We start from the raw sequence: 576716 nt of genomic DNA, 5'->3' as shown, positions 1-576716 counted from the left end.
GGAGTACATTTTCGGCTTAGGCAGGGTCGCCCCTGGCTCTAACTCGAGGGCGCAATCACTGGGCCGGTGTGGTGGGAGCTGGTCGGACTCCTTCTCCCCGAACGCTGCCGCCAGGTCTCGATACTGCCTCGGGATTCCGCCGCCCATCGTGGGTTCCCCGGGCCCAGCCTCTCTCTTTGCGGTTGTCTCGCCAGTCGCCGCTGCCTCCCCACGCCTCGGGATCATTGCGGGTCTCCGGGGTCCCGGCGCTGCTGCTGCTGCTGTTGCCGGCCGGGTCTCAGGCTCCGTCTGCTCTCGCCCCGTCTCTCGGTGTCCTGGACCCTCCACTTGCCCATCTGTGGTTGCGGCCGCACCCGTCTCCATGGCTCGGTCCCCTCTGCTCTCGCACTTTGCCGGTCCGTTGACCCCGAACCGCACTGCCTCCGCCGTCCAGTCGACCCGTGGGCTCCGTCGCCGCAGCCACGCCAAGCCGAGTACCACCGCATAGTCGGCCACCAGGACCACCACAAATCTCAGTTCTTCCCGGTGACTCCTGATCGTCATCTGGACCGGCTCGGTGTAATACTGAGCTGCCCCCCCCCCCGCCAGCGTGCCGTCTAGCTGGCTGAATGCAATGGGCTCCCGGAGGCGCCTCAGCTGTAGTCCGAGCCCCGAGACCACAGCTGGGTGCATCAAGCAGTGGGTGCAGCCTGAATCCAGTAGCGCCCGCAGCTGTGCCTCCCCTCCGGATCTCACCCCCCGGATGTGTATTCTCGCCCGGAACGGAGGGCAGTCCTCATCTCCTATTGGGTCCGCGCGCCTCGACTCCCCTGTTCGCACTGGGACGCCGTTCAGTGCGAGCGCGCCTCGTTTCCCGCCGGCTCCGAGTCCTCTCTGGAGGACGCCGTCTCCGGGGTCAACCACCCCCCGCGTCCTTTCTCGGTCACCGCCGCCACTGCCCCCTTCCGCGGTCGGTTGCCGGCCCTTTTCCCGGTCGCACGCGGGGGCTTGACTTCAGGCCGTGGTGAGGCTCCTTCCCGCTCCGTCGGGCACTGCGCCGCTCGGTGGCCTCTGCCTCCGCACCGGAAGCACAGGTTCGGGGCTCTGGTCGCCTCTCGCACCCCGGTGGACTGCCGCCGACTGCTCCGCCTTTCCTCGGGGGTTCTGTCCCTCGGCTGGTCCCTCGTCTGGTCCCGTCGCCTCACGCTCTGTTGGATCTGCCACCATGCCGATTCCACCGTTCCGGCCAGCCAGATCCAATCTTTCACTGTGGACGGGTCGTCCCGCCCCAGTGCCCGCTCCAGGATCTCTGGATTGAGCCCCCTCTTAAAATACTTCACCGTCAGGGACTCCGGCCAGTCCGTGAGCTTCTCTGCCAACCTCTGGAACTCCAGGGCGTACTCTGATACCAACTTGCCCCGCTGTCTGAACTGCAGGATGTCGTCCTCCGCCCGCTTGGCGCTCAATGTGTCCTCGAATCTGTCCCGGAGCGCCTGCATGAAGTCCGGGAAACTCCGTAGTTCCGCCGCGTTGGCATCGTATAGTCCGATCACCCAGCTAGCTGCTTGACCATCTAGCAGCTCGGCCACGTAGGATACTCTATCCTCGTCCCTAGCGAATAGGTGACCACCCCTCTGCATGAACCCCCTAACGTGCGTCAAAAAGTGCGGCAGCTGTTCAGGGTCCCCTGAGAACTTCCCAGTGATACCTCGAAGTCTTAGGGCGTCTGCCGCCCGTCGGTCCACCGACCGGGGCATCGTGGGCGGTGCCGGCTGAGGTGCCGGACCGCCACCCCTGTTGCTCGCCCCCTCGCTCACCGCCGGTGGTCCCACTCTCTGTAGCAGGGTCTGGAGCATCGCCTCCATGGCGTCTAGGCGCCGCTCGACTCTCTCCTCTAGTTGGGCGAACTTCTCGTCCCACTCGCGGTTCCGGGACCCTGAACCTCGGGTCATCGTGATGCCTGAACCGTCTGGCCCTTGGTTCACGCCCATCGACCACCGCTCGGCTGGAGGGCGCCCGGTCCTGGCCGCTGTCCCGTCGCTCCCGGGTGGCTCTGACCGTCCCTCCTCGAGCCTGGGTTCCTCATGCTCCAGCTGACCCACGGATTCCTCGTCGCTGGTCATGCCTGTATTGGAAAAGGAAACGCTCCTCAGTGGTACCGGGTAGCGTTAACGGTGAGTCTGGCTTTATGTGAGGTTTGCCCCGTTCAACAGAGAAACTCTCGTGACACGTGTGGTTCACAAAGAAGGTTTACTCATGCGTAACGTAGTAGTCACAAGCAAAGCCAGGACTGGCTTGGTACAATTGCATCACTTGTTATATTCCCCCCTTCCTGCGCTTTTTTCCCGCCCCGCGATCACGTTGCAGCTGCGGATTATTGGCCCCCAATAATCCCCCTTGATTGTTCATGATGGCAGGATCGGTCAGGGTCCATTGTCCTTGATTGCCAGTCCCCCTCCGGCTGGGTTGGTTCCTCCCCGTTACATGCAAGCCCGCGGGTTCTGTGCTGCGTTGCGATCTTGTTTCGCTGCCTGTGGCCCCGTTCATTGCTGGCTCGCGCCGTTATCAGTTTATAGTTAAAAGCTTCCGCTGCGGTTTTCCTGTTTGGCTGGGCGCAGGTGGCCCGTTAATTAGCGGCGCTTTCAGTTCCTCTTTTCCCCGCTAGCTACCGCCGGTGGATTCCGCGTGGTCTGGCTGCGAGCTTCCCTGAAGCCCCGTGCTTCCCTGAAGCCCCGTGCTGACCGAACCTGACACTTTTCATCATGGGGGATTGGAATGCTAAAGTAGGAAGTCAAGGAATAATTGGAAGAACACGCAAGTTTGGCCTTGGAGTACAAAATGAAGCAGGACAAAAACTAATAGAGTTCTGTCAAGAGAACAAGCTGGTCATAGCAAACACTCTTTTCCAACAACACAAGAGACGACTCTACACATGGACATCACCAGATGGTCAATACCAAAACCAGATTGATTACATACTTTGCAGCCAAAGATGGAGAAGCTCTATACAGACAGCAAAAACAAGACCAGGAGCTGACTGTGGCTCAGATCATGAGCTGCTTACTGCAAAATTTAGGCTTAAATTGAAGAATGTAGGGAAAACCACTAGACCACTCAGGTATGACTTAGATCATATTCCTTGTGAGTACACAGTGAAGGTGATGAATAGATTTAGGGGATTAGATTTGGTAGACAGAGTGCCTGAAGAACTATGGATGGAGGTCCATAACAGTGTACAGGAGGCAGCAATTAAAGCCATCCCAAAGAAAAAGAAATGCAAGAAAGCAAAATGGCTGTCTGATGAGGCTTTACAAATAGCTGTGGAAAGAAGGAATGCAAAAAGCAAGGGTTTTTTGATATAACCAACTGAATGCAGATTTCCAGAGAATAGCAAGGAGAGATGAAAGGGTTTCTTAAATGAACAATGCAAAGAATTCGAGGAAAACAATAGAATGGGGAAGACTAGAGATCTCTTCAAGAAAGTTGGAGATATCAAAGGAACATTTAGTGCAAAGATGGGCATGATAAAGGACAAAAAAGGCAGGGACCTAACAGAAGCAGAAGAGATTAAGAAGAGGTGGCAAGAATACACAGAAGAACTATACAAGAAAGATCTTAATGTCCCTGATGTCCATGCTAGTGTGATCACTGACCTTGAGCTGGACATCCTAGAGAGCGAAGTCAAGTGGGCCTTAGGAAGCATTACTAACAACAAAGCTAGTGGAGATGACAGTATTCTAGCTGAGTTATTTAAAATACTAAAAGATGATGGTGTTAAAGTGCTGCACTCAATATGCCAGCAAGTTTGGAAAACGCAACAGTGGCCATGGGATTGGAAAAGGTCAGTTTACGTTCCAATTCCAAAGAAGGGCAATGCCAAAGAATGCTAACTATTGCAAAGTTGCACTCATTTCACATGCTAGCAAGGTTATGCTCAAAATCCTACAAGCTAGTCTTCAGCAGTACGTGAACCGAGAACTACCGGATGTACAAGCAGGGTTTCAAAGAGGCAGAGGAACTAGAGATCAAATTGCCAACATTTGCTGGATTGTGGAGAAAGCACGAGAGTTCCAGAAAAACATCTACTTCTGCTTCATTGACTATGCAAAAGCCTTCGATTGTGTGGATCACAACAAACTGTGGCAAATTCTTAAAGAGATGGGGGTACCAGACCACCTTACCTGTCTCCTGAGAAATCTGTATGCGGGCCAAGAAGCAACAGTTAGAACCGGTCACGGAACAAACAATTGGTTCAAAATAGGGAAAGGAGTAGAGCCAGGCTGTATACTGTCACCCTGCTTACTTAACTTATATGCAGAGTACATCATGAGAAATGCCAGGCTGGAAGAATCACAAGCTGGAATTAAGATTGCAGGGAGAAACATCAACAACGTCAGATATGCAGACGATACCACCCTAATGGCAGAAAGTGAAGAACTAAAGAGCCTCTTGATGAGGGTGAAAGAGGAGAGTGAAAAAGCTGGCTTGAAACTCAACATTAAAAAAACTAAGATCATGGCATCTGGACCCATCCATTCCTGGCAAATAGAAAGGGTAGAAATTGAAGCAGTAAGAGACTTCATTTATTTGGGCTCCAAGATCACCGCAGATGGAGACTGCAGCCATGAAATTAAAAGACGCTTGCTCCTTGGGAGGAAAGCTATGGCAAACCTAGATAGCATATTAAAAGGCAGAGACATCACCTTGCCAACAAAAATGCGGATAATCAAAGCTACCGTTTTCCCAGTAGTAATGTATGGCTGTGAGAGCTGGACCATAAAGAAGGCCGAGCGCCAAAGAATTGATGCCTTTGAACTGTGGTGCTGGAGAAGACTCTTAAGAGTCCCCTGGACTGCTAGGAGGTCAAACCAGTCAATCTTAAAGGAAATCAACACTGACTGCTCATTGGAAGGATTGATACTGAAGCTCAAGCTCAGATACTTTGGCCACCTAATGCGAAGAGAGGACTCTTTGGGAAAGACCCTGATGCTGAGAAAGATTGAAGGCAAAAGGAGAAGGGGACAGCAGAGGATGAGATGGTTAGATAGCATCACTGAAGCAATGAGCATGAAACTGAGCAAACTCAGGGAGGCAGTGAAGGACAGGAAGGCCTGGCGCGATATGGTTCATGGGGTCACAAAGAGTCGGACACGACTTAACGACTGAACAACAACCTAAATTATAGTGATGTTCATTCACAACACCACAATGAACAAGTATCTTGACTGGCAAAGAACATCTTTACATTTTCAGAAGATGATATCCTTTCTTTATTTAGAAGAGCTAAGAACTGTCCAGAGTCACTCTGCAGTGAGATGGGCAGTGACAAATTTGAAATATAAATAAATATAAATAAGAACCATTATTTTCTTGTGTCTTCAGTTCTGTTAGATATAAATTTCTTCTAAGTCCCTAGATTCTCCACCTATATAAGAAAGAACTGGGGAGTACTGAGGCAACTAGAAATAGATGTTAGTCTATTTACACCAGTTGTGTTAGTGATAGATGTGTGAAATGTTACAGATTTTTGACTCGTTTCTTTGCTGCCCATCAAACATGTGATTTCTTTTTGTTTGAACCCCCAATACAGCATTTCAGCAATAATTTAACTATTTAGCTCACTCTCTGAAGCCACAATCACTTAAAAAAATGCTTAGTTTCTATGTAATGATTGGTATGACGTAACTATTTTGAAGACAGGGAGTGGAACCACGCTCATTTATTCCTGCTAATGATGTGAGTTTTCTCAACAGGGTGCCATCCAGTTCCTTCGAAATGGAAATGCTCAGATGTCTGGCAGTTGAAGCACAAGGGCATAATTTAAAGGATTACTCATATGCTATTTGATGTCTTGTCATATATCCTCTTGTGAGCAGATGAAGTGCTTTGGATCACTGCTAAAGAAAGAATATTCCAACCACTGGAGATTTTTTTTAAGTAGTAGTTAAGAGTCTGCCCAAGTAAATATGCAGCCAGCCAGCTGATGTCAAGTGTAAAATGCAACAGTAATAACAATGATCAGGAAAAACATTGCTTTTAAGTGATGCAGGAATTTAAAAAACAAACAAACAAAACCTACCAGCATGTCATATCCTGACAAGATCCTGTGCCTGGAAGAAAATACTAAGGTTATTGTGAAGATTGGTGTGGAGATGCTTTAATTAAGCCAGAAGGGGTGGGAAAGTAAACATGTTTCAAAGACAGCCTTCCTCAACTTGGTGCATTTCAGATGTTTTGGAACAATGCCACCAGAATTCCTAGCCAGCTTGGCTATAGTTGCTGTAGTCCCAATACATCTACAGAAGTAAGTTACTCAAAAAATGTCTTGCAAAATGCTAACTCGTTGGCAGTCAATATTAAGGATTTGGTTCCTCAAACAATGCTTTATTTATTTATTTGTTTTAAATTAAAATAAATTAAATTTTTGATTACAAAAAGAAGAAAAATACATAAAAGTGGTTTAACAAAAAAGTGAAAAAATACAACAGAGAAAAAATGTTAATATATCATTATAACAATAAACAATTTCAATTCTATATATACTTATCTAATGCAAATATTATTCAAGTACATATATTTCTAATACATTTATATGATTATCATTTTTTTTAACTTACTGTATTTTGTATAAATGAGTCCTATATTTCATTATATTTGTCCATACAAAGTCTACATCTATAGGCAATCCACTCTTAAGTGGCAAGCATAATCAGGTCTTCGATCCATTGAGTGAATGGGGTCATACATTTATCTTTCCAATGCTGCAATATTAGTCTTTTGGACATAGTAAGGTCACGGAGAATCCATTAGATGTCAAATTCCATGTACTAGGTATATAGTTCAAAAGAATATTATCCTCTGAAAATTTTAGCTTTTGTCACACAATCATATTTATATAGTCCATTACTTTCTCCCAAAACTTGAAGTATAGGACATTGTGGAAACATATGTTTTAAAGAGGCATTATCTTTATTACATCTCCAACAAAATGCTGTTTTTGACAATCTTTTTCTATACAGATGTAATGAAGTCCAATAAATTCTAAATATTATTTTTTGTTGTGTAAGTCATAGTTTAAGGTCCATCTTGCTGTAGAAGTTAAGATACTCTCCCATTGTCTAGGCAATATAGAAACCTCTAATTCTTTATTCCACTCATCTCTTAACATCTGCATACAAATTGATTTATTGATAACAAATATCTATAAAAACTAATATTTTTTTTTTTTAGTTTTAAAGGATTTAACAAGTTGTTCTAATATCTCAGGTGTCTCAGAAGCTGAAAATGCTGCTGGTCCCAACAGTGTTGTTAACAAATGTAACTGTAAATATTGCCATTGAATTACATCCAATAGATGATATTTATCTCTTAACACAGCATACATTAAAAATTCATCTTCATCATCTATCAGTTGGTCCAAAGTCAATATCCCTGCTTCCATCCATCTTTTTCCCAATTTTAAAGTTGGGCTTCCCCATAAAGTCAATTTGGCATTGGAAAAGAGTCAAATCTTTTTTTATCAGACATTATATTCCTGTGATGGAATGGAATTATGGAGGCCAGGCTCAGGGAGATAAACATTTTCTTAGCTCGCCAGAAGAGCGTGGGAGGAACAAGAGGATGAGACTGGCACCTCCCTGAGGAATTCACACTGTTATGGCTGGCTGACTTTGGGAGCTGGGGTTTCAGTCTGGGAAGATTCTTGCTAGAGGTTGTAGCTAATAAACATAGCTGGACTGAATTTGCATTGTCTCTTGGAGTTCCTTGGGCTAGGCCTGACATCACAATTCCACAGCTTTCTAACTGACGAATTGTTTTCAGAGATATTAGAGTTTTAATACATTTAGATTCTGTCCATCTGACCAAAGGTGTTATATATGTATATTCCAAAGTTGCCCAAGTTGGAAAATTAACACCACCTGTTGGCTTCCAGTATTTAATACTTGACAAAAGGTAAGCATGATGATATAGCTCCAGATTCTCTCATTAATTGATAATTGTATTTTCTGTAAGGATATTCTCAGAATTAAAGAACCCCATAGAAATTTTCTAAACGAAGAATTTATTTTCTGAAAATATTTTCCAGATATAAAAACAGGAATTCCTCTCAGAATATAAATTAATCTGGGAATAATGTTCATTTTGAGTACATTCACCTTTCCCCAAAGGGTGAGGTTTAATGACTTCCATCTATCCATATCTGAAGAAACCTGTCTATACATTTTTTTTATGTTCATCAAGCAATACTTTATCTATAGAAGGTTTTCATAAGATGGGAATCTTCATTGATTGTAAGCCTTTGAGACCCCAATTGTAATGTCCAGTTACAGGTACTTTTATTATAACAATAACATTCAACAGCCAAGTGCCATTCTGTCAGTTTCCTTGCTGGCCCCATGAACGGCAAGGCTCTGCTGTGAACTCTGCAGGGAGGGAGGAACCCCAAATGAGCCCCAGAGATTTGCTGCTGGGATGCAATGAGTGGCAGGCCATTGAATCAATCAGATGCTGCCTTTGAGACAGGTAAGTGATTCTACATTTTCTTAATAATTTGGGGATTTAAATTCATTTTGAGTAAAACACACCTTTTGAACTCTGATGGAAGAATTCAGTGTACCACTGAAGCCTTGATGGTCAAGTAACTCATGTAATGATAACATTTAAAAGTCGTATTCTTCCAGAAACATTTATTGATACATCAACAAACAAATCTTCTTCTGTGCATTTATCAAGCCTATCAGTGGAATATATTCTTCTATTAAGAAGAAAATTCTAGTTTGCCTGCCCAGGCAAAAGGTTAACAGCCTTTGTGACCATAAACTAATACTAGGAATGATCACATTGCTAGGGAGAACAGAATACTATTACAGCTGTTCCTTGGAGTATTTGAGCCATTATTTTCACCATCTGGGGTAATGCAAATGGATGTCAATGTATAATATGAATACTCCATAGCTAATAGATGTCTTTAATTAGATTTCATAAGAAATAAGAAATGCTGTTCTTGTATGCAATCATAATACTATGTTTCTTACAGTCACTCAACCATTTATTTTATTTAGTTTGCTGCAACTAAGCCAAAATATCTGGATATGCAAGTGTGAGAAAATTAATCCATAGATCTTCTGTGAGAAATTTTTCTTTTGGGGACAGAGGACTGCAGTAGCTCTTGACCTGCCCTCGAGCAGGTAATTTGTGCAAACAATTAGCTTGCATTCTGAGTCCGAATATTTAGAGCTGACATGGAATCATATTTACTAAGACATCATCCCTGTCAGCTCTACAGGACTTGTTCCCAAATGTGCACAATATTGCAGCTCTTATTCATTACAATGGCATTTCTTTGGTGTTATGCTCATAGTATTTGCACTCATGGAGCAACTCTAAAGATTCTTCATCTTATGTGATGGGAAATGCAAGCTGCAGTGCAAGAAAAATCATGCTCTTAGATGATAATCTTGTGTGTGTGTGTGTGTGTGAATTTGACATTAAATTGTCAAAAGTTATGCTAATTTTCAGACATCTCAAATGAAACTTGAGAGGATATTTTCAAGCCTCTAGCCAATTTGTGATTAAAACAGTTCATTACTGATCACCATTTTCCAATCATCTTTAACAGAATAATCAAGTTAAAAATAACCTCAGGATAAGGATCTGAAATGATAGCTTATGTAATTAAGAATTAATCAAACCAATCTAATACATTTTTAGTTGCCATGTCCATCATATTCCTGTCTCAGTCCAAGAGAAAACAAGATGAAGTCATTGAAAGTTAAAATAGTTAAACAGAATGTGCACAACAGATACACTGCAGTAGAATCAATAACATGATTGCTAACAACAGCACCACTGAAACATAAGCCCTTCTTTAAGGAATATTAAAAAAAATCATAAAGGAAGTCCAATCTTATGTAACATTATAATTAACACTATGCCAATGTTTTCTTTCAATCCTGTGAAATTAATAAGGTCCTTGGACAAGAGACCACCAGGAATTCCCAAGGAGCTAGGCTAGACCTGAAAGTAAAAAAAAAAAAAAAATCTAGAAAAAGGCAGTGCCAAACCTCTTCCATATTATAACCAAGAAAATTACATGAATGTGAAGTCATGAAGAGCTGAACTCAATGGGAATGAGACCACTGTAGGACATTTTGCTTGTATCTCTCCACACTCTTATATATCTATCAACAGTCTAGTGGAAGTTTTGATATGCTTATGCCTACTGCTCTACATGTGGCTGCTTCTGTTTTCATCCTGGGGTGTGGGGGAGATTATTTTTGCAAACCTGTGCATATTCCAGCAAGGGACATCATAAGCCTGTTACTTAATTTTAATAGTCATAAATAGGATTGGACAGTAAGCTCTAGATGTAATAAACCATGTTTTAGCAAAGTTTTCCTGCAACAGACAATATATATATACTGAATGCAACTGCACCTGTGTAAAATGGCTAAAATATGCATGCATAAAATCCCACATACCATTTCATGCATATGTAAAACTCCCATTTGGATTTACAGATATTTTGCTTTAACAGGCAACCCTTCCTCCTGTTAGTCCACGTAAATCAAGGGTTTGGGGTATATTTAAGCACACATACCACTTGAAAATTCGGTACTCATCAGGGATTAAGTTTATACTTAGATTAAACATTGGCTTCCGGCTAGCCCAGTGTCTTTCAACCTTGGCAACTTTAAGATATGTGGACTTCAACTCCCAGAATTCCCTAGCCAGCTGGCTGGGGAATTCTGGGAGTTGAAGTCCACACATCTTAAAGTTGCCAAGGTTGGGAAACACTGGGCTAGACTGAGAGAGGGACTGAATCTAATACAGGCAGAGTGAAATGCATTTAGGGTGGTAAACACCAAATAGGATAGCAAAGTAACATTTGCCACTGTAAAGGACTAGTTATTTTACTTCATTGGAGGAGAGACTTGCACACAGGCAATCAGTCCAGCTCCCAGAGTGCCCCCTGACTTGGTGCAGGGTCTGCTAAAGCATTTCAAAGAGATGGCTATCCAGACTCAGCCTGAAGGCCTTCAGGGAGGGCCAACATGTCACTTCAGGAGGCAGCCTATTCCTGCTGTTACAAGCAGCAAATTCTTCCTAATATCTAACCTGAACCTATTTCCTTGTGGTTTCAACCCACTAGCTATGACTAGTGACCAAGAATAAGTTCGCTTCCTCCTCTGGTGGAGTGTTTTGCAGACAACCATCTTTTCCATTTCCCACCCCTTTTAATCTATGGCATTTTTAATGCAGTTTGAAATGCGTCTGAAATCGACCTGTGTTGTTTCAACTGCTTTCAGATCTATTCCAACATCAGGATGCTTAAGCATTTCCATGTTCATAGGCCCATCACCAATCTGTGTGGGAAGGCCTCAGAGACGGGCACTTGGATTCAAACTCCTTTTATGCATTCTGACTATGTTCCCATTCTGCTTTGCCTGCACAAGAGTTTCCTTTGTTCAAAAGTCTCTGCAGGCTCTGCAAGAAAAGAGAATTAATTAGGATCATATGTATGAAATTTCAGGATAGTAGCTTTATTGGTAAAATAACCTGATGGTTTATGACTTTTTTTTTTTTCAAAAAGAGGCACGGGACAAAATGGAAACTGCAACTCTAATACAGTGTGGAGCTGAGAGTGTAGAAAGGAAACTCAATACTGTCCCCAGACTAATGAAAATATCTTTGCATGACATGGAGAAATTTAGGCAACAAAGAATTGTGGGAGAAGAGAGTTCAACTGCTGAAATTAAGCAAATTTAGATGCTGTTTGATGCACTTTGGATGATGGAAACTAGGAGAGAGAATTTCAAAGTGCCCTGAGTTGGAATCAGAATGGCTGATGACATGGAGATGCCCCAAGGGAACTCTTACCATTGACAGCACTTAATGGGGTTTGGGGAAGGCTCGTCTCATATTCTCTGACTTCAGAGCAAATGATCTATAACAAAATGGACAAAACAGAAATCACATTAGTACTTTTTAAACAGAAATCTGTGCTTCTGAAATTTATTATAATTATAGGCAACTGGGCGGAGGGAGGGAACGTCCTTGGAAATAAGATACCACGGAATACAGGATTGTAGCACTACAGATACTGTACAGTCATTAATTTTAATTCTTTTTTAATGGATTGGGCCCCCTCTTTCCTGCCACTGCTTTTTCTCAAAGACCAATGTTATTTGTTTGGTTAAAAAAGCCTCTCTGCGCTTTAGTATTTATTGCTGCGTTTGCTAAATGCTTTGGTGCTTGATTATATAAACCTTTGTGACAGGATCCTTGATAACGTATCAGTGGCATTATGGCTACTGGCAAGGAAGCAAGGAGGTTATTTATATTGGGTCTTGCTTAAGTATGTGCTGTGACAGAAATCACAAATGATTTTGGTCCTCTTTTTGATAATTGAACCATTCTTCCAATTTTTATAATTAACCTATGTGGACATTTAATATTGTGAGCTTTTAAATGTTCTGTTTACTTCATTTACTTGCTGGTTTGCATTGCTACTATTGTATTCAAATTCCTCAGCATCCTTTTAGTTCAATTATCAGAAGTGCTTATAAAAAATAATTTAACATCCAGTAATGTAAAACAACTCATTTATTCAAAATCAGGCTCAAAGCAACAAAGCAATAAAACAAACCAATTAAAACAGTTTCAGGAAATGTTAAATTGAAAAAGAAAAGAAAAAAAGATCTTTAATGCCGAAGGGAAAAATGCTTCCCAAGAGAGAGATTGTAAAACTGCGATGCCAGCACTGAAAGGGTTCTTTCTCAAATAAACAGCCTTTTATTGTTATTTGTATTTCATTCTACAAAACTGGGGATGATTGGGCCAAACTGCTTTATGCAAATCTAAACAACAAACAAACCAAACTAATGTGCCATTAATATAGTTAGTCACATTGACTTTATCTATGTTTTATTTTTAATTTGAAAACCTTACATTCACTGTTTGGGAATGTTACAGTAGGATTAGAAGAGGGAGAAAAAATGAACCCCTTTCAGAGCGTAATACACAGTGTTTGTGTACCAATAAGAAAAGGTGCCCGACAACAGATGCTGCAAGAGCTGTGCACTGTTTGGACCACTATTTCCCAAATGGGGCAACCCAGATGGAATTCTTGGCAATGGCCATACTGGCTTGGAATTCCACCAAGTTCAAGCCCACCAATATGGAAGTTGCCCAGGTTAGGAAACACTGATTTAAATGAAAAAAGATGTACAAGGTCAAAGGTCAAGATGCCTTCAAGTTGCACTTCTCTTGACAATAATACAGATGCAATTTGCCACTGCCTTCTCCTAGGATGCTTTTTCAACTCAGCCTGGGCTTTTCCAAAGGCCACCCATCCAAGTATTAACCAAAGCCATCCCTGCTTAGCTTTTTGAGATCAGCCAGTGTACTATGCAAACAAGGAGGGCAGTGGAATAGGGAGAGGGAAGGCTGGTCACTGTTTCAGAGCCTTCATTGATTGGATCAACACAGGCAGGGCTTGAGCGATTCCACTCCTTGTCATATAGATTCAGATAAGTCCTTTAAAAGGAGAAAAGGAAGAATGGTGTGGCAATTGCCCTGAGTCTCTTATTCCCCTCCCCATTAAATACCTGTTATGGAGAAGGTAATTGTTTCTCAAAATAGCTTTCTGAAACCTGCTCTCCAATATATTGCATTTCTGATTCTTGTATTTAAGCCAAAATGGAGAACAGCAGTTTTTACAGATAGTCCTTACTTAGCAGCCACAATTGGGACTGGTAACTTGATTGCTAAGCGCTGTGATCACTAAGTGGAAAATCACATGACCATGACAGGCTTATAACCTTACTTCCCCTTTGGTCATTAAATGAAATGATACAGTTGTAAAGTGAAAAATTACATGACTGCGAATTTTACTTCCGTGTTCTCTGTTAATTCTGCTTGTCCCAAGCCTGTTGCGAAGCACACGAATGGCAATCACATGACTGCAGGATGCTGTGACAGTCATAAATGCAAGGATTGGTTGCAAAGTTTTTCTTTTTGCACTGTTGTAGCTTTGAACAGTCACTGGATAGGGCAGTAAGCAAGGACTACATGTAATTCTTATAAGACATTTTTCCCTATTTCATTTAAGAGAACAAAAGGGGACCCCTAGCTTCATAAAATAAATTTATGAACTTGTTAGACCAGTGTTTCTCAACCTTGACAACTTTTAAGATATGTGGACTTCAACTCCCAGAATTCCCCAACCAGCATGCATGCACATATCTTAAAAGTTGCTAAGATTGAGAAACACTGTGTTAGACAAATACTTCAAGGTTTTATGATTTCACAGTGTCCAATTCCTAGCCCTTTGGGAAAACATATTTTGTCTTATTAGTTTGACCCAGAGAATTTGCTATAACTTGTCTTCTATCCTGCTATTGTATTTAGATTTCAGAGTTCATGGGCCTCTTAAATTGTCCTGGAAAGCAAATTTATCCCAGACCATTTGATATCAGGACGAAAATCAAAATGAGTTAGCTAAATGATAACAATTGTTAGAGCAAAATAGCTTTTCAGAGTAATAAAAGGGGAAAAAAGAATGTATTGGTTTAAGAGTGACATACTGTACTTGATTCAGCACTGACAGCTAGGTGAGAAAGGTTTTATCGCAAGTACATACTTTTCATGGTTTGAAACTCTAATATAGGAGATGACGACACTTCCTAATATTCTTTTGTAATTACAGTGCCAGAAAGCCTAGTGATTAGATTTCCCAAACGGTCTCTGCAACTATGAGGTCAATACGTTTTTTGTTCTCACTTGCAAGTCAGCTTGCATTTAGATGCCAATTAAAATTTAATAGAAATGCACGAAGGCTTAGATTTTACTGCCACAGAGAAAGATTGCTTGTTTATCTTCGGCTGAAGCCACCTCTCAGGGGATCAACTTCTGTACCCCATGTTTCATCTGTGTTCATACAGTGAACTGTACTATCCCTCAGAGTGCAAACAGTACAGGGCTACTGAGGTAGTGCTTTTAACTGCTTCCATATGCAATCCCTGGCCTTGTAATGCATTTGAGGTCACAAGATCACATATTATTACACAAATTGGAACCTTGGTGTGTATGCAGCCTGTAAGTCTTTGAAGTTTAGCAGAATGTTTGGAACTTCTGGATCCAAATAATTTCAATAGGTGATTATCAGAGAGGGTTTTTTTGTTTGTTTGTTTGTTTGTTTTTGGGTGGGGAGGAGTGAATAAAAGGAAAAAAACTAGAAGAAAAGCCGGGGAGGAGTGAATAAAAGGAAAAAAACTAGAAGAAAAGCCAAACACTGTCATGCATCTTTCATCCAACAAAAATTTCAAGGCCAAAGAGTCACAAGCTGAAATCAACAGTTGCATTCCAGCCCACAGTGATGTAAAAGGAGGCATGACTAAAAGGCTTGAGGTGACAGATTCCTAACCATTCCTGATGCTGGATCATGAAGTTAAGCTCAGCTCCTGATCACTCCATGTAGTTTTCTTGGCAGAAATACAGATATCATTTGCTATCACATTGCTTTCTTGGGGGATTTTTTTTTTCCAGCTTCCCAAGCCTGGTACAGCCCTGGCTGTTCATGGAGTAATCCCATCCAAATACTAACCAGGACTTCTTAGCTTCCAAGCCCAGAGGAGGTCAGCCAGATGCTACCAACAGCTATGATGATCATAATTCCATAATCCTATTGGGGATGTGCAAAACATACTGTTCCATAGGCAGAACATTATTGGGAGTACTGGTCTGTGTTTCTCCTAGACCAGACTTATCTGTCCATTCCAGTAGTTTTCCTCTATTCCAGTTGCACAAAATGCTTGGCCCAAGGCTAAACCACTTGAGAATTAACATGAATATTCCCCCTCCCCCCCTTTTTTTGTTGCAAAAGATGAGAAATATCCATATGAAGCATGGATCTCTCATGTTGGCAGTTCATCTCTCCCAGTGTCTATGATCAGTCTTATGTATATTTAAATTTCAGCTCAGAAAAACATCCAGGAAGTATCTTGACTAAGTATTACAGGAATGCAGAAATAGAAAAGGCTTCCTTATTCTGTCTTTCTAGCCCAGTTTTGCCAGGATTTCTAGCAAGACTTTCTGGGAATGCTAGAATGGAAATAACCGACCTAACTTTTCAAGTAGTTAGTTGCAGACTATAAATCAGTATGTGAACAAAAATAAGTCAACGGAGTTTGAACACCACTAGAATTAAAGTAACTGAGGCAACATTGTCTTAGCTTTGTGGAAAGCAGGTGTCTATTGCAGGAAGCGTGATAGCTTTACCAAAAGATCCTAGAATTAACCATCTTCTGAGAAGTGGACAGTAAGGAAAGGGGCAATTAGAAGACTATAAATCGAACAGCTGCTTCTTGAAGGGATCTGAAGCATATTTGATGAGAGCCTCAGCAGAGAAAAGGGGTAAATGGAATTCAGTTATTTTCCCCCTTAGGTTTGTCTGCACGTGCATCCACCCACCTAATGGAAGCCTGGCAAATCCCTCCATCTTCGAATATATCCCTCCGGCCTGAATGAACGCTGCCCTCTGTCGCACGCTTGCATTTCAGCTGGGAAAGCCCAATTAATTTTTTTTTTAAGAAAGAACACTTAATCAGCATGAGAGCACTCTATTCGGTCACTTCCTGACAGCTATTTTTTCTCATATTCTTACAAGACCCCTCACGCTTCATTTCCTATCAAGAAACTAAATGAAGAGAGGGGATATGCGGAAAGAAAACTTAATCAGTTTTCTGTCATTTATATTTGAATTTTACAGGACAAAGTAAAGCAAGACCTTTCCCACAGGCACTAAAGCTACTGTGGATAGTAATCAGTTAGTAGTTAGTTACAAGTAGCTGAAGTTAGTGAGAGTTTTAGCTCTCACCCCCATAGAGTTCATGTAATGACTACAGTTCTATGACTTAAAAGTAATATACCGTGTTTTGGAAAAACCAAGAATAGTGAAAAATGTTGACCTAAAATGATTCACATGATGCAGCATCATCTAGCTGGTTAGATGTTTTATCTATTTTTCTTATAATTCCCTGTCTACATCTAGGGGACATAACCTGAATTTTAGAACAGAATGAATGCATGGGTGGAGAGAACTGGCAAAAATTCCAATTTTGCTTCAGTTAGAGGCCACCTCTGGACACCACTGCTGGATTAAATTAAAGTGAAGATAACTTCTATTGTTTGGGCTAAATAGTCTTTGAAACTAGTTGTTGATCTTCATGTTTTGGAAATGTAAAACACAAATACATCTGTAAGCCAATCTCTTTAAAATCAAAAGAGGCTCAACTATCAGGCTAGTCTAATATTATATTCCTCCTCCCCATAATGGCAACTGGGGATCCCAGCTTAATTTCAAAAATGAGGAATTTTAATGGGTGGGTTTTAAGGCATTCTAGTGTGTAAGACCTGAAATGAAAAGATGGAGGTGAATATCACATAAAATGACATCAGAAAACGGCACTCACAATTTAGAAATAAAACATTATTATTTGACCAATTTAAAAGAAGATAATTATCTAACTGATCTATCCATCTAGGCTTGTTGTGAGAATAAAGAAAGAATTTTAATGAGAGCCGCTTGAGTTTCTGGGTGAAAAAAGATAAGTTAACTCAGCCCAACCCACCTTACAGGGATGTTGTGGTGGAAAAAATAGGAGGTGAGAGCATTATGTACACCATCTGGAGTTGTACAAAAATAAAGGCAGGGTATAAACCTAACAAATAATTAAAATAAATGACTTTCCTCCAGACTTGATGGTCACAGCCATGCTGTTGCATGTCAACAACAGGCAATTTTCATTGCCATTTCTGTCTTGAATTGTACTTAAAGTTTGCAGCCTCATCTACAGCCTGGGACCTCTAAGCGGATTGATTTGATTGATTACATGCCATCAAGCCCTTGTCCACTCTTGGCGACCACATAGATATATTTTCTCCATGACCGTCTGTCCCTACCTGGTCTCCCATCATCACCACCACCGTAACTGAGTCTCTCCACCTTTGCTGCTGGTCCCCCTCTTCTTCTTTTTCCTTCCATCTCCTAGTGGCCTCCCGTTCAAAGTTCGACCCTGTTTTTTTCTTTTTTTAAGATCAAAAGTCAGGTATACAGTACACGCAATTAAGTAAACCTCTCAATCCATGTAAAAAGCGCGCGCACATTGAAGTTGCATTCACACAAGCCACTTAACCGGGTCCCTAAATTCGCCCAAGCTACCGGAGCATAAACTAACCCCCCGGCCTGGGTTCACCCAACACCTGAAAGTGCACCATGGCCGTCAAGGTGAGGCCAGGCAAGTTACGCGGCTTCCTCGGGGTCTTTCCCGTCCCACGAACCCAGCCTGACCGCCGCCTTTCTGCCCGGATTAGCTCGCCGAGATGCTGGGCTGGGCTGGGCTGGGCTGGGCTGGGCAGGGCAGGGAAGGGCGGGGGGGGATCCGAGCCGTCCCTCGCAATCACGTTCTCTGCGGCGTTTTCCCCACGGAGGGAGGGCGCCGGAGCGAGCGGCCAGCACTCTTTCCTCCTGACGCGACGGCTCCCCGTCCAGCCCGCCGAGCTTCCCGGGTGGCTGCCCTGGCATCTCGGCACGTGGCTGGAGAGCTTCCGAGCAGATGCCCCGCCGCTCCTGCCGAACTTCAGCGGGGAGGGGGCGCGTGTGAGAGGCAGCTCGCAGCCGCGGGGTCGGTGGGTGGGCGGCGGGGGAGATCCTGCACCTAGCTGAGCCCAAGGGCGGCGGGCAGAGAGGAGCGTTCCCCGGCAAGTCCCAGCAAGGGTCTGAGTTCTGCTCCCCTCCTCCGGCGGGCTCGGCTTGGCAGCGGGAGCGCAAATGCAGTTCCCTCCTTAAGCCGAGCGGCAGAGTTGCTGGGAGCGAGCTGGGGAAGACGCAGCCCCGCCGCGTGAACGCCTAGCTTTGTCTCTCTAGACAGTTATCTTACGCAAGGCTCCCCCCGCCTTCCCACCCGCTCGCCCCTTTGCAGGAGATTGGCCAGGAGGACAGCAGGGGAGAGATGCTGGCTTCTCTGGAACCCCCTGAAGCCCTCCGCAAGGGTCTTCCATGCTATATGTAAAAGGAGGGGGACAGCCCCAAATTCACAAGAACTCCGAAACAGTACAAGTGGGAACTTTTGATTCATTAACCGGCTGGAGAGCCTCTGTTAGAAGGAAGAAGACCCGGGCTTATCCTGGATCAGCATGGCAAGGCAAGACCTCTTTTTCCTGACATTGGCTGGGGTTTTTCTAGATATATGGACTGGAGGCCACGCAGCAGATACGAGTCAACCAAGGTTACGTCTGTCGCATAAAGGTAAGGCGTCCTTTTATTTGGGGGAGGTGACACTTGTTTTTTAAAAAAGTCGTGCTTAGCCATCAGCAGTGCTATTTCCCTAAGTTGCCTTTTCGCTTCTTTCCAAGGTTTCCGGTTAAACGAGGGGGGAGAGAGAGTGAATGTGTTTGTTAGCATTCTAACCTGTCAATAGGATACTGAGAGTAAGAAGCAAAACATTTCTTTCACAGTTAGCAGGCGTGTTTCCACTGCGATCCAGCGGTAAATACTTCATTTGAAGAAATGATACTGGTTTACAAGACATCCAAATCTTCCGTCTCTCCAACCTGACTTGCGTTCAACTTGCCTGTAGCCCTGGTGCACTGAGCTTATTAAGTTGAAAATAACCAAGTTGCGCGATCTGTGTGGGGAGGTATCCAGGGAAGTGAGATGAAATCCTTAACAGAGGTGCCCAGAGACAACTTCAGGACTTTCTTTTAGTGCGTGAAATGCTTAAGAATTTAATCTGTCTCTCCTTCTTTCATCCTTGGAATCTAGATTCAATTTAAGGAGCAGGTGGGGAATTGAATTCTTAGAGCAAATGAATCATCTTTCGAAAAAGCAAATGTCATCACGTAGCAATTACACTGATGAACAAGCCTGTTTCTAGCTGAATTAGATTGCCCAAAGTAAAAAAAAAAAAAAAACAACTGGCTTTGTATCTTTACAAATCTTTTTTTTTTTTTTCACTCTTTCTAAGATGAAAGATTAACCCTCCTTTACCCCACTGCAACTTCTTGCTCAGTCCTGGAGTTTGAAATCACCTCATGCTGAATCTTGATTTAATGCCACCAACATGATATAATTTGATGAGAGGCTTCTTTTATACAGAGATATAAATGCTTATTTATTGACTAATTTAGGCTTTTAATCCACACGACAACTGGGAAATGTCCTGTGTCCCTTGCAACAGCATCAACATGTTTTAGGTTGAAATCTTAGATTCCTTGGAGTCCCATTGAAGCCACTGGTACTTTGGGTGGGTGGGGCGGAGGATGGAGGAGAACACACATAGAGTGTAGTACAATCTAAGAGGACAACAGGTGGGACTGAAATGTCAAAGTAGTACTCCATGAGTGTTCACTTGGAAGCATCACCTGTTTTGTTGAATATTGTCATGTGAACCTGCAGATTTTTTTTTTTTTTTGCTGGCCAGTCTGTATCTAGAGTAGTTAGAAATGACTTCCACTGACTTCAGCTAGGCTTATTCCAAAGAGAGAATGCAGAATCTTGCTGTCTTAATATGATATAATTTGATGAGAGGCTTTTTTTAAACAGAGATATAAATGCTTATTTATTGACTAATTTAGGCTTTTAATCCGCACGACAACTGGGAAATATCCTGTGTCCCTTGCAATAGCATCAACATGTTCTAGGTTGAAATCTTAGATTCCTTGGAGTCCCATTGAAGCCACTGGTACTTTGGGTGGGTGGGGCGGAGGGTGGGGGGACAATATACAGGCAAAGCTGTATATATTTGTTTATGGGGGCATACCTGATTCAACTCTGTTGGCTTACATCTAGACAGGATTAGGCTGTTCTGGCTGCAGTTCTCTGCACATGAGCCTCATCAAACTCCATGGCATTTTTATCTGAGTAAACATGTGTGGGTTGCATTCCATTAATGACTGCCTCTGGTACTGGAGCTGAATGGTAGTCAATACAGGTAGGACAAATTTGGAGTAATTGGTGATGATGTCAGCATGATCTTGGTTTGTTTTTCAGTGTTCATCAACAAATGGGGGGGAGGCATTATGTTCAGAATATTACTAGCTTTTTTTTTTTTTGCCAGTTTTTTTTACTCCTGGCAAGTGCCTGGACAAGTCCCTGCAGGTTTTTGGCAAGGTTTTTTGGAAGTGGTTTGCTATTGCCTCCTTCCTGGGCCTGAGAGAGAGAGGCTGGCCCAAGGTCACCCAGCTGCTTTTGAACCTAAGAAGGGACTAGAATTCATGGTCTTCTGGTTTCTAGCCTGATGCCTTAACCACATCAAACTGGCTCTATCACTAAATATGAATAATTACCAAATCATTACCATTATCAAAGATGAGTAATGTATTCTAGAAAGAGATAAAATGTATTCTTAACTTCATATTGTAGCCTTTACATTTTACAGTAACAATTTCATACCATACATTCATACCAATAACACCACAAATGTAGAATTGCTAACTACTTTCAGCATTTTACTAAAAAATTAAAAACTTTACTTAGTAACTGGGATATCTTGAAAAACATGGGAAGAGGGGGAGAATCAACTCAAAGAGTACATTTGATTGTAATTATGGAAATAGGTTTATTAAAGATTGCTAAGAGGAAGCTGATTAAGATACTCATAATCTTATTGTACTCCAGACCCATTGAACCAAACAGGGTTGCCTGGGTGGGCACAGACACTTAAATGAATCGGTGAAATATTGAGAGGTTGAGGTTAAATGCTAAATTTCAGTCTTAACTTTGATTATTTTGCTTGTTTGTTTGTTTGTTTGTTTGTTTTTTTTAATAAATTTTTTATTTTTTACAACAAACACAAACAATAACATAAAAAGCATAAAAAAAACCATCTTCCATTTTAAACCGTGTGTCAGCCAGTTACCAATCATTTGTGCCATCCTTTCATAATCTTCACTCATCATTTATATAGAATCTCATGTCATCTATCCAACACATATTTATATATTTATCAATTATCAATTATTATTCATTTGTTACTAGTCTATAACACCAGTTTTCATAATAGGATTTATATCATTTTTATCCATTGATTTTATATATATATATATATATATATATATATATATATATATATAATAATTTATATCAGTTTGTCAAGTTTCTATTATATAATTTGCTGGTCTATTACATTACTATATCTTTTCATCCAACCATTGATAAAACAAATCCCATATCATATAGAATTGTTTATCTTCTTGCTCTCTAATTTCAAATGTTAATTTACTCATCTCTGCACATTCCATAATTTTCTTAATGACGTCCTCCTGCATAGGTACTTTTTCATTTTTCCAGTTTTTAGCAAATACAATTCTAGCCGCTGTCAGAACATTTACAATCAAATATTTCAGTTCTTTGCTATATGTTTCAGGTATAATTCCTAATAGGAATGTCTCTGGTTTAAAGTCTATATGTTGTTTTATCATTTTTTCCAACCATGTGTGGATTTTAATCCAATATCTTTTAGCTTCTGGGCATGTCCACCACATATGGTAGTATGTACCGGGCTTCTGATGACACTTCCAACATTTATCAGACTTGTTCTTGTACATTCTCGCAATCCTTGCTGGAGGTAAATGCCACCTGTAAAACATCTTATACAAGTTTTCTTTATATGCAGTTGACATTGTCATTTTATAGTTTTGAGACCATAATTTTTGCCACTTCTCTAAATCAATTCCGTATCCAAAATTTTTCCCCCATGCGATCATTGTATCTTTAACCTGTTCTTCCTCCATCTTAAGTTCTAGTAAATCTCCATAAAGTTTTTTAATCACCTTTTCATCAGTACCCATCAAAATTTTGTCTAAAACAGTCAGCTCATCATAAATACCTTCTGCTTTAAAATCTTTATCGAATCTAGATTGTATTTGCAAATATGAGAACCAATTCATTTTTATACCTTGTTCTTCCAACGCTTGCATAGTTTTAAGTTCACCCTTTTCATTCAATATCTCAGTATATCTAACTGTTTGTTCCTTTTTATATGTTATTGAATAAGAAAAGGCTTCAATAGTGGATATCCATCGTGGAACTTTTAAATAATATTGTCTTCTTGTCTTCTCCCAGTTTAAAAACAATGCCTCTCGAATATAGTGCCTTCTAAAGTAGCCCTGTGTTTTCGTTCCCTTATACCATAAGAAAGCATGCCAGCCCAACAACAGGTCATGTCCCTCTAAGGTCAATAGTCTACTATTTCTTAAAGTTATCCAGTCCTTTACCCACATCAGATTTGTCGCCTGGTAGTATAATTGTTTGTTTGTTTGTTTACAGCCCATGCTATTAGTTTATGATTCAATGTATTGTGCAAATATTGTCTGGGCTAAAGTTGATGTAAAAATACAGCCTTACTTACTTATGTAAGTAATCTTCAATACATACCTTGAGGTTTTGCAAGGAATATTCCAGGAATTGTAATTGTACTTTATAAAGTGAACTGCTGCTTAACAGAAAAAAGAAAAGTTGGAAATAGTTGGAGAGAGCCAGGGTGGTATATCAGTTAAGGTCTCAAGAGACCCCTCTGTACCCTAGAATTCAATCACTTTGGGGTTAAACGCATTCTCTCAACCCAGCCTACTTTGTGAGGATAAAAATGGAGCAGGAATACTATGTAGGTTGGCTTGTAATCCTGGAGGGTATAAATCTAATGAATGAGTGAAGATAAAATTAAGTTTAATTTGCTACAACACCATAGTTTTGTTGGAAGTGTACTTCAATTTTTATTTGATGTTACTGGCCGTATGACAAAGCCCGAGAGATTTGGCCTTTGTAAGCGTTGTATATTTGGCAGTCTGATTCACCAACTTCAGAAAATGTGCTTCTGGACTGCCAGTGCAATATTTCTTTTGAGCTGATCCTGCCTTCAGGATCAGGATAATGGCAAAGCTTGTCTCTTGGGGAGAAAATGGTTTGATTGAGTTCCCTACCCCACTCCCTTCAGATGCATAACTTTTTATCTCTACATTTACAGAGACTTCAGAATACCCTAGCAATGATTCAGAATTGTTTGCCCTTGCCGGGAATAATAGCTGCAATCAGACTATTCACAAAAACTATTGATTTCAAGTCCAGTAGTGCAGCTATCATAATGTTCAACAATCAGTTCCAGTTAAATAGCTGTACTAGCTCTATACTGGCTCTCTTCTTGTTGTGCTGCAAATGGAGATGGAGGCGCCACAGAATAAAATGAACCTCTGTTAGCATTTTTGCACACTGCTGGATTATCTGCCAGGTCTGGCTAGCTTCCTATAATGTGCCCCTGACTCAATGCCTTATGTTTTACCGCTAGTTGAAATTTATAGAATGTTTTAGTATGTTTTATTTGGAGAACTGCATGGAACCAGTAACACATCATCATTTTAGTTTTGCTTGCCCTTTGCCTGAAAAATTCCTTATTTACAGAGTCAATTAGGGCTCATTCATGTCAACTGGCCTATATTTCATTGTGTTCACATTGTTAAAAAATAAAATTCTGCATTCCTCTGCATGGACATTGATCCAAAATATAAGGAATTAGTTTATTCTTATAGTTTTGCCTTGGATAGTGGCTGTGGTTAAAGTAATGATGCAAAACCCAAGCAGTTAGAAGTAACATACTTGTTTGTACCCTGGGAACAGCCATTGTCATGTCTCCAGTCCAAGGAATGTAGCTTTCAGACACAAGAACTATGGCCAGGTACCAGGCAACAGGACTCTCACCCACCTCAGCTGTAGAGCCCACAGGATGCCTCTTTGAGGGCTAAGTATACACGACCAAAAATGACATGGAAATTTTAGCACTCCCTTTTCAGCAAAAGGCTTCCTGTTTCATTGGGATTACTAAATGTTGTTCTTAATTATTAAAACCAAAGAACAGCCCCACAAATTCTCAGGTTGGCTGTTCAGTTTCATCTGGAGTTGTTTGCTTTGCAACAGTGCAGAAATGTTGTGGACATACTGTACTCCCTGTGATAAACTGGCCTGGTACTATGTTTCTGACCCCAGTCAAAGATGCTACTGAGGCCCATCGTCCTGGCCTTCACTTGTGGCTAGGAGATGCCCACCAAGGAAGCCAGGGAGAAGGGATGTTTAGTCCAAAGGGTGCTCTTATTCCACTGCCTCAGCCTCTTTCCAAATGAGCTGCTCCTCCTGTAACAGATTGAGAACTAATATCTGCTTAGGCCATCCAGTTTCTGAGTCAGACACTGTTGGCATTCCAGATGTTTTCTGCTTCAGGGGGTCCCAAAGAGGAAGACAACTTACCAGACTTCACTAAAAAGGCCTGCTTGCAGAAGAGTAGGCTTTGCATATCCTTAAGATTGACCTCTACAGTACTTCATGTTTTGGCTATGTTATGGAGAAAATGCCAACATGGAAGCTACCTTAAGGGATGCCTGCTTATAATGCTGATATGAAGATGGGGGTACAGAGCCTCTCTATATGTGACATTTGTAGTGATAAGGGATTGGCACTAATCTGTTGAATTTCTATAAGGTTATTGGGTTTCTGCAGCTTGGCCAGGTTCCCGCTTAGCCTCAATGCAGGAAGAACCACTGTAAAAACGGCATCAACAGTGGAGTTTCCCACTGGCAGAATCTTGTTTCTTTGTTCCTTTGCGCTCATTTGCCTCACCCTGCTTCCCAGTCCTGCCCAATCCTTCTGCCAAGGGCCATGGCACCTTATCAGTATTTCACTTCTTTTTTAAAAAAATCAGGTGAGTGGGCTTTTCTTTCTTGCTGCCAAAAATAAAAAATGGAGCAGCAAAGAGAATGGAGAGGCACTGACTAAATAGGGATTTTGATGCTTCCCATTAAGACAGCCAGAGGGAACACTGGATGGTTCACAGGAAGTCCTGAGCATTGTCTGGAGGATCCTCACAAGGCAGCACAAAAAAATGCCTAGAGGGTGGGTCTGGTTTTTTGGCTCTGTGGAAATATCTTTAGAATTGGGGTGACCTATGACCCACCCTTAAGCCTTATGTGAAACTTGTCTTCAACAGGAATAATCTCAGTTTCATCCAAGACATTTCCACTGCATGAATTGGATTGTACTAAGTGGCTTCAATAAATCTGCTTTATTGGGACCGCACATCTTTTTATGAAGACAAAATAGTGATTACAGTGATCAGATTACTTGTCTTTATTTTCTGAAGCACAGTAAATACTTCATTCTCCAAAACTTGTTTGAATTGCCATTCAACTTCACATTTCAAAATTTCAACTGTTCACCTAGCTAATCTAATAAGGTTGGCTAGATTTTGAATGGGAGACCAATCGGCAATCACACAGCTGTAGACTGGACTGGCAATGTTTTTAAAAAAGCAAACATCCTGGGGAAAGGCAACCTCGCAGGAAGTGTACTGTGCTGTTTCCACCAAAGCAACATGGGATGTCCATGTGGCTACCTGTTGAATTTAAATCAGGGAGCCCTATTTCATGGCTGAAAGTTTCAGTCTATGTATTTTCAAAAATGTGTAAAAGAGGTTAAAAAAGAACGTAAAATAATGTCTATTTAATAATGGTTCTTTTGCTTGATTGACCTTTTATCATAATTGTTGATATCTAGTAACCTATTTTTGGAACTTGCTTCATCAACAGTGAATTATGAAATGTGAGATACTCATACATAACTAAAATACATTTGTTACATGTAACTACTTAAACAATTATTTTAAATTTGTTTTATTTACATATAACAACTGTAGAACGTTAACTGTGAGATAGGAAACGGCTCACTAACTGTCCAACCATTTGTTCTCAGTTACATATTAGCATTTTTACAAATAATTTTATGTTCCATTTTGCTTTGACTCTTTCCCTAACAATTACCTTGGGTGATTATTAAGGATTAATGGATAATACTGAATTTACATGCCCAAACATGTTAATAACAGTATAACTGATGCCTTCTGGGTCTTTCAGATAAACCCTCATTTTGCAAACCGATCTACCTATAGCAATAACTTCAAGGCTGATCTGACTTCAACAGGTCACTTTTCAGAAAAGTTCAGAAAAACCTTCTCCTCCCATAATTCCAGTTGTCTGCAGTGAGGATCTCATGTTCTTATGCATGACTCTTCTCACCCTAACATTCTTTTGCCACCGTATGTATGTATGTCTATATACTCATTTTAATCTCTGTTGAGGCATTAATCCTAATCAGTATTTACACTCATGGAAGGATCAGGAGGACATAAGTAGTTATGGGACACGGTTCCTGCCCTATCATTTGTGTCTGTGTCTTCTTACCCACAAACCCAGATCTTGCCATATCAAATAGCTAGATCTTCAGTGGAGGATCTGACAGCAGTTTTTGAAGGCAAGGCTAGGGTTGGAATCTGCTACATCAAACCTGGCCCTCTTCCCTGGCACATGGAGGGAACAGGGGTAAACAACCATTTTGGTAGCCACAGGAGAGCCAATATGGTGGAGTATGAAGCTGTTGATTGGCATTTGGGAGACCAGGTTCATGTCAACCCACAACCATGGGATGACTTTAAGCCAGTCACTCTCTCACAAAAAATAGCACTTCCCAAACTGTTTTTGGGAAGAAAAAGGGTAAGAGAAATCCTAGAGAAACTGACTAGAGTTCCTGGAGGAAAGCCAGAATATAAATGTACCACATAAGCAAACAAAAGACATTTGGAAATTTAAGAGTAGCCATGGTCTGTCCACAAAATGGCAACTGTAGTGTATCAGGTAGGGCTGCCTATTTCTCAAAAGGCTACCACAGTGAGTGAGTATGGCTAGTTCTAAAACATCCACATGCCAAAAAATGAACTGGTAAGGTTGCCTCATATCACACTTTTTAGCACATGGCCATTCAACATTTTTATTGACCTAGAAACTCAATGGGTCATATATGGGATTCAATAAAGATGATGCTGGAGGCTGATGGGTGCATGTGTGTATGTATGTGTATGCACATAACACATTTCTGGGGGGAAAAAAAATAAGTAGGGGACAGGAAGTCTGACAGGTTCCAAGGGAGATGTCTGAGGACACCCAAGTGCCCTCTTTTAAGTATACGAGCAACAAGGATTCCACAGCAAAACAAATCAGACAATTGTGGCATTGGGAAAGTGAGTAAGACCTCAGAGTAGATCTGATAGAAAAGGGTCACCAGGTAAGAGCAATCTGAATCTTGGGACACTCTAAACCAAACCATACAGGTAAGGAAGTAGGACAAGAAAGGTTTAAAACATTCTGCAATGACCTTAGTGGTTTTGAAAGTGTTTTTGCATTGGAGTGTACATGGAGTGTATGTCAAAAAAAGTCAAGATGGTGGCCAGAACCATATGATCAAAACCCTAACCCTAACGCTTAATGAATGAAGTGAAGGAGATTTTTTAGCTTGGTTGATGTGAGTTTGAGTTGTTATAGCTACTGGTGCCTAAAAGTATTGTATTTCAACCAGCTGAAAAGTCTTGGAAGTGGGACTGGACTATTTTTCCCACTGCTGAATTGGCCAACTTATGAATCAGCTCACTGTGTGGTATCTTGGCAGCTAACTATGTATTTAACACATCAGAAGTTCTCCATGAGCAACTTGGTTTCATTTAATCAGTGGAAGAAATGTATAAGCAGTGGACGCCCTGACCTTTGCCAAGTGCCCATGCGCACAGAGCAAACATCTGTGTGGGGGGCACCTCTGCATGTGCCAGTGCTTTAATCTGGGTTTGTTTCCTGGATGCAAGGGATTCTTGGCTCATGAGATCACTGAAAATGCTTTAAGCATAGCTCTCTGTGGCTCCAGCTCCAGCACACATTTGTGCTCTCCTGTGTAGCAAGGAGTTGCTATCCCTGCAAATATTGGAGAGTCGGCTTGACAACGTGGGGAATGGGATAAAAGGCACATATGATGAAAGCGGCAGTGCATACCTGACATTGGCCAATCTCAGAAACTAAGTAGGTTGGCCCTGATTAAACCTGGAATGGGAGTTACCTGGGAATTAGGCTGTTGTCTAGATGGAGAAGTTGAAAAAAAATACCATGGAAGAAAGCAATGATAAACTCTGTCAATAACACTGATCAGGAAAGTGCACAGATGCAGGCACAGGAATGAAGCTTGACCAGAGGGCATCTTTCGGTTTTACGATGCGAGGGCATTGAGCAGCTCTGGGATGGAAGGCATGCTGTAGGCACTTTATTGCCTAGTTCTTTATCATCTAAATGGAACTGTTTCCGGATTTCCTGAGAAAGAAAAGGCTGGAATTCTCAGGCTTTTATAAGACCATGGAAGTGGCACAAAATGCTCAGTATTATCTTCTAGGTACCCTGCTGTGACAAATTCTAATTCTACTTTGGCAGTTTAGTCAATTACTGATAGCTTCTACACATTATAATTATTCACATGGCTTATGCAGACAATTGCACATTTATTTCTATTAATTTGCACTGAGTTGGTGGTTCACATGTTTTTTCTTTGCCTGCAAATGTAGACTTGGACTGCATACACACACACATGTGCACACACAGACCCTGGCTTTGCCTCACTCTGGCGTTTGAGAATGTGAATGCTGCATTATGGGCAGAGAGGAATCTACATGCAAACAAGAATGATAATCAGAAACCTAGAATGTTGAGGAAGGATCCAAACAACTTTTCTGTGTTTCTCATTTTAAAAAATCAGCTAAGAATATATGCAGTGTCTCTTTTCTGTGTTTGTGTGATGTATATGCTGACGATCAAACCAAATCTATTGTAGATGCCCTTCCCCCCCCCCCCCCATGTCCAGGCTTACAATGGTTTCTCAAAAGTTGTGGGAAATGTTTGCCAAGGTTAATTCAATTTATAACATGTTCTATGATTTCCTGGTTATAATCTGTTCCTTTGAATATGTAGGAAAATATATAGGAGCTTTTATCCTGTGAATTCCAGAAGAGATGCTGCATATAGAATTCAGTTATAACAATTGTTAATATGTTGTTATCTTATTTTATTTACCATATGTATTGTTCTAATGACATTGATAACATTAACATGCTTCTCATTGTTTTGGGGAGCTGGAAACCAGCACAACTCATACAAATACTTAAAGTCCCTGTTTTCAGAGTATAAATCAATAGGCAATATGAATTAGAAGTAGAGCTGTTCATATCAAAGATGATACTAATCCCAGTATCTGAAGCTACCTGATTTGAGTGGGGTACAGATATTCCCATCAGCTTGAAACAATCAAATGATTTCTCCTCCCAAATGGAAATAAGTTGACTTTAGTGATAAGCCAATATGATATTCATAAGTGCACCCAACCTCTCTGAAGTTCTTTGCCAGTTCTTTCCAACTGCTAAAACATCCACCCACATTCTTCCTGCAGGCCATCTGTCCCTTTGTCCTAGAGGACTATGCAGCAGGCACCTTCCCAAAAGAGGGGACTGCTCCCTTTCCCCATGTGCTTTTCCTGCACCCAGTGGCATCTGCTGATTTTAAAGAGGGAAGCTGTTTGGGAAATTACTGAGATTCAGAATTCTTCTTTGGTTCACATTTTAATCCAAGCTGATGAAGCATATTGGAGTTTTGCATCCCCACTCAAATCAGGTAGCTTCAGATACTGGGATTAGTATTATCTTTGATAGCTTTGCTTTCATTGCATTTTCAGATACATTTCTTCTATTATCTTTTGGGGTAAGGGTTGACTACAGAACATTGTGCTTCCATCCAAGCCTTGTTGATACTTAGCCCAATTTTCCCTGGTTATTAAGGGTTGAGCATAAAGGGTTGGCCTGTCTGCATCTTTAAACTGCACAAGTGGAAAAGTAGCCAGGGAATGTCACTGATCAGAATGTTATGTTTTGCGCTTCATGTAACATCAAGACTAAAAGAGAAATAAATACTTTATATTCAGACTTGCAGACTGGTCACAAATAATTTGAACAGCCACTGGTTTTGTAACTTGTGAAATGGACTTCAAACTGATGGTTCTGAGTTCAAGAGTGTTATTCTTCCTGGTTATGAGTGGCATTAGGACTGTATGGTCATTTTTGGCAAAAATCTTCATTTAGCTCCTTTCTTCAAAAACCTTCCTTCCTTCCTTCCTTCCTCCCTCCCTCCTTCCCTCGCTCCTTTCCCAAATAGAACTTGAAATGAGGTGCATATGTTTGATATAAGGAACATAGCATACTGGCCTGTTATTATTGGTGGTGGTGGTGGCATGTAATGCTCACTTCTTCACTTTAGGTTGAAGAAGTGAGCATTACATGAAATTGCAAAACCTGAATGAACTGGATGTGCCTGTTTCTTTCCCTTTCTTTCTCTAATTTCAAACCATCTGTTGGAACCTTATGCTGCAACTCAGGTCTCTACTGGAAACAAGTTATACTTAATGTAGGATTAATATTCTCAATTTGATTTACTATATGCTTTGCATCAGCATCCATCTGTTTCAGCCCTTCCAAGGAGCCTTAGGTCTATAAGCATTGTAAAAGCTGCAATTGGGAATACTGAGCATTATTAGATCTGGTGTCCTGGTTCTCTTCATTTTGCCAGACAAGGATGATCGGACAGCAGTGGGCAGTTTGCACTAATTAGGATATCCTCATTTTTTAAGAAACAAGTTTCCCCGGGGAAGGAAAGGATGGAAAACCACTTCAACTCTCTTAAAATATTTGCTGCTTATTGAAGCTGTTTTCTAGTTTTATATGGGAGGAGGAATATTCCTTGACCACATGCCCAGTTTTCTGCAAACCCCAGGAGATACAGTTTTGTGCTGCAGAAATAACACAGAAGGCCATGAAACGGCTCAATGCATGACAGTCGTGACTTATTGTGCAGCTGCTGTGCAGCTTGTCTGCCTGTAGATTTGTCCTGTTTGTACAAGTGCAGCAGGGAGATTTGGTGTATCTGACCTAGACCCTTGACCAGCTATTGGGAATGTCCAACACAACTCATTCTCTTGTAGCTACTAATTAAACCTTTTAAATATTATTTGTGAATATCAGGGTGAAATGTTGAAGCTTTGCACTGATGCCAATCCAATCTTAAAAATAAAAAAATAAAAAAATAAAAATAATATATTTAATAATAAAAAATAAAATAAATCTTAAAAATAGAATGGAAGATCACTTCAGATTCAGTTTGAAATAAGTAGTTTGAAGCACATTGGGGAGAAGCAGATTATATATGTGTGTATTATTGTTATCAGCCCAAATCAATTTAATTGCATGATGAGGGCCTCTTTATTGAAGGTTATGGATCATAATCTACCACAGGTCCACTGTGGGTTGGTAGATAGATGGATTTTTTTTTACTTCCTGGTCTAGGGCTAAAAGAGAGAAAGAGAGAGAGATGGCTCCCAAGTTACATAACTGGCTTCCATGCCTAAGAAAGGACTAGAACCTGGCTCTCCGTGCTCCTAATCTAAACCTTAACCACAACACTACGCTGGATCTCATTCATATATACATACATATATACACTACGCTGGATCTCATTCATATATACATACATACATACATACATACATCTATATATCACTTCACACGCATAGTACAATAAAGCAAAGCTTGGATTGATTTGACTTTTCCAGTTGATGAAACTCATTGCATCACAACTTCAAATTGTCTCTTGAGTGATTTGCACACATGTAAAGTGTATGTGTGGATATGTAGTTACACTTTGCTGAATGCTTGTTTCTTTACATGGTTATGCCCATATACATTTGTCAGGATTTGCACATCATTGGTAGTGGTTTGACAACTGAACATGGATGGTTTTCCAGTCTAATACAACTTAGGAGGCTGTTCAATCTCCTTGAGAACTCTTAAACAAGACTCTAGGATCACAGTTACATAATACATTTGTTCCTCTTTTGCAGAAATTCAAATGTATTCTTTTTAGCAAACTCTTTCATACAGTAATCTCCCAGATCATCATGTAGTAGAACTGGAAAAAATATGCTTACTCTTCCCTGGTAATTTGTGCAGTGTAAGCAGCATTTGCTAAGAACAAGAGTAAAGAATGCTTAAATGCTCTCCTGTGTACCTGGGGCATTCCTTCTGCAGACGCGTTTCTTGCCTGGAGATAATTTCTGAAGTCACCCGAACTGCAGCCAATGACAGGCATCTGCGTAGCTTCACTTGAGAAAGCAACTTCACTAAGTCAGTGCTTGGAAACTTCCATGGGATTTCAGAAATCTCTGAAGCAACTTCTGTATCTGTAGGCTATTTACACAGAGTTGTATGATGAAGCTTCCATAAGTCAGATATTTGTCAATAATGATAAGTTTATATAGATATATGTGAAATGCAGATCAGTACATGCGGAGAGTTATCCAATATTGCTCTAGAGGAAAGAAAATCAATCCCTTAGAAGAACTGTGGCTAAACAATTCTGGATGCTTTCTGCAGATGTCAGTAGATTTATCTATTTACTTACACAGCATATATGCCACTTCAATTGAAAGTGGCTCTGAGCAATTTACATACCCTATTTTACATAAATAAGGTTAAAAAGTACAAGGTACAGACACAAATAACTATATAATACATATCATAGTACCAGAGAGAAATAAAACTTTACATTCATTTTGCTCCATTTTACAAAGGAAGCACTTGTAACACACACACACACAATATATATATAATATAATATAAATTTTATATACAGTACTGTGCAAAAGTTTTAGGCAGGTGTGAAAAAATGCTGTGAAGTAAGAAAGCTTTCAAAAATATATATTGTAATTGTTTATGTTTATTAATTTACAAAATGCAAAGTGACCGAACAGAAGAAACATCTAAGTCAAATCAATATTTGGTGTGACTACCTTTTGTCTTCAAACCAGCATCAGTTCTTACACTTGCACACTTTGTACACTTGCACAAAGTCAGGGATCTTGTAGGATTAGAGTCAGGTGTGCGATTAACCAATTATACCAAGCAGGTGCTAATGATCATCAATTTCATATGTAAGTTGAAGCACAGTCATTAACTGAAACAGCTGTGTAGGAGGCTTAAAACTGGGTGAGGAACAGCCAAACTCTGCTATTAAGGTGAGGTTGTGGAAGACAATTTCATGTCACAGGTCATACACCATGGCAAGACTGAGCACAGCAACAAGACACAAGGTAGTTAGACTGCATCAGCAAGGTCTCTCCCAGGCAAAAATTTCAAAGCAGACTGAGGTTTCAAGATGTGCTGTTCAACCTCTTTTGAAGAAGCACAAAGAAATGGGCAATGTTGAGGACTGTAGACGTGGTGGTTGGCCAAGGAAACTTAATGCAGCAGATGAAAGATACATCATGCTTACTTCCCTTTGACATTGGAAGATGTCCAGCAGTGCCACCAGCACAGAACTGGTGGAAACCAGTGGGACCCAGGTACACCCATCTACTGTCTGGAGAAATCTGGCTAGAAGTGGTCTTCATGAAAGAATTGCAGCCAAAAAGCCATATCTCTGATGTGGAAACAAGGCTAAGTGACTCAACTATGGAACATGAAAACATAGGAACTGGGGTGCAGAAAAATGGCAGCAGGTGCTCTGGACTGATGAGTCAAAATTTGAAATACTTGGCTGTAGCAGGAGGCAGTTTGTTCACTGAAGGGCTGGAGAGCAGTACAAGAATGAGTGTCTGCAGGCAACAGTGAAGCATGGTGGAGGTTCCTTGCAAGTTTGGGGCTGCATTTCTGCAAATGGAGTTGGAGATTTGGTCAGGCTCAATGGTGTCCTCAATGCTGAGAAATACAGGCAGATACTTATCCATCATGCCATACCATCAGGGAGGTGTGTGATTGGCCCCAAATGTATTCTGCAGCAGGACACTGACCCCAAACATACAGCTAATGTCATTAAGAACTAGTGATGTGTTTGATGTGAAGTGATGGTTTGGCCCCCACAGAGCCCTGATCTCAACATCATCAAGCCTGTCTGGGATTACATGAAGAGACAGAAGGATTTGAGGCAGCCTACATCCACAGGAGATCTGTGGTTAGTTCTCCAAGATGTTTAGAACAACCTACCTGCCAAGTTCCTTCAAAAACTGGGTGCAAGTGTACCTAGAAAAATTGATGCTGTTTTGAAGGCAAAGGATGGTCACACCAAATTTTGATTTGATTTGGATTTCTCTTCTGTTTGCTCACTTTGCATTTTGTAAATTGATAAACATGAACAATTACAATATATATTTTTGAAAGCATTCTTCCTTTACAGCATTTTTTCACACCTGCCTAAAACTTTTGCATAGTGCTGAATATATTTGGTGAGAATGACTGATGCCCCGTATTCCTTTTTATTCCCTTCCAGGATTGTTTTTTTTGCCATCAATATTCTTTAGTCTTGTGTTGTTTTTGTGTTTTTTTAATTTTTCTTTGTTTTTAAATGGTTTTAACAAGTGTAAACTATTAGACTCACTGGGAGTCAGGCGGTATATCAATTTAATGAATTACTAATTTTATGTACACGCAAAAAACTTATGCGTGCACACACACATTGTGGGTCTATTATTGACTTCTGAAATCACTATAATATCTGTGACAAAGACTATTATTATCTAGAATGTGCATCCATGTATTGTATCAGAGACTTTTGCTTTCTTCTGATCAGTTTTCATTGCTGGGAGAGATTATTGTGTGCTTCTGGTGGCTCAGATGTATTCTACCTACTTTGTAGTCTATGGTTGTTCCCTAATTTATTCTTCTCATGAGTTTTTCTCAGTTGAGTCCATATTGTAATTCTCACTCATTTCCAACAGAGATGCCTGCAGCTTTCCAAACAGAACACAGTGTGAATTACTCACCCTAAAAGCCATGAGCACACTGAAATGTAAGATAGGTGGAAATTGCACTTTGTATCAGGAAATAAGGATAATTCACTACATAATGTATTATATGCTTAGCAAATAATTTTGAAGAGCCCCCTCCCTGTTGGTCAGAGTACATGAAGCTGGGTTCTCGCCAATATTTGAAAAGGAGGGGGCTGTATAACCCTGCTTGAATTCTTGGGCTCCAGCAAATGGGCAGCTGTTGAGGAAAAGAAATTTCACAGTGAATATTTAATACTTAATATTGTGTTGCTCTTTTTTAAAAAATAAAAGGGAATGATTAACACAGGAACAGCAAAATGCGCAGGCATTTCAAGCATCCTGAAAGTACATTTGATCTTTATTGTTTTTATTTTTTGCCTCTTTTCCAAATTTCTCAGAAAATTAGTATATATACTAATTGAGTTATCAGAACTTAAAGAAACTCCTTTTGTATGATACAGACTACGCTTGGCAAGCAGTTAAAAGTTGCAGACCTGCAAGACAATGAACTAATATTTGCAAGGAAAGCTTTAAAAATCCCAAATCTTCTAAATAGTCAACTGCTCTAAACTCTTCTGTTTATATTTTTATTTAAAGTCCTATTGGCTTCAAACTGTGATGCAGTTAAACATCCATTGAAAGTCAAATAAAACCAATTTTAAATTGTTTTTGTAGGGATGCAGATAGGAATGGTTCCTCCTAAGGAGCCACAGACTTCTTTAGCTGGTGTGCTAAAATAGAGGCAAGCAGCTGTAGATTTAGTTGACTGGTTTTCATCTTGCTCACGTTACATGAAGAATATGTAATTGCTTAATGAGACAAAATAGAAAAGACAACTAAATTCAAGAAAATTTTGATTCCCCCTTTTTTTAAAGCTTTTGGAGAAGCAAAATGTAGCATGTTAATCGGAATTAGATTGCTGGTGGTTACACTCTTACCATTGTGTTCCTTTTTTATTACATTATAGAAGTCATGAATGCAAATTATGATTTTAAAAAAATTAAGATTTGGCCTGGGCATAGATAGAGTAGGTTCTGGCTGTGATTAATTGGGTTTATTTGCAAAGCAAGGCTCTGGAATCCGAGAGCTGGAGGGGTCTTTGAGGCCAACATGTCCAGCCTCCTGTTCTGTTGCAGGAAGCCAAATTAGAGCACCCCTGATAAACGGTGCTTATCATCTTAGCATCCATCTAAATACTTTCATTGAAGAGGAATCCACCATATCTGCAGGTGCACTGTCAATTTGCTATTAGGTTATTTTTCCTAATATTCAACTGGAGTCTGCTTCCTACAGTTTCAGTCCATTGCCCTGCTCTCTGGATGCTTGAGAACATATCTTGACCTTGCTCAGTGTGACGCTGTTTCATATTTTTGAAGAGAGCTATGATATCTACCCCAGTCTTCTGTTCTCAAGGTTAATCAAGCCTTATTCCTTCAATTTCTTGTCAAAGAACTTGGTTTCTAGTCCCTTGATACTCCTCACTGCCTTTCTCTGAACTTATTTCCAATTTCTTTAAAGCCTTCCTAAAATATGGTACCAAAATTGGACATAGTTCTTGAGTTGCAGACAACTTTCCAGTTGACCGACAGATGGCAGCAAAGCAATACAGAATCCTCTAACTCTTTGCTGACATCTAGTGGTCTCCAGTTGTTTGAAACCTTATAGTGAGAAGTGACCAATATATAATATAGTAGAATTATTACTTCCCGTGATGTGTCAGCCTTACCAAGTAGACTAGACAAGAAACACGAACAGATAAGCTAATTCTACTTTATTGTAAAACTACATTAACAGAATCTTGCAAGTCTGAAAGTACATTTCTCCCACCATCTCCTTTACAGCCCAAGAAACTAGGGTGGGTCCCTTCTGAGCCTCTTGCTCCGTCCATTATGCAACATAGCATGTGGGCTATGCTGTCTCTTATCTGACTGTTCCCTAAGCAGCATCTCTTCAACCAGATTCCCAAGGTCTTTGCCACATAGCATTACATGATGTGACCTAAAATTGTATTTGCCTTTTTAGTATTTATTTATTCATTCATTCAATTTCTGTGGCCGCCTATCTCAGACAGGTGACTCTGGGTGGTAAATAAATATTCTTTATATTGTGTTTGCATTTGGTTTTTAATTGATTGTTATGATTGTTCATAAAATCAATTAAAAACCAAGAAAATCATAACCATAGATGTTAACATAACCAGGAAACGGGGCTTTTAACACACTCAGGATCCCAGGCTGGGGCACAAAACCAGGTCTTCAAGGCCTTATGAAAGACCAACAGGGTCGGAGTCATCCTAATCTCTGGAGGGAGAATGTTCCAGAGGGCGGGGGCTACATCAGAGAAGGTGCACCTCCTAGTCCCCTCCAGCCAACATTCCATAGCTGACAGGATCCGGAGCATGCCCATCCTGCCGGACCAAATTGGACAGGTAGAAACAACTGGGAGAAGAACATCCGTCAGGGAGCCCAGTCCCAAGTTTTAAAGGTAACAACCAGCACCTTGAATTGCAGCTGGAAACGCACTGGCAACCAATGCAGCTCATGAAGTAGTGGTGTTACATGTGTTGAATATCTGACATCATTTACCACCCATGCAACTGCATTCTGCACCAGTTGAAGCTTCTGAATGCTCTTCAAGGGCAGCCCCATGTAGAGTGCATTGCACTAATCCAGATAGGAGGTCACAAGGGCATGAGTGACTGTGAGCAGAGCCTCCTGGTCCAGGAATGGATGCAGCTGCACACAACCTGAAGGTGTGCAAAGGCCCTCCTAGCCATGGCTGACACATGTTCTTCCAGCATGAGGTGTGAGTCCAAGAGGACCCCCAGATTGTTCACTGGATATGTCTGGGGCAGGGCCACCCCACCCAGGACTAAAGGTGGAAAAACCTTGACACCGGAAGGCCCAAGTATCCAAAGCCATGCCATCTCGCTTGAGTTGAGCTGAAGCCCATTGCACCCCATCCAGGTCCCTACAACCTCTAGGCACTGGGGCAGGACATCCACGGCATCACTCAGGCAGCCTGGGGTGGAGATATAAAGCTGGATATCATCAGCATTCACCCCAAACTGTTGGATCATCTCACCCAGCGGCCTCATGTAGATGTTAAATAGCAGGGGCCATGGGCTGGACCTCTCTCCCTCATCAACACTGACTGGAACTGACCCCAGAGGAAGGAGGAGAACCAGCATAACACTGTGCCGCCCACCCCTAACTCCCAAAGCTGGTCCAGAAGGATACCATGATTGATGGTGTTGAAGGCCACTGAGAAGTCAAGAAGAACAAGGATTGATTCACTACCCCCATCCTGCTCCCGTCAGTGGTCCAAGAGCAGGTCCAAGACATGACCAATGCCATCTCAGTCCTGTAACCTGGCCTGATTCCTGGCTGAAAGGTGTTCAGATAATCTACTTCATCCAGGGTCCTTTAAAGCTGCTGTGCAACCACTTTTTCTACAACCTTCCCTAAAAATGGGAGGTTGGAGACTGGATGAAAACTGTTCAAACTAGTTGGGTCAAGTGATGGCCCCTTGAAGAGAGGGCGCACCACTGCCTCCCTCAAGGAAGAATTAACCACCTCCCAGACCCATCACCCAATCAATTCTTTGCCAGGGTTATGGGCTCCACTTTTGCAGAGCTGTCTTCAGTTTGCCATACCTCCCCCAGAAGTCCTAATGAGTTGGATTGAAATCATGACTGCTTTAACAAACTTACTCCTTAAAGCATCTGCATCTTTTTTAAAGTTCATATGGGAGCCAGACAAAAAGCTGTGGCTGCCCTAAAGAAGTGTTGGACTCCGGTGCGCTCTAAAGCATCTCTTCTAAATGATTCTTGAAGCACGCATAGTTTGTTTCTTTATTTGGAACCAACACACACCTGCAAGCAAATGTGCAAAACTTTTGAAAATAAACCCTAGGCATATTCTTTGGCTGGTGTTGAGTTAGAAGATTGCCTCTTTTCCTTAAAATCATGGAAACACTTTTAGCCCATTCCATTTACTTCCTGGGGCCCATTTTCTAGCAAAATGAAAGGATAGCTAGATGTTAAAGAAAGCAAACTAACTGCATGATCTTGGTGGATCAGAGGATGGATATCTTTGCACATTCTGGCTGTCCACCCATTAATTCGATGAACAGAATGGGGCTGGTGAGTCAAGCTTACTTACTTGAACATTCACAGTGTTCTTATCCACAAGCAGCCAAGCTGTGCTTAGCACAGCATCCCTTTCAGCCTTATGTGCAGACACACATGTCACACAAGTCCCAGTAGGTCAGTGAAAAGGTTTGCTGTCACAAATAAACTGGTGCACAGTGATGAATGTGTGGGTAATGTTCAAGTAGTCAGATTGCTGTTAAGAAGAGAAATTGAACCCTGTAACCTTTCCTAGAAAAGGGCATGTCATTATTGCATCATGCCTCCCATGATAGCTGATTTTATTATTTTGCTGTTTGTGTGAATGTGTGTGTTTTGTCTTTCCCAAGCAGCTGGGACATTAATTTCAAAGACAAATAAGATAGTAAATAATGAACTTTACTCATTTTGAATAAGTTGTTACTTTGAAAGTGAGATCTCTTGAGTGCAAAAAATGTACATGCTTGCAATTGTTTTTAACTGCTGCTGATTTAACATGCAGCTGTCATTTATAATTAAGCTGATTGTTTCAGTGTGGGTGGGGAGATTAAGCAAGGGTACGAGACCGTAAAATGGCATATTTATTTCTCATGACTCAGCGCAGCTGGCTGAGAATGTCAGGATACTGAAAGTAAGGATAGAGAACAGCAAAAATTACAGCAAAAATTGTTAATATTGATGCTATCAGTCTGGGAATCTAATTTCTATTAGAAATTCTGGCTGCATACAACTCTAGTTTATTGGTAGATGTTTAGTATCAATCAGAATTTATTTTTCTTGGCTTCTGCTTGCACATTTGACACACTGTATTGCTTTTCATTAATAAAATATTTAAAATACTACTATACCAATATTTTGTAATGCATATAAATAAATTGTATTTATTTTCTTAGATTAATAGGAGCAGAGTATCTAGATCATGGGGATTTTCCTCCTCTGCTCTGCCTTGATCAGCCTCAGTTAGAATACTGTGTCCAACTTTGAAAACTGACGAATGTGAATAAGGGCTACTAAATTCAAGAAACTAAGTCCTGTAAGGAAGAATTAAACAAACTGGACATGTTCAGCAAACAAAAGAAAAGGCTGAGGAGAAACATGATAGCAAGTATTTAACAGTTGTCATCTAAAGGAGGGAATGAGCTGTTCTCTACCACCCCACATGGCAGGACCATAACCATTGGATTGAAAATACTAATCAGATTAGATATTAATGACTTCTGTAGGACTGTTTTCTCCTGTATTCATCTGCTCATCTGATTGGATTGAACAGGGTCAACTTTCCACCATCTATCTGAGCATGCATTTGTCAGGCCCTAGAAAATAGGCATGTTCAATCACTGCCCAATCTCCCTAGGGACAGCCAGTCCACCCCTTCCTTCTGGGTTTCAGGGTACAATTAAGCCCTGGATTTTCCATCTAGCCCAGGAGGTGAGAGATACTACCAGTCTCTCTCACCAAGAGAAGGTGAGAAGAAACTTTATTTTGGTCAATGACCAGCAAATAGCAAAGTAAAATAAGGCACCCATACAACTATGAATACCGAATAAAATATAATATAGAATTATGAGCATTAAATCTATAAATTCAGTAAAACTAATCTAAATAATTAAACCTGAAAGGAATCTGATATCCTAATATGTTAAAACCAAAGTTTATGATGCAACAAAATACTGACAATGGAATATGAATACTTAGTTATAATTAATGGCTAAGTAGTAAAGTAAAATATAGAATAATAAAACAAGTGATGGATATAAAATATTAGGGTATTGTGCTCTTGCAAATAATCATGCAATTATCCCCTTTCAAAATTTGCAGGCAATGTACCATTATTTAGCAACATTCAGAGACTGTGTCCATTCTATCAGACAATAAACACCAGAGATATGGGGCAAAAAAGTATTTAGTCAGCCACCAATTGTGCAAGTTCTCCCACTTAAAAAGATGAGAGAGGCCTGTAATTTTCATCATAGGTATACCTCAGCTATGAGAGACAAAATGGAGAAAAAAATCCAGAAAATCACATTGTCTGATTTTTAAAGAATTTATTTGCAAATCATGGTGGAAAATAAGTATTTGGTCAATATCAAAAGTTCATCTCAATACTTTGTTATATATCCTTTGTTGGCAATGACAGAGGTCAAACGTTTTCTGTAAGTCTTCACAAGGTTTTCACACACTGTTGCTGGTATTTTGGCCCATTCCTCCATGCAGATCTCCTCTAGAGCAGTGATGTTTTGGGGCTGTCGCTGGGCAACACGGACTTTCAACTCCCTCCAAAGGTTTTCCATGGGGTTGAGATCTGGAGACTGGCTAGGCCACTCCAGGACCTTGAAATGCTTCTTACAAAGCCACTCCTTCATTGCCCGGGCGGTGTGTTTGGGATCATTGTCATGCTGAAAGACCCAGCCACGTTTCATCTTCAATGCCCTTGCTGATTGAAGGAGGTCTTCACTCAAAATCTCACGATACATGGCCCCACTCATTCTTTCCTTTACACGGATCAGTCGTCCTGGTCCCTTTGCAGAAAAACAGCCCCAAAGCATGATGTTTCCACCCCATGCTTCACAGTAGGTATGGTGTTCTTTGGATGCAACTCAGCATTCTCTCTCCTCCAAACACAACGAGTTGAGTTTAGACCAAAACATTCTTCTTTGGTTTCATCTGACCATATGACATTCTCCCAATCCTCTTCTGGATCATCCAAATGCTCTCTAGCAAACTTCAGACGGGCCCGGACATGTACTGGCTTAAGCAGGGGGACACATCTGGCACTGCAGGATTTGAGTCCCTGGCAGCGTAGTGTGTTACTGATGGTAGCCTTTGTTACTTTGGTCCCAGCTCTCTGCAGGTCATTCACTAGGTCCCCCCGTATGGTTCTGGGATTTTTGCTCACCATTCTTGTGATCATTTTGACCCCACGGGGTGAGATCTTGCATGGAGCCCCAGATCGAGGGAGATTATCAGTGGTCTTGTATGTCTTCCATTTTCTAATTATTGCTCCCACAGTTGATTTCTTCACACCAAGCTGCTTGCCTATTACAGATTCAGTCTTCCCAGCCTGGTGCAGGTCTACAATTTTGTTTCTGGTGTCCTTTGACAGCTCTTTGGTCTTGGCCATAGTGAAGTTTGGAGTGTGACTGTTTGAGGTTGTGGACAGGTGTCTTTTATACTGATAACAAGGTCAAACAGGTGCCATTACTACAGGTAACAAGTGGAGGACAGAGGAGCCTCTTAAAGAAGTAGTTACAGGTCTGTGAGAGCCAGACATCTTGCTTGTTTGTAGGTGACCAAATACTTATTTTCCACCATGATTTGGAAATAAATTCTTTAAAAATCAGACAATGTGATTTTCTGGATTTTTTCCCCCATTTTGTCTCTCATAGTTGAGGTATACCTATGATGAAAATTACAGGCCTCTCTCATCTTTTTAAGTGGGAGAACTTGCACAATTGGTGGCTGACTAAATACTTTTTTGCCCCACTGTATTAATGGCCTCAAGAGAATGCAGGGATATCCTGATAAAAGGGGTAGTGTAGAAGAAAAGGAGCACTAGTTTCAACACGGCCAGTTCCAGGTGGGTATAGCTGTTCATGATAAAGGATGTTCTTATACCTCTCTACCAGGACAGGTGTAGGCAAAATATTAAATTGTGCTAATCTCATAGCCCCCCTATATTTAGATATTTCAATCTGCCTCAGGCATCTGGCTAGATAAAGATTAAAAGGTTGATCACCTAGATAGACCCCTAGTGGAACACAGGATTGAGCTTCTTGGCTTTTTATACTTGCCCTGGCTTTGGATAGGCCAGAACCTAAGGCTAGTATGACTTCCAGAGACTAGCCATAATGGTTCACCTTCTCTAAGATGGAGTTTTTCCATTTGCTGATAAATTTATCAGAGGAGATCAGGGGACCAGACCACTAGGGTAGAAGAGCCACATCATCACATCAATTTTGAGTATACCAGCTTCCAGCCAGGGAACAACACTGGGTACATATCATGGTACCTGGAAGATATTTCTGAAAAACTTAGACTGCAGGGATTCCTCAATGAGGTGTTTTTATAGGATCCTATCTGTGCACCATACAGAACTTGAACTTGGGCTTTAGCAATAAATAAATTAATTGTAGCTGGAATATAAAATATTCCCTAAGTTCTGTAAAAGGCCTGAATAGAAAAAGTTGATCTCCCTGCAATCTGTAGGATTTACTCTAAATGCATATTCGTTTCCTTTTTTTATTTAATTTGTATTAGAGATTTTAAATACAATAGTAAAAACAAATACAAAATAAACTCACAAAAAGAAAAAGAGATGGAGAGAAAGAACAAACAATACAAAGAAAGAAAAACAAAGAAGTAGAATAAAAAGAAAGAAAAGAAATATGTAAAAAAGTGACTTCCAGTCTTCATCACAACAGGTAAAAACAAACTTGATAACTCATCAGCCCATATAAAGTTACAAACAAATATCTCTTCTTCCCATAACCCATCCCTTCTATATGCAAAACCATAAATCATCAAATCATCAGTAGTCCTCGTGTCAGCAAAAAGTGTATAAAAGGTCACCAGAACTTTATAAAAACTTGTCTTATTTTAACCTTGATCAAGCAAATCAACTTAATATTGCTTTTTTTTACTTCTAAAAATCTTGATCGTTAATTCATTCAGATGTTGTCTTTCTTTTTCCCCTCGCAAAGGCTCCTTCGAGGCTTTAGCAGACCTCTTTTGTACATCCAAAGTCATTAACCAGGTCATTGTCTTGTCTTGTCTTTTGTTTTTCCCCTTTGATTTTCAAAGCCTTAACCAGCTTCTTTTGTGTATCCAGTAAAAAGTTCTTATCAGGGTCATTCTCTTGGCTCTTCTCTATCTTGTAATCCACACCTTTTTCTGTCATTTGTATTTCCAGTTTGAATGCCTTGTCTGGGATTAGAAGCAAGGTTAATGAATTTAGTGTCCTTTAAAAGGTGCTGTCTGGGGTTGTGAACTTGATGATGAATCCCTTCAGTTCCCAGACCTGCTGGAGACCACTATCCTGCGGTCTCTTCATGAGAAGCAGCCATCTGGAGCACATGGGGGCAATCTCCTATCCTCTCCTTATCCTGAGAGGTTCCAAAGAATTGGTCTACTCACTGGTTCTTTGGTCTTTGCTGCAGTTGTCATCTCTACTATCCACAGAGATGTATATAGCTCGCCATGCCTCAACCAGAAGTCCACATTCCAGTATTTTTTGGCTTGAAAATTATCCCAGATACTTAAATAATTTGACCTGTTGCAGCTCATGCCCATTTAGTGTCCATCTATGAACTTTAGGGTCTTTGCAAAAACTCTAAGCTTGTTCTTGTCATAACTGATCTCAAGAACTTCCTCTGAAGAGAATTCCATGAGGAACTGCAATGCCCTTCACAGACCAACTTGTGTTAATCCCAATATATGTGCCAACATCATGTGCATACAAGAGGGTTGAAACATGCTTATGTGCCAATTTTGGTGGATGATGTGCCAACTTACTTAAGGCTGAGACCAAGGAATTTATATAATAATTGAAGAATATTGGAGCCAGGAAACAATCCTGCCTATGTCAGCCCCTCAAGGTAGATCAGAATAGGAAATCAATGCCATGTAGTACTACTTTTATGGCAAAACTTTAGTAACAGAATCTTGCATGTCTGAATGCACTTTCCCCCTCCCTCACTTTATCTTTGTGTGAACTAAGGAGAGGCTTGTCTGAGATGTTTACTCAAGTTACATTCTTGCCCTGGACTCGGGCCCCTTATATCTAACCATTGTCTTGGTAGCACTGTTCCTCCTGTCCCTCAAAGCCATTCCCTCTTTCCTCTACAGCCTAGCTTCAGTACTCATTTAATGGCCCTGGAGAGCACACCAAACTTTATTCTCAAGTTGTCATGGAGTTTTTGCAAAAATAAAAGCAAATCTCTCTCAATAGAAGTTTTCTTCAGTATTTGCCATAATCTATTTCTGGAAATTGAGTCAAAGGCAGACTTAAAATTCACAAAGGCAGCATACAATGTTGACCTTGAAATATTTGTGTATTTTTCAACCAAAAATGACAGCATTAGGGTGTGGTCTATATTAGAGCTTCCTTCCCTAAAGCCAGCCTGCTCATCTGCCAGAATATAGTCTGCCTCAACCCAATCCAGCAGCTTCTCTCTTAAATGAATGGCATACATTTTGGTGATGATATTAAATAAGCTAATAGGTTGATAGTTAAAAGGAGCATTCCTTTTGCCTTTTTTATAAATAGGTACTATAATTACTAGACTCCATTCCCATTCTTGCTCTATTATCATTACCGATGAAAAGGGAAACTAAGAAGGGGGTCCACCAATCTAAACTACTTGGTATGAGTTCTGTAGTGATAAAGTGTCTCCCCGTTGGGCAAATCCCCTGCTATTGGCCCCTTCCACCCTTCTCTCCCAGGAAAGGAAAATGGCCAGTCACTTTTCTTCTGTGGGTAGATTTTCTTGGGCAGATAATACTTTTATGTATGTGTGTTTGTGTCTAAGCACACACAAACTCTCTCTCACACACACACACATATACATATATACAGTATGTGTGTATGTGTGTGTATATATATATTTTATTTTATCTCTTGCCAGCTGTTTTGTACTGTAATAACTTCTGTACTTTTCTTTTGCCACCAGAGCTAAAACAGTGGCTAAGAGTTTTGTCTAGTCTGTAAAGAGGTTGCTGGTTCGAAACCCAGCTAGCTGAAAGAAAGAAAATAGCAGTAAATCAGTAATCTCTAACATACAAGTAAAGCTGTTAGCTGCTGTATTTGATTACTGATGAAAAAGGGAAGCTCTTAGAGATCAGGGCAAGTATTGCCTTGGTTGAAGGCATGTTCTTTCCTCTGTGAAGTGCTGGTGTGATCCTGTAAGGGCTCCAGATGAAATGGACAATGACATGGAAATGGACAAGTGCACTTGAGGCAAAAAAAGGTGAAAAAACCACTTTCAAACTGCAGGAGGAAAACGGAGGAAAGCAGGGAGGTGAGCTCATTGCATTAAGGCAAATAGAACTGGAACTCTCTTCATAAGACATCCCAAATGGGGATTTGATTATCCATAAGCAGTTTAAGTCACAGTTCAGATGGTAAGCCATCCAGTGCCTTATGCAATGCCATAGCCACAATCTTTGTCACAGAGCATAAATAAATCAATGGAAACTGTGGTTCAAGAAAGATGGCAGCAGGACTGGAAATACCTCAAAACAATGTACTCTGTAAGCAAGTGTCCCAAAGAGCAGATGCTGGAGCAAATAAGTAACCAAAAGTACAACTTATTCAACCAACCTTGGATGATTCACATTTGCTGATATTTACTGTGTTATGGGACAGACCACAAATACAGCTTTTCTGTTTCAAAATATAAAGGAGTAGTGTGCAGTGCAGAAACCTGTATGGTTCCTTGCTTTCCTTCCCAGTTCATATTACCAATGATACTTTGGGCTTGATGGAATATTTAGTATGGCAGTTTGTCTCCTTGAATTTATGTAGAGAATTGTAACAAGACTGTAGGGATTCTCCATTTTAATGGCAACTTTACAATGGACTTGTATGAAAAAAAGGGAAGCAAGATATGTATTTTAGTGTTTTAATTTCTTGCTGGAAATTAAAGATAACTTGCATTTATGAAGCCAGGTGGTTCCTGCTTGCCTTACAAAAAAAATTGCATCATCCCTCTCTCTCTTCTCCCTTCCTAAATTCCTTATGGACCACAAATCCAACAAGAGGAAGAGAAGAGTGATATAGGGAAGAAGGTGTGGAAGCAGACCATGCAGGACTTGATATCCCAGTATCTGACCGAGTGGGCGTTGGTAGATATATATCAGTGGACCTCTGGATATCTCCCTTGGTACTGGCCAGGCCAACAAGCCTAGGAGACTTCATTTTTTAGGGAATTCTTTTCATTAAAACAAATTAAATGAGAAATTGGAATGTTGTAAGCAAAATGTCTCTAGTTGACTATAACTGGTCTTGGAAGTTAAGCAGAGTATGCAGTGACTAATATTTGGATGGGAGACTGCCAGGAATTCCTGGGCTATTGGTTAGACTGTGAGTCCATTCAACTTGTTAGAAAATAAAAGTGACTGGTGATTGTACCCAGTAATCTGTTTGTTTTGTTTTGGAAATGTGCCTCTCTGGTGGATACATTCATATCATTGTCTGGCTATTCCCATCTTGTTACCATTTTATAAACAAGTCTCCTTATGGCAACCATTTTTTAGAGCACCTACCACATGTTCTCAAAATTCAGCAAAGCCCATGAGATCAAAGAGTTTGTCTTTCATTGTGATAAATACTTTCAGCCAGAGAAAAGGCCCTGGATTATTTGGATTTCATTTAAAATGTCTGCTTATTCATTTTAATATCCATCACTCATTGTCCAAAGTGATAAAAATAAAGGAAACTAATTAAAATAATGCAAAACTGCCGTGGGGGCTGGCAGAATGTAGTTTTATGGTGACATACTAAGGTGCTATCAGACCTGGCTTCTTCTAATTTACAGAAACCAATTAACAGCTTGATCTTGGAAACAAAAGGTATGCTTGAACTGAATGCAAGCAGAACCATTTCCATATTGTCCTGCTGCTCAACAAATGTTAAAGCTGTATGGATGTTCCTCAGCTTTCTTCAGTGATGCCCTAGGTTCTCCTCTGTTAATGTCAAACCCTTGAAAATGAATCCTGTGTGCCGCACATTGAATAAAATGTATGATACAGTGCCCAGTTTTTGAATACATTTCTGTACAAATGATAGAAGTGTTAATTATGATTTCCTCTTCTGTGGTCTTTTTTGAAGGCAGTTAATTTGGAAAGGTGGGGGTCTAATTTCTCAAATCCACCCTATAGTATATGGTATATGTTACATTTATATTCAGTGAACTAGCCACCCAGTATTCTGCTTTTATTAGTTTCTGTTGCCTTTTTGATCTTTTTTGCAGTATCACTTTTCACTCAGTATCCTATAACTGCACTACGACAAGCACACTATTATTCTCTACCTTGGAATTTATATTCAGAGATTTTTTTCTCCTTCCTGCCTTAAAAGAGTCTATTCATTATTTATATAAGGCCAGACTAAATATTGCTGGAGGCTATCAAGGTAAGCAAGGAAAAATGTGTAATTCAGTAGTAGAAGGTACACAGACATTGAACATTAAGTCCTCAGGCAGACACTCCAAGGAATTCCAGCTATCTAGTCAACATTTCTATTATTTCTAAGGCTGCTTGAGTTTTGAGTAACAGCAGTTCTCAGTAAAGAATTCAGTGTTTCATCAATTATCATCACATGCAACACTTTAATGACATTAATTCTTGATCCCTTCCACTTCTGCAAATCAGTTCAAGCAAAATGATTGCTTTGAGTTATATTTTCATTTTCACCCATCCTAATATTTGAATCAAAGCAATAATGCCCAACAAAATGTCCAGCCAAAATTCACTAATTTTTCAGACACATGGCTTTTGAGATGCAATGGATGGGCTGTTTTTTTAAAGGATTGTTTAAGCTGGCCACAGTTTGTCTTATGGAGTTTGTCTCACCACGATGCTTCACTTGCTGATGAACTGCATAAAGGTATAGCTGCTTGTAGCTTCACAAGCAGCTTTGAAGAGCTTTTTTCCCCCAAACCTTTGGTAAATTATGCTTTATTTGATGCTCTGCACAGGGCTATTGTTTTGGGGTAAAGTAAGGATTTACTTATTTATTTATTAGGTTTATATCCACCTCTTGTACAGGAGCTCAAGGGGATGTGCATAGTATTTTCCCCCACAACAGCAACCCTGTAAAATAGGTTGGGCTGAGAGAAGAGGACTGGACCAGAATCACTGAATGAGCTTTCATGGCTGAGGGGGGACCTGGGCCCCTGGTCTCCTAATCCAGTGCCTTAACCTTTAACAAAATCCTAGGGATTTTTTGAAAAACAGTTTAGGCATTCCTTATTCTTGAAGGCCTCTGCAGTGGCTAAATTCCTGCCCTGCCTAGCCACAGTTTATTTAATTAGGCTTCATACAGTTTATTTAAACCATGGTTTATTCATTTTATTTATTTATAAAAAATCTGTTGTGCAATTTCATCATTTAAAACAACACCAAAGTGGGATACAATTAATTAAAAACAAATAATGATATTAAATATTAAGAATAATTCAGTATACTCCAAGAAACTTAAACACTCTCAAACATGTGACAGAACCAGACCAAAAGGTATGGAACACTGGTTTAGTCCAAAGCATAGACAAGCAGGTATATTATAGTTCTGAGAAGTTCGGCATACACGGTAACTGAATAGGGAAGGAATTCCATAGTTGGGTCAGTTGAATTGAGAACATTCCCTCCCTGGATGCCACACACCGTACTGTGGTGAATACCTGGCTGATGTGGTCCCCCTGGAGAAGGCCTAAGTCTTTGCTGAGAAGCAGGGTCCAATGGGAGAAATGGAATAGCCGAGTTTATTTGGAAGCAAATTTTGTCGCATTTCATAGGATCCGTGTCTGGAACATAGGCTTGGTCCTGTTGCTTTATTTGCAGCTCATTCACTTTATTTGTTAAAAACTGTATTTTTGGACATAACCAACTCTTTTAAGATATGATAGAGCCTGTGTCTGTTGCAAGTTATGTATCCAAAGACCAACATGAAATGGGTGTGCAATACAATAATCCACAACCTAAGGTTTCACTCAGGAAAAAAAATCAAAAGCTAGTTTAGTAATGCCATTTTAAAATAATTAGAATGTACTTTTATGTAACTCATTTGAGAAAAAGTAGAAGAGGTCATAGGGAAAAAGGTAATTGTGAATCACACCTTGGTATATTTATTATGCTTTTTTCATATGACTGTACGTGATACCTTTTTTGAGGGGGGAAAGTAAGGCTTAGAACTCAAGCACTTCAGAAAAGAGTTTCCATGACAACTGATCCCATGCTGTTTGAGTACTTCCTTGTCATCATGCATCCAATAAATCTGTATATAGTTGAAAGCAGTACCAAAAAAAGTCCCTTGTGATGCAGAATTTTAAGGTGTCTTCCAGTGTGGTGATTTCTGTCAAATGTGGGATCTGATCTGAGAGTTTAGTGGGACATCAACTGTTGCTACCTTGAAGGGTGCTTAAACCAGATTTGGCCAAGATGACTAGTTATGATTATTAGATGAAAAGGTAGGATGAATGCAAGTATGAAGCTAAACTTGCTTGTATTTTACATGTTTATGTAGTTGCTCCAACACTGTCTTCATAGTGTAAAAACATCTTCAATCTACACATTCTTCTTTTCTGTGACTTTTGTTTAACTCACCATTCCTGCCAAGTGGCAGCTTTCAATTATTTAAAAAAAAGAGTCTTTCCCATTTCCTTTGAATTTTTGCTCCCCTCCCCACTCAGAGCTGATGAAAATGAAACAGATGACTGAGATCTGTCATTTTCTAGAGTTACCCATTGCTTAAAAAGTATCAGCTGAGCCAATAAGATGTCACATTACATAAAAAATTCATTCACAGCTAGATAGCCAGAATTCCATAACTGAAATGTTACCAAATTATTTGTCCTTCATTTATTTTGGGTGTCAGCTTTCAAAATTGGAATAACTGCATCAATAGTTTTGCTATATACCTTTCTGCCATTTTCTTGCTATTCTGTAGAATTGTCAATTTTTTTTTCATACCTTATGTCACACTTCAGTTTTAACGTGAGAGGTCTCTCCATTGTTTGTTAAATCATATTTCCATTTCTGTCCCTTCCATTGTTGAACTAAAGACTGCTAACTTTTCACCACTTTTTTTCATTGGGTTGCTATTAACAGTGAGAAATTTGGGGGGCACAACTAATAGGTTTAGGACTTTGGACTGGCAAAATATAACCCATCAGATGTACAGAATTTAATTTTCAGTTGGAAGTTTCATTATGTCTGCCAATTATATTAGATACATAATACTAAGTTTTAGAGGAAGAGTTATTTTACTGGCATAGATTTATTCCAGTAAAATCTAATAAAATCTACTTTATTTTCACAGATTCTTCACTGAACTTATGAAATTGATAGAAACAGAGTTTGGGTAAACAGAGAAGGCCATTTTATGCATTGTTCTTCCCCTCCCCCGCCCTACAGCCATCACTTTAATGGGCTTGCCTGGAAAGTAAAAGCTAATGCAGGAGCAAGGCCGTCCAGAGAGTTTTCTGTGGGATTGGAAGACCCAGTTGCATACCACTTGATGGTATGAAGGCTGAAGAACCTCATACCAAGAGTGAAAAATGAAGCACGGTACTGTGTCCCACCCTTGTTTGGTGCTTACTTCATGTGGGGAACCTTAACAGGACTAGATTAAGACCTTAACAATGACCTGGGAGTTTGCACTAATGGATTCTGAATAGACATGCAAATATAACTCTTGAGTTTAAAAAAAAAAACCCTGCCCTCAAGCCCAGTTTGACACTGGTGACTTGCCCAGGAAAACTGCTAGTGGCAACATGGAAAGTTTCATCATAGCCTTCATCCAAAATGTTTTTTCAACTCTCCAGTCTAGCTACAGCTCTGGATGTTCTGGTGGTCTAACACTTAGGTGCTTGGTAGTTTCAACTTTGCTTAGTTTTTCTAAGAACAGGCATGGATTAATATCAATTTTGATAGCTATAAGTTATTCTTTGGGTATTTATTAAAACCTGTCTCAAGCCCTCAGCAGGGAAATGTAAACATCTCCAATGTGGATGTGTGGATCATTCTTCGCTGCAGGTACTGGCATCATTAAAAAAAATTATCAAACAGCATATCAAAAGAAAATTAGTAACACTGATAATACTACAAAGGTATGCCTCAACCCACATTTTCTATCTCCTACCAAGGTCTGTCCCAATGAAAATCTTACATTCTCTGGCTTTAATCACAATTTGAGAATACAGTTGAGGGTTTATGCAATTCATGCATTAGCAAACACTGTAGAGTGCTTCAATCTTGGTTGTTCCAGCAAGAGGCAGCAGTAAATTGGATATACTGTAGAATAGATTCTAATTTATCCTGACCCTCTGAAGCATTAAGCCTATAAGCTTTGCATACCTTAGACTTTTGCTGCTAGTATAATTCAAAACTTCCTCCTAGTAATGATTCTGTTCAAGAAATACAAGCTCCATTATCTGTATTTTTATCCAATAGGAATTACAAGATAAGAACCCTATGTAAGGCTTAGCCATTCTCAGTTATTCAGCTGTTAAACCAGTTGCGCTTTAGTCTTCACCCCATAAAGAAAAAGCATGTTTCCCACTCTCATCCTTTTTTCTTGTCTAGGTCTCCATTCCCAAAGGCCACTTATACTGAGGACAACTCAGCATCCTAAACTTTACATACGGAGGAGGGTTGGTGGGAAGGCCCAAGTGTTCCAAGCAATCCTTTGTTATATACTGTAGCTCAACTGTTGTATTAAAATAGATGCAGCAGCTCCAGCAAGCTGCTTTGCTGTAATTCAGTTGGATGGTTTTACAATAATGAAGCACTACCTGCCTTCACGATTAAGTGACTCTCTGTCATCTTTTCTAAAACATGTAAGATTGCACTCTAATTTATTTAAAGGGTGTGCACAAAATGACAAACATGTATTGAGTTCAGAACAGAAAAAAATCCACTTGGAACATTCTTAGTGGGTGGAGTTCCAGCAGAACAGAACTTAAAATATAATCTTGGACCTGTAATAAAAATGGTAAGAATCCAAACTTTTGCTTGGGCTGAAGGAATAATTTGGCTTCTAGAGAATTGTTCTAGTTATATATAACATTTTATTCCAGATGAACACTTCACTGTTTGATTTTACTCCATTACTCTCAAGAATCCCCAGTTAGGGATCCCAGTTTTACCTCTGAGCACAGCTTGCTTTTACTTTTCAATCCCACCATTGCAGATATTCGAAGGATGCCATTATGCTGCTTGGAACCATTCAGTTATCTCCAGACTCCCATCCCAAACCCAAGTAACTATTTCCACATACAGTATATAGGTAAAAAGAAAGCCAAGCTACTTCTTGAAATATACATGTTTACATTGGCCCCACAGTGATCATTCCAAAGAGGGATCTATACGGGCCTACAGTTTTAAGAAGTTGTCATAATTACAGAAGTTCTCCAGGCTATGTAAGGACAATTATGCTGGAATCTGTCAGAGATTTCTCTTTGTATGTTAAAATACTCCTCTTGTGAAGAAAAAAATGTTGTCCAATGTGCCCTAAGACTTGGACACTTTTTGAAGCCCCCAGGTAATCTTGTAATTGTATCATCTAAGGAAATACCTGCTAAAGCAACCAGTCCGTCAACAGAAAAGGCAATAATACCTCTCCACATGAGTGTGCTTCTCTATTCTCTGCTCTATACTGTATAAGGTTTCCTTCTCAACATCAATATATAGTTAAGAGTCTTTTACAGAAATTTTCATTGCCAAAATGTCAGTCACTAGCAGAATGCATGCATACATGTTGCACACATATTTATGCCAAAAGGCATGTCTCGGAAGCAGAACTTGTCTCCTTTAAATAAGAGTTGCTCAGCAACAGAGCAGTTCTCCAAGTTAATTTCTCTCTGGATTAAGTCTTGTTATTTAGTTTTAATTTTGTTTCCAGCTCCCAAGGTATATTCTTTCAGAATGCTACCAATTTGGGAGAACACTACATGCTTCTAACTACTGCCTGTATATGATTTTCTCTTTATCATTAGATGCTGTAAGTAGTCCATTGCAATTAAACAGCTGTCTTTCTCTGAATTCAATTATGAACAGGAGAGTCAATTTAATCTATCCATTATTTGGCTCTTTGTAATAGTGATCTCTGAATTACACAGGATCTGAACCTAAGATGTTACCACAGAAAATCTGTTCATGATTCCAGATTCTCCTCATATAGTTTTGTGCCTCTCCTGAATCTGGGCTGCTTGTATGTGATCTCATTATGGATCAGGCAAAGCATGGATATAACTCCATTTATAGACTCCCAGCTGGAGGGCACTGACAGGCTTATGGTTAGCTTATGGTTTTCTCAGCATATTCAGGCCAGGAAGAATGAAGACGACAAAACTGCTTCTAAAGAATTAAAACAGTGTCTGTGTGGAAGTACCCTCTATATTTATTTGGTACCAGAAACATTTCTTCCAGTTCAGCTGCATTAGTGGATTGTTTCTTCCAGGGATGTCCACAGGGAGTGGTAAAGAAAAGTCAAGATGGTGGCCACAACACACATAAAAAGCAGGTGGAGCTTTGATTGCACCATCATGGCTGTCATCTTACTTTCTTCACCATACCCTGTGGACACCCATTTCTCACATTGCTGCCCATCTGTCTTTATACAATTCCATATTATTATTATAATTAAGGCTACATATTCTGTTTGTGTGGTTATATGCCTTAAACAAGGTTTCTTCTCTCTTCCTGGCTACCTCTGGAACATTGGCCAGGAATCCTCAACAAAAGGATAGGAGTAATTATAACAATCTCAGTATATTCCTGTTGTTTCTATTTCATGGCATTTTGCTCTCTCCAAAAGGGAGATGATTTTCTTCTCATTAGAAGAGAACAGACAGTCCCAACTGGACAGCTTCACCCTGCTCACTTTGGGCTGCAAGAAGAACTGCCAGGGGCGGAATAGATACTCCGGATACAGTCATAGCAACCCAAATCAGTTTCAGATATCCATTTTATACTGAAATCCAAATGGTTGGGAGACAGAAAGTCTGGTTGTCTGGAAGTGTTTTCTGACAAATTGTGAAAATTTCATAGCAGATTGTTTCTCCTCCCACTCCATGGGTTTAAAGGAGGCCATTTTGTTTCTAAAATAAAAGCCGAATTTCATAGTGTCTCCTATGGGGAGCCCTCACTGTATTGATAAATTACTACAACACTGTTGCTGTGAAATAGTCTTTGTAATATCCATCACAAGAGAGACAGCTCCTTTTCCCTCCTCCATAATTTGGTAATAGGAGTTTGTCTCCTATGAGCAGCAGGTACCACCCTTCCAATTTTCTCATCCAGGCTCAGCAGTGAGCAACCTGCAGGCTTCCAATGGCTGGTGCTTTGTAACAACTGTTGGTCACACCAGGCTACTTGAAAATGAGAGCATAGGGCAACCTCCTGGCCTGTGAATTGAGGACCATGTTTTTCATTTCACTGAGGTTTCATTAGATGCTCTCAGTTCTCTTGAATCCGAGGAGAACATGTAATAAACCATCTGTTTTTACCCTCAGGAACTGGTTTCATTATGTATTACTCATATTTAGAATCTGAGCATGTTTGATAATAAGGACAGCCTAAGAATTCAGAACATGCAGGGAAATGAAAGCATAGAATATAACACTTAGCTAGGTTTATTATTTTTATCTACTCATTTTATTTGGATACATTAATTGCATTTCAGAAGAGAAAATTGGGATGTTTTCCCTAACCAGTCTAAGTATATGGAAATACTAATTCTAAAAATCTTTAGGAAGATGCTTAGCAACTCCTTAAGGAATATGTAAAATAAGCACTTAAAATTTTTAATGAGACTCAAATTGAAAGTATCTGATATACCTATGTCCATATATAAACCAAAATTATTTTTTGCAGGTATAAAAAATCAGGTTTTCCATAAATAACTTAATAAGACAAAGAGTAAATAATCACATTGTAAAGTCCAAGTTAAATTATTTGAACTAATGTGCAACTAAGTCAGTGTAAAGGCAAATTTAAAATACATTTGTATTGTCGAAGGCTTTCACGGCTGGCATACGATGGCTGGTATGGGTCTTCCGGGCTGTGTGGCCGTGTTCTGGAAATTCTGTTTCCTAATGTTTCACCAGCACCTGTGACCGGCATCTTCAGAGTGCAGAAGCACAGACAGGAGCAGTTCTCTCTGTGCCCAGGGTGATGTGACCCTTCTGTGGGTATTTATAGAGATCTGGGGGGGGGGGAAAGGGGGGATTGGGGGTGTGTGGGGGGATTGGGTTACGTTAGGAAACAGAACTTCAAGAACACGGCCACACAGCCTGGAAGACCCACACCAGCCATTAAAATACATTTGTTGCTATAATTCATTCATAAATCAATTATCCATGTAATATCAATATTATATTAATACATGAATGTTGTCTGAGACCATAGTGATGTTGATATTTCCAACATTTTATTCAGAAGCTAAAAATAGAAGAGTATGAGACTCTCTCTCTTTTTGAAAGGGATATGCTTAATAAGGGTGACATCAATACTGTGGAATAAAATTATGAAGAAATTAAGTGAAAATCAGAGTGAAGAATCCTTCTCAGCATCTTTTATCTGGATGAAAATGGGTTATTCATCATTGTAGTACAAGAAATAATTCCCAGTAATTAAAGTTGATATATAGTAGCTATTGTAGAATCTAATGTGTTGTTAGAACAGTCAAATATGCTCAGCATTAAGAAAAATAGAAAAATCGATTGAATTGATAGACTAAAGTGATGATTTATTAAGAAGTCTGGCTTTTTATGAGCTATAACTCCCAAATGAAGAATTCACTATGATGACATGCTTATAACATATCTATAATGTGTTGAACTATGCTGTAATAATTTAGTAAATTCTCCAGGCATTAGCATTTGTAATAAAAATATATAGTCTTATATCTTCTCTACAAATAGGATGAAATAGTTCCAGCAGAAGCCTTCAGAAATACCAAATAATCTCTCTTTCTTAAAACTCTGCCCAGTTGAAAAGCCTCCAGAGATCATGAGAAAAAATGGACAGCATAAAGTATCACTCCTACAAATAAAGAGATCAGTGTAATAAATTAGGCCGTTTGGCTAATACTTTGTTGATGGTCATCTAATTCCTCTTTTCTTTGGAAGATTGCTACTGTATTTGAAGATTGCTGAATATCTGAGACTGATTCTTGATTTCAAAACTGTAAGCTCTTTTCCAAGGTATAGATCTAAAACTTTGGGCAGGGAGCCAGAAGCAACAAGGAGACCATCTTATCTCCTCTATCCCATCATTCTGAATCCATTTCCTTTTCAGAAAGTTCTTCTGTCCTCTTTATTTTAGGCAGGACTTAAAATTACAAGATGTAAATGAGTTTCCCAGTTCCATATTTCCTTAATAATAGTAAGGAAGAGGCAGTTAGAGGGAATTTTGTTAGCACGTGGAGAATGCTTTCATGTTTTTCTTGCCAACCAGCTCTCGGCTTCAAGCACACTCATGCTGATAGTATTTATTTTTCTTTTGGCCAACTGAATCCCCAAAACAGAAACCTCTGGAGGAAAGGGTAAGGCTTGCAGAGAAGAGTCTTTTCCCAGAAATAGTTTACTTTGCTTACCACTGGCTTTCTTATGCTCTTCCCACCTGCTGGAGTGGGCATTAGCTTCCACAGAGCTATATCTCTTTTCCTGCTCATTAAATCAAATAGATAAATATTTCTCCTATATCTGATGTACAGGAGTGAATAATAATGCATATGCAGCCAAAAGAATACATCCATTCACAGGAAGCAGGTATTAGTCAACATGGGGAAACTCAGATGTTTGCAGAAGTACGAACACTTATAAGACTTCTCCACACACTATTTGTGCTGCTCCAGATTAACCTCTGCATCTTTCTAATAACATGCCATCTACTGTTGGGCAGTAGAGCTAATTAAAGCACTGTGAAGGACTTTAGATTGGATGGTTTCCCATGGACAAGAATTCTCACATCATTCTATGTACCAGGTTCTCTCCTGTTTCCCATAACTGTTGAGGGAAGGCACCATGGTGCCACCCCTTCATTTCATTATTCCTATTAAGTGAGCAGAGGGATGGTTTTGAAGTAACTTGCTAAGGTAACCAATGCAAAGGAAAGTGAGGATAAGAGGAAGGTGTTGGCTGGATGCCAAATTTTGTCCTCCCTTAGGAGTGAGGTCAGTTCATTTGGAGTTATCCATGTTCAAAGAAGGGTAACAGTGAGGACAATCATGAGCAACTTTGAAAACATTTCTGATGATTCAGAAGGTGAAAACACTACATTAGTGGAAATCCTTAAGAGAAGGAGGCTATCAATAAACTCAAGAAGTCTGAACATACTGTACTCCATGGCTAACTGGAATATCAATTGTTGAAGGGAGATGGAGAAAAAAGAACCAAAATGGCATAATTTTGATGTGGGCATGGTTCAAGTGACCAATCGAATTTAACCAGTGAACAGGGGCATTTCATACTATCAGAATTTTGCTGCAGGTCTCTATCATCTCTATTAAAATTCATATCAGTCTGGGCAGACTTTAGGTTTCCAGAAAGTTATCTGAAATCTACAAACTACTGTACATTCTTTGGCTTAGAATCATGGGAGTTTCAATCTAGGTCAGAAGTAAGCTTTTTTTTTTTTTTTTTGGTAACCAGTCATTGCACTTAACATTATTTTGGGAGTTCAAGGGCCACAGCAAGACAATGATACAAATTGGATGGAATTATTTTTGTTCCTATGGTTTTGGAGAGGTTCTTAGTTTTTTACAATTCTTATAAACCTATGTTAGAATTTGCACTACCATTTTATTGTATTTCTTGCCTCAAAAAGGTGAGAAGAATTATTTATTCTTCATTGTATGTATGTATGTATGTATGTATTGTATTACATTTATATGCTGCCCATCTCCCCCAGATTATGCCTACCAGTGGTTACTCTGCTGCTTTCTTTTGCACTTGGCTCAGGAAAAGAAACCATCAAAGCACATCTCCATCTTTAGGACTATCAGATGAACGAGTTTTGAGAACTATTTCTGAGCTGAAAGAATGTACAGTTGACACCTGGTGTAAGGTTCGCTGCACCTTGTGAGGCACAGGCTTGGATGAAAGCTAGTTTATTTAGGCATAATGTGTAGCAGTTACGGACAAAGCCAAGATTGGCCTGGCACGGTTTCTTACAACAGTTTTATAGGGTTCCCCCCCACGACCCATAGTTACCCCTCGGTTCCGCCCCTTGCCCTTGCCCTGGGCTACCCATCTGTCCATTGCGATCTTCCTTCCCCTCGCCTTGATGCCAGATTCAGCTGGTTTCTGTTGTGTTATAATCTTCTTCCTTTGTCTGCCTTGCCCTCGCATTCCTTGGGCTTTTGTTGGAATGGCTGCTTTAATCTGGTTTCGAATTGCCCGCCGATTGCCTCTGGACTGCTGCGCTCCCGGTGTATCGTAAGCCGGAGTCGCCCGGGGCGCCTGGGGAGCCAGCTGTGCTGCAGTGTTACCACTTCTAATTGGCTCCTGCTGCGCGTTAACTGCCCGCCTCTGTCAGTAGTTCACTTGTGGTTACCTTGTTTCCTTGCCCTGATCACCTGTTGCCTGAGGCGGTGGAACTGACCAGTGGCTCTGCGCTAGCAGTGTGTGCTTTCTAGGCTGAATCTGACACCTGGTACTTCATTTAAACAATCAGGCAGCTCTACTTAAATTAACTTTCCCCCCTTCCCACTGAAGTGCCTTCTTATCTTATAGAAATATTTAAGCAGCTCTACTCTTTTCTATCTCCTCCCCCCCCTCCGCCCCCACCAAATTTGGTAGCAAGCAATACTCTGATTTCATACTTCCTCTTTTCTGTGCAAACCCAGTGATGTAATTCTGTGGATCATCTGAGAAGGTCCAAGAAAAAAGCCCATCTTCAAATTCCTATTTATCTATGAAGCTCTTTGGGTAGCCTTAGGCTTTTTGTTTCCTCTTACCTGCCTCACAGAATGGTTTTGTCAGAAGAGAGCAATGGTAGTCAGTGATAGCAAAAAAACCAGAAGGCGTCTAGTAGCACCTTTTCCAACTTTTAATAAAATATATTAGTTGGAAAAGGTGCTACCAGATGCCTTCTGGTCTTTCACAGGATGGTTGTAAGGCTCTTATCCCCTAGGTAAAACATTACCTGGACAGAGCTCTTCAGCATTGTCCACTTACTAATAAGCCAGTAGTTGGACTCAAATCCTCCTCAACTGCGTAGCTCATCGGCTGGTTTTGAGCAACATTTTCTTGTTGTTTTTATTTTTTTGATATATATATATCAAAAATGTTGAGGTAAAGATAAATGGAAAAAAGTAATAGAAAAGTGAAAAAGAAATATAGAAAAAGAAGGAGAAAAGGAGAAATAAAAAAGAAAAAATAATTAAGAAGTGGCTTCTGATTTTCTTAACAGCAGTTATAAATACATTTATATTTTGCCCTCTCTCTCTAAGGTTACATGAAAGTTTCCTTCTTTTCATAATCTACCCTTTCTAATCATCAAATCCATAAATCATCAGTTTACTTTTTTCTTTTTTCAGCAAAAAGTGGAAAATGGAAAAAGGATTTTGGTGCATTAGCTGCTTTTAAATTAATAATCAAAAGATGAAGATGCTAACAAAGAATGTGAAAATGGAAAACCAAATTAAACTGATGGAAAAAAACTGGTTTTAAGATTGAGAAAAAGTAAAATACTTAGGTATTACTATGACTAATATGAATTATATGTTATTGCAGAACAATTATGTTAAGACATGGAATGAAATTAAGAAGGATATGTTAAGATGAGAGAAAGTACAAGTGTCATTGCTGGGGAGAATCTCTGTGTTAAAAGTGAATGTGCTGCCTAGAATGATGTTCTTGTTCCAAACAATACCTACTTTGACAACCAATGCACCATTTAAGCAATGGCAGAAAGATATATCTAGGTTTGTATGGCAGGAGAAAAAGCCAAGGGTTAAATATAAAGTCCTCCAAGATGCAAATGAATGAGGAGGATTGGGATTGCCTGATTTAAATTGTATGTTGCAACCTGCTGTTTTGTTTGGATGAAAGAGTGGGTGCTGCTGAGAAATAAAAGAATTGTAAAACTAGAAGCGCAAGATCTGAGGTTTGGATGGCATGGTTTTCTATGGTACAATAAAGTTAAGGTTAATGTAGATTTCAGAAATCATGATGATAGAAGTGCCATATTGAGAATATAGAACAGATATAAACCCAGACTTTGCCCAAAAATGCCTTTATGGGTTACAACAAGCATTTTATAGAAAAGAAACAGCAGGTAAAGAGAAATAGTTAACCTATCAAGAGTTGTTAGAACAAAAGCATGGAGAATATAAGATGAAATCAAGAGAACAATGGGCTGTAGAGGGATTTAGTTCTCAATGGTTCTCGCGCACACACTTAAGAGAAAGACTTAAGTAGATAACAGGACGTTTGGAATTGAGCAACAGAAGACAGAATCTGAAGTTGAATTATGTACAAATGATGAACATGTAATTGCCAAAATGTATAAACTCTTGCTAAAATTTGAAATGGAGGACGAACAAGTAAAAGAGCATATGATAAAATGGGCTAATAATTTTGGACATAACATATTCTTGGAACAGTAGGAAAATATGTGCTTGAAAGGATTGAAATTCACATTAAGTTATAATCTAAAAGAGATTTTTTATAAAATGATGTATCATTGGTATATGACTCCAGAAAAATTATCTAGAATGTATAAAGGTATTTCAAATTTATGTTGGGAATGTGGACAACATGAAGGTGGACTTGTAAAAAAGCCAGAGAATTTTGGATTCAAATACATATACAGGTAGTCCACGACCTATAACCATTTGTTCAGAGACTGTTTGAAGTTATGATGATGCTGGACGGATGGTGCTTACTACTGGTCCTTGGAGTTCCAGCCTTCCCAGTACCCTCGCGGTCATGTGATCATGATCTGGGTGCTTGGCAAGACATTCACACTAACAACCGGTTGCCAAGCAACCCACAATCACGTGATTGCCATTTGCAACCTTCCCTGCCAGTTTCTCCAGAAAGTCAAAGAGGAAGCCAGCAAAGTGGGTCACATATCACTGGGGTAAGTCTCCCCCGCCCGTGCATTCTCCTTCAGCCCCTCTGCATTCATGCCATGTCAGCTACTTGCGTACCCCCATGCACTCTCCCCAACTCTTGCCGTGCCTCCCTCACACCCCATGTACTCCCTTGCACCCCCATATACCCTTCCCGGCCCACGCAGTGCCTCACAACTACTACATTTATTAGCAACTGCTTGTTTGTTCTTTTTAGTATGTTGCTATGGGTTTGGGGTTAGCACTGGTAAGACTTTCCAGGCTTTCCACAAACCAGATTGCTGGATGGGACGCTTTCTTTTCCCCTGGCACGGTGCAGCTGGTATTCCCTGTTGGGCCTTCAGGCAACTTGGGAAAAATGCATGCAAACAAAATGATCACTGCTTAGCATTTCTGGTGGAGCCCTTCTGATGATTGGTGATAGAGCTGGGCTGGTGGACTGGTCATCTAGCTGACAGCGCAGTGTGGTGGCTTGCGGCTGGCAGAGCAGCCTAGAGGCTGCCAAGTGGCAGCACAGCATGAGCTCAGGAGCAAGGCTGGCGGCCCTGATGAAGAGACTTGCTGTGGTGCCTGTGTAGTCAGAGCCAGTAACAGAATATCCAGCGGTGGCCACAGAAGAGCAAGCAAGAGCCCACTGAAACTTTGCTGCTGTGTCATGTCTCTGGAAGGCCGTCTTGTCTCCTTGTAGCTCCAAACTTTTGGAAAGACAGCATGACAGCTATTGTGAGCTCACTTCTTGGACCTTAGCATTGAGCCTGGTGGACTAAATAGAGTGTTATGGTCTGAGTTTTGCCATCTGCTAGTTGGCTTGTGTTCTTTGGAGGGTATTTCCTATGTAAGAGTTAAGGGCTCTTCTTTCTTCTCACCCTCGAGTTGGTGAGAGGAGGGGACACTCCCTGCAGCCAGATGAGAATCAGATGGTGGGGGTACCTGGTGGTGGGTGGTTGCTGTGTTTTAGGTTTGTGTGGGGGTGTGGAGGTGTTTTCGAGGATGGAGGGGGCACTGAGTGGGGCACTGACAGGCAAAAGTGTGTGGGGGTGTTTTCGAGGATGGAGGGGGCACTGAGGGGGGACTGAAAGGCAAAAGTTGTCAGGTTCGGTCAGCACGGGGCTTCAGGGAAGCTCGCAGCCAGACCACGCGGAATCCACCGACGGTAGCTAGCGGGGAAAAGAGGAACTGAAAGCGCCGCTAATTAACAGGCCACCTGCGCCCAGCCAAACCGGAAAACCGCAGCGGAAGCTTTTAACTATAAACTGATAACGGCGCGAGCCAGCAATGAACGGGGCCGCAGGCAGTGAAACAAGATCACAACGCAGCACAGAACCCGTGGGCTTGCACGTAACGGGGAGGAACCAACCCAGCCGGAGGGGGACTGGCAATCAAGGACAATAGACCCTGACCGATCCTGCCATCGTGAACAATCAAGGGGGATTATTGGGGGCCCATAATCCGCAGCTGCAACGTGATCGCGGGGCGGGAAAAAAGCGCGGGAAGGGGGGAATATAACAAGTGATGCAATTGTACCAAGCCAGTCCTGGCTTTGCTTGTGACTACTACGTTACACATGAGTAAACCTTCTTTGTGAACCACACGTGTCACGAGAGTTTCTCTGTCGAACGGGGCAAACCTTACAAAAGTATCCTAAGAATCCAGTCAATCCCCTATGAATGTCCGTTTGTTGTTTTTTTTGGATGTGGTTGGCTTTGAGGTCAGTGTCATATGTAAGAAATATGGTGGGCATCTGTCATATAAAGCACTTAGGTTTGCTCTAAGTTGGACTCTAGCCTTGGAGCAGGTCCTGTGAAAGTGACTGGGACTCAGTCTTGTTTGGTTATCTGAGCGGAGTTTGATCCTCTTGGTCCTGATCAAGTGGCCAAGATTCTCATCACTGTTAACTCAGCCACCTGGTGCTGTGACTTTAGTCATGGTTATGGTTAATTCCTCCTTGTAGGAGGAGGTTGTCCTACCATCTCTTAAAGAGGCAGCAGTTTACTACCTCCTCAAGAAGCCATCGCTGGCCCCTACAATACTGGAAAATTTTCATCCAGTTTCCAACCTTCCCTTTCTGGAGAAGATTGTGAAGAAAGTGATCACACAGCTCCAGAAAATCCTGGAGGAAATAGATTATTTGAACCCTTTTTAAGCTTGTGATAACTTCTGGCAGAGGTGGGGTGGTGGTGGTGCATCTGTCTTTGCTCTTCTTGACCTCTCAGCTCTTGATACCATTGATCATGGTATCCTCCTGGATTGGCTCTGGGAATTAGGAGTGGTTGGTACTGTATTGTGCTAGTTTTCTTCCTTTCTCCAGGGCTAGTTCCAGTCAGTGTTGGTAAGGGAGGAAAGGTCCAGCCCACAACTCCTGTTTTGCAGAGTTCCTCAGAGCTCAGTTCTCTACTTTCCTGTTCAACATCTACATGAAGCCACTAGGTGAGGTCATCCAATGGCATGGGGTGAGGTATCATCAGTTCCACTTTTACATTTCCAGCCTGGCTGTCCAAGTGATGCTGTGGTGGTGTCAGGCCTAGCCCAAGGAACTCCTGGAGACCGTGCAGGTTCAATCAGCAAGGTTTATTAGCTAGCGCTTATTTACAGAATCTTCTCAGACTGACCAGTAGTTCCCAGACACAAGTCTCTACTATCTTCTGGAATGTTTAAGGATGCGCCAGCTTTCTCCGCTTATCTCCAGAGCGTTGCTCTGGAGACGAGAGCACCGTTTTCACCCCCCTTCCTCCATTCCAGTCCATCACAGGTGGTTCTGCCTCAGTGTCTGAAGGCTATGGAGGTTTGGATGGGGAACAACAGGGTTCAGCTCAATCCTAGTAAGACTTTGGATGTTAGGGGCCCCTGGTTCTGGGGATTTTCCATCTTTAGTTCTGGATGAGGATACCCCCCCCCCAAAAAAAAAACATTCCACAATACCCTCATCCTCCTGGATTCACAGTTGCTGTTTGAGGAACAGGTGGCAACCGTGGCCAGGAGGGCCTTTTAACAGCTTCATGTTGTGTGCCAGTTGCACCCTTTCCTGGACTGGGAAACTCTGCTCACAGTCTTAGCCACCTCCCAAATGGGGCTGCTGTTGAAGAGCATTTGGAAGATACAGCTGGTACAGAAATTTAAGTGTGCTCCCTGATCAGCGCATGATATACCTTTGCTCCATGATTGCATTGATTGTCAGTTTGCTTCTGTTTTGAATTCAAGGTGCTGGTTGTAACCTATAAAGCCCTTTGTGGCATAGGGTTGGGTTGTTTGAGGGAGCGCCCCTCACTGATTATGTCTACCCATCCCATTAGGTTTGGCAGAAGAGGCATGCTCCAGGTATCTTCTTCTAAGGAGTGCCCTCTGCGGGGCCTAGGAAGTGAGCCTGTTCTCTCATTGTGCCTGCCCTCTGGAATATCATTCCCTCAGAGATTAGACTGGCTTTTCACTAGGCCTTCAAGATTTGGTTTTGTCACCAGGATGCATGGGTGAACCCATACATTGACTATGTTGCTTTGTGATTGATGAATCTGTTTTTAACCCGGCTGCTGTTTGTATGTGTGTTTGTTCTTCTGTTTTCTTTTAATATTGTTAGCTACCCAGAGTCATGAATCTGAGATGGCATGCTTGCCATCTGCTTCCCCCCTCCCCCCGCATCATGTGGGGATCCTGCTGGAAGTCTGTTGAGAAATTGGAGGGCAGCAAGGATGTGAGGTTAGGCATTTTTAGACATGGGGGGAGAAAAGATCGTTAATTCGCCCCAACAAACTGGATCCCCCAACACCTGCTTTATTAAGCAGTAGTCCATTTAAACTTGAAATATGAACATCTACTATGGGATTGATAGACTTATGCTTTAATACATAAAATAAATCAATTAAAACTGTTGGCAGAGGGTTTCACAGATATATTGATCCCTATTGTGAGGCGCTAATTCCCAGGAAGTTGATATTCCAAGTAAAAAGAAAAAAAAATGAGGCTGCAAAAGCCAGATGTCTCTCTCACAACCACGACAAAATGGCAGTAGAGTTCCTGTAACAAGCAACTGAATTGGACAGGGAGTGCGCCTCTGGAAGACTTAGGTGGCCAAGAGGATCTGGGTGAATTGCTGCCTCCTGAGTGTTACCCCCAGGCTTGTCAGCAAAGCACCCTAAACCATCCTGATGGTAAACAACCAAAGAAGACTCTAGACTACCTCAACCAAAGGCTGGAAAGATAACACGAGGACATGTTATCAAGGTGCCTTTGTGCTGCAGTAAGTGGGACATGAGGATGAGCCCTCAAAGAAGATTTTTCTTCTAATGCAGGAGTATGCAGAAATATGTGCTATGATTTCCAAACAGCCTTAATAAGAAATTACAATCAATTGTACTATCTGGTATTTTAGAGTCACTTTCATAATGTTCCTTACCAACTGCATTGCAAAACAGAAGACATGAGAAAAGAAAACAGCATCTCTAAACAAAACATTAAAATATTTTTGTCATTTAGCAGCTTCTTGTCTGCAAAAACAAATCTTACACCCATGAGAAGAATTCTACCTATTTTTAGTGCATAGCAGTTACTTAATGACCCACCCATAATAATTCCATTAGTCTGAATAAGCTGATTTACTGCTAGCAGTTCAAGACATCAAGTACTTTAATTTGGCTGTGGGTCTTGTGTGAGATTTTGGCTTGCATGAGCTTGGATGAATTTGTGAAGTCAAGTGTTATGAAAGTGTTAGGGGAGTGGAGACTACAAGCTGTTAGCTTTCAAATTCCAGGAACTAACGATTCCTATTTAAGTAGGCATCAGGTAAGTAGATTTTTCTAAGCTGGTTCTTTCCATAAGTGCTGGACTTCAGTTGTTCTGCTGGCTAGGAATTAGGGGAATTGAAATCCAAGACACGTGGAGGGCACCAGATTGAGAGTGGCTGCTTCCAACTTAGCTCTCATGTAGAATTTGCTCACAGCCCCAAGGGCAAGGGAGAGGAACATCTTGTGACTGGAGTGTTTGGGGAAAAGGGCTGAATATGTGGGAGGCCAGCTGCAGGGTAATAAAACTGCTTGCACCCCTCCTCCATGCTGGACCCAGCTAAGGGTTTCACCATGTGAAGAAGAGGAGCTGGTCCCTTTCAGAAGGAATGCAACTGCCTCCGTGGAGGTCAAGTTTTTCTTTTGGCAGGGTGACAGCAGAGAAGAGCAGATTTGTGGGCCAGATGCTATAGAGCGCCACGGTGCCAGAGGGGAACCTGGAGGAAGGGGCAGCATCAAACTCAGAACACTAGCATCAGCCCCCAGTCATGAAAACTGCTCAGTGGGGACAGAAAGGGAGACGAGTGTGGAAAGAAAAGAGACCAATCTCTTTTCCCCTACCTTCTCAGTGCCAACCAGAAGAACTGACAACAGCTGCAGAGTGGCTGCAGAAGCCGTTTTGGAGGACCTGAACAGTCTCAGTGAGGTTCAGGGTAACATTACTAATAGGGCAGCAGTTTGAGTAGCCTAGAGTCATTACACACACACACACACACACACCCCGTACCAGCTTTTCCTGTAGCACCCATATGCCAGAGCATAGTTTTATGACTCCAATTCATCACCCTAGCTGGTCTGCAGTGTAACTTCTTGTGCCCACTACTGCACAAGCCTTTCCCAAAGGGGTGGGGAAGGTCATACAAAGTATTAAAATGGCTGAAAAGTACAAAAATGGCCAAACTCTGGCTCATCAAGAGTGCTGGCATGCAACAGGCACTGGCAGTGGGAGGTGGCTGCAGAAGGGAAAGATGGTCCTAAAGGGGCTGGCAGCAGCAAGAGGCCTGGAGGCAGTGACGGTGACCAGGGAAGGAGTCCTGGAGGACCTCAAAGGAAGGCTGGGGAGGCCACACCAAGCAGATTGGCAACAAAAAAACCTGCAAGAAATTTGGAAGAAGCTGGCAACAAGAGCAGACCCCCAGGACCTGGAACTGGTAAGTGAGACCAACCATCTGGAAAGGAGGCCAACTCAGGGTCTAGAACCACAACCAAGTGACTCTGGGAGAGGGGACAGTAGAGCATTGTGCCTGAGGCCCTAGAAACTGCAGCAGGAGGAATAGAAAGCAGATTAGATGTAGAATTAAAGGTTATGTCATAGACTAGAATGAAAAAGGTAAGTAAAATAAAGCTATTTGGCACAAGGAAAATCAGTAATAATAAAAGAGAATATAGAGTAGAAAAAGGAACAGAGAATAATAGCAAAGAGCAGAAATGATTTTTAACTTAGGAAAAATAAGGATTAGAAAGAAGAAAAGGGGATGATCATAATCACGCTGTAAAAGTTGCAAAGTAAGAATATAGGTGCAAGGTATGAGAGGATAAAAAATATTACAGCAAATGAGAACTATACCACTGTTTATTGTAAGGCAGTACTTATTTGGTGGTTAATATTTTGTAATAAATCTTTCCCAAGCCAGAGTTGGCTTGTCTCCTGCCAGTGTCTGTACTATTGCAGAATCTTTAATATCTCCAAATGATTTTTTTCCTCAACATACTAAGCCTCTGAAGTTCCTTCCTCTGTGAGAGCAAGCTTTTCAGTCAGTCAGCTGAAGTCATGGATCATCTGGAAGATCTAGCAGGATTATACAGTTGTGAGAAAAATTGCCTGAAGCTACACTAATTAACTTGAAGGTAACACCGAAAGACCATCAGTTGATCCACCCCACTGGATTTGGAATCCTCCAAAAGCCAATTTCCAAATTCTGTAGAGAGAACAGAAAAGAATTCTTGATCTTCAAAGTGGGTTTATGTTCACCACTTAGATTCTCATTCCCACCTAACATCTCTTGAAGCAGTATCCAAAATGGATTATGTTCCAAGCATTTCTTTCAGATGTCTTACTGTGCAGCACCTAGACAAACTTGTCTGATCTTAAAAAGCTAAACAGAGTCAGACTTAGTTAGTTCTTGGGAGATCCCCAAGGAATACAAGGCTATTAGGATGGAAGTCAGAAAAACAAACCATAAAAAAGCAATAAAAAGACACTTCCTGGTTGGTGCAACTCCCCCCTGCCTCCCCCCAATTATGAATACGTTAGTGTAAGCATCAGGACTTCAGCTTGATTTTGAGGTATCTTTTCATGTGTTAATGATAATAAATATAACTATAGCATGGATTTATATGGTAAGGGTGATAAGGAATACATAGTCCAGTGTTTCTCAAACTTGGCCACTTGAAGATGCGTGGACTTCAACTGCCAGAATTCTGAAGTTGAAGTCCACACATCTTCAAGTGGCCAAGGTTGAGAAACACTGACATAGTCACTAAGAAAACATGTCAATCTGGTACTTACAGACAAAGCATAAATGACAAGTGAGGTCCTTTTGAAAAACCACATTTGCTACAATGCTACACATTTGTCCTTAAAAGTAGAATAGTCCAGGAAGGACTGCACAATAACATTAGGAAGAAAAATGAAATAAGAGCCAGAGAAACTTTTTAAAGGGTGCCTTTGATTGTTTGGAACTGCCTTTCATTTGATATATGGCAAACTTGAAGAATATATACAATTTATTTTTGCCCAGATGTGCTCAATTATTCAATTTATATAAAACTGGTCTCAGATGGACATGTTTAGAACTTTTAGCCCAAACACTGTTCTCATTTAGTTTATGTCATTAGAATAATTTCACTAAATAAGTTGGGATGATACCAGTTTCAGTTCCCCAATTTAACTTCAGTTTCATGCGGTGGGCGGGAAAAGGCTTTGTTGTCATTCTAGCAGAAATAGGCAATACAGAACATTTTTCTGAACATTTTTCTGAACAGTTTTGGTTATAGACTTATACTAACCTAAGGATTAATTGCCTCTGAATTCATTGAGACTTATTTCCAGGTATACCAATCTAGGATTTACATTTTGAAACCTACTTTCTCTAGAAATTGTAAATTCATCTTAACTTCCTCAGTCATTCAGTCAATCAGTTTATTTCCCATTAAGCATTTAGCTTATTCTCATATCTTAGACTTTAGCTCTAGCCTGTAATAAAGCTGAAGGGTAAAACTAGAAGGTTCATTAAGAACAGTATTTTTTTTTAAATTGCCATATTTTTTCTTATTAAAGGCGGCTGACCTCAATTTTAATATAGCAAATAGCAACTCTGAAGTTGCTTATTAATTCTTAATAATTATAATATTAATATATTATTCTTAATATAGTATTAAGAATTTTGATTATAATAGTAAAATCTAATATTATACAAACTAAAAGAAAAGAGAATAGAGAGGAGTAAAAAGTTCAAGAAAAAAAAAGAGAAAAGTAAGAATATAATAAAGAGAAAAGAAATATATAAAAAGTGAATTCCAACCTTCATCACAACAAATATAAAGAAATTTACTAACTCTTCACCCCCCCCAAAGTTACAAACATTTATCCCATATCCCATCTCTTATCTATAAATAAATCCATAAAGCATCATCTTTTCAGTCTTGATGTCAGCAGAAAGTCCATGAAGGGTTAACAGTAGTAAAAGCATATCTTGTTTTAACCTTGATCAAATAAACCAGCGTTATATTCCTTGTTTTACTTCTAACAGTCTTAATTTTTAGTTCATTCAAATATTGTCATAGGGTTTGATTTCTCTTCATTTCTTATTGTCTTCTGTCAGTTGTAAATCCACTTTCAATATCATATCTATCTTTTCAGGTAAAATTTGTTCTACACCTGTCATTTCTTCAATAACATCTTTTGGACATAATCTATCCATAGAACTAGACGTCATTACTGACATTGCTGATTTTGTGGCTACTATTGTCTGATTCCATTCTTTGAAAGTCTCCTTCAGTATTTTTACATTTTGCAACATTTTACAGGCTTGTAAATCTTTCCTCTACCTAAAAACTTTAGTCCCTTCTAGTCTCCAGTTTTTGAAATCATGAAATTGTTTCTCTCATTATGTCTTGTAAAAAACCAAAACAAATTCTATTTCTCACAAGAAACTGTTTGTTCTTTAAAATTAATTCCAAAATCTTATTGTAAAAGTTTCAATATTACAATTTTATCTGGATCCTTAGTCCATTTATAACTTTCTAGGATCAAAACTTTATTTAGGTTTTTGTTGTTTAATTCAGATTCTTTAAATTCTAAAGCTTACAATTAAAATTTTCTTTCATTCAAGGATTGAAGCTTGGAAGTAGTTAATGAGCAATTTCCAGAAGTGATTAGAAAATGAGATTTGTGAACTTAGTGTCCTTTAAAAGGCTCTGCCACTAATCCTGTCATTTTCCAGCACTCAAACCCGTGGAAAATCGCTGTCCTGCAATCTCTTCATGAGGAGCAGTCATCCGGAGCACAAGAGCACACATCACATGAGTGATCTCCTGTCCTCTCATCCAGAGCAGTTCCAAGGAACCAATCTAACTCACCACTTCCTTGGTTTTTGCCGTGGATGTCAGCTCTGTTTTGCAGAGCCGTCTTCAGTTGGTCATTCATTCATTCATTCATTCATATTTCAAATTTGTCACCACCCATCTCACTGCAGAGTGACTCTGAGCAATGACAAACTTCCCCCTGAAATTGCAAGTTCACTTGCCAAATCTTGTCTTACTGTACCATGTGCAGGTGTTATTTTTGAAATGCCTTTTTTCTATCACCTTCCATGTTGTCAGCTTTCTGTGAACTATTAAAAACAGAATTATTTCAGAGGGCATTTGGGGTATGAGGTGACATCACTGATTTGTTGGTTCTGCAGGTGTTTCTATGTTACCTGAATATGATGGTCATATTCTCAGTTTTGATTCTACTCTTTTTTATCATTCAAAAAGAAAGGGAAGTGTAAGTGGCACATGTGGAGCAGTTGTTATATGCCAGAAAATGAATTAGTCAGTAGTCTTAGATGCCTTCTGATGTTTTGTGAAAACAACTTTTTCACTGTTAAATCTGTGTTAAAGGATACTAATAAAAATTGCACATGTAGATGGTCTGCTTTATTTAAAATAATTTTCATTTTGCCTGAGGGTTTTTTTAATTTGTTTTAAGGATGACATTGAGTAATCCATCCCAACTATTTGATGTCCAGAATGTGCTTGGAGGTGTGTTTGGAGGAAGAGCCTGCCAAGATCAAACACAGAGAGAATTCTGTGATGTAGGACTCTTTTTAGAAATGCTGTCTCCTCCTCTTCTACCATCCCCCTTTGTTTTCTCTAGGTAGGCAAGGCAACTGTTGCCTTTTCTTTCTTTGCACAAAGTCTAGCACAGAGCTCTGAAGGGCCCAGATTTAAGTAAGCTATGTCTTCTTGCAGTTCCTCCATATATAGTTTTAACTGTTTCATTCCTTCACCATTTTGGAAAGCCAAATATTTCTGCTTGATTATTTCTTGGATTTCTGATATGTTTGTTAGGTCTGTGCAGAGACCACCCAGTTTGCTTTAAGGGTCAAAACTGAGTCTCCAGAAACTTTGCATGGATCTGAGTAGTGCACACCAGCTCATTCCTAGTATCAGAGTGAGACTGAAGAAAAAGGGGCTTATCGTCTCTGGTGAAATTTTCCATGTATCATTAAAATACCCCACCCTATCTTTTTCAGGGATATATTTCTGAGAAAATGTTTGGGGCTCAGCCACTACAATGCAGCCAGCTCTCTTATGTCCTGTCCTACAGGCAGAATTTTGTTAGGACAGAGGAGTACAATTTTAGAGTAATGTGCACCCAAGACACTGTCACAGAGTGACTGAGGGATGTCTGAGCTGAAAACTACCTCTCCCTGATTGAATTCAATGTTCTGGTCCCTCCTCTCTCCACGAGGCATTTTATATTACAAGAGCCAGAAGATTTGTACTGGTAGTCCTTGTTTAGCAATGGTAATTGGGACTGGCAATTCCGGTTGCTGTCGTTAAGTGAATCCTACATTCACTTAGGTGTGACATCATGTGATGGCCATCTGTGATCTCCTGCTGGCTTCCCCATTTGCTTGTTGACCGTGGGGCACTACAAACATTGTAATTTCAAGCCAGTTGCCAAGCACCCAAATCATGATCACATGACCGCAGGGATGCTGTGACAGCCGGTTCTTTGAGGAGCAGCCATAAGTCTCCTCATTCAGCACTGCTGTAACTTTGAAAGGTTGCTGAACGAGTGGTCATTAAACGAGGATTACCTGTAATTGAGTTAGCCAAAATATTAATTCTTGTTAAAATTGTTATTCTGCCAAATGCACCAAAAACTACAGGGATAATTTTGCAAGATATTTTCCATAATCCATCCATTTCAATAGCTATGGTTTGCAGAAGACGGTTGGTACCTGTTCTCATTATTTATTGTTCCAGGTTTGGTTTTTCTGTTTTTTAAAATGTTGTGCCTATGTTTTATTGGTCTGGGACTGTAAATAAATAAAGAAGAACTCCTCTAAATTTTATATTTTTTTCTGGTTATCTTAATCTTTTACTTTCAATTATTGTTGTATGTGACATATTGTGTTCTAAATAGTAATCAGTGTCTTTGCAAAAATATCAAAATTTTAACATCATCTTTTTCAACAGCTTTGTCAATTTTGTGATTTGTCAAACTGGAAATTTTTGACTTTCACAGATGCCACAGATATCACACATACACATACAGGCATACCAAAAGTCAAGCTCCACAGACAACTTACTATATAAATTACATTAAGTGTTCAAATTGGTTGCCATTTTCTTCTAAATGCTTCCTTACTCACTTGACACATGACCTTTGAACACTCTTAACTACAGTAACATTTTCTCTGAAAACAAAAATTAGAATTTATTTATTTACAGTCTCAGACCAATAAAACACAAATACAGAATTTAAAATTCAGAAACACCAATAAAACACAGATATAAAATTTAAAATGCAGAACAAACAAAACAAAACAAAAAAGCTCTGAAACAATAACAAGAAGATGGTATCATCCAACTTCTGCAAGCCATAGCTATTGCAAAAAATTGGCAACCTTTGTTAATTAATTAATAATTAATAAAACATATTGCAATTGGCCTATGGGGCCTGACTTTTGGTACACTCTATGTATCTATACATAGATAACAATAAATAATAATGTATTAAATTATTAGGATATATGACAATGATATATATGGCATCAAAGTAAAATAATATACATACATAATATGTATGATATCGTAAATTATAGTGGCTACTCTGTCATGACATTGTTTATTCAGTCTGAGCAATTTTGTTACAAGCACTAATAATGGAATCAATAGAGTAGTTTCATCTTTTTCTTTACTAAGCCTGCATTTGCTGCTGTTTGATACATCTTGAATCCTTGATTTCACCACATTTGTTTGTAATGCTTGTTCTTGAGTACAAAAATTAATCCTTCTGTTTCCTTCTTAATGGTGCCAGCTTGGAACTATTGCCAATTCTTGGTATTCTCCACTTTATTTTCAATTTATTTTATATACAGGCCATGTAATGGTTTACTTCTCCAAGTTTCTAACTAGTTGTCCAACAATTCATTTTTGTAGTCAATTTTTTCCTTCTGCTATTTTCAGGATGCTTTCTTTACAAACTGTGATGAGTATTTTGGCTTTGCTTTCACATTTTTCTTCTTGAACTTCCAATTTTTTAATGCTAAGTATAGGCCAATTGGCATCACTTCATAGGTGCAATACATGATGCACTGTAATCAGCCCTTGGTGTGTTTCAAATTGCCCAATTCAAACTGTACATTTTACTATGCCAGTAAAACTGTATCTGATTATTGGTGTCACCCATGTATTTATGCCTTGATTATATGTCCACCATTTAGTTTTTAATTTAGAATTTTTCTCATTTGTTGTAATGGAATGTGAGAATGACCTTTGAAGATGTGGGGAAGAGATGCTGCCTAGGGAACAATCAGGCAAAAGGGGGAGGAACCCGCAATTGAGTAATGGGCAGAGAAAGTAACTTAGAAAGGTTCCACCCTAACTACTCAGGTGGTAAATAGGGAGGGCAGGAGAACTGTATTTTCAGACTTGCAAGATTCTGTTAATGTAGCCTAACAATAAAGTAAAAGTAGCTCATCTGGTCATGTTTCTTGTCTGGTTTATCTGGGAGGGCTGACACTTGTTTAAAATATTTTTAACTTTTTTATTTTTTTTTTAGCTTTACCCTACAAGAAGTTATCTGATTCAAGCATTATAAACATTATTCATTTTGTTCAATTTTTTTCCCTTTCTTTATGCTGAGCATAATCCAGATTCCTTTTTAATATCATCATTACATGTCCTGACAATATTAAGTAAAGATTCAATTTCAATTTTTGAATTTCCATAATAGCATCAACTCATCCATGCATTGGATATTTTTTTACTTTGTTTTGACAATTCATATCTGAGTTTTGTTTTATTCAGAATATGAGTGAGGGATATCACTAAGTTGGTAAAAAGCAATGAAAACAATGAATCCTATTGAAGAATTCCTCTCCTGATGTTTACATTTCCAGTTTCTTCACCGTTTACCATCAAAGTTTTTTTCTATTTCCCTAGTTTGTTTTATGAAAACCTGGATGTTTGCACTACAGGTAGTCATCAACTTATGACCATTCATTTAGCAGCTGTTCAAAGTTATGGCAGTGCTGAAAAAAAGTGACAACTGGTCCTCACACTAATGCTAAATATTTCCAAACATTTCTGTATCTTTGGGGAATTACTAGTATTGATTTTGTTATCAGTAACTGAGAAAATTCTTACCTTTCTACCAGCCATAGTATATATATCAAGATAAAGTCTTCTTTTGATTATTTTAATTTCAAGATAAATAAACGATGCACTCTTCCAGATTGCCTAGTCCCAAGTCATATAGGAGTGTTCACTACATAGATATGATCACGTTGTCTTCTTAGTTGTGGTTTGCCATTAAATTATTTCTACTTTCCAGTCTAGCCTTCCAGTCTGTTTATCTGTCCAGCCATCTCTCTAGGCCATGCAGGTCTTAGAATGAGCACTTAGACAGCCAACTGAAGATTCCCCTGTACTTCTGTTCAATGGAGGAGGCGCACTCCTTTGTTTCATTCAACTGGAGTAGCTTCATTTGCATTTGATACACAGAATCTGCTGATTGCAAGGCACAGCAATATACTTCTGCAAGGCAAAGTGTCTCCTTGAGATACTTTCATATCCATATTATCTCTCTGAAAATGTAATATAAACTTTAATCTCATACAGAAAGTTTTTGTTCTTTTACAACTTTCTGTACTAAGAAACAGTTACATGAGAAAGGGAAGCCATGTACAGGAATTTACATAAAGGATAGGCAAATTATGCTTGTGGGTAGCAAAGAGTCTGTGGAACCTTTCTCTGGTGTCCACCAGCAACCTACCCTAGCTGATTTTAATGCTTTAAATATTATTTTGATTTAAAAATATGAAAGCAAATTTTGGCATGCTAAGTGTTAGCCACTAGCATCATCTTTGCCACAATAAATCTGCATCCCAGATAAAGCCTCATCAGCATCTTTTAAGAAAACAAAAATGATAGGTGGCTGTAATCCAGTAGGAATTGGAAATGTGCCCATCAACCCAGGAAGGAAATGTAGCATCCTGAAAGGATATAAAGGTTTATGGAACCACTTCACTATATTAGCTTCTTGAAAATGTGTGTTTTCTAACCAGCTACCTCTACTGCAGCATCCATTCCATGGATGAGCAAGTTCACACCCTGTGGCTGATTTGTGAGTGCTCACTGGTGCAAAGAAGAGGTTGTGTCCTGGAGAGGGGAAAGTAAGGCAGGTTGATTAAGAAACTCTGCCATCCATTCTTTCTGTTTCAGCCCTCCAAGACCTGTCATTATCAGCTGTAGGTAGAGAAGCACAGTACTTCATGGAAATAAATATGCGTTGAGATTTCAAAGTTTTAAAACTCATCTCTGGATGGAAATCTGGTTTGAAAGATGCATGCACAAAAAATATTCTATTCAGATATACACATTTACATACACACATGACCTGAGTGCTGATTTTTATAGATTATTTTTGGCAAAAGAAACAGAGACAAAGTTATAAATAGCATGTATGCTATATGAAAGCAGGTTATAACTCCTGAGAAGATAGTTTAATGTAAAAAAAAAAAAAATCAATAGGCATAAACTACCAAAACAACAGTTGCATCACAAGCTGCATTTGAACCTCCAAATAGATACAGATGAATGTTAGGACCTATTTTAATGTTATAATCATTTTAATATTTTTGCACGTCAGTTCATTCCTGTCCCAAATCTTCTTTTCCTTTTGTTGCAAATGAAGGGATTAAACTGCAAGTTTAAAAATCAACCTGAATTACATTGTAACATGTACATTACACTTTAAAACATGTGGCAGCTTAATCTGACATTTGAGGGGGAGAAATACAGCCCCTTTAATTACTTTCTTTTACAGTCTCAGCCTGATTTAACTTAGTAATACTGCCTACTCTCAAATTGTAGAGTTTTTTTTTTTACTGAGGAAAACTGCTAGTTTCCACGTTGATGGATACCAGATTGGCTGATGAGTTCTACTCCGAGTGAGCAGATGTTTTGGAGTATATACCACCTCCCCTAAGGTGCCTCACAAGATTTTTTTAACACAATTTTTTTTAACAGTCAGGTCACAGACCCACCAAGCATCTCAAAATAAAATTCAATAAAATATGTTAAAAAAAAAAAAAACCCAAATACGCCACAAAATATAATCAGTAATCAATTCCAAATTAACTTACTGTGAGCAAAAGTTCTGTAAGCTACAGATGCAAACTTAGCAACGAATAGTATTTTGGGAGTCTTTGCCAAGTGAAGCTATCTATAATATTCATCTGATCATCCAGGGAATGGCTAATGAGGCTAATTGTTAACAGTTCACTTCTGTCAAAAGTATAATGGAGTAAAACACAGGTTCGTGATTTCTAGACAGAGAGGAGTGAATCCTTTCTACTTCATTCTTGCACGAGTTCTAATCTTATAAGATTTTAGTCATTACAAGTCACCTTATTTAGGGAGTCTGAATATTTTACGTAGCTGTATATTATTTGCAAAATAATATGTTTACATACATTATTGTATAACATTATTATACATGAAAATCCAAACATATTTATGTTGTTTATTTATCACACTTACATGACTGCTTTCTCTGGTTCTGAAACCACTGTGGCTGCAATTGCAGTGTGAGAAGTGCTGGTTTCTTTCATTCATGTTCACGTGGGAATGTCCCAGACTTCTGAGCCTGCAGTTTGTAATGCAAATAAGAAAAATAAGCGCATGGACATTCAACACCAAGCAGAGATAAATAATCAGTTTTAGGGCTTTGAGTAACAGTTTCCTGCTATGTGTAGATATTGTCCATCATGAGTGGTGTTCCTGCAAATGAAGTTTCTTGCAAGGAAGCTTAGAGGCTGGGAAACTTCAAAGAGATTTCATAAGCGAGTCCCAGTGAACAGCCGTACTCCACTACCAAAACTTTAAAAAATGGGTAAGGATTTATTTCTCAATTTGCACATTTTCTTGAGCCATGCAAGTTCCCATCCATGCTGCTGACTCCAAATATGTTTCAGGAGAGACATTTTTTATCTTTCTTGCTTGTGCCACAAGCTCTTCTGGATGCTGTTTTATATAAAGCAGAAATGATTCCCAAAGCCACTGGCATTTAATCAGCACTGAATTAGAGTGTGAGACCCAGAGAGGGTTTATGTTGTCTTTCATATAAATCTGTAGTGTGCTTACATAAGGATGTGCTTACATACTGTGCTTACATAAAGATTTCCAGTATTTATTCTTAAAACTCTGTTTCCCAATTAGTTATGTATCTATTTGGAAGTAAGACTAATTAAGGCTTTGCATCACAGTTATGCCAATTTCTCATTGAATTAAATGGGACTTTACTTTCTTATATTGACTCTAATTCAATTGCAAGCCTGCAAGTGCCTGACATTTCCTGATGAGCAAGAAGGGCATGGTTTGAAAGAGGCTCCTCTGGCTGATATTGTGTGGGTTGGGAAGAAAGATTGGATCTGGTTAGTATGTAGATGGAAGCCCACCATGAAATCCCAGATATCTAGCCTAGACTGGGAAGAACATCCTGGCAAAAGGCAATGGCAAACCACTTCCATACAAGACAACTACATAAAACAACAACTCACCTCATCAGGAGGTGAGTCCAACTCAGACTGTGTATTCAATAAGCCCAGCATATTCAGTATGCCTCAAGTATGTATCAAAGAAACAGCCTTCTCCTACAAAACAGAATCTGAGCCCCAGTCATGTATGTGATAAAGCCCAACCAATTTTGAGTCATTGCTTGCCCAATCCAGCCCTCAACCTCACTTCCCCTGGCACACACATAAATACATGCAAGAAGTCCTCATCACCAAAGGGATAATTATCCTTGACTTTCTTGATCAGACCAGGAATTCCATGTATGACATTCTTTGCATTCTCTGTATACATAGTTTATCTAGCTAGAGGATTCACACAAGCTCAATACCTTGTTTTCTCTGCAGGGCCTCACAGAGGATTTAAGGGAGCTGGGGCAGATTTAATATGCATCACTTCCTCCCATTTGTGCTGATGTACTGTAGCAGATTGCTGGTTAGCTTTGATAGCAATCCACCAACTGCACCTGCCACCAGGACATGTATGTTTGACAGATATATTTGGCCAGACCCATCTGACCTAAGTTACAGTACTGAACTTAAAAGTGTCCCATTTTGTCCTTGAATATTTTTTTTTTAAGTCTGTTTTCAAGGTAGGAAAATTTCTAGAACTTTGAATTACATCAAAACACTTCTGGTGGGACTGGAAAGTTGATTTGGACTCAGAACAGAGTGTTTGAGCTTGGGGTAGGGAATTTCAAGCTCAAACTATTTCACAAAACATTTTGCATACTGGAATTATTCCATGTGAGATTGTATTAAAGTAGCTCACATGATCATACTTGAAAAGTCAAGTATGAAGCTTCTTCCATAGCTGGCCATCCAAATATTGTTTTTACACAGAGAGTTCATTTACTTGGTCAACTTATGGATGTTCTTCAGGGCAATCCTCACATGAATGGGTGCAAGGATGAGTAGTTGTGTGGCCAGTTGGACCTGCTCAATACAAAAGTAGCAGATCAGAGACAAATCCAGCTTGTCGGTTTTCAAGGAACTTTCTTTTAATATGGAATAACATTCAGTCTCCATCTTCTGTTTATAAGAACATGAAGTTTCACGGATCTGTTCCACCAAACACTTTCATCAGTGGCTTGGTAGTTTACAACATATTATTTCAAAAACAAAGAAACAAAGCCTTCAATCTATGTTTGTAATGAATTATTTTATTACTATAATTCAGACCAGGCTCTTTGTTTGGAATGGGTAGTTGGGAGGAGGTACAGCATGCCATCAACTAATTGCTGGGGGGCTGAGTTGTAGTTATGGCAGAGATGATGGTGCTGATGCTTAGAGTCCTGAGCCATACATTCAAATGCTCCATTTTGTCTGGCTTAATGGTGCTGACTCTGCTCTCAAATAGCAGAGTGTGTGGCTATTGAATGAAAGCATCAAAGAGGCTGGTGCCTGGCCTGGAACATTGATCAGTGTCATTTCAGGGCAGACAGCCCAGTTGAGCAAAGAAAGATAGTCCATCTACTCACAATAGTGGTGGTTTATCAGTAGCTCTGCTCTGAGTAACATATAGGACAATCCTAAGTGTGTTTATTCATTATCAATTCCTCTAAATACTGTTTAGCAGTTGCATTTGGGATAGCCACTAAACTGTTTTGTTATTGTTGTTAAATTCTCTTTTTCTTCTTATGAACTAGGGGGAAAAAAAACTTTACAGGTAGTCCTTGACTTACGACCATTTGTTTAATGACCATTGGAAGTTATGACGGAGCTGAAAAAAGTGACTTATGACCAGTCCTCACACTTATGACCATTGCAGTGTCCTCACAGTCATGTGATCAAAATTCGGGCACTTGGCAACTAGCATGTATTTATGACAGTTGCAGTGTCCCAGGATCATGTGATCACCATTTGTGACCTTCTCAGGGGGCTTCCGGCAAGCAAAGTCAATGGAGGAAGCTAGATGTTAAGTGATCGTGTGATTCACTTAACTGCGGCAAAAAAGGTAGTAAAATCAGGCACGACTCACTTAATGATCACATCGCTTAGCAACAGAATTTCCGGTCCCAATTGTGGTCGTAAGTCACAGACTACCTGTATTGTTTTGTCTCCAACTGAGCTCAGAACATATGCTTTTAATTAAACTAAAGCATTTTGGCCCTTAATTTATAAGATTATTTTCCACAGAATGAACTGCAAAGCCTAATAAATGGCAGAATGGACACAAAATTTGTTTTTTTTAAAAAATGGAAAGCATTCAAGATTTCATAAAAAATAAAATAAATGATTGTCAGTTAATCAAACAAATCCTCTCACCAAACATGGGTGAATAGAACTTAAGGATCCAGTGAGGCCTCCTTAATTTACTAGAGTTTTTCCAAAGTTTGTTCTTAGAAGTTTTGACCAACAGAGTCACTCCTGCTGGGAATTTAAATTATGACATCAGTCTCAGAACTAGATAGAACAAGCCAAAGATCAGTCCCTTTGAGTCTTAATCTTAATTAGCAAATGGATAAGTTGTTGATAATAGATAGACCGTGCACATTTTAGATAAGAGGGTGGTTCAAAGCATGTGTGGAGGACACATGCAACACCTGCTTGCAATTCCTTAAAACAGCTGCATCTTTTGCCAGGATCAGCTAGAAAGGGCGATTCCAGAAAAAGATGCAGCTCCTTCAAAGAGTTGCAGGCAGGTGCTACATTTACACTCCGTGAAGCACTATTTTGTCTTTGAATGTGCAGCTTTAATAATAAAACTGTATATGAAACAGTCTCATTTCCTGATATCAAATGGTCTTATCAAGATTATTTAGCAGTTACCAGGTAATTGGAGAATAGGGGATGCGAAAGTGCAAAGTGACAACAAAGACAAGCAACTTGAAAAGTTATAGTATATGCAGTTCAACATGAAAGTAGAATTAAAGCAAATGTCTCAGGTTTTTAAAATACCACATTTGATATATAGTTGTACTCTGAGTTTATTTAGTCCACAGCGGATAACAAGGAGTTGCGTGCTGTTAATTCTTTTGACTTTGTTGCCTGGATCCTATTAGCTTTCCACATGTGTAGAGCAAATGTCTATAAGAGGGCTCTTTACCAGCTCATATAGGTCCCTGAATAAAATATACAAAGACATTAGTAAATGTGAGCAGAGCACATTTTCTCTATAATTATAGTATTTATCTTTTCTATAACATTGAAAAAAAGCATGTGTTTATTTTCATCTCTATTCACTAACCTCTTTATCCTACAATAGTTTATAAGAAGGAAATGTGGGCAGTCATTCAAAGAAATAGAATATAAAATTCTGCTGGTCATGCCCCCAGTCCTTAAGGGTGTTTCAAGTAGCAGTTGAAACTCAGCCTTGACATTTGGAAAATCAAGAGGATCATATGATATTGAATCCACATAATTTTAAGTATCTTGGGATCTGAAGTATGGCAGTAGCAGGTATATTAATTTATTTGTTGCATTTATATCCCTCTTCCTCTAAGAGCTCAAAGCAGCTAATATGCACTTTCATATGCAATCACCCCACCCCAATATGTACTACTGCTCAGGGTTGGCTCAAGGGTATATGATGCCCCAGGCCACATTGACTGATGTTGCCACCTCCCGCCAATAGGAAGTTTTGCATTGTTAGAATTGTTTGGGAGAAAGCTAAGCTGGACCCAACCTGATTGGTACTCAGATGGGAGACCACCATCAAATCCTAGGGCTGGACCTGGAAGCTACAGAAAACATCTCAGAGTAAGGCAGTGGCAAGCCTCTTCCATATTGTTGTCAAGAAAGCTGTATGGACATATCTGTGTAGTCACCAGGAGTTAAGTTTATTTTATAACCTCTGTATATTTTTTCATATTTTCCCCTTACTTTTGTAAACTACCCACTTATTTCCCTCTAAAGCTGGGATCATCGTCATCACCATACATGACTAATAAGATCTTGGGCAGATATGAACACCAAATGAGGAAGCATTCAGTATGTCATACCTTAGATATTCCTGATCCTATGCCAAGATCCCTCCTCCAATTTTCCAAGCATTTTCTTTCTCTCTTTCTCTACTTCATTCCCAGTATGAAAGGTTACATTTCCTTTGAGTTTACTTTGTCTTCTGGAGGTGATAGAAGGTGCTGACAATCTCTGAGTAGTGGCAGAGAAGTCACAGAATTTATAGTCAGTCATATGTTAAACCCTATCAAGAACACCTTTTCTTAATTGCCTTTTTTCCATCTATACAACCAGTTATGGTATCTTTCTCTGCTCTCCTTTCTAGATAATTCCCACAAATTATGTTGGTACTAGATTAATCCTAGAGCTGAAAAGCAGAACATTGACAGAGAGCAAGTGAATTCTTTAATTCTTTTCACACATCGCTTAACCATTGTTTATTAAGCAAGCCATTATCACCTATTTCAGGCACAATGTAAAGCCACAACCATGGTTTAAAAACCATTAGTAATTGGATTTGAGATGCTTAGACCAATCAAATGATAGAGTGTAACATGAGTTACACCCTAATAAATTCAAATACACATCCTTTTATCATGTGTATTTGAATTTATGTGCTATACAATACTGTGCAATATCCTTATTTCATATGCTAGCAATAACACTTAGGATCATCCAATGCAGATTAGAGCCCTAAATGGAAAAAGAGATGCCAGATGTTCAAGCTGGCTATGGAAAAGGCCGAGGAACATGAGACATTATTACTGATGCAGGTTGAATAATTGAGGAAGCCAAAGAACACCAAAAGGAAGTCACTATGTGCTTCATTGATTATAGAAAGGTCTTCAGATCTGACCCCTCAAAATTAAAGACCAATAAGTCTTATCGGAATTGTAGCAAAAATGTATGCTAAACACCTCTTGGGCAAAGTAGAGGATTGGGTAATTAGGACAAACCTCCTTGTAGAGGAACAAACTGGTTTTAGACCAGACTGCTCTACATTAGATAACTGTTTTATCTTATATCACCTTATTACAAAACAACTGGCTAGAGGCAATAAACTGTTCACGGCTTTTATAGATCTAACCGCAGCTTTTGATTCCATAAATAGAAATGTCTTATGGAAGAAATTGATTAACTTAAATATGGAGCCCAGACTTTTATTTCTGGTAAAGGCCCTTTATTCAAATACCCATCTAAAAGTACGAACTGGTGTAAATGGCTCCTTAACAAAGAGCATCCCCACTCATAGAGGTGTTAGGCAGGGTTGTATCTTAGCTCCAATGCTTTTTAATCTTTACATTAATGATATGCCAGGGTTCTTGTGTACCCCAGACACACACATGCTAAAAATTCATGGTACATTTGTAAATGTTCTTTTATATGTGGATGACATGGTTTTAATGGCACACTCTCAAATAGGTCTGAGACGACTCTTGAAAAAGCTAAATAATTATTGTGTTTCTAACTCTCTAACTATAAATAAATCCAAATCTATAAGTTTTTAGCAAAAAGAGAGTGAAATACAACTGGCAAATAAAGGGGGAGCCAATAGAACAGGTGAATTCTTTTACCTATTTGGGAGTGGTTTTTACTGATACTGGAGCCTGGGAACATCGAAGGACAGCTGGGAGGGCTGAGGTCTGTGCCAAAAGTTTACTTAAACTGTATAATTATAAATATCCTGGCACGCTGAGCCCTATACTGAAAGTATTCAGAGCAAAAATTGTCCCAATGATGACCTATGGCGCGGAAGTGTGGGGCCTTGTAAAATCTGTCACACTTGAACATGTCCAGACACGTTTTTTAAGAAATATATTGGGAGTTGATAAGAACACGTCAGCCCCCGCGATCAGAGCGGAAACAGTACCCATTCTATACAGAGCCAGTCAGTAATTAAGGTTTTTTCTTATTGGCAGAGAGTCCATTTAATGGATCATGATAGGCTTCCCAAATTATGCCTGTTGGAACAAACAAGTATGGACCTCTCCATATCCTGGCTAAAACATCTTACTAAAGTTATTTCACAATATGGGCTTTCTACTCAACAGGTACTCATAAATTCCTCACAGGCAAAGGATATTTTTAAATAGCGAGCTCTGGATATCAGTGCCCAAATGGACATGGAGGAACTGGCTAAAAATGGGTCATTAAAATGGTTAGCTAAGAATAAAATTACCTTTAATTCTGAAAAATATCTGTCGATGAGTCTAACTCACAACCTAAGAAGGGCTAGCTACACTAGAGCTAGGTTTGAATTACTGGACTCCATGGCCAAATATGGTCGCTTCCATCACATGCCTTATGATGAGAGGCTATGTGTATGTGGGGACCCAGCCATAGAAGATATTGTCCATGTTTTGTTCGACTGTAAACTTTATGACTCACTTAGGCTTAATTATTTGTCCCCTCTGTTGGAAAGAACAGTCCATTGGGACTCCAAACACAGATTATCCTATTTTCTTTTGGGCACAAATATCTTTATTGTGAGTAGGACTGCCATGTTTGTGGATAAGGCAGCTCAGTTGAGAGCCCGATAAATAGAACAGATTGGAGTATCATGTAGGGGTGATGGTCTTATATGAATCCGGATTATGATATTAGCATTACATTATTATTTTATAGTAGTATTATACTTTGTACTATCCCATTCTATTATTATAATATTTTATTGTATCATGGATTTTGTGTATTAGTTATTTGTTTCACCTTTGCTGATGTTTCTTATCCTTGTTGATATGGTTGTAAGACTAATAAATAAAGTTGAAAAGTTGAAAGTTGAAAGTCTTCAATTGTGTTGATCACATCAAGCTGTGGAATGTGCCCAGAAAAATGGGAATCCCAGAGCATCTCATTATCCTCATGAAAAACTTATACACAGGTAAGGAAGCCACGTACTGTATGGCCAGAACATGGCGAAATAGACTGGCTCCAGGTTGGCAAAGGAGTGCAACAAGGCTGTATATTCTCCCCATATTTATTCAGCCTATATCCTGAATATATATTAAGGGAAACTGGATTGGAAGAAGATGAGTGTGGTTTTAAAATTGGTGGAAGAAACATCAATAACCTGGGCTATGCTGATGATAACTGAAAATATGAAGAATCTGCAAGCTGTAGTAATAAAAGTTAAGGAGCAAAGTGAAAAAAAATTGGAGTAAAATTAAATATAAAGAAGACCAAACTAATGACAACAGGTAAAACAATTTGCCTTAAAATTGGCAATGAAGATATCAAAATGGTGGATAGCTTCTGCCTTTTAGGCTCATCCATGAACAGTAAAGGAACAAGCAGTCAAGAAATATACCACAGCATAGCACTTGGTAGAGCAGCAATGAAGCCCTTGGAAAAGATATTCAAATGCTATGATGTGTCTATACCTACAAAGATCAAAATCATGCAAGTCATAATATCATATTCATTCATTCATTCATTCATTCATTCATTCATTCATTCATTCATTCATTCATTTTCTGTGGCCGCCCATCTCAGACAAGTATCTGGGCAGCAAACAATCATACTGTTAGGACCAGAAATATTGGGACAAGGATAACTGTTTTGGCATTTGGCCTTCGAACACCAACACATTGAAGTTGAAAGGAAACGTACCCAGATGGGAGCGAGGTCAGGACTTTTAGCTGTAATTCAAGGGGTTTGACAAAAGTGGGGCACTAACCATTCAGGAAGTACAGCCAGTGGCATACACACACACCCATCGTTGGTGGCTCATAAGTAATGGAACGAATGGCTGACAAGCAGCTGCATGGCCAGGTGTGGCCTGTTTCCTGGGTACCCCATGGTCTGGAGGTGGTTCTGACTGTTACATTTGCATTTGGTAGCTGTTCACTGGAACTCTCAACATGAGGTCCAAAGAGGTGTCCATGCGAGTGAAGGAGGCCATCATTAGGCTGAGAAAACAAAATAAACCCATCAGAGAGATATTGGGAGTGGCCAGTACAACAGTTTGGAACATCCTGAGAAAGAAGGAATTAATTGGCAAGCTTAGCAACAGCAAAAGGCCTGGAAGACCACAGAAGACAACTAAAGTGGATGACCGCAGAATTCTGCTCATGGTGAAGAGGAACCCTTTCACAACATCTAGCCAGGTCAAGAATGTTCTTGAGAAGGTAGGCATGTCATTGTCAACATCTACAGTCAAGAGATGGCTTTATGAATGTAAATACAGAGGCTTCACAACAAGGTGCAAACCATTGGTAACGCTCAAGAACAGAAAGGCCAGATTAGACTTTGCCAGCAAACACCTAAAAAAGCCTGCCTAGTCCTGGAATAAGATTCTTTGGACTGATGAAAGCAAGGTTAACTTGCACCAGAATGATGGGAAGAGAAAAGTATGGAGAAGGAAAGGAACAGCTCATGATTCAAAGCATACCACATCATCTGTCAAACATGGTGGAGGCAGCATTATGGCATGGGCATGTATGGCTGCCAATGGAACTGGGTCACTGGTGTTGATTGATGACCTGACTGCTGATAAAAGCAGCAGGATGAATTCTGAAGTGTATAGGGCTATACTTTCTGCTCAGATTCAGCCAAATGCTGCCAAACTGATAGGACACCACTTCACCCAAAACATACAGCAAACACTACCCAAGAGTTTCTCAAGGCAAAGAAGTGGGATGTTCTTCAATGGCCAAGTCAGTCACCTGATCTCAACCCAGTAGAGCATGCTTGTCACTTACTGAAGACAAGACTCAAGGCAGAAAGACCCACAAAAAAGCAGCTGCAGAAGGCAAAGCATCTCGAGGGAGGAAACTCAGCATTTGGTCATGTCCATGAGTTCCAGACTTCAGGCAGTCATTGACTGCAAGGGATTTTCATCCAGGTATTAAAGGCGATCCTTATGTTTGTCATGATGTTGGTTTGTTCCATTACTTATGAGCCACCAACGATGGGTATATGTGTATGCCACTGGCTGTACTTCCTAAATGGTTAGTGCCCCACTTCTGTCAAACCCCTTGAATTACAGCTGAAAGTCCTGACTTTGCTCCCATCTGGGTGTGTTTCCTTTCAACTTCAGTGTGGTGGCATACAGAGGCCAAATGCCAAAACAGTTATCCTTGTTCCAATATTTCTGGTCCTGACTGTAAAATCAATTAAAAACCAAATACAAACACAATACAAAGAATAAATATACTGTATATATAACAGCTGAGAAAATCATAACCATAGATGTTAGCATAACTAGGAAACAGGGCCTTTAACACACTCAGGATCCCAGGCTGGGGCACACAACCAGGTCTTCAAGGCCTTATGAAAGGCCAAGAGGGTTGGGGCCACCCTAATCTCTGGAAGGAGAATGTTCCAGAGGGCAGGGGCTATAGCAGAGAAGGTACGCCTCCTAGTCCCTGCCGGCCAACATTCCATAGCTGATGGGACCCAGAGTATGCCCATCCTGCCGGACTGAATTGGATGGTTAGAAACAACTGGGAGAATATGGTCCCTCAGGTAACATGGTCCAAAGCCATGAAAGGCTTTAAAGATGGCAACCAGCACCTTGAATTACACCTGGAAAGATACTGGCAACCAATGCAGCTTACAGAGTAGTGCTGTTACATGTGTTGAATATCCAACACCATTTATTACCCATGCAGCTGCATTCTGCACCAGTTGAAGCTTCTGAATGACCTTCAAGGGCAGCCCCATGTACAGCACATTGCAGTAATCCAGATGGGAGGTCACAAGGGCATGAGTAACTGTGAGCAGAGCCTCCCAGTCCAGGAATGGGCACAACTGGTGCACAACCTGAAGGTGCGCGAAGGCCCTCCTTAGCTACAGCTGCCCTTAGGGGTTAGGGGAAAATCTTTGTACCACAGCCAAGAAAATTTTGTGGAAGTTTTCACAATATCACCATGAGTCAATTTTGAATTATAGATATAATGACCATGTGTCCTTTATTATAAAGGACAGTCCTTTATTTCAGAAAGCTGTCTTTTATTAGAATATGCATTTTTGTAAAGTTTTTCTTGGTTTTGCTCTTGAATTTTCCCTTCCTTCATAAAGCAAAGTTACAATTAAAAATGTTTATCCTTATGAACCTCTTTCAGATTTGCCCTTTTTCAGGTTTGTCTTTTTCCAAGAAAATATGGTCACCATAGTTATAGAAGATGTTAGAACATCTTAAGTTATAAGTAGGACAAGTGTTTTTGAAAGTGTCTTTTTCTAATGGAAAACATTGACATCCCAGTTGTTGCATACTAATTATTCAAGGCTACAGAAGCCCTGGAGGTTGGTGGCTCCATTCTTTTTTTGCTTTGCATCACATCTGTGGAAGAAGTTCCTTTGTAAAATAGTATTTATAGCCTCCATGTTTGAGAGACACATCCTCCTTCCACAGCATCTCAGGGGTCATAACACAGCAGTGAATGAAGCCATGACCTAACTTGCTAGCAAGATATTAAGGGGTGGAATTGGTATTTTAAACCCCTGCAAGACTTGAACTTTTGGTCCCTTAAAAAATTGTCAGCCTCCTCAAACCATAAAAAGGCCCCCAATTACTTGGCTTCACCTATTCTGGGGGCCATAAAATGAGGGCTGGAAATCCCCATGTGGCATCCTTATTGCATCCCTGCGTCATGGTGGCTTCTGGCTGCAGACTGTTGAAGGCACAACTGTAGTGAAAAACAGGACATTGAGATAAGTACCATAATCTCATTCTCCATTTAGGAAAACATCATCCTTTTGGAGATAAAAAAAATCAGTCCCATCACAGTGACAAAGAATAGCTGATAACAATGCAGGACATTTTTAGCACACCACTGGCTGCAGTCAATTTCCCTCTTTCTCTCTTCCCACTGTCCTCCCCTATATATTGATCTCCTCAGTGGGGGTATTTCTCTTCCCGGCATAAATTGATCTACCAGCGTCAGTGGTAAAATTTCTCTTTCTGGCAACAGTGGCATTTGATGATCTCTGCTTTCTTGCTTTCCGCACTAAGCAACATTTTTATCTGAAGCCCTCCCTGAGATCTTTTTGTGCTGGAAACTAAGTTGTGTGGTCAGCCTGCTTTTATGACCCCTGACTAGCTATTTTGGCATTTCTCGGAAGTGTAGTTTTGTTTCTTTTCATTGTCAGTGATAATTTAGGATTTTGCCGGTAATTCAATTATTTTCCTCTCATGAAAATGTCAAGAAAATTTCTTACCTTTGGGAGGGGAAAAAGTGCTCTGACACAACTTATCAACTTCAGATTTGCAAGTATTTTAGGCTGTTTTGCTATATATCTTTTGTGGCAAAGTAGAAGGCAATATATTTAAGGCATTATTCTGCTGAATTGATATTTAACAGCAACAAATGACTAATTTGTTGGAAAACAGCCTGACAGAAAGCAGAGACTTGTTGATGCCAACTCTGTTGAAACCCAGTCAAATTTATGGGCTGTGTCACAATCCTAAACCTTGTGGGAAGGGTCTTAAAATGTATAGATTCAGCTGCTATTTCCAAACTGCTATAAAATTAGGAATATTTTCTTCTGTGCACATTTTAAAAAGTGAAACTTTTGGGAAAGATGGAATGCTGTCCAACCCTTAAGTGTGCAGGGTATCATTTTGACAGGACTTTTATTTTTGGCAATAGTATTAAAAGCCTTGACTTATAAGCATTATTTCAGAACTTGTCAGCAAGAATCTTAAAATACCCTTAGGCAAAGCATCTTGCTAACAGAAGATAACGTAATAATAATGTGCTGCAGCTTAGCCACTAAGCATAATGGAGAAAGATGGGTGGTTCATCCATGAATCTGATGATCTTGAGATGCCACATATTTCTCTCTGTCCATTTGACCTTACAGCATTGTGAAATAGTTTTCCAAAGAAAAAGAACCCTTAAGAGCATGGCAGTGAGCTGCTGGGAGGTATGTGGCTGCTTACAAATGTGATAGCTAGGACAATATATGTTTGGGGTCAAAATATCTTGCCAAGAAAAAACTAAACATTGTGTCCTATCCAAAATCACATGATTTTGTTAGGGATCTGCAAATTGGTTTAAATCCCATCCTGTCTGTCAGGCCTAGCCCAAGGAACTCCAAGAGACAATGCCAATTCAGTCCAGCTATGTTTATTAGCTACAACCTCTAGCAAGAAACTTCCCAGACTAAAACCCCAATTCCCAAAGTCCTCCAGCCACAACAGTGTGAATTCCTCAGGAAGGTGCCAGTCTCATCCTCTTGTTCCTCCCACGCGGTTCTGGTGAACTAAGAAAATGTTTATCTCCCTGAGCTTGGCCTTCATAATTCCATTCCATCACACTGTCAAATATTACACTGTTCAGTCACTTAACACACACACACACACACAATTTGAAATCTCCATGCAATTTTCCCCAGATTTGTACATCACTTCCTAATATTTTTTTTAAAAAAAACCTGCATGTGTGTATATTAGTTACACAATAGTGCTTCAGATTCAAAGGAAGAAAGGTGTTTCAGAGGATGTGGGGGCATTCCCATATCCCTGCCTTCAACTTCTTAAAACAGGGATATCTTTTCCCAGAATCACCCAGATGCTGCACAATGCTGGGAGGAGACGCTTGTGGTTTAAGGAGTTGCAGATAGATACTACATGTCCATCCCTACATGCTCCAAAGCACTGCAAAGCCCTAATAGGAAATTTCCAAACACAATATAATATTCTTTGAATTAAACTTTCTCTAATACATACGGACTTGTTTAGATGTTTAACTGGAGAATGCTGAACTCAACTGAGCTCTGTTTCTTGCTGCCTGCCTGCATTCTGATGGGATCTATTGTGACAGATCACATTGTTTCACTTCTACTGAAATCCATGGAGGATTTCTTTTATATTCCTGTTTTGTCCTGCATATTTTATTCTGCTTTTGCTACTCAAAAGAGATGATGACTGGGTGCCATTTCCCCATCTACATGGGGAAAGAGGCCGCCCCCCTGCCTGTGCACAGAAGAGCTCATTTTCATGCCCTGGCCATTCATCTGACATATGACATTATAGGGAGGGGTAGTTTAAATGAGAAGAAAAGCCACGGCCTCTTGCGTTGTCACAAAAGGTGTCCTGCAAGTCAACCTGATTCTTATGCTGCAAAATATTTCTTACTCTGCCCTATGTATTTCTGTAATCATATTCAGTGTAAAGAAAACAAGAATAAGTATGTACTTAGTAAATCTATCTATTCTTTTCATGCATTTAGTAGTCCATCTGACTTCTTAACGTGGCTTGGTTTGCTTTGGTTTGGTTTTGCTGTATCAGTGTTAAACTAAATTATGTGCTAACACCTAACATTGATAAACTGTTGAGGACTATAAGACATGCCAACTAACTGTAACTTAAAGGAATTTTCATATGTATTAGAAAGACAGTTTTGATTATTTCAAAATGATGAATTAGACATTTTTCTTGGCTTCTTACTAAATTAATGAGATAAAGTGATTGTATCTTTCATTAGAACAGAATATTATTATTTAAAATTATACATATGTGAGGGGAAAAAAGATTGTATTAGGATGGTCATTATATAATATTTTTTTTCAGTATATACAGTAAAGGCTTGTCTGGGTTATGACCACAGTATATAAAAATATTTAAGTATCATTTTGACTATGGTAATGACTTAACTCAGTTATTGGTCCTGCAGAACCTTCTGTTTTATACATTTTTAAGAGGGAGAAATGGCTTGTTATCTTAAAGGAAAACTGTGAAGACAAGGAGGAATTTTAACCAGCTTTTGTGAGTTGCTTCTCATGTAAGAGTTTCCGCATTCGACGCTGAATAAAGACTCCGTGAGATGCAGGCTCGTATGAAAGCAATTTACTCAGGTGTAATGCATGTGGTTACAAACAAAGCCAGGCTTGGGTTTGCACAGATTACATAGCATTTTATACTCTCCCCATTTCCCGCACTTTGCAAGTCCTGCCTGCTGACTGCCCCTGCCCGCCTTTGCCTATCCCTGGCTTGCCCCTTGCCCTCGGCTCTCCCTGCCCCAGTTCAATGGCAGGTTCAGCCAGGTGTTTTGTTTTCTGCTGCTTTGCTTGTTTGGCAGGTCCCGTGAGGCTGACTCACGATTACTCTCGATGGGCGGTTGAGCACGGCTTGAGCTGCGGAGTTGTCTTCATTGTCGGCTGCTTGCCTGCGGCAGTTGGGGGAAGTCCCGTTTGTTGCAAAGTAATTGATTCCTGCCACGAGTTGATTGCCGCCACCTGTGGGCAGTTTACTTGCCGTCTTGCGCTTCCTCTTTCAATTGCCTGCACTTGAGGCAAGGAAACTGACTAGGCATGTTTGAAATTAGCTAGGTGGAATGGCGGTTAGCTTGAATGGTGTGTGCCATGCCAGGCTGAACCTGACATACCGCCCCCCTGAAGAGTGACCCCCCTTCCCACTATTTGGGCTTGTCGGGGCACCGATTATAAAAATCTTTGACTAGCTGCGGTGCGTTGATGTGCTTATTGCTTACCCACTCACTGTAGGCTTTTGGGAAGTGTTTCCACTGCACTAACAGTTGGACCTGGCCCCTGTGCGTCCTGGCATCCAAGATCTCCTTTACTTCAAAATGCTGTTCTCCCTCCACCATGAGGGGTGCTGGAGTTGGCTCTTCCTTGTGCCAGTTGCCGAAGGTTGGTGCGGCTTCAGCAGGCTACAGTGGAACACCAGGTTCACCTTCCCTAGCGCTTTGGGGAGCTCCAGTTTGACGGTCACTGGATTGATTATTTCTGTGATGGGAAAAGGCCCCATGAACTTTGGGCCCAGCTTTTTTGACGCCTGATGCTTTTTCATAGACAAATATACCTTGTCCCCCACCTTCCATTCCCATTCTGGCAGCTGTTTCCAGTCTGCATATTTCTTGTATTCTGCCCTGGCCACCTCCAGCACTGTCTGGGTTGCCCGCTGCGTGGCGCTGATGCGGCCAAACCACTCATCCAATGAGGTTATTTGGGATGGCGGTTGGGGTAGCTCCAGCATGGCCACGAATTCTTGCCCAGTGGCTACCTTAAAGGGAGTAAATCCGGTGCTTTTGTGCACCGCATTGTTATAGGCTACCTCCGCGAATGGCAATAGCTCTGCCCAATCATCCTGTAGGTAGCCTACATAGCACCGCAAGTATTGTTCCACCCCGCCCCCCCATTAAGGTGTTCCATCGCTCCATCCATCTCCAGATGTGCCCCCAACAGGGCTTGCTGAGTCCCCACCCGTTTCAGGAACTCCTGCCAGAACTTCGCAATGAAGTTCCCACTTCGGTCGCTCACAATCCGCCAGGGGGCACCATGCAACCAGTACACATGTTGGACAAACAACCAGGCCAGCGTCTCTGCTGTGGGGACCTGTTTGCAAGCCACGAAGTGTGCTTGTTTTGAGAACAAGTCTGTAACCACCCAAATGGCTGTCTTTCCCCTGCTTTCAGGTAGTTCCACAATAAAGTCCATTGTGATCTCCTGTCATGGAGTGTCTGGATTTGCCACGGGTTGGAGGAGCCCCCAGGGTTTCCCCTTGAGTCCCTTGGCCGTCGCACAGGTCAGGCAGCCTGCAACATATGCCTCTGTGTCTTTTCAGAGAGTCGGCCACCAAAACTGCTTCTGGAGGAGATGGAGGGTTTTCACAAACTCATAATGCCCCGCGTTTTTATTACTGTGGCCCCATTCCAACACCTCCCTCTGGCACCCTTCTGGTACATAGATCTTACCCTCGCACCACCACAAGCCCCCCTATCCTGTCAGCGAATCTTTATTCAACGCCAACCAGATGTCCTTCTCGCCAGCTTCCACAAAAGTCCATTTAAGCTCCGGCTCCGTTCCTCATCTTTGTCACTCCATTTGGCTGCAAGTCACTGCCCTCACAGCCAGCTGGGTTATGGGGATAAATGAGTCTATGATTTCCTCCCGCTGGCTGTTGTGCTGGGGCATGTGAAATTGCTTTCATACAAGCCTGCATCTCACGGAGTCTTTATTCAGCATCGAACGCAGCGACTCTTACATAAAGCCAGGGTTCACCACTGAGCTCTACCTGGGGAACGCACTGAGGAGCACTTACCTTCTTCCAGTACAAGACTGCTAGAGGACCTGATTGGCTTCGCGAAGAGATGGCCAGCGAAGATGGGGGCACGAGCTCACGGAGTGGCGAGGAGCCCAGACCGGAGGTTGCGGTGGTGGGGCCAGTCCAGAGCAAGGGGAGAGGACCAGCACCCATGGCCATTTCACTCCAGGTGGTCGTTCGGTGTGGGAATGGGCATCGAGGACTCGACAGGACGAGGAGTCATGATGAATGCCAGCTCAGGGTCCCAGAGCAGGGAGCTAGAAGAGAGGATGGCCCAGATGGAGAACCGCATTGAGCAGCAATTGGTGGCCATGCAGGGCATGCTGCAAGCCCTGCTCCTCAGGCCTGCAACCCCGACTGAGGGTCTCCAGAGAATGGGCGAGGCAGCCGCAACCAGCACCAACCCCACACCTGAGACGTCTCTGGGAGTGAGCCCCACAGAGGAAAACCCAAGGGAGTAGCAGGCGGCGGACACGCTCAGGTTCTGAGACCTGAGCAGTAAGTTCTTGGAGGATCCCAAGCAACTACCCTGTTTCCTCACCCAAGTGAGGAACTTCATGAGCAGGAGTGGCCACCTGTTCTCCCACAACTGGGAGCGAGTCGCATACGTGGCTGACTTGCTGGAGGGGCAGGTGGCCAGGTGGGTCATCCACCCATATGACGCGAATGCAGCAGAGCTCGAGTGTTTCCCAGATTTCATGCAGGAGCTCTGGGACCGCTTCGAAGATACACTAAGTGCCAGGCGGGCACAGGAGGAGATTAGTCACCTGCGTCAGGGGGAGAAGTCAGTTGCGGAATATACTCTGGAGTTCCGGTGCCTAGCTGAGAACCTTACCAACTGGCTGGAGTCGCTGAAACTCAAGTACTTCCAGAACGGCCTCCACCCAGAGATCCTGGAGTGGGCGCTCGGTTGGGCGACCCCGAGATGTTGAAATTAGCTAGGCGGAATGGCGGCTAGCTTGAATGGCATGTGCCGTGCCAGGCTGAATCTGATATCTCACACTAATTGGAATGATGGTTATCAAAACAATGAAAAGATACAGATTATCCCATATTCACAAAAGTGGGAGAAAATGGACTAGAGTTTTGCCACCCTGTATATAGTTGTCTCCTTTGAAAATAAAGCACCCATGGGAAGTCTTATGTTGCAGGCTTAACCTTCCTTCTAATAAATACTATTAATTAGAACTCTTAGATTCTTGCTCTTGAGTTAATTATCTCCAATCTAGATTACAAGGAAGGATTTCTGATAGCTTCCTCTTTTTATTTAAACATTTAAAAATAATTTCATCCTGTTAGTTTCCTCTCTGGGACTCAAGCCTGTTCAGTGTAGATGGTGCCATTATTTCTGATCGCCTTATTCAGTCAGACCTCAATTTACACACAAAGGTTTTCGCATGTCCATGGTTTTTGCCTTGTTCTTTATTACTTGGCAGGAGGTTCTTCTGCACCTGTAAAGAACATTTTCAAGGGTTAGGTGGTCTGCAGATTGTATTTGCTCCTCCTCTTACTGCCATAACAGATCTCGCTGGGTCAACTAAGTGGTAAGGCTCCATGTGGCTTCCGTGTGGCAGCTGATCTTCAGAGCAACTCACTTGCTTTGGAATGGAGGGAGTCACTCTGCTAGTGCCACGTGGCTCACATAGACTGCTCTGCTCTTGGAAGAGTTTCCAATTGCTACCATCTGCTATGGATGCTTTAGTAATGGACTCCTGCACTGGGCGGGGGTTGGATTAAATTATCTCCCAAGTGCCTCCTTCATTCGTGATCCTGTGATCGTCAGAATCACAAAGTTTTCTGCGGCTTCAGAGGCTTGAGAGGGAAAAGGACTATCCCAGTCACAAGCACCACAAGACACAAGCAGTCTGTGGGCTGTGTCAGCATCTGTGGCCCAATTGGGAAGGGAATTCTTCTATCAGTAGTTGATATGTGTTACTTGGCAACAACTGTTTGTTTTCAATGAAGAAGCAAGGAAGAAGATGGTCAAGCAATATGGTCAGGGTTTTTGTTTGTTTTGTTTTGTTTTTATTTCTGTATATAACATAATTTCTCAGAGCACTTTTTATTATTCCTTTTATCCCTCCTCCTCTTCTTGTTAAGATTAATACTGTTCTATATATTCTTTTTCATTTGTTAATTAATGTTATATAAATAAAAAAATAAAAGAATATATAAAACAGGAAACTATCTAGTCCATATCATATATTTTTCTTTGCATATTAAAGTCTGAAATACAGTGTCTTGAATTTTAAGGATCAGGTTAGTAGATGATGGGAAATATATTATCCTAAATTTCTAGAGAGCTGCTCTCTGCTTAGAGGGGTTGCCACTGAACTAGACTGATCTAGTCTCCCTTGGCTTTCTAACATCTGGACCTGTAAAAGTTTTCCAGGAGCTCTTAGTTAGTAAATTTCAGCCCTCAGAAACAGTGGAAGTATGAATCTGGGATGTTTCTGGAGATAACAATAATATTGTCAGTCAAATACTCCTCAGGAGGCAGGAATGAACCGAAATAAATAACCAAATTATTCAAGCACAAGTCATTTTAAAACAAGAGACGGAGAGGCAAAATGTGTGAGCTGTCAGCCCATTTCAAACCCAAAACACTCATTTCACACTCTAGATGGAATATTTTGAACCCAAATTTCAGATGGTTTGAATTTGAAATGTTTTGTACAATTCTGATTACAGATAATTGCAGTCTGAATATTTCAGCTTACATCTCTAGTTGCTGTGATGCAGCCTGAAATCTATTTTGCCCACATCTGCTTTCAAAGTCAGCAAAAAAAAAAAAAAAGCTAACCAGTGTTTTTCTTCTGTAAAAATTGAATAGATCTGTCTGCATCATGGGGAAAAAAATCTGCCTCCCTCATTCAAAAGATAGAAAGATCATCGGAGATTGCTCTGGGGCTTTAGAATTCTTTGCTTAAATGTTGTCATTCTAAAAATGCAAACATAATTTTAAATAATAAATAACACTGAGTTTTGCTTCCATCTCTTACTGTTAGGTCTTCAGTCCATTTGAGGAAATTATTTGACATAAGGTTCAGATCAGGACTAATGAAAAGGTGATTAAATACCATTTTAGAATAGCACAGCTAATTTGCTCTTTTCCTGTTGCTGGAAGCGTACATCCTTCTAATGCCTGCAGCTCCAGGGATCTGCCTTCTCATTGCTCGGCCATCACCTCCCAGTCTCTCTGGCTCTTGATAGAGTTTTCAGTGAGAATTGAAAAGATTTAGAGAAAAGAAATGCTATTCCAAGCCTGATCTAGAACTTGAACTGATAGAAAACCAGTTTTTCTCCTGCTCTATTTGCTTTTTCATTGCTGTCTGCTTTGGAAATTAAAGTAACTGAATTACATAGCAAACCATGGTTCAGCGTAAGATTATACAGAGTGGTTTGCTTGTTCATTTTTATTGCTGTGACATGTGAACCCACCTGGATTCTGAGGAGGCGAATTGAGGAGCTGGTGTGCGCTTCAGTAGTGTTCATGCTCTATTATAATTATATTTGGGTTTTGTGCTATTGATCAGACACATCAGCACCCAGACAAAAAGTTTAGAAATTTATTTATGCCTTTGCACAGTTCAAATCTACTTGTGTCAACCCAGCCTGGAGTTTAGAATCCTTTAGGGCATGTAACGATGCTCTGGATAAAAGCCAAACTGTAAGTAACTGAAGCATAAGGTAATGAATTATTTTCAAAGAAGTATCTCCCTTGTTTTCTTAAGATGCCTTTCAGGTCAGGCAAAGGAAAGAAGACTTTTATACTGTCTGTATAAGTCTACTGTCTGTCTGTACAGTCTATACTGTATCTGGCCAGAGGACTTATGCATGTCCTCTGGCCAGATACGATTTCCTTTTAAATTAGTTTTTGTTTTCTTTAAAATCCCTCAACCAACCATATTGGCTTTCTTCCTTCTGTTGCATAAAAAGCAAATGCCTTCTTTTAACACCATGTCTGGATTTAATCTTAAAAGCACCTTATATTTACATGGAACAATGAAGGCACGTGTGTTAGCGAGTGAAATGCCTATCAGTTCTTTGGAATAATACTTGAAAGAGCAAAGGGATTGATAAGCTTACATCTTTATTGCAGGAAGCACACCTGGCAAGCAAGTAATCTTTAGTCACCCACTCTAACTAAACACACACACACACACTATTATTTAAATGAGTGAAATAAATGGTAAAATAATAAATAATAAACAGAAAGTTTCTTAAAAATCTAAGAGTAGTTAGAAAGTTTCTAGGCAGGATATACATTTAAAATTTTTGTACGGACTGATTGAAATGCTCAGGGGAATCAAAGCATCTTGTCCACAAGAGAAAAAAGCCATTCCAGGCCTCCCTCACCAAAGAGGACAGAGTTGAGTCAGGAAGAGAGGACCACTGGAAAGGCCTGGGCCTGGGCACCTGCTTGCCACAACCTCAGCATGGCAATGGCAAGATCCTCCCATAGCTGCCTTGACAATTTACAAGTTGTAGGTATGGATCTATCCCCCATCACCAATGTCGTCATTCATAATCTATCTGCTTTAGAAGAAAATGCCTTTCAGTGCTTCTTCAGCTCCTTCCTTTCGCTGCACCCACTCTCCGGCCCTCCTTCCATTTGGCAGCCTTGTCTTCCCTTGAACAGACGCTTCCATTTGCTCCTCCTTGGAGAGCTATCAGAGAGGAGAGGTTGGGATGCCAAGCACTTCTCACCTGTTTAGCCTTCACTGGCACATCCACTGCCTGATATGAGTTAAGGTTCATGCAGTTCCTTTTCCATATTTTGTATTGCTGCATTGAGATCTTTTCTTCTGTCCCTCACAGTTGTGCTCTATGTGGGGGAACAATTGGGTACAGCCTGAGGTGCTGTACATGGACTCTTTGGCTAGTGGATAGTTCCAGCCTTTTTTGCATGCTATTTAGATACGATTGCTCTTTATCCCTCTGCCACATTACCTGGCCCTTTCCTTTCTCTGTTGGGTTCCCATCTGTATATTTTAACTGACTTCTTTCCACCATTCACCACGGTAAGAGAATGTGCATTTGAGTTGCTACTTTGACTTGGGTTGTCCCAGGCATCTGCTTTCCAGAAAAGTCTTCTGCTTCCAACTACAGTGACAACTGCAGTAAAAGAACATTGAACAACTTTTGCAGATTCACTGGACAGCATAAGAGCCTGCTTGACCCATTCAAATGCCTCTTCCCCAGAAGAGAGTGGGGACTTGACCAAAGTAGCCTCTTTCTTATGCTTTTATCCACTTTATATGCATTTCTTTTCTCTTAGCAGCATCCATAATTTGATGCAGGCCTTAAGCTACTTATTGAAAAGCCTACTACTCTTGGAAAAAAAAAACCCTGATGATTGTGGCTGCAAATCACCGAATCTGATCGGTGTTGAAAGGTGCTGCAGTTACAAGGCTGCTGTTAATTTTCCTTTGTGGCTATCAGGGAGTTTGAGCTGGGCCAGTGAAATCCCTCTTTCTAAGAGTGTTAAGTGAAGTGTTTGCGGCCTTTAAAATAACTACTTGCAGTAAGCCATCTGGGATTCATTTCAGTTCATATTATATAGGCTTTATTATTTTTAAGTACAGTTTGACAGCAAAGGAAACACAGACATAAGAGATACTCCTGAACAGAAGGATGTAATTAAGATTTTCTTTAAGAAGGGGATTTCAAAACGTTATGCTCAGAGCTGCATTTGAGCTCAGAGATCCTTTGGGCTTCTTGACATCTTATGCTGAGAAAAGGTACAAGCTAAAGCACAGAAAGGGTCAAATGTAGCTTGTCTGGGTTCACCCTACATAATCATTATGAAAGTTATCATCCTAGGGCTAAACCTTCTCCTGTCCTCACTCAGTGAGAATCCCCATTTTTATGAGAAATGGGAATGGCATACTATTGTAGCAGAAGGGCAATATTTGTATAAGAAACTGGAATATGCAATACCACAATACCCAGTATGCAGAATTTTCTGGCGGTTTTGGTGAGAACAGGATTTCTAAAGAGTGCCTCAGAGTTTGTAGGGATATTTCTTCTGAGTGTAATATGTGAATGGGGTAGCTTTGGGGTTTTTATCCCTCCTATCAATAAACATACATAGATACTTGATTTGTCCCAATTAAGAATAGAAGCTTTGGGCGTTAGATAGCTGGTGGCCTGCTTTTTTGACACACATACACACTCAGAGATGCCCGATTGCTAGAGTTTTTCCTATCCTTAAAAAAACATGGCACAGGGCTGGGTTACTTGTGAGGCCGCCTGTCTCCAATTATCTCTGCTTGTACCATAAGATCCAGCAGAGTGGACATGCTTCAGATCCCTTCCATGAAACAATATTACCTAGTGAGACCCTATGGAACATTGTCCCTTCCCCTTCCTTGAGTTTAAATGGCCCCAACCTTTCTGTCCTTCTGCAAGGTCCTAAAGATATGGCTCTTCCACTGAGCATTTTGGGCCAGACTATAAGATGAGCCTGTGTAGAGTGTAACATTCTTGAGTGTGTTGGTTAGCCTTGGTTGCTTCTATTGTTGTTGTTGTTGTTGTTGCTGTTGTTGTTGTTGTTCTATTATCCATTGTTTATTTAATTCAGTTTTGAGGCCACCCAAATCCTTGACATCTCTGGGTGGCTTACAAATATAAGAAAAACAATATCTATAAAAAAGAACAAGGCCAACTGGTAGAACAAATGCTCAGTCCTAAACCAGAAAAAACTAAGCTAAACTAAAAGGTGCTCCAGAACCACCCTATCCCAAGGACTGGGAGAACAACCAGGTTTTTAATAGTTTCCAAAACATCATAAGGGTTGGAGCCATATGAATCTCTGAGGGGATATTATTCTAGAGGGCAGGCATTGCAATTAAGTAAACATACCTCCTGGGTACTGGAAGATGACATTAGTTGATGGATGGGACACGGAGTGCACCTAGCCTGCTTGATATACTAGACAAGCAGGAGCAATTGTAGATAAGCAGTTCCTCAGATAGCCAGGCCCTAAGCCATGAAGGGCTTTATAGGTGATAACCAGCACCTTGAATTGTGCCCAGTAGCCAACTGGTATAACTCACAAACCAGTGGGGTCACACAAGCATAGTGCACCACTCCCATCACTGTCTGTGCCACTGCACTCTGGACCAGCTGTAGCTTCTAGGTGATCTTCAAGAGGAGCCCCATGTAGACCACATTACAGTAATCCAATTGTGAGCATGAGTACTATCTGAAGAGCCTCCTGATCTTTTCAGCTGTGAAATGCCTTCTTGGCACAGCTGCCATCTGCTTTTCAAGCAGGAGCTGAAAGTCAAAAAGGCCCCCCAGATTGCACACAAGTATCAAATGGGGAAGTGCCATCCCACTGAGAGTCAATTATGGAGTTTGTCCAGAACCAGCAGACCTAAATAGACATAATTGTCTAAACTGAGGCTGAGTCTGTTCTTCCTCATCCAAACCTGCACAGCTTCCAGGCCTTGGGCTAGGACTTTGATGGCATTCCTTGGTTAGCCTGGGGTTGAGATATACAATTGGGTATCATCAGTGTTCTGGTCATACTGATCCCTAAACAATGGATGACCTCACTCTGCAGTTTCATGTACATGTTGAACAGGAGAAGAGAGAACATTGAACCCTGCAGCACCCCACAAGTGAGGGGCCGTGAGTGTGATCTCTTTCCACCCACCAACACCAATTGAAACCAGCCGCAGAGAAAGGAGGAGAATCATTGTAATATGGTGCCTCCCACCCCCAACCATCAAAGCTGGACCAAAAGGATACTGTGGTTGATGGTATTGAAAGCCACTGAGAGATCAAGGAGCATAAGGATAGACACACCATCCTGGCTTCACCACAAGTCATCAACAAGTGTGATCAGTCAGATTTCAATACTAAACCGTGGCCTAAAAGTGGCCTGAAATGGGTCCAAATAATCTGCTTTTATGATCCAAAAGTGTAGTTTATTTTGTTGTACTGTAAATTTAATTGTTGGTTTTCATGTCTCTTCAAATTGTAAGTCACCCTGAGTCACTCATGTAAACTGGGCTGCCATAAAAATATTTTTAAAAAATAAATAAAATATGTCTCCCTTGTACATTATCACTCAAGGCAGTTTAAACAAACAGCAGCATTGTTGCTAAACTCACAGTAAGGTGTAAAATGTAAATTAAGCTCTTCCACACCCTCCTAGTCACAGTGAAAGATTTGGGAAGCGGGGGAGGGGTGGACAGAGAGAAAGGGGCTGGGCTGGCTATTGAAAGAGGTCGCAGTGTCAGGTGGAGCCTGATATGATTCTACTAATTCAAGCCATAAACTCAGTCCCTTAAAATTACTAATCCACAGTGAAGACCAAACAAGCTAGCTTTTGGACCTGGGATTTGGGAATGTTTGCCACAAGCTCATGGTTGCAGAGATGTGTGCCTTCTTTCCCCCTGCCCCAAGAATGTTCCATCCCTTTTCTTGGAATTATGGAATAACAAAAAAGGAAGTGACTGGCCATGGGTTTGGTGCTCTGGGCCCACACCAACGTGGTATCTAAGCTGCTGCTTGAAGTGCTGTGAATAATTTGTTTGGGAAACAGGTATTCAGATACATGCATTGCTATTCTGGAGTTGGGAGGCAATCTGGACCTATAACTCTTTGTGTCAGGCATAGATTAATGTGTGATGTGGCATTAACTCTACCTGCTTTCTAAAATGTAAAAGCACTATGTAATGACAGCTGATAATATTAGAAGCATGAAACACTAAAGATTTATGAATTCTGTATTTCCCAGGAGCAATTATATTCCCTGCTTCATTTTGTCACCTTAGCAGATGAAAATGAAATAGGAGTGTTTTTATAGGTGCTAAACATTTCTAGTTAATCTCCTGTGATCCTTCTCTTCTTTCCTTTGTGCTCAGGATTCCAAAAGCCAAGCAGACAAGCAACATCAGGCAATCTTGGGCAGTTTACTTTTCAGCAGCCCCAAAGCTAATTAGGCCAGATCAGATTAGTACGTAGAGGGTAGACCAGCTGGAGAGCCCAGAATTGCAGACTAGACAAGGAAATTGAAAAACAACATTCTGGAACAAGTAACTGGCCAACCATTTCTATATTATTGTCCTGAAAACTACATCTCCATGTGGCCAATAGCTCTTTCAAAGACAGGAGTGGTGTTGAAACACATTAACATAAGAATGTTAACCTATGCAAGATAATTCATGTTTTTCTTTGCAGAAAGTTTGGATTTTGTATCTCAAGCACAAATATGGAGATTGCCCCTGTGGCAGTGCTGGGGAATGTGAGGTCCTCCAGATGTTTTTGGACTACAATTCCCATTGTCCCTTATCATTTCTAGGCTCCTAGGAGTTGGAGTTAGACAATATCTGAAAGCCACATACTACTGTACTCATTCCTCAACTAGTGTGCCTGTTTGAGGGCCTAGCCAGACAAACGTTACCAGAAATTGGAACAACAGCCTTAATTTGCTTGTCAACATTTCAGAGTAGGCACAGAAATCACGTGGCTATAATCTTTCCCATGAAGGTTAATGTATTTGTGTTTAAATTTTACCAATGATCTCTATATGCCATCTGTACATTCATTTGTTTGTGAGTCAGATTACATCCTGCTTTTTATCAGGAGCTTAAGGTGCTATTTGTAGGATGCAGTTCTTCAATTCTTCAGCTCAGCTACAGCCCTGTGTGGTGGGTTAGGCTGAGAAAAAGCTTACACTGGGATCCTGAGTACGTGCAAGTTTTATGCACATCAGCAGCCTCTTTTGCCCTCTTTGGGGGGTGGGGGGTATAATATATTTCCTTTTTTAAGTTGATGTGCAGTGGTAGCAGAGCTGAACATGGGCATATTGTGTGGCCAGGCTTTGGGATAGTTATAGCACAGACCCAGCAATGCTACCTCAAAACCATTAACTCCAGCAGAAGCAGGTAGGCCTTAGCAGAAATGGCTAGAACAATAAGATTTTTTAATTGTGGAAACACTTTCAGCAAAAGAAACAGTGGAGGAGACTGTTCTGTAGTGCTGGGAGTTTTATGAGCTGTATGAATTTCAAAATCCTATATGTGCAATCCAGCAAGAGTCGCCTGATGGCGGCAGTTTAGAAATCTAATAAATAAATATGTCTTTAAATCTGAACAGAGTGAGTCTTCCCTTTTGAGTACAGCTATGCAGAGAAAAAGTCGCACTCCTGCTGATAAATCACATTTTAGTGCAAACAATGGTTAGGCATAACAGCGGGGGGAGCATGTCCATGTATTTATTTAGGCTAGAAGGTGTGTTTAATGCATGCAAGTAATAGAAGCATTAGCTCCTCTGTTTGTTTTTCTTCCTATCTTCATATTCAGTCCCATTAACTCTGTCAAATATTTTCTTAGTTTCTGACTGATTTTTAGCTAGGAATTGTACTGTGCCTACATTTTTCCCATTTGACTCACTGAACTGCTTATGTTTATGTATTGTCTCCAGGGCCGGAATCATAACATAGATCCAAGATACTTGTCACACTGTTACATATGATAGTTTTCAGTTTGTTTCATATTCTCAGTTTAAGCACGAACAATATAAAATGTGTAGTATCTATAATGAAAACCAAAACATGAAGCAAACAGAGAGCGGGCAGGGGACATAGAGGATAATTATTAGCAGTAATGCAAACAAAATATACCAGTGATATTTTAAATGTGACAACATGAAAGAAAAGTGTAAGAAAGTTTACTCGATAGTTAATTTCTACCCACTCAATATGGGTAGGAGCAAGCCAAATACAAGATTGTGCTATCAGGTCTTCGGACAAAAGGATTGTTTTTAATTCATATAAATATTTAAGTATCTAATCAATATTTATTATATTGTTTGTGGCAGTATTCAGAGATTTTAGCATTTATCTGAATGTTTGAAACTGGGCAGCCTGTAACAAAATGACACTTCCAAGAAGATAAATAAAATACTGAATATAAAGAATAAAGAGGTAATATGCAAAAGTAATTATTGGTAAATTTGGTAGTGCAGCTGGAGTAGTATGAGGACTGCAAAAGGGAGCGGAGGCCTTCAAATACTCTGCTCCTGTTCTAAGTGCTGAGTAAACAATACAGCCATATTCCTGGCCTTTATTGAGATAAACACCTTATTTCATAAAACATCTTACTGCTTGTGTTAGCAAGGCAATCTTTTAGTCTGGCTACTGTTTTTACTGATTCAGTTTTAAATAAAACTTTATAACCATAATTTCTTCTAATGCATATTTCCCTTTATTCACATTTTGGTCTCTGCCCTGATCTATCCAAAACTTATACTTTTTTAAAGCCATCTCTGCTGCTTTCTAATTTTGTATCTTTCCAGCTTTCTTCATCCAACTCCGTCCATCCATCCATCCATCCATCCATCCAGACTCCTATCCATCCATCTCTCTCCTGCTTTCACTCCATCCATCCTTCAGTTTCTCAGCCTTTCTCTCCATCCATCTTCCTTCCTTATCCTTCTCTTTACTTATTCATTTCTTCCTATTCCATCCCTCTATCTACCACACCTTCTTTAGCCACCCTCCTTTCTCTCTCTTGCCATTCTTTTGTCTGTGCATCCATCTATCCGTCCATCTCACTCTATTTATTCCAATTCTCTTCCACCACTCTCTGCTGGAAGAGAATTGGAATATTGTCATATTCTGTCCTGTCTTTCCATCCACCTCTTTCTCTTTCCTTCACCCCATCCCAATCCTTCATTTGCTTTCTCTCTCATCCTAGTACTTCTACTCTCTATCTCCCTATCAGATTAGTACTAGCCTGGATAGATTTTTCTTCATTGGTTGCAGGGTTTGCAAAACAATCAGAATTGTTTAATATCAGAATGGAAATTTAAATTGCAATTTGAATTTCAGTCATTTTCAGTTTCTTGACGTGTGTGTGTGTGAGAGAGAGAGAGAGAGAGAGCGACTTGTGATATTCCATTTTGATTAGTTGGGTCTCTGTAAAGTACTCCAAACACAATAACCTGATTGTGTAACTGGATCCATATTATTGGATCTAAAATAACCATAGAGAGCCAGTTTGGTGTAGTGGTTAAGGCACCAGGCTAGAAACTGGAAGACTGTGAATTCTAGCCCCCTCCCACCCACCCCCCTTAGGCACAAAGCCAGCTGGGTGACTTTGGGCCAGTCACTTACTCTAGGAAGGAAACAATGGCAAACCACTTCTGAAAGCATGCCCAGAAAACTGCAAAAACTAGTCCAGGCAGTTGGCAGGAGTCAACACTGACTCAAATACACACACATTAAAAAAAACCTTACTGGTCTGTGGGACATTTCTGGGGTGCCTCCCCACGCATGGCTAGGATGGTGAGCCCAGTGGAGGGGAGGCAGGCAAAGATGATGACAACAGTCAGCAGGAGGGGTGGTCATAAATGCAGGTGGTCTCAAATTTTTATCACGTGATCATGGGGGCGCTGCAATGATTGTAAGTCTGAGGACCAGTCACAAGTCCGTTTTTTCAGCACTAGCATAACTTTGAACAGTTGCTGAATGAATGGGCGTTAAGCAAGGACTACCTATAACTAAGTTCTTCATGATTAGGAAACCTGGAGAAACTATTAGCATAAGAATGAAACAGAGTTAATGCATTTATTGATGCAAATGCTTTTTTCCCCATATGACAAAATATTTGAGCATCTGATTCACCATCCTTTTCAGAACACTTTAGAGCAACTTACTTTGTTTTAAATCAAATTGTGAGTCTCATTGTAATGTACCAAATTATCAGCAGACCAACAGCAGGGATGGATTAATTTACAAATTTTACTTTTTCCCATATTCAGATGGTTTAATGCTCAACATTTTTGAGCCATTTCTGAAGAAATCTGAAACCCTGACTGAGTTTCTCTTTACAAAGCAAATAAATGAAATCTCCCATCCACACCAGCCAAATTCAGTAGTTATAGCTATTCCTACTACAAAGTGGTCCACTTCTCCCTGGTTGCTATACATAGCATGAAAATCTTCAGGGGGTGCTTCACTTCAATGAAAGTTGGTGCAAACTATCCTTTCAAAGCAACTTTGCAAAGTGCTGTTCCTCCCCTTCTAAAAGCAGAGAACATGAGATTCTGCATATACTCAACAGCAAATTCTCTAATTCTGTCTAAGAAGCGATATGCTTCTCTCCTTCTTCAATGAGGCAGAGTACATTGCTTCCACAGTGCAAAGCACTACTGGGGCAAATCACACACTTTTTGCACAGCCTTATACGTATAACCAATAAAGTGAAGGCAAATGCTCCCCTAAGTCAAGCTTCCCACCTGATCACCACATAGACCAGTCCATGTAGTTTTCTTGGCAACAGTATGGAAGTGGGTTTCCATGACGTTCTTCCAAGCTGTTTTTTCAACTTCCCAATTTTGTCTATAGCCCTGGGCTTGTTTCATTGGTTTTTTGGGGTGACCCCATCCAGTTACTAACTAGGTCCAACCCTGTTTAACTTCAGAACACAGACACGGTTAATTAGGTGCTGCCATCTGTTGTGACATTACAAAAGATTAAGAACAGTGAAACAAATAAATCAAGTACCTAGAATGTCTTTCTTTGCTTTTTCAGCAGCATAGACAAAATTGCCCACCTGATCATTATCAGGCAAGAAAAATCACTGTCTCCTTCAGGAAGTTCTCACAGTATCCAAGCTTGACATTTTTTAACCTGAGAAATGAGCACCAAGATGGTGAGGGACTGGAAACCAAGTTCTATGAGGAACAGTTAAAGGAACTGGGGATGTTTAGCCTGCAGAAAAGAAGAGCAAGAGGAGACACAATGGCAGATATTTAAAGGGTTGTCATATAGCAGACTTGCTATCTATCACCAACCAAGGTAGAACCAGAAGCAGTGAGTTGAAACTACAGGAAAGGAAGTAGAACAAGGCTAGATGTTAGGGGAAAAAATTGACAGTAACAGTTGTCAATTAGTGCCCTTCAATGGAGGTCTTCAAGCAAAGGCTGGATCTGCCTGAAATGCTTTAGCAGTTCCTGCATTAAATAGGAAGATAGACTAGATGACCTCTGAGGTCAATTCACGCTCCATCCATCTATAATTCTATGCCTTCCTCTTTTCCTTCTAATAGAATTTTTTTTTATTGCACCTTCAGTATCTAATTTCACAGGATTTCCCATAAAACTGAAGAGGTGATGTATAGGAGTACAGAGATAACCTTGAAGAAGAAATGCAAGAATGGTTAAGTAAGCATCAACATAGCCCTAGGAAATAAGGTAGTGTGTGTGTGTGTGTGTGTGTGTGTGTGTGTGTGTGAGAGAGAGAGAGAGAGAGAGAGAGAGAGATCCCCCTGCCTTGATTACCTTTGGTATAAGAGGAGAAAGAGGTTCCAGTATCTACAAATCCAGTCTGATTAGGGGTGTCAATTCAGTTAGAGGATCATTTAGTCTTTTTGCCAGTATTGCCATGCAGACCTTATGATCTGTATTAAATAGCAAAATAGGTCTATATGACTCCAAACGAGCCAGGTCATTTCTCTTTTTATAAATCAAATAAATTAAAGCATCTTCCTTCCAGGAAGAAGAAAGTACTTGATGTTGAATCTCATTCATTATTTGAGCTAAACAGTTTCCTGGAAGGTCATATTTTATATCTCAGAAAATCCATCTGGTACTGGAGATTTGTTCAGTTGCAATTTTTGTATTGCTTCTTTTATTTCCTCTGTATTAGCTGGTTTATGAAGAGCTTCCTTTTGTTGTTCTGTGAATTTTTAAAATCTCCCATTGTTACTAGTGCACACCTTCAACTTCTGTGGCATCAGGAAATTAGTCAGGTTGCTTGGAGGATTTGTTCTGGGGTTTGATCACCTGGTTGCATCCACCATTTTGACATCAATGACTATGGGCACTTCTGATCTGTAGTATAAGTTAAGTTGTTTAATTTAATATTCCAATGTCAAGGCCACCTGACTTAGCAATGACTCTAGGTGGCTTACAATGAAGTAAAATTTAAAAATATATGTCAAAGAAAAGAAGATAAGCTTGAGTAGAATACCAACCCTTAACATGAAAAACCAAAAAATACCTAAATAAAAACCCAAAGGGGTTCAACCAGCCACCCACCCCAACGTCTAAGAGAACAACCAGGTTTACAACAATTTGCAAAAAATCAATAGGCTGGGAACAGTACAGATCTCCAGAGAGATATAATTCTAGAGGGCAAGCATGCTTCCTGGATCCCATAAGATGACATTGCTTAAACAACAGGACCCAGAGTGTGTCCATCCTGGCTGATCTCATCGGACAGGCCAAGACAGGTTTTCTGTGCCAGCACTGCTGGCTGCCAGCCAACAAGATAGCAGGCTAGATGTCTGCCACAGTCCAGTTATGTGGACTTCTATTCTTTGACATATATTTTTTAAGTTTTACTTCATTATAAACCACTTAGAGTCATTGCTGAGTCAGGTGGCCTTGAAATTGGAATATTAAAGTTAAATTCAGTGCAACAACTTAACCACTATACTACAGATCAGAAGTGCCCATAGTCATTGATGTCAAAATGGTAGATACAACCAGGTGGAACTTTCAGAAGAAGAGTCCTTTTTACCAGCATCTTAAGATGGCAACTCTAAACGTAGCCCCAGGCTTGGCACAAATCAAGACTAGGATTCCAATAAACAAGTGAGGAATCTAAAGGAAAATACAAGAGACACAGTAAGCTGAATCCAGAGTTCTAAGCACGGTACAGCAAGGTATAGCAAGAGCGGAAGCTTCTTGTTTTCAAAACTCTGCTCCCAGGGAGCAAGGCCAGTAAATCAGCCACACAGAGCCTCCACCCAATACACAGCTGCAGCAGTTTACTCCTTGTTTTTTGGCAAGTCTCAGATCTACAGAGTTTTGCTTTCTGTTGTTTAATCTTTGTCACCTACCTTTGCTTAGAACTGAGTGGCTGGACTTCAGAACCTGAGAGGCTCTTGGTGGATGGAGGCAAGGCATCCTGGGAGCTTGCTGGGACTGTCCCAACCAGAGTGAAGTTATTGGCTCCACCACTACTGGAATCACCCACTCCAAGACTATTATCCTATTAGCCTTTGACTCCGCTTCCTTCCCCTCCTCCTCATCAGAGAACATGTCTAGCAGAGCCATAACAACAGGGGTCCCTCAGGTAGCCAAGTCCTATGCCATGAAAAGGTGATAATCAGCACCTTAAATTGCACCTGGAAGCCAAGTGGTAACCAGTGCAGCTTGTGAAGCAGCAGTGACATATACACATACCATGACATGCCCATCACTGGCCATGCTGCTGTATGGCCAGCTGTAGCTTCTGAGTGTTCTTCAAGGGCAGTCCCATGTAGATCCAGATTCAAGTCCCATCAGCCATAGAGCTGATAGGGTGCCTTTCTTAACTCACTCTTAACTCACAGGGCTATTGTGAGAGTTAAATTAAGGAAGATCTTTATATAGGCTACATTTTGCTTTCAAAGCAGGAAATAAATGCAAATAATAATAATGCCACCCAATATTCAGTCCTTTTCTTTTTTAACATGGCATATCTTTGTAAGTTATTCCTCTTAGCTGTTTCTTTTTTAATTTCCATGAGTTAAAAGTAACAATAAAATAAGGCATCTATTGTAAGAGAAGCTTTTCCAGGGCTTAAAAAAGACTTATCCAAAATTCACCTTGAAAACAACAAAAACAGCTGTTGTGCTGTTTATGGAAGTACATTTATGGAAAGAAAAACACATACATGTCCTTGACTTAATATTTCTGTATTTCAATTTTCATCATTTTTAAATTGCTCCATCAGAAGACTCTGTTACAGAATCTGATGGGTCATACGCAAAGCCACTTGCGGGTAAAAATTCAGAAGATGGATAGGAAATTCAGACAGACGAGAACATGTTCAATAACAGCTCAAACTGAGGTCTATGCACCTTCAGCAAAACAACATCCCAAGTCCAGACTGGGCTGCAAGCTCTCTACATTACAGGTAGTCCTCAGTTAACAACCACTCATTCAGCGACTGTTTAAAGTTACAATGGTGCTGAATGAGTGGTACTTATGACTGAAGCTCCAGCAGTCACAGTGCCCCCACAGTCACATGACCGCAATCTGGGTGCTTCGCAACCGGCTCATATTTACAGCAGTTGCAGTGTCCCATGGTTATGCGATCACTATTTGCAACCTTCCCTGCCAGCTTCTCACAAGCAAAGTCAATGGAGAAACTGACAGGGAAGGTTGCAAGTCATTCCTCTGCTTTTTCTCCTGAGGAGCCCCACTATGGAATAGGAGATCCCAGGGATCTTGTACTCTGTAGCATGCGCTTGCACTGCAGCAGCCCTCCCCCAGCCCACATGCACTTGCTGCAGTAACCTCCCCCGCCTACTTCATAGTACTTACCTGCCCTCCTGCCTGCTTGCAAGCTGCCCGGCACTTGCAAGTTCCAGCCCATTGACTTTGCTTGTGGGAAGCCACCAGGAAGTCGCAAGTCATAGTCACGTGAGGTCCTCCCTTAACAACCTGCAATTTTAGCTTAATGATGGCAAATGGGGACTGCCAGGATTGCCATCACTAAGTCGTGCTGTTGTGCTTTATAATCGCATTGCTTAGCAATGGAAATTCTGGTCCCAATTACCGTTGTTAAGTGAGGACTACCTGTATTATTTCCCCAATGCATGACAAAGATCAGCCAATTCTGCATTATGAGAAAATGGGAAATGCTAGCTTGTTTGTTGTGACTGGTACCTGTTGCAGTTCCACATGAAAACAACATCGTGCAGAAGTCCAGAGCCTTCTTGAAAGAATGTGCAGGGCCTCCCCAATGTCTGTTTTGCTTAAATACATTTGAAAAAAAATGAGGCAGTGCATCTAGTTATCCAGAAAAGGCCTAAAAGAAAATTAAATGTAAAGTCTAGTTACCCAGTGGGAACCCTGAAATTTTATCAAAAACACTCTGGATTTATGTCAGAGGAGGAGATCATTCACAATGTCTTCATGTTGCTCAAACATACATTTAGTGTTAATTAATATTGAATTAATTTTTTCAATATAAGTATGGATTTAGTTAATACATGTATTTCTAATTTATAGCAGGAAAGTTACACTTGATCTACTTTTCTTCTCACAAGAAAAGACAGATTTTTAAAAACATTTGCATTTGTAATAAATTCTTGTGGATAGATTCTTTCTTTTTATATAAACCATTTTCTCATAGTAGTTTCATTGGTTTGGATATTCTACATTTTATGGCAACCATTACATTTGATTAAAGACAATAGAAGAAACGCCCAGTTTACATATGTGCAAGACACATGCATTCTGGATCCTGCAAATTATTTCTTCAAATCTAATTAAAACTATACCGGGGGGGGTGCTCTCTTTTATTATTTTTTTAAAGTAAACACTTCCTCCCCTCCCCCCCCCCCTAACATCTGCTGATGAGTTTATCTTTAAAAATGAGCTAGATCTCATCCTGGTTTGATTTTTTTTATTTATGTAACTATGTAGCTATGATGAGATTTTAATTTTGATGGTATTTTTCTGGCCATTATCCTAGCTGAACTATAGATTCTAGGATTGTTCTAAAAAAGATCAGCTTAGTAGGAGTTACTATAAAAGAACATGCTTGAATTTCTTGGGGAAAAATCTGTTTCTCTTAACAAGTACTTTGTTAAATATAAAGGTTCACTGCATATTTTAGCTTATATTGTCTGATACTGGTAGCAGCGGAGCCTTTGACTCACATGATTTGCAATTGTGTGATTCTTCTAGATAAAAGTGATCAGAATATCCAATTTTGGAAACAAAGGCAACATTTGTTCATTTGGCTGTATAAAATCCAAATTTTAGGATTTTATACAGAAGAGAGACATTTTATAGTGTGATGCTAGAGGCAGAACATGTTCAGAATAGGAGTAAGGTAATGTAGTTTTGGATTTTAGTTCCAATCCCCAATACAGTATGATCCGTGATGCCGGAATGTGGCACTAGTACTCTAAAACATTTGGAGGATACCAAGTTATTTAAGCTTGATGCAGAGGTAGAGAGCCTGGAAGCAGAATGCAGGCAGGAGTTGCTGACATGCTTAGAAACATCAACATATCTAGAAAAGGAGATGGAGGAGCAAATATTTCAAGAAAACTGGAAAGGGATGCCGTATTGCTAAAGCTGCTTTTGCCATTGCCATAATTTTGCCATTATGTATCTAAGGCATTATAGTTCTCTCTCTCTCTCTCTCTCTCCCCCCCCCCCCAAACACCTTGGGGAGTGCAAGGTCTGTGTTCTGTTTGTTTCCTTCTCGAGAGGGAAGGGGAGGGGAGGGGAGGGGAGCTATGCATGCAGTAAAGAAGGTCCACCTGGCAGGGAAGATGGAGGAGCCAGAGACAAAGCTATCTCAGGGAAGCACTTGTGGAGGGGGCAAAGGGGATGGAAAGATGGACAAATATGTTGTAAAGAATTAAGACTGTCAAGAAGAGCTCCTTTTCTGTCAAGCTTCAGAACAGAGTCCATAGCATCCCCTGATGAAGCTTCTCATTCGTCCAGATGAAGAGCAGCTGCCAGAAGTGTCAGGACTCAGAAAGAGGATTGTATAGGTTCTGCCAAGAATAGGGGTTGACCCCTGCCCTGAAGAGGTGGCTGTGTCTGTCTACTAAGAGGGACTGAAGGTGCATTTGGTCAGGCTGTGCAGAGAAGGGGGTGCCTTTCTGGGACACACATCTGGGCTGCTACAGAAAGGCCCCCAAGACTCTTAAGTCCACTGACAATTATCCCTTTCTACTAATCCACCTGGAACTGTATGGCTTGACCAGATACATCCTTGAAAACATTGCAAGACACCATGAAGGGCTGGAATCCTTGATTTAAGTGCTCAGAATATTAGAACGTAACCCCTCCTTATTGCTTCAAGGACCTCTCCTTTAGCCCTTTTGGATCCCCACAATAATTACATACAGCAGAGCCTTCACATCAGCAGATTTAATTCCTTACCATCTATGTGGATAGAGGGAAGGATCATCAGAGCACTTTTGTATTTGTGTGACTGTTGAGTGAGTTACTCATGCTTTACTCCACTGCCCCCTTATGATAATTGGCACACACACTTAGATCTCCACTGCTTACCAGTTGCACTTTTTGGTCAGAAACTGAAATAGCTAATTTCCTACTTTCAGGCTTTTCACTGAAGATTTTCAGAAATGTTGCCAAGTTCTGCTCATTAGAAAGGTTGAGGCCATATGGATAATTTCAACTATACTAGATCATTTTCTTCAATCTCTCTTCATTATATTCCTTCTTATAGTATATTGTTATTTGTTCTATTTATTATTCTTATTATTTCTTTCCTTCTTTGCTCTATGATTATAAATCAGTACAGTAAAGTAAAAATAAAGGACTGGACTTGAGGGTGAAGTTGCTGAGCTCACAGGTGGTGTTTTCTTCACTCTCCCATCAAATGACGTGGCTCAGGAAGGAAGAGAGAAGAATACTGAAAATGAACAACTGGCTATGCAAATGGTGCCAGATGGAGCAGTTTGAATTCTTTAATAATGGAACATGTTTCCACAATGAGGCACTTCTGTGAGAAGATGGGCTGTGCTTCACAGGATCAGGAAAAAATGTGTTTGCTTGCAAACCTGATCCAGAGATTTTAAACCTGTGGGGGAGGGAGAAGAGATCCCCCAAAATAGTGTGATGCCAAATACTGGGCAATTCTCCTTTGAAACCCAAAATGACATGGTTGTTTCCTCCCAAAGTTCTCACAGCTTTTTGCTCTTCAACCAGCTGTTCCCTGATGGTTAGGATCAGATCTAGGGAACCTGATCCACTTGTGTCTTCTTCAACTTTCTGCAAATAGTCAGCAAGGCAGGAGAGGCAACCCAAGGTGAATAAAGAGATTGATAAGGAACACTTGGCCACCATAAACAAGTTTACATATCCAGCACCAGATGAATAACACTCTGCCTTTTCTGGGATCTTTGAGACATGGAGGACTGAAGAGGATTAAAGGAAGACAAACTCTGTTCCCATCTTCAAAACAGAGAAAGAAGAAGATCCAGGTATCTGCAGTGTGGTCAGCTTGGCATCAGTACCAGGCAAAGCAGTCAGTTTCTGACCATTAGAAAGCAAAGCATTGCTTTACAAGAAAGCATTGGCTTATAAAGAATAAATCAAGTGACCAGTTTAGCTGACAGTAGGAATGCAACAGATTTCAGCAAAACATTTAACAAAATCTCCCATGAGATTCTAGTAGAAAAGGTGTAAAAATGTGGAGTGGACTTTGTTACTGCTAAAAGAATACAAAACTCATTGAACTGTTATAACTAATAAGTATATGTCAACATCAAGCTGGAAGGAGTTGTCAAAGTTGTGTATTGCAAGTTGTGCATTAATCAACATATTTATAAACAACTTGTATGAGGAGTTAGAAAATATGATTATCCAGTATATTGATGATACAAATATATGAAGACAGAGGATAGTATGAGATACAGGAGGAGGTTGACAAGCTGAACAATGGGCAGAAATCAGGAAGATGAATTTCAGCATGAACACATAAATGTAGGAAAATTCAACGCCATAAATATAGGATGGGGAAAACCATAAGGTGCAACAGTACATATGGAAAAAAAAAACTCGGTGTCTTGATAATTCACAGGCTGAACAAAAAGCAACAGTGTGATGCAGTGCAGAAAAAGCAGAGGGAATCCTAGGCTGCATCAACAGAATTAAAGTGTCAAGATCAAAAGAAGACATTTCTCCTCTCTGTTCTGCATTGGTCAGAACAGAATATTGCATCCAGTTCTGAGCTCTGTATTTTAGGAAGAACATTGACAAACTGTCCAGAGGAGAACAATCAAGATGATACAGGTCCTGGGATGAAAAACCTCCCAGTTAGAGGTTAGAGGCATTGGGTATGTTTTGCCTGGAGATGAGAGGATTGTGGGGAGATACGATATTTGAAAGGCTGTTATGTGGAAGACAGGGCAAATTTGTTCAGAGTTGTTCCAGAAGACAAGAGAAGAAACAGCAGGTTTAAATTACAATGAAGTAGATTTGGGTTGGACATCAGTAAGAATTTCCTAACAGTAAGAGCTGTTTAACAATGGAACAAACTAATTTAAGAGGTAGTAGACTCTCCTTCATTCAGACTTTATAAAGAGAGGCTGGATGGCTTTTGAGAAGAGGGAAAATTCAGGAAGAAGGCTATGGCAAACCAATTTCATATTTTTGCAGTTGAGTTCAACTCAAGGAAAGCTTTTACTCTTGGGATTTCTTAAGAACTATACCAAATATGATTCCTAAGGTTAACTGCTGAACTGATTGTCTCTCTTCAGGGAACACTGAAAAGGATTAGGAGCATGCATTGTATACCACCCAAACATATTCAAAGCATATAAGCATATATAATATTATATGGACTGTGGCTATGCATTTTGCAAGTCATTTACTAGGCAAAATTGTAAATAGGTGTGCTCTATTTTACTCTTCACATTAGTAAACAACCTTCTGATCTGTAAAGAAGATCAATTTTAATTCATTTTTTCTTTGACATGCAGAGCTTTTGAGAGATCATGTAACACTTGGGAAGAGGGAAGTTCGTGTATGTAAGGGATGGGAGCAAGCTCTGTGGGTGGGGAGACCTTGCAGATCATTCTCTGTCTTGATTATTTTTATGAGTATTGATGCCTTTGAACTTTGGTGTTGGAGAAGACTTCTGAGAGTACTATGATAGCCAAGAAAACAAACCGATGGATCATCAAACTAATCAACCCAGAGTTTTCACTTGAGGCACAAATGTTCAACTCAAATTATCCCACTTCAGACACATCATGTGAAGATCTAGCTCTCTGGAAGAGGCTCTAATGCTGGGAAAAGTGGAAGAACTCACTTACAGTGGCCAGTGTTGGGAGACCTGAAAGATCAGGTTAGGGACAAATCGTCATGAGATCGTCATGGATAAAAACTATCTATGTGGTTGCTAGGAGTTGAAAACGACTTGATGGCGCATTATCATCATCAATTAATAGATTTGAAGTATTAGCATTTTAACAGCAATAGAATAATTCATTTTAATTCACCCCATCAAATAAAGTAAATATTTAATAGAAATGAATTTTTTTTTGCATGGCTTTACTGAAATTCACCTCAAAACCTGGTATTTCAAGAAACATAAACAATATGGTTTTTGCTTATAGTAGAGAATGTGAATATGCTCCTAAATGTCTGAGACAGAAACAGAATATGTTAAGAATTCAGACTAAGGAGAAAGGATTAAAATAATGTTCCTTCTATTTTTTTTTCTTTTTTCAAAAACATCTTTTAAAGTATTTTAATACTTGTCATTGAATATTCCATAAATTGGAGTATTTGTTGCAGCTTCATCATACTTAATAGTTTCAGCCTAGGGAAAAAAGCATAAAAACCGAATGTTATACACAAAGCTGCACATAACATATTGCTTGTCCTGTTTGCCACTGGATCTTTAAACCTGTCACCCAATTGCCTTGCCTGCTAGAATTGATCAGGGTGAATTCAAAAGAGCGCATTCTGAGCATTTCAGAGTAACAAAGATATACATTCCAAAAGAATGTGCTTAATTCAAATATATTAATGCAAACAATAACATCAGTTTTATTGGTTTTACTAGTACTAGAGGCAGTACTAGTAAAATCAATAGGATTTAGTTCTGCATAAACAAAATGTAGAAGTTCTGTTAATTTGTTACTCGTATGGGAATTTTAAAAACTAAAAATGGGAAGTTTTGTCTGTTATTGTGTTTGAATCCTTGCAGCATTACATGCCTTGTTTTCAGGGGTGTCGGGGGGGGGGTGTCAAAAAAGTGAAGATGGAAGCCACAATCATGCAATCAAAACATTAAAAGGAGCAGAGATTTTTGGTGAAGATGATGGAACTTGCAGAGATGGCTAAATTAACTTCCTTGATTAGAGAAAAAACAATATCTACATTTATGGCTGACTGGAAACCCCTTATAGACTTTTTCATGAAACGGGGGAAAAATGCACTTATGATTTGTGGTTTTGATGATTAGATAAAAATTGGATAATAGAAAAAAGTGAGCTTTTTTTGTAATCATAGAGTAAGAGTTAATTTTGTAATTGTATTTGCTGCAAAAGAAATCGGAAGTTTCTTTTTTCTTTTTCTTTTTATTCTCTCTTTTTATACTTTTCCTTACTTCTTTTTTTCTTTCTTTGCTCTTTTTACTCTTTATTAGTCTGTATTAGTTTTTATGTTATAAAATCTTTAATAAAACTTTATGTAAAAGGGAGGTGGGAGGGATTTGATCACGTGGTGTTGTCCACCATCCTAATTTTTTCTGAACTGCAGTGGACACCCCTGTTTATTTTGGTGTAAATCAGCCATGAATACATTGTCAATGTATAATTGAGATCAGGGTCGTTACAGTTAATTGATAGTCTTCTCCCATGCAGTTAGAGTCTGGGGCAGATTTTAGTTCACTGTTCTTGATAAGGATTTTTGAAATAACAGTTTTAATGTAGTATGCCTTATTTGGAACAGTATCACTTGGGCTTGACCCAAGATACGAAGTCGATACTACATTTTACAAATTGTGTGCATAAAAAATTCTGAGTCCCTTAGAGTTTGATACCATTTTAAAAATTGACATATCTTTGTGTTTCTTCTCTAAATAATGGATTTAATGTAATTTGTTTTATATTTACCTTTTCAGCATATATTATATATGAATGATCTATGAAGTAGGATATTTTATTATTTCACAGTCATCACCACTTTAAACATCAACAGTGTGATGCCTCCAGATGTTTTGGATTTCAACTTCCAAATTTCCCACCCTGCATAATCATTTTGTATGTGACATAGTAGAAAGGAATGAAAGTGTTATTCCATCTAAATATTATTCCACTAGTTCACCGTATCTGCATGTCCTGAAATTTACTGGAACATTAGAACGTTTTAGGTGTGAATTAAAAGTGAATTTTTAAAAATTCTTACAGGTAATCCTCAACTTACAACCATTCATTCAGCGACCATCTGAAGTTACAAACGTGCTGAAAAAAGTGCCTTATGACCAGTGCCCGAAGTTATGGCCATTGCAGTGCCTCTGCAGTCGTGTGATCAAAATTCGGGTGCTTGGCAGACCGCCCACACTTATAAACACAGGGTGCTTCAATTCCCCCACCTATCTGCCCCCCAATCTATGGCCTCTTGGCCCCCTGCCTCCTTGTGCTCTGCCACCCCAGCTGACCTTCACCATCTTTTTCCCCCCAAAAGCCCCTTTGCAAAAAGCTCCTGGGTGGGACGGGACGGGGCTTTTGCTTCACGCTGAGAAAAAAAGAAAAAGCCAAAACCCCAGCCCAGCCCAGGAGTGTAGCGCAAAGGGGGCTTTGGTGCATAGCTGCCCTGGGGCTGCTTTTTGTTTTTTTTTCGTTTTGTTTTTTTTTTCCGCAGTGTGAAGCAAAAGCCCAGCCCAGCCCCGCCCAGGAGCTTTTTGCAAAGGGGCTTTTGGGTGCAAAAAGATGGTGAAGGTCAGCTGGGGCGGCAGAGCACAGGGCGGCAAGGGTCTCAGAGTGCAGGGGGACAAGGATGACTACAGCTGGGACTGGGCTGGGGTGGCTGCAGCTTCCCAGGGTGTGGCAAGCAGTCCCAGAGCCACACGGTTCTGGGGCTACATGCCGCCCCACAGGTCAAGGTGCAGGGCAGCCAGAAGGGCAGAGATGGGAGGGAGATAGGTGGGTGGGGGGAGCTGGAGGCCGTTCCTTATCTTACTAAGGCTCAGGGCTAGGAGGGACCAAGCCCAGAATGGCTTGGATTAGGGTGGGTACTGTAAGGTTTACCCCGTTCATCTAGAGAAACTCTCGTGACATGTGTGTTCAACAAAGAAGTTTACTCAAGTGTAACGTACATAATTACAGACAAAGCCAGAACTGGCTTGGCACATTTTACATTACAAATTATAGTTCCCCTGTTCCCATGCTTTGCCCCGTTGCTATGTTACAGATCACCCGTGGTAATACCCCCCTTCGCCGAAATGGCAGATTCAGTTTAGTTCTTTTGTCCTTGATTGCTTTTTCCCCCACTGCCGGGGCCGCGCCTTCGTTGGTTCTTTCTGTTGCGCGCAAAGCCGGGGTTTTCCTAATCATGCGCTGATCACTTTGCCGCTCGCTGCTGCTCAACCCTTTGTCCGTGGCGCTCGAAGCTAATAGGCGCCAATTCAAAACATCCGCTCCACGGTTTCAGTTAAGCGGTCCCAGCTGGCCCATTATTCAGTCTGCAGTTTTCACTTCCCCTTTTTGCCTTGCTGTGCTCAGGTGGTGGAACTGACTTAGCGCAGCTGGGCAAGTCCCTAGCTGTGCCGCGCTGGCTGAATTTGACAGGTACTTGCTTAACGACCCATGATTCTCGGTTAAGATGGTAACTGGGAGTGCCAGGATTGTGGCTGCTAAATGATGTGGTCACATGGCATCTTGCTTTACAACCACATTGCTTAGCAATGGAAATTCCAGTCCCAATTGTGGTCATAAGTTGAGGACTACTGTACACAATTTAGAACTAAAAAAAAAATGCATACTTGTCTATCTATGGAATGTATTCACAAAATCCATTTATAAAAGGGAAAAGACCTTGCAAAAGTTGCACAAATATGCATGTATTTGGAGAAATTTCCATTAATGCATTATTTTTCTTTGGGGGAAAACATAATCATTCACTGTTCAAATTTTTCTGCATCTCATTTCCTATCATAGCTGCTGGTCAGAGAAGAAAAAAATGATACAAGTTAGAACATTGGTACATGTTCATTTATTCCCAAGTAGACTTTACCGATCCATTTTAGACTTATCATTTGTGCATTTGCAAATCTAAAAATGTATAAACAAATTGACACTATTTCAATAATTTATGCATATGGTAGGACTCAATTTTTTAAAAAAACAGGTGTATAAGTAGTATGGATTTATTTACAGATCTATTTTTAAGCCAAATTAAAATGAATGTATCAATTTTTCTCACTAAATTTATATTTTTAAATCTTATGGAAAATATAGGATCTTCTGAGTTGTTCATTTTTCCATTTTATTTATTAAGATTTTTAAAATAGATTTAGCACTGTTTAAGATGGTGAATAAGCCTCTTTGGCCTAAATAGTCTACATTATAAAGCAGCTGGTATCAACTATGCTGACCATTTTGCTAAAGACACACAACTGAAGCATATACTTTTTTGAGACATGTTTTATTTTTTAAGTCTAAGGGTAGCTTCTCCACCAGGGACCCATAACCAGTTTCCCTAGAAGACATCTTAAAGAAGCCATCACAAAGTATGAATGGTACTGGACTTCTAGGGAAGAAATGGCGAACTGAAGATGGCTCCATGAAAAGCAGAGCCAATGACCACAGTGGATTGAAGAGCCGGCAAGTAAACCTGCTCTTCATAACTCCTCTCTGGACAAGGAGAGGACTTGAGATTGCCCACAAGTGCTCCAGACAGTTACTCCCTTCAAGGAGACTTCACGACAGCCATCTCCAGCAGGTTTAGTGCTGTGGGAGATGAGAGAATAGCCATCTTGCTCAAACTGCAGTCTGCGCCTTCAAAAGGACACTGGGTTCGCATTCTTCCTTTTCTAATCACTTTTGGAAATTGCTTGTTAACTGCTTTTCAGCTATTAGGAACCTTTATATTGACATGTTTTACAGCACTGGGTGAGTTTCCTTCAATCCTTAGCAAAAGAAGTTTTAAATACAAATTTAAGGACTTATTTTTTTTTCTGGAATAAACAGCAAAAGGGTAATAAAAACTTTGATTTTAGGAAGCTACAAATGGACTAAGGGTCCAGATAAATTTGAAATAAGATTTTGGAATTAATCTTATTTAAGATTATATATGTCCTAATATAAAGAATCCTTCCCATGGGAAAATGCTTTTGTTTTGAATTCTTAAAAAAAAAAGATGAAACTTTAAAAATTGGACACTAGAAGGAGCTAGAAGGAATTAAAGATTACAATTAAAGGAGAAGAACACTCGAACTTGACTTACTAATACAGAATGAAGCAAAATATTTTAACTTTGGACATATTGAAGGATATTTTTGAACAATGGATCAAGAAGTTAATTTTAAGAGTGTCTGCCTCTATAGATAGACTGTGTTTAAAAGATGCTATGGAAGAGGAAGAAATATTACCTGACATGATTGAGACTGATTTGAAAGAGGATTTAAAAATGACAGGCTACAAGAATGACATGGAAAAAGATGAACATAAAAAAAAAAGAACAGCTAATGTCTTAATAATTAAAATTGATATACAAATAACAAACCAAGAGACTGACCTGGATAATTTTCCCATATTGGATTTACAAAACAAGCTTTTTAAAGCTTTGAAGAATTTTGTGAGAAGGGACAAATAAAAAATGAAAAGAAATCAAGTTCTAGGACAGTATTTGAAGGGATTAAAGATCAAGTTTGTTAAAGTAAAAGGAAGGAATATAAAGTTGATTTATTTGATCAAGGTTAAAATAGATATCTTGTTTTCTCTGGTAACCCTTAATGGACTTTTGCTGACATCAGGATTGAAATGATGGGGTTTTGTGGATTTGCTTATAGATAAGAAATGGGATATGGGAAGAAGAGATCATTTGTTGTATTTTAAGAGAAGGCAATAAGTTATTAAAATTGTTTATACTTGTGATGAAGGGGGAAGTCACTTCTTTATATATTTCTTTTCTTTTTCTTTACTATATTCTAATTTTTACTTTCTTTTTTATTTTTCTTTCTATTTTTCTCTTTTTTCTTTTCTGCACCATTTTTTTCTTTTTCTTAGTTTGTATTAGTTTGTATTGTTGTAAATTGTAATCTTTCATAAAAATTACTATTAAAAAACAAACTATGAATGGTACTGTGGGGATTACAGTACCTCATCTAGTTTTCTGTGAGAGGGATTGGTCTTGTGGGTAGGTAGAGAAATTCTGTCTGAAAAAGCAAACATTTGAATAAAACAATGCTAGTGCATTACTTGACAAACAGACCAAAACCAAATGTGAGCAAATATGTTAATTCATGCTACAAATGTTAATTGTTCTACATATACCTTAATGCTGTGATTAACACATGGCAGAAGCCACTGCAAGTGGGTCGTGTGGACTGGTTCATTGTTTCAGTGCATACCTAGATCCTACCATCTATTACTATTTAGTCATGCCATAGTAATAGTGTAGTGGATATCCATGTCCTTAGATAACATTGAAGCAATGACATCTCATGAGAAGAGACCTACAAAGTTTTCTTCTATGTGAGCGTTGTCCCAAAAGAAGAAATTTGCATGGGAAGTATCAGATTTCTTCTACTGAATGGCAGAGAAGAATAGTAAATATCTATAGCAGTACACAGCTGGTTATAATTTAAATTCCAGGAGAGAGATGGGCAAGAGTTGAGCAATGCAACATACTGGGCCTGAATTCTGAAGGCCACTTGGATTTGTAATAGACTTGTCTTTCCTTAGAAAGACCTCATAACAGGAAGTCTTCTTGTCAAATCTGCAGCTCTTTGATTCTCAAATCTTCACTTGTACTGGCTAACTAAATGCACTGTGTATTAAGTAATGTACTCATCTGTCAGAGTCACAATTTTTAAACTCCACAAAAAACGTAAACAGTTTGGGAGTATATAACTTTGGGCACCCTTCCATAAGTGAAATGGATGAAAAATGGATGCGTAAAGTACTTAATAGATCTAAGCTCTGATAGGAAATTCAAAGAAAGCTAGCTTCCACCTCAAGTTCAGTCACTCCATTTCAGTGTTTGTTATCTTAAGAAGGCTTCAAATTGGGTAATGTTGATACTATAATTAGAGAAAGTGGTTCCAAGTACATTGGTTATAGAATTTCTCCCCATACCTGCAAAGCTTCTCATATTAGCATAGTTCTGCTTTAGAAATTATTTCAGATTTGCTGTAATTGTTGTGGCTCCATCCCACCTGAATTTCATAGGGCAAGTGACTTAGCTAATAGATTTATTATTTCAAGTTTATTCCACTTTAGAGAAGTTCATGAAGTCATTCCAATTCAGTTTCCCAATCACACCTAAAAAAAAAAAATCATGGATGCGCTCTACTAGTTTTCTGCCTGCAGTTTCTGAGATGTTTTTGATGTGTGGTAGTGTTATCCTTTTCATAGCTTGTGTTGGTTGTGCTGTAGTGGGTTGAGTGGACAGGCACTTTTTGATAAAGTTGCATGGGTATCCATTTTGTTGGAAAATGTTGTATAGATGGTCTGTTTCCTTTTTCTGGTATTCTGGGTTGCTACAGTGCATTTCTACTTGTCTGAATAATGTTCTTACACAGCTCCTCTTATGAGAGGTTGGGTTGTTACTTTGGTAATGGAGCACTTGGCTAGTGTGGGTTGTTTTTTGATAAACATAACAGAAACAACCAACATACTACTACAACCACATGGCATCACTGTAGCACACAAACTAAAGCCTTCCAAAACATCTTAAGTAAACCTAAAGACCCAGTAGCCCAAGAAGAAAAAACAGCATACACAACATACACTGTAAGGACTATAACAGCCACTATGTAGGAAAGACAGGCAGAAGACTAGCAGAGTGCATCCATGAACACCAACTAGCATTCAGAAGACACAATGAAAACTCCTTAATCTCACAACACATGAACAAAATCAACCGTAGTTTCAGCTGGGAAACTGTGAACATCCTAGACCAAATCCAAAAATGCTATGGAATTCCTGGAAGCTTGGCATTCAGACAAATCACCCATCAATAGACACATAGAAATAAACCATATTTACATACCATCCAAAAGAAACAACAAAAAAGCTAAGAAGGAAACAAAAGGACCAGAACACATGCTCTCAGATAAGCAAGTATTAACACCAGACAAAAAATCAAGCAGAAAACAATCTCCTAATCAAGGAAGTACCAAGGATAAAACCATACCCCACCCCCACCCCCAAAACTGGCAAGGCAAGATACTGTATATAAACAGAGGGCAAACTACACACTCACTCTCCCTGATGATGTAGTCAGGTAATAAAATATCTGCAAGCAAACAAACAAGCTTAAAGAGCACCAAGGACTCCACAGTTCAACCCTGAGCTACATATATTCTTTTCTATTGCAACTTTATATTCCTTCCTTTTACTTCCGGCAGTCTTAATCTTTAATTCAATCAAATATTGTCATAGGATTTGAATTCTCTTCAATTCTTTATCCCATCACAAAGATTTCTTCAAGGCTTTAACAAGCCTCTTTTGTAGATCCAATAAGAAAACATTTTCCAGGTCATTCTCTTGGTTTATCATTTATATTTCCCTTTTAATTTTTTAAAACTTCAGCCAGTTTCTGTCAGAATCCTCGCACGATTTTATAATAGGTTATTAGATGGCTAGTTTAAAAAGAAAAAAACATGGTTTTTTACATGCTGCGGTTCTGCCATTGTAAAAGGGGGGGGGGAAGTAGGGATGAGAAACCGTTTAAAGCAGATGGCTCCTTATCACAAGCTCTGGCATGCTCAAGGTCATACCAGCAAGAGAATCACAGGACCAAGAACTAAGGGCGATGGGGGGGGGGGAAGTAAGAAAAACAGCTTTTGGCGCGCTTTTGATCAGTCTTAGCAATGCTTTGGATCTGTACACTTATTCTCAATAAATGAACTTTCTTTTGAATCAATATTGGTTGCAAGAAAAGTTGCTGGATTTGTGATCAACAGGTGGCAGCTCGTTACATTTTGCTAAGACTCCAAGTGTAGACTTCCACCAGGGAGATTGCCCTGCGGGGAGTCCAAAGCCTCACGTTGACCGGGACCAACCGAGCAGCGGGATGGCTGACGATGTAATTGAGGAAGAAGAAGAGAGACCGGTCCCCCCTCCATTGGAAGTGAAGGTGATAACCCAGGAGGAGCCGGTGCAATCATCGCGCCAAGCCCGAGTGGGGGCGAAGGCAACGGCGACAAGGGGACGAGGCCCTTCGACAAAAGATTGCATGGGGAAATTGGAAGGACAGATGGGCTCCCTAGCCGATGATGTGCGAGCGCTTAAAGCAGCGGTGGATCAACTGCTTGGAGGGGGATTTACGCCCCCCACGCGAGAATCAGCGGCCACACCGGGAGGTACAGTGGCGGCAGAGCAGTCAGCTGAAGGTGAGACCTCCAGCGAGGAGGAGGAGGATCTCACACCTAGCAGAGCCAAGAAGAGCCCGATGCAGCAACGGGGCATCTCCATGAAATTCGGGGGAGATGCCGAGCAGCTGGCTTGCTTTATCACCCAGGTACGGATCTACATGGAAGGCTATGGAGGTCTGTTCCGCAGCGAGGAAGAGAAGGTCTCCTATGTGTCCAGTTTTTTTGAAGGTACGGCTGCAGAATGAGTGGTTGGCCTCCACAGGGCGAAGGACCGGGCTTTAAGGAGATTAGAGGATTTCATGGTGGCTCTTTGCGCACGCTTTGAAGATCCGTGCATGGCGCTTAAAGCACGACGTGACCTGGAAAGGCTGAAGCAGGGGTCCAAGTCGGTATCAGAGTACGCCTACGAATTTCGGGGGTTGGCTCAAAGGCTGCCTCACGTGCCTGAAGAGCTCCTGATCGAGTTTTTCCAGAGAGGCTTGCAACCTGAGTTGTTGCAGTGCGTGGTATGCTGGGGTTTCCCCAAAACCTTTAATGGATGGGTGGCTATGGCCGGCGAGCAATGGCGCACCATAGAGGCAAGAACCCGACTTCCTCCCTTACCTGGCACAAAGAAGGCGGCGCCCAGGGCAAAGACCAGCGCGCCAGGAAGTAGCAGGAGCCAGCGTGTCTGTTTCAACTGCAGGGAGCTGGGGCACTTTGCCGCTGCGTGCCCTAAAGCAAAGACGGAGCAAGGAGGCAAGAAGACGGAGTGGAAGGGGCCGAAGTCTTCGAAGCCTGGCAAGAAGGAGTCAGCGGCGGTAGGCAGCGAGACGGGAGCTAGAGCGGCAACATGCGGTGGCGGCAAAACCCGGAAATTGTTAGCTCCGCTCTCTCTCCGACAGGCAGCTGCTCCTCCAGAGAAAGAAAGCAGCTCACGAGAGGACTCGGAAAGCGAAGAGATGGGGGTGAGTCCCATTAAAATTTGGCTGGAACTAAGGGTGGTGAGGACGAAGCGAAGGGCAGAGATGCAGGTGCTGATAGACTCTGGCTGCTCCCGAAATCTGATTAATCCCGCCCGGGGTTTGGGACTGCACTTAAAGAGACTCAAAACCCCTGTGATTTTTACCCAGCTGGACGGATCCCCAGCGGGGGGAGGGCCGGTGGAGTATCGTACTGAAGAGCTCGAGCTAACCATGGGGGACCATAAAGAGACTATTAAATTCCTAGTGACTCCCATGGCAGGCAACCCAGTGCTTCTCCCCGAGATCACCAATTGGGTTGGACTTTTGTATAAAGCTACAACAACTATGGGCCTCTCCCCCCTTTTACTTCAACCCCTTGGAGACCAGGCAGTTAAAATCATTAGACAAAGAGCACAAGATATTAGTGCTCAACAAGATATTGAAATCTTATCTGCTACGAAGTCTGGCTGCTTAGCCAGAATTAAGACTATTTTTGGTATAGATAAGTATTTGACAGTCCCAACTCCCTTAATGTATCGCAAAATCTTTACACGATTAAGATTTAACCAGCTGGAAACTCAGGAAGTAACGGGCCGGTATGCAGGCATACCATATCAGGAGAGACTTTGTTTTTGTGGTAAAAGTAGAGTGGAAAATTTAGTCCATATAATCTTTGAATGTCATCTGTATGAACAAATAAGACAGAAGTATATAAAGCAGTATATTACAGTTAGACCTTATATATCCTGTGATTTTATATTGGACCGATTATTGTCAGGCTACAATCAACATGTGGTTAGGAGTATCACTAAGTTCATTAATAAGGCGATAAAAATTAGAGAGGAATTTAGAGCAACCAATGTCATAAATTGTAAAGATGATGAACTGAGTTAAGACAGTTCCTGGTTTTATAATTATAATTTTAACTGTATATTGGATTTTATATTTAATATGGTATTAGATTGTTTTTATGAAATTGAAATGGCCAGAAGGCTAATCAATAAAGATTGACATACAGTGCTTCTGGGCATGAACTGGTTAAAAAGGAAGAACCCAGAAGTGAACTGAGAGGAAAAGATCTTGCGTTTCCCAAAGGAAGGGGGAGTGCAAGTTGAAGGAGTTACCAAAACGTTGTCAGATGAAGAGATGGGCGCTGTGAGTAGAGAAAAGGCAGGGGAGGCTGCAACTCAGATTCCCAAGCAATACCTCGACCTGCAGGAGGTGTTTAGCGAAAGGGAGTCAGATCAGCTACCCCCCCCCCCATCGTGCCTGTGACTGTGCCATAGAGATTGAGCCAGGGGCTAAATTTCCAAGGAAGAAAATGTATCCATTGACACCCAAAGAGTTGGAAGCCTTGCGGGAGTTCATTGATAAGAATCTAAAGAGGGGCTTTATTGTACCTACGCATTCTCAAATTGCTGCACCGGTGTTATTTAGGGAAAAGAAGGATGGCTCCCTACGTTTCTGCACAGATTATAGAGGGCTAAATGCCATTTCTGCTGACAACCGGTACCCACTCCCTTTGATGAAAGATCTGTTGGCCCATTTATCCAAAGGGAAAATTTTCACAAAACTGGATTTAAGGGAGGCGTACTTCAGGGTGCGAATCCGGGAAGGAGATCAATGGAAATCTGCCTTTAACACGCCCCTGGGGTGTTTCTGTTATGAAATAATGCCATTCGGATTTAAAGAAGCGGCGGGGGTGTTTATGCAACTTATAAATGAGGTGTTACAAGAGCATTTATACCAAGGGGTGTTGGTTTATCTGGACGATATCCTGATTTACACTGAGACCATGGAGCAACATGTACAATTGGTCAGGAAGGTACTAAAAAAGCTACTGGAGGCTCAATTGTATGCCAAGCTCTCCAAATGTGAATTTCATAAACAGCAGATTGACTATTTGGGGTATAGAATTTCGCATCAGGGAATTGAAATGGACCCGGTCAAAGTGACGGACATCACAGGTTGGGAGGCTCCCAAAACCAGGCGTCAGCTTCAATGTTTCCTGGGCTTTGCTAACTTCTATCGGCAATTCATACCCAACTTTGCCCAAGTAGCACTCCCACTCACCGATTTGTTGAAAACCAAGGGCAAGGACAAAGCGAAGGCATCAAAACCTGGAGCCCCCCTGGCATGGACTAAGGAATGCCAGGAAGCTTTTCAAAGTTTAAAGCATCTGTTTACAGCTGAACCGATCTTAAAGCACCCTGATCCAGAACAGCCATTTGTCATACAGGCAGATGCTTCGGATGTAGCAGTGGGAGCTGTGTTATTACAGAAGGGGGCAGGGGGAGAGCTGTTTCCATGTGCATACATATCCCAGAAATTTTCAGAAACTGAGAGATGCTGGTTGGTGTGGGAAAAGGAAGCATTCGCAGTGTGCTGGGCGTTAGTTTGCTGGAGGCACTTGTTAGAGGGATCACCCCATCCCTTTGAAATTTGGACTGATCACAAGAATCTAGAAGCTTTGATTGCACCGAGGAAGCTGTCACCCAAGCAAATGAGATGGGTACAATATTTCCATCGATTTAACTTCTCCCTGAAGTACATTCCTGGGGGGAAAAATTTTCTGGCAGACGCCCTGTCTCGATTGCCTCAACACAACAGCAAGCGAGAGGAAGTAGTCGCTCCTGTAATTCCATGTACCCAAACAGCCCTAAGGGTGGTCACTAGAGCTCAGAAAAAGAGAGGTGAAGAACAACCAGAAGGAGAATTGTTGAAAAAATTAAATGCCCAGATTGCTCAGGATGATTGGTTTAAAAGCAACAGTCAATTACTAGTGAACAAACAAGGGGCATGGTGGTGGCAAGATAAGCTGTATGTCCCTGCAGACGCTAGAAAGTGGGTCTTGCAAAGAAGTCATGACAGCAGAACAGCTGGGCACTTTGGTTTTGTGAAGACATTACATCTACTCAGGCGACAATTTTGGTGGCCGACAATGAGAAAAGATGTAGGGGAATATGTAGCTACATGCCCCACGTGTGCAATGGCGAAAAAAAGAGGGGGAAAACCAATGGGGCTTCTACAGACAGTAGCAAATCCAGGGGCGCCTTGGAAGCAAGTTTCCATGGACTTTATTGTAGACCTGCCTGAAAGCAACAAAAAGACAGTTATTTGGGTAGTTACAGACCTTTTTTCCAAACAAGCACATTTTGTGGCATGCCAATCTCTTCCATCAGCACCCAAACTGGCCAAGTTATTTATACAACACATCTACCGAGCTCATGGTGTACCAGAACGAATAATTTCGGATCGAGGGGTCCAGTTTACTGCCAAGTTCTGGAGGGCATTCCTAAAACTACTGGGGGCATCGCAAGGCTTGAGTTCAGGGTACCACCCCCAGACGGCGGGATCATGTGAACGTCTGAACTCAGTGTTAGAACAATATTTGAGATGTTTCATTAACTACCAACAAGACAATTGGGATGAGCTGTTACCGTTTGCTGAAGTAGCTTATAATAATGCAGTGCACCAAAGCACTGGCCTCACCCCTTTTAAAATAGCTACAGGACAGGACTTTGTACCAATCCCAGAACTACCTAACCAATCCACTCAAGTCACTTCAGTTGATGAATGGGTCCAATAAATGACACAAGTGTGGCCTCAGATTGCTGCGTCGTTGAAGGAGGCCAGAGCAACGTACAAGAAATTTGCAGATGCTAAGAGAACCCCAGAAAAAGAATGGAAAGTAGGAGATAAGGTTCTTTTATCTACCAAGCATCTTAAATCATTACAACCTTCCAGAAAGCTCGCTCCAAAGTTTGTGGGGCCTTTTATTATAGATAAAGTAATTAATCCAGTTGTCCTACAATTACAGATGCCTGCTACCTTTAAAAGAATCCATCCAGTGTTCCACTGCGACCTGCTTAAACCCTATAAAGAGTCATCTCAATGGCATCCCTCCCCAGCACCGCCTAAACCGATGATGGTTGAAGGAGAACAACATTTTGAAGTTAAAGAGATACTGGACAGTAGAAAGCATGGGGGGGGGGGGTTAAATTTTTAATTCAGTGGAAACATTTTTCCAAATCAGTGGCTGAATGGGTTGATAAGAAACATGTAAAGGCTCCACATTTAGTTAAAAATTTTTATGATGTTTATCCTACAAAGCCTTAACATTTAGAAGGGTTATTGTATTATGTTTTTCTTTGCTTTTTCTTTTTTAGAGTGAAGAAGAGGAATCATCCGACTGACATCCTCTTTTGTGGAGGGGCAGTATGTCAGAATCCTCGCAAGATTTTATAATAGATTATTAGATGGCTAGTTTAAAAAGAAAAAAAAATGGTTTTTTACATGCTGCGGTTCTGCCATTGTAAAAGGGGGGGGGGGGAAGTAGGGATGAGAAACCGATGGCTTTTTATCACAAGCTCTGGCATGCTCAAGGTCATACCAGCAAGAGAATCAGAGGACCAAGAACTAAGGGCGATGTGGGGGGGGGGGGGAAGTAAGAAAAACAGCTTTTGGCGTGCTTTTGATCAGTCTTAGCAATGCTTTGGATCTGTACACTTATTCTCAATAAATGAACTTTCTTTTGAATCAATATTGGTTGCAAGGAAAGTTGCTGGATTTGGGATCAACAGGTGGCAGCTCGTTACAGTTTCTTTTTTATATCCTTTTCCAAATCATGCTGTTGGCCTGTCATTTGTAGTTCCAGTTTCAATACTATCTCTGTCTTGTCAGATAAAATTTGTTCCACATCTGTCATTCTGTCATTAACATCTTTTATGTAAGGTTCGCTGCATTCGGTGCTGGAAATAACTCTCGTGAGACATGGACTCGAACGAAAGCTAGTTTACTCAGGTGTAATGCGTAGCAGTTACACACAAAGCCAGGATTGGCTTGGCGTAGTTTCTTACAGTACCCCTGGGTTCTGCCCCTGCCCTCGCCCCAGGTCACCCCTCTGCTTGTCGTGATCTCCCTCCTCTCTCCTTAATGGCAGATTCAGTCAGGTTTCATTGTCCTCATGATCATCATCTTTTGTCCGCATTGTCAGTGTGCTCGTGGGGCTTTTCTCATGTGGATGAAATGGGGTTTCTTAAGTCGTGTTCCAACTGGTTGCTGATTGCCTCCAGATTGCTGTGTTCCTGAAATATTGTAGTCAGCATTGCCCGGGGCGTCTGGGGAGCCGCCTGCGATACAGTGTTGCTGGTTCCAATTTACTCTTGGCCATGAGTTAATTGCCGCCACCTGCCGGCAATTAGCTTGCGATTTGCCTTGTTTCCCTTCCCTGACCGCCTACGCCTAAGGCGGTGAAATTGACTAGCGGTGGTGAAACTGAACATTGGCACTGGCTGTACTAGGCTGAATCTGACATTTTAGACATAGTCTATCCATAGAAGCACACAGCATTACTGACATTGTTGATATTGTAGTTACTAATTTCTGTCTCCATTCTTCAAAATCTTCTTTAATGATTCCGATGTTATAATATTTTGTGTCATTTTGTAAGTCTCAGTATTAACTGACACCAAAAGCAGGCTTGTATTTTTTTTCCTTCTGCTCAGAATCTTTAGTCCCCTCTAGTGTCCAGTTTCATAAAGTAACTTATAGCAAGGATAGCCAAAATAAGTCTGTTTCCCATGGGAAGCTATTTATTTTTTATGGTTAATTCCAAAATCTTATAGTAAAAGTCAATATTCCAAATTTATCTGGACCCTTAATCTGTTTATAACTTTCTTAGATCAAAATCTTATTTAGCTTTTTGCTGTTTATCTGAAATGAAATTCTTTAAGTTCTTAAGCTTGTAATTAATTTTTGTTTTGTTGAGAGTTGAAGGGAAATTCACCCGATGAAGACTTTTCAAACCTGTCATTCCGAAGGTCTCTGATAGCTTTAGAACAGTTAATATGCGGTTTCCAAAAGTGATTAGAAAGTGAGGTGTCCTTTAAAAGTCTCCACCACAGTTGTGAGCAAGATGGCTAATCCCTTTGTCTCATGGTGCTGAATCCTGTGGAAAACCACTGTCCTGCAGTCTCCTCATGAGGAGTAGCTATCCGGAGCACATGTGGGCAATCTCCTGTCTTCTCCTTATCCAGAGAGGTTCCAAGGAACCAGTCTACTCACAGATTCTTTGGTCTTTGGTCATTGGCTCTGCTTTTGTGAAGACATCTTCAGTTTGCCATACCTCCTCTGGAAGTCCTAAAGCATACACTGTATCATTAGTGAGGCTTAACAAATCACCTCTGTTTCAGATGCCATTCCAGGACTGGAAAACAAAACTAGCTAATATCTGGGTCCCTGTGATGGAATGGAATTATGAAGGCCAGACTCAGGGAGAAAAACATTTTCTTTCATCTCCTGAGGCAAGAGGGAGAGATAAGAGGATGAGACTGGTACCTCCCTGAGGAATTCACAATGTTGTGGCTGGCATTACTTGGGAGCTGGGTTTTCAGTCTGGGAAGATTCTTGCTAGAGGTTGTAGCTAATAAACATTGCTGGACTGAATTTACATGGTCTCTTGGAGCTCCTTGGGCTAGGCCTGACAGTCCCCAGTGTGGTAGCTGTGGGTCAATAATGTCTTCCTCAGCATTCACTGGACATTACCCTGTGGTTTGCTTGAAAGGCAGGCTGAGGTGATAGACAACACCATGCAAGCTAAAGGGGATGATGGGAAACAACCTTACCAGTTTTGTCTGGTACATAGGTGTTTTGGGATCCGCCATGTTTATTTCAACAGTTCTTCTATGAGATTCCCTTTAATAAAACTTCAAAATTCCAAATATTTAACTGCCCAATATAGATTGGGGACCTCATGTGCAGCATTTAACAAGCCACAAGATATGGGAGACTGCCAGTTGTATAAAAAATGAAGACAACATACACAATGCATCCGTGCATTGACCTGGAAAGTAACATACTGTATACAGAGCATATACAGAGCAAAGCAGAATTTCCAGCTTCTAGTTTAATTTCAGCTTTAGAAAGTGACAGAACATATCTGACCTTGGTTGACCTTGGAAAAAGTTATAAACAGGCTCAAACCTGGTTAGTTCTTAGATGGGAGGCAACCAGGAATTCCCAGAACTATAGGCTAAACTGGCAAGTGAAAAACAAGAAAGAAAACAACACCAAAGCACATCTGTATTGTTGCCCAGAAGACTTCATAAACTATATTCACCAGGACCTAACTGGATAGAGTGTTTTCCTTCCTTAGATGATTTCATATATGGTTACCACTCTTACAATCTTGCTCATATATCCTTAAACCTATTTTATAGCTATAGTCAGATGGTCTCACCATTGGAGACATTCTTTCAGAGTTGTAATTTTAATGTCTTTTTCCTGCAGTCCTTACTTAAGTTAAATTATAATGTGATCTTACATTATAAGACTATTCAGGTAGGCAAGTAGGTAGCCAAAACTGAGTCATACTTAACAATTCTATTATTAGAGTTGAGGCATAAGACATCTACATCTCACCAAAAATCAGTGATACCCAGGCATCAAATCCTGTGATTTTTTGAAAGCTGAAATGCAGATACTGTATCTTTCTTTTAATTCCAAATAGGGATGAAGCAAGCATTGAAATGAAAGGAGCTTGAAATGAAAGTTTCCCTTGCTCACTAAGTTGGCTCCAACATGAAAATGTTCTGGTCCACTTACAGCTAAACCTCCACCATACCTTCTGTCTGCATGCAAGTAAACAAAATCTTTCAAAGGAAGAAAAATAGCAGGTAATCAGAGGCTTTGATCTCTCCCTTCTGGCAGCAAAAGGCCTAAAATATTGCAGAAATAAAACCATTAAAAGTGGTTTCAGTTAAATAATGCATGCAAGTGTATTTCTTATATTTGGTAAATAGAGGAGGCTGTCCCTGATTTCTGTTTCTGCTCTGTTACTCACTAAATAAGAACAAGTTATCTTATTCCAGCAACTACAATATGATAATCTTGCTGCTTACAGAATACAGATTTACTTCGCTTTCAACATGTTATGAAATTATACCAGCACTTAAGGAAATAATGATTGTCAGCAGGTAATAAAAGTCTGCATGAAGACCAACTGAAATATATGGCTAGTATAAATTTTCCAAGCTTGTACAATTATTGTTTTCTGTACTTTTACAGTTTTACACTGTTTTGTCAACATGAAGCAGAGAGGCAAGGATACCAACCCAGCGCACTTTTAAAAGGCATTCAGTCACCCCTTTGGTGACTGAGATTTCAGCAGCCATTCTTTACATCTTCCAGACAGGCCCATCCATTAAGTTTAGAAGCTTGCTTCAAACCATCTAAATAAATAAATAGCTGACATTCTCAATAAGTTGAATTCTGATTTCATTAGCTCAGCACTCCTGAGTATATGCAAACCCTATGAAAGCATGTCTTAAATCAAGCAATAAAGCCACAAATTGTTTCACTTTAACATACAGTGCATTAAACAGAAAAGAATAATTGGGTGGGTGGATGGGGAGCTATAGACCTGATACTGTCCTGTAACAGAACAGTATACTCTGATGATGATCACCAACATCAGTGCAGATGTCCATTCTTAACATCAAGCATAATATCCAAGATGGGAAGAACCACATTTTAATGGATTATGCACCGGGTACAAATCTCAGATCCTTCGTGGTTAAGAGTAAAAGGCTAAAGTTTTTGTTTGCATCTGTTGAGATACACTGCACTGCATTATTCATTACAAATATGTGTCTCTACCTGGCCATGCTGACTTGGAAATCTTGACACAATCACATAATCTTCATTCTGCTCTTCTTTATTAAAAAGGCAGACAGAAATGTGCAGACAAATGAGATCTATATAACCCTTTTAATAATGGACTTTTAATTCTTAACATGGAGCAATAAAGATAGTGGTATAATGGTAAGAGGCTTTATTCCATTATTATTACCAATCCATGTGGATTAGCAATCTTTGAAAAAAATCTTGGAACAGCCAGAAGATTCTGGATAAGGGATGTTTTCAGAATACTCCATAGGCCACTTGTGAATGTTCTCTGTAAATCATTCTTGTTTCTTGTTATTTCTGCTCCAATTCTCTACCCATTACTATGTCTTAACTCCTTTTTCATAAGGAAAAAATACTCACCTTCTAGCAGCTGGGCATTTTAAAGACATTTTAAATGTCAGGCCGAAAGGTCAACTGCTTTCCTTAGTTTAAAAAACAAATCATCCTAGCTTAGCTCCATCTCATGCTAATACTCATTCCCACATCTCTGCTTGTAGTTACCAAGATTGTGCTATGCATCAGTTTTAAAAACAAAAATGTCTTTTGGAGCAAACAGGGGTACTCATGTAGCAAGGGCAATCTACAGCTCTGTAAAGCAGCTGTAACTTTTCTCAGAAATGTGCAGCTGCAATGAAATCCTGAGAAAAGATGCCTTTGGATTAAGGAGTTGCAGATAAATGTGCACATCTACCCACATATGCTCCAAAGGACCTTTTTGCTTTCAAACCTGGAAATTTGCACAGCTCTAATAGTTACTAATCAATTTTTGGATACTCTGTGGATATAGCAGTCTTCTTGGAGTCCAAATTATCATTGAATTCTCATTCTCAATGACAATTAAAGAAAGATTGCAAAGGAGATATATGAAGAACAAGTTGATAATACAATGTGCAACTCCTTTATCTAGCCTGGGGAAAATGCTAACTAAATTTTAATGGACTTGGCCAGTAGGAGATTATTCTTTGGATGCAGCTAAAATTCCCGCTAATAATCTGCAGAAGGTTTGAATATCCAAAGGAAGAAACAAACTCTAATTTATACCAACTGTTGCTGGCTGTTTGAGATAAGAAACATGTGACCTTATCTCCCACAAATCAATACATTCTTGCGTTTTGGAATAAGTGATATTTTGGTGGTGGTTAACACCAATTGAAATCTCAGCCCATATCTGTTTTTGTTCTACCAATTGCATCAGTCAAAAATTCTTTTTTCATGTAGGAAAAGCTGACCTAGATTTGACAAGGTAAAAAGATAAAGATGCCCTTGAGTCAAGCTCAATTCCTGATATTGCATGAATAGCACCATAGAGGTTTTGTGGGAACAAGATACAAATAGTTTGCCCATGTATACTTCTAGATTTTATTTTTTTACTTCCCAGTCCAAATACTAACCAGGCCCAAACCTGCTTGGCTTCCCAGTCCAGACAAAGTCAGCCAGGTCAGGTCCTTGCAAAAAATGACTATGAACTATTTCTCTTTTATCAGCTCTGGGTTCAGTTTTTCACATTTGCATTGTATTCCTCTTCCCACTTCTTAGATTTACTATATAGTTTGCAAGCATTATTTATTTACAAGATTGATTTGTGAGGTTTTCCAATATACATAACAGTCCCACCTACCCTGAACCATCCTGTGGGGTTGGTTGGTCTAGCTGAAATCATGTCCACCTTTCTACTTTTCAAGGCAGAACTTAACCCTAAATCTAAACCTAACCCTAACTCTATAATTGTACTTATAGACTGACAATTGTACTTACAGACTTATATTCACTGACATCTATGATGTTGCCATGCTGGCAATACCTGTTGTTATTTTTTTTATTGCTTTATTGAATAAAATAGAACAAAGAGAAAAGAATGAAAAGAATCACAACAATAAAAATAAAGCAATACAACAACAACAAAAATTATATATGTAAGGGCTTCTCATACATATTTTTATCAATTTTAAGGTCTGGATTACCCCATAGTTTCCATTTGGAATAAGAAAAAGAATCCAGACATAACTTCCCAGAAATAACACATCACATTTTTTGAATGGATATATCTGATGTATTTTGCATTCCAGACAGTCCAAGGATATTATATACCAAAATATAGAGCCAGTTTGGTGTAGTGGTTAAAGAAACCAGGAGACCGTGAGTTCTAGACTCCTGTAGACATGAAAGACAGATGGGTGACTTTGGGCCAGTCATTCCCTCTCAGCCCTGACTCAGCTGAGAACCCAACTCAGGGTGTTGTTGTGGAGAAAATAGGAGATGGGAGCATTATGCAGCAGGATCATCATCATCATCATCATCATCATCATCATCATCATCATCATCATCATCATCATCATCCCAAAGGGGTTATATATAAATGCACCAAAAGGACCTGGGAAGGATAATTTATACTAAATAAAGGTGTCCAAAATTTGGTGCTAGTCAAAAGATACACATGATAGCATTATTTAAGATTCAGCAAACCAGAGCCTCCATCTTTAATCTACAGTTGCATCTTTTTCAAAGATGACTTCAGAATTGAAGAACTACGTAGAAATTCCAGTTCAGCAATTATGAGAGATTAAAATATTGCTTTTCCTTCCTTTTTTCCATTCACTGTCCCTTTCCCCAACCCCTCTTCTCCAGTCAGTACAATGTGGCTCTTTGTGTTCTTTTTTAACAAGTTTGGAAGCTCAAGGGAGCTTTACAAGAACTGCCTGTCATGTCCCATCCTACTGCTGGACTGAGTGTCTAGTGTGGTTCTCCTGAGTTAGAGTGTTTCTGACTGTTTCTTCAAAGGAGAGTCAGCTTAACCATCATTTGGACCCTCTCTGTCATACTCAGAATCTTCATTTTGAAAGAAGGAGAAGATTTGTTTGCTTGTCAAAATGCTGTAGAAAGAATGCCACTCTGTCTCAACTAGTAATAAGCATGTCTTGACTGGTAAATTTTAGTAAACCATTTTCCCCAAGGACTTATCTGTCTGCATAAGCAGAAGACTGCATTGCATTTTATGAACCACATTTTCCTAAAATTTAGTAAAATGTATAATGTGAGTTTTCAGCTATATCAATTATATTCGATGTTCATCATATAAAATATCCTTACCATTCAGATGCCAAATAGAAGAAGCATCATCTTTTTCCATATTTATCTCAGTTGTACAAAGTTGCAGGGATCTTTCCAAGGATCACTTTTATAATTAGAAGAAATGCGTAGAAAAATCTAACTGGTTCATCACATCAAAATGCTATGACAAGTCAATGCTCTTCTGCCATTTGGCAAGGAGAGAATGAGAAAAGAACTACCTTTACAATTCCCTTTTTATGAAAAGCAATAAGAGAGAATATATTTAGACTAGCCCAACAACTGGTATAAATCTTCCCAGTGGGTTGGGGAATGAGTACTGTAATTAAGAAAAATATTCCCACTCTGCCCACCTTACCATACTTCCTCCTTTCCCTGCTCTACAGTCTATTTGGACAGACCTTTACATGAAGATGCCAAGCAGCAGTGAAACCAGAATTGTCCTATTGAGACAAGAACACAGATTTCAGGAAGGTCTGTAATGCTAGCCTGGAATAAATGCAGAACCTTGAAAATGGTAAGAAGAATGTCCTACCCTCAATTATAGGGTGAGAAGGAGATGGAATCTCTTTGAAACCCTTCCCCCCCCCCCCCCCCAGCAGATGGATTATGTCAGCCGCCTTCCAGCTTCCCAAAATCTATGCACAGCCTGCAGTGCCATAGCCTCATCTTATGGGAGACCCAAGAGAAAAGCTGCCAAAAATTGTAAATAGGTGGGGAAGACTATTAAATATATTAATTCATATTAAATATTTAATATAAATAATTCATATTTAGTAGAGGTGTGCAGAATATTTTCTGACCTCACTGGAATGTTTCAACATTGCAAGGTCAGAATAACCCATTTTATGATTAGAGTAATACCAGTAGAGTCAAAGTCATTCAGTTCCATGGTGGGTCCTGAAGCATTTTGCATACCTCTAATGATAGTAATCAATTGAACATCACATAAATGTACATTAAATATACAAGAAATTAAGTCAAATTTAATTTTTGTCCTGGCCTACCCATTTTTGCAGCCTTCTGCCAAGGGCAGGTATGCCCCTCGATCTCAAACACATTGTGCACCCCTGAGTCAGAGACTCTTACAGAGTAGGTCTGGAATGGTCTCTAAACTTCTTACTGGTACAAGAAGGCCGTAGCTGACTAACAGTTGACTGAATTTTGAAGGAGCTTCCTATGTGCCATTTCAGGTAATTCCTAAATCATCACTGACGTTTTGCTTCTTCGATTATTAGCCTGGCACCTTCCCTGCACATTCGACCTCCAGCGTGCTGTTGAAAGCAACTGTATCTGTCCACATACTAATGTCAGAGGAAGTTTTGACTTTGTAGCTCAAGAGTGTTCTCTGCAATCTTTTTTGTAAGATGGTTGGCCATGTAAATTTAATGAATAAAAATAAATAAACCTAGCCTGAAATTTTCCGGCTTGAAACTGATTACTGTAGTAAATTTTCTGCAACTGGGAGCCAGCATTTTTTCTTCTTTTGTTTTTAGATACTCTTTTCAAGTTTACAGATTGGGTAAGATTTTACTGGGAGTTATCTTTCAAAAGTGAAGAAAAGCTGAAAATGTGGGATTTAGGTTCTTATTAGATTATAATTACCAATTAATTATTATTAATGCAAGTGCTTCTTTGTTTGTAGCAAAGCACTTTCTTCAGGCTAAATTGTGAAATTTGTCTTTACAACTCGCTTAATGATTATAAATGAGATATCCCTCTTCTCCTCCCTCTATATGGAAATTTCAATCTCTCTGTGAAGGCTGGGAGGAGAAGCAAACACCATAATTCTTTGTGATTGTGAACTTGGGTTTCAGAAAGATTAAACTAAGAATCCCCACTATAGATCTTGGCAGGTTTGTTATGTTTTTTATTTCCATTGTTAAGATCTAAAAACAGATGGGTTTCATTGATACAGCTGAACTTGATATGTGTTCACAACAGAGCATAAACCAAATAGTTATAGGAGATGACAGAGGAAAAAAATAGAATAATTCAGTCCTAGAGAGACCCTTAAAGTGCTAGGCAGGCTGCAATCAATACAGTATAGACATCTCTTGTGTTTTTATAGCCTGTTAGATCCTGTCAGTAATAACAATCAGATCTAACTGAGAAAGGAATGAGAATATTCTCTACCTGGTTTGTCTTTAAGATTACACTTTACTTTTCTATCTCTGAATATGTATAGAAATACATTTTACAACAGTATCCTGTTTGTTTTCTAGCTGGTCCTACAATGGAACAACAATGTGGTTATTTCCTGTACTGTGGCAACCATAAACTAAGGCAATATCATGTCATGTATAGGGAGCTAGATGACAAGCATGAAATCTACAACTAGCTGGGGAAACTTATTGATTGACTTTGACCCTCTTGCTGTCTCTCACTCAGTATTATTAACTGAGTATTTCAGATTGAACTTGTTCATATCAAAGTAATCTGCCCCCAACTATTAATACTTGAGTATTAAGCCATGTCTTTATGAATTCATATTAATGTCCATTTTACTATTGTAAGGCACTCTTTGCTACCCGGTTTCAAAGAGCCAAACAAAAAAACTTGAGACGAGACTTCTTTGAAAGTAAACAGATATATTTTGGCCGAGACACATCTGGGTGAGCCCAATCAACATCGTGGCAATGAATGCCGATTGAACCACACTTTGCAAAACAAACATCAGAAATTTATAGACATTTACAAATGTAACAAACTTTTAATCAGATCGTGCATCCTCTCATGCCCATACAAGGAAATGCAGGGATGGTCTGGGGAGGAGGGAAGGTGGGTCCCAGAAGGAGAAAGTCAGCTCAACTTTCTTCTCTTGTTACCAAGGAAATCCCGTGCGTTAGCACCTCCTTATCCCTTGAGGAATTCAGGGGCCTCTCTTTGCAACTTCCCAACCTTGTACCAAGCTCATTGATTATTCGAAGACAATCAGGCATTTAACAAAGAGATGAGGTGGGGGGGGGGGAACGCTGTGCTCTTTAGAAGGCAAAAGCAAGTTAAACCTGTATAAGAGTGCACTGTTATATGTATGTTTGTACATTATGTGAAATATATAGAGAGTATAAAAAATTGTGTATTAAAATAATGCCCTTCACTATGACAAGTAATGCCTCCCCAAACACACTTATTTATTGGATGAATATAAATGTACTATACAACATTTCTAGAAACCAAATCTAAGTGCTGCCAGTTCAAACTTGTGTCAAAACTGGATCTTTTTTTAACTCAGAATATTCTGAGCTTCTTAAATTCAACAAATCTGCCCTTAACATTGACAAACAAAACACCATTGCCACTTCTGACTACAGTTTTTTACATAGTAGTTTGCAACCTGTGTACCTATAGTAGATAATATAAACCATATAAAATCCCCCCCCCCTTTTTTTTTTTGTAGAAGCACATTTGGGGTGCAAATAATCAGTATGAATTGAATCATTTTATTATTTTATTTATTTAAAAATTTATATGGCCACCCAGCTCACACAAGGTGACTCTGGGCAGCTTACAGAAATTAGATCCCAAATACAAAACCCAGTACAGACCCCACCCCCCTGGCGACCATAACACATTCAAACTAGCCATTTGATGGGCTCTGTATCAACCTGAGATCTCCAGGCCTCCTGGCAAAACCATGTCTTCAGGGGCTTTCGAAAGAATATCAAGGTGACAATCGGTCTCCGGGAGTATGATGCTCCATAGAGAGGGAGCCATCATGGAGAAGGCCCTTTTTCTAGGTCCCACAAGATGAACCTCTAATGGGGGGACCCATAACATACCCTGCCTCCCTGATCTGGTGGGTCAGGTAGATATAACTGGGAGAAAGCGGTTCTTCAAATAACCTGGCCCCAAGCTATGTAGGAGTTTAAAAGTGATTACTAACACTAATTATATATTACAAAGGTTCCTTTTTTAAAATCCTCCTTATACATTGATATTTATTTTATATAGCTAAATGTCCAGAAGAAATAGATTTGACAATAGATTTATGTGGAGGTGTAAGTGAGCTCTCAGACAATTTGTAGAATGTTGTCAGGAGCAATTGTGCAGTCATGAATAGACCGGCCAGAGATCTCTGTAATAAAGACTAGTTGGTGTTTTTGAACAGAAACTAGAGATACAATTAATGCAACAGTACATTGTCTGCAAAGTGAAAACTGAAGATGGCAAACATTGTATTCTATTTAAAAAAATGCATGTCACTAACAGCAGTACCAATATACAAGAAGGCAAAAGTACCCTTCAAAATCCAAAAAAGGATTTAAGCATTCCAAACATGTATTATCAGTGACAGTTTTCTGGATCATTGGTAATAATAGCTTCATGTCTGTCAATATGCTTAATGTTTTGCAATGCAGAGATTCATAGAATCATGAAACCAAAGCAGCCAATTTGGCTATCTGCTCCAGACTGTTCCTTGCTGATCCATATTAAAGCATCCTCCATAGAAGTCTGTCCAGTCTCTGCTTGATGCCATCCAGGGTGGGACAGCCCAGCAATTCACTGGGCAATTAGTTCCCTTGTCAAAATTTCCTGACATTTAACCAGAAACTGCCTTCCCATAACTTAAATCCGTTATTCCTTCTCCTACACTCTGGAATGAGAGAGAAGAGGGCCTTGATGTTTTGTGTGACCTTCTTTCAAGTGTTTGAAAAGTGCTCTGAGCTCTAAGCATTATGAATGTCATCCATCTTTTCTCCTGGGACTTAATTTTTGGTTTCCTGATCATCCTCCCTGCCATCATGCAGAAGCGGTGCTATAAGATGGTAGCATAGGAGGATGTCATGTTCATAAATTGTAGCACCCAAAACTGGGCACAATTCTGATTTTAAAATTAAGAGGCATTTCATAAATACTTTTTAAATTAATCTTCAAAATGTTGTAATTGACTCAGGCAGGTGTCAAATGACTAAGCAAGGACCATCTGGAGAACGTTAAAGAGTTTTAAATATTTCACTGATTTATTTACATTGATCAAATGGGATTTCATTGTGATTACGCTCTACTAGATTAGAGTAGTTATTTTATAATCCCCAAATCTTGTTTCCTTTTTCCCCTTCCTCTTTTCACCTGTTTACTTCTTTGATAACAATAATAATTTTAAAAAGATTGTCAGTACTTTTACACTCCTCCACTAGGCATTTAAAAAATCCTAATAAATTAAATTCCTTGGTAGTCTGCCAATATCCTGATATATATACCCAGATTCCAGAACTTCAGGAAACCAATTTATCAATATTTTCCTAAATTGATAGTTGAGATACGAGATGCCATTATGATGCTTGCTCATATTACATGAATTTTGTAGACTATTATATTGGACAGGTTAATATAGTATTGCTTGGAATGCAGTGACCTGCATAGTTATTCCATAAATAAGCCCTTGACATTTTTAGTATGTTCTAAATTTTAATCAACAGTTTGAAAGGAATATTTTTTGAAACAATGATCCATAGAACTAATGAGAGTGAAGAAGATTTTTCAAGAGGTTAAAGAAGGGGTGAAGTAAGCATTTTTGCTGCAAAATAGGCTGAATAAAATCTTTCACTGTAAGAAAGCTCTTTACCATTCTGAATGAAGTATCATTTGTAAAGGAATATTTATTCAGTGTCTGTGGATTAAGTTGATAATAGCTTAGGCACTTCACATTGACGAACTCTCATTTGAGCAAATTTACAGATATGTGAATCAACTATTCTAAGTTAAGGTTTAGATTTTGATGAGCACCTGCCTTTGGGTTATTTTATATCACTTTCCGTGATTCAGATGAAAGCAGAAATACTCTGCACACATACCTGGGGCTGCAGTGAACTCTGTGAGTTCGCCTGGACAGAGAGGGAGGGGTTCAGGAGCAAAGGAAACCAAAGTCTCTTCAAGTTGAGCTTGATTCCTGGCGACTTAAAACAGTCATGTAGCTTTTCCACCAACAAAAGGAATTGACTTGCCACTGCTTTCTCCCAGGTTTTTGGCTTTCACCTTGTTGTTGGTTGGTTTGTTTTATTTCCCCGCGTAGTCTACAGCCTGGAATTCCCTGACAGATCCAACCCTTGTGTAGTTTCCAAGCCCAGATAAAATCAGCTGGGTTCATGCTTTAAAGAGCTTCATGGATAACAGAAGGGAACAGGATGGAGATGGGGAAGAGAGGGCAAGCAAGCAAGAAAAGGGAGAAACCCTGTTTTGGTGTTTTTAAAGGTGTTAAATTCACCAGGCAAGTAGGCCATCTCTTCTAATCTTCACAGACAAGCTGCAAGTTGTCCTCAGTCATTTGCATCTTCCGCCCATTCTTTTGCTTCTTTCATTGTCATCAGCAAATGTAAGACAACTATTTCAATTTGCATTCTTTAGGGGTGAGGGTGCTCTGCTTCCTATAGGTAAATACAGTGTTGCAGTATTTTAAAGACTAACACTTGCTGCAGCACTATTTTTGGAAATTATGGTAACTTCTCCAGTTCTGAAGGATCAACCTGTCAAAAGCGTGCAGGTTCCAACCCACCTTAAACTTGTCAGAATTCTGAAAATTCTAGATTTTAGAACATGTTTTTAGTTCTAATAGCAGATGTTTCATACAGATGTAAAAGAATCCTTCTAAGGGCATATTTCTTTCTCTCTGTTGTAATACAGGATTCCTGCACTGGTCTCCAAGGTATTTTCCAACTCTTACATTCTATGATTCTATAAATAAAATCTTTGTATACATCAATGCTTGGTTGTACCGAAAGATTACACTAAAAAAATCTACATGCAGCCTTCTAAAGAATTTTGAAAATGAAAACAGAACAGCAATTTACCTAACGTCTAGGAGAGTGTGAACATAGCATTAAAAATATCACACCCCTGCAGTATTTGTAACACGTAGTCTGGTTGTATTTCAGAGCTATGGGATATGAACCGAACATCAGTTTTTCATAGTCCGTCTGGATACCTTGGCCTTCATGTAATGCTTCTGGATGAGTATCAAGATCGACTGTTTGTTGGAGGAAAAAACCTGATATATTCTCTCAGCTTAGACCGAGTCAGTGAGAATTACAGAGAGGTACAGTACAATTTATATATTCTACAGTAATGGAGGAATTAGGTTTTTGGAAGATAAGAAAAGGAGTTTGGATTTTTAAGTGTTTAGACATGGCATATAAGGAGCACCACCCCTGAGAGCATTGATTGAGCAAGCTCATTCCAAAATATTCATTTAATGAGGCTCTGTACAGATTATTACACTGGCAGAGTATGTTTCTAATTTTTCCACTGAATTACTGTAATTGAAAGAGGGATGGCTGTTTATCTTCTTTTCTTTTTGTGTTTGACATCATTTTGATCGTTTAGCATCCTCCGTGTGTTCGTTGCTATAAGATACACTAAGAGTCAAGGTTGCCACCCCATTCTGCAGAGCAATTCCTCATGTGCCAAGAGTAAAAGTTTCTTCTGCACCAAACTAGGCACAGATATAATACATACATGGCATAGTTCAGCTACTCTGGGAAACAGTAGTTTACCGCATTGGTTAATTAATTATTATTAAACCGCATTGATTTATTAATTCACATTGCAAATTGCTTAAAAAACTGGCCTTTTCCACCTACCTTTTAAAAGGTATGAAAACCTTTAAAGAAAGGTCTTTAACAGATTTTTAGGATATACAGTTTCAAGATCAATGTGCATGCAGTGGAAAACACTCAAATAAATAAATATTATGAAATCAATTTCTATACGGAGTTAACTTTAGTGGTCCCACTTAGCAGGACACTGGTATAAGATCTAAGAAGGAATTAGTATGACACATTGTTTAATTATGTATTTTCTTTATATATTTATGTATTTATTAAACAAACTTATATGGCTACCCATCTACCAAAAGGAACTCTGGGTGGTGACAAAGAATAACTGAAAGTCTGTCCTATATGAAATAATATAGAGGATCTTCAGTGCTTCTGTTCAGGGGAAATGTAATTAATTATATTTGAATTTTTGTTTAGATTATAACTATTACTTCATCTCATGCCTGCTGGGTAGTTTTTTGCCTGGAAGCTGAAGTAGAAATCAGTAGATAAATAGGTAAATCAGGTATATCTTGCCAAATGTATTTCTGTTCTGAATATGGAGGGAAGGTGCACTAAGGATTTTGCCCCTGGTTGAAATTATTAGATTAGGTCTGGGATTGGAAGGCAGGCATTCCTGCAAGTAGCCTCCCCACTGTAGAATATATTTACCCACAAGGAATAATTGTCTTAAGGGCCTTCCTGAAAAAGAGAAGGATGGGAACCAATTTGTTTCAAGTGGCCTTTGAACCCTAGGATGAGGAGGATCATCCACACATTATTATTTTTTTATGATTACTAGATTGTTTTGTTTTATTGCTTTTAAATTGTTGAGATATTCTTTGTGGGATTGCTCTTGGACACTGCCCAGGGTTGGTCAAATTGGAAATTTGTAACTGTTTTAGAATAAATCAATATCTATGCCAAATAAATAAATATTTGTAAAACACTGTGGAAAGTATACCCTAAGGAGAGTAGAAAAAATAGTCAATGTTTATGGTCTGTCTTCATTTCCCTAAGCAAAAAAACTATCTGTCTATCAGTCTGACTGTCTGCCTATCTATCTTAGCTGCCCAGCTGTACACATCTCTGGGTGACTAAACTTTTAAAAACAGCAAAGAAATACACATTTTTTAAAAAAAAAATCCAGAAAAAAAGAGGACATACACACACTGGATCAAAATTCACTTCACATCAATATGAACACATTGATGGCTCATGCACCATCCCAGCCCAAGCATATTATTTCTAAAGGCCAGCAGAGTCAAAGCCACCCAGATCTTGGGGGGAGAGGGAGATGCTGTTCCATGTGGACAGCACAGCAACATGCTTCCAGGTCCTGCTAGATGGCACTGTTTAATAATCCAGGAGCATGCCAACTCTGTTTGATCTTGTTGGGCAGGCAAAGATAATCAAAGACAGACAGTCCCTCAAATATTTGGTCCTGTGCTTTGTGGTTGATAAGTAGCACCTTGAATTGAACCCAGAAACCTATTGGTAACCATGCATTACATGAGTGTACTGAAATGCACCCATAACTACATGTGCTATTGCATTCTGGACCAACTGTAGCTTCTGGGTTGCCTACAAGGCAGCCCCATTAGAGCATGTTGCAATAATCCAAGCCAGAGGTCACCAATGCATGAGTGACTGTGAGCAGAGCCTCCCAATCCAGGAATTGGTGCAACTGACACCAAAGATTAAATTGGGCAAGCAGGAGCTATGAATCCAAGATGACTCCAGATGGCACACCAGTTCTGACTGGGACAATGTAACCCCTCCAGGATCTGGTTCCCCTAAAACCCATAGCTAGGGCTGAGGCTTGAGCCTGATCCTGTTCCTCTCCATGCAGACCCACAGAGCCTTCTGATACTGGGACAGAACCTTGTTGGCATCATATGGACAAACAGGGGCTGAGATACACAACTGAGCATCAGTGTATTGATTATACCTAATCCCATGTTGCTGGATGACTTTCCTCAGTGGCTTCATGTAGGTCTAGGTGGAAGTGTTGAGCCCTGCAGCACCCCACAAAAGCAAGGGTTAGATTTATGAAGGGAAGGAAATGTCTCCTGCTTGTCTCTTGCCTTACTTCTGACTTCTTTTCTGGCACAGCATTTTGCTGTTGCATTTTGCAGAGCCATTACCTTTGATCAGACAAGACAGAGCCATTACCTTTGATCAGACAACCCTAACCCTAACCCTTCCAGCTTCCAAAGTCCCAAGTACCCTGTGGGGTTCAGTCATTCACTTGCAACTGAAAACAGGTGGGTTCACTGGACTTCCCAAATTGCCCTCAAACCCTTTGATCTCTGTTGTATCCACTGAAAGAAAGAGACACAGAGAACAGCAGTTAAAAGTGATTTTAAATGAGTGAATTGGAGTGAACTAGATAAACAGGGAGTGTATTAAATATTGTGGAATATAATCATGCTAAGTCTAGTTAATTGAATTAATAATGATTAACTGATGGGCATGGGATGGGATGAAGCAAACAGAAGAATTAAATGCATCAGAAATAATCATACTGATTTTATTTCATTAATTTAATGAAAGCAAGAGGAAGGAAGCAAACATGGTAGGAAATAAGTGCACAAGAACTTATCCCATTAATAAACGCTGATAAGTTTTAATTTATTTATATGTTCAAATTGTTTACTTTAGGACCTACTGGCCCTGCCACCTTTTTGTTCTAACCATGCTTCCTTTGGAGAATGGCTGCCAAACACCATTCAAGTCCAGCTTTCAGCTAAAAAAAAAGTTGCCCACTCCCCATTAAAGTGATGACATTTGAGGAGAATTATAGTGTGATGTGTGTAAGGTTCGCTGCATTTGCCACTGAACAGAAACCTCATGAGGCACAGGCTCCGGCGAAAGGTAGTTTATTCAGGCGTAATGCGTAGTGGTTACAGACAAAGCCAGGATTGGCCTGGCACAGTTTCTTACAACAGTTTTATAGCCCCCCCCCCCGACCTGTAGTTACCCCTCGGTTCTGCCCCTTACCCTTGCCCTGGGCTACCCATCTGTTCATTTCGATCTTCCTTCCCCTCGCCTTGATGGCAGATTCAGCTGGTTTCTGTTGTGTTATAATCTTCTTCCTTTGTCTGCCTTGCCCTCGCATTCTTTGGGCTTTTCTTATGGTGAGTTGGAGTGGCTGCTTTAATCTGGTTTCGAATTGCCCGCCGATTGCCTCTGGATTGCTGCGCTCCCGGTGTATCGTAAGCCGGAGTTGCCCGGGGCGCCTGAGGAACTGGCTGCGCTATAGTGTTGCCACTTCTAATTGGCTCCTGCTGCGCGTTAACTGCCCGCCCCTGTCGGTAGTTAACTTGCAGTTATCTTGTTTCCTTGCCCTGATCACCTGTTGCCTGAGGCAGTGGAACTGACGAAGGGCTCTGTGCTAGCAGTGTGTGCTTTCTAGGCTGAATCTGACAATGTGAACTCAGAGATAATCAGAGATTCCTATGACCCATATGATAGAGGTTTCCCATGCTCTACCCTCTACATCAGGAAAGGGTCACTTTGTAGTAGCTGGGTGCTGCATTTAAGACAATTTGGGGTGTCAGTGCAAACTGAATTCAATGAGGGGCTTTGGGGGGAGGAGGCTTTTGTGGGGATTTTAGAAAATTTTAGATATTTTAGAGGTTTCACTACAGTTTTAGGGCATACACAACCATTATTAAGTGTTTCCCATTCTATAGAAACTATATCACCCACTGTTTTTCAGCTAGTCAGAGACAGCTTGGGAAATAACACATCACCCACCTCTATTCTATATTGTCTCAGACCTCTCTTACAGAATCATAGAACAGGAGAGTTGGAAAGGAGTTTGGAAATTGTCTACTGCAACATCCCCAACAGATGGTCATCCAGCCTCTCTTTAAACCTCTCCAGCAGAGAGTCTACCTCCTCCCAAGCCCCATGTTTCCATTGTTGAACAGCTCTTACCATTAGGAAATCGTTCCTAATAACCAGTCAGAATCTACTTCCTTGTAATTAAAACCCATAGTTTCTTGTCCTGTTTTCTGGAACAATTCAATTCCATCCCATCTTCTACCTGACAATTATCACGTGCCCCTGCAGTCTTCTCTTCTACAAGCTAAACATATCTCTGTCCTGTCCCAGCAATTACAAATTCAGGAGGTCAGCTCAGAAGTCTGTACAACAGCTATTAACCTCATCACAACACAGGAATGTGACAGCTCAGGAAAAACAAACAAGCTTACTTCAGAAGCTGAGGTTCCATGCAGACAAATCCAAGATCTAGGAATCAGAGCTGAGTCTTAACACCAGGCATTCAGGAAGTCAGGTCCAAAGTTGGACAGTTGCTTGCCAACAGAAGTTTGACTCCCAGGGTCTTTTTTTATAACACTCAGAGGCATGCCAGTTTATTTTGAGGAGCCTGATTGACTATATCTGTTCTACTTACTTGATCTTTCTTTTCATGCAAAGACTGCAGGATAATTTACTCTTCAGGCTTTAGGTCAGGCTCTGCAACAGGTGACTGATTATTTAAATAACACTGAAGATATTACCTAGTTGGGTAAATAAAATGTTTGCAAGAAAACAAGCTCAGAGAACCCCAAGGACTCCACAGTTCAACCCTGAGCTACATATATTCTCTTCTATTGATTATTTAAATGCTTCAGACTTCCAGACTTATCCTCCAAGATAACCTGCTCTTTCTGAGCTTCACCTACAGATATCTGAGAGTTCCTTGGCTCCTGAGGTAGAAGATCAGAAATCTACCAAGTCCTATTTCTCCAGTGTGGTGTGGCTCATGAGACAGACCCATCACAACCTCTACACTAAAGATACTAAGATACGTGTCTTCAACTCCTCACATATTTTTCCTTCCAGGATTATCATCCTGGTTCCTCTCTCTGGACAAGCCCCATTTTCTTAATGTTCTTCCTAAAATGCAATGCCCAGAACCAGATGCAATATTCTAGGTGCAATCTGATTAATGAAGAATACACAGGAATGATGACTTATCTTGATTTTGACACCCAAACTCTCTTGATTCAGCACAGGACTGCATTTGGGTTTTTTTGTTTGTTTGTTTTTTGCATCTGGATCATGCTATTGCATCATGTTGTGATCTGAAAAGAAATGTTTTTGTTTGGCATCTCACTTCATCCCATTCCACATAAGTTCTAGCAGCCTAGTAAGCCTCCTATTGTTTCAACATAGATATCAAAGCATAAATTGCTTACCCTTTTTGTTCATTTTAAAATATTAACTATGGTGGATGCAACAAAATTACTGAAGATGTTTAGAAAGTACTTCAGACAATGATTTGTGGATATAAACTATTGAATAGCTTTGAATTATGCACAAAATAAATAGTGTGTGCTAGCATATGTCATTTCAACTCAAAATGTTCTTGAGAAATTATTGAGCTGTTGTGATTGACAGCTTGCCAAAAGGTTGTCATCCTGGCAAGTCATGTATGTAGTCATTCTGAGTAATTTTCAAAGAGCATATATCTTGAAGGAGAAATCACTGGGGGAAGGGATGTGTGAGCTAAACTCTACCATTTATAATCAATTAGTTTCTGGCTTTATGTGTAGGACAAACTCATCTTGCATTATCTATGTGGAAAATATTTAGCAATTAAACATTAGCAATCAAGAAAAGGCACTGCATTATGAGAGAACTGTAAATTTATTTTGTGCTGTCTGTATATATGTGCAAATGAATGTTATCCAAGTAGCTTTCTTCAAGTAGAAGATGGATTTATCCTTGATCAAATCCATTTGTTGGCTCAATAACTTGCTGGTGAGAAACTCTGAGCTTGCAAGATATTCATACTGTTTGGCAAAGAGAAAATGAAGGTTGGTGATCTAGAATTTGTGTTGGGCACAGGACTATGAATACAGTGGCTTGATTCCTATCAGTAAAATAAAATTATGTAGATAAGGTTATTTATATATTTTGTGTTTTCTTTTTCAAAATGTTTGCATAACACAAAAGCAATCAACTTAAATTCTAAGTTCAAACTCTAAATATCTATATAAAAAATCAAATGCTTACCATAACATACAAAGTTCCATAACAGAAAATGGTTTTCTTTGGTCATCACATACCAAACTTCTGTAGGTGGGAATCTGGAGAAGAGACTCTCCAGATGTTCTCTATAAATCACTATTTATATGGACTCCACTGTACTTCTAAGAAGAGTTGGGCAAACTGACTTTGTCATAGCTGGAAGCTTATTAATCTATCAGTGTGAACCTGGATCGAGATTTTCTGATTTTTAGGAGATTCTGATGGAGCACATAATTTGGAATTATTTTTCCTCTTTTTTTTTTTTTTTTTTTGCCTGTTAGGTCCAATTCTTTTTTGATCAGTTATTAGCAAATTCTACAAGAGTAAATTGGCATGGCTCCTACTGTACTAAGAGTTCATCACGGCATGAAGGGAAACCACCATATTCCTCACCTGCATGCTACATGCTCATTCATTTAGTATCCATGTCCAGAATTAGATGAACACATAAAGAAAATATTAATATTGCTTTTAAGGGATCTCAGTTTGAATTATGAGAATAATAAAATCATTTATTATCATTTAAGAGTTATCCATTTGGGAAGGGTGACTATAGCAACATAATTTACAAACTGATAAATTATTTCATCATGTAAGTCACTAAGAGTTGAGCTCAACTGAAATGTGATTTTTTTTTTTTTAGTTCTACTGGTCCCAAGTTGTCTCAAGTTGCGTCTTGCCTATAAAGTCCTAACTGAGTTGGGAGCCAGATTATTTGAAGGGCTGCCTCCTCCATTGTGAACTTTGTCATCTTTTTCAGAAGCTGTGGTATGCCACCAAATGAGACTGGGTAGTAGTGCACTAACACTCAAGATAAGGCTTTTGTTTTCTGAAGTAGTATCTTCAATACAGAACTCCTTGTCTTGAAAGACAGGACACACTTTCACTTGACTATTGTTTTTTCAGATACTGAAAATCATACTCTTTCAACTTTTTAATGGTTTTTATGGCACTTTTTAATTGTAGTGTGAATGTTAAGGCTTATACTTCTTGTTTTCACTAATTTTTTTCTGTTGCCTTAAATACCCATGCAAGGGAGGGAGGGAAGTCTTTGTGATTACGGCACTTATGGCAAACAGAGAAGTTTGCACATTCATTGTACAATGTGCTCTGTGCAGGGAAGGATGCTTTGGTGTACAATTTTGCCTAGTTTACCTGGCAAACATTAGAATGCAATTGTTTAGAGCCTATGCTGACATTGTAGCAATAATAACCATCTGAATTATGAGAAACCTTTTGAAAGCAAGTATTGTATTAGCATTTAATACCAGCTTCTAAATGGAACCCTATTTTATTGCAGATTCATTGGCCCAGTAGCTCCCTGCAAGTGGAAGAATGCACAATCAAAGGAAGATCTATGGTTTGTATTAACTGTGAAATACTTTCATTGTATTTTTGCTGATTTTCCCCCTGTTAATTAAATATAGTTTAAAAAGTCTTGTTTTAATCTGATTTGAGCAAAATCCCATTCCTAGACTAGAAAACAAGTTTTGTATCATGTAGGGCAGAAGGCACAGTCAATAGTGAGACACTCTTTTTGTCTGAATGTTCGGATTACTCAACCATGGAAGAATGTGGGGAAACAGCAGAGCTTGTCACTACAAGATATAACAAATAGCAAGTGTGAAAATCCATTTCTGTCATATAGTCCCATACTCACAGCTCTCTTTCAGTGACTCAAGAAGACCCAGAAGAAAAAACTGGATGTGCAGTCAACACCTGAAGCTGGAATGTCACTGCCACACCTCCATTACAGAGCCCAGCAGCTGATATAAGGTATAAGATCATGGATAAACTAGCTACAGTCAACCTTTGAGATTGATTACCAAGGCTCAGTAGAGAAGTACTATCAGATAGTATGCCCTCATGCCAATCCTACTACCACCATCATTCAAACCAATAAACTGGTACAGCCACTACAGCCACTGTAATCCTGGAGATGCTTGGCTACACAATCAAGAAGAACAGCAGTACATAGGTTGGAGGCTAAGTTCAAGGCAGCTCAGAGAGCAGTTAGTCAGCTGGTGAAACTACAGAAGGGTGTGGAGATTAAGGATAAGACTCAGCTACTGAAAAAATACAAGGGCCTGACTCCATCTGAAGCCCTAGAGACTGCTAAACAAAGGCTCACAGCACTGGCTTCCAGGCTAAGGAAATACAGTAGAGAAACAGAAACCAAGAAGATAAATGCCCTTTTCTCCAAAGAACCATCCAACATGTACTTCCAACTGCAGTACAACAACACAGTAACAGCAGAGCCACCAACAGCAGAAACTGAACAGTACCAGAAGAGCATATGGGAGAAAGAGAAGACACATAACACCAGTGCAAAGTGGCTGCAGGACCTGACCACAGCAATCTCCCAGAACAGCAACCAGTTTCCATCACAGTAGCAGATGTCCAACAGTGGGTCAAGAACTTAAAGAGCTGGGCAGCACCTGCCCCAGACATGATCCATACGTACTGGAATGTTAGAAGCTAACAGCAGTACATAAACCCTGAAGCAGCACAGATGAACCAGCTGCTAGCAACAGGTTCCCACCCAGACTGGCTAACACATGCTGATCATGAAAGACCCCACAAGGGAACAGCACCGTCCAACTATCAGCCAATAACCTGCCTCCCCACAACATGGAAAGTCCTATCAGGCATCATAGCTGCCAAGCTACAGGCCCATATGGGTCAGCACATGAGCACAGCTCAAAAGAGCATTGGGAACAACACCAGAGGCTCAAAACACCAATTGCTCATAGATAGAGCAGTCATCCAAGACTCAAGGTCTAGACAGACCAATCTGAGTGCAGCCTGGATTGACTACAAGAAAGCCTATGACTCAATGCCACACACATGGATCTATGAATGCCTGGCGCTATACAAAGCCAACAGGACACTAAGGACCTTCCGCAAGAACTCAATGGATCTGTGAAAGACAACACTGGAAGTCAACTCAAGACAGCTCGCACAAGTGGCCAAGTGTGGCATATACCAAGGTAATGCACTGTTCCCATTGCTGTTCTGCATAGGCTTGAACCCCTCAGCCAGATAATCACAAGGACTGATACAGTTACAAGTTCAAGAATGGAACTACCATCAGCCACCTCCTCTACATGGATGACATCAAACTGTGTGCTAAGAGTGAACAAGACATCGACTTGCTGATCCAACTGACACGGATCTACAGTGTGGGATGTTATCCAGACTGGAGAAATGTGGCCAGATGGTAGTAAAGAGAGGGAAGGTAGTGATGGGATGGAAATACCAGTGGGCCACATAGCAGACATTCAGACCAGCTACTTGGCATCCCACAGTCATATGGGAACCACGATGAGGAGGCAAGGAAGACAGCAACATCCAAGTACCATCAAAGGATAAGACAGATCCTGAACAGCTGGCCCAATGGGAAGAACAAGATCTATGCCATCAACATATCTGTCCTGCCAGTCATCAGGTACCCTGCCAGTATAGTGACTTGGCCAAAGGAGGACATGGAGGCTGCTGATGTGAAGACCTGGAAGTTCCTCACAATGTACGGAGGTTTCCACCCCAAGTCTAACGCCCAGAGACTGTACACTAGCCAGAAAGAGGGCAGGTGGAGTCTGGTGAGTGTCAAAGCTATTGTCCTGGATGAAACCCAGAGCATCCAAGAGTACATCAGTAAGTTGGCATCCAAAGATGAGCTGCTGAGAGAATGCCTGAGGCAGCAGCAACATGGGAAGAAGTTCAAGCAGAAGAAGTGTCATGGCAAGACAGGACCCTGCATGGGATGTACCATCAACAGATAGCTGAGGTGGCTGACATTGGGAAATCCTACCAGTGGTTAGAAAGGGCTGAACTAAAAGACAGCACTGAGCCACTGATCATAGAAGCACAAGAACAGGCACTAAGCACCAGGTCCATAGAAGCAGGGGTCTACCACACTAGACAGAACCCAAGATGCAGACTGTGCAGAGAGCCTCAGAGACAGTCCAACACATAGTGGCAGGGTGTAAGATGCAGGCAGGAACAGCATACACTGAACAGCACAACCAAGTAGCTGGCATTGTGTACAGGAACATCTGCACAGTGTATGGGCTACACCCTCCCAAGTCCAGATGGGAGATTCCACAGAAGGTTGTGGAGAATAACAGGGCTAAGATCTTGTGGGACTTCCAGATCCAGACGGACAGGCAGGTACTGGCCATTGTGGTAGCCGACAAGGACCAAAAGACAGCAGTGGTGATAGATGTAGTGGTGCCACATGACAGCAACATCAGGAAGAAGGAGTATGAGAAGCTGAAGAAGTACCAGGGTCTGAAGGAGGAACTAGAGAGGCTGTGGAAAGTAAAAGCCAAAGTGGTCCCAGTGGTGGTAGGAGCGCTTGGGGCTGTGACTCCTAAGCTGGGAGAGTGGCTCCAACAGATCCCAGGAACAACATCAGAGCTCTCTGTCCAGAAGAGTGCAGTGCTAGGAACAGCTAAGATACTGCCCAGAATCCTCAAACTCCCAGGCCTCTGACAGAGGACTCAAGACTGAGGAAGACACAGACCATCCATATGGGTGAGAGGGGATGTTTATATATAAAGCCTATTTTTTTTAATGTTTCACTGAAGTCCACCTCAACTTTACCCAATTACAGAAGACTGTTGAGAATACTGTAAGTCCAGGAAGTCAACAGGAGTTGGGCCTGACTTGAAAGCAATCTTCCTATAATTTTTAGCATCTTTAATGGCAATAGCACGAGCGTTGTGAAGTTTACAAAATTTCTTGATTTTGAAGAAGTGTACCAACTTTGCACATTTTACAAAAAGTTAATAAGTCCCTTTTTTTGGAAATCTATTTGGATCTGTGAAAACAAGGGATTGTCAAGTATTTAGTAGGCCACATTACATGGAGGGGAAGAGATACATTGTATTTTAATTTGATGGGTCACAAGTTGACCCAAAGTGACCCCAAACAATGGGGAAAAAGTATTTAGAAAAGAGGAGAACTGGCAGTTGCAGCTTGGTGTGTCTGACATTACTGAGTGTCACACTGCAGATTTCAGATGCAATCTTATTCCCATTTAACTGGGAATAAGCCCCATTGCTCAGTGAAATATACTTTTGAAGGACTTCTTTTATAAAATTGCATCTTTTACTTCTGAAGTGGAATTATAATGGCTTTAAATTAGGTAACTCAAGTCTATGGATTGTGCCAGTTTCTTCTTTGTTTGATGAGCCTCTGACTCATCCTATGTTATCTTTTACCTTAAAATGCCATCTTTGGAATTGCCTGTCTCAGCACATTTCTTGGTTTGTTAGATTTATATCCTGCCTTTGTCCAGGAGCTCAAGATAGCTTACATGGGGATCTCCCTTCATGCTACACACAACAGCTGGTACAAGGTCACCCAGTGATTTTTTTATGGCTGAGGGTGGACTTGGGTTTCCTTGGCCCTAGCCTAACAGCTGCATCCCACTGACTGACCCAGGGGAACTTACCCATATAAGATTTCACTGCTTCTGAAGATGTCATATAACATTTCAAGTTAGAGGGGTTCAGTCATGTCTGTGCCAGCTGCTTCTCCATTTGATGAGTGTCTTTGCCAAGGCCTGGCCTCTAAACCACCATTTTCACCATCACAGGTTCCTCTGCCTCCCCCTTCTGAGCAGATTTCTTCCCCCATTGATCAGGCCACCATTGCTTCTTTCCCAGATGCTTCTTCTTGATTCTCACATTTGAGGTTCCAGCAGCCTCACAGCTCCAAGATATGTATTGGAATGATGATAGAACTCTTCCACCCACTCATCTGGGCATACTGTAAAATGTACAGTAAGAAAGCAACTAATATAAAACAATAAAATTAGCAGCATTATTCAGAGAGTAGTAGTAATAACATAGTGATGATAAAATCATAATAAAACTGGCAATGAAATAATATTCAACAATAGAGGGGTGCTGGTGATGCATGGAGAAGGCACAATGTCTCTACACAGCTTCATTCATCTCTTCCAGTGGCAGGAAGAAAAGCTTCCTCAGACTCCTGCAAATGATAGATGGAGACTCAGAGCAACACACTCCCTTTACCTTGCCTTTAGGAGTGGGGAATGAATTGCTTTGAAAGCTGAGGCCAGCCATATACAGTAATACTAAACCCACTAAAAAGTCCCTAATTCTACCATTTCCCTTTCTTCTCCTTATGAAGAGGGGAATGCATACATTGCTCTTCCTTTAGGGAGTTCATTTATAGTGTGAATGTATGTCTACATATAAAAAGGCTTTTCTTTTTGTAAGTATGGATTTCATAATGTCACTATGATAGGAAATAGAACTGCTGTAAAAATACCAGCCTACTTTTTATTTCTATTTTTTTTACTTCCCCCTGTAGGAAGAATGTGCAAATCACATCTGTGCTTTGCACCGTTACAACCGAACACATCTGCTGGCCTGTGGTACTGGAGCTTTTGATCCCATCTGTACTTTTGTCAGAGCCGGCCATCAATCAGAGGTAAGAAATATGCCCCAGAAAGCATGTCACACACATGCTCGCATTACGCAGAGCCCAGGACAGAGTGTATATGCACACTGTGTTTTCTTGCAGGATGGAAAATGTACAAGAGATTCCCATTCAGCAAAATGTCTTAAAAAGACAGGCCAGTTAGTCTAGACCAGATGTTTATGTCTGAGAAACTAGTCCTGCAAGGAATTGTAGAAAAGGTTTGACTGTTTAACCTGAAGAGAGAGAAAGAGAGACTCAATATCAGAAACAGGTAGTTAAACACATAGCACTTTTGAATAAAAAACTTTTAAAAAGTGGTTTGCCATAGTCCTCATCCAGGATGTTTTTTTGATTTCCCATTCCAGTTAACTCCATTGGTCTCTGATAAAGCCTGACCCTATTAAACATTTTCAAAATCTGCACATGCAGCCACCTGCTATGACACAGGTAATCATTAGGGGCTACACCAGGCTTTACTTTTACTAAAAGTAAAAGTACCAGCAGGTGGCAAGCTCAGCTATAGCAGCAAAGATGTGGCCAGTGGCTAAGTGTGGGACACAAACTGCTGATATGCAAAATCCAAGTCAAACTAAAGTGGAAAAACAAAGCCAACCAGTTTTCACAACAGGATCTTGAACATATACCCTCCGTTTTTCTGGAGAACATCATGAATTGCTTGGAAGTCCTAAACACCATTGAGGGGGAACCAGAGAACTATGAAAGAAAATAAAAAAAGTTGTTAAGCATGAATGTGAAAAGAGCCTGCCAAAGACCAAGATGTGGATGTCTTTAAACAGAAGCTGGGTGGTCATTTGTCAGGATGGTATAGTAGTAGATGCCTAAATTGGGCTGTGGGCTGAACTAGATGACCTCCAGATTCTCTTCCAACCCTTACATTCTATAATTGTATGACATGATTGATTTAGATATAACATTTATCTATAAATGGTACTATAGTTGTATGTGGCCCTTTTTCCTCAACATTGTGTGTCTGTTTTTTCAAACCATTAATGTAATTATGTCAGTAATAAATGAAAACAGATTTTGGAAGATTGTCTATAAAATTGTCATAATTGTGCAAAATTGGTCTGTCAGGCTCCTAAGCAATTTTAGAACATTTCTCATATTATATCATTGTTCTTAATACAATGTTTTCCGTTGTGTTTCTTATCTTTTTCTTATAGTAATACATAACCTTTAGTTCATTATTTTAAGAGAAAGCTAAAGGAAACCCACAGGCAAAATATAACCTACTTCAATCTATGTACATTAGATTCATTTTTGCATGCTATAAATTTGAAAAGGCCATTTCATGCAACTATAGTATTGTTGAATGTAGTGATTGTTATTCTAAGCCAGTTTTCACCATCTCACTTCACCTGTTTTGCCATCCATTTGGTAGAATGGTAGAAAAATCTTAGGTATGGTTACATTTTTTTCCTTGCAAGGAGGAAAAGTAATAACCACCAGATATACAGTATTGTTTAAAAATGTCTTAATTCTTAATTAAGAAAAAAAGAATGTTTTAATGTCCATCCAGTTTAACTTCTCTATATAGTATCTATGTAGTATATGGTCTCTATATTCATCTGATCATTAGTAGAATTTACAAAATTAACTTGTGTAATAAACGTATAAATATCTATCTACCATGACAGCAAATATGATGTATGAGTCAAAGTGAGATTGATTTGGTTCTCATTTTAATACAGCCTGCTCTAATTCATATCTACGAACTAATACGTAATTTGGAATGCAGTTACTCTTCAGATTCCACATTTTTTTTTCACATTTTCCCACAAAAAATGTTTACAATGTCTTGAAGCAAACTGAATTAAAATGATTGCTGTATCCATAATATTAAATTTATCTTATATGAAGGCTGTCCATCCTTTTGCTTTCCAAACTATCCTTCTAACCACAGGTTTGATAGTCATCAACCACAATGAATCTTACATGATTCGATTAATTGTGTTACATAAATCACACTTTTCCTGATAATAATCTAGAAGAAATAGATTTGGGGAAAGCATAACCAGAATTCGTTGAGCACCTATATTAAGTTGTAAGAAAGAGAGTTCTGTGACATAGGAATAAACAGCAACTAATTTTCCTTCAGTCATAGGAAGAGAACTCAGAAAAGATGCACAGTTGTAAAGATGGTTCTTTCCATTTACAAATAATGGGATGTTTTCTACAAATAGTAGAATGTTTCTACTTTCTAAATAAACAGTGTGTGCATACATATAACCCTAGCCACAATTACCAACCCAAAAAGAGAAGTATTAGTGAATAATTTCTCTGGGAAATATTCTTCCAGTTTGAACAGGATCTTCTATTTCTTAGGATATTGAAAATCTCCTAATTGCTTGGAGCACAAATCATGAGTGATATTCAAATTGATGTAGAAATGCTTTATACTGATCACATATTTTTGTCAGAAGTTACCCTTGGTTTGAAAGTGTGGTTTGAGTTGGAGACATTATTGTAAGAATGCCTTCCATGTTTATGCATACTCAGTTAGTCTGAATAAATTTTCTTCCTAGATTATGTATGCATGTGTACTCTGTGTAAGTATATGTGTATTCCGTACCTAGCCACCCCAAGGCCTTCAAGCTTTGCTGTTCCTTGTAGGTTGTCACCAGTGATAAAGATTTGTGTAGATAAAATACAGCAAGCAGGTTTACTCATGCAGGACAAAATTAAACAATCTGTTCCATATGTTGGCATTACAGTAGTAATTCCTCAATTAGGCAATCCAAGATAAACATTACAGATCCAAATCTTTGGGGTTTTGAGGTCAAAAGTGTGTGTCTTTGTGTATTAAAAGATAAGGTAAAGCCTTCTCTGAGTCAAATTCAACTCTTATTGACATCTGTGCAGTTTTCTTAGTAGTAATACAGAAACAATCCGCCATATTTCTTCAACTTCTCAGACTAGTCTGTCTCACTGAGATTTCCTATCCCATCGAAGCATTGACCAGGCCTGACCTTACCTATCTTCAAAGTCCACAAAAAGTCTGCCAGGTGCTGCCATCTGCTTGTCAGATCAAAGTAGTATGACAAAGTAGAAAAGTATAATACAATCATCTCATTTCCAGGTATATTTTGCTGTTCTTCAGAATGAGTTTTGCTTCCATAAAATCCCTTACTGCCAACAACTGCAACTTCCAAATTTATCCACCACAATTTTCCTTGGAATAAAACTCACTGGCAATGAGGCACACGTGCTTAATAGTACTGGATGCTACAAGCCTCTTGTTAGCAATATGTTGCATGTTATACCATATTGCTCAGATGTTGTGGCCAAGCTGTACAGTTGCTAATAATTCAAAAGAATTAAAATTCAATGGAATTCTGGACTGGGGTAGTTTGGGAGAATAGAGGTGAAGCTGTCCACAGTTCTTAATGTAGGCATCCATTAAGAAATCCAGGTAATAACTCTTGTTATATAATCAAATTAATAATGACCGTGTGGAATGGTTACTGCAGGAACAAATTTGAGTGAGAAGAACTGAAATGGCAGTTGATCCTAGCCGAATTGATGGATTGGCTTATGATGTTTCACCTCTGCCTTAAATGTATGTAGATGAAATAAACCTACTACACCTTATTTGGGAAATTATAGTGTCTTTCTTTATTAGATATTTAAAGCATCATGAGAATAGCCTGGCAAACACAATTTTATTCCCCGTCCCCCAACATTGGCCTTCTCTCATCCCCACACCAAGACTTACACAACATTATTCTGCTTCTTCTCCACCTACTGTTTTGAAGAATGCCAGTCAGCCAGGAAAAGAGGGGACAGTCTGAGGCCAGGACAACTCCCTGATGTGTAACACTAATCAGAGGCATCTGCAGGAGACATTAAAAAATAAAAAATAGAGACACCAAAGATGACTGCAACTGTGCCCCTTCTAGGGTGGAGCTTCAATTACACAGTCATGGCAGCCATTGTGACTTTTTTATCCTCCCCCCCCCACCTACTCAGCTCCATCATCCCAGCAAAGACTGTGACCCACTAAGATCTTCTGCTGTGAAAGGTTCTTGGTGTTCCCTTTTAAAAAATCTGGTTATTAATGAGGAATAATTTCAAAGTTCAGTTCTGCTGCAAACCCACTAGGTGGCCTTATTATTATGTAATGATAAAGAGCAATCTTTGGTTATTAATATGCAGCCAATATGCTGTAGTTTATTAAATCAAAATTCTTGATTTGTTGTTGCATGTAGCTCATTCCTTCCTGCCATACAGGGGAGAGCTTTCTACCACATCCAAATCTGAGATTATGGATAACTGCCTAACAAGTCAGAATTCCAGGTCAGCTTTAAACTTGGTTTTGTTTGGTGAATAAACAATGGTTTGGGCTCACTTAAATATACTGTTGGGTTCAGTTGTCATGTGAAGCTTTGCCCTTCCTTGTTTGCTTACGCATCCCCACAAATAAACTAGGCTCATCTATGTGCAGCTTCTTCATTTCATAGTTTCTAAAGTGAAGTTACCTAGCCCATAATAATCCTCCCATCTCTTGGGCTCATTCTCCAATATATGAATTACTGCTTAATTCATATGAATTATCTACTTAAATATTGAAAGATCTTGGAGGTCAGACATTTCATAAAGCGTGTACTGTATTTCGGTGTATCTGTGTGAGCTGATACACATGGAGTGCCAAGTACATACATAATTTTGGCTGGATATTTATTCAGATGTTCCCTTGTTATCTTTAGGCTTTAGGCTCAGGTAAAGTTCCTTAGAGAGAAACTGTCTGATTAAAAAATTTGCTCTCAGCTTACCACATTTGCATTCCCGTTGTATCAGCTGGTACATAGTCTGATGGTTTGCATGTTTTCTCCAAAGTGAGGTCTTTGGATTTCAGTGTAAAAGCTGCAGTTCACCTCCAGCAGCATTTTTATTCTGCTCTCCTGCCTCCTGTACTTAGGCAAAGGGCAGACTGGGACCAAGCCAGTCAAATAATTTGGTTGTATGAGACCCAGAGCCTTTCTCCCTAGGTTAAATTGAATAACTAGCATGTGGTTCTCCTCCGTGGTATCGCAAGCCACTACACATCAATATCACTTACTAATACTGTAAGTGATGAGCTGGAGAGTAGACCAGTGCAGACCTTTCTAGCTGATCTTCAATTGCTGTATATGTCTTCAGACAGCAGGACACATTCAAGCACTACAGGGTGCTCCTCATCTGCTTTAACTCTCCTCCTAAGGCATAAACATGGTATCAGTAAATAAATCTTCCCAAAGCGAGGAACAGATAATCCACATCTCCAAGTGGGCTGTGTCTGGGTGGGGACTGTATTGTTAAACTCTAGCGCATTACTTAAACTGAGGGACTGTTACAGATTGGGCATCTTTTCAAGCAGCCTCAAAGGGACTCTCTTAATCATTTCCACGTGATGTGTGCACAGGCAGATTTCCCCAGCTTTCACAGGGGATCTGTGAAATAAACTGATAACAGCTGTTAGAGGACCCATATGTGTATTATGGGATGTCAGTGTACATATGCATATGTGTGTATATATAAAGAGAAATAAAACTGACAAGGTGAAAAGCTCTATATTAATTGTCCCCCTAAGCAGAATTATGCTTTGTTGTTCCTCACTCTATACATCTGACAAAGAAAGGAAATGTAGATAGATGAATATTGTTGTATTAATAAGACATCTGTTAGGTTGGGTGAGTTGTATTAGTCAGCAGAGGAACTGAAAAATGGGTTTTCCCCTCATAGTAGGTTGTAAAGTAATTGCATAAATCCATCAGCTGAACGAAAAGGAAGGCACTGAAATAAATAATAGAACCAGTCATGTGACACCTTAACAACTAACAAATAGTCTGTAGCCAACACTTTTGTAGGTCAGAGAGCCCACTTAGGTGGTGTATGAAGTCATCACCTTAGGAGTAAGATATATGTTTTCTGAATAATGAGAGAGGAAGAAAAAATATTTTGCTTTCTTTCTTTTTATGAAATGAAGCAAAAAGGTCACAGAATACAGCATCCAAGTAAATGAATATCAGATTAAGATCACATTGTGAGTTCCCTACTAGGAACAAGCAGCTACTTATGGAGAAGGGGCATGACAAGATGCAAAATGCAATGTCACATTTAGAAACCACTTCTGAAAAGGGACAATTACACTCCTTTCTGCTGACGCAAGGGTTTACTTCTTTTCATTTTTTTTAAAAAGGTCTACTGTTAAATTTGATTGGTGTCAGGTCTCTACAGCTTCACACTGGAAGCACCTAGATATTTTATTTCCCCTTCAAGATATGCTGCTGAATGCTTGGAGAAATTGCAGCTCTCTTCACTGCACTCTTGCTCCTGGGATTTACGCCTACCTAAGTGAGAATAGAATTGCTTCATTAATATGCATAAACCCATCTTTTCAATATGATTGTTTCTCCAGGGAAGCTCCCACAAATGTAATATGTTTTATAATATATTTTTTTTCTAGAAATGCAATCACCTTTTGCTTTCATTTTCTGGCATTCATAATTTTCATTTAATAAAGTAAAATTAATTTTACTAAAGTTTGATACAAGGTAAGTTCTCTAATTATAAATATGCCCATATTTACTCAACTCCTGCCTTTATTTATTTAAATCACTACACTTAAAATTATTTATTTTCTTTTTAAAATACATAAACATATGCATTTGTGAACAGCCATGTTTTCAAATACATGAGTGCATATCAGACAAATGGAGCGATCACATTAGTCATTAATTAAACTGAAGTTTATTTATATTCTCCTTGTATTTTGTACAAGTGATATAAATTATTTGCTTTCAAAAAATTAAAATAGATTTATTAAGATATTGATGCAGAGAATCTGCTTTACCATATGCCCTTGGTTTTTGCAGCATGCAAACACTTTTAATTCACTTTCTGCTTTAAATCATCTCCAGTAATCTCTTTTGGGACTGTAAATTTGAAAGAGAAAAATTGTTCGATTACATGGAGAATGTCAGGTTCGGTCAGCACGAGGCTTCAGGGAAGCACGGGGTTGCAGGGAAGCTCGCAACCAGACCACGTGGAATCCACCGGCGGTAGCTAGCGGGGAAAAGAGGAACCGAAAGCGCCGCTAATTAACGAGCCACCTGCGGCCAGCTAAACAGGAAAACCGCAGCGGAAGCTTTTAATTATGAACTGATAACGGCGCGAGCAAGCAAGGAACGGGGCCGCAGGGCAGCGAAACAAGATCGCAACGCAGCACAGAACCCGCGGGTCTGCACGTAGCAGGGAGGGGCCAACCCAGCCGGAGGGGGACTGGCAATCAAGGACAATGGACTCTGACCGACCCTGCCATCATGAACGATCAGGGGGGACATTGGGGGCCTAATAGCCCACAGCCGCAACGCGATCACGAGGCGGGAAAAAGCGCGGGAAGGGGGGAATATAACAAGTGATGCAATTGTACCAAGCCAGTCCTGGCTTTGCTTGTGACTACTACGTTACGCATGAGTAAACCTTCTTTGTGAACCACACGTGTCACGAGAGTTTCTCTGTCGAACGGGGCAAATCTCACATAAAGCCAGGACTCACCGTCAGCGCTACCCGGTACCACCGAGGAGCGTTTTCTTTCTCAATACAGGCATGACCAGCGACGAGGAATCCGTGGGTCAGCTGGAGCGCGAGGGATCCAGGCTCGCGGAAGGGCGGTCGGAGCTGCCCGGGAGCGACGGGGCAGCGGCCAGGGCCGGGCGCACTCCATCCGAGCGGTGGTCGATGGGCGTGAACCAAGGACCAGACGATTCAGGTGTTACGATGACCCGAGGTTCGGGGTTCCGGAACCGTGAGTGGAGCGAGAAATTCGCCCGACTAGAGGAGAGAGTCGAGCGACGCCTAGACGCCGTGGAGGCGATGCTCCAGACCCTACTACAGAGAGTGGGGCCACCGGCGGTGAACGAGGAGGCGAGCGACAGGGGGGGCGGTCCGACACCCCCGCCGGCACCACCCACGGCGCCCCGGTCGGAGGACCAACGGGCGGCAGACGCCCTGAGACTTCGAGGTATCACTGGGAAGTTCTCAGGGGACCCCGAACAGCTGCCGCACTTTCTGACGCACGTCAGGGGGTTCATGCAGAGGGGTGGTCACCTATTCGCTAGAGACGAGGACAGGGTATCCTACGTGGCCGAGCTGCTAGATGGCCAAGCCGCCAGCTGGGTGATCGGGCTGTACGATGCCAACGCGGCGGAACTACGGAGTTTCCCGGACTTCATGCAGGCGCTCCGGGACAGATTCGAGGACACATTGAGCGCCAAGCGGGCAGAGGACGACATCCTACAATTCAGACAGCGGGGCAAATCGGTATCGGAATATGCCCTGGAGTTCCGGAGGTTGGCCGAGAAGCTCGCGGACTGGCCGGAGTCCCTGAAGGTGAAGTATTTTAAGAGGGGACTCAACCCAGAGATCCTGGAACGGGCACTGGGGCGGGACGACCCGTCCACAGTGAAGGATTGGATCTGGCTGGCCGGAACGGCGGAATCGGCGTGGCGGCAGATCCAACAGAGCACAAGACGACGGGACCAGACGAGGGACCGGCCGAGGGAGAGGACCCCCGAGGAGAGACGGAGCGGTCGACGGCAGTCCACCGGGAGGCGAGAGGCGACCATAGCCCCGAATCTGTGCTTCCGATGCGGAGGCAGAGGCCACCGAGCGGCGCAGTGCCCGAGGGAGCGGGAAGGCGCCCCACCACGGCCCGAAGTCAAAACCCCGCGTGCGAACGGGAAAAGGACCGGTGACCGACCGCGGAAGGGGGCAGTGGCGGCGGTGACCGAGAAAGGACGCGGGGGGTGGTCGACCCCGGAGACAGCATCCTCCGGAGAGGACTCGGAGCCGGCGGGAAACGAGGCGCGCTCGCACTGAACAGCGTCCCAGTGCGAGCAGGGGAGTCGAGGCGCGCGGACCCAATAGGAGACGAGGACTGCCCACCGTTCCGGGTGAGGATACACGTCCGGGGGGTGAGATCCGGAGGGGAGGCGCAGCTACGGGCGCTACTGGACTCGGGCTGCACCCACTGCTTGATGCACCCAGCGGTGGTCTCGGGGCTCGGGCTACAGCTGAGGCGCCTCCGGGAGCCCATTTCATTCAGCCAGTTAGATGGCACGCTGGCAGGGGGGGGGCCAGCTCAGTATTACACCGAGCCGGTCCAGATGACGATCGGGAGTCACCGGGAAGAACTGAGGTTCGTGGTGGTCCCGGTGGCCGACTACGCGGTGGTACTCGGCTTGGCGTGGCTGCGGCGGCGAAACCCACGAGTCGACTGGACGGCGGAGGCAGTGCGGTTCGGGGTCGACAGACCGGCGAGGGGCGAGAGCAGAGGGGACCGAGCCGTGGAGACGGAGGCAGCCGCAACCACCGGCGGACAAGCGGAGGGTCCGGGACACCGGGAGACGGGGCGAGAGCAGATGGGGCCCGAGACCCGGGCGGCAACAGCAACAGCAGCAGCAGCAGCGCCGGGACCCCGGAGACCCGCCACGATCCCGAGGCGAGGGGAGGCAGCGGCGACTGGCGAGGCGACCGCAAAGCGAGGGGCCGGACCCGGGGAACCCCTGACGGGCGGCGGAATCCCGAGGCAGTATCGAGACCTGGCGGCAGCGTTCGGGGAGAAGGAGTCTGACCAGCTCCCACCACACCGGCCCAGTGATTGCGCCATCGAGCTAGAGCCAGGAGCGACCCTGCCTAAGCCAAAAATGTACTCCCTGTCGAGGAGGGAGATGGGAGCCCTGCGCGAGTTCATAGACAAGAACCTAGCACAGGGATTCATCCAACCCGCGAAGTCACCATTAGCGGCCCCGGTGTTATTCCGGGAGAAGAAGGACGGCTCGCTCCGTATGTGCGTAGACTACCGGGGGCTGAACGCAATCAGCACGGAGTACAAATACCCCCTCCCCTGATGAAGGACTTGATGTCGCATCTGTCGAAGGGGAGGGTGTTCACAAAACTGGACTTGCGCGAAGCCTACTTCAGAGTTAGGATCCGCGCAAAAGATGAGTGGAAGACGGCGTTCAACACCCCGCTCGGAAGCTACCAGTTTTCCGTGATGCCGTTCGGATTAAAAGGGGCCCCGGGGGTATTTATGCAGCTAATTAATGAGGTGCTGCACGACCTACTCTACCGGGGCGTCCTGGTCTACCTGGACGACATCCTCATCTACACCGAGACCCTGGCGGAGCACGTGAGCCTGGTGCGCACGGTGCTCCAGAGACTGCTGAAGGCACAGCTGTACGCAAAGCTCTCGAAATGCGAGTTCCATCGAGAGCAACTAGACTACCTCGGCTACCGAATATCCAGCCGGGGAATTGAGATGGACCCGGCGAAAGTAAGGGATGTCCTGGGCTGGGAAGCGCCGCGAACCCGGAGGCAACTCCAAAGCTTCCTAGGGTTTGCGAACTTCTATCGTCAGTTCATCCCGAACTTCGCCCAAATCGCCCTTCCCCTAACCGACCTGCTAAAAACCAAGGGCACTGGGAAACCCCCAAGCCCAGCATGGCACTCGCGTGGACTGCAGAATGCCAGGGGGCGTTTGAGGAACTAAAACAGCGGTTCACCGCGGAGCCGATCCTGCGCCATCCCGACCCAGACCGGCGGTTTATAATCCAAGTGGATGCATCAGACGTGGCAACGGGAGCAGTCCTGCTCCAACCCAGCCCGGAGGGGCCATCCACCCGTGCGCCTACGCCTCCCGCAAATTCACCGAGACGGAGAGGAGGTGGATGGTGTGGGAGAAAGAGGCGTACGCGGTCAAGTGGGCGCTGGCCACGTGGAGGCATCTACTGGAGGGGGCAACTGAACCGTTCGAGGTGTGGACGGACCATAAGAACCTCGAGGCCCTGAAGACCCCGCGTAAGCTATCCCCCAAACAGGCACGGTGGTCCCAATACTTCGGGAGGTTCAGGTTCACACTGAAACACATCCCCGGGAAGCGCAACTTCTTAGCGGATGGACTGTCTCGCATGCCCCAACACGCCAGCCTACGGGAGGAGATCGTGGACTCCGTCATCCCCGCCAGCAGGCTGGCTGCAAAGGCGGTGACCCGAAGCCAGACCAAGGGGGAGCGACGGGACGCGGCGTCTGAAGTAAGGCAAGGGTTCGCGGAGGCAGCGGAGCGGGACGGTTGGCTCAAGCAGAACCGAGAGGCGCTAACCGGCCAAGAGGGGTTGTGGTGGCACGAAGGAAAGCTGTACGTGCCCAAGGGTTGCCGACGGGAGGTCATGGAGAGAGCCCACGACAGCCGGAGCGCGGGGCATTACGGCTTCGTAAAGACACTCCACTTAATCCGGCGGCAGTTTTGGTGGCCCACGCTCCGGAAGGACGTGGAGGCGTACTCGGGGGGTTGCCCGGTGTGTGCAACAGCGAAAGGAGCCAAAGGCAAACCTAGAGGCCTACTCCAGCCGGTAGCGGAACCCGACGGCCCTTGGCAAGAGGTCGCCATGGACTTCATAGTGGAGCTCCCGGACAGTAAGGGGAAGACCGCCATTTGGGTGGTCACGGACTTATTCTCCAAACAAGCGCACTTTGTAGCGTGCCGGCGAGTCCCCACGGCCGAGGGGCTGGCGAAACTGTTCGTGCAACATGTCTACCGACTCCACGGCGCACCTCGACGTATCGTCAGCGATCGGGGCGGCAACTTCATCGCGCGGTTCTGGCGGGAGTTCCTGAAGCGGGTGGGGACGAAACAAGCCCTATCCTCCGCGGCGCACCCGCAGACGGACGGAGCCACGGAACGCCTGAACGGGGGCTCGAACAGTACCTGCGCTGCTACGTGGGGCACCAACAGGACGATTGGGCGGAGCTACTACCATTCGCGGAGGTGGCATACAACAACGCCGTCCACAAGAGCACCGGGTTCTCTCCGTTCAAAGTAGCCACCGGGAGAGATTTCGTCCCCATGCCGGAGCTGCCTCAGCCGGAATCCCAGATCAACTCCCTGGACGCCTGGTTCGCCCAAATCGACGAGACCCGGCGAGCGGCGCACGCGGCATTGCAAAGAGCCAAAGCCGACTACAAGAAGCACGCGGACCGCAAGAGGCTCCCCGAGGAAAAGTGGAAAGTGGGGGACCAGGTGTATCTGTCAACCAAAAACCTAAAGACGCACCAGGCATCGAAAAACCTCAGCCCGAGGTTTGTGGGGCCGTTCCCCATTTCGGAGGTCATCAATCCGGTGACCGTCAGGCTGACGCTCCCGAAAAGCCTCGGGAAGATCCACCCAGTGTTCCATTGCAGCCTGCTAAAGTTGCACCAGCCGGGGAACGCCTGGCACAAGGCGGAGGGAGTACCACCACCCATCATGGTCGGGGGGGAGCAGCATTTCGAAATCAACCGGATACTGGATGCCCGGAGGCACAAGGGGCAGACCCAGCTCCTAGTGCAATGGAAACATTTCCCCAAGTCCCACAGCGAATGGGTGAGTAAAACCCACATAAGGGCGCCGGACCTAGTGCGGGACTTTTACAGTAAATACCCCGGGAAGCCGAAATAGGACCGAGGGGGGGGAGTTGTCGTCAGGGGGGCGGCATGTCAGGTTCGGTCAGCACGAGGCTTCAGGGAAGCACGGGGTTGCAGGGAAGCTCGCAACCAGACCACGCGGAATCCACCGGCGGTAGCTAGCGGGGAAAAGAGGAACCGAAAGCGCCGCTAATTAACGAGCCACCTGCGGCCAGCTAAACAGGAAAACCGCAGCGGAAGCTTTTAATTATGAACTGATAACGGCGCGAGCAAGCAAGGAACGGGGCCGCAGGGCAGCGAAACAAGATCGCAACGCAGCACAGAACCCGCGGGTCTGCACGTAGCAGGGAGGGGCCAACCCAGCCGGAGGGGGACTGGCAATCAAGGACAATGGACTCTGACCGACCCTGCCATCATGAACGATCAGGGGGGACATTGGGGGGCCTAATAGCCCACAGCCGCAACGCGATCACGAGGCGGGAAAAAGCGCGGGAAGGGGGGAATATAACAAGTGATGCAATTGTACCAAGCCAGTCCTGGCTTTGCTTGTGACTACTACGTTACGCATGAGTAAACCTTCTTTGTGAACCACACGTGTCACGAGAGTTTCTCTGTCGAACGGGGCAAATCTCACAGAGAAAACAAGAATGTTAATGTAACTTTTTTTTAGGAATGCAAGACCTGATCTTTCTGAGCAAGACTTTAATTCTTCCTAGGCATAGTCTCTTTAAAAAATCATATCCCATTCTTTTAAAAGATGAAACTTTGTATGAGATGTGGAATTTGTAAATTCCTGGAAAGCCCTGGGCTTATAATCAGCTGTGCTTTTTCTGTTAATGTAAATGAGAACTTAGGGTTAGATGTTCTCTTCCCCCTCACATTGCCTTTGAATTGGGGCGGGGGGGGGGGAATCGACTCACACTGGCAGATAAGAATAGGAGAAAGAATCAACAATAGATACAAATGGCTGCAGAATTCACTATTCAAAGTCTTGGAAAATAGACTGAAGATGACTGTTGCTTGGAATGGCTGTTTGTCAGATGTCTTTACCCCTTTTTGTAATACCTGAGTGGGATTTCTTTCCCTTTCCTTCATTTCTCTACCCTGGTACCATTTTCTCTTTGTCTCATCTCTTGCCAGTTTTGTCCTACTGTTTCCCTTTTCTCCTTTTCCCAAGTGCCACTGACTCCACCTCCATCCTTGTGTTTTTTCTTCTTTTTTGCAACTTTCATCAACTCAATAAATAATTTGGCAAATTTGCAAATGATACAAATCATATCATCATACAAATAGCTAATGTTAAAGAGACAATACTAAAATTCAAAATGATTTTGAGAGGTTGAATAGGCTGAGGAAATTTAATAGAACCAACTAAGAAATAAATCAAATGCATTTAGTTCCCAAATTCCAAGATCCCACCTCAAATGTTTGGTGCCCCTTACTTTAAGAAACATTCAGAGAAACTGGAACAGGTGCAGAGAAGAACAACGAGGACCATCAACAGACTGGAAACTGATCTCTATAAGGAGAAAGTGAGGGATATAGATATGTTTAGTTTGGAAACAAGTTGACAGTGAGAATATATGATAGCGCTCTTCAATTACCTGATGGGATGCCACACATTAGAAAACTGAAACCTATTCCCTCTTGTCCCAGGATGCAGGACATGGAGTAAGGTCTTGAGTTACAGGAAGGCCAATTCCAGTTGAATATTAAAAATACAGCGGAACTAATAATCTAGGAAAGTTGTAGATGCAGGTTGGATTAATAGTCTAAACATCCCTTTCCAACTTTATAATTCTATTATTTTCATTGAAAATAAGCCAGACCAGAGCAATGAATCAACAAGTGACAGTTTTGGCTTGAAGATTGGTTTTAGTTACTAATTTATTTACTTTCTATTTTCTTCTTCTTTTTTTTTTCTATTGCAAATGAGTAATTCTCTCTCAGCGTACTAGTGAAGGTTAAGAACTGTTGCTGCCCTGCACCAAGCACCATTATAAGTAAATAGCTAATGCCAAAATTTCACGTGATGGTTGCTTGTTATTATTTTCTGTACAGTCATAGATCAGAAATTAATATAAAAAACAGAACAAGGTGCTTCAAGGCAAATTAATGGGCACAAAAATCATTTTAAAAATAAGCCAGCATGTTTATCAAAATTTCATCAATCAGCACTTTATCCAATTCTATTCTTGACTACATAGAGATCTGACTAGTGCCTCCTAATAGCTATTTTGACAGCACAAAATTTTGCAATTTTTTCCAGAGATTCTGCTGTACTGATTCTTTAATTAAAAAATTTAAATATGTGAGTGGGGTCAGCCCATGCAACTGCTAATAAAGGGGAAAATTAACTCTCCATGCTAGGTAAAATATAAAAGGCAACCATGTGCAATTGTCTCAGTGTGCAAATGCATAGCCATTCCTGATGAGGGATGTTACTGGATTTCCCCTCCAAGACCTTCAAGGGTAGGGACAAGTGAAAGCCCTTCTTTGAGGAGCAGGAAGGGTATTTAAAAAATAGTTTGGGATGGTCTAATGGATGCCACTGAAGTCTCTTTAGTGGTGACAGAACTTTTGAGATCTGTTGTCCTGTAAATTGGTATGATTATTTACAACACATACTGTATGTACATAAATTCTGAACTGAGAGGAACTCTGTAGCAAGTAAACAATTAAAATAGGAGCTAACTGTGCATATTTAATTAAAGACTGGGATTGTTTATCAAATAACTCAAAAAGTCCTAATTGGTAGTTTTCTGGCTGGTTGGCTTCTTGACCAGACAGTGACATACTTAAGCATACATACACAATTACTTTGGGCAAATACTTCCAGGGGATGAATTGGTCACACTTTATATCAAGGGGGGGGGGAGGGAGGGAGGGATGGCTGACTCCTGTTTGATCAGCAAAACCAGATGTTCCCTTCCCTTGCATTGCAGGGATGAGGTCATTGGGAAATGAATCCAGAAGAAATAATTGCACAGGGCTGCATTTGTTTGGACTGCAAAATATGTCAAAAAAGATAGTTTCAAATAACAAAAATAAATATTTGTACAATCACTGCTTTCAGTTGAATATTGGTTTGGGTGGATCAGGTTGCTGAGAAGCCATTAGGAAAGCAAGCATAGCCCATTGAGAAAGAATGTGAAAAACACCATAATTAACTTTCCATCTTATCTAAATTGCAGTATTTAAACTAAAGCTGCCTGTGTAGGTGGTTGTGCATATCCAGAAATCTCACTGAACTTCACAGAACTTGCTTCTTTTAGTAAGTTTGCTCACTCTAATTGCAACCTGACAGTTTACTCAAAACCCCTTCTGAATGGCTACACAAAGTGGTCTTGTTTTCATTCTGTTGACAAAAAGTGTTTTAAAATGTTTGCACTGAATCACCTGCTAGTTGTTCATCAGCATTATAATAGTTTAATCCCATATATGTTCATTTGGCAAAAGGTGTCACTGGATCAATAGGGTGCACTTCAATATTGCCAATCACAGGGTATTAGTCATAGAGCACAATGCATACTCTTTTCTCCATTATTGCCTTCCACTTTTCCTATTCATTAAAAGAAGTTATTTCCTTGAAGATATTACAGCTGAGATAGGATGGAACAATTCTCATATTTTTCAATCCAGACATGCACAATACTTTCAGTGGACAAAATATTAATTGGGAATATTTTTCAAAAAATGAGAATCTGATAACAATCTAAGTTGAAGATTCCACTGAGCCAAGCTCAACGGGTGTCCTCATGGACTTGTCTATGTAGTATCCTTGAAATAAATGGACATGGTATGCCACTGTCTTCTGGGGTGTTTGATCAATTTCCCACTCTAGCCTCTAACCCTAGGCTTTCCATCCAAGTACTAACTAGGTTAAGTAACCTTGCTTAATTTTTTAAAGATCACCTAGGATCTGCCACCAACTGCGTTATAAGTGGAGCAAAGCTGCCCTCAAGCCAAGCTTGATTCCTAGTGAGATGGGGCGGCCCTGTCTGTGAGGTTTTCTGGGCAACTGTGGAAGTGATTTGCCACTGACTTTTTCTGCAATGTCTTATCACTTCTGCAGTGTAGCTTACAGTTCTGGGATTTCCTGGTGATCTTCCATTCAACAGTTCCTGCCCTGACTAGTTTTTTGAAGATCAGCCAAGATAATTTCTGTCCATTTTAGTTTCTCTCAAGTCTTGTGTACATTTCTCTGACTCTCACATGAAAGGATAAAATTGAGCATAATCCATCACCAGAATGGTGGGATTTAAACCCCATAAATAAATGCATACATATTCCCACATATCAAGACAAGAAAAATACACACACAAACACACACACACACACACAAATGGTGAACAAAATAAGCTGGCTTCAGAATTCTCTTAATTCATATTAATTACAATAAGAAACAAGAGCTTATTTTCTTTCAAATATTTCATTCATAGTTCTTTACGGGTTTTTAAAAATCCTTAAGCCAAATATTTTATACTGATCCCATGGTGGTATATTTATATGCCTGTTCCTTCTACATCCCCAGGACAGCATATTTCAGTTTGCCTCTGGCAGAAACCACTCCTGCCATATATCTAGATCTAGAAAGCCTGCACAACTTTCTCTGGACACCTCTGTAGTGGCCTTTCTTCCCAGTAAATCCCCAACAGATTCCAACAGATCCAAGACTTATCAATTCCACTGTACATAATTATGTTTCTATGTATGCCACTGTCTAATTATTTCTTTAAGTTCTGTTATTCTCTCTTCTTTTTACAGACAAGGAGCATTTCCCCCTTGTCTTTTTATGTTCTTTTCACTAACAATTTGACAATCAATGTTTACCACTGTAATTCAGATTATATTCTAGCTATATGAACTTGCAACTTGCAATTACTGTTAATTATGTCTACATTTTGAAAAAAACAAAAACAAAAGTAACTTTACATCTTCAAGTGTCCCTCGTGTTCTTTCAGTGATTAATAAATTAATGTCAGTGTGGGAGAAGTCTTAATTTTGTGTCTACTTCAGGTTGAATTATCTTAGATCTGCTTGACAAATAACTCTTTAGATTTTGGTTGACTTGACTCCTGCTGAGCTTCATGATCTAGCTGTGCTGTAAAATACTAGGCAACTGGAATAAACAGGAAAAAAAATCCGCATTTGAAAATGAAATGTAAGTATCCCAAATTACCTTTTTTTATCAAAAAGCTCTTCAGCCTTCTCCTTCCATATTCAAAAAGGTCACTGTATAAGTGTATCATTGTTTTGTTCTTTTCATTTAATCACTCATATGGTATGCTAATTCCAGTTTAAATATTCATAGACTGTGAAAATTATATCACCTTGCTTTTCTTTCTCAGTTCATGAATTGTAGCTGTTATGGACCCAGAGAAAAGGTATACAAATACATTCTAGCTTATTCCCCATCACCACTAAGGAAAAAAAGAAAGAAAGAAAAGCAGGATGGTCATATTTGCCCCGCCTTCAGAGAGGATTTGGGGGGAAGGGAGATATTGATTGATACCACATGCTACAGTACTATTATATTCTCAATATCAGTTAGGAAGTGATGCTTAATTTAAATTCTGTATTGATTTTTCCCTGTCAATTCTTTTTGTGACAAAATGGATCTGATGCTCCAGACATTATTGATGTTTCCTTTTCATACTCACACATTTGCATATTCTGGGGGGGGGGAAGTAGGAGCACTGCTATTATTTGGCAGTCTTGAGGTTATGTTTTCCTTTTGTCCATCAGCTCCAACATGTTTGCTCATCTATCCTTTTTATGTGTTTCCATGCTGAGAAAAAAAAATAGCCCTTTTTGTATGCGTGAGAGGATGTCATAGTCCATCCTACTAGTTATTCAGATTCTCTATGGCAAGTTCCTATTATTACTGATAACTTATAAATTTTACTGTCACCTATTCTTCTAATATTCTGGTACAGTTCTTTGTTTAGATTCCCCTGTGAGGTCATGGCATCTTGCCCATTCCATAAGCAGTCTATAAACATAAGTTGACTGTGTGCTATCCATTCAGGCCCTCTTATTTCTTATTGCTTCCCTTTCCTTATTCTGGAATCTTGTTCAAGCTGGTCCACAAACAGATCCTCATAAACTGGTCCAAAGCTGATCAGCACTGGTTCCCTTTGCCTGATCAGCCCAAGCTGGTCAGCATATCTGGTGACATTCCAGACCATTATTTTCTAAGTACTTTAGAACATGTTGGAATGTACACACTGCATCTGCCTGCAACTGCAAAATGCCTCTTTTCCTGGTATCATACAGTAGCTGTATTCCAAAGCACTCTTTGGCCTCCAGATTAGAAGCACTGCACAGCCCTCTTATTTTCTTCACTGTCTTGGTTCCTTCTATTATCTTTGTGTGCTTTCAGCCTTTCTGCAGCCTCACTCAGGCCTTGCTTCAACCTGTTCCAGATTTTTCATTCATTCTTCTATACCCATTCCTGCCCACAGATTACTGTCATAATTAGCATGAATTCCCTATGTATATTGTTAGTATACCTTGCCATAATATGCATAGTTTAACCTACATTCACAACATAGTACAGATCCTAGTCACAAAATCTTGTTTTACTTTTGGCTTTTTTCTTTTGAATCCAAAAAGCTTCAGATGAGTCATGCTAATTAGAGATATTCTGGCACAATATATAAAGAACATTTTAGCAGAAGGGAATCTGCAAAGCTTAGGATAACATCTGGAAGATATGAACTGCTGAACTAGATGGACCTTTGTGAGCAGAAATCAACATCTATAATAAACAAGGTTTTCAGCCTGGAAAACTAGTTATTTGGTGGATTCCTTTTTTTAGGGAAAGGATTAGAGATGTCCTGAGCAGCCTTACCTTAATGCCTGTGCCAGTCTGCGTGCTTCCATATGATTCCATTTAATATAAATAGCTCATCTGGGCTATATGAGTTTAAAACAAGGAAGGCTTATGAAGCTGATAATGGAATGTGAAATGGGAAACCCTAAGATATTCAGGCAAATCAGCAGAAAGTAAGAAAGGCTTATGGCATATTTAATCATCTTTTAAATGAGCTGAATCTTATGGTCAGATCAGTCATTGTTTTGCTGTTATGATTACCATCATTTATCTCTGAGTAGATGATATCCCATTATACTTTAACCCAGATGGTTCAATTATAAATTCCTGTAACAAAGTAGCAATCTAAGCAAATGGACTATGTACTATGTAGACCACTCTTTCAGCGTAAATTTAGCCCACATTGCCACAATCCCACATGAGGATAGTAAAGAGGGAACTGGGATAGTAAAGAGGGAACTAGGACTGGAATCCAGGACTAATTCTACAAGTTTACTTGTTTCTTTCAGAATGCAGTTGCCAGAAATTTTATAGATATCTGTACCAGTTTAAAAGTATTATACCATCTATCTTTGTTTCCTGAACCAATTCAGCCAGTGTTCTAGTCAAAGCCCCAAGTGTCATATGCTTCTCTTTTCACGAGGGTTAACATGTATGTGCATTTATTTTTTTGATGCTGCTCCACAAATGTGTCATCCTTCAGAGATGAGATGGATGTCAATTAAGATGTAGCATCTTGATTATGCAGTCTTCCCCAGGGAGGCCCTCAAAAGAGTGTTTTTTTTTTTTAATCTAGGCATTTTAAATATGATGTCAACTCTCCTCTGTTGTATTATAATAAGCATTAGAATATGTCAGATTAATTTCTAACAACACACCTCTTCTCAGTCCCTACTTTGGAGTGATTACTGAGGACCAGGTATTCCACGGACAAGTCACACAGCAGACAGGAGGCTTCAGGGTAGAAGCTTCCTGTGAGACCTAATGGGCTTAAAGTCATCAGACAAAGCTCCTCAGACAGCAGGAAGAATTTTATTTTATTTTTTTTTTAGTGAGAACTTCACAAAAAGAATCATAAGTAGTCCAAAAAGTAAAATAAGGAAGTAATGCACAATATAGCAATTAACAAGCCTTGATATCACATAGCAATTTATAAATTCTAAGGCTTAAATTACAGTATAATCCTTCATCAATATATGCATAGTCTTACCCATCTGGAAGTGGGGTGGGGCTGGGGAAAAGGTTGAAGAAGGTGACACTCTCTGGGGTCCCTCATCCTGTTTTCAATTAGCGTTTTGCATGTGTGAACCCATGGCACATATGTGCTTAAGGGAGTTTACTGCAAGAGCATTCCCCATTATGTCTGCATGCAGAGGTAATTGTGAAAAAACATCTTCAGGGCATTTGCCAGGGGATCTGTCCAGAGTATTTCACCTTCAGCCAGGTTGACACCTCCAGGGCGTCTGCCTGAGTTTGCAATCTGTCTTTCCTACATAAGTTGGGGGTTTGCCCATTAACAATTTGTTATCAGCAACCTGCACAGGAATTGCACGAAATTTGCAAAGACATCCTGCCTCTAGTCTTCCCTTTCTGGGTGCATGACTGGCTGATGCAACACCACAATGGCTGATGAGTTGTCTTTTTGAACAGGATCTACTGTCAAACAAGCCATCCTGGAATCAATGTTTTACAAAGTGTGACAGTTAAATATATTAAATTGACAGATCTTAGAAAATACAAATACAAATCAAAATCTCAGTTCTCTGAAGTGCCCTACTAAAAACTAGATGCACATTGTTTCACTGTTCACTCTGCTTATTTATTTATTTATTTATATTTCAAATTTAGATAGTGCCCATCTCACAAAAAATTGACTCTGGGCGGTTCACAATAAAACAGCAATAAATATTAAAATACAATAAAACAATATAAAATACAGTAAAAATAGAATAAAACCAAACACATACACTTCCAAGATGTTGATGGTCAGTAAGATGTTAACATATGGGAGCAGCTTCAAGGTCCTAGCCACCCCTCAGGGTTGGTTGCTCTTTTTTGCACCCCATGCCAGTTGGCAGAGCCAGGTCTTGACTGCTTTCCGGAAGGACAAGAGAGTTGGGGCCTGCCTCACCTCTGGGGGGAGAGTATTCCATAGGGCGGGGGCCACAGCAGAGAAGGCTTTCTTTCTGGACCCCACCAGTCAACATTCTTTCATTGACGGGATCTGCAGCATACCCTCCCTGCCTGACCGGGTGGGACGGGTAGATATAATGGGGGTGAGACGGTCCCTCAGGTAACCCGGTCCCATGCCATGTAGGACTTTAAAGGTGATAACCAACACCTTGAATTGGACCCGGAAGCAGACTGGGACCCAATGCAGCTCACATAGCAATGGTTTAACATGTGCCATCCTTGGGGCACCTAAAATTGCCTGTGTGGCTGCATTTTGAACCAGCTGAAGCTTCCAGATACTCTTCAAGGGTAGCCCCATGTAGAGCGCATTGCAATAGTCTATATGGGAGATGACTAGGGCCTGAGTGACTGATTGAAGGGACTCCTGATCCAGAAAAGGGCGTAACTGGTGCACAACACATAGTTGAGCAAAGGCCCTCCTGGCCACGACTGCCACCTGCTCTTCGAGCAGGAGTCGTGAGTCCAGGAGGACCCCCAGGTTACGCACCGGGTCTGTCTGGGGTAGTGTGACCCCATCCAGAACCAAAGATGGTAAACTTCTGGATACAGAGGAGCCCCCAACCCACAGCCACTCTGTCTTACCAGGGTTCTGGTGAAGCCTGTTGTTCCCTATCCAGACCCTCACAGCCTCCAGGCATTGTAATTATCCATGCATTGTAATTGAAAAGAAAGCAGGCCTGAAGCAAAACACCTGAGGTGATGTTACATTTGATAAGAATTATTTATTTATTTATTTATTTATCATATTTATATAGCCGCCCAACTCACACAAAGTGACTCTGGGCGGCGTACAACAATTAAATAAAATAACAGATAGAAACAATCATAAAAATTAAAAAGTGATTATTAAAATACAAAATTATCAAAAAGTTTTAAAACTTTAAATTTTAAAATATACAAACCCCATGGAGAAAGCAGAATATCAATTACAGTGGAGCCATCTAAGAATGTCTCCAGTTCCCAAAGAACCCCAGGCCTGATGACATAACCATGTCTTGAGGGACTTCCTAAACCACAGCAGGGAAGGGGCAAGCCTCACTTCAGGGGGGAGAATGTTCCACAAGGAGGGAGCCATGGCAGTGAAGGCCCGCTTCCTGAGACCCACCAAATGCAAGTCCCTGGAGCTGGAATGCATAGCATACCTTCCCTGCCAGATCTAATGGGATGAGCTGATGTAATCAGAGAGAGGCGGTCCCTCAGATAACTGATGAGAATCAAATAATTCAGATAAGAATTATGTTTCCCTTTGTCTACTAACGTATATCTAAGTGAAAAATTGGGGAAAGCTAACTTTCTTTGAAACAAAAAAGTGTCCACCAAGGCAAACCTCTTTGAAGAGGCTTACCATGGTTCCTCAGAAGTTTAAAACACGCTGAGCTATTAAATTAAATCAAAGGAGCATTCCATGATTTTAGGTCATGATAGATACAGAAAGCACAAACTTCTAAACTTACAGCTCAGTAGATTAGAGATTTGACTAGATTCCAAATGTTTAGCATGGTTTTACATTACAATTTCATTCTCTTTTTTATGTGACAAACATAAAATTTGCTATTTATTTGTATTAACATTTTCATGATCTCATAATGTTTTTATTCAATAATCTCATGGGTTTGCAGAGTTCTCTTTCCCATTACAAAGTAGTACAAGGAGCTCCTTTTCTCACGAGAACCATCCTGTGCCCTTAAAAACATCTATAGTGCTTTTCTCAGAATGTCACTCTGCTCAGAAGTGAAGGATGACACCTAAAAAATGTCTTTGGGTCTGTGGAGGGAACATAGTCCCTTAGTTATGTAACAATCTCAGGGACTGGGATTCAACAGGGTATCAACATCTATGTTGCTTTCTAGACCCACAAAACACCTTTGTATCTGTCTCTAGTTTGTGTAGTTCAAATGTTTAAACAAATGAGCAAATAAATTTGAAGCACAGAGCAGAGCAAAAGGAAACCTACAACCATTATATATTAGAGTAGATAAGCCTCTGAAAAAATCCTGGTGGACAACCCATAGAATCATGCCATTTTAGGGTTGGATTTCATTTGACAATCAGACGTCATAATGTGACCACTCATAGCATTTCTGCATTTTGCTTAGCTGGTATACTGCTCAGAAAGTTGTGGCACCTGGTCTCTGGAATGAGATACCTCCTGAGATCTGTATGGCTCCAACCCTGATGGCATTCTAGAAGCCTTGAAGACCTGATTGCTCTCCCAGGTCTTGGTTTAAGTGGATGGAGCCCCTTGCTGGATGTGTTTTGTATAAGTTTTTATGTTGCATGGCCAGATCCCACCTTGTTTATTTATTCTGTATTTTCTTTTAAACTTGTTTTTACAGGTAGTCCTCAGTTAATAACCATAATTGAAACCAGGAACTCCATCGCTAAGCGACATGGTCATTAAGTGAGACAGCACATGACCATGCCAATTTATGACGGCAGTTCCAGCAGTTCCAGGTCATTAAGCAAATTGCACACAGTTGTTAAGCGCAATGTCACATGACCATGATTTGTGACTTCCCGCCAGCTTCCCTATTGTCTTTGCTTGTTGGAAGCCAGCAATGAAAGTCGCAAATGGCGATCATATGACTGCTGGATGCTGCAACCATTGCAATTGCACGCCAGTTGCCAAGCACACAAATTGCAATCATGTGACCACTGGGACACTGCGACACCTGCAATTTTGAAGACCAGCCATAAGTCTCCTCATTCAGTACCATTATAACTTTGAACAGTCACTGAACGAGTGGTTGCTAACTTAGGACTACCTGTACTTTATTTATTTGTTTGTTTATCAAATGTATATAGCCTCCCATCTCATGAATGTTATTCTGAGCAGCGTGCAATAAAACCAACAATTAAAACAGTGTTAAATGACCATTAAAAACAATTAAACACAAATATAAACAAGACTGTGGAAGAACATGTCAGAATCTCACACATAGTACAACCAGCTCACAGGATCCCTGTTACCAAGGGATCCCCAGGCCTGCTAGGGGGAAAAAAATATTTTAAGAGATTTCTGGAAGATCAATAGGGTTGAGGCTAATCTCACCTTTGGAGGATGATGTTCCGAAGGGCATGTCATGGCACACAAGGCTCATTTCCTGGGTCCCATCAAATGGAACTCCTTAGCAGACAGGACTGCCAGACCTGATGGGATGGGCAGATGTAATCAGGGAGAGGTGGTCCCTCAGATAACCCGGCCCCAGGCCATGAAGGGCTTTAAAGGTCAAAAACAGCACCTTCAATTAGAACCCGAAGCAAACTGGCAACTGGGTTCAGGATTGATGTAATATGACTCGACTACTTTCAGCCACGTTTCCACACTGTAGTACCAATTATAATTTAGGGCAGGAATATAAGAGTCCAGTCCTGAAGAAATGCTGTGTTTTGGATGATAATGATGATGTTGTTGATGACAATAATGATGATCCAGATCTTCCCTTAAAAAAATGTAACTGAGAAATAAAACCAAGTTAAGATGACATGTTTATGAAACCATGCAGCTTTAAAAGCTTTGTGATATTTAACATAGGATTACCTATGAATAGTTACTTGAACTCAATTGTAAATATATTGTATATCATATTCTTCTAAGATGGTTACCACCTTTCCCCTTATCTGCTGTGATAATGTTAAATATACTTTGCAGAAGCTTTATTGGACAAGAGCTTATCACTTGAACTCTGACTTGAGCATGATGTTTTTATGCCTGAAAAACCACAGATCCTGTCAATAAATCACCATAACATTTCATGTTTTGCTCACACACTCAGGCTCCCATGCTGAAGTCTTAATTCAATGACCCTGTGAAGCTGAATGTTCTAGCCCTTTAAGGAGAAATATACCATTCAAATCAATGGAGTGTGTCTGTTATTTCCTGCTTCTCTGATGTTAACCATCAAATATGATACAAAAGAGAAGAACAGGAAAACTCAAGGAGTTTTCATCATTAAATGAAACTCCTTCAGTGGCTCAAACATTTGGGGAATCTCTGTACATGCCTAAAAGTAGTAAAACAGGCTAGCTAGGAATGTTGACAATTGTAGTCCAGGGTACTTTGAGGTCAACAAGTTGCTTGATGCAGGAGATTCTACAGACTGCAATATTTTAAATCTTTCTTGTTTAGGATGAAGCCGAAAGTTGAAAGCTGAATAATATACAACTGGTTCTACATTCCTAATGTGAATTAACTGATAAAATGATTAAGCAAATAAGAGACAGTTTGTCAGTCTGATTTTACAAAAGCATAAATACTCCAGCTTACAGTTTACACATGGTTAAAATCAGAAAAACAAAGAAACCAAAAACAGAACACACAAATAGCCATTATGGAATTACTGAGGCTAACCACAGCATTCCCATTCTAGTTATATCATTTCTGGATAGGCTTATCCACTACTCTGGCCCAATGCCTGGGGGCATGATCAGAGAGCACTATCCCACAAATAACCCAGCCTTGTACCATGAAGGGCTTTAGAGGTGATGACCAGCACCTTTAATTGTATGCAGAAGCCTGTAGGGAGCCAGTGTAGCTTGCTAAGTAGTGGTGTTACCAGGGTATACTGTTGTGCACCTATAACTACCTGGGCTGCTGAGTTCTGGACCAATTGTGGCTTCAAGGGCAGCCCCGTGTTATAGTCCAAATGGGAGGTGACCAAGGCATTAATAACCCTGAACAGTGTCCCCTGCCAACATCAACTGGAACTGGTGCTTCCCACTCCTAAACCTTGGAACTGGTCCAAAGGAGTATCACAATCAATAGGATTGAAAGCCACTGAGAGTTTAAAGAAGTTTAGGATGTGTGCACCACCACCATCCCAGTCCCAGCAAAGGTCATCTAATTTTCATACGTGGGAGGAAAATGGAGAGTTATTTTGTCACTGCTCTCAGATAAAGAAGTATTCCAACAGATGGAAGCTTCTTCCCCACACTTCCCACCAAGTTCTCTCTACAGTCCAGCTACATTAATTAAAGTAATCTCAATTTATGTAACCATATAACGATGCTGAACCAGAAAAAAAAATATTTTTCTTTTAAATCTGAATCATCTCTGGATGTGACAAGAATTCATTGATAAACTCCCAGTATTAGACAGATAAAGGATAAACTATGATAAATCAGGGAACGCAATAGACTATTGACAAACCCCACTGTTTCTGCTGTTGTTGGGTTCATAAGTTACAAAGCAGGGTTTTGGATAGAGAAATAATAACTGTGATGGCTGGGTAAAGCTTTAAAGGGGTTTGAAAAGTTTTGAGCAAAGATATCTCTCAAAGCTGCATTGAGAACAACATGACTTAGCTTGCTTTCTTCTAAGTGCAAATGAGTCCAGACAGGTTGCTTTGGGTTCCTACCTGTGGCAGCCCTGCTTTGCCAAAGAGTTGTGCTGTAAGAGAAGACTGAAAGAAGCATTGTCCTGCCAACATTTCTGGAGCTGAGGCTTCTGGGCAATGCCACAGTATGCATCAAAGCCACCCAGCCTGGTGTGCCCTCAGGACACACAAAACCTCTTCCCAACTGGGTGGTTTCAGCACATGCTGAACCCATAGCATGCATCCAAGCTAGGCAGCTGAGAAGCGCTGCAGGCATTGAGACCATTGGCCTGGAGGGGTTCAAGATGGCACAAACAACTTATTGAGGAAAATATCACTTCAAGTGAAGAAAAATTCTGCTTCACAAATCTATTTGTTAAGGAAAATGTAAGCCGCTTAGAAGGGCTACTATGTCAGGGCTGCAAAAATCTGGACACCACATAAATGGCAGCAAAGAGTTAAAAGCTTTCAGTATCTCCTTATGGTCATCTTGTGGTCATCTGTATGGTATCTTTTTTAATGGCTGTCCCTTATGCATTATAATCCAGGACATTTAGAAATGAAAGGACCAAAATAAGCAAATAATAGGCAGAGGATTGAACTGCATCTCTTGATGGTGTACTTCAATGGCCCTTTCAAAGCTACTGTATGTTTGACAAATGGTTTCCATTCTTAAGGAGCTTTCAATGGTAAATTCCAGGTTTACATTTCCAAATTGTCTGGGTGCTTTGGGGAAGCAAGAAGTATTCACTTTAATATTTTGCATCCAAAAATAATCTAGTTTGTGACTCAGTCCCCTGTATGGATATGTGAATGTGTTAGTTTCAGTTTTGTTCATTTTCATTTTCATTTTTCAAATTCCATTTCCCCAGCATTTGTGAATTTGTTTTTCAAAAAGCTACATGTACATTTCTTCAATACATGCATTCTTTTACTTTGTTGCATTCTTAATGTACACATCTTTGAACTGCAAGCTGCATCATAAAATTACAAAAATCTAGGAGTTGAAATATAATTAATTTCCATTTCATACATATGATCAAGAAATGGTAGTTGGCTAAATTTGACTAATTCTTCTACTACTGTGCTCTGATTAATTTTTGTACCTGTTCAGTTGCTAAGTAACAAAATGGCCACCTCATCAAGAAACAAACACAACTTAAAAAAAAAAAAGACATGGCAGTTTTCATATACATGTTATGCTTCTTAACTTATAGGTACCATAAATCAAGCCTGACTGATTTTATATTTTTATTTTTTTGCCCAAACTTCATTGAATGTGAATAATCTTCCATTTCCTCCTCTGGGTGTTGCTACATGTCCTACCTCTGATCCATTGGAGAGAGACTAAACATGACTAATGGCACCAAGCATTATGTAATATCCTGCGGAGTGTCAATTTTTCTTACACGTTTTCCCATAAATGACACAGGATGGCTAAATCACAGCATGCAGCTGATTTTAGTTAAGGCTACCAGATCTGGACTGCAAAAATCCAGAGGATCAGAAGATGGCAAAGAAATGCAGCAAACTCGTAACATTTTTCTGTCAACTTGCAGTCATCTGGAGTTTTGCAACTCAGATCTGGTAGTCCTGATATTGAGAGAGAACAGTTTTCTACTGTATTGAAGTTAACACACAAAAATCATTCAGTTAATGAAAAAGTCCCGTGTTGAATGTTTCAAAGCCAGCCAATGCTGCTTCCTACCCTGTCCTGAAAAGTCAGTATGGAAAAACTGTAAAAAAAGAAAATGTTGAAATTTTGCAGACCACTTCCCTGATGAACGTGTACATCTGCAAACATTTATGAAGTATATGCTTAGCTTTCTGTCAAATGGGGGAAAAATCTGCCAAAGAAACATCTCTCAATTTTAGAGCAATGTAAATTTGTGGTCCACCTTAACTTCCAAGGGTTCCTTGAAAATGTAAACCATGTTATTCAATTAGAAATTGCAGCTGTGCAAACATACTGTAGATAACAAAAGACAGTAAAAACCCTGCTGAATTGTCTTTTTAGGCCTAAGCCAATGTAACAAGTCTTTCACATAAGGCAGAAGGCTTTACTGTATAAAAGGAGAGAATTTTATTGAATAGGAGTGAAACACAAAGGCAGTGAAAATTGTTCCATATAGGAAAATTACTGAATCAACACAGGTTTTGGGTTTTATTAAGTGAGAATATTATTATATTTTTTGTGAAAATAATTTTTCCCATACAATGAATGGACATTCAGAAGGGAAAAAAAGCATTCTTTGATTTGCCTATTGGGTTCTTAGTTGCTTATTCATAAATATAAGCAGAGATCAATATTAAGTAAGCATAGCATGAAAACATATTTCTTTAAAGCAATTTGCTGCAACATGTAAGAACAACATGTACATATCAGGAATGGGGCATACCTCATTAAAATAAAGTTCTATTCAGGCATCAAGCACAATTGTTTTTTAAGAGGGGAATAATAGTGATTTTTTTAAAAGAAATCTATATAAAATTATGTAAATTGGGTTGAAAAAAGATACTGAAATTTGGAATATAATTTACAATATAAATATATAATATAATATAAATTTGGAATATAATAATAGACTAATATAATGTAATAATTAGGGAATAAATTAATGCAATTAAGTGAGTGGAACTGGAGCAGTTTGTTTCTTTTTCTTTTTTTTTTCTGGCTTTATGACAAAATCAGAGATGCTCTTTATATATTCATATATTCATTAACATATGAAATTCAGATTCTTGCAAGCAGCAGAATATTCATGCAGTATCTTGTGGCATGGATGTCATTGCCCTGCAGAAGTGAACATTGCTACCGATGGGTCTTTGAATCTTGTCTATGGGACATCAAACCATTCCTTACATCCTCTTCACATGTGTGAGTTTACGTTTGAATGATGAATCTGAAAAAAGCTCATCATCTTAGCAAAGTGCCACTGATTTGATTTATTCAAGGTGATAACCGGTTCACCTGTTAAGAATTTCCAGGCTACTTTAGTCTCAAAGGCAGGCAGTATGTAGAAAAAAGTCTCCAAATCATTTAGTGAGCATAACTGTTCCAGAATATCTATTGCCATCTTTTTTTCTCTTCAAATTGTTTTTCCAAAGTTGATTCTTCCACATAGTGCCATCTTCCATATGCTAACTGGGAGACAGTTACTGCAGTCAGATATATCTGGGGAGCACCTCATCTGAGCAAATCTGCCTTGGTGAAAGAAAGCACCAACCTATTACTCCATTTTTAACTCTTTTAATTTCCATCCTCTTTGTGTGGCTTCTCCACCCATCAAAATTCAACACACCAGGAGACTGGATAGTGACAAGATAGCTTCAATCTTTCTCCTTGCCTATTGAATTTACAAACGTTTAAAAATAATGATAAGATCTAAGTTAGAAAGATAATGCATTTCTATCCTGTTCTTTGTTTTTTATGATAAGGAAAAGAAACTACCCAATTATAGTTATACTATATTAAAAATCCAAACTATTTCTATCAGGCAATAATCATTTTGCACTAGAACAAAACCATCAAACAAGCAGATTCTTAACCACACGCTTAAAAATAAACAAGGAAGTTCCATCTCCAGACAGTGTGTCTGTCATTGCTAGGACTTAATTTATGGTTTTGCTTTGTTTTTTTAAAAGTAATGCTATTTTCTGACACAGTGAATGCACTTTATGCTTCATAGCTCAGCTAATGATTTTTTTAAAATTAAAGATGGGAATCTGAGGTATCTTCTTCCCTGGAGCTGGAGAAGAGAAGGGCACCTATTAAAAATTTACCTTCCTGTCATTCTCTGCAACATAGTGGACAAAAACAGACATGGATTCATTAAACAGAGAGATGAAAGGAAATTCATGCCACTTTGATCCTGATTTATATAAACTCCTTGCTGGATCATTGCAGACAGTGATATGGGTGCAAGTGAAGAACAATGCAACACAAGGCACTTCCACACAATGGCTTTATGCCCTCGGTTGTTGATTCCAGATCTGTCTGCGGTCACAGTGTGGGGCTGTTTTGAGATGTTGTTGACTTCCTTCTATTTCTATCCAGAGTTTGAAATTGCAACAAAGGTGTTTTTTTCCCTTTAAATTGTTGTGGCTCTGCAGCCCTTCTGGGCAGTTGATTTTACCATTAGTGGAAACTCTTTTCTCACTGTGTCTTCCACCACCTGGGCTCAACAAAGCCCTCAGCATGTCCTATCCCATAGAAGTTTAGTTTCCTGCTGATAGAACTAGTCTCCTCCTGTATGCATTGCTTAGAACTAATATCCTCTGCCCTCCAAACCAACCCAGACTGTTTTAGCAACATGTAACCCTGGTCACAGCTTTGGGGAAGATGTCTGGTTGCAAAATTGCCCACATACCACAATTCCATCTACACAATTTGCAGGAGTTTATAAATACAGTACACCAAAAGAACAAGGCTTGGCAACCAGAAGCATCAGCATCTGCCATGGTCAAAACAGGCAAGATGATGGACACAGTGCTGCATCTACTATGTTGCCTATTTTTAGCAACCCTGCAGATACCACTGGCCAGGACATTTTGCCTCATAGGAACCATGACTTTGTTTGTTGTGTTTCTTTATTTGAAAACCTGAAGAAAACGTTATGCAATGTCAGATTCGGCCTAGAAAGCACACACTGCTAGCGCAGAGCCACTGGTCAGTTCCACCGCCTCAGGCAACAGGTGATCAGGGCAGGGAAACAAGGTAACCGCAAGTTAACTACCGATAGGGGCGGGCAGTTAACGCGCAGCAGGAGCCAATTAGAAGTGGCAACACTGCAGCGCAGCCAGCTCCCCAGGCGCCCCGGGCGACTCCAGCTTACGATACACGATACACCGGGAGCGCAGCAATCCAGAGGCAATCGGTGGGCAATTCGAAACCAGATTAAAGCAGCCACTCCAACTCACCATAAGAAAAGCCCAAGGAATGCGAGGGCAAGACAGACAAAGGAAGAAGATTACAACACAACAGAAACCGGCTGAATCTGCCATCAAGGCGAGGGGAAGGAAGATCGCAATGGACAGACGGGTAGCCCAGGGCAAGGGGAAGGGGCAGAACCAAGGGGTAACTACAGGTTGGGGGGGAACCCTATAAAACTGCTGTAAGAAACCACGCCAAGCCAATGCTGGCTTTGTCTGTAACCGCTACACATTATGCCTGAATAAACCAGCTTTCATCCAAGCCTGTGCCTCACGAGGTTTCTGTTCAGTGCCGAATGCAGAGAACCTTACAATGCAACATAAACTTTAAAATGTAAATGTGGGTGCTGACTGTTTTGATTCCTTTTTGTGCAATGTGAGATTGGTCTTACTTAGGACTGGTAGTAGCTTAGAGAGTGGAATACAGGACAATGTTCTTTGCTGTCTCTATTAGTCAGCTGCAGAGAAAATGGGTGACTATTGATTGGGTCATGGTATTCTTTGCATTTCAGAAATCATGATGATTGTGAGTCAGTTTCAGGTGCTGTAATGGGCTGTGAGAATAACCCTGGGAGACAGGAGCGGGAGGACAGCAGCCTAGACAACATTCAGACAAGAGATATCTCAAACCACGAAGGAATGGAGGTGTAGGAAGCATCTCAGGAGGGACCCTCCCTAGGTCTCTGGAAAGTAAAGGCGAAGAAGGGGAGAAGTCCTTTCAGACTTGCAAGATTCTCCTACTGCAACCTTACAATGAAGGTAGTGTTAGTACTCATAGTTTTTGTTTCTTGTCTGGATTATCTCGAAGGGCTGACAAATGCCTCGTGAGGGATTGGTGGATAGAAATACAGATTGTATGGAAATATTCTGACAAAGCCATTTAAGAAGCATAAGAAATACATCTGGACAGTTCTTTGGAAATGCGTTCAACAGTGAAAACTGAATCTTCTCTACTTCCCTTGGCTCCAAATTGAGCAGAGGACGGCTTCCAGTTTGGTATGGTGACATACAGATTTATGATTACAGTCATGTACCAGTTTAAGGGGCTATCTCATATTTTTGTCTCCTTATTGATTTAGATTACTGCTAAATTATTTCTTTTCGTGGTGATAATTTGTGGGTCTGAAGTTCAGAAGACAGAGCAGGAATCACTCCCTCCTCTCAGAAGGAACAGCTTCTCAGAGAAGAAAGAAAGAAGAAAAAACAAGTTCAAACAAGGGCCAGATTCAGCTGGAGGCTGCAAAGGAAAAAAAAAATCCAGAAAACCCATTGTGTTTGTTAGGACATTGTGAGATAGCCTGAAACCTTTTGATGTATGTGAGTTCAGCGATCACTCAATTGTACTTGGTAAAGGGCTCCCCCTCCCTCAAGTGGCTACTTTGAAATCTACAATGGAATGTCCTGGGAGGTTGAAATGCTCTAATATTACTTTGTCCTTGACTGAGTCCTGATGTCAAACTTTGTATCCATTAATTCTTTTGCACAACGTGTGGCCCATTTGTCTTACCTAGAGTCCAGAGAGGCATTGCTGGCAGATGATGGTATAGATCACGTTAGAGGAAAAGCATGGAAGTCACCTCTAATCTAGTATGTGAATTTGTTGGGGCCTATGATTATGCTGTTGATATAAATATGGGAGCAAGTAGACATCTGGGTTTGTTGCAAGATCTAATTCCTATGTTAGCATCATTGTTCTGTTATTTTTTGTTGCTTGAGAGAATCTGTTTCAGGTTGGATTGCTGTCTGTATGCAAGTATGGGCCTGCCACCAAGTGCCTGAGAAACTGCATTGTCCAATATACCGTATTTTTCCATCTATAAGACGCCCCTATGTATAAGATGACCCCCATTTTTCCAACCCAAAATTAAGAAATCAATATTTTAAAGATAAAGCAGAACACATTTTTATTTAGTAATTAGGTAACATTTACATGATACACTCAGTGGGAGGAGGTCCAAACTGTCTTGCTGCAGCTCTGTTTCCATGCTCTTTTGCATAACTGATTACATTCAATCACGAGTGAAAATATGGCAATAGCTTGTCTCTGCAAACAGACTACCTCCAATTGGTTTGTTCAGCATCAGCTGACGTCAGTTACATAAGGCTCATGATTGGAGGAAGTCTGTTTGCAGAGACAAGCTATTTCACTCATGATTGGAGGCTAGTGATAGGAGGAAGCCTGTTTGCAGAGACAAAGTATGGGCACTTTCGCAACCGCGCGGTTCTCTCCTCGGCTTACTTCCTTGCATAAGACTGTCAGGGTATTACCCTGGAGTAAAGAATTTCTCAGTGAGAATATGGACTTGACAGAGGACAGCTTGACTGTGTTTGCAATCCCCGCAACCTGCCCAGAGCACACACCTGTAGGGTATGGCAGCATGACACAGCACAAACCACTGTATATAGCAAAGTGCACCATGGGTTATAGTTGTAGCTAGTGATAGGATATTGTGATATTGGACTGTGGACTGCTTATTTTGTCTCACTCACGGAGCACCACTACACGGAGTGTACGCTGCACACCCCGACAAAGACACCCTTCAATTTTTAGTGTAACGATTTTAGAAAAAAGTAGTGTCTTATAGATGGAAAAATATGGTAGGTTGTAGCTGTAATGATTTGTGTGAATGACCTTGGGAGACAGGAGGAAATGCAGAAGACTAGTCAACAGTCAGATAAGAGGCAGCTGAGCCCACAGAAGGAATGGGGATGTGGCAAACATCTCAGAAGGGACCCTCCCTGGGTCTCTTGGACTGTAAAGATGGGGGGGGGGGGGGAGATGTACTTTCAGACTTGCAAGATTTTGTTAATGTAACCTTACAGTAAAGACAGAGCTAGTACTTCTGGGTGTGCTTCTTGTCTGGACCAACTCACAAGGCTGACAGTAGCTTATTAATAATGTGTTTCAGTGGCTCAAACTCTGAACTGTAGGTGACAACCAGTTGTGCTGTTCTGTTTTTGTGGTTTGTCTTTTAATAGGTTCTCTCTGGGAATTGATTTGACTTTATCAAATTGCATATTGATCTCACCGGGTAGGTATTTCAGTCTCCTAAATGCCTAGTTTTATTCTGTCAGTTGAGCATCTCTATCAAGTGGGTCAGAACAAATATAGCTGTTGCATAGAGTCTAGCTATAGATACTAGATTTGATGATGTGTTCTGGATAGAAGCTTGAAGCATTTAGATATACAGTACATGGCTATCTGTAGGTTTCCCATATAACATGGTGTTTATGTTTCTGTTGTGTAGTTTTACCATAACATCAAAGAAATTGTCTTGTTCTGTAAATAGATCGAGGGTGAAGTTGAGGGTGGTATGAAAGTTGTCGAGATCATGATAAATTAGATGATTCATTTCCATGGGTCCAAATGATGAACATGTCATCAATTAATCTCAAGTAAAGGAGGAGGTTCAAAGGGTAAGAGTTGAGATACTGCTGTTTTAGGTCAGCCATGAAAATGTTGGCATATTGTGAAGCCATGCATGTGCCTATGGCTATGTATGTACAAAATTACATAATCTGATGACAAAGCATGCTGTGTTCACATCAGTGATAATCTTGATGGCTTGGGTATCATGCCTCAATATCTATGATAGTTAAAATAATATTGTTAGGGAGATTGCCAGTGGATTTCAATCTTCTTAGGAAGTTTGTGATGTCACTTATGTAGGTGGGAGTGCTGGTGGCCTAAGGTCTGAGCACAGAATCCATAAAATTTGATATTCCAGTTGTGATTGTTCCGATGTTTGAGACAATGAAATGGCTCAGGTTGCTTGGTTTGTGCATTTGGAGAAGTAGGTAGAGGACACCTGGTCAGGGTTCCTGGGGTGTCTCCATGTAGGTATGGTCTTGTATGTCCTTTGGAAACTTTTTCATCAGATTGCACAGTTCTTTCTGATGGTTTGCTGTGAAATCTGAGGATAGAAGTTGGTAGAATGTGATGTCAGAAAGTTGCTTCTTGGCTTCCTTGACATAATTCACCATATTCATACTGACAACTGTTCCTCCTCAATTGGCTTGTTTAATTATGATGTCATTGTTCTTGAGGACTTTGAATATCATCTCATTTTGCCCTACTGAGATTGTTGTGCAATGGGTTTTTTAATTAATGATTGTGGCTTGAATTTGTTGGCAAAAGCATTCAGTATAGAAATCCAATTCATTGTTACAACCATATGAGGGCATCCATTCAGTATTTTTAATGCATTTCTGTGTTATCCCAGGATGTACTGGGTTGACCATGGCTGCACGTCTCTGTCTTACGTCTTCTCTTGAAAGTATTCCTAGACTCTCAAAGGGCGAAAAAATGTTTCAAGGTCCCCACAGAGTTTAATATTTTATGTTTCTTTAGTTTGGCTGATTGTAGGTTCACAGCATTGGACGGGGGTGGGTGGTGTCTGTGGAATCCTTCCATTATGAGGAGTGGATGCTTATAGAAGCTTGCAGAGTTTGTTTTCTTTCTTTTTTCCCCAAGGAAATGAGTTCTGTAATGAAAATTTGTTGTCTTGTTTTAGCTAAGTCCTGATGTAATTGGAGTTCCAGAATAGAGATAAAATTGGTGATTAACTTTTGCTTGTAAAGGATGCTGATCAGATAGTTTAGGAATTTCTTGGAAAGAATCATCCTTGGCTGTAGTCTGTGCGGTATGTAGATATTTTGGTTTAATATTTATAATATTCTGAATTACATACCAGAAATTTGGAAATTATCATAACATGAAGTGCTATAAATGTATTGATCATTTACAAGGGAATGTCTATGTCCCATGATCAATAAACCTATAGTTTACAATAAATCATGGGTTACAAGGGAAAGTCCAGTCCATCCCAGATTTATAGACTAATGATGCATCTTCATTTCATGCTTTTGAACTAGTTTTACACTGAAAAAAATTGAACAATCTTATTCTGTGAGGTCAAAGTTTAATGCTGTATTTAAAGACTGAGCTTTTTTATATGTATCATTTTTTCCCCCCCTTTTCCTTTCTTTTCCTTTTTCCTTTTCCCCTTTTTCTGGTTCTTTTCCTTTTTTGTGCCTTTTCTCTTTATTCCTGTATATAAAGCACATTTTAAAAATGAGCAAAGGAGAGTTAGCATTGTGTGTTTAACTGCTAAATGATTTTTTTTCCTAAGAGAGACAATTTTAAAAAGTGGTGGGAATCTTTATAAATTATTATTTAACCTAATTGGTTTTCCTAATTGTCTTTTTGAGCATGGGTGGAAATGGAGGGAAGAGATTCAAATCTCTGCTTAAAATATCTGGATAACACATTTCAGCACATACGCAATGGGAGTAGATCCTCCACCATCTTAGCATGTGAACCATGGACGCTTGAGTGTATGATTTAATTGTTCTGAATAGATAATACTGATACATCTATTACCTTTGATTTTTTTTTAACTGCAAGTAACTCTCCTAATACTTTCTGTACTTCTTTTTAAAGGATCATCTCTTTCATCTAGAAGCTCACAGATTTGAGAAAGGAAGGGGCAGATGTCCATATGCACCAAGTTCCTCCTTCATCTCCACTTTATATGGTAATAACATTAGAACTCGTTTCCAATTTTCTTCATCTCTCCAAGGTTTGCCATTATTCCTCTATGATCTACAATGCATCAATTCTATTTTTGTTTACTTATTTCAGGTTTCATAGGACTGACTCATATAGTGTCAGGATTGGTCTGTCATCTGTCTTGCCTGTTACATCACACTGGGGAAATGTCAGGTGTTGTCTAGAACATTGTTACACTGACTGACTGTATTATGGCAAGACATTGTTGTTACTTAGCATGTAATTATTCTGAATGTGGGCAGAAATCAAAATCATGCCATCTTCTCCTGCCACAGTTTCAAGGATTCCTTTTGGAAATTCAGTCCAAAGCCTACAAAATGGAGATTACAGATCTAAACATGTTTCTCCATAATAGGAAATTTCCCAACTTTCATTTCTGCATTTTATGAGAGCTCATGCAGTACTCATTCACAGATGCATTTAGCAGGCTTTCAATGTAGTTTGGAAATCTTAATATGATATCCATCCTATTTTATATTAGTATTACCCAACGCAAAAGGCATCTTTGGAACTATGTTAGCTAAGGTAACATTTATCCCAAACTATCAGTGTTAATAGGACAGTAAGCAGTCATTTGTTGTTCTCCCATGTGCTTGAATCTGAAACCAGACTCAGAAAAAGATATGACACAGTGAGAAGGAAATGTAGCCATGGGTTTGGGGCTGAATGACCTTAAGCCAGTGCAGGATCTCCATCTCCAGTGGGCATACTAAGTGTAGAAGACAATAGAATGTGCTTCAATAATACTTGCATAGGTATTTTGATTCAAAGTTCCAAGATGGTTGCTTCTTTAGTACTCTTCTAATTCCAGCACAAACTATTTAGAGATATTCAGAGCTTATCAATATTGTTTCCTTGTAGAAGTAAACAGGGAGGAATACATGTCCTCATAGGTGCTCCTAGAAATGTGTTCTGTTCTTTTGTTCTAGTTTAGTATAGGAGAAAGTAAGCACTCAGAGTAGAATATGGAACAGATTTATTTAATCACACTTATCAAACTTTGTCCATTCAAACCATCCATCCACATAGCATTCCTACTTGGATAAGTAGATGCTTGGATAAACATAATTTGCCACCAGAGGGTTGCATTGCAAGAGTACTTCTGCTCTTGATGCATTACACTGCAGAGCCAGGGTAGGCAAGCATCACTGATATCTGAGCAGAATTGCAGTAAATCTTCTGGCTTGAAGTATGGCCTTGTCTCTCTGTTCTGTCTCCCCACCCCCCACCCATTTATCATGCTGGAAACTTCTAAACACTGTGGTTCCCACTCCCTTCCCTGGCTCTTTCTTGTGCATACATGCAACATTCATGCCAGCAAGGCACTTTTCTTTATTTAACAATTGTTCATTATAGGTTATAGAGAAAAATCAGACCAATAAACCTAAATTTCCTGCCTGATTGTTAAGATAAAAATGATTAAAATAGTAGCATTTATAAGGGAGTTTACTAATTGGTGCAGATGTTAAGAAGAGTGGATAGCCAGTCATATTCTCCACCTATAGAAATGAGAAGTTATGGAAAGATTCTAGGATACGTCACTGGAGACAAAGTGGATTGGTAAATTGATGAACAGCTGAATTAACTAGATTTTTTCCTATCTTGTCTTACATTATTTGAAAGGGTGCCTGGACTCTGATTAGCAATTTTTCAGTTAGTCTAAATCTGAATATTAGTACAATTGTACTCCCTTTTTGGATGGGAGACATTGCTCTCTTTTATTGTTCAGAATGTTATCTTAAGATACTAAGTCTTTCACGAAATCATCTATTGGAATACATTACTGGATCTCATTTTTCACATCCTTCCAGCTGTTCATGCTCATCTCTGATACAATAATGCTGATTTGGAATAGAATACAGGTAATCCTCAACCTATGACCATTCACTCAGCAACCATTCCAAGTTATGACAGTGCTGAGCAAATGGTGGTTACGACTGGTCCTCAGAGTTCCAGCCATCCCAGCACTCCTGCGATCATGTGATCATGATCTGAGTGCTTGGCAACCTATTTGCACTTATGACTGGTTGCCAAGTAATTTGCGATCACGTGATTGCCATTTGCAACATTCCCTGCCAGCTTCCCCAGAAAATCAATGGGAAAGCCGACAGGGAAGGTTGCAAGTCATGGGGTAAGTCTCCCCCGCCCATGCATCCTCCCCTAGCCCCTCTGCACTTGAGCCACGGTAGCCACTCAGGCACTCCCAGGCACCCACCCTGACCTGCATGGCGCCTCTTGTGCACCTCCTCATACTCTCACGCACCCTTCCTGACCCACACAGCACCTCTCGTGCATCCTTGTGCATTTTCCCCAACCCTCCGCAATCTGTGCAGTGCCTCTTGAGCATCCTACCCAACTCTGACTGACCTCTGCAGCGCCTCTTGTGCACCTCTCCCCAACCCTCCCCCACACCTCTGCACACCCCCTCACTCCCTCCCCCACCTGGCAGCACCCACTTACCTGCCTGCAACTTCCTGCCAGCTACCCTGCTGATTTTGGTTGTGGGAATCCAGCAGGAAGTTGCCTTGCCTAACAACTGTGGGATTTAGTTAATGATGGCAACCAGGACTGCAGGGATTGCCATCACTAAGTGATGTAGTAAAAAAATCACTGAGTATATTCATAAAGGTTACTTTCTGCTCAAACATGGATGCTCAAACATGAATGATCAAACACGGGACTTTATTTTTCTCTGACATTACCCAGTCAGTAATCCCATGCATAGATTAGATTCAATTTGCCTTTATGTTACAGGATGCTATATTCTGTCACTCCCTCTTCATATATGCCTATTCTTTCTTTGGATTTGCTGAGATACATTCATTTAAAACAAAACATTAGTTATTTTAATCTACATGTTTTCATATGAATATTTATGAATTTGCAACAGTCATCTCTCCCACTAAGCATATGATGTCCCTTAATTCAAATCTTCAGTCACCAATTGGGGTCTGATGGAGAATTATTTCTTCAACTAATACAGAAAGCAGTGATCTCTGTGCATACTTTATGGAGCTAAGTGTTGCAACATGCATATTGAATCTGCAAAACCCAGAACCTTCTTCCTATGTACTGACAATCCAGTTTAGATTGGGTTTCATCTGAATAAAAGGTTTATATAATTTATTAGGGTGGTGCAGCATTTTGGATTCAGTGAGGACCTTCAGAGCACACAGCAGCATGAACATAGTGCCTCTCTCCAGCACTTTAAAGCTTTTCCTGGGGTTTCACAATGTGTTCCAAGTTGTAGTTGTTTTAAAAAGCTTCAGATTGGTGCCATATTCACATGCTCCAAAATATCTTTTTGGAATTGAGACCAAAGTATTCAACAGCACTATAATCTATAGCCTCATGGCACACTTTGGCAATTTAAAATATATTGCATATATTTATTATTTTTAAGAATCCTTAGGATTCAGAGTAACTTTTACAGAAATGACTGAGAAATGAGGATAAAATATAGTATGATCTTTTGTGGTTTTGTGTGCATTAGGTTAAAATATTGGGCAAACTCCAACCAACATTAAGCTTTTCTAAAACATACTGATTTCAATGATTAAATTTCAATTTAAGCACTTGCTTAAATTTTCCTCAGTAACAAAGAAGACTTTTAAATGTTCCTTCCCTGCCACTTTTATTTTATTTTGTTGCTTGTTTAAATTTTTCCTGTGAATTAGCTTTACAATTCAGTTTGGGGCATATTATTTGATACTAAGGCAAAGCAGTAAGGAACAATTCTACTCTTGAATGAATAAATTCTGTATAACAATCAGGAAACAGAATAAGCTTTCAACCATAGATAACGCTATATAAAAATCTTAAATGATTAGATATATTCCATAAAGTGGTTAAAATGCTTAGATATATTCCATAAAGAATTTTGTGACCCAAATATCTAAAACAAATGAATTCTCCAGTCTGCTTTCAATAAACCAAGTGTTTACCTTTTAATAGAACTCACTGGCAACTTGACAGAGACCACAGTTCTTGAAAGAAATATTGCTTTCTTTAGGCGTGTGGCTTTTGATAAATAGTATGTCACTTATCTGCATCCTTTCTACTCGAGAAGTATTCTATAGCTGAGTATTAAATGAATTCCCTCCACCATTGGTGGTAGGACGTATTTTCCTCAGTTTAGTCCCCATTATTTCCAGTTATTCCCTCAAGTGCTGCCTCATCATTGTGTTTGTGATGAGGGAGGGATGAGCAAAGAATGTCAGGAGTATATACTCCCAATAGGGTCATTGAAAGCGTGAAGGACATCCCAGCTGCCCAGCTAAAGCAAGCAGGCACCCATATGAAGCAGCACCAATATAGGAAGATGCTGGAGGTGGAAGATCACTCAAGCAAAAACAGCAAAGGGATTTCATACTGAGAGGGAGAAGGCAGTGGTAAAGCACTTCTGTATTTTGTCATGGAGAAACAATATAAATTGATTGATGATATAGTCCAAATGTTATAATGCCAGTATATTAGATAATGATATAGTATCAGTCAGATGCCACTCAATAAACTACTAAGGAAGGATCTTTCAGAGACCTAATGTGTCTATGATGTGACTATATTATATACTATATACTATGATGTGGTTTTCAAGTCATCTAGTTGCTGATGTTGCCATCCTGGGAGGATACAGCAAAGATAGTACTTGGATACAATGCAGTCAATTACCAAATAATACCAATTAGACTTCATAGACAACGCTTTAATGTTTATTTATTAAATTTATATACCACTTGACTCCCAATGACTCTGGCTGGTTTACAAATTGTTAGAAACATAATGTGTTTCTATTATATAATAATATAATAATTATATCTTTATATATCATTCATTCATCATTCCTTTCAACCGTGTCTGATTCTCAGAGCTTGCTTGGACAAGTCCCTGCAGTTTTCTTGGCAAAGTTTTACAGAAGTGGTTTGCCCTTGCCTGCTTCCTAGGGTTGAGAGAAAGTGACTGGCCCAAGGTCACCCAGCTGGCTTTGTGCCTAGGTGGGACTAGAACTCACAGTCTATCAGTTTCTAGCCTGATGCCTTAACTACTACACCAAGCTGGTTCTCATATATTGTACAAGACATGATAATAATATTAAGATTAGCCATGTTTATGCTTCGACCACTGATGCCTAAGAAGAAAAGGTTGACAAGTTTTATGGTCATGTTCAATGTGAAATTGACAGAACTGGCAAGCAAGATATGCTGCTTGTGATTAGAAATTGGAATGCCAAAGTTGGAAAAAGTAAGGAGGAAAACATTGCTGGACTGTATGCCCTAGGAAACAAATGAAACAGAGGAAAACTTATCAGTTTCTGCCAATCTAATGATTTCCTCATTGCTAACAGTCTTCTGTTACCAAAGTGACACCTATATACACAGACATTTCTAGAGGAATATACAGAAATTAAATTGACTGTATTATAGCACAAGAAATTGGAAGAGCTCAGTTACAATATCAAAGATGCCATCAGCAGCTAACTACAGAACAAATCATGAATTGTTCATGTGCAAGTTCCAAGTTAAGCTAAAGCAGGAGAAAAAAGCCAGCCAGTTTCCACAATATGACCACATGGCCACTGTTTTCAAGAAGAACATTAGGAATCATTTGAAGTCCTAAACCTCATTGAGAGAGAACCAGAGAAACTGTAGAATGAGACCAAATACATTGTTATAGATGAATGTGAAAAGAGACTGCTAATGACCAAGAAATTGAAGAAAACTAAATGGATGTCAGAACAAAGGGTGGAAATTGCCAAGAAGATAAGAGTAGTCAAAGCTAATTAAGACAAAGATCTCAAGAAGGAACTTAACAAAGAATTTCAGACAGCTTTTAGAAGAGATAAAAAAGGGTATTACAATGATATCTGTAAATACATTGGTGATGGAAGCTGGCATAGGAAAACAAGGAAAGTCTTCCAAAACTCAGTATGAGGTTCCAATCTCAAATTGTTATGCTAATGAACATAATGGTGTTCTTTAGAACATAACACCAGTGACAGATAGTAACTGATTCCAAGAAGATGAAATAAAAATGGAAGAAGCACTAAAGATGCCGACATCCAAGATATCTCAGAAGATATTCCATGTTTACAAGAACCTCTAGTATTAGAAAATGAAGTTAGATCAGCACTTTAGTCATTACCAAGTCAGAAGACTAAAGAAATTGGCAGAAAATCTATAGAAATATGGTAAGTAATAGAGGAAGGTTCTAACCAACCCAGGAAAATCTGGAGAATGACACGGTGGCCAACGGCTTGGAAGAGATCAATCTATGAAATATGATCAAAGAAAAAAGACTTGTGTGCAAGCTAACATACAGTACAAATAATGCTTAGAGCCCTACCTGGAAACAGAGATGCCACAAACTAGTACTAGGTAGAATAGCAGTGAAGACCTTGGGAAAGATATTAAAATGCTATGATATATTCACAAAGATTAGAATCATGCAATGTTTCTCCCTGTGACATTCTATGGAACAAAAGTTGGACTTTGAATGAGGAGGATAGAAAGAGTATTGATGCTTTTGAACATTGGCATTGGAGAAGACAGTACCATGGATAACCAAGAAAACAAAGAAATGGATCATAGAACAAATCAGTTCAGAGTTCCCAGTAGAGGCAGAAAATACCAGGGTCAAACTACCATATTTTGACCAACATGCCCTTCCTCTTTAATTTCCTTGGGGAAATTAAAATGTTGCAGTTCAAAATTTTGCTTTAGAGTTCATTTCATGAGCCCTGCATCACCTTTCTCTTGCCAACAATGACTGTACATTGGTGGAAACTTTAAAAAGCACATATGCATAGAAATTTTTCTATGCAAGCTACAGCAAATGTCCACAATGTGATGACTTTCAATTGTCATGGGTGTTTGTAGACCAACACAGGTGAATATGTTTATCTGCAAATGCCTGACATTTCAGTGAATGAACTTGTTTGTTACTGAAATGAGTGTTGGCCTTCACTGGTATATGTCCAAAATGTGGGAAAATATATTTTGTTTTTCCAAACTTTGTTAAATAAATCTAATCAGAGGCTGTTTTGTTGCATCAAAATGTCATCATAGAAGGAAGGTGTAGTCCTATGTGTGGATTAATACTTCAATATTCTAGAAAACGCTTAATCAGACAATTCAGGCTAAGCATGAACATTCTCACTGAAAGTAGATTTACTGCCAAGTAAATATAACATTATTAATTATAGACCTTTGAAAATCCTACCACTGAAAAAATGCTGACTGTATGCCTTGCAAGAATTGCCAGTAAAAATGAGTTTGAAATAAGTTACATATTTTCTAAAGAGCTGATCTGCTCTTTAAATTTCTCAATGGATCATTTAAACCATAGGTGTACAACTATGCAAATTTTCCAGTACATTTGCCAAGTTAATTCCATGATTGGAATAGGCTATTAGTTGTACTTAATCAAATAGGCTATTTGGGGAAATGATTGCAGTTATTGAAAAGTTTTCGAAGATGTTTGTTTTGTTGTCTTCGGGGTTTTTTTCCCCCACAAAAAATATGCAACACCCTTCAGAAAAGTTAAAATAAATACGGTTGTGTGTTAGCCATAAAGAGGGGTGGCATTTAGGCCCTTTAAAGTTTTAAAAGCAAAGAAAAACACAATGAACTTTACCAGTCAGACTTCATTAGCCAACTCATATGGGATTGCAGAGAAAGGCTGGAAAGCCTTAGAACCAGATGGGGTTTCTTTAAGACATCAAACCTCCACCCACTTCCAGTTGACCAGAGGCCACTCAAGTAATGTGGGGCAGTAGGGGCTGCAGAGAGCTGGCATAGCCTCAGGACCAAGAAAGTAGAATAAGACTGTAGAAGCCCAAAATTATGGAACATTGAAGAGTGAACCACAGATATGCAATAATACAATAGATAATATAGATGCATATCATACATAATTTTTATTTTACAAAGATGCCCCCACTCAAAGCTAACTCTGGAGGGCAATAAGAAAAGAATCTAGAACATAGATACAGTGGGGCAAAAAAGTATTTAGTCAGCCACCAATTGTGCAAGTTCTCCCACTTAAAAAGATGAGAGAGGCCTGTAATTTTCATCATAGGTACACCTCAACTATGAGAGACAAAATGAGAAAAAAAATCCAGAAAATCACATTGTCTGATTTTTAAAGAATTTATTTGCAAATCATGGTGGAAAATAAGTATTTGGTCACCTACAAACAAGCAAGGTGTCTGGCTCTCACAGACCTGTAACTACTTCTTTAAGAGGCTCCTCTATCCTCCACTCGTTACCTGTAGTAATGGCACCTGTTTGACCTTGTTATCAGTATAAAAGACACCTGTCCACAACCTCAAACAGTCACACTCCAAACTCCACTATGGCCAAGACCAAAGAGCTGTCAAAGGACACCAGAAACAAAATTGTAGACCTGCACCAGGCTGGGAAGACTGAATCTGCAATAGGCAAGCAGCTTGGTGTGAAGAAATCAACTGTGGGAGCAATAATTAGAAAATGGAAGACATACAAGACCACTGATAATCTCCCTTGATCTGGGGCTCCATGCAAGATCTCACCCTGTGGGGTCAAAATGATCACAAGAACGGTGAGCAAAAATCCCAGAACCCCACGGGGGGACCTAGTGAATGACTTGCAGAGAGCTGGGACCAAAGTAACAAAGGCTACCATCAGTAACACACTATGCTGCCAGGTGTAAGGGTTGCCCTGTTCGACAGAGAAACTCCTGTGACATGTGTGGTTCACAAAAGAGGTTTACTCATGTGTAATGTAGCAGTCACAAGCAAAGCCAGGACTGGCTTGGTACATTTACATTACTCCTTTATAGTTGTCTCAATCCCCCCCCCCCTGTGGGCTAGGTTACATATTACACCTAGGTTGCTAGGTTACATATTACAAATTAGATTGCAGATTGCCCCTGTAATCCCCCCCTTCTACTGGAATGGCAGGTTCAGCCCAGTTCTCTTGTTTCTTTGATTGTTGTTGCCTATGGTGTGGTCGTTGCCTTCGTTGGGGCTTCTGTGTGTGCACAGCTGGGGCATCCCCTCACGCTGATCTCTTCCTCAGTTCCCGGCTCTCTCCTTTGTCTATAGCGCCTGCGGCCCTCTGGCGTTAACACAACGCATCCGCTCCAGATTAGTGAAGTGGTGCCAGGTGGCCCATTCATTAGCTTGCGGTTTCGCATTTCCTCTTTCTGCGCTGGCGCTCGAGTAGTGAAATTGACTAAATCCTGCAGTGCCAGACGTGTCCCCCTGCTTAAGCCAGTACATGTCCGGAGTGGTGAAATTGACTAAATCCTGCAGTGCCAGACGTGTCCCCCTGCTTAAGCCAGTACATGTCCGGGCCCGTCTGAAGTTTGCTAGAGAGCATTTGGATGATCCAGAAGAGGATTGGGAGAATGTCATATGGTCAGATGAAACCAAAGTAGAACGTTTTGGTCTAAACTCAACTCGTTGTGTCTGGAGGAGAGAGAATGCTGAGTTGCATCCAAAGAACACCATACCTACTGTGAAGCATGGGGGTGGAAACATCATGCTTTGGGGCTGTTTTTCTGCAAAGGGACCAGGACGACTGATCCATGTAAAGGAAAGAATGAATGGGGCCATGTATCGTGAGATTTTGAGTGAACACCTCCTTCCATCAGCAAGGGCATTGAAGATGAAACGTGGCTGGGTCTTTCAGCATGACAATGATCCCAAACACACACAACACAACGAAGGAGTGGCTTCGTAAGAAGCATTTCAAGGTCCTGGAGTGGCCTAGCCAGTCTTCAGATCTCAACCCCATGGAAAACCTTTGGAGGGAGTTGAAAGTCCGTGTTGCCCAGCGACAGCCCCAAAACATCACTGCTCTAGAGGAGATCTGCATGGAGGAATGGGCCAAAATACCAGCAACAGTGTGTGAAAACCTTGTGAAGACTTACAGAAAATGTTTGACCTCTGTCATTGCCAACAAAGGATATATAACAAAGTATTGAGATGAACTTTTGATATTGACCAAATACTTATTTTCCACCATGATTTACAAATAAATTCTTTAAAAATCAGACTGTGATTTTCTGGATTTTTTTCCCCCATTTTGTCTCTCATAGTTGAGGTATACCTATGATGAAAATTACAGGCCTCTCTCATCTTTTTAAGTGGGAGAACTTGCACAATTGGTGGCTGACTAAATACTTTTTTGCCCCACTGTAAAATGCTGTTTCAGAAACTGAAGCTATGACAAGCCATATCTGAATCTGCTGTGGAAGCCTAGGAAAGACACAGCTGTTTCATGACCTAAAGAGAGAAGCTTAGTGCTCTTATAGAAATCAAAGGTTTTCTCTTACGTAGGCCTACTTTCAGATATCATAAAAAGCTAGCCCGGGGGAGTCCAATGGTTAGAGCCCTGCCTGTAACTTTAGAAGAGCCAGGCTGAACAATCTGGGTCATAAGGCTACACACACACACACACACACACCGCTGCATGTCTGTATTTCTGTAGATGTCACGGTTTTATCTCCTAAAGCTGAGAATTAGGGAATGTGATTACATAATTATTTTGTGGACTCTGCCATGAAGTAGCACTTCACTACTGGCTGCTAAAGCTGATTTTGTGTGCTAATGTTTTACTCAGCTTCAGTGCCACATGAGTTTGAAATCAATATTTATTCAGGATTAATCAAAGCCTAAGAAATCATTTCACATTTGCAGCTGGAACCAGGAAAGATTTCTGAGCCTATCTGGTAGATTGTTTAAATTATTCAAGTCATTATTTAAAATAATAGCATAATTACTTTCAAATTAATTTAAACAAAATTAAATCCATCCTTATCAAGTTAAAATTTTAAATCCTTTAGAAAATACACTAATTATCAAAATAATAATAGTTATCATTTTAGTTGTGATATTTAAATTAGAAAATATGTTTGTTTTCTTTTGAGTTTTAAAAAGGAAGAAAATATTCTGAGAGTTTACCATTATTTTTATATGTATATGTTGCTTTCCACTATTTTGTGGATTGGCTGCCATCTAGTGGTAAATATATGTGATTTCTTTGATTCCCCTGATACCTACTGTATATATTTTAAGAAATGCAGCAATGACTTAGAAACCTAATTGCCTTTAGCTTATGCTAGTGGAAATGTAGTGCCTAATGTTAGGTTACTGAATCTCTGCTACAGCTCTAGTAATTTGTAGAATAACTCATAAATTTTGTCCCACTATTATATATCATATATTTGTTTTAACCTCATAGCATATATACATCAAAATCAAGCAGGCTTTTCCACATTTGTAATACTTAGAATTACAAGTTAGGCTTGATTGCTGTTCTATGTTAGGAGAAAATAAAACCGCTCTCCACATAAAAAATAGAAGTATATGCTGACTCCTTTGTGATAGCCTAGATTTCTACATGCGCGGACAGCTTTGTTGTCAGAAGACCATTATGGTATACAACTGAAGTGCTACACTCCAAGAATAGAAGTCATTTGTTGCACATGTCTTTGTGATAAAGAGAAAATGCCAGCCTTGAGTACAGGTAGTCCTTGACAACAACCACAGTTGGGACTGGAACTTCCATCACTAAGCAATGTGGTTGTTAAGTGAGTCGTGCCTGATTTACAACCTTTTTTGCCACGGTTGTTAAATGAATTAAGCAATCACACAGTTGTTAAGTGAATCTGAATTCCCCCATGGACTTTGCTTGTCAGAAGCCCCCTGGGGGATGATCATATAACCCCAGGATGCTGCAACTGTGGTAAATACATGCTGGTACCACGTGCCTGAATTCTGATCACATGACCATGGGGACACTGCAACAGTCATAAGTGTGAGGATTGGTTTTAAGTCACTTTTTTCAGCGCTGTTGTAACTTTGAATGGTCATTAAATGAATGGTCGTAAGTCAAGGACTACCTGTATCTGCAGAGTCAGGTCCTGCTAAGCAGAAAGGCTGTTCTGATGAGGGAGCAGGTGAGGGTTGGAGAAGCAGGTTGAGGGAGACAGCAGATGCCAGAGAACTGCAAAGAGAAACCTCAGGAGAAAGCACTTGCTGGATTACCCTTATCAGGCCTGTACAAACTCCCCAACCCTTCTACACTGCCTGGCCTGGATTCAACTCATTGCCTAGACCAAGAAGAGAGCTAGTTCCTCAAGCTGGCCAGCTTCCTCAGGAGGGGAGAAAGGGAGCCAGAGCCTACGGTAGGAAAGAGCTGCTTATACACCAGAGCTGAGGCCAGGAGGGTTACTGAGACTGTTGATGCCAGAACAGTTTACCTCCTGGGTTTGACATTTGATTCTGAATGTGGAGTCCTTGGTCTGAACTGCTCCTACAGTCTATTCTTGTTTTCAACCCCTGTCCTGAAGAGACTAGGGAGTATACTCCTGAGCAGCTTCTCTACATCTTTGGAGATTCCAGTGTTTGCTTTCTGTTACTAGCTAGTCAGCTTCCCACCTCTCTTGTCTACAACAGTCTTATTTATTATTTATTGCTAATGTGTAACATTCAGTTCACCCTAACAAGATCTTCACCACAACTGGTGTGTATGGTCAGAAACCTGTTTCAAGTAATGCAAAGTGATGGGACTCCTTCCATTTTGGAAAACAGGGAGGGGGAAGAAGCCACTTCAAAGGGTGACATAGACCTTTGTTAAAACAAAGTATGTCTTTGAAGCTTGGCCTAACTCCTGACAACAAGCACAAGCTAGCACTGTCAGATTGTCCCTAATTAAAATCTCTTTCTATTACTGTATCATCGAGTTGTGTGTGTGTGCGCGCGCGCATGCCTTTGAGTCAGTGTTGGTTCCCGGTAACTGCCCGGACTAGTCCCTGCAGTTTTCTTGGCAAGATTTTGGAAGTGGTTTGCTCTTACCTTCTTCCTAGGGCTGAGAGGGAGGGACTGGCCCAAGGTCACCCAGCTGGCAGGACCAGAACTCGTGGTCTCCCAGTTTCTAGCCTGGTGCCTTAACCACTGCACCAAACTGGCTTTCTGTATCATCATTATTGCTGTTTTAATGTTATTTTTATTTCAGTGATGTATTTTATGTTCCTAGTCAACTCATCACTTCAAGCACTCCTTATACATTTTCTATAAGTATATTAAATAATCAAGTTGACATCACACATCCTTGTCTTGGTACCTGTTCAATGTTGAACCGTTTAGTAGGTGTCTCTCAATTCCCACGCATCTTTTACTTACATCACATAGCACCCTTATTGCATTCAGAAACCAACCCTCAATTCCATAACTGAGTCATTTTCACTTTCTCTAAATCAACGAACGTAAACTTTCCTTCTAACATTTATATATTTCTCAATTAGCTGCTGAAGAGCACCTATCTAGAAACTAGGGCTTCTGCTCACCCTTTTGCTTTCTCTCCATCTTTCATCATAAACCATGATGAAATAAATCATGCTTTTAAATTTATAGTAATTATTTAGTCATTGTGCATATGAATGTATTTATGCTTAGACCACATATTGGAAATAAACATACTTTTTTCTAAGCAAATACTCACTGAACAGTCACCATTCTCATTTGTTCCTAAGTCCTTGGCCAATTTTTCTGAATTCTCTTGTCTCATTCCCACCTATCTGTTCATTTCACCTAGCAGAATAATTTTACACCTGGATCACATTCATTAAAAATGTTGCACAGTTTTTCCCAAGCTCATTACCCTAATGCATCTCCTTCCAGTATCACTATTTGCTGGAGTAAATATTTCCATTCACTGGAGCATGATATAAAACTACTACCAACCTATGGATTCCTCCTTTCTAAAGCCCTTCGAGGTAGGCCAGATCAGGGAACAGACAACACAAAGATTATTGGAACTCTACTTTATTGCTATAAGCTATAAGCCTGACAGAGTTTCCCTCTGTCCCTCTTATATCAAAGAGAATCAAGGTGAGAATATGTTCAATTTCCTTCTCACACCCTCTTCCTTCCCTGGGGTTCAATTGATGTTTACTGAACAATTCTTGCATTTCTTCTTCCAGTTTATCTTTGTACACCTCATACTTTCTTACATATTGACAACAACCTAGATGACACCAATTCATACTTTCCAACATATATTTTAACCTCTCATTTACACCTTCATTTCCCTGCATATATGCATCAATTGCACTCTGCAGAATCAGGCCACCTTCTTTCAGCCTCACTACATCTTTTCCTTCACAGACTATATATTCCTTAATTTAATATCTTTATCTTTGTACATTCCAAGTCACACTCTTCCGTAGGCCCATAAATATTGATTTCTACCACCCATTATGGTTTTGGTCAACTGAGGCTTTCAAATAATGCTTTTTAATAAGAAAGAGAAGCTGAAGGTAGGTTGCCAGTCTTAATTACCATTCCACATGCAGCAGCATTCTCTGGTAATGATATCTCAGTTCTGGCATATTTTGGCCAGTATGATACAAATGGGCCCACAATCACACCCTGTGAGCTAGAATTTCTAAACTAGAGTTTACCCTGCAAGCCAAAATATTAATGCCCATAACACACCAACTAGAGGCATATATAGACACAGATGCACACTCACTAAGGGTACCACTTCCACTTAGAATGTCACTTCCATACTGTGGTCAAGAAAACTACATAGACATGATCATGATATCACTAGGAATTGAGTTGAACTTGCTGGAGACTTTACTCTTTAACTAACTAACTACCTACCTAAATATCTGGTCTTCAGGTAGTGAATTATTTACCGGACTCTATAGTGACTACTGGGGGAGAGATGCTGCGATCTTCCGCATGATGGGCCGCATGGCACACATCCGGACTGAACCCGATGATGATCGACTGCTGAAAGGTACAAGTGGTTCTAAGTAATAATAATAAAATAATGAGGACAAAGGTGATACCCATGTGAAGTCTAAAGATGCTGTTTCAGCATAATATGCTAGCTTTGGCTTACATGGAATGTCTGCTTTAGGCTTGTGCCTTTGAGGGCAAAGCATAGTGGTCAGTCTTTATCATGAAGTAGCCCATAATACAAGATGTTTTGGAGAGGTTCGGAATATCGCATGGGGCAATGCAAATAGAAGTTACGTTTTGCACTTGGTCAACTGTGATAGTTCATATAGCCAAAAATTCTTTCCTGCAATATGAGCTAGTTCTGTAGCAGAAGAATGCATGAGGGCACACACACCATAAGAACAAAAGAGCTTTGAATCTGAAGCACTGTCTTAGAGCTCACAATAATTGTTTCATATCCAAAATAGGCTGTTCTGATGTTTTTCAAAGCTTGTATTTTGAATGCAGGTTTGTTGATTCACCCATGACACATTCTTGCAGGATTGAAATGGGGTGTCTTGATTTTGGAAAATTTCGCACACCTTTAATTCCCAGGCAACTGGGCATTACAAACACATGCTGGGCATTACAAAATGAACAGAATGGAGGGAGACCTGAGAAAAAGTGGTGAAAAAGGAGAAGGGCAGGAGTGCAGAAGAAAGATAATGGCATTAAAGTCCACAGAGACCAGAAAGGACTCAGGAGAAAGGCAGTGAAAAGCTAAAGCAGAAATGGCAAGCTTATCAGTTCTTCTGTGGAAGTAGACACAGAGAACTGGGGTGTGCAAAATTTCATTTCAAATTGTGTTGACCAAGAAACTTAACTAAACTTTCTAGTTTGAGTTCAAACTTGGCCATTTTAAATGTTTCAGAGTGTTTTTGAGCTCAAAAAAGTTGTTCCGAGTTCAGAATGCTCCTGAAATATTCAAGGTTTCATTTTTGTAATTAGGACAATTTGCAAAGTTCTGCTCTTGAAGTTGTTCTTGAATTGCTCTTGATATTGTTCAGAACAAATATCCTTCATATCCCATATTGGCACAAAAAGTGCTAACAAGAATGACAATCACTGGGTTGTCATTGGGTAATTTCTGGATGAATGGAATTGATTCAAAGGGTTCCTAAGCATCAAATCTGCATTTGGTTTATCATGATAAAATAAAGGTTTCATGTGGTTTTAATTTAATAATAAAAGTAACAAATGCTGTCAATCTGGACATCCTTATATTAACATAGCATCTAGTCCTTAGTCCAGAATCAAATGTATACAACCCTGTGTCTTTAATTATGGATTTACACAGAGCTAAGCAAATGGTTCTATCAGCTCGATGGCAGGTTTGAGATTAATATAATTAAAATAAATGAACAATTATGACAGCATGATAGGAAAATATTATGTGTGTGTGTGTGTGTGTGTATGAAAAAACCCATTTCTATATAAGTTGGAGCTATACAAATATTCTGAAAGCTGATATTATCCATGCATTTGAAACTGATTCACAAAACTCACAAAACAGGGTTTTTTTAAATAATATTTTTTTGCCTTTTTGTCCTTCTAGAGAACTTTTCTATTTTCCAATAGATACAGGTCTAATAAATAACAAGTTATCTTGTTCTTTATTAGACCTGTATCTATTAGAAATGTATTTATTTATTTCATAAATTTACATGGCCACCTATCTCATATGTGTGACTCTGGGTGGCTAAACAAAATTAAAACATAATAAAAAACAACCAAGTTTAAAACAACAGATTTATACTTAAAGTTAGTCTCTAATGTAGAACTGCAACTTGGATATAGCAAAATGACCCAGAATACCATTGGGACATAGTGAGATCTGTATCTTGTATAGCTTAGAATTTATAGGGGGTCTTTATATTATTGCTGTTTGACATTTTGCCATTAGCTAACCTGGAACAAAGATTCCAGAAAAGCTCTTATGCAGAAAAAAATTTGCCCCTCTCAGTCTGGGAATATTAAATCATTGACCCATGTTTTGTCTATTGTAAATTCTGTAGAGATACTTGTAGCAAGCTACTAATGTATCTCATTAGGACATTACCCATAATTAGGTAATTATTTAGATGAATTAATTAATTCATAATTAATTAGATGAATATTATATGTAGCTCCTCTTGGCAGACAAAGACCCTACAGTAAAACAACACTACTTGCTAAGTTTGCATGTGTAGCTTGTTGAACTTGTATTTTAACTGAAATTTAATTTGGAACTGATTTTTGGTTATATTAAGTGGTTATGAGGCTGTCACAGTGTTTATATGTTGCTCATATATTGTATATTACAATTGGAATTAAACAATTTCATCTACCTTGTATCTCACTGTCTCTTTAAGAACCTAAATTTGTTAGTTCCTACATGATTCCTGACAATGAAGACCGGGAAGACAACAAGGTGTATTTCTTCTTTACTGAGAAAGCTTTAGAGGCCGAAACAGGTGCTCATGCTCTCTATTCCAGAGTGGGCAGAGTGTGTGCGGTAAGAAATGCTTTTATTACCATCTAGTTATGATTTGCTGCTTCTTTTTGTTCTGTATCTTTAATCCAGTTTTTCCCAACTTGACACCCATCAAATATGTTGGGCTTCTTGATTCTAGAACTGTGGAGCATCAGTCCCAACATGTCTGGTGGTATGAGAATGGAGAAGGCAGCTTTAGGAAAACTTGAATAAGATAGGAATGAACACACACTCTCACAAGCCAAGTCTGAATTGTGAGTTCAACCCCAATCTCTATAGCAAAGAATGATACATGGTTAGTCATCACTGTGATCACCCACCTCACTGTGAGCTGAGCTGAATTAGGGCTTGCGAAAAGGTATTAAAGAAAATATGAAGGGCAACATAAAAGGAGTCCAGTGAAGAAGGGATGGAAAGAAAAAAAAAATCACTTGAGTGTTGAACTGAATACAAATTTGGGATCTGCTCCTTATTTTAATTCCAAAGTATACGTGTTGAAATTTTACTGAATCTTAATTCTGAGCCAATAAAAAGAAACTGAAGAGCTTTTCTTTGTTTTGATAAGAGGGAAGGACACTTTTTTAAAAAAGAAAACTTTTTCTTCAAAGAATGTCAGTAAAATATTCAAACATGCATCCTTAGGACTGCCTACTTTACAGCTTCATTAGATGCCTCTTGTAGGGCTGTGCATGCTTCAGAAATTATTAGGAAGTCTTTGGATCTTGCTGAAGTATCAAATGGTGCAAAGCACAAGCCTGAAAAAAAGTTTCCACTGCTTTAAGGAGTTCATGTGATTGAAAAAGATTTGGCTGCCTTAATGAAAATCAGGGAAGTACTCTACTCACATAAGCCCAGTTTCCAAATCATTTTCAGTATGCAGATTCATGTCAATTTAAAGTCACATTAATGTTCATGAGGTAATAGTACACCTAGGTTTTGACCACCCATTTCAGGGGTTTAATATGATCTCACTGGTGTTACATGTTAGGGTTGGGCTGCATTCTGGATTTGATTCAAAAAGGGTCAAGTCTTCAGGGAGCAGTCATAGGACCTGTCTGAACCTTTTAAAAGTACCCATGTCTTTTCTTATATATAATTTTTATTAAGAATTTTTATTATAATAGTAAAATCTAATACAAACTAAACTTAAAGAAAGAAAAGAGAATAGAAAGGAGAAAAAATACAAGGAAAAAGAAATAAAAAAGAGAAGAAAAAGAAAAGTAAGAATATAATAAAGGAAAAGAAATATATATAGAAGTGTATATACTTCCAACCTTCATTACAAGTATAAACAAATTTAGTAACTCTTCACTCTCTCTAAAGTTACATTTATCTCTTCATCCCATATCCCATCTCTTATCTATAAACAAATTCATAAAACATCATCTTTTCAGTCCTGGTGTCAGCAGAAAGTCCAAAAAGGGTAGCCAGAAGTAACAATATATCTTGTTTTAACCTTGATCAAATAAACCAACTTTATAGTCCTTCCTTTTACTTCTAACAGTCTTAATCTTTAGTTCATTCAAATGTTGTCGTAGGATTTGATTTCTCTTCATTTCTTCTTTGTCCCATCACACAGAGTTCTTCAAGGCTTTAACAAGCCTCTTTTATAAATTCAACAGGAAAAAATTATCCAGGTCACTCTCTTGATTTGCCGTTTGTATTTCCTTTTAAACTTTAAAACCTGAGCCAATTTCTTTTGTAGGTCCAGTGAAATATCCTTTTCTAAGTCATTCTCTTGGCCTGTCAGTTGTAAATCCACTTTCAATACCATCTCTATCTTGTCAGATAAAATTTGTTATACATCTGATATTTCTGCAATAACATGTTTTGGACAAAGTCTATTCATAGAAGCAAACATCATTACTGACATTGTTGACGCTGTGGCTATTGTTTTCTTCAAGAATCTCCTTCAGTATTTTTACTGTTATAATGTTTTGCAACATTTTACAGGCTTGTAAAACTTTCCTCTACCTAAAATCTTTAGTTCCCTCGTGTCCAGTTTTTGAAATCATGAAATTGCTTATCTCTGTTATGTCTTGAACAGATCTATTTCCAATGAGAAGCTGTTATATAATTAATTCCAAAGTCTTATTGTAAAAGTTTCAATATTCCAATTTTATCTGGATCCTTGGTCCGTTTAGAACTTTCTAAGATCAAAATCTTATTTAGCTTTTTGCTGTTTATTTCAGATTCTTCAAATTCTTAAGTTTATGATTAAAATTTTCTTTTGTTCAGGACTGAAGGCAGACTCACCTGGTGTTTTCAGACTTGTCATTCTGAAGGTCTCTAATAGCTTAGAAATAATGACCAGTTTCCAAAGTGATTAGAATGTGAGGCTTGAAATCAAGATGGCTAATCCTGTTATCTCTCAGCACTCAAACCTACAGAAAGCCACTGTCTTGCAGCCTCCTAGAACACATGCAGACAATCTCCTGTCCTCTCCTTAGCCAGAGTAGTTCCAAGGGACCGGTCTACTCACTGGTTCCTTGGTCTTTGCTGCAGTTGTTGGCTCCACTTTCACAGAGCCATCTTCAGTTCACCATACCTCCCCCAGAAGTCCCAAAAGCACATGTCTTTTCTGACATTGTGCAGAAGCTGTAAAGTTGAAGACAGATGCTATTTTGTGTTTGTGTGTGTGTATATATATCTGTGTATCTGTGTAGATAGGCATGGTTTTTGACAATATTTTGTGGGCTCTTCAATTGCATCATTCACTGCTGGCACTGGATGCCCGCTTGCATAGTTGAGTATTTCCAGTTCAGCCTTTAAGTTATTGAAATCCAGTGTAATAAAAGCATGCCTGTATCTGTTTGCACCTTAAGAAAAGAGGGATTGTAGAAAAGGAGGCAGGCAAGACAATTTTCCAGCCATACAGTTCTTTTTATACAGAAAAATATAAACTGTGAATATATATTTTCTAGTCCTCATTTATCTGCATTACCCAATACAACTTTAGACTCTAGTAAAATGAGGATACCAGAACATCAGCTTCAGAATGAATTCCATGAAAAAAAGAGTTCTGAAATCAAAAATGTCCAAATCTTACTGATCTAACAAAGTGATTAATAAAACAAAGAATTTAGCTGGCTAACACATTTGTCTGCTTCAGTTGCCAACACCGAGTAATCAATTTAAAAGAATTAATATATCTGAATATTTAAAGATAGCTGACCCATGATTTAATTAAAATATTTACCAAAACTTCATCTTTAGCTAAGAATAACAGTTGCTCTCTAACGTCTAGGTAAAATATAGACTCTTGACATAACCTATAGGAGACAGATGTGTTTCAGAGTTGATAAATATAGTGAAAAATAACAGATTGAAATATGAGATCCTGAGAATAAAATGGCTCTTACAGGTAGTCCTTGCCTAACAACCACAATTGGGACTGGAATCTCAGTCACTGAGCGAAGCTGTCATTAAGCAAGATGCCCACATGACTGCTTCACTCAACAACTGCAACCCGGGCACTCCTGGTTGCAGTCATTAAGCAATCTACCAGGTTATTAAGTGGACAGAGCGAAAGAGCTGTCTGCTGAAGGATTTCAGCTTTGCATGGGGCTGAAATCCTCCCAGCAGTCAGCCCTTTGCTCTCAAACATTCCTAAAGCCTGCCAAAGGGTGTGCCCCCCACTCTGTGGATGGGGCTGGAAATCCTATCTTCAGGATTTGAGCTCCATGCCTGCCCACCACTGAGAGGGGAGGGGAAACCTCCCAGAGGTGGGCAATTACAGAGCTCAAATCCTTAAGGTTTGAGGTCCGTTCTTTCACACCATCTCATCCTCTCTGCTTGCAACCTTCCCTGCTGCCTTCCAATGGGGAAGCAAGCAGAGATGATTGTAAATGGTGATCACATGATTGTGGGGCACTTAGCAACCGGTTGTAAATACGAGCCTGTTGCCAAGCACCTGAAATGTGGCCACGTGACCACGGGAGGGGCGCAACATTTTATGACAGTTGGAAGTGCTTTATGGGCCATAAAGCACCCTTTCCAAGGCTGTCATAACTTTGAAAAGTTGTTAAACGAACAGTCATTAAGCGAGGACTACCTATATATGGGTATGCAGAAAATTGAACCTTTTTTTCCCCAAACCTGAAAGAAGTCATCATGTTCCAGAAGTTCTGCCAAACTGTTTCCAGATGAGCCAAAGTTTGGTAGAAAAAGACGGAACATTTTAGTTGTTCTGGGATTCACCTGAAAGAAAACTAGGAGTGATTTTATGGAGTAAGTGGGTCACCATGCCGGAGGTAACCCTCCCTCCTCACATTCTACCAAGCTTAAGCACCATTTTATATTGTGATGGGCTGAACAGGGCAGCATATCCCACCAGCCTATCCATCCCATCAGTGTCCCAGGGCCTGTCCTGGCCTTGCCTTGCCTTGCCTTGCCATCTCCTGCCTCTCCTCAGGTGCCACTACCACTATATCCTGGTGGCAAAAGAGGGTATGGGGCAAGTCCTCTGATGGTCATGGGTGGCACATAGGGCATCTCCAGCATCACATTGGTCCCACAAGAGACATGGGGCTCCCCTTTTTAGTTTTCATTATGTTATAACATCATAAGCATGCAGCATCTCTAAGGAACACCTTGCCTTGTATTCTTCCTTCCTTCCTTTTTATATGGTCACCCATCTCATGATGATGGCTCTGGGCAGTGTACAAAGTTAAAAACAGCAATATAAACAATCCAAGGCCATAAACAGCAATCCCAACTTATTAAAAAACAGATTACTTGGCAGAACTTGCCTAACCTTCTTCTGCCAATCACATTTTAATCTATATCTAGTGCGAAACAGCCTATTTCATTCTATAAATGCATCAAAATATGTGAAATACACATTTCCATTCAGCATGGACACCCCTAACCAGCTGTTCTGTATATGAAACACTTTGTGCATCCATAACATGTTATAGTCACCACTTGAAATTACTTTAGTGTAGGAATCATTCTATAACATATTATAGTCAGTATAATAGTAGAATCTAGAATGTGTATAGTAATTTGGTTTAGTTAAGATAGTCATCTATCTTAACTAGTTGGAGATTTTCCACCTTATCATTAACATTATTGAGAGTGGTTGTTGATTGCAGGGAGATTCTTACGTTGTCCATGGAAACTAATAAGGTAGGAAACAGTTTTACAAATTATTTTAGTTGTTCAGGGAAAGTTGCCAAATGGAGGCAATTTCAAGAATCATTCTGATGTCTAGATCAGAACATAAATGAAATAGTGCCTATTGTTTGCTGGCTTGATGCAGATCTTTCATTAAGTTGTAATCTGTGAGTCCATTTTTGATATGATAATAGGACAAGAACCACATCTGACCTTTGCTTCTTGCTCTTCATCCTTCTCTATCATGCAGGAAGAAGGACAGTTATATCTCCTTCCCAGCTGTAGAGAAGTGTGATAGGTGACAGGATGTGACCTGGAAGTATGGTAGTTGCACTTCCAGCCTCTTTCTATTCTCACAGTTGGGTGCTAGATATTAAGATAGCATGGTGGGCTGAAGTGACAGTAAAACAATTCTCTTTCTCTTTATTCCTATTTAGAAACTTGCAATAATTATGCTGAGTATTGTTTTCACTTGTTGAGCACTTGACCCAGGAAGCTGCTAAAGCAGCCTGTGCTTTTGTTCCAGAGCTCTTTGAACCACATTTGAATGTGACAGAGGAGATCTGGAAACTGAATCTCATGTGATTCTTATAATGTCACAGCAGTCAGTGTAAGTCTTTCTGCTTGATCAAGACTGTGGCACTCAGGGATTTAAATTGCCACCAAGCTCTTTGCCCCGTAAGGCAAAGTCTATATGGTTTCTGCATGATTAATTGTAACTAGTATGGTCCTGTGGAGGCACAATTTAAACAGGAAATTTGCATGGAAGAAATTCAGAACCCAGATTCCATAGCTGCTCTTAGAACTTTAAAACACTACAGTGCAGTCAGTCAGAATCATTTGACTGCAGTGCCACAACATGGCTATGATCAGGTAACAAATCATATGAGGACCTAGCATCTGCATTCACACAAGATACTTAGGTTAGTTTTTTAACTTTTGTGTATGCATGCAGCTTAGATTAGTTTGTGGTATGGTGCATTGTGCTAAACCAGAAAATGGGTGGACTCAGTCATGTTATGGGAATGGATCAGGACTCTGCAGATTAACAGAGTCTAATCTGGCTCTGAAAAAAGTACTTTCTTTCTCGCTTCTGCTTCTCCAGAATGACATGGGCGGACAAAGGATGCTGGTCAATAAATGGACTACTTTCCTCAAAAGCAGATTGATATGCTCTGTACCAGGGATGAATGGCATTGATACACATTTTGATGAGTTGGGTGAGTTGCATGGTTGGACATAGTTTGAAGATAGAGCCCCTGTAACCTCAGAGTGAAAAATGATTACATAGCTGTATGTAAATACTTCATAACATGAAGGTCATGGTTGTGCAGTCATGACAATAAACCATGGTTTCACACAGCAGCCACAGTAGCAAGGTTCACACTGTGATGTAATGTGATATGTTTGGTTTTGGATTAACATGATATGGGAATGGGGCCAATATGGCTTTTTCAACAAACATTGGTTAAAATAAACCCAGTTTAGAATGATGTGTGAACCAGTCTCAAGTTTGCACATTTTCCTTCCATCAGTTCCTCCAGCTCAGTTGCAAGGAAGAGAGAGCAAGCTTTCACTTCTGTTTTTGATTAGTCACAGTTATAATAAATCTTTTTGTTCTCCTGCAATTCCAACAGAACAGGAGGCTGAGAGAACCATGGAATAGCATAACACACAAACTGGACCTCTGTGTCAGAAATAACCCTACAGAATTAAGCGTACAAAATGATTTCTTTGCTGGGTAGTATAAACAAGCCTCTTGTTTTTATATATATGTGTATATATGTATATGTGTGTGTGTGTGTATGTATGTATGTATGTATGTATGTATGTATGTATGTATGTGTGTGTGTGTATATATATATATATATATATATATATATATATATATATTTAAAATATCTGATTTTTGGTGCAAGTTAAACTACATGTTTCCATTTTGCAGAAGATATATTTTTGCTCCAGACTCGGGATAACAAAAACCCAGTGATATTTGGACTCTTCAACACTACAAGGTATACAGATATGATATGGGGAGATCGTGGGATCTCTGATGTACAGGCTAGAAGTCCCATACATCTTATTAGCAAATCAACAAGCCAATTAGATGATAATTTTTGGGAAGAATGAGCTGATATAATAAACCAGGATTTAGTCCTGGACATCAAAAAATGGTTGTAATTGGTTGTATATGCATCATTCCATCTCCTGAAGGGGCTATGTCCAGATTGAATTTGTTTATAGATGATCACAATAAGCCCTTGTCTGGATCTTATCTTTCATACAGTAAACAGTAATTGGATAAGCTGATTTAGACTAATATATGCAATGAATTTGATAGGATAGACTTCAGAATAATTTGGCCATTTTTGCCCTTGCTTCCATTCCTTCTCTTCTTTTTTAGGAATAAAACCAACAATACATTAACATACATTCCGGACCTTCTTTGAAACACTAAACAATTTTCATAGCAACCCAACGTTGTTGGTTGACAATTAAGTGCCAACTGCCTGAGAAAGCAAGTAGAGCCGCAGTACTTATAGACATAGGAAAGCTGGCAATGTGGACACCTTTGTTCTTTATCATCCCTTCTCTCACACTCAAGCACCCCATCTTTCCTCTCTTCAGGTAATGCAGAAATGTAGCTTCTTACAAGAAGCAGCCATGAACAATGGAAGTCAAAGGTAGCCAGCAGCTTTTATTTCTTAGGAAGCTAAGACCTGAGCAAGGTGTCCACAGGAGGGGAGGTGAAAACCTGTGTCATACTCTGTTCCTTACCTACTTGTGTGTGAGTTCATGCCACAAGTTCAAAAGGGTAGTATGACATCACAATGCCCATTTTGTTATTTTGGAGTCATTGTGATTAGGAACGGATGCCTATGGGCCTCCCTACAAGTTTTAGATGTGGCCATACAATACTTGTCAATTTGTAATGCTAGTGTGATAGAAGGGCAAAATTATTAAATACATATTAACTGTATTTCATTAATTTTAATTACCATAAATGAAATTACATTTATATTTTGGAGAGTGTTCCCTAGTATTTCACTGAGAATCAAGGTGGCCTTCAGCTCAAAAAAGATTATGTAATACAGCCTTAGCAACTGTAGAAAGTAGGGAAGATTACCTTAATGGAGATATGCAAGCCAAGGCAACAAGGGAGTAAAACATTTTTTAAGACCAGAACCTCCACATAACATAGTGAAGTGGCTCAGAAAGACAATTCCCTAATTCACTGAACTATAAGAAGGAGGAGGAGGAGGTATAACAAAATCAGACTTGCAAGTTTCTGTCATTGTAAGCAATCTCAGTATAAGTAGTTCTAGCCTTCCTGGGGAGTTGGAGGTATGGCCTACCTAATGGGGCTGATAGCAACACTCCGTCTACTCAAGTTTCCTATCTCTATGAACTGACAATTCTCTTCAGGTAGAGCAGAGAATTCAGCTAACTTGATCTTAAACATTGCACATCTACAGACTGGTTAACTACAATTAATACATTCTACAATTCTAAGTATATTTTGGGGGGGGAAAGTCCTTCTCTGAATTGACCAGAACTTATCCTTAGCACATGGGGTGAGAATAATAAGATGTTTGCAGCCATAGAAAACTGCCTTATACAGAGACAGACCATTGGCCCATCAAGTCCTGTACTGGCAATATTGACTGTTTGAGGCATGGCTTTGCAACAACTAGCAATTTCTAAGCTTTTTATCAGATTCCATTATTTCCAATCATCTATCCAGAAGTTTCATAAAATCATCCCTTAGTTACAATATCCCCAGAGATGGGTGGCAGCTCAGTTAACAAGACTGTCACAAAATTATTGCCCACAGTCTGTTTGAAGTTAATCATAGAGCTCCTGCAGATAAGGAAATGGGATCAAGTGACTCCCACCCCCCCCCATACTGCTGTTACCTGGTGCTTCCTGCTGCTTCACTTGCAAGGTTTTCCTGCAACTAAACCAAGAGGAATCTGAGACTTGGTGTAGTTGCATCCACTTGGTAGTAATAGTGTGAAAACAGCAAAGGGGAACATCTCATTTTATTGATGGATCTATACTTTTCTTTGGAAGAGCCTGTAAAGTGTTGCATTGACAATGAATGCAAAAGTTTAAATGCCCAACTTTTGAACAGAAGATTCCTTGACTTCTGGGTATTGCAAAAACAGAACCTTTAATGGAAATTGTCAGTGGCACAGGAGATTTAAGAATGGTAAGAAGAAGCAAGGGGTGAGGGTGGATAAAGTCATGGGCACTTGCATGCCCTTGAAGAATCTTCTCTGTTCAATGATATTATAGGTTATGACAACTTTCCATGAAGAACTTTCACTTTATGAACTTCTGCCATTTTTATTTTGTAGTAATATATTCCACGGATATGCTATATGTGTATATCACATGGTTAGTATTCGGGCAGCTTTCAATGGGCCATACGCTCACAAAGAAGGACCTGAATACCACTGGTCTGTGTATGAAGGCAAAGTACCCTACCCAAGACCTGGATCGGTGAGTTTAAAGGGGTCTTGCATGTTTTATGACCCTTTAAGTGGAACATTATTTTTTCTGTTTTAAAAGGCAGGTCTGGAAGAATTCACACCATATTTCTGTGTATATGCTTTGCTTTCTCTCAAAGAAATAAATGTATATAATTTACTGCTCTGGGGAGCTGAGCTTTGTAAATATGGAATGTGATTTTGAAAAACTTGATCCTAATCAGTGTCACCTTCACTGACATCATAAGCCAAGATTTATTGCAGCAGGAACAAGCCACAGCAGCCAGGTGTACAATCATAAGTTTGAATATGTTGGTTCATTTTTTATTTTAAAAGATGCACGAAACTGCATTATGTCTTCTTCAAAAACCACAGTTAAAACAAATTCAAATGAATTTTGAAGTCTTAAGTTTATGCATGTCTCCCTTCATTCTCCCAGTTCAGCTGCAAGAAAGAGATGGGAAGATTTCTCGTCTTTTTTAATTGACCACTATTGTTAATATTTCTTTAATCTCATCCTCGCAGAAATGCAAGGAAGCTTTGCACTGAAGGACAGGATAGTCTGTTTGCATAGTCACTGTAGATGTACATATATTCTATTTCCCATTCTTAAGAATTTGAATTATGGCAGATTGTCCTTAGCCAACACCTTGACATTTATTTGAGCTGCATGCCTAGGCCCCGTGGATTTTAACAACATTGCAACACTGTGCTGAGGTTCATAAGTGGACCCTTTTCAGTCATGCTTCAGGCCCAAATATGAGACAGAAATGGCATTGGTCACACTCATGGATGATCTCTGGCAGGAGTGGGATGGGGATAGTGCAACCATCCTTGCTTTTCTTGACCTCTCAGTGGCCATGGTATCCTTTCGGGTCAATTTAGGGAGTTGGGAGTGGGCAGCACAATTTTGCACTGGTTCTCTTGCTTCCTCCAAAGTGGGTCCCAATTGGTATTGATTGGGAATGAGAGGTCCAGCCCACGGCCCCTCCATTGTGGGGTGCCACAGAGTTCAGTGTAAGGAGTGCCCCGTTCTTCAAGAGAAACTCCCGTGACACGTGTGGTTCACAAAAGAGGTTTACTCAAGTGTAATGCAACAGTTACAAACAAAGCCAGGACTGGCTTGGCACATTTCGTTGTACAATTTATAACTCTCCCCTTCCCGTGGTTCGCCCCGTCGTCAGGTTACAAGCTACGGATTATTGATACCCCAATAATCCCCCTTAATGTTCCAAATGTCAGGTTCAGCCAGTATCCCATTGTCTTAGATTGCCTGCCCCTCCAGCGTGGGCTTGTTTCCTCGGGGTTCTTTCAGTTGCGTGCCACACCGGGGTTTGCTTGATCGTGCGGTGATCTCCTTTCCGCGGCTCGCGGCTTCGTTCTTTGTCTCATCCACGCCGCTCATCAGGGTGGATACAAAACTTCCACTCTGCGTTTTCCTGTTACTGGGCACAGGTGGCCCATTAATCAGCCGCGGCTCTCACTTCCTCTTTCTCCCCGGCTTGCGAGCGGGCAGTACAATTGGCTCAGCGTGGCTGGCCGGTTTACCTAGCAGTGCCACGCCGGCTGAACCTGACATTCAGTACTATCTCCATCCTTTTTAATATCTACATGAAACCACTGGGTGAGATTATCCAGCACCATGGGATGAGGTATCATCAATATGCAGATGTTATCCAGTTATACATCTCCATCCCAGGTCACCTGAGTGATGCCGTGATCACCTTTTCATGGTGCCTGGAGGATGTGGGGGTCTAGATGGGGTGCAACAGGCTTCAGCTGAACCCTAGTAAAATGGAGTGGCTGTGGGTTGGAGGCCACTCTGCATCTGAGGATTTACCATCTTTGGTTCTGGATGGGGTTGCACTGCCCCAGACAGACCCAGTATGTAATCTGCAGGTCCTCCTAGACTCATGACTCCTGCTCGGGGAATAGGTGGCAGTTGTGGCCAGGAGGGCCTTTGCCCAACTTGGTATGGTGTGCCAGTTATGCCCTTTCCTGGATCAAGAGGGCCTCCAGTCAGTCACTCACACCCTGGTCATCTCTTGGTTAGACTATTTTGCAATGCGCTCTACATGGGGCTACCCTTGAAGAGTATCCAGAAGCTACATGTAGTTCAAAATGTGGCCACACAGACAATCTTGGGTGCCCCAAGGATGGCACATATATAACACTTTTACTGCGGGAGCTGCATTGGTTGCCAGTTTGCTTCTGTGTCCAATTCAAGGTGTTGGTTATTACCTTTAAAGCCCTACATGGCATGAGTCCAGGTTACCTGAGGACTATCTCATCCCCATCACATCAACCCATCCCACCAGTCAGGCAAAGAGGGCATGTTGTGGACCCCGGAAGGACCCAGGAGGAGAGCCTTCTCTGCCATTGCCCCCACCCTCTGGAATATTTTCCCCCTAGAGGTACGGCGGGCCCCTACCCTCTCAGCTTTCTGGAAAGGACTAAAGACCTGGCTCTGCCAGCTTGTGGGGCAATAAGAGTTTTAACAAACCATGGGGGTGGCTGGTGCCCTGATGACACTCCCCGAGCTTAATGTTCACTAGTTACTATCAATCCTTGGAATATACTTATTTATATTATATTTTTAATTAATTTTATCTTTTCTGTAAACTGCCCAGAGTCACTTTTTAACAAGGTGGGTGGTGACAAATTTGATATATACATACATACATACATACATACATACATACATACATACATAATACATATATACATACATCATAAATAAATAAATAAGTGAGCAGAAACACTGGCAGTCCTGCAACTGATTCTAAACATTGATCCATTCTGGAATAAAATTCTCACTGGAGCTGATCAGATTGTTGTTGTAATCACTCAAACCCATCAGCATAATTGTTGAATCTCAGAGTGGAGCTTTTGAAATGGCATTACTGAATAATATGAGAGAACTACCTGTCTGAAATATGACGACCTAGTTATCCTTTATAAAATGTAGACTATGTTTATCTCTCTCTCTCTCTCTAAACATATATACATACACAGAGACACGCACACACATATCTATATTGAGGGAGAGAGTTGGACATATTTACACACACAAAACACGCATCTCCAGCTCAATGTTATATTTTCAAATCTTGCTGGAGATAGAATTTTTCACCAGATTTGACATTCAACTCTCACTGGCTGAGTTGGTCTGCAGAAAACCAGATGTCTGAATTTCTGCTGAAAACCACAAGTTTTGCCTTTTATGACAAGCAGCTGATGAAAATTCTGCTGCTGGCTAATGAGAAAATACATTTCCAAACCATTACAGAGCAAATAGTTCAGAAGAGCCAAGTCCCAAGAAAAAGAAAATAAACACTGCCCCATTTGACAAGCGTTGGAGTTTATGACTGTCAGTTATAGTCTTGTTGCAAGTTGAAACTGAATGTTTCCAGTAAACATAAAGAGTATTTGATTTCACTTTATTGATCGAAAATCCAATATAAATGGGGAGAGTCTGCTACTGTGGCTGGGTTTGAAATGTTTCTGAAAAGCCACACTGTTTTCAAGATCCGTGGAAGAAATAAATGATTACTCAAATATTCCTAGCAGAATTCTAAATGGTTCCAATTAAAGAGTATGAAACAACTTTTGAGCTGAAGAATCTATAATGAGTTAAAGAACATTATCCTTTACTTTTATTGAAGGAGTTAAAAGCTTCCTGTTTAGAAGAGCAGCTATTTAAGCTGTATTAGGCTGGAATCTAAACAATCTTACCTGTGAGTCAGCCCCCTCTTGAAAATAAGCAGAATTACTTTTCATTTGATACATAGAAGACTGCAGTGTAAACTAACTTACTTTAGTTTGTCTGTTTGCCTGTTTGTTTATTATTTACTCATCAAATTTATACCCACATACTTTCAGTGGTTTACAGTAATTAAGAGCATCAAAGAAAGACAAGTGCAAGCCAGTTAAAATATCAATTGAATAAAAACATAAAACATCAAAAGAACCCTAAATCATCATAGGAGTCTTGTAACCCCACCTCACTCCCCACCCGGCCTCCTGAAGCAATTTGGTTCTCCATAGTTTCGCAGAAAGCTCAGCCTATGGGGCCAGTTTGACTTCTAAGGGGATGCCATCCCATAATATAGGAGTTGCCACTGAAAAGCAGCATTCTGCCACTGTGTGCAGAAAGGAAACTATCATTGTTTCTATTTTCCCACTCATCTACAGAAATGTATGCATTCATGCCCATATGTAGGAAAGTAAATCATGTCCTTATGTTGCATTTTTATAAGATTATTGTATACTATTGGGGATAACATAATTGTTATAGATGATACTTGTTTCTTTTCCCAATCTTGGCAAGCTTGATAGTCATACTGGCTACATTTTAAAATGGAAGATGTTGCTGATTAATGACAGATCAGTTAACAATAAGATTGTAGCCATTGAGGACTTGAGTACTGTAGTTGCAATCCTGGATGAATAGGACAATTTGGCAAAAACCTGATTCGTACTTGGCATGTGCCTACTTTTAATTCCTTGAGGTAATATATAAAACTGCTTAATCACAGGCACAAATCTACACACACACACACACAGAGCCATCAATGTCATTATCTTAGTTACTTTGTGTTTTGCAGTGTGCCAGCAAAGTGAATGGGGGTCTTCATGGGAGCACCAAAGACTATCCAGATGAAGCAATCCGTTTTGCTCGAACTCATCCACTGATGTATCAGGCTGTTCGGCCTGTTCATAAAAGACCAATTCTTGTGAAGACAGATGGAAAATACAAACTCAAACAAATAGCAGTAGATAGAGTAGAAGCAGAAGATGGTCAATATGATGTCTTATTTATTGGAACAGGTAAATGAAAAAGAGGAAAGGTGGGTAACCAAGATTTAGATTTCCCTATCCATGGGTGTCTGACTAGTTCCATTTGCAATGTCCCAGTCCTCCATGGTTTTGTTGCCTCTAAACCTTCAATGCTGTTTCATGCCTAATGCCTACTTCTTACTTATTCCTAGCCAGTGATTTCTTCCTGTTTTCATCCTTCATAAGTGCCATACCTTGTAAGAGTAGAGAATGTACCTTGATTTGATGCATGGTGAGCAGTGAGGTTAATATTCTTTCAATATTTTGATAATTGTTTGATACCATTCTTTCTTTGTTGTTGTTGTTCAGTCGTTAAGTCGTGTCCAACTCTTTGTGACCCCATGAGCCATATTGCGCCAGGCCTTCCTGTCCTTCACTACCTCCCTGAGTTTGCTCAGTTTCATGTTCACCATTCTTTCTAGCTTCCATCGTAGATTCTCTTCTCATTTCCTTGCTGTCCCTCAACCTTTGCTCTAGGCCCATCCCTGTGCCATATTTTTCTGGACTAGCAGACTGGATATTTCAAGCTGGAGGAAGAGTTCTCTCTAGGCCTGCTGTTTGTCAGGAGTCTTCTAAATGATGATTGTCTCAACTTAAAGTTTTACTGAAAGATCTGCAGGATCAAGAAAGGCTCTCTTTGTATTTTCAGACTAAATATTTTGAGAGAATTAAGTCTTCGTGGCTTCCAGAGCTCATCTCTTGTAAAAGTCATTGAAAGCACTGTAGTGGCACAAGTCCTTTAAAGAACAAGTTTATTATGCTGTGCCATTCCAGTACAATCCAGGAATTAATGCACTATAAGTATGATCTATGAACCATGAAGGTCTGCAAGCTTTATGTATGATTTCAGAGGATAGGGATAGTCACTTTCCCTGCTACTCAAGTAAGGTTCTTGGTCCTTCATTTTCATTTGCCAGTGTATACAGTTGACCAGGTCTGCCACACCCAGCAGGTTATTTCCTGTTTTGGAATATTTAAAAGATTGTTATGTCCAGCCTGCCAGTTTTTGGCCTTAATTTGCCTTGATTCTTTTACCTCATAACAGTATAATTAAATTCTGGATTTGAATCTCCAATCTGCCAGGAGCCACATGGGGTCAACTTAGGCCAACTAAGTTAGCCTTCTTCTTGGGTTCTAGCAAATCTGTGATAGTTAAACTGTTTAGGAATCAATTGGAAGAGAAAAAAAAAAGGCTGTTCCACTTTGGACCTCCATCCTGAATGTCAGACCTTTAGACAAAAGAATCTGGAGGGCTAATAATTTCCTATTATTGTAGTGGTTATTAGGCATGCTTCAAAAATTATGAATTATTAGGAAGAAGAGTTTAAGTGTCACATGAGCAAGGCACCCCTCTTCTATTCATTAAAGCAGTGTAACTTTTTTCAGATTTCTGTGGATGCTTTTAGGGATTAAAGATAAGGTGGCTCTGAAAGCAGCAACACTTTCTTCAGACTCATGGAGAAGCCAAGGAAAATGGATGCTTCAGTGAAGAGGCTGCACATGGGCAAGGCCCCAGGCACTTCCTCCGAGTGTGCACAGCTGCTGCTGCTGCTGCTGCTGCTGCTGCTTTTATCCTTATTATTGCTCCTTTTTTCCCATTGGCTCTTTGAATACCATACTGAGCTTTCTGAAACAAAAAAAGTGGGATAAAAATGTAACTAAATGCTACTGTTGTTAAACCTTGGACAATTGAAATGAGCTGGGTGTGGTTCCTTTTTCTGATGTTTTGAATTTTCATTTACTTATTTTTAAATGGATTGCAGATTTGAATTTTGGTATATTAGTTTCAAATATTTTTATCCTTAGATTGACAATTTTTTTTACCAATTCCAAATTATCTGATATACTTTCTTTCACATTTACCTACAGATAATGGGATTGTCCTGAAAGTTATTACAATTTACAACCAAGACACAGAATCTATGGAAGAAGTGATTCTTGAAGAGCTACAAGTGTTCAAAGTAAGTGATCATTCTACACCTGGCTTTTAACACTGGTCTCACCACTGAGACTACCACACAGAACACAAGTACACTTGCACTCTTCCTGAAATGGGAGGGTCTTGCCACATGACTCACATATCTAGTTGTTTAGAGTACTTGCCCATACTTATTTAGACCACTGTAATCCATCCAGAAGCTATAGCTTGCCCAGAATGCAGCAGTATGGGCAGTGATGAGGGTGTCGCATTATATGCACATGATCTCACTACTTTGTGAACTGCATTGTTTATCACTTGAATTCTGGGTGAAATTCTGAGTGCTGGTTATTACCTTTAAAGCCCTTCATGGCTTAGGGTCTGGCTATCAGAGGGACCAGTTTTTTCTGCCAACCCAGTATGGTCTGACATGCAGGTGCATTCCAGATCCCATCAATTAAGTAATGTCATCTTGCAGGACCCAGGAAGTGGGCCTACTGTATGGCAGCACTGGCTCTCTGGAATGATGTCCCCTCAGAGATTTGTGTAGCTCCCACTCTTATGTCATTTCAGAAACAGTTGAAGACCTGGCTGTTCTCCCAGGCCTTGAGAGACAGAGTGATTTTGGTGCCCCATTCTGTTGTGAGTGATTAATAGATGGTACCCTACTCTCATGGTCAATTATGCAGTTTTTCTATGTATTTTTAATTGTAAATTGCCCAGAGTTGTGAAGTCAGGAGGTCTTGAGATTTGGTTAAATAAATAACACTCAGAAACTGCAATTGGTAAATACAGCTTTTCCAGGAGCTTTTTCATGGGTGGTTAGATTATACTTCCTGTGATGATCACCAGGAATCCTTAAGAAATATGGCAGGCAGGAAAGGCTCATATAAACCTCATTTTCAGCACAACCCAGCTGTACAGCCTATCTGTAACTACATGTAGAAATGGCTCAATTTTTTGAGGCTCAGAATAGGGAAACAGTGGCAAAAGGCAATGTATTTTTGTAATATATGTTTTAGTGAATGATTCTTTCAAGCCTAAAAATAGAACAACTGTAATTACTACAGATCTAGGTCTTGTTTTTCCCATTTCTGTCTGCATTCAAACCAAATTCCTACTTAAAATACTAAGGACTTTACTCAAAATTCTTACTTGAAATAAGTAAATTTTGTTTTTGAAAAAAAAATAGTTGTCCTTAAAAACTGGTTATAAGCTAACTCCCTTGGTTATTGATTATCGACAACTGCTGTTTGAGGACTTCTCTACATGATTTAATATTCCTTTCTGCTGGTTTAATTTCTTCAGAAATCCCCGGTCCTCCCACATAGCCACATTGCTATCTACTTTCTTTTCTCACAATCGTCTTGTCCTCAGGCTCATCTTGTTAGGGGTTTCCATTCCAGCATTCAACATATGGGGCAGTCCAGTTAATTGAGAAGGTTTATACATGGAATTTTAGATATAACTAGTTCAACATTTTGTTGCAGAGCTAAACATTGGCTGTGTTCACACATACAGTAAGACTTTGGGGCTTAGATCTAGTTAGCTAGACAGCATCTAGCTAATTTTGTCTGATTTCCAAAAGCTAAATTGAATCAGTCCTGGTTGGTAATTAGTTGGAAGACCACTGGTAAGCTCATAAATCTGGTTGAAAAGTGAAAGCAGAAGGCTGTGGCAAACTACTTCCATATTTGTTTCTTGCCAAGCGAACAACACAGGTTTCCCTGGGAAATCAGCAGGGCCTGGGCTTGACTTAGAAATGTCTTTAATAACATTCCATATCACTAGCTGAAGAGAATGCATAACACAGGTGGAACATGGCACATGGAAGCACACCTGCTCATCCATCCAACCTGTGATAATCTTTCTTCTCCACTCCAACTAAAAGGAGTGAACTTCAGTCATGAGGCAGCTGCATGTATAAGTATTGAAAGAGAATGCTCGCAAATAATTACTTATATCTATTGTAGAAGGGAGTAGAAATGCTAAAATTTCTAGATGAGGCAGCATATGAATAAACATGCTTCCTGCTCACCACATAAAACTTTGTACTGTCTGATAAATGGTTGAAAGTCAGAAGGAGGGTTTCTCATGTGGTAGATTACAAAGCAATAATTCCTTGCACAAAATGTGTAATACTTGGATGGACCAATCACCAATATATAGCTATATAATTACATGGATGGTCTCTTTCCTAATTAAGAAAAATGTTTTCACTTTCAGGTACCAGCTTCTGTTATTTTTATGGAAATTTCTTCCAAAAGAGTAAGTGTTGCTCTTTTAAGAAAATTATTTTATTCTTCTTAGCAGTATGAACATTGAATTTCTGCTATGTAGAAATTCAATGATAATAATAAAATATTTGCTCTAAACTGTTATTATGTTTCCAATTGCCCATCAGGCTTCATAACCCCAAGAAACTGGAATATAAGGCACCCATTTTATAATCCTTGCCTTGTAAGCTCTAAATTTTTTGTAAATCTCATATGCTATGATGGCTTTACAGATCAAGATCCACGGACTGATGTTGTGCTTTAGTTTTTCAGGTCAACTCTTGGCTTAAGGGAATGCAGCCAGGCAAACATTCAACAGGTGCAGATTCCCAACTTAGATAGAGATATCCCAAAGGAATATATACCTGATGCATCCATGCAGTGCATAGTGCTTCCCTAGAATTTCACTTTCTATATTGATTCATCAAGCAGATAGTCAACCAGTCCATAATCTATCTGCAAAGAGACCACTGAATGAATGAATAATGTCTTCAGAGAAATATCCTGAGCATGGGGACAATCATGTCATATCAATAGTTCCTTCTACTAAAATGGGCCTTTTCTGTTTTAATTGCCATTATGTTATTGAGGGATATGTTGATTGATTGATTGATTGATTGGTTGATTGATTGGAATTGCTACCCATGAAAATGCCTTGAGATTATTTTGCATTTTAAAATATTTCAATTGACCAAAAAAAAAAAAAAAAACCCAGCAACCTAAAGTAAAAGAAAAAGTACTGTGTGTAATGGTTGCCAGTATTTGAAAACACATGTAGGTTTCACAGCTTCCATACCTGTTACATCTCAGGAGATCTGTACCATATTATATGTACCAAATTCCATGGTGCTAAAGTGATTTTTTTTTTAATTTTACAAGCAATCGTAATTTTGGAAAATGAATGTAAAAAAGCTAATCACCTGATAATATTTATAATGTTTATAATGAAAAGGACAACTGAGTTGGTAAAGCAAAAAGGACAGCAAATGTCAAGAGAATCTTTAGAATGGTTGAAGGAATACAAAGAAGACACATTAATGAGTATTTTAGGAATGTTTTGAATTCTTTACTATTTAATTCTGACTTTAGCACTGGAAGTACCTGCTTCTCCAAACAAATAGAAACCTAGCAAGTCAGAGAGAAAATTTCTAGCCAAGCTACCTTCTTCATGAGTCAGATTTCTACGTATGTGCAGGATTTTTTTTTTCTTGCTTTCTCCATGCAGGAGCATCAGAATTGTGTTCCCCAGTTTTCTCTGAAAGTATTCTAAAAAAAAAAAAAAAAATGAGCCACTGCAAAATAAGCCAGAAGGATCCATGCAATACCATTTGAAAAGGAGTCATTCCAGGATGAAGAAAAGTCACTAGGATCTAAGCTAGACTTGAGAGGTTCTTTATATTTTCACCCCTCCTAGAGTTAATTTTTACCACATTTCTCATTCTGCAATTCTTAGCTGGTGGCAGTTGTGGTCCCAAAATGACTCAAGGATGTTACAACTAAATGTTAAAAATAAATTATTTTTAAATTGAATTAAATTGAATTGAACCAACCAGTTTCCACAAGATGATTTTGAGCATATACCCATCATTTCCAATGCCTTTGACTGTGTCACTCACATCAAGCTATGACATAGAACATCTCATTGTCCTGATGTGAAAACTATACACAGGTCAGGAAGCCATAGTCCAAAGACAACACAGCGAAACAGACTGGCTAAAGGAGTAAGACAAAGCTGTATACTCTCCCCTTACTTATTCAAACTGTATGCTGTATATTGAGGGAATGGGCATGATTTTAAAGTTGGAGAAAGAAACATCAATAATCAGTGCTATGCCGATGACACAAATGTAATAGCTGAAAAATGCAAATGATCTGCAAGTTCTGGTAATGAAAGTCAAGGACAACAATGAAAAAATGGGACTAAAATTAAATATAAAAAAAGACTAAACTAATGGCAACAGGTATCAGCCTTAAAACTGATAATATTGAAGCAATATTCTGCCTTTTACGATTGAGTATCAACAGTAAAGCAGTTGAGAAATACACCATAGACTAGCACTTGGTTGAGTAGCAATGAAAAGATCTTAGAAAATATCTTAGAAAAGATATTCAGGTGCGGTGATGTGCATTTAGAAAGATCAGAATCATGTAGGCAATTATTTTCTTGTGATACTCATATACTCTATATGGAAGGAAAATCAGACTTTGAAGAAGCAGGATAGCAAGAGTATTAATGCTTTTGAATTTTGGGGTTGGAGAAGACCCCTGAGAATACCATGGATAGCCAAGAAAACAAGTGAATCATAGAACAATTCAACTCAGAGTTTTCACTCAAAGCAGAAATGACCAGGATCAGATTATATTTTGGACATTATACAAAGGCCTGGCTCTCTTGAGATGTCCATAATGCTGAAAAAGGTGGAAGAAAAGAGAAGAGGACAACCAGCAGCAAGATGGATGGATTGATTACAGTGGAGATGGGTGGTTGGAAGACCTGAAGGACAAGGTCTTGTCCTTTTCTCTCCTCCTGGAGAAAATCTGTCTATGTAGTTGCTAAGACTCAACATCCATTTGATGGCATATAATCAATCAGTCAATGTAAGAAATAAGTATCATGGAAAAGTGTGGTATCTACTGTCAAAATTATTAAGGATGTAATCTTAGAAATGAGAATCAGTTTGGTGTAGTGGTTTCTAGGCACCAGGCTAGAAACTGGGAGACTGTGAATTTAGTCCTGCCTTAGACACAAAGCCAGCTGGTTGATCTTGGGCCAGTCACTCTCTCTCAGCCCTAGGAAGGAGGCAAGGGCAAACCACTTCCAAAAATCTTGCCAAGAACTGCAGGGACTTGTCTTGGCAGTTGCCAGGAGTCAAAACTATCTCAAAGGCACCAAAAACAAAACCTTAGAAATGCCTCCTTAATAGTAGTAGTAGTTTTATGTACAACTAGTTCATGCACCAGTTTAATTCCAGGAAATAGTATTCGGTTCAATGCATATATGTGAAATTCAAAGCTGCTTTTGTGTAGATTATCTTTATAAAGTCAAAATTACTGCTTTCTTATCTCTATTCATTTTTCTTCTGCTTCAAAATACCCACTGCTTCAAAATACTTTTGCCACTGCAGTGCAACAAAATATGCCATATAAAATGAATTTTCATGGAGTGGTCTAGAATGTTAAATATTAATGTATAGTTGTGCTCTGCTTCCCAGAAAAACATTCAGATATATTCCCCTTTACACACGCACACACACGCACACACACAGCTGGATACAAGCTGTTCCAGATTTCCTTCAACTGTTATGTAACCAATCCCTCTTTCCTGATTCATGTGCGAAATGAGATCTTGCTGCAGCTGTTGATAAATAAAGCATGATTCTCCAAAGAAACACAAGACTTTAAGGCATCTAAAGCAAAATTATCAGATTCAGATGATATTCTAATTTTTATTTTTCTGAGTAGTGAAGACATAGGTGAACAATTTCATTACCATGGCAACATATTGTTTGCCTAACAAAGAAATATGCTAGGTCAACCCTGTTTAGCAAAGTTTGTCCAGAATTTTACAATAATCTATTTTTTGTTGTGTCACATCATATAAAAAAATCTCATGCCATAAAATGAGGTTTTATTTCATTATAACCTGCAGTAATGTTGTAGTTTCATTATAGAAGCATGAAGGTTGATGAAAAGATGGAGCAATGCAGATAGAGGCTAGTTTAAATCTCAGTTCAGCTGAACATTCTCTCATCCTCAACAATACAGACATAGACAAATGCTGGCTACTTATGTTAGAGGCTGTTGCAGGGATAAAAGCATAAGAAATGAACCACCTCTTCTTTTTTCTTTGCTTCAAAGCTAAGTTACGTCTTCAAAACTAAGTTATGACTTAGGAGAAGCAATACTTCTCCACAACCAATCGATTTCTGTAGTATTTCTCGAACATGTTCTATCATGCCATAGCAATGTAGGAACTGTTTTTTTTTTTTTTAACATATTGATAATATACCTTCTCCTGCCACTTTATTTGAAGCGATGGATCATCAGTATAATGGAGATGTGGTATTCATTGAAGGTGTGCTAAAGTTAATTGTGCTTTCCTTACAGCAACAAATTTATGTTGGGTCTGAGTCTGCTGTTGCACAGGTAAAGTTCCACCAGTGTGACATGTATGGAACAGCTTGTGCTGACTGCTGCCTAGCAAGAGATCCATACTGTGCTTGGGATGGGATCTCCTGTTCCAGATACTACCCAACAGGAACACAGACAAAAAGGTAAGAATCTTATCTTGCCTATGAAGTTATATGGTGTGTGCAAACATTTTGTACTTGAACTGTTTGGATTCAAAACACAGTTGTAAGCATGGAGCAGCTCCTTTGAGTGTGAAATTGACATCTCAATCAGTTTTGAAGTTGTTAGTGCTCAAAACATGTTCACTTTCAAAATGGAGGCATTTTGAGCAGGGGTGACTGCATAGCAGGTCAAAAAAATCAAGATAGTAGCTATGCAAGTGAAGTCCTGCCCCTTTTTTATAAATATAATAAAGATGGAAATGAGCAGGGCTTTGATCACATGGTCATGGCTACCATCATGACTTTTTTGACATTCCCTGCAGATACCCCTCATTTTGACCTCAAGAAACCTCAAAACGTTTTTGATCAGATAGCCCATTTCATACTCAAAACTGCTATTTAGAAATGGGGTGCTCCAAATTTGAAATTGTTCTCCAATGGTACACTTTCTGTAGGTCACATACCCAAGACTGGAAAGGTGTGATTTCTTTCAGCATCATCCATCTTTTTAAGTTAAATGGAAATGACTGGAAATCATCTCTTAAGAGGTTGGATGGCCATTTTTTTGGAGATGTCCTGGATTGACTGATGGAGGTGGACTAGACAATCCTCAGACACCCTTCCTGGTTGAAGATTATGGTCATGTAACAGGCTTATTCTGGTTACTGGATTAACTCATTTTCCCAAATTCACAATATATGGAAGCCTACATAAACCAATTCACACAAAATGATAAGCCATAAACATCATAATTCTGATTAACCACATGGTGTGAACATAGACTATGAATCTATTTTCAAAAATGTACCTTTTTATATAAAGAAACACTGAACTGAAGACTTTTAGCTATTGGTTTTATTAGCATTGTTTTAAAGGATTCAAACAGCAATAAAGAGAAAAGCACGGAAGCAAGTCAGTTGGGCACTTTTTTTCACTTGCATTTAAGCATTTCAGGAGCAATTATAAGTAATGTTTGAAGAAGAGAGAAGAAAAGAGTCACACTGATGTGCAATGTGCATTGATTTGCTTGAGATGGTTTCAGCAGTGGAGCATGGGATACATTGGACTGGAGAAGAAAGCAAAGCCGAGCCAAATACTCTTTCAAAGGCTGCAGGCATCTCCTCATTACCACAAAAGAATATCTAAGCCCATCTCCAAATGTTTTTCCACAAATTTTACTTCACTCCACCTCCATAAAAATATAAATGATCTGATAGGGGAAAACAGAGAGAAACACATTTCATACAAATGGGAAGAAAATGGTTGAACATAATCACATATCTGTCTTCGCTCATCTTTCTTTTGCCTAGTCCCTAATACAAATACTAGGTCCAGTTTTTGGGTGGCCCCCAGGATTCAGAAATAAGGGAGAAAGCTGAGCAAAGGGCAATGAGAGTTATCAAGGAACCAGAAAATAAGAAAATATTTAGCTTGAGAAAGTAAGACTGAAGGGGATCTGTTAGCACTTCAAGAACATGAAAGGAAGTAACTAAGAATGCAGGACATACTGTATAATAAAATGGTTATAACGAAGCAAATTCTGCCTGAAGAAGAGCAGTTTGATAACTAAACTCCACTGAAAAATTAATTACTCCAGCCAGGGTAGATAACCAAATTGTTTTTATAAGTCTTAGCAGATTGTTGTGTAAGTATTTTCCCAAATTAGTGATGACTAGAAACTTGATGTGGTGCTATGTGGCAAATTATTGTCAAAGGATTTATAAACCTTCCTTAGTTGTGCTCTGTAGAAATGAAAGTTGGAGTAAAATGTACCTTTTGGGCAAAAAAATATTAAATACTACAAAATGAATTAAGGTTCTATTTTTTGAAAAAGTGAAAACATACTCATTTTATCTAAAAATTTAAACCAAATGGGAAATCTCCAAAAGATTTCTACACTTTTGTTATAAGCCTTAGCCATCATTTAGGCAATTTTTCCTGACAACAACAAAGATGATCTCTCCATTAAACAAACAAAAATGTATTACTCCATCAGGACTGATCTGGTTAAGGATTGTTCCCCATAATGTACACCTTAATTGGATAATGTATTTTTATTGTCAGTTGGATGCTATTCTAATTGCATTTAAAAAATGAACATGTGACAGTAATCCAGCAAACCGATCATGAGTTTCCCCAACAGTTGTCCAGATCAGTGTTGCTTTCAGCACGCAATCTTTCCCTGGGAAGAATCTAAGGACAAATTACTAATTTCTCCTGAAATCAGGGAAAACTTTTTGGTCTCCTTCAGAGACTGAAGTTGTGCTCTAAAGATTCTTTAATTGCTTCCATTTGTTCTCCTCCGTAGAAGAATGACTGATTAGCACAATGAATAGAGCTTCTCCTTCAGTTGTAACAAGATAAGAAACATGCTTAGATGGGAAGGAAATTGTGATTATGATGGTTTTTTGCCATTTTCATCTGAAAGCAAAAAAAAAAGTAAAAATAAAATGGCCTTCACTTTACAACTTTGATGTGATCTGAATGCATTTCTATTTCAAGGGATTTGTGAAATCCTTCCCTAAAGTGCATTGTTACAGAGGTAATATAAGTGTAGCCAGAAAATATGTACAATTATTCTCATCATATCTTCAACAACTGTATCCAAAGAATGTCAGACAATACTAGAGGAGTTCACCACCATGTGGATCAAGTTAAATTCAGTGTTTGCATGTCTTGCTCAGCCATGACACTTCCTAGGTAGTGTTGGACGAGACACATTTATTTTCAATTTGCCGTACTACCTCACAAGTTTATTGTGAAACTAAATAATGATAAGAAGGGTAGCGCTTTGCAGCCTGCTATTTATAAAAAAAATACTACTGAATGTAGTGAAAAGATAGAATTGTGAACAAGGAAGTCCCTGACTCGGCTCTCACTTCTGTAATAAATTGCCAGGGAGCCCCAAGTATGTTTCTATCAGCCTCAACCATCCTTCAAGTTAACTTCCCTTAACCTCCCCAAACCTACTTAATATTTTCATGTCTCATTGACTTAGATGAAAAGGAAAATGGAGTTGTCCTTAATTCAGAAGACTCTTGATTATTAGGGTATCTTAAATTGTGTCTAGGGAGGAGCATCCTCTGTAGAATAGAGATGATGCCTTATCTTGCACAGATCTTCTTACCTTTACTGAGATAATTATGGATCAACTGTGAATACTCTTTAAAATTACACGTCTGTGTTTGTATGTGTATTTGTGATCACACCTACAGACACAAATCCAGCAAGGTGGGAGCATTTACACCACTCAAAAAGCCAAGCAGAATTGGAAATCCTGTGTCTGTAAGAAATCACAATACTATCCTGTAAGAAGGCCATGGCATATTGTTGATATGAGGTTGATTCAAAGACTCTCTCTCTCTTGCGTGCATACTTCTGTGGCATTTAAAGGGCTGTTTTTCATCATGCCACCATTTCTAAAAATGAAGTAAAGCTGCTCCCTTGCTTTGCTTCACTTTATTCCAAAGGCTCGCCCACCAATTCCAAAGGGCAAAAGAGTCTTCTGGCCTTCACAGAATCTTCTGACACTTCCACTCAGTATGGAAAATGCAACACCATGCGTGGAGCACAGCACCATGATGTAATGATCACTCCTCCCCTTCAAGTCCCCTTGCCAAGTCATATTCTTCTCTAGCATTTCACATTTCAGGGCCTCCAAGGTAGCCCCCATCAAGTCCTTTGTCAGACTTCATCTGACTGGTAATAAAACTGGCAACTTCACAAGCCATCATTCAAGGACAAACAATTTAATAAGTTATGTTTATTGCAAGTGCTAGAAAAGCTGTTATTAACAATTGCCAAGAGAAAAATGCAAACCATATTCATAATAAAAGGGAGGGTCAATTCTTGCAGCTTTGTAACCCACAAGAAGCTTCCCGCTTTTGGCTGGGAGGAACAGCAGACACCTGTCCCTTGTTATCAGAACAGATCATTCTGATTTCAGTCTGTTTGCAGCTGACCTTGGCCAGATTTACTCCTTAGGGGTGTCTTCAGGAGGCAAGTAAATGAGATCACATGTGTTATGACATCATCAGACACAATGCACAATCTCATTTGCACGAAGGCATGATGATCCATGTCAAATCCCCATGGCTGGTGCTGGTTGCCTGTAGGGGATATCACAGCTCTCTGGTCTGGTGCACACCCCCCCCCCCCCGACAACTCTAGCCTACCAGCCTCCCCTACGTCAACAGGAACTGTTCTTTCACCTTGATACTGCCTCATCTCTGCCAGGTGTCTTAGTCATTGTTGTCATTCCTCCTCTTTAGTAGACTGGTATTTAAAGTTTGCATTGCTGTAAGAGTGGTGTGACAAATACTAGACAGTGGTACTATTATTGCCTCAACATGGTATATGTTTCACTGAATTATGCCCAGATAACTCTGATATATCCACATACTGCAGCTTGGAATGGAACTTCCTTAGTCATCTCTAATCAACCTCTCTAAGGATATATAGGCAACTTCCATCCTGCTGCCTAGAGGAACCTTTGAAAATAGCAGTTTCCTGTTAAAGGCTTCTGCCTTTGGCTATTCACAACCTTGAGTTTTCAGTTGTTTTCAGATTGTTTTTCATTTTACTTAGACGCTTCCGTAGACAAGATATCCGTCATGGAAATGCAGCTCAACAGTGCTTCGGCCAGCAGTTGCTAGGTAATTCTTATTCTGTGCCTAAGAAGAATTTGATACAAAAGTGGGAAACACTATGTGGCTGGAAGTTTGCAACAGGCTGAGGGCACCATAGCTGCTTCACATTAATCAAACACAATCAAACACTAATCAAACACAAGAAAGGAATGTGTAAGCCTTCCCTTTGTACTTCAGGTTTACCAATACTTCCCCTTTAAACACATTGGAGACTTTTCTAAGTCTGTAGTCTTGACGGAGAAGATAGTGGTGTTACTGGTAAAATTTGGACTTCTTTTCCTGTGTAGGGGAGGGATATCCTAATAAAAATTGAACCAACCCTTGAAAATTTTTTTTTTAAAAAATAGCTGTTTTTGGTATAATGAGTCTTCAGTACCAGAGAATGCTCTATAGCAAGGGTTCTCAAAGTATGGCCCACGGACTGGATACAGCCCGCCAGGGTCATTTATCCAGCCCGCCTGCCTGATTGGCCACTGCTGCTGTCTGTCAGAAGCAGAAATGTCGGGTCTGTGTCGGGAGCTGCAGGCGATGCACAAGGAGGATGATCAGAGAGCCGGACTATTCTACATGACAGGTATGCCGGGTCCAGCAGCTCTCCTCCTCTCCTCAAACTATAGTCTGGCGCCCCAACATTCTGAGGGACTGTTTAAAAAGTTTGAGGACCTCTGTTCTATAGCATTCCCACCATGGTGATACTGGTTGTTTTTTGTTTTTGTTTTTTGTAATGGCAAATGCAGTGAATTCAGGACTGCAGCATCCAGATTGATTGTACAAACTGTTTATTATACATGCTGCTTTGATTCAGAAAACTCTATAAGTCACTAGTTCAGAAATGACTAAAGGAAAAAAAAAAGGGATTCTCACTGTTTCAGAACATCAAATCTCAAATCTACCACACTGTATACTTACAAAAACACATAGCAAATCCTCATATATTAATTTTCTTAAGGACTTAGTTGCCACCTCAAAATTCAAACTGTTTTACAGTTGCATGTCTATAGATCTTGGGGTCCATATGTTTTGTTATGATGATACACTTTCTGAAAAATCCTTATGATCAAACAAGGAGTCACTCCTTTCCTGAATTAATCAGGCGTTCAGTCACTTTTCTTTATCATTTTAAACTGATTTAAAACAAATGCTATGTTCACAGCACAACATTTGAAGAAGGCTGAGAAGGAATGGGGCTCATCCACACAGCCTGCTTACTGCAGTATGAAGATACTGTACCCCACTTTCCATTAGCTGAAGACTTGTACTCACAATGGATCCTCCAGTTCAGGGGCAGCCTGCGGCTGAGCCAGGCTTAGCGCAGTTTAAGAAGCATCCTGTTGAGATTGCACTCTCAGAGACAGTGATTTGCTTAGCTACAGTTGGCCTGGGAGGTCTGCTGTGGGACTACAGCCTTCTGTCCAGTCCTCGGCTCAATATCAGTTCTGCATGCTGCTGTTAGTGGGCTTTGCCCCCTTTGGAGAAGACCCTGAGGCTGGGAAAGATTGAAGGCAAAAGGAGAAGAGGACGGCAGAGGATGAGATGGTTAGATAGCATCACTGAAGCAATGAGCATGAAACTGAGCAAACACAGGGAGGCAGTGAAGGACAGGAAGGCCTGGCGCAATATGGTTCATGGGGTCACGAAGAGTCGGACACGACTTAATGACTAAACAACAACAAGTGGATCAGTAGCCCTAGAGAGTACAAAGCCATGAAACTGACTAGCTGATTCTTGGCTTAGCAGGTGTAGTTAAAAGTGTAATTGAAAGGTCTCCGCTCTTGTGCTGGGTAGAGGAATTCCCAGGGTCTCTTGCTCTCAAGAAAGCCTTCGCTCTTCAGTTCAGTCAGTGGTGCAGATATGAGTTCACCATTCAGCCACATTCAACCAAATTTTTCCCATCTCCTACTCTTTTGGATGCCCAGAGCTTTATGCTGTGATTAGAGATAACACCCATTGAAGTGATTGTTCCATCTCTTCAACCACACTTAATCAGTGGCTGCATCTCAGTTGCACAAATCTTGATTACCACTGCATGGCAGTCAAGAGAGACAAAGATGATAAGCTCTTGCTGCCACTAAGCAGCAATAAGCTGACAGGACAGTAACAATTTTGGGAAAATTATGTGGATATATCCAAAATCAGTCCACAGCTGTGCATGTCTCTCACACCAGTCTTTTTTGAGTTCAACAACATGCAGTGGCTGCATCTGGACAACTTAAATTCAGGTGACCACTATGTTCAGTTAAAAACGATAACTCTTTAATACCACCTAGTTATCATTCAGTCCTTTGATAATCTGGGGTAGGAAAGTAGAAAATAGAAAAAGAATTGATTGGATGAAATATATAGACCTTAGAAGCACAACACAGTGTACATTCTGTACACTGTAATTGGGGTAATTCTGTACACTGTACACTTTCCTACTTTGTGTTCAAATTTCAGGCAAGAAAAACCAGAGTCTAACCTTACAGTGTCACATGGAGGAGCTGTACAAAGAGTGGCATAGCTTGGCCCCAGTCCAAGATGTTATGTGCACTGGGGGGGGCAGTGTAAATGTCTGCTGGCATGATTTCCTGCTAGCTCTATGATAGGAGATAAGAATGGCAAAGTGGCTGTGTGGATGTGCTCACTGTTTATATAAGAAAACCAGAAGAGTCTGCCCCTGTAGAATATTTTCCATATTGGTGGCCACCCCAAAAATACAGTATACAAGGAATGACCTCTTTGTTGAATCCTTAGTTGCTACCTAATAAAGGAGATTTTCTACTTTGTATATTAAAAGTAAAATTCCTTTTTTTTTTAGAAACTAGTGTAAGTGAGAATAAGAGCTGTGTATCTTCCTATCTATAGGAGAAGCCTTGGACAAGACTGAAGAGCGACTGGTGTATGGGATAGAATACAATAGCACTCTGCTTGAGTGTATCCCAAGAACCCTGCAAGCCAAAGTGATTTGGTTTGTGCAGAGAGCTCATGAACCCCGAAAAGAAGAGGTACTTGGAATTAAGAGTGAAGTCTTATAATTGTCCTGGCCTACTATTGATTTCATAGGCTTTTATTTTAGTAATATTATTTCTTCTAAGGCTGTGCAGATATCTAGTTTCAAATAGCAAAATATAATTTGGAGTACAGGGATGTGTGCAGATAATCTGTTAGTAAGCATCTTCTTGCTGGATCACATGTCCCTGTGAGCTCAGGAGAAGATGCAGCAGCTTCAGGTGTTCCCAACAGATGCAACTAATGCTCGCATATGAAAGTCAATTGCATTTTGCCCTTTGAAACTGAATCTCTGCACACACCTAATTTCTTCTATGCCTTCCCTTGTTACGTTGAATGTTTTATCAGGTTGAGCTCAGAAAGTGTCATTGCTTGAAGAACCCCTCCCCTCCCCCCAAAATTAAGTAATGCTTATATTGTATGATGTATTCTTATGAAAGAAGCATTACAAGCATTATACATTTCTTTAGTCTCACTGAGTTTGTGATTACATCTTTCACACTTCCATTAATATTTCTCCCCAAATAGTTTTATCAGCATTCAGCACAGCTGTTTCTTACTTGAACATAAATGCAACATATATATGAAGCATTCTGAATGGAAGGAAGATAACTCAAATAGGGTATCGCTCCAGCTTTTCTGGAGAATTGGTGCCTGACTCATGACTCACAGATCTGTGTTCATATCTACTTTAAATGAGGAAGTTAAATCTTTTTTTTTTCCCCCATGTTGAGGGCATTTTCTAGACCAAAAAATGAACTCAGAAATTAACTGTGTAAATAAATCAGTAAAACTAGTGATACTTTCAAGTGCTTAACTTTGGGCTGGATTGTGTCCCAAGTTATTTGAAATTAACATCCCTGAATTTTATTCAAAGTTTTCTAAATTTTACTGATACATATAGCAGACTCTTCTCCTAAACCAAATTCAGTGACAGAAGTCTGCAATTGTATCAAAATGTAATCAATTTCTTACTTTATTCATTTATTGCTAGTCAGTCTAACTTTCATCAATCTGATTTTTTTTTTAAACATTCTTACGGATAAAACAGTTTCCTCTTTGACCTGCACACAGGTAAAGGCTGATGAGAGGATCCTCAAAGTGGATATTGGCCTATTGTTTTTAAGATTGCACCGGATGGATGCTGGAACATATTTTTGTCAGACAGTAGAACACAGTATTGTTCATACAGTAAGAAAAATCACTCTTGAAGTTGTGGAAGAGGAACGTGTAGATGACATGTTCAATAAAGACTATGAAGAGGACATATCTCAGAAAATGCCCTGTCCTGCACAGAGTAGCATCCCCCATGGATCAAAGCCATGGTACAAAGAGTTCTTACAATTAATAGGTTACAGCAATTTCCAGAGAGTGGAGGAATACTGTGAAAAGGTGTGGTGCACAGACAAGAAGAGAAAAAAGCTGAAAATGTCTCCCTCCAAGTGGAAGTATGCCAATCCACAAGAGAAGAAAGCACGTATCAAATCAGATCATTACCGAGTTCCCAGGCACACTGCTGAGTCCTGATGGGAAAACCAATATTATCGCACACACACACACACCCCAAAAAAAATCCATTCAAGAGAGCATTTGGGGGTTTGGACCTAACAAAGGGGGATGTTGAGACTGGAAATGAGCTAAAATGCTTTTAGTAAGTTATATATTTGATGTCTGTTTAGATGCATTTTTTAAAAAAAAATTACTTAATTGTTGAATTTTAATTGTATCGTTATGAACCAAGCTTCAATTGAAAGACAATCTGACAATCATATTCATCGTTTAGTCCAATTAATCAAGTATGGACTATGCTTGTACTGTATATTTTAGTGTAATTGGGGGTATTTAAGTGAGTTCAAAATGCTGATGTTTTGATAAGCAAGGCAACAATGAATTGTATAGTTTGTTTGTTTGTTTGTTTTCATTTCAAGCATAGTTATGATTGATTTTCATATGGCATATCCTCTATGGCCTAAAGCCTCTTTCTAAGTTCTAGAAATTTTCCAGTTTTCATTTATGAAAAGCATGTTTCTAATTCTTGTTCAGTTTGCATATATGATAGCAGGAGTGGTGAATGGGGAAATGGTGATTATAAATAAAAGCTGAAAAACAAACAGAGAGCAAAACTGTTTGAGTAATGCAGCAGTAAGTATGACTGCATATCTATAAAAGTAATGAGAAGAGGTCTTCATTATGATTAACTCATTAGCGGGAGCAATAAGTTATTGTATAATTTTGCTGAACTGAACCCAAATATTTTAGTTATGGCTTCTAGGACCATATACCAAGAATGATGAAGGATGTTCCCGTTTCATCTTTTGAAGATCATTTTAATAACTCGACGTATAATGATATAGGCCTACAAAATAGAATTTAAAATTAGCCATGTGTATGAATATGGTAAGTAGATTAAGGACTCACTCACTCCAGTTCTATCGCTTCTGTGTCTGCTCCCCTCTACGTCTGTTCTTTCTACAAAGTCCTTCTTGTACATGTAGAAAAATTCTAATAAGCAGAATGTCCATTAGAATTGTCAATATTGGTAAAAGGCTAAAAAAAAATCTGCAGTTTATTGCCATGTTCGATATTGTTTCCATCTGCTTCTGAACTACAGCCAAGGTGCCTCTTTCTCTTAAAAGACTGAGATAAGGACCTGAAGTTGGAGGCAGCTCTCTCCTATCAGCCTAACATGGGACCCCTCTTGTGGCAAGAAGGCACATAGCCTTCCACTCTGTGTATGTCCCAGGGCTGTACTAACCTTTGAATTGGAGATTGGATTCAAAGGAATTGACTTTCCAATTTTCATTATAAGGTTAATCAAATGTTGTGCCACATTAGATGTCTTCTAATCAATTTGATGATTTAGAAATACTTTTTCACAAATTAATTTGAATCATTGGATTGGGGTCAATATTCTAAACTGAATTGACTGTTTTAATGAGGTAACACTCCTAACATGCATTTTAAATCTCCTTATAAGCTAAAAATAGGCAGGGCTGCACTAATGATATCAACTATACATCTCTACCCCAATGCCTGGAGGCTGTAAGGGCCTGGTTGAGGAAAAAATGGCTACAAATCAATCCTAGCAAGACAGAGTGTTTGTGGATTTTTATCTCTCTATCCCAGGGTCAGGAGAGATAACACCTTTTACTCTGGACAGAGTAGCACTCCCCCAGATAGAGCTGGTATGCAATTTGGGGGTCCTCCTGAACTTGCAGCTCCTGCTGGAAAAGGAGGTTGCAGCCATGGGGGGGGCTTTGCGCAAATCCACCTTCAGCACCAATCATGCCATTACTGCAACATGCTGTATGTGGGACTGCCCGTGAAAACCATCCAGAAGCTGCAACTGGTCCAGAATGCAGTGAGGCATGCAGTTCTGGTTGCTCCATAGTTCGCTCATGTTACACCACTGTTGCATGAGCTACACTGGCTCCCAGTTGCTTTCTGGATGCAATTCAAGGTGTTGCTTATTTATGATTGCCTCTCCCTAAGGATATCTGTCCATCCCACTAGATAGAGGTGGGTGCACTACAGATCCTTTCCCTCAAATGTTATCACCTAGTGGGGCCTCAGAGGTGTGCCTTCTCTGTAGCCACCCTGTTTCTTTGGAATAGACTCCCACATGAGATTTAGGGGACCACTACCCTTTTACCCTTCCAGAAGGCTCTTCCCCCAGCGTTGGGCTAGGAGGGGGCTAAGTCAGTGGACTGACAGTTGGAGGGGTTCCGACACCTTGATGGGTTTTTATGTTGTTATTTTTATTGGTTGCTGTGAGCTGCCTAGAATCACTGTGTGAGAGAAGATGCCATATAAATTCTTTAAATAAATAAAATAAAAATAAAGCTACATAATGGATTGTATCCATATTTGTGAGTATCAAATTGCATATTTCATTTCTGGCAATTTGCAGTTGCAAAAAATGACATCTTCTATTATGTTTTTCTTTATACCAGTTCATGCTTTCAATCTCATTTATTTCTGCTGTTTTTTTAGTCCCATAGATTACTTTCCACTAAAGACATCGTTTTTGTTCTTGTTGCTGTTTTCAGATAACACTCTCTTTATGTTAACAGTGTTCTCAGATTGCCCTCAGACTGAACTGAGTTGCTGATGATTATATAATAGGTATCATATGAGGAAAAATGTTTATTTTTCTATGTAAACATTGGATAATGGTCTACAGCAGGTTTCTCAAACTTGGCAACTTTAAGGTACAGTATGGGGACTAGCTAAGGAATTCTGGAAGTTGAAGTCCACACATCTTAAAGTTGATCTATAGCTAAAGCTTAAGATGTCCTACAATCTAGTTTGACTCCTGGTGATTTGATGGACATATTGGCAGCAATACAGAAATGTTTTGCTACTGCGATGCTTGTTTTTTGTTTGTTTGTTTTTTAACTTCCCTGTCTAGCCTATAATCTTGGTATTTCCTTATAATCTGCCACCCACACACTAACCTGACCTGATTCTTCTTTGCTCTGGATGTTGCCAGCTGCTTAGACACTACCAGGTGTTTCCAGACTCCTGATTAATCTACTTATATATAAATCTTACTGAGTTCATTGAACTTACAGTACCTGGGTGTGAGATTGCATGAAAATTTTCTAATTAATCTTCCTATAGCAATTCTAGGAGGTTGGGGGATTGGTTATGTAGGGAAGTTTATACTTAGAGTATCACAAAGACCAGATATGAAGAAGGATAACCAACAGCCATTTTGATAGGAATGGAACTTGGTGCATTAGTGGCTCCTTTTTGGCAATTTTGCTAAATCTTTAACGACATTGGCTAGTTCTCAGAATGACGGAGTTTATCAGCTGTTGATATGACAGATAAGTGGGGAGAGGAAGGTCAGCCTATAATTTGAAGCAATGAATTACATAGCCTAGTATTCTTGAGAATTGAGGTGAGAGATAAATTGCATGAATAAATAAAATTATACAGAGCCATACTGCCATCATAAAAAAATTTCTATTTTTCTCATAGGACTCAAATGAACAATGTAGGAAAAATTAAAATGAAAACTCTAAGGAAGAGCTTGCTGAGTGATGCTGAGCTAAAGAAAAGCTATTTAGAGTCTATCACCATTCATGAATAATCTTTTCAGGCATTGGGACTAGTATTCAGTCTTAGGTGATATCAAAGCCCTTCTAGGTTTTTTTAAGAGTCACTCAGAATCTGAGATCCCATGCAAACATGCTGAAATCTCATCAGATTTGACTCTTTGGGGAAATTTTGGCCAGATTTGGTAATTTTTTTTAAAGATTTTATTTTAATCCCACCTTTATTATTTTTATAAATAACTCAAGGTGGCAAACAGACCTAATACTCCTTCCTCCTCCTATTTTCCCCACAACAACAACCCTGTGGGGTTGGGCTGAGGTAGAATGACTGGCTGAAAATCACCCAGCCGGCTTTCATGCCTAAGGTGGAACTAGAACTCATCGTCTCCTGGATTCTAGCCTGGTGCCTTCACCACTAGACCAAACTGGCTGTCTATTTGGTGATACTTTGGTGGTAGTTTGGCCATTTTAATTTTTCTATTCTTCAATTTGTAGGATACAAGGATGCTGGTTAGAGTTGGTACAGATAACTTGGTGCCTCCACAGCAGGATGCCCACAGCTAACATGTTTTATGGAATAAGAGCAATCTGTAAAAACTATACAGAAATAATCATTTGGTTTTCATTCCTATTTAGTCCCTGCTTCTTTTGGGTAAGTTAATTAAAAGTGAACTAAACTGCCAGTGCTTGCCAAATTTTCTTGTGTGGTGAACCTATACATCATATATATATATGTACACACACACACACACACACACACACACACACTCCAATAATTAGGTTTATTGGAGAAACTACTGTTTCTCAATTAACGGAACCAGTTACCATTTATTCAGTTGAACTGGAATTGTTCAGAGGAAAACCATGAGTAACCTAAGAATGGGGAATGAAGAGGAAAGTCCATTATTTGACAGTTAATGTGGCTTTCCTACTGAAAGTAATAGCAATAGTTTATGGTTTAGCTAGCCAGATCTCTTGCATACTGTGCCAGTTTTTCCTCTAGTTGTAGTTTTGATTTTCACTTCTGCAGTATAGTCTTGGTTTAAGGACTTCTAGCTCCACAGAACCTGTAGCGATGCTTGTGAAATCAGTTTTTTGAAACCTCAACATTATTTTTTCAAGTGTTGCGATAAAATAAATTGCACAAAATGGCAAACTTTTATGTTCTTTTCACCCCTCATTGGCTGGGAATTCTGGAATACTAACACCAGAACCTCTTTAACTAATATGTAAATCAGAATGCAGTTGTCCACTAAATTTTATATTACTTTAAAGGTAGCAATGCAGCATTTAGCTGATGGAAATTATCATAATACACATTTAAAATACATTATTTTAAGAAAACACTTGTATTTATAAACTTGGTTTCAATCTACTACCTATTGAAACATGTATTTTAATAAAAGTTTAATGCAGAACCAGAATAGAATGGAATTACAAGGAAAAACAAGATGGTTGCAATGTTGTTGTTTTTTGGAAATTTCTCCTATCTTATTGTAACAATCTAGCCCTATTGTTAGCATTTCATTTTATATTTTGTAACTGAATACTGTAACATCAGACACTCCTGATTTAAAATAATCTGGAATATTTAAACCTTCAATCATATACATGTTCGGCTGGTTTGGGTTTTATTCCTGAACACATTCTAGATAAATGTGCATCAGTAAGTCATCTTCCTTTGTTGTGTTGCATAAATTAAATACGTTATTCATTTTATTGCAGTCTCAGTTTAGTACAAGAAATGTGTCCATAAGTTATTTGTAAGTACCTATAAAACAGTTTAACTTAAAAAACAGGTAAATAAAAAATAAAAAATTAATTAAAATTAAATACAAGAAAAATAAAAAAATTAAGGCAATTACATTCATCCCTCTGTCCATGGAGACTTATTGCAACAACACTGTATGTTATTATATAAACAATATTAAAATCTTATCATGAGTGTCAAAAATTTAGAAGTAATTACCATTTCTTCTTCCAAAATTGTTTTTAGATTTTCCAGTCTAATATACAGCCCAGATATATGTCCAGAAAGTTTTCCATCCAAGTCCTAACCAGGAACAACTATTCTTAGCTTTTCACGATTAACCAAGTTTGGGTAGGTGCTAGGCTCAAATAATTTTGGTATATCATAAAAATATATAATCCATGCATCTGTATGTATCTGCTAGTCACTGACATGTAGACCACAGTATGTTGCCTTGCAAGGAAGATTAGAGATCCTAACTGACATAGAAAAGTGTGATCATGTTTGGGATAAATTGGACTTTGGTTGTGTTGATTGTATATGGGCTAAAATATGCCAAAACTAACCAGTATTGTGTCCTTGCTATTGGGAGGCATTTGCTATAGAATGACTATAGCTGATAACCTAGTCAGCTATTCATCTTACTAAAAAGGATTATGTGAAAGCCATGATTCAGCAAGCAACACAAGGTTGGGCCATTCAGAGGTCCAAGTATTAATGAGAATGATTCTGTTGTATATAAAATATTTGTTTTGAATATATGCTTTAAGCATAACTCTATTCATATATACACAAGGCAAAGAAATTAATATAAACCTAAAAGCATAATTAGTTTGATTGTCTTAATTTGAGAGGGTCGCAAGTGAAATGAGCAGATCTGAGTATGAGGACGACCATATTTTGGTAGTGTCAGGAGCAGATCTTGGGAAAAAATGGACATACCTGAAAAGGAAAGACATTAAAGAAACAAGAATAAAAGTAGAAAGCAACTGCAGGAGCTGTAAATTCTGCACAAAAAAGGATCAGAAGGTAGATTAATCTTGGGACAGAATGAAGGGAAACTGAATGTAAGGAAAGGATTTGGAAGTTGCTTGGAACAGAGGGCAAAAGGTGGTATCAATGCCACAAAGAGTATAGAATTATCCTTTTGTGAAAAGTATGAAAATGGATGTTTGGTGGAATGAGAAGGGAAAAGGCGTATATGAGGGGGAAATGCATATAAGAGAATGTTGTAAAACATGAGAGTGAGAGAAAACTATAAAATATGTTTTAAAAATATACAGTAGTTGCAAAGAATGTAGTCAAAAACAGCAAGGAACTGTTAAAACTAAAAGAGGCAGAGATTTTAATGGAAATGAAACATTTTATACATAAATGAAAAGGAGCTAAATAAAGAGACTTCAGAGTGAATGGAATTAAAAATAAAACTGATGAAATCATTTAGGATGAAATTGATGAGGGCATGCTGGAAGGAATATTACAAAGATTACGTGGGAATTATGCTGATGTTAAAGAATGAATTTGAAATGGAAACTATGTTAGTGTTCAAAAAATACATGATAAAAAGGAAAACATGCTGTGCGAACAAAGAAAAATGAGTTGGTTGCAGATTTAGATAATATAACTGCAGAAGTGTTAAAATACGGATGTGGATTGCTTTTGGAGTAATTGTGCAACTTCTTTAACAACTGTATGAAGAGTGCATCTGATTGGAAGAATGCCATTATAGTTCTCTTATACAAAGGGAAATGTAACAAAAGTGAATGTAAAAATAGATATGTGATATCCCCTTTGTTGTTCAATATATTTATGGATAAATATATAAGGAGTATTTGTGGTTACATTGGAATATGTTGATTCAGAATATGATTGTGTGTTTACTTTTGTATGCCTATGGTTGTTGGCTGAGAACCTCAACAATTTGCTAGACTGTATGATGCAAAGAGGAATATGGATCTGAAAATTAATAGATCACAGACTAAAGTAATTGAATTTAACAAAGAAATGGAGCATGGAAAATATGAGAAACTATTGGATACTTTGTAGAATGTTTACTAAAGTGGGGTAAATGAAGAAATTTTAGATATTCCAATGCTGGTGGAATAGTGGGCTGTGGTCTATGAGAAATGAATATTGAGAGAAGAAAATGGGTTGTGTTATAAGACCATACTTCTGCTCATTTTTTTTGTATGGATGTGGCAGTCAGATAGGTCAGAAGATAAAAGTACAATGCAATAGGACATTGGATGCCAAGAAAAGTGTGGTAAAGCAAGAAAAGGTAAGATCAAGAAAGAATGGGTGATGAATGAATGTGGATTGAAATACAATTGTGAGTAACCAGTACAAAAGAATTTCACTGAAGTGGCTTGATTGTACAGAGAGAATGAATCTGGATCAAACTGCAAAACAAATACAGTGGTACCTCGGGGCACCGTTTGCAAAATTTTGCTTCCGTTCGCGAACTCTGCATCGGGTGACGAACAGGATCCGCGGCCATTTTCCCTGCTGTGACACGTGGTCGTGGCTTCCTGTAGGGAGGGAGACTCTCCCTCCAAACAATAACCGCCTCCCCACCCGCCTTCCTGTCCTCCACGCCAGAAGTCGCCCCAAGCAAGGTTAGAGTTCTCTCTCTTCATACTGTACTGTACTGTATTTTGTTTCATATTTTTGTGGTTTAAAAAAAAATACATATGGTTCAGAATGGATTAACCATATTTACATTGAACCTTATGGGAAAATTTGATTCGGGTCGTGACCAATTCAGGTTGTGACCAGAGTCGTGGAACGAATTAAGTTCATGACTCGAGGTACCACTGTATATGAAAAAAGAGTCAAGAGAAGGGGAAGAATGAAAAAAAATTGATTAGATGGAGTTGATGAGATTCTGAGAAAGGGAAAGGTGAGAAGTTTAAAGAATGAAAGGAGCCATCCTGAGCCTTTCTTACATTAGCTCCTAACATCCTGAGAGAGAGGGAAGAAACACACGCTGGCCAAATATTCCATACTATGCCCGATTTTCATATGCATCTGGATATAATGTCTTTACTTGCTCTATCCCTTCCCCCCCCCATTTGTTGCCCTTTGAGGCTAGTTTTTTAGCACTGTAGTCTTCATTTTTATGGGAGGCTATAAAAACACAATACTATGCTCAAATATGGTCTCATCTTAGATTTATATAAGGGCACTACTATATCAGTTGCTTTCTTCCTCCCTTCCTAATGATTCCAGGCATGAATTATTTTTCAGCATCTACATGCTGGCTTAGCATTTCTTATAGCAGCAAGTTGTGCTGACACTTTATTTCAGTTTTCTTCCATGACTCCAATATCCATTTCCTGATTTGCCACCACCAACCCCAATTCCACTATTTTTGAAGTTGGGATTGTTCTGCAAATTTGCATCACATTGCATTGCCTTCTCTGGAATGGCTTTTGCTCTTCTGAGCCCGGTGCAACCAGATTTATTTATCTGATTTCTGATGGTTAAACCAAAATTCAGCAAAATTCCAAAGATAAAGCAATCAAATAAAATAATAACCAATAATAAAATAATAACCCAATAACTACTGTATAGGTACTGGATCCATTATATATACTGTTGCAGCTGAGGTTGGAGATCCAAATAGCATTCACTCTTCCATACCAGAAGAGGGCAGAGGGACAGAGATAGATTTCTTCTCTGTTCTCCCTTCGTCTATCCCTCTGTCCGCTCTGTGTGTGATTGCTAATTTGAGGTCATTTTGTTCTACTTTTGTTCCCAGGCATGGAGTACATGGTGTTAGACTCTCTTCCCGGTGGAATGCAATTATCCAGATGTTAATGTCTTTAATGTATTTCAAATGAATAAATCTTCTTTCTGTTACAGTTATAAAAACTGCTTCACTAATCATTGCTCAAGACTAAGAGTTCCACTCTCAGGAATGCCTACATACAGAGAAAAAGAACGCTACAACCCTGTGATTTAAATATTCATATTTTCTGAATGTAAAAACCAGAATAAATATTTTAAATGAATATTGGCTTTTTTTTTTCTTTCCTTCTTCCAAAAGACAGAATTTACTGTAAATCATTTTACCTTTTTTCTAACTGAAAACTCTCCTGGGTCAGAAAGAGGTGCTAATTTATTTCAGGAGCATTGGCAGGAAGGAAGCAGTTCTTGCAATTAATTAATTATGGAAGAAAAGAGTCTCATGAGATAGTATTTGTAGCTGACCTAAATATAGAATCTGACAGGCTGAGCAGATCAGCATCTTCTGTTATTAAAGAGCTGTTTTATTTTTAGCAAGATACACGACTGACCTGAGCCAAGTTGAAGGAAACATAGATCTGGGTTAGAGATTTTGCTGACCTCAAACGTGCAAGGTTCACTTTATTCATAACTCAAACCTCAACCTCAAAACTCAGCCACCATCTTACAGTGCATGCTTAGGAGCTTTTACACAAAAAAGGGGTGACACAAATATTCTGCAGCAAGGCTACCATGTGGAGATAGAAGACCACGCAGCTAATTTAGGGAACTTGCACACAAAGCATTTGTGCTTTTCCTTGTATTGGCTCCAGGCCCTTCCAGTCCCACAATGTCATCTTCATGGAGCCACTGAACCAGTCAACCTCCAGCTCTGCTATGGTGCATAACTCCCCTAAGGCAAGCTTCCCCTGCCTTAGGAACCCGGTTTCCAATGGCAGGAGCTCCTGCTGCATCACACTGCCCAGCCCCTTATAGCTCTTCCTGCTCCATGTGGTGATTAAGGCACTGTAACGCTAACTTATCCTTCTGGCAGACTTTTTGACTGAACTTAGGGGAACTGTGTACTTCCTGCACACAGTGAACAGCTTTTTTTTTTTTTAAGAAGTCACCAAACAAGCAAGCAGGACCTGAACAAGAGTAGGTGCTGGTTGATTTGTCAATTTTTGAGCATTCCAATTGGCCAGTTGGAAGAAATGTGATCAACGCATGTGCTGTCTTTGACATCTCAAGCTTGGTGGTAAGGATAATTGTGGATCAGTTTTGAATGTGAAAACCATGGTAGTAAAGAAACACAATTTACATACTGTACAGCATTGTAATTAATGAGGGAAATTTGTATTTCATGAGCCATGAATTAGTCCAGCTGTGACTAATGTTGGGCTGTCTGTTGTTCTGGCATCCTCTGACATCTATCAATGAATCCTATCTATCTCTTTCTGTACACGTATCATTGCTTATCCTTCACAACAGCTGTTTGCCTTCCCTTTATTACAGGATGGTACAAAATACGTGTCATGGGGCTCTAATTGTTACTTCCCCTCGAAGCCCTTATTTAAGGAGAGGAAATAGGAAAACATCAAGACAGTGGCAGTAACTGCATGATTGCAGCTGAGCCCCCTTCTTATGTGTGTTGCATGTTTTAACTGTATGGTCAGAGGTACTGGATGGATTTAACTAAGAGGAGGCTGCAGAGAAATGTGACAGTTGTGTTCAAGTACCTGAAAGGCTGTCATGAAGAAGATGGAGTAGACTTATTCAGAGTTGTTCCATACTCTGGTTTCTCTTCAGTTCATATAAATTCTATAAAGTTGTTCCAGAACACAGGACAAAGAACAATGGAATTAAGTTACAAGGATGCAGATTTTGGCTGGACATTATAAAAAAAATTGTATCGGTAAGAGCTGTTCAAAAATGGAAAAGACTTCCTCAGGAGGTGGTGGATTCTGCTGCACTGGAGGTGTTGGGCATCTGCCAGGATGCTGCGGTAGTAGGCGATAGGCTGGATTATATAGTCTGCAAAGTCCCTTCCAATCTTTACATATGAACTTTAGAATTAGGAAGACATTCCTGAATTCCAAATAAAAATGTGCAGCAATGATGCATAGTTCAGATTTAGAAATCCAGAAATAAAGTTGCAATCCTTTCTAATTGCCTGACTACAGGTAGTCCTTGACTTATGACCATTCATTTAACAACTGTTCAAAGTTATAATGGCACTGAAAGAAGTGACTTACGACTGGTCCTCGCACTGTTGCAGTGTCCCTGTGGTCATGTGATCAAAATTCAGGCACTTGGCAACCAGCATGTATTTATGATGGTTGCAGCATCCCAGGGTCATGTGATCACCATTTGTGACCTTCACAGGGGGCTTCCAATAAGCAAAGTCAATAGGGGAAGCTGGATTTGCTTAATGCAGAGAATTAAGACTGGTCTGAGATGGGTGGCTATAGAAATTAATTAATTAATTAAATAAATAAATAAATAAATAAATAAATAAATAATGACCATGTGATTTGCTTAATGACTGCAGCAAAAAAGGTGGTAAAATCAGGCACAACTCACTGAACAATGGCATCGCTTAGCAATGGAAGTTCCGGTCCCAATTGCAGTCGTAAGTTGAGGACTACCTGTATGTATGTTAGCATTTTGAAATGATTGCATTTCAGCATAACTGATGTAGTGGTATAATTTTATTATAGCTAATAAAAATATAAATTCTATTTGTGTGTGTGTGTGTGTCTTCCTTGAATCCTGGAGAACCAGATTCCTTTTTACATAATAAATTCATTCCTGCTTTATTTTTACCTTCAGTAATGAAGGCAGTGATATTTCTGCCACTGTAAGTCTCAAGGCTCAAGTCAGAGATGCTTTAGAAAGCTGCACTGTTCAGATAAGAGCTATCAAAAGAGAGTTTTCTACAGTTGGCACCTAGCAGGTTGTTTGTAATTCCTGTCAGCCTTCTCAATTTACTTTAGTGCAAATTGCTGTGTTATTTGAGATTTTAAAAGTATGGGAAGTTGAATCCAGTGACAAATTATTAGTGACTGTGAAAATGGGTTTCTCAATTTTTAGCTGACTTGTTCATAACCAGATATACTTGTTTTTCTCTTTTTTTTGAGTCAGAGAAGGGAAAGTAATTTACCTGTGGACTAACAGAAATGCCATGGCAGATTCATTTATGATGGATCAAAAAAATAAGCAAATAGCTATTTAATACCAGTAATTCAGCATCATAAACATAATGAATCCACAGATATTATTTAGTCACTTTTACATACCTATATTTCATCTACCAGATCTGGGCTGGAAAAATCCAGATGACCACTGGATGGAAGCCAAGAGTTGAATGTGCTAACATATAGTAGACATAGCATCATAAATTATCACAATCCTTTATATGCATCCTGTTGAAACTGTATTTCTGTGTTTCTGAATATATGATCTTCAGATCTTTCTCATTCTGTAATGTAGGAAGCTTTCAAATCCCATTAATAACTGTTTAAATTGAAATCCATCTCCATGTTGTCGTTTCCAGATAATCAAAATATATATTGGTGTAATATATTGGGTCTTAGGCATGTATTGGGAAGAAAAAGTAAAAAACTGCTAAATTATATATACTAACCTGAGAGTAAATTTTACTGAATGCTATTTTCCTCCATTTTAGGAAGATATACAACAGTCTAACCTATTCACATGGATGACCTAAGATTGAAAATGCTGATCCAATAGGCATTTGGTGAACTAATAATATTTGTGAATATATCAGGGCTTACAAATCACACAGTCTGTTGACAATAACCTTTTTATGGGCATAACTTTGTCTCCAACACAAAGTTAGATGGTTTGACAAAGTGTTAACACTAGCAAAAGGAGCTGTTTCCTTCCTCAGTGGAAGATTCAGGACAGTTAAAAAGAAATACTTCTTCCCACAGTGCACACAGTTGGATAGTTTTCAAGGGGACCCAAAAATGTAAGGCTGTGTGGGGCAACTGTTCATTCCATCTGAGATTAAAGGCAGTCTATCTCTCAATTGCTGGAACTGAGCAGGAGGGAGAATGTAGCTGGGCTCATGCCCTTCTTTTCAGTTCCTTGGAAGCATCTGCTCAGTTTTTATGGAAAGAAAGGGCTGCAGGGCACAATTGTTCCATTCAGATTTGTGGTGATGGTCCATTCATGCGTGCATTGTGCACTCAGTTCAGTGCATTAGTGCTTCTACACAGAATTACTACTTTAGCTGTAATAGCATGGAGAAAGTATTCTCTGAAGAAGATGAAGTGGCTCATATCTAACTTCTTCCATGTGATACTAACTAAATAATTGCTCCAGGTAACTGATGTTAATATATGTGAACTTGGCTTTTATCTAATAGGGAGCATGCATATGTGAACCATCTCTTGATGAGCTGATATGGAAAATCTGCATTACTTTGTATTTTATTCAGAGCAGGGGAAGAATATTTAAATCTCACCTCTCCTGAAGTCCTTGATTCTTTTTTTAATATAATATTTTAATTAAAATTTTACATAGATAAAAGCTAGTTAATAGAGAACCAAAAAGATATACAAACAAAAAAGAAAAAGGGAGAGAAAGAGAGAAAAGAAAGAGAGGCATATAAAAGGTGACATCCCCCTCCCTCCAAACAAGTATAAACATTTACAATAACTTAAGACCTTCTCTATTATTACAAAAAAAGAAAACCCTCTTCTTCCCATCTGTCACCCCTTAATAATAGCCAAATTTTAAAAAATTCATCAGTCTTACACAACAAAAGCAGTAATAATAACCCATATATTTTAATCTTAAACAAATAAATCCATTATTTATTTTACCTACATAAATAAGTAAAACTAATAAGTAAAACATAAAAGATTTATCCCCATAGACATAAAAATACCAACAATAGTAACATATACTGTATATCTTAGACTAAATCAAATAGGTCCCTTTTACCTTCAAACCTATAACTTTCTCTAACAAATAGAACATAGAAAGTTTATCCCCATATGAAAAAATATTTAAATCCTCATACAATCCTGGTCATAATAAAAGATTCCAATAATAATAACAACCCAGAATCACAACTTATACAATTTAACCCTGATCAAATAAATCCACTTTGAATTCCTTTCTCTTCTTTTTAAAAGACTTGATCTTCAGTCACTTCTTCAAATAAAGTCCCACATAATCTCTTTTCATTGTCTCCTTGTTTCGATACTTCCCTTCTGTGGAACCAAAATAAGATGGCTCTCAGAGTCACTCTTCTGATTTATAATCTGAATATCTCCTTTAATTGTTAAAACATCATCTAGCATAACTTGTAGGTCCCATGCAGCTTCTTTCTCCATGACATTCTTATAGTCAAACATAAAGTCCCTTTTCAAATCCACAACATCTTCTTCTGTGTCTTCCATACCTCTTTTATAGTCTGAGAGTTTTTTTAAAGTCCATTTTAAGATCCCCACTGAGATCATCCTCAGCCTCTGTTTTATCCAATAAAATCTTTTTTTCTTCTATAACATCTGTTAACTTGACTTTAGGAGTATCAAAAAGTTTTTAAAATAAGTCCTGAACACATTTTTCCCAAACTGATTTGAATTCTTCTATACTAAGATAATGTTCCTCCATTATGTTAGTAAGTACTGTATCTTCTCCTTTAATTGCTCTCTGGTTCCCTCTAGTTAACCTTCAAAGCCCAGTCTTATCTTTTGTTTCTTTTCAGAGTCAAAATTTTCCCACAGTAAGTCTTCTTATAGTTAATTCCAAAATCTTCAGCTGTAATAAATCTTAAGCTGTACATTTAAAACAGTCTATAAAAACTATTCTTTCAAATCCATCTGGGCCCTTAAGTGTCCAGAGTCAACATTCTAACTCCCTTTTGCTGTTTCAAAAATTAAAGTTCTTTTTCCTTTTTAACCCTTAAACTTACTTAAATCTTCTTTCTTCAAGGATAGAAGGAAATTCTCCTGGTATTCAGCAACGTGCCTTTCAGAAGGTTCTTAATTCCAAATAAACTGTTAATAGGTAGTTTCCTTTGTTAATTAAAAGAGGAACTGTATGTGAAACTAGTGTCCTTTTGAAGGCTCTGAGCTGCAGCTTGGCTCAATGTTTCCTGACTCCCAGAGTGCTCAACCTTCTGGAGATCACTAATTTCTGTCTCTTCACAGGCAGCCTCTCTAAGGAGTACTTGTGGGTGATCCAATCATCTCCTTTGTCCAGAGATGGTTCCAAAGAGCTGGATCCTTTGTTGGCTCCTCTTAACTACCGCAGCCATCAGCTCCACAAAAACAGAGCCATCTTCAATCCATCTTTACTCCCCCAGAAGTCCTTGATTCCAATTGTAGTAAGCTTTAAATATTCCTAAGTGATTGTTTAACATCACTTGTGGATAGCAACATCTTTCTAATTCTACTGACCTATAGCAATTCTTTCTCAGTGTTCAGGACTGGTTCTAGCCTTGGGCAAAGTGGAACAGTCAGTTTAGGGACTGATTTGCAGCTGAAGTTATTTTTAGAGCTGTGCAAAATATATTGCAAAGGCTATTTTGCAAAGTGTTGAGATTTTATAAATAAGGCTCAGCATGGCTGGTGTGAGGCCATCCCAGGTTCAGCCTGTAGGTACATGTGCAGTGCAGCACCCTGGCAATCGCAGCTGAACCACTGTCTCCAGATGCACACCCAGAGAGACATCCTGGGAAAAGCCCTTTTACTGCTGGCAGAAAGGAGGGGATTTGATCAGGGAGGGAACATAATGAAAGATGTGCAGTTTTATCTACAACACTGGTGAATGCAGCAGCACTAAAAGATGACTAAATAAGAAGAAAGAGAAAGAGGGTGACATGATACTTCTTCAGTTGCTGGATACTTCCATCAGCAATGAATGAATCTCAACTGTCTTTTTCCTATGCCATGCAACTGCAGATCTCAGTCCATAGTGAAATTCAAAGAAAAATGCAGCTTTTAATTCACTCAGACTCCCTCAGGTTCCTGGTTACTAAATTTACAGATTGCTGCAGGCCTGCTATACTTGGGAGACTTCTACTACTGGCTGGCATCAGATATTTAGGACACCAGGTAGAGGGAAGAACAGTAGTAGGCTGCTGAATTACTTCTAGTGAAACTGGGCTTTTCCTGTATCAGCCCTTCCCCCAAGCATGTGGGCAATATACATCCAGACCATATAGACTTTTTCACAATACCCCTGCCTTGTCCTCCTTGAGATGCCAACAGCTTTCCATGATATCTCTATTCCACTACAACCATGTCAAGCCTTCTGAATGATGCAGTTGTGCTTTGTGGGTTCATGGACACAATCCAATTCACAGCACAAAAGTCACCTTTTATGTTTTTCCCCTCCTTTATTAGCACAACAAGCAAAGTTAAGCATTTAGTGTTATTTCCAGAAAATAACCTGGATATTAGAATTCCTCCTTGCCCCACATACTTTCTGATAAGCAATAGGGAAATGCAGAGCTTGATTTATGTGCATCTAGCTCAGTATAAGTTATAACTACATTTTGGCTTTTGTCAGCCATTACCTCCCCCCTACTTCTTCCTTTTAAATCTCAGCTTTCTCCTCCATGGCAGCAGAACTGCAGCCCTCTTTTCCTATGTAAAAAAATATGCTGTCTCTTCCATTCTCTGCTGTCAGCCAGAAAGATCAGTGTGACTGACTGGGTATATAACTGATTCTTTTTTAAAATTAAATTGTATTAAAACAATACAATTGTGATGGAGAAGAAGAAGGGGAAGGATGCTTTATCTTCTCATTTCTATAATGTAAAACATTTCAAATATCAACAAAGAAGACCTCTCTTAAATCTACTCTTTGAAAGTATTGTTTTCTACCTGTTTTGAATAATTCTTTAAGAGACAATTGCATGCCATGATAACATTGTAGGAGAAGAGATGTGTATGGTAGCCAAAAATCAATGATGAAGTGAGCTATATGTCACAAAAGCGTATGCCTTTTAATAGGATTTGTTAATCTAAAAAGGTGCTACCAAAACCCTTTTGATTTATGATATGATAACAGAGAGCAATGGGTAAGTTCATGTTGTCACAAGCTGCCTCATTGCTTTGAGGAAAGATGACTTGCCTGGTCCTGTGTATTTTGTGAAATACCCCTTTGAATGCTTTGCTTGGCCCCGTTTATTTGGTTATTACATATTCGTATCAAGGATATCACTGCCAACTGCTAATGGGGTTTTGCTGTGAAGCTTATGTGGACATTATGTGGTTCACATTCCCTACCCACGCTTGCTTTCAGAGATGAATTGAGAGGCAGGGAAATCTCTCCTTCCTTGATTAGGAATCAGGAAAAAGACTTAGAGCTTAATATCAATCAGATATTCCCAAAGTTTTACTCCTTCACTTATGGTCTCTGCTGGAATTAGTAATCTTGACCCTTCAAAGAAAATTAATGCATGCTTTCTGTTTCTGCTGTCCACTCATTGGTAATTTTTTTTCTTTCATTTTTGAATGGGATAAAACTTCATGGGATTTCATTCTGAAAAAGCAAATTCTTTTTAAATATATTATCATGATTGTTCACAGCAAAGCTTTTAACACTGCTTTTCAGGATGCTGCTTTGTAGCAGAGACCTTTTCTTTGCATTTTGGAGTGGACTCATACTTATATTATTATTATTATTATTATTATTATTATTATTATTATTATTATTAAAATTTATATGCCACCCAATTCTCAGGAACTCTGGACAGTTTACAAATGATTGAAAACATGAAAACAAGACAATAAAAACAATAAGAAACAAAAAAGAGTAGAGATGGCAGAATAACAAACAGGGTAGAAACAAAAGAAAACAACCAACAATATATATTTGTGTATAAGCCCATCCCTGGACAAGCCGACCTCAAATTTTTAACCAAAATACTATGAAAAATGGGCGGCTTTGACACCAGCAAACGCAGTTCCTACTGTGTATATGAAGAAATTAAATGAGACTTTGGGTTCCGGTGTACAGATAGTGAATGGGCAATCAGTACAGGTCCTTGGGGAAGGAAATGTAAACTTAAAATGCAAGATAGTTAATAAAATAGTGGAATATCTAATAAGAGATGTCTTATATGCTCCTGAATTGTCCTATAATTTGCTAAGTGTGTCAAAACTAACAGAAAGAATGCATCGCCAACTTTAAAAACAAAAATTGTACAGTCAGCAGAGACAATATCTTACTTTTAGAAGCTTTTGAAAATAATGGCCTCTTTGGAGTAAATGTTCCTGAAACACAAGCTTATGCTGCCCAAGTACAGAAAGGTGAGAACAATCTAGAGTTGTGGCATAGAAGGTTTGGGCACAGAGATCCAAAGACAGTTCTAGAACTACAAAACCAGAATCTGGCCAGAGAAACCCAAATGACAAAGACAGCACAACTAAATGTGAACACTGAATTGCAGAAAAAGGGGCTTGGCCCTCCTTTTCTCTGAGAACTGAGAAAAGAGGCACTGAAATGCTTGTCATGTTCAGAGTGACTGATGTGCCCTCACAAGGAGGAAATATATATTTGCTGATTTTTGTTGATGATTTTTCAAGATACTGCATGAATAAATGAAAAGAGGAAAGGATTTGATATGCTAAAGAAATATGCAGTAGTGGTGAACAACAAATCTGAAAGAAATCCAAAGTATTTGCAGACAGATAATGATGGATAATTCCTGTCAAATAGCACTCAAGATTACCTAGCAAGATTAGGACTACAACACAGAAAGACTGTACCACGTACACCTGAAGAGAATGGAGTTGCTGAATGGAAGCTGAGATCTCTTTTAGAAATGATGAGTTATATGCTTGCTGATGTTAAACTGCCCAGAAGATTTTGGGTACAGGCAGTGAACACTGCTTCATATCTCCAGAACAGATTGCCAACCAAGGGCAGCATCAAGACACCTTATGAACTGTGGCATGATACAGAACACATTAAAGTGTTTGGTGTCAGGTTCGGTCAGCACGGGGCTTCAGGGAAGCACGGGGCTTCAGGGAAGCTCGCAGCCAGACCACGCGGAATCCACCGGCGGTAGCCAGCGGGGAAAAGAGGAACTGAAAGCGCCGCTAATTAACGGGCCACCTGCGCCCAGCCAAACAGGAAAACCGCAGCGGGAGCTTTTAACTATAAACTGATAACGGCGCGAGCCAGCAATGAACGAGGCCGCAGGCAGCGAAACAAGATCGCAACGCAGCACAGAACCCGCGGGCTTGCACGTAACGGGGAGGAACCAACCCAGCCGGAGGGGGACTGGCAATCAAGGACAATGGACCCTGACCGATCCTGCCATCATGAACAATCAATGGGGATTATTGGGGGCCAATAATCCGCAGCTGCAACGTGATCGCGGGGCGGGAAAAAAGCGCGGGAAGGGGGGAATATAACAAGTGATGCAATTGTACCAAGCCAGTCCTGGCTTTGCTGTGACTACTACGTTACGCATGAGTAAACCTTCTTTGTGAACCACACGTGTCACGAGAGTTTCTCTGTCGAACGGGGCAAACCTTACATAAAGCCAGGACTCACCGTTAGCGCTACCCGGTACCACCGAGGAGCGTTTCCTTTTCCAATACAGGCATGACCAGCGACGAGGAATCCGTGGGTCAGCTGGAGCACGAGGAACCCAGGCTCGAGGAGGGACGGTCAGAGCCACCCGGGAGCGACGGGACAGCGGCCAGGACCGGGCGCCCTCCAGCCGAGCGGTGGTCGATGGGCGTGAACCAAGGGCCAGACGGTTCAGGCGTCACGATGACCCGAGGTTCAGGGTCCCGGAACCGCGAGAGGGATGAGAAGTTCGCCCGACTAGAGGAGAGAGTCGAGCGGCGCCTAGACGCCATGGAGGCGATGCTCCAGACCCTGCTACAGAGAGTGGGACCACCGGCGGTGAGCGAGGGGGCGAGCAACAGGGGTGGCGGTCCGGCACCTCAGCCGGCACCGCCCACGATGCCCCGGTCGGTGGACCGACGGGCGGCAGACGCCCTGAGACTTCAAGGTATCACTGGGAAGTTCTCAGGGGACCCTGAACAGCTGCCGCACTTTTTGACGCACGTTAGGGGGTTCATGCAGAGGGGTGGTCACCTATTCGCTAGGGACGAGGATAGAGTATCCTACGTGGCCGAGCTGCTAGATGGTCAAGCAGCTAGCTGGGTGATCGGACTATACGATGCCAACGCGGCGGAACTACGGAGTTTCCCGGACTTCATGCAGGCACTCCGGGACAGATTCGAGGACACATTGAGCGCCAAGCGGGCGGAGGACGACATCCTGCAGTTCAGACAGCGGGGCAAGTCGGTATCAGAGTACGCCCTGGAGTTCCGGAGGTTGGCAGAGAAGCTCACGGACTGGCCGGAGTGCCTGAGGGTGAAGTATTTTAAGAGGGGGCTCAATCCAGAGATCCTGGAGCGGGCACTGGGGCGGGACGACCCGTCCACTGTGAAAGATTGGATCTGGCTGGCCGGAACGGCGGAATCGGCATGGTGGCAGATCCAACAGAGCGCGAGGCGACGGGACCAGACGAGGGACCAGCCGAGGGAGAGAACCCCCGAGGAAAGGCGGAGCAGTCGGCGGCAGTCCACCGGGGTGCGAGAGGCGACCAGAGCCCCGAACCTGTGCTTCCGGTGCGGAGGCAGAGGCCACCGAGCGGCGCAGTGCCCGACGGAGCAGGAAGGAGCCTCACCACGGCCTGAAGTCAAGCCCCCGCGTGCGACCGGGAAAAGGGCCGGCGACCGACCTCGGAAGGGGGCAGTGGCGGCGGTGACCGAGAAAGGACGCGGGGGGTGGTCGACCCCGGAGACGGCGTCCTCCGGAGAGGACTCGGAGCCGGCGGGAAACGAGGCGCGCTCGCACTGAACGGCGTCCCAGTGCGAGCAGGGGAGTCGAGGCGCGCGGACCCAATAGGAGATGAGGACTGCCCTCCGTTCCGGGTGAGAATACACATCCGGGGGGTGAGATCCGGAGGGGAGGCACAGCTGCGGGCGCTACTGGATTCAGGCTGCACCCACTGCTTGATGCATCCAGCTGTGGTCTCGGGGCTCGGACTACAGCTGAGGCACCTCCGGGAGCCCATTGCATTCAGCCAGCTAGACGGCACGCTGGCGGGGGGGGGCCAGCTCAGTATTACACCGACCCGGTCCAGATGACGATCGGAAGTCACCGGGAAGAACTGAGATTTGTGGTGGTCCCGGTGGCCGACTATGCGGTGGTACTCGGCTTGGCGTGGCTGCGGTGACGGAACCCACGGGTCGACTGGACAGCGGAGGCAGTGCGGTTCGGGGTCGACAGACCGGCGAAGTGCGAGAGCAGAGGGGACCGAGCCGTGGAGACGGGTGCGGCCGCAACCACAGACGGGCAAGTGGAGGGTCCGGGACACCGGGAGACGGGGCGAGAGCAGATGGAGCCTGAGACCCGGCCGGCAACAGCAGCAGCAGCAGCGCCGGGACCCCGGAGACCCGCAACGATCCCGAGGCGTGGGGAGGCAGCGGCGACTGGCGAGACAACCGCAAAGAGAGAGGCTGGGCCCGGGGAACCCACGACGGGCGGCGGAATCCCGAGGCAGTATCGAGACCTGGTGGCAGCATTCGGGGAGAAGGAGTCCGACCAGCTCCCACCACACCGGCCCAGTGATTGCGCCATCGAGTTAGAGCCAGGGGCGACCCTGCCTAAGCCGAAAACGTACTCCCTGTCAAGGAGAGAGATGGGGGCTCTGCGGGAGTTCATAGACAAGAATCTAGCGCGGGGATTCATCCAACCCGCGAAGTCACCATTAGCGGCCCCGGTACTATTCTGGGAGAAGAAGGATGGCTCGCTCCGAATGTGCGTGGACTACCGGGGGCTGAACGCAATCAGCACGGAGTACAAATACCCCCTCCCCCTGATGAAGGACTTGATGTCGCATCTGTCTAAGGGGAGGGTGTTCACAAAACTGGATTTGCGCGAAGCTTACTTCAGAGTCAGGATCCGCGCAAAAGATGAGTGGAAGACGGCGTTCAACACGCCGCTCGGAAGCTACCAATTTTCCGTGATGCCGTTCGGATTAAAAGGGGCCCCGGGGGTATTTATGCAGCTAATAAATGAGGTGCTGCACGACCTACTCTACCGGGGCGTCCTGGTCTACCTGGACGACATCCTCATCTACACCGAAACCCTGGCGGAGCACGTGAGCCTGGTGCGCACGGTGCTCCAGAGACTGCTGAAGGCCCAGCTGTACGCGAAGCTATCGAAATGCGAGTTCCAACGAGAGCAACTAGACTACCTCGGCTACCGAATATCCAGCCGGGGAATTGAGATGGACCCGGCGAAAGTAAAGGATGTCCTGGGCTGGGAAGCGCCGCGAACCCGGAGGCAACTCCAAAGCTTCCTAGGGTTTGCGAACTTCTATAGACAGTTTATCCCGAACTTCACCCAAATCGCCCTTCCCCTAACCGACCTGCTAAAGACCAAGGGCACTGGGAAACCCCCCAAGCCCAGCATGGCACTTGCGTGGACTGCAGAATGCCAGGGGGCGTTTGAGGAGCTAAAACGGCGGTTCACAGCGGAGCCGATCCTGCGCCATCCCGACCCAGATCGGCGGTTTATAATCCAAGTAGATGCGTCAGACGTGGCAACGGGGGCAGTCCTGCTCCAGCCCAGCCCGGAGGGGGCCATCCACCCATGCGCCTACGCCTCCCGCAAATTCACCGAGACGGAGAGGAGGTGGATGGTGTGGGAGAAAGAGGCGTACGCAGTCAAGTGGGCACTGGCCACGTGGAGGCATCTACTGGAGGGGGCAGCTGAACCGTTCGAGGTGTGGACGGACCATAAGAACCTCGAGGCCCTGAAGACCCCGCGTAAGCTATCCCCCAAACAGGCGCGGTGGTCCCAATACTTCGGGAGGTTCAGATTCACACTAAAACACATCCCCGGGAAGCGCAACTTCCTAGCAGATGGACTGTCTCGCATGCCCCAGCACGCCAGCCTACGGGAGGAGATCGTGGACTCCATCATCCCTGCCAGCAGACTGGCTGCAAAGGCGGTGACCCGAAGCCAGACCAAGGGGGAGCGACGGGACGCGGCGCCTGAAGTAAGGCAAGGGTTCGCGGAGGCGGCGGAGCGGGACGCTTGGCTCAAGCAGAACCGAGAGGTGCTAACCAGCCAAGAGGGGTTGTGGTGGCACGAAGGAAAGCTGTACGTGCCCGAGGGTTGCCGCCGGGAGGTCATGGAAAGAGCCCACGACAGCCGGAGTACGGGGCATTACGGCTTCGTAAAGACGCTCCACTTAATCCGGCGGCAGTTTTGGTGGCCCACGCTCCGTAAGGACGTGGAGGCGTACTCGGGGGGTTGCCCGGTGTGCGCGACGGCAAAAGGGGCCAAAGGCAAACCTAGAGGGCTACTCCAGTCGGTAGCGGAACCCGACGGCCCATGGCAAGAGGTCGCCATGGACTTCATAGTAGAGCTCCCGGAGAGTAAGGGGAAGACCGCCATTTGGGTGGTTACGGACTTATTCTCTAAACAAGCGCACTTTGTAGCGTGCCGGCGAGTCCCCACGGCAGAGGGGTTGGCGAGACTGTTCGTGCAACATGTTTACCGGCTCCACGGCGCGCCCCGACGGGTCGTCAGCAATCGGGGCGGCAACTTCATCGCGCGGTTCTGGAGGGAGTTCCTGAAGCGGGTGGGGATGAAGCAAGCCCTTTCTTCCGCGGCGCATCCGCAGACGGACGGAGCCACAGAACGCCTGAACGGGGGGCTCGAACAGTACCTGCGCTGCTACGTGGGGCACCAACAGGACGATTGGGCGGAGCTACTACCATTCGCGGAAGTGGCATACAACAACGCTGTCCACAAGAGTACCGGGTTCTCTCCATTCAAAGTAGCCACCGGGAGAGACTTCGTCCCCATGCCGGAGTTGCCTCAGCCGGAATCCCAGATCAACTCCCTGGATGCCTGGTTCGCCCAAATCGACGCGACCCGGCGAGCGGTGCACGCGGCATTGCAAAGAGCCAAAGCCGACTACAAGAAACACGCGGACCGCAAGAGGCTCCCCGAGGAGCAGTGGAAAGTGGGGGACCAGGTGTATCTGTCAACCAAAAACCTAAAGACGCACCAGGCATCGAAAAAACTCAGCCCGAGGTTTGTGGGGCCGTTCCCCATTGCAGAGGTCATCAATCCAGTAACCGTCAGGCTGACACTCCCGAAAAGCCTCGGGAAGATCCACCCGGTGTTCTATTGCAGCCTGCTAAAGCTGCACCAGCCGGGGAACGCCTGGCACAAGACAGAGGGAGTGCCACCACCCATCATGGTCGGGGGGGAGCAGCATTTCGAGATCAACCAGATACTGGACGCCCGGAGGCACAAGGGGCAGACCCAGCTCCTAGTGCAATGGAAACATTTTCCCAAGTCCCACAGCGAATGGGTGAGTAAAACCCACATAAGGGCACCGGACCTAGTGCGGGACTTTTACAAAAAATACCCCGGGAAGCCGAAATAGAGCCGGGGGGGGGGAATTGTCTTCAGGGGGGCGGTATGTCAGGTTTGGTCAGCACGGGGCTTCAGGGAAGCACGGGGCTTCAGGGAAGCTCGCAGCCAGACCACGCGGAATCCACCAGCGGTAGCTAGTGGGGAAAAGAGGAACTGAAAGCGCCGCTAATTAACGGGCCACCTGCGCCCAGCCAAACAGGAAAACCGCAGCGGAAGCTTTTAACTATAAACTGATAACGGCGCGAGCCAGCAATGAACGGGGCCGCAGGCAGTGAAACAAGATCGCAACGCAGCACAGAACCCGCGGGCTTGCACATAACGGGGAGGAACCAACCCAGCCGGAGGGGGACTGGCAATCAAGGACAATGGACCCTGACCGATCCTGCCATCATGAACAATCAATGGGGATTATTGGGGGCCAATAATCCGCAGCTGCAACGTGATCGCGGGACGGGAAAAAAGCGCGGGAAGGGGGGAATATAACAAGTGATGCAATTGTACCAAGCCAGTCCTGGCTTTGCTTGTGACTACTACGTTACACATGAGTAAACCTTCTTTGTGAACCACACGTGTCACGAGAGTTTCTCTGTCGAACAGGGCAAACCTTACATTTGGTGCCTATGCACCCAATAAAAATAGGCATACTCTAAACTCTAGAACAGAAAAAATCAGTGTCCCTTGACCATGCTCCTGGCATCAAAGGTTACAAGGTGATGACCCTAAAAACAGGTGTGATTAGCACAAGGCACACGGTCAGCTTTGATGAGAGAAGAAATGCTGCTGTGAAACAGGCTCTGCTGGATTCCTCTGATGAAGAGGAAGACTATGGCCAACCCTTCATTAAGATTGCAGTGCCAAGTGAAGAACAAGAAAGAGCCAGTGATTGTGATCCAGAGACTGAGGAGACAGATGATACAGAGAGCAGGGCAGAAACAGAATGGATTCAGATGGAGCAGTTGGAATGACTAATCTGGAAAAGGCTTCAGCTCCAGACAAGATTCCAGAACCAATTGTTAGGTGTTCATTGTAGTCTGCAAATTTTGTACAACCTACCTCACAAGGTCCTTGTTACCTAGGGAGCCAGAGACTTGGGAACTGATCAAGTAAGTGTCAAATGATGAAATTGCCAAGTAGATGAAAGCAGCACAAGAAGAAATAGATGCACTGCATAAAAACCAGACACAGACCCTAACCAAATTACCACCAGGCAAGAAAGCCATTGAGTGCAAGTGGATAAGGGCTTCCTACAGAAATATGGAGAGGACTGTGATGCCCTTGTTGTGAGACAGCATACAGTCAGATTGCTCCTGAGTGTTGCTGTCTCTTAATGGATGCAAACACCTAGATGTCAAGTTTGCATTTTTGTATGATCTAATTTGAATTTGCACTTAGATTTGAATCATTTAATCAATTTGATTTAAATTTAGATTTGGATGTGTGATTTGAAATCATTGAATCAATTCAATTCAATTCAAACTATATATAATTATATACAGTATAATGTACAGTAATATCATTTCCACTTTTCATAGAATATTCAAGAAGATGTACTCTAACAGAATTTTGAGTTTTCAGATATACTTCTATGAGGTTAAGGAGACACTTAAGGATGCTATGACTGTGCTCCTCCATGATTCTGTACTCAGAAGCATTCTAACCTGAGCAATGTAGAAGCACTCCGGGAATGGTAGATCAGCATCAGGTCCTCTACTCTGGATATGTTCTGGATCATGCAGGCTTTCAAACTAGAGGCCTAGAGCCACACGAACATATGACTATCCTGGATGAATTAGAATATTAGAGTTCACTATATTTAATTAGAATCCACTCACCAAAATAGCCAATATTTATATTACAGTTGCATCTGTCTAATTGATAGGCTGTTCAGACACAGTGTGCCATTAAACAGAGAGCAAATAAATGACTACTTAGAAGAACTAAAAGGACCATCAGCCTAGATGAGCAATATTTTCTCTATCCACAAATTGGACTAAAGATTTGTCTTAATTAGCCCTTCAAATGCTGTTTTAATATTCAAGTACTTTGGTATTTAGCTCCTGATGACAAATCCTGTTTACATAATTTTTTAAAGGTAATTTATTCTTAAACCAAAGGGAAAAATAAAATTATTGCGAAATTACTTGCTCATGCACTGCTATCTTCAGAGATCTGGATTATTATTATTATTATTATTATTATTATTATCATTATTATTATTATTATTATTATAAAAAGAAGAAGAAAATACATAAAAGTGGTTTAACAAAAAAATGAAAAAATACAACAAAGGAAAAAAAGTGTTAATATATCATTATAACAATAAAACATTTCAATTCTATATATGCTTATCTAATACAAATATTATTCAAGTACATATATCTTTCTAGTAGATTTATATGACTATCATATTTTTTTCTTTTAACCCAGTGTATTTTATCTAAATGAGTCCCCCATGAATTTGTTAAAAATAGGTTTCGCCAGACAAATCCTATACTTTTCTTGACAAAGTGATTAGGAATGCTATGGATGTGGTATACTTAGACTTAAATTAGGCTTTTGATAAAGCTGACCATAGCCTTTTTCTTGAAAAAAAATGGAATAATGTGGGATGAATGGTCCTATTACCAAATGGATTCATAGTTGGTGGCTCAGCAGTAGCACTTGTAAAAAGGATGTGGGTTTGAGCAAAGATTAAGCATGAGCCAGCAGTGTCCTACAGCTGCCAAAAGAGCCAGTGCAATCTTTGGCTGCATCAAGAGAGGTATAATGTTGAGACCATGAGAAGTTATAGTATTGCTCTATGCTGCACCAGTCAGATCACACTTGGAATACTGTGTCCAGTTTTAGACACCACAATACAACAAGAACACTGAGGAACTGGGAAGAGTGCAGAGAAGAGCAACAAAAATGGTGAGGGGCTTGGAGGTTAAATCCTCTGAAGTATGGTGAAAAGAACTGGCCTAAAGAAGAGAAGGTTAAAGGGAGAGATGATATCCATTTTCAGATACATGAAGGGATGTCACAGGGCAAAGGGTATGAATTTATTCTCCATAATACTTGAAGACAGGACAAGGACCAATGGATGGAAGTTTTACAGAGAGGGATCCAAACTCCAAATACAGAGGAATTTCTTGGCTGCTATTAAGCAACGGAACAGCCTGCCTCCTTAAGTCATTGGTGCTCCATTATTGGAGATTTTCAAGCAAAGGTTGGCAGCAATTTATCTGGGATGGTCTGAGGATTCCTGCCTTGGGCAGAGGGTTGGAACAGAAGACCTTCAAGGTCTCTTCCAACTCCATAGAAAAGCCCTCCCCTGAACATCCAAATGGCCTTCTCCTTTCCATTAAGCCCTGGGAGCTGTTTTGCTTCTATTTGCTGTATGTATTAGATCATTGTGTTACCATACAGTTTTATGGATTGCGGTTGCCACTATTTTACTGTAATGTTTATTGCAAATGTTTATGATGGCTAGGATGTACATGGCCCAGAGTCAGCTCAATTGAAGCAGTTTATTTTAATTAATTAACTTAGCTTCCAGCAAAAAAATTTGTTGTATTCATTTTTAAAAAGTAGTACACTGGCTTGGTAAGTTATGGTATTAATAAGCCTGTCCTATGGAGACACTTAAATCATGTTTTGCTCTCTGGAAGATTTCACTAGGTGGTGGTATGCACAGAGATATCTCATTGGTTTCTCTGGCAGAAGGAAATGCTCACTGGAATTTAATATAGAATTGTAAATTTAGCTTTCTCCATTTTTAGCCCTGAGGAAAATACACTGAGGACTAACATAATCAAATGCCCTTTCTCTTCCCATACAGGTATATCTTCTACTCTATGCAGATACAAATTTGTGTGTAAAAATTTATCTGCCTGCAGACATAGGAATTAAATAAAATAAATAAATACATTTATAAATTACTTTTATTTATGCTTAATTATATAAAATTATATTAATTATGCATGAGTAATATATTAATAATATATGAATTATATTAAATTAAGGGGACAAAATCTGTTCATACCCTAAGACAGCTTCAAAGTAGCTTCCGTATTTGTCATTCGTTCATAAAAGGTGAAGTCTTCCTTCAGCTGAGCAGCTCCTGGTAATGATACAGAAAAACTAAGCTGTTTTCTTGACAGCAATGCAGAAGTGGTTTGCCATTGTCCCTAATTATAAGAACAGTTAAAAAATGGGAGCAGTGTTCCAGACAAGCTCCTTTTACTGGATATGTACAAGTGAGGGAGAAATATCCTGGGATGTTTTAATCTGGATCCCTGCATTGACCAGAGGTGGATTCAGTGGTCTAAATGGCCCCTTCCAACTCTTGGGTTCTATGATTCCATGCCCACATTGTTTTCTTGGCAACAATATAGAAATAGTTTGCCATTGCCTTCTGCTACAATGCTTTTTCAACTTGCCAATCTAACCACTGGATTTCCTGCTGCTCAGCTATCCAAGTACATCATCAACCAAGGTCAGTAGATGCCACCACTTGTTGTGACTGTATGTGAAATTGAAAAATTATTTTGTCCTTTTACATGTGTAGAAAAAATATTATCTGCCATTTCATAGCAGCAGAATTTGACCCGGGTGGGGAGGGAATACTTCAAGCATGGGGATGGCTAGCCCCATAGAGGCCTGCTGTCTTCAGCCCCAGATTCTTCATCTTCTTGGACTCTCCTTTTTCTTTTTTAGTAATGTTTTTAAATTGATGTTTTATGTATTTATATATATTTATGGTTTTAATGTTTTGTGTGAGTCGCCCAGAGTTCCCCCACTGGGGAGAGATGGGCGGGGGAGAAATTTAATTAATATAATAATAATAATAATAATAATAATAATAATAATAATAATAATAATACGCCTTAAAGAAAGCTTCCCTAAACTAGTTACCCAGAGGAAAACTAGTGCTGATGTTACTAGTAACAGCATTAGGAAGATAGAGCCTTTTGGATATCTAAATCTTGACATCGCTCAATTTCTTCTCAATCAGGGGCTTGTCCAGATCATCATAGGCCTGACCCACAGAGCTGGTCACACATTGGACCTAGCTTTCATTGACAATGAAAGGGACAATGGCAAGGGTAGTTCCGACCTTCCTGGTCTTCCAGAAGTTTGTGAAAACTTGGCTGTTCCTGAAGGTCTTTGGGGTTTGAGTGCTGTAGAGCTCTGAGTGCCAGGAATATTATATTGTTTAAAATTTTTAGCATAGATTTGTATTGTATTTTTGCTATTGTATGCAATCATGTTTTGTATGTTACTGTGATTATTGCCCTAGCTGTGGCTTTTGCTTTATTCAGTGCTTAGAGTAGCTTGGACTGAAGCCATTAATTAATTAATTTCAGTTTTTTTCATGGCTTCCATAAAAAGTTTATGTGAAACTTTGATATTATTTCTGCAATTTCTTTAAAACCTATATGGTCATTGCGGGAGCACTGTAATCAGTTGGCCTCTTAATTGCTGGGCAAGATACCTAGTGTGACCTATAATCCCCATATGGGCTTTTGTGTGGGTTTTCTTCTGAATCCTTCCTTTATGCAAAACAGTTCATCTCATTTTATTTGTCTGCTAGATTTTTATTCTGGTTTTTCTCTAGAAGCTCAAAATGCTTTCTCTTCAAATTATCCCCAGAACAGCAACCCTGGGAGTTATATTGGATAAAAGAAGCAAAATACACTACCTGTACCCCCATGGCTGAGAACAGACTTGAACTAATCCAATACTTGGAGCACTACAGGTAGTCCTCGCTTAATGGCCACAATAGTGACTGGAAAGTTGTCATTAAGTGGAGCAGTTGTTAAGCGAGGCATCACGTGACTGCACCTGATTTATGACATTTTTGCAGTGGTTGTTAAATGAATCACCACAGTTGTTAAGTGAATCATGTGGTCATTAAGTGAATCACATGGTTCCCCATTGATTTTGCTTGCTGGAAACCAGCTGGGAAGGTTTCAAATGGTGATCACATGACCATGGGACATTGCAACCATCATAAATGCATGCTGGTTGCCAAGTGCCCAGATAGCAATCATGTGACTGCAGGGGCATTGTGATAGTTGTAAGTGCGACGACTGGTTGTAAGTAGATTTTTAGCGCCATCCTAACTTTGAATAGTTTCTAAACAAATGGTCGTTAAGCCAGGACTACCTGTACACCATACTGGTCTCAACATGAGGCTGAAGCTAAAGTTTTACATATTAAACAAGCTTATTTTCTGACCTATGACCATAATACATATTTCATTTGATTTAATAAATTTGAACTAATCACCAATCCTGCTGTTAATGTTGTTAACAGCAATCCTGATGTTAATGTGGGCTAATAGCTTTGAATGTAGAAATTCAAGTGGTCCTGTGCATATGTTTAAAATGACATGGTTCATGCTGTGAAAGTGCTAAGAGAAATTCAAGGACAGAATGAACTCTATCATGAATGAAATGTGCCTACCTCTGTTTCCAATTACGAGTATAAATGTGGCACAGTGGAGCAGGCCACACAGTGCAACTCCACTTTAGGGACTTTACCTTATGGGAAATGGGGAAAAAGAAAGCCTTTCACTGTCAGTCAGCTACCAGCTCTATTGCAGGCACACCTCAGAAACTATGTTCCGGTTCTACTTGGAAGACCCACCCCACTACCTGCTGAAAACTTACTGGAACAAACTCTGAAGATTTGTGAGGGGCTGAGAGAACAGAAGGAAAGAGGGGGCATGGCACAGTTTAATTTGCAGATAGGAAGAAAAAAAGGGAATAGGAATGCAAAATAGCCAGCCTTACAAGCCAGCTATCCTGGTTCCTTCCACTATGAAATGAAGCCACTGTTCTCACTGAATGGCAAACCCATGCCAGATCCAATTTGCAATCACCATGTAGGGCTAAGAGTCAGGCTGATAAACTTGAACCTGATGGATGTAAGGTTTGCCCCGTTCGACAGAGAAACTCCCGTGACACGTGTGGTTCACAAAAGAGGTTTACTCATGCGTAACGTAGCAGTCACAAGCAAAGCCAGGACTGGCTTGGTACAATTGCATCATTCGTTATATTCCCCCCTTCCCGCGCTTTTTCCGCCCTGCGATCGCGTTACCGCTGCGGATTATCGGCCCCCCAATAATCCCTCTTGATTGTCCATGATGGCAGGTTCGGTCAGGGTCCATTGTCCTTGATTGGCAGTCCCCTCCGGCTTGGGTTGGTCCCTCCCCGTTACGTGCAAGCCCGAGGGTTCTGTGCTGCGCGGCGATCTTGTTTCGCTGCCTGCGGCCCCGTTCATTGTTGGCTCGCGCCGTTATCAGTGTATAGTTAAAGCTTCCGCTGCGGTTTTCCTGTTGGGCTGGGCGCAGGTAGCCCATTAATTAGCGGCGCTTTCAGTTCCTCTTTTCCTCGCTAGCTACCGCCGGTGGAGTTCGCGTGGTCTGGCTGCGAGCTTCCCCGAAGCCCCGTGCTGACTGAACCTGACAATGGACTGGTTTTGTCTCTGTGGTAGCCATGATCCAAGGCCTGATATCCTGAAAAGATAATAAAAGGGATCCAAATCATATTGTAACATGCAGCTTCCAGGCAAGGGTTTTTTTGTATGGAAACAACAGTCTAACACAGTGTTTCTCAACCTCAGGAACTTTAAGATGGGTAGATGCTGGCCAGGAATTCTGGGAGCTGAAGTCCACCCATCTTAAAGTTCCGAAGGTTGAGAAACAATAATTTAGAACTTAATTCCACCGAAAGTATAATTTGGGCAGAGGCAGCATAAGGAACTGGTTAAATATCCATGAGTGGGGAATGATTAGGAAGCCAGGCTACATTGCTTTCTTGCTGAGTCAAGAGAACTCTGTGAGGCTTAAACTCAAAATGCAACCAGAGGTGCCTTGCTATTCATTACATGCCAGTGTAGCGTGACATTTCTCTGACCCTGCATATCTTTTCTTGGGAAGGACAAGCAACTTCTCTTGATTAAGAAAGATTCTACATCCTCTATTCTGTACTATGGGCAACAGTATTTAAATAATGGTTATTGGCGGGAGGATAAGTTTCCTAATCCAGCCCAGGCTGTTAGCATTCTGTATGCTGAGCTCCCAAAATTATTCATAGAGACCTGACCTTTCACTTGTTTCTCTTTTTTTGGAATCCTAAGTAACTCAACAAAAGTAAGAGGGGCTGGAAAGCACATGAAAAGGCTAATAATGCTTGCCAACCTCTGTACATCTCATCTGTCTTCATCATGATTGGCAGCCATGAAACCATATTCACTGGAGCCCTGCTGAGCTTTACATCCTCTAAAGGTTTATGATTATGTTTTCCCAGCAGATAACAATAACCTACTTCCAAAAATGTAGGCACAGTTTATTTAATACATCTCCACTCTGACATCAAATGATCCATATCTAGGTTAGCAGTTATAAAATGCAGACAAAATACATTACCCCAATTCTTTAGAAATGTAAAATGCTCAGAGTTGTTGGGTGGGGTTAACTATCACAAGGCCAAGATCCTTATGCTGAAAGAATTACTCTATAAAAGAGAAACTATAAACTTATTCTGACCAAATCTTGACAAAATATGAAAGTCTTGACTTGTTTTCTTTCCAGCCACCTCATAAACTGGATTGCTCCCTTCTGGACGGATTTCTAAAATGCAATGCCCAGAATTGGGCACAATATTTTCTAATAAGCTTAAAATGTAATTGGAGGGGACATGATTGAGGTCTATAACAGCATGAATGATATGAAGAAAATGGTTAATCTCCCTCCATTAAAATACTAGGAAAGGAGTCAGCCAATGAATCTGAACAAAAGGAAGCACTTCTTTAGACTATGAATAATGACTTCTGGAATTAATTATCACAAAGCAAGACATTCCTTTTTTTTTTTAAACAAAATAAAAAGTATGGTGATTTCTCTTTCATGATTGTTTCTTTATGAGTGTTTTGCAGCACAAAGACAATAGGTGTATTACTGTATGCACATTGTATACACAATACACATGCAGCACTAGCCTACATTATTCTCTCCAGCTTTTTCCAGGCTAAACATCACAAGACTATTTTCCCCTCACCTGCCAGCATTTCGTCTGCATAAAACACTTTATTCAGGCATCCACCTAGGCAAATGGTATGTGATTCCTGACACAATTTATATTTTCGCAGAGTCACAAATGTATAACAAAGGACAATGTCTTGCTATTATCTCAGATACATCAAAATAACTGAAGAAAAAATATCATCCCAAACTTGTTGCAGACAGGGGCAAATGATCTTTGCCAGGCAAAACCTCCTTTAAAACAATGCTGTTCTATAAGAATTGTAAGATTTTTATTTGATTACCACAACTTCTGTTCCATTTCTACATAGTGTCACCTAGCACTGGGGACAGAGGGGGAGTGAAGGGGAAATTTCACAGCCTGTTAGACTCTAACCCATAATCTTACACAAGAACTCCAAATCTCATTAATTCTGGGACAAATTGCTTTCTTTTTCACTTGTTAGGGCCTCTTTGGAGGAGGAGGAGGAGGAGGAGGAGGTGGAAGTAATGCCAGGGGCTTCTAGGGATAATAGTCCTGGAGGGGGTGATTCCAGTAGTGTCGGAGCCAGTAACTCCACTCTGGCAGAGGCAGATCCAGCAAGCTCCCAGGACTCCCTGTCTGTACCCACTGACAACCGCTCAGGCTAAAGTTGACCCACCCAGCCAGAGCCATGCTTCAAAGATACAAGAGCAGAGGGCTGAATTCCACAGGTCAGACAGACTGGCCACAAAACAAGCCAGCAGAAGAGTAGGTTCTAATGAGTAATGTGCCTCAGTGGTCCATCTGGGTGGTGTGTACCGTGTCTTTTTTCATGTATTAGTTGCTTATTATTTGCATTCCTGGTCTCAACCTGTGCCAAGCCTTTGACTACCTTACAGGTGCTGCCTTTAGATATAGGTAGCAATATCTTATTTTTTCCCTCTTTCCCTTCCCCTTTCTAATTTAAAAGACTAAGAGCAGGAAAGCAAAAGTGCCACTCCACTACCTAAAAGAGTTAACAAAACAGCGAATAAGCAACTACATGTACAACTGTATATGCAAAGGAAGGGAAGGAGTAATTGAAACTGTTAAGGAACTGCAGGAAACTCTGTATAAATTTATAATAGTCTGTTAAACCCCTGTAGAGTAAGAACGTTTTATTTATAAAGTTCACGTATACAGCTCAAGTTGTGGTATGCAAAGACCAATACATCTACTGTCATGTGTGCTTAGGATCTTTGTTGGCAGGGAGAAAAGAGGGAAAGTAAGTGAGAGAATGGTAAAGAAAAGATGCAGGGTACAATTGTACAAGGCACTTAGATGTGACACCAACATTCTGGCACTGAATGTTAATTCATATAGTTTGATAAAAAGTCTTGGTCAATGCTGATTCCATGTTGAGTCTTCTAATGAATGTCCGCCTCCAGCCATTAAAAGTTTGCCCATATTGCTATAAAGAATTACACACAAGCCATATCAGGTAACACCATTATTCTTGTGCCATTAAGTTCCCATGATGTTTTGCCCTGTAAGGATTTCTATTATTTTTGTACATACAACCAAATTAAAGGCAGCATTTGATTTTTCTTTATTGTATAGCTCAGCCTTGAAAAGCCTGTTTAAAAGCTTTTCTGGAGTTCAGATGACCACATAAATCAATACACATAGGATAAATTGAACTAAGTGACTGTTTGACTTTAGGCTAAGACTCCTTTTGTTAGTAGGAGTATGATAACCTCCAGTGCAGAAAAAATGTTGCAGTAAGTGGCACAAAAGCATTTCATCATAAATATGCGTTCAGATGAACTGGCATACTATTGTAACTCAGAAATACTGTGCTTAGTATTACCCAATGAAACAGTGAAAATAGTTCCAAGAGAGGGATGAAAAATTGCCCTCCAAGCAGTCATATTAAACTTCTGAGCAACGTTATCATAATTTCAATTAAAAAATGTAACAATTGACTTTTCTACACCTTGACATGAACTGCATTTTTAATTTTGTGTATGTCACAAGCCAGCAGTCACCCTGAACATTTAATAAATGTTTATTAATAATAAATATTTATTATTAATTATGAACTATTATGGGCTTAGCTTACGCAGAAACTTAAGTCCTACGGGACCTAAAATATTAGATAGTGATCATACCTCTTCTAGAATTCCAGGCCTGTTCTCTGGTACAATATTGTAGTGGAATAGTAGAAAGTAGAAGGCTGAGGTCTCAAACATCCTCTCCAAAAGCTAGTCTAGTCCCACCTTCTGCTTTGTGTTAACAGATGCCACCGCTTTTATTTATTTATTTATTTATTTATTTATTTATTTATTTAATAAATTTCTCCCCACACATCTCCCCCCAGTGGGGGGACTCTGGGTGGCTCACACAAAACATCAAAACCATAAATATATATAAATACATAAAACATAAAAATTTAAACAAAATGTTACTAAAAAAGAAGGAGAAAGTCCAAGAAGATGATGGATCTGGGGCTGAAGACAGCAGGCCTCTATGGGGCTAGCCATCCCCACGCTTGAAGTATTCCCTCCCCACCCCAGGGCAAGTGGCAGAATCAGGTCTTCAAAGCCCTCCGGAAGGTCAGGAGTGAGGGGGCCGATCTCACCTCTGGAGGCAGAATATTCCAGAGAGCAGGGGCTACCGCACAGAAGCCCTGCCTTCTGGACCCCGCTAATCGGAGTTCTTTTACTGAGGGGGTCCGAAGCATGCCCTCTCTGTGTGATCTGGTGGGACAGGTTGAAGTCATGGGGAAGACTAGGATTAGGTAACCTGGTCCCATACCATGTAGGGCTTTAAAGGTGATAACCAACACCTTGAATTGGACCAGAAGCAAACTGGTACCTAATGCAGCTCATGGAGCAACGACGTTATGTGGGCCCTTCTTGGGGCTTTCAAAATAGCCCACACAGCTCATTCTGGACCAGCTGTAGCTTCCAGATACTGTTCAAGGGTAGCCTCATGTAGAGTGCACTGCAGTAGTTTATATGGGAGATAACAAGGGCATGAGTGACTGTTCGAAGGGCATCCCAATCCAGGAAAGGGCGTAACTGATGCACAACCTGAAGTTGTGCAAAGGCCCTCCTTGCCACAGCTGCCACCTGCTCTTTGAGCAGGAGCTGTGAGTCTAGGACGACCCCCAGATTATGCACTGGGTCTGTCTGGGGCAGTGCTACCCCATCCTGCACCAAAGATGACAAAATCCTGGATACATTAAGCCACTCTATCTTACCAGGGTTCAGCTGAAGCCTGTTGTTCCCCATCCAGACCCTTACAGCCTCAAGGCACTGCAAAAGGGCAGTCACGGCATCATTTACCTCACCTGGGATGGAGATGTATAATTGAGTATCATCAGCATATTGATGATACCTCATCCCATGATGACAGATGATCTCGCCCAGTGGTTTCATGTAGATGTTAAAAAGGAGAGAGAACTGAACCCTGCAGCACCCCACAAAGGAGGGCCAGGGGTGGGACCTCTCACCCCCTATCACCACCAATTGGGATCGGCCCTGGAGAAAGGAGGTAAACCAGCACAAAACTGTGCTGCCCACCCCCAGTTCCCTGAGTCGTCCCAAAAGGATACCATGGTTGACAGTATAGAAAGCCGCTAAGAGATCAAGGAGAGCAAGGATGGTCACAATTCCACCATCCCACTCCCGCCAGAGATCATCTTGTCACCTGGGCTGCTTATGAAATAAACAGATTTGCCTTCTACCACTTGATTGTTTGTATATTTTCTCCTTTCTGCTCCTTTCCCAGCTTCCCCACAATCTGTCACACTGTCCACATATCCTTGAGCTGGCATAAAAAATCTTGAGATAAAATTTGCTATGCACATTGCCATTGACCCATCCTGTCTTTATGGTTTCTGTTCATTACCAATGGTCTTGCTGTGATTTGTGCCAGATGTTATAAGCAAGTTGATCAGTTTCTCCTCTGACTTTGCTGCCATCCCTTCTCAGCACATCACCAGCCAGTGGAGAAAAGATCAAGGCTCTGCAACAGGAATAGGGCAAAAGTCGCATTGGGACCTCTCTAGCCTGGGTTGTCCTCCTCTTCCATGTCCATCTGAGCATCCCCCAATTCAAAATAAGGTGAAAGAAAGTAACATATGGAAAAACAGTAAGGCAGTAATAATCCCACAAAGGAGGGAAGCAGATCCTGCCATGACTGGGTAACAAAGTGATTCCTGTAAAATTAGGTTACTGAAACAGTAGCTCCTGACTAATCTCACCTCATTTACTTGGGGGCAGCAACTGAAATTGACAAATATAGGGAAAGTAGCAGATAAACAGAAGCATGCCCCTCTTCCTCCCCAGATGAATCTCCTGTCCTGTTTTTTCCTTGTTGGAAGCCTGGAGAACAAGAAGTGTCAAAACAGTTGAGATGAGAGGATGATAAATTCAGAAAATAAAATGCTAAGAAAGAGCACAAAGTTGGAGACCAGCTACTGACCAGAGGAGAAGGACTAAGTCCCTGCCTCTCAACATTCCCTAAACATGCTTCTGATCACACCTGCTCCTGTACTGGTCACCTGATTTTGCCTCTACCATGATAGATTTTACACATCTCAAGGATGCCTTGAATAGCATCAGAATAAGGGGGGAAATACTACTTATATACTGGTACATTTTCTAATTAAGCTTATCTCACTCATGGGGACAAGATGAGGACAGTATCAGGGGGACAGCACTGACGGAAATTGGGGACAGGACCTCACTGGTTGAGGTATGAATCCTAGTCTATTTTGTGCATTCACTAGGTCACCTTAAGCAAGTTGTTGGTTTCAGCCAATGGAAATATCTACAACTTGAATCATAACATGGAATAATCTTGCCAATCCATTGTAAAACTATGGTGTCAGTTGTGTACTTTAACTTTTCTGTCTGGAGTAGTAGATCTTTGGACAACACTACTGATAATGTGAGTAATAATACCATTACCATAACAAATTCATCACACTTGTACAGAGAAAGGATTATCTAAAATGATGGTTTCTTTAGAGAAAAGACTTCAAGATTTTAGCATAAATGAAATAATTTTTCTGATTTATTTGATTTTTCTGTTGAGCAATATATTGATATCCTCATAGCGTTAAACATAGGAATAAATTACTTAGTTAAATTTCTGGGGCTACTGGATCTTACCTTTCCTTCCTTGACCTCTTAATCTGCAAAGTTACCTCTTCACTCTACAAGGTTAATAATTCTATTAATCACTGCAAATAAAAATAAAACTGTTTACAATACCTCAGATTTTGAAGGGGCACAAAATGCAAGATGGAGAGAATACAGGCCATGAGAAAAGTTACAGGAAGATGTGATAAATTGACTTTTCTTCAATTTGCCAGCAAAGCATAATAATTACATGTCTGCCTAGCAAGGGAATGTTCTGAATTTATACTGGATTTGTGGATTTGGCCATTTTTATTCTTTCAGTATCCAGAATGGAATATTCCTCTAATCTCCCCCACCCCAAAATGCACATAGGAGCAAATTATATATACACAACTGCATGCAAGAACATATGTACATGTGGCTATAGAAAAGGAGGTTGATGCTAAGTTTTTTCCAAAGGAGGACAGAAATACAAGTACAGGTAGTCCTTGCTTAATGACCATTCATTTAGTGACTATTCAAAGTTACCACAGCATTAAAAAAGCTACTTATGACCGGTCTTTGCACTTACAACCATTACAGCACCCCACAGTCACATGATCACGAGCCAGATGCTTGGCAACCACCTTGCACTTATGATAGTTGCAGTGTCCCAAGGTCATGTGATTGCCATTTGCAACCTTCCCAGGCAGCTTCCAGCAAGCAAAATCAATGGGGAACCATGTGATTCACTTAATGACCACATGATTCACTTAACAACTGTGGTGATTCACTTAACTACAATGATTTGCTTAACAACTGCTGCAAATAATGTAAAAGCAGGCGCAGTCACATGATGCCTCGCTTAATGACCACCCTGATTAATGACAAATTTTCCAGGCCCTAAGCAAGGACTACCTGTAGCTTTATTGGAGGGGGCAAGCTGAAAAGATTGAGAAATTCCTAGCAATAACAGTTACATTTGTAATGATAATTTAGTTCAGCAATTGCATTCAATCTTTGTCAGAGACAGCCAGAAAACCTGCAACTTGATTTATTATTTGTCATACATTATAATTTAATATAAATAGCATAAGATGGAGTGGGCAGCAAACACTGAGCTGCAATGTTAGAGTAATCTGTAAATTGACTCATCTCTTCTGTAAATGTGATTACTCTGACGCAGCAGTCTGCTGTAGCAAAAACAGTAAGATAGCAGCCTGTTAGCTCATTTCACAAATGCATTGTGGAAAGAGACCTTAAAGAAAAGGGCCCACTTCACTGCAGAGGTGGTGTAGCATAATGGCAAAAAGCCAGGCTATGCATTATAATGATAATCTGGAATACAGCCTGACTCTGCCTGTCTAAACAATGCTTGAAATGCTTCTTCCCCACTCGCATCTCCATGATTATTTCTCCAAAGCATATAGGGAAGCCATGCTTTTTCATGCATTCTCTTATACAACTGTTTTTCTTTAAAGGCTGAAAGGGGAACTATAGGTTGAAGTTACTTGTTTGATTCATGGAAGCCTGGAGTCAATTTGAAAATGTCAGGGTTAGTAAAAGCTTTCTGGGATGGTTCCAAGGCTATCATTTATCTTGGATTGAAAATATGACATTCATAAAGCCAATAAACATATATATATATATATATATATATATATCCAATATATATATCACATTCATGAAGCCAATAAACATACACACACATACACACATGTGTGTGTGTGTTTCTTATTGAAAGTTTTAACAACAATAATAACTAATACAAACTAAAGGAGAACAAGAAAGGAGAAAGAAAAAGAGAAATAAAAGAAAAAGCTAAAAATGCAAAAAAGAAAAAGTAAGAGGAAGGTAAAGGAAAACAAGAAAAAAGAAAAGTAGAAAGATGAAGATATTTAAAAAGGTATAAAGAAATTGCTTCCAATCTTGTTCACAGCAGTTATAAATATAATTATATTTTAACCTGTCTCTCTAAAGTTACATCATGACTCGCTTTTTTCTATAGTCTATCCTGTCTAATCATCAAAACCATAAATCAGAAGTTCATTTTTTTTCTTTTTTATGCACAAAGTCTATAAGGGGTTTTCAGTCACCGATAAATGTAGATATTGTCTTTTCTCTAATCAAACAAGTCAATTTAGCCATTTCAGCAATTTCTACCATCTTCACCAACCATTCCTCGATTGTGGGTGTGGCCAAATCTTTCCATCTTTGTGCATACAATAATCTCACTGCAGTTATCGTATATAAAAACAGTGTTCCATGCCTCTTTTCTGTTTATCCATCAGTCTCAGGAGGAAAAGTTCTGGTTTCAACTGAATATTAATGTTTAAAATCCTCACTTGTATGTATCTGAGCCCAAAATTTTCTAATTTTTTTACACATCCACCAAGTATGATAAAATGACCTTTCTTGTTCATATTTCCAACAAAAAATTTAAGTACCTTTATGCATTCTAGATAAATTTTCTTGTGTCATGTACTAACAGTACATCATTTTATAAAAGTTCTCTTTAAGATTATAACATAGTGTAGTTTTCAATCCTTTCAACCACATATTTTCCCATTGTTCCATCTGTATATTATAAGTGAAATTTTTAGCCCACTTTATCATGCGTTCTTTCACTTGTTCTTCTTCTGTTTCAAATTTCAATAAAAGTTTATACATTTTAGCAATTATATGTTCATCATTTGTACACAATTCCATTTCAAATTCTGTCTTACATTGTTCAGTACCATGAATTCTTTTATCTACTTCAAACCTTTCTGATAACTGTAAGTAAGAAAACCATTGATAACTATGTCCCACTGCCATCAGTTCTACTCTTTATTTTATTTTATATTCCCTTGGTAAAATTCTAGTATCTCACAATATGTTAACCATTTATCTTTGCCTGTTATTTCTCATCTATAAGATGCTTCTCGTGCTGAGAGCCACCAAAGTGTTTTCGGACACAGCCTGGGTTTGTATCTATTCCATATACTCAATACGGCACATCTAACATAATGATTTTTGAAATCTACAGTACATTAACCATGACTTTATTGTACCACAAGTATCCATGTCCCCCAAAAATCTCAGATCATGTTCTTCTAACTCTAAAACCCTTTTATTTCTCAGCAACACCCACTCTTTCATCCAAACCAAACAACAACCTGCAAAATACAATTTCAAATCAGGTAGACCCAATCCTCCTATTCCCTTTGCATCTTGTAACACCTTATATTTAATTTGTGGTTTTTTCCCTTGCCATACAAACTTAGATATATCTTTTTGCCATTGTTTAAATGGTACATCAGTTGTCAAAACAGGTATTGTCTGAAACAAAAACATCATTCTAGGCAAAACATTCATTTTTATCACAGAGATTGTAATTTCTCCCATCTTAGTGTGTCCTTTTTAATTTCATTCCATGTCTTAAGATAATTGTTTTGAAATAACATGCAATTCATATTTGTCATAATGTTACCCAAATATTTTACTTTTTCTCATTCTTAAAACCAGTTTTCTCCATCAGCTCTGTTTGATCCTCTATTTTCATATTTTTTGTTAATATCTTCATCTTCTGATCATTAATCTTAAAACCTGCTAGCATACCAACTTCTTTTAATTTTCCCGTTAATATTTCTATTCCCTTTAAGGGATCCTCCAAAATTAGCACCAAATAATCAGCAAATGCCCTTAGCTCATAAGTTTCTCTTTACTCCCGCAATTCTCTCATCTTCACTTACATCACTGTTCAATGCTTCAAGAACTAAAATAAACGGGAGTAGACACAATGGGAATCCTTATCTTGTCCCTTTTGTATCTCACAAGGTTTTGTTAGGTCTCCATTAACAATTATTTCCACTTTCTGTGAAGGTAGAGCAGCCCTCAATAGCCTAAGGGAGGACCAATCATCCTCCCAGCAGACAAAGGCTGAACCACAGTTATTATGGATAAATCACAATACCTGCAAAAAGCCAAGAAGTTATTAGAGGACAAAGAAACTTACATCCCAGTTAACACCAACCCAATACAGAAACTAGACAACCTAATCAAGAGAACCCTTAATGACCTAACTAAGAAAGGCCAGATCACAAAGGAAGAACAGTGGCAGATGAAAAGCAGTGGAACCATCCTCCCACGCTTCTATGGACAACCAGAAACACACAAGCCTGACATACCGCTCAACCTATTGTATCTTTACCAGGGACTCCAACATACAACATAGTGACAGAACTGACAAAAAAGCTTGGACATCTCACAGAGAATAGTGAATATTCTATCAACTCCTCACTACAATGCTTCCAGAAAATCAAAGATGTACACATAGATGAAGATGAAATTATGGTCTCATTTGATGTCACAGCACTCTTTACATCCATAAACCCAGAACTAGCGAAAGAATCCATATCAGCAGTACTGCACAACACACCCGACCTAACCAAATATATCCAGAACAAAATATCCAGAATCATGGACCCCATCAACCTCTGCCTCACTACCTATTTTCAGCTTGATGGACAAATATACCAACAAATCAGAGGCACACCCATGGGATCACCACTGTCAGGACTCATAGCAGAGACTGTAATGCAATGCCTAGAAGCTATAGCACTTCCACACATACAACCTAAAGTATGGATCCGGTATGTAGATGACATCTTTGTTATAATAAAAAAGGAACAACTAGAGAAGACACATGAAACCATCAACAACATCTTCAAAGGAATAAAATTCACCAGAGAGGAAGAAAACAACAACACGCTACCCTTCCTGGATATCCTCATCAGCAGAGGAAACAACAGTAAATTAGAAACCCAAGTTTATCAGAAGACAACCCACACTACTCAAGTACTCCATTACCAAAGTAACATCCCAACTTCCCACAAGAGGAGCTGTGTAAGAACATTATTCAAGCGAGCACAAATGCATTGCAGCAACCCAGAACAGCAGAAAAAGGAAACAGACCACCTATACAACATCTTCCAACAAAATGGATATCCATGCAACTTAATCCAACAGTGCCTGGCCACTCAACCTACTACAACACAACCAACACAAGCTATGAAAAGGATAACACTGCCATACATCAGAAATGTCTCAGAAACCACCAACAGACTATTACAACCACATGGCATCTCCATAGCACACAAACCAACTAAAGCCCTCCAAAATATCTTTAGTAAACCAAAAGACCCAGTTGCACAAGAAGAAAAAACAGGAGTCATTTACAACATACAGTGTAAGGACTGTAGCAACCACTATGTAGGACAGACAGGCAGAAGGCTGGCAGAACACATCCAGTCAGAAGACATGATGAAAACTCCTTAATCTCACAACACATGGACAGACTGAACCATAGTTTTAACTGGGAAACTGTCAGCATTTTAGACCAAGCTAAATCCAGAAATGCAAGAGAATTCTTGGAAGCTTGGTATTCAGACAAGGCAGCAATTAACAGACACATACAGATAAACAGCATCTACATACTATTCAAAAGAGACAAAAGACCAGAAGATCGCCTCACCAGCAATCATCACCCAGATAAGCAGAGATCACCACCAGACATACAATCAGCAGTAAACAATACTCTAATCAAGGAACTACCAGAGGAACAAAACAAAACCCCCACCCCCACCAGCACTGGCAAGGCATGCCACAGTATATAAATAGAGAGCAAACCCCAACCCATTTTAGCACTGAAGATGTTACCCAGCCAGGTAATGAAATGTTCGCAAGAAAAGAACCAAGCTCAGAGAACCCCAAGGACTCTCTGTGTAAATTGATCTTACCCATTTAATAAAATTCTCTCCAAAGTTCATATCTTCCAAAGCTTTAAAAGGAAAGGCCAGTTCAAACTGTCAAAGGCCTTCTCTGCATCTAAGAAAACCAATGCAGCTTGTTTTTCATTATTTTGCTCCAAATATTCCAAAATGTTCAACACTTTTCTAATATTATCCCTTAACTGTCTTTTAGGTAAAAACCCACATTGATCTTCATGAATACATTATTGCAAAATTATTTTCAACCTCTCAGCCCGAATCATTATATACAACTTATAATCATTATTCAATAATGTAGTCGTCCAATAGTTTCTTCTTAAAGTCAAATCTCGGCCCTCTTTAGATATTAATGCTTATATTAGCCTCTTTCCAGCTGTCTGGCATCCTTCCCCTCTGTAAAATAGAATTCATCATATTTTGTAAAGATTCATCCTCAAAATATTTGTAATAAGAAGCTGGTAAACTATCTGATCCAGGCATCTTTCCTGTTTTAGTCTTTTTTATAGCTTCACAAATTTCCCTTATTGTTATAGATCTGCTTATGATTTGTTTCTGTTTCTCTGTAAACTTTGGTAAATTTTGTTTCTTTAAATATTCATCCATTTTCTCCAGGGAAATTTCTTGTCCTTTCTATGAATTAGAGTAATATTGATAAAATATTGTCTGCATGTTCATATTATCTGTTATTAAAGTATTTCCCTTGTGTAATTTTAATATCATTTTTTTCTTTTTCTTTTTGTAATTTGTATGCCATCCATTTCCCTGGTTTGTTTGCAAATTTTTTGTTTTGTGTAATTCATTTTTATTTTCATTTCTCTTACTGTTAACACAGACAATTGTTGCAGCAGAAGCTTAATTTGTTGGGTAATACTTATCTTCTCTGGAAACTTCTTTAATTCTTCTTTTCTTTTTATCTCATCCAAAATAGCTATGAAGCTAATAAAAAACTGAAGAAATGAAACAGCAGTATATAAGAACAAAATTCCTGATTAACTACCACAGCAAGGTAAGCAACTAGGTATTGAACAGATGTTTCAGAGAATAGCTTCTATTGTTTATTGTCATTGGTCAGGTTTGCTAGATCTGACTGAGTTGTAATCCAAAAGTTCTGGATGGGAACAGATTACTGCCCTCTATTCTCATGCAATGGCCACAAGCAAACAAAAAATGAGGAAATACATAATCAACCAAAAAAAGGGGGGGACACAGTTATATACAATGTATGTTTTAAAAAATTCACCACAAAACAATATATCCTACCATTGTGAGGAAGATGGTGATCAGGTGATTTTTGTGCCTACCCAGCCTTGTTTTTGAGAAGGACAATTTCAAGGCCTGTACGAACCTTCTTCAGTTTCTTTAGATTTAAATGAGACTCGGCTTGAGAAGTGACAGAAAGCTGACTTCTCACAGTTTTTTGAAAGAAAGGCCTATCCTCTGCAAAGTATCACACAGGACATTGAAGAAAGAACTAACCAAACAAAGCATTTACATATAATTTATTTCACAGTGTGTGTCTGTACATATCTATGTATTCAGTTCATATGGTTAGTAATTTATTCAAAGGCCAGTCTGAGTGAGATGGAAACCCATTTGGATTTCTAACATTTCCCATTCTGGAATTCATTGTCAGAACCACCAAACCCTGTAGCAGTGACAGGCAACTTTTTTCAATCTGGGGGTATACTTTAATAATACTTCTGACTGGCACTGGTTCAGAAGCAAAATATTTTGGCCTATTTTGGTGAGCTTTATGGTTTTTTTAACAGTGGAAATTATCTTGTCTCTGTGGACACCCATTTTCCTCCTTGTCTTATTTTAGGGGTTTGGTTTTGTTGAAAACTCATGTGCCTGTTGAATTATGACTGTAATTCCAAGCTACATGGACTGCTCAGTTTGGAATCTGGAGTACTACATACTACTTGCACCTTACACATCATTTTCTTACCTTTAAGATGAAAGGTGCTGTATTGATCACTCATTGAAACCACTTATACACATTTATGTTTCTTGTGGCAAACTGCCATTTATGCTCTTTCTAAGCAAGTCTATTTATAAAACTGCATTTAATTGTACAATCTTTAAAAAAAAACCCTACTACAGTCTTTAACTAAGTGACCTTCCAAGCCATGGCGCTGCAGCAGTGCAATAGTGCAGAAGGCATTATCTTTCTCTTTTTCTTAAAATATCAAGTAGATTAAAGATCAATAGCAAAGTCAGAGGCTAAACCCTGATAAAAAATGTCATGCTAGCTAGTTTTGTTTAAGAAGATTTCAGCAGAATATTTCTGTAGATTTAGTAAAGCACTTTGTTTCATGAAGTTTTTCTGCTGTTACAGGCTGGAAAATTAATTTTTTAATGGAAAAGAAAGGGTGAAAAGGAAAAAAAAAAACTTCTGGCATCTTGTCAGAGATTCTGAGAGGTACCACTTTAGACTGAAGGATGGCTTATATAGAACATCCCTGTAATAAAAAAAGAAAACAAACAATCCCTGCACCAGAAAACTAGCATATCAAAGTACAGATTTTAAAATAACTCACATCTCAGGATGCAGCTATTTACATGTGTAATCTTTGCTTTTTTAAATGAATCAATCCAATTACCATTTGCTGGATTAATACATGCTATCACCACAAGACACATAACTTTCAGATTGTGCACTTCTCATATTTTTGCTACAAATTCTTGACTCAGAATTTATACACAAAATCTATGTATTAATAAATATCTATGTATTAGGAAAATTATGAAAAATAAGAATATTAAAACTGTCAGCAAATGTGTAATTGCAAATGTGTGAGCATTTTTAATGCAGTTTGATGTAGAAACTGATTGGTAAAATCACTGAATATATATAAAATGCCAACAAACTGTAAATAAATTTATCCATCCTCAGACACAGGTTTCTCCCTTCACAAAAGCTTAGGTGTACATCTTTTGTCATAATCCACTCAGATGGCCTACTATTCTATTTACATAGTTAATTACTACATCACCTTTTTCTCTAATAGGCAGTTGCCATATTTAAGGGGGTACAAAGATTATCTGCATTATGGGACAAACAGAGAAACATCTGTCAAATATCCTTTGTTCTTTAAGCAATCCTTCTGCCTTTTGGAATATTGAATCTAGGAAAGATTCCCCTTTCCTTTCCTTTCTCCTCCTTTAATCCTGTCTGCCTGTCCATCTATCATGCGTGGATAAACCATCACACAGACACTTACAGTGCCTTGTCTACCTGCATAGGCCCATCACTGTCTGGCTATTAATAATGGACAAATTCATTCTGGACTAGGACTGGAAATGATTAATATTAGAAGCTTTTTTTTCCCTTGCAGCTTCTAAATTGTAGTTACCAACTTCTTCCTACTCTGATACAGTAATCCCCTGAGCTTACAGCTCTGGTGGTAGTACAGTGAAGAGATTTGTTCTGGAATAAATCATTTACATCAGTTTTAAAGGCAACTGGAAACACAGAAAGGGATCCAGAAAAACAGATATTTTTGAGAATGCTTTACATCAGAATATATTCCTGGACTCCAAATGTATGTTAGTGTTGTGTCTTTGGCTTTCTGAGTGGCTACCAGAGCTACATTCCAGACAGCAGAGAAGATGGGAGAGGAACAGCAGCTCTCTCCCACTAACATTAAAGCAGCTGCCATAGCTGCAAATAGGGAAGAGAGAAATTGTTCCCAGCTCAGATGAAGTGCTGTCCTAAAATGGCATATAGTGACACAGAATTTAACAGCTCCAGATCTAGGCATGAAAATTCTTCTCCAATAAATAAGAGTAGTGCCTTCTGAACTGGGTGGGTCATCTCATAATCTAGCACTCAAACTCATTTAAATTTTTTAGCCACAACCTTATGGTTTTCTTGGCAACAATGCAGAGGTGATTTGCTATTGCTTTCTTCCAGCTTCTCCCAGGTAGGTTGGCTTCCCTCATGCCTGCAAAGATGCATCTGCCTTTATTCTCACTGTGAATAAATCTTAGCTTTACCCCACAATAGCAAAATTGATTTCCTAAGATGAAGCAGAGGATATAGAGCAATTGCTTGTTCTTCTTAAAATTATACTTGCTTCATTGAAACTCCGGTCAGATGTTCTAAGTAGAATCTGCAATATTTGCCTTGAAAAAAAAAGGGGGGGGGAATCAGGTGCAGTTCTCGAAATAGCATAGTGCTGATGAATATTCTGTCCTCCTTCCTTCTGTCTGAATAAAATGAAGTGCTGGAAGAGAACAGATGTTGTTTCTGTGATCATCAGCAACAGTTCACAGAACATTTGCTATACCTCTAGGGCTTCATAAATATTGGGTTCTTCCTTTATGGAAGTAATACACAGTTATCTGCCTGAACAGCACACTTTGAAGTATAGCCCCCAATGCCTCTGGATGTAATTTGGATCATAAGCTTAAATAAAGTAATTCTGAAGATCTAAAGTAAAATAACATAATAATCTTCTGCTCTGTTTGATCCATCCAAATTCTAATTTAGCATTCTGTTTCTTACCTATAAGAGTCAGTGAGTGCTACTGAAAGCTGCTAAATTTATCCCCTGCTGTTTACTACTGTCTCATCCTCAGAAGCACATTATCATTTTATATGATTAAATCAAATTATTTAATAAATCCTTTTTATAGTTACCTTCTATAACTTCCATAATATAGGTAGTATCACACAATAACCCCTACATGGATCACTGCCTTGTCCTGGCGAAGGGGCTTGCGTAACTCAGTGAAGCCATGAGCTATACCATGCAGGGCCACCCAAGACGGACAGGTCATGACAGAGAGTTCTGACAAAATGTGGTCCACTGGAGAAGGAAATGGCAACCCACTCCAGTATCCTTGCCAAGAAAACCCCGTGGACCATGTTAAAAGGCTAAAAGATATGACGCTGGAAGATGAGCCCCTCAGGTCGGAAGGTGTCCAATATGCTACTGGGGAAGAGCGGAGGGCATTTCCAAGTAGCTCCAGAAAGAGTGAAGCGGCTGGGCCAAAGCCGAAAGGACGTTCAGCTGTGGATGTATCTGGAAGCGAAAAGAAGGTCCAATGCTGTAAAGAACAATATTGTATAGGTACCTGGAATGTAAGATCTATGGACCAAGGCAAACTGGATGTGGTCAAACATGAGATGACAAGATTGAACGTCAACATCTTGGGAATCAGCGAATTGAAATGGACGGGAATGGGTGAATTTAATTCAGGTGACCATTATATCTACTACTGTGGCCAAGAAACCCTTAGAAAAAATGGAGTTGTACTCATCGTCAATAAGAGAGTGGGAAAGGCAGTAATGGGGTACAACCTCAAAAATGACAGAATGATCTCAGTGCGTATCCAAGGCAAACCATTTAATATCACAGTAATCCAAGTCTACGCCCCAACCACTGATGCCGAAGAAGCTGAAGCTGACCGGTTCTGTGAAGACCTAAAACACCTTCTAGAACTAGCACCAAAAAAAGATGTCCTTTTCATCATAGGAGATTAGAATGCTAAAGTAGGAAGTCAAGGAGTAATCGTAATAACAGGCAAGTTTGGCTTTGGAGTACAAAATGAAGCAGGGCAAAGGCTAATAGAGTTCTGTCAAGAGAACAAGCTAGTCATAGCAAACACTCTTTTCCAACAACACAAGAGACAGCTCTACACATGGACATCACCAGATGGTCAATACCGAAACCAGATTGATTACATACTTTGCAGCCAAAGATGGAGAAGCTCTATACAGACAGCAAAAACAAGACCAGGAGCTGACTGTGGCTTAGATCATGAGCTTCTTACTGCAAAATTTAGGCTTAAATTGAAGAACGTAGGGAAAACCACTAGACCACTCAGGTATGACTTAGATCATATTCCTTGTGAGTACACAGTGAAGGTGATGAATAGATTTAGAGGATTAGATTTGGTAGACAGAGTGCCTGAAGAACTATGGACGGAGGTCTGTAACATTGTACAGGAGGCAGCAACTAAAACCATCCCAAGGAAAAAGAAATGCAAGAAAGCAAAATGGCTGTCTGATGAGGCTTTACAAATAGCTGTGGAAAGAAGGAATGTGAAAAGCAAGGGTGAAAGGGAAAGATATAAGCAAGTGAATGCAGATTTCCAGAGAATAGCAAGGAGAGATAAGAAGGCCTTCTTAAATGAACAATGCAAAGAAATTGAGGAAAACAATGGAATCTCTTCCATTGGAAGAGATGGAACAATGGAATCTCTCTAGAGATCTCTTCAAGAAAATTGGAGATATCAAAGGAACGTTTAGTGCAAAGATGGGCATGATAAAGGACAAAAAAGGCAGGGACCTAACAGAAGCAGAAGAGATTAAGAAGAGGTGGCAAGAATACACAGAAGAACTATACAAGAAAGATCTTAATGTCCCTGAAGTCCATGCTGGTGTGGTCACTGACCTTGAGCCAGACATCCTAGAGAGTGAAGTCAAGTGGGCCTTAGGAAGCATTGCTAACAACAAAGCTAGTGGAGATGACAGTATTCCAGCTGAGTTATTTAAAATACTAAAAGATGATGCTGTTAAAGTGCTGCACTCAATATGCCAGCAAGTTTGGAAAACGCAACAGTGGCCACAGGATTGGAAAAGGTCAGTTTATGTTCCAATTCCAAAGAAGGGCAATGCCAAAGAATGTTCAAACTATCGCACAATTGCACTCATTTCACATGCTAGCAAGGTTATGCTCAAAATCCTACAAGCTAGTCTTCAGCAGTACGTGAACTGAGAACTACCAGATGTACAAGCTGGGTTTCGAAGAGGCAGAGGAACTAGAGAACAAATTGCCAACATTCGCTGGATCATGGAGAAAGTACGAGAGTTCCAGAAAAACATCTACTTATGCTTCATTGACTATGCAAAAGCCTTTGATTGTGTGGATCACAACAAACTGTGGCAAATTCTTAAAGAGATGGGGGTACCAGATCATCTTACCTGTCTCCTGAGAAATCTGTATGTGGGCCAAGAAGCAACAGTTAGAACCGGTCACGGAACAACCGATTGATTCAAAATAGGGAAAGGAGTACGACAAGGCTGTATACTGTCACCCTGCTTATTTAACCTATATGCAGAGTACATCATGAGAAATGCCAGGCTGGAAGAATCACAAGCCGGAATTAAGATTGCAGGGAGAATCATCAATAACCTCAGATATGCAGACAATACCACCCTAATGGCAGAAAGTGAAGAAGAACTAAAGAGCCTCTTGATGAGGGTGAAAGAGGAGAGTGCGAAAGCTGGCTTGAAACTCAACATTAAAAAAACTAAGATCATGGCATCTGGACCCATCAATTCCTGGCAAATAGAAGGGGTAGAAATGGAAGCAGTAACAGACTTCATTTATTTGGGCTCCAAGATCACCGCAGATGGAGACTGCAGCCATGAAATTAAAAGACGCTTGCTCCTTGGGAGGAAAGCTATGGCAAACCTAGATAGCATATTAAAAAGCAGAGACGTCACCTTGCCGACAAAGATCCGCATAGTCAAAGCTATGGTTTTTCCAGTAGTAATGTATGGCTGTGAGAGCTGGACCATAAAGAAGGCTGAGCGCCGAAGAATTGATGCCTTTGAACTGTGGTGCTGGAGAAGACTCTCTGGACTGCTAGGAGGTCAAACCAGTCAATCTTAAAGGAAATCAACCCTGATTGCTCATTGGAAGGATTGATAATGAAGCTCAAGCTCAGATACTTTGGTCACCTAATGCGAAGAGAGGACTCTTTGGAAAAGACCCTGATGCTGGGAAAGATTGAAGGCAAAAGGAGAAGAGGACGACAGAGGATGAGATGGTTAGATAGCATCACTGAAGCAATGAGCATGAAACTAAGCAAACTCAGGGAGGCGGTGAAGGACAGGAAGGCCTGGCGCAATATGGTTCATGGGGTCACGAAGAGTCGGACACGACTTAACGACTGAACAACAAAAATCACACAATAAAATGTATTCATAAGGGAATGAAGAGGGAACAAGAAGTGGCCTGTTGGGTTGAATTATTACATTATCTTCATCTAACAGGACTCGGTATCCAGAATTAATCTTTCAAATGCCACCACTGCCAGTGTGCTTTGGCATATCTGCCCTCTTTTTCTAAAAGTCCATCAACCTTTGAATGAGTTAATTGTGATCATTTAAAGATGCTCTGTTGTTCAAATGGAAATGAATGTTTTATTCATCTGCAAAGGTAGCATGCAGTATTTTCTGCAGAAAAAATATTTTATGTGCTGTGCTTTTTAACACGCACTTGGCACTCAGTGCATACATTAGAACATACATTAGAAGCACAAGACCAGAAACTGGGCTGGTTACTTCAAATTAATGCCTTTGCAGCATCTGATTATGTATCAGCCTCTTTGCTTTCTTTTACTCTATCTCCTTACTTTTACCTTTCATAATTTCTATTTAGACTTGGAACGGAAGTTCCAGTTTAGATTCCTAACTCAAGGGGAAGATTGCTCAGTAAGTCATTTCCCTAGGAACCTTTATAGATAAAAAATGAATTCAGATAGTTAATTCCAAACTCTATAAAGTACAGATGGTATTAAAACATTTAAGATGAAAATAATTGTGTATCCATTCCGTGTCATTCAAATAACTAATATGCTTCTTGTAGCAGGTACTTCACTAAACAATGAAGAAGTTTAATGCAGTAGAAATTAAGCACTGTATTAACTGTAAAAGGTAAGATTCAAAAGAATGTTATGAAATCCCCCTTTCTTATGTTGAAGACCCCCCCCCCAATGCTGACACATTTTATTAAATCTCCTTCTGTGTCAGTTACTCATAGGAGAGAACTAAAAATAGATCATAGCATTTCAGTGCTCCATAACGTCTCAAAACCTGCTGTGATTGCAGGAGTGAAGCAAAGAAGAATTAGTCAAAATTGTTCCCCATATGGCTTATTTCAAGTGAACTAGTTAAGTTTTATGACTAAAAAGGATTCTTTGGGCCATCATATCTCTTGTAAACCATTTTGAAAATGCACATGATTTCTAAGTAAGGATGTGTGGAGGGGAGGAGAATAACAAGAAAGACATGCAGGTGAATTTTTTTCTTTGTCTTCTTCGGTTAGTTAAAGGCATGAAATTATTCTTATTATAGCAGATGCTGATGATGCTGATTTAGTACCACTACATTTAAACCTTCCTTTTGACATTGGAGATGTTTCCCCTTCTTGACAATAAATACTTACATGAAAAAGGATTAGGTTAAAAGTGATTGACTTTTCTGGTTTTCTCCTGCAAAAATCAAAACATTAACAAATAAAAACGAAAATAGCAAAGTTAAATGGAAAATGTTATGTGTGTTTGCATATTTTGTATAATGTTATTATTGCCAGATAATGTATGCAAGACACATTCTTTTTGTTCACTTGTTTTGTTTTAGTTAAACTATTTGATTTATTTGGGCTCTGCTCACAAATAGTTTTGTGTTTAATTTTGTTTAGAATTTTCCTTTCTAAGTTTCTTATTAGTTTCAGAAGTTTTTGTTCTATTCTTTTGGTATTCAGTGTTTTTAAGACAATCTGTATTATTTCATAATGATTAATGTGTTGCTTATGTTTGTTTGATCATTATTTTGATGTATGCATTGTAAATATGTCATACATCTGAAAAAGAGGTTGTTCCTCAAAGTTTGTCAGGACTGAGATTCTGTAATAAAGATTCTGTAAATAAATAAACTATATTTCTTTCTTTTCATTTCTATACTATATCTATTCTTTTTTATATAAAATCAGCAGAACAGACAAATGCATTTACCCTCTTGGACACAAACACAGAGAGAGTAATAAAAAATGCAAACAATGTTTGTGGAGCTAGTAAATTTCAATATTTAAGAAAAATCCTTATACTTTCTCTTTATCTGAGAAACTATAGCCCTCACTATCTTTTCAGCATCATCAGTAATGGTTCCTTTTTCATATTACTTAGATGAAACCAGAAAAAATTCTGTAATTTAGGGCTGCCCACAAATAGGTGCTGCTTTATACAATTTTAAGGGAAATCTTAATGGAAGATAGGGCTATTCCTCAATGCATCAAGGCTGCCTGGCTCCTGATCTAAGCAAGGTGCAACAAATTTATGCCAGAGGAAAACATTACCAAGAATCTCCATAGATAGTATTCTATACACTATTGCAAAATGCAATCGTACCTACCTGCAATTGTACCCAGAAGACCAAGGTGATGAACTTGGCATTTCTGATACTAAGAAATCAAACCCCTATATCAGTACTGAAAGACCAGCTTTAAGCCTTATTTCTCCCAACCCTGATATAGAGAACTCTCACCTGGAACTGGAGGCCAGGCCATCCAGTCCTCAAGAATGCAGACCACAATGAGTGGGAAACCAGGAGGAGCAAGGTAGCTGTGGGCAAGGAAAGGATCCTGGTGGAAGCTGAAGCTTTAGAGAATAAGATTCTACCAAAATCAACTTTGGAAATATTTCTGTGGGACTCTGAGATACGTGAATGTACTGATACTTTCAGTAGATGGTGATAACAGGGACTCCACTGCTTTGCTATTGTCCTGAGGAGAAGATTCCTCACCTTGGAGCTTTGTGTTAATTCCTTGAATTCTGGACTGGACTCAGCTGTGGCTACGATGTCACCACTGCCACTGGATGCAGGTTGTTTCCTGGAACCTTAAATACTGCTACTGCCAGGCAAAATGCTGAGGACTGATTTATGGCATTATGACCAAATTGGATCATAAGCGGACTGATTTATGACTACTCTGTTTACTCTCTGTTGAATTAGGCTGTGAAATAATGGCTTAGACAGCTGGAATAAATGTGGTATCCTTTTACATTACATATATTTCTTCAATATCTTTAAGATTTTTATATAAAATCTAAATTCTGGTATGAATTTCTTGGCCCAGATAAATAGCTTATTTTTTGCAGTTGATCTGGAAGTGATCAAACTGCATTTGCCCCTGAGAGATCATTCTTCCATATTAAACTATAATTTATTTAATCGGGGTTTATTAAATAGCAATTGGCTGGATTCACACAGCATGGTAAGCCATAGCCCAGTTTGCAGGCTACAGAAGCTGGATTTATACAAAACACAAGCTAGAGCCAATCAAACTATCTACCTTAAGACTGTGAGTGAAAATAGGATATAATTTTTAAACAAAAATAGCTACACTGTGGAGTAAGAGGTGCATGACCATGGTGTAGGTTGTATGGGTGCAGAAAATGGTTTAACTGGAGAGGACCAAGTTATCAGCTGCTTTACTAGTACTGTTGCTTAGTAAGCAGACTTGAAATATGACATAGAAAGTAGCAGTCTTGATAAAAGGATCAGATAAGGAAAAGGACCTAATTAAGTAGAATGAGCCTTCCCATTTCATTCTAATTATCCTTAAAAGTTACATTGCAATTCATAGCAACCAGTAAGTATATCTCAGTGATAAAGTTGATTCCTTTAGAATGAAGGAAACCAGAGTGAATCTGTGTCATTGTAATCACAGCATAATTTTGTCGAGTTAATGTTCTAGGCAAATAAACTTATGTGGGTTCAAATGTCTTCCATATAATTTTTCCTTGTTTCTATGGTTCCTTTTTTTTTTTTTTTTTTGGTGGTGGTGGTGGTGAGGAATTGTTCTTTATTAATTCCATGTGTTCTTTTAAAGACTCCAATTGTAATAATGCAACAAAATGAGTATGACCTTTGAAAAGGAACAGTACAGATAAGTTAAATCTCATTTTAGAATGTGTGCCTCTACTGCCTGCAATCCATGTTCATTCTGTACTACCTCAGAATTTGTGCAGTTATTACTGCAGCTGTCTGCCTGGCTGCTCATATGGGGCGGGGGGCGGGGATGTTTCAGCATGGTAAGATAGGAAGAAGAGATGTGTAGAAGTTTATAGTCCCTCATTTATAAGTGGACTAATTTAATCTAACTGTCATCCATGATTATTCAGGTTCAGAAACTTAACTAACTTAATTACATGAAGAATTAAAATCTTCCTTTGAATCTCTCTTCATGGCATCCTTCAGAACAAAGTAGGGAGAATATTCTTCCCTTGGAGGTTTTCCACATGGTATTGAACTCTGTGATCTGAAAGTCTGGAAAATCAGAATTCTATATTATACAGGAATACTTCCTGAATTGCAAAGATTTTCTACTCTGGTTGTTTGTCCTGAAAAAAAAAATCAGGAATGAGAGCAGAAGCAAAATATTAACCTCTTTGGGACCCTAACATTAAAAAGATCATGAGATGACCTTGAGATACACACAAAACTTCTCTATACTCTTGCCAACAAGGACAGTTAGTGAATTGTTCATCTTAGAAAAGAATATCATCTCCATAGTGACCTGCCGGGTATTTAGTTTAATGTTTTTCCACAAGGCCAAAGTCTTTCCAGGCCAAATTCTTCTTTCTGTTTTTTTAAAGGATGAAGATATTTGGAGAAAATGGCTACTGAGTACCTTTTGTTCCCCTTTTTATATGGATGCTAGTTAGTGAGGTATGTAAAATGCATGCTCTTTGAAAATAGTACAATACAATGTTTCTCTTGGTCTTTCTCTGCTGAGCTGAATAGGGTCTTATTGAATAGCTTGGAAAAGACAAGTGGAACCATTTCTAGCCAGAGCTTGGTTGAAATGACTGGGTTATTTTTTATTTTATTTATTTACTTATTTTACTTATATCCTACCATTCAAGCAGGAATGCAGAGGGGCATACATAGCATTCTCTCCTCCCCCAAAGTCACTGTCATGGGCTGTAAGAATAACCTTGGGAGACAGGAGGAGGAGGAGCCACGGCCTAGACACTGGTCAGACAAGAGATATCTCAGCCCACAGAAAGAATGGGGGAAGAGAAAGAATCTCAGAAGGGACCCTCCTTAGTTCTCTGGAAAGTAAAGGCAAGAAGCGGGAGCGAGGGGAATGCATTCAGACTTGCAAGATTCTGTTACTGTAACCTTACAATAAAGGTAGGATTAGTATTCATAGTTTTGGTTTCTTGTCTGGATGACATCAGAGGACTGACAGTCACCCAGTGAGCTTTTCTGAATGAGGAGGGACTTGAACCTGCTTCCCCCCAGTGCCAGCAACACCTTCACCACTATACCACACTGACTCCCATAGATAATAAATAAATAAATATCTAAGAACCTCCTGCTGGAATATGCAAAGATGCCTCTTAGTCCAGCAGGAGACACTTTACTTACTTATTTATTTTATTTAAAAGAATCATATTGCTGCCCATCTTAAAGACAACTCTGGGCAACTCACACTTTTGCTTCCCTGCAACAGGGAAACATGATGATCCCAAGCAGGATATAACACTGAGTCTGCAAGACTGAGGGCCATTGATAGTCTGTCCTCCATGAATTTATTCAACCCCTTTGAAAGCCATCCATGCTGGTGGTCATCACCACATCTTATGGTAATGAATTCCACAGGTAGTACAAAATTATGCTTGGGACCTAGGAAGAATGTGAATGTAAAATTGTATTTGCTTTTAATATGGCAAACATGTAATACAGTACTTGATCCTAGCAACTAAATGAAAGTGGTCCTTACATTCATATTGTGAGTACAAAGAGATGATGTTCAAATTAGGGGAAATTGGTTCACTACCATGAAGCTCAATAGTACCTGCATGGATTGCTGATGCCACTAATAGGTCTGCATGGGCCTGAATAGTCAATTTACAACCTTAATTGTCATAACATCAAAATATTCCCTTTTGACATACCTTGCCATTGACATTTCCTATACTACAGTTCAAATTGTACTGAAACCCCTGTAGTGTCTTCTGTAGACTTGTAACAATGCTCACTTACAGTTCACTTGAGGGGTGAACTGGGCAGAGAATTGGGCCACAAAGCAAATTTGAGTGAGAAAACTTGACATAGCTTTTGTTTCTGTTACACATATCACTATCTATAATTCAGAAGGTTCCTTGAGTGATATAAAGCTGGGATTTATTGGTGTCCATGGACACTCCCTGGATTCCTACCTGATTCTCTGCACTCCCTGACTTTACTTTAATTAAAAATAAAATAAAGAGGAACCTCTACAGTGGGGGGGGGGGTCAAAAAAGTCAAGATTGTGGCCATAGCTGTATGACTGAAGTTGTACCTCTTTTTTTACATGCCACCATTGTGACTTTTTTAACATTACCAGCCCCCAGACACCCCTGAATAAGAAGTATGCTGAAGAATAAAGTGCCCACTTTAGCGTTTATCTTTACTTCAGAGTAAGAGAGCATTAGGGATGGCTAGAAGAGATGGCAGAGAACAGCCTGCTAGAGATTTGAATTCATCAGGATCCCTTGTTAAAGGATGTGTTCCTGAGTGTCTGCAGAGTACTAAAAGAATACCAAGCAATTAGGTAACAGGAGGTCCCATTTTAAAAAATGGTTATAATATAGCTGTCTTGGATATAGAGAATGGGATTAGCCTAGTTATCAATACATGGTAGCAGACATTCATTACATCTGAAATAAAACTTAAATCTATTAAGAAATACATAGGAACTAAATCGTCACTTCTGTCTAAGCTACATCTTGAAGAGGTGGAGGGAGTTTTCTTTATCTTTTAGACACAAAGGCTCATTTACCTAACAATAAGCCAGGTAAGAAACCCAATTTGGTGTGGTGGTTAAGGCACTAGGCTAGAAACCAGGAGACTGTGAGTTCTAGTCCCATCGTAGGCATGAAGCCATCTGGATGACCTTGGGCCAGTCCCTCTTTCTCAGCCCTAGAAAGCAGGCAATGGCAAACCACTTCTGAAAACTTGCCAAGAAAACTGCAGGGACTTGCCAGGCTATCACCAGGAGTTCACACTGACTTGAAGACACCAAAAGAAGAAGAAGAAGAAGAAGAAGAAGAAGAAGAAGAAGAAGAAGAAGAAGAAGAAGAAGAAGAAGAAGAAGAAGAAGAAGAAGAAGAAGAAGAAGAAGAAGAAGAAGAAGAAGAAGAGGAGCTAGGTAAGAATTGAATTCAACTTGGAATCCATTCATGTTGTACTGCATCAGAAGTTTGGATTTCTTTTAACATAAGACTTTCATATCTACAGGTTTGTTTCATTTGCTAAATCAGGTAGAATCCTTAGATTAGGAAGACATTTTAATAATTTTTCATTTTGATTTATTGTTCATATTATACTGTCTATTGTTATTAATCATTGCTTATTGGCTGGATTTAATATTGTTCGGAAGTTCTAAATTGCCGTAAGATGGTTTAATATGCAGCACACATCTAATGTTATCTTGAAATCTTTACTTAGTCTCATCTTAATGTTTGTTTATCTCTTTTTTTTTCTTCCTTTCCATTTTTCTTCTTATGTTTTTAAATAACTATTAAAATTTTTAAAAGAATATAAACAAAATGAATTAATAATATAAACAAAGAAAACTTCTGAAAAAGTTCAGTTTTAACTTCATTCTAGAAGGGTGTCCCTGATGTGGCTTCCAAGATGAGCTTGGTTGCTAAAATTGAGGCCATTGTAGAAAAGCACCTTTTTCTAGCCTCAGCCCCTCTCATTTCATAGCAGGGTGGGGCTACCAGCAGCTTTTCCTAGGAGGATTGGCTGAAGTGGGCTGACTCAAGTTACAGCAGATAGACCTGTAACTAGATCTAGAGCTGTAGCTAGATCTTTGAATTAAATTCAGACACATATTAGTAATCAAGACAGAACTGCAAAATAGATGTTATATGACAATGAACACCAGGCAACAAGTAAGTCACTGTGTTTTGGAGGATTGTGGAAAACCTGGGAGTAGCAAGGAAAAATGGATTGTATACCACATCTTCCTCTGTGCTTTTTTGTATAAAATGGCTTTTCTGTATCTTTGTATGTAGCATGGCTTACTAAGGCCTTAGAAATGTAAAGTCTGCCTCTGAACTTTCTCCATCTCATACTTGCAGCTGTTTCTCCTCTCTCAGTGCAAACTAGCTTAATATTTTTATTTTTCTATAAGTACTGTGCCACTTTCCAGGTCTCTGTATACCTACCTCCATGTGGACATAGATATATCAAGGGCCATGCTTTGGGTGTAGTTGTTCAACCAATTATGAATCCATCTGGTAGAATCCATCCCACATTCTTCCATTTTTTTTCAAGACAATCATCAACTTCAGCAAATGAAGTCTAGGTACACTACATTCACAGCATTCCCTTGGGCTACAAATCCAGTCACATTGTCAAAAAATGCAGTAAGCTTAAACTGGTATGACCTTTTTAAACAAACCCATGCTGGCTTCTAGTAATTACTTTGTTCCTTGTAAGTGGTTGCACATTCCCTGCTTAATGATATTTTGTACAATTTTCCCAGGTATTGATATTGAGCTCATTGATTTGTAGTTTTCTGGTTTCACTTTTTTCCCCTTTCTAAAAGATTGGAACAACATTAGCTCTTCTCCAGCCTTCTGGCACTTCCCTATACTCCAGGAGTTCTCAAAGATTATTGTCAATGGCTCTGAGATTACATCCGTCACTTCCTTTAGCACCCTGGGATATAATTTGTCTAGTCCAGAAGACACGAATTCATTCAAAACAACTACTGTTGGTGTTCTCTCATCACATCCTTGCCTATTTTGACCTGCATTTCTCTTTCTCCCCTACCACGTGGTATGGTTTTTGATAGGTTTGACCACTTTTTCCTTTTGTGAAAAGACAGATCAAAATAGGAATTAAGCAGTTCAGCCTTCTCCCTGTTGCCTGTCAGGTTTTTTTTGTTATAAGGTTTTCTGCCTTTAAACATACGCTTTGATTTTGGTCTTTCTCGCCCTGCAATTTAGTTTAAAGCCCACCAGATTACCAAGATGTCATCCAAGCACATTCTTCCCAGTCTTGGGAATATGTTCTGTAAAGATGGTTCAAAAGGCATCTTCATGCCACTGTTAGCAAAATGTGAGGATGAGACATTATGTGAAGTTAGGAAGACATTAAATTTTCATGTTAATGTATTATATTGCATAAATCAATATTTATCATATTGAGTAAATCAATGCAGAGGCATCCATGGGGGGGAGGTCAAGATGGCAGTCACAACTGCATGATCAAACCTTCAGTCCTTTTTTACATGTGTTACTTGTGCAATATATGTAAAAAGGGGGTGGAGCTTCAACTGTGCAGTTGCAGCTACCATCTTGGCTTTTTTGGATATGCAAAGGACCCTGAATCAATAAAATAAAAGTGGATACTTCTGAAACTTCATTAGATTGGGAGGGTAATGCATGGTTTCCTCCATTCCAATTTCTTCACTAATGGGAAAGATCTGAAATGAGATGCTGAATTGAGTGAAAGGGGTTACAATACTTTACATAAGATTACAGATAAACATGACTAAGATATAAGATTAGTCTATAATAACAAGAACTCCCACTTGCTAATAGAAAATAACACCCTAACTATATATATATATATATATATATATATAATTGCGTTATAAAAAGCCAAAGAGGCAGACAATGTGCATGTCTCTCTAATCCAAAATCCCAGAGATTAAAATTGCTCCTGATTAACTGACTGACTAAAAGAAAAGAGCTCAGTATAAAAAATTGGTCATGTTATCTGGGGTTCACACAACACACTTAACTAAATAAATTGTTGTGTGATTTCCTAACTAGGCAAATCTAGGGCAGTTGAATCTAAACTGCACTGCGGCAATTGTAGGCTAACTAACCCTAAACTTGCCAAACTTTGGGAGAGCCCACGGCAAAGAGATCGAATAGGGGAGAAGCAGAAAAAGCAAGATGCTCCATTAGAAACCCTATTGCTAAGCTCTGGGGCAGCCGCAGGACATGTCCCCCAAGCCCTGGCTGTGGCTGACATAATGACGCCTTGCTTGCCCACACACATGGCCTAAACAGAAGGGGAAAGGATTTTGTACTCCCCTGAATGGCAGCTCTTGGCCAAGTTAGCATGACCACATGCTGCTAGATCAAATGGTAAGGAAAGAGAACTGGGTTAAGCAGACTGTGTGAATAGGGCCCTTGAGTGTCACACTCCCCTTTAGGTGAAATGTCTGAGGTATATGGAATAAATGGAAAGACAGCATGGTGCCATTCTTTCTCTTTCATACATACACACAAACATGCATCCACACATAAACACACACTCATATAGATTCATTTTTTTATTTATATATTAAGAATATTTACATAGAGAAAAAGACTAATCAAAAGAAAAAAAGAAAGTGCAAGAAACAAAGAAAGAAAAAAGTCCAAGAAATATTCAGATAAATTCATGTACATATCCTATTTAGATCTAACCAGAAGTCCAAGTACCCTTCAAAATACTTCAAGCAGTGAAAGTGCAGCACCATTTTTAACTTATCATGTGTGACTTTTTATCTTAGATTTCTGATTTTCCAAATGATGACCCTTGTGAAGTCCCAATTAACCCGGGCACTATACTGTATCCTGTAACAAATCTGAGATACATCTTTCAAGATTAGAGATCCAAAATGGTGACTGTTTCAAATTCAAACTATTCAATTGGAAACTTTAGTTATGAAAAGTTGCATGCAGGAAAATCAGAATAATATTATGCATACTTGGAACACGTGAGATTTCCTGCTCATCACAAAGAAGGAAATATTTCCAATAAGGTTGCCACAGAGAACAAATGCAGAGAAATGAAATGACATGCACTGATTTATGTAAAGTAGGTACAGAATTTCCAATATGCTGGGTGTATTTTACTTCTTCCAAAACAGCCAGATGTGCAAAAGCAACATTTATCAAATGCATTTTAAATGCAAGAACTTGTAATGAGCAAATGCAATTAATGAAGGGACTGAAGGGCAGGGATAGACAGCTATGCAAGTTGAGAAGAAGACTGATGATGCAGGGAGGTTCTCAAACGAGAACTCTCAGAAATCGGGCTCAAGTGCACCAGCATTGTTTCCATGGTAAACCTAGCTGACTGAGCTCTGTGCTTTAAAAGCACCTTCAAGTCTGCAATCACTTGATTCCAAAACCAGTCCTTGATGCCAGGTTCTGTTAAACATCTGTTCCAATGAGTGCTCCCAGTTGCAGGAATTTGACATTGAGGGTGGTGCCTATTCCTTTTTTCTAGATTGCTGCTCTAGAACTTGACTCCTGACTGGTTTTGGTATTGTGTTTTGCTTCTGGGCTTTTTTGATCCTTGATAGGTATTATGATTTCATGCCATATGCCTAGTTTTGCTTGCTGGATTTATGAGATAACTCTGCTGGTGAATAGCTAAATGGTATCTTCCATGATTCTAAATAGGGAGAAAAAATGCACGTTGTCTGTTATAAAATACTGAGTAGGGACTGCTCTGCTTTCAGCCAAGCAGGCAGACCAAGCAGACACAGAAAGATTTGGAAAGGCAGAACAGCAGGGTGACAGTGAGTCAGTAGAAAAGGTAGGTGGGGATGTGGGGAGAGGAGTTTATTGTAAACTGCATATGAATCAGCAATGTGAAGTGGCTGCAAAAAAGGCAAATGTAATTTTAGGCTACATCAACATAATTTCCAAACCAGAGGAAGTAATCATTCCATTCTGGGTGCCACACTTTAAAGAAGGTCCAGAAAAACCAATAAGTATCATAAAGACAACTGGGGACCAGAAATCAAATCCTGCAAAGATGGATTGAAGGAGGTGGGTATGCTTCACCATGGGAGAGATGGGTGAGGGCTGACCTGAAAGGCATATACAGCTACAATTATGGAAAAATGATTAAATGAGCATCATGATGCAAACTCTGCCACTTACATACTTCAGTGCAATGTCACAACTTCACGGGTACAAAAGGTTGTATTTCATCACTTTCCCCCTTCTGCAGATACCAAGGATGCCACACATATCCACACGATCCGACCTCAGCCAACAGTAAGGAGGCCATCTTGAAGCTGGGACAAGCTGTGTGGATAAACCCTGTGAAGATGAAGAGTTGTTCTCTCTCATTCCAGAGGAATGATTATTTAAGTCACAGGAAGGCAGATTCCTCTAACTGAATGTTAGGGGGAAAAAAGTTCCTGATAGGCAACAGGGAACCAATGATACAGAGTGGTGCACTCCCTTTTACTGGGAAGTTCTGTGACACACAGAAATTAGGCAGCCATTTATCTGGGATGGTTTAATTTCAGTTCCTGCACTGAGTAGAGGGGTGGACTTGATGGTCTATGGCAGTTTCCAGCTCTAAAACGCTATGATCCTGTAGTTCCATTTATGAACACAACTTTTAACTTTATTTTCAGCTGCCATTGCACACATTTCATGAACATGTCATTAGACCATGTGTCTTTTTCTATGTGCCTTTAAAATCATTTGTGTGCTTTTTATCTATTCTTCCACAATCATTACTCTGGGACCATAAAATAGTATCATTCCACATTCTAGGCTTCATCTGGACACTCTCTGTGCTAGTGCTGGCAGAACATCCTTCGCTTATTTCCGGAATGAGCCTCCTTTTCTGTCTCCCCACAAGTTCACGAATAGCATAAACTAACCCAACGAACAGGGATCATTCAAACCCTAACCATGTGGAGTCCTTGGGGTTCTCTGAGCTTGGTTCTTTTCTTGCAAACATTTCATTACCCGGCTAGGTAACATCTTCAGTGCTAAAATGGGATGAGACTTGCTCTCTATTTATCTGCTGTTGCCTGCTTTGCCAGTGCTGGTGGGGGTTCTGTTTTGCTCATCTGGTAGTTCATTGATTAACATCTGTTGACTGTTTGATTGTGTGCCTGGTGGTGACCTTTGCTTATCTGGGTGATGATTGCTGGAGATGATTGCTGGTGATTGAATGCTGGTGAGGCGATCTTCTGGTCTTTTGTCTCTTTTGAATAGAGATGCTGTTAATCTCTGTGTGTCTGTTAATTGCTGCCTTGTCTGAATACCAGGCTTCCAAGAATTCTCTTGCATATTTGGATTTGGTTTGGTCTAAAATGCTGAGTTTCCCAGTTAAAACTGTGGTTGAGTCTGTCCATGTGTTGTGCAATTAAGGAATTTTCATCATGTCTTCTGACTGCTAGTTGGTGCTCATGGATGTGTTCTGCTAGTCTTCTCCCTGTTTGTCCTACGTAGTGTTTGTTACAGTCCTATTCCTATATTCCTATATAATTCCTATATTCGCCTCCATTGAAACCCTAACCAAATACACTAAGGTTCCAACCGATCTCGTGAAGCGTCTTATGTGCGCGCAGCTTCCGCGCAGGATCCCTGGAAAATGGGAGAGGGGTGTTGCGCGGTCCCTTTAAAAAAAAGGAGGAGGAGGAGAATAATGTGTGTTGGTGCGTGCAAGTGTAAAAGAGGGAGTAGCGGAAATCCCCCGTCTTGTGCAAGAGCATGCGCTCTACGGCTGGCGCGGGGGAACTCTGGGATGCTTTATCTCTTCTCGCTCTTTTTCGCCAGCAAGAGCTGCAGCTGCAGCCCGCAGAAGGCTGTCCCAGCCCCAGCAATGGAGACCTGTCTAGCTGAAAACTGATTGCCCCGCCGGAAAGGGCGAAGGGGGAGCTTCGCCGATCAGTTATTTCCGCCCCTTGCTCGCCCGCGGCTCTGCTCTTCAACCATGGGCAATGAAACCAGCCTGGAGGGCGGCGAGACCTTGGCCGGGCTGCCCGAAGGTGTGGCAGGGGCTGATGCGGGAGACCCGGCGGGCGTGGAGGAGGATCTGAGCCGCTTGAGCCCGGAGGAGAGGAGGCAGATCACCGCCGTCAAGTCAAGGGCGCAGCAGGGGCTGCCCAAAGGAAAGACCGCCGGCCCGGAGGCGCCTCCCTCGACAAGGCACGCCCGGGGAACCAGATCCTGGCTTGGGGAGGTGGGGCGTGGATGGGTGGAGCCGGGGGGGGGGCGGGCAAAACAAGCGGGTGATGGAGCAGAGAATCGCCCCGATTATCGGCTGGCCACGCGTGCCCCCTTTCCTGCGTGGGTTTTCATCCCCGCCGTCCTTCCTTCCAGGGTTCGAAGCCCTCGAATTCCCTGGAGTGGATGGGCTTAGTTTCAGTTTCTAGAGAATCGAGAAAGGTCTTCGCTGCCCCCCCCCCCCCGCCCGGTTGCATTTAGCGAGCTAAAATGGAAGCAGCTTCTGCTTCACGAGGGATGGATTCTCGGCCCGAAGCTCTCGAGCCACTGTTTGAAAGTCGTCTCCTTTTTTCACGGGCAGATGCTGTTTTCAGCCGCTTAAGCATCATCCGCTCCTCTTTGGCGCTGGATTGCAGCAGCAGCAGCAGCGGCCTCTTCCCGGGCCCTTGATTAAGGCAAATGAGGAAAAGGAAAGGGGCGATCCGCCTTGTAAGATTGGCGGTGGTCTTGGGATCGATATTCACGGGACTCTTCCCCCTCCCCTTTGCCCATTTGCTGCCAGAATCTCTTTGACTGTAGAAGCGGCGTGACTGGATTATTGCTGTCTTGCCTTATGAATACGAGGCGGAGCTCATTAATGCAAAATCTCCTGTCCAAGGTGCTGAAACTGCCCGCTTTTCCCCGGGAGTCACCTACCGAGGGTTTCTTAGTCATTACCAGCTTTAGACAGAAAGCTATGGTGCAGTATGCTGTGGGGGTGCGTGTGTGGGGTGCAAAATATTTTTGTCAAACTCAAAATGATGCAAGGATTGAAAAATGTTATCTGTTGAATTGATTCACCATAATAGAATTGGATCCAGATTCATATGTCTTTCCCACTGCCACCACCCAGGTTTACTTGGAGGTGTCTAGTTCATTCTTTATCTTTAGGGATGTTGGGATTTTGGTAATCTATAAAGGGGTGATATGAATGCATCCCCAATTTATACATTTATTTGTGTTTTGAAGATTTTCCTGTATATGAAGAAGTATATAGTATCTGAAAAGACTGGTGCATGCTGTCTGCATACATGTATAACCCTTTAAAAGAAAAGAAAAAAAAAACACCATGTTCTTAGTGTTAATTATTTGCCCTATTTGTTCAGTGGGATTTCCTCCCTATTCTATATATTTCAATCTTAATTGAATTAACTCAATCTAAAGTTACAAGTTTTATGGATTGCAAACAGTGAAAAGTTATCCCACAGAAATACTCCTTAATGTTTTACTTCATGTACTTAATGTTTTACATACTCTCCAACACAGTATGCAACTATAAAATTGTATATATAGCACACATATAGCTTACAATTTAGACAGAATGAGGTGGTCAGCTAAACCAACAGATTTTATGTACCCTGATAAATATTTACCACTTTGCCCTACTTACTGCTACCAATAATATAAACTAATTTCTAAGCCATCTTTCATCCTGATACCTATTTTTATTGAGGTCAATGTATATCTTGGCCTATCTTTTGCAATAAATTATATATATGCCTAATACTTTATTGGTGGGTTGGCATGTTTTCTTTCACCAAGGAGTATTTGTTAATTGGCTTTAAAAATATGTTGACATTACTTGATATCATATCATCAAATTAATATACTGATTGCTGACCTCTCCCCCTACCCCACAATTATACTATATTAAGAAGGTACCTATTTTGGGAAGTGCATTCAACTGATTGGTTATGCTGAGATACATTCAGCTTTATCTGTAAACTCACAGGATCTTGAGCAGATCTCACAGTAAAGAGGGCTGGATGTGCATATATACACCTATATTCCCATACATGTCTAATTTTGCTGCTATTTTTGTTCAGATCAGTTTCCCACACAGATGGCTAATGAGATGTTTATAGGATGCTCACAAATAGGCTCTGGTATCGTAGGCAGTATATAGCTCTTATACATAGATAACCATGAGTTTGTCTAATGTTTTAAATATTTGATAGCCATCACCACATCATATAGAAGTAACTTCTGTATTTAACTGTGCACTATATGAAGAAATACTTTTCTTTTCTTGTTCTGAATCAGCCTTCATAGGATGATCCCAGAGTTGGTTCTGATTTGTCTATGTAACAATTAATTTTACAAGTGATTTGAATCCAAATTTGGAATTGTATTGGAATTCTGTGGGCCAAAATATAGATGGTCCTAATAAGTACGTATTTGCAATAAGTAAAGGAAGTCTCCCTCAAGACAGACTCAGTTCCTGGTAACTTCATGGGCATGAACATAGCTAAGCAACAGTATGAAAACTGTGGCTGGTGTGGGTCTTCCAGGTTGTGTGGCCGTGTTCTGGAAGTTTTGTTTCCTAACGTTTCGCCAGCACCTGTGACCGGCATCTTCAGAGTATGAAAACTGTTTACTACTGCACATGTTAAAACATTGTTTAATATTGTAACAACACAGCAAGTCTCAGGCTTCACCTTCTTCTACTTCAGATTGATTAGCATTTTGCATTAGGCCCAAATCCATATGAGGCTTAACTGTGGTTAACTGAAACAAACCAGCTTTGTAAATAAATCCAGATCTGAAAGGTCCATGTTTCCATGATCTTAGTTGATCTTCCTAGTTCAAATGAGACAGCAACTCTGAAAATCAGATGTGAGCTTCTCACAGCTGCAAGGAAAAGGGAAGAAGGAGACGAGTGCTTTTAGATAGCTGTCCACCAACCAGAGAAACTTTGGGTGGCAAACAAATAAAAACATAAACGAGATATGTCCATGTTGTTTTAATGTATAAAAAAATCTGTCAGGGATGCTTTAATTTTGATTCTGCAGAGCATGTTGTTGGACTTGATAGCCTTAACAGTCCCTTCCAACTCCAGGATCATGGTTAAGCAAGTCTTGGTTAGCACGATCTGTGAATTAGATTTATTTATTCATTAATTCAATTTATATCTAGATCTAGATATCTCACATTTATATATAAATAAATAAAATAAATTCCACATAGAAAGATAAATGCATCTCTAGGATCTAATTCACAGATCATGCTAACCAAGACTTGCTTAACTAAATAAGCCACAATTAGCTGAGCTCACACAAGTTAAGCCATAAGCCATGTTTTACAAAATAAAATGGGCAGGTTTGTTGTTACGGTACCATTCTCCTCCTCCTCCTCCTACTGCCTTTTCTTCTTTCTTTTATCTCCATCACAGCAACCCTGTGAGATAGGTTGGTCTTCCATGGTTGAGGATGGACTAGATCCTGGTTTCTTCAGTTCTAGTTCAACACTTTAACCACTACCCCACAATGGCTTTGCATGGTGTTGCACCCAGTCTGCAAGTTGGATGGAGTATAGCCAATGCATTTTATTCCTTATAGATTTGTTTGTACTAAAATACTGAGGACTGGAGTTGTTTTGGTCTTATACTGTAGTGATGAGGGATAAGACTGAATGCCCTTAGCTGAACTTGAATACTTTTTTTTTTCCTCTTAGAAATTTGGGACAATTAAATGACAGAACCTTTTATTTAGAAAAGTATGTTGGATGCTTTCTTTAAAATGCACACCTTTTGATATATATCAAGTATTAAACAGATGAAAAACTGTTGTTAGGCAGCTGCTAACATATACATATGCACTCTGTCAACTCAGGCCTAAATAATAACATTTGGAGTATGTACATGCTTAGTCATTTTTCAGAATTCAGAGAACTTTTAAATTATAATTCAAAAGTACTATTACACATAGTGACCAGACGAAAATATCCAGATACATGTGGGAAATCAAATCAGTTGAAATTTTAAGAAATACTGGTCTTGCTGGGGGAAAACAAGAGCACAGTGAGTTCATTGGCACTTGTTTTCATGTAAGCAGGTTTAGGATTGTGTTAGTGCATTGTGTTTCAGAAGAGTAACTTCTATGCTGCTCTTACGGCAAACACAACATAACTGTTTTGCAGCATTGTAAATATTAACAACCTTACATGGTAAATCTTTTAGCATGCCCTATGTTTATAATGTTATGTTTCTAAATTCATGATACAATGCAAAGCTCACATTTGGAACTGTTTTATTTATTTATTTATTTATTTATTTATTTAGTGGACTTGTCCCCGCCCATCTCCCCACAATGGAGGAGAACTGTTGCAAGATGTCTAAAGAAATGTCAGTCTTCCACCCTTAGCCATTTTCACAGTTACAGTACTAAGCTCACTGAGTCTATACATTCTACTAAATCAAAATGTGATTTGTGTATAGGGGGAACAACCCCAACTCTCTGCACTTTGAGATTTGGCATACTGGCAAATTTCATGTAGTCCATTCTTCAGGCTTTAGGATGACTTCAAGTGTTGGAAAGGGAGTGGCTTGTTTTTAGGTGGCCTCATGTTCTTTGCCTCAGCTTCAGTAACCAATCCACATGCCTTCTGGTGATGTGAAAAGTTGGAAGTTAGTTTCTGAACTTTAACCATTTCCACTTCTAGTCTGTTGTTTGAATCTAGCCATAGTGGTTTATTCATAGCTAAAGTAGATATGGCTCCTTTATGTGAACCCTTCCAATCAGTTGATATAAATTGTATTAGTTAATTCTTAGGCTTACGTAGTATTCTTAAAGCATGATTCCATTCGTCAGTCTGTTTAAATACCATCTGTTGACTTTTATGTGCTTTTTTTGAAGTATAGCCTTTGTTCATAGATATATTTTTAGCAAGTGATGGCTTGCATAGACCAAATATCTCATGATCCATCAAATTAACATTCTGTATCTCCCTAAACTCTGCTAAATTTTACTGCTTATAAACTTTAATACATTCCTTTGTGAGAGATCCAAACTGCATCTATTAATCAAATCAAATCAGTTTATTACAGCCATAAAGCCAGATACAGTAAAATATCTAATAGTACAGCTGTTACATATATCTGTGTATATAACCAAAAAACGATAAGTATAATAGGATCTAAAAATAAATAATCCGAAATGACTGTTAGTAATTTTCTAATCCCATATTCTTTTCTAGGGATGTTGTTATATTATTTTCTAGCAGGATTATTTTTATGGTATGTTATTGTAAGTGATGATTTTGAAATAGTTAAAATAGTTATACACCTTTATGGGATATTAGTAGCTGATCCAAAGGTTTATTAGGGTGAATGTGATGGCCTTGTTTGGTTATTGTTCCCGTAACTGGGTATTGATTAAAAAGAAAAAAAAACTGGTTTGGTTTACATATGCCACTAAGCTGTAGGTAGCTTGTTTTTAGTTGGTATGTGAATTCTTCAATTATGTATTGTGTGTGTCTCTCCAGAGATGGAGATTTTTTAAGATAATAGTTAAAATAATATTTTAATGTTTATTTACACTTTGCAGTTTATTTGAAGTTGTGGGGGGGGGGGATGCATAGCTTTACAATGGTTTTATACAGAGAATCCTGCAAAGAAACGTGCCTGAAACTAACTTATAGGGTGAAGAAGACTGTATAGATCCTACAAAAATGACTTGATGGCTTTCATCTAAATTTACTGGGAAGAAAAGCAGGGAAAATTAGAAGTACCTGTTAGAGCAATTGTGATATTGATTGTCACTATACCAGCATAAGCCTTCATAATTTTGCTTCCATGCCACCCTGTACAGGAATTTTATGATGTCTGCAACTACTAAAAATCTGCCTCTAAAATTTGATATGAATGATTCACTAAGCATTTTTTATAAAAAGGGAAAATAGAACACTTTAAAGCAACAGTTAAAATGTAAAATTTTAAATCATGGTTCATTCAAAAGTTGGACAAAAATAATCAGTTTGGGAATCAGTTAGGCATGATAAATATTTTTTTCAGTTTTGTAAACATCAGTGTTGGCTTTATATTTAAAAGTTGTAGAAATGAGTTTTGGAAGAATGAAAGTAATATTTTAAAAAGAAAGGTAGATTGGTGGAATTGCAGTATGCTTATAACCCCTTTTTTATGATTATTTTTTCCATGATAGATTTCCTAAGCTTATACAGGAAAGTTATACTTTCCCTGTATAGAACGATATTTTTATATAAGCTGAAGTCCTAACAGTGGGAAGGCATATAAGCATTGAATTCCTGATTGCCATGAAAAATGGTATGGTTTCTTATAAAATGTCCTTTCTGCCATGATTCCGGTCATATAACCAAAGTTATAGTGAATGTAGTGGATTACCTTTCTAGTTCTAACAACTTGTGGACTTAGTATACTAGTTTCCTCTTTGAATGATGATCTCTTAGATATGTTCCCACTTCAACCTATCCAGCCAATCACCTCTGCATTCTGTACTTTATAAAAGAGCCAGATAGAGGGATCAAGAATCACAGTGGCTCCTAAGAAGTATGAGACTTCTTTCCAAATTTGGTGCCCTCCAAATGTGTGGCACTGCAGTTCCCAGAAATCTCAGCCAACAAGGGCAAAGGATAAAGGCTATTTCTTACCAAGAATATTAGAAGTTCCAGCATCAAGACATTCACAGGACAACAAACTTAGGAGGGCTATCTTAGTTCCAGCTTGGCTTATATTCTTCCTGGCTATGGCAAGCAGATAGTGCTAAGTTATGGGTGAAGAACATGCTTGAGAAGAAATTAGGAACAGACAAATAACTTGGAAGCTTTCCACTATCATAAGGATTGTGCCAGCTGAAAATATTAACCAATTAAAATAACATACTTTGACATTTGGATAAATCCAGTATAGTAGGTTCCTAATATCTATACAATGAAAGCAATTAATTTCTGATGAAACTCTTAATTAAAAATTATTGCAGGGTCACTTTCTTTTTATTATTCTCAGATCAGGGAAATTTTAATAGGTTAAATGCCATGAGTACCATATTTCAAAATTAATGTGTAGTAGGGAATAACGTCTGTAGACATGAGGACATTTAATAGTTGATGCTGAAAAACATAACTCAGAGCACAGTAGAAATGCTAAGGAACAATGTACCCTTCAGAGAGAGAAAAATGCATTGTATCTCAGGCTTTCAGCAACAAACAACTCTATTAAAGAGAGCAGAATTTCACTCTGACTTTTTTCCAAAATGGTAGCAGCATACACATTAGAATTAAAAGTTGAGTTTTAATGCACATTATTACACATTATTGTAATTTTTACCTGATATACTGTATATTCAGTGATAAACAGCCTGACTTTTTGATGCATTCCTTGTGCAATGCTGAGTTTCAAATATATTTCTGAAATATTATAGGCCTGCACAAATTATGATCATCACCAAGTCAGATGTAGCCTGAAAAACATGTGCCGTTCCCCTGGTCTTAAAAATAGCCTGCCATGTCAGTGCTTGGCTGGTGGGATTCATTTGACTTGTGAATTATGCATTCATACCTTAAAAGTGTATAACACCTGGGTAAAAGATTGAACAAAAATTGCCTAAAGTGAGTATTCTGTTTAACCTTTTGCCCTACAATATAATTTCTTTGAGAGCTATTAAACAGTGGAACAGTTTCTCTGCCCCCTGAAGTCATGGGGGCTCCATCACTGGGGGCTATCAAGCAAACGTGGGACAGCCCTTTGTCTGGGATGGTCTGAGGTTTTTCTGCTCTTTGCAGGGAGTTGAACTAGTAGTCCTCCAAGGTCCCTTCCAATCCTAGGATTCTTTGAAGATGAAAATTTTCTCAGGTTAGATAATATTTGATTGTTTTGGGTTTTTGTTGGCGCTACTATAGTGAAAGTCAGAAATCTGGCCAATGTTCACAATTACAGGTAGTCCTTGAGTTATCACACAACTGGGACCAGAACTTCTGTTGCTAAGCAATGTGGTCATTAAGCGAGTCATGCCCGATTTTACGATCTTTTTTGCCATGATCATGAAGTGAATCATGTGGTCATTAAGCAAATCACATGGTTCCCCCATTGACTTTGCTTGTTTGAAACCCCCGGGAAGGTCGCAAATGGCAATCACGTGACCCCAGGATGCTGCAACCATCATAAATACTTGCCAGTTCCCAAGCACCCAAATTTTCATCACATGACCACAGGGATGCTGTGACAGTTGTAAGTGTGAGGACCTATCGTAAGTCACTTTTTTCAGTGTCATCGTAACTTTGAGTGGTCACTAAATGAATGGTTGTAAGTCAAGGACTACTTGTACTGCTTAATAAAATTTATGAGGCCCACCAGGAAATGTTATATAACTTTGCATCATCTACCTGTCAAGTCACATTTATACTTGCAATTTGGAAAATGCCCTCTGCATATGAATCATGGGAAATGAGAAGGGCATTTGTATATGTGTTAAAACATTGACTTCAATCTCTTATTTTGGTTCTCTAATATTTGGATGTCATCACATTGGGTTAACTTTGGCTATATCATGATATCTTTATAGATATGCACAACCAGATGGCAGTGATCACCCAAAACAACTGGATAAGCCTTCAGATCCTGGGCCCCCCATGTTAAGTAAAAGCAGAACAGTAGACACACTGAAAACAGAGCAACGGATACCTGGAAGAAGCACATCATCCATGAGTTTGAGACAGTCTAAATCAAGAACTGATTTGAAAGGTGATCAGAAGCCAACTATGATGCCCAGCTTCCTCTCAGATGCCAACCCATTTGGCGCAGTCACTTCAGTTGTAAATAAATTCAGTCCTTTTGATTTGATATCTGACTTGGATACAACCCAGAATGTAGGCTCCAAGAAGGTGAAGCCCACCCAGAAGGATCATGATAAATCTGAGCAACAGGAGGGACTCTCCAAGCAACCATTACAACTTTCATCTCCAAAGCCAAGCAGTCCGCAACAAAAAGCCGGACCTTCCAAACAGGTCCTTCAGCAGCAACTGCAATCTGGAGTGCCTAAGCAAAGTCAGAAACCAGGGTCTGGCCAAACAACAGGCCTTCAATCAGAAGAAGCAAAACAGTATCCAGGACTGCCTACATTTCAGTTCCTACAACAAGAATCTACAAAACCTGCAAAACCTTCACCACAACAGTCAGGAGCTGAAACACTTCTTAGTGTGGACCCTGCAAGAACATCCTCCCAGACCCCTGTCCTTACAAAACCAGCAGCCCAAGAAGGAGTGTCACCTGCTAAACAGACATCTCAGCAACTAGAAGATCCTGCAAAAGCTCAGCTAGCAGCACCCAGTAAACAACCATTGCAACATTCTGCTGATCCTGCAAAAGCAGTTCCCCAGCTTGGAGGCTCTGTAAAACAACCATCTCAGCAGCCTGGAGCAAAGCTTTCTACCCAACAGGTTGAGCCTACAGTTCAATTCCAGCAGCAGGCAGGACCTATAAAACCTGATGGTCAACTGTCTGGGCCTTCCCAGCAGCAACACTTGCAACATGGATTACTAGCCACAAAGAAAACCTTTTGCTCACTTTGCACTACCACTGAACTGTTGCTGCACATTCCCGAGAAGGCCAATTATAATACTTGCACCCAGTGTCAAACAATAGTTTGCAGTCAATGTGGCTTTGATCCTAATCCTCATATAACAGAGGTAAGTACATTAAAAATATAAATGTATGCTCCCATTTTTTTAAAAAAAAATTATTGTGAGGGAGCTACATTTTCAGACAAGTTGAGGAACTTATCAGCATATGATAAGTATTTGTCAGCTGTTGATTTGTTCTTCTAGATCAGTGAGTTTCTGGAATGTCATGGAAGCTTCCTCAGGGTTTCTCAACAACAAGACTGATAATGATAAACTATCTAAAATTGCTGTTCTTGTCATTCAAAGGGAAAGCTCAAGTTGCTTGGGAAGAATTGGCTTGACATGCTGGCCTTGGTGTCTAATGTGACTTGAAGGCTTCTGTACCTACTGCATTTTTCCTTTGGCAATTGCCTTATTTTTTCATAACAATTATAAATTCTAAATATTCCCAGTTTTCCCAGTAATTATTAAAATGGTATATTTGGGTTTAATAACAAGAAGAAGAATGAAATCCTCACAAGGAGATGCAAAATTAGAAAATCCAGGCATATAACTTTAATTAGCTTTAAAATCTAAAGAGCATACAGAAGTGAGTGACAAGTACAAAAGAAGTCCACTGAAGTTTATTTAGAGAGAATAAACAAGGACTAAATTACAAAATAAATGTATGAAGGAAAAGTGAACAAGTTAACAAGAAGGGAAAGACCAAGAAAGTTATGGTTGGGTGGAGCTCATGACATTCTAAGAAAGAGAGAGGTGAGCAAAAAGCAATGTATGGATCAGTATGTGGGTGTGATGAAAGCAAGGATGGGTTGCAAGGATAGAAAGATATGGAGAGGTATAATAACTGGCATTGGCCTAAACTAGGTTTGATGAGAATTCCTGTTTGTGTTGCATAACATTGCTTACCCCAAAAAGGAATACTGGGGTAGATAAGTATGTATTTATATCAAAGCACATTCATTAAGCATAATGGTATATTTACTGCTTTATTTTACGTTTATATTACCCAGTTCTGATTCCTTATAGTTTAGAATACAAAAGCAAGAATTAAAAACAATAAAAAAGATAATACAAGGGCCACTCACACACTCAGTCTAAATGCCCAGTGCCCACTCAAGTAATGCTGTTTTAACCTTTGTGGAAGAAGCTAAAAAGGGTAAGGTATTCCTTAGTATGGTGGCCTCTGAGCCACGCTTCTTAGTATTCATGCAGGGATAGGATCCTCAGCCACATGGACTGGGCATATTGCAGCTGGAGGAGAGGGTCCCCTGAGCTAAGTCATAAAAGGTCAAAAACAACACTTTGAATTGGACTTGGTATCCGCTGCAATGAGCAGAGGGTGGAATATTCACAAAGTGGGTCTCACCTGCTAGCAATGTGGTAGCTGCATTTTGCACCAGTTGAAGCTTCTGAATTGCACATTACTGGAGCATACTTCCAGTAATCTAGACACATGGCATTAAGAGCATGAGTCACTGCTGTCAAGGCATTCTGGTCCAACAGAGCCATCACTGGCACAGCTGCCACAGTTAGGCAAAGGTCCTTTTGGCCATAGTTTCTGCATGCTGCTTCAGCAGGAGTTATTGGTCTAGTGGTGAAGGCACCAGGCTAAAAAGCAGAAAAACATTAGTTCTAGTCATGCCATAGGCATGAAAGCCAGCTGGGTGACTCTGGGCCAGTCACTGTCTCTCAGCTCAACTCACCTCACAGGATGGTTGTTGTGGGGAAAATAGGAGGAGGAAGGAGTATTAAGTATGTTCACCACCTTGAGTTATTTATAAAAATAATAAAGGCAGGATAAAAAAAATCTAAAAAAACATTGAAGAGCAGCTCCTTTAGGGGACAGCAGGCCCATCCATGCCAGAACCAGTATGTTTCTGGAAAAAGAGTAACTCCATCTTGCTGGGATTGACTATAGGGTTATTTCTACCCATTAAGACTCTTAACACCTCTAGACACCAGGTTAAGACTTCCACAGCACTTCTGGTTTGACGTGAAGTAGCAATGTAGAATTCATTATCATCAGCAACTGATGATAGCTCACCCAAACTGGAACTTACCAGTTTGAAATATATTATATAATTTTATGGTCCAATTTGGACACAATTTACAGATTATCTTCACTTGCATCTTCTGCTTAAAAGTGTCTAAGGTTAGATCTGATAAAAGGAAGTTGACATAAAATACATGGATGGAAGCTCTACAGTGAGAGATACAAACTTGAACTAAGGAGGAATTTCCTGACTGTGAGTGCTCTTAAGCAGTAGAACAGCCTGCTTCCTGAAGTGGTGGGTGCTCCATCACTGGAGGTCTTCAAGCAAAGACTGGACAGCCATTTATCCAGAATGGTCTGGGGATTCCTGCACTGGGCTGGGAGGGGTGGGGGGCTGGACTACAAGACCTCCAAGGTTCCTTCCAACCCTATAATTCTATTATATCTGGTCCACCTGTGTTAATAAGTAAATGCCAGGAGTCCCTTGTAGAAAGCATAATAGAATAATACATGTGCCACTGACTCAGCACTTCCAGAAAGGCACGGACATCAGCATTCATCATATAGGCCACCAGCAAAACTACCTAGCTAGATATTTAAATGGGCCAAAGAAAAGATAATGGTGCTTGAGGAAAGGTCACTGAACACGGGTGATTATGTTAGCAATTCTCACTAAATGCTGGACCTTTAATTGATCAAGCACACTGCGTGAACTGAGCTGTTGAGTTTAGTGAGAATTGCATCCAAAAAAGTATATATAAGTCTGTACCCTAAATGGAATTTTCATTTCTATTTCAGTTAAATCATAAAATGTTTAAAAGATTGTGTTTATTTTTTCATACATTTCAGCTCTCAGTGCATTCCATTTTAAAGTCTGTCTGTGATCATTGAAGGATGGTCTCTAAGCAGGAGCAGGGGATTGCAACCCTTTAGAACAAGTACCAAGAAGACTACTTGCTTGATTACATGTATATGGAGGAAACATTTTGAATTTAATATTATCATACTTCATGCATGTACAGGCACTTACAAACATGAAATATTTTCTTGTAGTGGTCTATTTTTCCATTTTCTTGATCATACAAACTTTAATCCCTTTGAAGGGATTAGAACTTTGAGGTACCATTTTGTTTCCTTAAAAATCATGATGGTCTGGCATTGAAGCAATTTGCACAAGATCATCATAGTGGTTTCTGATGATGAAATGTTCCCTGCTTATAGCTAGAATTAAGGAAATTAGACCAACAGTCAGCTTCAGGTATTGTACTATAATAGCAGGGGATGAACAATGGCTATATTCTTGGGTGGAAGTAATACTAAATTCTATACTCTCTAGGTCCATTGTTTGCAGTCTGCCCCAAATTCCTTTTGGTTATACATTCATGCATGAGACTGGCTAAGATATTACCTTCTGGCTCTGCCCTCTTGCCATTCTTAATTTTGTATGATCAAAGTACTACCTTTGTATGTCCATGTCCATGTTTATTGGGTTTTTATGCATAACTTACCTCTTTCAAGGTTCATATTACTTGTTTGACCATATATGCATAGAGCTCTGCAGGAGGGTTATCTTTATAAAATGAACTTTATGTTCATTTACTTGCATGTAAATGAAATTAGGATTAGGGTGTTAGCAAAAAAATACCTTAATGAGCAATTAATTTAAAACAAAAGAGACTTTTAATAAGAAATTTGTCAATAATATCTCTTTATCTGAATATAACATTTAAATATAACACCAAAAAGACTCAGATCCAACAAACACACCACTACCCCTTTTCAGTCTTTGGCTCTTCATCACAACAGTTACCATTTTGCTAATTTCTATTGTCTACCTTGCAATAAGGTTCTTGCACGACCCTGATTTGTAAAATGAGAATTCAGTTGTGGCTAAGATAAGTTTTCTGTAGTAGAGAACCCAGTCAGTCTGCTATATAATCCCCACCATAATATATTTGTTGTTTCTCCACCTTGTATTCTTACCAAAATGCTGTTGATTGGACCCCTAATGCTCAGATTCCTGGATCTCAATACATGTGTGTACTTCCTTCACATGGACTGTAAACCACTCCTTCTGCTTGCATTTTGATTGGCCTATTCCCTTTGAATAAATTGTATCCTTCAATCCTTGCATTTTATTGCGTTTCATCTCACCAGGTTTCGGTAATGCCTACTAAATCGTATTTATCTTCCATTATTAAGTCTTCTAATTCCTGTTTGTTCTCCCTATTCTGAGCAGTTCTATAGAGGCAGTGGAATGCATGATCATATAACGTGGCCTGTTCTTTCCTGTGTTTACCTGATCATTAATTGGGTTCCTCCTCATCCCAGATATGCTCCAAGTCCCATTCTCAGAGTTCTTGGTGGTACACTATTTCTTGGACTCTCTTCTCCTTCCTGCACAGCCTCCAAATTAAAGCTCTGCAAAGCAGGTTTTCACAGCCCCTTCCCAGATCTAATGAGGGGCAGCCAATCTCTTGCCAAGAGTCTCTCATCTCAGAAACAGGTCCCATTTTTAAAGAATCCTTCTCAACCTATTTCTATTTCTCATTGTATCAATCAGTTCATCGTTTTGAACAGATCTCTTAAAGCATCTCTGTGTAATTGATGTTTGATGGTATCACCATCAAACATCCACACCAGTTTTCTTCACCCAAGCAAATTACACCTTAAATCTGCATCACTAAAGAGAGCAAATTCAGATCTTCATCAGCACCAGTATTAATGTTGCCTGGCAACCATAGCTTGCTGGTACAACAGATTCATGTGATTTGAAATGTTTTCTAGGGAATACACTGGCAGGATGTGTAACTGATTCCATTTTAGGTCAGACAGGCTAATCCTCTCTCAGAATGCAATAGTATTATACTTTATCTGGCAACACAGAAGATAAATGTCCTTAGACACTATATTTGGTAGTTTACTCTGATTAGATTTTTTCTAATTTTCCATGTCCAAGAGTGTTATACACATGGATACAAGAGGATACGTACATGCAGTGTCTCAATGGATGTCTGATATGTATATTAGGGCTATGCAGTGTTTCTTTATGCATCTAAATAATTTTAAGATACTGCATTTTTTTTCAGTAATCTTTAGAATTTTAACCCTTCAATTCTTCCACAGAAATATTTGAGAGAAACTATATGTAAAAGCAGAAAGTGGGATTTTTTATGATGCTGATGTCCCAAATCTTGAATCAATATTGCTTTACTTAGATGTTTCTCATACATATTAAACTACTAGTTTTAGGAGCTGCATTTTCTTACAAATTCATTTAAAAATCAGGAACAGATGCTGCAAGCCTTCAACGGATGAGGCATGCATGTATCTTGAGTTTCTTTGAGTTCCTGATCATAACATAGAAAAGCTACTTAATTTATATATCTGTGCCCCATCAGCCAGTAGAACATGCTGCCCTGTGTAAATTAAATAATTTTGTAAAAATACAACATTTTAAATAGTACAAAACAGATCTCATTGGCCAGGCTGAATTGCTATAACCAACTGCAGTATCACAGCCTACGTAATTTCTTCCACTGGGGTTTTCCTGGTATGCTGTAACTCTCTATTATGCTACAAGCCTCTGTATAATGAACCCAAAATTTAGGGAGTGTCCAATTGCAGAAAGATTTTCTGAGTGTCCAAAATCTCTCTGCCTAGCTAAACATTACAAAATTCACATTGCTACTGATGACCTATTTATCTTCATACTGACATCTACAAAGGAAACACATATAACCATATTCAACTTCTCCCTCATGCCTGCCAATCTCCAGCTCCTGCTTGAAGGGTTATGGATATGCTGAACTTAATATAATCCAGTTAGATCATTTATCTTGTACTAATAATTATTAGGAAAATGCAGGTTTCTGGAAGCTGTAGGTCTCATGGAACTTGCAGCCACATGGTGGTATGTAGTCACCTAAAACATCCTGGCTGCATAAGCCACAATTCTTTAAACTGAATCCTGACATTTTATACAGACATAGAATGTAAGGGTTGGGAAGCATCTGGGAGATAATTTAGTGCAATCCCCTACTCCTTGCAGGAATCCATCACCCCAACATCCAGCCTCTGTTTAATCAGCTCCAGCAAAGGAGGGTCCACAACCTCCCAAGGGAGTCTGTTTCATTGTTAAATAGCTGTTACTGTCAGGAATTTTTTCCTGATCTTGAACAAAAATCTATTTTCTTATATAAACCCATTGTTTCTTCTCCTGCCTTCTAGAACAACTCCAAACAATTCTGCCTTGTCTTTTATATGACAGCTTTTCAGATACTTGAAGACAGCTATCATGTGCTCCTACAGACATCTCTTCTCCAGAATAATCATGCCTAGAACTTCCAACCATTCCTCCCTAAATTTTTCCATATGCTTCTTCTGGACATGTTCCAGTTTGTCCACACCCTTCCTAAAATGTGGCATCCAATTCCAGTTGGTCTGACCAACACAGAATAATGTGGTTTGATGATTTCTCTTGATCTTGATTTGTCTTAAGCAAGAAAGAAATCTGGCATTCTGCCCCTCATGTAACAAAGCATGGATGTTTAATAACAACCAGGTAGCAGGACAAACCAAGCAAGAGAAACTGAACTATAGTGTTCATATCTCCTAAGCTTGTCATATGCAGACCATTGTATTTAGTGCTGTGTGTTCTGTATAGTAAAATATAAACCAAAGAAAAATAATCCAGCAAATGCTAACATAAGACAACCCTTGTGAATATTGACATTCACCTAATGTTGAACATTCTCCATTAGGCCGGTGGAACTCCTAGGTCAATTATAGCACAAAAGGGATTCGTCTTTATTGCATTGCCATTGTCACTTGCAATCTGTCAGTTCGACAGGAAAATTGTGGAACAGCATGACTTAGTGTGTAAATGAGGAGAAATATGCTCTCTCAAGAAGTCTGTTAAATCTTCCTATCCTGCTCAACATAAATTTCTGTCAGTTCATGTGTTTGAACTATTTGCCCATATATTACATTATATCTTTCCAGTAATCCATATAATAAAAGGTACATGTTAATATGTTCTGTTATGCATGTCATTTATCCACCAGTGATCTCTTATTTTCCTTATAATATTTATAAGATTCTAAAGTATGTCAGGCCTAGCCCAAGGAACTCCAAGAGACAATGCAAATTCAGTTCAGCTATGTTTATTAGCTACAACCTCTAGCAAGAATCTTCCCAGACTGAAACCCCAGCTCCCAAGTCACCCAGCCACAACAGTGTGAATTCCTCAGGGAGGTGCCAGTCTCATCCTCTTGTAGTTTCCACGCTCCTGCGGTGAGCTAAGAAAATGCTTATCTCCCTGAGCCTAGCCTTCATAATTCCATTCCATCACAAGTGGCAGGAAACAACCAATGTCTAACCAATCTCTGCTGACTTTCAAAAAGCTAAGCAGTATCAGACCTTACTAGGAATTGGATGGGTGACCACCAGGAAGCCCCAGTACTGTGAACTAAACTAGGAAGTTGAAAAAAAAAACAACATCCTGGAAAGTAGTAGCAAACACTTCCATATTATGAGTGCCTCTGGGTGGAAAACCATTTATTCCAGCTAATTACATAATGACCATCTTGAGTATGTCACATCAAAGAGCTTTCTGCCTGACACTTATGTCTATGCTAACAGAGAGGACATTTAAAAATATTTTAGTGCAAGATTGACTCTGCCCCTGTCAACTGGAGGAAATAACTCATGTTTTATTATGCTGCCTTTTAATATAGCTTGGCATACAGCCTTCCTAACCCCCCTATTGTTAAACTGTTCTAGAAGGTCTGGTAAGCTAAAACACACCTTATTTTGACCAGTGTGTCTGCTGAAATATCTAAGAAGGCTGCCGAGTTTGATGTTGTTATTCAGAGATTAACAGATTATACTTCTCAGATGCTATATGTATCAAATGCCCTGTATGTTTTTGATAGTTTTTGATAAGACATGCAGATCAGTGTTTTTTTCACATGTTAGATGCACGTTGTAATTGTTTCCTGCTTACTAAAGCTTAATTTTGCTAAAACCTAAGGTTGCAAATAAATGTATGTAAATGTAAAATACTAAAGTTTCATCTGTGACACATACTAAAGCCATGATGGAGAAGTCAGGGAACTGCATTAGTTTGTAGCTGATGTGGCTCAGTGGTCTGGTCCAATCCTTCATCTAATGATTTGGTGCTAACAGCAAAATGGTATCTTGTACAAAACATTCTTAACAGATGTTTGTGCAATTGTCTGACATTTTACATGTCAGAGCTGTACAAAAATTCATGTTCGTAGCTCATAAGCATGCACCAGTTTCAAGGTGGCATCCAAGTGACCCAAATGATGTTTTCAATTTCTATGGGCTTTGGTTTGTTGCACAATGTTCAGATTCTAAGACAAAATTTAAAAATAAGGTTTTGTCACTTCTCTCAACATACTAGATCTTGGATACATTTTTACAGTATGTGAAACTAGAATTTAGCTGACTTTTGTTTAGTAGAGAATAAGCAAAGTGTGCCTGCTTCTAGAATTGCCTGTCACTGAAATGTGAAGGTGTGATGGCAGAGAGATAATAGGTACTGGCGAAGGAATGTTGAGTTGAACTCTCTCTAGAGCTGTGCATGCTTGTCTATTATTCAAGAAGCTGCTTTGGACCTCACATGAATATATCACCCTTTCTGCTGTTTGTTTAATGATAAATATATTTATAAAACTTCTGTTGTGCTTCTATCTAAAAGTAGAAGTTATAAAGTTACAAAGGAAATACCCCCTTTCCAATCAGAGTGAAAGATTAAAGGAAGTCTGGGTATGAATCTGTGTATCCATGTATGAATACACATATGATCTTAATGAGAAACAGAAAAATTGTAAACATCCATATTCAGTATTTCTACTCTGAAACCTATTAGATAAAATATTAATATAGCTAAGAAATTATGACAAAGTCTGAGTAAATTTATCTTTAAATACAGATTTTTTAAAAAAGTTCTTTGCTAGAGATCCAATGAAATTAGTGATCCAGTGAAAATGTACTTCAGTTTTCCAGTGTTTTGTAATAAACCCGGCAGCTAACAATAGGAACCAAATCATTTTCTCACCCTGTACCATTTATAACATACATTTCTCTACTGAGCAAGACTCCAGTCGTCTATAATAATCAGAATTAACATTATCACAACACAATCAAAAGCAATAATCAAAATAAAATTAAAGCTTTAATAATAAAGAGTTGGAAGTGACTTCATAGGTCATTTAGTCCAACCCCCTGATGCTAAAGCATTTCAGACATATTGCTATTCAGCCTTTCATGAGGCAACCTACTGAACTGGCTGACAGTGCATAAAGTCCGGAATTTCCTCCTAATTTCCTTTATGAATTTACTGTCCCATAATTTCGACCAATTAGTTCCTTCTGCAATAACAAGAAACCCAGTCTTTCCTTTACATGACAGTTGCTTAAATATCTGAAGACTGTTGTCATATTTCCCTTCAGCCATCTCTTCTACATCTGTTTAACCATTCTTCTTAGGACTTGGTTTCCAGTCCTCTCATCATCTTGGAAACTTCTCTGGCCGAAAGAACTCAACAGCACAGCAGGTGAAGGTCATCTTAAATCTCATAATAACCTTAAAAATCTTGACTCAAAATATGAATAGTAAATCAACAGCAGGAATGAAAGATTGTTGTGATGATTTCCAATTTCTTCAAAACCCTTTAACTCCAAAAAATGATTCCAAATTATTCTATTTCCACCAAAGAAGTTAATATGGACCATGTGTACAACCTACCAGCACAAATATTTAAACGTAACAATTTAAATAATGTAAGTTTGTTTTTTTAAAAAAGATGTGATTTAGATCAGAAATTATAAGGTATCATAAATTGGAAATTTAAGAAGAGAAAGTAAAAAGTAGTTTTAAAAAGTAAAAAATAAACCTAGTGAGTCCCTTTTCCCTTCAAAGAATGTAAAATGAAACTTTTGGTACTGAGGATATAATTCTGTCTTGATGTTTTGTTTTGTTTTTTAATTATACATACAGATTAAAGAATGGTTGTGTTTAAACTGCCAGATGCAAAGAGCTTTAGGTGACTTAGCTCTAGTCCACAGTTCTGGACCTCAGCCTTCTTCACCCAAGCAAGAAACTCCTGCTTCAGCCTCAGCAGCTAAAGCAATTTCTCAACCACAACCACCTATGAAGAAGAAAGAAACTGCTCTAAAACATGATGCTATCAAGTCATTGGAGCACAAAAAGCCACCAACACAAACAAAGCAGCCAACTTTGCCTAGTTCTCCTGGAAAAGCAAAGGCTCTTTCTGCTGAGTCCAAGCTAGCAGAATCCACCTCAAAATCAGGCCCGGCCAAACCATCAGGAACTGATGATAAACAAAAGCAATCTAGTGTTCAGAAACTCACAAGTGATGTTGCATCTAAATCCTCACAATTGGATTCCAAGCAAAATGGCGCCAAGTCTTCACTCACTCAACATAAAATGGAACACCTTCAGAGATCAGAAGCCAACAAACCACCACAAGACAAATATGTAACTGTTGATAAAATTGCAGCTGCAGATTCCAAAACTTTATCTCAAGTGTCTCATCAAAAGTCTGAAATGAAACTTAGTTCTCAGCTTGGATCTGGACTGAATACTAAGGCTCAAAAGCAAACTGAAACAGTAGGAGTAAAAGAATATTCTAAGAAAATCCAGTCTCAGATGAATGCTAAACAAGATGCCAAATTGACTCCAAAGAGTCAACAAGCCTCCATGGGTACAAAACCCAGCCAAGCTCAACCTCAGGTTCAGGCCCAACAACCTCCAAAAACACCAGAGCAATCTAGGCGTTTCAGTCTTCATGCAGGAGGCATTAGCGATTCTCCTAAATCACTTCCAACAACCCCTCAAGAAACAGTTACTGGAAAGCTGTTTGGATTTGGGGCTTCAATTTTTAGTCAAGCTTCCAATTTGATTACCACAGCAGGCCAGCCAGGAGTTCACGCTCAAGGGTCTGCATCTTTGCTCCCTTCAAAGCAGCCTCTTCCTCCAGGACAGCTCCCTGCTTTGCAAAAAGATATACCTCAACAATCTCCCAAGATGGCACCTGTGAAAAAAGAAAAAAAGCCTCCAGTGGCAAAAAAGTCTGAGCCCTCCAAAGAGGAAGACATCTATACCAATCAAGAAACAGAGAAGAAGCCTTTGCCTTCTAAAGGCTCCAAGCCTCCAGTTGTTGAAGCTGAAAAGAGTGCTGATCCACCCGAAATAATCCAAGGTTCACCGCCAACATCTGCTTGTCCTCTCTGTAAAACTGGTCTAAATGTGGGGTCTAAAGATCCTCCAAATTATAGCACCTGCACAGAATGCAAGACTGTAGTGTGCAGTCTCTGTGGATTTAATCCGATGCCACACATCACAGAGGTAGGCACAGCTTTCTTTCATTTTAATGCTTTTGTAATCCACTTTTTTCTAAGTCCATGCATATCAAAACAATGTTCATCTGTCTTTAGAGCTGCAATTCTAAATGTGGGAATAAGCCCCAATGAACTCAATGTGGCCTGCAGATGACTGCATTTGAAGTATAACCTTTTGCCAAACATTGATCTTGCTATATTTTTTTCCTTTATAAAATTCAAGTAGTTGCAGGCTCTGTTGATAAAAAGAGTTTTTAAATGATGTTACTGTAAAGTTTGAGAACTTGTTGAAATGTAAAGGCAGACATGATAAGTTATAGTTTGCTGTGTGGATGTTTCCTGCTTGAGTATTCACTTCTCACAAAAAAATTATAGGTGCCTGAAATTGCTTATTTGCCTGACCTCTTTCTAGTTTGAGAAAAGTGATTTAAGTGATGTGGTGAAAAGTTTATTGTGTACATATACACAGCACTTTTTTTTCTAGCATTCATCCTCTATATTACTTGTGTTTGAGAAATCAAGCAAACTTTAAGTAATTCATTGCTTAGAATAAATAAGAGGACATTGTAATATACATAGTAAAAGTTAAAATCTTCTTTCAGTCAGGCTAGATTCCTGGTGACTTCAGGGACATATCCATGTAGTTTTCCTTACAGCAAGATAGAAATGGAGGTAGTCTTCGGGTTATGAACATTCGTTTAGCAACGGCACTGAACAAGGGGGATTTATGACTGGTCCTCAAAGTTGTGGCCATCACAGCATCCCCCACAGTCACATGATCACCATTTGTGACCTTCCCTGCCAGTTTCCCACAAGCAAAGTCCATGGGGAAACTGGCAGAAGGTTGCAAGTCGCACCCGCTAGTCTCCTGCTGCTTTTTCTCCCAGGGAGCTCTCTGGAGGCATCAGGCCTTTTCCTGGAATTTTTTTTCAGTTTCTCAATCCCCCTTCCAAATAAACAGGCAAACCGCACTTAGCTAATGCTGCTGTGCCCCTCTCCCTCTCCCTCTCCCTCTCCCCCTCCCCTTCTTCTTCTTCTTCTTCTTCTTCTTCTTCTTCTTCTTCTTCTTCTTCTTCTTCTTCTTCTTCTTCTTCTTCTTCTTCTTCTTCTTCTTCTTCTTCTTCTTCTTCTTCTTCTTCTTCTTCTTCTTCTTCTTCTGCCAGCAAAGGTTGGTAGGTGCTGCCATCTAACTAGGTGTCTTCTTTTATATGGACTGCTGCTAAGTCTGGCTCATGGTAGAAAATCAAGATGCAGTCTTTCAGGGAAATGTTCACATTAATCAACAGGAACATTTTCAGGGAGAACTGTCTCTGCAGTGAAAGGACTAATATTGCTCAGTACAAAGTTGACTTTGATTATAGCCGAGAAGTAAAAAAATGTGGTTTTGTTTTTTGCTTAACCAATTGAAGAATAAGTAGCTGATGATTAAATAAATGAAGCGTTATAGTTACCAAAAGTTCTTTAGGTGATGTGTACTTCAATGATTTAGCATGGATGTTAGCTTGTGGTCTTATTTACTTACCAGGAAGTAATTAGCCTTTCTGTGGACCCGCAGCTCAAATAAATGCTATTTTTAGAACAGACCATACAAAATATAAAGCAAACTAAAGATAATCACAAATGAAAGAAGTGTCATGGCTATTTTCTGCAGCAAACCATAAACAGGATCTGTATTATGTGATGCATACATTGATTAATTTCCGTATTGCTTTGAAAAAGTTGAGTTCCATGCTATGAATTTTTTAAATACAAAAATAGAAAATTTGATTTGATTTAATTCAGACAGTTGATAGGAAGATTTATTCATAAAGTGGTACAAAACAGTTTGAAGAAATGGGTGTGTTTAGTGTGGATTTAGAAAGTGAAGTCATATTTGAAATAAGTAAGACTGATCCTTTATTTTTTACCAAAATATGCACAAAACTTCTCAGTTGTTACTAAAGTTAAAGCCTTCCTCACGTTGGTATTCTGACAATGCATTAGTATTAGGCTGTGAGACTTTTCTTGAAATTTGTCCCTTTCAAGCAGTGGCATTAAATGACTAAACACTAAAAGCGCTCATAAAAAGTTTCTACTTTTCTGCAAAAAATGATATCCTTTGTGATATTCCTCCTTGTGCAGTGCACCCTGAATCTTTCAACTTTGTGTTATTTACTTGGATTTCTTAATTCTCATCTGTACCTCAACTTCGTGCTCCTTTCTTTCAGACTGGATTGGATCAATTTTTTGTCTAGTGAATTTGTAAGGCTGAATTGTATGCCCCTGTTTCATTTGCCTATTACTGTCTGTTACCAGCAGAACATAAAACAAACATGAAGGCAAAGAATAAAAAAATGTTAAAGAGATTTAAAATCAACCATTGGAGCTCTTGGGCTGCTAAAAGACCCACATATTAAAGGTCTGCTAGAGAAGGATAGGGAATAGCAGAGAAAGTAACTGAATTCATGAATGAGGATAGGATGTCAGCTGTTTTTTTCAGGAGAGGAATTAGATGAATTAAGACAAGCAGAATTAAGAAGAAATTGTCAGGGTATTACCCTAGAGTAAAGAATTTCTCAGTGAGAATATGGACAGAGCACAGCTTGACTGTGTTTGCAATCCCCGCAACCAGCCCAGAGCACACACCTGTCGGGTGGGTCAGCATGACACAGCACAAACCACTGTATACTGTATAACAAAGTGTACCATGGGTTATAGTGTGGCTGGTGATAGGAGTTGTGGCTGGTGTTGGAGTTCTGGGAAGTAATTAGGGATTTGCAGCTTGGTGTACATTCTATATATATTGTACAGTAAACGTCTGTGTGCAAATTTTCTACATTGGACTGTGGACTGTTTGTCTCACAGAGCACCACTGCGTGGAGTATACGCTGACAGAAATAAAGATATAAACCTAATTGTCAATTTTTAAAAAAATAATAAAACCACAACTACAGATGATATCCACCTAAGGTTTCTTAAGGAACTAAAATGTGAAATTCCTTATCTTCTGACAAAAATATGCAGATTCTCTTTAAGGCAGAATATGTTCCTGAGGCCTGGAAAATAGCCAGTGCAACTCCAATTTTTCAAAAAGATCAGGGAATTATAGTCTGATTCTTTTAACCTCATCACTGGTATTACTCTGCAGTGGAAGGGTCAACCTACCAGGAGTCTTGCTGCCACATTCTGAACCAGTTGCAGCTTTCAAGTCATTTCCAAAGGCTGTTAACTGAGAATAAAATTATCCTTTGACTTCCATTCATGATGACTACGTATCTTGTTCAATATTTGAGACATCTTAACTCTCCTTGCCCCCTTTGGCAGCTCACAATGGGGGCAGTGCATTCATCCTGACCCTCCTTGATACCATTGAACCTTCTGGTCTAGTCTCTTTTCTCCAGACTGGTTCCATTTGGGGTTCCTTGGTGGTAAGAGGTTGAACTGAAGGCCCCTGTTTTGTGGGGTGCCTCAGGGCTTTACTCTCTCTCTACTTCTATTTAATATTTACATGAAGCTGTTAGGGGAGGTAATCAGTTGACACAGGGCGTGGTATCATTAATATGCTGACAGTATCCATCTGTATATCTCTGCCTTGGGCCAAGCAAGCAAAGCTGCCAAGGTCCTTTTGTTACACACGCTGCTCTCAGAGGTTCGGCTTATGGTCACTCACTCACACACTCACAGCCTGTTGAGGCACGCAGATCTTGTCAGCCCCCCTTCCACTCTACCTCGGTTTTCCAAATAGGTGCGGCTAGAGCAGACAAGACACACAGCCCTGGTCAACAGCCGGGAAATAATTAGGGATACACACAAATCACTTCCAACCAAACTCCGAGGCACAAGAGGTTCTTTGTAATACACGGAGACCCAGTGAATTTAAAGTAGCAGCAAAACTTTACTGGTTGCAAGGTACCTTCTCTCTCTCTCTCTCTCTCTCTCTCTCTCACACACACACACACACACACACACACACACACACACTCATCCACACCCACGTCCTTCCCAACTAGGCTGCCAGGCACTAGCTAGAGGAATGGGAGCCGCCAAGTCTGGATCCAAAGATGACTCAGATGACTCAGAAGACTCAGATCTCAGAATGGGCAGGCTTTGTTGTTGTTGTTCAATCGTTAAGTCGTGTCCGACTCTTCGTGACCCCATGAACCATATTGCGCCAGGCCTTCCTGTCCTTCACTGCCTCCCTGAGTTTGCTCAGTTTCATGCTCATTGCTTCAGTGATGCTGTAGGTCTTCATAGAACCCGTCAACTTCAGCTTCTTTGGCATCAGTGGTTGGGGCATAGACTTGGATTACTGTGATATTGAATGATTTGCCTTGGATACGCACTGAGATCATTCTGTCGTTTTTGAGGTTGTACCCCATTACTGCCTTTCCCACTCTCTTATTGACAATGAGTGCAACTCCATTTCTTCTAAGGGTTTCTTGGCCACAGTAGTAGATATAATGGTCACCTGAATTAAATTCACCCATTCCCGTCCATTTCAATTCGCTGATTCCCAAGATGTCGATGTTCAATCTTGTCATCTCATGTTTGACCACATCCAGCTTGCCTTGGTCCATAGATCTTACATTCCAGGTACCTATACAATATTGTTCTTTACAGCATCGGACCTTCTTTTCGCTTCCAGATACATCCACAGCTGAACGTCCTTTTGGCTTTGGCCCAGCTGCTTCACCCTTTCTGGAGCTACTTGGAAATGCCCTCCGCTCTTCCCCAGTAGCATATTGGACACCTTCCGACCTGAGGGGCTCATCTTCCGGCGTCATATCTTTTAGCCTTTTAACATGGTCCATGGGGTTTTCTTGGCAAGGATATTGGAGTGGGTTGCCATTTCCTTCTCCAGTGGACCACATTTTGTCAGAACTCTCTGTCATGACCTGTCCGTCTTGGGTGGCCCTGCACAGTATAGCTCATGGCTTCACTAAGTTATGCAAGCCCCTTCTCCAGGACAAGGCAGTGATCCATGAAGGGGGGCAGGCTTTAGGACCCCTTTTATCCCCAAAAGTCCTTGCTCTGTTTATTTACAAGTTGATGGGATTGGGGTGAGGGTTTCCAGGTGCTCAGGCCCAACTTCTTTTGTCTGGTTCAGGTCCTTTGTTTCCTTAACGACTTGCTTCCTTCTTATTTACCTCCCTGAAGGGATCTCATAGATAAGTTTCCTGGCTTTTGTCCTCTCTGCTTATGTGCCTGTTTCATCTTTAGGTTATGGCAGCTTCAGCCTAGTCTCACACTTTCCTGGTGCCTGGAGGCTGTGGGGATCTGGATGGGGGAGAACAAGCTTTGGCTCAACCCTGGCAAGATTGAGTGGCTTGGGTTTTAAGGACCCCCACCAGTGGAGGGGTATACTACCCCAGTCAGAGCTGGTGCAATTTGGACTCTCAGCTCCTGCTCAAAGAGCAGGTGGCAACTGTGGCTGGGAGGGGCTTTGTACAGGTTTGTCTTGTGATCAGTTGTACCCATTCCTAGACCAGGAGGCCTTACTTATGGTGACTCATGCCTTAATAACCTCCCACTTGGATTACTGCAATACACTCTACATGGGGCTGCCCTTGAACATTCAGAAGCTGCAATTGTTCCAGAATTGTCAGCCCTTCCTGGTGCACCAGATTAGGAAACCAATGCCATGTAGATCAGTACTACTTTTATTGTAAAGCCACAATAACAGGATCTTGCAAATCTGAATGTGCTTCCCCCCTCCCTCCCTTTATCTTTGTATGAACTGTGTGTGGGGGGGGAGCATGTCTGAGATGTTTACTCATGTTACTTTCTTGGCTCTGACTCAAGGGTCTTTTATCTAATCATTGCCTTGGTAGTGGCTCATCCTCCTGTCTTTCAAGGTCATTCCCTCTACCCTGTACCAGAATGCAGTGGTGCAGGCAGTTTTTGGCATGTCTCAATGTACTCATATAACACCCCTATGAGATGTACTGGCTTCCAGTTTACCACCTATAAAGCCCTACATGGCATAGAACCAAACTATTTGTGGGACTACCTGTTCTACATTGTTTCTGTCCACTATAGAAGCCAGTGCATCTAGCAGGAAGGGCATGCTCCAGATCCCTTGCTGGATCCTGAAGTGGTGCCTTCTTTGTGGCTGTGCCTGCCCTGTGGAACAATATCTCCCCAGATTCCTGGCAAACCTTCATAAGGCTCTGAAGATCCAGCTGTTCCTCCAGGCATTTGAGCCAGGAGGTTTGGTCAGCTCTTACAGTGTTGTGGCTTTTTGTTTGGGGGGCTTGTTTTTTTTAACCAAGACATCCTAGGTTTTATGTTGTTGTGCTTTTTGTCTTTGTATGCTGCCCAGAGTCACTGTTGTGAGATGGGTGGCTCTATAAATATTTTAAAGAAATACATAAATAAATAAATGAGATGCCTATGAGGTATTCATAAATAGAACTATTTTTCTCCTGTGCTGCATCTCTTTGGCTACTATGGGGATAGGACTAAAAGTAGTCCATTCTTTTCACATGTTCTGCTGCCCAGAATGGTTCCCCCCATTATCCTTTACTCATGCCTTTGATTTTTCCTACCCAAATATAAGACTTCACATTTTTCTCTGTTGAAATTCATCTTGCTGCTTTCTGCCCATTGTTTCAGCTTGTCAAATTCTTCCTGAATCTGGATACTGCCCTCTAAGGTGGTAGCTATCCCCTGCTATTTTTGTGTCATCCACAAATTTGATAATCATATTTTCTATCCCCTCTTCCAAGTCATTTATAAATTCATTGAACAGCACAGGGCCTAGACCCTTCTTTATATTTAATTATTTTAATCAATTTGTGTGCTGCCTCAATCACAGAAGCAACTCTAAGGTTAACATAATAGGGTTAAAGGCAACAAATAACAACAATGAGAATAAACAGTTTGACACTGAACCATTCAAATAACACTCATTGGGTATAATTGTCCCTCTGTATTCACAAGTTTCCTAAGTTGCCCTCATTTTTCATTATGGATTGGTATATAATTATACTTCAAATAACCTACTTCCCAATCCTCCTGTGTTCTCTTTCACCTAACTATTCATAGGGACCTGCCTGGTACTTCTGTAAATTTGTTGAAACAGACTTGCTTGAAGTGTAATGTACATGTAAGACTATGCTCCCATTTTTCATTCTGTACATCTTGAATCCCAAGAAGACGTAGTCACTTCCTCCCAAAGTTATCACTGCTTTTCCATATTTGTCTGGCTCAGATCTAGGACAGTAGATCTCCTAGATCTTGTTTCTTCTTCAGCTTTCTAGAAAATAAAATAGTCAACAAGACCACTGAGGAATCTTTGGGATCTTGAAGTCTTGTCCAAACTGATTGTCCAACACTTGTCTGGGTTATTAAAGTCTTCCATTTATTATTGTGTCTTGCCTCATTGAAAATTATGTAATCTGGTCCAGGAGGGCATTATCCAGATCTTCTGTATAGCTTGGTGATCTGTAGCACACATGCACACTCACACACACAATGTCTTTGTTGTTTCCCCTCTCTTATATTCATACCAAAATGCTCTCACCTTGATCACCATGCTTTACGTTCTTGTATCTCAATACATATCAGATGATTCTTCCACTAAACCAGACTGGAAGTAGATAATTCAGAGGAACAAATTTTTTATCAGATTAATTATTAGGAAAGAGGATCAAAGTAACAACATTTAGAATTCTGACAAATCATTTTTACTTTAGATGACACTGTATATAAGCTGAAGAGAGCCAGTTTGATATAGTGGTTAAAGCACCAGACTAGAAACTGGGAGACCATGAGTTCTAGTCCTGCCTTAAGCACAAAGCCAGCTGGGTGTCCTTGGGCCAGTCTCTCTCAGCCCTAGGAAGCAGGCAAGGGCAAACCACTTCTGAAAACTTCTGAAACTCTTGCCAAGAAATCTGCAGGGATTTGTCCAGGCACTCACTAGGAATCAAGAGTGACTTGAAGGCTATACACACACACACACACACACACTGTACAAACAGCTATAATCTTGCTTTGATGCAGTGAAAAAGTAACCTACCTCTTTCGTGGAAAGCAGTTCACTCCTGCAAGATGTTTAGCAAATGCTCAGTAGCCATCTTAGCACGATATAAAGCAACTATCATAATATGTGTAATAAGATGATGAGGGGCCTGATCCTGGCAGAGTGCCCCATCTGCATGTTGGAAGCTTAAAGAAGCCACCAAGACACAAATGCCCATTAATGAGCCACACCTGCATCTGGTCTACTTAACAGCAGCTGCCAGGGGACAAACATCCTCTTTGCTCAGAAGAGCCCAGCCGCAGACCTGAGCTCCCATCTCTTTACTTCTTGTCCTGTCTCCTGAATCTCAGCTCTTCAACCCAGAGCAGCTGATTAACCTTCTTGCTGTTTGACTCCTGGACTGGACTACACTTGTGTCTCTGAACTGATATTCATTTCTGGCTCTGGATTGAACTCGCGGTCAGGCAAGACCTTGCTCTTGTGCATATATTTCTAGGGCATGTGTGCACTCGCACAGTTGGCTCTCTGCCTGCTTGCTATTTGCCAGTAAACTATTTGTAAATCAAGCTGTGTTCATGTTCAGAAACAGAACACAAAATTTACTACCTCATTATTGGGTGCCTCCATATTCTGCATAATCTTCCCAGTCCAGCCTGGTGCTTAATGCTGTAGGATTTCCCCATCTCATTGTCATGGAAGAGGGAATGTGCTTGCTCTTTGTTGCTCTGCAGGGCAAGACCAGAACCAGTGAATTGAAACTCCAGGAAAGTAGATTCAGAATAGGTATTGAAAGGAATTCCTGATGATAAGAGCTGCCTCACGAAGTGGTGTGAAAACTGGAGATTTTCAAAGAGAGGTAAAGCTACCTATCCAAAATGTTTTAGCAGACCCCAGTTGTGATTCTGTAAACTCTGATTTAAAGTTTTGTTCTCCTTATCAGAAGTGTTTGGCTAGTGCCTTGACCAGTCTTGGTCTGAATTTCAAGCAGGACTCTTTTGAGCTGTAATACTTCCAAAATGTTGGAATAACATCAGAACATTTTTGGTAAGCTCATTCTTTTCACACTTGAAAAAAGTATTTAAAGCTTAAAGTATTTAAAGTTTGCAATCATTTCAAGCTCAAATTTTCTGAATTAGAAAAATCACCTATTTTGGCACCTCCTGTTTGAGTGGGAAATTCAGAATAACCACATGGTTTCAAATCAAATTTTAGAGCTGGGAATCATGGTTTCCGATTTCAGTGAAACAGGAAACTATTGTTCATTTGGGACTCTCTAGCTGGCTTCCTTATATTGCAAATGGCATGTAAGCAAAAGCCTTGGTTGGGGCTCAGTTTATGATTGCCTGAAGGCAGCCTTTTCTTGGAAAGAAATCTTTTATGTGACATTCTCCCCATCCCACTGTTTCCGTACACACATTTTCTTCATTTTCATTATACATAGGAATCCCCCAATTTAGCTTTATTAGGTCAACTTATGTTACTGATCTAAAATTTTATCACACAAGGCAGATTATATTTCAATCTGTCTATTGTTTTTGTATTTTATTATTCATGACAAGATGTATTACAACATCAATAAGCAGGCTACTGTCTGTCAGATCTACTAGCATTTCTACAAATCTTGCAATAGTTCACCATGCAGTATTTTATTATACCCTTGAACAGCTGATCTGATTAATCATGACAGAAGTCATTTAAAGTTAAACCAAAAGTGGCATATCAACACCACAGACCTAAACATATTTAGGGGGTCATGAGTATTTTGTTAAGAATTTTAATTACAATAGTAAAAGTTAATACAAACTAATACAAAACTTAGAGAAAGAAAATAGAATGGAAAGAAAGAAGAAAAATAAAAGAAAGAATATAATAAAGAAAAAGAAATAAAGAAGTGACTTCCGACCTTCATCACAAGTATAAACAAATTTAATAATTTTTCACCCCATAAGGTTAATTCATCCCTTATCCCATATTCCATTCCTTATCTATAAGAAAATCCATAAAACAAACTTTTCAATCCTGGTGTCAGCAAAAAGTCCATAAAGGGTTGCCAGAAGATTGAAAAAACAAATAAATAAATAAATGTCTTATTTTAACTTTCATCAAATAAACCAACTTTATATTCCTTCCTTTTACTTCTATCAGTCTTAATCTTTAATTCAATCAAATATTGTCATAGATTTCTCTTCAATTCTTCTTTATCCCATTGCACAGATTTCTTCAAGCCTTTTTTGTAGATCCAATAAGAAAACATTTTTCAGGTCATTCTCTTGGTTTGTCATTCATATTTCCCTTTTAATTTTTATAACTTCAGCCAGTTTCTTTTGTATATCCAGCAAAGTGTCCTTTTGGAAAAGGATGCTTTACTGGATATACAAAAGAAACTGGCTGAAGTTATAAAAATCATTCTCTTGGCCTGTCATTTGTAATTCCACATTCTGTACTTCCTCTATCTTGCCAGATAATATTTGTTCCACATACCATTAGTATTTAAAAAAAAAAAAAATCTGGAGATTTGTATCTACATGAGGAGAAAAAGTTTTTTAATGTTTAAAATTACCAGTGAGATTTGACGATAAAATTATTTAACAGTATAATCAAATGTATATTTTCTATGCCCAATTTAAGCAATATAGTATTTTAGAAAAACAGGAGGGATGAGAGTTTGTCATGTTTGTGTTTCTATCACCCTGATACTATAATCTATATTTTAAAGCCACTCTCATGGATGGTTTAAATGGTTTTCCTGCACATTGCAGAGGTTTGGACTAGATCAGTGTTTCTCAACCTTGGCAGCTTTATGATGTGTGTACTTCAACTCCCAGAATTCCCCAGCCAGCATGCTGCCTGGGGAATTCTGGGAGTTGAAGTCCACACATCTTAAAGCTGCCAAGATTGAGAAACACTGGACTAGATGATCCTTCCAACTCTGATTCAATTCTATGATTCAATGAGATAGAACCAAAATTTAGGAGTTGGTTTTGTTGGGTTTTTCAAAATTAAATTTTCCCAGCCAAGGATCCCTCAATATATATTAGCTTTTGCACAAGTGCTATCTAGCCAGTTCAGTCTAGTTCGCAGAATTGTTAATATTTTCCAACACAACACAGTATTCTGGGATAAGCTTAACAATTCTTCCATTGACAAACATATCTTGCTATTGATGTCAGGACTATATAGAAACACCAACTTCAGAGGCTGGTGCAATCATGCTGGCCAGTTGTCAAAGAGTATGAGGCAAGGTTGCATTTTTCTCTTCCTCCTGTTTAATATTTACATAAATTTCCTGATAAACTGTTTGTAAAGCCTAGAACTGCATGCTCCAATTTTAGCAGACAAACAGCTAGCAGTTTTACTTAATGTGGGTAATGTTGCAATCTGATACAAGTTGGCCTTAGAAGAGTGCTGGTCCCTGGCTATCCACTGTAAGGCAGAAGAGCTAACTATCAGAAGTCATGGTTTTTACAAACAGCAATAAAACTCATAATTTGTATATAGATAATCATACCACTGATCAAGTTAAATGGTTTAGATATTTAGATGTAGTGTTCTAAAAGAAACAAAGCCCATTCAAATTATACTGCCAACACAGGCCATATTTTAAATTTTCACTGGAGCTTGGAGGAGACTTTATTCCTGCTGCCTAATTATTATATGGGGTGCAGCTTGGACCTGGTTCCAGTTTCATATAGTTTGAAAAAGGGCAATCTGGCTTTCAGAAATCCTTGTTTATGACACCCAATGCAGTGGGAGACAGGATTCTCCAGGATGAAAGCCAGGATCTGGGAATCAATTTTATTTATATGGCTAAAGATTAACCTTGCCACAGCTGGACTGATTTCTCTAATTACAAGGGATGATTTTAGATCTTGGTTATATAATTGGTTTATTTCATGAGTTCATGTTAGTTTTGGGTTTAGATAAGGCTGAGGAAATAATTAGACAATGAATTGGAAATACAGAGTTACAAAAGAAGCTGAGCCATATGACAAAGATCTTTAATCATTGAGGAAATGTAGATGCTTATTTATTTATTTATATTTCAAATTTAGTCACCGCCCATCTCACTCAAGAGCGACTTTGGGCAGTGACTAAATTTGAAATATAAATGAATAAATAAATGAGCCTCTACATTTCCTCAATAATTAGAGATCTTTGTCATATGGTTCATACCTGCAGATTAATGCTCCTTCTTCAGCCATCCCAGAGGGCAGATTCCAAAACATTCCAGCATCACAGAGTCTGTACCTACAGTGTATGGATCAGAATCCATAGAATATGCTTTTTTTAGGTTGTGTTGTTTATTCTAATTTAAGACAACTACTTCTCCAGAGTAGTTAGTTTGTCATTCTGTATCCAATATATGTGAGTTTGTCATTTTGGCTGCCTGATTATAGGTTAGCATTTGAAGGGCTTCCCAAGATGATGATGATGATGATGATGATGATAACAACAACAAAAACTTATTAAACTGGTATGCTGCCCAACTCTCAGTGACTCTGGGTGGCTCACAATAATCAAATAAAGAAATTACAATCAAATCAATAAAAGATAAAGATAAAAGATGGCAAATGCAATGAAGCAAGAGGTCTCACTCTTCCTTGCCAAAGGCTTGGGTGAACAGCCAGATCTGAACAGCTCTTCTGAACAGCCATCTAGGTCTCGGGAGGAACCTTGTTCCAGAGGGCAGGCATTGCTACAGAGAAGGCATGCTTCTGGATGACATTGTTTAATCAAAGGAACCCAAAGTGCACCAACCCTGTCATACTGTGGGAGACGAGCAGTCCTCAAGTAACCAGGTTATAGGCTAACAACCAGCACCTTGAATTGCACCTGGAGGCACACCAGCAACCACTGCAGCCTGTGAAGCAGAGGTGTTACATAGGCCTACCAAGGCATGCCCATCACTGTTTGCGCTGCCACATTCTGGACCAGGTGAAGCTTCTGGGTGGTCTTCATAATCCTAATGAATGGAGTCCCTTTTTCATCATTACTTTCCAATGTATGATGGAATTATTGCCCAGTGCATGTGGAATCAGCCAACCTTTTGGTCTAATTTTTTTAGACCCAAAAGCAGAAAGGCTTGGCTGGTAATTGTCTTTATTTTCAGTAGCCCAGCTTGCCTTCTCAGAGCTATATTTGGGACATTTCAAGGGACCTGGAATTATTTTCCATAAGAATTTAGATTGAACTGTCTCTAAAGAGGCACAGTTACAGTATAGTCCTACCTGGATACCATACAATAATTGGGGAATTATTTTAGCTAAGTAAATTTTTATGGCTCCTGGGATGAAGAAAGCACCATTAGTCCAATGGAAGGTAGCTATAGCAGTGGCAGACTTTGGTATGTTTTGCACAATGAGGTCTCCGTGAGTGGTGCAGTCACCAGATGCCTGCAGAACAACTCCTAGATATTTGAATGTTTTAACTTGTTCTCTGTCTTCTCCATTTATATGCCATTTGTGGGTTCCAGGCCATTTGGAGAAAAATAAAGCTTTAGTTTTAGAATGGTTTACTAATAACTTTTCTTCTTCACAGAATCTGGCAAGGGATCATAGTGCACGTCTTAGCCTTAGTGGGTCTTGCGATAATACAGCTCATCATTAGCATATAATAAAATTGATATAAGTTTGTTCTGAAATTTTGGTGAAAAAAGGAGGAGTCCTTTAAATAGATGACTGCTGCGTTTATGTAGAAATTAAACAACTGGGGTGAACAATTGATGGAAAGATAACTGGCAGTAGGGAAGTGCAAAATGTTCCATACAGAAGCCATTCCATGCCCAGAACAGCTGGTTTCACACGAGTGTTTTGGGTGGTTTGGTACATACACGGAAGAAAAATAGGGCTCCTTTGTCCTGGGTATGGAGCAACTTGTATGAGCCTAGCCTTCATGCAACTGTTCTGATATTAGGGAGATCCTACATATTAGGAGAGAGATTGGTGGTTGGCTTTCCCACTGGTAGGTGACACTGGGTGGAAGGGAAAGGACAGCAAGAATCCGCCAGTTGTGCCCCGGATTAATTGTGTGAGGGCAGCAACACTGCCGGGCTTTGTTGTAGGCATGGTGAAAGTTAAGCTTTCCTTCTGACTCAAGGATGAGAGGAAAGCACATTCATGTGGCTGTGAGGAAGAATTGCTGATGCCCCATTTATGACTCTGTTGTTTTATTTATATGTGATGACTTATTAATGATAGCTGATGTTAGACACATTTCTGACTGATGTTAGTTTGCTTATGTGCATTAAGCTATAGTTCTAATTGCAACCACAAGTGCAGCATCTAAGGACTTGCTGTACATTGAACATCCTTTAGGTAAGCCTTGTTAACTCAGGCTGCTTCAGCTTCTGCAAAGTCTTAGGGTCCTTTTCCAGTTTGATGAAGTTTTGAGCAAAGCACCCTCAGAATTTGCTTTGTGAAGCAATGTGTCCCCCTTTTAAGAATGGAGAGAAAGGGCCACATTATTTTGCTAAGATTTCTTTTCAGTACCTCCTCTGCAGTTACTCTATTGCTTACTCTAGGATGCAGAGGAGCCTCTTCCAGCTTTTGCAACTGATAGAAAAGGGCACATGAAAAGAAAAGAATAGCAAAGAGGCTGCAAGACAATGAAATGTACTTTTTCTTTGCAGCAGCTAAGAGAATTGTTAGCCCCAATGTCTTTGAGGTGAATCTAAGCTGCCTTGTGCTTAGGCTTAAAGCATAGGGTAGCTTCCCTCTTGCCTTGGATTTCCACCAATAATACTAGGAAGAGAGTGCTCAAATATCTTACAAAAGATATTACTTGGATTTTTAATATCAAATATTAAAAACACTGAAGGAATGCCATACAAATAAATATGATCAGTCCTGTCCTTGGTTTTTGTTGTTCTAGTAATCTGCAGAACTTAAATGCTAAGAACTGTGTATAGCTATCCACTTGTATAGCTGCTATTTATAGACTTGTTAAAACTCACAGATGCTGCTGAATCATGAAGAGAATGTTGAGAGAACATCAGGCTTTTATTTCTCTGCACTTTATTTTTGCCTTCTGTTAAAAGCTTGTGGTAGGTCTCTTGGCAGGTTTACTTCATCATCATAGAAGATAATTGGATATGTAACTTGTGATTTAACCTTTTTTCCTCATAAAAATGGTCATTCAGCTGGCATTTAGTAAGAATCTGTATGAGGTTTTGGAGGAATGTTTCACTTTGATGAAGCTGTGAGTAATGATTACACTGGTGGGGCGTAGGTGAAGGTGATTACATTTATGGTGCTGAACTAGGACTGGTGAGATCCAGCACCAGCCCTGAAAGTTCCCTGGGTGAATTGGAGCTAGTTCCTACATCTCAGTCCACCTTATCTCACAGGATTGTTCTGGGGAGTAAAAAAACAAAGGAAGATCACCAGTAGAGCAGCTGCAACACTTTGCCTTGACCAACCCAAGTAGCTTCTCTGCATGCCTGATGCCTGGGGAGAAGCCACTTCCTCTGAGGCAGGGACACAGGTGGAGGGAGGGGCCCAAGCACCTGGCTTGACTTGCTTGATCCTGTGGACAAAAGTCTCATTTGCTGAAGGGGGGTCCACTCCTTTCTGCATTTAAAGAAAGGCTATTGCCCTTAAGATCTGTCCACATAGTTACAAGGCCCTCTGTTCAGTTTCCAGACCTTTTGCATGCAGGGAAGCCACTGTTTTTTCAGTAGTTCTTGCCTCAAACGTTGTGGTTGCAGTGGGGTGGTTACAGGGAAAAACATAGGTCATGAGCTGAGGACAAGATCAGCTGTAATGAGTAGAGTGACTCAGAGAGTTGCGTCAAGCGAACATTCTAAACCTGGTGGGAAAATACTGAACACCCAGAAAATCATCCCCACTGTCAACAAGGCACATGTTTTGGAATATTTTACCATTTTCAAAAACATGTGCGTTGTTGACAGTGGGGATAACCATCTAAATAATCAATAGAATGGTTAGTTTGTGCAGAACTACAGTCAGAAATCCTATTTTATGACTGAAATGAGATGAAAGTGTATTTCCAGGACTCTTCCCACTGACCTTACAAACATGACAGGGACCAGGTTCAGTTCTGCACTTTACATAATCCTGTCAGACTCCTAGGAACTATTTCTGCCCCTAAACCACCTTGCTGTAAAATAAGTATTGCCCACAATTAACAAAGGCAGAATGAAATTGACTAGAAGCAGCCAAGATCCAGCCCACTGTCACTGACTAATGATTGATTAATGATTGACTAATAAGGAAATTGCAACAAGGTAACTGGATGATAGGTACTGAATCCCATCAAAACTTTCTAACAAGATACAATGGGTATTTGCAGCACCCCTGTGCTGCCTCTAAAAAGCATTACCTAACAAGAAAGCAGCTCTCCGTACACAATCTTTTCCATATATGGTCCTAAGATCCTGACAGTGAATCAGAGTCCTAGAATTACTTGCCTCGTAATTCAAAATCCTTATAAAAGATTTTCCTTTCTACTATTCTTTGTTCCTCTTCCTTTGTAAACTGGAACCCAACAATTATTGTTTCTATAAAGTGTGATCCCCCTCCTCAGAGTTGTGCTCCATCTTTTGCATCCATGACACCTAGATACTCAGATTATTGCAAGATGACAGCCAGTGCTGACTCTCTCTCTATTTTGGAAGCATTGCAAGAAATCTATTTTATTCATTCATTTATTTATTCATCATATTTACATAGCTACCCATCTCACAAAATGTGACACTGGGCAGCACACAATAAAACAATTAAAGAACTATAATATAAAAACAACAATTTAAAAAATTAATATTACAATTTTACAAAGGCAAGGAGAGAGCAACAGATATTAACAGTGGAGCCACCTCAACAACTCACCGTTCCCTTAGGGTCCCCAACCCTGATGACATAGCCAAGTCTTCAGGGACTTGCGAAAAGTTAACAGGGATGGAGCCAGCCTGATCTTGGGGGGGGGGGGAATGATAAGGCGGGCACCATGGCAGAAAAGGCCCACTTCCAGGGTCCTGCCAGATGTAGTTCTTTGGCAGATGGGACCTGCAACATACCTCTACTGCCAGATCTGATGTATGGGCAGATGTAATCAGGAAGAGGCAAATAACCGTGTCCCATGCCATGAAGTGCTTTAAAGGTCAAAACCACACCTAGAATTGGACCCAGAAGCAAACTGGCAATCCATGCAGCTCACAGAACAGAGGTGCAGCATGTTGTTCTACGGGCATACATACTGTAACTGCCCACGCCACTCCATTCTGCACCAGCTGAAGCTTCTGGATACTCTTCAAGGGCAGCCCCATGTAGAGTGCTTTACAGTAGTCCATCCAGGAGGTGACCAGTGTATGAGTGACTATGAGCAGATCCTCCTGATCTAGGAATGGGTGCAACTGGCACACAATACAAAGCTGTGTGAAGGCCCTCCTATGACTGCCACATGCTCTTTGATCAGGAGTCACAAACCTAGAAGAATCCCCAAATTGCGCACTGGATCTGTTTGGGGCAATGCAACTCCATTCAGAACCAAAGATGGCATAATCCCAGAAAGGGAAGGCCCCAAAACCCAGAGCCACTCAGTCTTACCAGGGTTCAATTGAAGCCTGTTGTTCCCCATCCAGGTCTCTACAGCCTCCAGGCACCAGGATAAAACATCAACAGCACTGCTTAATTCACCAGTGGCAGAGATATATAATTGGGTACCATCAGTGTACTGATGATACCTCATCCCGTAGCAGTGGATGAATTCACCCAGTGGCTTCATGTAGATGTTGAATAGAATAGGAGAGAGCACTGAACCCGGTAGCACCCCACATAGTAGGGGCCAAGGGTGGGATGTCTCCCCCAACCAGTCACCACCGACTGGTATTGACCCCAGAGAAAGGAGGCAAACCAGCACAATACAGTGCCGCCCACCCCCAAACCCTGGAGCCAGACAAGAAGAATACCATGATTGATGGTACTGAAGGCCACTGAGACATCAAGCTGAGCAAGGATGGTTGCACATCCCTGATTCCACTCCCACCAGAGATCATCTAAAAGTGTGACCAATGCCATTTCTGTTCCCTACCCAGGCCTGCATCCTGACTGAAAGGGATCCAGATAATCCGCTTCATCCAGGGTTCTCTGAAGCTGCTGCACAACCACCTTCTCAACTACCTTCCCCCGAAAGGGGAGGTTAGATACTTTATGAAAGTGGTCCAGTATGGTCCAGCAATGGCTTTTTGAGGAAGGGGCAAATGAAGGCCTCCATAAGAGGTGAAGGAACAACTCTCTCCCTCAAGGAAGAATTCACCAGCTCTAGAACCCACTCACAACTCCCCCCGGGCTCCTTTAACAAGCCAGGAGGAGCATGGGTCTAAAGAGCAAGTAGCCAGACTTGCACCCTTAAGGACCCTGTCCACTTCTTCAGACCCAACAGGTTCAAACTGTTCCCAGATAGCAGGGCGAGGCTCCTCCTTGGGCATCTCCCTCAGACCCACAACAAGGCCAATGTCCAGCTGCAAGCGAATTTGAGTGACTTTGTATGACAGATGCTGAGCAAATTTTTCTGCATGACCCTGAAAGGGGATCTCCAGGCCCTCTCTACCCAAGAGAGTATGTATCACCTGAAACAGGGCTGCAGGATGGCTATCTGCAGATGCAATAGGGGTGAATAAGTATTGTCACTTCACTGCCCTTACTCCACAAGCTACGCCTTGATAGTGGCTCTAAACTATGTTGGGTCATGTTCGTCCCCAGTTGAATGCCAGTGACATTCTAGACATCTCTTCTCCCATTTCATCTCTTTCAACTTCTCTGTAATTCACGGGGAGTGACAGAATCCATGAGAGGAGAGAGGTTGCATAGCTGCGATCTGATCCAAAGCTCGGCCACTCTCTTATTCCAAGTGGCAACCAAGGCTTTAATCTCTCTCTGAAATCCATCTGGGTCCATCAGTCACCGAGTTCTTTAGCAAAGTAAGTACATCTTGGAATACAAGAAGGGTGCAATCTAAGTAAACATGCTTCAACATAATTTTACAATTCCATCAATTCCTTTTATATGAGTTTCTGCAGGTATATGGTGACCGCTTTGCTGACTTATCAAGTCACAGTTTACAAAGATGTACTTATTGCCAGCTACTTCATTTAATGCTCTATATTTGTTGATCTATGGCTAACCTCTTCTTGGCAGAGATCCTGTGTTTTAATAATTACAAGAAAGGCTGAACTCAATGGCTAACCCCTGCTCCTTTTTTTTTTTTTTTTGGTATCATTGCATCACTCTACCAGGAAAATTAATACATGCTGAATTTCAGCTTGTCATGTACTGCAGTTGTTAAAGGAATAGGCATTCTGATGTACCAGAAATGGATGCCAATCTAATGTATAGCCTGAGTGTCTCATTAAAGGTGCTAGGCACAATGGATTTTTCTGTAATTCTGGCCATCTGAATATGATTCACTATGTGATATGGTGAAAATGTTTGAGCTCATTGGGAAATCAGAGCCTGGCTCCTCTGTACTGAGAGAAACCACAGTTAAGTAAATATTAGTTCTAGCGGATATTGTAAAAAATGGATGTGTCAAAGATTCTAGAGAACTGCTGCTAGGAAAACACAGCTTCATGTTGGGTATGACCTCTTGGAATTCCAGTTGCAACAATCTGGAGGGGCTCATATCAGGGATAGTCACAGATGAACAAATAGTTTATAGTTGCATAAGGAACTTCATTGTTAGCTAAAAACTGGTGACCGGAATAATGTTTACATTCCTGTACAATTAAATTTCTAGATAATCCAGAATACTCTGTCATCATCTGTGACTTTACTGCTATTGTGGGCACTAGATAGATGTTTAAGGATTTATAAAAACTCTGCAAGCACTCCTGGTTCCAGATTCTTTGAATCTTTTAAATGTCTAGTTCTGCTGGCTTTTTTTTCATACTTCCCCTTATCTAAGTTTGGGATATTCTGGTTTTGCTGTTATTTTTTAAAGAATACATTACATTTTATGTATAAATCCTTTTAGCTGCTATTACATAGGTACATTAAACTGCAGTGGCAATGCTTCCTCTGCCCAAAGCTCACAAAGCAAGCTTTTTTTTCTTTTAATCCCCTCTCAGTGGTTAGATGTTTTTGCTTTTACAGTGTCACATTTACTTGATGTACGGTGTAGGCCCTGGCTTCAAGAGGCCATTTCATGTAGGCAAATAATAGGCTTGTGTAATATTCTCAATTCTTTCTTGCAAAAAGAAAACAAAAATCAAAAATTGTTTTTCAACGACTAGAAAACTTGTCTTGAAATGCATGTATGTGTTTAGTGTTATGTAACTTACGCAGCACTACAAAAGTTACAAAGCTTTTGCATGGTAATGAAATCAACTGGCTTCCCTGCTTGAGCAAATTTCCCACCAACTTGTTTTTCAAATGAATAAAGATGTTGTATTTTGTTCTGCTAGCCACTCAAACTGTTGAGAAACAAGTAAGAGTCAGATATTCAGTATCACATTTATTTTAGTTATTAACCAGTACAATTCAAAAATATCATACATCTAGTGTCTATACAACACTAGAACCAACATAGGTAGGATACATGTAAAGGTGTAAAGTTAGTCTAAATCTATAAAAACAAAACCTAATCTAAAAGAATTAAGGGTGTTAAAATAAGCTATGCCATTTAAAAATAATAAATACATAAGCATTTTAGCTATGTAGACCTACTGTTACCTATTGTTTATAAAGTTCTTATGCTTTTGGATAATCTCTAAGCAGAACCTTGCCACCTGAGCTGTAACATCAGGAAAGCTATCCTTCAGTAGAAAATGGACATGGGTTTTTCTGGGTTTCCCTACAATCTCTTAATAAGTGGAGTAATTCTTCTGGCTTGCTCATAGAGAGGGCTGCTTAAAAGAATGTGTGCCACAGATTTGATTTCTCCTTCTCCGCAAGGGAGACTCTTTCAGAATAAGGGATCTGGTTAAGAAACAAGAGTCAGGTATTCAGTATCACTGAATACTCAAACTGTTGAGAAACAAGTAAGAGTCAGGTATTCAGTATCACATTTATTTTAGTGTATTTATTTTAGGTATTTGTCCTGTGTTATTACAGAAGGAAATGAATTGGTGCGTGCCTTAGAGAAAGACTATAAAAGGTTACATTATATAGGTATTTAGCAGGAACTCTAGGAGAGACTTCTCTTAGCATATAATAAGAATCTGGGGCTTGTGACAAAACTTTCTGAGATTCCATATCAGGTATATAGCAGTCCTGATAATGCATCTCTAAATCCCATGGCTGCTCTCTTTTAAAAAAACATACATATTTAGGCATTTCCTGCATCCTCTAGTTTGGTCCTGAAATGCACAGGTAACATTGCAATATGTACCTACAAAAGTAAAGAAAGCAATCAGAGTTGAGGACAATAGACATATTTTTGCAGGTTGGAGAAAAAGGTTGAAGGCTAGGAGAAAATGGTAGGGTTGTAACAGATAAGAGACAGAGCTCCTCAACTTCTACTTTGTTTTAATCTTGTTCTGAAAAGGAAACTGTGTTTAAATGGACATAAGAAGAACAATTGACACAAGAAGAGAATGGCAGTCCAAGATAAGCAGAAAGAGAGTTAGGAAGCACCTGGCTACTACAAATGAGTTTGTCTCCACGAGCAGACCAAGTACATCAAAGAATCTTAAAGCAGCTTGTAGATATCATCTTGTAGCCCCTTTCTGTGAACTTTGAGAAATCATGGAAGATAGGTATAGGGCCAGAAGACTGGAAAAGGACAAATGTATCTTGAAAGGGAAGGGGAAGGGGAAGGGACAGGATCTGTGTAATTACCAACCTGCCAGTTGGTAGTTATCGTTGATATTGGGCACATCAGTTACTGTATGTTGAAGGCTCATTTTCAAGCTGGAGGGAAGTGTTAAATGAAACACTGCAGGGCTCCACTGTAGGCCCTGTGTTATTCAATGTACTTATAAATTACTTGGATGAGGGGTTAGAAAAAGTGATTATCAAATTTGAAGATGACACAAAGGTAATAGGTATAACAAACACATTAGAGGACAATGTTGAGATTCAGGAGGATCGTGATAAGCTAAAACAATTGACAGAAACCAGCAAGCAGAATTTGAAGAGACAAATTCAAAGTCCAGATATGAGCAGGAAAAATAAAATATGAGTAAGAAGTTCATACTAGGAAGTATACATGCAGAAAGCATCTGGATGTCTTGGTGGATCAGATGCTGATCATGAGACAACAGTGGAATCCAGATTCTATTCTGTGTCTCTGTTTTTTAATCATTTCTGGAAGAAAATGTATATCCTATTAAAGAGAGGGTGAGTTGGTAACACAAGATTGGAGTGCACAATCCTGGTGGTCCTGATAAAAATGCTGCTGTGCTGCAGCTCGCTGCAAAAGTGAAGTCTTCCTCAAGTCAGGCTTGAGAAACTACATTAATATAGCCATACTGTTTCCTTGGCAAATTACACATCAATGGTTTGCCACTGGCTTCTTTCAGGATGTTTATGCTCTTCTCTTCTCTTCTCTTCTCTTCTCTTCTCTTCTCTTCTCTTCTCTTCTCTTCTCTTCTCTTCTCTTCTCTTCTCTTCTCTTCTCTTCTCAACTGCCCTGGGATTTTCTGATGATCTCTGTTATACTTACCAGGCCTGACTCTGCTAAGCTTTTTCAGTATCAGCCATCTGCTAGATAAGTGCATCTTTTTGTAGCAAGAAGTTATTTCAATTGCTCACCCTTGGCTTGCATGTAGCATGTGTCCCTGAGCAATATGTACCTTCAACTAAGCCAAGGAATACAAGTAGCAGGAGCTGCCAAGAATTTCTCTGAAAAGATATTGAACAGACCCAAGTCCAGGAGGTAGGTGGTGATAGCGATGCTTTGCCCTGCTGGGATCTCAGAACTAACTGTAACATATGGTGCTCCTCCTGTTGATTATTTTTCTTTTCTTTCAACACTATGCTGCATGTTATAATGCATGCAATCATTTTTAATTTTCAGCTATTCTTTTTAGCTGCAATCTTGTCACTTTTGCTTAATCAACATCTCTTTAAAACAACAAAACATAATAGCGCTGAAATGAGTGGGAGATAACACTTCCTGATAAAAACTATCTGGAATTTGCAAAACCGGTCAGGTATAAGGACTCTTCGTTTCTTTTCTTTTCTTTTGGTAAAGAAGTTACGTGCTGTTATTTTTCACTAAGCCTCTAATATAATTCTTACAGTATATATGAGCAATATACCACCTATTATTTATTGTATGCAGTACAATGTATACATGTATTTGGCAAGATCAAATTCAGTAAGATTTGTTCAAATACTGCGGCATGGAATTAGAGTTCTCCAAAGCTGAATAATTGGGAAGGGATCACTGAGTTACATCATTCACATACTAAAATCTATAGCTATTTACTATAGCTATTCCTTTTTTCAGTTTCAACAAGAGAGGAAATTTACAAAGATTATTGTCTGTAAGAAATATAAATTCTGGGTGTCATTCAGGCAACTAAATTCATTTTACAATAGTATCACTAATCACATCTTTTCTATTAGGAAGAATATTCCACCATAGCCATTCTATCATTTCAGAGTGGTTTTGAAAACAGATTTCTTCAAATCATAATACAAATTTGACTTACAGGAAGAAATGCCTTTCACTAAGTCATATAACTATAAATCAAATAAATAGTAATAATAATCTAAATTGCTTACATGCTATTGCAGGAAATAGAAAAATAGTGCAAACATTAAGATAGTTTCTATTTAAAATGACTAGATGTAGAGAGATGTGGAAGCTTTACAATGAGAGATCCAAACTCAAAGGTTCTGAAGTGGTGGGTGCTCCGTCGCTGGAGGTCTTTAAGAAGACTGGAGGCTGTTTGTCCAGAATGGTCTGAGGATTCCTGCACTGGGCAGGGGGTTGGACTAGAAGACTCCAAGATCCCTCCCAACTTTATGATTCTATGATTTCTATCTCTGCTTTGCTTGTGAAGCAAGAGCTGGGTAGTGACCATGTTTTCTAGAAGCACAAAATGAAATGTATGACTGACAGCAGTTTTTGAAAAGCAGCAGTACATGTCAAGGAATACAGATGTAGCATCTTTCCTCCTTGTGAGGCCTATGCAAATTTGGCTGAACTTCCTAAGCTAGTAATGATACAACAAGAATGTTGAAACCAAGTTACAACAGCCTCCAACTTAGCCAAGCCATGAACTTTGATCCTCACCTATTTTATAACATGATCTGTTAAGAGTTATGAATAATACAGTATGTGTGTTAGAAGTATTACAAAAATAAAGAAATCTGCAAGCCTTTGTATCATTTTACATTCTGTTGGGTTTTAAACAACTCAAATCTCTTATGTTTGAAGCAATTTCTCTCTGGTACTTTAATAATTGCAAATAATTTTTGTATCTAAATTAATGCACAATAGTTTTTTTTCTCTCATCTATATATGAGGTCTGTATGTAAGGCAGTCGATGCTGGTATGTTTACTGAAATGAGTCTTCAGAGAACCTTAGACGGTATGTTTGCTCTGCCCAGAGATGGAGCTACCCTAATTATTGTTTGTAGCTAAACATTCACCTTGGTCCCTAAATGCTCCAGTAGAATTGTGCAGAGCTTTGAATTCAAAAGCAGTGGAACAAATGTTTTGCCCCAAAACAGGTCTGAGCTTGGTGCCGAAGCCAAAAGACATCCAAACACGAGGTGCAGAATAAAGGGTTGCTTTTATTAAGGTACCAGAACAAAAGGACTCCAGGCTGTAAGGTGGCAGGAGTCCCAAACACAGTTTGGTCACAATCTTTATACTTCCCAAATTCCCTCCCCAGCTCTTCATTGGTCAGGTACTATGGAGTTCACAACCTATCAGGTACGCCAAATACAACTTCCGGTTGTCCCGCCTTAGTTTACGTCTCCCACTACTCTACTCCAAAGCCCCCTTGCCCCTATTTACAATTATCCATATAATGGATACTTCTACCTACGTGTCATTTTGAAAGCTACTGTGTTCCTGTAGTTTCTTAAATAGCCACAGTCTGCGGTTAAGCTGGCTGTACCCTGTCGCAACTATCTACATTCTTCCCCTTTTTATATGGCTGCAAGCTGCTATAGCTAAATTTCACACATCCTGTTTTCCAGGTTGTGGGCCCTCTTGCAAGCGTTTCAGCATGTTACTCCCCCCCCCCTTTACTAACTATACCTCCTCTTCAGAATGGCGTTGGTGTGGTCTCAATTCCACATATGAACCTGCGTGGAGATTAACCCCATTTTTCTGACCCTTCACAAATGTTTATCTTAATTGCAGTTTCTTAAAGCAACTCATGTTTTTCCAGGATTGGGTGGCTGCCCTTCCCAGCTGCTGTGCAGTCCTGGTTTGGGTTAAGGAAATGCAGGCAGATGCTATGTGAGTGCCCTGCCTGCTCCAAAGCACCTTTTGCTTTCAAATCTAGTGCTGCTCAACCCTATTCACCAGAAGTTCTGATTGTTGTTGTTTTCTTTTAAGTGGGGTCATGTTAATGCACATTAATTTTTTAGAAAACAGGGCTGGACAATCTATTTTTCTCTCAAAGGCTATCTTTTCTAGGAGTAATTTTGTTGGAAGCTTTATGCCAATCAGATGAGGACTGAAGTAAGCTTTGAGTGATGCAAGAGCCAAAAGTTGCTAGGGCCACCTTGTCTTTCTTTTTCCGAGAATTGGCTGGGCCATCAACTGAGCTACAACTACCATTCTGAAGAAGCAAAACATATTCAATTTAGTCACCCCTGCTGTTCAACTTCTTGACAATACACAATAGCTAGTACCTCCATGCTCTTCTACTCTTCCCAGGGTGGAGCCCTCTGTAGGCTCCCTCTGTAACTGGAGCCTGTGTTTGGAATTATAGCAGGAAGTAATATAAAATTCTATTATCAAAAAGCCTTTGCTTGAAGATTAAAGATCAAGATCATTCCAATTTCTATTCATGCTTCAAAAGGTGAATAAATTGGAAAATAAAACCTTATTTCATGAGTCACATAAGCTGTAAATGAGACCTTGTTCAGACTTACATGCTTTCAAGTATTAACAAGTCAGAGTTCCTGCACACAGAAGCTGCCTGGTCTTTCAGATAATCTAATGTATCCAGGCAGACATTCAAGAAGGCAGCTTCCCCTTCCCCATCATAAAATAGAGTTGCCCCTGATGAAATTATGCCTAATTCATTCTTTCCATAAAATGTGATCTAATAAAGTAATAGTATATGGAGAAATACACGCACAACTCCTTCTAACAAAAACATGGTAGATATTTTAATACATGTTAAGCCAACAATGAGCTCCCAGCATAGTAGATTATTAGCCATAGCCGTTCACAAAAGATACAACATATGTGATATGGTGTTCTTGCACAGATGAATTTATTAGGATATGCAGTGGGATTAAGAAAAATAATGTGTAAGTGATGAAAGTTTAAAAGGGTTAGCTTTCTAAAAATGGAGTATTTGTTAAGGAAGACCTGTAGCTGTTATGATTGTAAGACTTCCAACAGTTTGTGTGATCCCCAATAAATCTGTAAATCACATTTCCATGCATTAACACTGAAATGACCTTTGGATATTGAGAGAACAGTCATTTCCCTATGCTCTGGAGTGCTAGAAATTCTGAAAGGCTTTTCATAGAATTCACAGAAAAACTTACCAAATATAAATGTTGTTTACATCTGCTACAAGGTAATTAATTTGGCACAGTCTGCGTCTTAACTGAATCTACCAAGCAGTGGTGGTCAGAAGTAGTGAAATTATTCAAGTACCTACACATTATAGAAGAACATCATGTACTGCAAGAAAGATAGACCTCTCTTTTTTCACAACTTTCTTGGGTTATTTCAGGTCTGTACAAGTGTGACCTATGCCATTCTTCTGGGGCGTTGGTTGCATTGGTGCATGCCAGTCTGTTGGTTCAGTTATTGTTTCAGTTGCTCCACTCTAATGGGAAAGCGGTATCATGGTGAGTGATCAGACTGCATATCAAACAGTTTTTCCCTTAAGCCATACCTTTATTGGAGAAAACTTTAAGATTTGTATTTCTATTTTTAGACTCTGTGAAAGATTCTTCCACACAGCACAATATATTCACTGCAATGGATACCTCTTGATCCAGGATAATGTTTATTTGAAATGTAGCACCTATACGTTGAATTCATTTTCTCTGCCTCTGTATCAGCCATTGGCTACAAAATACCCTAGACAATATGAAGACTTGTAAGGGAGTGGAACTCTGTTGGAAAGGAGGCAGTCTCTGAAAGTTTCTGCAGATATATATTGAAATCATAGTTATATTACTGCATTCATTTTAAAATGTTCTGCATAAGCAATGATTTGCAAACATGCTTTGCAAGAATGATTTGGCAGAGTCACCTGGGTATACAATTCATTCTCTGCCCTCCAAAAATGCACACTGGTATTGATTTCACAGTGTTTTGCAAATTGTCTCACCTCTCAAGTATGACAGACAGCTGCAAAGTGACCCATTTTTTATTTTATTTATTTATTAAATTTATATCCCGCCCATCTCCCCCAGAGGGTGACTCTGGGTGGCTCACAATTAAAATCAAACATTAAGAACAGTAAAAATATAAATATCCATTTAATTAGCTAAAAAATAATACTATATAAAAATACTATATACAATTCAAAACAACAAGGGGGCAGAATTGATTACCCCACCAGCCAATTCCAACAATGTGAGCCCCCATCAGGCCCCCAGGCCATCTGGCATAGCCAAGTTTTCACTCTCTTCCAGAAGGCCATCAGAGTGGGGGTGGACCGCACCTCAGGTGGTAAGTTGCTCCACAGGGCGTGGGCCACAGCAGAAAAGGCCCTTTTCCTAGACCCCGCCAGCTGAAATTCCTTGACTGGTGGGGTCCGCAACATGCCCCTTCTGCTGGACTGACTGGGGTGGTCAGGTATAATGGGGGCGAGACGGCTCCTCAAATAACCTGGTCCTGTGCCATGAAGGGCTTTAAAGGTGATAACCAACACCTTGATTTGGACCTGGAAGCAAACCAGCAACCAATGCAGCTCATATAACAGAGGTGTTATATGTGCCACCCTAGGGGCATTCAAGACTGTCCGGACTGCTGCATTTTGTGCCAGCTGTAGTTTCCAGATATTCTTCAAGGGTAGCCCCATGTAGAGCACATTGTAGTAATCCAACCAGGAGGTGACCAAGGCATGAGTGACTGCACAGAGTCACTCCAAGTCTTCCCAATCCAAGAAGGGGCATAAGTGACGCACAACACAAAGTTGCACAAAGGCCCTCCTAGCCATGTCTGTCACCTGCTCTTCAAACAGGAGTCATGAGGCTAGGAGGACCCCCAGATTACACACTAGGTCTGTTTGGGGTGGTGCAACCCCATCCAGAACCAAGGATGATAAGCTCTTTATATTTGATTTTCTTATATTTGTGGCATTCAGCAGTCTTCATGGGATCTTCTTTCTTCTTTTCCACAATAAGAATTTCTAGAGCCTTTTTGCTCTTTAACTGCAGATTTCTTTGTGGACCAAAGCATGTCTGGCCCGGCTTTCTGTCTATTTTACTTCTATAGGTTGTCTGCATGGCTCCCGGCCCACTGAGGTTTCTTGGTTCTGGAGCTGGTCCTTGATCAGTCCAGAGTTTTAAGGTTAAAAAAAGGTTCCATCTGAAGCTTTTGAATTAAGCGTTCTAAAGAATGCCCACAATTAGTCCCTTATGGTCTAATTTCTCCTGTCTTTAAAATCAGGTACCTGTTTTCTCAAGCAGCCACTTTATACATTTCAACAATTTCTCCAAGCTGCTTTCTCTTTTGTTGGCAGGCCTTGCGTGGATCAGGTTTCTCTTGGGCCAAAATATTTATCAGGTTTTCCCACTGATGAAGGAGCCAGTTATCCTTATCTACAGCAGCAGTAAAGATGAAAGATTTTAAAATGTGGTCTGCAACTGCTGCTTCTATTCTGTCTGATTCTTCCTTGCCACAGAAGATATTAATTTCTTTCTTTTCCTTTTTCTTTCTTTGTTGTTCTAACTTCAAAGAAAAAAGGAAAAAACCTAGTATAACCAATAAAGGACAGATGGAGTCCTTGGGGTTCTCTGAGCTTGGTTCTTTTCCTCAGAGAACCCCAAGGACTCCACAGTTCAGCCCTGAGCAACACATATTCACCTGTAAAAGTATAGATGGATAGCCAATAAGTCTTAAATAACTGGTAAATCTACATTACCTTATGGCTAATATATTTTAATAGACCATTACAGCTTAGAATACTACAAAACATTTCATAACCAATTTCTAGTCAAGACATGTTTCTCTTAAGATGTAAAAGTATTTAATTAGCACAATGGAAATCAATAAGAGAAAACAGAAAAGCTGTAAATAATAATACATTGAGAGAATACTATAAATAATGTGTATCAGATTAAAATATAAACTCTAGAACCCACATTTGGGATGTGGCAAAATTCCATGTATAGAATTTTTTTCCAGATAAAAATAAGATAAGGATTATGTAACTGATTTATTTTTCATATATGAATTTATTGTAGACATCAGAACATATTTCCACAGTTTAATTAACCATTTTTCCTTAGAGGGGATCAGAAAACTTTTCTGACAAAAACCATATAAAATCCTTGCAGTTCTTTTCATATATAATGCCAATTCAATGTTGTTTGAGGAAATGTGTGGTTTAGTGAAGTTTAATAAAAAGAAATCTCAGATTGAAATGGAATTGTAACTTTCAAAATCTGTTGCCTTCTACGATGAATTAATTTCCAATATTGTTGCATTTTTGCAACACTGGCACCACATATGGAACAAAGCCAATCTGCTTGTTGCATCTCCAGTAATAAAACATTTTATACCAGTTCTCTCTAAGTATAATGTTTAAACTATATTTAAAATTCTTTTTCCATTGAAATCCCCACAGTTCCATCTCTGTAACTGTATTCAAATTTTACCTCCATTCTAAATCATATTTCATTCATAGATTATAAACTGTGCCAGTAAACATTCAGTATTAGGAATTATAGGATTTTCAAATTCAGTCAAATTTCTCAATATTCCCTCTTCTCTCTGTAATTTTCTTGTTGCTGTGCTGTTGATTTGAAAGTATTGAAACCAACTGAGTGTGGAGGATCACTATGTAGCAAAAGATTTTAATTTTGTCCTATTAATAATAAAACTTTGTAGATTATTTTCTCTCCACTGAGCAAATTTCTCAGTGCTTTTTTCCTCATAAAAGTAGGCATTCAATAAGGAAGCAAGAGGAGAAAGTCTGGATATATTCTTTTTCTATATTTATCCCAAACATTCAATGAGTTACATAGACTATTACATAGTCCCTTGAATTTTTTCTTAAAAATTGTGCATATTAACGCAAATTTCTCCATGCGGCCCATGTGGGAGGTCTGCCCCTTCCCATGAGGTGATGGAGCCATTAGGAGACGTAATCCATTCTGAGATCCATGTTAGACATCCAGCACTATAGTTTTCTTCTGAATCCTGCAAATTCTTGAATTTAATCCTTGGCCTTTTGTTAGACCATATATTATTCACTACTTTTCCATGCCAGTTGTTTAATGCCTTATTTTCAGTATAAACTGGAATAATTTGAAATAGAAAGTTTAGTCTTGGTAAAATACTCATTTTAACTGCTGCAGTCCTTCCTAAGAAGACAAATTTAAGTTCTTCCATCTAGAAATATCTGTTGTTATATGTTTCAAAATTGGTAAATAATTGTTCTTAAATCCTTACTGGTTTTTGTCAAAAAGATTTCTAGATACTTGACTTTTTAGTTGTAATGTTAAAGCTTGTTAAGTCAATACACAAATTGCTTTTCATCTTCTGTCAAATTCCACATCAACATCTGAGTTTTCTGTTATTAATTTGATAGCCTGACACCAAACCATATTGTTGCATATGCTCCATCAATGTTATTAAAAAGACTCCAGATTGAGCAATTATTGGTACAATACAATCAGCAAATAATTTCAATTTATGTTCTTGTGCAGCTAATTTAACTCCTAGTTTTCCATTTTCTCTACATATTCGGATTGCCAAGGGTTCTAGTGCTAGTAAAAATAAAGGAGAGAGAAGACATCCTTCTCTTGTTCCCTTCAGTATACTACACTGCTATGCAATAAGTCTATTCACAATAATTTTAGCTTTTTGTTCTTTATATATGCTCTGTATCCACATAAAAAAGTTTCCATTATTCTCATAAATGCCCATTTTGTCTAAAAAAATGGTTTTATTCTCAAGTACAGTTTTCTGCCTTTTTTTAGTATATAATCCATGTGTAAATTCAAATGTATATTTCATTATGTTTTCTGATGTCTAGTACACATTTATCTGCATTAAATTCTTTTGAGCTCAGTGTTTTATTTTAATTAGAGATGAATTGCTGTATTTTGAAAACCTTTTTATTTGATATTTCTTAATATGGGCTAAATATTAGACAAAAACCATTTCTTCCTAGCATTAGAAGATCTTACTTTATTTTGCCATGAGTTTTTTTAAGCTGCTGTTGTTAATATATTTTATTTTGACTGGTCTATGTGCTTACATTGTTTCAGAATGATTTTATGGTTGTTGCTGTTCTATGCTGAAATTGGTGTTTGGTAGTTTGTTTATTATTATTATTATTATTATTATTATTATTATTATTCATATATACTTATCTTGTAAGCTTTCCAGGATCAAAAAGTGAGCCACAACTTCAGATTAATAAATAGTAAGTCATTACACTGAAGTGTAGAGTGCTAATAAACTATGTGAAGAAATAAATAAAAATTAAAAGCCTACAATGCTTTTTTGAATAAACGTCATGTTTTCTGAATTTAGGAAGTGCTGTTTTTGGGGGGGGGGGTGTCTAAGCATTTCTATAGTTAACTGCCAAAATAATGAATAAATAATAAAATACAGAGTAAGTGTTGGCTGATGAAATCTGATTCCTTAGAATATTATGGTCATTGCTAGAAGCCTTTAAAAGCTGTTCTCACACAATACTCTTTGTCTTTATTATTATTTTGTTTAAATTTCCAGATCAATTCCAGCTTTAAATGCTTTATTTCTCTTAGCAATTAATGAACAAAAGTAATAAAAATACAAGTCAGTCACAGGTACAAGTTGCCTCTGAATAACGCTTATAGCACACAGGCTAGTCCTTAATTTCCCAGTAGTAACCACAGAAACAGCAGCTGGTAGATTATTTTGATGTTAATGTATAAACTGAAATTATTAAGTATCTGTCAATATTGATTCTTCATGTCATCACAGCCTAGCAAATATTTCTGTTATTATTTAGGAATTACTTCGTTAAGTAATAACAGTGTTTTTATCCACTGAACATTCTTGATAAATGTTCTTGTAAAATCTGCTTTAAATATAATGCAGTCCTAAGTTTTAGAAGTCATTATGTTTATCTCAGATCATATTATCCTGGAAACTCCTGTCTTTCTTTGAAAAATCACTACACAGCTCAGCAAACTATGAATATATGTTTGAGTGTATACAGTCCACTTGCATCAGGTTTTGCTTTGTATTCTTATCACTCTCTGGTTGCTACTATGGTTTCTATTAAAACAGTAAATGCAAGTAGAGTTTTATTTCTGTACATTTCTCTTCTCTTGCTGTAAACCAGTGCCTGATTTAGGATTTATGCAACTCAAGGTGGTGATTAATGGAATCCTACTATGAGTCCTGGGTATTCTTCATATAACCCTAATTCCCCCCTCCTCAGTCCTACCTATGTATCTATCTGTGAAAAAGAAGGGTACAACCAGCCATCTCAGAAGCCAAGAACAAGATACCTCTTTGGCTCATTCGCTTTATAGAAATCTTGGTCACTCCTTGCTTTTCTGGCCCATACATGTCAATGATAGACATATAAAATGTCTGGAAAAATAATGGGTGCTTTTTATTTTTTACAACAGGGAAAATATATAGATATATAAATCATCCTGGCTTAGAAATTACTTTGGCCCTATAAACACAATTCAGAAGTTCAGGATCTTAGTGTAAGCACAAACAATAGTAACTTTTATAAAAAGGAGTTGCAAGGGTGTTCTTATACACATTTGTTGTAGAGTTAAAATAGGAGATGCCATTCTTATAGTGTGGTTAAGCATTATTGCATATTGTGTTTTGGAGGGCAGGGAGGGTAGTATAGTGGGACTGGACATGATTGCAGTGGCTGTGCAATTTATAAAAGACTGGAGGGGCTTATTTTGCAATGCTTTTATACAATTAGTGGGGTGCAAGTTTTGCTCTTAGGCATAGCTTTTTACATAGCATACACCTCTCAGATGAAGCATAGAATGTATGGACACTCGGAAATTAACTCCCTTTGTGGCTTGGAACTGGGCTACCTGAGGGACCGTTTTCTCCCAGTTGTCTCTACCCATCTAATTCAGTCCAGCAGGCTGGGCGTGCTACGGTCCCATCAGCCAAGGAATGTTGGCTGACAGGGACTAGGAAGCGCACCTCCTCTGCTATAGCCCCTGCCCTCTGGAACATTCTCTCTCCAGATATTAGGGTGGCCCCAACCCTGTTGGCCTTTCATAAGGTCTTGAAGACCTGGTTATGTGCCTGGGCCTGAGACCCCAAGTGTGTTAAGGGCCCCATTTCCTGGCTATATTAATATCTATGGTTATAATTTTTCTTAGCTGCTACAGTATTTATGTGATCGTTATCTGTTTTCAATTGATTTTATGATTGTTTGCCACCCAGAGTCACTTGTTTGAGATGGGTGGCCATAGAAATTGAATAAATAAATAGATAAATAAACTCTTTCTCACATATTATAGCAGTGTTTCTCAACCTTAGCAGCTTTAAGAATTCTGGGAGTTGAAGTCCATTCCTCTTAAAGCTGCCAAGGCTGAGAAACACTGATTATAGTAATAAAGAACTCTGTTGTGAAGCTGAGCTGCAACTGGCTATGTCAGTTCCAATTTTCCAAACTTTTCTTCTCTTATTTCCACATGTTTTCAGAAGGTACAATTAGGAGATTAATTTTATTTACTAATATATTGTATGTATATCCCATTTATATAATATATATTATATATTATTTTAGGAAAGAATGTGAGTCAAGATGAATGACAGTGGATTCTCCTTCCTACTATGTATTCTTCAACACATTGCTGGCTTCCTCTTTCAGCTCTATACATACCATAAATCTTCTCTTGACATTTTAAAATTGAGATTGATATCTTCCAAAACACTTTGTGAGAAGTATTAAAACAATTTTCTCATGGTGCTGCTATCCATTAACTCATTCAAGATCTCAGAAAAAGTAAACAAGTAAGGGTTGCAGAAGAGGCCAGGCTTTTCACTGTCCTTTATTATCCATTGTCCTTGGATAATCAGGATCAAGAAGTCTCTTTGGAGACAAGAGATGCGGCCACTTAAATTAATCCATTTGGTGCAGGAATAGCCTGTTTGCTGCCAATGGATGTCTAAGAGTTTTAGACCTGAATTGGATCCATTTTGCCATCCAGTTGGCTGCACGTTTTGGTCCACAAACTAAATGTAAACCCCTTACCGTTTGGGTAAGTTCTTTCAATCCTCTAACTGAATCTGTGAATTTTTACTGGCATAAATAGCTGCTAGTGCTAGGAAGACAACTGAATTACTAAGTGATAGTCATTCAACCCTAATGGTTCTTAAACTTATTGACCCAATTACCCCTTTTCCTTTTCTCAAATAATGTCATTACCCCCACAAAAAAACTAGACCCTGTTTTTTTACACAAGGATCTCGGCAGCAGCAGTCTCAAACTGGATCCTCACCTCACTAACATGCAATCACAAATTGTTCTTCTATCTCCAGGATATGCCCAATTTACTCCTTGGGCAAATTACTCCCTGTTTAAGAACCATTATCCTATCTTCTCATTTTTGCCAATTAATCCCTTCCCTGCAAGTATGTAAGCAGTCATTTTTTGTAGTGCTGTCTGCAGGAGGATCTCTCTGCAGTTAAAATAGGATCTGAACTTTTCCAGGCAATATGCTGCCCTATTTCTGAAATTCAGTAGTGCTTCTACTTCTGGAAGCTTTTAGAAAAAGAAAGAAAATGAAGACTCTTGCAACCTGTTAGCTCATGACTACTGGCATATTGCCAGTAGAGTAGATTTCCTGTCTTTTGCTTCTATATAACTGAAAGAAATACTTACAGTATTCTTAAGTAGAAAAGAACTAGTTCTTTAACGGTAAAGCAATCAAATAATCTAAAAAGAAAAAACCTCATCTGGAAGTTAGCAATCAAGAATGAGATGTTCAAGATCTTCCAGCTGGAAAGAAAGACCTTCACTAAAGTAGGGACAAATAAGGGTGCTGAATAGGAGCAAAACAATTAAACTGAAAGCAGCAGTCAATTCAGCAAAGTCCCATGAAATTCAGTGGGAGGTAACAGGTACAGCAGTTATCCCCAGCTTGGTCAGGATTCTGGACAGTTGTAATTCCATATATATGAAAGGCACCAGTCTTAGGAAGGCTTGAATATAGGATGGCAACCTCACCCCTATTACAGTATATTTTATGGACGTATCAGATGCAAAAGAACAAAGGTAAGGGTATAAGGAAATGCTGGAAGAGAAATCACAGTAGCAAATATGGTTTGTTTTCTTTTTAACTTCAAAAGTATAGCTGCAGTTCCAAATCCCTTTCTGTAGGAATGAGCAGAAATAATGTTTTCCTCCACATGTAATTATTCTATTAATTATGCCTGGATGCTCAGTTATTCAGTTAATAAGAAGATTGTGCCATGTTGTTAATGCCAGCATCTTAACTGGCCTATCACCATGTTGTGGTTGTGATAGTCTGCTATATAGCATAGAAGAAAATTCTGAGGCCAAAAATCATCCAATTCAACCCAATATGTGAAATTCACATAAATTCCATTATGTGTTTGATTTTGGGTTCTTACTTCTTTAGACTTACAGACAAGTACAAGAAAGTTTAGCCACAGTGCTGCAGTGCAAGATTTTGCTCTAATCCAGTGTTTCCCAATCTGGGCAATTTCCAGATGTTTGGACTTCAACCTGAGAATTTTACAGTTAGCACTGCAGTATGCTGAGAATTCCGGAAATTGAGGTCCACACATCTGGAATTCATGCAGTTTGGAAAACACTGCTCTAATCCAGTGATAATTTTCTTTACTTATTTTCTCTCTCAGAGCCAGTTTGGTGTAGAGGTTAAGGGATCAGGCTAGAAACAAGGGGGCTGAGAGTTCTAGTCCTTCTGGGTGACCTTGGGCCAGTCACTCTCTCTCAGCTCCAGGAAGCAGGCAAGGGCAAACCACTTCTGAAATCTTGCTAAGAAAACTGCAGAGACTTCTCCAGGCAGTCTCCAGGAGTCAAAAAACTGATTCAAAGACACACACGCACACACAAATCCTCTCTCAGCCACTTCACCTAATATTCTTATGTCTCCAGTCAGGGCCAAGTAGTATGTTTTGCCCTTCAGCGCAGGACAAACCATGGAACAAGTATTCAACTTCCATATCATGGGTTACTCAGGTCTGTAGTCTGAATATATTATTGGATTCAGTCCAAAACCTGGATGTCCAGATGTCCGAATTTGCCAGGACTACTATATTTGGGTTTCAAAAATCCCTGGGCTCCCAGGGTTTGGAACCACTTACCATGGGAGATCAGAGTATCCACCAGAGAATCTTTGTCCTATTCAGGTAAGCATCTCATATGTTAGCACGTGCAATTTATGTGAAGCCCTATCATCTTTCAGGCATTTTGCAGAGAACTGCTGTTAAATGGGGCTGAGTCTTGCATGGCTATTTGGGAGGAGTCTGAGTCCGTTGAACCTGAGGAAGTGGACAGGGTTCTTGTAGCTGTTAGTTCAGTCACTTCTGTGTTAGATCTGTGCCCCTCCTGGCTGGTCAAGGCTGCCCGGGAGAGGACACGTAATTGGGTCTAGGCGGTGATTAATTCCTCTTTGAGGGAGGGGGTGGTCCTGCCAGCTCTCAAGGAGGCAGTGGTACACCCCGTCCTCAAGGGACCATCGCTCAACCCAACTAATCTTGATATTTTCATCCAGTCTCCAACCTCCCCTTTTTAGGGAAAGTTGTTGAGAAAGTGGTCACACGGCTACTTCGAAGGGCTCTGGATGAAGCGGATTATCTGGACCCCTTTCAGTCAGGATTCAGTCTGGGATATGGGACTGAGACATCATTGATTGTACTCTTGGATGACCTCTGGTGGGAGCGGGATGAGGGCAGTGCTTCCATCCTTGCTCTTCTTGCCCTTTTGGCAGTCTTCGATACCATTGATCCTGGTATCCTTCTGGACCAGCTTCGGGAGTTGGGGGGGGGGGCGGCACCGTGTTGTGCTGGTTCTCCTCCTTCTTCTGGGGTCAGTTCCAGTTGGTGTTGGTAGGAGGGGAGAGGTCCAGTCCATGGCCCCTACTGTGTGGGGTGCCACAAGGCTCGGTTCTCTCACCCCTCTTATTTAACACCTACATGAGGCTGCTGGGTGAGATGATCCGACAGTTCGGGGTGAGGTATCATCAGTATGCTGATGATACCAAGCTTTATATCTTTTCCGTGGGCTATCTGAGTGATGCTGTGGATGTCCTATCTCAGTGCCTGGAGGCTGTAGGGGCCCGGATGGGGTGCAATGGACTTCGGCTCAACCCAAGCAAGACTGAGTAGCTTTTGGTGTTTGGGCCTCCCAGTACCAAGGTTCTTCCATCTTTGGTTCTGGATGGGGTGGTTCTGCCCCAGACAGACACAGTGTGCAATCTGGGGGTCCTCTTGGACTCACAGCTCCTGCTGGAAGAGCAGGTGGCAGCCATGGCTAAGAGGGCCTTTGCACACCTTCAGGTTGTGCATCAGTTGCACCCATTCCTGGACCAGGAGGCTCTACTCACTGTCACTCATGCCCTCGTGACCTCCCGTTTGGTCTATTGCAACATGCTCTATATGGGGCTGCCCTTGAAGAGCATTTGGAAGCTTCAGCTGGTACAGAACGCAGCTGCCCGGGTTGTACATAGTGTCAGCTACTCGGCACATGTAACACCACTGCTTCAGGAGCTGTACTAGTTGGCAGTGTGTTTCCAGGTGCAATTCAAGGTGCTGGTCATCACCCATAAAGCTCTTCATGGCTTGGGACCAGGTTACCTTAGGGGCCTTAGGGACTGCCTTTTCCCAGTTGTTTCTGCCCGTCCAATCTGGTCCGGCAGGTTGGGCATGCTCTGGGTCCCGTCAGCCAAGGAATGTCAGCTGGCGGGGACCAAGAGACATGCCTTTTCTGCTGTGGTGCCTGCCCTCTGGAACATCCTGTCGTGCAGAGTGATAATCACAAACACTCTTGTTTGTGCAGAGCGCAGCAAAAACTCCAGGAAAATATTAGCCATGAACGCAAACACAATGCAATGTCCATTTCTTGTTTCCCAAAGAAATCCAGTCAGAAAATATATACTAACTGGTGTTTATTAATAAAAATGCAAAATTCCATAAAATGCAAATATCATACAAAATATAAAGAAAAACATATCTTCTCATTATATTGTAGCATCCAAGACTTATTAGCAACACAAGCTTAACAAAATCTCTAGCTACAAACTCTTAGAGAAGAGGTACACTACTTGGTATTTGTTACAACTACGTAGCCCATAAAACCTACATAGTGGCTAACACTAAAACAACTAACAACTACTCTGAGATGCTGAACATTTTCCTCTCCTTGTATTATAGCTCTACGCCACCCCCACTGGGTAACTAGCATACACACGCCAATAGGTGGCAGTAAATAGCACACTACACAACACACAATAACAGGTGTTTTTCACATGATCTCTATAGTCAAAATATTATTTGTTATTGTTGTAAAGATAACGGGATGAATCCTTTCCCATGAGAATGAAAATCCTGACACATCCTTCCTCCTGAGATTAGGACGGCCTGACCCTTCTGGCTTTTCAGAAGGCCTTGAAGACCTGGCTTTATGCCTGGGCCTGGGGCCCCAAATGTGTGAAGGGCCCAGTTTCATGGTTGTATTGATACAAATGGTTTTTTAAGATCTCTTGGCTGCATTTATATTATATTTAATTTTTTGTACTGTTTTTAATGTTGATTGTTTTAATTGTTGTTGGCGCTCAGAGTCACTGGTCTGAGATGGGTGGCTATATAAATTAAATAAATAAATAAAATAAAATAAATAAATTATTGTTAAAAAATAAAGCAAAGTGATACTGACAGAGCTGAAGTTTTTTCCTGGCAGAGAGATGATTTTTAGGTATTAATTTGTATTTGGCAGACTGCAGAGGAGTAGCACTTGTGAAAAATCTTTCTCCATCTAAGTAACTTGTGAATATGTAACAACTATATTTTCTTGAATTCCCAGGGGACATACGTGGGCATTTTTAACCTCTGGAATCTTGAAACTATTGACCAAATATATCCAGATCAAGAAGAAAATGGGGGCTTAAGTGAGTGGACCAAATAAGTAAATAAATTTATTATTTTGACCAGAGGTGAAAATAGGATGGCATAAAAACAAAAGAAAAATAATAGTAATAGTAATAGTAATAAAAAGATATGTGACATGCATAAAAAGAAGTGCAATATGCAAAAGAAATTAAGTTGAATTAAAACCAATGCTACAATTTGGAACTTAAAAATTTCTGTGTTTAAAAGAGAGAAAGTAGCGAAAATAGCTAACAAATCAAATTACATCTTGAAAAAGGTACTCATTCTGCATCTGACCCCTTAATGTTTTCCTCTTGATCTTATCACAGATAGGGCAGTTGTCAGCCCCCCTAGGTAGACCAGGAAGACTGGAACTACTTTTATTGAGATAGGGCTGAAATAACAAAATCTTGCAAGTCTGATTGTGCCGCACCCCCTTCCCCAATCTTATATTTCATGAATCAAGGAGGTATCTGCTTAAGCTGCTACCAAATATTATCTTGATTCTCAAGGCTTAAAAATGTTTCAGCCCCTTTTGCCTAGGTTCCAGTTCTTTAATATTTCTGTCAAGGTCATCTTCCTTACTTTCGACAGCAGTAGTGGATGATTTCCTCCACATGACTAGTATCATAGGGACAAAGATGCTGTTCACTGGGTGTTTACACAATTTCCATTTCAGATATTCTGACAGCATAATTATAAGCAGAGGAATGTGAAAACCCTCCTCAGTGGAGCAGTGGTAATATTAAACAGATATTGGGAGAAACTCCTATGTTTTTTATAATGGGTGTACAGAATGAAAACTTTGATGACTGTAACAGTGACATCTCTACTGGCATCCCATTTGAGGAACCAATCTCTAATGTTTTCTCTGCATCAAGAACCAAGTTTTCTTGATGCGGAGGGCAGGGATATAGCTGTAGGATATAAGCAATTGTGTGCTGGAGCGAGTTCAGATTGGCTCGCAAGACCCAATTGTTAAATTTTCTGGAATTTTGCAAGGCAGTTGAGAGAAGAACTGAGCCACAACAGCTGGCATACCAGTCAGCTGTTTGTCAGGTAGCAGTGCAGTGATGGCAATAGAGCTGGCCGGGTTGATGAGGCCTGGAGGCGTTGGATATTGATTGATTGATTGATTGATTGATTGTCAGTTCTTACACATTTACTATAATATCTCTGGATATAAAACAATATTTTGATTCATTGAGTCCCATCTGTGTGGTGTAAAACAATTTCAGGATAGTCCCCACTGTGTGATGGACAGCTACTAAAACTGTGGATAGGCATATCCTCCATGAAGAGACTTATTAAAGGAGATACCTAGGTATTTGCTCTGTTTGTTGGGTATTAATTGATCACATATGTTTAATGTTATTTCAGTCAAAGACTACTACATTTATTTTGTAACGGTTTGTCCTATTTTTTTTCTGTTCACAATAATCAGCCAATCCAGCTAGCATTCTTCAAAGGCCAATCTCAGAGCAAGAGATAAGAGCCTTGTCACTGGCATTCATTAGAATTGAGATGTTAAATCCACTAAGCAAAGGGGGAGAAAAAGTTTTGCAATTCCATGGCCACTAGAATATCATTAATGTAAAAATTAAATTAAAAGGGAGTGAGTAAACAGCTCTGTTTAATACCTTTCTCCACTGATATAGGATCTAATAAAGATCCTAGTTGGCCCACTCTCATCCTAGCTGTGATATATAAATCAATTACTAGCCTGAGAAGACACCAGAGTGTTCATCTTTTCTAATTTCTTGTATAGTCAGGACCTGTCAATCAAATCAAAAGCAGAGGTGAGATCAATAAATGCCACATGAAATTGTTTTTTATAACCATTGATGAATTTTGGAATTAGGGCCTTCAGGATTACACAGTGATCTACAATAAATTGTTTTTTTACAAAACCCAACCTATTCTGAATGAAAGTTTTGTTGCTTCTTTCCAGTCTCCCAACTGATTCAAAATACATGTCAGGCTCAGCCCAAGAACAATGGTGAAACAGTCCAGTTGAGTTAAGTTCCTTTATTTGCTTACATCATATAGACACAATTTTGCCAGACTAAATATATACTACTGCAACTAGTAGATATACCTTGGGAGATCCTAGGGAGTGACTATCCTGAACCTCTTATGCTTCCCACACTCCCCCTGCAGGCTGTGTTGTCTTTTGTCTCCTTTCCCTTCCTGGAACGCACCCCCTCCTTCCTGATAGCCTTGCTCCCTGTTGCTACCCACCACAATATGGCAGGTATAAAGCTTAAAGGAAATGTCTAAAAGACAGATTGGGCAATAGCAGTATTTCTGTCTATTGCTCTTTTTGAAGATTGGGTATAATTGTGTACATTTGGTTTTGGGGTATAGGATATAACACACGTTTTGGCAATTTTTGAGCAAAGTCTAACCAGAATAGTAGCCCACCAATTCAGCTTATATACTTCTGGGAGTATCAGAACCTCTCTATGAGTTTTTTGAAGGGCTAAAGCTGAGATCAACTGCTTATACTTAAGTTTCGAGGCAGCTGCCTATTCTGAGAATGTATCGAGTTCTATAGGAACTATTGTTGACTCAGTATGAGGGCAGTTATATACAGCAGAACAATATTGAATCCAGTTTTGTGCTGAGAGGTATATAACTGCCCTCATACTGAGTCAACATGTGAGTGCCCTTAATCACCAGTTTCCAGAATTTCCTCTCATTTTCTTGATTATGCTTAGGTCAGCTTCCTCCATTGATCATTTTAATAAGAGAATGTCTTAGATTTTAGAGGTTGCTTATACTGACATCAAAATTTGATCAGTAGTCCAACTGTCTTCCTTGAGTCCTTTCTCAAAGTTCATCTCTTAATTCTGCACTCTGGTCAAACCATCCTTTATATTACTTCTTCTGTGCTAGTAGTAGTCAGTTGAGAGATCAGCACACATTTATATTAAAATGTGATATCCATCTGAATTGGGTTGCATTGCAAGATAACTTTGACTCAGCATGTGCTGGGTATGAGTGAAGAAGTACGTTTGTCACAAAGATTGAGACTCCACCTAAGGTGAAATTTAACTTGGATAATGCCATCTAAATTATAAGATCTAACAAAGTTATACAGCCTAACTAAGGATAGAGCTCTCTCTCTCCTGTTATATAGATATCAAAGAAATCTATCTGCCAGGAAATCCCAGGTTGCAGGCTATTTCATAAAAGCATTATCACTGGGCAGCATTCTAGCAAATAAAAACAAAACCAAATACTAAAATTAGATCCAGAATTTATTATGCAAACTTAAATAGGGAACATTCTAAAGGCTATCGGAAAAGTATATTCTAGCTCCTGTGTAATTTGTCGACTCGGGCGCAATCCCTGGATGGAAAGCCAGGGCGCAGGCAGAGCGTGGTGGTTCGCAGCAGGGAGCAGCGGCCTTGGACAAACCTTGGGTGAGCTCTGGTGCGGTGCAGTCCCTGTATGGTGCGCCGAGCCCCCAGAGCGGAGCAGAGAGCTGGCATTGTGAACCCCAAGAGGCACCGGTGCAGCGTGACGAGCCTACTGAGCCCGCCTAGTTTTGGCGCGGCAGACAGAGCCCTCACGGACCCCGGCGTGGGCGGCAACCTTTGGCGAGCCTTAAAACGCCGCGGCCTCGGGAGGGTTGCAATGAGCCACGGCAGGTCCTGGTGAGCCCCAGCGCAGCACGGGAAGCCCTGGCGAGTTCCAGTATGGCGCGGCAAACCTCAATAGACCCCAGCACAGCACACCGAGTTCCAGGCCCAGCAGGCCCAGCAAGCTCTCAGGTGGCGCAGCGAGCCCCGGGGGCCCCTGGAGCAGCGCTGCGAGCTTCAATCAACCCCGGGATTACATGTTGTGTCTTAGTGAGCCCCGGAGCAACGCAGCAAACTCCAGGGATGTGGGAATTTACAGGCGGCTGGAGCCCTGGGTACTTGGTGGTTTGGCACAAGGACGCTGGGCAGGTTGGGGGGGCCAAGGCCATAGTGGACTTGTAGTCCGGCTGTGGAGGAGGATTATTTGGTGTCGGAGGAGCAGCCGGACAGGAGAGCAGCCAGACAGCATACGAAGCCAACAGCCCCTGGTTCTAAGACCAGCGAACTGGGGCTTAAGAATCTAGCCACCCCCATTAAGCCCCCCCCCGCCAGGGCCAGTGGAGAACCGCAGGGTCCTTCCAGTGTGAGTCTGGGACTCCCTCCTGGGAGTGAGAGTCTGGGAGGGAGTCTGGGAGCATGTGAGGATACTAGGATCCACCTTCTGGGTGAGAGACAGGAGGTGTGAGGGAGTGAGTTGGGTGTCCACCCTGCCGACTAGTGAGAGAGGTCGTGCAGGGTGGCAGAGGGTGTGGGGGAGTGTATGGTTCGGTGGGTGGTGGGTCCTGGCGGCGCCGAGAGCGTGAGCTGGTGCGCCTGGGTGACCCTCCCTCACCGGTGAGTGTTTGGGTGTGAATGAGGATGATTGGTTGGAAGGAGGGGCCCTTGCCTTGAATTGGGGACCCGGGAGGTCCAAGTGGGGAGGTATTTGGGCCCAGAACCCCCGGGGGCTATGCAGTGGTGATGGGCAGGGGACATTATGGTGGGAGCTGGAGGGCGGGCCATCTTCGGGAAAGACGCCCCTGGTATGTCTCACCGGTGGCGTGTTCTGACCCTCCTGGCTCATTCCCAGGCCTTGGTCAGCAGGTTCATAGGGGCCCTGGCTTTCGGCTGCTGCTGCTTAATGCCAGGTCGGTTAACAACAAGGCCCCCCCTCATATGTGACTTGATCACTGAGGAGGGGGAAGATCTAGCATGTATTACCGAGACCTGGCTGGGCCCCGAGGAGGGGGTGCCCCTCTCGGGAATGTGCCCGGCTGGGTTCACAGTATGGCACCAGCCAAGATGCCAGGGCAGGGGAGGAAGGGTGGCTGTTATGATCTGGGAATCTCTAGTGGCCTTCAGGGGCATTGCTCCACAAGTTTCTGGTTATGAGACACTGTTCATTACGTTGGGCTCCTGCGAACAGTTGGGAGTTCTGCTATTGTACCAGCCTCCCTGCTGCGTGGCAGCCTCCCTGCCTGAGCTGCTAGAAGCCATCACGGGGCTGGTGGTGGAGTTCACAAGGCTTATGGTTCTGGGGGACTTCAACCTGCCATCCCTGGGGCGGTCCTCGGATGCAGCTTGGGAGTTCATGGCTACCATGGCAGCCATGGGCCTGTCACGAGACCCAACCTGAGACAGTGGCCACATGCCGGATTTGGTTTTCTTGTCAGAGCAATGGCAAAGTGATCTAAGGGGAGCTTTGCAGCTTTCCCCATTGTCATGGTCAGATCACATCCTGGTGACCCTGAGTTTCTCCTATGCCACCCCTCTCTGCAAGGAGGCAGGACCCATGTGATTGGTCCGCCCCCAGCACCTGATGGACTTGTCAGGATTTCAGAGGGAGCTGGGGGATATTCCCGTGGACCTGCTGCTGCTTGCAATAGGGAGGCAGCTGGGGCCTTGGACAGGATCGCACCTATGTGACCTCTCTTGCCACATCAACCCCGACACTCCCCGTGGTTTACGGAGGAGTTGAGGGTGCTGAAGAGGGTCAAGAGACGTCTAGAGCACCGCTGGAGAAAGACAAAGACTGAATCCGACCGAACACAGGTTAGAGCTGCTGTCAAGGCCTACATTGTGGCAATAAAGGTGGCAAAGCGTCAATACTTCTCCGCCCTTATCACGTTTGCAGAATGCCACCTAGCAGCCCTATTTAGGATCACTAGGTCCCTCTTTGGCAAGGGGGATGTGGGGATTCATTTGCAGGGCCGTGCGGAGGAATTTTCAGAGCATCTGCAGGACAAAGTTGCTCGGATTCATTCCAAGTTAGACTCCGAGTGTGGGGCAGGGCCTGGGGAGATACCGGGGGACCGTTCTTGCCCAGTTATCTGGGAACAGTTTGATCCTATTGCTCCTGAGGAACTGGACAGGGTCCTGGGGACTGCAAAGACCACCACTTGCCATCTTGACCCATGCCCCTCCTGACTGGTGAAAGCAGCTCAGGAGGTGACATGTGGTTGGATCCAGGCAATGGTTACTACATCCTTGCAGGAGGGAGTGTTTCTGGCCACCTTTAAGGAAGTGTTGGTGCACCCCCCCTCAAGAAACCCTCCCTGGATCCTACCGTACTGGACAATTTTTGTCCAGTCTCCCACCTCCCCTTTTCGGGGAAGGCGGTTGAGAAAGGTTCTGGAGGAAACAGATTATCTGGACCCCTTCCAATCAGGTTTCAGGCCCGGTTATGGAATGGAAACGGCATTGGTTGCACTTATGAATGACCTCTGGTGGGAGCGGGATGGTGGAAGTGCAACCATCCTTGCTCTCCTTGATTTCTCAGTGGCTTTCAATACCGTCAACCACGGTATCCTGTTGGGACGACTCAGAGAATTGGGGGTGGGCGGCACATGCTGGTTCGCCTCCTTTCTCCAAGGCTGGTCCCAATTGGTGGTGATAGGGAGCGAGAGGTCCCATCCTCGGCCCCTCCTTTGTGGGGTGCCGCAGGGTTTGGTTCTCTCCCTGCTCCTTTTCAACATCTACATGAAACTGCTGGGTGAGATCATCCGCCACCATGGGATGAGGTATCATCAGTACGCTGATGATATGCAATTATACATCTCCAACCCAGGTGAAGTAAGTGATGCTGTGACTGCCCTTTCTCGGTGCCTGGAGGCTGAAAGGGTCTGGATGGGGAACAACAGGCTTTGGCAGAACCCTGGTAAGACGGAGTGGCTGTGGGTTAATGGCTCCTCTGTATCTGGGACTTTGTCATCTTTGGTGCTCGATGGGGTGGCACTACCCCAGACAGACCCAGTGCATAATCTGGGGTCCTCCTAGACTCATGGCTCCTGCTTGAAGAGCAGGTGGCAGCCATGGCAAGGAGGGCCTTTGCACAACTTCGGGTTGTGCATCAGTTATGCCCTTTCCTGGATTGGGATGCCCTTCGAACAGTCACTCATGCCCTTGTTATCTCCCAGATAGACTACTGCAATGCGCTCTACATGGGGCTACCCTTGAAGAGTATCCGGAAGCTACAGCTGATCCAGAATGTGGCCGTGCGGGCTTTTTTGGAGCCCCAAGAAGGGCCCATGTAACACCATTGCTCCGTGAGCTGCATTGGGTACCAGTTTGCTTCTGGGTCCAATTCAAGGTGTTGGTTATTACCTTTAAAGCCCATGGGGCCAGGTTACCTAAGGGACCGCCTCTCCCCTATGATTTCAACCTGTCCCACCCGATCACACAGAGAGGGCATGCTTCAGACCCCCTCAGTAAAAGAACTCTGATTAGCGGCGTCCAGAAGGTGGGCCTTCTCTGCAGTAGCCCCCGCTCTTTGGAACATTCTGCCCCTGGAGGTGCGATTGGCCCCCTCACTCCTGGCCTTCCGAAGGGCTTTGAAGACCTGGTTCTGCCACTTGGCCTGGGGTGGGGAGGGAATACTTCAAGCAGGGGGATGGCTAGCCCCATAGTGGCCAGCTGTCCGCAGCCCAATTTTCCATCTTCTTGGATTTTCCTTTTTTAGTATTGTTCTTAATTCTGGATGTATTATGTATTTTATATATATTTATAGTTTTAATGTTTTTTGTAAGTCACCCAGAGTAGGGGTATTGTGGGGGAGATGGGGAGGGGAGAAATCCAACAAACAAACAAACAAACACACAAACAAATTTAATAATACTTACTGTGCACCTAGCTGATACTGAAAAACCAAAGCAGGATTGGACCTGCTTAGACAGGCAACCACAAGGCAATGCCCAGACTAGGTCAGATTGGGAAACTGAAAACATCTGTGACATATCACTTTAATACAAACATACACAAACACACATGGGGATGGAAAAGCAACCCACTTCTTGCTTTGGATGAGCTTATCTGAAGTCAGATGTTAAACAAGTGAGGGCTGATGGTTACTTGGAGAGGAAATCCCAGGACTGTAGGCTGAACTGAGAAGTCAAAAAATATTCTGAAAAAAGGTAACAGCAAACCAGTTTCTGTATTGCCCCGAGGTATCCCTGAAGTGATCAGGAATCAAGCTTAATTTTACCTTTTACCACAACAGAAAACATCTCCTAAATGTTGCTGGTACAGATTGAGTCACAGAGCAGCATGATTAACCATGTTTTAGCATTATAGCCTTGTGCTCCAGCCTGGCTTCTAACATGTAGTTCTATGACTTTAAAACAATCCCAAATTGGTCTCATAACATTATTCCTTGCAGTTGGGAGTTCTAGTGATCCTCACAGTTATTGCCATACAGTACAATAGTTATGTGTTTTTGTGGAGTAGTTAACTGAGCATCAACCTGGGCTTGAATAAACATCTATGTGGGTGTCAGTTGTTTTTTGTTGTACCAAAAAAAAAGAAAAGAAAAGAATGGTGAACTGAATTTGGGCTGAAGATTATCCGAAGTGATTTATTAGTTATTTAAGTTATTAGTTATTTATTAGTTATTAATTATTTAAGTCTTTTAGACTTCAGATCTAGATTTTCTAGATTAGCCAGAATTATCTTTCTAGAAGGGGGTTAAACTGTTACTTATTACAAGTTTAATTAAGCTCTTGCCATTTGCAATAGTGAGAGGATTTCAAAGTACTTGACAGTCAACATCAGTGCTAAAAATAGAATGTCTTATGGGAAAAGGATTTTGAATATTCTGAGACATCAAATTGATTTGTTTGAAAGTACGATAACCCCAAGGAAGATGGAAAGGAAGACAAGCTAAGAGAAAATTTCTTGGGGACCAAAACAGGCAGCAGCTTTACTAATTTATGGAATAGTCATTTTGTGGGCTAGCAAGCCCTGTTCCCTCCTGTGTCTCCCATAAGCTATGGAGCAGCCTGTTTATGCACCATTATAATGTTTGCAGGAAAAAAGTTGATGAAATGGAAAAAGAAAAAACAGTGTAAGCTTCTTTTGTAAAGTTGGATGTGTAAAAAAAATAGATTTGTGTTGCTGCACCATAGCTCCACTTAGTATTCAAAGAAATTCACTTCATTAAATCAGATACACAGCATGAAACTTGACAGATCTCTCAAGACATTCTATCTTTAGCACTGTTGGCCTTTCTGTCACATTTAAATATCTCACCTATATGTTCAGCTGAAAATAATCTGGGTGTTTTTGTAGGTGATGATACATTTAGGATTCAATGCCACACAAATAGAAGCAGAAGACAAAGAAGCACGCCTTTAAATATTCAGGCAGCAGGCATATAATGCCCTAACATTAGCTAAAAGGAATTTTGTGTGGGCTACTACACAACCTAAAACCAAATCACTGTCTATTTCTGACAGATTGCATGCTGAAAAAGACAAAGACAAAATAATAGCTAAACAAAAAAATATTCTTATCCAAAGATTAACATTGGACATTACAAAGAAGCATGCCCCTGGTTACTCAATACATTTAACTGGGTCGTGTGGAATTATGCCATGCAAATTCCAAAAAGAAGCTGATTGCCCCAAAGGGTTAAATTAGCCCCAGTCTTGATTGGGACTAAAATTGCTTCCCCGACAATGATCCATGGTATACAACCTACATACCTGATGATTAACTGTCCTTACTGAGGACTAGAATAAAGGTGAAAACTTAGAAAGGCCCTGCAAAAATAGAACTTATCTAGGCATTAGGTCTCTGTGGTTATTTCAGTTGTCAGTAAGGTGAGAAAACAGCTCTTGAGTCAGGTCTAAAGACCAGCTGTCTTCTGAAGCCTCTTACTTCAATCAGTAACTGAAACTAGGATGAATACCCACTGATAAACCTAAAAGCATGGAAAGTTAATTCTAGGTAATTATAAGTTGTGCAATGAAAACCTTGAAGGATGTCACTGGAAGAATTTGTATTAAAGTGATAAGTCGCGGAATTAATAAATAAGCATTAACTAACTGGAGTGAGTTTAGAGTGATATTAAGGCCTATCCCATGGCAGTAAGGGTTGTGAAACGTCATTATTTCTCTACCTTTATCACATCTACAGATAGTTAGCCAGGGGTCTTGTTTCAGGTGACCAGAGCCCTTCTGGGAGGGAGTGGCTCTGGGGTTCATTTGCAAGGTGGTTATGAGAAATATGCTAGGCATCTGACAGATAAAGTTGACTGGATCCATTCTCAGTTGGACTCTGGCCTTGGAGCAGGTCCTGTGAATGCTATATAAGCCAGGACTGGCTTGGTTATCTGGGGGGAGTTTGATCCTGTTGCGGCTGAAGACATGGACAGGGTTTTCATCGCTGTCAGCTCATCTACCTCTGCAATAGATCCATGTCTCTCCTGGCTGGTTAAGGCTGCCTGGGAGGGGGCGTGTGGCTGAGTCCAGGTGTTGGTTAATTCAGGTGTTGGGGGAAGGAGTGGTTCCGCCATCTTTTAAGGAGGTGGTGGTGCACCCTCTCCTCAAGGGGCTATTGTTGGACCCAACCATTCTGGACAATTTCAATCCAGTTTCCAACCTTCTGTTTTTAGTCACACTACAGCTTCAGAGGACCCTGGAAGAAATGGGTTATCTAGACTCCTTCCAGTCAGGGTTCAGGCCTAGGTATGGGACTAAGATGACATTAATCACACTCTTGGATGACCTCTGGCAGGAGTGTGTGTGGTAGTGGTCCATCCTTGCTTTTACTGATTTCTTGGCAGTTTTCAGTGCCATCAATCAGCTTCTGGATCAGTTCCAGGAGTCGGGAGTGGGTGGCACAGTGTTGTAGTTCTCCTCCATCCTCCAGGGTCAATTCCAGTCAGTGTTGATGGTGGGGGAGGTCCATCCCCCAGCCTCTACTTTCTGGGGTGCTGCAACGTCCAGTACTTTCTGCCCTCCTGTTTAACATCTGCAAGAAGCCACCGGGTGAGGTCATCATCAGTATGCTGATGACACTCAGCTTTATATCTTCACCCCAGGCCATTTTAGTGATGATGTAGAAGTCTTATCTCAGTGCCTGGAGACTGAGGACACAACAGGTTTCAGCTCAACCCAAAACAAGACACTAAGTGGCTTTTGGTTCTGGGGACCTTTCATCTTTGATTCTGGATGGGGTGACATTTCCTCAGAACTGGTATGCAGTCTGGGGGTCCTCCTGGACTTGTGGCTCCTACTCAAGAACAGGTAGCAGGATGGCTAGGAGGGCCTTTCATGTTCTGCATCAGTCGCTCCCATTCTTGGACTGGGGGCCCCTGCTCACAGTCACTTGATCTCCTGTTGGACTCTGCAACACACTCTACATGGGGCTGCCCTTGAAGAGCATGTGGAAGCTTCAGCTGGTGCACAATGTGGCTGCGCAGGCAGTTAATGGCACCAGTTATTCGGCACATGTGATACCACTGCTCCACGACCTGCATTGGCTATCAATTTGCTTCTGGTGCAATTCAAGGTGCTGGTAGTCATCTTTAAAGCCCTACATGGCTTGGGGCTGGGTTATGGGACCAACTCTCCCAGTTGTCTCTAGTCATCCTATCTGATCCAACAGGCGAGGCATGCTGCTGGTACTGTCAACCAAGGAATGTTGGTTGGCAGGGCCCTGAAGAAGAGCCTTTTCTGCTGTGGCATCTACCCTCTGGAACATCATCCCTCCTGAGATCATGTTGGCCCACCCCCTGTTGGCCTTCTGTAAGTCTTTGAAGACCTGGTTCTGTACCTGAGCCTGAGGCCCCAAGAGTGGGGCAGAGTTGGTTTCTTGGCTATGTTGAGGGCTTTTTATGATTCTGAGGAAGCTGTGTATTTTATTCACTGTTTTATTTTTGTATTGTCTATATTTTTTATTTATTTATTTATCTATTCATTCATTCAATTTATATAGCCACCCATCTCACATTCATGATTCAGGGCAGCTTAGAATAGTAAGTCATGTACTTGAGATGGGCAGCCATATAAATAAAATTAAATAAATAACTAAATAAACTAGCTATGCCATTAAAGTATAAAGACTAACCAAAGTTGGCATTGTTAGCACAACACAATAAAGCACTGTAAGACTAAAAGTTATGTATAAGAAATAAAAATAACATTACAATTACAAAAGTTAACTATAACATAATATAAAATGCAAAGAAGAGTGATGTAAGAGTTAATACAAAAGAAAACTAAAAACCTAAAATGTTAGAGCCCTTCCAAATAATCTAGACTATAAAATATAAGGAAAAAATCTAAGAGAAGCTGTGTTTTTAAATAGGTAAAAAGATACAAATAAACAGTAAATGAAATATAACACAAAATAAAACATCAGCTAATCCCCTCAGTTCCTGTGCTTGAATAGGGTCCTAAAACTACCCTACTTTCCAGAGATTATTGAGACAATATAACAAGGGTAAGCAATAAATAACATAAAAGTCCCATTTCTTTTTAAATCCAGTCTGCTTGATAGGATGTTGTACTTGCATTTTGAGGTAAAGGCTTTGTTAAATTTGTGCCATGGTAATGTTTATACGTTACATCTCAAACATTGTTCTTTAAAAATGTAACTGTCTTAAAGTTAACCGGTTAACCCAGTTGCAAGATCTCTTGCCTTTTTACAAATAAACCCCTAAGCATTGATTTTGCTAATTCTCAAACCCTGACCTCAATTTTCCTGGGTTTTGATCATTAAAATGTCCCTGCAACTATCTCAAAAAGAGCTGCTGCCTCACTACTGCTGGCAAACAGTGACAACTTAATTATTTGATCATTGCAAAGAGGTGACTAATGTTTATTATAGAGAAGGATAAAGAAAGGCGTGAACATCTCTTCTGATGGAACAATTGTACTAGTTAACGTTTATTATTAGAACAATTGACAATACAGGTAAAGAAAATGGAAATACAAGAAAACCATTCTGCCCCCCATGAGTCAATGCTCTAAGGCGATAAGTCGCTATCAGTCATACGAAAGTTGTCGCGGCCAGAGGCAGGTCATAGCTTGTAGGCAACTGGATCTGGATGTCCGTATTTGGCTATCTTGAAGCCCCAGGCCTCCTTCAGTCTATATCCAGACACAACGGAGACTTCTATAATCCATAGTTCCACAACCAGGTCAAGCTTAATAAAGGGCATACCTGATGGAATAATGGGACTCACATTCTTCAAGTCTTCCCACCCTTTGCCCTCCAATGCATGTGACTTCATATTTTTTCTAACTCCAAGGATCCTCATAAGCTCAGTTCATCAACTTATTATGATATGGATAGAAAGATTTATAATGTCCTTATGTTGAATATTGTGTGTTTCTTACAGTTATTTATTTTATTTATCTATTATCAAACTTGTATGCCGCCCATCTCCCCCAACGGCGGCTCACAATAATAAAAAGGAAAAAACACAAGTCCCTCCAACCATGGATAAAATCTATAAATAATTTAAAAACATATATTAAAAATGCCCTAAAAACTTCCTATAATTTTTAGCCCTAAAAACCTGCAAGATGCGGGGGGGGGGGACAAACCCATCACCCCACCAGCCATCTCCACAGGTGCGGGCCTCTCTCCGGCCTCCAGGCCTTCTGGCAGAGCCAGGATTTAATCCCTTTCCTGAAGGCCATGAGGGAGGGGGCATACCGGATCTCAGGAGTCAGGATGTTCCATAGGGCGGGAGCTGCAGCAGAAAAGGCTCTCTAGACCCCACCAATCGAAATTCCTTGACTGGTAGGGTCTGCAACCTGCCCCTTCTGCTGGACCAAGTGGGGCAGGCTGAAATGACTCGGGCGAGGCAGTTCCTCAGATAACCTGGTCCTGGGCCATGAAGGGCTTTAAATGATGACCAACACCTTGAATTGGACCCGGAAGCAAACCAGCAACCAATGCAGCTCACACAACAGCGGTATTATATGTGCCCTCCTAGGGGCATTGAGAACGGTCCGCGCCGCTGCATTCTGCACCAGCTATAGCTTCTGGATACTCTTCGCGGGTAGCCCCACGTACAGCGCATTACAGTAATCCAACCCGGAGGTGACCAGGGCATGATGGACCGTGCGGAGGTCCTCCTGATCCAGGAAGGGGCGTAACTGCCACACAACATGAAGTCGTGCAAAGGCCCTCCTAGCCACGACTGCCACCTGCTCTTTGAGCAGGAGTCGTGAGTCCAGGAGAACCCCCAGATTACACACCGGGTCTGTCTGGGGTAGTGCAACCCCGTCAAGAACCAAAGATGACAAGCTCCTAGATCTTGAGGCTCCCCGTATCCACAGCCGTATCCACAATCCGTCTTACCAGGGTCCAGCTGAAGCCTGTTGTCCCCCATCCAGGCCCCCACAGCCTCCAGGCACTGCGAGAGGGCAGTCACAGCGTCATTTAAGGCACCTGGGCTGGAGATGTATAATTGGGTATCATCAGCATACTGATGATACCTCACCCCATGGTGCCGGATGATCTCACCCAGCGGTTTCATGTAGATGTTAAATAGGAGCGGTGAAAGCACTGAAGCCTGTGGCACCCCACAAGGGAGGGGCCAGGGGCTGGACCTCTCGCTCCCTATCAACACCGATTGGGTTCAGGCTTGGAGAAAGGAGCTGAACCAGGACAACATTGTACCACCCAGCCCCAACTCCTGCAGCCAACCCAAAAGAATACCATGGTCGATGGTATCGAAAGCCGCAGAGAGGTCAAGAAGAGCAAGGATGGATGCACTCCCCCCATTCCGTTTCCTCCAGGATCCTCTGAAGCTGCCACGCAACCACCTTTTCCACCACCTTCCCTAAAAAGGAACAACGAAAATTGTCCAGGAGGGTGGGGTCTAGCAACGGTTTCTTGAGGAGTGGGCGGATCAAAGCCTCTTTGAAAGGCTTCAGAAACACCCCCTCCTGCAAGGATGAGTTAACCACTGCCAGAACCCATCCTAAGGTCACCTCCTTGGTAGCTTTAACTAACCAGGAGGGACAAGGACAAGTTATGAAAAAAATATTTAACCTTAGCATTTAATAAAGTAATCTCTAAGAAGGTGAAGTGCGTTGGAGGAGAAATATGCTATTTAAGTAGGTTCAAAATAGTACTGTATTAGAAAAAGAAGTCAATGTTTGATTCTCTGCATGTGATCTTAGTTAGGACCAATGTAAATAAAGGTTTACAAAAGCTTTTCCCAGAATTTGTGTTGGGATTTTATTAGAAGAGATGGAGCCACTTTCATAGGAATGAGAAACCTTTAGGTAGAGCTTATTCTACATTCTTATGTCTTCTGAAAATTCCTACTGAGACTCACAGTCAGTCAATCAAATTTATTATAGTCATTGGCCAGTGATTAATATAACTCCCTAACAGAAATTATAAAATACAAGAAAAATTAAGAGCCAAGAAAAGAAGATTAAACAGATATATAAGCAGAATAAAAGGTGTTAAGTGCAATCCTTAAGATAAAATATTAAAATAATAAACTGAAATGCAGTATCAGTGATAAAATATTAATACAAATTAAACATTCAAAATGAATTAAGTGCCTTGTTAATAAAAAGAAGCTGTGATAAATTGAGAGGACTGACCTTAACTTGAGAGAGCATCTATCAGTCATTGTGATAGTGATCAAAAGAAAAAGACCTTCAATGTGTTTGCTTGCCCTGTTTCCATTATTATCTGTTTACGAATTTTAATAGTTACAGTGCAAAACCTGGCAAAGTTATATCTGATAAGCTGTTTCTTATCTGATAGAAGAAAATCAATAAGGAAACTTTTGTTCTTACCTGTGAAACCTGTCAGTAAAGGGAGAATAAACTACTTTGGTAATGGGGGCAGTATAAAAACATGGGTGTGATAGTCTCAATGCTATAAAACAACATTCTTTCACATATTGACCTTAGTAAATCTCCCATTAAGAACTGAGGAGGGTAAAACATCATGCCTGCCTCTGAAAAAATCTCTTCAGTGGATAGGAAAGACTAATGTACAGATAGTCCTTGCTTAATGACTGTTTTAGTGACCATTCAAAGTTATGACAGTGCTAAAAGTGGCTTACAACCAGTTCCCTAAGTTATGACCATTACAGCACCCCCGTGGTCACGTGATTGTGATCCAGGTGCTTGGCAACCAGCTCATACTTACGTTTGCAGCGTCCCAGTGTCACATGATCACCATTTGCGACTTTCCCAGCCAGCTTCTGTCAACCAAAATCAATGGGGAACGTGATTCACTTAACAACCATGTGATTCACTTAACAACCATGGTGGTTCACTTAACAACTGCCACAAAAAAGGTCATAAAATCGGGTCCAGTCACATGACTTAATGACTGCATCATTTAGTGACCTAAATTCCGGTCCTAATTGTGGTCATTAAGCGAGGACTAACTGTCGTTAAGTATATGCCCAATTCCTATCTAGAATGAATCATCCAAGCTGGAGTATACCTAACTTCTTTCTGAAGTTCAATATCTAGGGCAAATCATAATGAGTAAGTTTCCTGCAAAATTGCTTCCAGCCAGGAGGATTGCAATTGGTCTACCAGGAATCAATTCTGATGGGGAAAAGTGGCATCTAAGCCTATTATTATTAACAATCATGCCCTCCCCTCCGCTTTTGGCTTCCCTGCTTCCATACTAAGAGTTGCCTTACATACTAATGTTTGGGGGAAAAATTGTTGCATGGCCTCAGGTGACTTATAATGGGTAAATGTTCCTAACTGGGGCCACACAGAATTTACTAGAGCAAATATTTATTGTATTTGTTGACTGTCAGGTATATTGAGAGAAAACAGATATGGAAAGTGGTGTCTTTCTCTGATGTAGAAGAGAAGGACTTCACATTTAAAAGGAATTGTTTATTAGAATCCTAGAGCTAGAAGGGCCCACTTGGCCACTGAGTCTAACCCCCACTCAGGGGGTTGAAGGGATCCAAATTAAAATATCTCAGACAGATGGTTGTTCAGGAGCCAGTTGAACACATCCAGTAAAGGGGAACTCACTATCAAACTGGGTAATAAAGGACTTTGAACCTCTTAAAGAACTGCATAACACTCCATATTCATTTAAGATTTACATTGGGACTGTGAACAGTTCCAGACAGCTTTAGTTGCCTTGAGGTATTCTAGAAGAAGGACTTCACTGCTTTTCCTGGATCTCTTGATAGCTTTATACAATCAGCCTTTCAGATAAATGTACTGTATTAGGGATTAAAACACTATGCTTCAGTGGTTCCATCCTATTCGGAGTTTAGCTGAGTGAGTGACTTACTTGCTGTGTACTTCTTAGGAGAAGCCCAAGGCAATGTACATGGTTGTCCTCCTCCCCCTCTTAAAAGGTAGATTACACTAATTGATAATCATTCACCTGAAGTCATGTAGAGAACTTCATGACTGAGGAGAGATTTGGATCTGGGTCTCTTATTCCAACACTTAAGATCATCAGGGTATACAGAATAAAACTTTATCAAAACATTGCTGCTCCAATTCTTGTGATTCACTCTGCATCTGCACACAACACATCTAACCTCCTTGCTAAACAAGCGGAGTTTACACAATACATTGTATCATAAACCAACCGTAAAACTGGGATTGCACAGCACACTAAAGACACAACAATTCTGAAGAATAACACTAATCTGTTGTATGCATGTAGCCACCAAGTCTTCAGTGTATTGTATTAACAGAGCCACTTTTTGATTATTTTATATGTATTCCAAACTAAGTTCCCTTAAATTCATGAGGGACTATTCCTGGGTATGTACATAGAGGATTGAGGTAAATCTGAACTTGTATCTAAAATCAATAAGTGACCAGATGATAAACTGACATTTAGTTTTGATAAGTTGCAGCTATTGGTGGTGACTCATTGTTCTGACTGGGAAAGTGATGCCCATAACCAGATGGTGGTTTCACTTCTCCTAAAGCATCATCCTGAAGTGCTGATAAATCCAATTTTACTATGAGAAGTTCAAGTCAAATCAATGGCATTCAGCACCTTTCAGCACCAAACTCTCAAGAGTCAGCCTGGGGTATGCAATGTTCTGGTGACTTCCTAATTATGTTATTGTATTCTGCTCCCTCTGAAGATTTCTCAGAAACTTTATTCCAAAATACTGTTGCTAAGTTATTACTGAGGAATGTCCAAAGGGAACACAGCTCTATAGCTGTTTGAAAATACCATTACGTACTGATATAAGGATAATGAGAAATGTTTTGGGGTAGATAAGCTCCTGGAGGACTGTCTTTTCCTAGATAGTGAGACATTATGATATACAATGGCCCTTTCTTTCAATCCCCCTACATGGTTACTATAGAAGGGGACAAAGAGAAACTTTATGAATTGTAGTACTCTATTTTTTTTAGTTTCCTTGCATTGCTTTTAATTGTTTGTTATAATTTGTTAACCATATGAGGAACAGAGAGATTGAAGGATGGGAAATAGGTATTTCATGAAATGTTAAAAGCATTATGTACTGTTTGTAAAATATGATACTGTATGCTAGGTCATAATGAAGCACAAGGGGAATAGTTACTCCTCCCTCAGAGTCCTAATGCTCAGATTCCTTCTTTCATTTTGAAGAAAGCTCTTCTATCTGTTGTAAGAGTTGCCACATTCAGCGCCGAATGAAACTCTCGTGAAACAGAGGTTCAGACGAAAGTAGTTTACTCGGGCGTAATGCACGCAGTCACAGGCAAAGCCAGAATTGGCTTTGATACATTCATATTAGTTTATATAGGGTTCCCTTCCCATGCTCTGTAAGACCTTCCTGGCTTCCACCCCTGCCCATACTTGGGTTTTCCCTTGCCCACGGCATCCTCTCCCCTTTTCTAGATGGCAGGTTCAGCCGTGGTCCTTTGTTCATGGTTGCTGTCCTGGCATGGCGGTTCTCGTGTGGGCGAGCTCGTGATTGCTCTTAATGGGTTGGCGATCGCTGCTTGAGCGGTGGAGCTTCTATTTCCATTGTCGATTGCTTGCCTGCGGCAGTTGGGGAAATCCATGGTTACAATGTATTCGAATTCCGCCTTTGGTTGATTGCCGCCACCTATTGGTAATTTATTTGTGGTTTGGTTGCTTTCTCTTTTGGCTGCCGGCGCCTGGGGTGTTGAAACTGACTAGGTGAAATGGCACGTGCCATGCCGGGCTGGGCTGACCCTGACATCTGTAAGCTGAGCAGTTCTTTGGATTCAAAGGCAAAAAGGCACTTCAAAGAACACAGGGTTATGTGTGTCTCACCAGTCTGTATCTCTTTAAAGCAGCTGTACCTTTTTTTGAAATCTACCCCTTCTATATACCAAGATACAGTATAGGATAAAATGTATTATCACTATTTTGTAAGGCCTAGTATTACTTTTCAGTATTTTTAGCCATTGAATGAATAGTCCTAGCAATGATTAAAACTAGACATACTCTCTGTATATCTTTCTGCATGTCAGTGGATAATATTAATAAACAAATGCACGCTGCCTGGAAAAGAAAGTTTTTCATTCATTAGATTTTTTAAAACCTGATGGGAAGTGATTATTACCTCATTAATAAAAATGATTGGAAACTTCCGGTGAGACAGCGATGCAGAAGCCTGCATGTATGTGAGCACCACCTGATAAATTTTAATTTTATTTTATAAACTTTGGGAAGGAGCTTAAATGAAGTATACAGCATTAATATCAGTTGTGGCTTCATTGAGACAAGCCAAGTTTTTGTAGAAGCGTGGTATGCTGATAACAAAGAATGTAAACTAAAAGTGGAGTTCAAAGCATCCTATCCCATAAACCTTATTTTAGCTCTCCCAACTATAACACAGATAAATAATTAGTAAAGTTGAGAATACTCACTACAGGAGGATGGAAGAATGATTGAGAAAAGAAGGAGGACTATTATTACTATCTGCTAAATATTAAAATGGTACTTACAAGAGGTGGCTATCATCAACTAGGATTAGAGCCAGAGACTGGAGCGGCAGAAGGTTGTAAAGAAGGAGGCAGTCAAGCTAAGATCATAGACTTTTTTCTCCCAACTAGGCCCTTTCTTAACCCTGTGTTAGACAACAGCTTAACTACCCCAAATGACAGTCCTATAGTAGAGCCAATTCATGACTGGTCTTTAGGCCTCGTTGTATGTTTACAACAGAGCCGGTTGAAACTGGAGTAGACTTAGCCAAAGAATTTGCCCTTTTGGATCAACAAACTTACCTGTTATCAATGAATTATATCCCCACAGAGAGGAATTGGTCAGTACAGGGAAGTGAGGAGACTGAAGATATAAATGACTCCCCAACTCCAGGTTTTACAACTGGAAACACTAATGCATCATTAAGATTAGGTCTGCTAACATTAACGGACATTTTTAGCAAACAACAACAGAATTTAAATAGTCTAGCTCATTCATGGGCGTAAGACATATGTACTCAATTTGACAAACCTATTATACAACTTGATCTCAGCATGGCCTCCTTATCCAGGAACCAACTAAGAAATACTGACATTAAACAAAATACCTGACACTTACAACTGATCCCCAACAAACTGACTTTCATCAGGTACCCCAAACCTAGTGGTTTACAGACTCAGTTTGATAGGAATATATATTTTGTTCATCTGATGTAATCCCTAGACGTAATCAACCTCTCAACAAAAAATATAAATAAAGTAGAATACCTATTTTATAACTATATAAATGCCAGAGCAATTGTAATGTTTGAGTCTATGGCAACAGCCAGTTTGGTGATGAAGAAAAAGAGTGAAAAATTGCTGAATAAATTTTCGATAGGGGTATCCAGAAACTTCCAAAATAATATACTTTGTGAAGCTTATAAAAACGATCCAATTAACATTGGAAACACAAGGTACCACATGCATTACAAGTGGAAGAAAACTAATATAACAACTTGGTTAAGGATAATGAAAGAACAGAGATGGGGAAAAACCCAAGCAATACAGAAATGAACCTTACAATATCACGTGCGTTACCAAAAGACAGTGCTCTGGCAAAACAACATATAGTAAGCACTGCTAATTATCATGAAAGGAGCTATATAAAAAAGCATAACCTGGTACAGCAGGTATCTCATAGAGCAGTATGAAATTCGTTGTCACCTGCGATGGATAAGATAATGGAAATAAATAGTGCAGGAGTTTATAAGACTACCGCAGAAGTGCACAGAATAAAGCAACCAGATTTAAATCCGAATTTGAGACCCTCCAAGAAAGCCCAGGATGTAACATATAAGTCTACATCAAATATCCCTGGGCCTAAAAATAATTGTGTCTACAAGGATATCCAAGGAACTTTGAATTCAATAGAACAAGCAACATGGCCAGAAGTATATGACACCTCAAAGGAAGAAACGACCAGAGGCCAACAGCTAGGTCATATGTCAACACAACAACAATTTCACAGGAAAAGTAAACAAAATAATCATCAGAGTCAAATCCAAAATAAGGATATGAAACAGAGTTGACAAGAAAACAATATGAAGACATCTACAATTAAATGTATATCTTGGAACATTGCTGGATGGGCGGGCAAATGTATAGATGGGGAATTTTTGCATTTTTTACAAGATTATGATATGATTTTTCTCCAAGAAATCTGGTTGGTGGAAAACAAGGTGACAGTTATACCTGGTTATATGTGTTTTTATAAATGGGCCAAGAGGGACCAAAGGATGGGGCGTGCCAAAGGGGGTTTAATAAGCCTAACTGCAGTACATCTGGATGTGAGAACAGAAGAAATAAATCTTGGAAATTATGATATAGATGAAATCCAAATACTGATGCTGAAATTTAAAGGGAGAACATTAATATGTGCTAACATGTATGCCCCACCCAGACAATAGGCTAATTGGGATAAATTGGGTCAGTCTTTACAGTAGTTGATATGTTACAGTATTCCACAAGTGTAGATTTAATTATTTGTGGGGATTTTGACGCTAGAATTGGCCCAGGTTTGGAAATATTGAACTTAAAAGATAAAGGCCTATTTGAAATGGGGCCATCTTCCCCCTGGGCTATATGTTATATGATAAGATTCAGAATAAGGGTGGTTTAGAACTACTCAAACTGATGTATAAACTACAAATGGTCAATTTACATGGATCACGATGGGATCAACCTGGGGGCTCATATATATCAGTCAGTCATAGAGGAGGAGCTGTTGTTGATTATATATTTATATCACCCTCATTGATCCCATTAGTACAGTGTTTTAATATTATAGACAGACCTGAGAGTGATCATTTACCAATCAGCCTGGATTTAATGTGGGTTTCTGGAAATAATGTAGCACAAGAGAACCATAATATAGACAGTTCCATACAAAATCAGAAACATTTAAAGTGGACACTCCCCTTGGCCAAAGTTGTAAGATCAACATTGTATAGTCCAAAATGTTACAACAGAGGCTTACAATTATTCAATATACCAGAAATGCAAAGCGCATATATGAGGAAGTGGCTGGCAACCTTAAACCACTGGTGTGTAAAACATGGCAAGGGAAAACGAATAAAACCAGAATCTCATGGTTTAATCATGAACGTAGATGTGAAAGAAAGGAATTAGCCAGACTTATCAGACAAATTAAGAAGGATAAATCATTTGATAGGGTAGAAACAGTGAGAGATAAATGCCAAAAATATCAAGCGTTGATTAGGAGGAGTAAACAAGATTGGATAGCTTATTTTAAAAATAAATTTGAGGACACTAGTATATCAAACCAACAGCTAATGGGTATTGATATATTAAAAACATCCCCAAAATGTCCCCCTGTAACTGTGGCAGAAGTTAAAAGAATAATTGCACAACAGATAGCTGGTAAAGCCCCGGGAGAGGACATGTTACCTCCAGAAATCTTTAAGGCATTTCCCGATTGGTGGGCCCCTATGCTTGCCTCTTTGTTTACTTATATCAATGCCACTGGTCGATTACCTGTAGGTTGGAATAATAGTGTAGTAATCCCAATATATAAAAAGGGAGATACTACAAATCCAGCTAATTTTTGACCTATAAGTCTTATTGACATAGGGTGCAAGTTATATACAAGATACCTTTTAAACAGACTGATTGACTGGCCAGATACTAGGCAGATTATAGCAGAAGAGCAGGCAGGTTTTAGAAAGGGACATAGTACTATAGATCAATGTTTCATTTTACAACACCTGATCCACAAATCAATGAATGGACCCTCAAAATGCCTGTATGCAGCATTCATTGATTTATCATCTGCCTTTGACACAATAAATAGAGGGAAATTATGGGAGAAGTTTTTAGTTACTGATATAGATAGAAGATTACTTTATTTAATATATATATTATATGAAGACACCTGCATACAGGTAAGGATAAATCAGAGTGGTTCCTTAACAAAGCAGATTAAAACCTTAAAAGGTGTTCACCAGGGCTGTCTACTGGCCCCTTTCCTTTTTAACTTTTATATAAACAATATCGTAGAAGATTTAAATAATCCTTCTTTCCATGCTCCATCCATTGGAAGTAGAAAGGTCCCTATATTACTGTATGCAGATGATATGGTACTTATGTCGACAACATTAATTGGAATGAGAAGAATTCTGACAGAATTTGGCATGTATTGTAAGAAAGACCACTTGCAGATAACTTAGTCTAAAACCAAGGTAGTAGTATTTGCCAAAAGACCAAAGAGACATAGATGGACTCTAGATGGGAGATAGAACAAGTGAGGTCATTTAAATATTTGGATATCCAGTTTACTGAAACATTGACTTGGAACTCACATATAGCATCAACAAAAATAACAGCTATGAGATCTATGAGGGCTGTTTGTTCCTTCTTCTATTCAAAAGGAGGACGCTTAGTTCAACCTACACTTAAGATCTTCCAGGGGAAAACAATATCAGAGTTGATATATGAGGCCCCAATTTGGGGGTTTAGTAAATTAGAAGAATTAGAAGTGGTCCAGAATAAATTTGTGAGATCAATCCTAGCCTTACCTTCATGTATACCAGTGGCAATGTTGAGATTAGAAATCGGCCACTCACCAATTAATACAAGAGTAAAGAAGGCAATAATCCTATATTATAGGAAATTAGTTATGCCCAATAATTATCTGGCAAAAAAATGCCTCTATGAAAATTTTAATAGCAACAGATGGGCGATTCTGTGTCAAAAACTATTTTTTCAATTATCCCTAGATCAGGAACTGTTTAACGACACAAACTACCATACACTATTGAGGGACTATTTATTTTTTAAAGATTTTAGACAGGATAGAGATCAGGTATGCAAGCTTAAGTTGGCCAAGTGGTATTATCTTTTTAAAAATTGGCAAGGAATGTCATATTACTTACAGTATTCCATACCCCAGCCCCTGAGACAAGCTTTTACAGAACTTTGTTTTCAAACAATGCCAACAGCCTATTTATATGGAAGATATAGAAGGTTACCAACTACACACCATTTATGTATTTGTAATACCTCACAGGTGGAAGATCTGACTCATCATTTATTACATTGCAGTTTATACCAAGAACCAAGAGTTAGATTTATTATGCCTTTGATAAGTCAGTTGAATCAGACTAATCTAGAAAAAAAAATTTTTTTGTTGTCTGATGAAAATGAATATGTAACTAATCAAGTTGCATTGTTCACAATGGCTGCAAGAAAGATATGGAAGCAAATGTTGACAAACAGTGCGGCGAATACTAGAGGGGACGGACTGAATTGATATGGATTGCTGTAATTTTAAATGAATTTTGCTAAAACCTAAAGGTTGCAAATAAACGTATGGAAATAAAAATGATTGAGAAAATCCAGGTTTTTGGTGTAACTGTTTTATTAAGTTCTTTATTGTATCTGTATCCCACCTTTTCTCTGACAGTTAAAAACTGCATAGATAGGGATGTCCCTAATTCTGTCTTTATGGCAACAGTCCTGTGCTCAAAGTCATCCACAGAGATTTATGGACAAATGGAGATTTGAACCTTGCTCTCTCAATCCACGTCCAATTCTTCAACCACTATGCTACACTGTCTGGTATAGCTATGATTGAGGCATAATATATCTACTAAAAACATAAGGTAGGATTAAGGCTGTTTGCAGTATTTCTAACTTGGATGTTACTTTAAAAAAATGGTAATGAATTTCTAAACAAACATGTTTAAAGGTTATCCTGCCAATGTCTGCTGATAAAGTCCATTACTGTTACATAGCTGTTGCAAAAAAGCAGGAGGGAAAAACTAAGTTATGGAGCCATCCAGGGAACTCTTTACTGTCCTACCCATTTTGGGTGAAAGACAGCAATGTATCACCAATCTGCAGAGTAATCCAGTGTTGTTTATCCAATCTCCTAGTGTGTTGGGTTTCTTTCTTTAAAAAAATGTAGGAGGGTGGGTAGGAAGAAATTGGCTATAGTAGAAATGCAATTTGTTAAAGATTGCTGTGTGTGTGTGTGTGTGTGTGTAAGTAAGTGCACCTTTGAGTCAGCTTTCACTCCTGGCAACTACCTGAACTAGCCCTTGCAGTTTTCTTGGCAAAATTTCAGAAGTGGTTTGCCCTTGTCTGCTTCCTAGGGCTGAGAGAAAGAGACTGGCCCAAGGTCACCCAGCTGCCTTTGTGCCTCAGGTAGGAGTGGAACTCAGTCTCCTAGTTTCTAGCCTGATACCTTAACCACTACACCAAATTGGCTTTTAAAGATTGCATTAGTTTTAATATAAATGTGAACAGCATTAAACAAGGCTGAAATGTTCCTGCCTGGGTGGTGCTTCTCCTTCCCTTAATGTAGGCCTTGTTGCTCAGGAAATGCAGCATGTGGTTGTTAAGAAATTGGTGTTTTGTTGTGTATTGTAAAGAATTCTATTATGAAGATACAAGTTTCTCCTACACGTTATGTGGAAACAAGGACTTAGGGTTGTTATATCTATGTTTTATCTTGTTCCAAAATGGTGCTCGAGGTGATTAGCAATTAAAATTGAATGACAAACAGAAGTAACACCTGCCATTCCCAGAACAAACACAGCTCCAAGACCATGTCTACAATATAAAGTTCAAGTCATAAAAAAGGTGAAAACATTAGCTGATTTTCAAAGTGGCTGATCAGAGTGTATCCAGTAATACAAAAAAAAAAAAGATGGGAAATTTTATCTGGCAATCTGCAAAATATTAGTTTCCTCCCCAAATTCTGCAAACTGTTTTTCAGAGCTAGATACAGTGCTCTTCTTTCTGTAGTTTTGCAGGCCAGATACCTTAAGATCCTTCTCCCAGAAGCTATTTGCCCCTGTGAGTAGGGCCCAGACTAGGCTAAGGCCAAGTAGGCACTGGCCTAGGGGCTCCAAATTTTAGGAGGTGCCAAAATTGAAAAGGTTTCTGAAAAACACAATAAAAAAGCAAAAAGCAGTAATGGCCCACTCTGTGAGCCAACATGCCCACTCGAGGGTTAAATAGAATTTCACAGTGTACATAGGCTGAAAATGTCTAAGAAAAAAAAAATTGTCCATGACTGAAAATCATAAGTTAATGCTCAAAAACGTGAAGAAAAAAAGAAACAAGAGGTCACCTTTTTGAAATTCCTAACAAAATCAGAAGATGAACCAAACCATTGGGGGGGGGGGGGGCGCAAGAATTTCACTTTGCCTCGGGCGCTAAAATGTCTAGAGCCAGCTCTGCCAGTGAGTCAGTAGAAATGGTTAGACATTTATTGCCCTTTCTACATTTTTTAACTCTATTCCACCTGGAAGCATACTGGTAGTCCTTGGCTTACGTCCATTCATTCAGTGACCATTCAAAGTTACGGTGGTGCTGATGGACTTATGACTAGTCCTCAAAGTTCTGGCTGTCACAGAGTTCCTGCAGCCGTGTAATCGCAATCTGGGTGCTCAAGTGCCTGGCTTGCAATTACGATGTTGCAGCAAGCCGCGGTCATGTGATTGTCATTTGCAACCTTCCCTGCCAGCATCCCACAAGCAAAGTCAATGGGGAAGCTGGCAGGGAAAGTCACAAGTTTCTCCAGTAAGTTGTTCCCACTGCTTTTTCTCCCAAGGAGCTCACTATGGAGTACCTCCACCTGCCCTCTGCAGCACCTGCCCACCCACGGCCTCTGCCGGCCCTCCCCAGGCCTCCCCCCGACCTGCATGTGGCCTTCACCAGGCCGCCTGCACTCCGTAATGCCTGTCCGCAGCACCCCCTGTCCCACATGCTCATTGCCTGGGACTCTTGCCTCTTCCTGCTTAATGACCTATGTGGTCCTATGGTTACAATGGCAAATGGGATTGCCGTCACTAAACGAGGCAGTCACGTAATGTCACGCTTTACAACCACATTGCTTAGCAACGGCAATCCCAGTCCCAATTGCTGTTGTAATCCCAAGGACTACCCGTATTTTAAGTTTTGACAGGTTCACCCAACATTTTACACTCAGGCTTTGAAGTGAAGAAACCAAAATCTCAGAAGAAGGCAATGGCAGAGCATTTTCCTATCAATATGTCCAAATTGCTGGTATGGATCTTTTCATACAGGTCATCAGGAGCTGAGCTGAACTGGAAGGACATTTGGCTCTCCTTTTACTTTCATCAAATTACAGTTTAGCGTCATCAAGCAAAGTTATGGTTGAAGATTCCAGACAGATACAAGGAAGTACTGCTTTCCAATACACAGATTTAACCTGTGGAATTTATCGCAAGATAGTAGCCACAAGCATAGACAGGTTAAAAGGACAAATTTTGACCAGGATTACATATTATATATTACTTGCAGTATTACAAGCCTCAGGTTCTGCATTTGTCTTTGTTCAAATCCTGTAGGACTTTTTGTTCCCTTCTTTTTCCTTTTATATATTTTTCTCATATCTCAGGTTTTGATATACTTATAAAATGCACACTAGATCCCTATGGTTTTGAACTTGGTTATTTGGGGGAGAAATTTCAGGTTGTTCCCCAGTTAGTTGGTTACGCATTCATGTTAACCATTTTGGGTTATTCTCTGAATTAATGTAAGAAATTTAATAGGCATGACCAATCCATTGTTTATGTAATGTAATTGGTTATACATAATGTATATAATTTCTGAAATTAGGTATTTATTAAATAGCACATGCTTCTTACGCATTACTAAAAAGTACTAGTGCATGTAGGTTTACTAGTCCCTCTTGAGTTCACTGTTATTTTTGTATATCAAAAGTCCAGTTGCAAAAACTTGCACATAGGCAAGTTCATGAATCTTGCAGGGTGGAGCTTTTGGCTATCTTGAAGCTGTCTATCATTGAGAAGTCAAAAGATTCTTTCCTGAGTAACACTAAAGAACAGGAGCTTAAGGCAAAGTCTTGAATCAGAGATATTATTCATGACAGTGTAAGGTTCACAGCTACCCAGAAAACTTGAAATCAATCAATCAGCACAAAAGATTTCAAGCAGGGACTTCTCTAAACAGCATTTTATTTGGCCAAGCAAAAGTCTGGGTGCTCACACCATGCACCAAGAGAGAGCAGGGTGGCACACCCTTGGAGACAAAAACCCAGTCTTTTATAGTATTCTTAAAAGGGCAGAACTAATTAACATTATAATGAAGATGAGGTTTTTTCTTATGCCCTTATATGGTTTGGTTCTCCTTTTCTGGTCAGTCACCTACTAAGCATTCCTGGCATTCCTTTCCCCCTGACCTCTCCTCAGCAAGTATCAATTTACACAAAGCCCCCTTCTCAACCTTCTGGCTATCATTTTACACAAGGCCCCTTTTCTCAACATTTTACGCATATACCTTTTTCTTAATCATCATATAATCCTTCATTCAATAGTTATTCAGTTTACACATAACCCTTCATTTCCTCCCTTTTAATTTGCCTAGGATGCTTCCTAGGGGTCAAAAGAGTCTCTGGGGAGTCCGGTTGGACGGAAAACATTTCTGGGACCCTGTGGTCTCATGGCCAGGTACATGTTCCCCTTCTTTTGTATCACTCCTTCTACAGTACTCTGTACTATACTCCTAATTAGGGGAATCAGGCACGGGAGGCATATAAGGCCCAAGAATATAAGTGCACCCACCATTAGGGCTTGCTTCCAGTTATTAAATATTCCTCAGAGCACTCCTTTGGAATCCAAGACTCCTGTCCAAGTCTGCACGGGTACGCGTACCAGTTTTCTCAGATCTGCTGTCAGGAATCAGTGATTTGTTGTCTTATTTCAGAAGCTTTCTCTTTTAGTTCCCTGACTACCTGTGGAACCACTCCAGATTTGTTGACATAGAAGCAGCACTCTTCCCCAAGGGAGAGGCATAGACCTCCTTTCTCAGCTGTGAGAAGGTCCAATCTTCTCCTGTTCTTGAGAACTACGGCTGCCACTGAATTTAGTTGGTTCTGCAGTTCCCCCAGACTCTGTGCTATTTGGTCCAGACCACTCTGGAAATTTCGTGACAATGTCTAAAGTTTCAATACCAATACCAGTGACTATTCCTGCTGCCTAAGTGGTTAGCCCCTGTTAGGCTTTAGTTACTGTCCCATCAGGGGCGGTTGCTGGTTGTAATAAATGTGGTTTATCCAGTCCACATTCTTATTTATGGTTACCCACCAAAACAAGAATGATTCAAATCCTGCAGCTATTTGATTCCTAGCCTTGAACTCATCAGGAACTCCCCTGGGTACCCCTATAGCATCAATATAAATTCTGTCATCAAAAGATGTTGCTAGGGCATCTTTTCTTTAAGTTCCTATCTAGCTACTGTTTCCTTTTCAAATGTCAGGGTAAATGGAATAGCCAATTATACAATTGCACAGGTGCCTGTCCAGAAGGGAGGAAGTGTGGATCTTAAATTTCTTCTCCACAATACCACCATAAATCAGCCCTGGGAATTTTCAGGTTAGTGTAATTCCCATATTCACCAATTATTTTACTTACATTCAGAACATCAGTGCATGTTTCTAATTCTCCTACACCCCACCTGATAAGGCATGCCGTGTGGTTCCCATACGCTGCAGAGAATGAGGGTGGCATTTTCCTCTTAAATTCTGTTTCCATCCCAAGGGAAAGGGGACCACTTGGGCTACAGATTTACCAGAGACACATGCATAGCAATTGCTCTTGTTTAAGCTTTTTACTGTATATTTGACCCATTCTACCCAGACATTTGCATCTCCATACCCTGTCTCTATTTCAATAGTTTCTTGCAGATCAGTTACCTCAATTATTTTTACTCCTACTGGATCAATGGAAACAACAGCCTTGCACTAGTGTTGTCCTGTGTAACCTTGAGGGCATCCATACTTCCATCCCCCATTAGATTTAGTAGACCTTTCAGGGTCTAACATGATAGATATTATCACAGGGTTACACTCATATTTCTCACACCGGGGACTGGCAGGTTTTCTATAAAGCTTTGCAGGTAGTCCCCCCTTCCTGGGGCATATGTGGAATTGGTTTCCCATAGACAACCTAATGTATCTTCCTCAACACATAGAGTCTTATCTAAGGTTCTGAGCCCTCTGTGAGTAATAAGACCCCCTTCAAGACCAGTACACTCTAGTACTTTGCAAGCATCAAATTGAATTACCTGGGGGTTACCGGTTTCCTATATCCGCACTGTAAACTTTATCCCTTCATTCCCCTTCTTACCCTGAGTTTCAACATCAGGCTCAGAGGAAGTATCAAATAATTCCACATTTTCCCAATTCTCATTTTTCTCCCCAGTGATGGTATTTAAATCTATATTATCACACTCCCCTTGGTACACTCAACATGTACCACACAACAATCCACACAATGAACACAACAACAATTAGTTATACACTTACAATCACAAAATACACATTCTTACACATTGGTCGTTTCCACATGATCTGTTTCCTCTTTCACTTCTTCCCCACAGAAGAACTGATGTTGCACACAGAAAACCACAATCAACCCGATAATGACTAATAGTACAAAACCCCATCCCCAGGACACCATACTCCAGCATGACTTTATTTTCTCTGGAACTTAAGGTCCATCGGGTCCTCTTAAGGTTTGGATTGTCCACTCAGGTTTTGGCTCTTCCACTGGGCCCTTGACTCTGGTGCAGTGGGTCCACCCTTTTTCTTTTGTCCTTACAGATGTCTCAGTGGTTAGGAGCACTTGGAACGGCCTCCCCACTCTGGTTGCAGTGTGGACTCTTTCCAGGACTTGATCAGGACCCAGTCTCCTGGTTGGATATTGTGGACTGCAAATTCTAAGGGTGGTGTTTGTGCTAGAAGTCCTTTATTTCTGAGAAAAGATAAAGAAGAGGACAACCCCAGTATATATTCCAACACAACCATATTTCTTAAGCATTAGATCATCCATTGCTTGTGCCCCTCCCTTTTGGCTTCCTTGATGTAAAATTGCCATTAACTCTCTCATAATTTGTTTATTTACCATTTCTTTTCCATCTAGGAGAACCCATTTCCCCATTAACAATTGCATATAAACAATCATGTTCAAGATCTTGGTTCTCTGTTCTCTGCTCCACAGGAAGGTGGCTGGATTGAGGCAGGAATCAGTCATCAGAATCGCCTTATATTTCAGAATCCTTGAATCTGTAAGCCACCTGCCTGCCCTTTGAGTCAGAATTGTTCTGACCTGGTGGGGGTGCTTACCACCAATGCGCCTCCAAAAGTTAACTTTCTGCTTTAGACAGATAGGCCCCCGGTTGTCACTTACCTCCCCATTTTTGAGTTAAGACTCCTAAAGCTGTTCCTCTGTTCACTGTGGCAAACAGATGGAAGGGCTTGTTTAGGGAGGGTAAAGCCAACACGAGGGCAGTAATCAAACTTTGTTTAATTTATGCACCAATTCTTCCTCCTGAGGTCCCACCTTTAAATTTTTCAAGGGTTCTTGGTGGGACCTTAAGAAACTCCTGACTCCTCCATTCACCATCCCCAAATGTCATCAGTGGAATGACTCTCTCTCTCCCCTCTGTAATTTAGGGCAATGCTGCATAACATGCCCTGGCTCCCCACAATGGAAACATTCTGCTGGGGGGGGGGTTGAACGGGCCCTGTTCGATTTCTCCATCTCATGTCTCCTCCCTTACTTCTCATTCCCATCTCTCTGCCTCTATTCTCTCAACCTCTGTGAGACTATTAGGCACTCGCCTTTGTTTATTTGCTTACCCAAGTTCAGAGAACCAAATAGAACCTGAGATTCCTTGAAAGTAAACAGATATATTTTGGCCAAGACACATCTGGGTGAACCCAGTCAACATAGTGGCAATGAATGCTGATTGAATCACATCTTCCAAAAGCAAACATCAGGAATTTATAGTCACAAATGTATTCAGATAGTACATCCCCTCATGCCCATACAACGGATTTTTGGGATGGTCTAAGGAGGAGTAAAGGTCCTAAAGAGGTGACTCTAAGTTTAACTTTTTTCTTCTGGTTACCAAGGAAACACCCCATGTCGGTCCTTATCTTTTCTTTGGAATTCGAAACTACTTCTGGCAGTTTTCTTTGCCTGGTACCAGCCTGTACTGAGCTAATTTATGGCTTCAAAGGCAGTCAGGCATCTGGCTAATTGCTTCTAAAGGAAATGGGGTGGGGGGAATGGTGTGCTCTCTTGGAAGGCAAGTTAACCCTTTATAAGTAAGATAGAGTGCACTGTTACATGCATGTTAAATATATATACAGAATATAAAATCATATATTAAAATAATGCCCTTTAAGACTAGGCTGAAGCTGCCATAGCCTAAAAATGAATCAGGCACATAAGCAGAGAGGAAAAAGCTAAGAAACTTATCTATAAGATCCCTTCAAGGAGTTAGAGAAGGAAGCAAGTCATTAAGGAAACAAAGGACCTGAACCAGACAAAAGAAGTTGGGCCTGAGCATATGGAAACCCTCACCCCAATCCCATCAACTTATAAATCAACCCAGCAAGGACCTTTGGGGATAAAACGGGTCCCAAAGCCTGGCCACTCTGAGTCACCTTTGGATCCAGACTTAGCTGCTTCCCTTCCTCTAGCTAGTGCCTGGCAGCCTAGTTGGGAAGGACCTGGGTAAGTGTGGATGAGCGTGTGTGTGTGTGTGTGTGTGTGTGTGTATGAGAAAGAACAAATGTACCTTGCAACCAGTAGAGTTTTACTGTTACATTAAATTCACTGGGTCTCCCTGTATTACAAAGAACCTCTTGTGCCTCAACAGGCTGTGAGTGTGTGAGTGGGTGACCATAAGCCAAACCTGGGAGCAGTGTGTAACACCTCACCTCCCTTTTAACAAATCCTTTCTGAGCTGCTTTTAACAATTCTTCAAGTGGTCTCTCATCCCAAGCATCTATTTTCTGAATCTTTTTCTGAATATCAGCCCATGCTTTGGTAACAAAATGGATTTTTAACAAACTTTGATTTACTGGGTCCTCTGGATTCATATCAAAATATTTCCTCACTTGATCTCTCAGACGCTATAAAAACGCTGAGGGTGCCTCTCCTTTTTCCTGTTGTATCTCAAATACTTTATTAAAATTTTGAGGCTTAGGCATAGCATTCCTTATGCCTTGAATCATCATATTTCTTAGATCTTTCATATTATTTCTCCCATGTGGATTGCTGTTATCCCAGTTAGGGTCCATACTTGGGAACTTCTGATCTCCTGCTACTATTCCCTCCCCTGGGGGATTTCTCCTATCCCATTCCACAATAGCTGCATGTCTAATTAATCCCCTCTTCTCCATTGAACAGAATACTCATAACAGACATCAACTAGGACCAAGTATATAAATTTTGTCCCCAAAACTGATCCAATGGTTCTGCCAATCCAACTGGATCCTCTATAAGATTCTTCATTTCCTTTTTAAAATTCCTTACTTCTGCAGCACTTAAAGGGGCATTTACATATCCAATTTGTCCCTGTCCCATAGGTACTCCTCTTAAGGGACACATTGTATTTTTCTCAATGTTCTTAGTTCCAGACGCCAGGGGGAAATTAATTAAATCTGTCTGGCATTGTCTTAACTCTTGTTGCAATCTTGGATACAAAGGGGCTGTTGCTGTTCCAGGTCTATCCACACACTCTGCCCTCTTGATTTGATGTTTCTGGAGGTCTTGCAACCCACACTCTCTCTCTACCATCAGTTACAACATATCCATTCTGCCTTTTCCCCTTTATTACTCTAGAAGATCCATCTATAAATAGGTGGCATCCCTCCTCTACAGGGTCTGGTTTGACTTTTGTTTGTAATTCTATTACATCTACACAGTAGTGTTCTAGTTCTCTTTCATTTTCATGTTCATTGGCTAAGAACTGGGCTGGGTTCACATCTGGATCTGTAATCAAGATCAAGTCTGGTTTTTCCATCAAAATGGCTTCATACTTTAGGACCCTTGAGTCAGTCAGCCACCTCCCTGCCTTCTGATGCAGAATAGCCCTGACCTGGTGAGGGGTGCTTACAATTAAAGCTCCCCCACAATGTTAGCTTTCTGCTCTCCTGCACCAAAATAGCAGTGGCTGCAACTGCCTGTACACAACTGGCCATCCTCTGATTACTGGGTCCATAATTTGGATAAGAAAGCCACTCTCTCTGTCCAGCCCACATCTTAGTCAATATCCCCTTTGCTATTCCATTTTCAGTATTTACATATTCACATAAAGCATGGCACTGGAAGTAGTCATTAGACCCATCCTGGGGCCATGCAACTTATTTGTTTTCCCACCACACATAACAACACATTTACCACATTAAAAAGATCACTGTACAAAAACTAAATTATCCCCCAAGGGAACTTGCCAGAGGGGTGCCATTGTAGACGTTGCAGAGACAGAGGGGCCATAAAACTGACCCACTCTGGTGTGGGACGGACTGGCACGTTCAACTATATCCCTCAATGGCTGAAATGGGAGGGGGGGGGATGAGTTCTCAAAAGGAGGTTGAAGAAAAAACTGGTGTAAAGTTCCTCTTCTGTCTTCCCCTCCGTGGCCAAAGATTAGACAAATTAGTTAAAACCTCCAGATTCAGGGTGCCCCCCCCACCAGGGAAGTTGCCTGAATCCCAAGAAATACATTGGCCAAAAGGAGTTACAAAAGGTCTTCAGTTTTAGGATATTCCAGTGAGACAAGACACAATCTAAGGGGGTACATAAATTCTTAATTCCTACACTTAGGCTCTGACTTTTGGACAGGCAGGTAATTTTATTTCCCATCGTGACTGTTACTATTGGCCACCGGGGGAGTCGTCGTCTTTTGCCCAGATCTGGTCTCTTCCTCGGCTGTGATAGCCTGCCAGCAGACGCTGGTCATTTAAAGGCACCACTCCAGAAATTAAAATACCCCAGTCTACCAGCAGGCACTGGCTGTTTAAAGACTGGCAAGATCCAGACTAAGCAAGTCAAAAACCTTCCCCTCTCTCAGGCCAATACTCATGATTCCCAGGAGATTTCTACGAGCCACTTACTGAGCCACTTACAACAGTTGCGTTCGAGGCATTCAAATGCCCTCCCTTTCCAGGGATTTCTCGGGCCGGGGCCTTTTCCCCCACTTGAGGCACCAACGCCCTCCTGCCCGCGGTTTCTGACAGCCAAACTGGCTAACCACAACCCGCGGGGAGGATTTCTCGGACCAATCTGCCGGACTCGGGACTGGCCAGGTCCTCTCCTATATGGGGATCCACATGGAGCTTTGATTTCTCACCAGTCACTCAAATCTCACATTGCAGGCAGATCTCTAGGGGAAGTTTCCTGCGTCTCAGACACACGCACTCACTCAGCACTCCCCCCAATACTTCCCTCTGAAGTATTAACCAGCTCCCCAAAATACTTACACCGTGGGCGCCACAACCTCTACTGCATCACCGAAGGGATTCTCATAGCCTGTCCAATGAAGATCAAGAAGTCCCTTAACATTCAGGTTCAGACTCGAATCAGGGTCTGCCGGCCCCACCCTGCGCGAGGTCGCTGGAAACAAAAGATCCAGGAGCGCTCATAATCTCGTTACCGGTCTGGGTCGGTTTCCCCTGTGAGTCGTCACTGAAGGCAGAACCTCAATGGGGCTCTGAGCGGGGTGGAGAGGAACATTGCCTTCATCCGTCCCTGTTCGGGCGCCAAAAATGTAAGGTTCACAGCTACCCAGAAAACTTGAAATCAATCAATCAGCACAAAACAAAAGATTTCAAGCAGGGACTTCTCTAAACAGCATTTTATTTGGCCAAGCAAAAGTCTGGGTGCTCACACCATGCACCAAGAGAGAGCAGGGTGGCACACCCTTGGAGACAAAAACACAGTCTTTTATAGTATTCTTAAAAGGGCAGAACTAATTAACATTATAATGAAGATGAGGTTTTTTCTTATGCCCTTATATGGTTTGGTTCTCCTTTTCTGGTCAGTCACCTACTAAACATTCCTGGCATTCCTTTCCCCCTGACCTCTCCTCAGCAAGTATCAGTTTACACAAAGCCCCCTTCTCAACCTTCTGGCTATCATTTTACACAAGGCCCCTTTTCTCAACATTTTACGCATATACCTTTTTCTTAATCATCATATAATCCTTCATTCAATAGTTATTCAGTTTACACATAACCCTTCAACAGGAAAACATGGAACACACTAAAGCAACATGAACTGTTCCTGAGGGAATAACAGGGCTAGGTGAATTTCCATGGTTTTTTTGTTTTTGTTTTGGAGGGGGGAGAAGAGAGCACTGTCATTATCCTACCAAGCTTCTGCATATGAAAGTAGGTCTTAATTGTGGTTCACTGTTAAATGCAAGAGCTTTCTCCCACCAGATTGTACCCTGTGAATTTTTGTCCTGAATTCTATGCTGTATTCAAATCTAATTGTAGAACATGACAATATGCAAGGATAACCATTGAATAAACAATGGTGTCATTTTAACAGCAAAGCTGAAAAACACAATATTCCATTTCACTAATGACAGGACTAAAGCAGTCAGTATCCTTTACCATGAAGCTGGGCAAAGGAATTCAAGAGATTTGCTTTTTGCCTTCAGTAGCTGGTATACCTAGCATTGGGTGGCTGATTTTGAACAGGTTAAACAGGGTTGCCCTTGGTTAATACTTACTTGAGAGACCACCTGAGAATTCCAGAGTTATAGGCTAGACTGGAAAGTTAAAAACAAAAACTACCCCTCTGGCAGAAGGCAGTGGCAAAGCACTTCCAAGGAAATTGCATCACTATTCAAGCTAGACTTGAAGGCATTTTTACTTTATGTATTTACTTACCCTTAAAATTAGCATAATGCACCAGTGAGGCTAAAGAGTGTGGTTTTAAAGATATTTTGGTTAGTTTACTACCCATAATATAAAGCTGGCATGTTTTAAATTGTTCAGAATTTTTTGTACCTTAGACCTAGATTCAGATGAGCTATACAGTCAAAAGCAGCAGGAGAGAGAAAGGTATGGAAGAGAACAAAGAATGGGGGAGTCCAAAGCTAGCAACACTCATTTTACCCCTGCATAGCTAAAGAAAAAATACCTCAAAGCATGGGTGGGCAACTTTGTCAGGATAGAGAACTGCTACATGTGAGTGAAACAATGGGGAAAGGGAATGGGGTCAAAGCAAAAAGTGGCACAACAAGAATATAGCTGCATTTTTTTCTAAGTACACTATGATGGATTCACCCCAATTTGACTCTCCCACTTTATTCAGTCTCAAAACCACAAAGCTTCATTTGAAGTTGCTTACCAGCATCATTTGTTTATTGCAGTCATAAACCCACCTAAAACAATACACAGAAAATTACATATGGCAACATATGCAATGGAGAGATAAAGAATATTTATAATATTTATAAAATCTAATAAAACAAACTAATGATGCAATAATTACTGTAATAATTTACATCCTAATTTTAAAAAGATTGTTTTCAAGATTATATGCTTGTGTACAAACGTTATTAAAGTTAGGATCCTCCTAATTTATTAATCCCATGCAATAATCCTACCATCCCTTCCCATTAGCAATTACTGTGATTTGTCCTCAAAGCTAGTGCCAAAAATTGTAATAGATTCAACTACAACTTTTCCATTATTATCAAGTAAAAACATTATATACCACTGATTTGCTGGTCTAGGATGGAAGCTAATAAGGGCTAAAAAAATAAATAAATCTAGATCTCACATCCCTTTAAAAACAACCCAAAAAAAAGCACTTGAATATACAACCTTTTTGCAAGAGCAAAGAACACTTTTGCCTCTATAATAAATAGCAGCCAGCTTAGGTGGCAGGACCTGCCTCACTTTTGCTGATCTCAGGAAAGCAACTGGTTAATTCTTGGATGGGAAATTATCAGATCCCAGGACTGTAGGCTAGAACAGGGAACTGAAAAACATTAATTTGAAGGAGATGTTACATAGCATAAAATACCAAATTTAGTCATAATCCATTAGCCCACTGATTGACTTTCCATGAGTCCACATCCTTATACTCACCATAGTGTCAAAAAATATATGGCCCTTTGTCCTATGCCAGGTGACACAAAACAGAAAACTAGGCAATTACAAGTTTAGAAGGCTTTATCGTAAACATAAACGTAAAGTTTAGAAAACTTTATCGTACGCTTTTTGGTTACAACCAGGAATTAAGTAAATAATTAGCCAGAAAACACTTAAGACTTGGAAAGTTCATAAAGTCCCTAACTTCCTTGTAACTTGAACTTCAAGCAGGAGAGAGGCAAATTCAGTACTTCCAAGAGTTATCTAGTTCAAGTACCAGAGAATTCTACAAGCTGGTATAAATGTCAAGCTAAAGAGCAAAAGCAACAGGAACATAACTCTGGAGTTGGCAAGTTGTTTTCAAAAGAGATTTAAGGGTACAGCAGCTGTTCTTATATAGCCCCAGCTGCTGTCCTAACTTGATTAGAGGCATAGCTAACCTTTCCTCTTAAGGAGACATGGTAGTTGCCAGCAGATTCTTAGGCTAGGTGCCCTGCCAGAATCTGGGCCTGAATTGGGTCCCACCTGCTCAGGTTCATTGTCTCCTGAACAGCCACAGGTGTCTGATTGCTTGCTGGCTCTTCAGGCTGCTGATCTGTCAGGTCTGCCTCTTAGTCTCTGACTCCCAAGGATTCAGATGAGTCTATCACACCCTTCTGCAACTTGCATTTCTGGCAGTTACCCTAAGCTAATTGGTGCCTTAAACCCAAGAAATCTAGGTAAGGCTTGGCACAACTGAATCTAGTGTCTCTAGCGCTAACCTGCAATATTGTCACAAGTACTCCTGGAAATCCTGTCTCCAGCCATTAGCTGGGTAATCAAACCAAACAGGAGCCAGCCAATTCAATTCAACCAGAACAGAGGAAATGAGGTGCATTATATTAGGGATGTACAAACTATTGTATGGAATATTCTTTCTTACAAAGGTTTGGAAATGGGTCAGTAGTACTCTTATATTTGTTGGCTTTCAGAGGTTAACATTCTCCTCCTCAATCCTAGTCACTTTGCAGGTAGACTGTTGCAATGTGCCTTATATGGGGCTGTCTTTGAAGACCACTCAGAAGCTACAGCTAGTCCAGAATGCAGCAGCATGAGCAATTATGGGCATGCTTCAATATGCCCATGTACCTATGTGAGCTGCATTGATTACAGTAGGCTTCCGGATACAACTGAAAGTGCTGGTGGTCATTTATTAAACATTTGTGTTTGCTTGTTTATTGTGTTTATTTATTGTATATCACCAAACGAGACATCGTGTTGCTGTCAGTGGCTTACATTAGTAAAACACAAAAATCACTATGCAATTAAAACTAAAAATAAATAGCACACTTGCCATCTTTATCTATTTTTAAGCCTAAGGAAGAGTTTGAGCCAGTTGATCCTGAGGAAGTAGACATATTCCTAATTGCTATGAGCTCTGCCACCTGTGTTCTGCCTCAAGCCTCACTTGCCTGGTCAAGGCCTCCCCGTAGGTGGTGTGTGCTTGGGTCCAAGCAGGGGTTGAAGCTTAAAAGAAGCCATGGTGCTTCCCCTTTTCAAGAAGCCATCCTTGGACCTCACCTAGTATGAGCCCCACTATACAGTCCGGTCCAGAAATATTGGGACATCGACACAATTCTAACATCTTTGGCTCTATACACCACCACAATGGATTTGGAATGAAACAAACACAATGTGCTTTAACTGCAGACTTGCAGTGCTTTAATTTGAGGTTATGTACATCCAACTCAGGTGAACGGTGTAGGAATTACAACAGTTTGCATATGTGCCTCCCACTTGTTAAGGGACCAAAAGTAATGGGACAGAATAATAATCATACATCAAACTTTCCCTTTTTAATACTTGGTTGCAAATCCGTTGCAGTCAATCACAGCCTGAAGTCTGGAACGCATAGACATCACCAGACGCTGGGTTTCATCCCTGGTGATGCTCTGCCAGGCCTCTACTGCAACTGTCTTCAGTTCCTGCTTGTTCTTGGGGCATTTTCCCTTCAGTTTTGTCTTCAGCAAGTGAAATGCATGCTCAATGGGATTCAGGTCAGGTGATTGACTTGGCCATTGCATAACATTCCACTTCTGTCCCTTCAAACACTCTTTGGTTGCTTTTGCAGTATGCTTTGGGTCATTGTCCATCTGTACTGTGAAGCGCCGTCCAATGAGTTCTGCAGCATTTGGCTGAATGTGAGCAGATAATATTGCCCGAAACACCGCAGAATTCATCCTGCTGCTTTTGTCAGCAGTCACATCATCAATAAATACAAAAGAACCAGTTCCATTGGCAGCCATACATGCCCACGCCATGACACTACCACCACCATGCTTCACTGATGAGGTGGTATGCTTAGGATCATGAGCAGTTCCTTTCCTTCTCCATACTCTTCTCTTTCCATCACTCTGGTACAAGTTGATCTGGGTCTCATCTGTCCATAGGATGTTGTTCCAGAACTGTGAAGGCTTTTTTAGATGTCGTTTGGCAAACTCTAATCTGGCCTTCCTGTTTTTGAGGCTCACCAATGGTTTACATCTTGTGGTGAACCCTCTGTATTCACTCTGGTGAAGTCTTCTTTTGATTGTTGACTTTGACACACATACACCTACCTCCTGGAGAGTGTTCTTGATCTGGCCAACTGTTGTGAAGGGTGTTTTCTTCACCAGGGAACGAATTCTTCGGTCATCCACCACAGTTGTTTTCCATTGTCTCCTGGGTCTTTTGGTGTTGCTGAGCTCACCGGTGCGTTCCTTCTTTTTGAGAATGTTCCAAACAGTTGTTTTAGCCACGCCTAATGTTCTTGCTATCTCTCTGATGGGTTTGTTTTGTTTCTTCAGCCTAATGATGGCTTGCTTCACTGATAGTGACAGCTCTTTGGATCTCATCTTGAGAGTTGACAGCAACAGATTCCAAATGCACATAGCACACTTGAAATGACCTCTGGGCCTTTTATCTGCACATTGTATTTGGGGTACTGAGGGGATATCACACACCTGGCCATGGAACAGCTGAGAAGCCAATTGTCCCATTACTTTTGGTCCCTTAACAAGTGGGAGGCACATATGCAAACTGTTGTAATTCCTACCCCATTCACCTGAGTTGGATGTACATACCCTCAAATTAAAGCTGACAGTCTGCAGTTAACGCACATTGTGTTTGTTTCATTCCAAATCCATTGTGGTGGTGTATAGAGCCAAAGATGTTAGAATTGTGTCGATGTCCCAATATTTCTGGACCTGACTGTATATTTAAATGTACATGTTAAAAGCAAATTATTACATCTTCTATTGATATGTGATAAATATAATTTGTGATGTGAACCTGAAATAGTATAATTAATGTCCATTACCAATGCCAAACTTCATGTTGCTCTGGCCAAGAGAAATGAAAGCACCTGGCATTAACTTAACATTCTGTACTAGACAAAATCTTTCCCTCTTAGATAAAGAAGAAAAAATGCATTACATAATTCTCTAAAATATAAGCATCTCAAAATTATTTTTCAGTTCTCTATTTATGTATCTATAAATATGTAATGCAGCTTCAATCAGCTGACTTTTCATGTTTGATTATTGCCCTGGCTGTTTTTATCCTGTATCACTGATTGAGCTATCACTGACTGAGCAAACAGGAGCATTTTGTGTGGGAATTCAGCTGAAGAAAAAGGAGAAAGAGGAGAATGGAGGAACCAAGAAGGTAGACCACTGACTGAGTGCTAATGGCTGTTTCTGTGCCCATTGTGTTTGATTGGAGTGCTGCATGTTGCTGGCCTAGTTGAAGCCATTTCAGAAGACATACAAGGAAATTTTCAGACAGTGAGCTCATTGTTCAAGCAAGCAGGAAGAAAGCAGGGGAATTTTGTATAGGAGTTTATTGGGCAAGTGTGCAGGGGAGATTCCAATGAAGTCCAAACTGCATGAAGATTGCAGGAAGCTTTGTTCTGATCTCCAAGGTATATGCAATGTTTGGCCTCCTGCTGAAGACAGTCCAAACTACATCTACTGGAAATGCAAGTTTATATCCTTATCGGAGGAGAAAGTGAAAAGATTTGAGGAAAGAGTTTGTACACTGGAACACACCAGTAAGGAAAGAAGTTTGTAGACAGGACTTGAGCAGAGAAAGGATGTAAATGCTAGAGAACATGAAGAGGAAGACAAGTGGACCCAGAAAGGCAAGAGGATTAGGAGGAACTCCACAGGCATCTGAGTAAGCTCCACAAACCTTCACAGAACAGAGTGAAACACACTTGGGACCCGTGGATTAAAGGAACCTAAGAACCACTTTGAAGAAGAAGTGGTGCATTAAGATGTCAGTGATTTTCTACTGAAATGAGCCACGGTTTCAGTATGCAGACCTGATATGATATTGTGGGAGATGTGTGTGTTGTCTTCCATCTGTCCATATTCATAATGTTACAGGTAGGTTGCCAAAATCTTTCAACCCACCAATAATTATTCCTCCCTAATAATGTGTGTGGTTGGAACAACATTGCCACAAGAGACCTTGAAAGAATTTCCAGAGACTATGAGGCTCTGGGCAGAAAGGTGAACAAACTGGGAATATAAATAGTGTTTTCTTCATACCTTCCAGTTGAGAAACATGGCATCAGAAGAGAGAAAAGATTTGAAGAAGTGAGCAATTGTCTTTGTAGATGGTGTTACTGAGAAGGATTTTGGTTCCTCAGCCAAAAGGCTAAAGCGTTGAATGAGCTGAGCCTTGCTCATTCTTGCAACAAATGCCACAAATAACAAAAATGGTGTGTCAGAAAAAAGAAGAAAGACAAAAGGCCTGTAGGTCTGTTGCAGGAGAAAAGTATGGATTGGTAAATAGAAGATAATGAGAAAGGAAAATATCTTGATTTGTTTTTTACATCTGTACTAGTGGCCATCACTGGCCACTAGTGGAAAGAGGGAGATGCAGGTCATGATGGGGAGAGTAAAAAAACATTGAATAATTTCAATGAACTCAGTTCTCCTGGCCAAATATATTACATTCTAATGGTAACTGTAATCTTGATGAAGACTGTAGGAGAGCAAATGTCATTCCTGCCTTCGAAAAAAGGGAAGGAGGAGGATCTGGGGAAAAACAAATATGTCAGCTTGATACCTGTACTGGGCAAGGTCATCCAACAAATTATTGGACAACGTGTTTGTGAATACTTAAATGTGCATGCTACAATTAACAAGAACCACCATGGGGTTAAAGAAGTCATAACAGACTAATCTTTTTCTCTTTCTTTAACAGAGTTGCTAGCTGAGTAGATCAGGGAAATGTTATCAATACAGTGTGACTTTACCTTAGCAAATTTGAAAAAGTTTCTCATTCTCATTACATGGGCTAGATAATACAACTGTTAGATGAATTCTTATTTGGCTGAATGATCATACCTAGAAAGCATTCATAAGAGTTCCTCATCATATTGGAGGATAGTATGAAGTGGAGTGCCAAAGGCCTCTTACCTGGGCCCTGTGCTGTTCAACATTTTTATTAATCACCTAGCTGAAGGACTTAAGAGGGTGGAATTTTGGAATGGCTAACAACTAATATGGATTTCAACAGCAAATGGCTATTGAAGTTGGGTTACCAATTTTAATAAAGAACAATGTGGGCTGGTAAACCTGAGTTGGACTGGGCATGGTATGTACTACTGAAGAGAATTCTTAGGCACAGTCCAAAAAAGTGTGCTGAAGAAGAGGATGAAGAGAACCAAGAGACAATAACTAACCAACACAGAGGGCACGGTGGGATGAAAAAAATGGAAAAATTTTATCAACCAGAGGACAGCCAGCTACAAAATTGACTGAGAGAATTGCCACTATTCTCTGTAAGGCCTTCCTTAACTCTAAAATTAGAAATAACATAGGTTTAGAAATAGAGTAGGACACACATATGTTAAGATCATATAAAAATGAAAGCTTGAGTACAAACAATTTTTTTTGTTTTGTGTAAGGCTTAAATACGAGGAAGAAGTTATTCACGTGGAATACAATACTATTAGTTATGTTTTTAAAAACCCATTTGCTCATTTTGTTTATTTATTTAGCATATTTATATAGCGACCCATAACATGTGACTCTGGGCAGCGTACAATACAATAGTTAAAAACTCCATAACAATCAAAAATACATTTTGATTTAATTAATTGAAGTTTTTACAATAAAAAATAAATAAACAGATAAAATAAATAGATCAAACTCAAGAAAGTGGGAGAGCAAACATCACTTAATCTCATACAGCCACCTTGCAGGCTGCCCCTGCAATCTGCAAAGGCTAGTGAAAAAAACATGTCTGAAGGGCCTTCCAGAAGGCTAATGGAGATGCGACTAACCTTACCTTGGGGGGAATGATGTTCCAGTGGGTGGGGTCCACAGCAGAAAAGGCACACCAGCTGGGGCTCCTCTGGACAAGTGGATATAATTGGGAAGATGCATTTTGTCAAATAACCTGGTCCCATGCCATGTAGGCTTTAAAAGTAAAAACCAGCACTTTGAATTGCACCCAGAAGCAAACTGGCAACCAATGCAACTTCCAGAACAGAAGTGTAAGATGTGCCTTCCTGGGGCACACATAACTGTCTGCACAGCTGCATTCTACAGCAGCTGAAGCTTCTGGATGTTCTTCAAGGGTAGCCCGATGTAGAGTGCATTACAGTAATCCATTCTGAAGGTGACCAGGGTGTGAGTGACTGTGAGTAGAGCCTCACAATCTAAGAAGGGGTGCAACTGGCAAATAACCCAAAGCTATGAAAAGGTTCTCCTAGCCACAACTGCCACCTGCTCCTCGAGCAGGAGACATGAGTCTAGAAGGACTCCCAGACTGTGCACTGGGTCTGCCTGGGGCAGTGCCACCCCATCCAGTGCCAAAGATGGCAAAGTCCCAGAACCAGAAGGTCTAAAAATCCAGAGCCACTCAGTCTTCAGGGTTCAATTGAAGCTTTGTTCCCCATTCAAACCCTTACAGCCTCCAGACACCAGAACAAGATGTCACCCACATCACTTAGTGCACCAGGGGCAAAGATATATAACTGAGTATCATCAGCATATTGATGATACCTCACCTCATGGTGACAGATTGTCTTACCCAGTGGCTTCATGTAGTTGTTAAATAGGAGTGGAGAGAGTACCAAACCCTGAGGAACCCCACATAAGGGGGGCAGGGCAGGACCTCTCCAATTAACACTGATTGGTACCAGCCCTGCAGAAAGGAAGTGAACCAGCACAATACGGTGCCACCCACTCCCAGCACACGGAGCCAATCCAGAAGGATACCATGGTCGATGGTATCAAAGGTCACCAAGAGGTCAAGAAGTGCAAGGACAGAGGTACTACCCCTATCCTGCTCCTGCCAGATATCATTTAAAAGCATGACCAATGCCATCTCCGTCCATGTCCAGGCCTGAATCCCAGCTGAAAGGGGTCCAGATAATCTGCTTCATCCAGCTGAAACTGCTGTGCAACCACCTTCTCCATGACCTTCCCTAAAAAAGGGAGTTTCGATACTGACAGAAATTGCCTAGTATGGTAGAATCCAGCAATGGCTTCTTCAGGAGAAGTGAACCAATAGCCCCTTAAGGTGGGGGTGGAACAACCCCCTCTCTCAAAGAAGAATTAACCACCGCTAGGATCCACCCACATGACACATACACACACACACAAGCAACCTTAACTAGCCAAGAGGGACATGGATCTAAGAAGCAGGTGACTGAGCTCACAGTCACAAGGACCCTGTCCACTTCCTCAGGATAAAACTTTACCTAAATAACCAGGCAGGACTGTACCCTAGTCATCTCCCCTGGACCTGGACAAAAGGTGGCATCCAAGTTGGAATAAACATGAGCAATTTTGTCTAACAGATACTCTGCAAATTCTTTTGCATGGCCTTGTGGGTAATATAAGCCTGACTCAGGTCATCTTAAACAAGGATACAATAAGGGTGGAGAAGTATTGCCACTTCACACCACAAGGTAGGCCTTAATAGTGGCTCTTACCTGTGTTTGGTTGAATTTGTTCCTTGTTGTCCTCCAGAGGTGCTCTAGACATCTCTTCTCTTGTTGCATCTTTCTCAGCTTCTCTGTGAACCACAGAGAGCGGTGGGATCCATGAGAGGAAAGAGCCTGCATGGGCGCGATCTGATCCAAGGCCTCAGCTGCCCTCTCATGCCAAGCAATAGCTAAGGCTTCAATCAGAAGCCTTCAATCTTTTCAGCAGACTGTCAGGAATAACCCCAAGCTCCTTCTGGAACCCATCAGTTCTGGGGGCGGACAGATATAATAAGTCCTGCCTCCCTGCAGCAGGAAGCAGCATCAGAGAATCTCATGGTCACCAGGGTGTGATCTGACCATGACAGGGGAGACACCAAAAATTCCCCCAATTCCAGATCATGTTGCCACTGCTTGACAAAAAAAAACAGATCAGGGGTATGACTCTCCCATGTTGGCTCCTGGATGACTTGGAGTAGGCCCATGGCTGTCATTGTGGCCATGAACTCCTGAACCACCTCAGACCCCACCAGAAAAGGCAGGTTGAAGTCCCCCAGGACCATAAACCTGGGGAACTCCACTGCCAATCTCAAGACCAAGTCAAGGACCTCAGGCAGGAAGGCTGGTACAGAAGCAACAGTCCCAACTCATCCCTACAACCCAACTTAAGGAACAGGGTCTCACATCTGGCAACTTGTGGAGCAGTGCCCCTGAAAACCGTAAGAGACTCCCAGATTACAACCACCATGCCCTCATCCCAGCTGATGCTACACAGTTAATAAAAGAAAATTATGACTCGTACTATGAAATCCTCAAAATTCATATGGTCAATCCATTACAATGACACTGTTGTTTCCTAGAAGTTTAAAATACCTTCAATCATACTTTTCTTTTTTCCTAGTTTGGGAATTGGGTTGGGAATTGAATACATGCAACATGCTATATTTTCCTCTTTTCTGAAAGTTGGATTAAAGGCTGCAATGAAAAGATGAGCCATATCAAAGGGATGCTCCCTCAAAGCTCAGTCAAAGCAAACTGTCTCTTTGAGGCTTTCCATGGGCTTGTAATACAATACATATTTTTTAATCTCTCTCTGAAGATTGTCCAGAAACTGCACTTAGCCACTCCATCAGACATTATGGGATATACAGATTTACATCCACAGAGGAGTCTTTGCCTGTTCTTGTACTGAAGACAGTGCTGTAACATTTATTGACTTTCTCTGTGATAAAACTGTAGTAGATCCCTTTCCTCTCAGCTCCATCTTCAGGACCAAGAAGAGTACTTGGACCACTCTGGTCACCAAAAGCTGCACCCGGTAGTCCAACCAAGCACTAAGAAACTACATGTGAATCAATACAGTCAACCTCAGAAAATTTAAGGTTTTGTTTTTTGTTTTTTCTTTGCCAATAATATATCTTGAGCTATCATAACTTCTTACTCCAGGTTTTTTTTCAAGCGCAGATATAAACATAGAATATTTATCATGGTTGATCTACTTTCAGCAGAAGGCAATGCATACAGCTGGAGAGGACAGGTTTTCTTGACCAGATGCATAAATCTAACTCCTGCCTTCTAGCCAGAAGAGGTGAATTTAACCATTTTGTTGACTATAATGCTATCTCATGTAAGTCCAGCTTTACTTGGACTTACCATAAACCTACAGTCACTATGAAAAGACTTATGAATAGTATTTAATGTGATCAAGATTCAAAAATATGACTGGATATTTCTTATATAATGGTAAACATTATACCTTTTAGGCTACATGTATAGTATTGCTTTGTAAGTGTACTTTATTATGGGAGGGGGTTGTTGACACAGAAAAATGGAGGAAAAAGTCTAGACTTTAAATGTTGGATCTATGAGTCTTTGCTGAGAAGGTCAGTCCCTAAAAAAGTGACTAAGTCTCTAGAGCAGTGTTTTTCAGCCTCAGCAACTTTTAAGATGTGTGGATTTCAACTTCCAGAATTCCCCATGCAGTTGAGAAACACTGCTCTAGCAGAGCGAAGAAGTCTCTTCTTCTTCTAGAAGGCTAGCAGAGAACATCCATGAACACCAACTAGCAGTCAGAAGACATGATGAAAACTCCTTAATCTCCCAATACATGGACAGACTTAACCATAGTTTCAACTGGGAAACTGTCAGCATCTTAGACCAAGCTAAATCCAAAAATGGGAGGGAATTCCTGGAAGCTTGGTATTCAGACAAGGTAGCCATCAACAGGCACAGAGATAAACACACTATTCAAAAGAGACAATAAAAAGGAAACAAAAGACCAGAACATCTCCTCACCAGCAATCATCATCCAGATAAGCAAAGATTAACACCAAGATATCACCAGACATACAATCAAGCAGTAAACAATACCCTAATCAAGGAACTACCAGGAAAAGAAGAAAAAAAACCCCATCAACACAGGCAGGGTAAGCCACTGTATATAAACAGACAGCAAACTCCACTCCATTCTAGCACTGAAGATGTTACCTAGCTGGGTAATGAAATGTTTGCAAGAAAACAACCAAGCTCAGAGAACCCTAAAGGACTCCACAAATACTGCTCTAAAGAGCTGACATTTTTAGCCATACAGCTTGATACTAAGGACTCTACCATCCGTATGCTAATCAGGTCCAAACTAACTTAAAAGTCCAGACAGAATGACCCAGGTGCTGATACTTATTATAATGAACAAAATAATGATGGAGATTTCAGATATGGGATATGGAAAATTTAAACATACAAACCACTTTTCTTTCTTTTTCCTTTTCTACCCCCCCCTTTTTTTTCCTTTTATATTTTGCTGTTTGTATTTTTTGTACTTTGTATTGGCTTTATTCTTTTCATTTATAATTCTTAATAAAATTATTTTAAGATAAATAAACATACAAACAACATTGCCCAAGCATGTAAAAAATAGGCTATGTCTTGACCATACCTGTTTATGGATACACAAGCTGGGGGACCACAGAAGAGGGGTGTGTGTGTGTATAAAGCAGGAAAAAGGGACACATGCTGCTTTTAACCATTACATCTCCAAATAGCCCAGAAAGAAGAATTCATCCAGGCCTGCCTTTTTTTCCCACAATGCCTCTGGGAATTATGCTGCTGGACCAGCTGGTTTCACATAAAGATCTAAACCATAATTTAAGTCATTTGCTTAATTTTGGTTTAGTATGATAGTCAGTAATGGTGGTCTGTACCTCTGGTTTATGGGCCAACGTTATCAGGCTATTTGCTTATTCATCAGGCTGAAACAAATCATGGCTTTGTGTAGTGTATAAATTGAGGTTACAATTGTTCCCAGTTGTATTTTACAAAAGCAAAGGGTGAAGATGGGTTCACTCCATTTTGCTTCCAGCAGCTGAAAAATCTTCTTCTTGTTATTTATATGGTGTTTAGATGAAAGCTGGCTGGGGAATTCTGGGAGTTGAAGTCGACACAGCTTAAAGTTGACAAGGCTGAGAAACACTGCTCTATAAACTAATCTATCTACCATCTCCAGAAATGATTAAGATTTGGAAAGTAAACTTTTGCTTGTCCTTTTCACATGCCCCCATAACCACAAATTTTAAAAAAGAGAGAGACAGTGCGCAAGAGAGTAAAATGAATTATTCAACCCAACTCTTCCTTAAATTTCCTTTTTTTTCGAGCTATAGGACAGACAGATGAGAAAGATACCCACAGAAAACAATGGAGAAATCTAGAATTTTTGTTTAATGTTATCTATGTCATTTTTACTCTCCAACTCAAAACAAGAGTAAGAACAAATGTAGGAGTTGTATTCTAACATGTTTAACATAAACTTTATAGTCCTGTTTCCTGACAATGAGGACATTAAAAAAAAAATTACTCTTTGGTAAAGAGTTATTAACATCTTTCTGATGCATTTATATACTAGTAACTAAGGGGTCTCACAAGAATATTAAGGATTACTGTCTGTTTTGTTTCCACCCTGTTAGAGGGGATGGTTTTGAAGATAAGCAGTTCAATCCATTGCAAAATTACCATAATAAAAGAGGTATCAAAAGACAGGGCAAAATCATCCTCTGTAAGTTAAGCGATGGAAGAAATGAAGTACTTGTATAAAAGGAATTGTTGGTGATGATGGGTGGAAGAGGGAAACATTTGCACCAAGGACAGTGTAGTCATATCTGACAGAGAGACCATAATCATCTGTTCCTAACTATGAGGACATCAATATGAAGAAATGTGCATTGTGACATCATAGTGCAAGCTCTGCCCTTTTGTACTTGCATCACAACATTGCATGCAAGGACATCAGAGGGGGAGTTTGCATCGCAATGTCACAACACTTTTCATCACTCTTCCTTGGGTCCCCAAGGACGCCCAAGGGAGAGAGTGTAGAGCAATAAAGTAGCTATTCAACTAAATGTCAGTACCATAATTAATAATAATGATTAAAAAACTGCAAAAGATTTGTAATGTTAGTTTTATTGCTGATGCCTTAAGATATCATTCATTATTGGTTCAAGAATCGTTGCTGATTAAGATAGCTTGAAATAAGGGGATCATTTTGGATTCCCATGCAAAACCAAAAAACTTCACAGTATGACACCAATAATGATTTAGCCAGCTATCCATGCAAATGAATCACTGCTTATTTCAGTCATGCTTTGGGATGTGCAAAGGAAGTGTGAGAGGACTAGATGGTTTATGTGGGTGCTTTCATGTTGTGTAATTTGAAGTGCACAAGAGCAAACAGGAAAAGGCAGTTGAAAAATAACCATTGCATCTAGCAGCTAAACAGTCTGCTGGAATTTTTTTAGCTTATGTCATCTAGCATAATATTTTAAATTTTAGTCTATTGAATATGAATGTGGGTGGGAGGAAGAATCTTTGCAGATGTGCTAACAGAAAACTCACTTGTTGTCCTTGACTTATAACTGAAAGTTCAAAATGATGATAAGTGTTTGCAGAAAACTACATGGGGAGGGAGGGACTGTAACAACAGGCATTACTTAATTGGTAGATGCATGCTGATGAAGGAAGAACTTTCAAACATTATGCCCTTTAGATATTTACTATTTATTCATTCATTCATTCATTTTATATAGCCGCCCATCTCAGACCAGTGACTCTGGGTGGCTAACAACAATAAAAACAATCCACATTAAAAACAGTACAAAAATTAAATATAATATAAATGCAGCCAAGAGACCTTTAAAAACCATTGGTATCAACACAACCATGAAACAGGGCCCTTCACACACTCGGGGGCCCAGGCCTGGGCATAAAGCCAGGTCTTCAAGGCCTTCTGAAAAGCCAGAAGGGTCAGGGCCATCCTAATCTCAGGAGGGAGGATGTTCCAGAGGACAGGCACCACAGCAGAAAAGGCACGTCTCCTGGTCCCCGCCAGCCAACATTCCTTGGCTGATGGGACCCAGAGCATGCCCAACCTGCTCTAGACCATAGTCTAGGAAAGCCTCTGATGTATAGTGAAGATCTGGTTGCTGTCAACATCACTGCATGGATGAAGGGCATGCTTCATTGTCATTATTATTCTGGTCTTCCTATCCAGGGCTTCTAGCTCTGCTTGAGTCCAGTCCACTATTCCAGCTGTGTATCTAATGACTGGAATTGCCCAGGTGTTAATTGCCTTGATGGTATTTCCTCCACTGAGTTTGGACTTTAAGACCTTCTTCACTCTCATGATGTATTCACTCCTAACCTTTTTCTTGACTTCAATGTGCTTGATGTTGTCAGCTTGAAGGATGCCCAGGTATTTGTAGTGATCTTCTTCATCCAGACTCTTGATTTATTTCCATTGGGCATCTTGATTCCTTCAGTTTTCACTATTTTTCCCCTGTTGATGGTAAGGGTGGCACATTTGTCCAGTCCAAACTCCATTGCAATATCTTGGCTGTATATTTGGACAGTGTTGATCAGCAATTCTATTTCAGATGGTGTTTTTCCAAACAGCTTCAGATCATCCATATAAAGGAGGTGAGATAACCTGGCAGAGGTTTTTGATGTTTCATAGTCATGGCCTGACTTGTTCAGTATTGCTAACAGAGGAATAAATGCAATGACAAACAGTAGTGGTGATAGTGAGTCTCCTTGAAAGATTCCTCTCTTGATATTAACCTCTCCCAGTCTATCACCATTGACCAGCAACAGTGTCTTCCATTGTGCTATTGATCTTTGCACAAAGGTTCTGATGTCTCTACTGACTCCTGTTATTTCTAGGCACTTGATTATCCAATCATGTGGCAGGAAGTCAAATGCCTTCTTGTAATCAATCCAAACTACATTAAAGTTGGTCTTCTTTCTCCTGCAGTTTTCCAAAATCTTCTTGTCAATTAGGAGTTGATCTTTTGTTCCTCTGCTGTTTGGGCAATTTTCTTTCTGCTCAGATGGAAAGAGCTTGTTTTCAAGTAGATGCTGTTGGACTGCATCAGCTACCACACCAGTTAGCAATCTGGAAGTTGATGGTAAGCAGGTAATTGGCCTGTAGTTGCCTGGTGCTGCCCTTTTTGTTGGATCTTTCATTTTCAGGTAGGTTTTGCCAGATGTTAACCATTCTTCAATTTCACCTCCTTGCAATATGTTGTTAAACTGCTTGGCAATGAGTGGGTGCAGAGCAGTCAGAGCAATCAGAACAATCAAAAACCATGCAGTTCATCTTCATCTGGTGCTGACCAATTCTTGATCTTCCTTGCCCTTTTCTCCACCATTTCTGCTGTTATTACAAGTTCTTTCATTTCAGCTTCTTTTTTATTCTTATCCACCTCTTTTATCCAAGCTGCATTCTTATTGTATTTCTTTGGGTTGTCCAATAGCTGCGCCAAGAACTGCACTGTTTCTTCTTTATCTGGTGTTGACTGGTTCATTGGAGATTCTGCCTATAGTGCGCAATTCAAGCTTCATATCTGCTGATTTTTTTGTCTATGGCTGTTATTTGCTGCTTTATTATTTCCAGTGCTTCTTTGATCTTCCTTGTTTCTAGATAATATTTCCTGATTAGGTATTCTTTGGTCTTCTTGTTCTTCAGCTTCTTTTCTTTCATCTGTTCTAACTTGCTTCCATCTGATCTTAGCATGCTGATCTTATTTTCCAACCTGATCTTCCATTTTGGTAGTGCACTGTTTGGCTTTTTTTCTTGTTTGTTGCTTTTGCATCCAAGGTATTAAGTTATAACTGTAGCTGTGCAGTACATTAATCGGTTTGTTTCTTCCAGTGAGGTGGTGCTTATATTTCATATTATAGTGGCATCTTTTAATACTTGTGCTAGCTGTTTCTTTCTAATAAGCTGTGATGCAGGCAACCTTATTCTGTTCTTTTTGTGCTGTTCTAGATGTTATTCTTTGTTTCAGTTCCTCTTGTTTTTTAGTTAGAGGGGTTTGTTCTTTCTGAGGAGAAGGCAGAGGAGAGGGTGCCTGGTTTGGGAATGAAAATAATTCAGTAGCTATGCTGGCTTCCTCTACTGCCGACTCCCCTGGTTTGCCTCTACAGTCTAAGCTACTTCTGGCAAGGCTTTGATTTCTTTACCCTGGGTAGACTTTTGCAGTTCTTCCAATTCTACTTCTGTGAATACTTTATTTAGTGTTATAAATGGATGTTGATCTGCTAGCCTCCATTCTAACATTTCTGATTCTGGGTGTTGTTCTTTATATCCTCTTCTCAATGGACTTGATTTGTGATAGCAGATCATTATTTCTTTGTTTTCAGTCTTCATATATTTGCAATGGGTAAACAACTTTTCTTCCAGTAGTCTTGCAGCTGCTGGCCCTGGTTGCTCAGCCAACAGTCCTGAGTCCGGTAACCCACTTGTTACCAGATGTCCAGGAACTAGACCAATCCGGTGTAAGAGTTGCTGCATTCATCGGCGAATAAAAAGTCCATGAGACGCAGGCTCATACGAAAGCAATTTACTCAAGTGTAATGCATGTGGTTACAAGCAAAGCCAGGGTTGGCTTGGCACAGGTTACATAGCATTTTATAGTCTCCCTGTTCCCGCACTTAGCAAGTCCCTCCTGCCGACTGCCCCTGCCCGCCTTTGCCCATCCTTGCCTCGCCCCATGCCCCTGGCTCCCCCCACCTCAGTCCAATGGCAGGTTCAACCAGGGTCCTTTGTTTTCGGCTGTCTTGCTCACGAGGCAGGTCCCATGAGGCTGACTCACGATTGCGCTTGATGGGCGGTTGAGCGCAGCTTGAGCTCCGGAGCTCTTTGTTTCCATTGTCAGCTGCTTGCCTGTGGTGGCTGGGGGAAGTCCCGCTTGTTACAAAGTAATTGATTCCTGCTGCGGGCTGATTGGCACCATCTGTCGGTAGTTTACTTGCAGTTAGCGCTTCCTCTTTCGATCGCCTGCGCCTGAGCCAAGGAAGCTGACCAGGCATGTTTGAACTTAGCTAGGCGGAATGGTGGCTAGCTTGAATGGCATGTGCTGAGCCAGGCTGAACCTGACATCCGGTATAAGTTTTTGTAAATTATGTCTTACCATATTATTTATGGGAGAGACGCTCTTCGTCTGGCTCCTCTGATGAGACCTGCCCAGTATGGTTGAACCACTAGCATAGCTCTCATCCTCCTCAGAGCGCACAAGCCCCACAACCATGTCAAGATAGTGCCTCACTGGGGGTGATGATGATGATGATGATGATTTCTGCCTTTTTTATTTATAATTCAAGGCAGTATGTATTCCTAATTCTCCTGCCTCCTATTTTCCCCTGAACAACAACCCCATGAGGTGGGTTGAGCTGAGAAAGAGGGCCTACCCCAAAGTCACCCAGCCAGTTTTCATGCCTAAGGCAAGACTAGAATTCACCATCTCCCTGTTTCTAGGCCAGCACCTTCACGACTGTACCAAACTGGCTTTCTTGTCACCACACTATATTTGTGTTATTTTTTCCAACACTCTTCAGCAAAAAAACCAGAACATCTTTACCTTTTGTTTCTTGTTTCTACAAAGAAATATGCCTCTTGCATTACTATTTTACAACAGTCTTTGATGATTTTCAAATTATGAATCTCACATTTATGAAGCAGATGTTACAATAAGTTAAAAGGATGCCTGATGAATTTAATATTTTAACATACTGTTGTGTTTAATAAAACTAATTAGTACATGAATCTACTATTATATCCATCTATCAAAGTTTTATTTGATTAATCTCGAATGTGAATCTAGAGGGCTGAGATTTAATGGTATATTTTAGAGCTATTTTTACTTATATATATTACTATAGTTAGCAATACAGAAGAAAAGGGAAGGTCTCTAATTTGAAATTTTAGCAAGTATATGCAATAATATTTACAATTGCTCAGTTGATTTCAACCAGATAATAAATCATGTGCAGGTATTTAATCAATGGCTATTTACCTTAATAAAAATTATTGCTCTGATAACAGTGAAATTTCCTTTCGATTTTCACAGTATGTTAATATCTAGTGTCAAATAAGTTATCTTGTTTTTAAAGTCAAGATGCTGTTTATAGTTACAAGTATCAATGTTACTATTTTAATATGATATATGCATTTTATTAATGTAATGCTATTCATTATATTCCAGGTACAAGAATGGTTATGCTTAAATTGCCAGACTCAAAGGGCACTATCAGGACAACTTGGGGATATAGAAAAAATTACACCTCCGGTACTTCCAAAATCATCAGTCAAACCATCAAATGTTCTTCAAAGTCAGTCTAAACCTGCTGAGTCACACCACCAACAAAAGACTTCAGCAAAACCTGCCCTGGTGCCTGAAAAACCAAAAATTGGTTCAGAAATTCAGAAAGAAGATCCAAAGATTAAGAAGGACACACTTTTAGCAAAAACATTTACTGGTAGAATCCAGGAAGAAATTATTCAAACTGATATTTCAAAGTTTTCAGAAGAAAAATTGGCAAAAACAACATCTGCTGATAAAATCATTCAAGGAATTTCAAGGGAAGATTCAAAAATTGAAAAGGAAAAATTGGGAAAATCATCATCTGCTGATCAAATTCTTAAAAAAGAGTCAAAACTGACCACAGTTGATAAGATTTCAGGAAATATACACGTGGGACAGGCAAAAATATCTTCTCATGTACACCCAGAACTTCAACAGGTTAAATTGACCAAAGGTGAGCAAACTCAGAAGGAGGACCCAAAGATTCAAGTCAAATTACTATCTGCTGATCAGAATCAGAAGGATCAGGTGAATTTGGAAAAAATACCATCAGCTGGTAAAATCCTGCAAGAAGTTCAAAAGCAAGATCCAAAGCTTTATCAAGAAAAAATGACTAAAGTAGCCTCAGATGGTGAAATTATGAAAGTTGAACCAAAATTTCAGCAGGCAAAATTGGCCAAAATACTATCCTCTGATCAAATTCAGAAAGAAGATTCAAAACGAATTCCAGCAAAAATAGTGAAAACAACCTCTGCTGATCAGCTGTCAAAAGATTCTGTGAAATTTAAGGAACCAAAACAAGTAAAATTGCCTATGATGGAATCAATTTCTTCCAAGACAAGTAGCATCCAGACACAGCTGTCACAAGACTCAGCTCACCTCTCTGAAATCAAACAGAAACCAAAACAAGAACAATTATTTGAAGAAAAGCCAGAAGCTGAAATGCTTCTAGAAACAAAACAGCAGGAGGATTCCTCGATATGTATGTCAGAAACCATCTCAAAAACTCATAAATTACCCAAGGAAAATATTTCAGCTCTCCCAGTATCATTACCAAAATCTTATCCTGTGGAGTCACTGAGAGAAAAAACAGTAAGTGCTTTACATTCCTCTCTTGCTAGGAAATGGCAAAACCTATTTCCATATCATGCCAGAAAAAACTGCTTGGACATATTCATGGGAGCTGAGCTTGATGCAGGGAACTTATTTATAGCAGATAGCAGCACTTAGTAAACCTTGGCTAGTCCTGGGGGGAGGGGGAAAGCAGAATGGGAAACCACCAAATTTGGTAAGCATCCCTTCTATCTCCTCATCTAAGCCACTTATGAAAATGTCAAAGTGCACCAGACAGAACCCTGAGGTGACCCATTGGATACCTCCCTTCATATGCTGATATAGAACTATTAAAGACCATGTATTGGGTATGGTTGTTCAACCAGCTGCAACTCCATCTAGTGATAGCAGTATCTATGCCACTTTGCCCCATTTTATCAAGAAGGAGGTGATCAGCTTTATCAAACCCCTTACTAAGCATACTACAGCATTCCCTTGGCCTACTAATCTTGTCACTTCATCAGAAAAAGCAATACAGTTTGTCTGGGACAACCTTTTTTTAACAAACCCCATTCTGGTTTTGGGCAATCACCTTGTTCCTTTCTAAATGCTTGCCAATCTTTTCCCAGGTACTGATGTCAAGCTGACCAGTCTGCAGTTTCCTGGCTCCATTTTTTCCCCCTTTTATAAAGATGGGGACAACATTAACTCTTCTCCAATCTTGTGGCACTCCAGAAGTTCTCAAAGATTACAATCAGTGGTTCTGAGACCATATCTGCCAGTTATTTTAGCACTCTAGGAGGTAATCCATTCAGTCCCAGAGACTTAAATTAATTCAAAACAGCTAGGTGTTCTCCTAGTAATTCCTCACCTATTTTGACTTACATTTAAACTCTACCCTGCACAGTGCAACTTCTGGCAAGTGGAACCATTTTTTATTTTGTAAAAAGACAAGATGAAAAATAAGAATTAAACAGTCCAGCCTTCTCTCTGAGGCTTTTCACCCTCTTGCCAATTTCTCCAACTAGCAGACCAACTGCTTCCTTTACCTTCTTGTTCCACACATACCTAAAGACCCTTTTTTAATTGTTATTTTTGGTGTGTATTGCAAGCCTCAGCAAATTCTGAGCCCTAGCTTTTACAGATTTGGGCTATTCTCTGATATTCAGCAATTGTTATATGCGTCTCTTTTCCTTTGTAAAACTTACCCTTTTTGCTTCAGAGCTTATCAGAAAACTTCATGCCACTGTGCCAGTTTCATCTCCTACTTCATTTTCTCTTTAGTATCATTTGTATTTGGGTCATAAGTGTCTCTCTCTCTCTCTCTTTTTTTTAGAATTTCCCAACACTCCTTAATATTTTTCCCTTCAGGATTTCCATTCATAGAATCCTTTCTACTTTTCCCTTATTAAAGTCAGCTGTCTTGAAATGTAGAACACTAACTTGGCTAGCTGTTATGAGTCAGAGGCTGAAGGATCTGATCTGATAACCATCAGCCTCAGGACCCAGCAGGCAGTCCATCACCTGGAGTAAGTCGGGGAGATATTAAGTGTTAAATTGGATTATTCTACATATCTTTCATCATTTTATCTTCATAACAACTTTTAAAAATAGTTCAAACTAAATTAAACTTTACCCACAGTAAACTGAAAGATTGAAATAGTTTTGGCCTTGATTCTTCCACATGCAGTTTATCTTCACTGAAACATGTCGATCTTATTAGAGATGTTTGTAATGTTATGCAACTTGAATTTTTCTATTAATTGTAATTACACCAAAGTGTCCTTATATAATCCTGTTAGATCTAAATAAGGTGCTAGTCCCATTAAATATAGCACCACACTTTAAAATGTTCCTGAATGATATTGAGAATAAATTATTTTCTATTTAATTAGAAAAATGTATCTTAAGTGGTATTTTTATATTGCTTAAGTGCAAAATTAGAAATTGTAGTTTAAACAAATTTTATTTGTTACTCACAATGCTTTATCATGGTTTTCACAATTACAGCTACATTGGCAGATGAATCTATTATTTCATTACCTTGAAAAGATAAGTCTTAATATGTTTCTGTATGTTTATATATGTTTTAGGAAAAAGAAGATGACAAATCAGATATATCAAGTTCACAGCAGCAAAAAAGTCCTCAAGGTTTAAGTGATACAGGATATTCATCTGATGGAGTCTCAAGTTCACTTGGTGAAATTCCAAGTCTTACTCAAACTGACGAAAAAGATATGCTGAAAGAGCCTTGTAAAAAAGAATCTCTTTCACAGGAGGGAAGCCCAACTAGCCCCTCTGATCTTGCTAAGCTAGAAAGCACTGTCTTGTCAATTCTGGAAGCTCGGGTAACAAGTCTGGCTGAAGAGAAGTCTGGAAGGACCAAAGATCTTTATACTGAACAGACAAAAGACTCTCATGAAACAGCACTCTTGCCTATCACCTCAGAATCGTTCAGTTCTGAGGAGGAGGATTTGACAAAACCAAATATTCAAGGTGAAGGAGATCCTGAACAAGGCAGTAAACAAACTTTGCCATCTCAGAAAGGACCCAAGCAGACAGCAGGGATAACAGAAAATGTATCACCCACAAGGCAAAGATATGACTCTGTAGAAGACAGCAGTGAGAGTGAGAATTCACCTGTCCCACAAAGAAAAAGACAGGCTAGTATTAGTTCTTCAAGCAGTGATGAATATAAACCAGAAGATAGTCCAGGTTCAGGTGATGATGAAGATTTCATTCGAAAACAGATCATGGAGATGAGTGCTGATGAGGATGCTTCAGGTTCCGAAGATGAAGAATTCATCAGAAAACAGTTAAAAGAAATTAGTACAAATGAAACTCAGAAGAAGGAAGAAGTTAAAATTAAAAAAGGAATAGGTGGAAAACATAAGAGGGTATCACGTAAAAGTAGCACAGGCTATGATGAGGATTCTGGAAGACGCCATTCCTGGCACGATGATGATGATGATGATGAGACTTTTGATGAAAGTCCAGGACCCAAATATAGAGAGACAAAAAGTCAAGAGAGTGAAGAAATTACTGCAACTGGAGGAGGAGGTCTTCGTCGCTTCAAAACAATAGAACTTAACAGTACAATTACAAATAAATTTTCTGAGGAATCAGAAACACCAAAGAGAAGTTTATATTTTGATGAAGAGCCAGAATTAGAAATGGAGAGTCTTACAGATTCACCAGAGGATAGATCACGGGGAGAAGGATCTTCTAGTTTGCATGCCTCCAGTTTCACCCCAGGTACATCTCCTACATCTGTTTCATCCTTTGATGAAGATAGTGATAGCAGTCCCAGTCATAAAAAAATGGGGGGAGAAAGTAAGCAGCAGCGTAAAGCCAGACATCGGACACATGGACCTCTTCTTCCAACGATTGAAGATTCTTCTGAGGAAGAGGAACTTAGGGAGGAGGAAGAGCTGCTGAAAGAGCAAGAAAAACAGCGTGAACTAGAACAGCAACAAAGAAAGAGCTCTAGCAAAAAATCTAAGAAAGATAAAGATGAGCTCAGAGCCCAGAGAAGAAGAGAACGACCAAAAACACCACCAAGTAATCTTTCTCCTATTGAGGATGCATCTCCAACAGAAGAATTGCGTCAGGCAGCAGAAATGGAGGAACTACATCGATCTTCCTGTTCTGAATATTCACCAAGTATTGAGTCCGACCCTGAAGCTTTTGAAATCAGTCCAGAAAAAATAATAGAAGTGCAGAAGGTTTACAGATTACCAACAGCTGTCTCACTGTATTCTCCTACAGAAGAACAGCCCATTGGAATGTTCAAACAAGGGAATAATCAAAAGATTTTAAAAAGTGCAGAAGAGGTATATGAAGAAATACTGCATGCGTCCCAGAAGGCCAGACAACTTCCAGATGAAAATGAAAGAGAAGAAGTGTTTGAAAAAGAACCTTTATATGGTGGCATGCTAATAGAAGACTATATTTATGAATCTTTAGTAGAAGATGCATACAACGGGGCTACAGAGTCTAATCTCATAACAAAACAAGATGAGTGTGATGAATTTAGGCAAGAAAAAGACAAAGAGAAAAAAACACCTCCAGAGCAAATGTATGAAGAACCAGTACAAAAACCCATTGATTTACAAAACACCTATTATAGGATAGAGCTTTTGCATTCAATTATGCCTCAAGAAGATATTGTCTCTAGCTCTTATATCATGCCAGAAAGCCATGAAATAATTGTACTGGACAATGTCGCACCAACTTCAAGTGATGAAAAACAGCTGCTAGATGCAGATGCTGTTTATGAAGAACTTATGAAGCGGCATAGAATACAGTTGACCCCAGGCTCCAGTCCTACTCAGTCAACTCCTGAATTAGTTTCCATCTCAAAGAGAAGTATATCTGGAGAAGCAATAGATAGTAACTCACTAATTTTAAGCACTTCTTCAGCAATTTCAGACATAACTTCAGTAAGCTCTGTAGTGCTTCCCATTCCAGATGTAAAAATTACCCAGCACTTTTCAGTTGAAGAAACAGAGGATAATTATTTTACTGATTATGCCCATGAGGTGGAAGAAATTATTTCCCAAGAAACATCCATGTTGACATACTCAGAGGCCTCAGAAAGTGCCACTCCTGTTTTGCCTTCTGATACATGTTCTCTTACATCATCTACATCTTCTGTTTACACCACCGACAGTACTTCACCAGTAGCTGGATCAGATGGCATAGCTCCCATTTATAAAGATTCAGTAGATGCTCTTAGTGGGCTATCAGATTCAGAAGGGATCATTTCAGTGACACAGGCTACTATAATTTCCCAAAGTGAGAACTATGAACCTCTTATGTTATCCCCCAAGAAGGCACTCATAGCCAAAGATCTAACTGATACCAGTCAGGTATTGGTTACTCTTCCTGAAACTGACTCCTTTGTATCAACTTCTGTAGAAACAAAGCCCAGAAATGTTGTCTCTGCCTCTCCTGTCTTGGCAGAAGATGGCAAAGCTGGAAGAGACATATCAAAGTTTAATGATCTGAAAAGACTTTATGAAGATGAATATTCAAGGGTTTCCATTAATATGACAGGAATAGATGCTGTATCTGACCAAGAATTTACCTGCATAGTTCCAGTCACTGCATTATATTCTGTTTCTTCTATTATTCCTGTACTGTCATCTGAAGGTTCTACAGTTTCCACTGCTACATCCAAAACATTTTTGGAAAGATCTTTTGTTCATCCCTCTCCACCATATCCTCCTCCTCCACCACCACCACCACCCCCTCCACCACCACCACTTCCCCCACCTATTCTACCAAAGCCAGCTATTTATCCTAAAAAGAAGCCACCAGTTAAAACTGCAGTGACCACAGCTCCCACCATGTCATCCATTAGTACTGCCAAAATAGCAGAGACCTCTGCTATAAAAACTAATGTATCTCCTGTCACAAAAATATACACATCAACACCACCTCCCGTCCCACCTAAACCAGCTTTAATTCCAGCAGGACTTGTATTTGCACACAGACCTTCTGAAATAATAAAGCCTCCTATTGCTCCTAAACCAACCATTCCTCAGTTACCAGTAGCTGTTCATAAACCAATAGAAACACAGTCAAAACCAGAAGGTTTGTCTTTTACCAGCTGTATGACTTTGAACTTGGTTTCCCCTGTTGAATACAAATTGACCTCTCCCACATCCCCATCATCTCCACATTCTAATAAATCATCTCCAAGGTTGTCCAAACCTTCTCAGGAAACCTATGTTGTTATCACATTGCCCTCTGAGCCTGGAACTCCAACAGAATCCAGTACCAGTCAAGCAATTACCAGTTGGCCTTCAGGTTCACCCCTTAAGGAACAAGCTCCAGAATCTATACAAACATTGTTCATGCCATCTATAAGTTCACTGCAAATGCAAAGTATAACAGATCAAAGCAAGAATACACCAGATGCTTTGAATGCTATTTCTTCTATTCCTATCACTACTCCTGCACGGACAATTTTTGGCATGGTACCTAATTCCACAACAGAACTAATAACAACAGAGATTGCAAGGACTACAGTGTCTTTGGTAAAAAATGTTGGATTAGATAGTGTTTCTATAACTATACCCCCAGACCCAGCACATGTAGTAGAGCAAACCAAATATAGAGAAAATGGAAGATCGCATGTCTTTGGTGATGTTATGGATCTCCGTACCTTGACTAAAACTGATATTGAGAGAATGGATAGTTGTATGGACCTATCTGCTGCTCCCACAGAAGTGAGAAGTCAAATGACTGCAAGTGACGCTTCTGGGCAGTCAGTAAGCACAGTTGAACCAGGGATCATAAATCTTAGTACTGTGTCTGTGGTCAATCTCTCTTTAGCTCCAGTTGCTGATGCCATTTCAGTAGTGACCTGTGCATCTACTCTAAGTTATAGTACAAGTATAGAAAGTCTTATAGACCTTGGACATGGAGTGACAACTCCACTTCAATTAACAACATCAAAACATTTTGAACCTGGACCTGGAATAACAGGAAGTCAGACCCCCTCTGCAGACAGAGAAGAAGCACCAATAAATCTGTCCCTTGGTACTCCCACATATGCACTCACATGGGCCGCAACAAAGCCTGTTACTGAGGTACCAAATGGTTGTATCAATGCTTCTGCTGCTCACAAAGCTATGGACAGTGAAGTAGTTGACCTGAGCACTACAAAATCCTACAGAACGAGGGTGACAGTTGATGAAACAACTTCAGGATTTTTTACAACTGTAATAGATGATGAAAAACCTGTAGATTTGACTGCAGGGAGAAGGGCTGTTTGTTGTGATATGATCTACAAATTACCATTTGGGAGGAGCTGCACCGCTAAAGCACCAGCAACTACACTACCAGAAGATCGTTTTGGTTACAGGGATGATCACTATCAGTATGATCGTTCTGGGTCCTATGGTTACAGAGGAATTGGGGGTATGAAACCTTCTATGTCAGATACCAATTTATCAGAAGCTGGACTTTTTCAGTATAAAAGCAAGAATACCTTTGAGTACCAAGTTGGGGCAGCTGATATAGCGGTAGACTTAACTTCTGGCAGAGTTACAACAGGTCAGTATGACAGGACATCAGACTTTTCTTGGAAATTTAGTAACAACTTTGCTCATCTCATTTCAGGATGATTTTTGTCTTTTTTGCCTTTCCCCTTTTTGTTAAGCTTTATATTCAACAGTGTGGCAAATTATGTTGGGATTTACTCATGTATTTTTTGTTTCTTCAATTTTCATCAGTTATTTTATGCAAAGAGGTACTTGCATGTGCCTGCATGTTCAGAAAATGTTCTTTTTATCCTTTCTCCCCCTGCTCAATAAAATAGATTGTTGAAGATTTGCATGCAGTTCCTTCCTCTTTATCACTCATTTAATTCACCTTTATAGGCTGGTTTTCAGAATCCACACCAGAATTAAAGACTATGTTTTGGGGGACTGGACTATAATTTTCCCCTATAATTTCAGGTGAAATTATGGATTATTCAAGCAAGATTACTGATCCATATCCAGAGACCCGGCATGTGATTTCTGGCATTAGTGCACCTCAATATTCCCAAGCAAGAATGGTATCATCCTTAGGATCCCCATATGGAAGTGTTTTGAGATCATCCAATGGGGTTGTTTATTCATCAGTTGCAGCTCCAATCCCATCTACATTTGCTATTACAACACAGCCTGGTTCTATTTTCAGTACTTCAGTTCGAGACCTGTCTTCTCTTCATACAATTGATTCAATGCCTTCATTATCAAACTTGCAACAGAGCCAGGCACTCCCAAGATCATTACATTTTTTGACAACAATAGCCTCTGAAAAAGACAGTTCAATTACTGGCATCGACCCTGGAATACAACCTCTCCCTCTAGAAACTATTACTACTGAGCCAACATTGCCTGTCTTTAGTACGTCTTCTGAAGCTTTTATAGATGGAACTGAAGATGAAGGAACAGTTCTCATTGGCCCTGAAGAAGACAAACAACAGCATCTTGACCTAGAACGTGAGCTTCTAGAGCTTGAAAAACTGAAGCAGCAGCGTTTTGCAGAAGAGCTAGAATGGGAACGTCAAGAAATACAAAGGTTTAGAGAACAAGAGCAGTTCATGGTTCAGAAGAAGCTTGAGGAATTGCATTCTATGAAGCACCATCTTCTCTATCAGCAGGAAGAAGAGAGGCAAGCTCAGTTCATGATGAGACAAGAAACATTGGCTCAGCAGCAGTTACATATTGAACAAATCCAACAACTTCAACAGCAGCTTCACCAGCACTTAGAAGAGCAAAAAATCCACCAGATCTATCAATATAATTATGATCCTTCTGGAACTGTGTCCCCACAAACAACCACAGATCAAGTCCTTCTTGATGGCCAATATACTGCAAACAACCAGTTCTGGCCTAGTGAGGAGGTGACAACCACTACTTCTGCTATCCTGGGGATTGAGATTCCAGAGAGCCAAGGATGGTATACTGTTCAATCAGATGGTATTACTCAATACATTCCCAAGCCAGGGATGTTAAGTTCTGTTTCCGAGATATCTCTTAAAGACATGGATGTGAGAGAGGAAAAACAACTAAAAAAGAAGAGTTCCACACCAAAGCTGCATGGCCTTTATGAAGAACATGACGAAGGCACTGAAGGTGAACCCAGGGGTCTTAAAAAAATAGTAGAGAGCAGTGTTCAAACTGATGATGAGGATAGTGCAGACATAGGCTATGCAGACAGGAGACGTAGAACTAAAAAGAGCGTTGATACAAGTGTTCAGACGGATGATGAGGATCAAGATGAATGGGATCCTACCAACAGATCAAGAAGAAAGACTCGTGTAGGGAAATATGAAGGGACCACTGAAGTGGACAAGGCTAAACCATTTTCCAAAGTCTCCAGTATTGCAGTGCAGACTGTGGCAGAGATATCTGTACAAACTGAGCCTATGGGGACAATAAGGACTCCATCAGTAAGGGCCCAGTTAGATGCAAAGATAGAAATAGTCAAACACATTTCAGCTCCAGAAAAGACATACAAAGGAGGAAGTTTGGGATGTCAGACAGAAACAGATTCAGATACCCAGAGTCCCCAATATCATAAAGTCACTTCCCCTCAGAAAGATAAAAAGCGCCCAATGCCATTAGAAATAGGATATTCATCCCATCTTCATCCAGAAACCACACTTCAGGTAGTTCCTTCAGCTCCTAAATCTCCCAAAGTCCTCTATTCTCCCATTTCACCTGTTTCTCCAGCTGCAGTCATGGAGTCTGCCTTTGTACCCTATGAGAAGTTGATTGCTGAAGATATTAGTCCTCAGAAAATTCTACATGCCGATGTCACTACGGTTCCTCAGTTGAGCCCAAAGTCTGCCAAGGTGATCCAGCGCTCTTTGTCTGACCCTAAGCCTCTAAGCCCCACAGCTGAAGATCTTTCCAGAGCTCATTTCCAGTACACAGATGGTTTTTTGGTAAGAACTCTTCCTTCAAATGTGACATTGACTTGTCATGCTATACATTATAATAATGAGCATTGCTTTGTTAACTTGCTTGAGAATATGAAGAGTTTAGTGAGCAGTTTTGGAAATGAAGGTCTGTCAGGTTAGAAACCAGAAAAAGTTTATAAAAAAAAAAAATAATACTGCATGAAATATACTGTTGCTGTTTCATTGGAGAAAGAGATGGTCTTGAGTAAGAGCTAATTGCAATATCTAATATATTTAAAGTTGAAAAGAGATACAATGATTTCTTTACATGATTAACTTATCAACATTTTTCTTTGTACAATTAGTCTGTTTTTAAAAGCTTGAAATGTATTCACATCACAAAGACATGTGGGTATATAATAGACAACTGAATTATTCTTTCTACTTTTTTCTCCTCTCTGTACAGTGAAGGGCCTGTAATTCAGTAGTCTCTAAACATATGGAATATGTGGAACATATCTAGTGTGTTTTCAGTGAAGATGAGTTGCCAATTATTTGCTCAATATCAGTGCCTATTTTTAAGCCTTTGTGACCCTTCACTTTTTGACTGACCATATGTAGGGTTTTTGTATTCTCCAAGAATCTTAAGTCAGGTCCAGCTGGGTTCATTCTATGAGGTAAAAAACCACTATGATAAGAAACAGAATCTTTTGGGGACTATTGTGAAGACTATCCTTGCTATCTGGCAAGTAATATCACTCAGATTTGCTCAATGTACAGATCAAATGGAGGTGCCTGGAGCAGAGTCTTGTATGGGGTTCTGGAGTGAATTTGCAGCTGTGACTTCTGTGTAAGTGGACAGTGTGCTCCACATTGTAAGCTTTGTCACCTATGTGTTAGATTCAGGTTGATCAAGGCCACGTGGGAGGTGATCTGTTGCTGGGTCTGTGCAGTGATTTTTGCTTTTTTGAGGGAGGATGTTGCCCCCTCAACCTTGAAGGAGGAGATAGTGCACCCCGTCCTTAAAAAAACTCAATTTCCATCCAGTCTCTAACATTTCTTTTTCAGGAAAGTTTATTTATTTTATTTATTTATTAAATTCGTTCCCTGCCAATCTCCCCCCAATGGGGGACTCTGGGCAGCTCACAACACGTTAAAACAATAAATAAATATACAATTAAAACCTATAACAATACACATTCACAAAAATAAAAGGGGGAAAATCCAGGAGGCCGATGGTTCAAGGCAGCAACACCAGGCCACTAAGGGACTAGCCAACCCCACAGTTGATGATCCCCCTCCTCACCCCAGGCCAGATGGCAGAGCCAGGTCTTCAGATCCCTCTGAAAGGCCAGGAGTGAGGGGGCCAATCTCACCTCCAGGGGCAAGATATTCCAAAGTGCAGGGGCTATCGCAGAGAAGGCCCGTCTTCTGGACGCCCTCGTCGGAGTTCTTTTGCCGAAGGGGTCCAGAGCATGCCGTCTCTGTGTGATCAGGTGGGACAGGATGAACTCGTGGGGGAGAGGTGGTCCCTCAGGTAACCTGGTCCCATGCCATGTAAGGCTTTAAAGGTGATAACCAACACCTTAAATTGGACCTGGAAGCAAACTGGTACCCATTGCAGCTCGCGAAGCAGTGGTGTTATATGGGTCCTTCTTCGGGCCCCAAAAATAGCTCGCACGGCTGCATTCTGGACCAGCTGAAGTTTCCAGATACTCTTCAAGGGTAGCCCCATGTAGACCACATTGCAGTAGTCTATCTAGGAGATAACAAGGGCATGAGTGACTGTTCGAAGGGCATCCCGATGCAGAAAAGGGCATAACTGGTGCACAGCCTGAAGTTGTGCAAAGGCCCTCCTTGCCATGGCTGCCACCTGCTCTTTGAGCAGGAGCCCTGAGTCCAGGAGGACCCCCAGATTACTCACTGGGTCTGTCTGGGGCAGTGCTACCCCATCGAGCACCAAAGATGACAAAGTCCCGGATACAGAGGAGCCATTAACCCACAGCCACTCCTTCTTACCATCCAGACCCTCACAGCCTCCAGGCACTGCGAGAGGGCGGTCACAGCATCAGTTATCTCACCTGGGATAGTGATGTATAATTGAGTATCATCAGCATACTGATGATACCTCATCCTATGATGACGGATGATCTCACCCAGCGGTTTGATGTAGATGTTGAAAAGGAGTGGAGAGAGAACCGAACCCTGTGGCACCCCACAAAGGAGGGGCTGAGGATGAACTGCTTTCACCAGCCAGGAGGAGCATGGCTCCAGATGACAAGTGGTGGCCTTCACAGTCTGAAGGATCCTGTCCACTTCCTCAGGAACAACAGGATCAAACCGTTCCCAGATAACTGGGCAAGAACGATCCCCTGGTTATCTCCCCAGACCCTGTGCCGGGGGCAAACCAATCGCATGGGTCCTGCCTCCCTGCGGAGGGGGTTGGCATAGGAGAAACTCAGGGTCACCAGGACGTTGCTGAGAAGGTGTTTGGGCTTCAGTTCCAGAGGAACTGGAGGAGATGGATTATCTGGATACATTTCAGTCAGGTTTCAGGCCAGGTCACTGTATAGTCACATTTGTTGATTACTTCTGCTGGAGCTGGGATGGGGATAGTGCATCCATCCCTGTGGTCCTTGATCTTTCCACAACTTTTGATACTGTCCATCACAGTATCCTTCTGGACTGAAAGTGAAGTTTGGGAGTGGGGAACGTCAAGTTCTCCTCCTTTCTTAGTTGCCAGTTTCAGTTGGTGTTAATGTGGGGGAGATTGAGTCCAAGGCCCCTCACTTGTTGGGTGCCACAGGGCTTGATGCTCTTATCATTTCTGTTCTAACATCTACATAAAACCACTAGGTGAGATCACCCATCAGTTTTGGATCAGGTATCATCAGTACGCTGATGATACCCAATTATACATTTCAGTCCCAGGCCAATCTAGTAATACTGGCAAGGTCCTGTCCCAGTGTCTGGAGGCTGTTCAGGTCTAGATAGATAGACCCAATCCTAACAACAATGAGTGGCTGTGAATGTTTGGGTCTCCTGGTTCTTGGGATCTTCCATCTTTGGACTTGGGTGGGGTTGTACTTCCCCATTGAAGACTGGTGCTCAATTTGGCTCAAAGGTGGCAGCTGTGGCCAAGAAGGCCTTTGCACAGGTATATATTGTGCGCCAGTAGCATCCCTTCCTGGACTAGGAATTCCTTCAGACAGGGCCTTAGTCACTTCCCAAATGTATTACAGTAACGCACTGTCCATGGGGCTGCCCTTGAAGATCATTCAGAAGCTAAACCTGGTCCAGAATTTGCATGCAGAATTTGGGTGCACCTCAGGGTTTGGTTATAAAGCCCTTCATAGCATACATCCTCTTTATTTGAAGGATCATCTGACTCCAATTGTTTCTGCCCATCCAGTGAGCTTCAGGTCCCATTGATCAAACAGTGTCATTGTCCAAGATCCAGGAAGCATGCCTTCTCCGTTCTAGCACCTGTGGTCTGGAATGACATTCCCCCCCCCCAAAGATCTGTATTGCTGTCACCCTGATGATGTTCAGGAAGCTAGTAAAGATCTGACTATTCTCCCAGGCTTTGGGTTAGAATGAAGATTGAGCCCCTGCTGGATGGGTTTTTTTTGATATGTTGTGTTTGGGCCACTCATGATTTCTTTTTTGAATTTGTAATTTTTTTTTTTTACATTTTAATTGTGAGCTTCATTGGGAATCAGGCAGCCTATGAACTATATAAATAAATCATGCCAAAATATGCTATAATTACATAAAAAGAATTTTAAGCTTACTTCTGATGTGTTACATGAAATCAAGTTTTAATAAAAACATCATCATTGTTATTATCCTGAGATCCAACATTATGGTTATCTAGTTTACTAGAACTCATCTAGGCAGAATCAGTTTTCAAAATACTGACTTTCTTTTATGAACAGTTTGCTTCCTATTCATTCATTCATTCATTCATTCATTCATTCATTCATTCATTCATTCATTCATTCATAATTAAATTATCTTAAAATTTTAATTTTAGGTGGGGGCAAGGACTAATGCATGCTAAAGGAGATCTTTAGGACACATTAGTGTCCACAGTATAAATTGTCTCTTCATGCCTCCTCCTTACTTATCTTCCATTAACTCATCTCAGCCATCTTGCTAGAAAAATGTATCCGAAACTGAGAAATGCAGCAGTCCTACCTAATAAGAAAGGATAACTAGATGCAGGAGCGGACAAGCTTTGAGGAAGTCAGAACAACTTAGTGGCATCAGGTAACTTGGCCAAGGCTTACTGCGAAGGTGAACAGAAGGCAGAAGGAAAGCGTTATTCTTTTTGCAAATTCTAGGAAGGGAAAGAGCTGCTTTGGCTTGCACATCCACCACTTTTTTAAGCAGCAGGATCTTCTTGGGATCATGTGACTGTCCTCCTCAGCTGCTATGTGGTTCAGTAAAAGGATGTGTTCACATATTTGTTTAAAATTTGCAGACAGTTGGTACATCTATGTCCCTGCATATTCCAAAGCACCTTTTTGTCTTCAGATCCAATCTACCATTATAGCCCTTGTTTAATTAAGAGGGGTGATATATGTTTTTCATCGAATGTCACTAGAAACAGTAAAATAATCCAATTCCAGAAACAGAAATAGTAATATATACACAGTTTCCACAGCTCAGAACCTACTATTTAACAGATGTGCTGATACCATCCAATGCATGCACTGAGATCAACTTGGGAGGCTGTGCTTGTAAGCCCACTGTGTGGTGGACACAGTGTGGTAATGGCACCCCAGGTATGGCACTCTCTTTAAGGCTGTTATTCTGCTTTTCTGTTGTTGTTTTTTAAATCAACAATTTTATATTTATTGTTTTTAATGGGGGGGATATAAACTAATGTTAGGCTTCAGTAAAAAAAAATCTGAAATTAAAAATGTTCATGTTTTTTAATTTTGGCTGGCAAAACAGAGTGGGAACTGAGAGTTCTTAGGAATATTTCAATTTTTCTCTGAAAGTGTGGACTCTTAAGCACTGAAGCATGTACCTTTCTATTATACATTTTATTTAGGCAGCATGTCTAACAAAAAAGGTAGGGCAAAAATAATAAACGTTGCTTGATTTTCTGTGCATTTAGAAATCCAGAGTCACTGCATGGTATTTTCTAGGAGGTTCATGATGAAAGTCTGGCCAGCTGATACATTTCTTACTGTATATATTTCCAGTGATTTATCCTAACCAAATATCTGAAAGCTGAAGGTGTGACTTGCCTTAATTAAAAAAGATTTACATCTATGAACCAATCATTACTTTCCAGTGAAAGTTTATATTCTCATATAATGGTGTGCTGCAGTGATAGGATATGAGGACAGAATCCATCTAATCAGTATTTGAGAAAAGTTTTATTTAGCTAATATGGGCTAAATTCATTCTGTATTTCAAGCAAATCAACTTAATTCAGATCTCCCTAACTAATATGCAGTTTTAAACATAATTATTCTTTTTCCCCTACTTCTCAGAATTTTGCAATATGATTCTCAGCCTGCACTCCATCCCAAAACACAGACTAGGCAAAACATATGAACTGAACCAAAAAAAAAAGCTGTTTGCAAGTTGTCTAATCAATACAAAATTCTTCATCAGACATTCATGATGAAAAAGTAGACAAATAAACAATAAGATAATACTCATAGTAAGCATAATGAATAATATTCATCTTGTACTACTTGGTCACACTTGCAACTGGACTTATCTGAAATAGTTGTATCAGTTCATAACCAGATACGAGAATCATCATTTAAATATTGCTTAAAATCTTTCATATATATTATGTTCAGTTATAGCCCAGAGTTTGATCCTGCAACATTTATGAGCTGTGACTGAACATAAACAACTGCTGCAACTCAGGTGACCCCAAGCTTTGTCTTAGAGTAGTATAATTTAATATGTCCCTCTTTTCTTTTAGTATACTAGTTAGTTCATTATGTTTTATTCCATTATCTTTTTATTTCTTTCCCAATGTGGCTTTGATTTCTTGGTTTTGTGTGATTAATATTTTAGCAATAGGAAAACTAGAGTCAGGACTTTTGGAAACTAAGTTAGTCTAATAATTATCATAGTGATTTATAGATTTTAGGGATTTATAGATTTTAGTATCATAATTGTATCTGTCAATCGCTATTTAATTCCATTGACTTTAGTCTCCCTTTTACTTTAGTTACAGAATCTAAAACAATGCATCCTCTTCTAATTTTTCTTATACTTATCCACTTCTAATCTTGAGTGGATTTTACCACTAAGATTACATCTGTAATCTTAAAGGTTTTTCACAGGTAAACATACTTTGTGATTTTATCCTAGTAACCTTTATTTTGTTTATTTATTTATTTTGGTGCCTTCAAGTCAGTGTTGACTCCTAGTGACTGCCTGGACAAGTCCCTGCAGTTTTCTTGGCCATGTTTTTGGAAGTGGTTTGCCACTGCCTACTTCCTAGGGCTGAGAGAAAGTGACCAGCCCAAGATCACCCAGCTGGCTTTGTGCCTAAGGCAGGACTAGAAGTTGCTGTCTCCTGGTTTCTAAACCAGCTACACTAAATTGGCTCTTAGTAATCTTTATTACTAAATTATTAATATTTTTCTCACATTTTAAATCTTAGTTTTGAAATTGTAACTTTATTTGTGTCATGTTTGTCTTTGATCAAAATAAATAAATCACATTCAAAATATATGAATTTTGGGACCTTACAGCACTCCTTAAAGCTGATCGCTTCTTCCCATCCCACTTCTCAGTCATAGTTTGGGCTGAAAAAAAAAGGCCAATGAGTTCCTAACTGAGATGAAATAGGAATATCAGGGGGAAAAAAGCTTTGTCTGATATATACCTGTAAATAATCTTGGGAATTGTTTTCAGTTAAAAAAAAAAAAAAAAAGCATATGTTGAGAATAATTCTCAAATTGTATAAACCCTTACTATTTTTCTGTGATTGTGTACTGCCATTTCTGATTCCTATTTAAACTGGCAAACAGATGAAATTCTAATATAGATTGGGCAACTAGACTTTCTAAATATGATTAATAATTGCTTTGATCATAGCTACCGTATTTTTCCGACTATAAGACGATACTTTTTTCTAAAATCCTTACCCTAAAAACTAAAGGGCATCTTATTCAAGGAAGTCAGCCGAGAATCGCGCGGTTCCAAACTGCCCATACTTTGTTTCTACAGAGAGGCTTCCTCCTATTGCTAGCCTCCAATCACGAGTGAAATAGCTTGTCTCCCAAACAGACTTCCTCCAATCACGAGCCTGATGTAACTGACGTCAGCTGATGCTGAACAAACCAATTAGAGGAAGGCTGATTGCAGAGACAAGCTATCTGCAGTTTCACTCGTGCTTGAATGTAATCAGTTAAGCAAAAGAGCCTGGAAATAGAGCTGCAGAGAGACGGTTTGGACCTCCTCCCACCGAGTGTATCAGGTCAATGTTAACTAATTACTAAATAAAAATGTGTTCTGCACTATCTTTAAAATATTGATTTTTTAATTTTGGGCTGGAAAAGTGGGGGTCATCTTGTACATGGGGACATCTTATTGTCGGAAAAATACGGTACATGCCAAAAGAAAATTAGTTCCCTTGATTTATTGATGTAACGTAGACTTGCACAAAGTATAAAGAACTCACTGCACCAGAAAGTGATGAAAGGTGTGACAAATAGTAATGCACTTCTTTGGTAAAGTATTGTTTTTTCCCTAAATATATATTTTTTTAAAGTTGTCAGGCAGATTGCTTTATGTCTTTCAACTTACTGAGCCTGTTACAAAATCTAGACAACTATTATCATAGATCTTATCTACTTTGATTTCCAGTTCTGTTTAGAACTGGAATATTAATTACCATTTTATTGCAAGTGAAACATTTTGATCATAAGGAAGTGGTAGGAAGAGGCAAGAAATTAGTTTGGAACAGACACATCTAGTGAATAAAGTTACTTTATGTTAATAAAGTGCAAGCAAGGAAGGAGGTATCAAGCTGGTGGCCAGCTTTCTCAAAGAGGTAACATTTTGATTTGGTTTCTTAAAATATACGGTCATGGACCAAACACACAGAACTTAAAAATTACATAACACAGTATCCAATAAAAACCTATTCATATAGGTTAATAACATATATTGAGGAAACAATCAATTCTAATTGTCATAGTGATGGTACAAAATTCTAATTGACCCAATCCTGGTCATTTAATAGGTAGGACGCTATTGCCATATGACAGCAGTCTGAATAGTTTGTAATTAGAGGGGAGATTAACTTTTTTTTTTTTTTTTTGGCAAGATAGCACTGCAGTAGCAGCATTCTTCATCATTTTTTGTCTCTCTTTTCTAACCTTCTTGTGCCTATCTTTCATGCCTTCCTAAATTGATTAGATGGGCATGGGGAAAAAGAAGAAGCGTGCTCAGTCAAATTCAGATTCATCCTGGCACAATTTTCAAACAACTGACATCCTGTTTGGTTATCAAACTAGACACATCTCTAAAATTAAGTGCCCTCGATAAGGCAATGGATGTCAGAAATTGTTTTGATTTGGAGGAAAATTTGTTCACAGCACAAAACATTGTAGATTTTTGTTAGGTAAATATGTTGCTTGTAACAAAAGCATCAACTTTCTCTTTTTTTAACATATTGTACAGAGGTTTATTGGATTTGTCAGCAGAAATCTTAATAATTGTTCTATAAATGTGTGCATATACTCTTGTTCCAATTAAATTCTTTATGACCCTTATTTAAAATATATTTTTTAATGTAAAGTGTTTTATAGTCTTCCAGATCTGCATGCTGTGTGACCCACTAATCAAATACAGTCCAGGAGATATGCATGGTAATCCATCAATACCTTCATAAATTTATCATTATGAAGGAGAGTTTCTAGTATCAGGTATCTACTAATCCAGTTTTTTGTTCCCAGCAATGGTGAGACAAATCCTTCAAGAAATCCCCAGAGTATTTCCAGATTGTTGACTCTCCAGTTCCTGATATTAATACATTGCCTCTGGCATGGCAGGTCAATTCTCTTTTAAAACTGCCTAGAACGATGATAAACACCTTATCCTTAAACACTGAGCTCCATAAGAGAATTATACATTGTATATTAAAATACTTATGGTCTTTATTAACTCTAATACTTTCATTTGAATTTTGTCCTCATGAAAGGAAAACTTATCTCTATTCACATTTTTCAACCATCCAAATTTATAAAATATTATTTTGTTTCCCCAAAGTACTTTCTGTTCTAAACTAGACAAACCCCTCAACTCTTTAGTTTTTCTTTCATGCCTTCAGGAAAATTGTTCCAGTCATTTAACCATTTTTTTTTCACTTTTTCTAGCAATGAGTGTGTTGTCTTTAGCTTGATGGGTCACAAGTTTGCTGCCTTGAACTACCCATTTCCAAAATAATGTATATTCTCTTTTTCTATGTGCGCAGCAAGCTAAAGAACCTTCAAGTGCAGCATCATCAGGAATGCAGAAAAAGGTCAAAAGAACTCTACCCAACCCACCTCCAGAGGATGTTGCAGTCGGAACACAATCAGCCTTCCCCACTGTTGGGTCAATTTCACGCCGAAGGATATGCAGAAGCAATACCATGGCCAGAGCTAAAATCCTCCAGGATATAGACAGAGAACTAGATTTGGTAGAAAGAGAGTCTGCTAAGCTTCGCAAAAAACAAGCAGAGCTTGATGAAGAAGAAAAAGAAATAGATGCAAAACTCCGGTATCTAGAAATGGGCATAAATCGACGTAAAGAAGCCCTGCTAAAAGAAAGAGAAAAGAGGGAAAGAGCCTACCTGCAAGGTGTTGCAGAGGAGCGTGATTATATGTCTGATAGTGAAGTTAGCAGCACCAGGCCTACCAGGGTAGAATCCCAACATGGCTTGGAAAGACCAAGAACTGCACCCCAAACAGAATTTGATCAATTTATACCCCCACAGACACAGCCAGAAACTCAATTTGCAACTCCTACAAGTCCTTATACTCAGTATCAATATTCTTCACCTGCCATTCCTACTCAGGCACCAACTCAGTATACTCAGCAATCACATTACCAGCAGCCGCAGCCTTTATATCAACAGCAGGTTTCGCCCTATCAGACTCAAACTGTGGTGACCATGTCCTTTACACCTCAAGCTCAACCACCACCAACTTTACAACCTTCCTATCAGCTCTCATCACCATTGATGATGATTCCACAAAAGACAAGGCAAACTCCATTATACCTGGATCCCAAGATAACAACAAATTATGATGTAATTCACAATCCACCTCTCATGATAGCACCTGCTTCCTCTGATAATTCATATTCAGTGCCTCATTTGGGTACCAAGTATAGCACTTTGGATTTAAGAATGGGACTGGATGAAAGGAGCAGCATGGCCAGTAGTCCCATCTCAAGCATATCTGGTGACTCATTCTATGCAGACATTGACCACCACAGTACACGCAGTTATGTGCTGATTGATGATATTGGGGATCTCGCTAAAGAAACATCAACCCTAAGTTCTGCATATGGTCTACATGAAAAGGATCTCAGCAAAACTGATAGGCTCCTTCGAACCACCGAGGCTCGGAGAGTACAAGAAGTCTCAGATTTCCTTGCACCACTACAAACTTCTCCAAGACTGCATAGCTACATGAAAACTGATGAAGACCCAATGGAGGATCCTTATGAATTGAAACTTCTAAAACATCAGATCAAACAGGAGTTTCGAAGAGGTGCAGAAAGCATGGATCACTTGGCTGGCCTCTCACACTATTATCACGCAGATACTAATTACAGACATTTCCCCAAATCTGAGAAATATAGCATAAGCAGGCTTACTTTAGAAAAGCAAGCTGCCAAGCAGCTTCCAGCAGCCCTTCTTTATCAGAAGCAATCAAAGCACAAAAAAGCTTTGATAGATCCTAAATTATCTAAATTTTCACCAATTCAGGAAAGCAGAGACCTTGAGCTTGATTATTCAACCTATTTGACTTCCAATATATCATCAGTTGGTAGTATCACTTCCAAAGCAAAGCTCCTCCAAGATGACCTAACATTTGGCCTTCGAAAAAATATTACAGACCAACAGAAGTACATAGGTCCAAGTTTAACTCATTCCCTTGGAACAAGCCTCGGGGCAGCACTGAGTGTAACAATGAGATCAACTTTACAAGATGATGCTGACAAATCTTATGCCAGTGCTACTAGATCTAGACCTTCCTCACGGCCATCCTCTGTCTATGGGCTTGACTTATCACTAAAACGAGATACTTCCAGCTCTTCTTTAAGATTGAAAGCCCAAGAAGCTGAACCTCTAGATGTTTCCTTCAGCCATGTAGCTCCTTCTGGAAGAACTAAACCTACCAGTCTACCTATAAGTCAAAGCAGAGGAAGGATTCCAATAGTAGCACAGAACTCAGAAGAAGAGAGTCCTTTAAGTCCAGTGGGCCAGCCAATGGGAATGGCAAGAGCAGCAGCTGGGCCATTACCACCTATATCTGCAGACACTAGGGACCAGTTCGGCTCAAGCCATTCATTGCCTGAAGTCCAACAGCATATGAGGGAGGAATCACGAGCTCGAGGCTATGATCGAGATATTGCTTTCTTCATGGATGACTTCCAGCATGCCATGTCAGATAGTGAAGGTAAACTAGACTTCAGACTGCTTTCTCAATCTCACAGCACAAATCCTCATTTCTATGCATGTGTCTAATTTCATCATATATTGAGAACTATTATGACTTAAAAAAAACTGCATTCTTATATGTACTGTGTGAAGTGTGAGCATATTCTTCTCAGCTTGCTGACATAGCTACATTGAAAGCCTGGCTAATTAGACTTGAATTTTATGTTACTTTTTTGTTTGCATGTTGTTTGCTCTTTGTTATTTGCCCTTTGCTGGTATTTTCAGAAGCCTTTTTTTCACGACTGGTTCAGTGGGATAAGTCTTCAGGGCACTATCATTAAGGATGAAAAACCACACTATTGATCATAACAATTTAACACAGTGAAGTCTTGATTTTCCAGATTTTAATACAATGGGCTGAATTCTGATGCAAATGATGTAAATGACACCATTGCTACCTTACCTCAGGGCTTCAAGCATTGCTTGCTTACTCACTTCCTCCTTTCCATTTCTCCTTGCCATCACCACTGCCATATCCTGCTTGCACCACCAAGACAAGCTACAGTCACATGCCGCTGGTTTACCAAGAGCTAAGTGACAGTGGGGTGGTTCCAGGCAGTGCAGGGTTTTTCTAAATATGGTACAGAACACAGACACAAAGACTGAATTTGTTTTTCCCACAAAAACTGTACAACATTAAACTCCCATTCCTTACTTCTAAAGTTAATGCTAATTCTTTGTTTCGGTTTTCCTATCTTATTCTACTGTCTTCCTATTACTGTAAGTTTACAACTATTTCTATCTTATTTTATCTATTTCTATCTTATTTTATCTATAATTTTCTATCTCTATATCTATGGTCCTACCTCTATATTTTGTAGCACTATGTTTTCCTATCTTAACTATTTTTAGCTCTTTAAATCTTTCCTTTCCCCTCAGGCCTTCAACTCTTGTAGCCAATCTCAGTCTATTTGCATGTGAAAACCCTTTTCTCTCCCCCCACCCCCAGCAACTCACAACCTCTGCTTCTGGAGCTGGTTTGTGGAGCTCTGCCACTGGGCTGCTGCATGCAGCCGTCTTGTTTTGGTTTGCAGGCTTGCTTGAGTTGGTCAGCTGGTCTTGCAGCTCCAAGAATTGAAGTTTTCCCTTGCTGTCTGAAGACCGTTGCTGCTGAAGAGCTTGTCTATGAGTTGAAGCTTTCTCTTTGCTGAGTCCCTGCTGTCTTCCTGGCTTTGACTCCTTTCTTGACACACCCACACAGATGGTTGCTTTCAATTCCCTTTAATGGGACAAGCTCTCCAATTAAGAAGGGGGGCTGTTTAAACCCTCCTTCCCAGCCAGCACCAACACTCTGGATTGCAGGAGAGGAAAAAATGCCAGCTTTCTCTGGGGGGTGAGTTCACTCTTCCACAGCAGAGAAAGGCATAATCAACTATTTCTTCTGCCACATCTTTCTCTGCAGTCTTCTTTTGAAGGTCACAAGGCTGGACCTATAGCCAAGTGCAAAGGAATGTAGAGCTGATGTTGAGGAAGGTATGAGAAAGCTGTTTAGGAAAGACCTGGATAAGAGATTACAGAGTCCAGAGATTGAAGAAAGGGTGAGAAAGGAACTCAAAATAAGCCTGCTTTGATTTTATTTGTTATAAGAGGGGACAGAAAGGAACTTGGACAGGCTTTCAAGATACTGTTATTATACAGAACCATAATATAGTGGCATTCCTGGAATTCCTGTGGTGTCTGTTTCTTGATCTGGCCTACCTTGAAAGAATGACACCAAGCAACATAACTGAGCAACACAGTTCCTACAACTGGGAACTCTCTAGAGGTGCTTGGGTGGCTATTCACCTCCTCTGATCCCAGAAGCCTTGCTTTAATTTGTATCATTTGCAGATTATGTAAAACCTCACAGTGGCATATTCTCCAGTTTGCTAATAATTTGAATAACAGACACCCCCCTCCTGCTTCCAGTGGTCAGTTAAAACAAGTTTACACTCTGTATCTTTATGAGAAGCATTTTTTGTACATAAGCTTGTTAAAAAGCTTGTTAAAAGAGAATCAACCTCAAATTTTGAAAGATTCATAGAGCGTAATTTGCAAACAAAATATTTTATGAAAAATAATTTGCTTATTAAAATATACAGCTTGGCCCATGTCCCTCCCTCTTCAAGCCTAACCCACCTCGCGTGCTCACATGGTCCCCACTGGCAGCATGGTAACGAAGATTTATTTATTTAATTTATACAGATGACTTAATCCTCTACATATGCATACACCATATGCATATACAACTAACAAATACTTCTGTCATATAAGCAAGTTTATAAAATAAAGGATTAAAGTCCCAATTCCTGTTCAGTTATGTAGAAATGTCTTGGAAAGAACTAGGGATTTGGATCTTTTCTTAGGAAGAAGTAGATTTGGATCTTTTAAAAAAATAAAGTATATGTTCAAATAAATGGTTACCAAATTCAAAAAGGCAATGTCACCTAATTCTAAAGAAAGGTATTTTCCATAGTGCAATTATAAAACATTGCTTTAAAAAAGGCAAATAAAGTGTTATGTATTACAGGCTGTCCTTGCTTAACACCCACAATCCCTTCCAGCAAAATGATCCCTAGGTGAACCATGTGACAGAGAGAGAGAGAGATGCTGTGAAGATCATTGGTTGCTGCTGTCTCATTTAGATAAAGTTGTCTCATGCAGCAACACCAGTGTTACTCTCACTCATTTCTGTTGTCAGACACAGAAATCTGGATGTAAGTGTGTGCTTTGGTCAGAAAATGATTTTTTTTACTACCATTTATTGCTGTCGTATTTCGGAATGGTCACTAACTGAGGTAGTTGCTAAATGAGGACTGGCTGTAAGGGTAAAGTTACATATTAGGAATTTAGACTTGAGTCATTTTTAACTTTTTTTTCCTATCTTTCTACCTTTTGTAAGTATTAACCAATAAAATGCATTGCAGGCAATGTTGTGTTTCTCAATAACAATTATTGCTTTAATACCAAAATATATTTTGGTATAAATATGACATTAAATAGGGCTCCAGGTCAGCAAGTTGAAATCCACAAAAGTTTAATTGCATTTGCTTTTACTCCTCTTTGCAATCAGTCCTTATATTTTGAAAATGATTCAAATAAATATTTTCTTTATAGAAATGTATACATGAATATACTTTTCTCTATTAGGATTTTTTTCCATGTTCCAAAGATAGAGAAAGCTTTAAAAAAACAGAATAAGCAAGAATCCTAATTTTTATAATAGCGAGACATAATATTGGACATTATTTGAGCTACAATTCTAATTATTTACCTACTTCAAGACCCATTTCTTGAATCACTCATGAATTAAAGCAGGCCAGAGTGTATTATTTGTCAGATTACATGTAAAATACAAAATATGGCATGATTAAAAAAGCTAATTCATGGTTCACATATTCCCTACTTTGCCAGTGTGATAGGAAATTTGACAGGCATGCTTTACTGAATCAGTTCAGTTGTGAGAAGACGTTACTGAAGGCTTTTCTGTCTTGTAATATTTCTTTAATTTAATGTTTTAATTTAAGCATACAAAAGCAAGAAGATCAGACAAAAGCCTGACACTAAAAGTTCCCAAACTTTCTTGGTTCACAGCCCTTGGCATCTCAGTCATTTTTTCATGCTGCCCCTAAGCCAAAAGAACACTGAAAACCCAACTTCATAATTGAAAAAATTTAAATTATCTCACAGAAACCCATGAGTTCACCACAACTACCCGTGACAGATACCATTCGTCAGTTTTCCCAAAACAAAGACCAAAAGTTCAGAATCTTCAATGCAGTGACTGCCATGTGTTCCTGCCACTTTTTCTTATTTATTGATTGCATCTCAAAGTCCAAACTATTTCACTCCAGCCTCTCCCAACCCAAGGAGAAAGGTATAATGGATAAGAGCAAGCCACCACCAGAAATAATTCAGCATCTTAATATTAAGCATATAAAACCTAGAAATATTGTATTCATTTTTTCAAAGTATGCTATTGGATAAATATCACTTCAATTGTAAGGAGTCAGACAATGAATAAAGAGATATCCTGTGAGATGAACTGTCAAAGTAACATAAGCCTAAGAAGGTAATTAGAGCTCAGTTCCTAGTGACTACATGGACTCATCTATGGCTACTTTTTTGTTTTCCTTCCTTCTGATGTAGTCTTCATGATGGTCTTCATGACCAACTTCAGGATAGTCATTCATGTATTAACCAGAATCAAACTTACTTTTTAAAATGTTATTTGTTTTGTTGCTTCTAGCTAAAAAGACAAATCCTTTGATTTTCCTGTTGCATATATGATTTTGCGAACACATACAATCATGTGAAAAAGAAAGTTACACCCTCTTTGAGTTCTATGGTTTTATGTATCAGGACATAATAAAAATCATCTGGTCTTAGCAGTTCTCAAAAGTAGGTAAATACAACCTCAGATGAACAACACATGACATATTACACCATGTCATCATTTATTTTACAAAAATAAAGCCAAAATGGAGAAGCCATCTGTGAAAAACTAAGTACACCTTATGATTCAATAGCTTGTAGAACCACCTTTAGCAGCAATAACCTGAAGTAATCATTTTCTGTATGACTTTATCAGTCTCTCACATTGTTGTGGAGGAATTTTGGCCCACTCTTCTTTACAAAATTGCTTCAGTTCATTGAGGTTTGTGGGCATTTGTTTATGCACAGCTCTCTTGAGGTCCCATCACAGCATTTCAATCAGGTTGAGGTCTGGACTTTGACTGGGCCATTGCAACACCTTGATTCTTTTCTTTTTCAGCCATTCTATTGTAGATTTGCTGGTGTGCTTGGGATCATTGTCCTGTTGCATGGCCCAATGTCGGCCAAGCTTTAGCTATTGGACAGATAGCCTCACATTTGATTCTAGAATACTTTGGTATACAGAGGAGTTCATGGTCGACTCAATGACTGCAAGGTGCCCAGGTCCTGTGGCTGCAAAACAAGCCCAAATCATCACCCCTGCACCACCGTGCTTGACGGTTGATATGAGATGTTTGTGCTGATATGCTGTGTTTGGTTTTCGCCAAATGTGGCGCTGTGCATTATGGCCAGACATCTCCACTTTGGTCTTGTCTGTCCAAAGGACAGTGTTCCAGAAGCTTTATGATTTGTTCAGATGCAATTTTGCAAACCTAAGCCATGCTGCCATGTTCTTTTTAGAGAAAAGAGACTTTCTCCTGCCAATCCTTCCAAACAAACCACATTTGTTCAGTCTTTTTCTAATTGTATTGTCATGAACTTTAACATTTAACATGCTAACTGGGGCCTGTCAAGTCTGAGATGTAACTCTTGGATTTTTTGCAATTTCTCTGAGCATTGCACGGTCTGACCTTGGGGTGAATTTGCTGGGACGTCCACTCCTGGGAAGATTGGCAACTGTCTTGAATGTTTTCCACTTGTGAATAATCTTCCTCACTGTAGAATGATGGACTTTAAATTGTTTGGAAATGGCCTTATAACCCTTCCCAGATTGATGGGCAGCAACAGTTGCTTCTCTAAGATCATTGCTGATGTCTTTACTCTTTGGCATTGTGTTAACACACACCTCAATGCTCGAGACCAGCAAACTCCTAAAACTTCGGCTGTTATAGAGGTAGTCACACTTGCTGATGATCCATTGATCAAGGGCATTTGATTAGCAGCACCTGGCTGCTACTTAGCCTTTTCATACCTATGGAAACAGTAAGCGTGTACTTATTTTTTCACACATGGCTTCTCCATTTTGGCTTTATTTTTGTAAAATAAATGATGACATGGTGTAATAAGTCATGTGTTTTTCCCACGACTGTATATACATATATAGATATGTATATACATAAACCACACAATGTTAATGTGGTGTTTAATCTGCTCTTTTCCTGTTTAGTTCTATATTGGTTGTTTCTATATGTCTTAGAATATGTTTGAGTTTTAGCCTGGGCCATATTTACATGTCCTGTTAACATAATTTGTTTTGGTTTTGTTATTAATTTGGGTCTACAGCTGCAATAACATTTCTATTATTAACATAAAAGAATAATCAAGCATATATTATATCTCTATGAATTCGTTTTAAAACTTAGTCTTCTACTCAGTATTTTTTTGAAAATTAAGTAAGCCTATGTAAACATATAGAAAGATAATGACATTTATAGGTATTTTTTAATGCTTAGTGGTTTTTTAAAAAATAGGAGCTATAGGATGTAATCAGATCATGAGAAGTGAGAACTTTAAGTGGAATAGCTGCACAAAAAGATTTGCAGCCAAGAAACAACTCAGGTCTGCTGCTTTTGCCCTGCAACTTCTCTGTTGCGGCTCTCAGGAGAATTGAAGAATATAAGAGCAGCACTGCTGGATACAATCAAGTGTATCTAGTTCAGTGTTGTTGTGGTTTTTCTGTGGCAGCCAACCAAATACTAATGGGAAGTTCACAACAGCGGATGGGTACCTAAAACACCACAAAAGGAGAGAAGCAAGTGATGTGAACAACAGCAGAAGTAAATAGACAGAGACCACTGGCTGCTTCATGGTCACTACCCTATTCTGAAGCAAATTTGTTGGAAGTGCCTGCTCTGATCTTCCTGCACATGTACACATGCATGTAAGCATGAAGGCAGTGTGGTAGAAATCTTCTTCTTCTTCTTCTTGTTATATTTTTATCCTCTCTCTCTCTCTCTCTCTCTCTCCCCTATTTTCCACACAATAACAACCCTATGAGGCAGGTTCAGCTGAGAGCAAGTGGCTCAAAGTCACCCAGCCACCTTTCATGCCCAAGGCAGGTCTAGAATTCACAGTCTCCTGGTTTCTAGGCCAGCACTGTAACCACTGCACTAAATTGGCTCTCATGCCGATGATACCCAGCCATTTGACCTCCAAATTTTCATGCTGTGGTCTCAAAGTACTATGGGCCTACATATAGTTCATGGACCATGGCTTAACCAACTGCCCCTCAACATGGACATAATCTTGTAGATCAGGGTTTCTCAACCTTGGCAACTTTAAGATAGGTGGACTTCAACTCCCAGAATTCCCCAGCCAGTGTAAGGTTGAACAACACTGTTGTAGATAATGTTATAAATATGCACACCATGCAGTAGGTAATGAAAAGTAATTTTTTTATTATAGGAAAAAGGGGAAAGCAGAAATTATTGGTTTGATCTGTTAAGCATGCTCTGTAGGTTGTCTTATGACTGAAAGTCATTTGATCACTAATATCGATATAAATGTGTGCAGTGTACCATAAGCTGGAAACACATTTTTAAAATTACATTAAAATGTACATCCAAGCCCACTGTCTGCATGTATGTCTTGCATCATTTCCATAAAACTGCCCCTGAAGACAAACAATGCTTGAACTCTGAAAATTGACGCCCAAGGATGATTCTGCATATACTATCACTGCCACTATCTATGTAAAATGCAACGGTGATATACCATATCCTGCTATTAGTGACTATGATGGAAATTCAGGTAAAGGACAATCTCTAAAAAGTTATGCACATTTTTATGAAGCCACCTGCTAACAGAAAACATTTTAGAAGACTATTTTGTATAGAATATTTAAGCAACTGCACCAAGCCAAAGAGATTATTATTTTATTCTAATATATACATAGTCTTAATTAGGCATAGTCCATTTCCACCTAACCTAGGTTCGTCTGCTTCCACTCTTGTGTGCTACTTTTGCTTTAAAATGCATGCCCAGGTATGAGCTGCTACATGCATGTTGACTGTGCATACCAGATTGTAGTCTTTTCACATTTCCTACTCAGAATCTATGCTATGTCCTTGGTTTTCAAAGCCTACCACCTGCGTCAGGAAGAAACAGATTGGTTCGACAAACCCCGAGAGCCTCGTCTTGAGAATGGACCTGGTTTTGACAGAAGACTGCCAGATAAGTTAGCCCACTCAAGACCACCAAGTCAGCATCAAGACCAAGTAAGAAGGCTTTTTCTTTTTAATCAAGAATATTGTTTAAGAAAGTCCATTTCAAGAAAACTCAGTTCTCCAGTCATTTTACAACAAAATATTATAGGCTTTTGCATCTTTTTTTAAGGGTTCTCCCAATTACCTGCAACTAAGAGGATTAACATAAAATGCTTTGACTAAGAAGACCAAATTGAAATGGTTCCCTCCTACTGCTGACAAAATAAATTGAGAAGAGTACCCATAATTAGATTTATGCAATGCAGATCTGTCCCAAACATTTTAATCACATTCTCTGCCTTCCCACAGAAGCATGAATACACTGGGATGCCTGGATATCCTACCTTCAATGGCATGATAGGGAAATTCAGTAATATTCCCCACAAAAGCATTTGCGTATATGCTCTGATACTAGGATTGAATCAACTGCACATGTACTTTTCAAATGCCCAATATCTCATTCTTAGAGGTTGGAGCTAAACTCCCCACTAATTGTAGACCGCTTGGGTTGGCCCCAACAGGCAACTGTGTGTTTCCTACTAAATGATCACTATTCTGAAATTTCTAGATAAGCAGCTAAATTCGGTGCTATAGCAGTTGAAGTCACTGGATATGAGCAAAATTCACATATGCTTAGTTTCTGTTATGAACAATGCTTTTACGTATTTTGTATTTTAACAGTAGGTTTTGTGAGGTCGTCAATCTTCAATAAGATAAAAAAATAAAATCTGTCTCAACATCTCCTTGATGAGTACATGGGCAGCATCCAGGAATAACATAAAATATCCAAGTAGGTGTTTGAAATTAGCATTTTATCAAAAGGACTTTCAATACAGAGGTTTCAATTTCAAGCAGTAAAAAGAAAAAAATTAAAAGTGGTTCCACCTTGTCTTGTGCTGCATCTTTTTCCTGGCTTTCTCCAACCTCCAGACAGAAAAAGGAAACACTTTTTACCCCTTGCTTAAGTAAGTGAGAAATTACCAGAAAATGAGGGCATATTTCACAAAAACAAAAACGTTCATGAAACCTTTTCATTCAGAGCAATCTGGAATGGCAATATTTTTAGGAAGGCCAATGTAAACTAAGCAAAGGGCTGGGAATTTCGTATTGTTATAGGAATTACCCAAGAGTTGTATTGAACATTTCTGCATTGCATGACCTAAACAATAAACTTTAGGATCATATGAGGCAAGCCACCCCTGATACCCTTCTGCAGATTTTACAATTTAAAGGCTAGCTCATCAGCTGCGTTGCCTGATACATTATCTTGCCACAGATCCATTGCTTCTTCTATTACCATGTCTCAAAATGTATTAAATAGAATGGTAGACCTGTGATATAAGGTTAATTATGTAAGCACATAATAACAAGCAGATTGCATAAGTGACATATTTGCGCATTAGATTTTTACAACATCCCCAAATTGGAAAACAAGTAACATTTGGTTGGAGGCAGTTGCTTTTATGCTCCTGTTTTTCTACCTCAGCTGCAACAGCAAAACTAATGAACCTTCTACAACCAGGCACATGAAACAAAGAAATAAGCCTCCCAAGTAAGCATGAATAAATAAACACACAATAAATAAATAAATAAATAAATAAATAAATAAATAAATACAAGCAAACCTCCAGCATCCATGTGCCTCTGTGCAAAGCATACAGCCCAATTTATTTTTTTCTAAAGGAAGAAGCATCATTCTGCAAACAACAGCAATTCATAAAGAAATAACATATTCCCCTCTTCACCACACATGCATGATCTCCCCCCAAATATACTAAAAAGTACAGTTCCACAAATAAAGATCAAACAGTTGTTAGGATGTAAGAAATATTAACTGGAGATGCAGAAGGGATGGAAGAAAAACATATTTTGGCTTTGCTTTATGAGAAACAGTCATGGTGTCTGTCCTTGAGCAGAAGTTTGGAGTGTATTCAAAACCTGAATGTTGCAGCCATTTAGGATAGATTCTATTTTGATCTATGAGGCCAACATCACCCTGAAGAACTATTTTGGCTCAGGTTACAGAGAAATTTCTTGCTTGTCTCCAGAAAGCCTTTTTGAAACCAACCTTTTCTAAAAAAAGGAAGCTCACAGAATGAGAAAGGTCCAGGGAATTTGCTTTGCTTTTTAAGGAAATTTAAAGAAATTTTGAGGGAACATTTAATAAGCTATTTATCACTAATAGCCAAAGGCCATAAAGATATCAGAAAACTGGTAGTATTTTTCTCAAAGGGAATTCAACCACTGGTGTCTTCAAGGTGACATCTACTGACCACCCATGAGAGGTGACTTGCCATTGACACCTGCTGGGATGTTTGTTCAATTTTCCACTCTAACCTCTATTTACATCCTTGGATTTCCTGGTGGAAATTTCAGCTACTGAAATGTCCAAGGCTGATGACTCAGGCAAGGCCAGCCACATGGTGCCACCTGCTAAACAGATGAGTATTATAGTTTATACTTTAGACCACTGTAACCAAATTGACTCCTAGTAGTTGACAATCATATATATGTATATACTGGAAGTAAAAAAAAAAGAAAAATAACAATAAAACAAATTAATAATATTATATATTCTTATTCAAACTAATATAGTATTACATATTAAATAATAATAATAATAACAACAGTATCAGACATTTCCAATTTTTAAAGAACTATTCCTTGGCCTAAGTTGTATTTGTGACTCTCATCTGAGTTGTATAATGCTGAAAATAGATTTCTGTCTTTTCTTTTGTGTCTGTATTGTAGTAGGCATCTCAGATCTAGCATGCAGCTAAAAGAGAAACTGGGACAAATTTGCTCAATATTATTCCCCACCCCAAATTTCTTCCATAATCCCAATAAACTTTCAGCACCGTAGACACTGGAGTTATAAAAATACAGACTATCGGTCATCATCATCATCATCATGCCATCCAAGTCTCAACAACTCTGATCATCCTAGGAAAGATACAACATAGGTGGCATCTCAGTTTATCTTGTATCTTTATCTTCAGCTCTGGAATTAATACATTCAAATTATTTGAACAATCTACAATAGACCCTAACATTCATATGGAATAGGCTTTTTATAGGTAATACTTGAATTGCACTGGAAGACATATTGGTGACCAGTGCTGCTCCCACAGCAATAGTATTACAAGGCAATATTTAATTTGTCCAGTGAGTATAGTAGTTACTGTATGTCACACCAAGTGAAATTTCTACATGATCTACAAGGGCAATCCCATATAAAGTGCATTACAATAATCCATAAGGGGGCTGACAGGGTGTGAGTGACCAGCTTCAATGTGCCTAACTCTAGAAGAGGCTGCAATTGGTATTCCAGTTGGTCATGGCTTATTTTATTTTATTTTTTAAGTTAATTTATTTATGCATTGGCTATGCAATTCATAACATATGACTCTGGGTGGCTTCTCCCTATGTTCTGGCAGAAGCTGTGGGTTCAGGAGGATCTCAAAGATGGCATCATCCCAGAATCAAGAGGGCTTCTAAATAAATAGCCACTGCACCTTGCTAGGTTGGAATGCTTCCACCACATCCCCCATTCAACCTAAGTTGGAGATGTATATCTGGATAGCAACTTCATCATGATGAGGCATCATCCTGAATCAATGGCATCAAATAGACGTTAAACAGAATGGGGGAAAGGACCAAGCTTGAGGGCACCTCTGTAGCAAAGCACCCACCAGCCAAAATCAAGTGGCACTCAGGAAAGAGTGGAACCACTGTAACACAGTGCTTGCAATTCCCAGATCTTATAGGCAGCCCAGAAGGATACTGTGGCCAATGGTATCAAAAGCCACTGTCTCACCAAACAAGAACATTCACACTCCATCCAAATCCCATCACAAGTCATCCACAAAGGCAACCGAGGCATTTTGGTCCAATGCTCAGGCCTGAATCCTGATTGCCATGAGTTCAGATAATCTGTTTCTTCCAGGGCTTTCTGTAATTGTTTCTCCAACAAGGATATTGGGGAGCTTGGATATAGGATAATAGATGAGTATAAGAAGGCCCAAGGCAGCCCTTTTAAAGAGGACACAGATAAGTACCTCTTTCACAGTTGCTAGTATTGCCCTCTCTTCTAAAGAGGTGTCAACAATTACCTGGACCCACTTCCCTGCCCCTTTAACTAGCCAAGAGAGGCAGGGAACACGTCCACAAGGGTTGGAAAAAAGCCTCTCCGCTTCCTTGGGAGTCACAGTCTCAGAAGCCTCCCAGCTAACATTGCAAGAAGCTGCCTAACCCTGCTCTTCCTTTCCTCTGTTTGACATGCATAATGTCTCAGCGTAGATGTCATGCCAGGCTTGGCACAGGAAGAGGAAGGCCTCAAAAGTAGGTGGGGCCAATTTATTTTTAATTCTATTCTTATTTTTAATTATTTTAAAATATAATTGTTTTCATTTTCATAATTTTATTTGGGGGAATTGGCAAATCCCCCATTGAAAAAAAATAGGCCACAGGTTTTTTCCTTATTCAGTTAGAGGCATTATGAAATTGAATTGTTTTTCACCATTTTAGGATAATGCACTGCTACCTTCCTTCCTGTTTCAAAGAAGATCAAATAGCAAATGGGAAAGGGAAGTCTCCAGATTTTTCATTTTTGGTGCTTGGGGAGTGGGTTAAGGAGTAAACTGAGTATCTTAAGTATAAAAAAATGGGCACCTTAAAATTTTTTAAAAGGTTGGAATATTTCAGCTTCACACTGGGGCCCTTTGAAAGCCACACCTCAACCCCCCACTGGGCCACATTTGTAGCCCTTATATTGCATGAATTTTTAAAAGTAGGTGAGAAACCATTTTTGTGGGAATCTTAAAAGCAGCAAGAACCAGAAAGGGAACATGCCCCAAGAGAAGAGATCTAAAATAGTACCATCCTGGTTATAATCCCAACACATTTGGAGAGTACAAGGTTGCAGAAAGAAAGCAAAAAGTTTATGAGCCAACCAAGGTAAGGACAACCAAAATATAATACCGCCGTCTCCCCCTTTATTAGAGGCCATCAAGTTCCATAATGTAAAGGCACAGAACAATCTTCCAATATTTCCCTGTATCTTAAAAAAGTGTACGCCAGTCCCTGACTAGTTAAAGAAGAATGCATTTATTACTTTGATCTCATATGAAATGTATTTGCATATTTGTTATACTACACTTTTGTATAACATTTTCCCAGATAAACATGTCCTAACAGAGGAAGGCCTTCAAAAAGCCACTATCTTTTTTTCTGTACATAGTATGTTTGCTTTTTACCCTCAGTTTCCATCCACAAGAAATATATTGTGTCAGTTAATCTCATCCTGCCAAACACCATTTAGTGCTGTTTGCTACAGGCAATCAAAATAGAATATTGTTCTCTGGATACCAGTAAAGCCTGTGTTTATAAGTGTATTTATTACAAAGATTTACAGTGATTTCAAAACACTGCAGGAAGGAGAATTATTTTCTGTTAGGACTGTGTGTTTGCCCAATTAAGTCAAAAGTGCACAATTATAGATATTGCAACCTTCTTTTGAAAATATTGAAATGATCCAAAAGTGTAGTTTATGGATCCAAAACAGGAAGGGCATGCAACTGACTCAGACTTGGATACACTCCTCTGGTTTTAAAATAATTCCTGAATATGTCTTGTTTTCCTGAACATATAAGTGTAAGGAATATTTATGATAATTAAACTTTTCACACCAATGTGAAATGATTGAAGAACTTTATTGGGAAGAGATTTCATGAACCAGGGAATTTATAATTACCTAGATGCTAAGCCTTCTTCAGATCCAAAGTATTCTCTCAATTTTAAGCTATAGTAGGAAAAGCATATGAAGAGTTATTCATTGTTCAGATTTTATACTTTTTCATTAAAGCCATCTAGATTTCTGTACAAATATTTGTTTTAATATGTGGTTAGATATTATTCCAGTCATAGAACCAGGACTATTAAAAAGAAAGTAGCACTCCTACTTACAAATAGTCATTAAGATTCAGATAGTTTCATATTAAGTACAAAGCATGGGTGATTATTTTCACAAGAACCTTCACATTTTGAAATAATGTTCTCCTGACTTTAATGATTTATTTTTTTTAATTTGATTGTATGGCACTTTTATTTCCCAAGTTTCAATAAAATGCCAATAAGAAGACTTGAGATGAGACTTCTGATGAATAGCAGATGTATTTTGATCAAGACACAGCTGGGTGACCCCAATCAACACATTAACAAGAGATGTTGATGGAACCACACCTCGCAAAACAAACATTAGAGGCTTTATAGACATTTAAATCTGTAATCAGATAGTACATCCCCTCATACCCATACAAGGGATTTTTGGGACGGTCTGAGCAAGTGAAAGGTGGTTCTTAGGAAGGTAAACTTAAATGTAACTTTTTCTTCTGGTTACCAAGGGAATGGCATACCAGATTTTTCTTATCTTTCTCTAGAATGTAGGGCCTCACAACTGTTGCAAAAAGCTTGGTACAACAAACAGCTTGTACTCGGCTAATTGCTTATTCGAAGACAATCGGGCATTCAGCAAAGAGATAAGGGGGGAAGAAACCAGTGCTCTTTACAAAACTAAAGCAAGTTAACCCTTTAGAAATAAAATAGAGTGCACTGTTACAGGTATGGTTATACATTATGTGAAGCATATATATATATATATATATATATATATATATATATATATATATATAAAATATAAAATTGTGTATATATATAGAATATAAAATTGTGTATCAAAATAATGCCCTTCATGATATTTGGATCTAAATTGTTCAAACTGGTAACAATCAAAATGGCATATTTGCCCAGTAAGATGAATGAATAATCAATGTATTAGTTGAAATATAATTACAAGTTCAAATATAAGGGTGATTCCCCACCCCATCCCCAATATCTAACTTAAGTTTAATTTAGGCCCATTGTTACTTGTCTTGTCTTCTAGAACAACTCTGAACAAATTTCTGCCCCATCTTCTGCAGGAGTGCACTTCATCTACTTAAAGACAGCTATCATATTAGGGGGAAATTCTGTCAAGAAGTGGAATAAGTTGCCTCATGAAGTGGTCAAACAGAGGTTGAAAGGCTTGTCTGAAAGGCTTCAGCAGGTCCTGCACTGAGCAGCAGGGGGTCTTTTAGGGTTTTAAAAGAGCATGGCAAATAATTGACTTGGCTCAGGAACCAACTGGAAGTCAATGAAGCTGACATCATAAAATATGGCATATCTGAAATTATACATTTCTTTATAAAAGCAGCTTAGAAGTTTCAGTTAGAGAGTAAAAAAACCCTCTTGCAGCATACTATGATTTATTCCAATTTATCTAGACTAGAATATAAGAACAAAAGCAGTCAGCTACACCCATTGGCTCAAACCATGAGAGTGATGCTGTCCCTTCCTCAGGATCAACATTGCTGTGCACAATTACAATGGGATAGTTCTCATACTGTGTGCCTTTACAAATACAAATAGTTATATTTGTGTGTGTTAAAAAGGAGGAGGAAGTATTTCCAAAGATAGTGTTTACAAGACTAATGTTTTAACTCAAAGTAGCTATTTACCTAATGGGCATGTTTTACCTTTAATTGGCTTCACATTTTATATTCCCTAGATTATTGGGAAGCCTATCCAATACATCTTTCCCCATGCAAGGCTGAAGCTGTTGAGAGACCCGAAGGATCACTCTGTTTCAGGTAAAGCAAACAAGGATATCCAGCTTGGATTATATGGTATGGAAATGTGTTATGAGATGACTGACTTGCACAAGAAGGATTTTTCATTTCTGAGAAAGGTTGAAATTCTGCAATGGCAGAGCCCAATGTTTATTAAATGCTACTTCCTTAAAAATAACAAAAGTTCTGTCAAAGATATGATACAGCCACTCCTCATTTAGCAGCTACCTCATTTAGCGACCTTTTGCAAGTACAAAGGTAATTTAATTTTTTTTTTCAACCAATACGTGCATTTACAACCAAATTTCATGCACCTGACAACAAAAACCTTCAGTGTAAAACTGATTAAGGTCTGGTCACTTTCATGCAGCAGTGCCAGAAGCTGGAGGGTTCTAATCAACAAATTAAAATCACAGAGCTGAGCTTGTTAACTTGCAGTTAGCACTTTTTAGGGAAACACTGTGCTGCAGAGAAAAGAAGCTCAGGAAGAGATAGCTTGTTTAAGCATTCTCTCTGCCCTGTGAGGGGGCAAAAAAGGGGGGGAAATGGATCAGGCACAGGACACTTGTATGAGAGAACTTTATCTAAATAAGATGGCAGCAACCAGTGATCTTCACAGCAGATCTCTCTCTCAGTCACATGTTCACTTAGCAACCATTTCACTTCCAATATAAGGAATGGATTGCAGTTGCTAAACAAGGAGAGGGTGTACTGAAAAAACAGTCCATAAAATGTTTATAGATTTGCTTATTTATTTAAAGTTTTCTATCCCATTCTTATGAAGAATGGCTCAGGACATTCCATATTTGTTTCCAGGCCTTCTTTTTAACTCACTGACTGATTGAAAATCTATGCTCCCATATGCTAGAGAAGAGAGCCAGTTTGGCTTCTTCCCAGGCTAGAAATCAGGAGACCCTGAGTTCTACTCCTGCCTTAGGCATGAAGCCAGCTGGGAGTAGAACTCCCAGGAAGAAGGCAAGGACAAACTGCTTTTGAAAATGTTGCCCAAAGAACTGCATGGAGTTGTCTATGTAAGACTCCAGGAGTCAAGACTGACTCAAAGACAAAAAAATTGCTGGAGAAATTTGGTTGGGGGATTTTTATATACATCCTCTGTATTACTTTGAAACTCGGTTGAGTCTCCGGGATACTTAATCATTTATCTAGGTTTCAGTCCTGCATAAAAACAAATTCAAGATAAGTATTGTTGCTATGACATCCAAGTAAACACATACAGCAAGACTACTTGCACCAGCAAAGCTGGGGGCATTTATGCAGATTATTCATACCAATTATAATGATCATTAGGAAACATGGAAACAATTCCCTGGATGGAAACACGTTTTCTTCTTTCTGTTGTCTGATCAGACTTCGATCCCTGATTGTAAATTTCTATTGAGATACAACAGGATTATAAAGATACAGCTACCTGATGGCAGAATTATAAAATTTAGAACAGCGAAGAAAGAGCAAGGCAAGGCTGGAATTAAAGCGGGGATGAGCTTTGTGGGGTTGGGTGGCTTCAAGGCACTGACTCTTCAGCAATTCACAACCAACAACAAGAAGCAGTGGAGTACAAAGAGAGTGATAGGAATTCCAACTGCTTCTTTCTTTATCTTTCCCTCTGCCTATCCTTTATTTGTGCCACTGTGTGTGCCATTTGTGTCAAGGTCTTCCTGCCTTTATTTTGCAAGCACACTTTTTCACTTTAATATTTTATCTTGACAAGTTTTACAGATGGAAATAGAAAAATACACGAAAAAGATTAAAAAGCGTAAAAATAAAACTGAACAAAAAAAAAACAGTAAAGAGGGATTAATATTAGTATGTCATATATTAATCAATGTCAAATGGAAAAAAGTAATTAATAATGCTCTGCCATTAAAAAAAAGGTTATCATAAAATCTGTTCCACAGAAAAATGTGCTAAGTCATTTTTTGATTAGTAGGATTTTTTTTTTTTTTGCCTTTTCAAGTCACACATTTCTTGAATCCAGTCCTTGATACCAAGAATAGTACTATTTTTTTCATTTCTCAAAATATGTCTTTTAGCAATACCCCAAGTCCAGTACAATCATAATTCTTCAAAAATAGTCAAATTCCAATGTTTTGGTACATAATTTAACATAACCTTGACATCCTTATGCTAAAGAATTTATAAATCTATTTGTGTACATTAAAATATTATTCCAGGAAAGTATCAACAATTCACAGGACCAAACCCTATGAGTCAATGGCCTTGCTAAGGTAACTTGGGACCAATTATTCTCTCTCAGCCATAGGAAGAAGAAAATGACAAATCACTTTGGATAGCATTGCCAAAAAAACTGGAAACAGAAAAGTTATAAAGAGCGAGTTTGCTAGTTCTTGCTAAAATTAGATACCTGTTCCCCAGGAACAGAAAGCACTTCCTGTGGACATTTTCTGAAGTTTAGAGGAAAGCCCACCATATAAACTATATTTATAAAATGTCAATTTCCCTTTATACAATATGTGCACTAAATAAGACTGGAGGAAGTTTTACAAATAATACAAAGAATCTTAAGCATCCAGACAACAATATGTCATATATTATATTATTCAGAATGCTCAGTGTGTAACCAAAATGTTGAACTTGACTCAGGGGAATTCAGGTTCAAATCCCCTCTTTTAGCCCAACCAGCCTCACAGTTCTTGTAGGGAGGGAAGAGGAGGGGAGATCTCCTTGCTATCTAGGCTGCTTTGAGCAGAAAAAAGACAAGTGAAATGAAGAAATAAATACACAAATTGAAGACCACTAAAAAAAAATGCCTAAGGAAGAGAGGTAGCTAACAGAGGTTTGGAAACAGCAGCATAAAGGAGCTATTTTATTTGCACTTTGATCCCATCTGGGGATCAAATATATACAATTGGATATAAAGGGTAGGTGAGGATATAAATGTGTTCATATTATCTGGCTGGAAACAAACCATACTTCTGAATAGACAAGTATAGTATTGAACAGCTACAGTAAAAACAATTACAGCTTGCTTATTACAAGAACTACAGTAAATTACAGCTTTTATCCATATATTTAAAAAAAATACTGTGTGCTTTCTTTTCTAAATGCAGGCAATGGACTTGGGATCCGAGTTGTAGGTGGGAAAGAAATTCCTGGAACCAGTGGAGAAATTGGCGCTTACATTGCAAGGATTCTACCAGGTGGAAGTGCTGAGCAAACGGGGAAACTTATGGAAGGTACAGTGATCAGATCTTTGTCTTTGTTGGTACTCATTAGTATGTGTGCAGAAAGATGACTCATCTTCAAGGAAAATCTAGGAAGACCCAGCGAATGAGTGAAAAGAAGTAGGTCAAACAGCAAAAGCAGAGTCTGTTGGATAAGATCCAAAACATAGACTCAAAAATAAATATAAGAAAATCATGGTAAACCATTTTTTTTCAAAGAAGCAGATCTCTTTTATAGATCTTTGGAGTCTCTGGAACTGTTGGGATATAAAAATTGTATTATTATTATTATTATTATTATTATTATATTTTTATCCCACCTTTTTTACATGTATTTGGTGAACTCAAGCTGGCAAATATAACTTATATTCTTGCCTCCTATTTTCCCTATAACAACAACCCTGTGAGGTGGGTTGGGCTTAGAGAGAGAGTGACTGGCCCAAAGTCACCTATCTGGTTTTTATGCCTAAGGAAGGACTAGAACTCAAGGTCTCCTCAACACTTTTCTTGACATTTTTCAGGCTAATTCCCCCACCTGACTTTTAATATTTTAAAAATGTATTTTGATCAAAAAGAATGAATGCTTCTGACTTAGAAATGTGCAAAAATATTTAGAATTTCAAACATTTTGAGTCTGAAACACTCTCTTCTTAGTTAACAGTTTCTAGTTTGAAATGAGTTGCTCTGACCATTCCATATATATTTCAGGCTTGAAATGTGAAACATCCTACACAATAATACCTCTGAGCTTCAACTAGGACCTCATAATTTTCTTAAATAATTAACAATGACAAACAGATGCTGGTAAATAAATTCTTAATATTGTCGAAGGCTTTCACGGCCGGCATACGATGGCTGGTGTGGGTCTTCCGGGCTGTGTGGCTGTGTTCTTGAAGTTTTGTTTCCTAACGTTTCGCCAGCACCTGTGACCGGCATCTTCAGAGTGCAGGAGCACAGACAGGAGCAGTTCTGGCACAGAGAGAACTGCTCCTGTCTGTGCTCCTGCACTCTGAAGATGCCGGTCACAGGTGCTGGCGAAACGTTAGGAAACAAAACTTCAAGAACATGGCCACACAGCCCGGAAGACCCACACCAGCCAAATTCTTAATAACTAGATGTGTCCACCATGACATTCATTCTGTAAATGGAGATGCTCTCCTCACCAGTCTATTTGTGACAACCTGTTCTGAAAATTTCAAAAATGTCCACCTGTCATATATTAGACATCTTAAACAAATCAGTTGCAACCTGGACATACTTTTGAAAGGGCTGCTAGAAGACAGCAGAGAAAATGGGAAGACTATAGTACTCATATTATTTATCAACCTTGCCTAGGAAAATTAGCTACATGTTGAGATTAAAGAGGCAGAAAGAGGGATCATCAACTTTTGCTTCATCAGGTGTGCAGGTATTTCTGTCCCATTCAGTGATCTCTACCTGACTCCTGGAGAATTGTCAACATCTGATTCAAGTTACTTTTCCTTGTGAATTCAGCGTACAACATTCTGGCTGTGATTTTAGCTCTAGTTGAAGTCTATCACCTATTTATTTATTAAATTGAAAACATCATAGATTCTTCAAGAAACTGCTTTGGAAGCTTGACCTTTCAAGTTATTTAGAGGAACAATTGAATTTGTTAGTATATTTTGTTGTTTCAAGATGAGAAGTTTAATGTATCTTTGTGGGTGCCTCTATTGATATGAGGATGGAGCATTGAGCATCTTGCCAGAAGTGTTCTGGAAGTTCCCATCCCCATACATCTGAGAGGCTGTTTTAAATAGTTTAAATAAAATAAGTAGAATTTCTTAGAGGGTTACTTCACATTCTTAATGATTCATGGTTCAAAATATTTCATTTTTATCAAAGTGTTGTGGTATGTGGGAGATAATCTGCAGACTGGACATAGCAGGAGGGAAAGCATGGGAAATGTTTCAGAAAGGACCCTCACTAGTTTTCCTGAGATTAAAAGTAAAAGAGGAGAGAGATACTTTCAGTCTTGCAAGATTCTGTTAATGCAACCTTGCAATAAATACAGAGCTAGCACTCCTGGGTGTGCTTCTTATCTGGACTACCTCACAGGGTTAGCACAAAGTGATGTGGTCTAGGAATCACTGGGGTTTAGTAACAGTGCTACAAGTTGTTTGTGATGTGGATACCAAAATGTTTGTTTGTTTTCAAATGGCCAAAATCTTGCAAGAGTTTGATGTTCCTTTTTTAGTATCCTAATATAAATTAGGCAAGATGATTTGATGATCTCAAGGGATTGTAGCAATAGATGCCACTGGTGGCTGAACATCTGCCATGCTGCCCTTACTACCCTTACTACCACGTTGCTGACTTATGGCTGTTATGGTGGACCTCAGCAAATTTCTGTAATAATCAGACTATTTTAGGCTCACAGGCTGTAAGAATAATTGGTTGGCTTTAGTGGAGACATAGATGAGATACAGTGCAAGCTTCCGTTATAGTGTCTATCCTTAAATCTAAAAATGCAGATGCTTTCTAACTCTGAAGAACAGATCTGGCACAAAGATTACATCTTCAGCAGGTTACACAGGTTACAACAGATTTGATCCAAGAAAAATAAGCTTTAAAAGATCAGAACAATCCTTAAAAGATCAGAACAATTCTTGCAAAGGAAGAACTCATAGACACAAATAATTGCTGTATCCTACGCTACAATTTTCAACTATGTTTAGAAAGTCTATGTATTTATGCTGAGTAGAATTCAGTTGCTTTTTTTCTGTTAGATGTGCAAGATGTTTTATAATTATATATATATTATATTATATTATAATTTATAATATAATGCTATCTATAGCATTATTTTTTAGCACTGCAGCATTATCATTTTTGTTGTTGTTGTTGTTGTAACTTTGTTATTACTATTTCCATTTGCTGTTATAATTTGGGTAAGAAAAGTTCCTCTGAATATTCTCAGAGAAGCAATATGTTACTACAGATCTTATAATTTTGCTTTGTCACTTTTAATGAGTTTTGAAGCAGGGTTGAGCTAGTGTGTCTTAGCTCAAACTAATTGCTGGCCAAGGAGTGATGTCCATGGCTCTAAAGATACTTGAAGGGCAAAACATCCAGGTATTGATGTACTGTACATTTGATAATACAATTTTATATGCTCAGAACTTGGTTAAGACCAGCTAATAATGGTGGCAACAATAACTTTTCTGTCCTGTTTGAAATAGTAGCCTGATTGATTTTTTGACCTAGCAAAGAGAATGCAAACCCACCAATCATGGATGCCATTCATATAGCAGAGAAAACTGCATATTTTTGCTGCTGCTGCTGCTGCTGCTGCTGCTGCTGCTGCTGCTGCTGCTGCTGCTGAATTGCAAAGAGAAGAAAGCAAACCATAATACTTCACTGGTAAATGGAACATGGTTCATCGGGCTTCTTTTTTTAAAACTCAGATTCAAGGGAAAAAGGACCAGATTCTTCTCATGCTGCAGTTTGGCCCACTTAATTTATGACTGCATTGGAATGCACTGGGGAAAGATTCTCTCTAATCTCTCTGTATTGTCTTAATTATTTATAGGACTGGTATTTACATTTAAAATACTGCCATGACTATTCGTCCAGGCACTTTCTGATCATGCTTAGAATGGGAAAGAGTCTAAATACTTGTTTCTGCATTCAGTAGTATGTCTGATTATTTAATTAATACAGCTATTAAGTTGTATGATAGCTCATTCTAGTAATAGACTCCTTATTCTTTCCTTTGTGCTAGTTCCTAGTGTAAAAACAGAATTCTGTTTTTCAGAAAGAACATATTTAGCTTGCACTGCTTATCAAAGAAAAACTGTTTGTTCTGAGGAGCAAAAAAGCATGAAGAAAGGAACTGAATATTTTAATTCTTCCAATATAAGCTGCCTTGATAGTCCAGGTGACATAGAACATATAAAAACAATAGACCAGATAGAAAATAATAATAAACAAAACAAAAAATTATATTACTGTACCAGGGAGGAAATAACAAGAACTGAGGGATTTAAAAAAACAGTGTCAGTGCAGGATTTTAATATAAATTATTAGTTGCTATAACAACAAGCAGCTTGATGAGGGAATAGAGAATGAATAGTACCCTCCAGGACCACAGAGATTTATTTTTATTTGTTTGTTTATTTATTTAAACAATTTATAGAGCTGCCCATCTCACCAGCAAGTGACTCTGGGTAGTGTACAACAAGGCTAAAACAATTAATAAATACTGTACATTAAAAGATATAAAACCAACTAAAACAAACAAAAAATAGCAGATGAAGGGATGTTAAAAATAATGGAGTCACCTCACTAGCCCATCCATCCCCAGGGGTCCCCAGGCCTGTTGGCATAACCAGGTTTTGAGGGACTGACGGAAGCTCAACAGTGACGAGGCCAACCTCACCTCAGGGGGGAGAAGATTCCACAGCGTGCACACCACAGCAGAAAAGGCCCACTGCCTAGGACCTGCCAGATGTAGCTCCCTGGATGGCAGAACCCGTAACATGTCCTTTCTGCTGGGTCTGTTAGGATGGGCAGATAAAATCAGGGAGAGGCAGTCCCTCAAATAATCTGGACCCATGCCATGAAGGGCTTTAAAGGTCAATACCAGCACCTTGAATTGGACCTGGAAACAAACTGGTAGCCAATGCAGCTCATGAAGCAGAGGTGTAATGTGTGTTCTACCAGAAACACACATAACTACTCATGCCACTGCATTTTGCACCAGAAGTTTCTAGATACTGTTCAAGGGCAGCCCCATGTAGAGCACATTGTGGTAAGTAGTCTAACCAGGAGGTGACCAGGGCATGAATGACATTGAGTAAATCCCCCTGTTCCAGGAACAGGGAACAACTGGCACACAATATGAAGGTGTGCAAAAGCCCTCCTAGCCACGACTGTCACCTGCTCATTGAGCAGGAGTCATGAGTCCAGGAGACCCCCAGATTGTAGGTCTGTTTGGGGCAGTGCGATCCCATCCAGTACCAAAGATGGTAAAGTCCCAGAACCAGAGGGGTTCAAAACCCAAAGTCACTCAGTCTTGCCAGGGTTCAGCTGAAGCCTGTTGTTCTCCATCTAGACCCTCACAGACTCCAGATAGGGTGGCCACAGCATCGCTTAATTCGCCGGGTGTAGAGATATACAATTGAGTATCATCAACGTACTAATGATACCTCACCCTATGGCAACAGATGAGCTCAGCCAGTGGTCTTATTTGTTATTTGTTATTTATTTGATTTGATTTATTTTGATATTTGTTAAAGCTACAGATAAAAATTAAATATTCCCAAGGACCATATTCTTGGACAATATTAACTAAGTATCTGCAAATCTAGTCCAATTCAATTTGAATGTTCAGAAGAATTCTGAAAATTGATCTGACATCCAAATCAGCCTTGATTCAGTTTGAACCAGTCAGGAATATTAAAATGCACACATGGGTGGAAAAGTCTGAACTAATTTGATGTTCAAAATGAATCCAGTTGGTACCATGTGTTGAATATTCACACAGGGCAGCATTAACTATTTTCACTTCAGTTAAGTAAAAACAAAGGACTTCCAGTGGGGAATAATAGCGACTTGACTGATTCCTCTGCTTGGGAATCAGCACCACAGCTGTGGGGGCTAGGGCAGGATCCCTGCAGCCCGAAAATTTCTCCAGATGTAAAGGAGAATCCATGAAATCAACCCAGATGCTCTCCAGACAGCTGTTTCTTGCGAGGAGACCCCAAAGCAGAAGACTTTGTGATCAACTTGCAGTGAGTGGCTGAGAAACGGGGCTTTTCCATCCTGTTCGAGGCTGGAATTAAGGACACTAAAACCGACCTCCCCATTTCTAAAACACATTTTAAATTGTCTGTTATTCTTTCAGATGAAGAGAGGCTTTTTTTTTTTTTTTTGGCAATAGATATCTTCTTGCTGCTTTTCATATTTTCAACACCTACTTAAAAAAAACAACTGATTTGGACTTTGGAATTTATATATTGAGCAAAGAGTTGAAGGGCTGAATTATTGGGTGTTTTTATGAAACAAGTGATTTTTTTTTTTTTTGGACTTTAAAAAGTTAATTTTTTTGAATCTGTATTTGTGAAATTGGAGCTTGAGATCGCTGGTTAAAGATTTCTGTGGGAAAGCTGCTTTTTTTTTTACTTTGCTGCGATGCTGACTGGAGGAGCTTTGTAAACAAAAGTACTCTGAGACCTTGCTTTTTACCATTTTTTTTCCTGTGTGCAAGACTTGTTATGGCTGCAGTTCAGCAAGGGAAATTTAAAGAGACACTTACATTTACTGGAAGATCCCACTACTAGAATTCTACAAGTGATAGAAACTAAATTTGAAGACTCTGGAAAAAAATTAGATTTGATAGTGATATTGATTTGCAAACAAAATTGGATATTTAAAATAAGAATATTGATAATGTTGTATGGTGTAAGAAGTAAGGTAATCTTCAGAACAGGAAATTGGAATAAGAGATCTGGATTTAGATGGAGGGCTGGATGATTTAGTTTATGTTGAGCCTGGAGATAATGAGTTGTTTATAAAACCCAAATTTACAACAAAAACTTTTTTTGACAATATCCAGACCATAAAGCAGAACAGTATTTTGGAGATTTTTCTCTTTTTGGATGCACAGGAAGGACTTATTAAACCTTTGAAGATATCTTTGATAGTTAAAAAGGACAAGAAATTACTACTAGAGATTTCACTTGAAGAAAAGATTAAATGTCAAGCTCCCTGAAAAGAAGAAAAAGGAATTTAAAGTGGACTTATGGGCCCAAGGTTAAAATGTACAAGTTATGATTTTGGATTGGTAATACTGGAATTTATTTTTGGACTGGGATTTTATGATAATGTGTAAGGTTTTGTAGCCCAGAATCTATACTTTCCAATGAGACTCTAGACCGAGGTTTTTCCAAAGAAAATACAGCTTTTATTTTGGCCAAGAGAAAAGCAGGGTGGACCACTCTCTGTCTGACTGGCAGAGGGAAGACAGAGAACAGCTACACCCTAAAACAGTTTACAACAGCTTTTATACCTTTTTGTCATCAGGAAGCATCTAGGAGGAGTGTGCCCGCCTTCTAAGGTTGGCATAACATTAGCTTAAGCAGCATAAAGTAATAGTCAAGTCTCTAGTCCTCACTTGTTCCAGGGGTTCCTTGTGTAAGGCATTGCTATCTAGCTTGCTCAAATCATGCAAAGTATGTGGTTGCATAGTGTGGTTAGAAGCAAGAGCAGGTGCAAAAGTTCATGCACGCTCAGGAAATGTGTCTAGGAGCTGGGAGGAGAAAAGGGGAAGACTGCAGACGTTTCCCCTTTTCAGGACCTCTGATATGAACTAGCAAGACATTTGGCTTTTAGCTTAAGCACATCTTCCCATTTCTTTTTGCAACTCTGCAAACTGTTAAAATGTCCCTTTATAATCAGCATAACTTTTATATGCTTAGCACCTTATAACTTTTATAAAATCCCTACTTGCAAAAGCATTCTTAGTTTCTTTAATAGCATCTAGACTGACCCTTAGCCACACAGTCACTAGGTCAGCAAAAGCTTGAGGTACAGAAGCAAAGAAGCAACAGGCCATTAACGCTCCCTACAATGTTTATGAATTTTACTGTTATAGAAAATAGACTTGGGTGTTTAATAATGATAGATTAACTGATACTTCAAATGTTGATAAGGACCTTGGGATACCGTGTCTGTATACATTTCTTTAACTTTGTTTCTATTTAGAAATTACTCTTGGGATTTTTGCTTGTAACTGAAAGAAATGAAATTTTGACTTTGAGATTTGATATTTAGAATTGTTTTTGCTATAGAAGTATTGTGTTTTAGTGATATTACTAGAGTAAGAAGTTAATGTATTATCTTACTTATAACTGTACTGAAGAAATTGGAAGTTGTTCTTTCCCTGTTTTCTGTTTCCTTTTCCTCCCCCCCTTTTTTCTTTTCTTCTTCACATTTCTTTATCTCTTTTTCTACTTTTCTTTTGATGTCTTTGTATATTTTATTCTTATTTGAAACCTAATAAAATTCTTATTAAAAAAAGTTAAGTAAAAACAAAGATATAAAACAGACTAGCTATGTGCAAAATGTTTCTAATTTAAACCATTTCAGATTGAAAACCCTATTTTTTCAAGTTCAGAAGAGCTGCTTTGCATCTGAAATTGGAAAATGCAGTTAATCTTTCTGTGAATTTAATATTTTAATTTCATCAGTGGGGTTTTTTTTTTCAAGAGTCATTGACTACCTTTGCACATCAGATGTCCAGTGATAAATTATCTAAGAACTTCCACTTTTGAGTTATTAATTTAGCAGCTAGAAGTAAAAATATAAGGTTCCTTTTTTTTTTTTTAATTTAGAGTTACCTCCCTCAAAAATATGTAATAATCCCAGTACTGGAACACATTTTGGTTTTTGTTCAGTTATTATTCTGACTTCTTCAAATAGTTTCTTCCAGAAAGCACAACCTATTCACAAGTTCAATCCACATGAAAAAAATGTTTCTTTCTGATTATACCTTTCCAATGTTTTGATGAATAATTATGAGATACTTGCACTATTTTTAATTGGAATTAAATGGCAATAATGTACTATATTCCATTAAATCTCTTCTATGGAAGCTGATAGAAAACCACCTGATTTCCATTTTGTCTGCCACTTCATCTCTTTATTCATTGTGATAAATCTGTGCCTCAAGCTTCTTTTATACCTACTAGCCTAGATGTAAGTTGGAACAATGTTGGTCATGACAGATGGCAACCTATTTGAAACTCAGACTCTTCTTTGTTATGTAGTGCCTTTTCTTGTAAAAGTCTTTCACTCTTTAGCAACTGAGATCGGTGCTGCATGTCATTTTTAGCAAGCCTGAAACACAGCTTTTGTGAACATATTGTTTATATTATCTATTTTTACAAAATCTTTTGGAAGGAAAAAAAAATAGTTGGCTTGTGGATCTGTGTACCTCTTAATATGTTTTCCAGCTGCATCCACTGCCTTTTTGGATAAATGTATAAATGGAATAATATGTCCCAAATGTACTGCTTGATAATAATATTTTAGAAATGGAACTCTCCATCTTCCCTGTTTCTTGGTTCTGTCTATGATTTTTCTATTGACTCTTAATTTTGCAGTATTGAAGCAAATTTTTTTCAATTTCCTTTGCCATAGAATTAATATTTTATCCAGAACTTCTATAGGAAGAGTTTGAAATAAATAATAATAATAATTTTGAAAAAGCCACATTTTAATTTCTGCAACTCAACCCAATTTATTTAAATATTTCTTATTCCAGGTTTCATTTTTTTTTTTTTTAGTTTTCTCCTACACTGGAGTAAAGTTACTATTAAAGAATTTATAAATGTTTTATAAATTCCTAGATATTTGAAGGATTAGTATTTCACTGGTATATTTAAAATATTAGCTATATCTGTATGGTACGAAAGACTATTAATCGTGACTCTTGAAAATGTACTGTTAATCAGTGCATAAGGATGGCATATTATGGAAGAATACATCATTATTAAAAGATGGCAATATTTAGATGGTTCATGTAATTTCTGGAATGAACAATTGCCCAGGCACTTTAAAAAGCTGTCAATATTCTTGGAAAGCAACCTGAGTGTGCTGGTCTTAATCTTTTAGCCTCTCAGTTTTTTTATTTACAACTTTTATTTATGACTTTAATCTATGCATGTATTTATCCACAATAGCTCAGATGAAGTCTTGTATTTGTTTTGGGCTTAAGCAAATAGAGTTACAAGTACATTGTTACAAAGCTCTTTTCTTTTTAAATGTCTGGCTCTTGACAGATGAAGCAGGACATAAAAACATATTTTTTAAAAAAAGCCATTGAAGTATATTATGAAAATAGAAATTAAGTTAGTATATTAACAAATGTTTAACATTTTGAATTAAAATATTTTTAGTCATGTCCCATTATGAAATCTATTTTTATCTCTGCTATAGATTTTCTAATGAAAATTAGTCTCAGAAGAAAAGTAAAAAACTGAAAAAGAAGGAAAGCAATAAATAAATAAATAAATAACAATAACAGAAACTTTGAGGCAAATCAAGTTTAGTGTTTGAAGCACACTTAGTAAAAACAGATATGTGCAAGACTTTGAAGGGATCCTTTGTTTCTTTTTTTTCATAATTTTGATTAAAGATTTTAAGTAAAAGTGAATACAAACTAAACTCAGAAAAAGAAATAGAAAAATAGAATAAAAAGTGCAAAAGAAAAAGAAAGTAAGATAAAGAAAAAGAAAAATATATAAAGACGTGACTTCCAGTCTTCATCACAACAAGTAAAAATTTGATAACTCTTCACCCCCTATAAGGTTACAAATAAATATCTCTTCTTCCTATAACCCATTCCTTATCTATATGCAAATCCATAAATCATCAACTTTTCAAGCCTGGTATCAGCAAAAAGTTTATAAAGGGTTACCAAAGCTTTATAAAAACATGTCTTATTTTGATCAAACAAACCAACTTAATATTCCTTCCTTTTACTTCTAAGAATCTTGATCTTTAATTCATTCAGATGTTCTCGTAGGATTTGGTCTTTCTTCGATTTTTCCTTTTCTCATTGCAGAGGCTTCTTCAAGGCTTTAGCAAACCTGTATTGTAAATCCAGTAAAAAGTCATTATCAAGGTCATTGTCTTGGTTTGTCATTTGTATTTCTTTGATTTTCAAAACTTTAATCAGCTTTTTTTGTATATTCAGTAAAAAAATCTTTATCAGGGTCATTCTTTTGGCTTGTCATTTGTAATTCCACTTGAACTGCCTTCTCTATCCTGTGACCAACACTTTTTTCATTATCAAGTATTTCTGGTTCTGGTATTTCTACATCAGATTTAACATCTTTTGGATATAGTCTATCCGTAGAAGCAGACATCGTTGATGACATTTCTGATATTGTAGCTACTAATGTCTGGCTCCATTCTTTGAAAATCTCCTGAAGTATGTTATAGCATTAATGTTATAGCATTTTGTGTCATTTTGTAAATCCCCACACTAACCAAAAACCAAAGGCAAGTTTCCTTTTTTTTTTTTCCTTTTCCTTTTCCGCCTGGAATCTTTAGTCCCCTCTAGTGTCCAGTTTCTGAAGTCATAAAGTCTCAAGTTTCTATTATGACTTAAGATAAACAAAACAATCTGGTTCCCACAAAATGCTGTTTATTTTATTTAATTGTTTTCAAAAACTTATAGTAAAAGTCTCAATGTTCCAAAGTTGTCTGGACCCTTAATTTGCTTATATCTTAGATCAAAATCTTATTTAGCTTTTTGCTGTTTATTTCCAATGCTTTAAATTCTTAAACATAGTTAATTTTTCTTTTGTTTTGTAAACTCACCAGGTGACTTTTCAGACTTGTCTTTCTGAAGATCTTTAATAGCCTTAAAATAGTAAATAAGCAATTTCCAAAAGTGATTAGAAAGTTAGGTTAGCGAATTCAGTGTCGTTTAAAAGGCTTCGCCACAGTTGTGAGCATGATAGTTGATCCCTGCATCTCCCAATGCTCAGATATAGGGAGATCCTGCAGTCCCTTCACAAGGAGTAGCCATCTACAGCACATGTGGGTGATCTCCTGTCCTCTCCTTATCTGGAGAGGTTCTGGAAACTGGTCTACTTGCCAGTTCTTCAGTCTTTGCCATGGTCATCGTCTCTGCTCTTTCGGAGATGCATTTAGTTTGTCATGCCTCCACCAGAAGTTGAAGGAATCCTTTGTTTCAATTAAATATTGAATAAAACAAATTTGCAAAACATTCCCCACATTTCTAAGCATTGGAAATATTGTGATGTTTCGTCTTGACTGACTAAAAGTAGTTCATGCCCATGTGCAGTACAGGCACAGAAGCCATTATAAAAATCCAGAGGACCCAGCTAGATACATCTGGCCTTAGAAGGTGTCATTCCCCAGGTCAATGAACCTTAAATGCAGCTCCCTGCAACAGAAAGCTGTTGGTTAAACATCAGATACCCAGGAAGGAAAGTCCCTCAACTGATTATTGGCCTGGCAGCAATAAGGCATCTGCTTTACACCCAAACAAACTGCTGTTCATGTAGTAGAGGAACAAAGAATGGATGTAGAGTCACCCATTGCGGGGAGATGAATGGCATACAAATTTAATAATAAATTAAATAAATAAATAAAATGTAGTTCTAGAAAAAGCTTTTCTCAGCTGCTTCTCTTACATTTTCTGCTGTTGCTTTTACTTTGAATACAGTAATAATTCAGATAAACCTCATTTAGTGACCATTTGCAGTTATGACAATGGTGAAAAAGTAACTTTGGGATCAATTCTCATATTTACAACCTTTGCAGGTCTGTAAAGGAAAGGAAAGCTGAAGTAAGATCATAAGCATTGTCACGGTTTCACTTAGCAACTGCTTCACTTAACAACCTAGTTACCAGTCTCAATTGTGGTTGCTAAATGAGGACTACCTGTACTTTCAAACTGGTTTATTTTTCTATCAAAATATATATGCATCCACGAGTGACAAATATTGGATAGGTGTGTCAGTCCTTTATAATACATCCTGGAGTAAGCTCTCTTCAGATATAGGCTTCAAACATATCCATGCAGTTTTTCAAACACACTATCACTTCCCTGTTCTCTTTCAAAACTCCATAGTCTCAGCCATTGGCTCAGTTTGCAGTTGGCAGTTTCTTTCAACATACCTGACATATGAGTGATCTACCTGTCAATCCTAACCCTAACCATTGTACTCCTGGAGGAAAGACAGGGTATAAATCTAACAAATAAATAACCCATAATTCCCATATAAGGAATATAGTGCTTTTAAGAGCCCAAAACACTTGAATTGTGATTCTTCTAATAGTGGTAGGAAGTACCAAGATTGAGACACATCAGGTTGCTTAAGCCAACCTACTGAGTTTATGGCAGAAGTAAGATGTATGACCTTCCTGAATTGAAGTTCAGTCTGGGCCAAATTTGTATGTGCCTTTAAACATGCAATGTAATGTTTTTGTCCAAGAGGCAAAATATTGGGTGGGGCGTGGGGGACCAGGACTGAGACTGAGACTGCTAATGGAGGAAAGGTGATATGAACACACTCAGATTGCAGTTCCAATGGAAATCAAAACTTCAAAATTGTAGTTTGTGTTCATATGAAAGTGAATGAATTTAACTCAGCAACTAGCAAGATAAGTCTTTAGTATTTTAAAAAATAAAAATGAGAGCCAGTTTAGTGTTGTGGTTAAGGCACCAAGCTAGAAACCAGGAGACCATGAGTTATAGTCCTGCGTTAGGCCCAAAGCCAGCTGGGTGACCTCATTCTTTCTCAACTCTAGGAAGAAAGCAAGGACAAACCATTCCTGAAAATCTTGCCAAGAAAACTGCAGGGACTAGTCCAAGTAGTTGCCAGGAACAAGACAGACTTGAAGACACACACACAAAGTAAAAATGCCTTTATGCTGAGCTCAGCTTTGGGTCAATGGCATTATATATCCATGCCATTTTTCTTTTCATGATATGGAAGTGGTTTGCCATTCCCTTTTCCCAGAACATTTGTTTGTTGTTTCTCAGCCTAGCCTATAGCCCTGAGATTTCCTAAATTGGCCAAGTTCAGCTGCTAAAAGCTTAAATTGTCCAGGGATCCATCATATTTGTCCAGTAAAGGCCTAGACTGTGAAATAATATTGTTGGTACTGCAGGAATGGCAGGAGATGCAACCCCAACTGATTGCAGTACTTGGCCAAATTGCTACACCACTGAAATAATGGCATTCACCAATTAATTGATTGCACATATTACTGAAATAAGGCATTAGCAACCTGTTTAGTAGTCAGTAATATGTGAAAATTACACAGTACAAGGAAGCATGATAAACTCAGATAACCTCATTTTGATTCTGATGGGACAGAGACAAACTCTGGTAGGCTTTCAAGATTTTGCTATTATACAAGTAGCATTGTATATTACTTGTATATTATACAAGTAGCATTCCTTGAATCCCTGTGGTTCCTGTTTCTTGACCTGGCCTACCTCGAAGGGCTGACAAAAGCATCATGGCATCATACTGGAAACTCCACTCATATGTGCATGTGAGGTCACAAAAGGGGAGGGGCTTGCAACACTATCTTTCCCTTCTTTTGGGAATCAAGTCTCTCTTCATTTTATCCCACAGTAACACCTCTAGGTGTTAGCTGGGCTGACAGAAAATGACTGATCCAATTTGTTTTAATTAAGTTAGATAATGTATTATGCTTTTCTCTTTGTTTGCCACCCAGAGTTCCATTGGTTAGATGTGCAGCCATATACATTTGTTAAATTTGTTAAATAAATTAATAAAGAAGCAAGCAAGCAAGCTCCATGATCAAGTGGGGACTTAAATCTGGAGCTCCCTAATCCAAGCATACCTCATGACGCACTGGCTCACACGTACTTTATCACTGACTATGACTATGTCTTTTTTAGTCCTAAGAAGATACTTTCCCCTCTTGTCTTGTATAGCATAGACTATACAGTATCTTATAAAATGATCCTTGTATGACACATGTAAGACGCATTTAAATATTAATGGATCATTTTGTAGATTAATGGATCATTTCTGTAGATTTTAAGCAGTTGATTAAAACACAGGTAATTCTTTAATACTTTTCAGACAAGTCATGTTCTTATCACTTGAAGTTATTATTTTATTAATTTAGCAACCTTGGGGATATTAATGCACTCTTAACATCTTAGTGTTAGCGATTTTTTACCCACATTTTTAACAACTGATTTACACAGCTCCAAGGTCAGCATTTCCCACCTTTGTACCATTGTATTATATGATTTACAGTATATCTTTTTATACCACTTTTCCAAATGAGAAAAGCACCAAAAGAATAAAAAGTCAGCAGAGCCAAGGGGTGGTAGGAGCTGAACATACCAGGATTCAACTTGTTGTCATATTGGGGAAATGAGCAGATATGAAAATCTACACACTAGAAACATTTGAAATTTTTCTTAACCCCACAGCAGAGACCATCAACTACTAATGTTAATGACTTCCCTATGAAAACCCTTTGTATTTGTATTTCTTTGGGGCAATGAGCTGGTCAACACTACTTTTGCTGATCAATACTCATTCCCTCTCCAGCTTTCTGATTTTCCAATTTCATTTGATAGCAGTGAATGCAGCAGTGGATTATTTTTATCATAAGTAAGAGACCCTTTTCTCTTAACAGATTGGCATCCTTGCCCACCCACCCCCCAAAAAAAGAATTTTGGATGACAATTTTCAAAATCCCTTGCCACTAGCCATTCTAGCAGTGGCTAGTGTGACTCACTATCCAAAATACATCAGTAGTACCAGCGTACCTATTTCTGGTTTAGCTAAACATTAATAAAATACAATTACTATTGTTTCCTCTCCTCTTACAGAAAACATAGTAAGGAAACTTACGGTAATGTTACTTCTCAAAGAAGTAACTTAAAGATAATAGGTACAAAAGTTAGCCACAAGCATTATTTGCATCCAAAAAATATTTTAGCATTGAACTATCCAGATTCCCAAGTATAAGGATGCAATAAATTCTTTATCATGTTCATGTTTCTTTCTGATTTGATGGTCAAATCTATGAAGTCAGCTTCATGCTGAGTTTTCTTACAAAAGAATTTAATTTAGCCTCTGTGTATCAAATGTAAAACATTGTACGAACATAGCAAGTTTTGCCTGCAACACCTTGAGAACAGGATAATAATATCATGAGAATGCATTTTCAAGCACAAGCTCTACATGAAAGATTATGTCCAATACTTTACATAATTTACTTTATGCTGGTCTTTGGCCATAATAAAGATTTGATTTGATACATAATTTACTCATACTTCACATACTCACATACTATATTGTACAATGCTAACTTTTATCATAGCCTTGGTTTTGTATCCTAAAAACACAAGGATCTCTGAACTAGAGAAACATCATTAGCATTCTTCCCTAAGCAATATCTACCATCCATCATTATGAATGTCTCACCATGTTTTGTTTACCCACTACACAGGTTTTCAAAACAAATATATGACCTGTTAAACAGTATTTTATCCGTGTAAGTGAAAGCAGCTCAATAATGCTTTTTCCAGTATGCAGTTTAGTTTGTGTGTGTGTGTGTGATTTGGTTTTGCATGGGGATTTTAAATAACAGCTAGTTAATACACACACAAGGATATTCTCCTGCTCAAGTCACATAGGAATTAATGGGCATTCTGCAATAGCATGGAAATTCTATCCTGTGTGAAAGACCTGGAAAAGCTTAATGCCCCAAGAGTTGTACCTTGATTCCCTTCTCATGCAGGTGAGTACTTTTTAAAACAAAGATAAATTGTGCATTTATCCACAGCTTCTAATATGTCCTAATTCATTTTTTTTCAATATTTTTCTGATGCTATCCTCAAAAAAAGAATTGTTCTAGTGCACACTAGCTGCCTGGGTGTAATTTCTCCAGTACAGGTAGTCCTTGTTTAGCAACCACAATGGGTACTGGCAACTTGGTCATTAAGCAAGGTGGTCATTAAATGAAACCATGATGATCATTGGAAGAGACGGGTGTATGTGGTGTGGCTTGCCTACATCTCTTCACCTAACATTCAGCCAGAACAGGAATAATAGTCCCGCTAGTACTAAAGAAAGATTCAGTCTTGTCAGTCTACTCAGTGTGGAATGGAAGTCTGCCCTGTTTAAACAGCAAACTATCTTGGACTGGACCTGCTAAAAAGAGATCAGTGTTTGTAGGAAATAGTTGCTAAGAAAGAAAAATTAGGTGGGAAATAATCATTCATTTGGCTGTGCTAGTTTTTAATGGGTAGTGTCCATGTGTGTGTATAGTGATTGAAGGTGTAATCTCACATCTATCTTCTGAACAAGAAATATGCACAGTACATCTGCTGATTATGAAGCTTACACCCATGTCCCAGCTTGAGCCTCTGCCTCCATTCAAATTCCTCCTATTACAGAAAATCCATGTTGGCCCCAATGATTGCTTATGCCACATCATGCCAGCTCTTCCTACTTCAATTTCCTTTTCCCTTTTCCCTCTTTACTTTTTACTCAGTTCATTTGTGAGATAGAAATTTTCCATGGAATGTTGTTGGATCATTCTCTGTTAACCTCAGAAGGTAAGCAAAGTTGAAAATTAGCATGATTAGTGTGCAGTGAAAAGGTTTTGATTATATCAAATATCAAAACCCAATTGAAATTATATTACATAGTTCAGGGATTTTGCTTCAAGTAGATTTTTAGAGTTAGTGATGCAGATCCCAGCCACAGAGAACATGTCTTGTGTCCCGCTTTCCTAGGCATGCAGGTGCTGGAATGGAATGGCATTCCCTTGACAGGCAAGACCTACGAAGAGGTCCAGAGCATCATCAGTCTACAGAGTGGGGAAGCTGAAATATGTGTAAGACTGTGAGTTTTTCTTCATCTTCCTGTTTCCATTATTTTTTGGCTTTTCATGGCTTTTTTATTCACAGTTGTTAAGTTGGAACCTTTGCAAACTGCACTTTGTAATATTTTATATGAAAAGAAAATGAAAGTAATTATAAGTATTAAAGGAATATTTCTTTGTTCCTTATAGTAAACTGATACAAAAAGGAGATGTCTCAGTGGAATTAATGAATCTGGGCTACAACCTTTGCATTTCACTTGAGGCACAAGTGTCAAAACAATATTAATTTCAGAGATCATATTGACTTATTTTGAATTACAAAAAGAATGAAACTCCATTTTTAAATGAAAAAAATATTTAGCAAAATTTAAACTAAATGGATTCATAATGTATCCTTTATTGCAAGAATAGTATTATCTTGCATTACACTTAGATCGAAGGAGTTCTGGATTCAGATTTCAGTGAACTCATAAACTCTTCAACAAACTCTGGTGACCCAGGTAGAAATCTACTATTGACAAGAAAAAGTACAGGACTATGGTTCAAAGATACGTAATTTTAAAGCACTCTGTGATTCAAAGTACTGGGGAAAAAAGGTTAACATAAACATACAAATTGTTACTCATCTAGACATTGTGTAAAGTGTATGTATTTGAGTGTAACCTACCTTTCTTCTGTTCATAAATTCACCTTAAGTGTCGTTCTTCTCATATCACAAAGCATCACAAAGATAGGAGCTGCTTTCTCCCATCTCATTTATCTACCCTAATATTGCCATCAGGGTGTCTGGACAGGGCTCCTTTTTTCTTAGGTTTGTTGTTTCTTCTTTCAGGAATATAAGCATGCTGTCAGATGGCGAGAGTTCACAACATCTGGAATTGCTTGAGCCAGGAAAGACTGGTAAATGAAAGTATCCAGCTTTTCAATAACATGGAAACTGAGGTGGAAAGGATACATCTATACTTAGCATATAACTTGTAGTTTATGAATTTGCAGCAGATGGGACTGAAGAACCTGATGATATGCATTTTTTTTCCTTAGAGAACTACAAAATGTTTCATGTGGAAGTAATTCAGTGTAGGAAAGTTCCATCTCCCCCCCCCCCGCAACTCCCAAACGGGTGGATCTAGGCATTCTGGGTTGGGTCCAGTTTTTCCAGGGATAGTTTATCTGGAACCAAAAATGTGAAATTCCAAATTTGATCCACATCTGAACACCATAAAATACTTCCAGTTGCATTTTATTATGGACAAAACCAGTTTAAATCACACAGCCAAATTTAAGTTCCAATATTTCAGTTTAGTATTAAAAAAATCTGAATTAATTTAAATAAGGATAGGCAACATACTGCTATGCTGTTATCATTATATCAGGAGAAATCAGCAAAAAACATAACTGAGCTAGACCTCTATTGCTGACTGATGGCTAGAGAATGCAGCACTAGGGTCCTAATGAAACATTAATGTTTAAAAGATTAATTCTAAACTATTACAAGTTTATAATGGATTGAATCCAAAAAGCCCAATAGTTTTGTATTTAAAAAAAAAAAAAAACACCTCATTCCACAAGGAAAACTCTACCTGCTCTACTTTGGATGTAGGAAAGTAAATTTTTCTACAATAAAAGATTTTTATTGTAATTATTAAACTTATTAATTTAATTAATTATTAAATTAAATGTGTTTCTCTCATTAATTTGTCAGTCACTGCAGTAACTTTGCATTTACTGACTAAAATTCTGGACAGCAAGAACAAATATAATTTTTACCAAGTAAAAAAATCTTTTTGAAAATTGCAAGTTTTACAATTTGGTTGATTTAATATTCTGGATTTTTTTCTGGCTGCTTTCCAGTTTGTTGTAATAACTGAACAAATTATTAGTAAGTAAACAGGATCATGTTGTAATATTACAAAAATGACTGTGAATTCTTGTGCTTGCAGTGGATAAAACAAAATCCCCAGGAGTTGATCCTAAGCAGCTGGCTGCAGAACTGCAAAAGGTTTCTCTGCAACAGACTCCCCTGATTGCCTCTTCAGCAATGGAGAAGGGGTCCCATGCACATTCTGGGACAACATCAGCCACCTCCAGTTCTGTTCCTAGCCCTGGGCAACCTGGTTCTCCTTCAATTAGCAAGAAACGACACAGTAACAAGGTATGAAGGTACATTTACCGGGGGAGGAATAGGTAGTGGGGTGAGATTCTTTTATTCTTTCCTTTACAAGAGAATATATGTAGCTCAGGGTTGAACTGTGGAGTCCTTGGGGTTCTCTGAGCTTGGTTGTTTTCTTGCAAACGTTTCATTACCTGGCCAGGTAACATCTTCAGTGCTAGAATGGAATGGGGTTTGTTCTCTGTTTATATACAGTGGCTTGCCCTGCCAGGGTTGGGGAGGGGGCGTTGTTTATTTTTATTTTTTTCTTCTCCTGGTATTTCCTTGGTTAAGGTATTGTTGGTGTTAATCTCTGCTTATCTGGGTGATGATTGCTAGTGAGGAGGTACTCTGGTCTTTTGTTTCCTTTTTATTGCCTCTTTTGAATAGTATGTAGATGTTGTTTAACTCTATGTGCCTATTGATGGCTGCCTTGTCTGAATACCAAGTTTCCAGGAATTCCCTCACATTTTTGGATTTAGCTTGGTCTAAGATGCTGACAGTTTCCCAGTTGAAACTATGGTTAAGTCTATCCACGTGTTCTGAGATTAAGGAGTTTTCATCTTGTCTTCTGACTGGCACTGGTGTTCATGGATGCGCTCTGCTAGCCTTCTGCCTGTCTGTCCTACATAGTGGTTATTACAGTCCTTTCGTTGTATGTTGTAGATGACTCCTGCTTTTTCTTCTTGGGATACTGGGTCTTTTGGTTTACTTAAGATGTTTTGGAGGGCTTTAGTTGGTTTGTGTGCTACAGAGATGCCATCTGGTTATAATAGTCTCTTGGTTGTTTCTGGGACGTTTCTGATGTACACTCCATTCTAGCACAGAAGATGTTACCTAGCCGGGTAACGAAACATTTGCAGGAAAACAACCAAGCTCAGAGAACCCCAAGGACTCCACATTTTTTCCATTATCAATCAGGTTGGTAGTGTTACCCCGTTCATCTCAGAGGAACTCTCGTGACACATGTGTGCAGCAAAGAAGTTTACTCAAGCGTAACGTAAGTACAGACAAAGCCAGGATTGGCTTGGCACATCTTACAATTTTTTTTATAGCTTCCCCGTTCCCGCGCTTTTCCCCGTTGCTTAGTTACAGATTACCCGCAGTAATCCCCCCTCGCCCAAATGGTAGATTCAGCCTGGTGCTTTGTCTTTCTGATTGCTGTCTATGGGTTGTGCTGTTGTTGTCTTTGTTGGTTTCCCTGGTTGCGCGCAAAGCCAGGAGTTCTCAATCGCTCGTTGATTGCTTCGCTTCAGAGTCTCTGCACGTTCCTTTGTCTCCAGCGCTCGAGGGAAGCCAGCTTTGATGCAAAGTACCCGCTTGCGGTTTGAGTTAAGCGCCGCCACCTGCCAGTAATCAGTTCGCGGTTTCACTTCCCCTTTTTCTCTGCTAGCACCTGGGCGGTGAAATTGGCTAGGCAAAGCCAAGCTGTGCTTTCGCCCTGCTGTGCCATGCCGGCTGAATCTGACAGGTAGCACCCACCTGAGTTTGGCTAGTCCTTGGATGCAGAACCATCTGGGAAGTTCTGGGAAGCTAGGATGGACATTTGAAAAAAAGCAATGGCAAACCACGTTCATGCTGTTGCTGAGAAAATTTACCAACCTGGGTGCAACTTGACTTCAAAATTGATGCATTAGGTTTGTACAAAGCAAACCCAGGATCTGAAGATCTGGGAACTAAAGGCATAATGAAACATCCATAATTTGACTTTGCAAAACATTTGAAAAGGGCATTGCAACATGCATTAGCATAAATAAAGTACCTTCCTGACTCATTGTGGCTACTTTGAAGACTTTCTCTCACTGTATGTGCATGCACAGGCCACACTTCTATGTGATAGTCACTGAAGCAGCTGTTTATCCACACATGAAAACTTCCAGGAAAAGCCTTCGAAGCATTGGGACATTATAATAAGACATTATTGCTGATGCACACTAGATAATTGAAAAATCCAAAGAATACCAAAAAAAAGTCACTATGTGCTTTATCGATTATAGAAAGGCCTTTGATTATGTGATCATATCAGGCTGTGGAATGTGCTCAGAAAAATGGGAATCCCAGAACATCTCATTGTCCTCATGAGAAACTTATATACAAGTCAGGAAGCCACAGTAGGGATAGAACATGGTAAAACAAACTGGCTGCAAGTTGGCAAAGGAGTGCAGCAAGGCTCTATACTCTTCCCTTATTTATTCAACCTATATGTTGAATATATATTAAGGGAAGCTGGATTGGAAGAAGATGAGCCTGATTTTTAAATTGGAGGAAGATACATCAATAACTTGTATAATGCCAATGACACAACTAACAGCCAAAAATACAAAGGATCTGCAAACCCTAGTAATAAAAGTCAAAGAACACGGTAAAATTAAATCTAAAGACAACAAAACTAATGACAAAAGGTAGAACAACCAGCCTTAGAATTGGCAATGAAAATATCAGCGTGGTGGATAACTTCTGGCTTTTAGGAACAACCATCAACAGTAAAGGAATAAGCAGTCAAGGAATATACCACAGATTAGCAGTTGGTAGAGCAGCCATGAAGGCCTTGGAAAAGATATTCAAATGCCATAATGTGTCTATACCTAAAAAGATAAGAATCATGCAAGCCATGGTATGGTTCAAATACCTTCACTCAAATGGGATCCTTTATTAATTATACATCTCTTGATGTTATACAAATAGTTTTTGCAATTACTTTTTCAAGCACCTAGATACAATTTTAATATAATTCTTAGAATGGAATCAGGACAAAAAAATGGAGGTGATGGCATCGTTATTAATACTCACATGGTGTCTTAAATGCCATTTTTTCCTATTACAACTGATTCCATTAGTCTTGGCAAAGCAATTTCAATATTTACAGTAATAAGTCAGATTGAGGAATGTACTCACTGTGGCTTACCATTTCAACAGTTGAACATTCCTCTTGGAATATACTCAAACTAGGAGAATTATTAGAGGGAAAAAAAAGATATTGAATATCAGAATGAGATTAGCCATATCCCAGCCCATATTAGAGCTCATATGGCATATCCCAGGTGCTAGTTTCTCTTGCCTAGAAAAGAGCCATTGTAAGGGTTAAGAGTCAATATAGGAGAGTTGCCAAAGCCCCTCTGTTTAAAACAACTTGTCCTTGCAGTCCAAGTGCTGTTCAGGCTATCCAACACATGCTGCTAGTCTGCCACTATTACCAGGGCAGTCAACAAAGCCTCATTCTCCTTTGCTGAGAGTATTTGATATAAAGTTGTATAAAATACTGGTGAATGACTGTAATAAGAGTTTTGATCTGATTTACTATCCACACATTTAAAAATGCTGGGAAAAGCCTTTGAAGCATTGGGACAACTGCTTTAATGCTTCAAGGAGAGGTACTTTGCTTATGGTATTTTGCAAAGCATCCCTTTCAAATGCTTTGCCCAACCCTATTATGCCTTCTTCCTCATGAAATCCTGATGTGCTGAGGTTTATTTCTTGTCATACTTCAAATAAACCTATTATACCTGCAGCTGGATACTATTTCAGTCTCACTAAATCCATGTCTTGGACTTCTTTCAGAATGAAACTGTGACATTACTTAATTTTGAATTTTTAATACTTTGTCATGTTACCACAGTAAAAATCTTAGCACTGCAGAGATAATATCAGTCATCTCACATGAGCACTGTGCTTTTAATTCAAAATGTACAGAAATAACTTGAACAAAAGAAAAGAAATCACAGAAAGCGTTATAGGAGGAAAGCCATGTTAGTCTGTGGTGTAAGATTTGCCCCTTTCGACAAGAGAAACTCCCGTGACACGTGTGGTTCACAAAAGAGGTTTACTCATGCGTAACGTAACAGTTACAAACAAAGCCAGGACTGGCTTGGCACGTTTACATTGCTCATTTATACTTCTCCCCTTCCCGCATTTTTCGCCCTGCGATCGCGTTACCGCTGCGGATTATTAGCCGCCCAATAATCCCCCTTAAGTGTCCAGAATGGCAGGTTCAGCCCGGGTCCCATTGTCCTTGATTGGTAGTCCCCTCTGGCGTGGGTTGGTTCCCTTGGGTTCCTCCAGTTACGTGCAAAACCCGAGGCTTCTGGATTGCGCGGTGATCTCGCTTCTCTGCCCGCGGCCCCACTCATTGTTAGCTCGCGCCGCTTATCAGTGTAAAGTCAAAGCTTCCGCTGCGGTTTTCCTGTTTGGCTAGGCGCAGGTGGCCCATTAATCAGCCGCGCTTTCAGTTCCTCTTTTCCTCAGCTAGCAGCCGGTAGCGGAGTTAGCGCTGCGCAGCGGCAAACTTTCCTCGAAGCACCGTGCCGGCTGAACCTGACATACCACTCCCCTGAAAATAGACCCCCCCCTTTTTTATTTTGGCTTCCCGGGGTATCTATTGTAAAAGTCCCGCACTAGGTTCGGTGCTTTTACATGGGCTTTGCTTACCCATTCACTGTGGGACTTGGGGAAATGTTTCCACTTCACCAGCAGCTGGACCTGTCCCTTGTGCCTCCTGGCGTCCAGTATCTGTTTAACCTCGAAGTGCTGCTCCCCGCCGACCATGATGGGTGCCGGTGCCACCTCTGCCTTGTGCCAGGCGTTCCCCAGCTGGTACAGCTTCAATAAGCTGCAGTGGAACACCAGGTGGATCTTCCCGAGGCTTTTGGGGAGTGTTAGCCTGACAGTTACCGGATTCTTGATCTCCGTGATGGAGAACGGCCCCACAAACCTCAGGCTGAGCTTCTTCGAAGCCTGGTGCGTCTTTAGGTTTTTAGTCGATAAATATACCTGGTCCCCCACCTTCCACTGCCACTCGGGGAGCCTCTTGTGGTCCGCATGTTTTTTATATTCGGCTTTGGCCCCTTGCAGCGCCGTGTGCGCCGCCTGCCTTGTGGCGTCTATTTGGGCGAACCAGGAGTCCAGAGAGTCTATTTGGGATGCCAGCTGAGGCAATTCCGGCATGGGAACGAAGTCTCACCCGGTGGCCACTTTGAACGGGGAGAAGCTGGTGCTTTTGTGGACGGCGTTGTTGTAGGCTACTTCCGCGAACGGCAGTAGCTCCGCCCAATCGTCCTGCTGGTGCCTCACGTAGCACCACAGGTACTGCTCGAGCCCCCCGTTCAGGCGTTCCATGGCTCCGTCCATCTGTGGGTGCGCCGCGGAAGAAAGGGCTTGCTGCGTTCATACCTGCTTCAGGAACTCCCTCCAGAACTGCGCGATGAAATTGCCGCCCCGATCGCTGATGATCCGTCAGGGGCGCGCCATGCAGCCAGTAGATGTGCTGCACGAACAGCCTCGCCAACCTTTCTACCGTGGGGATTTGCCGGCATGCTACAAAGTGCGCTTGTTTGGAGAACAAGTTCGTGATCACCCAAATGGCGGTCTTCCCCTTGCTCTCCAGTAGCTCCACTATGAAATCCATGGCGATCTCTTGCCATGGGCCATCAGGGTCCGCCACCGACTGGAGTAGCCCCCTGGGCTTGCCTTTGCCCCCTTTCGCTGTTGCGCACACTGGGCAACCCCCCAAGTACGCTTCCACGTCCTTCCGGAGCATTGGCCACCGGAACTGCCACCGAATCAAATGGAACATTTTCACGAAGCCGTAATGCCCTGCGCTCCGGCTGTCGTGGGCTCTTTCCATGACCCCCCGCCGGCACTCTTCAGGCATGTACAGCTTTCCCTCATGCCACCATAAATCCCCTTGGCTGGTTAGCACGTCCCAGTTCTGCTTGAGCCAAGTGTCCCGCTCCGCCGCTTCCACAAACCCCTGCTTTACCTCATGCGCTGCGTCCCGCAGCTCTCTCTTGGCCTGGCTCCGGGTGACAGGCTTTGCAGCCAGCCTACTGCCATGGATGATGGAGTCCACGATTTCCTCTCACAGGCTGGTAGGCTGGGCATGCGAGATAGCCCATCTGCCAGGAAATTCCTCTTCCCAGGGATGTGTTTTAGGGTGAAATTGAATCTCCCAAAGTATTGGGACCAATGCACCTGTTTGGGGGATAGCCTCCGCGGGGTTTACAGGGCCTCAAGGTTCTTGTGGTCCGTCCACACCTCGAATGGCTCGGCTGCCCCCTCCAATAAGCCTCCACATGGCTAGGGCCCACTTGCCTCTTTCTCCCACACCATCCACCTTCTCTCCGTCTTGGTGAATTTGCGGGAGGCGTAGACGCACGGGTGGAGGGGCCCCTCCGGACTGGGCTGTAGCAGGACTGCCCCCGTTGCTATGTCCGACGCATCTACTTGGATGATGAATTGCCGATCCGGGTCGGGGTGGCGCAGGATCGGCTCCGCCGTGAACCGCCGCTTTAAGTCCTCAAACACCCCCTGGCATTCCGCGGTCCATGTGACCGCCATGCTGGGTTTGGGAGACTTCCTGCTGCCCTTGGTTTTTAGCAAGTCTGTTAGGGGGAGAGCGACTTGGGCAAAGTTCGGGATGAATTGTCTGTAGAAGTTCGCAAATCCCAAGAAGCTTTGGAGTTGCCTCTGGGTCCGCGGCGCTTCCCAGCCCAGGACATCCTTCACTTTCGCCAGGTCCATCTCAATCCCCCGGCTGGATATATGGTAGCCAACGTAGTCCAGCCGCTCCCGGTGAAACTCGCATTTTGAGAGTTTCACGTATAGCTGCGCCTTCAACAGTCTCTGGAGCACTGTGCGCACCAGTTTCACGTGCTGAGTCAGGGTCTCGGTGTAGATTAGGATGTCGTCCAGGTAGACCAGGATGCCCCGGTAGAGTAGGTCGTGCGGCACCTCATTTATTAGCTGCATAAACACCCCAGGGCCCCTTTTAATCTGAACGGCATCACGGAAAATTGGTAGCTTCTGAGCGGGGTACTTCCATTCATCTCCTGCATGGATCCTAACCCTGAAATATGCTTCGCACAAGTCCAGTTTTGTGAACACCCTCCCCTTGGATAGGTGCGATAGCAGGTCCTTCATCAAGGGGAGGGGGTAGTTGTACTCGTTGTTGACTGCATTCACACCCCGGTAGTCCACGCACATCCAGAGCGAGCCGTCCTTCTTCTCCCAGAATAGTACCGGGGCCGCTAGCGGTGACTTCGCGGGTTGGATGAATCCCCACGCAAGGTTTTTGTCTATAAACTCCCGAAGAGCGCCCATCTCCTTCATTGATAGGGAGTACATTTTCGGCTTGGGCAGTTTTGCCCCTGGCTCTAGTTCAATGGCGCAGTCACTGGGTCGGTGTGGTGGGAGCTGGTCGGATTTCTCTTCCCTGAATGCCGCCGCCAGGCTCCGGTATTGCCTCGGGATGCCGCTGGTCCTCGTGGTTCCTCCTGGTCCTGACCCATGCTCCACCACAGTCCCACTGGCCACCATCACCTGCATACGCCTCAGTATCGCCGCGGGCCCTCGGGCTTCCGGAGCCGCCATTACTGCTGCCGCCGCCCGGGTTCCAACCTCGGTCTGCTCCTGCCTCGCCTCCCCGTGCCTCGGATCCTCCGCCTGCCCGTCTGCAGCCGCGCCTCCGATCATTGCCGCTTGCCGGCTCTGCCTGCCCTCACGTTTCATCAGCTCCTCGTCCCCGAACCGCACGGCCTCCGCCGTCCAGTCGACATGCGGGTTCCGCCGCCACAGCCATGGCAAGCCGAGCACCACTGCATAGTCAGCGATCAGGACCACCACGAACCTCAGTTCTTCTCGGTGACTCCCGATCGTCATTTGGACCAGCTCGGTGTAGTACTAAGCCGGCCCCCCCCGCTAGCGAGCCATCTAGCTGGCTGAATGTGATGGGCTCTCGGAGGCATCCCAGCTGCAGGCCGAGCCCCGAGACCACAGCTGGGTCATCAGGCAGTGTGTGCAGCCTGAATCCAGCAGCGCCCGCAGCTGTGCCTCCCCCCCGGACCTCACCCCCCGGATGCATATCCTCACCCGAAAGGGGGGGCAGTCCTCATCACCAATTGGGTCCACGCGTCTTGGCTCCCCGGCTCGCACTGGGATGCTGTTCAGTGCGAGTGTGCCCCATTTCCCACCAGCTCCGATTCCTCCCCAGAAAACACTGCCTCAGGGGTCGACCTCTCCAGTTGGCCTCATTCAGTCACCGCTGCCACTGCACTCTTCCGCGGTCGGTCGCCCGCCCGCTTCCCGGAGGGACGTGGTGGCTTGACTTCGGGATGGGGTGGGGCTCCTTCCCACTCCGTTGGGCATTGCGCCGCCCGGTGGCCTTGGCCTCCGCACCTGAAGCACAGGTTCAGGGCTTTAGTTGCCTCTCACCCTCCTGCGGGCTGTCGCCGGCTGCTCCGCCTCTCCTCTGGGGGTCTCTCCCTTGGCCAGTCTCTTGCCTGGTCCTGTCTCCTCGCACTCTGTTGGATCTGCCGCCACGTGGCAAGCTTTCTTCAAAGCGCCATGCCGGCCGAACCTGACATATGGTGGCAAAAACCCAGAAGTCTGGTAGCACCTTTTGCAACTAAGAAATTTTATTAAAAGGCAGAAGCTTTTGTGAGTTCCAGCTCACTTCATCAGGTGCATAAGGTGGCTAGATTTATGTAGGATTTAAGTGGGGGCAAAGGGAGAGAAAGACAGGTTGGTTATGCATATGAATGTTACATGTGAGACAGACCATAAGTCTGACCATAACAATTGTAATATGTTCAAAGCCCATTATGTTTATTGAAATCTTCTGAGGTTACCTGAAACCTTTTGATGTCTGTGAGTTCAGCAATTTCTTGCTCAATGGTGCTGTTAAAGTCCCATTTTTCTAAGCAGTCACATCATTTTAGCCACCATAGATATTGAGGCATTGTATACCAACAACCCCCACAAACATGGATTTCAAGCCATCAAGTACATCATCACTGATACCAAAACAGCACATCTTGCCACCAGACTATGTGACTTTGTATTTCACCTTTGACAGTAACATATACCTGGAAATCAATGGCACAAGCATGATCACATGCATGACTCCTCAATATGCCAACATATTCTTGGCTGACATAGAACAGCACTTTTTTAACTCTTACCCCTAAAGCCCCTCCTTTGCTTGAGATTCATTTTCATAATTTGGACCCATGGCAATAAATCTGCCATTAAATTCCCTCATGAACTTCCACCCCACCATCACCCTAAGTCTAGACTTATCTACAGAATAAATCCATTTCCTTGATGATACCATAAAAATACACAGAGGGCCCATAAACACCCAGATGTTCTTCATATCATGTGATATATGCTGTCATCTGCCTGCAGTGCCCCTCTATATAGGACACACTTTGTGCAAAAGAATTAATGGATACAAGTTTGACAGGAGAACTCAAAACAAGGACAAAGTAATATTAGAATATTTTAACCTCTCAGGACACTCTATGGCAGACTTCAAAGTGACTGTTTTGGAACAATAGATCTTTCACAGCACCATTGAGCAAAGAAATTGCTGAACTCACATTCATGAGAGTTCAGCAATCTCAGAGAGTCTCAACAAACATAGTGGGTTTTTAATATACTACAATTCTTAATTGAAGGTACTTGTAATCTGGCCCACATGTTTTTTGTCCTATTTTTTAGCAAGCTTACAAAAGATAAAGTACAAAAATACAAAAGATAAACAAGTAAAGAAACAATGAAATATTAAAGGCAACCTCCAAGCAACCATAACTCTTCAAAGATCGTCAGATTCTTTAACTTTTAGGGATTTCCCTATGAATCTACTCAGGTACATCAAACTGTTATTTGATAGCAATAGTTCACAAGACCAGATCATATGGATCACTGAACCCTCACATTTTTACCTCTCCAATAAAGAAAATCTGATGTTCCTTCTTTCAAATACATTCTTGGAGGAGCCCAATAGACACAAAATAGGATTTTTTGATGCATCAGAGAAACCTTCAGGAAGAAATCAGAGAATGTGTTGTAACTAACTGGCAGCAGTAATCACTATAACAGCAAATGGGAAAGAGGGCAGGCAGATGGGATGGGGGAAAAGAACCTGATAGCTGCAGAAAATTTAACTGGTTCATCCCAGTGAACTCCGCTAATGAAGATAATTGAGACAGGTGTTTAACCTCTCCACCAGTGGTCACAGGTCAGCCAGGTTTTCTGAGAGAAAATGACATTATACATATGCAGATGCAGATCCACATTAATGTGTTTGTACATTTAAAGGTAAACTTGCTTCTAGCTCACCCAAGTACTTTGGAGCTAAAATGGTCCAAACCCAGCAATAAATTGAAAAATGCCAGCAGTCTCAAGAAGGAAAGCAGAGAAGAACATAGCTTCCAATCCCAGATTCACTTCACTTCATCTCTCCTTTTTATTTTCAATAATGCTGTTTTGGAATCAATGTAGAAAGAATGTATCAGAAGCTTTTTTGAGTCTTTGGTACAAGTGGGGAAGAAACAAATGCTGCTTTCCTTGAAGACTTCCTAACCTCAGCACAAACTTTCTGAAATTTCATAGTAAATTGAACAGGAGTTAACAACCGATATACAATGTTAGTTGGCCAGAACTGATCAACTGGTCAAATCTCACTAGGACAGTGCAATATATTCTGCCCTCCAAGCATACTTTAGAGATTTGCTTCCCAAACCAGAGAGCAAGTAATTCTTTAAAACTGGGAAAAAAAATGAAAATCAGTTCAGGATATATTATGAAGAACGGAATCTGCTTTACAAAGGGGAAGTGAAGAGAAAAGGGCTAGAGCTTCAATCATGTGGTCACAGCCATCCTCTACACACACACACACACACACACACACACCACCAATGTCCCTGTATGGGGATGAGATGAAGGGAGATTCCCATGTAAACTGCTTTGAACTCCTGGAAAAAAGGCAGGATATATATTTAACAAATAAGTAAAATGTAAGACTCTCTACTTGCCAGGCCCAAGCCTTGGATGTGTTTGTATAGGCAGAAACACTAAATTAATATTGTACGCTGATAAGTAAGATTCAGTGGTATTTAGGTTCTTTTTAAAAAATAAATTATGGTATGTATCAGCCCAGAGTTGTTAATAAACAAGAAGTCATATTTAAAGCAAGGTCTTAAAGTCAGAATTACTGCAGGAAATATCATTTTACAAAGTTTCATTTCAGCTATGAATTTTTAAGCCACCAAATGAATGGTTCATTCATCTTAATTGTATAAATTTAAAAATATTACCATAATTCTAATCCAGTTGTAAATAGAAACAAATAATAACCAGTACTGGTTTATTTGTTTTTAAATGACAGCCTACTGAAGCCTCAAAGTGTGGTTCCCATCCAATAACTGGAGAAATTCAGGTAATGAACTCATATTAAGTTATGGCATTCATTTTTGTCAAAAAATATGAAATTAATTTTTATTGTTTGTATATTGGGATAAGAACAATCAAATGGCTGCTTTGAGAACAGGTTGGATTTTTGATACGTTAATTGGTTATCCAACAAAGCATGCTTTTTGTGTCGCCTTTTTTATGCCGTGATGCAAACTAAATGTACGTACAAGCCATGGAAATTGCCTGTTGTTACATTATGCCAATGACATTGCGGAATTCTGCTTCATTGTTGATATTTATTCCCGTACCTGTAATAGGAACAAATCTGTTGTTTTTCATGATTGGGATCTGAAGAAATAGTTAAGAACACACGGGTTACAGATGACCCATAGTTAAGAACAGAGCCTATTGTAGCAAAATTCGAGTTAAATACACCATGATTCAAGTTAAATACACCATACTACTTATGCAGTATTATACAATAATACTGTTCCAGCTTATATACAAATTCGACTTAAGCAGAACTCATTTTTAAACTGGGAACTCCCTGTAAACAACTAGTTCTGCTTCGTTCCTTCCCCGAGGAATGTTATACCTGCCCCATTGTGTTATACAAGGGTACAATAAAACTCAGTATATATTTGTACAGTTTATAAAACTCAATCAGTTTTCAATAGAGCATATGGATCAAAGAGAGCAAAGTAAAAAATAAAAAATCCTCACTGTACATAACCCAACCCTTAGGTTGTTTACAATTGTAGGGATTAAAAAGTAGCTTTCTGGATTCTAACTATTAGAATGGACCCAGAAATAGATGAATGGGCTATTTGCACAGGAAGACCTTTTCTGACTCCCTCCTCTCACTATAGTCTGAGCCCAAATCTGCTTCCAAGGGGTAAATTACTATCTGGAATGGCAGGGGGCATTGCAGCAAGCTGGAACACCCCACTGGAGGTGACTTTCTAATTATAAAATATTTCATGATCCACTGTCTGTAATTACTGTAACCCCATCCAGTTTACCAGTTCAGTCTAACATGCAAGAAGTAGTGAGGAGGGCCTCCCTGCTGGTGACATGAGCAAAGAGGCAGCATCCATGCTTATGCTGTGATTGTCTACAGCAAGGACCCAGTTTTTCATGCAAGACTTCCACATGAGCTGAAACCCCCAACTAGAAATATATACTATAGGTGAAGTCTCCCCAGTGGTCAGTAATATAAACAGAAGAGCTCCTTGTGGCTGTAACAGGTTGTGGTGGCTGCACAACTAGAAGTTGCCCACCACTCTGTATTGGTTAAACATTTGGATGGAAGACCACCAGGAAATCCCAGGCTGGGTAGTAAAACAAAATCCTTGAAATCACTTGCATAGGCACCTCCATGTTGAGACGAGCCCAATTTGAAAGAGACTTCACCTTTTGTGCCACAGCAGGTGGCAGCAATTAGTCAACCCACAGAATTAAGTAAAATATAGTATTACTACTTGGTTGAGAGACCACAAAAAAAATAACAAGGGTGTAGGCCAAACTTGGAAACCAAAATAATCCCCAAAGGTGGCAATAAGCATGTCTACACAAGGAGTCCATTTTTGCAAATATGCATATATACTTCCATTTTTCTTTCTTTTTAGAGAAATGCTGACTCATTCAATGCTAACTTGAAATGAGCTTCTTCTACTTTAAGGGAAGCTGAGAATTTGCATCAGTTATATTAAGTATCGGTATAGTGAAAAAAGTAGTAAACACATAATTTGAAAATGGCTTTATTTTCAGAAAAATTCAGAAATAATTAACATGAATTAATGTTCTCCGTAGCTTCAAATCAACTATGACAAGCACCTTGGTAATTTGATTATTCACGTCCTTCAAGCAAGAAACCTTGCCTCCCGTGACAACAATGGTTATTCTGACCCTTTTGTCAAAGTTTACCTTCTACCAGGAAGAGGGTGAGTGGAGGGAAAATTTTCACCAATGCAACAGTTCTGTTTTTCAATTCTTAGGGAATCCTTTCAACATCAAGTAATCAGCATACCTCGTTTCAGGAGAGGCCCATTGAACCATTTTTCCAGGGAGTTTGGCTGTCAGTTTTATTTATCTTAGATCACAGCTGCAGTAGCAAAACACCTTTAATAATTAAGGTGTGGAATTTGGAGGATAATGAAGAGAACAGGCAAGGAATTCTCTCTCCCATATATTTTCTGTAACATATGTTACATCCAAACTGATGACGTGTGCTGTTACTAGACACTAGATAATGAAGCTTCAAATTAGGTTCTTTCCTGTCCTTCCTGTGAGGGAGAAAAAATCAAATATTCAAATCTAATCTGCTCATTATATTAAAGAAACTGCAGGTTCCTCTTCTTTCTGACAATGGGACATTGGAATTTGTTTTAACCATAGATCAGTTAAACCAGGATCAAACTGCAGTTCAGTATTCTGATCAGCCATCAGTTTCTCATGCTTGGATATGACAGGAAGCTGCAGTTTGTTCAAAACCATTAACAGAAGCTTTAAAGAAGAGGCGAGTTCATGAGTCATAATTCTGCACCTTGATATTACAGTATTTATCTGTGATTGAGACCTAATAAACCTAAATTGCTAATATTGTTTTTTTTGGGGGGGGGTCCATGAGTGGAAGTTCCATGATGATCTGCCCAGTCTGTGTAATATTTCCTCTTCTCTCAATTCTGATTTGAACATCTGTTGATGTATGGTTTGCATCATGTTATATATCTCTTTGTATTCCTAATCTTATGCTTCTTGTATCCCTTTCTATTACTTTTCGATGCATTGTTTCTTCACTGGGTTTGCAGCCAAGTCATGGTGGTCCAGAATGCAAGGTAGAGTGTTTTATTCTTTAATTGATGTTCTAACCCATCTGTGCATGAAAACGTATGTACTGATTTGCCTAGAATTCCAGTGATCTGCAAAGTAGGAAAGAAAAGTGCATTTCCGACAAGAATGGCTTGCTCTGGTCATTGATGGCCAAGTGAAAAATTTATAATAGGCAACAGATTGCTGCAGCAGCTTCTTAAGGCACCATTACTGGATTAATTGTGAAAAATCACAACTATTTTGATATATGCAGAAATAATGCACTGTCAATTAGTAATTATTTTATTGATATTTATACAGGAAAGAATGGATAGAACCATTCAAAGAAATGTCTTTAATGTTACTCTAAACTCTGTTGGCTTCTTTTCATTTCATGAGGTTTTACCTGAAGTGGGAATACAAGTTTGCTATACATTCAGTAAAGGCAACAAGGTTCCAGAGATGCATAAAATTTCTATTAGTAATATGTCTCTGTTGGACTTCAAATTTGCTTTTCAGAATACTTCAAAAGCCTAGTTCTGCTTCTCTGACATGAACTGTACATTGAACTTCTTAACTGCAATCTGATAATATGCTTGCTAGCAAATGTACATAAAGGAAAAAACATTTTTATGCTTAAATTGTAGTTTTCCATTTTGTGCCAGCTTCTTTGGGGTTTATGGTATAAATCATAAAGGATGATATTGTTCCTTTGAGTTACCATTCTAATATATCTTGAATTTAATTGCACTTATTTTTTTAATTGTTAGGTATTTGGACAAGCTTTGTAAATCATTTGATAAGCAAAGCCCCCCTCTTAATCCATCACCCTTAGAGACTAACAAAGCTGTTTGGGGAGCTCTGAAAGTGCTCCAAGCATTTTATGCATGACCAGAAGACCTTAAGAAGGCTATGAAGCAACTGCACCAAGTTTGGGAATGGCTACAGCTGTTTCATAGCTTCAAGAAATAGATCCAGAGGAGAATTCAATTCACATGAAAAGTATCTTGCTGAATACTTGCAAAAGTCCCTCATACAACATACACTATATTTGAACTGACACTGATTACACAGTACATTCAGGCTTTAAGTATTTGCTGACCATATATATCTGATAAATCACTTCTGCACTTCTCTAACTGCAAAAATGAATCTGCCTAAAGAGACTGATATTTCTACAGCAGAGCTATCTTATTAGAAATCACTGCATCATTTGCCAAATGAGAAGGAGTGAGTTAGCTTTAAGATTATATAATACTTTCAGTTCAGAGGGATAGTCATGAAAGCAATAGTGCCTGCAGAAGATATCCTAAGTTATCCTAAAATATAAGTGAAATAAAAGTAGGGGTACAGGGATCCATTAGCATGCACAGGACTGCATCTTTTGGGATCCTAAAATGTCATCAACTCTTTAATGTTCTTTAATTTAAGTTCCTTTATATTAAATAATTATATTAAATAATCATTGATCCAGTTAAGAGTTGAGATATAGTAGGTGATCTACTATGTACATCTCAGTAGTAAAGGGACATGTATCATTTTCAGCCTTGGGAAAGCATATGACAATTTAATCAATATTAAATTAGTATTTTTGTCATTAATACAATACTGATTTGAGTCTTCCTTTATGATTTTCACAGAGATTACTCTCCAGTAATCAAAGGCTAGAAAGTGATATGATTTATTTTATGTCCATCAGTATTTTTTTCAAGAAAACCAATGTTTCATTACTATTATTGTGTAGAATCAATTTGTAAATGCAGCATGTTCATTGTGTTGTTTTCAGTTGGACAAAAGAGTTTGAAAAGCCTCTAACTAGGCATGCTGGGGATTCAAAACTTTAATTTTTGAAGATTGAATTTGGAAAATGTTCAGTGGAAGATTATTATTTACACTGAAGCAGATCTAATGTCATTTGACTATACAAGCCTAAAAGTTTAATCATCAGATGTGTTAAAATTGTTTATGAATTGGAACAAGAGGACACACATCAAAGTAATGTTATGTTATGTTCCTTTGTTTCACTTCAGTGTTGAGAACAAGAGAAAGACAAAATATATACAGAAAAGCTTGAATCCTGAATGGAACCAGACTGTTATTTATAAAAGCATCTTCATGGAGCAGGTGTGTGACTAAAAGGATATTTTGTTCTGGGTGTGGCCAAATGCTGCTCCTGAGTTAAGAGTATATCAAGAATGAAACTGTTTAGTAATAATATCTCATACTTCTTAGCATATCTTTATTTATTCCTCTTGGAGCATTATGCTCATACAATCAGCTGGGAAACTGAGAGGAAAAAGGCACCTTTTTTACTCAGAATGAAGGTGATCTTGAACTGAAGGCAGTCACCTGTCCATTGATAAAACAAATGATAAACAGAGATTTTAATTCCAGTGCAATGTCTGCCTTCCCCATCTTGTCAACCAAAAATTGCCAACTCTGTCTGAAACTAGTTTTGGAGATTTCCCAGTAAATGTGAACTGTAGCACACTTGTTTGTACTTGCATATCAATCTGCCACATTTCAAAATGAGAGGAGCCAGAACAAAAAAAAATTAGAACTAATTGAATTAATAATTACTGATTATAATTATCTATCAAATAAAGGACACCATGTATAAAATTAATTAATCGACCATCTTCATATGCTTTGTATGGAATCACTCTCACACCCAAAAATCACTTTCATACATAGAAATATGCTACACAAATTCTCCTTTCAACAGAAATAGCCAAAAAAAGACAAATTGATATAGATGTCACAAGTGGATTGGGTAGCTGAACTGGGAGGAAAGGAAAATTTAAAAAAGGAAAAGGATAAGTGGTAACAACACTAGGTGGAAATAAGGCATGGAGAAGAAATCATTGAACACAGAAGAGACAGAGAAGCTCTAGTTAGGCTTCTAAGGATGGCATTCTTCAGGCAAGCACTGTGTGAGATGGGCAGCTCTACAAATGTGATTAAATAAATAAATAAAGCAGCCCTTTCACAGCAAAATCGCATCTTGAAATGTATCCTCACTTTTCAGCAGTGAAATCAGTAGCCATTTCTGTTGGATAGCAAGTATCTTTGTATAGCATGGGCAGAGTAACACTAAAGTTAGGAGTAAAATTTTATAAGAAAGTATTCTTTAGGCTGGTGTTTCCACAAAAGAAGATAAACCATGTTATTAGCAAATATAAGATTGTCTTCCCATTCATAAATAATAATGGGGACCTGATCTTCCTATGGTAAATAGAACCACATAAAATATCTTTTTAAGGGGCTGCAAACTTGCTTAGAATACAGCCTGTCATTCCCCTTGCCACAAGAACTGCAAATGGATAATACCAACTTCCCCATGTTCATTTTGCTATCTAATAATCTTTCATAGTGTTTTTAGATTGAGAAAGATATCTCAAAGTTATTAAAAAATCATGAATACCTAGGAGGAGGGGATTTCAAAGAGTGGATTGTCACCCCAGAAAAGTGATGGTGGAAGCAGCAAAGGCACAGATCATCTTAGAGAGCAACGCAGGGCTATAATTATTCACCAGATCATCTAGTTCTTGGTGACTATATATGCCAACAGCAAAAGCATAAATTTGTCTCATAGCAAATAGTATATTTGCTTCAATACTAGTTTCATTCATTCACTTATTTATTCTTTTGGATGTAGGTCCTACCCAAGTCCCCAGACAACTCTGGGCAACTCACAAAATCAAACAGAAAACAGAGAAGAAACGCAATAGCATATAGCATCCACCTGCTCAATATAAACACGTACAAAACAAAAGAAAAATAATTTGTGCATGACCAAGTGTATCACATGGTAATTTGGCTTATTTAAAAGACATTGCAGTCAGTCTAGACATGAGGTTATCAGTACATGAATGATTGCATTCAAGCTCTCCCTGTTCAAGAAAAAATTAGTTGACTGCAGAGATTGCAAGAATTGGGGCATGTTATAGTCTATGGTAACAAAACCTCAGGAGTTTGGTAGCACCTTTTTGACCAACAAAGGCTTTCACAGACCACATGCCACTTCAACAGAGTTAGTGGCTAAACTGATCTAGTATTTAAATTGAGATTAGTGGGGAACTCACTTGACAAGGATGCTCAGCTGATAAACTTAGCATTAAGTTTAACTACTCACCCAATGAGATCAACAGACAAATCAGTACAGCCAGATGGATTTCTATGCAGAATCTATTAAAAGCAGGTCACAAATCAGAACAGAACTGGTTGTCACCTATGGCTCACAGCTCAAGCAGCTCAAACACATTTTCAATAACCTACAACCAACACCAGACAATGACAGTGCACTTCTTCAGGTATTGGATTGCAAGCCCATACTTGCACACAGAGAGCCACTCAACTTGAAACAGATTCTCACAAGTACCATCACAGGTCCCAAGAAGTAAACACACAAACAGGCCAGAGTTTGCGCAAAAGAATTAATGGACACAAGTTTGGCAATAGGACTCAAACAAGAATGAACTATTAGCAGAGCATTACAAATCTGTAATGGAGTGCACAGAATACTCCATTACAGATTTCAGAGTAGCCATTCTGCAACAAAGGAACTTCACCAACACAATTGAGAAGGAGATTTCTGAATTCACATACATACATCAGAAGATTTCAGGCAATCTCAGAAGGTCTCAACAAACACATTATAATTCTTAATTGATAAGGTACATATAGTCTGATTCACATATAACCAACCAGTCTTCTCCCCCCCCCCCAGTTTAAATCCTAATTAGTATACCTGGTGAAGGGTTTCAGACTTGGGCAACAGACCAAAACAGCACTGATTTGTGGATGCGTTTGTGGATGACCTCTGGTGGGAGTGAGATGGGGGTAGTGCATGCATCCTGGATCTGCTTGATCTTTCAGCAGCCTTTGATATCATTAATCATGGTATCCTTCTGGACCAGGTCTGGGGATTGGGAGTGGAAGGTTCAGTTTTATGCTGGTTCTCCTTCTTTCTTTGGGACAGATTCCAGTCAGTGTTGATGGGAGAGAGATAGCTCATGGATCCTTCTCTGTGAGGTCCCTCAGGGCTGAATGCTTTCCCCAGTCCTACATGAAGTCTCTGAGTGAGGTCATCCAACAGCCCCTTTACATCTCTGCCCCGGGCCAACCAAGTAATGATATGGAGGTTCTACCTCAGTGTCTGGAGGCTGATTCAGCTCAACCCTGGCAGGACTGAGTAGCTATGGGTATTAGGGCTCCCTGGGTCCAGGGTTACTCCATTTCTGGTTCTGAATGGGGTTCACTACCCCAAACAGAACTAGTGCACAGTTTGGGGGGTCTTCCTGGACTCACGGTTCTTTTCCAAAGAGCAGATGGCAGCCATGGTCAAGAGAGCTTTTGTATAACTTCATTTTGTGCACCAGTTGCACCCCTTCCTGGACCACAAGGAACTGCTCAAGGTCACTCCTGCCTTAGTCACCTACCAAATGGATTACTTCAGTGTGTTCTAAATGGGGCTGCCCCTTTTTTTAATTAGCTAAATACGAAAGGCAAAGAAAAAAAATACACAAAATTATTTTAAAAAAATTAAAAACTTTTAAAAAAGAAACAAAAAGGAACAAAATATACAGGAGATATATTTGCAGGTATACATACATCAATAAATTAAAACCATGATTCATTGCAGTCATCTATAGCTAATAGATATTAATCAATTCTGCAGACCACTGATAGTTGGAGGATTTGTCTTTCCAATGCTGAATAGTAAGTTGGGGTAAGGTACAGAAAATCTTTGTTCAAATCAATTCCTATGTGATAAACTTCAAAAGAATATAAACATCTGAAAAATTAAATCTCAAAGTTGAATTAATACATGTAATCACTTCTTTGCCAAATGGAATAATATATTTAAATAAAACATTAATTTCACTGATCTCCAACAACATAAATGCAATGAGGTCATTTCTAAAATATTATTTATTGCTGGAAAAGGTGTAATCTAAAAATCTATTGAATTTTTGAGTTTTTTAAACATCTCTTTTTTATTGGTTAAGCAAAACATGCAAACAAAAAAAAAAGAAAGGAAAAAATACATATACATACATGAAGGATTTTGGAAAAGAGTAAGAAGCAAAAAAGCAAAATTAAAAAAAAAAATTTTTTAAGGGCATTCTGATAGCCCCACTCTCTTTCTTTCTCTCCTCCCCCTTTCTTTCCCAGCCACTATTTGTTACTTAAATACTGTTATACTTTACTTTGGACATTGATAGTCATTTATGTTTGGATCATTTTGATTTTTTTTAACAGTTTGTTTTTTTCTTCAAAAACCATATTCTATTTGTCTTAGCTTGCCTTGCCTTGCTGTGTGATATGTTGGATATAAAGGAAGTCTTTGAATTTTAGACTTCTGCTGTGAATATATACAGTCAGTTTTTCCACTGATACATATTCTTCAATTTTAGTCTCCAAATCCTGTACTGATGGCAAGGTTTCTCTTTTCCAATGTTCTGCCAGATTGATTCTTGCCTCTGTCAGCATATATCTTAATAAATTATTATGCCTTTTATCTATATAATCTGGGATCATACATAATAAAAATATTTGTAGTTTTAATTCAAAATTTATTTTCAGAATTCTATGAATGTTTTGGTGTATTTCTTTCCAGTACTTTTGAAGGAAAGTAGGAAGTCAAGGAGTAATCGGAATAACAGGCAAGTTTGGCCCTGGAGTACAAAATGAAGCAGGGCAAAGGCTAATAGAGTTCTGTCAAGAGAACAAGCTGGTCATAGCAAACACTCTTTTCCCACAACACAAGAGACGACTCTACACATGGACATCACCAGATGGTCAATACCGAAACCAGATTGATTACATACTTTGCAGCCAAAGATGGAGAAGCTCTATACAGATAGCAAAAACAAGACCAGGAGCTGACTGTGGCTCAGATCATGAGCTTCTTACTGCAAAATTTAGGCTTAAATTGAAGAATGTAGGGGAAAACCACTAGACCACTCAGGTATGACTTAGATCATATTCCTTGTGAGTATACAGTGAAGGTGATGAATAGATTTAGAGGATTAGATTTGGTAGACAGAGTGCCTGAAGAACTATGGACGGAGGTCTGTAACATTGTACAGGAGGCAGCAACTAAAACCATCCCAAGGAAAAAGAAATGCAAGAAAGCAAAATGGCTGTCTGATGAGGCTTTACAAATAGCTGTGGAAAGAAGGAATGTGAAAAGCAAGGGTGAAAGGGAAAGATATAAGCAAGTGAATGCAGATTTCCAGAGAATAGCAAGGAGAGATAAGAAGGCCTTCTTAAATGAACAATGCAAAGAAATTGAGGAAAACAATAAAATGGGGAAGACTAGAGATCTCTTCAAGAAAATTGGAGATATCAAAGGAACAAAGTGCAAAGATGGGCATGATAAAGGACAAAAAAGGCAGGGACCTAACAGAAGCAGAAGAGATTAAGAAGAGGTGGCAAGAATACACAGAACTATACAAGAAAGATCTTAATGTCCCCGATGTCCATGCTGGTGTGGTCACTGACCTTGAGCCAGACATCCTAGAGAGTGAAGTCAAGTGGGCCTTAGGAAGCATTGCTAACAACAAAGCTAGTGGAGATGACAGTATTCCAGCTGAGTTATTTAAAATACTAAAAGATGATGGTGTTAAAGTGCTGCACTCAATATGCCAGCAAGTTTGGAAAACGCAACAGTGGCCACAGGATTGGAAAAGGTCAGTTTACATTCCAATTCCAAAGAAGGGCAATGCCAAAGAATGTTCAAACTATCGCACAATTGCACTCATTTCACATGCTAGCAAGGTTATGCTCAAAATCCTACAAGCTAGTCTTCAGCAGTACGTGAACCGAGAACTACCAGATGTACAAGCTGGGTTTCGAAGAGGCAGAGGAACTAGAGAACAAATTGCCAACATTTGCTGGATCATGGAGAAAGCACAAGAGTTCCAGAAAAACATCTACTTCTGCTTCATTGATTATGCAAAAGCCTTCGATTGTGTGGATCACAACAAACTGTGGCAAATTCTTAAAGAGATGGGGGTACCAGACCACTTTACCTGTCTCCTGAGGAATCTGTATGCGGGCCAAGAAGCAACAGTTAGAACCGGTTGGTTCAAAATAGGGAAAGGAGTATGACAAGGCTGTATACTGTCACCCTGCTTATTTAACCTATATGCAGAGTACATCATGAGAAATGCCAGGCTACAAGAATCACAAGCCGGAATTAAGATTGCAGGGAGAATCATCAATAACCTCAGATATGCAGACGATACCACCCTAATGGCAGAAAGTGAAGAAGAACTAAAGAGCCTCTTGATGAGGGTGAAAGAGGAGAGTGCGAAAGCTGGCTTGAAACTCAACATTAAAAAAACTAAGATCATGGCATCTGGACCCATCAATTCCTGGCAAATAGAAGGGGTAGAAATGGAAGCAGTAACAGACTTCATTTATTTGGGCTCCAAGATCACCGCAGACAGAGACTGCAGCCATGAAATTAAAAGACGCTTGCTCCTTGGGAGGAAAGCTATGGCAAACCTAGATAGCATATTAAAAAGCAGAGACGTCACCTTGCCGACAAAGATCCGCATAGTCAAAGCTATGGTTTTTCCAGTAGTAATGTATGGCTGTGAGAGCTGGACCATAAAGAAGGCTGAGCGCCGAAGAATTGATGCCTTTGAACTGTGGTGCTGGAGAAGACTCTTAAGAGTCCCCTGGACTGCTAGGAGGTCAAACCAGTCAATCTTAAAGGAAATCAACCCTGATTGCTCATTGGAAGGATTGATAATGAAGCTCAAGCTCAGATACTTTGGTCACCTAATGCGAAGAGAGGACTCTTTGGAAAAGACCCTGATGCTGGGAAAGATTGAAGGCAAAAGGAGAAGAGGACAAAGAAGGTAAAAGGAGAAGAGGAGAAGAGGACGGCAGAGGATGAGATAGTTACTCAGAGGATGAGATAGTTACATCACTGAAGCAATGAGCATGAAACTGAGCAAACTCAGGGAGGCAGTGAAGGACAGGAAGGCCTGGCACAATATGGTTCATGGGGTCACGAAGAGTCGGACCCAACTTAACGACTGAACAACAACAACTTTTGAAGGGTTTTTTGCATAACCACCACATATGATAAAATATTCCTTCTTTGTTTTGGCATTTCCAGTATTTTTTTTTAATTTATTCATCTTGACAATTGTTGATAGAGTTATATACCATGTATAGAACATTTTGTATCAATTTTTCCCTCACACTGTAGTTTGATGTAAATTTTATTGATTTTTTTTCATCTTCCCATTGTTCCACAGTTACTGCTTTTTTAAAATTTTGCATCCATCAGAGATGCAATCAGCCCTTGAGGACCATCCAGAATGCAGCAGTGTAAGCAGGCACATCTCAGTATACCCAAGTTACACCTCTATTGCATGAGCTGCACTGGCTCCAGTTTGTGTCCAGGTAGAATTCAAGGTGCTGGTTGTCACCTATAAAGCCCTCCATGTCTTGGGGTGAAATCAGATTGTCCTGACCCTGCTGGCCTTTCATAAAATGTTGCTCCAGTCCCTGGGGGATCAGTAGGTGAGATGGCTCACTGAGAGGATTCTGACTTTGTTGTTGTTGTTGTTTCTGGATTCATCCTCAGTGACCGTTGTTTGGTTTTTATTCATTACTATTTTTTTTAATGTTTTAATGTGTTGTTAGCCACCCAGAGTTGCATTTGTGAGATGGGAAATCATATAAATTGATTAAATAAATAAATATATAAACAAATGTTATGGGGCATAAAAGAAAGCCAGCTGTCCATAGAGGAAGCTCATTAAGTATACAGGGAGAGCAAACAATAATTTGGCAGTGCACAGTGGCAACAGGTTAAAGGAGAGGAACTTTTTGTTATGGTTTCTTGTTCATCAGAAGAACATGGAACTAGAGGGAAATGCTTTCATGTCCTGCAGGAGAATGTGGCATATTTATTCCTTTCCCTAAATATAACAAGAACTATACATGCTACAAGCTGATTGCCCTCTTAGAAGAGATGGTGAAAGAGCTAAAGCTGTCAGCTTGTTAGGGAAGATTGGAATTCTGGAATGAAACGAACAGGAAGCACTTGGAAGGGCCAACAGCACCCTTTCAATACAAATGTTTTGATGTTAACTTTAATTTTGTTTCTTGTTTCTTCAACAATGGATGGAGGGAAAGAGTAAAGTGGTTGAGGTGGAGAATTCATTCTTTATGGAAGTCATAGATTTGGGGGGGGGGTCCCCTTGTTTAGTGCTGTTGGTTTAATTGCGAGGGGGTCTGTTAGTTCTGTATTTTTGTGACTTTTTTAGTCACTGGTAGTATTAATTTCTTAATAATTTTAGTACTCATATATTATTTATTCACATATGGTAATTTCAATATTCAATGTTTTTGAAGGAGGCTTGTTTGTTATGGATCCAATCTGTAAGTATATTATATTTAATCCTTTTATGTGCTTAGGTTGAGGATACGAAGTTGGAATGTGAAAGGGATATGAAATATTTTTAAACGCAGAAAATATATTTAAAGTAATAAGTAGACATAAAGCTGATGTTATGTTTCTATAAGAATCTCATGATGAAATATCTTTTTTGTCTGAAATAGATGGTCAGGTTTCTCATATATTAGTGGAAATAGTACTAATGCAGCTGAGGTTATGTTGTGGGTTAGGAAAGAGGTTAATGTAGTAGTAACACAAGTATATATTGTGCCACTTGGGCATTTTATTATTTTTAATTTGAGGATATTAGAATTTGACATAGCACTTGTTAATTTTTATGGGCCTAAAAGAATAATCCTGAATTATTTCATGGATGTGTGGCAGGAATACATGAATCAATATACAACTGTCTGATTTTAGAGGGTGATTAAAAAAATTTAATGTTTATAGGATAGGAATATTCCTCCTAAAAGTATAGTTTTAGTCAAAATTAAAAAGTATTCCATGCTTATGAGGAGATTCAACTGACAGATAGTACATTCAATTTACCCCCAGATTAGGAATTATACATTTACTTCTTATGCTCATAGAATGTGCTCTAAATTAGATTTTTTTTTTTATTTCACCTGCCTTAATGGAATATGTCTTAGGCTCTTCTATTCATCCTATTGTTATATCAGACCATGCTCCTATTACTTTAACCTTCAGTTTAAAAAGTTTAGCCAGGCTATGGAAGGTGGTACTTTAATACTTCTTTGTTATAAGAGAAGGGCTTACTAAGTTACATTAGACAACTAATTTCCCAATTTTTCAAAATTAATTATAATTAATCCATTCTTCAGAATGTGTGGATTCTTATAAGACTTATATAGGTAGTCCTCGACTTATGACCATTCGTTCAGCAACCATTTGAAGTTATGACAGTGCTGAACAAATAGCAGTTACAATGAGTGGTCAGAGTTTCAGCCATTCCAGCACCCCTGCACTCGCGTGATCACAATCTGGGTGCTTGGCAACCAGCTCGCACTTATGACCAGTTGCCACAATCATGTGATTGGCATTTGCAATCTTCCCTGCCAGCTTCTCCAGAAAGTCAGTGGGGAAATCAGCAAGGAAGATCACAAGTTGATGGGATAAGTCTCCACCATCCATGCACCATAACCCAGCCTCTCTGCACTCGCGCTGTGCCAGCCACTTGTGCACCCCTGCACACCTTCCCCAACCCTCACTGCGCTTCTCTCGCACCCTCATGCACACTCCCCGACCCTTCCACACCTCCCTCACACACTCCCCAACCTCACTGCACCACCCTCGTGCAACCTCCCCAACCCTTGCTGTGCACCCTCATGCAACCTCCCCACCCCTTGCTGAACCTCTCTGATCCTCACTATACCTCCCACACACCCTTCCTCACACCCATGCACCTTCATGCCCCCTCCCTGACCCTCACTACACCTCCCTCACACCCTTGCTCAACCTCTCCAACCCTCAATGCACCACCCTCGCACTCCCGTCCCACCCTTTGCTGTGTCTCCCACAGAGCTCACGGAGCACGCTTAGAAACCATTTGTGTTAGCCAAGTTACAATTAGAGATTTCTATGCTGAGAAGGTAGAATGTTGATCAAATAAATTCAAATTAAAGTATTGGGAGTCTGGTGAAAGGCCAAGTAAATTGCTGGCACATCATTTGAAGCAACAAAATCAGCAGCATTTAATTTCTGAAATTAAATTTCTGAGGATGATCTGACTGTTTTTGATCCTGGATCCTATAGCCATCAATAATCAGTTTTTACTTTTTTATAACTCAATATATAGTTTGAATGAGACCAGCATGAGACTGATCCATTGTTGAGTCAAGTGGATATTCACCTGTTATCATTAGATAATATTGACATGCTGAAACTCCTCTATCACTCCAGGAACTATTAGATTCTATTCAATTGTTGTAAAATGGAAAAGCTCCTGCCCAAGTGGAATGGCATAAGGCATTTGCAGGTTTGTTCAGTTCAACACTTTCAGAGGTGTATAATGAATCTTTTAAGGATGGTAAATTACCATCATCATTTTATGAGGTGTACATAAGATTGATTTTAAAACCAGGTAAGAATCCTAAATTTTGTGCTAGTCATAGGCCTATTTTATTAATCGATGGGATACTAAGATTTAAACTACCATACTGGTTAGACACTTGCAAAAGGTCTTACCAGATATAATTCATCCTTCGCAGCTGGGGTTTATCAAAAATCATAAGCATCAGACAATTTACAGTTATTAACTGATATATCAGATATAGCCAAGGATAGAATGGACTCTGCTGTATTAATATCTTTAGACACAGAAAGAGCCTTTGATTTGGTTCAGTTTTTAAAGCAAGTGATGATTAGATATGGCTTTCCACAGGACATTATCCAGTTGTTTGAGATTTATTATCTGCAACTCTGCATCACAGTTATAACAAATTGAATGATTTCAGACTCTTTTCAGTTATAATGTGTTGCTCCGCAGGGCTTTTGCCCTTGCTATTTAATTTGATCCTTTAACCTTTGGCCACCATGGTAAGGCAATCATTAGATATTAAGGGAATTACATTGGCAGGCTGTGAGTATAAATTATTTTTGTACACTGATGATATTTTGGCAGTTTATGATCTTTACTCTACCTCTTTGCCTAATTATATAAAGGTTGTACAGTAAATTGGAAAGTTTACTGGTTATAAGATAAATAGGGATAAATCTTTCCCTTGGACCCTAACATATCAGTGCAGAAAGAGTTGGATTTTGTGATTTCTATTGATTATATGAAATATATGGGGCTTTATGTATGCCAAAATATTTCTAAATATATGGAAATAAATATGTTGAAACTTTTAGAAAGGATTGAATTGGGTGTTAATAGATGGATTAAAATTTGTGGGGTAAAATTAATGTTATTAAAATGAATATTGTCCCTTGTTTGTTCTTAGATATTTCTATGTTTCTATATTTCTATGGGGCCACCTGCTGGGCTCTTGGCGGGCCTGCCCTGCTTCGCTAGTCTCAGCCCACCACTGCCCAGGAAGACAGCATGTTCTGTGCATTCCTGCCTCAGACAAAGAAGTTCCTCTGGTGGCAACACCCCACACAAAGGAGGGAGCCTTCCCTAAAGCACTGCCACGGACCCCTTCACCTCACCATAGCATGCACCACTGCTGACCAAGGCAATCCTCCAGCTGGGCAGCAAGGCCAGGACATTTCCACAATGGGCTGGACTGCTGAAGCAGGTCAGGCCCGCAAGGAGCCTGGCAGCCAGAGAGGTGATGGCGAGGGGCAGGGGTGCCCTTGCACAGCATGCCTGACCGAACCCCCATACCATGGGGCTTGAGGCCAGCCGATGTCAGTGAACCCCACAGAGGGGAGGGGAGGCAAAGAAGACAACATATGTCAGCTGGGGTCAGCAGCAGTGGGTAAGTAGCGGCAGCAGAATACAGCGGCCTCTTCATCTCAGCCATGCTATGCGGGGCAGCCAAAAGGACAGAGATGTGAGGCTGAGAGGTGGGCGAGGAAAGTGAAAGCAGGGCAACAGAATATGACCGTGGGATGCTGCATCAGTCGTAAATGTGGGCTGGTCACCAAGCGCCGGAATTCTGATCTTGTGACTCCAGGGACACTGCAACAAGTTCATTTTTTCAGCGCCATTGTATTTTGGAGAAGAATACATTGCTTAGAAGGAGCCAGCATGGATTATTCATCCTGCCAAACCAACCTACACAAGATTCCTGGCTTTTTGTCCTCGCTGCTTATGAGCCTGCTTCATCTTTTAGTTATGGAACTAAAGCCTCACATATTCCTTCCTTTGGCATCGAGTTAAACAAGAGGGGCCACAAAAATAGGGCTCACTCATTACCCACTCGCAGCATTACAGGTTTTTTTCATGTATTCTTGCCAATGAGGTTGCTGTCCAGTTGGCATGTAGGTACAATATTTTAGGAAAACAGATTTAACACATTGAAAGAATGGAAGCTTCAGCATTGAAAGAATGGAAGCTTCAGCTTAGTCTCACACTAGAAGGAAGTATTGAGTAACATATAGCAGAACTCTATTCTGTACTGTTCAACATATTTATAAATGACTTCAATGAGCAGTTAGAAAATATGATGATCAAATTTGCAGATGGCACAAAGATGGGGAAAATAGCTAACATTCAAGAGGATTTCAACAATTTGGAACAATGGGCAGAAAGTAGCAAGCTATTCAATAGCAACTTATGCAAAGTACTATTTTGGATAGGAAAAAACAAAAATAACGGCCATAGCACAGGGAGACCACAATAGGCAACAATTCATGTGAAAAGGATCTGAATAACTTGTTAGATCACAAGTCAAATATGAGCCAACTAGATGATGCAGCTACAAAAAAATAACAAATGCAATCTTTGGCTCCATCAACAGAAATTGCATCAAAATTTTTAAAAAGTTATTTTTCTTTATTTTGCATTGGTCAGACTTTGCCCATAGAATATTGCATCCAGTTTAAGAAAGACATTGACAAACTAGAGTATTTTCAGAGATGAACAGCCAAGATACATGGTGTGGAAGGAAAAATGTATGTAGAAAAATTGGATGTGTTGGGCACATTCACCCTAGAGAAGACTACAGGGAGACATAATTGTAAGGTTCGCTGCATTTGCCGCTGAACAGAAACCTCGTGAGGCACAGGCTTGGACGAAAGCTAGTTTATTCAGGCATAATGCGTAGCGGTTACAGACAAAGCCAGGATTGGCTTGGTGCAGTTTCTTACAATAGTTTTACAGGGTTCCCCCTTTGACCCGCAGTTACCCCTCGGTTCCGCCCCTTGCCCTTGCCCTGGGCTACCCATCTGTCCGTTGCGATCTTCCTTCCCCTCACCTTGATGGCAGATTCAGCCGGTTTCTGTTGTGTTATAATCTTCTTCCTTTGTCTGCCTTGCCCTCGCATTCCTTGGGCTTTTCTTATGGTGAGTTGGAGTGGCTGTTTTAATCTGGTTTCGAATTGCCCGCCGATTGCCTCTGGATTGCTGCGCTCCCGATGTATCAAAGCCGGAGTTTTGTTGCCACTTCTAATTGGCTCCTGCTGCGCGTTAACTGCCCGCCCCCTGTCAGTAGTTAACTTGCGATTACCTTGTTTCCTTGCCCTGATCACCTGTTGCCTGAGGCAGTGGAACTGACGAAGGGCTCTGCGCTAGCAGTGTGTGCTTTCTAGGCTGAATCTGACAATAATAACTACCTTAAATTGTTCGGAGGTCTGTCATGTACTATAGAAGACAGGGCAGAATTGTTCAGAGTTGTTGAAGAAGACAGGATAAAAAGCAGTTTGCTTAAATTATAAGAAAAGAAAATCTTAACAAGCTGTTCAGTGGAACAAATTCCTTCCGAGTTCTCCCCTGTGAAACAGAGGCCAGATGCCTATCTGTTGGGAATACCGTTGGGATGAATTTCTGCATTTGGCAGAGGGTTGGACTAGATGATTTCCAACATCCCATCCAACTCATATATTCTATGTAAGGCAGCCTATTAAAGAAGAAAACTCTGTATTATGCCAGGATTGCCTGATATCTTGTTCCTCTGAATGTCAATCTATCACATTCTTCCTCTGAACATTAATGACAGCCATTCTGTATTTTTTTCTTGTTGCTCTGCCTACCTTTTGTAGAATCTGGCTTGATATTGTAGCTGAGGAAGAACAGTTAAGGAAATAGATAAATGGAAAAGCAAGTTAAATGAGAAGCAACTGCTTTGTCTCCCTGAGCTTAGGAAAATGTAGAGAAATTTTCTGTGTCATACATTAGTAATATGGTAGTATACGTTCACTTGTATAGGGCAAAGCTAAATGTTGTGGGATATCTGTGGCTGCTGTCTTTTCAAGACTCCTAGATTTATATCTGGTAGTGCTAATAAAATATATACAGAGTATCAATTATGCATATGCCAATCACTCAAGATCCAAATTGACTCATCAATTCAACAGTTCAAAACGTCAATATGATCTGAAGAAATGGTCTTGAATGAAGTTGATTATAACTGTCAATTTGATCAGATAAAAAAGTGTGTATAGATGTATAGAAATGCAATAAATCACCAAATTGATTCAAAAGTCCCCAATTTAAATTGAATGTTTAAATGGATCAAATTATCTTTATATCAGATCTTTAAATTAAAATGTCAATTATAGCATGATATCTTAATGAACTACATTTCGTTGCACCTTCAGAAAAAGAATTAAGACATTAAGACAGAGCCCACATAGCCCTCTGTCCAAAATACTTGAATCAATAATGCGCAGAGCTGGGATTGGACAAGGTTACTTCTTGCATCATTACAGACAGACACTAACATGGTCTATTATTGGGCACACCCAGTCAAAGCTTGACCAATTCACTCTTCAAAGTTCCACTTGGAATTGATTCCAAAGACCAACACACACACACACCGAGGTTGATGTGAGGACAAGAATTGCTGAGTGATCATCTTGCCAGTAGATAGAGGGTACAGGCAGGCATTAGTCAGTGGAGCATGTTTTATGGATTGGGTACTAAGTGCACAGTGGGAACTAAAAGTAATTATCTTTTGCAGCTGAAGAAGAAAACTCTGGAAGTCACTGTCTGGGACTATGATAGATTCTCCTCCAATGACTTCCTGGGTGAAGTAAGTTTCCCATTTTCCTTGATTTGTTAATTTTCCCTTTCCTGACATGGTAATCAGTTGAAAATATACTCACGTTATACATTTTTTTAAATCCCAATAAGTATTCATCTAGATAGCAGCTTATGTAAAGTAGAAGGTCAATGACAGAGATTTACAGTAATGACTTGTGAGGTTTCTCCATTTTGGAAATCATGGATTTGTTTGTTTTTGGCTTATCTAAAGTGCAGACCTACCCATTATGGTTTAATTATACATGAACAAAGCCACTATAACAATTAACCATGGTTTCTTAAAAAACTGTTTTAGTGTAAAGTTGTAAAGTTGTAAGCAAACTATTATCTCCGTTGAGTTGAGCTCAACACCTACAAGTAATTTTCATGCCAACAGTAAGGAAGTGGTTTGCCGTTTCTCCTTCTGGGATGCCTTTCAGCTTCCCCGTCAATCCTGCAGCCTTGGGTTTTCTTGAAGTCTCCAATCCCAGTCCAAGGTCCAGTCATTCTTAGTTTCTGATCTCAGAGGAGTTTCTTCATAGCTCAACTAAAACACTGCAAAACACTTTAATTTTTTGAAATGGGTTATGAAGTTGCACTCTGATAAATGAAACAGGACCAAACTAATAGGATAACTCAGCACACTTATGCCTAGGAGCTGAAATTATAGCATAAAGCCAGGTTCAGTCATCTCTCATTGCTCAAGTATTGCATTAACTTTTTCCACTTGTACATCCTGTGTAATCACTTCCTATCCCATAGGAACTGTCATAGATTTAAAACATTAATATCAATATTTTTCTAAATATTTAAATGAAACATATCGAAATACAACTAGGATGTCTAACAACAAAGCAATGCAGTAAAGGCCAAACCATTAAAGCAATCTTGGAAATTATTATTGTTATTATATTTATATTGCACCTTTATTTTGTATAACTCAAGAGGGTATATGTAATGCCTCCTATTTTCCTCACAAAAACACTGTGACGTGAGTTGGGCTGAAACAGAGAGTAACTGACCCAAGATCACCCAGCCAGCTTTCATGCTTAAGGCAAGACTAGTAGTCCTGGTCTCCAGTTTCTAGTTCAGCACCTTTAACCACTACCCCAAACTGTCTCTCTTGCAAATCTAGAAGCAGTTTAGATGTCTCAATTGCCTATACTGTGTATATATAAATGCCAATATTTACTTAATTTAATTTATAACTAAGAATCTGCATCAGAATGTAGAATGTATAATCACTGCTATAAATAATGAACTGTTTATGTTTTATTTACTTTTCTAATGTATAGATTGCCAGTCCTATATGTTAAGGCACTTTAGAAAAGTCTTTTGAAAAACATTAACCTGCACTGAAAAAATCTGAAATATAAGAAATTGCAGTATAAATTTCAATATGCAAAAGGAGAAATTGTTTACCAATTGGTTTTATCCAGAGTCCAAATAAAAAGTGAAGTTTGACATGAAAGGTGTTTTGCAAAGTACTTTAAAGATATTTCAAGATACCCCGAAGGGGGTATGTGAAATACTAATGTCTATATTGTTCATTGCCTGTATCTACAATTCTTAAACAATCACTCTCTTTTCCCAGTTGTTCTTTCCTGGAGCACCTTTCTCTCATCAACTATCTCCTCAAAATTATCAATTACCATTCCACAGCACAAACATGAAATGAATTCAAACCCTCAAAGACCTACATCAAGGTGTATGAATTAGTCAGTTTTGCTTTCTTCCACTTTTAGTTTCTTTTAAATGCTCATCCAGTGCCCACATAGATGGAAGTAAACCTCCAAAGTAACCCCCCATCTCTATTTGTTACCATATCCTCTTTCTTCCTTTTCCTCCACATGTTGTCTTCCTTTCTAACATAATTTAATTTCTAAATTCCTCAAATAAAGACTTTGCGCACAAATCCTGAACAACCATCAGAACCAAAATATAAAACTGGTTTGGAGTGAGTTTTGAGATTCAGTGCATCCAGAGCAGATCCTTTTACAAAACTAGAGATTTACTCTCTCTCTCACTGCATAGGTCTTAATTGAACTCTCTAGTGGCTCTCCACTGGATAATACTCCTCGGTGGTATGCTCTGAAGGAACAGAGTGAAAGCATCGACCATGGGAAATCCCATTCGGGGCAGAATAGCCAACAGTCTCCAAAACCATCAGTCATCAAGAGCAGAAGTCATGGTATTTTTCCTGACCCATCAAAAGGTAAGAGTTTTTCTTTCCGTCTTTGTGAACTATGGGGATATGTTTTCCTGGTAATGTGTGGTTTTATAGACCCTATGATGTGAAATTAACATGTGATGCATAGCTAATCCCCTGTCTTACCCAGGAAGTTAATGATTCAAGTTAAATACACAATGGTTCAAGTTAATTACACCATACTACTTATGCAGTATTATACAATAATACTGTTCTGGCTTACATACAAATTTGACTTAAGGATCTTAGGAACTGAGGAACTCAATCTTAAACTGGGGACTACCTGTAACTATTAGGAGTATAGAACCTATTGGAGCAGTGTTTCTCAACCTTGGCATCTTTAAGCTGTGTGACTTCAACTCCCAGAATTCCCCAGCCAGCATGAATTCTGGGAGTTGAAGTCCACCCAGCTTAAAACTGCCAAGGTTGAGAAACACTGTATTAGAGTGCCTCATGAGCAGCTGGAGGAGTGATTCTTCCTTTGCAAAGCAACCAATAAACTGATGAACTGTCTTGCAGCAAACTGAAATGTTCTTGTCCAAAGAGACAGGGCACTGAAGTCAATATAATGGGGAAAAGTATATTTTGGAAGTGAAGCAAAGAAACACATCCCAAGCTCACTTTGAAGGTGATGGATGATTAATAGAAGGTTACATCCATTTCTGCCCTCCAAATACAGTTGCCTGCTGGTTCTGGCAGTGGGGCATTTAGGTAGTAAAGATAAGACACAGAAGGGTTTTGTTCAGCTTCACAAAGGTTTCAGTTCTAAACCTAATCCCTGGCGGGAACTCATGGATTGTCTTGTACAAGTCAGTCACTCTCTCAGCTGTTGTGTCTCATCATTCAAAATAGCAATAATAGTATCAGTCTATTTTATAGGGCTGGTGTAGAATTGCCACAGGGCAATGTAAATGAAGTGATTGAATCATCGAAAACATTATAAAATTACTAGGAACACTTCCATATGAGGATTTTGCATCATTTTGAAAGCAACTGCAGACTATGTGATCCCATAACAGTGGCTGTTAGAGAACTGAGCCAACTTACTTTTGATTCAGGTGTAATGTATTTGGAACTATGGCAAAGTAAGCTTGTGAGTAATCCATTTCCACACATGCAGTAACTCTTGCCATACCCAAGCTTCATGTCTTTGAAGAAAAAAGTGGCTTGATAGCTTTATATCTCCTCTGTTTAGGAACCACTGGGGTATTTACATACAACCAGGCAAATATCCAGAATGTAAAAGTAGCTCATGGATATGGGGACAGGATAATGCATAGAGAGGGAGTGAAGAAATTTTGTTTCTTCAGGACCTATGGAAGATTAGGGTTGGGCAGTGATTAAATGTTATTCTCTGCTCCTCATTCTAAATACTGCAAGGTAAGCTGAGAAGATCATGCAGATTGTTTTTTGTTGCCTTTGAGGGATTATGGAGTAGAAGCAGTTCTGTGGCCCTGAGGTGGAAGAAGAGTAATACACTGTATTCCCATTATCTTTTCTCACAATTCATACTAGATATGCAGATGCCTACCATTGAGAAGTCCCACAGCAGTCCAGGAAGTTCCAAATCTTCCTCCGAGGGACATCTGCGTTCTCATGGACCATCTCGCAGCCAAAGCAAAACCAGTGTCACTCAAACTCACCTTGAAGATGCTGGGGCAGCCATCGCTGCTGCTGAAGCAGCTGTCCAACAGCTTCGCCTCCAACCAAGTAAAAGACACAAATAAAATTCCTCAGCATGGCAGCTTAATTTTCATCTGTTGCCTTCTCCCACCCTTACCCCAACTTCTTGTTTGCCCATCTTCCCTGCTGCTGGCCTTTTCTTTCTGCTCTTGGCACATTGTACATTCCACCTGTTCAGTATTCTGTGTGTTTGTTTGTAAATACATAGAAATATAAGATAGTCTCCCGCTTAGGAAATCCTTTTCTATCGATATAGAATGCCACTAAACTGGTTGTTTTTCCAGCATGTATTCCATTTGTTCAATCTCACAATCCTGCACTTCTTATGGGAAAAGTTTGCTGTGTTTTGTTCTTTTGGTGTCACTAAATGCCTCAACTCTAATTTAAATTCCATATACTTTGTTTCTAACTCTACCCCTACCTGAGAATTGTGGACAGTTTATAAAAAACAACACTCTAAATTTAAAAAGCAAATGGGATAGACCTATCATAGAGTACTAGACTTTGGAAACCAAAAAATGGAAGAGCATATTTAAAATGTTTTCAGTTTTATATTGGTAAATGTTCTTTCCTTTTGACAAAATTATTTTTTAAAAGCAACATCCTTGAAATGTTTTCTTCAGCCAATGGTATTATTGTAGAATCACATGGACAAAAATTCATTGGCTATAATTAAAATTAGATGCTGGCATTGTTAACAATCTAATAATTAGCCCTGTGGGGTCTGTATTATATTGGGGTATAAAAAATGTTAGTGAGCAATGAGATTTAACACTTACAGCTTTTCTGTATTCCACCATGTGTAAATCATTCTCTCATGTAATTATAGGTTGAGGATTTAGTGAGTGACAAATTAGTATAATCCAACTGTGGCAACCATTTGTTGTCTTCATGATAATTGGTGCCCAGTCACTGTTGTGTAATGCAAAAGGCAGGAAATAAAATCCTCTGTGTCTTCTTTATCCTTTTATTTTAATTAAAAAGAAACAGCCAGTTTAATTACCATTTAGGGCTCTTCATGTGATGTCTCTTTGGAATTCAAAGAAACTTGCCTATTTAGATGCAGAAAAGAGAATTCCCCCATTTCTGTTTGCATGACTAACATTTAAGCTGGTTCCATCTGAGGTACATATTGTGGGTTTCCATTTCACCCATACTGCCACAGCAGCACATAAAAGCGGTCAGTCTAATCATGCAAGGAAGCAGCACAGACACAGCATAGTGGGAGCCCTCCCAATTCAAAGAACTCAGTCTGACAATCTGCCTCCACCAGCCACTGACAACCAAGAGCAAAGCCAACTAGCCCTCAAGAAAGTGATATCTGATGGACCATTCAAGCCTGAAGGAGGTGAGCAGAAAGACATGGCCAAGAAACCAGCCTCAATCAAATGCCTTCTTGCCGTGCCTGCTAATTCATTGCACAGTGAAATTATTTTTTCACTCATCTCTGTAATGTTCCATTGGGTTAAAACGTCCTTTCCTAATCTTATTGCTAAAGCACAAGACTCATAAATTGTTGAACATTCTAAAACAAAGAACGTCCATCCTCCTCCAAAAATTGAATTCATTGTGCTCATATTGCCTATTAAATGGCATGCATTTTAATTTGAACTGCTTAAGCATGATTAAACCATTCTTTTTGTATAACTAAAGCCTACCATGGCACACAGGAATGTGTGGACACCGTGTTGTTGTTTTGTTGTGTTGGTGCTATTACTTCCATATGTGTTGTTTTTTCCCCTTTGAAAAATCTATCTTTCAAAGCAAAATTATTCCTTGGAAGTTGAACATAGAGACTAATATTCAATGAAAGTAACTGCTGAATTTCATATTGAGTATGTTCATTTCAGACATGGTAAACAAGAACAGTTGGAAATTGTCTTGTTCCCATCTCTTTTATATCCTATTTGAAGAGTAGGATGGGCCTTCTGCCAATCCAGAAACAGAAGCTGCCTGTTGTCTTCTGTACAAACAGGGGGTACAAACTTTCCTCAAATTGGCTATGTGTCCTCCTCTTCCCTGCCATCATTTGCCCAACCTATGAGCGTTCACTAAGAAGGGTAATGTCATTCTAACTCAATAAATTGTTAGCTGTGAAGTGCCAGATCGGTTTTATGTTAGATTCACTCCCTGTTGTGTCCTTGCCACTTTGTATTGTCCACACATATATGGAATGTCTGAGGACAATAAGCAGTTCAGACATGCAAAGGCTGTCAATGTGAGGGAAAATCCTGCACAGCTGAGATTATTTATTGGGATAGCCTTCAAGTACAGTATTGTACTTCTTTTCTTCAAATTTTTCTCTAATTTCATAGGGACTTGATGAAACGCTGATCCACATGAAATAGCTCTCTTATTGGTAGCTGTAGTTATCCATACTGAAGAATCTAAAATATGATGGAAGATTCAGGTCAATAGGCTATATTGCACTGACTGAAACCACCCTGTGAAAAAAGTATTTTTAATTATTTTTATTAGTAAACAACTACAACACCAACAAAATGCACTAGTGATTATACAATATAAAACATTGTACAGCACAATACAATTATAAAACCAAGCCAGTGATAGGGTACTAATCAACTAATTAAAGTCACAGAGCAGAGCTTGTTAACTTGCCTTAGCACTTATTAGGGAAGCCCTGTGTCATGGAGAAAGTAGCTCAGGAAGACATAGTTTGTTAGATCCTCAAAAAGCCAGACAATATATATTTTTTAATTTATTTTTTTAATATATAAAAGTGCTTTAACATAAAAGTAAAAAAAAATAACAAAAAGAAAAAATATATCAATATAACAGTAAACAGTTACAATTCTATATATGCTTATCTAATGCAAATATTATTCGTGTGTCTGTGTGTGTGTGTGTGTGTGTGTATCTAATAGAGTTATATGACTATCATGTTTCTTTTCTTTTAACCCAGTGTATTTTGTATAAATGAGTCCCATATTTCACTATACTTGCCCATACAAAATCTACATCTATAGGCAATCCACTCATAAGTAGCAAGTGCAATCAGGTCTTCAATCAACTGAATAAATGGGCCATACATTTATCATTCTAATGCTGCAGTATCAGTCTTTTGGCCATAGTAAGGGCACAGAGAATCCACTTACGTTGTCCAGTTGTCCAGTTCCATGTACTAGGTGTATAGTTCAAAGGAATATTATCCTCTGAAAAATTTAGCTTTTGTCATACAATCATATTTATATAGTCCACTACTTTCTCCCAAAACTTGGTAAGTATAGGACATTGTAGAAACATGTTTTAAATAAGCATTATCCTCATTACATCTCCAACAAAATGCTGTTTTTGACAATCCTATAGACGTAGTGGAGTCCAATAAATTCTAAATATTATTTTTTGTTGTATAAGTTGTAGTTTGAGGTCCACTGACACACTTGCAATAGAAGTTAAGACACTCTCCCATTGTCTAGGCAATATAGAAACCTTCTAATTCCACTCTGTCAGGTTCAGCCCAAGAAACAGCGGGACAATTCAGGAACAGTTCAGTTATTTTATTAGCTTACACATACTAGGCAGAATCTCGCCAGACTAACTCTAACCCCCAACGACCGCAACTAAACACTCTGAATTCCTTAGGATCGTGCCAGTCTCATCCTCTTAGTTTTCGCATGCTCAGGCTGAGGGCTGAGGAGATGCTTGAGATTCCTCTCCGACTCCCAATGACCTTGGACCTCCTCACTCAAGTTTTCCATCACACACTCATCCCTTAGCATCTGCATATCAAATTGATTTATTGATAACAAATATCTATTCAAACTAATAGGTCTTTTAGTTTTAAAGGATTTAACAAGTTGTTTTAATATCTCAGGTGTCTCAGAAGCTGAAATTGCTGCTGGTCCAAACAATGTTGTTAACAAATGTTGTAACTGTAAATATTGCCATTGAATTACATCCAATAGATGATATTTATCTCTTAACGCAGCATACATTAAAAATTCATCTTCATCATCTATCAGTTGGTCCAAAGTCAATATCCCCGCTTCCATCCAATTTTTCCATATCACCATCTTTTTCCCAATTTTAGAGTCGGGTTTTCCCATAAAGTCAATTTGGCATGGGAAAAAGGGTCACATTTTTTATTAGACATTACATTCAATAGCTTTCTAACTGATGAATTGTTTCGAGAAATATTAGCGCTTTAGTATATTTCGATCCTAATGCTATCCATCCGACCAAAGGTGCTGTATATGTGTATTCCAAAGTTGCCCAAATCAGAAGATTGACACCAGTTGTTGGCTTCCAGTATTTAATACTTGACAACAGGGAAGCATGATGATATAGCTCCAGATACGAAAGACCAAATCCTCCTTCATTAATTGATAACTGCATTTTCTGTAAAGATATTCTCAGAATTGAAGAACCCCATAGAAATTTTCTAAACAAAGAATTTGTTTTCTGAAAATATTTTCCAGATATAAAAACTGGAATTCCTCTCAGAATATAAATGAATCTGGGAATAATGTTCATTTTGAGAGTGTTCACTTTTCCCCAAAGGGTGAGGCTTAATGACTCCCATCTATTGATATCTGAAGAAGCCTCTCTATATACAGTATTTTATTTGTATTATATGTTGCTAAGTTATATCCTTTGATATACACATATATAAATATTTAACAGATTCAGTACAAATATGGAATTGATATTCCTTAAATGAATGGGTAACCAGGTTTTCACCTATTAGCATCAATTCCAATTTGGACCAGTTAACAGAGTATCCTGCTATTTTAGTAAAGGCATCTATCGTTTGCATCAACACTGGAATAATAGTGTGAGATTTAGAAATGAACAGAAGAATGTCATCTGCAAATAAAACCAATTAATGTTCAACTGAGTTGTGTACTGCTCTGTAGATCTCCCTGTATCTAATAGCAGAAGTCAAGGATTCCACACAAAGGTTAAAAAGCAAGGGTGAAAGTGGACATCCTTGTCTAGTTTCTCTAAACAATGGAAAAGTAGGAGAAAACATACCATTAACCTTTACTTTAGATGTGGGCAACTCATATAATATCTTAATCCATTTTATAAATTCCAAAGGAAATCCAAATCCATTTAATACAGCAAACATATACTGCTTGTGTATTTTGTCAAAGGCAAAATTATCTAATGATAAAAACATTGATCTTTGTTTTTATTCAAGTCTATTAAATCTACAACTAACCTAATGTCTGCTGCTTGCCTAGTTTTTATAAACCCTGCTTGATCATTCTTAATAATGAACTTGCTGTAATCTATTTGCTAACATTACTGTTAAAATCTTTGTGTCGACATTAATCAATGAGATTGGATGATAATTAGCACATTGAGTATAATCTTTACCTACTTTTGTATGACTGTAATTTATGTTCTATAGGCTCCCCAACCAAGCGCCAGTTGTATTTGACTCATCTTTTTTTCAAAAGCCACCACTTTGGAGGCATAATAGGCACCAAATTTTCCCATCAATCTTCTCAGGCCTACTTGGGAGTACACCATCAAAACCATATTATCTGCATACAAAAGGATATTGGTATATCTGTTAAGGATCTTTAGCATGTGAACTTCAGTGGAATAGAGGAATTCTGAGATGTTGTTGACATAAAGGTTAAACAACATCAGGGCCAAAATACATCCTTGTCTAACACTTCGTAAGAGAGCCATTGACTCCGGTACAGACTTTCAGGCATTTATTTTTATAGAGGGTCTTTAACAGATACAGATTCTGGGTTCCAAATTTAGCTTGGCCACCTTTTTCCATAAGATGTCTCTGTTTATGGAGTCAAATGCTATGCTAAGATCTATGAAAGATGTAAATAGATGTTTACTGTCTGTTGTATATTTAGTAATAAAATGGTATAAGATGAAACAGTTACCTATTGTGGAGCATCCAGCTCTAACCCCTTCCTGTTATTCCACTAGTATGTACTTCTCAATCACCCTCGGTGTTGCTCAGGAGATGTTTTGCATACATCATCTGTTATATCAATAAGGCTTATGGGTCTGTAATTTTTAGGAACTTCCTTCTCTCCTTTTTTGTGTATGGGAACTGTAATGGAGAGTTCCCATCCCATTGGTATATGGCCAGTGTTTTCTATATAAGTAAACAGCCTGCTAACAGTAGAGCCCACTAGTCAATGTGGTGGTCCTGAAAGATTCTGGGGTGGGAAGTCTTCAAGCAGGCACCTTATTGGGTTTCAATGACTGAATAATGTGTTTAATTTCTGTCACTGTCACTCCCAAGAAGGGGGGTGCTCAGGAGTCATCTTTTCTATGTGTTCCTGGTTAGAGTTGACAAATAAGTTGGTGTAAAAATCCTCCACAACTGAAGCTGAGAAGGAGATATCAGCTTATGCTCCTTCAGTATACCAGATACAATGTTCCAAATTATGTCTGAGTTGGAAATGTTTGCTGAGTTTTCTAGCTCAGACCAAACTGTAGCTGTGTGTTAGGCCTCCTTGGTGGTTGTTAGTTTCTTATAATTACACCGGAGCTTTAACATCTTGGCGTGATTGTTTGGTGTAGGATTTCTTTGAACCAATGTATGGCTGCCCTTTGGGTCTTTTTTGAGGTGAGCAAGTAGTTTCTTATCCTATGGTATGGGTACTCTTAAATTGAAACTGCCATGAAAGTTGACTGCAATTGGTTGATGATCACTGTCCTCCCTCACATAGACTTGAATGTCTGAGAATAACTTGGTTTTCTCTGCTGAGACACATATGTAGTCCACATATGTACTAGCATTCCCAGTGTGGAAAGTGAAGGGACATATAAAGCCACTGGCTTTGTCTCCTGTGATATGAAGGTTGCACGCATCAAGGAGGTGAATTTGGAATCTGCCATGTTCTTTTTAGAATCTCTGGACTGCCAGGGTGGGTTGTTTGATAAATAATCCTCAGATATGATGCCCAAGTGGGCATAATAGTACAAAGAAGCCCCACTCTGGTGTTGAAATTTCCCAATAAAATCACAACATCTTTGGGATGTTTAATATTTACCTCTAGGGCTGTCTTTTCTCATTACACCCAGATGTCAGGGGAAAGGAACATAGGAATGTAGGTATACATTCAGCAGTACAACTTCAGAAGATTTATATTTAAATTGGATTGCTAAAAGATAAAAGGAGTCTTCTCTGAGGACCAATCCCTGCCCTTGCTTGCCCAACTCTGCCTTTGTAAGTATACACAATCCCCCTGAGGTCCACCCTTTTCCCTTAAAATTTCATGCTGATGTAGATCAGCATCTAAAGCCTAGTAAATAAGCTTCTACATCACCAGTGGTCAACCATGTCTCCTGGAGTGGTATAATGTCAAATTTGGGGAGGAACTCCAACAGTTCTCCATTTGACATTCTGTTCTTCCATCTGGCTTTGCTTCATGTCAATGGTAGGATAAACACTCCTTGTTTATTGTCAGAAGGGGTAGCTGGCAATGTGCTGAGGTCTTTGGTTGACTGGTGAGGCTTATGCAGTCATTCTGCAGGTAAGATGTGATCAAAATTCCTTCAGTATCTAAGTAGGCACACTGCCTTTGCCACTGTCTTGCGGCTGTATGGAATCAGATGAGTTTGTGATAATATGCAGATCGGATGGTAAACATCAAATTGTTGTTTCATATTGTCACAGTGTGATGGGGTTCGTTTTTGAACTGGAGGTGTATTTCTTACAAAGGTGGCAATGGGCATAGAACACACACAACAGTGGAGGCTTTTTATGCTTTTTACTATACACAGATATTTACAGGATATTTACAACAGAGCTAAACAACACAATCCTGGTGTCCAATTACTTCCCATGGCTCCCTACCAGCAACTCCCTTATCCTCCCCACTTCCTCCCCCTTTCTCTCCATCTCCCTCCTCCATTCTGGGCTTGATAAGAGAGAGAAAATAAAAAGAAAGCAATGGACTGGGATTCTGGAGTGTGCTCAGCATTGCTTGAGTTTTTTCCAGCTCAGCCAAAACAACATCGACTTCTGTGTCAGGGTCTTCTGCCCAGTTTTCTCCCCAAAACCAGGGCTTGTCTACTGGCAGGAAATCCTGCAAGCTGCTGCCTGCCACAAACTGGATCCCTTCTAACCCTCCAGGGTTTTGGGTGTTGCTCATCCCTCTGGGTCTTCACTTCCCAACTTCCAGGGAAGCCACCCATGGACGGTTCTTCTCCTCTCCCTGAACAGAAATTAACACTTATCCTGCACACCCAGCTCCTCTTCAGCCTTTTCTTTCCTGCTCCTTCATCCATTCCAGCAACAAACTTTTACTCTCCTCTTCTTCTCTTCATTCCTTCTCTCTCGCCAATCCCCAACACCTATATTCCTCACTGCACCAATGGGACTGCTCACTCAAAATCTCCCCACAGCAGCCCTTGGCAAGCAGCCAGGCCAGCTCAAAAAAAGTGCTCTGCTTTTTTCTCCTTTTCCTTCACTCCATGTCTGGCTCATACCAGCAAAACAGCAGCCATGCCAGGCCACAAAATCCATATGCCACACATATCTATGTCAGTGGCCAGAACAGTTGTCTCAGCCCTGGGCAGTGGTCTTCTTCCTACCTCAAAGGCAGCCTTTGTCATAATTTCTTCTGGTTCCTGGAGCAGAGGTTTGCCTGGAGAGCTGGAAAGCACACCAGGTGAGAGTGTTAAGTTTTAGAGGTGTTAAGCTGCAGACATCCACCTCATATTCCTAGGGTGACCAATCTAGCTCTAGTTGTAGTTCCCAGTATTTTAGGCAGTCAAAACCTTCCTCCTGTCTATCAGGAGCATCAAACTTTTTGTTCTTTGAAGTTTTGCTGTTTTGACAGGGACAGAGTGATTTGTTTGGATCTGCTCCAGGGGACTCTGCGTTGATAATCTGTGTATCTAGGATCCACAAGACAGGGACACAGGCAGGGGTGCCCGCAGGTTGTTTTTCAAAGAAATTGCAGTTGCCTTGAGTAGTTGATAAAACCAAATCTATTAATGTTTTGGCTGCTTTGCCTGTTGCCACTAAAGTCTCTTGGTCCAGGCTTCTAATAATGCCAGTTTGTTCCTAGTTAATCAGTTTTCCTTCCAGGGAATCATCTATGCACTGTCTTGCTGAAGATAGCACAGATTGTTTGCCTGGGCAGTCATCTCTCAGGGGCAGAGCTGGTAAGATATCCTTGAGGTTATCTGAAGTCAGATTGCCACATTTGTTCACTAAAGTGACAGTACTCTCTGGGGCAGGTTGGATTAGGAGCAGCCTGAATTTCTCTGAGTGAAATACACAAATTTGGAAAATTGAAAAAATGCTCAGAAAGGGCCTCATTTTAAACTGGGAACTATGGGTTGCCTGGGTGTTCGTAAAATCCACTCACAAGCCTCTGCTAGATGGGAGCCATTCAGCCTTCCGTAACTCAATCAGCTGCTTTTTGCAGCATAGTAGCTGGCTTAAGGACATGATGATTACTTTTTTAGATCCCCATTGTCCTCTATTTGATATTTCTAGGGTGCTTTGATTAGGCTGCAGGTAATATTTGTGATTTCCATGTTTCTCTCCATTAGTTGAATGATTGCTCAGCAGTCGCCTCTCATGCTTCTCCGCAGGAGCGGTCAGCTGTCTCTGGTCATGATGGGTAGAGCGTCTCTTCTTTTCTTTTCTTTTCTTTTCTTTTCCCCATGATGATCAGCGACGTCATGGAGATTTTCTCTATTCTTTCTGTACGTTGAAGTTCCGGCACAAGGCTGTTTTGTTTTGTCAAACAAAAGTGGAGGGGTAGATGTAAAATAAAACAGGCTGGTATTTAAAACAATGGATTAAGAAAAGAGATGATAAAAAGTAAACTTTTAGGAGGCGTTCTTTACAACAGTTGCTGCCCCGTCATCATCTTGGCTCCTCCTCCTGAATTCAAAATGATTGAATGGGAATTGTTTCCATAGATCATTTTTTGGAATTTCAATTAAACAGTCCCAAAGTTTGTGTGCAGTTTTAACTAGTACTTGAGAAATATATTCAAGTACTTTTAGTCAAGATGATGACTATAAATAGCTGAGATTTAACTGACAGATTTGAACCAAATTTGCTATGTATTTTTCTCAGAAGTTGTTCAGTATTGTAATATTTGAGCTACCTGAATTAAAAAGGTTAGTTCTACAATGACTTCCTTACTGATAGATTAACATTGTTTTAGTATCCAATAATTCTGAGGAAATTATTGGAACATCATGTTGTTTTGCCAGAATAGCCTTCTGCCAGAGCCCCACCAGACATACCCTTCAATCTTCAGCTATGCTAACTTCAGATTCTACAATTGTAGCCCAATTACACCTTGGGTACACCCATCCAGAAAAGTCTGAACTATGACATAACCATAAAGCCAAAATTCAGCACACAAAGGGAGAATCTTGTGAGAATACTTACATTCCATCTTGCAAATAGCCAGATCTCATTTAAATTGGTTATGGTTTAGTCAGTTCAATCAATCAGTGTAATTATTTCTAGTTACATTCTATTCTCTATTCAATCATTGTAACTATTTCTACTCTATACAGTAAGGTCTACCAACCACCGACCAGGAGAAAGTTCGGTCTCTTCCACTGGCTCATCAACAAGCACCTTTGGTAGTGGATACAGTATGGACAGTGAAGGAAGCAACAGCAACACCACCACAGGGGACAACAGTCTTTTTCCCATTCCAAGAATGTAAGGCTTTTTATTATTTACTATGTTTTTGCTAATCACTGAGGAAAGATAAGAGAATTAGTACTTCAGACCTCAGGAAGCTGTTTTCCCTTCCACAGAACATATGTAGAGCTCAGTTCTATGCTGCCATTCCATCCAACTTACCTGCCACTTAGCCCCCTCGAGTACAGCGGGGACAGTTGTGAGATTTCATTGTAGTATATATGGGATTGCAGGTTGATTTTCATGTTTCTTTAATCAGGGGGCAGCACCTAGCCCAGCTTGGCTAATCTAGAAAGTTAAGCAGGTTCTTAAAGCCACTGGCTTTTGCTAATACTTGCATGAGGTTAACAATGTGCACTGGCAAAAATGTAAAGTTGTTGGAATATCTTTGCTGCTATCTAGTGCTCATGTATATTGTTGCAGGCCAGATCTGGTAGCTCAAGTGTTACCTCCTACTGAAAGCAACTACCTTTTGCAAATGGTAAAACTGGGAATCAAGATGTTTGCATATTTGTTTTATATCCTATTTACTTCTCTGTGGTCAACTGAAAAACATTTTTGGTATTCTCTATATTTATATATTTATATTTTTACAGAATTGTCTTTGTTAATAGCAGACCATCTATTTTTCAACAGAGGAAAGATGAGCCAGAATGGTCAAGAAGCAGTGAAGCCATCAGGGGTGGGATTAACAGAAGCTGAAGGTAAATTAACTATCTCAATAAAATGAATTATCTAGGAATTTGTAGAAAATATTGTTGCTTCTCTACCTAAAAGCTATTTTCCTAAGAAATAAGCTCTTTGCTTCAGTCTAACCAAAAAAGCCTTGATGGTAGCAACGATAGGCCTTTCAGTGTAAAGATCCTACTGTCAGTAAGAAAACATGTCTGGATTAAAATGCTAAACTGCATGTATCTCCAAGATTAGATTGCAGGAAAGGGAACAATTTGTCTCATCCAGTGATGTACAAGGATAATTACAAACTAATATAGGATATAAAATATAGGAACCATTATGAAAATATCTCCTCTTGGCCTTAGCCCCCACCTACCCTTCTTCACAGTAATACAGAACTACAAGTAATTTGATCACTTGAAACTTTTTGGTCACTTGAAACTTGAAATTTTGGTCACTTAATTTGAAACCATGGTTGAGTCTATCTATGTGTTGTGAGATTAAAGAGTTTTCACTGTGTCTTCTGATTACTAGTTGGTGTCCATGGATGCACTCTGCTAGTCTTCTGCCTGTCTGAGGGCATCAATGAACACCAACTAGCAGTCAGAAGATACAGTCTTTAATCTCACAACACATGGACAGACTCAGGAATAGTTTCAAGTGGGAAACTGTAAACATTCTAGACCAAGCTAAATCCAAAAACGCTAGGGGATTCCTGGAAGCTTGGCATTCAGACAAATCAGCCATCAATAGACACATAGAGATAAACCACATTTACACACTATTCAAAAGAGACAATTAAAAAGCTAAGAAGGAAACAAAAAGACCAGACACATATCCTGTCCAGCAGCCTACACCTAGATAAGCAGGGATTAACACCAGACAAACAATCAAGCAGACAAACAAGCAGAAAACAATAGCCTAATCAAGGAACTACCAAGGAGAAAAATCACACCCCCACCAACACTGGCACAGCAAGCTACTGTATATAAACAGGGAGCAAACCCCACACTCACTAGCACTGATAATATTACCTAGTCGGGTAATGAAATATCTGCAACCAAACAACCAGGCTCAGAGAGCAGCAAGGACTTTCAAACTTCTTGTTCCAAAAGTCTCTAATAGCTATTAGAGACTTTTGGAACAAGAAGTTTGAAAATGCCATGTGAATTTGACTTCAATCCTGAATGAAATAAAATTTTAATCACCAGCTTAAAAAATTAAAGAATTTGAAATAAACAGCAAAAAACTAAATAAGATGTTGATCTGAGAAAGTTATAAATGGACTAAGGGTCCAGATAAATTTGGAATATAGGCATTTTTACAATAAGATTTTGGAATTAATTATAGGGAATAAATAGCTTCTTGCAGGAAATAGATTTGTTTTGGATTTTGCAAGCCATAACAAAGATAAGTAATTTTATGGACTGGACATTAAAGGGGACTAAAAATTCTAGGAGAGGGGGAAAAAACAAGCCCACCTATTATGTTAATTAACTGGGACCTACAAAATGATGTAAAACATTATAACATTGAAAATATTAAAGGAGACTTTTGAAGAATGGAGCCAGATATTAGTAGCCACAATATCAACAGTGTCAGTCATGTCTGCCTCTATGAGTGGAACAAATTTTATCTGACAAGATAGAGATGATACCGAAAATGGATTTACAAATGACTGGTCAAAAGAACAACTTGGAAAAGGATGTCTCACTGAATATAAAAAAGAAACTGGCTGATGTTTTAAAACTCAAAAGGGAAATCAAATGATAAAACAAGAAAATGACCTGGATAATTTTTTCTTATTGGATTTACAAAAGAGGCTTGCTAAAGACCTGAAGAACTCTGTGTGATGGGATAAAGAAGAGAAATAAAATCCTACGACAATATTTGACTGAACTAAAGATTAAGACTATTAGAAGTAAAAGGAAGGAATATAAAGTTGGTTTATTTGATCAGGGTTAAAGTAAGATACATTGTTACTTTTGGCAACCCTTTATGGACTTTCTGCTGACACTAGGACTGAAAAGATGATGTTTTATGGACTTTTTTTATAGAGAAGAGATTTTTACAGGGTGTGAAGTGTCACTAAATTTGTTCATTCTTGTGATGAAGGTTGGAAATCACTTCTTTTCCATATTTTCTCTTTATTATACTTTTCTTTCTTCTCTCTCTCACTTCCCTTTTTCCTTGCTCTTTCTTTTTCTTCTTTTCTCTTTGTTTGAATTTAGTTTGCATTAAATTTTATTATTATAATCAACATTCCTTTTTTTTTAATAATTTTTTTTATTCTTTACAACAAACACAAAATATACATAAACAAACAAGAACATACAAAGGCATAAAAAAAAACATCTTCCATTTTATACCGTGTGTCAACCAGTTACCAAATCATTGGTGCCCCTTTCATAATCTTCACTCATTTATATAAATTCTCATATCATCTATTCAAAATATACTTGTATACTTATCAATTATCAATTATTAATCATTTGTAGCTAGTCTATAAAATCATTTATTACAAGAAATTTTAGCTTTCATTATAGGATTTGTAATACATTTTTATCCATCAATTATATATGTATATATATATATATAATAATTAATATCAAATTTCTATTATAAAATTTCCTAATCCATTACATTACTATATTTTCTCATCCAACCATTAATAAAGCAAATCCCGTATCATATAAAATTGCTTATCTTCTTACTCTAATTTCAAATATCAATTTTAACTCATCTCTGCACATTCCATAATTTTCAATAACTTCCTCCTGCATAGGTACTTTTTCATTCTTCCCAATTCTTAAAAGTTACAGTTCTAACCACTATCAAAACATACTTCATTCTTCACTACATGTTTCAACAAAAATATCTCTAGTTTAAAATCTATATGTTACTATGTCCAACCATGTATGAATTTTAGTCTAATATCTTAAAACATTTACAATCAAATACAATTCTTTACTATATATGTCAGTTTTATACCTTATTCAAACGCTTGCATAGTTTTAAGTTCACCCTTTTCATTCAATATCCCAAAATATCTAGCTGTTTATTCCTTTTTCTATATTATTGGATAAGAGAAAGCAATAATAAATGTCCTTTCAAACATTCTGCTTTTTGAAGCTTCTATCAGTTCCATCATTGTTGTATTCCCCTCGTTTTTTCTTTAGGCATCTGGAGTAGTTTCTTTCAATATTGTTTTACTTCTTCTTCTTAAGTATTCTCTTAGTAGAATTTTCCATTATAATCTTGTATAATCTTTTTCTCACACTCATTACCAAAAACAAGTCTGTCCCTCTTCATTTATCAATTGATTAACCCTTTTTGATTCTCAGTTTATAAGCCTCAAAATAGTTCTGTTTAGTGTTTCTGATTTCTTGTGCTATTTCTTCCTTTTCCATTGATCCTGTTTTATGTTTAATTAAGTCCAGTTTAGCTTTGATGTCTTTTTTTTTTTTTTTTGCGGGAATTTCTGCAGCTCTTCTTCCAGTTTTTTATAGTCATCCTCGATAGTTTAAAAATCTTTTTCTGCATTATGTTTCTCGTATAGTCTATTATCAAACCCCTTGTATAGACCTTCATTAAGTCAAAGGATTCTTTATCTTTGTTCTTGCCAAGAGAAAAAAGAAAAAAAAGAAAAAAAAGAGGAGGAGGGGAAAGGCTAGGTCTCTTTAAAAGTCCAGCTGGGGGGGGGGGAATAGAGAGCAAAGCAAAGCTTCTACCAGAAAGAAGAGCTACTGCCACTAAACAAGGCTCTTGTGACTAACTCAAACTTTCCATCTTGAATATTTTCAAAATCGCTTTCAACTCCGCTTTCTTATTTATAGTTATTCGGATGGCACCTGTATAAACATGCACATCCCACTATCTTTTTAGAAAGCCCAAAGTCCTTGAGTATACGTCACAATGAAAAAAAACACTGTATCAAGCCTCTAGATGGCAGTGCAACTTTCTTTCATTTACTTTCTCTTAACTCCACTTTCCCCATTTCCAAAACAAAAAATATAGGTTTCTTATAACAATAAAAAAAATCTTAATCAAAAAAGAAGCTTGAGATAAAAGATTATTGAGTATTAAAAGAAAAAAGCCAATCCAGTTAAAAATATATTTTTTTAAAAGAAAAACATCTTGCCGATTCCACTAAAAAGGGAAAGTTAAAAAACAAAGATTTTTTTCCCCTTTTTTTTTGTAAGGCTCAATCTCGCCGCTTAATCCACTTTTCTTCACTTTTAAAAATCTCTTTAAGTTACTTAAGGTGTTCTCTAAAAATAGTTGAATAGTAAAGGTCCATCTCACCCGGTTGACACCCCTCTCCTTCTTCCTTTGGAGCTGTCCTGGCTTTCGCAGTCATTAAATGGCTGCCTCTCCTCCGCCGGCTTTAAGAGCTTCTCCTGGGATCAATCTGGGACTTGTGGTATCCCTGAGATCCACAGGACGCGCCCTTTACAATCACCGTCTCTACGGGATGGCTTAGGTCCATCGGGACCATCCGGGGGGGGAGATATCGGCTGCGATCCTGGGAGCCCAGGATCGCCCGCCGTATCGCCGCGACACCAGCTCCGCCCTCTATCAACATTCCTAATAAAAGAATATAATAAAAGAATTTCTTAATAAAGAAATAAAAGAATTCTTTTCTTAATCATAAAGAATGTTTCTTGATTCTTAATAAAGAATTCTTTTCTTAATAAAATAATTTCTTTTATATATATAAAAAAAGTTGGACTGATTGTTGTCAGCATGTTGATGAACCTCACTCCAAATTCTGGGATGTCAAGGATAATACAGCAGTTTCATATGGAAATATAGCAGGGCAGGAAACAAAATAGAACCTTACTACATTAGGGATACAAGCAATTGCCCAACAACCATGCAGAATCAACTCCTTAAGGAGAAAGAGAGTCCCTGTTGCCCTAGTTTGCATGCATCAAGACCACTTTAGAAATCCTTAATAGACTCTCTGTTGTATAGAAAAATATTTTCTACTAGCCACTGAAAGTTTCATGATGTTGAAATTTCCATCGTATGCTTCATTCAAAATGGAAATAACGTGTGTGTGTGTGTGTGTGTGTGTGTGTGTGTTATTATCAGCCCAAATCAATCCACTGCAGGATGAAGCCCCCTGTATGAAAGGTTATGAACTCTAACATGCTGGTCCAATGTGGAGAGATGTTTTCCAACTTTCCAGTCTATGGCTAAGAAAGAGGGACTGGCCCAAAGTCACCCAGAGTTTCTGTGCTTAAGAGAAGACTAGAACTTAGTCTCCCTGCTCCCAGTCCACCCTAATTATTTGTGATGAAAATTAAAGGTTACTTTGTAAGGAATGCCCCGTTCGTCAAGAGAAACTCCTGTGACACATGTGTTTCACAAACAGGTTTACTCAAGCATAATGCAACAGTTACAAACAAAGCCAGGACTGGCTTGGCACATTTCGTGGTACAATTTATAGCTCTCCCTTTCCCGCGTTTCGCCCCGTCGTCAAGTTACATGTTGTGGCTTGTCGGTACCCCAATAATCCCCCTTAATGGTCCAAATGGCAGGTTCAGCCAGTTTCCCATTGTCCCTTGATAACTCTGCCCCTCCGGCGTGGTCTTGTTTCCTCAGGGTCCTTTCAGCTGTGCGCAAAGTCAGGGTTTTCTCAATCGCGCAGTGATCGCCTTTCTGTGGCTCGCAGCTTTGCCCTTTGTCTCGCCACAGAACAAAACATCCACTCTGCGGTTTTCTTGTTAAGTGGGCGCAGGTGGCCCATTAATCAGCCGCAGCTCTCACTTCTTCTTTTTCCCCAGCTTGCGAGCGGGCGGTAGAATTGGCTCAGCGCAGCTGGCCAGGTTTCCTAGCAGTGCCGCCTCGGCTGAACCTGACATACCGCCCCCCTGAAAACAGACCCCCCCTACTTTGGCTTCCCAGGGTGCTGGTCGTAAAAGTCCTGCACTAACTTTGGCGCTTTCACGTGGGCTCTGCTTACCCATTCACTGTGGGACTTTGGGAAATACTTCTACTGCACCAGCAGTTGGATCTGTCCTTTATGTCTCCTTGTGTCCAATATTTGTTTTCGAAGTGCTGCTCTCCACCAATCATGATGGGTGCCGGGGGCGACTGTCCTGTGCCAGCTGTTGCCCAGTTGGTGCAGCTTCAATAAGCTGCAGTGAAATACCGGGTGAATCTTCCCAAGGACTTTGGGGAGCGTTAACCTGACAGTCACCAGGTTGATTATTTCCACGATGGGGAATGGCCCCATGAACCTCGGGCTGAGCTTCCTCGATGCTTGCTGCGTTTTTAAGTTCTTCATTGATAGGTACACTTGGTCCCCCACCTTCCACTGCCACTCAGGGAGCCTCTTGCGGTCGACGTGCTTTTTATAGTCCACTCTGGCTCCTTGCAGCGCCACATATGCTGCTTGCCTCGTGGCATCTAACTGGGCGAACCAAGTGTTCAGGGAGCCATCCGGGATGCTGGTTGGGGCAATTCCACATGGGGACGAAGTCTCGCCCGGTCCCCACCTTGAATGGGGAGAAGCTGGTGCTTTTGTGGACAGCATTGTTGTAGGCTACTTCCGCGAATGGTAGTAGCTCTGCCCAGTCGTCCTGCTGGTGCCCCATGTAGCACCGCAGGTATTGTTCTAGCCCCCCGTTAAGGCGCTCTGTGGCTCCATCCATCTGTGGATGCGCCGCGGAGGAGAGGGCTTGCTGCGTTCCAACCCATCTCAGGAACTCCTGCCAAAATCGCACGATGAAGTTCCCACCTCGATCGCTGACGATCCATCGGGGCGCACCATGTAGCCAGTAGATGTGCTGCACGAACAGCCGCACCAGCCTCTCCACCATGGGGACTTGCCAGCAAGCCACAAAGTGTGCTTGCTTGGACAAGTTGGTTACAACCCAAATGGCTGTTTGCGCTTGCTCTCCGGCAGCTCCATGATGAAATCCATGGCGATCTCCTGCCACAGGCCATCAGCGTTCGCCACTGGCTGGAGTAGTCCCCGGGGCTTGCCCTTGCTTCCTTTAGCCGTCGCGCAAACCGGGCAGCCCCCCATGTATGCTTCCACATCCTTCCGGAGCGTTGGCCACCAGAACTGCCGCTGGATCAAGTGAAGCATCTTCACGAAGCCGTAGTGCCCCGTGCTCCGGCTGTCGTGGGCTCTCTCCATTACCCCCCGCCAGCATTCTTCGGGCACGTACACTTTCCCTTCACACCACCACAAGTCCCCCTGGCTCGTTAGTGCATCCCAGTTTTCTTTGAGCCAGGTGTCTCGCTCCCCCGCTTCCAAAAAACCCCGCTTTAGCTCAGGCTCCGTGTCCCTTACCTCTTTCTTGGTTTGACTCCAGGTAACAGCTTTTGCAGCCAGCCTGCCGGCGGAGACAATGGAATCCACAATCTCCTCTCTCAGGCTGGCATGCTAGGACATATGGGATAGCCCATCTGCCAGAAAGTTCCTCTCCCCGGGAATATGTTTGAGGACAAAATCAAACCTCCCAAAGTACTGGGACCAGTGCGCCTGTTTTGGAGATAGCCTCCACGCGGGTTTTAGGGCTTTGAGGTTCTTGTGGTCTGTCCACACCTCGAACGGCTGGGCTGCTCCCTCCAGCAGATGCCTCAGGTGGCTAGGGCCCATTTGACCGCAAATGCCTCTTTCTCCCACACCATCCACCTTCTTTCCGTCTCGGTGAATTTGCGGGAGGCGTAGGCACATGGGTGGAGGGGCCCCTCCGGGCCGGGCTGCAACAGGACCACCCCTGTTGCCATGTCCGATGCATCCACTTGGATGACGAATTGCCGGTCTGGGTTGGGATGGCGCAGGATCAGCTCCGCCGTGAACTGTCGTTTCAAGTCCCCAAATGCCTCCTGGCACTCCGCGGTCCACGCAAGTGGCATGCTGGGTTAGGGGGTTTTCCGCTGCCACGTGTTTTTAGTAAGTCCATTAGCGGGAGGGCGACTTGGGCGAAGTTCAGGATGAACTGCCTGTAGAAGTTTGCAAGCTGCCCCAAGAAGCTTTGGAGCTGCCTCCGGGTTTGCGGCGCTTCCCAGCCCAGGACATCCCTCACCTTCGCCGGATCCATTTCGATCCCTCGGGTGGATATGCGGTAGCCAAGGTAGTCCAGCTGCTCCCAGTGAAACTCACACTTAGAGAGTTTCACGTACAGTTGCACTTCAACAGTCTCTGAAGCACTATGCGCACCAGTTTTACGTGCTCCGTCAGCATCTCGGTGTATATCAGTATGTCGTTCAGGTAGATCAGGAGGCCCCAGTAGAGTAGGTCATGCAGTACCTTGTTTATTAGTTGCATGAACACCCCCAGGGCCCCTTTTAACCCAAACAGCATCACGTGCAATTGGAAACTTCCAAGCGGGGAATTAAACACCGTTTTCCACTCGTCCCCTGTGTGGATCCTGACCCTGAAATACGCCTCGCGCAAATCCAGTTAGGTAAACACCCTCCCCTTAGACAGGTGTGATAGCAAGTCTTTCATCAAGGGGAGGGGGTAATTGTATTTGGTGCTGATTGCATTCAGGCCCCGGTAGTCCACACACATCCGGAGCGAGCCATCTTTCTTCTCACGGAATAGTACTGGGGCTGCTAATGGTGACTTCGCGGGTTGGATAAAACCCCACATGAGGTTTTTGTCTATGAACTCCCGAAGGGCGCCCATCTCCTTCATTGATAGGGAGTACATTTTCAGTTTGGGCAACTTTGCCCCTGGCTCAAGTTCAATGGCACAGTCACTGGGTCTGTGGGGTGGGAGTTGCTCAGATTCCTCCTCCACGAACGCTGCCGCCAGGTCCCGGTACTGCCGCGGGATGCTCCATGCCTCTGCGGCTCTCCCTGGCCCTGGCTCGCACGCTGCCGTGGCCCTGTTGGCCGTTGTCGCTGGCACACTCCTTGGTACTGCCGCTGCCCCTCTGGGTTCCGGGCCCGCCACTGCCGCTGCCTGGACCCCGTCCCAGTCTGCTCCTCCTCCATCTCCGGGTATTCCAACCTCTCCATCTTCCCTGTCGCGGTTGCACCTCCTCTCGTCGCCCCTGCGCTCACGCTCCCCCGGCTTTCCATCACCGAACCTCAGCACTTCCAACGCCCAGTCAATGCACGGGTTCCGCCGTCGCAGCCACGCCAGGCCGAGCACCACCGCGTAGTCAACGATTGGGACCACAACGAACCTCAGCTCTTCTTGGTGATCCCCAATCGTCATTTGGACCGGCTTGGTATAGTACTGAGCTGCCCCCCCCCCACGAGTGAGCCATCCAGCTGGCTGAAGGCAATGGGCTCCCTGAGGCGCCACACTTGTAGTCCGAGCCCTGAGACTAGTGCTGGGTGCATCAGGCAATGCGTACACCCAGAGTCCAGCAGCGCCTGCGGTTGCACTTCAGCCCTGGATCTTACCCCACGGATGTGTACCCTCACCCACGTGGGAGGGCAGTCCTTGTCCACTATCAGATCCACGTGTCTCGGCTCCTCTACCCGCACTGGGACGCCATTCAGTACGAGCGTGCCTCGTTTCCTGCTGGCTCTGACTCCTCCCCGGAGGACGGCATCTCGGGGTTCGACCATCCAGCCCTGCCACACTCTGCCACTGCTGCCATGACGCCCTACCGCAGCTGATTGCCCACTCACTTCCCGGTTGTGTGCGCTGGCTTGGCCCCTGAGTGGGGTGGGACCCCGTCTCGCTCTGTCGGGCACTGCGCCGCCCGATGGCCTTGCCCCCTGCACCGGAAACAGACGGTTGGATTTCTTGCTGCCTCTCGCCCCCCCGTGGGCTGTCACCGGCTGCTCCATCCCTCCTCTGTGGCTTTCTCCCGTGGCCCATCTCTCATCGGCTCCCATTTCCTCGAGCTCTGCTGGATCTGCTGCCACACTGACTCCACCATCCTGGCCAGCCAGATCCAGTCCTTCACAGTGATTGGGTCGTCCTGACCCAGTGCCCATTCGAGAATCTCCAGGTTGAGGCCCCTCTTAAAATAGGTTACTCTCAGGGACTTCGGCCAATCCGTGAGCTTCTCTGCCAGCTGCTAGAATTCCAGCACGTATTTGGCCACCGACTTTTCTCACTGCCTCAATCACAGGATGTTGTCCCCGGCCCACCTGGTGCTTAAGGTATCCTCGAACCAGTCCCGGAGCCCCTGCATGAATTCCAGGAACCTCCTCAGTTCCGCCACATTGGCATCGTATAATTGGACCACCCAACTGGCCACTTAGCCCTCTAGTAGCTCCGCCACGTAGGCAACCCTCTCTTTGTCACCTGCAAACAGGTGACCACTCCGCTTCATGAAATTGCAGACATGAGTCAAGAAGTGAGGCAGCTGCTCAGGATCCCCCGAGAATTTCCCGGTGATGCCCCGGAGCCTCAGTGCGTCTGCTGCTCATCGATCCACCATCCGGGGGCTGGCACCAGAGCTGGCTGGGGCACCGAGTTGCTGCTCCCATTGTTCACCCCTTCTTCCATCGTTGAGGGACCAGCGCCCATTAGTAGGGCCTGTAACATTGCCTGGATGGCATCAAGGTGCTGATCGACCTTCGTCTCCAGCTGGGTGAGTCTCTCCTCCAACTCGCAGATCCGTGACCCCGAGCCCCGGGTCGTCGTGACTCCCGACTCATTGGGCCCCTAGTTTACGCTGAACGACCACCGTTCCTCGGGCACTCTCTCGGTCATGGCCGTGCCCCCTTCGATCTGAGTTGGCTCCGTCCTCACCTCCTCGATTCCAGGCTCCTCGTGGCCCTGTTGGCTAGTGGATTCCCCATCGCTGGCCATCACCTGTACTTGAAAAAGAAATAAGCGCTCCTCGGCGTGTATCAGGTAGCGTTAGTTGGTGAGTCCTGGCTTTATGTAAGGAATGCTCCGTTCGTCAAGAGAAATTCCCGTGACACGTGTGTTTCACAAAGAGGTTTACTCAAGCGTAATGCAACAGTTACAAACAAAGCCAGGACTGGCTTGGCACATTTCGTGGTACAATTTATAGCTTTCCCCTTCCCGCGTTTTGCCCCGTCGTTAAGTTACATGTTGCGGCTTGTCGGTACCCCAATAATCCCCCTTAATGGTCCAAATGGCAGGTTCAGCCAGTTTCCCATTGTCCCTTGATAGCTCTGCCCCTCCGGCGTGGTCTTGTTTCCTCGGGGTTCTTTCAGGGTTTTCTCGATCGTGCAGTGATCGCCTTTCAGCGGCTCACGGCTTTGCCCTTTGTCTCGCCATGCGCTGCTCATCAGAGTGGATACAAAACATCCACTCTGCGGTTTTCTTGTTAAAAGGGCGCAGGTGGCCCATTAATCAGCCACGGCTCTCACTTCCTCTTTTTCCCCGGCTTGCGAGCGGGCGGTAGAATTGGCTCAGCGCGGCTGGCCGGGTTTCCTAGCAGTGCTGCACCGGCTGAACCTGACATACTTATCATATCACCATAAAAGACCATCAAAGAAATTTATTTTCACTGGAGGTGTTAAATCATTCTTTATATAACAGTTGTATATAACCAGTGGCCCATTAACTGCATGTATCTTGTGGGACCTCAGGTAGCCCAACAAAAGATTGTGATATTTTTGTTGCTCTTTTGATAAGGCAGGATTAAAAAAAAAATCTAAAAAAAAATGATTTCAAGGAAGACAATCCCTGTTTCTCCCAGTGAAGAAGCTAAAAATCATTGCTGCAAATGGTCACAGTGGCAGTGTCAGGCCTACAATGTCCAAATCCCAATCCAGAAGAATTCTCATGAAACCAGGCCTGGTTCAGATAAAATCTCCTTTATTGGATGGTACATGCAGCTCTAAGCAAATCAAATCAAAATTGCATTTAACCCATTTGCTCCTTCACATTATTTGGGTTTGTCTGGATACTTATCATGAAACTCTAACAGTAAGTCTGGTGCTTTTACATGTTTCTTAGATACCCATTCAGCAAATGATTTAGGAAAATGTTTCCAATGCACTAAATACTGAATGTCCCCCCTATGTCTTCTAGAGTCCAGAATTTCTTTGAATTCAAAGTGTTGTTCTCCTTCAGTCATAATCGGTTCTGGATTTGGCACCGTTGGCCTCCATTTCTCAGACTTTTTATATGGTTTTAACAGATCACTGTGAAACAGCGTTAATTTTGCTTAAATTCTTAGGGAGTCTTAAACGTACTGACATAGGATTTATTACTTTATCAATTTCAAAAGGTCCTAAATATTTATACCCAAGTTTTTTGTAAGCCTGTGATGATTTTAAGTTTTTTGTGGATAACCACACCTTATCTCCCACTTTCCAGGGTTCATGTGGCGCCCTCTTTTTATCGGCTTGTTTTTTGTAGCTGTCCTTTGCTTTCGCAAGTACCTTTTCTGTGATTGGCCAAAATTGCCTTATTTTTCCCCCCCACTCATCCACTGACTTTACTCCTGTCGTTTCATGTGGCAATTCGGGGATAGGTACAAAGTCCTGGCCTGTTACAATTTTAAAGGGTGATAGACCTGTACTATCATGTACAGCATTGTTATAAGCAACTTCTGCATAGGGCAGCAGATCCACCCAATTGTCCTGTTGATAGTTCACAAAACTTCTTAAATATTGCTCCAAACCAGCATTTCTCCTCTCTGTTGCTCCGTCTGTCTGCAGATGGAACGAAGAGCTCAGGGCTTGTTTAGACCCCAGAAGTTTTAAAAATGCCCTCCAAAATTTTGAGGTGAACTAGACCCCCCTGTCGCCAATCTCTCTTTCGGGGCAGCCGTGAAATCGGTATATGTGTTGAATAAACAGTCCAGCTAGTTCAGGCACTGAAGGAATTGTCTTAAAGGTATGAAATGTGTTTGTTTAGAAAATAAGTCCGTTATAGTCCAGATCACTGTTTTCCTCCTGCTCTCTGGCAAATTCACAATAAAATCCATTGCAATCTCTTTCCAAGGTCTAGTAGGATTTGCTACCGGCTGTAGTAACCCTCACGGCTTCCCTCCCTGTCTTTTCATCATAGCACAGATAGGGCAGGTATTTACATAATCTGCCACATCTTTTCCCATGGATGGTCACCAAAACTGTCAGTGAAGCAGATGTAGGGTTTTCACAAATCCAAAATGCCCTGCTGATTTGTTATCATGGCTTCTCTCCAGTACTTGCTTACATACCTCCTGTGGTATGTAAAGTTTGTCTGCTTTCCACCATGCTCCCTCCCTATGTGTCAGCAGTGTCTTATTTTTCTGAAACTATTCATCCTTTTCCATTAACCCATTAATAACTTTAAGCAGTCCCTGGTCAGGAGGAAGCTCTGCTGCTTTACTCTGAGACTGCTGCTAGCTCCTGCTCCTGCTCCTGTCCCATGGGAATTACAGCTGACACCACCTTCTTCCTCTGGCTGTTGTGTTGTGGCAATCTTGAGAGTGCATCCACTAGGAAGTTCTTTCCCCCAGGGAGGTATTTCAAAGTGAACTTAAACCAACTGAAAAACTGTGCCCATCTCACTTGTTTGGGAGACAGTTTTCTGGGTGACTTTAAGGCTTCTAGATTCTTATGATCTATCCATACTTCAAAAGGCTGTTCTGCCCCTTCCAACAAATATCTCCAATTCATCAAAGCCCATTTCACAGCAAAAGACTCTTTTTCCCACACCAGCCATCTCTTTTCAGTTTCATTGAACTTTCTAGATAAGTATGCACATGGCCGTAGCACCCCCTTTTCATCTTTTTGCAATAAAACTGCTCCAATAGCCACATCTGAAGAATCTGCTTGAATTATGAAAGACATTGTGGGGTCTGGGTGCTTTAGGATGGGTTCAGCCATAAATAGTGCTTTGAGGCGTTCAAAAGCCTCTTGACATTCTTTTGTCCAATTCAAAGTAGCCCCTGGTTTCTTTGCTTTTACAGTGTCCTTGCCCTTAGTTTTCAACAAATCAGTTAAAGGCAAGGCTACTTGGGCAAAATTAGGAATGAATTGGCATTAGAAATTTGCAAAACCTAAAAAACTCTGCAGTTGGTGCCTTGTTCTTGGTGCCTCCCATGCCACAACATCACGCACCTTACCAGGGTCCATTTCCACCCCCTTATTAGAGATTCGGTATCCCAGATAGTCAATGCATTCTTTATGGAATTCACACTTGGACAATTTAATGTATAGGTGTGTATCCAACAGCTTTTTCAACACTTTTCTAACCAAGTCCAGGTGTTCCTCCAAAGTCTCTGTGTAAATTAAGATGTCATCCAAGTATACCAGCACTCCTTTATACAAAAATTCATGTAGCACCTGTAAGGTTTGCCCCGTTCGACAGAGAAACTCTCGTGACACGTGTGGTTCACAAAGAAGGTTTACTCATGCGTAACGTAGTAGTCACAAGCAAAGCCAGGACTGGCTTGGTACAATTGCATCACTTGTTATATTCCCCCCTTCCCGCACTTTTTTCCCGCCCCGCGATCACGTTGCAGCTGCGGATTATGGGCCCCCAATAATCCCCCTTGATTGTTCATGATGGCAGGATCGGTCAGGGTCTATTGTCCTTGATTGCCAGTCCCCCTCCGGCTGGGTTGGTTCCTCCCCGTTACGTGCAAGCCCGCGGGTTCTGTGCTGCGTTGCGATCTTGTTTCGCTGCCTGCGGCCCCGTTCATTGCTGGCTCGCGCCGTTATCAGTTTATAGTTAAAAGCTTCCGCTGCGGTTTTCCTGTTTGGCTGGGCGCAGGTGGCCCGTTAATTAGCGGCGCTTTCAGTTCCTCTTTTCCCCGCTAGCTACCGCCGGTGGATTCCGCGTGGTCTGGCTGCGAGCTTCCCTGAAGCCCCGTGCTTCCCTGAAGCCCCGTGCTGACCGAACCTGACAGCACCTCGTTAATTAGCTGCATAAATATGCCTAGGGCCCCTTTCAATCCGAATGGGAGAACTCTATATATAAAATGTCCCAAAGGACACCAGAACGCCATTTTCCACTCATCCCCCTCCTTTATTCACACTCAGAAGTACGCATCTGTCAGATCCAGCTTGGTAAAAATCTTTCCCTTTGCCAGGTGAGACAACAAGTCCTTCATTAAGGGAAGTGGTACTTGTTTTCTTTACATATGGCATTCAGCCCCCGATAGTCAGAACATAAGTGTACAGTCCCATCCTTCTCTCTAAACAACACTGGCGCCGCTGGGGGGGTTTCATGGGTTCTATGAAACCGCAGCTTAAATTCTTATCAATGAACTCTCTCAGCACTGCCATTTCCTTTTGAGTCATTGAGTACATTTTTGGGGTCGCTCCTGGCTCTTTTACTTCACTCCTGGCTCGAGTTCAATTGCACAGTCAGTGGGATGGTGCGGTGGCAGTTGGTCTGACTCGGCCTCGCTGAATACCTTCACCAAGTCTATATTGCTCAGGAATTTCCGCAGCCCCTCCCGGTTGAGGTCCTGGCTCCTGGTGCTGTCTGTCTATGGCTGCCAGCCCCAACTCCACTACGTGGTGGGGTTCCACTTTCTCGACCTCCCGCACACTATCTGGGAAGGTCAGGGTCTTAGCACACCAATCCATACATGGGTTCCACAACTCTAGCCAGGACATTCCCAAAATGAGGGGGTAACTCTCAAGTGGTGCCACCAGGCACTTTAAAGTTTCCTGGTGTGTTCTGACTCTTAACTCAAAAGCTTCTGTGTAATAGCACACCACACTGCCCCCCACTGCAGTTCCATCTACTTGCCTGAATATTATGGGCATTTTTAGCCAGTGCACTTTCAGTTTTAATCTGGTGGCTGGAACAGGGCTGATTAAGCACCGGGAACACCCTGAATTAATTAAGGCGGTGAGCTTTGTACGACAAGGCAATCAATTTGCTCAGTTTTCATTTGTCGGCTGCCATTGGATTTACCCGGATGTCTCCAATCGATTCGCTCAGGTTTTGTTGATCACACCTCAGCTTTCCCGCCTGCTCTCGGGTGCGTTTTAGAGCAGGCAGCTTGCGTTTCCCACTGATCATTCTTCTTCTTTGCTGTCCAACAGGTATTGAATAGGGCACTCCTCCTCTTCCCCCCCCCCCGCCGCCGTGCCTTTCCTCGCCGATTTCGCAGGCTTTGTGTTTTTTTCTGTGGGTTTGGGTTTTGCTGCAGCTTTTAGGGTAGGCTTCTTGGGACAAACGGAGGCGAAGTGCCCCTCCTCGCCACACAGGAAACACGTTCTCCCCACTGCTCTTGCCCCTGCAGATGGTTTTATTACCCTCGCCACTAGATTCACTGCTTGTGGCCGGGCAGCGCTTGGTGCCTTCCGTTGCGGCTCCGGCGCTTGCGTTTTAACTTTAGCCAGTTGCATCTCCAGCATGGAGATGTGGGTGATCCATCCCATTGGATTTACCCGGATGTCTCCAATTGATTCGCTCAGGTTTTGTTGATCACGCCTTGGCTTTCCCACCTGCTGGGCTTTCCCACATTTTGCATTTGTGCCTGTGCCTAAGGAGCCCAAGCTGAAAAAAAAATAGTGCTTTCCTGTTTATTCAGATGTTTCAGTCTGCAGAGATTCCCATGTTCCAGTGAGGTTCGTAACTATAAATTCTGAGTAAACATGGATAAGAGCTCATCTGCCTAACATTGACTTCCACAAGTAAGTTTTATTTTATCAGTTATGTCTATTCTACTAACAGAGGATCAGAAGAGAAGGAGGCTTATCCTTTGTTTTGCTGAAAAGTACAAGTAGTTTTCCATTTTTCAGGTTCAGTATGTGATTATATTAGTATTTTATTACTTTATCAATATATTTTATATATTTTATTAATATAAAATACTAATATAATCACATACTAAACCTGAAAAATGGAAAACTACTTGTAATATGAAAATTTTACATATTAAAGTATTAATGTCATAGATGGTATCCCAGGAACCAAGACTGATTGGATTAATATGACCAAGCTCAGAAACTTTCATACTTGAAGAGGGCAGTCTAATGTATGGCTTCTCTTGCCCTTTGTGGATGGATTCCAAGACTAGGTCCTTCTAAAGTCAGGAATTCCAGGCCATGAGAACTTCATCCCCTGAAGAGAAGCATGAGAAGGACAGGCAAGCAAGTCTGGGGATTCTGCCATACTCTAAGCAAGTATTGTGTGCAATGAATGTGCTTTTGTTTTTGTGAAATGACAAACAGGAAAGACCAGAGGCAGTGCTCCGTATTTCTGTCCTGCCAGTTTGCATCTGATACAGATACTGGGTTTGTTGGAGAGCTTTGAGCAGGGTTTAGAACTGCCCTGCTGACATTAATTAGCTCCCATTCCTGACTTGGCTTTAAATGTATTTCAACATTTAAATTGCTGACTTACAAGTTAGGCAATAGTGACTAAAATATCTCCAGAGGAGCAGAGACAACACTATCAGCAAAGAGTGAAGGACTGGCAATGAACCTGGTCTAATGGAACCTCTCCAGATAAAGAGAGGACAAGAGATCATCCACTTGTGCTCCAGACGGCTGTTTCTCATGAGACTGCAGGACAGCAATTGATCTGTGGGTCTGAGTACTGGGAGACGAGGGAAGCCATCAAGCTTTAAGGACACTGGGTTCATCACCTCCCTTTCTAAATAGATTTTTAGTTAGCTAGAGCCTCCCTTTCTAAACACATTTGGATTCACAACTTCCTCGTGAGATGGGCGATATCTAAATTCGAAATATAAATAAGTAAATAAATTTATAATAAATTATAATAAATAAATTTACAATTATTTCAGTTAAAAGAGGTCTTCCGAGCAACAAGTTTGAAAAACGACCTTCATCCCAAATAGAAAAAAAAAATAAATAACAGTTTAAAGAACTTAAAGAATATAAAATAAAGGGCAAAAAGCTAAATAAGAATTTAATTCAAGCAAGTTTTAAATAGATTAAGGGACCAGAAAAATTTGGAATATTGGAACTTTTGCTAAGATTTTTGAAATAAGAAGATAAATAAAACAATATCTTCTTGGGAATCTAAATTGTTTAGTCTACCAGGAAAGATATTATTGCTGAAATTCTATTGAAATTGGACACTCGAGGGGTCTAAAGTTCCAGGCAGGAAAAAGGAAAAAAATAATAGATAACGGCATGATACTTGAGACATTTCAAAGCATCTTTGAAGAACTGAGAGAGAAACTTACAGTTAAACTGACAGCAGTCAGTACTGCACCTGCTAATGCATTTCTTGAAGAAGATCCTAAATAGGAAATGAAAGATGAAAAAGGGAATAATGTGGAAGAATTTACTGGCAAACAGAATGAAGAGATGAAACAAATTCCAGCTGATATAGAAACATTGGAAAACAAAGAAATCATGGATTATAAAACAGTTAAAGTGGAAATATAAATGATAAGCCAAGACATGAAAAATGACCTGGACAAAGACTTATTCATGGATTTACAAAAGAGGGTTTCTAAAATTTTGAAGAAATATTTGAGACAGGAGGAAGAAAGTTTGAATGGAGATTCAAGCCCACAACAGCAACCTGATGAATTAAAGATCAAGAACCCTGCCCCCTCCAAGGGCAAAATAAAAAATACTGCCATAAAATGTTGGAAATCCTTTATGGACTTTTTGTTGATATCCCGACAGAAATAACAATTTTTGGATTTGTGAATGGAAAGGGGGGATAATGGGAAGAAGTGGATTATGTTTATAATTTGGGGGGGGGGGAATATTTAATTTGCTTGTACCTGTTGTGAAGATCAGGAGTCACTTCTTTAAATACTCTTTTCTATTTCTTTTCTATTTTCTTTCTCTATTTTCCTTCTTTTTCTTTTTCTTTTTGTACTTTGTATCTCTTTTCTTTCTACTTTCTTTTTTCTTTTGGATATTAATTTGTATTATCTTTTAGTATTGTTAAAATCCTTAATAGATTTTTTTTTAAATTAAATTATCAAATAAGTTGTCAGCTAAGAAATAAAAAATAGTTTTTGTCAGTTGGAAATTTATTGCCAATCCCCACTGGCAAACATCATCATCACCATCTCCATTCATTGGTTATCTCTAAAAAGATTATTGGCCACATCTTGTGTTAATCTCTATATTGCCAAAGGTGGAGCTATATTAAGGGTTTGTAGGGAGGTCTTACCTTCACACATTCTCCCACACATTCTGAAGTACTTTTGGGAGATTGAACCCAAAGCATTACACAGCCCTTCTATTGAATCTGAGAGTAATAATGTAATTGTTTTAGTTATTATTAGATTTAGTAAGCTTCCCAGAGTCTGTTCAAGTGGGCAGCTATAATAAATGAAATTAAATAAATAAATAAATAAAATCCTCCACCACCCCAGTAATATAAAATGTGTTACATATTTTTCTTTCACTATGGTTGAATTAATTTTGCTTTCATTTTTTTACAGGTAAAACTCAGGTAATGGGTGAAATAAAGATTGCTTTAAAGAAGGAAATGAAGACTGATGGAGAACAGCTAATAGTGGAAATTCTGCAATGCAGGAATATAACTTACAAGTTTAAATCTCCAGATCACTTACCAGGTATCATTTATTCATGAACCAGTATTTTAATATATAATTTAAAGTAATCAGGCCCTAACTACTTATTACATTAATTATTTATGTACAGCAATAGCATGGTGGGGGTTTTGTCATTAGGCACAAGGGGGAAAAAATTATTCTCAGAAATTGAATGCCATTTTGGTGAAACTGATTTTCATGTAGAGATAATATAAACTTAAGTTCAGCTCCTGAAGCCTTCATAGACATTTTCTTCTCCCAGGATGTTTTTTCATAAAATCATAGCTTTGGAAAAGTCCTTAGAGGTTATGTAATCCAACCCCTGCTTAGTGCAGGACCCACTAAAACATCTCTGACAGACCACTATCTGGTCCTGTCCTCTGGTGCAATGGAGAAGATGTCCATTCCCTCTTCTACATGGTAACCCTTTAGATATTTGAAGATTCCCATAGAAGAGAATATCTGTAGCTCAAGGTTGAACTGTGTAGTTCTTGGTGCTCTCTGAGCTTGGTTGTTTGCTTGCAAATGTTTCATTACTCGACTAGGTAACATCATCGGTGAATCATCATATCTGAAGACTGCAATTATCTCTCCCCTCAATCATTTCTTCTATAGGATAAACATAGCCCAATCCTATAACTGTTCTTCATAGACTTTGGTTTCCAGTCCCCTCATCATTATGGTAGTCCCCTTTTGAGCTCACTCCAGTTTGTCACTGTCATTTTTAAATTCTGGTGCCTAGAATTGGACATAGTATTCCAGGACATAGTAGAGTTCCTTCCCATAATTTGGACTCTTGCTCCAGCTAGTACACTCCAAGATAACATTTGCCTTTTTAGCAGCTGCATCAAACTGCTGGCTCATGTTCAATTTTAGTCAACCAGGACACCCAGATCCTTTTCACATATACTCTTGCTAAGCCAATACCTTGTGCCTTAACTTTTTCCTACACAGATGTAGAATTTTACATTTCTCCCTGTACAATTTCAATTGCTCAAAGTTTTCTAGATCTTTTTGAAGTACTGGCCACCTCACTCAGCTTTGTGTCTCCTGTAAATTAATAAATGTCCTCTCAACTCCTTCATCCAAATTATTGATGTTGTACAGCACAAAACCTAAGACAGAACCTTGTGGCACTCCACTAAATACATCCCTCTAAGCTAAAGTTGCAGCCATTAATGAGTAGATTTGGGGGTCTGGTCATTCAAACAACTGTGAGTCCATCTATTAGTGGTGTTATTTTGTCCATATTTTACCATTTTGTTAAAGAGAGTATCATAAGGCACTCTTATGTCTGTGGCAGTCTCCTCCTAAAAAAAGAGTTAAAATTAGGTAGGCACAATTTCTTTGTGACAAATCCATACTTTAATCATAATATGGCTGTCTAACTGTTCACAGACCTGCTCTTGTTAATCTGCTTGAGGATCATGCTTAGTATAGATGTCAAGCTGACAAGTCTGTAGTTTCCTGGTTCTCCTGCTTCCCCTTTGTGAAAATGGAGATGGCATCTGCTCTCCTAACCAGGCCTCTGGTTCTCCAAGATTACCAACAGTAGGTCTGCAATCACTTCCACTAGTTCCTTCAGTACTAGAGGATCGAGTACTGTGATGTCATCCATCTCATCCTGGAAACTTGAATTCATTCAATTTAGCTAAATTCTCTCTTATGCTCTCGTTTGTCTATTCTAACCTGCAGTTCCCTCCTTCTCCCACTGGCATAACAATGACCAGCTAGGACTTCATTTCCCTTCTGAGAGAAGATGGGCCCAATGTAGGAGTTAAGAAGTTCTGCTTTCTAACCATTGCTTATCACTGTTTCATCACTTTCCTCTCGCAATTGACCTACACTCTTTTTGGTTTTCCTTTTGTTTCTTATGTACCCAAAGAACTTTTTTTGTTTTTGTTTTTGGTATCTCTTACATGTCTCAGCTCATTTTGAGCTTTAGCCTTTCTGACAAGATAACAAGCACTCTTGTTCTTTCTACCTTCTGGGAAGAGAGAAGAATTTGTTGGATCTATGTCTTGTGGCAGATGTAGATCTCTAGCAGATGTCTAGGCAGTTGAAATCTCCCATTGCCACTATCCCATGTCTCTTTCAAAGGTTGTTATCTGCCACAGAAAGGTTTCATGCATCTATCCTGCATGTCTATGAAGCTGTACCGTGCTTAAATAGATTTTAAAGTAAATGATAAATTTTATTTTATGATTAGCACATAAATGTTATGTGCCAATCATGCCTATCACACTGTATGTGTCTTTCTGCATTAGGATCTTTAGCTCTTCTTGTTTATTTCCCATGGTCCATACATTGGTATAGAAACATCTCACTTCCGCGTTGTAGTTTCCTGCAAATCTCTGAATCCCTTTCCTGGCCTCCTGCTTCTCCCTTTGTGTTCTACTTAGCCCCAGGCTTTTGCTATGTATTAATTTCTGGGCTTTTGCAATCCTCCCCCTTTTACCCTTTTTCAAGTTCTCCTGATCAAATTGCCAAAGCACCTGCCAAATACTTCCTTCCCAATCTTCATAAAATGTAACACTTTTTGGCAACAACATTGGTGTAGCCAATTCTTGACTTTCAGGATCATGGTTTCTTCCACTATGATCCTCAACTAGAAGAACTAATGAAAAAACTACTTTGGTCTCAGTTCCAACACATTTCTACCCAAGCTCTTGTACTCTCCAGAGACTAGTTCACAGTCTTTTCTGACCATGGATATCTGCCCCGATATGAATCAAGGATAGTGATTTTCAATAGTCTTAGTAACATCCCATCATATCCTAGATATAGATATTAGGAAGACAACTGACCTCCTGTAACCTCATATTGTGTCCACACGCAGTCACCTCAGTTCCTCTCAAAAAATAGTCATTCCCACACAATTATATGTCTCTTCTTTCTTAACATGGCTCCTGGATTTCTTCAATTCATAGAGGCCCAAGTGTCTTCTATATTCTTCCATAACAAGGTTTGCTCAGATTACTGTGGAATGTCCTCTAGTAGGAAAGCCTGACACTGGTTTTGAAGTTCCACTGGCACCAAGTACCTCTTGATGTTCATACTTCTTTGAGTTATTTGTATTTGTCTCTGCCAAAGGGACTTTTTCTGATTCTCGGCTTTTCCTCTTTGCTTTTCTGCTACTCCAGGAGAGCTTCAGCTGTCCTGCCAAGGAAATTTTAACCTTTCCTGATGCATTGTTGTATAAAAACTCTTCTCACTTTCCCTTCTAATAAAGACATGAGCTTGGTCTTGGAACAGTGCAAGGCATAGTTTGGGTCCTCTTCCCTTATGGTCTATGTTACTTGGAGCCTCTGCTGATCCTAGCTGGATGACACTTTTAATCAGGTCAATCAAAGGCCAATTTGAATAATACAATAATATTTAATGGAGTAGAAATAGAATTGCACAGAATAATTTTGTATGGAAGGTAAATTCTAAACTAAATTATAGCCACATTTTCCTTTTGTAATATTTATGGGCTTTTTAATCTTACCTTCATCTCTTTTACACAGATTTCTGCAGAATTTGATTCAATAAATTCCATAGCCCTCAAGACAGCTTTGGGGTCATAGGTGGTGTTGTAAAATTCAAAATACAGCCAGATGCTAAGATACTGAATACAGGAATAGCCAAGAGAAGTTCCTCTCAAGTCTTAATTATGTATGAGGTTTGCCATCCTGAATTAATTAAGAATTTATGAATATTCTATAAAATAGGCCAAACTATCTATTTTCATAGATCTATATGTAAAGCTATATGTTGTCAACCTTGGAACTCAAAAGAGGGTGATGAAGAAGAAAACAAGAGTGTGCAGGCATGACCGAGAACCTTCATTCAATGAAACTTTTCGATTCAGCTTGAGTCCCACTGGTCATTCTCTCCAGGTATTTTGCTTGCGTATTTTTTGTAACCACCTCATACTTCATGGATTGTAGACTTTCTATATGGGCATTTGAAATTCATTTTTTCATTCACTCACTTGACTCTAATATTTATAGTATCATTTCTATGACTACCCTCCCAATTTTGTCAAGTATTTTGCTTATTTCAGCAAGGCAAGTGCTTAACTCTTACATTTTTTGTCTGCAGAAAATCATGTTCCCATCATTTCTATTTTATTTTCCTTTCCCCTAACTGAATTGTTCAAGTGTCATTTTGATAGAAAATTAAGAGGAAGATTTTAAAAAGTTCTTGTTTGATATTATTTCCACCCCATCATATTTCTATTTTAAAAAATAGAACAAAAGATTTGGAAGGTATTTCAGTTATGCTGCAGATCAGCATTAGCCAACAACATTGTCAACACAGTTGTTATTGTTGTTGTTTTCTGTTTTTGTTTTGGTGATATTGTAACTTTAGATCAAGAGCTTTAGGTCTTTAGGGCAAGAGCTGATGATATTTTCTAGTCCTGAGCACTGTTGTATGATTTCTCATTATGACCTGTGTACCTCCCATCCTGACTTTTGGGCACTTTAAGAGAAGAATAGTCTTGTAGAAGACAATCTTGTTCAGTTTAGTATCCTCCAGATGTGATATAGTTACAATTAGAAGGCACCTGGCTGAAGAAGGTTGACCTAAAATAATTGGTTTAAGATCCTGCCTCTTCTCAAGTTGATAGCTTAACTGAAACTTGGCTCTGGGCATATAAAAAAAATAGTAAGTTGCTCCTTTGGGATTTTCTGCAACTGAGATTACAGTATAGCTAAACTGAATTACCGAAACCTACATAAATAACATGTTGACATGGATCTCTGGGCCAGGTTTATATAAACTAATAAGTTGGCATTACATACACAGACCATATTATGGTTTATCATGGTGGCCTTATTTGCACAACATGCTAAACTGCTTAGTTTCCCAGAAAAGACTGAACCAGAAACTACCCAGAAGTTATCTACCATGTTGTGCAAACCCCAGTCATTATGAATTGGAGGGTAGAAATAGGCAGAATTTGCCATGTGAACAAATAAAGTGATACGTAAAGGTAAAATTTCCTTCAATCAAGGTTGATTCCTGGTGATTTCATGATACATCATTGTAACACAATGTTTCCCTTTCACATAGATTTCATAACCTATTCAAATTGAATAAATAAATAAATAATATTTTATAAGAATAGACACATTATGGATTATTTGATATATGTGATATACTTTGGTGACATATTAATTTAATGTTAATTTTTAAGAGTTTGGTTTTGTTTGTTCTTTTTGTTGTTTGTTTTGGTAATAGAAAATAATTAGATAAATAATAGAATGAATGGCTGTATATTACATTTTTAATTCATGTTTCTTAATTGTTTGTTCTAAGTGTTTTATTACTCTAAGTTTTTTTCTGTATTTTCTTAAAATTGCCAATTCTAAGAAATTGGCAGTATAGACACTAGATTGCAAGCAGGAGCTTGAAAGCACTGGGGAGGAAGGATGATGTGTGTGCGTGTGTGTGTGTGTGTGAGATCGTCCTTAGCTCAGATGTCTTTTTTTGTTATAACCTTCATTGGATGAAGGGAATTCCCTATAAGCTGCCTCCTGGGGAAAAAGCCAGGTATCATTCAGATAAATAACACATATGTTGAATGTATCCCATGGCAATACTGAGCTATCAAGTTGGATATGAACCCATATTAATTAGTTGTACAACAACCATTTTTTCTGCAAAGAGTTAAAAGAATTGAAGCAGTTTTTAACCTCATATGAAATGCTTTTTTCCTAGATTCTTCTTGTTTCCAATGGAGGAAAGTTTATGAAGAAGACCTTGATTGGTGAAGCATATATTTGGCTTGATAAAGTGGACCTCAGGAAAAGAATTGTAAACTGGCACAAACTTTTGGTTAGTTCCACACAAGCTCATTGAGCAAAGATGTCCTTTTTTGGTGTCAGAGAGATCAAGCTGGAAGAGTCTACTTGTGTGATCCCAAGACTCCACTTGACTCCACTTTGATGTTAGATTTAGGTAGGCTTTCAGGATATGAAATAAGTAACACATATTCTGGGCTACTTAGCGCATTTTTATGAGGGCTAGTCCATTTGTTTTGCTGTGTAAAAACAAAACAGCAAAAGAAAAGGCATCACCCTTGGCTCAGATGATAAAATAAGTCCACCTGAATAAGGACTGTGAGCTAAGGGTTCAGTGATGTTAGAATCTTTGTAGCCATGAAGTAAACTAATGGTACCCCTGCACTTGAAGGCAAGTAGGAATGCAGAAACATTGGTTGTAGTTAGAGGCAGAATCTCAGAAAATGTAATCTAGGGTTTTTTGTGCAATCAGAAGGGAGACCATTTTATGCAAAAGCACCCAAGGACTGCCTTTCCATTCTCACTGATCAGAAGATTCAACTATGTTCTTCTGTACTTCAGAGTGTGCACAGTGAGATGGTACGGCAAATGGCAGTATCTTTTATTTTTATCTTACATAGTAGCAATGTTTATATTTATTTTCTTGGAGTATCAGTTTAGAGTAATAATCTCAGTGTTTCTCCATGTGAATAATACAAAATCACCATCTTAGAACATGAAGTCCAAAGGAAAATAGAAATGGGGAAAGACCCAGGATGTGTTGTACAGTTACCACTATAGCATGAAATAAAACATAGCCCTGAGTGTGTGGAAGAAGTCCCAGTCCACCCTGCCTTTTCTGAGTCTGTTGTTTACAAATAATGGGGTTGATTCAAAGGGCTTCTAAACAGAGATGGATACTATTGTGTCACTACCTATCTTGCTGTTGTGGACTATGTCTTGCTGTTGTGGACTACAAAGAATTGATGTTTCAAAATGTCTATAGTTTGAAGCTATCCATATTTTAAATTCGCTAACTATGCCAGTGGCTCCCTGCTCATTCTGGAGTTATAAATCATTTTTTAAAAAATGACTTCTAGAATGTGATACCACCCTCCACAGTAGGTGTAATGGCATACAACATCACAAATGCACACATCCATTCACAAGAGGCATTCTGCTAAATAAAATGCAAGTGAGAAGGTATTATAGATCTTTGTATGACAAGACCATATCTTGGTTATAAAATGAGAGAAATGTTTCTAGAGATATCTAAGCCTGCAGCAATCATTACCATCCATTAGGTATTTTCTAGAAGCAACAAAAATGAGGCTACCTATGGCTTCTGTGAACAAAACTGAATATACCTAGCCGTTAACTATGCTGACTGGCTTTCTATTCTTATTATAGAAACTGTACAGTATCAAAAGTACATATGCACAGCAAAATAACAATTTGACTTCAAATGGCAGTGCTTATCTTACTACCTTTACAGTTAAAGAAATATCTAAAAATTATACATTCTGAACAACCTGTTTTAGTTAATTTAATCAGTGAACATTTTTTCAAGAACTCCAGAAGCTAGAAAATATATGCTGGAAAGAAAGTATTGAAATTATATTTTATGTTTTAAGAAAGAAACACATCATGAGCCAATAAATAACCAAGAAAGGGTTCACAGTCCCAATTTTGTTTTCTACCACTACTTATATCTCATCCTGTATCTGTAATGAGCAGGACGAGATAGGGTATAAGAATATATATTAACAACCAATGTTCTGACTTAACTTTCATTTGTCTCCTTATAATTATATCAATTTTAATTCAATCCTTGAGGGCAGTTGGCATTGCCATTCCCCCAGCTCATATTGAAATAATTTACTACTTCAGCCCATAGGTACCACAAGAGAAGCAGAAAAAATATCTTGCACAGACTGGTACTGTTTCTCTGAAACTGTTTCTGAAACAGCCAGTTCCCTAATTCAGTGTAAAGGGTATGGGTGTATGTGTGAGTTTTAAATTATGAAATGTGCAATTTGTGCAAATGAATGACAATCTTGTTCTTGCTAAGGTTTATAACAAAGACAATGAATCTTCCAGTGGTTGCCATGGAGATTTCAAGAACTAGGAAGCAACAATTGGAAGCCTATAATTATCACTCTTAACTGAGAAAGTTAGGCTACTGTTGCAACATGCTATTACAGGGTATGGAATTCAAGAGCAAGAGACTGTTCATGTCAACACCAATATTCATTTATTTGTTCTTATATTCTTTTCTTAATTCTGCTACCCTGGGTTAAATGTCCCTTGCTCTCCACATTTTTCAGCCACTAGCATGGGGCCAAGCTCCACTATTCCAACCCTTTGGAATTACGCATGCCGTAACACCCATGTACCTGATGAATGTACCTGATTTGTGACAATTTGAGGTTGTTAGGAAAGATGGTTTCTGTTAAGGCCAGAATTTCTTTTCTCTTCATGTTCTTCATATATTATTCAATGCTACTGAAATTGTGATCCATCAGCTAATCGTTTTTGTACCAGTACTGGGACTAGCAATTGCCTCTGAAGTGTGCCAAGTCTCTTTTGATCAAATATCTGGATTGTACTAGAATCATTCTATGCAATGGTGAAACCCATTTAATGCAGTTTCCTTTTTATTAATGAAGACAACAAAATCCTTCTTACGGCAATTATTTTTTTATCAGAGAAAAATCACAGAACCTTAGTATTTAAAAAAATGTATAGATATTTCAGTGTATATGTTTTCCTCTTGATGGGGTGGGGGGAAATCCTGTTATATTTGTTTCTTCCTCAGATAAAAGCAAGACTTCTTATCTTAGAGTGAACTTTCTCCTGATTTGGATTTCTTGAAAAATATTGTACTGTTGATGGCACAATGAGCTTTATTGTACATCACATGAGTCTGCTGAGCTGAAGATAAAAGTAGTGTTGTGCAAAAAGCCTTGTTCAGGGCAAAACGTTTGAAATATGAGCTAAAGCACAGAATGTGTATGTGTATTGGCAAAGGAGGGATCATTTCTGTGAAAGAATCATATATCTCCATCTGCTGAGCAACAGGGCTTGAGTTCAGTTGTGATCCAAACAAGGTCTTTGAGTTCCTGTGATGAATACTAAATTATTTTCTTGTTATCACAACCCTTTAAAGGGATAGTATCCAGGAGCAATACAAATGCTATTTATTTTGTTACACTTTATGCCCTATCTGCTCCCCTCTAAAAGAACATATATCACTATTCTTCAATTCTACCAGAACTAATAGGAGTACCTCATTGTGAGTGCACTGGAGACACCAGTAAAATTTAAATCTGGATCCTTATTGTTACTTGAATTGTGTTTTTCTAAATGCCTAAATCATTTGTTTGGGGCAGCAACATGGGGAGTGTGAATCTGTAGCTGGTAACCAGCTGATACGGCTTCTTTTTCTTAGGATGAAAAAGTCAACAGTAAACATCTCTTATATTGTAAGTAAGCTAGCGTGCTTGATATAGAATTATTTAGCACTTAATTTCTAAAGATTTCATACAGATTTTAATGGTATATTTTTACCTTTTTATTTAAATCATACCTGATAATTAAGTGTTCAAATCATAGCTCATTCTACATATGGAAGTATGACTATATCTGAGGGAAAAAAGTAAACAAAATAATAGCCTCTTTTAAGTGATAAAGAAATCGAAGGAAAATTCAGTGTATATATTCAGTAACATCCCAAATGGAAACTGGGCAATTTGTCTTTGAACTAGAGATTTGGAATATTCTGGCCAATTTGCAATGTAGGATCAAGATCTTGAGTTAGAAATTGCTGCTAGAGTAAAATAATATCTGGATACTCTCTCTTTAAACTGTAACTTACTTATTGGTGTTTCCTATTTTTGGGGGGTTTTTTTGCAAAATCACAAGCACCCTAATGGGTTTTTAAAAAACATATAGTATACATGTATATCTATATATCATCAACTTGGACTAAAATGATCTAGAAGAAAGCTGTTTTCTTAATTTGTTATCATCTTGTAAATATACATTTTTGTATTGAGAAACATAAATGAGTTTAGATTCCAAACCTCATCTGTCATTAAGCATGTCATTGTCAATACAAGTTGGCTGTATTTTGTAAAAATGTGAGCACTCAGCAGTGGCAACTGACCTCAATGCCATCCTTCTGTTAGACAAAATTTGTAGCCTACCTGATACTTGGAGTAGTAGTGAAAAGAATAACAACTATTCTGGGAATACCAAATGAACAGCCATCTTACAATAGTCTTTGGAGAGATGTACTATTTCCACAATGAACGTTGCATGCTTCTGCAGTGTTTTGTTAAATTTTCTTTTTCATTTCTGCCTTCTAATCCTCCAAGAAAAAGAAAACTTTCAAAATATTTGATCAACATCTGCAAGAATATTCAAATGAAGAAAGACTTTTAAATCAGTTCTCAGACTGTCTATAAAATCCATGTCATGGTTTAGTGATTGTATACAGAATGTATCTTGAAAACCTATGTAAATTGTGTTGTTCAAAGGCTGTTAAACCCAGCCTGGCTAATAAATATTTAAAAAAATACATATACATACATACATACATACATACATACATATATATATATATATATATATTTGACCTTCTCTTCTGCCACTGAAATCTTGCACGGAATAACCAAAAAGACTAGTGGAACAAAAAAGAAAAGAATCTTTAAAGTAGTATGTCAGACTGAAGGTTTTGGCTCTGTTAAAATAAGAAAACTTCAAAAGAACCTGTATAGGAGCCACTATAAGTTACTGTCTTCAGTAAGGATTGGTTATCAGCCCATTAGTGGCACATGTTGGAAATGGCTGAGTATGAAACAATAAGGAGGTTTTATTGATTAGTCAGTAATTATAAAGGATTACTTGTGAGTTAAGCAGAATTTTTTATTGTGCATTGAAATAGAAGCAATACTTTATTGCAATGATAATAAAATGCTATGTCCTCATCAGATTAGTACCCATGGATATCAAGCAAGTGAATAGAGTTCTGAAATGACAACATGTGTTCTCCTACCTCCTCCCTGATTCCCAACTGACATCACTCTGAAGGGGCTAATCTATGTATGGATATATACATAGACCAAGATTCTCAAACCCATGGGGGAGCTTTTGTACCTTTATCAGGATGAATATAGAATGTCATATATAGACTGATATAGACTGATATGATATATATATATATGTGTGTGTGTGTGTGTGTGTGTGTGTGTATACACATACATATGTGTGTGCATGTATACACACACACACATATATGCATATATATATATACACACACACATATATGCATATATATATATACACACACACATATATGCATATATACACACACACACACACACATATATGGATGGATGGATAGATGGATGGATGGATAGATAGATAGATAGATAGATAGATAGATAGATAGATAGATAGATAGATAGATAGATAGATAGATAGTATATACTATTGTAAAGACCTGACACCTCCAGCTCTCAATCCCAGTAACTCTCCAGGCAACCATTTATGATTCAAGAGAAAGTTCATTTATTGAGAGTAAGTGTACAGATCCAAAGCATTATTAAGACTGAGCCCACATGTGCCAAAAGTTACTTTTACCTTTTCCCTTTCTTTCCCTTCACCCCCCTTATGTCCAGCTTTCTCACATTCTCCTGTTGGTATGACCTTGAACATTCCAGTGCCTGTGATAAGAGCCCATCTGCTTATAATGGTCTGTCCCAACTTCCATCTCCACACCACTTTCTATTCTCCCCTCCCATCCCTTAATGGCAGAACCGAAGCAAGTGCAAAAGCAAAGCGGCTAGCATAAAGAAATATTGTGCAGGAATGGTTTGCGAGGATTCTGACATTCTGCTCCTCCAAAAAAAAAGAAGTATCAGTCAGATTAAGTGTAATCATCCATCTGAAAAAGAAAAAGAGAAAGCAGACACCTAATATATATCACAATTCAGAAATGTATTAAGGTTTAGCAGGATAAGCATGATAAAACTTTTTGATTAAGTCTGGAGCTTTAACATGTCTTTTGTCTACCCATTCTGCCAAAGATTTAGGGAAATGCTTCCATTGCATCAACAGCTGCACACACACACACACACACACCCATGTTTCCTACTGTTCAGAATTTCTTTACCTTCAAAATGTTGCTCTCCCTCAACCATAATGGGTTTGGGGAGAGGAGGTGAGGGGTGCCATTGAGAAGATTCTTTGTAAGGCTTTAGCAAGTCACAGTGAAACACAGGATGAATTCTCTTGAACGTAGGGGGCATCTGCAGATGAACTGAAACAGGATTGAGCAACTTTTCAATCACAAATGGGCCAACATATTTTGGCCTGAGTTTTTTAGATGGTTGTAAAGATTTCAAATGCCTGGTAGACAGAAGGACCTTGTCACCAACTTTCCAGTCCTTTTCCAGGGTCCTTTTGCAATCTGCAAATTTCTTGTAGGTTGCCCTCGCCTCCTCCAAGGATGCAGAAATATGTGGCCACACTTGTGTCATCTGTTGGACCCACCCATCAGCTGAACTGACCTGAGTGGATTCTTGAGGTTGCTCTGGGATTGGCACAAAGTCTTGTTCCGTAGCTATTTTAAAAGGAGTGAGGCCAGTACTTTGATGCACTGCATTATTATAAGCCACTTCAGCAAAAGGCAATAGGTCATCCCAATTGTCTCATTGGTAATTAAAACATTTCAAATACTGCTCTGAGTTCAATCATTCCGAAGTTCCATCCATCTGGGGGTGATGACTTGAATTCAGCACCTGGGACATACAAATCAGCTTTAGGAACGCTCTCCAGAACTTGGTAGTGAACTGGACCCCGCGATCACTGATCACACGTTCTGGGACCCCATGTGCTGGATAAACAATTTAGCCAGTTTAGGGGCTGAAGGAAGAGAGGGACAGGCCACAAAATGAGCCTGCCTAGAGAATAGGTCAGTAACAACCCAAATGACTGTCTTTTTGTTGCTTTCAGGCAAGTCCACAATGAAAGCCATAGCAATTTGTTTCCAGGGTCTATCTGGGGTTGCCACTGGTTGCAGAAGTCCCATCAGCTTCCCACCACCACCACTTCTTTGCCATGGCACATATGGGGCAGGTGGCAACATAATCTCCTACCTCCTTTCTCATTGTTGGCCACCAAAACCGGTGCCTCAATAAATGCAAAGTTTTCACAAATCCAAAATGCCCAGCTGTTTTGCTATCATGGCCTCTGTAAGACCCATTTCCTAGCTTCAGCAGGCACGTACAGTTTATCCTGCCACCACCATGCCCCTAGCTTATTTACTAAGGAGCTTTTATTCTTGTTAAACCAGTCATCCTGTGATATCTGGTCATTCAGTTTCCTCAATAATTCTCCCTCTGGTGGTTCCTCAGTCTTTTTACTCTGTGCTCTAGTGACTACTAGAGCCTTAAGCCTGGCTGGATGCAGGGGATGACTGGTGCAATCACTTTCTCTCAATTACTGTTGTGTTGTGGCAGCTGAGATAAAGCGTCCACCAGGAAATTCTCTCCCCCCCCAGGAATGTACTTTAGGGAGAAATTGAACTGATGGAAATACTGAGCCCACCTCATTTGCTTAGGAGAGTTTTCTCAGGGCAGTTAGGGCTTCCAGGTTTTTGTGCTCAGTCCAGATTTCGAATGGGTGGGGTGATCCCTCTAGCAAGTGCCTCCAGCACACCAGTGCCCAGTGGACTGCAAACGCCTCTTTCTCCCAGACTAGCCAGTGCCTCTCCATCTCCAAGAATTTCCTCGAGATGTAGGCACACAGATATAACTCCTGATTCTCCCTTTTGCAACAACACAGCCCCCACCGCCACATTGGAAGCATCTGCCTGAATGACAAATGGTTTATCCAGGTTGGGATGTTTAAGAATAGGATCAGCCGTGAGCAAGCGCTTTAACCCTTCAAAAGCTTCTTGGCATTATTTTGACCAAGCTAGCAGGGCCCCAGGTTGTGAGGCTTTCGCTTTGTCCTTGCCCTTAGTTTTTAAGAGATCTGTCAGCGGGAGCACTACCTGTGCAAAGTTTGGAATGAAGTGGCGGTAAAAATTAGCAAAACCCAGAAAACCTTGAAGCTGCCACTGCATCTTGGAGGTTTCCCAGCTAATCACATCCTTTACCTTGGCTGGATCCATTTTAATCCCCTTATGCGATATCCTATACCCCAAATAGTCAATCTGTTCTTTATGGAAATCACATTTAGACAATCTAGCAAACAACTGCGCCTCCAACAGCTTCCATAGCATTTTTCTCACTAAATGCACATGCTCATCCATGGTTTCAGTATAGATCAGTATATCATCCAAATAAACCAGCACCGCCCTGTACAGGTCTCCTTGTAAAACCTCATTTATGAGTTGCATGAACACCCCAGGGGCCCCCTTTAATCTGAACTGCATGACTTTATAACGGAAGCATCCCGGGGGCAGTTGAACACTGTTTTCCATTCATCCCTTTCTCAGATTCTCACCCGGAAATAAGCGTCCCGCAAGTCCAGTTTAGTAAAAATTTTCCCTTTGGCCAAATGAGCTAACAAGTCTTTCATCAGCAGCAGTGGATATCTATTGTCCTGGCAAATGGCATTTAACCCCCTATAATCTGTGCATAGGCATAAGGAGCTATCCTTCTCCCTGAACAGCACCGGCACTGCGATTTGGGAGTGAGTCGGTTTGATAAATCCCCCTTGCACATTTTTGTCAATAAACTCCTGTAGGGCTGCCAGTTCCTTTGGCATATAGAATACATCTTCTTCCTTGGGAACTTAGCCCTGGGCTCAATCTCTATAGCACAGTTGCTGGCACGGGGGGGGGGGGGGGGAGTAATTGGTCCAATTCCTTTTTGCTAAAGACCACTTGCAAATCATAGTATTGCTTTGGAATCTGATTCACAGTCCCTTGTGCCACTTCCACACTCACTGCCACCTTCTCCCCCTCCGATGACCACTTGCCAACTTCTTTCATTTCTGCACCGCCCTCATTCAGGAAGCGTACAATCTTTTCATCCCAGTTCACCTCAGGGTTCCTTCTTTTCAGCCAATTCATTCCCAGAATTAAAGGGTTGGTAGCCATGGGGGTCACTAAAAGTTTAATAGTTTCTTGATGAGCCCCCATCCTCAGCTCAAGCTTTTCTGTACAAAACTCCACAGGAACACCCCCCCCCCCACTGCGGATCCATCCAGCTGAGCAAATATTACTGGGGTCTTAAGTCTCTTTAATCTCAATTCCAGCCTGCGGGCAACTGCGGGATTTATTAGGTTACGGGAACACCCTGAGTCTATTAGAGCCCACAGGTCAGCCCTATGGTTCATCCTCAACACCCTCAGCTTGACCCAGACTTTGATGGGACTCACCCCGGTTTCTTCACTCTCTGAGTCCTCCCAGGAATGCCCTTCCCACTCAGGAAGTGATGTCGGTTGCTGGGTGGTTGGCGAAACCGCCAACTTCAGCCCCTTGCTGGTGCGCCAAGCCCTGGAAGCTCCCAATTCCATCTCCACGCTGGTCGCTGCTGACTCCTTCTTCCTGGGCTTCAGAAGCTTCCATGCCTTCCACTCCAACTTCTTCCCTCCCGATTCCAGTTTCGCTTAAGGACACACAGCTGCGAAGTGCCCCAGCTCTCCACACTTAAAGCACACCTGGTGGCACCCTCTGAGGTGCTTGCTTTAGCCTTGGTCCCAGCCTTCTTGGTTCCCAGTATCCCTGGCAGCGCGCGGGTTCTCGCTTCTATGGTGCGCCACTGCTCCTCCACTTCTCCTGCCATGGTGACCCATCCATTGAGGGTTTTCGGTTAACCCCAACACACCACTCACTGCAACAACTTGGGTTGTAGCCCCCGTTGGAACAATTCGATCAGCAGCCCCTCTGGAATGTCCGGAAGTCTCTGAGCTAAGCCTCGGGACTCAAATGTGAACTCAGATACTGTTCTGGAGCCCTGCTTGAGCCTTTCCAGGTCTCAGCGTGCCTTTAAGGCAACACACAGGTCTTCAAAGCGGGCGCACAGAGCTGCCATGAAATCCTCTAACTTTTGCACCACCCGATCCTTTGCGTGGTGCATTCCGACAACCCACTCTGCTGCTGTGCCTTCAAAGAAACTTGACACATAAGAGACCTTCTTGGCTTTGCTGCAGAACAATTTCCCATATCCCTCCATGTAGATCCTCACCTGGGTGATGAAACCGGCAAGCTGCTCAGCATTTCCCGCGAATTTCATGGAGATGCCCTGCTGCTGCATTGGGCTCTTGTTGGTGTGTTTGGGTGAGTAATCCTCATCCTCCTTGCTGGATGCCCTTGCCTGATTGCTCAGCTGGCTCCATCAATCCTGGGGTCCCCGCTGATTCTTGGGTAGGCAGTGTGAGGCCACCTCCCAATGCTTGGTCCAGCACAATTCTCATAGCCCACACATCATCTGATAAGGAGACCATCTGCACCTCCAATTTCCCCATGCAGTCTTTCATCGAGGGGCCCCGTTCCTTTGCTCCCGTCCCTTTTGCTGCCACTCGGGTCGGGCACAACGATTCCACCAGCTCCTCCTCGGTCACCACCTTAACTTCCAACGGCACCCTGAAAGGACATGGTGCCTCCTCCATCTCCTCAATGACATTGTCTGCATCTCGTTGCTTGGCCATCACTGGTCAACGTGACACATAGGACTCCCCACAGGGCAAGTCTTTTCTGGTGGAAGTCCTCACAGGAGCCTTAGCAAAATGTAATGACCTTACAGCTCCAGCTCTCAATCCCAGTAACTCTTCAGGCAACCATTTATGATTCAAGAGAAAGTTCATTTATTGAGAGTAAGTGTACACATCCAAAGCATTGCTAAGACTGAGCCTGCGCACACCAAAACTTACTTTTACCTTTTACCTTTCTTTCCCCCTCACCCCCCCTTATGTCCAGCTTTCTCACATTCTCCTGTTGGTATGACCTTGGACATTCCAGCGGCCTGTGATAAGAGCCCATCTGCTTGTAACGGTCTGTCCCGGCTTCCATCTCCACACCACTTTCTATTCCCCACTCCCATCCCTTAATGGCAGAACCGAAGCAAGTGCAAGTGCAGCTAGCATAAAGAAATATTGTGCAGGAATGGTTTGCGAGCATTCTGACAATTATATACTATAGATATAGATATAGATATAGATATAGATATAGATATAGATATAGATATAGATATAGATATAGATATAGATATATACTGATGCAAGCATGTACTTCCATAACTAGACACCATGTTCCTAGAAGTTGTTATTTATGTATTTTTCCTTGCGGAGTTGTCTATGGAAATCTTCCCAGTTCTGAGAATAGACATCAAGGCAGAGACTCAATCACCCGTAGATCTACCATCTTCCTGCCCAAGCAAGCAGTCTCATAGAGGAAGAAGAAGATCAGAAGAAGAAACAAGGTTTGAGACATTTCAAATTGATCCTGTGAAACCTAGGAACTGGGTCTGCTTTACAAGTGAATTGTCCTTTAAATGTGAATTTCACATTTTGTTCTGAAACATTTTTTTTACTGCACTTAGAACTTGTGTTGATCTGATGAACATTTTCTGCTATACAAAATAGTGCAGAAGAATAGTGAATGCAATTATTATTCTTAAATTCTCCTGTGTAAACAAAAAGAATATCATGCTCAGCTGATCATAAAGAAGATATAGTGCAGTGACTGGAAGCCAAAGAATAGTTCCCTAAAATGCAATAGTTTCCTATATCTATGTAGTTTTCAAGTTGCCTTCTGAGGAACATTTGGAACAATGATCCCCTACAGGCTGGTATGTATACTTTCACATAACAACTGACTTATGTGGACATGGCTAGTAAAACAAAAAGGCATTAATAAATTGAATGCTTTGTATGGACACACTTCTAAATCATAAGGCTGAGACCAGCCCCTATTTTATATTGTAAGTATGCTTCAAGATGACCTTCAAGCTGGTCCATTAATTACACTGATTAAAAGGATTCTTTAGGGAAAAAAAGGATGCAAGGAGTAACAGGCGCCAAGAGGAGTTCTCTTTGAAGAACTCTTAATAAACATATCAGAGGTCACTATTACAGCTCTCCAGTGCTTCTAATTCAATTCCAACCTGATTCTTCAAACTGAGAAGGCATGCAAATATACTATGCCTTAAACTTTTTAAAAGAATCAGTTTAAATCCATAGCTACTTTAAAGAGTAAAAACTGCCTCACTAGGAGTGTGTCAGAACCTGCATCACCCAACTGTTGTTGTTTTCCATTATATTGCATTCGTTGGGAGTTGGGGTGATTTGTTTCTGCCACTTGTAACTAAGGAGGGGGGGTTGCTGTTAATGGTTGTAATGGGAGCTGGGAAGTAGCTTAACCATATATGGGCAATTTAGACTGGCTTGATTGCCGGCAAGGCAGCTGGGGCCCAAAGAGCCAGGAAGGGGCTCGGGTAGGAGGGGGAGGAAGGAAAGAGGTCACCACCAGGTGGAGAAGAATCGAGACGCCAGGCAATAAGGGGAGGGGGGATAAATAGAGGGAAGTTTACCCAAGGCTTTAGTTTTAGCAATGTTCTGTTTACAAGCTACATGTACCACGTAATAAAGAAGTATTTTTCTGAACCAAGCCTGGTTGCGTGAGAATGCTTCAGAACTGGGAGTTGGACATTGTGGACTTGACAGAGTGTTTGCGTACCACCAGAGGATTCTGGGAGAGTGAAGAGGAGCTCACCGTGAGCCACCGAGATCAAGCTGGTGGCCTGGGAACTGCCTCACTGGGAGCATTTGCATACCACCGGAAGACAACTAAGACTCTAAATCAGGAAGTCTGCTTGGAAAATCTATTTGGAAAATTTATTTGGATCTGCACAATCCTCAAGAGTAATAAAGTCATGGAGAAAGAGGCTAGCACTGTGGTGTCCTGCAAGGTTTGTGCTATGTTTGTGTTCCTGCCTGAGGAGGACTCCAATTATACTTGCACCAAGTGCAAACTGATCAGATTGCTGGAGGAGAAAGTGGAGGGCCTAGAGGCATGTCTAGCCACTCTGAGACTCATCCATGAAAATGAGGATTTCCTGGAAAAGGCAGAAGTGTGTCTACAAACTGAAGACAGCAAGGAAGAGACAACTACCAGGAAAAATGAAGCCCTAGAGGAAGAGGGATGGCAGCATGTCACTCAGAGGACAAAGAAAATGAGAAGACTATCGCTGCCACTGGAGCTTAACAATCAATTTCATAACCTACCCCTGGAAAAAGACATGCAGACATCTGGAGAAGGGTCTTCATCAAGTGAAGTTTTCTTCATCAGGAAGAAAAGACCTCGGACTGTCACAGAGGAATTCGCTAGGTGTCCTGAAGAGGAAAAGGTGTGTGGTGGTTATTGGTGACTCACTTCTCAGAGGAACAGAATCAGCAATCTACAGACTAGACAAGCTATCAAGGGAAGTATGTTGTCTCCCAGGTGCAAAGATCAAAGATGTGGCAGAGAGGCTCTCCCAACTAATCAAGCCCACTGATTATCCCTTTCTCCTCTTTTATGTTGGGACAAATGATACAACAAAAAAGAACCTGAAAAAAATATCAAGGGACTATGAGGCACTAGGCAGGAAGGCAAAAGAATTAGGAGCACAGGTGTGTTTTCATCCATACTTCCAACAGGTGGTCAATGTAATGAATTTAAGCCTTATATATATATATATATAAATCTATATAATCATATAGCCATAGAACAGCCATGTTTATCCTATTCATGAACTTTACTAGGAAACTCACGTTGCTGGCATGAAGGAATGATGGAATGTATGATAGATGCCTTGTACGAATGAGTTCTCAACACTGTTAAGGCTGGAACACTGGTGGGTGTAAGGAATAAAGTGACACATCATAAATTTATAAGAAAACGGGATGAGAGGTACCATTGTAACAAGCTACCCAGCTGTACCAAACACGAACTGTTCCTGGCATGTACCGTACCTGGATGAGAATGAATGAAGATGACTTAGATGAATTCTAAGTAAACAAGTTGGGTATAAAAGGAAGTATGGAAACCATACTTCCCTGGAAGTGCAAGACGACTCTTGTTGGACCAGGGGATGCCCTGAGTCTGATTCTCAGCCCACTCTAGCACAGCCTGATCAACTGTGTTGAGAGTGAATGTAAGTATTCTGTGTGAATGTGTAGCCTTGTTGGGCAAGAATACTTACAGCAACTTGGGTAGCCTTGTTGGGCAATTGATTATTGATACACTGTTGTTAGCCTAGTCGGGCACTTACATTTATTGCTAGCCTTGTTGGGCAATTGATTATTGATACACTGTTGTTAGCCTAGTCGGGCACTTACATTTATTGCTAGCCTTGGTGGGCATATATTTTACTGTAATACATATTACAGGAAACTAAAGAAATTGTATATATTAATCAACTTTGATTAAACACTGATTAAACGCTTGCTTTGCTTTCTGTCCAAATAACACAAGAATAAAAGAACTAATTTTGAACTCTATTTTGAGTGGATTCAATCAATCATTTTGTAACATCAATATCCAATGAGGGAATGGAGAATTTCAGAGGTAAACCTCTAGCTCAAGGGATGGTGCTATCAGGAAAACTTTGGATTTCTGGACCATGGTCTACACTACCTAGAAGATGAGCTTCTGGCAAGAGACAGGCTCCACCTCACAAGAACTGGGAAGAATGCATTTGAAAGCCATCTCGCTCGGGTGATCCATAGGGCTTTAAACTAAATCTGGAGGGGGAAGGCCAATTTCTAGGACCAAACCCAAAGCATAAGCCCCAAGACAACAAATTTGACAATGAGGAAGGCAGTGGTAAGAAGGAAGGGGCACTCAGGTATAAAATAGGAGGCGCAGCAAGCAAACACAAGGTCAGCCATAGAGGGCTCAGATGCCTGTGCACTAATGCTCAAAGTATGGGGAACAAACAGGGAGAACTTGAAGTTCTAGTACATGTGGGCAGGTGTGATATTGTCAGTATTACCAAAACTTGGTGGGATGGAACCCATGATTGGAATATACTACTAGAAGGATATAATTTGTTTAGAAGAAACAGACCCAACAAAAGAGGAGTTGCACTGTATGTAAAGAATTACTACACTGTACAGAAATGCATGATATCAAGGATGAAAGCCTTCTTGAAAGTATTTGGGTGAATATTACGGGGGGGGGGGGGGGAATGATGACATTGCTATAGGTGTGTACTACAGGCCACCCAACCAAGGAGAGGAAATAGATGAACTTTTTGTAAATCAGTTAGCTGAGGTGTCCAGGAAACACACCACTGTGGTAAAGATGGACTTTACCCTGACATCAACTGGGAAACAAACTCTGCAGTAAGTGGGAGATTGAACAGCAGCTGACAACTTTATCATCCAAAAGGTAGAGGAGGGAACTAGAGGATCAACTATACTTGATACTTACTAATAGGGATGAAGTGGTTGAGGGAGTGGAAGTTGTAGGAACTTTGGGAGAGAGTGACCATATCGTACTAGGATTCACCATGTAGGCAAGGGTAACTGAACAAAGTCAGACTAGTGTTCTATTTTAAGAGAGCTGACTTCAACAAACTAAAAGAAAGAATAGGAAGGATCCCATGGCTGGAAATCCTAGAGGGAAATACAGTTCAGGATGCTTGGGAAACTGAAAAATGAGATAATAAAGGCCCAAACAAAA

General features: G+C 40.1%; 2 protein-coding genes across 3 annotated transcripts; both read left to right on the top strand.

Moving 5' to 3' along the window:
* Positions 1-18484: 18484 nt before the first annotated feature.
* Positions 18485-256344, top strand: SEMA3E (semaphorin 3E). Of its 2 annotated transcripts, XM_088134819.1 has the most exons (17): positions 18485-19288; positions 147296-147456; positions 155304-155363; positions 160349-160468; positions 197643-197736; positions 212444-212563; positions 214899-215041; positions 221244-221358; positions 222084-222153; positions 224500-224644; positions 229239-229461; positions 231340-231431; positions 233615-233656; positions 237772-237938; positions 242544-242611; positions 245450-245589; positions 246668-256344. In XM_088134819.1, exons 1-17 carry the CDS (start codon positions 19177-19179, stop codon positions 247118-247120), a joined length of 2325 nt encoding a protein of 774 aa, XP_087990945.1. In that variant the 5' UTR covers positions 18485-19176; the 3' UTR covers positions 247121-256344. The 2 variants fall into 2 exon arrangements, with proteins under 2 accessions (XP_087990945.1, XP_087990946.1); XM_088134820.1 differs by lacking the exon at positions 147296-147456 and having other exon boundaries at positions 19163-19288.
* A 56481-nt stretch (positions 256345-312825) lies between these two features.
* Positions 312826-565542, top strand: PCLO (piccolo presynaptic cytomatrix protein). Its single transcript, XM_088134818.1, has 26 exons — positions 312826-313194; positions 321567-322689; positions 332648-334018; positions 429055-430245; positions 432300-437271; positions 437676-439657; positions 449079-451275; positions 459090-459226; positions 466818-466899; positions 469968-470093; positions 487387-487495; positions 488308-488375; positions 489416-489627; positions 500789-500839; positions 502627-502757; positions 503625-503651; positions 505656-505749; positions 520641-520712; positions 522737-522917; positions 524427-524621; positions 525760-525942; positions 535095-535245; positions 535864-535931; positions 555147-555281; positions 558996-559141; positions 560970-565542. The coding sequence occupies exons 1-26, from the start codon at positions 312980-312982 to the stop codon at positions 561108-561110; spliced, it is 15360 nt and encodes a 5119-aa protein (XP_087990944.1). The 5' UTR covers positions 312826-312979; the 3' UTR covers positions 561111-565542.
* The last annotated feature ends 11174 nt before the right edge of the window (positions 565543-576716 follow it).

Source organism: Python bivittatus, unplaced genomic scaffold (assembly GCF_059951505.1).
Source record: "Python bivittatus isolate LINGU-HERP-01145 unplaced genomic scaffold, Pbiv_v1 ctg000120_np1212, whole genome shotgun sequence".
Lineage (NCBI taxonomy): Eukaryota > Metazoa > Chordata > Lepidosauria > Squamata > Pythonidae > Python > Python bivittatus.
Note: the sequence above shows the minus strand (reverse complement) of the source record. Positions and strands in the feature narration are given on the sequence as shown.

Excerpts from the sequence above, each read along its gene's own strand:
- SEMA3E (XM_088134819.1), top strand. The coding sequence starts at position 19,177 with ATGGCAAGGCAAGACCTCTTTTTCCTGACATTGGCTGGGGTTTTTCTA. Across the intron at positions 229,462-231,339 it reads TGTCTTATTTATTGGAACAG|ATAATGGGATTGTCCTGAAA; the intron begins GTAAATGAAAAA and ends ATTTACCTACAG. Across the intron at positions 237,939-242,543 it reads ACAGGAACACAGACAAAAAG|ACGCTTCCGTAGACAAGATA; the intron begins GTAAGAATCTTA and ends CATTTTACTTAG.
- PCLO (XM_088134818.1), top strand. The coding sequence starts at position 312,980 with ATGGGCAATGAAACCAGCCTGGAGGGCGGCGAGACCTTGGCCGGGCTG. Across the intron at positions 437,272-437,675 it reads TTCTGGCAGAGTTACAACAG|GTGAAATTATGGATTATTCA; the intron begins GTCAGTATGACA and ends CTATAATTTCAG. Across the intron at positions 466,900-469,967 it reads GAAGGATCACTCTGTTTCAG|GCAATGGACTTGGGATCCGA; the intron begins GTAAAGCAAACA and ends TTCTAAATGCAG.